This window comes from Diabrotica undecimpunctata, chromosome 3, assembly GCF_040954645.1.
Source record: "Diabrotica undecimpunctata isolate CICGRU chromosome 3, icDiaUnde3, whole genome shotgun sequence".
NCBI lineage: Eukaryota > Metazoa > Arthropoda > Insecta > Coleoptera > Chrysomelidae > Diabrotica > Diabrotica undecimpunctata.
The window spans coordinates 110,050,868-110,521,085 of record NC_092805.1 but is presented as its reverse complement, the minus strand read 5'-3'; the positions used below and the strand labels follow the sequence as shown (position 1 = coordinate 110,521,085).

The window sequence follows — 470,218 nt, the reverse complement described above, 5'->3', positions numbered from 1 at the left end:
ATAAAAGAGCTCCACGTATAAAAGCATCTCCTCTGGATACTAGAGAAGATAAGATATGAATTTATAGGATAGTTAATCAATGATAAATAAATTACTAAATTTCATTGGAATGTCCATAGTTCGCTGAGTATCCACTACGTGATATTTTCAACAAGCATAAGCCATGGCCTCTACACTCCTAAGACCAACGTAATATAGTTTATTTCACGAAAAATGGTTGAGTGCTTAATGATTGCAATAAAACCCGATCGCAAGTACCCCAGCTTAGTCAACATTAGTGGAGCAGGTAAGTATTCAGGTAAAATTGAAGCTACTGTGGAGTGTCGTTATCTTGTTTGTATAATAAATTCCTGGTAGTATAAAAACGATTAAAAAATCGTACAAAATTATGAACACGATTAGAATACATTTTATTTCATAAAGTTGTAAACATTTTAACAGTGAGTTTCACTATCAATGGTTGATCTTTTAATGACCACAATAAATTTGTTGATCGTTAAGTATTTCCTGGAATAATTATACAGGTTCTCTCTATTCTGTATAATTTGTAAAAGTATATAAAACCAATAAGAAATTTTTAAATATACATTTTGTTTCATTTAGTTGAAAGTGTTACCAGTGTTATACCTACAGCACTTATAACAGCATTATGTGGCGTCCGTGGAAAAACATTGATGGTGCTTCTTCCAGTGTTCCAGCAAAGACAAAGCATTTATCTGCTGACGCTAGAGAAATCGTAAAAATAATATATAGTTCTTTACTTACAAGAGGACTTACTGCTAATACTGCTGCCAGTGAAATATCTGATTTAACGAAAATACCTCTAACCACAGTGAAAAGAATTGCATCAAATCCCATTAAGTCAAGAAGGAAGCGTAAGGATGCCGGTTCTACCAAATGTATTGGCGAAAGTGATAAGGACTTAATAAGACGAAAAATTTACACAATGTACGAAGAGCAACGCATACCTACATTAAATTCTTTAAAACAACGGCTTACTAATGATGATACACAAATAAACTGTAGCCGCATTAGTCTTTGGAGGATTTTGTCTAAAATGGGCTTTAGATATCGTACACTTGACAAAAGGCAAGTGTTTATGGAGTCCCATCGTTTACAAAAGTGGCGTACTGAATATATAACTTCCATAAGAAAGTACCGTACAGAAGATCAACTAATAATTTATCTGGACGAGACATGGTTTGACACTCATGAAACACCATCCAAAGGATGGTCCGATTCTTCCAATAGGTGTCAAACAAAAGCTCCATCAAACAAAGGGAAAAGAATAACAATTTTACATGCAGGATCAGAAAATGGTTGGGTCCCAAATGCCTTATGGCTTTCTGCGAAGAACATTAAAGTCTCCTGCGTGGACTACCATGAGGATACAACGGCAGAGCTTTTTGAGCAATGGTTTAAGAATTGTCTTATACCTAACCTTCCTCAAAATAGTGTGATAGTAATGGACAATGCAAGTTACCACAGTCGTCAATTACATAAGTCTCCAAGTGCAAATAACACGAAAATTGAAATTCAAAACTACCTGTTAGAAAAAGATATATATTTTGAAGAAAGTTATTTAAAAAATGAACTGTTAGAAGTGTTAAAATCATTTTCTATTAAAAGAGTATATGTTTGTGACGCATTGGCCGAGGACATGGGACATACAGTGTTACGGCTTCCGCCCTACTATTGTTTATTTAATCCCATAGAGCATATGTGGCACCAACTAAAGTCAAATGTTAGGTCACAAAATGTTTCTCCCACTTTAAGTGGTAGTGTAGTCGAATTAATAAGGAAATGTGTTGATGATATCTCCCCAGAAAGTTGGAAAAATTCAGTACGCCATGTAATGAATGTAGAAAATTCATATGTTACTTTGAATCACATAATTAAACCAATTGTTATTAATCTGGAAGAGGATAGCGACAGCGAAACAGAATTAGGTATTTAGGAATTCATAAATATTACGATGATGATGATAATTATTCTTCTTCTTATTGTGCCGTCTTCTAACGAAGGTTGGCGATCACTTCTTTAAACGCTTCCCTATTTTTTCCAACGTGAAATATCTGTTCAACACTGAGATTAGTCCAATCTCTAATATTACTTCTTTCCAAGTCTCTTCTCCCTGTACTCTTTCTTGTATAATGACGAGTAGAAGAGAGTATTTATCGTTTCGAAGTATGCGGCCCAGATACGATGTTGTTCTTATTTTAATTGTGTTCCTAAGCTTTCTGCTATGTCCAATTCGTCTTAACACTTTTTCGTTTGAGACTTTTGATGATTGGAACTATCATATGGCGAATATAATAAATAGCAGATTTAATAAACTCACAACATTTGATACATATACAGTGTGTCCGTAAAGTATGGAATAAATTCGATATTTCTTAAATGAAAAGCCTTTTTAAAAAAATCTAAAACACGTCGATTTTTAAATTTAATGTTCTACATTTTACAATAAAATTTCATTATACAAGGTGATACACATTACAATGATGACGTCATCGGCTCTTTTTTTAAATATAACATCCTGTATTTTAGGACATTTTTAGATCGATAAAAATGAGCTGATTTCAAAAAAGTATAATACTCGGGTCTAATGGATATAGTTTGAAAGATATGCGCTTAGAAAATAAATTATTTATTATCAATTGCAAAAAAGTAGCCTATTTAATGATAAATATCCAGAAATACCCATCATGCAGTCAACAGTAAGTAAGATTTGAAAAGAAATTTCGAGAAACTGGTACGGTTGAAAATGCACGCAAATCAGGTCGTCCCTCTGTAAATTATGTTACAATTACAACATTAGATGTTCTACTTGCTTTATATGCAGTTTTATATTTTTTATACTGATTTTTACTCAGATAGACTCAGATTATGTGTATATATTATATTATATATTTTAATAAAATTGTTTTATTATATTTCAAAACTTTTTTTAGTAAATCCCATAGTTTCAATGGAATAATAATATTCTTTTAAGAATATAAATAGCCCAAAGTTTTTAACAAAGGAAGTAGACACAAATAATCATTGATTCCTACAAGTATATATTAGAATTCTAATAAAATAAGCAACTTATACACTGTGGAAACCATTTCTGGAAAAATTTTATTTCGGTCCTTATTTTAGAAAATTATAAAAAACGGTGAGACTTGTCATCTATTAATTTCAAATGTGCGCTTTTGTCAAACATAAATTTAGATATACAGGATGATTCACGCAAGCTTAGCATAGTCAATAATCCTTATTTTTAATGAAACACGTCCTGTATATTTTTAGGTTTTTAAAAGTCACTTACCAACCTGATCTCAACGAAATAAATCATGTAGAGTCTATTGTGAATAATACAATAATATAATGACATTTTGAAAATGTATAATTTTCTTTAAAACATTAAAATAAATGCTCCAACTATTCTTCACCTTGTTGCTAGGAATAATACAGTCTCCTATAAAACTCTAAACTTTGTTTAAAGTTTGAAGAGGAATATTCCATTCCATATTTCTGCAGTTATCCTTTCTTTGAAGTCTGCAATGTTGTTGGCTGTGTTGCATATACTTTGTTCTTGAGATAACCTAAGGAACCTGAGGAATTGAAACCCAAAAATTTCACAAAAAAAAAATTAAACAAATGACACGTTTATTCATTTAGAAATGATCATATGCTATACATACTTAACTAGAAGCTGTATACGCATAGCAATAAATTAAGTTGTATTTACTTTTACGAAAAAACATTAATCTATTACAAGAAATATCCGCCAGGTAGCCACGTTAAGTTTGATAACACATATTATTTCTTACATAAGATCAGTTATCGAACCACATAATTTATCTACAAAATGGTAATACCCACCAACAATTAATGAACTCAAAAATGACTAAAATAGAAAAAAGTAGACACACTAAAAGAACAACGCAACAAAAACCAATAAAAGAGCTCCACGTATAAAAGCATCTCCTCTGGATACTAGAGAAGATAAGATATGAATTTATAGGATAGTTAATCAATGATAAATAAATTACTAAATTTCATTGGAATGTCCATAGTTCGCTGAGTATCCACTACGTGATATTTTCAACAAGCATAAGCCATGGCCTCTACACTCCTAAGACCAACGTAATATAGTTTATTTCACGAAAAATGGTTGAGTGCTTAATGATTGCAATAAAACCCGATCGCAAGTACCCCAGCTTAGTCAACATTAGTGGAGCAGGTAAGTATTCAGGTAAAATTGAAGCTACTGTGGAGTGTCGTTATCTTGTTTGTATAATAAATTCCTGGTAGTATAAAAACGATTAAAAAATCGTACAAAATTATGAACACGATTAGAATACATTTTATTTCATAAAGTTGTAAACATTTTAACAGTGAGTTTCACTATCAATGGTTGATCTTTTAATGACCACAATAAATTTGTTGATCGTTAAGTATTTCCTGGAATAATTATACAGGTTCTCTCTATTCTGTATAATTTGTAAAAGTATATAAAACCAATAAGAAATTTTTAAATATACATTTTGTTTCATTTAGTTGAAAGTGTTACCAGTGTTATACCTACAGCACTTATAACAGCATTATGTGGCGTCCGTGGAAAAACATTGATGGTGCTTCTTCCAGTGTTCCAGCAAAGACAAAGCATTTATCTGCTGACGCTAGAGAAATCGTAAAAATAATATATAGTTCTTTACTTACAAGAGGACTTACTGCTAATACTGCTGCCAGTGAAATATCTGATTTAACGAAAATACCTCTAACCACAGTGAAAAGAATTGCATCAAATCCCATTAAGTCAAGAAGGAAGCGTAAGGATGCCGGTTCTACCAAATGTATTGGCGAAAGTGATAAGGACTTAATAAGACGAAAAATTTACACAATGTACGAAGAGCAACGCATACCTACATTAAATTCTTTAAAACAACGGCTTACTAATGATGATACACAAATAAACTGTAGCCGCATTAGTCTTTGGAGGATTTTGTCTAAAATGGGCTTTAGATATCGTACACTTGACAAAAGGCAAGTGTTTATGGAGTCCCATCGTTTACAAAAGTGGCGTACTGAATATATAACTTCCATAAGAAAGTACCGTACAGAAGATCAACTAATAATTTATCTGGACGAGACATGGTTTGACACTCATGAAACACCATCCAAAGGATGGTCCGATTCTTCCAATAGGTGTCAAACAAAAGCTCCATCAAACAAAGGGAAAAGAATAACAATTTTACATGCAGGATCAGAAAATGGTTGGGTCCCAAATGCCTTATGGCTTTCTGCGAAGAACATTAAAGTCTCCTGCGTGGACTACCATGAGGATACAACGGCAGAGCTTTTTGAGCAATGGTTTAAGAATTGTCTTATACCTAACCTTCCTCAAAATAGTGTGATAGTAATGGACAATGCAAGTTACCACAGTCGTCAATTACATAAGTCTCCAAGTGCAAATAACACGAAAATTGAAATTCAAAACTACCTGTTAGAAAAAGATATATATTTTGAAGAAAGTTATTTAAAAAATGAACTGTTAGAAGTGTTAAAATCATTTTCTATTAAAAGAGTATATGTTTGTGACGCATTGGCCGAGGACATGGGACATACAGTGTTACGGCTTCCGCCCTACTATTGTTTATTTAATCCCATAGAGCATATGTGGCACCAACTAAAGTCAAATGTTAGGTCACAAAATGTTTCTCCCACTTTAAGTGGTAGTGTAGTCGAATTAATAAGGAAATGTGTTGATGATATCTCCCCAGAAAGTTGGAAAAATTCAGTACGCCATGTAATGAATGTAGAAAATTCATATGTTACTTTGAATCACATAATTAAACCAATTGTTATTAATCTGGAAGAGGATAGCGACAGCGAAACAGAATTAGGTATTTAGGAATTCATAAATATTACGATGATGATGATAATTATTCTTCTTCTTATTGTGCCGTCTTCTAACGAAGGTTGGCGATCACTTCTTTAAACGCTTCCCTATTTTTTCCAACGTGAAATATCTGTTCAACACTGAGATTAGTCCAATCTCTAATATTACTTCTTTCCAAGTCTCTTCTCCCTGTACTCTTTCTTGTATAATGACGAGTAGAAGAGAGTATTTATCGTTTCGAAGTATGCGGCCCAGATACGATGTTGTTCTTATTTTAATTGTGTTCCTAAGCTTTCTGCTATGTCCAATTCGTCTTAACACTTTTTCGTTTGAGACTTTTGATGATTGGAACTATCATATGGCGAATATAATAAATAGCAGATTTAATAAACTCACAACATTTGATACATATACAGTGTGTCCGTAAAGTATGGAATAAATTCGATATTTCTTAAATGAAAAGCCTTTTTAAAAAAATCTAAAACACGTCGATTTTTAAATTTAATGTTCTACATTTTACAATAAAATTTCATTATACAAGGTGATACACATTACAATGATGACGTCATCGGCTCTTTTTTTAAATATAACATCCTGTATTTTAGGACATTTTTAGATCGATAAAAATGAGCTGATTTCAAAAAAGTATAATACTCGGGTCTAATGGATATAGTTTGAAAGATATGCGCTTAGAAAATAAATTATTTATTATCAATTGCAAAAAAGTAGCCTATTTAATGATAAATATCCAGAAATACCCATCATGCAGTCAACAGTAAGTAAGATTTGAAAAGAAATTTCGAGAAACTGGTACGGTTGAAAATGCACGCAAATCAGGTCGTCCCTCTGTAAATTATGTTACAATTACAACATTAGATGTTCTACTTGCTTTTGAAGAAGATGCGCACACTTCTGTTCGTAAGGTTAGTAGTGATCTCGATGTTTGCAAAACAACGGTACACAAAGTAAGCAAAGTAAGTAAAATGCACAGTTGTACAGGAATTAAATGAGGATGATCCAGATAAAAGAATACAATTTTGCGAAATAATGATCGATAACAGCCACCGAAACCCTCTTTTGGTTCAAAATATTATTTTTTTCTGATGAGACTACATTCAAATTAAATAGCGAGGTCAACCGTCAGAATTGTAGATACTGGGCAAAAGAAAACTCCAACTGGATGCGGGAACATCATATAAAATACCCGCAAATGGTAAACGTATGGGCTGCCATGCCATTGTAAAAAATAAAATCATTGTACCCTACTATTTCGAAGGTAATTTAAACGGGCCAGCATACCTTCAGTTTTTAAGTGGGTATCTCGTACCTACTTTAGTTAATTTATTCCCCAGTACAATTAATCTTGGAGGTTTTGATAAAAGTTTATGGTTTCAACAGGATGGTGCGCCTCCGCATTATGCTTTAGATGTTCGAAGGTACCTAAACGAAATTTTTCCGAATAGGTGGATTGGAAGCAGTTAACGAATTTGTATACCTGGGAACGCTCGTCAACACTGAAAATGACACTACCGCAGAGATAAACCGCAGAATTTGCACGGCTAATAGATGCTATTTTGGGCTTAATCTCCTTTTTAAATCTACAGTTATATCAAGAAATACAAAAGTAAAACTCTACAAAACAATAATACGCCCAGTTCTAACATATGGTTCAGAAACCTGGACTTTAACAAAAAGCAATGAAAACATGTTAGGATGTTTCGAAAGAAAAATACTAAGGCGCATCTATGGAGCGGTAAATGAAAATGGTATCTGGAGAAGACGATACAACTTCGAACTCTATAGTATATACCAGGAACCAGATATCGTAAAACACATAAAGATAGGACGTCTGAGGTGGGTAGGCCATGTAATGCGGATGGAGCAAACCGACCCAGCTAGAAAAACGCTCCTTGATAGACTTATTGGTCAAAGAAGAAGAGGAAGACCCAGAACAAGATTCCTAGATAACATCGATGAAGACATGAGAAATATGGAAATACGTGCTTGGCGGAGGAAGGCGATGGATAGGGACGACTGGAGAAAAATTCTTGGGGAGGCTAGGACCCACACAGCGTTGTAAAGCCAAAATGATGATGGTGGATTGGAAGACGTGGACATATTGAATGGTCAGCGAGGTCGCCAGACCTCAATCCTTTGAATTATTTTGTGTGGGTCATTTAAAGAATGTTATTTATAAAACAAAACCTGCAACTATTGGAGACTTAAAAACAAGAATTCGTAAAGAAATAAACAATATTTCTCAAGAAAGCATAAACAAGGTTCTACAAGAATTTGTACAACGTTTGGGTTACTGTCAAATTCAACAAGGGCTACAATTCGAACATTTAAGATTAAGTCATGTATTAATTACTGGATTACTTTCAAGTTATTTATTATAATTTATTAATATTATAAATCAATAAAAATTAATTTTCTAAGCGCATATCTTTCAAATTATATCCGTTAGACACCCAGTATTATACTTTTTTGGAATCAGCTCATTTTTATCGATCTAAAAATGTTCTAAAATACAGGGTGTTACATTAAAAAAAGAGCCGATGACGTCATCACTGTAATGTGTATCACCTTGTATAATGAAATTTTATTGTAAAATGTAGAACATTAAATTTAAAAATCGGCTAGTTTTAGATTTTTTTAAAGAAGTTGTTCATTTAGGAAATATCGAATTTATTCCATACTTTACGGACACACTGTATGTGAATTTGACACTGAAATTTAAAGTTCGCTGAAATTTAAAGTTCGAATAAATACACGAAACAATAGATAGCATTTGAAGTTTTTATTAAGTGTTTTAAAAATAATGTAATTTTAAAATAATAATGTTTTCATTGTTTCCAATTAAAAAATCTAACTGTCACACAAGCAGAGACCATAAATTGAAAACAGTTTTCGGTATATTTAAGCTAAAAATAGGATTTGCCTCAATTAATAAAATAAACGACACCTACATATCACGATCAAATGAAACTAATATGTAAAAGCTTAATGAGATATCAAAAATACTGGATAAAATCTACAAGAAGTCCGATGAAAAAAATTAAGCTAATTAAATAACAGTTGTTAATGTAAATGTTTGTTTTGCTCTTCGCCTCAAGCAAAGAAATCTCCAGTAATTAATTATGTAGAATCGAAATAAACATTTAAAAAAAATCATCCTTCGATTTTGTACGGTTCTGGGGATAATTGAAGCCAAATTTTCAACAGATAAAGACAAATTGATTAAGATATAATATTAAACGCGAGAGTATGGAGTTGGTAAATATGCTCACCAAAAGAAGAGTACAATTTGCAGTACAAAAGAAGAAGTGGAAAAGACAAAGACCGAAAGAATTAGGTGTAGGACAAGGGTAAGGAACTTTTTTAATCAACGGGCCAATTCAAATTTTAAAATTTTTTGGCGAGTTGCTCATAAAGTAAAACCTATTAATAATTTACAAAATTTATTTATAATAAACATTAGGATAAAAAAAGTATAAAATTTAAAAAAAAAGTAGATTTCATATACAAATTTTAATGCAAAATAAAAATAAACAAGAAAAGAATAGAAAAACGAATTTACTTGAAATTTTTAATGAGAAATTTGGTATTGTTTTTTCGATAGGTACAAGCTGATCAATATCAGCCGTAATTGATGGCGTATGTGGTTTTTTAATCGTGAATCACATAGTTTTGATCGGTTTGATTAATTTCATGGTTGAAAATAATTTATTGTTCCCAAACATACGTACTTCATTTGCATTGCATTTTTCGTCAAAAGCGGAAATTTCTCAGATATGACATAAGGTTTATAAAATGCTTTGATGTTTACTGAGAAAGATACATTTTTTAAATCCATGTTATTCTGCATGTCAGTCACTTCCATTTGAAAGTCTTCGGGAACTGTATCCACATCGATATTAAATGGCGAGGAAAACATTTTCATGAAAACTGATCGGCGTTGAACATTGGGAATTATAATTAAAATTCGTTGATTAAAATGTCTAATATATTGTGCTTATTTTTGAGAAGTAGTAACGTTTTCTTATTTTAAATTGTGAAAAATGGGACACATTATTAAGCAAAAGATGCTGTTTTCACGATTTTAATTTGCTCTCAAAGCCCTGAATTTTATCATACAAATTGTAAATAAACTGTCCTTTGTCCTGAAGTTCTACATTAAGATCATTGAGTCATGTCGATAAGAAACCCAAAATCGCACATTCTTTTTTTGTTACCAAAATGAGGAAAGGCATATTCCTTCATATCCAATAACAATATATTTTATAATATAATGTATTTCGCTTTTTAAGTTTTAGGATCCTCTTTTTAACGTTGCAACTCTACTAAGCTAAAGGGTTTCGGTATTAAAAACCACGTCTCGATATTCAGTTTCTAATTCTTTCAGATATTTTTTAAATTTACGGTAATTCAATATTTAATTTAATAAAACTTAAAGAGTTTCTATTATTATTTTATTCCTAAAACTCTCTTTATCGAAAATATTTTCTTCAAACTGTAAAAAATTCACATCTACTCAGATATAGCGCCCAATAACGTGTGCAAATGATAAATTTGTTTTACCAAAATGGGTGTACTGTTCGGGCAATGTTTCCATTTTATGATCGCCATAACCATCCTCCCGAGAAGATTATTCGCAGCGTGCTGGATAAATTTGAGTCCACTGGTTCAGTGAATAATCAAGCAAAATCCGTACATCGACGAAACATCAAATCTGCTAAAAACGTCGCCGCCATCCATGAGAGTGTGCAGGCAAATCCGAGGCAATCGATTTCATGGCGCTTACAAGAACTTAGCCTTTTACAGGCCACAACTTCGCAAATCTTGCATATTAAAAATTCAACTGATCCAGAAGCTCAAAGTTAACGATAATAGAAAATGACGAGTCTTTGCCAAATGGGCTCTGAAGCAGTTCGAAACTGACTTTAATTTTCATTCAAAAATCATCTTCCACGATAAGGCCCATGTTTGCATCAATGGGTACGTCAACAAAGAAAATTAACATATTTGAGACGATACTCCAAATGAGATACAAAAACATCCAATGGATCTCGAAAAAATCACTATTTCATGTAGATTTGGGGCTGACGGCATCAGCAGTTTAAATATCTTTAAGAAAACCATTGGCCAGATCATCACCATCAACGGCAAGCGCTATAGGTCCATGATTACCAACGTCTTTTGTTCTTAATTGAATGATAAGAACACCAACGACATTTGGTTTCAACAAAAAGACGCTACGTGCTACATGGCACATTGTACATTCTGCACGAGAGATTTGAGGGCATAGTCATCTTTCGTGGAGGTCATGTGAACTGATTTTCGAGATTGTGCGAGATTACCACTATTTCTTATAAGGTTTTCTTAAGTCGCAGATTTACGCAAATTAGACACAAACTACGACGGTGATAAAAACACATCAACCAATGTAATCGGTCAAATTCAGCCTGATTTATGCGCTAGAGTCATTGAAAAATTTAAAAAACTTTTTTCAAAATTATACCACCCAGAAAATCTAAGCCTAGATATCTAATGTCGCAATTTAAAATTGTTTATTTACTTAATATACATTTATAGACAAACAATTATTAAAATACACATTAGGACGAACACATTATGAAATTGTCACTTTTGAGTGATCATGGCACATGGTCAATGAATTAAATACCAAATACCTCAAGGTGATGAAAGCCTGCCAGATCCGGAAGTTTCTGTTAAAGAACAATGACAGTTTTCGGTTTTAGGAGAAAAGGTATATAGATCAATTTTAGACAAATTATTATTATGTTATTGGATATTATATAGCAGCCGTATGTCATGATTGGTAGTATACACTGATCGAATGCTTTTATCTTCTGGTGAATTAGCATCTTCGATTTGAATTTTACTGAATTTCTACCAAAAGATGACCAAGCTAGTTTCATTCTTCTATTGATTTTTGGAGGTAAGGAGCCAGATTTATGGATTAATTATCCCAGGTATTCATACTATCTACTGTCTCAAGTGCAGTGTTGTTATATATATATATATATATATATATATATATATATATATATATATATATATATATATATAGTAAACTGTTAAATATTGGGGAAATCTGCAAGAAAGACTCTAATGTGTATCAATTGTTTCGCCGAACGTTTTCGCCAAAGAGAATTAATTTGGCTTCTTCAGGGCTGAAAGAGAATAAATTATAATTAGCTACCATATATTATCTATTAAAACATTATTGATCTTACCGTAACTGAGAATTGTAGAGTTAGAATATTAAAAAACTTAGCTAGTAACATAGTGGTGTTTTTTGTTACTATGTGCAAAAAAAGTTTTTTTGTAAGGTTTGAAATGTATGGTAGCTTTGAACTTAACACGTAAAGGCTTACCCAAGGTTAATCGAAAAACCCAATGTAACTACATTTAAAAGGAGGTAATTCTTTGAATTGTCGGCAATAACAAAATTTTTGATTTTTAGATAGTTTAAAAGTGAGCTTCTGTTTTAGCCAGAACGCAAGCGCTGACAACTTCATTGTTCTTATGAATCTTTATGTCGTTAAAGTTCATTGGTAAAAAACGAATGAATTTAAATCCCAGTATGGGGAAATATTATTTTTATTTATTTTATTTAATTATATTATATTGTTCATGTATTATTGCATCTTATTGAGATGTATCTAAGAAAAGCAAGGGAATGTTATATATTTTTTTGTGTTAATGAAAATTAATTATAAAGGTATGTTAGTTGTTAATGGATATATCAGTCAAGTTAGTTATCTGTGATATAGTATTGTTCTTGGTATCTGATTTAAGTAACAAGTGGTATATATCGCTTAGATTCTTGATGTCACTCTTAACATTAATGGAGAAATCGTTAAGGAAAATATAAGACATTTCAATGAACTCTCTTTTAGATTTATTGTTCTCACGGTGGAGAATTGTGGTGTTAGTATAGTCCATGAGATGACCAGTGGAATGGACATGTTTGGCTAATGCACAACGGTCAGGGTGAAGTCGAGAATCACTTTTGTGTAGTGTAATACGTGATTTCAATAATTGAGATGTTTGACCGATGTAGGAATTGTTGCAAGAGAGACATGGAATGTTGTAGACAATATTACTAAGCCTATCTATGGGAGTCTTATCTTATATCTTAGAATAAAGATTATTAATTGTTAGGGCTGATCTACAAGCCACATTAAGTTTAATGTTGTTATTATTATTGCCAAAGCTATTTTCAACACTTTTCAGAATCCTTGTTAACCCCGGAGTGATATCTTTGAAATATGGTAGTGAAAAATATTTGTTTATAGGAGTATTCGAGACTGGGTTCCCACTTAAGACATCAGGATCAGCATTGTTAGTCGCGAAGGAAGGTGTATATATATATATATATATATATATATATATATATATATATATATATATATATATATATATATATATTCAACAGATAAAGACAAATTGATTAAGATGTATATATATATATATATATATATATATATATATATATATATATAAATAATATTATATAATTGACGAGGAGACTTGTGGTAGGGTTGTCAGAAGGGAACCATGGAAATGAAACGTTCAGTTTTTTTGAATTTGTATTGAGAATGTTTAATAGTTAATCAATTTTATATTTACCTTTGGGTAGCATTATTTGGCCAAGTTGTTTCAAATTAAATAAAGGAGAATCTTTGAATACGTTAATATCACTACTACTATAAAGTTAATCTACCCTTAAGTAAATGCTACATCTGCCCTATGTATCAAGTGTTACATTCTGCACCAGGAATGTGGTAAATAATATTAATTTGTTCAAGAGGAGACAAAAGAGTTTTAGTTCTGGAAGAAGAAGATTATCAGACAGTCTTAGCGTTCTTAGTGGTAGTGATAGTGGTTCTTTGGTATATTTCTGAACAATTTAAAGTTAATCTGTAACTTGAAGAAGGTAGGATATGGATAAAAAATGGGATATTGATGAAATCAAAAGGATTGTGATAAAACAATTTTCTTTACCAGAATGCAAATTCTTTGATTTAAAATAATGCTCTTTTAAAACACTTGTTTTTTAATTGTTCGGCAATATTATTTGATATTATATGGTATTGGTATTGGTAACATTTTCATACAATTTACTTCACAGATCTGTAAATTATTTCTTTTTCGAAAATCCACCTGCAATAAATATTTATCAAAATAAATATTTTAACTACATATAAATCTACTGATTTGTAATAAATATTTTAACGATGTGATTAAACAGCCTATATATTAAATAATGTTTTAATTAAAACAAATCCTGCATATCTCTATTGTAAACCAAACTCGATATGAAAGTATATCCCTAACCTACACCAATCCGTTACGCCCATGCCGGAATCCCCAATCGCGATTTTCTTGAATCGAGCTACTAGCAGTTGACTCATTTTTTAGTCGGATCAGTAATGCGGAGCAGGCCGTGGCAAATGTAACTCGGCCGACTCGAGGCTATTTCGACCTCACTCATTCCTTAATTTCAATGCTTTCTAGGTTTTTCAATGAAAACTTGGTTTCAGTTGGTGTGTAGTGAACGGAAACTGAAAAATTTTGAAATGCGCCGAAATGTCAAAGTGCTCGTCGTTTTATCCGCGGCTTGGATGTTTGTTGTTGTTTTTTATCTACAAAATAATAGAGAATTAAAGGTGAGTTTAATCTGTTTTATTTTAATAATAAATAAATTTATTAGTAAGTAAGGAATTTTGTTATGCAAAATAACAGTAGGTACCACTACCTATATATAATTGAGGGTGTGTTTGTCTCAACAGCTGATTTTCGTCAGGGGGTGTCAGAGTTGTATCGAAGGGAGAATTGCAAGGGCAGAGTTTATGCAAGAGTTATCTGTATTATAATCTTTTAACATTTTTTACACACGTATTTAACAGTAGAATTAATTTTTGAAATAAAAAATAAGAACGTTGTCTGTTTGACTGGTGTTTGACTTAATAATTATAATTTTTATGAACAAATTACATTCTCTGCTATATTTTTTTAAATACTTCATAAACTTCATATCTTTGTTCAAGTAATTTTTTTCATAATAAATTATGTTTTTGATTATTTGTATTACAGTCATATTTCCATACTTTTGTTAGTTTTAATATTATTACTACCACATCTATTGCGTAAAAATAATATTTAGATTCGATTTAGTCAATTTTTCTAAAGATGTCAATATCAGACATTAATTCTGCTACTATTTTATGACTGTATTTTCCCATTACGCGAAAATTTTTCGAATAATTACGAAGTGAATGTTTTCGTTAATTTGCTTTTTAATTTATAACTGTAACCTTACAGAATAAAACGAAATTTTAATAAATTTTATCCAGTTTTTATCAAAATAATTATTTTTTCAATAATACAATAAATAGAAACATTGTTTACCAGCTTCATATTTCATTTAAAATATGATTTTAACCATAAACGTATGAATACCTTAGTTATGTTTAATTACATAATTTAATTTATAGATTTATGCTAAATTTATCTACAGTAATAACAATATAATTATGTTCATGTTCGTACGTCATAGATTGAATGACGTCAAAAATAAATTATGCCAAAAGTTTTCTAAAAATTTCTTTTATTCCTTTGATAATAGATTTGCAGGTGAGTGCTATTACCAAAGGAAAAATATTTGTACGTGAATTCAAAATAATTATGGTCTACATATATTCAACAAAATAGTCATTACTTAAATAATCATAGGCATTTTAAATAGTCATTATATAAATATGTATAATTATATCTTGTATATATATATATATATATATATATATATATATATATATATATATATATATATATATATATAATATATAGTCCTCTCTCTCTATAACGATATGCAAGGGACCGGGAATTTTTATCGTTATACAGAGAGAGATAAAATTCGGTACTGTAATATTAATAATACTGTACTAAATAACCTATTTTAATTTAAAAAAATTATCAAAATGAATATAAATGAATTAACATTGTATTCCACATAGATTTATTAACGAATAATATAAGCAATACAGTATAAAAAATGACTGTACAATTAAAATATGTGTACTGTACACATGTTTCCACAGCACTCATATCGTCTTCCTGGTGGATGAAGAATCGATGCAGTACTTTTGCTGCATCTAATGCCTGCTGAAGGGTCGGAGCTGGTTCTGGCTCTGCTTCCACTTCCGAGTCACTGTTTTCTTCTTCTTCTACATGAACTGCTTGCAGGATGTCCTCGTCAGAAAGTCCAGCTGTTGTAGCTACATTTTCATCAACTTCTTCAAAATCTGTTAGCTCTTCCGGCTCGTAGGTGATAGTAAGTTCAAACTTTGCCGTGAAATGACTTGGATGTCAAATAACCATTGAAAAGATGGCGGAAGTGATTGTGGAAGGTGTTCTAGTGTTTGCTGAAATCCAGAAAAAAGGAATAAAAAAGAGAAAATGCCGCACTTCTAGCGTCCTTTTTTTTATATTCCTTTATCTGTACATTCCATATTGCTTTCTCAGTTTCGTGTAACTCCATGAAGCTAACACTCTCCCTTTCAGACCATTTTCATTTTGTGTTTACTTCTCGTTTTCGATTTTTCAACAACGACGCCATTTTAATTTTACAATACCACACTACTTGGATCCAAGCGTCCTACTTAACTTCGATAGAACCTGTTGATACAAGTGTACTTAAATGAACAGGTGACACAATCAAAGTAGATTCCAAGTGTTACGCGCGCAACGCGCAACAGGCGTGTCAACCCGCCTTAAGCATAGGCACTTCCTCTGTCAAACTAACCTAAAATTATAAAAAAAAAATTTAAAAGACAGGGAAACCATAGTGATAATTTTAGAATGAAAGAACAAATAAAAGCACATTAATAAAATGTCGTCAAATGTTAAGTAATTTTGTTAATTTTGTAGTAACGTACTCACAAGGGTAAGCCTGTTAAAGATACAACTTCATTGTATAATGTAGTTTTTTGAGAAAGTATGTTTTGAGAAAGAGTTAAATCTAAATCGTATACAAACAATATGTTGAGCTAACTGGTCTGCAAAATATCCGGAAGATATCTAAATTTGAATACCAACGCACCTATAACCCATAAAGATGTGTTGTATTCAGACTTACTGACAGAGCAATTAAGCTATCTATACCACAATACCATTCCGAAAATCTGAAAAAGTTAAACATATCTTAGAAAAAAATAATTATCTTCCAGAATTTTACAACCATCTAATTAAAAAAAGAAGTTGCATTATCAGAAATCAATCTAATTCCAATATCAATCAAAAACAAACGGAAACCATACCTAGCAATAATAATGGTAATGTCCCTAAATCAAACACTATAGATCTTTCCCATACCTATAAAAATTAAATTGTGTATTAAAAAAGAAAAGAAACAAATGAAAAAATATTAAATAAAAAATTTAAGGTGCTTCAAGTACATCGATAGGCTTTGAAAACTTATATTTTACTCTCTTGGGTAAATATGTTTTGAGCAACACAAGCTACGTATATGTTACAGTTTTTCTTTTTCCCCCACGAAACTTAAAAAGTAGATAATCTCCTACAGCTAGTGCACTAACAACATCTACTTCTGAAAATTCAGTTGCTTCTTGCTTATCGATTTCTATGTCATCTAAGCTATTACCACTTTCTATCCACTCTTCAGAACTTTCAGAATCGGAAGTTTATTTTTTCTTTTTCTTAATTTGATCTAATCTCTGTTGCTCTCTTACAAAAGCTTTCTTTTTTTCTTCTTTAAGTTTTCTGGCTTTTCCCATATTTTTTTTCTTATGATAGTTTTGCCACGCTTTTGAAGTAACAACTGATGGTATTTTCTCCTCACTTTTTCTTTTTTTGTTTGCTCTGAAAGTCGGACTAGTCAGAATAACACTCTTTTAAAGGATGATGGCACATCTAAAGGAAAGGTACTATTTAAAACAGTTTCTCCAGCTTTAATTTCAGTATTATTAGTTCTTCGGGACTACAAAACTGGTAATTAGGATCTCTTGAAGTTTAACCAAACCAGGACCTGGTTTGGGTCATACATAAAATGTTCCTGTTATTTCAGCTGCTTGACTGAATATGTTTATAGGTCTGTTAGATTTCAAGGTTTCATGGTTTTCAGCCGTTAGATTTTGCGCTATATTAGAAATAGTTTTTGCTTATTGTTTGTCCTCTCTTTTATTTATTTCTTCATATGCGCCATTACAAATTTGAAAGAGTGAGTATCTGTCAATTCGATTTGCTGATCGTTTGAAAGACAATCTTTAAATTTGTGAAATTTGTCTTTACCAATTCATTCTTCGAGTGCCGTTATAAATATTGCTGTGTTGCTCCTATTATTTCTGACCACAACCTGGTGTAGTGATATTTAGTCAAATTTGACATTTTTAACAATAGAAGGACACAAACCAGTTAGTCTAGGCGGGATCTGTTTTGGATTGGACATTTTCCATAGGAAGCTATTTTTTTGCTGGAATCCCTTGAGGATGTGCCCAATATCGATAATCACGATATGCGGCAGTCGCAAAACCTGTGCTAAATTTTTTATTTAACAAAATCTGAAAACAATTGAAAATTTCTCATTTTTTTGCTCCTATTTTCGTTTATAATTCGGAAAATGTTGATCCTAGAGAAAAAATTATACCAAGTTAAAAGTTTCGTTATTCAATTTTACACAATATTTCGTTAGCTAGAAATTGAAAATTTAATGTTTATTGTTGAAAAAATAGCAATAATTGGAAAAAAAAGTACAAAAAATGAAGTTAATCCTTTAAATGTTTTCGGCTTTCTAAACTTGACTTACAAGCTCTATATTCCGCCTAGAAAAACCTTTAAATATGTTTAAAACGTGTGCTAAATTTTGTTAAGATCGGTCGGATAGGTATTGCATAATAATTTTGCAATCCAGCCTACTGGAAAAAAATCGCAAATTTTCAAATTTATAGTAAGCCCTAAATAAGGCCCTCAGATAGTTGCAAATTTTTTTACACATAAAAGAAGGCTCAAACTTTCAAACACTTTTCGTAAAATTCAAATCGGTTCACTAGGAGAGCCTAGAAAGTTTTTTAAAGTTTTAAACATTTTTTTATATATATTAGGCTTATAAACAAATTGAATAACTTTACGAGCTTTAAACATATCAATTTCAAAATTTATACACTTAAAGAACATTAAAAGACGCTTCTTCAAAAAAAAATACATTCGGCTTACTGGTTGCCGAGATATTGAAGGTCAAAGTTGGCATATATTTGCCGTGTAACTATAAGTGATAGAGGGCTCGTTTCTAAACAAATACCCTCGTCTTGTCAAGTACTTATATGAAAAGTTTTACGTAATGCGCTTTATGGCAACATCCATAAAAAAGACAAATAAAAAACCGTTTTCGCGTAAAATGTCGCTCGGAATGCATGAGAGGTGGTGGTGGGAGACATTCACTCGAAATGTGAATCGGTGAGTTCAAAATCATAGTGCGCGCTAAAAATTGCATTATCTCGGCTTCTTGTTAACCAATTTTGCTCTTTTTTTTTTAATCGATGTCTCGGACGACAAGAATTTCAAATATCATATTTTCAAGTACCATTTTTAATTGCAAAATTGGGAAATTTGCAATAAACAATTGTATGTTAAACAAGTAATTGCATTTTTTCTTCCTGCTTTTTTTTTGAGCTTGCAATTTATACATTAAAGTAAATTGTTACTTTTAGTAAACCAATATGTATTTATAAATTGTTAATAAATAATTTAAATTGTTAAAACAAAGGCAAACGAAAAAAAATTTTTTTCATAAATAAACTTTATTTTGACTCAATCTTTAATAATTTTTTTTAAGTCTTTTTCTTTTTTTGGAAGGACAAGAATCTTCAGGTCTGACCTTGACCTTCAATATCTCGGCAACCAGTAAGCCGAATGTATCGTTTTTTTTTCAAAGAAGCGTCTTTTAATGGTCTTAAAGTGTATAAGTTTTTAAATTGTAACGTTTAAAGCTCGTAAAGTTATTCAATTTGTTTATAAGCCTAAAAAATGTTTAAAATTTTAAAAAAATTTCTAGGCTCTCCCAGTGAACCGATTTGAATTTTACAAAAAGCGTTTGAAAGTTTGAGCTTTCCTCTATATGTAAAAAAAAATTGCAACTCTTTGAGAGCCTTATTTATTGCTTACAAGAAATTTGAAAATTTGCAATTTTTTTCCAGTAGGCTGGATTGCAAAATTATTATGCAAAAACCTATCCGACCGATCTTAACAAAATTTAGCACGTTTTAAACATATTAAAAGGTTTTTCTAGGCGGAATATGGAGCTTGTAAGTCACGTTTAGAAAGTCGAAAACGTTTAAAGGATTAACTTAATTTTTTTGTACTTTTTTGTCCAATTATTGCTATTTTTTCAACAATAAACATGAAATTTTCAATTTCTAGCTAACGAAATATTGTGTAAAATTTAATAATGAAACTTTTAACTTCGTATAATTTTTTCTCTAGGATCAATATTTTCCGAATTATAAACGAAAATATTAGCAAAAAAATGAGAAATTTTCAATTGTTTTCAGATTTTGTTAAATAAAAAATTTAGCACAGGGTTTGCGACTGGCGCATATCGTGATTATCGATATTGGGCACATCCTGAAGGGATTCCAGCAAAAAAATAGCTTTCTATGGAAAATGTCCATTATGGTCTGAATTTCTACAGATCCCGCCTAGTCTAAGTAGCTTTCAACTCATTTGCGTTGAAAGCTACTGGTTTGCTGAGAAATTGACTTTAAAGCGTTCTTTAATATGGGGCAAAATGTTGTTTTTGTAACTTACTTTCAGAATTATCAAGTCTCTATTTTTTTACTTCATTACATTACATTTTGTACATATCAAATTTGGTATTTCTTTTGGTTTCTTTAACTGTAAGTTAAACAACGAGTTAAACAACGAATTAACTTATTAAACAACGAATTCACTGAAAAGGGCTTAACAATCAACGCAAAAAAACAAAATGGATGGTGGTCGTAAAAATTAATATCGAAGACTCAGTACTAAGATTAGATAACAAAATCCTGGAAATGGTGGAACACTTTAGATATCTGGGTAGCTGGATTGACTGCAGGGTTGAAAGTGACGAGGAAATTTTGACCAGAATAGAACTCGCACGGAAAAACTTTATTAACTGGCGGTCTGTATTATGCAGTAGAAGTCTGTCGTTGACCACACGTCTAAGAGTATTGTAGTGCTACGTCTGGTCCACTTTGGTCTATAGATGTGAAACCTGGACAACAAAAATAAAAAATCTTAACAAATTAGAAGCGTTTGAGTTATGGTGTTACCGTCGCATGCTCAGAATCCCGTGGGCAGCAAACATATCTAACGAACGCGTGCTAGAGACCGTGCACAAAGAGCGAGAATTGATGAACATCATCAAAATGAGAAAGGTCCAATACTTCGGTCATATAATGAGAGGACATAAATATCGCTTACTCCGGTTAATCATTTAGGGCAATATCAAAGGAAAACGTTGGGTCGGAAGAAAACAACTGTCCTGGCTACGTAACATTAGACAATGGACAGGTCGAACGGCCAAGGAACTGTTTCATCTAGCTGCCGACCGAGAACCATTTCATCAGCTTGTCAATATGACGATAGCCAACGCTTTAATACAAGCACGGCACACAAAAAAGTAGAACTATAAGTTCAACACTATCAATAAGCTGCGTCTTCGTAATTGGATAATGAATTCTAGAAAGTTCCAGCATCCATTGTACCAAAATGTTTTCTTTCTCATTTGTTAAAGTTGGAGAAGGCCCCATAGCGCAAACTTCGAGATATTTTCATTTTACTTTGTATACTTTGTGTACTTTTTACTTTGTAGTTATATGAGGTATTTTAAATTCATTTGAAGCAGCAGCAACTGAGCTTCCTCTTCGAACAGCTTCGTACTGCAGCCATTTGATCCGGAGTATAAATTTTTTCGGAGATTGTTAGTTAGTAAATAATGTAATAAAAAGAATTATAATTATGAACATGTAGTACCCTATGATTGGCATTCCCTGTCAATGACGGGAAAAATTTGTTTGTGTTAAAAGAAAGAATTTTTATAGCGACAAAACCGCCTTTACTTGGCAACTTACATGAGAGTTTGACTGTAAAATCATAGTTAATCCAGTCACTGACAGAGGTGTCAGTAACTGGACAGACAAAGATGTATACAATCCAGTCATTGACAGCCTGCCATTCAGCTCTTGTATCAACTTCAACATTTCCTGTTTTTATTATTTTATTCTACAACATTTTGTGATCACAAGGACATCAGAAAAATATTTACAACGATAATATTAAGACAACTATAAAATATTTTTTATCACACTTACCTTAAATAATTTTTAAACTCTAAACCATAAAATAATACACAACTGTACTCAATCACTCAATAAAGCACAAAGGCGTTATTTATGGTATTCAAACTTTGTGTAAATTTGACACATCCATCAATAAACTTGGTGATGAAGTAAATTTTAATCTAGGATGTTTGGGTTACTTAATATTTAGGGAAATCTTTGAAGTGTCAATAACTAGTAGGTTTACCTTATTAACTTGTCGTGTATGTGTCAAATGCTTTGTGATAAACTATAAAGCAGATCTACATTTATCTGCAACTCTGAAATAATAGTACTTATACAGCAAAAAGGACCTCTCCTGTTACCAGAGCGTCACAGAACTCAAATTGTATTCTTATTAGTTGTTCCTCGCGTTTTGTATATTTTATTTTGTGTATAACCTTTCAAAATGTTTTAAGTAAATGGCTCATAAGGCGTATGCTTATAATCTTATAATCTTTGCATTTTTTGCAGTGTTTTTTTTACATTGATTCCATCCCTTTTGGGGAATTGACCTGTATGATGTATAGTGTTAAAAATAACCTTATGTTCTATTTCCAATCTCAAGTTTCCCTGTTTATCTATATGTCCAGCTTTCTTAACTCCTTCATGAAAGGTAAATGGCTATATAAATATCTTTAGGTATTGTGATAGCTTGTTATATTTCCGTATTTATTTTGTTTTATTCATTCCTATCCTTATTCTAAACATTTCGCCCATTGGTCTTCCATCAGGCTCCCAATCTCAGTCATTCATTTATTTTTTCTATTATTTGAGGACTTAAATACTTGTATGTTATTTTTAAGTTTATTTTGTGTACCTTTTCTAATATTATCTCTGCGTTATCTCTGTAGACCCTATTTCTGTATAGACCCGCGTTTTATTCTTTTTGATTTACTACTTTTTAACTAAAAATAAATCAGAAAGGTAGTAAAGCCACTTAGACCACAATCTGCCGATAAGCGTATTGTGGTCCAATTTTATGTCATATCCAAGATACGCTTAAACAACGATTTAACAATCCATACATAAATTTTTAAATCGTTGGTTGATAAGATATTATCTGTTTGCTTTCTTACTATGTGATCTGGAGAATATAAATGCCATATCCTGAGTATTCTTTCTAAGCCCATATTACTGTTAATGTATTTGTTAATATGGATGGCAATATATTTTTTATCGTTGTTGCCAATACACGTATGTTATATATCTAGTATATTAAAAGGTATTCTACTACATACTACTCCAGTCTTGCTGTGAAAAATATCTTATACAGGTTTTGAAGCTACTAAAAAGTATATGAGGAATAGTTGATGACAAATGCTTGAAGACTCACAGCTCATTTTGCTTTGTTGTTTTTTTTTCTACAGTCATAAATAGTAAAAAAATCATTTTGGGTCTATAAAACGTTTCTTATTCATTTTAGAGAAAAATTATTCAAATAAGAGTTGTAGCCATTAAACAGTTCTTTAATTTGCGAGTTTCAAAATTAAAATATATAAAGAATTGACCGGGATAATTGCCAAAAATCTTTATTTTTGCAGTAATTTATAAATAGTAATAATTCTCTTTTTTGCATAATTACATCTAATATAACTACTTGAAATTTTGCGAATTGATGAGTTATTAAAATTTGCTAAATCTCAGCTAGATCGGCCAAATAGTTTGTAAGTTTATTCAATTTGTTTATACCGAAGAGCGATTATTTAAATAACTGTAATTGCCCAAACAGTGACTCTAGAGATATTTATCAAATTTCAATCGATTCTTTCAGGCTTCAATTTTAAGACATATAAAATTTTCAACATTTTTTTAAAATTGTTAAAACATTTATCACAACTTTGATATTTTTTAATTTACGCGCTTGTACGTGGGGAAATCCCCATTTTTTTATTAAAAAAAACTTTAGGATTTTTAAAATATCTGCTCATCTTTTAAATGGGTTTTATTACTTATATTAATACTAGAAAATGAGGGAAAACCGCGCTTAATAAAATTTAACCAAGCGTTTTATGCTGAAGAAAAAAATATATAAATTTATTGAAAAAAAATGCTTGATTTGCTGAAATATATACCTATATAGGTATATATAATACCTATCATAAACTGACTAAATGGGAGCCTTGCTGAAAAATCCCCTGGTAAAAGATTCTGTACTGTCGAACAATGATCTAATAGTTTTATGGTTTGGTTGCCTTCTATTGCGATAAAGTTAGGGCTGAGCTGCTTTACGAGAACAAAAATTTTGCTGGGCATACAAACAGATCATATCGCACATTTCTACATTAGAAAATTCACTATGACGTGGCATTTCACCTTTATCTTAAGTGGTTTATAAAAAACTTAATAGCATTTTGACAAATAATGACTCGCACTGCACTTGGACAACAAATTCGTACTTACGTCTTGACTTTACCATTAAGTTCACAGCATACCTAGGTACCTGCTTGTTTTACCTAGGTATCTGCAGAGTTTGTGTGTTTTTTTTTTTGTTAAGTTAGTTTTAAATGTTGAGTAAAGTTTACAGTACATATTATAATATGAAGTTTACAGTACATATTGAGTTAGAACTGATGAAGCTTTAGAAATATAAAGCGAAACGTCTTTGATATACTAATGAAGTAGTTGACTTCTTTTTTTATTTGCCAACCTGAATGACCGAGTAAACCTCTTAATTCACTACTTGAATACTTTTAAAATATAAATTGACGGTTTTAGTCTTATATATCAATATATATTTAATTGAGACATGATGACTTGAGAATGACGTATTCAATTGAAACGTCAATAAACGTTCTTTAATCTTTAATTGTGGCTTATTCCCATTTAAATATTAATTACTTTAAAATGCCACAAGAAAACAGTTTCAGAACAATATTATATATATACATATATTTCTATTTTATTCATTATTATTTTCCAGTATATTAGAATATCAGGCTATTTTATTAAATTAATTAATAGTTTGTAAGAAGAAGAATTGTTAATTTCAATAAAAAACGCGGAATTTACTGCCTGTATTTTAAAGAATAAGGTACACTTACCTACATAACGCACTTATCGCACTTATACGCGGATCGTCCTGAAATGTTTACTGAAGTTGCTTTTTATATAGATGAGCGTAACCTATAAGTATAAAAGGTGCGCCACTAAGTATAAAAGACTTATAATAAAACTAATAAGCGTAGCAAACATTTTATCAATTTCAAAAGTTGTCTCTCTATAATTTTTTCAGCATTTATGTAGTATGGTGTTTATGTTTATGTTTGTAGAAGTCTGTGCCATCAAAAATAATCCCTAGGTAACATTGTTTTCGTTGCAGCCTTAGTATTTTAGCCCAGTCTGGTTAAAAAAAAAGGTGGAAAATGTTTCGCAGATATCTGAAGCTTTTAAGACATAGGTGGGGGTTACTAGATGACGAATAGATAAAAAGATACTCCTAGTTTTACCTTGCGTTTTTTTAAGCAATAATTTATGGTCACAATTTGATTTTTTGTCTATAAATTTTTTCCCTTATATTTTAATTAAACAATATTTATGTCATTTTTTAATGTCAAGAATATATTTATTTTCCCGTTTTTTTAATTAAAATTGATAAATAATTTACAGAGGTATTTGCAAAAAAGCAGTTTTTTTGCACTAATTTATAAATTTTATTAATTTATTTATTAACAAAATAAAATGGTATTAATACATTTAAACATCAAGGAATTACCATCTTTTAGATTTGTGCGAAATTTCCCCCCGATCAGTCAAATATTTTATAAGTTATTTAATCTGTTTATCCCTAAGGCTAATTAAGTAAACTATTGAGCTTGCCCTATGCATGATGCTAGACACATTCAGCAAATTTCATAGGATTCTTTAAGACTTAGACTATCTCAAAAGTTAAATGCATATTGAGTTTTTATCGAAATTATTTACAAAATAAACGTTTGAAAAAGGGGTATGTTTTTTACTTATAAACAATTGTAATAACTTCTATATTTTTCAAGCTACAGACTTGTACGTACAACCATTGGATAGCTGGTAAAAAAGCTCACAATAAAAAATAAAAAACCTTCTATGACCAATAGGAACGAAGTTAGTGACTATTTTTAAAAAAATCATATCTCCATTGTTTATAAACATTAAGAAGTAAAATTTGCACAAATTTTGAATGAAAATCTAAACTTTATATTGAAACTTATAGCTATAAAATTTATCTAATTTTTCGAAACGACGGTACTTTCAAAAGATCGACATAGGAAAGTGGAGAGGTTATCTGTTTCAGCTCCGTTTTTTTTCGGCATCGGAACTTCAAATTGCAACACGTAGGAAAAATTTACATTATCTCGGCTTCCTTTGCGGCTGCAAGCCTCTTTTATTCTAGGGTAGCTCGTCGAAATATAATTAACTACATAGTTTTCACTGGCCGGAAAATATGGGAAAACTCGGAAAAATTGAGTCCATTTGAAATTCACCCTAAATACTTACTTTTTTTTAATTTGCTCGAATAGTCTGTCGCAGTATTAATAATGATGACATAATTTTCATCCCCCATAAATCTCGGAAAATCCCGGAAAGTCAACATATATTTTTTCATTTTATATCAATGATGTAATAATACTTATATATTTTATAAATTAAATTTCAGGTAATTTTTTACACATTATATTATTATATTCCTTATATTAATTATAATTGTTTGTATTTTTATAATTAACAATATTGATTTTTATTCTATTTTTCTTACAAATATGATATACAATATAAATCTAATCTGCCTTACTGCTTTAATAAAATAAGTCGATTTTTTCATCACTTGCCTTATTAAATTTTGCAATGTTTATTGAACTTTACTTTTTTATTTTTTTTACATCTTCTTCTTCTTCTAATGGCGCTACAACCCTTTGTGAGTCTTGGCCTGCTTAACAATGTTCTTCCATTCTGCCCTGTCGGATACTTTCCTTCGCCACTGCCTGATGTTCATGGTTTTAAGATCCCTCTCTACGTCGTCTATCCATCTTTTACGGGGCCTTCCTCTTGTTCTGTTTCCTTGGGGCTTCCATCTCTGGACTACTTTTACAGCTCGATTATCTGGCATTCTTTCTAGGTGACCAAGCCAGTTTAGTCTTTGTCATTTTACAAATCTGACAATATCTGCGCTCTGCATTAGTTCATCCAGCTCGTGGTTCATTTTAATTCTCCACGAACTATCGCTGCATTGGGTTGGTCCAAATATCTTCCTTAGTATTTTGCGCTCAAATATTCTCAGTTGATTTTCATCAGTGGTTGAGAGGGTCCACGTTTCACATCCATATGTGACCACTGGTCTAATTACTGTTTTGTAGATTCTAAGCTTAGACTCACGATTCAGTAACTTACTTTTCATTAAGTCTTTGTATGCATAAAAGCACTTATTACCGCTAAGAATCCGTGCTTGTATTTCTTGACTGATGTTGTTGTTGTCATTTATTATTGAGCCCAGGTAGGGAAAAGTGGAGGCATATTTGAAGGTATGGTTGTCTACCTTCAGATTCTCATGTTCATTCGATTTTGTGCACTCCATATATTTTGTTTTGTTTTCATTTATATATAGACCAAACGTAGCAGCTTCTCGTTTCAGTTCTATGACTTTTTCACTCAATACCCTTTTGTTGCGGCTTATTATGGCAACATCATCCGCATATGCGCATATTTGCATATATCTTGTATTAATACAGCCGTTTACATCCAGTTTTCTAACAACAGCTTCTAAAGTTAGATTAAAAAGTGTTGTTGATAAGGCATCCCCTTGTCTAACTCCATTTTCAATATCAAAGGCCTGCGTCATATCTCCATCTATTCTCACCATAGCTTTGGAACCCTCCAGAGTCATTCGTATAAGTTTAACCAACTTATTGGATATCCCTAACATAGATAGTTGATTTAACATCTTTTGTCGATCTACTCCATCAAACGCCTGTTTGAAATCGATATACAAGTTGTAAATAGGTATGTTATATTCAACACATTTTTCATGTATACCTCTTAATATATGTATTTGGTCTATAGTTGACCTCTTTGGTCTGAAGCCACATTGGTATTCACCAATAATCTCCTCCGAAAACGATTCCAGGCGGCTATATATTTTTTTTACATACATTGGTTTAAAAGTTAAAATTTGGTTTATTTATTCGACTTCACTGTCAGGTGTGAACCTTTTTGTTGCAAGTTGTTTGTATTCACTTATTAAGTCAGTCTTTCCATACATTAACATATTAATGGGCGATCTTAATGCCAAGGTGGGTCAAGGTAAGGTAGGAGAACAAGTAGGAATATATGGGCTTGGAAACAGAAATGATAGAGGAGATCGATTGATTCAATTTTGCCAAAGTGAAGACTTCGTAATAACAAATACCTTTTTCAAATTACCTCCTCGACGGTTATATACATGGACATCTCCACAACATACCAAAGAAAAAATAGTGAGAAATCAAATAGACTACATTATGATAGCAAGGAGGTATCATAATGCTGTTAAATGTACTAAGACGTACCCAGGAGCTGATATAGGCTCAGATCATAACCCGGTAGTTATTGTGATAAAGGCGAGACCAAAAAAGATTAGAAGACCACACACAAAGGCACTAGATTTAAATAAACTTAGAAACAAAAATATACGACAAGAAACAGGAGAAGAAAGAAATGAAAACCTCCGTTCAGTGCAGCAACAAATTAACGATACAAACAACGTTAACCAAAAATTAAAGTACATAAATACAGCTATACAAACAGCAGGAAAGAAACGTCTTACAAACACAACAACAAAGAATAAGGGGTGGATGACACAAGATATACTAGACTTGATGGAACAAAGAAGAAAGATGAAGAATTACCCAGACAAATACAAAGAAATAAATAAACACATAAAAAGAGAATAAAAGAAGCCAAACAGGAGTGGATTAAAGAACAATGTGAAGAAATGGAAACCTATGAGAAAAAGTACGATGCGTTCAATATGCACAAAAAAGTAAAAGAGATAACAGGAAGCATAAAGAAATGCCAAATAGGTAAACTTAAAGACAAAGATGGAAATCTTATTGTAGATCTAGAGAATAAAATAAAAAGATGGACAGAATACCTAAATGAATTATTTGAAGACGATAGAAACAACTTAACTCAGATAATCAATGCAACTGGGCCAGACATATTGAAAGAAGAAGTAGAATACGCAATAAGAAACGCTAAAAATGGAAAAGCAAATGGACCTGATGAAATTCCTACAGAACTGTTGAAGCTTTTGAATGATAAATCCGTAACCATAATATTAAATTTTGCAGAGAGGAGCTAAAACAGTTTCCCCTCCACTTTCCTATGTCGATCTTTCGAAAGTAACTTCGTTTCGAAAGGTTTTAAGTTTCGAAAAATTGCATGAATTTTATAGCTATAAAATTCAATATAAAGTTTAGATTTTCATTCAAAATTTGTGCAAATTTTACTTCCTAATGTTTATAAACAATGGAGATATAATTAACAAAAAAATTGTCGCTAACTTGGTTCCTATTGTTCATAGAAGGTTTATTTTTTTTTTGTTAAATGTGAGTTTTTTTACCAGCTATCTAATGGTTGTACGTACAAGTCTGTAGCTTGAAAAATATAGAAGTGCATACAATTGTTTATAAGTAAAAAACATACCCCTTTTTCAAACGTTTATTTTGTAAATAATTTCGATGAAAACTCAATATTCATTTAACTTCTGAGACAGTATAAGTCTTAAAGAATCCTATGAAATTTATTAAATGTGTCTAGCATCATTCACAGGGCAAGTTCAATGGTTTAAATAATTAGTCCCAGGGATAAACAAATTGAATAACTTTTAAACTATTCGACCGATCGGGGGGAAATTTCGCACAAATTTAAAGGACGGTAATTTCTGAATGTTGAAATGCATAATAACATTTTATTTTGTTTATAAAAAAATTAATTAAATTTATAAATTGGTGCAAAAAACTGCTTTTTGCAAATATCTCCGTAAATTATTTATCAATTTTAATTGAAAAACGGGAAAATAAATATATTCTTGATATAAAAAAATGGTATAAATATTGTTTATTTAAATTATAAGGGAAAAAACTTATAGATAAAAAATCAAATTGTGACCATAAATTATTGTTTAAAAAAACGCAAGGTAAAAATAGGAGTATCTTTTTATCTATTCGTCATCTAGTAACCCCCACCTATGTCTTAAAAGCTTCAGATATCTGCGAAACATTTTGCCTTAAAATCGATGGTTTTTGTATAACCAGACTGGGCTATTTGTGTTATACAACAATATCCCGAAAAGCTAAATCGTATACTTACACGCTGGAAAACTATGGTATAAATTGTATTTGTCGAGGTTTTGATTTTTTTTTATGAGTGCACCAACTGCATCGGAAACCAACAAAATAGGATTTTGTACGTTTTACTTAATATATTGTTAAAGATATTTGAAAACAATTTCAAAAAATCATTTAGAAGTCGTCTGAAGGATGATAAGTCGAGGCGTCTATGAAGTTAAAAATAATGATGAGTGAGCTTACATGGGCAACTCATGTAAGCTCACTGAAAAGATGGTAAAATAACACAATATATAAAAAAAAGAATCTTCTATGACCAATAGGAACCAACATACCATTTTTTTCTTATTCTTGTTTACATTGTGTATTAACATTAAGAGCTGAAAATTGAACACATTGTACATGAAGATCTAGATTTTTTGATCCAATTTATAGATGGCATATACAGAGAAGGTGTAACAATTTTTAATCTGGTAAAGTGATCGTACTCGTAAAAAACGCCACGTTAAAGTGGAGGGGAGAACTTTCAGAGCTCCGTATTTTTATGAATGGGGCTTAAAATTGAAGCGTGCTGGAAAAATTTGCAATACCTCACCTTATATGACACGTCAAACATATTTTTTAACTCGAAAAAATAATAAGAACAGGGCTACTTTTCCCTCCAGCAAAAATCGGAAAATCCCGGAAAAATAAATAAATAAATTTTTTCCATAAAAAAGTTATTAAATTTTACTATTATTTCGTAAGTATACAAATTTGAATAATTAATGTATTATTTGCATAATTATATAATATTTTATTCCGAATAAATGATTTTAAAATAAATTTTAAAACGAATCTTTTTGTACTTTACAAGAAGAATAATAATTATTATATATTTATGTAGATTAAATAATATACATTAATCAATAAAATTTAAATATTTTTTAAGAAATAATAGTAAAATTCAACTTTTTATGGAAAAGTTTAACTGATTTTTCCGGGATTTTCTGGATTTTTTCGGGAGGTCCTTAAACTCTTACTATTTTATCGAGCTACTGGCCTATACTTTTATTAAAGTCTTTCATTACTTGCCTTAGAAATTATATCATCGTTGTTGTTGCGTTATAGCTGCCATTTCCTAATGTACATTTCTTGTTGGTATATTTTTTCTGTGCTATTTTAAATGGTTTAATCTTCCACAAAACATTATTTGGTTTTTAACATTGAAAACTACGTAGAAGCAGTAAACTGTCATTCATCTATACGTATTTCAGGGATTTAAGGACCAGAAGGACCTTGTGCGACTCAGAAGTGAAAAGAATTTGAACCGTCTATCTGACAATTATTGTTTTTTTTTTTCAATAGCAATATGAGTAAAAACATAATATTGTACTGATTTGTTTATCTTGATAACATCAGCTGTAATTGATAAAAAAATATTTTTTTATATATCCTTGTTTAATATTAATAGCTCTACCTTCTCTAAATGGTTTGTTAAGTATTTCCTTACTGCCAACACAAAGATAAAAATGGTATTTTTATAACTATTTTTATTTTTAGTTTACTATTAGTCCAGTCGTCAGAGATGAAAATGCCGCTGAACCTATAAAAATCTTACAAACACGCGGAATTTTGCTAAGAATGTCAATTTTGACATTCAACTCAAATGACACTCAAATATTAGCACTTTTTCTATACAATGAACCGTTCTGAATTTTTGCCAGTTTTTACGATTCTGATGAGATCAATAAAATTTGCTACTTCCATTGATCTATGGAATTTCCATTGTTAGAGCCTAATCTTAAAAATATATAACATGAAATTTCGTTTTTTTTTTGAGTTTTGGCAACAAATATGAAGCATTTTAAATATGTCTAAAAAACACTGAATTTAAACTTTTACATTACAAACTATCCAAACATTTAGTTTAAAACTGCTTCTTTTCGATTATACAAGTATGTTTCACTTAATACCGTCTTCGTGGAGACATTGTCCTGTGGCCTTAAATTATTTGTAATGTGAATGTTTAAATTCAGTGTTTTTTGACATATTTCAAATGCCCCAGATTTGTTGTCAAAACTCAAAATTGAAATTTTATTTATAGGTTATAGTTATAGGTTTTGAGGATTAGGTTCTAATAATGGAAATTCCACAGCGACCATTCAATGTAAGTGAAACATTTTATTAATATGAGAATCGTATAAAATGGCAAAAATAGTGCTACGTTTATTTATTTAACAGCTGTATGGAAACTGTCTTAATTTGCGGCAAAATGCAAAAATTGCATAAGAAAATTTGCGCTCTTTTCCTTTAATACTTTCATTGCCGATCAACGAGTGATAGTGACTTTTTTAAGTAAATCTTTTAAGTAAATTATTTCAGCCGGCTCCGGATTTGAACTATTGATATTGTATCGACACATACTTTGTTTTTGTTTATAATTTTGTTATTTCCGCGATTTTTTTGCTAAAGTGCTGTAACGTGTGACTTGAGTATAGATGATTGTGGTGATATTCCGTCTAAGAAAGCCTCTGACCGAAACAAAATTACTTTATTACTTAGGAAACGAATGTTCTTCTGATGATTACATAGTTGATTCCGATGATGATAGTGTTTTTGTTGGAGGTAATGAGAGTGATAAATCCGAGATTGATGAGCAAGTGACATTGCCAAATTTTACAAACACAGAAACAGCCAGTCTACTAGACAGTACTTTTAGACAGGCCACAGTTAATTGGTAGAATATTTTAGATTCAATGATACTCCTTCCGTTTATCAAACAAGAAAAAATGCTTACTCCTGTTCTTGGCAACCAACCAATTGATTACTTCAGATATTTGTTGATAGACAAATTCGTTTACTATATAGTGTCTGAAAGAAATAAATATATGAAATTTTTCTGGGCCTTAAAATAAAACAAAAATCGAGAAAACGGAGTGGAAAGAGCTGACAAATGAAACATTTTTAGTTTTCATTGGACTTGTTTTACACATGGGAACAATTATTAGATTTAATTGTGTGGTGGATTACTGAAAACAAGACGATTTGTCCAATTTGGTGGCATTTTCAAAAAATATGTGTAGAAATAGATTTTTACTGATTCAAAGATATCTTTACTTTGCAAGAAACCCAAAGGCAAATGAAGACAAGTCTGTTAATAGGCTTTACAAAGTTGGTCCCCTAATTACGGTTTTCAATGGACGAATCGATGATTTTATGGCGAGGAAGGTTAGTATTCCGCCAATATATCAAAAATAAAAGGCACAAGTGTGGCATAAAGTTATATATGTTAATGGATGTACTTTCCTATTTCTTGTTTATAAAGGGACACACTGACAAGTTTGTGATAAAGTTATTGAGTGGAAAACTAAATGTGTACATTCTGTATACATGGACAACTTCTACAACAGTTATGGGCTGGCCAAAACATTACTCGATAATGGAACTTATTATACCGGTACTCTGCATGTTGGCAGAACGAATTCTTCCAAAGACGTAACAGACTGCAAGCTCAAGGTGGGAGATACTATCGCAAAATGTGCATAAGAGAGACTTTGTAGACAAGACTTGTACTATATTTCATCACAATATGAAAATAAGATGGTTGAAATGACAGATCGAAGGGGCCGAACTAAAATAAAACCTTAGTCAATAGTACACTATAATAATTTCATGTCGGGGATACATAAACAGGATCAAATGTTGTTTTATTATTATCCGTGTGAGCGATAAACTATCAGATAGCCAGCGAAAATTTTTATTCACATATTACAGCTACTGCTTATAAATTCGCATAACCTTCACAACAAGTATTTAGAAAACAGAATGTCACATTAATTGACATTACTTGAAAAAACAGAATTCGGGGTGCAAGAATTCCTCGCAAACAGTGCAAGTTCTGCTATGAGAAAGGTCGGCGTAAGGATACTACGTACATATTCAAAAAATGTCCTCGAGAACCCGGTTATTGTTTGGATGGTGCACACAGAACACACAATTAAATTTTAGAATGTTTCTATTCGAGAACGTTTATTTTATAATTTAGTTTTACTTTATATTTTGTGTTTATTTTGTAATGTATCTGTATTACATATACGTCACAATATCCTTGTGGTTTTTCATAGCAAGCCTGAAGGCGTGATCCGGCACCTAAGTACGTTTTCTGTGGTGAGTGCCGATCACGCCTTCGGACGTGACGTTAGAAAAAAACCAAAAATTGATCAACAAACTATTTTTTAATGTAATACTGGCATGAATAAGAAAAACAAACCGTTGTGAACTGTGAAGTGGTTTTAACTAAACGGCTCAAACAAATACTTCTGAAATATACGCGTGGCAATGAACGTGTTAAAACATTTTGATTATGTGAAAAAATATTGAAGTTTTACCGTCGAGTTCATACAAATTTTATTTTAAAAAATGATTTCGCACGCGAAACTGGCATTTAAAATCGCTTAATTTTAATTGTTTCTCAGAGAACCTTTCATTCTGCATAAAAAGCTAATAAACATTTTTGTTCAAAATTGTCTCAGCTACATTTCATGTTTAAAACATTTTTGTCTACGGAATACACATTCTTAATAATTCCATGTTTTCCGTTTTCCCCATACGAGAGCGGTTTTAGGGTTAAGTCCGGAGGTAGGACAAGCAAATTTTTTTTTTGCATTTTTTTGGGGTCTTTAAATTGACATTCTCAGCAAAATTCAGCTTGTTCGTCTCGTTTTTAAAGATCAAATATCTGATGACTGGACTATATTAGTAAAAGCAAGTTCTAAACTGGTGATTTACAAATGTTCATTAACGTCATATATCATTAAATGTATGCCTATAAGGAATACTAAAGGTTAATGATTTGAACACTCAACATTCTTTGAAATCAATACCTACAGGTAAAGAAATCCCAATAATTTTAGTTTCTTTAAATTTATTTTGTAGATTTAATGGATTTTATAAAAACTTTTATTACCGTCAAAATATGACGATGAGTAGAACTTTCAACAATAAATCTTTTAATAGTATATTACACAACAAAAATCAAAAAAGCCTGTCACTCAAAATCTATGATGCATCTATAAAGTTAATTATGGAAACAAGAGAACAAAGTGTGATAGGTCTGTATTTTATACAACTATGAAACGTATTTACTACAGGTTTTATCATTTCTCCACGAGCATTACACATGGTAATGATTTCGAAGTTATTTTTAATAATTGAAAGTATAAATTGTCAGATTTAAGGCAGAATATTTTTTTGAAAACACTTGTTTTTTATGCGTTTTGGATGTATTTTTATTCTATAATGCTCTTTTTTTGTAACGGTACATTGCTTCTGGGTTTATAGGCTGTAGTGTTAAATTATTTCTTCCTTAAAAGTGACAAAAATATTGAGTTACTCAGCTATTTAATTTGATAATACTTGATCTGAAATTACAAATCGTAACGACGCAAAATATGCTCAGTTTTTGTGAGCGACTTAAACTCCACTGCCTCCGATTCCCCTGCACACTCTCACGGACAGCGGCGATGTTTTTCTCAGATCTTACCCAGAACACCCATTTTGATCTACCAATCTTATAATTTGTACGTGTTGTTGTACTCTATATCCATCCTCTATATCCATCGTTTTTGGCAAAACAAACTCAAAATATCACAGCCAATTTGACAGATGTATATTTAACAATATGGCCGCTACCAAATGTCAAAATTCGGAAGTTCCTATTAAGAAACCCTATTTATAACCACTTCTTTGTACGCCAAACAGATATACAAAGCCTCTCACATTAAGCACAATTTTTAATCAGCGTTTTTCCTTGAGGTGTTAAAACCTGAAACAAATAATTCAAGAATGATACTTTAAAATAATCTTAATATTCAATGTTACTTGAAAAAATTGAAAATTTAAAATTTACTTGGTCATAACTATATCATGATTCGGTTCTTCACATCCACATACAAATTCAGTGTTGTATATAAATCAACAGTGATGATAACATATACAAAAAAAAATTACAGGATGTACCATTTCAAAAAACACTTCACTGCTCTGGGTATATGTAGTAGGAAAATAAAAATAATGAAAAGATAATGAGATATGTTTCATCTTAACCATTAAACGGAAATATTCAGCATAGTTATTTTCTGCTGTTGCAGGATAAGTAAACAAGGTAAAAACTTACAGTGACTTGTGAACTTGTCTTTTCTTACTGAAGTTATAGATGACTGATTCTGCACTAAATTAATATTTACCTTTATTAAATTAATATTTAAATCTTACTGTTTCGTTGACTTCATACAGTTACTAATACTACTGCCCAAATATACAACTGATATCCAAAGGTAAATTTTGTTTTAAACACTCAAACAAAACAATCGCCTAGATGGCGAAAAGCCGGTAGCGCTGCATCCAGCAGACAGTTATCGTTATTTTCAAGAACGCAAGCGGAAATGGATTCAAAAGTTTGTCTCTTTGACCTAATTCACACATCAACGCAATTTGAGCAGTAAAAATTCTTCCACGGGCTAAGACACTCAACGCTGAATCCTTTGATAGGATTCTTTAAAAAAGATGGAATACCTATGTCCGTGAGTTTCTCGAAATCTAGATTTGAATTGACGTTGTCGTAAGCATTTGAAATATCAGCAAATATGACACATAGATAATTATTATTTGAGAAAAATAACTGAATATCAATTTTTAATTAGAAAAGGCAGACGGTAGTTCATCTATACCTCCAAATCCATACTAAGAGACACCGGAAATCTATTTTCTTTTTGTAAAAATGTTACCATTTAAAAGAATATTTTTAAAGTTTTTCCATTAGTGTCAACAGAGTTTTTATAGGTACTTTATACGTAATTTGAAATTTTACTTTACTAATTCTGGAAATTATTGCTCTATAAAACATATTATAGTCCGAGTGAAGTGTAAAATAGATAAAACAGATTAGACAAATGCACGTCAATGAGGGCGATAAAACTTAAAAACAGCATCTAGGTGTATATAGGTTGTCTAATGGATGGGTTGGGATGGATATATATATATATATATATATATATATATATATATATATATAAATTTATATATATAAATTTATATATATAAATTTATATTATTGTGCTTTATTCTAATCCTTTTTTAAGTTAATATGCTCCTTTTCTAACTTGGCTGCACCGTACTGAAGACGACCAATAGTGAGAAATACATATATACGGTTGCTTTCCATCTTATACACAAATTTTATTATATATATTTTTTTCTTTATATATCTTTTACCTTATTATTATTATTATATATATATATATATATATATATATATATATATATATATATATATATATATATATATATATATATATATATATATATATATATATTGAACCAGAAGTATTTGCTCACAACGTAAGGAAGTAAACGTTAATTGCTGCAAACCCAATATTTAACGTTTACTTCTTATATATATATATATATATATATATATATATATATATATATATATATATATATATATATATATATATATATATATATATTGTGGTATCGTCGCTGATGGACTATATATGTTTAATTCAATTAAAATTAATCCTTTTATTAAAATATTAAATAGATATACTATTATAATACCAAATGTGATACTACTAGTTTTTATTTTTCCTTTGACAAACGTAGCGTTGTAATGAGATTAATTAACAAATAAATGAAGTTCAACAATAAATAGCATAGCGTAAATTTGACAATGAAACATAGTTAACGAACCGAAAAATAAAAATTATACGAATGTTAACCATAATAACTGTTGAATTTTCTGGTATGATTACATCATGTATGTATAATTTGAAAATTTTAAACACATTTGTGTGTTTGTACCGCGTACAAATTCTTCATAACTATCTAATTCTTCATTTGTGCGGTTACTTTATTTTTATTAGATTCTTTTTTGAGCTGATTACTTTGATTTTGTACCTAGTTTTAATAGCATTACTGGTTAATTTTTGTGTGTTGATAATCAAATATATGTTGTTGCCTGAAGTATTGAGAATTATCCATATTTCTACGGAGTAAATGCTTTTTCTTAGTCTATCATTGAGATCCAGATGCTATTTTATACTCGCTTGATTTTACATTCTTATTACTTGTGTATGATGTATGGTATGGATAGACAGCCTTAAAAAAAATATAATTTTTATAACTGAAAGATACCTTCTTTTGCTTCTTCTTCATCTTTATAAGTAATTATAAGCTTGTTTATTGGCGGATTGACACCTCTATGGAAGGTTGTCACTTCATCTTTTGCTCGAACGTCCGATACTTCTTCTACTGATTGGACGACTTCGCTCGTCCACTGCTGGACATAGATCTCCCTTATAATTTTCCATCTGTTTTAGGTTTTGTGGCTCTTGCATCCAATTCCTATGGCAACGTTTTAGATTGTTCATCACCAACGTGTTGGCGGACGACATCTCTTGGTCTTTATTCCAATATCCGCTTTCTCCATCTGTTATCTGTCATTAGAGCCACATTACCTGCCCAGTTCTACTTCAGTGTTGCTATTCTCTTTACAGTATCAGCCACTCCTGATCTTCGTCGTAGCTGGCGGTTTGGGATCTTGTCTCGTATTGAAACGCCCAACATATCACGCTCCATCACCCTTTGAGCCACACGTATCTTTTTCACTGTTCTCCTTGTCATGGCCAACGTTTCAGCTCCGTAAGTCAACACTGGCAAGACACACTGATTAAAGGTTTTTTTTTAAGACATATTGGTATATCAGAAGATTTAAAAATCTGGTTTAACTCAGTCTTATACGACGGAAAAGCTCAATGGTTTGGTTACCTTTTTCTATGGGAATCTCTTGATCTACGTATTTATAGACCCTTTCCTGGTCTATGGATCTTGTTCCTACTCATGTATCGTCGTTGACTGCAAGTTTAGTCATCATCTAGGTTTTAGACATATTTATTTTCAATTCACCTTCTAGCGAGGAAAGGTAGAGCTGATTTAAAAGTTCTTTGGCCTCATCTATTCTGTCAGTTATTAGCATATCATCTGCAAACCTCAGGTGTCTAAGCGCAATGAACAGTTTCAGTGATATAGTGTCCCCCTGACGTACTCCACGCTGTATCGGGAATCTCTGAGTTTGACGATCACCCACTCTAACACTAGCTGTTGCTTTTTGGTATATGCGTTTAGTTATATTTATATGCCGATATTCAATTCGGCATTCCGTCAAGGCTTTCAATAGTTTTTGTTGATTTATGGTGTCAAGGGCCTTTTCATAATCCACAAATATTAAGGGTAGTGGTTTATCATATTCAATACATTTTTCTATAATATTTTTTATTACTAATAGGTGATAGTTTGCTCCGTAGCCTTTTCTTAAACCCGCCTGTTCTGCGGACTGATAAAACTCCAATTTATTTTCTAACCGTTTCGTAATTTCGTAGCCTTTTCTTCTAAAACCCTCCGGTTCTAAGGGCTGATAAAATTCCAAATTATTTTTCAATTGTTTCATGATTATTTATGTAAATAATTTATAAATATGAGAAAGTAGACATATGGGCCAGTAGTTTGCTATTATCGCCTTTTTTATGAAATATGATCATTTCTGCGTTATGCCACTGAGTTAGTGTTACTGCTTCCTGCAGACATCTAGTGAATAATTTAGCAAGAACCTGTCATAATCCTTTTCCAGCCACTTTCAAGACATTTGCTACTATTTCATTCCCTCCAGGGGACTTATGGTTTTTCATTTTTTGCACTGATCTTCGAATTTCATTGGCTCTTATGTCCGGTAAAAGTTCAGATCCCTGAATAGTTATCTTTGGTAATGATCCTCTTCGGATACATTGCTGTTCTTCGTATAGTTGACTATAAAAACTCTCTATAGTGTTAATAATTTGATCTCAATCTCCCTCAATCATTTGCCCCTGTTCATGTTCTGTCTGAATACTTTTGTTTTCTTTTTTTATTCTATGTATTTAGATTGTATTTTATCGTCTCAGATACTTTTTAACCTCATTTTTAATTTTAGTTTATTTTTTTATGATCCTGACTTTCTCTAAGTGTTCTACTTTCCTCTAGAAGATGTTTTGTGTTGTGGCTGAATTTTTGGTTTTTGTTTTCAGCACGAGAACAGTATTACATTTCAACTACTTTCAATGTTTGAATAATATTACTGTTGATTTTATTGATGCTGATATTATCTGTCATGTGTAGCCAAACTAGTCTTAATGTTTTATTCATAAAATGTTACATCCTCTGTGAACATCCATCTTCCACTCTTGTTTTGAGGATCATTTTTGTTCTTTCGACTTCAATTTTAATAATAGTTTCTGCTCTTCCATCTTCTATGTCCACTTACGTTGGAATATTTTCTAAAGAATGAGTTCATCACAAAGAAATTCTCCCAATGTAAGAAGTCAAGAATCCTGTTACCTCTCTTATTTCTCTCACCAAATCCAAAGTTTCTCAGAGCAGATTCTGCCTCATCTTGTTTAAATTCCAATTTACTATTGAGCTACTAAGCTCAACAGTAGTTATTTATAGTTTTATGAAATTTTTATACCTCATATATTTCTTTTTTTTTTAATTCATGTTATTAACTTCATTATAAAGTTATAAATGCTAATTTTTTGCAGAATTTAATTTGATATAACAGATATAACATCTCATAAATACTAATTTTTGTAAAATTATTCGTATATGATCAGAGAGTTATATTATTCATAGACTCATAATTTATTTTGTAATATACATACTCTGTGATTTATTAAAAAAGTAAATTAAAATTACATTTGTCAGTCACCTACTTTTACCAACGTATTTTATTTGATGAGTTAATATGCAAAATTGGTGAAATTAAGTTCAAGATCACCGGAATATTAAAAAAGTGATACTGTTATCGTATATTTAATAAACCAGTCACTGCCATGTGCATTAGCATAAATAATTGTATCGTGATATTTGTGAAATAGTATTTTCAGAAATAAACAGATCATTGACGTACTTTATATTTACTATTTTTATTGGGAATAAATCCAACAAGTTTGTTTGACGTTTGGATTTCCACTTTGGAAATCGTAAGAAGAACAATTTCCGAAGTGGAAATCGAGACGTCAAATAAACTTATTTTAAAGTAAAATTGTAAATAAAAATATTTAAGATAAATAATAATACTAAATTGCTATAAAATGCTACAAGAAAATACCTTCAGAACAATATTGACGTACTTAGGAAACGACAACTTTCATTAAGTAAAAAAGACGATAAAGCAGATATAATAAATATTATACAAATAATGTCAGTACTTTAAGAAGTCACAACAAGAAAGTTTTAATCTAGACAAGAAAGGCGAAATATGTTGCAAATAAATCAAAATTACATAGCCATCTTCCACAATTAGAAAAATTTTGTTAGTCACTGGACTACCTGGATGGACTAAGTCTGACGTCATAATGAGCGGAGTTTTTAAAAACTGCTAGTGATTTTATATTCTAAAAGACTAAATATTTATATTCGTTTTCTCGTAGTTTAAATAGTTAATAGTAAAAAATTCAGTAATACTGGATATCTACAACACATGCCCAGATCTAAAAAATAAACTCAAAAACTATAACATTATTTAAAAAACATTGTTTTTAAACACTTATTATGGCAATTTGATAGTACGGTATTCACAGAATGTTATATTACAACTTAAACTTCGAGAATACGAATATCTTTAGTCTTTTACAGGATAAAACCACTGGCAACGAGAAAAGAATAAAACATTAATCTAAATATTCTTCAACTTCGTAAATAAATTTAATGATTTATTGATTTATTTTAAAATAACCCTGATAAAAACAAAAACAAAGTAGCTTGAAGTACAGTAAAAAAATAATCAAAGTTTTAATCAAACAATAACATAACCTTAAAATATAAATATTCATAGTAAGTATCTTAATACTTTGATATTCTTACCTCACAAATTCACGAACAACAAATAATACTAATTCCACAGAATGAATATTCATAACCAAAAGTCCTTATTTATTCTTCAAACGACTAAAAAAATTAATATGGGACAACTTCTTATGGGATAAATACACACAAATTAGAAATGTTTGGAAAGGTTTTTAAAATATCCGGCCATTGTGAAGTCAGACCTTAGGTAGTCCATGAAAACGTATGCATTGATACAAACCGATTTTTCTCAAAATGGCGCGTCATGGACTTTAAATAATAGTATATTTTAAAAAAAAATCTAAATTTGTCAAATGTTACTTGAAAATAATTAAATTTTGAAAGTCAAAAAAGATGTAAATAAACACGTCCAATACCCCTTCTAAATGCGCCGCTTATGGGTGCAACTAAAACCGTGTTCCTCCTAAACGATTTGATACATTCCGATAAATAATATATAGAATTTTATCACTTAACAGACAACAGTTTGGAAGATATTTGAATTAAACCAATGTTAGGGCGCCGTCTTTGGAAAATGGAAATAAAAGTTCGTTTACTAAAATGCTACGTATTCACCGTTCTTTTATATGGCGTGGAGTCATGGACCTTAACTGAAGCATCACTGAAGAGACTCGAAGCATTTGAGATGTGGTGCTATAGACGCATGTTGAGGATTTCTTGGATATACAGAGTTACCAACGAAGAAGTACTACATAGAATGAGTAAAGAGCGCGAACTAGTCATAACTATAAAACGTCGCAAACTAGAATACCTGGGCCATATAATGCGCAATGAACAACGATACAACCTACTTCATACTAGATACAACAAAATACATTTTAAAATTTAGTTATTGATAGTAAAACTTCGTTTTTAACATCTTTTAATGGTGTGTTTTAACTGATCCATAGAGAACAGAAAGAAAAAACAGAAATAATATTATTAAAATGTAATTAAGTACTAATAGCTTTAAGTTGCATTGACAATTTGTGATATATTGTAAATATTTACACATTCTTCTAATTAGTGTCTTGAAGAAGAAATAAAAACAATTCCGAAAGCTAGACCAAAAGTCAAAAGAGTGTTTCTGTAACATCCCGGCCAAACTTTCTGACTGCAGCCCTAATAAACTGTGTTGTTTGTTTATATCGACAGTCAATAATATCCAGTATTTCTTATATACGTATATATGTATATATGTATATATATATATATATATATGTATGTGTATATATGTATATATATATATATATATATATATATATATATATATATATATATATATATATATATATATATTTATATTATACATTTAAACATACATTTAAATTTACAAATTTTGATGTTTTCTTGTTAAAAGGAAAGTCTAGCCTTTTTATTTAGATTTGGGGCTAGATCTGCTCGATAACCTGCTCACCAGTCAGATGACCAGGGCTTGACAATCAATACCTGAAATTAATTCAGAGCCGCGTTTTATACAAAAAGGGGTGACTTTGTGGGGTTAGCACGATTATATGTGCTGTTTGTTCTCGTGTACTGCTCGTGGGAGAAATTTCACACCTATCACCGTTATGAATAATTATTTTTGATCTTTACTGAATATTATCGTTCAAGCAATATTTGAATATCATAACTTCTAAATTTTTAAAATTTGGATTAATATTGATATTTAAATTTTCTTGTGTTTTGACCGATAATGTGTTATTTTACTGTATGATATAAAATTTCCAATATAAAATCATTTAGTAAATCAGCACTTTATTTACGAGATACAAATGTCACTTAGTTCATAGTTAACTGAACATAGTCGACAAAATTCTGAATTTTATCCTTTACTTTTGAAACACAATGTATGTACAGGGTGTCCACAAACGCTCTTTAAAAGAAAACTACAAATTCTATGACTTGTTTTATGTCGATTTGACATAAAAAAAAATTTAAAATGCTTTCTATAGGAACTAGAGCTCTTTAAAGATGGCGCCCCAACATCGGTTTAATTCAAATATTTTCAAAACGTAATCCTAAATGGAATGTACCTAATCTTTAGGCGTGAATACGTTTTTTTAATTGAAGTTATAAGCGTCTCGTTTAGGAGGGGTTTTTGTCTGTAAACATTTTATCCTTTTGTCATCACATTTAAAAAATCTAGATTTCTTATAAAAAATGATGCTCCTATCTGAAGTCGCTATAGTGCACCATTTTTGAGAAATTGATTTGTAGTTATGTAGTACATAGCAAGACTTATGATGCAGCAATCGATCATGTGTCACGTCAAAGATAAGCAGGAGATGCGACTGCGCTCAGCTGGTGCAAACCTTGATGTAGGAATGGGACAATTGAGAACTCGTTTCTGGCGGGGAGAGCTGGATGCTCTACCACTGCTACAGGCAGGCTGCGACTCAATTGAACCAAAGTTTGTCTTTAACAAACTCTACAAAATTGAAACAAGACAGTATATGGAGACAAACGTGGCAAATGCCTATTGCACATACACTGATGGCTTCAAAAAGAAAGAAGGCTGCGGGATATATTCCAGATTACTGAACCTAAGAATAAAGTGGGGTATGGTCAAAAATGCCTGCGTAGTTCAGACAGAACTGACTGGTATCTTCATAGCCGCAAAAGAGATAACCCAAAAAAGTATAGCAGGGAAAACTATAATGATCTGCACAGATAGCAGACAAGCGCTACTAACCTTGAATAGACCATGTGTCACATTAGGTTTAGTAATGGAGTGTCACGAGTCACTAACTCAAGCTTCGGATGGTAATACCATCATCCTGAGATGGGTTAAAGAACACAATAGGAATAAAGGCAACCGCATTGCTGGCCAATTATCTAGGAAGGCGGCAGGCCTAAAACTCTTAGGACCTGGGGATCTTTTTGGTTGGTCAACTACAACAATCGCGAAAATTGTCAAATGTCACTCCCATACGCAAACCGTAAAAAGATGGGAAGAAGGGAAAGGATGTAAACTTGCCAGGGTAACACTAAGTAACCTTGAAGAGTCAACATCAAAGAAGTACTTGGGAATGACCAGGAACAACCTACGTTTGGCAGTTGGTTTTTTAACTGGTCATTGTCAACTAAGCAAACACCTCCACACACTGAGACTAGCAGACACACCTCTATGTAGGAAGTGTAAACGAGAAGACGAAACTGTAGAGCATGTCCTATGTGAATGCCCGGAGTTATCGTTAATACGAGGGTACGCGTTCGGCGATTCCTGGCCCACACCTGCCCACATAAGAGAGATTTCTCCTGGTGACTTGTCCACCTTCCCAGAAATGGCAGGATGGACAATGAGCTAAGGGTGACAGCTCCCTGGGAGGATGCACAATGGGTCAATTGTGGCCTAAGTGCTGTGAAACTTAACTCGTCCTCCCTACTCTACAGATACAGAAGCAAGAGAATTACTACTTCATCATATTAGTGAATACGTTTTCAACAACGAACTCCATATACATTAAATCTGTTTATAAAAATAACGTATAAGACGCACACGTATAGAAAAATGAAAAATAATTGTAATTTAAGAATGATGTAGCTCCAATGTAGATCTCAAAAGGAACAACATTATCCTAAAAATGACAATACACAGATTGTATTTCTGTGGTACAACTTTTATCCCAAACTTCTTTTCATATAGGTTTTTTTTAAATATCTGATGTTATTGTTTTATTTTTTTATTGCATGCCATATCTCCTTTAAGATATCAGTCAACTATTAAATATGCCACTTACTCTTCAGTCATTGTTTTCTTAAAGCCTGAGTTAAAAATTTGGTTTATGAATCCTATTAATGAACGGATGAAAAAAAGACATATGTTGAAATATTTAAGGTACTCCCATCTAATTCTAGTTGAGGTTCTCGGCCCAGTAACGGGCCACGTCGATTGCTTCATTGCTGACCAAACATAGCTAGTTAAGAGTACAGGTTAAGTGACGTCTTGGACATGGCAGAAAACACTCTTTATTTTGCGAGCGACGCGAGTTCTTGTACAGTTTAATGTATTTTCCAGATCTCCTAGTACTCCAGTCACTGTGGAGGAAAAGAGGTTAATACCTCTAAATTTTTTATAACTGAATCGATTTTGCTAATAATTTGGAATTAGGCTTAACTTACCTCCCTCTTCAAAAGTTATATATGCGATAGGTGAGCTTTTTATTTTTAAGGGGTGAAATCACCCCTTATTGAAAATAATGAAAAAAATTTATATTAAAGCATTTTATGGATTTAAATCGTGTTAAATTAGGCAATTGAAATATTGTCAATTATACCAATGGATATTGTGTACATTCTCAACCCTTAAATAATCTTAAAAACCACCCCTTTTAATAAAAATAATTGTAAAAAATCGTTTAACAGGTTCGAACGCTTTTGTAGTGCATTTATATCATCTACAATGTAATTATCTGCTTATATAAAATAATTTTGGTTGATTGCAATACTTCAACCCTTAAAAACTACCCCCTATGTCAAAATATATAAAAAAATCTTTTTAAACAACTTCAAACGTTTTTAATGTACATTTATATTCAAAAATTCCTTTCTTATCAATAAAATATTTTTTGATTGGTTGCTTATTTTCAACCCTTAAAAACCACCTCTATGCTCACGAAACAAATTCCCCTTTGGTAAATGTCTAAATAAAAAAATTAAGTATACTCATGCTGTTTTTATTGTAAAAAATTATTCATGAAAATACTTTACATTAGAAAGTATACAAAATATATTTACAAAAATAAAAATTATTTACAATATATCAAATTATTCATTGTCTGAAGCGTCATTCTCGTCGTGTTCTAACTCCACCTCTTCGTCTATTGCAGGACAGTTTTGACAATTGTCGCCAGAGCATGTTCCACACGTAGCATTGCAAAATAGACCTAGTGTACGACAGCCACACGCTGAGCCGCAACCCTTTTTGCAATTGCAAAAAATCAGTTTCAATAGTTCTTCTGGTGCAGGTGAACTTTTCATTTTTATTGGTTGTAAAATATCATCACTCTTGAACCATCCCCAATCCGTTATATCAATCTCTTTGTTTCCAAGCCATATCTGAGTTTGTAAATAAACTCTTTTGATATGCTCATTCAGGGCACTTACAGTTGGTACAAGAGATGATAATTTAACTGCACTATTTTTAGTTGAGGCTTTAATAAACGATTCGTATCGCATTTGTTCAAGTAATGATGAATAATCTTCGACCTTATTCATTTTGTTCATATGGGTGTCTTTGGCAAGGCCATACAGCAAAATTGTACAGTATCTACAAGCTTCTAAAATGTCTTCGAGATCTGAAGTACTCCTGTCATTTAGAGGTGCCATTTATCCAGTTTAGAGGTGTCTATATTATATACATAACATATATGTATGTATGTATGTATTATATACATATTTGTGTGAGTGTTAGTGTGTCTGTTACCAGTTTTTCGAATATACTTGAATAAAGCATTTATATTATACAGAAAATAAGTTGATGCTCCAAAATATAAATAACATGCTCCAAAATCTTTTTAGAATAACTCCGTTAATTTTTAAGCTACAGTGTCCATTAAAAAAATATTTTGAAGGTAATTTCAAAAGCTACAAGACTGAGTATGTTAAAATATGTTAAAATTCTTTCTTTTTAAATAGTAAAGGTCCAAAGTGCTGATTACAGGTGTGTCAGCCGCTGTATCTCAAACTTCAATTAGCTATATCTCTATTATTTTTCAAACTACAACAAAAATAAAAAGATCAAAATTTTTGTTAAGAAAAAAACTACATTTTGGTATAGAATCACTTTTCACGTATCTCTTATAGTTTTAGATTTATTTTGAAAAAATGTAAATTTTTGGATAATTAAAAAAAAAGATTTTTTAATTTAAACATGATTTTTTTAAAAAATACGCATTTTAAACAGGCTAAACTTTTACAACTTATAAACAACACTAAAATAAAATGAATTGTAAAAGATATACGTTTAATTTCAATTCTGATCGAAATAGTGTTACTTATACTGCTCGTTTTTTTTAAAACGCTAGAGTAATTCAAATTCTTTCCTTCGTATTTCGCTTTGTTTTAATCGAAATGGCTTTTAACATAGCTCATTTTAAAGGTTTTTTCTAGCTTTTTAAAAAGTGTTGTATGAGTTTTTATCAAAAAAGATGTCCATTTTCCGATATTTGATGTTAAATGCATCGAGTATAGTATCCCAAAAACAAAAAGTCATCTTCAAACAATTATAAATCGCTTAGTATTGTACTTATAAAACTTAATAAAAAAACATTATCTTTGTTTTTTATAAGCTTTTTTTTTGCTCATTAGAGATTTTTCAATAAAACGCTTTGTTGTTGAGTTATCCGTACAAAATCATTGGAAAACATGTTCTTTTTTGCGAAAAGTTTAAAAGTCGACGCTATTATCGAACGGTCTCTCTTCTTGGGATGGTGAGTAGTTTTTTGGTGGGTAGGCTGACTCATAAAGCAGGAAGCATTTTTTGGATTTTAGCCTCTAACGGTTGGGTTGCGTTTTGTCCAGTGGGTGACGTTCATCGAAAGTTTGTTTTAATTTCTCTTCATATTCAGCAGCTGCTCTACGTTGAAAAACCTGCTTATACAGGAGGTTGAGTAGATTGGGTGGGCATACTCTTCTGTTGAAAAACGCATTACCCGTACTCTTAGTCTCATTATGTCAAAGCTTGTGCCTCAACTACTTTAAGTCAGTTTTCTTAGTAGAGCGTTTCTGGTAGTGACTTTTTGTCTTGCGTTATGACAATGGTACTTATATTTTAAAGATCTGTCCAATATAACTCTAAGGTACTTACTTGTGTTTTTGAGGGATTCGGCTTAAGAGCTGTCTCTGTAATATTTAACATATTGCTTAGGCAGATCCAAAATTTCCCTCGATATTATTGAAGTTCATCGATTGTACAGCAATAGCCAGGTCATCGGTGGTATATAAAAAATGTCTTGAGTTCTCTGTTATTGGCTGATCATTTGTGTATATATTGAACAGAGCTAGAGTAAACACGCTTCCTTGAGCATACTATTTTGTTTATTTCTTTATATGCTGTTCTTCTCATGTAGTACAACGTAGAATCTCCTGTTGTGCAGCATGGACCCTCCAAAATTGATTAGTTTCGGGTCTTTTTACCCGAATTTTATATTTTACCTAGCAGTTATTTCTGTTTCATGGTGGTATTGTAGACAGCTCTTATCTCAATCAATGCGACACCAGTTATCTGTATATTTTCGAAATCTTTCTCTAAAACTATAAAACTACAGGATCTTTCAGGCCCAAGTCTCGACTATTATTCGGCAATTTGTTTAGAATCGACTGACTTACAATGTAAGATTATCTTTTCAAATAGTTTATGTAAGTAGTGTAAAAGTGAGATTAATTGATAGTTTTTTGGTTTAAATAACTTCAGAATCTTTTTCTGGGTTAAACTTTTACTTTGCGCCATAGTTTTGGAAATTTGTACGTCATGCAATTCAGGCAGTTTTAAGGTGACTTAATATTTATCATTTCGTTATTGATAAATATTTATCTTTTGATGAATGATGAATACCAAAAAATAGTAGTGGAATATAATACTGTAACAGAAATTTAAATTTTCCTATGATAAACTTTGTATAAAAACAAGATTTCCTCCATAACAACGTTTGTAAGTAATTGTAACAAAATATAATATAAAATTTTATTCTCACGTACTGTATACATACATATTGTAACTACATACGTTACTGTACTATTTTTTATAAAGAAAATATTTAGTATTCTGAGGTTAAGATTGTCACTCAACAAGAATGTTAAATAGTTTCTGTTTTATACAATACAAATATCCACTGTCATTAAATATTCGATCGTATTACATCAACTATATCTATAAATGTAGTAAAAGCTTTCACTTTTGTATGACTTTTAAAATTCTGTATTGTTTCTTATACATAATAAATAAGCCAGGAATTTTGTGAAAATTACATTTATTATGTTTTTCTTTATTTAACTGTTGATGTTGATGTATATGGTTAATATCTGGATATGCACTAGAAACCTCTCTGGAGAACAACATTATATGCGTCGAAGAGGTAGGACTAATCATTAACAAAAACAAAGAGAATATTGAAGTTATCAAAGGAATATCTATGGTATAATTTCACTATTTGAGAGAGTGATTCATTGTTTAAAGGCGCAGAAATGCGGAAAGACGTATGAAAATCCAGTGACGTACACTCACTTTTATTTTAACGTTAATTATATTTTATTTTTACTGACGTTTCGATTTCTATATCCAAAGACTGCTTTCAAAGATATAAATGATAGTTATATTTATTTTATTTGTTTATTATTATATATTTTTATAATCTTATATTGTTTATTTTCTTTTTTTTCTATCTTTAAAAACGGAATGGAGATCGAAAAGTCAGTGTATTAAACATGTAAATAGATATATTGTGGCTTATTTCCAACTTTCTCCCTAAAAATACAGAATGCCACAAACAAGAAGCTATAGAAAAATAAATATATCTGTCATTTGTATGTTTGAAAACGGTCTCTTTATAGAGATCGAAACGTCCGTAAATTAAACATTTGAATAAATATATTGTGGCTTATTCCCAACATTATTTCTAAAAATACCGAACGACAAGCGAAAAGCCATAGAAAATAAATATTACTATCATTTGTATAATTGAAAACGGTCTCTGGATATAGAGATCGAAACGTCAATAAATAAACATATGAATAAATATTTTGTGGATTATTCCCTACATTCCCATAAAAATACAGAATGCCACAAACAAAAAGCTATAAAAACAAGTAATTTTGCAGAAGGTTTACTGATACCAACCGGCTGTCGCGGAAGTTACGCTAAAACGTCTTTTGACGTGACCCGTCCTTAAAGAGTTACACAATGAAATTTTTTTAAAACAAATTTTAAGACAGTTTCCACACCACCCCAGAGGTATGTCTTGTGGCGCGTTACTTTTTTTAAATGGGTGTTCGCCAAGAGCCATATTGTCTTATTAAATAAAATGAACAAAACACTTAAACGGTATAAAACAAAACAAAATAAAATCCTATAAAACAAAATAAAATTCTATAAAAACAAAATAAAAATAATGTTTGATGTAACAAAACATTGTACTATTCTATTTAAACACAAACACTATACACACTTACTATGTTCTTCTCGTTTTTTTTTGTTTTTGGTTTTTTTTATGCTGATGTTCTTATTAAACTATTAGAAAATACTATTCGCTGTCTAAATCTGAAGATGTAGTGCTGCTATCGCTGTCATTATCTTCACCACCTGGTGTAATTATAATTGACTCTAGTAAAACTTCGATATGAGTGTCAAGTTCTCACATACGATGTTCTTCTTTAATTATGTGGCGTATACATTAAGCCCATTTCTCTAGTTACATGGAGGATTGCTTGAATCAAAAGTTTCCTAATTTCGCTTAATTTGAACGTTTTGTTATTGCGTGCTACTTCTCCTTTCACTTGCGCCCAGATAAGTTCAATGGGATTAAGTTCGCAATGATAAGGTGGTAGACGCAGAACTTTGACACCATAATCTTTTGCAGTTTCATCTACAGCATATTTAAGATATTCACTTTTCCTTAACCGTGCAATGTGAACTAGCTAAATTTTGAGCATTGATTCTTCGTATGCAATCCCCTTTTCTGTAAGCCATTATTGAATCCTCCCTTTCAATTTCTTTCATAATCACCTGTTTTTTTCGACTCAAATTGAAGAAAACCATTATCAAGAAACCCTGTATCACTTCCTATATGGGTGATGATTAAACGTCGTCCCTTTCCTGATGGAGCTTTTAATCCTGTAGATCAGCCTTCTATAAATGCTTCGCGTTTACTTTTGACATTTAAATCTTGCCAAACTTTTCCAACTGTATGACATTCGTTAATCCAGGTTTCATCCAAATAACATATTTTGCGTCCAGTGCTGCGAATTTTGCGTATTTCTTCTAAATATTTTCTTCTCCACACAATAATTTTATTTTTTTCTAATAGCATACTTTTTCTATTGAGTTTTACATATCGAAAGTTCATTTCGCGCATGGTCCTGATTTAGACTCTACGAGATATCTTGGGTAAGGAGTTATCGTTTTCGAGCTCTTGAAAAATATTTTTCAGTGTTAGAATTTCACTCCGAAAATAAAATGAATTAATTTTTCGACGTATAATATTCCTAAATGTTAAACTGCTACAAATGTCGACCGCTTGGCTAACATTTAATGCCATTTTTCTGCCGACAATTCCTTCATAAACGTTTCGTATCATTACCTTCTCTTCGGACGTTAACATTTACCGTCTCTTTTGCGGCTTTTCATTTTTGGAATCAACATCAGAATTTTGCTGTCTTCTCTTGGAACAACTCGGTTTTTCGTCCAACTCCAATAAAACTCAAACCAAATAATCACAGAATATAACTAAAAATTTACTATAAAACTACAAACTATAACACTCATATTATCCTAACACGTTTTATCAATAACAAAAACTTATCGCATAAAATATATTCACAAAATGCAACACATGCCCTACCATCGGAAACGCCAATGTAAATGAACTATTGTTGATGGGCATTTGGTCGACAAAAACTAGTTTTACGGCTTTCTGTGGGTCGGAATTGAAACGGAGTTCCGTCACTAATTCCAAAGTTGCCAAACGATTGAAAAATATTGTTTTAAAATATCGATTTTTATTTTATAAATTTAAATATGTAACGAAACGGAACATATAAATAAAATTTATTTAATTACAATTTTGTGCTTAATTTTTACTATTAAAAAAATCATGTTTTTTGGTATTTTTATGACGGTGATAATCGCTGCGTAGAAGAATACAGGTTTTGTATGACCATAATTACTACTTGTGAACAAGAATTGGCTACACGGTACGACAACTCCTGGTCAGTTTTTTTTATAGAGAAGCACAAATAAATATACTACTTATATATTGTGTAATTTCTTATGAGAAAACGCAATTGCAATGAGAAAACGGGTAGTTTTCGAGGGCCGCTGTGTACATTTAAATTTGAGGATATTCAGCGTTTAAACGATGAATCACTCTCCCAAATAGTGAAATTCTACTTTAGTCGAGTCGCATTATTTACTTTGAACTAAACAGTAGATACAAACTGAAAGTAGTAGTAGCCTACGCACTCACCCCGATGTAGGGCCGGTTCTAGGGTTTTGAACGCTCCGTGAAAACAAAATTTATAGCAAATTAAAAACATAGGAAGAAAAGCAAAAAATCAAAATTACACAATAAAGAACTGTATAAAAATGTATTTAAAAAGGAAAAGACAGTCAAGATTTGATTTCTAATTTCGTAGACTAATTTCGAAAATTAGTCTAGGATTTTAAAAATGTATTTATTTAAAAAATAATACAATAGTTACAAATGATGCCACATATGGAATAAAATGACGAGCACAATAACATATTTGAGTGCCTGAGTAAGAAAGCTGTTCCAAACAACCTGAGATTTTGGTTTTTTTGTCGTTCTACATAGTGCTGCCATCAAGGAACAATAATATGAACTTTTGTAAGTGTGGCATATTACCTTGTTTGTTTAAAATGCAATTGAAAATCCGACAGGTCGAGCGTCAGCTCCTTATTAAGAAAGATAGGGGCTATGCCATATGTACTGTGGACAGTAAACAGTGCTAGTCAGTAATCTCAAAATGTCAAGTTCTGATGGAGATAGTGCTGTTAGTGTAATGCAGCCTAAAAAGCGTGTTAGAAATTAAGCTGAGTGCAAAAGCAACATTGCAAAAACTAAGAGAAATAGTTGTTACAGTTACACAAGAGTGTAAAAACTAATAAAGCCAGCAAGAAGACGACTAGTGGCTGTATCTGTAACCTAACATTTGCAAATGCTAAACAATATTGGTGTAAATATCATACTTTATAAGATATAGACAAGGACAATCTATTTGTGGGGTTCTATAAGTTAATAAATTACAACTTACAGAATACATTTTTGTTGGGTTTCATAAAAAGTAGTAAGTGTAAAAGAGGGTATAAAAACAATATAAATAACAAAACCTCTAGTACAAAGGAAATTAAGTTATTAAGTTATACATATAACTTAAAAAATGAAGATGGAGAAGATGTGAGAGTGTGTCTGATGTCTGACGTGTTACAGTAATTCGTTCTGCAGAAAGACCTAGACCTACTGAAACTAGCCATGTAAGTCCTTAACACTCAGATGATACTGATCAAGACCATGAACAAAACTAAACATTAGAATCAAGTTTGTTACTACCACATTTAGACAAACTAGGCCGACATGGCAAACACATTATGAAAATAACACACTCAAACTGAATTTGTACTGAAACATATAGGAAAGTTTCCCCGCTATAAAAGTCATTAAACAAGAAAAAAATCCTAACAAAAGTTACATCAGAACAGTTTCATTTGTTAGGGAAATGTGTAGAGCTTACTTGATTGAGCATTTAAAACGACTGGATGTAGGCCCACCTGTAAAATATGAGAAATATCTGAACATTTTTAACACCCGCTTTAATATTGGTTTTAAAACACCTCTCTCAGATACCTGTTCTGTGTGTGATGAATGAACATTTAGAGACGAAGATAAAGTTCCGTATACTTTTCGCTTACATAAAAGAAAGGCAGATCAAGGTTACAAACTATTATCAGATACCAAAAGATTATCACAGGATGATAATTTTGAATACTGTGTAATTACTAATGAATTGCAACAAGCAATGCCACTACCATAATTTTCGACTGAAACTGCTTTTTATTTAAAACAGCTATAACCTTTGATTTAATATTTGTAACAATAAGACAGGACTAAGGTGCATGTGATCAGAGAATTTAGCTTCTCGAGAATCTAATGAAATAGGGTCTTGTGTTTATAAGATTTTTTCTAAATCTAGCTTAGTGCTTCATAAAAAAAATTGTGGTTTTTCTCGGACTCCTTTTGTGGTCAGAATACAAACATGCTAAATTTACATTGTATTACATTTTTGTCCATTTTGCAAATTTAGATGAAATTATTCATTCTTTTTTTGTCCCAGGACACACATTTATGCCTAGTGACGAGGATTTTGGGGTAATAGAAAAGCATGATTACCTGTTTACTATTAATGGCAAAGGGTTGCTTAGAGAGGCTAGAGTGAAAGAGCCTTTTCAAATAATCAACAGAAAAGTTTAAATTTTTTTGACCTTAAGAAACTTTTGGATACAGTAGCAAAATACTTTCTAAGTAAAGATAAAAGAAAAGTTGGTATAAGGAATGTATAAGTGTCTTAACATAGTCCTAGGTACTTATTTTTTAAATATTCGTACTCGGATATTGAAACGTAGACTAGGGTCTTAAGGTTTAAAAAGCAAATAGGACGTCTACGAAAGAATCGGCCAAAACAACCTCTAAATATTGCACTATTGCAACTTTGCTATATTGAAGTAATTTTTGTCCACTCTAATTTGAATCTAAATATTCAAATATTGTAATTATGTATGCACATTTAGTATCCACATTCAAATTTTAAATGTAGACAGATACATATATTCCTTCTCCACAGGTTCTACAAACTTGTTTATGAGTTTTATTGTATTCCTGACAAATAACTCTCCTCTGTATCTTACAAAACTAACCAAAAGAGGTTAAACAATACTGTATTTATAAGACTAATATGCATATTAAGGTGAACTACCAAGTTTGTAAGACTTTCATGTCAAAAGAATTTGCCAAACTGTGTTACCAAGTTTTACTTCCAGAGATCATACTGAAACTGAAAAACAAGAACTAAACGGCTTTCGGTAGTATTTTTTATAGTTATTAGAAATCCAAAAGCATTTAAACTATTAGAAGTTACGCATTTAATTTTCATAAATATACAAACGTACAAAATAATGCTTTATAAGAAGAAGACACAGTCAATCTCTCAATTAGTCAAATTAATAATTATAATAATTAGTCAATATAGTAGTTATTTATAATTAGCACTTATTTTATGCCGACTGAAAAGTACAGAACAACAAAGTATCACTTATTCTAATTTAATTTCTAATTTAATTCTTTCTGGAATATATAATCCCTAAGGAAGTTTTAGTACATTGAAACTGTTTTGCTTATGTGATTAAATGGAAGTGCAGAACTAATTCGAATGCATTCAGATCAAAGCTAGTTTGCATGAAATAATTTATTGCTAGCAAATTTGATCGTTCAGTTGGTTGCCATTTATCAAAGTGTGTTTATGTACTGAAACACAAATTTTGCATTATTCGAGTTTAGGAACAGCATTGGTTTGCAGTCAATTAAAGGGGACTATTAGGTAACTACAATCATTTTCAAGAGCTGCTAAAAAATACAAAATATCTTACAAAGTGGAAGTAGAAAAAAAAATTATATTAACTCTATAAATGTTTCTCTTAAATTTTGTAATATAATTTTGAAAAACTTTTTTAACACAAAAACCATTGAATTTATAAATAAGTTAGAATAGCGACCAATTACAAATAAGCCTCAATGTTATGAATGCCAACTTAAAATTTTCATTTTTGACAATTATATTGCCAAAAAATTAAAATTTTGTTTAAAAATTCTTTTTTATTTAGTAATTCTTTAGTAATTCTTTTTTATTTAGTAATAAAAAAGAAGATTTATTCATCATTGATAGATGCCTGAAAAAATGTTACAAGTATATGGAAAATTAAATTAAAATGTGATATTTTACTGGTTTTATAAATAAACTATAGATTTCTTCCGGTCTCACCAACATACTCCGCTTCACGCTGAGGACAACCAATGCTTACTACATTTGTTTTATCTAATTTGTCTATAGGATACTTAGTTTTACTTAACAATAATATTGTTCTGAACTTTAAAATAAGTTAATTTGACGTTTCGATTTCTACTTCGGAAATCGTTCTCAAAATATAAAACATAAACTAAACAAAATTTTGTTTTTGTTACGTGGTAAAATATTGTTCTATTAATTTAATTCTATCTAATAATAATAATAATAATACACTACCTTTCCTTGATGTTTTAATCTCCAAGACGGATACTAGATATGAGACTCAGGTGTATGTAGTAAAATACCTTTTTGCAGAATTAGGCTTTTATTCACATAAAACTTAACAGTAGAATGAATAAACAATTATTTAAATACTGACAACTGTCATAACATTACGAACACTAAATTATACTACATTCACTTTTTGAACAAAGTCTTGCAAATATCTATAATCTTGATCGTTATTGTGATTCAATAATTTTAGGTCTCTCAGCAAGACATACGTTCTAAAAACCATTGAAGACTTTGACATCCGAGCAAAAGGGGTACTTATAACACCCTGCTACCGCCGAGGGCAAGTACTCACCAGATTCCGCAAGTTAAGAGTTCCTTTCTTGCCAACTAAGCTTCTTAATACTTTCACTACGGAAGTCGCCGTATGACATCTTTTTATTTCTCAGTATGTGCGGACGACGCCATTTGGCGTTATTTCCGTATTGTATATACAAACAAAAAATTTCATTGCTCACAGACAAATTTTCTCAAATAAAGTTCCGAGTATTTCGAAATCCATATTTCATGTGGCAGAAGATCGATCGAACGTCAATGAAATTTGGGACCACTCCCTAGAAAAAAAAGTAGGATAGAGAAAGCAAGATCTGTATTTCAAAAAATGCCTAAGCTATTCAAATGCCATGATTTATGGATATCCATAACAATCAGGTTACTACGATGCTATATATTTCCTGTACTGTTGTATGGAATTGAGTCGTGGACTCGCATAGACGCCACCTGCAAGAAAATTGAGGATTTCTAAATGTGGGTTTATCTTCGAATCCTGAAGATATCCATTAACGACCATGTTACTAACCAGGACGTTTCATTAAGAATGTAAAAAGGAAAAGATTTGGTAACCACAATAAAAACAGCCAAAATCGAATACCTCGGTCATATCATAAGGACCAGCGAAAAATATGGGTTGCTGCAATAAATTCTACAAGGAAAAGTAGAAGGAAAACGAGGACCAGGAAGGCGAAGGATTTTCTGTCTGAAAAATCTACGTATATGGTTCAGCACAACAACCACAAATCTTTTCAGAGCAACAGTTTTGCAAAATACAGATTGCCATGATGGTGGCCAACACCCGAAACGGATAGGCACTAGAAGAAGAAGAAGATCGAGAAGCCTTTGTGATGGTGATCGCCAAAGTCGGATAACTCTGATATGACACGTGAAGAAAAAGAAAAGCAACACCTCTTAAATATCACAGGTAACAAACTATGCAACTTAAAAATCTGAATTGAAGAGCCGTCTCCAAAACTAGTATTTCTGGTAACATATTTGGTGCCCTCCTCTGAGAAGCACAGTTAAGGCTATTAACTTTCTAAAAAAAAAGGGGGTTAGTCTTTGTATGTGGGTATATTTTATTTTATAAAAACCCTTAAAAGGGCAACATTACAAGCACGAACGTTTTCGGAACAACTGTTCCATCATCAGGTTAAAATACCTAAAATAAGTATAAACCATTTAATTACAGCAAACGTGGTTTAAAATTTTGACTAAGGTTAAAAACAATAAAATGGTTATACTTACAGGTTACCATGCCTGAGCCACCAAAATATTTGGGTAAAAACCCTTTAAAATGAAAAATGTTACCAAAGATTGTACATGATGTTGATAATATTATATGATGTTTAATATTTTAATTAGATTTTACTTCACGTAACATACACCCATGCTTAAGTGAGTTCCAGTGTCCGGAGAGTAAACCTCTTCAAACGGACTACGGCTGGCAACTGATTGATGAAATACCCATGAACGGTGTCAAAAACAAAATGTCAATGAACCATGAAACAGTGTTAGTTAAACATTATATTACTACAGCCAAAAGATTAAAAAACTTTGATGATGTTAAAATGATAACAGCAATCCAGGTGTTGGGATTTAAAAATTTTTCTATAATTATTTAATATTGGATATAAAAGATGTAAATTACTGGTGTTGTTGAAGGTCATGTTTAAGAGGATGACGTATGCATTAGGCAGCTTATGTTACTCTTTATCGTATGGAGTATGGTCTAAAAGGTGTAATTTGTGAAGAATTAGCTGAAATATATGGAAATGTCCTTTTATGTTGCTTACATCTAGGACAAGGAAAAATAAATAGTATATATTTGTAGCTAATGTAAGACTTCGTATGTAGATGAAATTGTTTAATACTGCTAGTATCGTAAAAATTTTTTTAATATAAGTGAGTCCAATAGATTGAGAAAAAGGGATTGAAAATCTTCCGGCTGAAGAAATTAAAGTTATAATATATGTGATTAAATTTAAAAATTTTTGGAAAGACTGAGATCCTCAGAGACCTGGCAGGAATAAAAGTAAATGGAATGACTTAAAGGAGAGTGGGTTAAAGGGAAATGAATGAGTTAATCAACAAAATTAGAGATGATAGAGGTCCTTCATGCTTAAAGCATCTAGCACCCTGAACAAAATATATTTTGGTTATATTAAATTCGATACATAAAAGCCTGAAATTTTATTTGTGAGTATGGTGTACTAAGTTGTTGACTAAGAGAGGGGGGATCAATGGTTGATTAAAGGTTTAGGTAAAGTGGGAGAAAGTGAATTCTGATGAATTGCTGGATTGTGTTTAAATGTTTACTGAGTTTAGAACTAATGGGTGGATGGTAGATATATGAAAAGACAGAGAACTAGCAAAAGAAAACAGAATGGACAGGAATATAATGAAAACGTGAAGATTGTAAAATAATGAAATAGTGAGGTATAAAAGATATGATGTTAACAATAGGGGGCTGAAAAATTCTTTTGGAGGGAGTGTTGTGACAGTAGTGTAGAGAGAATGGTTGTTTTAAAAAGTAACAATTGTTGAGAAGGATTAAGGTGTTGACGTTTGACGAAAGGATTAAGGTGTTGACGAAACGTCAACACCTTAATCCTTCTCAACAATTGTTACTTTTTAAAACAACCATTCTCTCTACACTACTGTCACAACACTCCCTCCAAAAGAATTTTTCAGCCCCCTATTGTTAACATCATATCTTTTATACCTCACTATTTCATTATTTTACAATCTTCACGTTTTCATTATATTCCTGTCCATTCTGTTTTCTTTTGCTAGTTCTCTGTCTTTTCATATATCTACCATCCACCCATTAGTTCTAAACTCAGTAAACATTTAAACACAATCCAGCAATTCATCAGAATTCACTTTCTCCCACTTTACTTAAACCTTTAATCAACCATTGATCCCCCCTCTCTTAGTCAACAACTTAGTACACCATACTCACAAATAAAATTTCAGGCTTTTATGTATCGAATTTAATATAACCAAAATATATTTTGTTCAGGGTGCTAGATGCTTTAAGCATGAAGGACCTCTATCATCTCTAATTTTGTTGATTAACTCATTCATTTCCCTTTAACCCACTCTCCTTTAAGTCATTCCATTTACTTTTATTCCTGCCAGGTCTCTGAGGATCTCAGTCTTTCCAAAAATTTTTAAATTTAATCACATATATTATAACTTTAATTTCTTCAGCCGGAAGATTTTCAATCCCTTTTTCTCAATCTATTGGACTCACTTATATTAAAAAAATTTTTACGATACTAGCAGTATTAAACAATTTCATCTACATACGAAGTCTTACATTAGCTACAAATATATACTATTTATTTTTCCTTGTCCTAGATGTAAGCAACATAAAAGGACATTTCCATATATTTCAGCTAATTCTTCACAAATTACACCTTTTAGACCACACTCCATACGATAAAGAGTAACATAAGCTGCCTAATGCATACGTCATCCTCTTAAACATGACCTTCAACAACACCAGTAATTTACATCTTTTATATCCAATATTAAATAATTATAGAAAAATTTTTAAATCCCAACACCTGGATTGCTGTTATCATTTTAACATCATCAAAGTTTTTTAATCTTTTGGCTGTAGTAATATAATGTTTAACTAACACTGTTTCATGGTTCATTGACATTTTGTTTTTGACACCGTTCATGGGTATTTCATCAATCAGTTGCCAGCCGTAGTCCGTTTGAAGAGGTTTACTCTCCGGACACTGGAACTCACTTAAGCATGGGTGTATGTTACCTGAAGTAAAATCTAATTAAAATATTAAACATCATATAATATTATCAACATCATGTACAATCTTTGGTAACATTTTTCATTTTAAAGGGTTTTTACCCAAATATTTTGGTGGCTCAGGCATGGTAACCTGTAAGTATAACCATTTTATTGTTTTTAACCTTAGTCAAAATTTTAAACCACGTTTGCTGTAATTAAATGGTTTATACTTATTTTAGGTATTTTAACCTGATGATGGAACAGTTGTTCCGAAAACGTTCGTGCTTGTAATGTTGCCCTTTTAAGGGTTTTTATAAAATAAAATATACCCACATACAAAGACTAACCTCTTTTGTTATACGTGGTATACAGCCAGCTACAGGAATTATTTTCCTTGTGGATTTTATTAACTTTCTATTCTTTACTTCTACCTAACATTTTAACACTACTCCTCCTTGAAAACGTTTATTCGCACCCCCACTCTCGATTCCCATAAGAAAAAAATAAGGAACAGCCATACCTTAAAGAGGTGAAAGCCTACACGAGGATATCATAACTTTGTTCGATTCGAACCACTGTACAGTAGTTCTCAAAAAAAAGAGTGCACGTCACTGTTAAATGTATATTCATAATATTAGCATGGAGAATGTGGTATAGATTTTTAAATGGATTTGCATATAAAAATATTATTTTTAGACGTAGGCAGTTATATATTTTGAACATTTAATGTGTACTTAAAGTGAATGATAACATTATTTTATGAGCTATTAACATACACCTGTTCAGATACCAAACTTAACCATATTGTTTTTAGATTAAATGGATTTAACGGAAACACATGGATCATTCACGGCACGGCAAATTTTAAATTCAATGAATAAAGTTATATTAAAACATTTAATTATTTCAATATATTATTTCTATAACTATACTTTACTATATTTCTATAACTATAATTATCCATACACGAATTTACAAGAAGTGCGAGTTCTAGATGAGTGACACTTAATTCGAATTTCGAAACGAATTGGGAACACGAGAGGCTCTTTTTGCTTTAAATGTGTTAACGCAACGATGCAGAGACATGGATGTAGATGTGTATGCATGTTTTATTGACTATCGAAAAGCATTTGACTGCGTTAACCATCAAAAGATGATCGAAATTCTGAGAACAACTGGAGTTGACGAACAAGACTTGCGAATTATCTCAGAACTATACTGGCACCAAACGGCAACAATTGAAATAGAGCACACAACATCCGAAGACATACAAATATGACGAGGAGTGAGACATGGTTGCGTCTTATCACCGCTACTCTTTAATTTGTATTCGGAGTCTATATTTATAGAAGCATTAGACGAGGCCCAAGGCGGAATTAAGATTAACGGAATCAGCATAGACAACATCAGAGATGCTGATGATACCGTCTTAATAGCAAGCAATGCACAAGAACTACAAAATATAATAAATACGGTAGTTCACCACAGCGAAATGTTCGGTTTACATCTAAACGTTTCCAAAACTAAAACTTTAGTATTTTTAAAGACACCAATAAACGTACAGGTGTATGCCAAGGGTCAAATAATAGAACAGGTAAATTCCATAAAATATTTGGGAATAAATATCAATAGTCAGTGTAATCCAAAAAAAGAAATCCTATCAAGAATCGAACAAGCAAGGAAAACATTCATGAGCATTAAAACATTTTTTACAAGATCAGACCTTAGTCTACAGCTTAGAATCCGAATGATCAGATGTTACGTTTTTTCTGTCTTACTGTATGGCTGTGAAAGTTGGACAATGGACTCTGAAATAGAAAAAAGAATAGATGCCTTTGAGATGTATATATACAGACGAATGTTGAGGATTCCATGGGTACAAAGAGTTACTAATCTTGAGGTACTTCGTCGCATGTGTAAACAAAAAGAATTACTAAGAATAATCAAAGAGAGGAAAATGCAATACTTGGGTCATGTGCTGAGAGGCGAAAGATATGAATTACCTTAAGTTATACTGGAAGGAAAAGTACAGGGCAAAAGATCAGTAGGAAGACGCCAGAACTCGTGGCTGAAAGACCTGAGGAGATGGTTCGACCGCTCATCCGCAGAGATCTTTCGCGCAGCATTTTCCAAAACTACAATTGCCATTTGGATCGCCAACCTTCGAAAGGAGACGGCGCAATGAGAAGAAGAACTATACGTTTAAGATTATTGAAATCTAAGGGAAATGGGAGTGCTTCAAGATGGGATACTTTCACCATTGCTGTTTACTGTAGCTGCCAAATAACTTAGCAGACTTGATTAAAGAAGCACAATATGGGATATTTTATCAATACGTTTAGATATGCAGATCGCAGATCAACAACTAATCGATCGTGTAGTTGATATAATTATGTCTTATAAAATTAAACTTCGTTTTAAAAAAGCGAATAGTATTCTATTCAATACCATAACATCAATGAAAGTTAGTACTAAACTAATTATGCGATTTGGTCACATATAGAACGAATTTAACGAATTTAACCCGATAATTGGTACACTCACAAGAGATAAAATATACAAAACGAGGGACCAGAAACGTGAAGTATTATGCAGCGAATAATTAGACGCCCGTGTTTTGATTCTGTTGTACCTATTACATTGAGGTATGGACCTTTACCTCAACGTGCAAATGTATATAAATTTCGAGATATATTACCGCAGCATGCTTAGAATATTGTATGTGTATCATGTAACTGATGTTTGAGGGTATAATATTCGAACTAGAAATTTCAAATACTGTGGAAATCAGGAAATTAGGAATATTTTGGCAAGTTACGAGAAACAGAAAATTCAGTTAAAAGTAATGTTTCTTAGGACTAAAAGAAGTGTGAAGTTACAAATAAGAAGAACGAACAAAATAGGAAGTATATAACCAATATAAGAGAAAATAATCATAACTGTTTTTAAGTATTTCTGCTGTATTTTTGCCTCGACCTTTACTAATCCTCCGAACAGCAAAATACTAGTTAGTTTAACTTGCTGTTTAGTCATACTAGTGACTGTTTCATTGTCGCTAAAATACGTGTTTTAAAATCCGTGCGACAAAACCTCACCATAACGTATGGTCCTAAAGTTTTGGGAAAAATTTCACCTGGTCTGATTGAGAAGCAAAATGCATTTAACAAAGAAGGCCATGGAATTGAAATGTCATCAGTTATTGATATTTAATAAACAAATAAGAATATTTTGGTTTGTGCTCTGCAAAATGTCTTATAAAATTGATATTCGTCGAGGTGTTTATAATATGGTTGGGGGAATGTTGAAACGAGATATTGTTAATATTTATCGAGATCAAAACATAAGCAAATCTACAATTTATCGCACAATCAGAGAATGTGAAGAAGGGATACCATGTGTTAACTTGAGTAAAAGTGGCCGACCGCGGATTTTGAACCATATAAGAGAGGCAAGACTGATTGAAGCAGCTAAGAACAAAATTGGGGTCTCACAGCGAAAACTGGCCAGAAATTTCATGTTGGAAAGACTACAGTATACAGGACCCTATCGAGTAACAATATTATCTACTGGAAAAGAAGGAAAAGCTCCAAAATACATAGAGGATCAATTAGAGAGAATTCCGATATGTTGCCGCGCGTTAAGGCGAGTGCATTTCGTCAACAAGTTGATCGTGATGGACGATGAAAAATATTTTACTCTGTCCAACTCTGAGATGAAGGGTCAATAAAACAGTCTGAAATCAAAAAATTAAACTCTTTTGAGATGTGGTGCTACAGGAGAATCCACAGAATATCGTGGACTGAAAAAGTAACTAATGTAGAGGTGTTACAAAGAAATGAAGAAAGAATGTGAAGTCATAAAAACTGTTAAAATTAGAAAGATTCAATATCTAGGTCATATAATGAGGGGCGAGAAGTACGTATTACTTAGATTAATTATGCAAGGGAAGATACAAGAGAAGAGAAACCCAGGACGACGCAAAATATCCTGGCTAAGAAATTTGAGAGAGTGGTTCGGTTGCAGCTCATTAGAATTATTCAGAAGCGCGGCCAATAAAATTAAGATAGCGATGATGATTTCCAACCTCAGATAGGAGAAGGAACCTGAAGAAGAAGAAGAGATGAAGGGCAACGATGGGTTTTACACGAACGATTACGAAAATGTACCTGATGAAATAAAATTCAAAAGTAAGAAAAAATTTAAGGACAAAATTTTGGTATGGTGTGCAATTTCTGAGGCTGGCTTTATCTCACAGCCCTACATTGGTGTTGTTCGAGGCGAAGCCTTAAACGTAAATATTTATATTCAAAGATGTCTCTCTAATTTGGTTTAGTTTGTGAACACACATCATGCAAATGATCAAATAGCCTTTTGGCCAGATCTTGCTTCATGTCATTACGCGAGGATCACAAGGGACTGGTACGAAAATAATAGGAAAATAATATACTTGTTTTATTATATTTGTGATAAATATGTTATTTGAAGAGTAACTGATTTATTTAGATTTACAGGTAAAACCAGGTAAGTGATAGCATTTCCAACTTAAATTTAGGACTAGTCAGATAGGTATTTCAACTTTTTCAAACTAATGATAGAAAATCATTTCAGATATATGCATCTTTCACTAGAACACCTAATATCAAAAACAAGCTGACTACTTAATTCACAATAAAAAACTAAACTTTAAAAACGTTTTTCTCGATTTCAGTATTCCGACATTTACCTGGTTTTCGCAGTATACCGACGAATATATATATATATATATATATATATATATATATATATATATATATATATATATATATATATATATATATATATATATATAAAATAAAGTTTTATTTTGAGGTTGCAGTCATTAATAGGGCAGGAAAGTAAAACTCTTTGTTCTTTAATCAAGCTTTCGCAAAATTTATTTGCTTCTTCAGGATATGCTAAAATATGGTATCAGTAAATACAACGAAATTAGAACTAAATAGCATTGTATAAAACTAGTAAAAAAACTTACAACATGAGGTTAATCCATTAAATTTTCAAATTTGCAAAACATTAAAACTTAACTTATTTTAAAAATTATACAGTTATGTAAGTACAATATTCCAATTTAATTTAATTTTGTAAAAATTAATTTTGACATTGATTATGTTGATGTTTGATTTATGTCAGAAAGACACTCGTTTCTGTTTATTATATTTTTTGTTGTTGATAACTATAATAAACAGAAACGAGTGTCTTTCTGACATAAATCAAACATCAACATAATCAATGTCAAAATGAATTTTTACAAAATTAAATTAAATTGAAATATTGTACTTACATAACTGTATAATTTTTAAAATAAGTTAAGTTTTAATGTTTTGCAAATTTGAAAATTTAATGGATTAACCTCATGTTGTAAGTTTTTTTACTAGTTTTATACAATGCTATTTAGTTCTAATTTCGTTGTATTTACTGATACCATATTTTAGCATATACTGAAGAAGCAAATAAATTTTGCGAAAGCTTGATTAAAAAACAAAGAGTTTTACTTTCCTGCCCTATTAATGACTGCAACCTCAAAATAAAACTTTATTTTACATAACGTGTCAGTCAATAATACCTAACTACTTTATATATATATATATATATATATATATATATTATTTAAAACAAATAGTACAAAAACTAGTACACTAAAACCTATATTTTCCAAAGCCAAACCCAACAACGCATAGGAGGAATCAAGGAACTGCATTTATAAAATACCTTGCGAATGCAATAATTGTTATGTAAGAGAAACTTCAAGACGTCTTCAAGTATACTAGGATAAATGAACAGATAGCAATAGAAGAAAAATTAAAGAAGCCCGCATCTTAATTATTAAAGAAAAATGAAAAAAAAATCGAGGAAAACTAACTAACCTATCAAATTGTATTACTATCTACGGCCAATTTTAAACATTTACAGGTTAAGTTCATTCGTAAATTTTATTTCAGAATTTATAAAACGATTTTTGGATTAAAATCGAAACGTCAAAAAAATATAAACTGTTATTTTCATTACAATCGATTGTGATTTTTAATTCCATCTGCAATATCCAAGGTAAACATTTCACAAGAAAACAGTTTCAAAATATTTTCATAATAGCTTGTTTTCTTGATATATTCCTAATCAAATACGAAATTTGATCCTGTATCTCGATATCCGTTACGGCTTGTCTACAAAATGTCTTATATTATGAAAGGAAAATCTGGGCGAATAGAATCAATAATGTGGAAATCTGAAACTGCCAGAGAAATAAAGTAGCTTCCTTAAATTGTTTTAACAATAATAGTCAATAACAAGCAATTTCCATCCTTTAAGACTGGACAACGAGATTTTAAAATACAATTTCATATAATATTTTTGTTACATGTTTGAAATACACAAAATATTAAAGAAACTAATGTAGACTAAAACTAAAAAGGGTACTTTAATAATGAGGTAATAATCATTTATACAGTGAACGGCTAAATTATGGAATATTGTCATTATTTCAAGAACTGTCGAGTTTTGAGGGAAATCCCGAAACAGGTCGATTTTTGTTATAAAATACCGATGTTATAACGTACATGGAGTAGGGATGATGTCACCGGTGTAGGTGTAGTGACTTAATCGTTAATTTTTATAGATAGAAATCGGTATAATGCGACACCTCATTTAAACGAGAATTTAATTATTCTCTATTTAACGACATTACATTTTTAACTAAAATATTTTTTTAATCGTACAAAAACAATTATTTTTAATTTAAATTCAACTAAATTATAACTAATGATTTAATTAATAATGTACTTTAAAGTAACCAAATTATGCATAATAATTATTTTAAATTAAATGACTTAGATGACTTCTGGAGTACCTAATTGGACTCATTTCCTGCCTAATTCTATTTTTCAAGTCCTGTAAGTTTTGGGTTCTATTAACATAAACTTTTGATTTTTTGTAATCTCACAGGAAAAAGTCTAGAGGTGTTAGAATTGGCGACTTTGCTGGCCACTATATAAAACCTCGTCTTCCGATCCACATCATGGGAAAGCATGATTTAAAAATTAACGTACTTCACGTGCGTAATGCGAAGGATCTCCATCTTGTTGAAACCAGATATTTTCACTAGGTAAATTTGGATTATTGACATTTGGATACATGTTAGCAAGGACAGGTATAAGTTGATTTAAAAAAAAAAGTTAAATAACGTTCTCCTGTTAGATTTTCTTTAAAGAAAAAAAGGCCAATGATTCTGTTATTAATGATCTCTGCCCATACATTTACTTTCTGATGATATTGCGTGTGTGACTCAGTCATCCAATGTGGGTTTTCTTGACTCCAATATCTGCAATTTCGACGATTCGCGGTACTATGTATAAAACATATGGCTTCATCGGAAAACAGGATTTGATCGATGAAATGTGGATTGCAGATACATAAATTCTGCATAATTTCTGAAAATTGAAGCCGGCGATCGGGATCGTCGTCTTTTAATTCCTGATGTAGTTGAATTTTGTAGGGATGGTATTCCTAATACCGATCGTTGGGAAACTCCAGCATATTCACCCATTTGTGTTAAACTACTGTGAGGATTGTCATGTACATTTTATAAAATATCAAGTTTCACATTGTCTTCAATTTTAGGACGCCTAGCGTTTGGAATATGTTTAACGTGCCCAGTTTCTCCAAATTTTCGGACTATTTTACTTACTGTTGATTGGCTGATGGGGCTGTCTGGGTATTTTGCGTTGAATAAATTGCGTACCTCGTTCTGTGTTCTTTTTTATCTCCGCATCCGCTAAGACTTAATATTTCTATGCGTTGTGTTTCATTTAGGTGAGCCATAATTTAGTATTCAAAAGTAAACATTACAATTAACAACTGATGACAATTCACAAAATCAAAACATTTACGTCAATAAATATTACAGTAACTATGCCACTATCACTGGCTTGAATTAACATTTGACAAAAAGTTTCAGTGTTTATGAGATAACTTCTTGTGTCCATTATTATTATTTTTGCTTTTTTAAGTATTTACTTCAGAAAGTCATGGCAGGAACCGATGATGGATGGCATTTCGAACATTTAATTTAAAATAATTGTTATGCATAATTTGGTTACTTTAAAGTACATTATGAATTAAATCATTAGTTGTAATTTAGTTGAATTTAAATTAAAAAAATTGTTTTTGTACCCTTAAAAAATATTTTAGTTGAAAATGTAATGTTTTTAAATAAAGAATTAAATTCTCCTTCAAATGAGGTATCGCATTATACCATTAACGGTTATGTCACTACATCCACACCGGTGACGCCATCCCTACTCTATGTACGTTACAAGATGGGTATTTTATAACAAAAATCGACCGGTTTCGGGATTTCTCTCAAAATTCAACGGTTCTCAAAATAATGATAATATTCCATAATTTAGCCGTACACTGTATAGTCATCGACAACTAGATCTTGATACACTAGAAATTTAAATATTATGTTTGTACGGGATTATTGGTTGTAAGGAAAATCACGTTTTTAATTAACAAATGTTTGACGTTTCAATTTCCACCCCGGAAATCGTTTTCAAAAAAAATTATTAATCAAATTCTGAAAAGTGCATCACGGTTCGTAGACTTACTACGGTTGTCTCTTCTGCCTAACCAATGAACATTAAGCCGAAACTGTACTCTCGTGACGCAATTCTTCACCTTCAACCAATCAACACTGCAATCGACCTGCCCTCTGCATTCAGTTTCAATCACGAATAAATGGGTTTTGTATTCTTGTGTACCATGGTACAATGAAATGTGTATTCATTGTACCATGCTTGTGTACTCTGGTGACGTAACTCAAGCATCCCCATCCCAGTCGGAAGAAGCGCAACCGTAGTAAGTCTACGAACCGTGAAAGTGCATAACCAAAGTTTATGTTATTGGTTATGGCACTTCAAAATTGACATGTTGGAGCACGATATTATAGGCAAACAGCATATAATGCCTGTACAAAATCTGAGGGTGGGGTTTTTACCCTAGAAATGTCAAGGCCGAACTGTTTTTGTATATTTTTTGTGTTTGTGTAAAAAACTATGAATAGTAATATTGTGGTTGAGTGCGTAAATTAGGTAAACCAGATTTTTTGTTAATGTGTATTGTGTGTTGTGTGTAAGACTGTAGATGATATTTTCCGACTTCCTTTCAAATTGAAATTTAAAACTTTTTAAGCCAATCGCAATAAACAAATCTAAAATTAAAAAAAACACAATGACTTGTGCGTACAAATTTAAACTTAACTGAAGACTAAAATACTGCACATTTTGATAACGATAAGTACCAGTGTCCTATTTATAAAACAGTAAAATAAAACTTATAACGATTATGACGATTTAACAATTTATATTTCAAAGAAATATAATACAACAAAAATTATAATTCAGTTTACTATAGCCTAAAACATTTTTCTTTAAATTTTAACTTCAAGTTTGAAGGGTTGAAAGTAAAAAAATAGCAATCTATAAATAGCATGCTGGCATATAATGAGTTTTAACTCTTAACCATAAATATGTGTCTCTTGGACACGTACACATTTTAATGTTACCCTCACCACCTTACAAATTAAAATACACGCCCTGCCCTCGAGCTATTTTCTCTACTAACACTAAAATTTACAATGTATGCAAACAAATATTTCCAACAAGGTATAATGTTAGCAATTTTATGTATCCCGGTGAATTGTGTGGAAAAGGTAGAGCCTTTGGGCGATAGTAAATAGTTATTAATAAGTTAAAAGTCTTTCTGTTCCAAATTTTTACAGTTTTTAATTAAAAAATGTACGAAATACATAGCTCCTCGAAAGATTCTTCCGAGCCAAAAAGGTCACGTGAAGAAATTTGTAGGTAAGATGATTGTAAATTGGAAAAAAGAAAGTTGGAAGAAAGATATATAGATAATGACCAAACGGACACGATATATGATTCAGACGATGATCCAGTCTGCCAAGAAGATCAAAGGGTATTCGATTACATGCTAAGTGCCACTAAGAGGAATCTGGTAGTCCAAATGAATTGAACACAAATAAAAATTTAGGTGTTCCGACTTATTTTTTGGGTCAAAACAACTTCAATTGGAGCAGCACCAAACCTCCAACGAGACGAAAAATCGTTGAACAAAATATAAGGCGGATTCCAGAAATGACCAATACAGTGAGAACATTTAGCATTTGTATGAATATGGAAGATATTTGATCATTGTTTTTATTTTCTACAATGATTCAAAAAATTGTTCACAAGACCAACATAAAACTTACAACAGTTAGGGAAGGTGTAAATCAGAATAATCAGAACAATTATCGTTCTACTGATTAATAAAATAAGGGCCTTGATAGGATTATTTACGTTAACTGCAATTATGAAGCAAAATCTAATGGCGAAAATATGCTTGCGTTATTTTTTATCAAAACTAATTAGTCGTTGTCATAAATATTGTCATAGAATTAGTATTCTTTGAGTTACAAGGCGTTGCAACTTAAAAAATTACTTAGACAGTTTCAAGAAACTTTGTTTAATTTTTAACGACAGAAACAAAAGTGTTGATTATTTAAATGAAAAACAGTTTAAAGAAGATGTTTAAACTAAGATCTTCTTACTTTTTGACAATAAGCCCGATTTTGCTTGAATTAATGTATCACCTTTTCAAGAGTTTCTATTCTAATAACATTAATTTTAAATGCCGAAAAATGTCGAAATTGTAAATGGCATTAATCAACTTAAAACAAATAAGAGCCCAAGACATTTCTATTTAAGAATGCACTGCAGAATTACAAGGTTGGAGTCAAGGTCAATGACGTAAATATCAACAGCATCAAAGCGGCTTCCCACGATCGGCGATATTGCGGACGGACGCGGACCAGCTCGCACCCACGCACCGTGGGAAATGTCTCGTCCGTGGTAGCACAGGCACGTCCGTGCTGGTGCGTCGTATCCATCGAGAGTCGGCAATATCAAAGGTGCGGTATATGCCCGTGCGACGCGTTCCGAGCGCGTCCGTGTTTAAACAGACGACAAGTCGGAAGTTGTTCATTCGTTGATACGAGTAGTTGTCTATAGTGTTGTCATAATTGTTTTGCAGTTTTTTTTATGTTTTTTGCTAAAAAATGAAATTGACAAACGAAGTTATTTTTCACTTTTTAAATTTGTATCAAAATGAACCAAGTTTATGGAATTCTACGGCGCCAGAATTCGGCTGTGCGCGATGATCTGTAGAATCGCCGATTCGTGGGAAGTCGCTATCAGATACCCGATGATACGGTGTTGATTGGAGATTGCGACTTGAGTCTACAACGATTAATCGATAGGACCAACTCGGTCTGTGAGCAATTTGGTATGACAATAAACATTAAGAAAACCAAAGTGATCATCTGTACTTCAACCTTGCGAAATAAATGAACACATTTTAGAATAGGTCAACAAATTCAAGTATTTGGGATGTTAGATTGATAATAGTCTAAATAAATGGAACTTGAAATCTCTAGAAATAAAATCGAGAATAGAACAGGCTACAAAATTTATATTGAATATCAAAATTGAAATCATATAGTCAGTTTCAAAATCAAGACTAAAGTAATGTTTAAAAAATTACATAACCTTACAAAACCCATAGACATGTAAAAGCCAACTTCAGGTCATCAGGAAAAATGGCGTTCATATTGATTAACTCCACAATTAACTGCAAAAAAAGTTAAGCTGAAAATCATTTAGATTTTACTGATCAAAATAATAATATTACAATGACATCCAAAGATCGTTTACAACTAGGGCAGGTTACCAAGGAGAGATAGAAGGCGGTGAAAAAATTTGTGGTGGTAGGTTTGGGAAGATTTATCAAGTATTAGATATAATCACAAGAGAACAATTGGCATTTAAGGTAGAATCTGCAAGGCAACCCAAGCAGGTGTTGAAAATGAAGTGGCAGTTCTTAAAAAACTACAAGGAAAATAACACATATGCAGAAAATGATCGACTTAACTATGTTGTGATGCAACTTCCGGGTTCGTGACGTGGTAGAACTGAGAACTTGGCCCAACCCAGGGCTGCCTTCAGATTGTCCACTTTGGGACAGGGACATTTTACCTTAATTAATCTTAATAAACTTAAAAGCGACAACATTTTTGAATCGAGAATGAAAAGACCTTTCAAACAATATATCTCAAGCCTATACTTTCTATTTTAAAAATTGGGGATTGTACCTGTCATTCTAAGGGGGTTGAAGGTAGGGGTTGCATTTTCACGTTAAAGAATGTCAAGTTATAATTTAAATTTGACGTGTTTCGGGATTTTTTATAAATATGTACAGTAACCTAAATAATGAATTTATTCCATTTGGCTTTTACACACTGTATATTACTAACTAAGACAGTTTCCGACTTTTATCCAATCAAACGATCACACTGTGTCAGTTTAGTATGTGTATGTCCATATAGAATATCACTAATAAAAAATAATTCGATAAAATTTTATCCAGAAAATTATATTAATACAATATATTAATACATTCAAATTACAATAAATAATTGATATTTTCCATAATTAACCAATATATACACATTCAGCTGCCATAAAATGAAATTGATCACTGATTTAAGAGGATATTTTCTACTTTTCTATTTACGATTATAAGTAACATTTATTTATAACAGCTATGACATTTTCTTTAAATCCATTTTTTTAATTATAGATGTTTTACTTTCGTTATATTTATTAAAATACCAGTTTTTAAATTGTCCAACTTTTCACTTTTTATGTACTTGTAAGATGTTTTAATTAAATGCCTTTTCCTCTGATCCGGAGAAAGTTAATTTTTACCTTCATATTTTTGAGCATATACTTAATGCAAAAATAATGTTAAAATGAATGTTAAATCGAATGTTATTTTTATCTTTTAGCGTACTTACAAAGTCATTGAAATAAGAGCAATTCTATCACATTTTATAAACTATAAACCACACGTTGACTAAAAATATAACTTAAGCAAATTAGTACACTGAGAAATACCATTCTAATAAATTGGTGTGGTTTTTGATTGTGAGACATTTTTTTTCTATCGTTTAAATATATTTTGCTACTATAACTTTAAAGCATAAAAAATTTTAAGTCCTTCTTCTCCGCTATCTTTTATCCTTAATAAGGATGTGGTGATGTTGTGATATTCGGCGTATGGTTGCTATCCATTTTTCTCTCTCTTACGTGGTGTGATGCCTCAGAGAAAGAGAAAGAGAGAAAGAGAAAGAGAGAGACAGAGAGAGAAGGCGTAGCCGGTGGTGCTCTTTCTTTAGTCTAACCATCGAAGTGGCTATCTTCCTCGATTTCTTTTACCATCTATTACTTCATTTGGTAATGTTTCCAAAAAACCTCAATATATTTTGTTTGATGATTGTGGTAAGCCTAGTAATGATGTCAAGTTCTGTTAATATTGAGATTTTTGTGCGATGTGCTGTACAGGGTATGCGCATCATTCTGCGATAGAATTTTTAAATACTATTGCAAACATCCATTTTTCCAGACAGTCTGGAAAGTCTGCAGATACTTATCTCAAGAGTAGCAGAGGTAAGTAGCAAGATTAGGCTTGATTTAAACATAAAAAAAACAAAGTACATGGTTATAAGCAAAAATAAGAAAACACAGGGACAATTATTAGTTAACTATAATCCGTTCACAAATTGTTGAGAGCACGAAATGTGCTTCAAAGTCATAAAACAGTCGTAAAATTTGTATCATCGTAGGCGTTCCTGAGGTGTTTATTCATTAAAATTAATGCGTTTTACATTTATTTTCCTTTCCAAAATGTTTATCAATATTAATAATGTTTTAATACTAATATATTTAGCAAAAAACAATTAAAACTTTCACGGCTAATGTTGGTTATTATATTATATTAATAAAAATAAGAATTTAACCATTAACAATTTTGTAAATAAGAATACCTTATCTCTTTGGATATTTCAATACTAATCTTCGCGTTTAATCACTTTACTAGAAAAATTGGAATTCATATCCGAAGGTACTATTCGTTGCAAGATAATTAGGATGGTATTCCCCAGATTTTTAATAATATAATGGATATAAAGATGCCGGCTTTGGCCACGTGCCTCGTCTGTTCAGTTTATATTCTAAACTTAACTTGAAAGGGTGAAGTTGTTACGAACGAAAACAATTTTTGTGTTTAGTAAGTTTTTGATCGCATGTAATTTACGGCTCGTCGGTGTTTCCGCGTCTACGGCAGTAATTAGCGTCTCGAATATTTCTTTTGCGAATTATATGCAGTGCGTGAGTGATTTTTTATTCCATATACCTACGAACATATACGTACGGCTTCATCATCAACATCATCAAGTTTTACACCGGTACTGTTGCGTACAGTCAGTAATTCTGTCTATTCACCATGGGAGAAGACTATTGTCCTGAATGTTCATGATGCTCTGGTTTCTTAGAATCCCACAAACACTGTTCGCAACATAGTCGAAAGTTGTGCCAACATGACTGGCGTAGGGGAGTCAACTATATATAGATTCCTATCAGAAAGAAAAAAAACACGGTATAGCTAACCCAAACACAAACGAACACTTAAAGAGAGGGAAAAAGCTTATTGAAATTGATGAATTTGCCAAAAATGGTATTTGAAGGAAAATTCATAGATTTTTTTTTCAAAAAATAAATACAAAACCTAAACAAAATTTTAGAAGAAGTTAGAGACGACCCGGATTTGCCTCATATCGGACGAACTAAATTGTGGCAAGTTTTAAAAGAATTAAATTTCCGGTGGGAGAAATCAGACCGAAAATCACTTTTGATTGACCGGGAGGAGATAATATGTTGGAGAAGAAATTATCTAAGATCCATACAAAAATTGCGGGCTAAAGTAAGGCCAATCTTCTACCAGGATGAAACGTGGGTAAACTCAGGTCATACTCTAAAAAAAATTTGGTCAGATAAAAATATATTAAGCTCCAGGCAAGCCTTTATGGAAGGTTGGTATACTGGTATCTCCCCACCTTCTGGTAAAGGCAGTAGATTATTAATTTCTCACATTGGCAGTGAAAAAGGATTTGTTAGGCATGGTTTGTTGGAATTTCAGTCCAAAAGCACAAAAGACTATCACGAGGAGATGACAGCTGATGTTTTCGAAGAGTATTTTGAGCAGATGATTGAACACATACCACCAAATTCAATTATAGTATTAGATAATGCACCTTATTATTCACGACTAGAAGAAAGACTTCCAACGACTGCGTGGAAGAAACAGGATATTCTTGACTGGCTGCGGAATCAGTATCTGCCTTACGAAGATGGAATGGTAAAAGCAGAACTTTTAAAGTCCTTAGATTAGACGTCCACCCTACCACTGCGAAATAAATCCAATTGAACTCATTTGGGCACAAATGAAAAGTTATGTGGCTAGAAAAAATACGTCATATAAAATACAAGCTGTACGTAAATTATTATACGAGTCTTTACAACATATTACAGAACAAAACTGGAAAGATGCAGTAAGACATGTAATAGAAGAAGAACAAAAAATGTGGGATCTTGATAACATAATTGATGCGACCGTAGAGACACAACCGCTAATTATTAACCCTCAAGACGACTCGGATTCCGAAGTTAATCCTATTTATTTTGAATTTGAATAGTTTTCTAATCGTAATTATATAAGGTAAGTAATAGTAGTTGTAATCGTAAGGTATTTAAGGGGAAAGGCGTAAAATGTCGCCTGTCAAAATGTTTAATGTGTTTTAAATGTATCCATTTTTTTCTCAAATCCTGAGAAAACTAAAAAGCATTTTTGAAAAATTTAAAGGCAGAATGAAATATTTATTAGAATAAATAAAAAGTTTCTTTTGCATGCAATATTTTTTAAAAATTATACTATATTTTCTCTTCTATTTATTTTCACCCCTGTTACATAACATATTAAAATACACATTGTAGAAGTTTTCAGGGACTTTCTGCCCTCAGTAATATTGTAATCTTTTATTCTGCGTTTAAATTTTTCAAAAATATTTATTAGTTTTCTCCGGATTCGAAAATAATGGATACATTTAAAACACATTGGAAATTTTGCCAGGCGACATTTGGCGCCTTTCCCCTTAATTAAATAAATGTATCTTTTACAAATGGCAACAAACTTTTTATTTTTGTATAAAATAAAGAAGTTTTATTAAAACAAAAATACAATTTACATAAGTACAATTTAAAAAATATATTTATTTAGTTCAAATAAATGTTTCAATCATATACTCTACCACACTGGTCGGTCATCTGTAACTAAAATACCTTCGTAATCGGATTATAAGGTTGACTGCTGTATTGTATTCCTTCAGATACAAGGTGGGTTAGTCGAAAACATCTTAAACCGTCAGTTTCAGGTTGGTTTTTACTATTATATCGTATTACCTATCCTCTCTGTATTTCAGTTCTCTAATTAGGGGTAAACTTGTAGTGAGCTATCGACAAATTGTGAACCGATTATAACAACCGATATCACAAATTACTAATTTTTGCTATTTGGGTGCTAATTTAAACTAACTGCATTTGAAATATGGTGTTATAGACGCATGTTAAACAATTACTGGATAGACAAAGTTACTATTAAAGAAGTTCTACGTATAATCGGTAAAGAACGCGATCTAGTCATAACCATAAAAGGTCGCGGTAATCATAAAACTGAAATAGCTGGGCCATATAATGCGCAATGCACAAAGATTTTAGACCACACTTTAAGCTAAGATGCTTGAAAAAGAGGTCCAAATGAAATTGATTTAACTTGACCACTACCGGACTTTCTAGGGCAACAGCTAATAAAGTCAAAATAGCCATGTTAGTGTCCAACGTTCGCATCGGAAGTTGAACAAGGTAGCCACAAGAAGTTTTCTCCCAGATTTTCCACACAGCTGGCATCGCTCAGTCATTGTAGAGCTGATCATAGAAATTACCCTAACTAAGTTAAACCTAAGGGCAAGATGGAATTTTACATAATCAAACTGTGAAAAACTTGCTTCTGACCTTATTAAGTACCTGTGTTGGATACCTCTTATAAGTAAGAACTATGCTCGTTTTCTTGGGGCTGTGATAAGTACAGCCAAGAAGAGCGTGCCTAGAAGTTATCGAAAAGATATCTCCCGGGATGGCGTCGAAATAGTGATATATTATACCAGAATTTTCTTGAAACTGCAACAAGAGATCGCAGATAAATTTATTCATAGTCTGAACGCAGCATGAAAGCAAACGTTGACTGAGACAGTAAAAAACCTAACTTTCGAAAATCAAGTTTAAATTTTCCGTTTGGTGCGTTTGAATAATTCCCATAAAGTCAATTTAATAATTGGGTTTTGACTACTTAAAAAGAAGAGGAAAGAAACAACGTTCTGCGGCAGTATGATTCTTTTTGGGAGATGGCTTGATTATGGACACTGAAACATCCAGTGGTTAAGCTCATCAAAACTGCCGTCACAATCATATGTATCTTATTTTAAAAGTTTTATTTTATATAGGTATGCTTTTACTATAGCATGACCAAAAAGGCATCTAACGTACATTGTATAAATTTTCCGAGAGATGTAGCTTTTCTAGTTTCGGGAAGTAGATGAAGTAGTATTAATATTGCAGTGTGAACTTTTACATTGCCACTAAATTTTCAAATAAATCTAACGTGTTTCTTCCTATCCGTAGTTAAATCCCATTTGAGCAACTCGTATTCTAGACCCACTAAAGTAACGTCTTTAGCCAAATGGTGTACTTTTTCATTGCCTGAAATATCGGAGACACCTTGTAACGTTATAAACGTCACATCTTTATTAATTTATATTTTAATAATCATTTTATTTTAATTTCTTTATTAATTTATTAATTCCTTTACCTTCAGTTTCTTTTTTACTATTTTTTTTTTTGAAAAAGTAGTTGGCGCCCTTTTTCTTTCTTTTCTCTCTCTTTCTGTCCCGTAGAATAAATATTCGCCCTCTCTTTTTCTGTCCGCTGGTAAATATTCTGTTCTATGTTGACAGAAAAGCTAATTCCATCATACGAGTATGTCCTATAACATCTTTATTTTAATCTCTCTCTTCCTTTTGTCAATCACCTCTTCTAAACGTAGTGGGAATATTCTTTTTTGCCTGTTTCTGCAATTTATAAAAGAAGGCAAAAATTATTATAAGCTTTATTTTATCCTCTGCAGAATTCTCTTTGGTTTATTGGAGAATTTATTGAAGACTTTATTGGATCTTTTATGGGATATTTGTGGAACTTTATATGGAATAACTGCAGCTGTCAGTAGGACCTACCCACATGCTCTGGATGACCTAATCGCATAATCTGGAGGCCACATATATTTAGAATCAAGCAGCCTATCGATGCCACAAGTATCATTCAATTTTATTTAATATAAAGCATTAGGCAGGGTTGTTTTTGATTTGTTTTATGTGTTAAATAAATATGATTAGTTAAAGCATTGTCTTATCTGTTACCAGCTAAGGGTTCATTGTTTAATTCATAGTTTAGGACAAGACGGATTCACACTTGAGAGACTGATCTTACACATTAATGTGTAACGATAAGACTAACAAAGAGAATTGAAATACTATTTTAAAATAATCTTATCGTTACACATTGGCTCCCCACGTTGGGGCGATTGATTATGCGATTAGGTCCTCCAGGGCATGTGGTTAGATCCTGGGCATGTGGTTAGGTAGGCCCTACTGACAGCTGCAGTTATTCCATATAAAGTTCCACAAATATCCCATAAAAGATCCAATAAAATCTTCAATAAATTAAAAATAAACCCAAAACAATTCTGCAGACGAAAAAATAAAGCTTATAATAATTTTTCAATTCTTTTATAATTTTTAGAAACAGCCAAAAAAAAATATTCCCACTACGTTTAAAAAAGGTGATTGAAAGAAGGTAGGGAGAGATTAAAATGAAGTTTGGCACATATGTTATAGGACGTACGGCTATGATGGAATTAGCTCTGCTGTCAACACAGAACAGAATATTTACTAGCGGACAGAAAGAGAGAGGGCGAATATTTATTCTACGGGACAGAAAGAGAGAGAAAAGAAAGAGAGAGGGCGCCAACTACTTTTTTGAAGAAAAAATAGTTAAAAAGAAACTAAAGGAAAAGAAATTAATAAATTAATAAAGAAATTTAAATAAAATGATTATTAAAATATACATTAATAAAGATGTAACGTTCATAACGTTTCAACATTTTACTCACACAAAGCTAACAATTCTTCTTAGTGAACTTAGTAGCCTTAGCTTTTCACGCGCATCTACAATTAGTCTGTTGGTATTTAAGCGTTTAGATAAGTACGCACTTGTACATCCTAATCACTCTTTTAATAACCAATTAGTAGACGCATAGCAAAAATAGCGCACTTGAGAAAGGCACTCCGCAGAAACACTATAGTGCTAATAAATTATAATAAATTTTGGGGAAGTGTTGAAAACAAAACTTTTCAGTGTTTTACTGTCGTTTAGAGAAATGTTTTAACGAGAGGAGGGCGGACTGTAAGTCAGATAAAATTATACACTCTTCGAAATATAATATTTTATTAATTATTCAATGCAACGCCTTGACAATGGTTACCAATTCAGCTGTGAATATTGAGCAATCTGATTTTAGTTTGTACTGAAAATAATCCTTAATATTCTCTATGTAAATGGAACAGCCAAGGTCAGCAGACGATTTTAAGCCATCGGTTTAAATTTTACAAGAGTGGTTACAGTCTTCCAGCTTATCCTGCACTACTAAATCTTACTAATACTTACTTTTTTCTAGTTGATTTCGACAATCTTCGTCGTACCCTGTTTTTGTTTTCTTTCTGTTATTTCTATTTCATTACATTCTATTTGTTAGTTTAAGATTTTGCAATTATTTATTTTTATTATATTGCAGGTTTGCTTTTGATTTACTGTATTTGTGTGTAAATATTCTGGATTTGACTGTTGCTTTGGCTAAATAATAATCTGTGTCTCCATCTATTCCTATCAGGCTTTTTACGTATAGGATGTTGTTTCCATGAGCAGCATCTACACTGCACAGCATTGACCTTTGTCATTATATTTGCTGTAGAGACTATGGTATTAAAAACTGCTGTAGGTTGCAGGTTAGGTTTTTTGTCTATTTTGGTATTTAAGTCCCCAGATAGCATTAGGATATCATGTTGAAACGTTATAAAAGTCACATGTTTGTTATTTTTCTTTTAATAATTATTTTATTTCAAATTCTTTTGATTTTATTTATTTATTTATTTATTACTAAATATCCTATTTAATCTTTATTTTTCATTTTCAATGATCATATATTTCAGTTATAATTCCTGTATTTGACTCCAGTCTGTTCTATGTCAAAGACATGTTACATATAAATTTCTATGCCTCACTTCAGTCGACAAACGTTATTTGTCAGTTGACAACTCTGCTCTGTCATGCTATTTCAATTCTGTAGAGGTGGATTTTATTTTTATATTGTCTTTTGCTTATTTAACCTGGTGCTTCGATTCAAAATTCATTTTTTATTACTAAATCTTCTCTGGAGTAAATATTTAATATTTAACCAATAGCCAGTGTCTTTTTATGATTTCAAATTTGACTTCTTTTATTCATACATAACCTCTTCCGCACATGTTTCTTTTAAACTTATAACTCATCCAATAAGCAGTTAGTATCTTGATTATAATTTAACTAATTTGTTTAATAATAATTTTGTACATTTTATCCTTGCCAATTTGCTATTTTCTATTTAATATTGTAATTATCATCAATTTTTTTATGGCAAGAAAATATTTTAAAACACGTGCAGTGGCTAACACATGGTACATTTTAACTTATTAATTTTTATCCACCCTTTGTGGGTGAGGAATTCAAGCACACACATGGGATGCCAAGTGCATTAAATATACAGAACCTAATAGCTGCTCAGAAATAAAACTGGCTCAGTCTCATCATCACCAGCAAGTTATCCTGTAAAGAAGCCAACATTAGCAACTAACCACTACATTCTGTATTCCTTTGAAGTGAAGAACAAGTTATTCAGTGATGTCATAAGTATCATATTTTATATTTTGTAAAGCCTATGGGCAAGATTTGCTTTGATTTTTAATATCTTATTAAAATTTATCTTATATTCTTTTATGTACAATAAATATGATTGGTTAATATTTTGGTTGGTAGATGGTATTTTACCTGGTATTACCAACTACCCGTATTTCTTGCCTTCATCGACTATGAAAAGGCCCTTGATAGTATCGAGATGTGGGCCATAGAACAAGCTATTAATAATTGTAGAATAGATTCGAGATATAGGCAACTAATACATAATATATATGAAAATGCAACTATGATAGTACAACTAGACGAAAATACAAATTCCATCCCCATTAAGCGAGAGTGAGACAAGGAGACGTAATATCGCCAAAGTTTGTCAACCTAGCCCTAGAAGACGTCTTTAAAACTACAAATTGGTCAACATATGGCATTAAAGTTAATGGCAACAAGTTAAAGCACCTCAGACGACATAGTGATTATAGCGAGCATATTCGAGGAACTGCAAATTATGATGGGGGAACTAGCAGCCAGCTCCCAATACGTCGGCCTAAAAATAAATATGAAAAAAACAAAAATAATGACAAACAAGATGACCCCAGACGTATAACTATAAATGGCAGTGAGATAGAACAAATCCAGGAATATATCTACCTAGGCCAAATCCTGAAACTTGACAAAGAGAACCAAAGTGCGGAAATTACTATAAGAGTAAGACTAGCATAGGCAGGACTTCTAAAACTTAGTTGGATACTTAAGAACCGCAAAATATCCCAATACATGAGGAGCAAAGTGTTCAACCAATGCATCCTTCGTATCATGACATATGGATGTCAAACCTAACCAAGGCAAACATGAATAAACTAGCCACAACAGAAAGAACAATGGAAAGAGCAATGTTAGGTATACGACTGTCAGATAAAAAGAGGAACGACTGGGTAAGATCCAAAACAAAAGTCGAGGACATAACAACAAAAATTGCCAAACTTAAATGGAGCTTCGCGGGCCACACTGCTAGACAAAAAGACCAACGTTGGAATACTACAATACAACATTGGAGACCTTACGAAAGTAAACGACCAAGACGAAGACCACAGATGAGATGGGTTGATGACATTAAAAGAATATCCGGAACAAATTGGAAATATGTTTCCCAGGATAGAGACCGATGGAAGGAGTTGGGAGAGGCCTATGTACAAACATGGACGACAGAAGGCTAAGAAGAAAAAATATTTTGGTTCATTTGTCTTAGCCAAATTATTGTTCAGATTTACTTCCAAAATAAGATGTTCTCACACCTGAGAGACTGAGCTAAACGTGGCCTTATAATTGGCTCCCAAAGAAAGTTGTGAGTTTCATTGTTCTACATTGGCTCCCAACTGTCGGAGTTAGTTGTTACCCATTGGTACCCAACATTTCTGAAAAGTTGTTTAAAGGTTGTAGGTGATCATATCTATCACTTTTTTTTAAGGTATCATAGAAATTATCCTTCGTGTTTTCATCTGTGTCTTCCGTTGAAATAATCGATATGTTCTACCATAGCCTCTTGATTCTGATGTAGAATCAAACCTCTGATCACAAAGCCCATTCCAAATTTATGTTTTCCTTTGTCGTTCCGCTAAACAAAATGATAGATTTACTTACCTTTATATTTCCACTGCCTGTCCATCTCATTTCTTCAACTGCTGTTATGTCCATTCCTATTTTTTTAAGTTGTATGGTATTTATAGCTACCCCAGGTCTATATCAGCTTTGGACGTTCGAGGTTCCAACATTCGTAGTCCTTTTGCATTGCTTCAATCGTTTTCTAAATTAATCCGTTTGGTTCCGAGGCAGAGTCGTTTCGTAATTAGGTAGTTTTTTTAAGGACGAATAGTTAGCTACTCGCTCAACCCGTAATCTGGAGGAATAGAATTTTCTGTTAGGTTTTGTCACTGATACTGACACAACAGTTTGTTCTTTTTTTTTAATCTTCACGAACTCTACAGATTTATTTTTTTTTGGAACCATTATTTTCTTTCGTCGACATGTATTTTCTTTTTTGTAAGATATATCTATCTTTCTCTTTGTTTCGTCTTATCTAGAAGTTAATACTTCTAATAATATCCTTCCTAAACTAACTGCTTTTGAATAAATAATATTAAAATATCATATAATATATGATTGTAAATAGTATTCTACTAAATAAATCTCATAAATATATTTTAGATAAATCAATGTTTTGGCGCAATCTTTAAAGGACTCAGTGTCTTTTTATTTACTTACATCAAATAGATATAAACTAAGCTCAAAAATCTCCAGTTATCTTTCGCAAAGTAAATTTATGGACAACCTCATTTGTTATGTAGATCCTATATTTCTACAACTCAAATATTTTATACAACGATAATATCTGATGTTAGGACACAATACAACATTAAATAACAGTACGAAATGCGGAAAACTAGGTTGAAACATTAACCTCATATCTAACCGCAGATGAATTCACTTTCAGAACAAATTATCTATGTGAATGTGAAAGGAGAAGATTCATTATAAAAAAAATTATAAAAAACGCAATTTATCTGAAAGCATATAAGCGTCATTACCGTACAAAGAAACTCTGCTGAAACGTGTAATTTGTAGCCATAGCTACATAAATAAGTTTCTATAAAATAATACGGAGATTTCAAAAATAAAATTCTTAATTTACTTTGAATCCCAACAACACAATCCTTAATACATAAATTCCAAAACAAAATTAAAAAGTGCTTTATTAAGCTGAAATAAATTATTTTGATGGAAATAAAAGTAAGCTACATTTTAATGAAAACTTAAAAAGTGGCTTTATAAAATGATTGAAAACAAAATCGATCGCTACAATTCTTTCAGATTATTAAACAATAATTTATTACTACGATTAGGGAGTATTAAGCCTTAAACCACAAGGGAAACGTTTTGTGACGAATTACAACCAGTAGCAGATTAATATAAATATCTGGAAGCTTACATCAACACAGAATTAGATCCAGACCAAGAGATCAGGGTACAAATGGAAATGGCAAGGGCAGCGTTCTTAAAATTCAAGCAATTGCTCTGTGACAAAAATCTGAATACTGCGCTGAGACAGGTTTGTTGAATGTTATGCCTGGTCGCAACTATTGTACGGGGTAGAAACATGGACATTAAAATGGACTGCCAGGGTCGCCAATGAGGAAGTGCTGAGAAGGATGGGTCGAGATAAAAAAATGTTGAGAATAATAAAAGTACGCAATACTGCATACCTTGATATCATGCAGGGTAGGGTCGATGGAAAAAAGGGAATAGGTAGAAAGAGGAATACATGGCTGCGAAATATTCGAGACTGGACAAACATGACTGTAGACGAATTATTTCACGTTGCAAAAGACAGAGAAGCTTTTAAAAATGTGGTCGCCAACCTCCGTTAATGGGGCCGGCATAAGAAGAAGAAGAAGTAGATTAAGTCATAGGAAAGATCATATTTTTGGAGAATTTTAACGCTCGAATAAGCAATCAATACCCAGAATTAAGCAAAAACATAACGAGAATGGAAAAAACAAATATAAATAACTGATAATAAACTTCTGCACGAATAGCTTACTTGATTGAACAATACATTTTTTGACTATAAAGACCAACACAAATACACATTAACCTAACCTAACCTAACACTCGTAGACAAAGATCTATGATAGATTATGTTCTAACGAACAGAAATATATATACATCATAAATAATCGACTTAAGATACCTTAACTCAGCAGATGTAGGTAGCGTCCTTAGCCTAGTATTATGTAAAATAAGAATCATCCTGAAATACTTCACATTCAAGAGACCTGCGCCAACACAAACGAAAATAAATGTCAAAGAGTTAATACAGAATCCACGAAATACACTAATATATCAAAAAAGAAAACCCCATGGTTAGAGAGGAAGTGAAGGCAAAATGTGAAGAAAAGAAGAAACCCTTTTTACAACACAGAACACAACAAATACAGCAGTTATACAGCCACTACAAACGAATCAGAATTGAAACGAATACATTAGTTAGACAAATAAAATGGGAGCACTGGCAGAGTTTCTCAAAACAGATGGAACACGACTTCTACGGAAAACAACAAGAAATATGGAGAATGATCAGAGAACAAAGAGATGGACAAACTAATAAAAACGAAACACATTCAGAAGGAAACGTGGGTAGACTACTTTCGATCCCTGTTTGCTAAGAGGGTTTTCAGACGAGGATACTGTATGCGAGATACATAATTTTCGATGGCTGCTGTATCGGATTCACGGGCATGCTCGTCAGTATGAATCTAGTAGCAGTGCAGTGCGGTTATATTTTTGGATTATGGATGTAGAAGAGTGTGTTATGCTGTGGTACATAATAAATAAAAAGAAAAAGAAACTCAAAAGATGATGTAATTTGTGAGTTCATCCTATTGTAGAATTAAGAGAAACCAAGGGAACGTATAATTTGCTGTATCAAGATTTATTGCAAGATCCATCGAAGTTTTTTAACTATTTTCGAATATCTGTGAAGTCGTTTGAAGAACTTCATAAAATTTTGAGTAGAAGAGTAGAGAAATTCAATTGAGTAAAAAAGACACAACTATGCATAAAAGTATTTCATCAAAAGAACGGCTTTCTATGACTTTAAGTTAAAGTTAAAGTCTATGACTTAAATTTAAAATAAATCTGTGTACTTATCTCCAATTTGTAAATTGTTTACCTCGCCCTAAATAAAAAATGACCGTATTCCTTTCACAATAATGTAGTTTGATATTCGTCAAATAATCAAAATTCCAATTAGCAAACTTTTAAAACTAAACTGTATACGTATGAAACAAAATACCTATATATTTATTATAAAAACATGTTTATTTCTTACCATATTCATTTTGCTGTACTGCAGTCATGGCCTCAAAATTTTCGCTTAGAATTTTCGACCCAGCACTGCTGCTTTTTATTTCTATTGCAGTAATCTGGCGATGCTGTATCCCATAGACAGGGATTTGATTGTACCAAACAAATAAATTTGTCATTATCAAATACAGCACGCTCCATTATTTAACTATATTCGGAAAACACCTTCTTTCTTTCGTTGCTCATTCACAATTATTATTCGACAGAAAATCGCGCGTCTATGGAATGTGGTGCAAAAGTATTCGTGTCTGAAAGCGTTCATTTAACGTAATGGTTCTTCTGTATCTGGCATACGCATTCAGTCGTCGGCGACAGGAAGGTTCGAGATACTGAATTCGGTATATCGCATACTGTATCCCACGCGCGTCTCGTGTGAAAAGCTCCATTTGAGTCTATGTAATATCTGCGTCTCGGATACGCGTATCTCGGATACAGTATCCTCGTCTGAAAGGGGGCTAAAGGTGACGATAATGCACCACCAACACCAGAGGTGACGACAAAATAAAGAAATAAAGAAAATGAAATAAAGAAAATTAAAAGGAAAGTAAGGAATAGAAAATCACGAGGAGAGGACAGAATACTGAACGAACTCCTAAAGTACGGAGAACCAGATCTGACCAAACAACTATTAAAACTAATCCAAAAAATAATAGAACAAGACACACTTACTCAAGAATAGTGATCAAGCATCCTAATATCTCTCTTCAAGAAATGGCGGCAAATCAGGCCCGGAAAATTACAGAGATATTAATTTATCAAACACAACACTAAAATTAAAAACTAAAGTGATAAAAAATAAACTGAATGAAATTATAACACTAACAAAAGAAGAACAAGGATTTATGTCAGGAAGAACAAGCACTGACGCTATATTTATAATGAGGCAAGTGCAAGAGAAATCATTAGAATACAACAAACCGGCATATCTATGTTTCGTAAACCTTAAAAAGTCATTTGACTGGATTAAATTAAAGAACGTTATTCTGTTATTATACGCAAGGGATATTCCTCTAGGAATAATCAAAACTACACAAAATATCTGCCAAAACAACACAGTAAATGTAAAAGTAGAAGAAGAACTAACTGACCCTATTGAAGCTGGTAATGGGATAAGCCAGGGAGATTCCCTGAGTGCTCTAATGTTCAACCTTATTATGGATGAAATTATAAAAAAGTAAGAACCAAAAAAGGATACCAAATGAGAGAAAAACAACTTAAAATAATCTGCTATGCGCATTTCTACGCATATGACGACGCATTTCTACTCTCTCAAAGTGAAGATTAATTGCAACGTATGCTGCACCAATTTAATATAACCGCCAGAAAATTTAACAGGGTAGTTTCCACCAGTAGTGCACCTAGAATTTGCTTCTGGGGGGGCTTTTGGTTGGTCACCGAATTTTTTTATGGTACTACCTCCATTTTGAGTCCTTAAAATGTGTGAGTAACAGTGTCGGAATAGGGTGCTGGAGGGGGGGGGGGGTTAACCTCCAAAACCCCCCTGGGTGCGCCACTGGTCTCCACAAAAAAGACAAAATGTATGGTTATAACAGCAAATTATGTAAATTGGAGGTAGAAGATCAGATAATTGAACACGTGATAGATTTTAAACATCTAGACATCATATTATCTAGCGACGGAAAGCTAAACAAGAAGTGGAATATCAAGTGAATAGAGCAAACAGAGCCGCAAGTTGCCTGAATGAAACAATATGGAGAAATAAAAATTTAGGGAAATAAATGAAAGGCACGCCAATAATTACATACGCGATAGAAACACGACCATAGAGGTCAAAAAGGATTAGAAACAGAAGAGATGAAAGCGCTTCGAAAAATTAATGGTAAAACACTATGGGATATAGCTAGAAGTACAGATATACGACGTAGATGCAAGGCGAAAAAATATAATGAAGTGGGTAAGAAATAGAAGAATAGAATGAAACGATCATATAAGCCGAATGACAACAAATAAAGTAGTGAAGACGGCAAGGGACGATTCCCCAATAGAAAGACGATCAGTGGAAAGACCACGAAAACGATGGAACGACAACTATTGGAGGCACAATAAAAAACAGACAGAGCCATGTCTACATAAAAAGAAGAAGGAGAAGAATAGAAAGTGGTAAATACAAACAATAATCAAACTCATAATAAAAATATATTGAAAGCAATATTACTCAATACATGATAATAAGCAAAAGCAATAATATTAGTTTAGAGTAAATCGAATGCAACAGAATTTATTAATGGAACATTCACATGTCTTGGTGTGTTGGCGATGAAATGTTCAATGGTATTTAGGGTAATAGTCTCACAAAATATTACAAAAAATCTCAATAATTGCTCTAAGATAGGACTTCACAACCTTGGTTATTTCATTTTAGAGAATCCCATGAATACTGAATGCGGTTGTGATCAGAAACATTAGATTGTCATTCATTAATGCAATGCTAACAGAAGTTTTGCACTTTACAATCCTTATACTAATGATAATAATTATTACATCCTTCTTATGAACTCAAACGTATAGGAATAAAGTCTATACTTTCTCTAAACCTTTACAAACAAGCCACCAAAGATGACACTTAAAGAAACATTTTAGTTGGAAATTTCTTCTCTAAGATTTGTCTGAACACTCTCGTGTCGTTTGTTCACAAAACCTATACATATTATTAACAAACCAATGATTATAGTTTTTAATAATCTGGATCCCTACAGTTCGATCTCTTTAATAAATAATGACGGTTTTATCGCTTTCCTGCTCGTTAATTTGACTTCCTTTGGTGTGCCCTAATTTTTGGAAGCGATTACAATATTAGTGCCGACTTTATGAAAATACTCGTTTACGCATCACCGGTGACTTTCGAGTTTTTAAGAGCGAGTTGTCACAGAAAACGACTATCATTTTCACTCGTACATCTATTTTTTTGAAGTGGCCTTTAAAAATTAAGTTATTGTTTTATTAAATCGCCCAACAACTATCTGACTATATATATATATATATATATATATATATATATATATATATATATATATATATATATATATATATATATATATATACAGTTATGAGTGTCTTACCACCCGGCAAAATAGCGGAAAGGATAGAAGATAGATTAAGTTGTGAGATAGTACGAGTTAAACTAGTTTTTAGACGTGGGTATTTGACTTCAGTCATAATTATACGGATGACCTCGAAAATATTTTATTTTAATAATTTCTGATAGAATAAATGATTGAATAAATTAAGAGATATTATAGTAAAAAACATTAATTAGTAGCGATTTTAAATTATAAATCTTTAAGTTAGTAAATTATAAAAATAACTCAACTGAAATATTTGACTAAACTAAAGGTAGGTATGTCAGTCCGAAAACAATTATTGTATGTGGAATTGGTGTAATAGTTAGAGACGTGGTCTATTGACAAGAAGGTTGGGGTTCAATTCATACCAAGGATAAAATTTTTGTTTTATTCAATCAAAAAATAATAAAAAATATGATACATATTAGGTAACAAGTTTTCGAAAAACTCATTATTTACAATTTATTCTTATTCCAATGTTATAAAATAGAAATACAAAATAATTCAAATTCAATTCCAGTTTTACAGTCTTCAGTTGTGAATGCAAAATAATCCGGTGAAGCCTGTTTAATGTCAAATCCATCACTAAATTCTCAGTGTTAATATCAATTCCTCTGTACAGGTAATGATTTTCAAAATAATTGACAACATTGGAATGGATGCCCGCGAACAGCTGCCTGCTTTACAGCTAATCAAATCATTAAACCTTCAGCCATCAAATAATAACATATCGAGAAGTGTTTTTGCACGGTAAACAGAAACTTTTTATTGAAAAAACAATTCGTAAAAATGGTTTTAACGGTCGAGGAAAAAGTGCAAATTGTTGTCTGGCATGTGAATGGATTATCAGACAACATGATTAGACAACAATTTGTAAATATGTTTCCAAATAGGTGTTCGCTCCAAGAGGAGTTCGTAGACGAAAGGAGGTAAATCCAGATTTGGAACTAAGGAACACTTTGATCTGTGCAAGTATTGAGCAAAATCCTACTCAATCAACATCTCGTCTCGGAGAACAATATGGAATTTCAAGATTTGAAGTAGGTAAAATTTTGAAAAGACATGGATACCGTCCCTATAAACTTCATAAATCCAACGAACAATTCCCTGGGGATTAATATAGACGTTTAGAATTTTGTCAAACTGCAATGGAAATGTCACATTAAGATGAACATTTTTTAGAGAACGTTTTGTTCACCGATGAATGTACGTTTTCATTGCATGGCCGTCACAATTCAATAAATGCTCGGTATTGGTCTCGAGGAAATCCTCGTCAGATTTATGTCGCTCGTACCCAGCGTCCTCGAAAAGTAAATGTTTGGGGAGGCATAATAGGAAATCATGTCATTGGTCCATTTTTTATAGACGGTATGTTGACTGGGCGGAAATACTTGGAACTTCTGTAAAATCAAATTGTCCCAGCCCTTCATAATTTACCAATACCTTTCGATTCCATATGGTTTCAACACGATGGTTGTCCTGCACATAATTCTCGCATCGTCAGTGAATATCTCAGTGCGACTTTTCCTAATCGATTGATTAGTGGTCACGGATATATTTTTTGGCCTGCAGGATCACCTAATCTTGCACCTTGTGATTTTTTTATGTGGGGATATATCAAATCCGAACTATATGGAATTGAAGACGATAGGCCTAATTCTCTCCAAGAATTAAGAGAAAAGATCTTTGATTCAATGAGAGGTATTAGTCCAGAAACATTAACTAATGTTAGACGAAATTTTTATAATAGATTGGGTTATTGTTCTGCTGCTAATGGAGGCTTATTCGAACGTTTTTTGTAAATACATTTCATTAGAAGAAAATACGTTTATTTAGAATATTTTTATAGAATTTCTACCTATTTAAACATTTTTTGTAAGTAAATTTATTTAGAACGTTCTTTTATGTTTGAAGAATTTTTACTTTATTTTCGAAAGTACGACATTGTTTTTTCAATAAGATTTTCATGTTTTACTATAAACACTTCTAATAAAGACTGAAATAAATGTTTAGTGGTTTAAAGCAAAACGATATAATATCTGCATAATTTTAAATTTTAATTTTTAAAAAAGTAAAACCTCCATGTTGGATTCGAACCCTGAGCGCCTGGATGAGAACATCGTGCCTTGAACTCTGATCCATCAGACTTTTATAATTATTTAGTGACAGTTTGGGTTATTGTTCTGCTGCTGTTCAAATCATAGTAGAAATTATTCTTGGTTAATAATTTCAAACTTTAGATTAAATAATCACTATTAACTAAATTATTTTATTCACATCTTTGCTTTATTGTGGTCAATCAGTTTTTACTTTATGCGAAAATAAAAAATGGAAATACGTCACACATACGACGTTACACATAATAATTATGACCGAGGTAATTTAGCTCGAAGCTAACGTCTAAAGGTGTGAGACTCTCGATAGTGGTAATGTAAAGTAAATTATAGGTTTCTATCGATTATTTCTCACCTCTACGAGTTTCATCTCTTTTTATTTTACAAGGTAACTGTGTTTTCTATCTCTTACGTTAAAAAGCCGGGTGGTAAGACACTCATCACTGTATATATATATATATATATATATATATATATATATATATATATATATATATATATATATGATATGTGAGTGAGACTAAAATCTCACTGTAAATGAGGATATCGGTCAAGGAAAAAAAAATGAAAAAACTATTTCAATCTTTTAATAGAAAACGTTTCGTGCAGTATTTCTGCACTTCTTCAGTTCTAATGATTGTAATGTCATGTAAAGATGTCAAACAATGTAAAATGCATAGGCTTAGATGTTAGAAAATACATTTAATAACTACAATAAAATTACAGTAAAAAACACATTCAGAGTTTTTTTTTAATTTTATACATACTTTAGAACGTCACAAAAATGTCACAGTATGTTAACAAGAAAACAATATAATATATGTAATACAGTACTTCTATTCTATCGCTGATGTGCAATATATCGAAACATGAAGCCAGGAGAAAAAGTAACTTGTTTTAATTAGAGCCTTAGAGCTTAGTAAACAATTAAAAATACATATATATATATACATATATATATATATATATATATATATATATATATATATATATATATATATATATATATATATATAAAGGCATGGAAAGTTAACTTTATTGTTGGAGACACCAAAGCAATTAAAAAAAGCAACTATTTTTGACAGAAAGGGCTCAACTATTACGAAGAGAAAAACGAAAAATAATATTTATTATTATAATTAAATTTTATTATAATTAAAAATAATAATAAAATTTTACCCATTTATTCTTTTAAAAGTGGTAACACTTATTTCTAGTTTTTTCACTGAGGACTGAAAACGTTCTGAATTTTTGATCATTTTTAAAATGTTTAATAAATTTTATACCAGTATACTCAAAAAGGTTGTACTTCATAAGTTCTCTAGTTCTCTAGTAATAGGTTATCTAACCGTTTTATCAATTATTTATTTACTTAATGAACCTACATCATTAATGTTAAAAAAGTTGTGTTGTATAATTTTCAAGGAACTAGTCTATTCCTTTGGATATATGCTACTACAAAAATTGCACAGTGTACGGATCACATCCAAATTAAAGATGCTTAGGAAAATTCACTGAACTAAGCAAAGATAAACTAGATACCTCCTTATGAGATTCATTTCATAGCGAAATAATGACAGAAGTACATTTTATCTGGCCTTAATCTTTTCTTTCACATTTCAGCAGCAGCACCGTGGGAATAGTCAATTATTCGTACACAGAATATATCTAAATAAAAAAATAACAAACATTTTTGTTGTAAATGACAGGGAAACTACTGCACGTCTATGAAAATTAACTACAATTTACCAAAGTTAATTAAACAAACATCCAAGAGATTAACAAGTAGTACTTCACAAGTATCTTAATTAACACTTATTGCATTAGTAGATGGTTAAAATAACAAAGAAAGTTTTAATGCCGTGCAAATTTGAATCCCATCCCATCTTCGGAACACCTTTTTATATACATTCTATAATTTATAAAATACAGATTCTATCTACATATTTGAGTATATACAGGGTCCCCTACATCATTGAAAAGACTATAAAAAATGCTATCCAATGGTATAAATAATAATTATACAGGGTGAAGCAATAATGTGAAACTTTGGCTTAAATGAAAAGTTTAATGAGGTTTTTGTTGATTATGTTGATGACCCTGTATAATTATTGTTTAATAATGATACAGGCTGTTAATATCAGCCGGCTTACTATGACTTTTGTATTTGTAATGCTATCTCCTGGACTATTATTTTTATTGATAGTTTGCCGTTTTTGCAAAACAACTTGAAAACATCTGTTTTTTGGGTTCTGTCAGATTCAATAATTTTTGGTTTATTTGAGAATTTTAAATGTCATTAGTTTTCATCATTTGTACGATCGGTACTGTCATTCAGCTGTAGTTGTCACGATGGTTTACAGTATACCTGAACGCGTGGAGATCATTTTCATATTTGCTTCCCACAACCAGTGTTATTTACGAACAGCTCAAATATTTCAAGAAGGTCACACTCAATATCCTTAAAAACTTAATGTTTGAGCAGGAATATTAGGCTATGCTATAATTGGCCCTTGTTCATACCAGGCAATTTAAGTGGCGACATTTATCTCGATATGCTGGAAAACACCATCGAACTTTAATTGTGCTTGAATTAGAGAACCAAAGGGACGATCTAGGCAACCTAGCTCTAGACGAAGATTTGCTACACTTCCAACAAGATGGAGCTCCTCCTCACTATGCAGTTCCAGTTAGGCACTGGTTGGAAACGAATTATCCGAACAAATGGATTGGAAGGAGAGGTCCTATTGAATAGACACGGAGGTCGCCAGACTTCGACACAGAACCTAAATAAAATATATTTCAATCTGATTTAAATAATAATAAATATAACATTATAAAAAAAACGGGTGTGGCAGTCCAGTGGGACTGCCGGTAGGAGTTATACTTCTATACATGCGTTCGTCGTTACAAATTTCTATGGGAGTCAATCTGCACAATCATTAGATATGTAATGCTATAGGTAAGAGAGAGCAGAAAGAGAAAAAGAATTAGGTATACAGGTATATGGTGCATCGTTTGCTGTATATAAACATTTGACCTGTAATAGGAGTATAGTAAGTAAATGAAGGATTGAATCAATATTTTAATGAAAATATATATTTTAATTTTAATATATGTATTAAGTAATAATTTTGTTATTAATATAAAAATACAATACAATGGACTGCCACATAATTCAATATTATAATACAATACAAATTAAAATGCAATATTCATAAGTATTTAAAAATGACAATATACATAACTTACGCATATGTTTAATATACCATGATAATAATAATTTTAAATATTAAATATGTTTACAAAAGGAACATTTTTATTCTCGAGAGAGAAAGAGAGAAAAATATATCTTCTGTGTCTCTCTTACCTAAATATTACATATTATGTAATGATTTTGCCGATTCACTCAATATATACGAATATACACAAATTTCCAACGTCGAACGCGCGTATAGAAGTATAACTTCAAAAAATGTTTGTGGAAGATAAAAATAAAAAACCTTAATAAAAACATTATGTTGTAAATTTTCATTTTATTTTAAAATTTAGCATTTTTGCTTATATTACATATATTTAATAAGACTAACGTGGGGTTTTTAAATATTTCAAAAATAAAACAGGAAATTCATATTGGGATTCGAACTCACATATGCTATAAACCAAACACGTAAGAAATTTGCCAATTAGACATGACACTAACGTATTTCAAAATTGACAGTTCTCGGTAATACAGTGATTTATTGTAATTATTATTTTGAAATACAAAAGCCTAAAATAATTATGAACATTTAATAAATAATACCATCATATCTCATAAATAATAATATTAATATATATATATATATATATATATATATATATATATATATATATATATATATACAGTATACTCCCTTTATAACGAACACGGTTATTACGAGGTTTCGCTTATAACGAGGTACATTAGATGTCCCGTGAAATTTCTATTGAACTATAACCCTTTATAGCGAGGTAAATTTGCTTATAACGAGAGAAAATAAGATTGCAAAACGTGTTTTTTACGTTTTGGCCCGGCCGTAGCTATAAATAAATACCCTTTTTAACTGCGGGCCGCCCGCAATAAACTTCTTACAATTTATGATTCTTAGTCGGAAATGTAAAATTTATGATTCACAAGTGTCATTGTATTGGGTTGACCATTCACACCTAATAATATGGGTCCTAATAGACAAGATGTGGTAAGTGTTTTAAAGGTTGTCAGAAACTTTATCCAAGGACAAAACGCAAATAAAGAAGCATAAAACTGTTTCACATCTTTAGAAAATATGATAGATAGAATACTGGACAATTTAAAGCAGTCAAAAATGACAAAATAACTTTATACGCTTTATACATATTTACAGAATACAGATTTTTTGTTTTAACATATATCATTGACACTAAAAGTAAACAACTATTTTTTGTTTTAATGCATTTCATTGACAATAAAAGTAAACAACTTTGTTTTAAAAACGCCATTCAAACAATATTTATTAGCATCTTATATTGCTCCGAATGGCTTCACTATAGAAAGTTAATGCTTTAGAAAACTACATATTCATATGTATGCACAATATTATTGTTGTTGGATATAACGAGATCCGCTTATAACGAGGTAATTAGTCTGCCATTTCAGTTCTCGTTATAGAGGGAGTCTACTGTAATATATATAATATTAAATATATATACAAAAGGAACATTTTCATTCCCGATAGAGAAAGAGAGAGAAAATATATCTTCTGTCTCTCTCTTACTCATATCTTACATATGTAATGATTTCACCGATTCACTCCCGTGCAAATTTCCAACGTCGACCGCGCGTATAGAAGTATAACTTCCAAAAACCCTTAAAGTTATAACATATCTCCACTTCACATTTTTCGAAAACACCAACAATACGCCCATGTAAAAATAATTATATATTAATGACAGTAAACCATGAGATATCAGGTATCAATTTTTACTTCTGCCAATTTATTCAGTGTCCCGCTTTACGTTTTGGTAAGTTTTTTTATATATTTTACAATAACTTTTTGTTCCTAATCTTGTACATTTTAGAATCTGGACAAAGGTAAGGGTTACCTGCCGAAACGTTGATTTCAATGGCACAATATTATATATATATATATATATATATATATATATATATATATATATATATATATATATATATATATATATATATATATATATATATATATATTTGATACATTATTACTAATGGCAGCAAAATAATAATATAGATTTTTTACTTTTTGAATATAGATTAGCGGTTAGCGGAATAATATAGATTGTGTGAGAGAAACAAATTATACGGACTTAAAATTTTCCGCTACAGATTAATGCGGGCTTCAAAGAACTCGAATCATTCATTTTCATTCACAGCTGTGTCATAAATTTATCGGATAATGGCCCAAAATAAATAGATTTATTCCTGAATACAGTGTTTGGTTAAACGGTGCGCTGAATTAGAATGATATTAATTGCTTGATCGTACACGCAACATACACATGTGTGCTAATAACTGTGGTGTATTAAAAAGATATAAAATAAAATTAACGTGCGTTCAGTGCACAACACAAATATTTTATATTTTGGACAAAGTATCTCTTGACAAAGACATAACTATTTATTTTTTATTTGTCATAAGAAAAAATGTTTTTTCTATATAGTTTTTCTCTGTTAGCAGTCAGATAATGCAAAGTAATAGAGTAAATACGAAAAAAACTCGAGATAGTTGCGTATAAAACTATGATAGAGATAAATTCAATGCATTTAAGCGATAAGCTTCTTCTGCTTCTTGCGTTCAGCGTCTCCTGTGTAGGTTGCTGATTAACATGGCCATTTGCACTTTTGAAACTGCTGCGCGAAATAATTTTGACCAATGTCATTCCGAATTCTTCACAAAGGTTATGGAGCCAAGAAATTCTTCTACGCTTCACGCATTTTCCTCCAGTTATTTTTCCTTGCATTCTAAGTTGACGGAATTCTTATCTTGTGCCTCTAGAGACGTGACCAAGGAACTCTTGGTCACGTCTCATATTAAATACAATTTCAGGTTCAATATTGAGTCTTTCTAGCACTGCCTGATTTGTGACTCTATCCATCCAGGACACTCTGAGAATTCGTCTGTACACCCACATTTCAAAGAAAAAACATAACGTCTAACCATTCTGCTTCTTAGAATCATAGAGGTAGAAGGTATCGTTAAAAGTTTTTTATTTTGACGAATACAGCTCGTACCTATTCAATACGTGAACGAATTTCTCCAGAATCTTGTTTTTTTTTCGTTGAAGATAGCTTCAAGATATTTGTACCGGGAAACTAACTTAACGCCCAGTACATTAGAGACTAATTGTTCGCAATTATCGTTAACTTTTTTTAAAATAATCATTTTGGTTCTGTTGATGTTGATATGTAAACTTTATTGAAGAGTCTCTAGAGGTCTCCCAAATTGTTGGCTAATATAGCCGTATCGTCAGCATATATTTTGAGCATTCGAGTTTTATTCTTGTCGTTTGACTCCAGTATAATCTTGATATTATTTGATCTTGATATTTTGCAAGATTTCCAACAGTTTCTCATTCTGAACGTTATCAAAGGCGATAAGCTTAAAGTGACTCTATTCCAATTGTTCCTATTTTTACTGTTGATGTTTTATGATGTTTATTTCTTTGTTGTTTAAATACAACTTTTGATCATACTTAATTTCGGTGTGCAAAGATTCCGCGTCCTTAATTTTTATTGACTGTTCACTATTTAGTGAGAGACTACTCACTTTTATATTGTTTAATTTATTTTTAGGCACCCAGTGTTAATAACTCAACATTATTAGCTAGCTACAAAGTCGCATATCGAGTTGCTAAAGCAGGGAACCCACATACAATTGCGAAAAATCTTATTTTGCCAGAAGCACTTGATATGGTTGAAATTATGGCCAGTAAGCAGTAGGCAAACAAATTAAAAAACATACCACTTTCTGACAATACTATTTCACGCAGAATAAACGATATGGCCAAGGATATTCAAGAACAAGAACAAGTAGTCGAAAAATTAAGAGCAGTCAACATTTTGCTTTGCAGTTTGACGAATCTACAGATATTTCCGGCTGTGCACAGTTTGTAGTATTTGTGCGCTTTGAAGCAAATGACAGTAGCATGGAGGAAATCTTATTTTCCAAAGCACTTTCTGCAAATACTACTTTAGCCAATGTTTGTACGATATGTTTAAGAAAGAACTTGCGACTACAATATTAATTGGAAAAAATGTATCGCTAATTGTAGCGATGGCGCCTAAACTATGACTGTAAAAATAGCGACTCATTGCAAAATTAAAATCGATAATGTCAAACGTATCCTGGACACACTGTTTTCTTTATCAACAGGCTCTAGCTGCTAAGGTAGTACGTTCTGATTTAGATGACTTGCTCAAGAAGGTATTAAAAATTATGAATTCTATCAAAGGTAAAGCTTTGCAAACACGGCTATTCAGAATCGTTTGTGAAGATATGGGCTTGCTTTATCAAAATCTCCTTTCTCACATAGAGGTCAGATGGCTATTTAAAGGAAAGGTAGTGACAAGAGTTCCGGAATTGAGAGCTCAATTGTTAATGTTCATACAAGATGTAAAATATGTATATGCTTATAGTTTTTGTGACCCTATTTGACTCCTGAAATTAGCATTTTTGACAGATGTTTTAGTCACCTTAATAATTTAAACAAGAACCTTTAAGGAAGAGAAGAAGATATTTTAGCAGCTAAAAACAAGCTAAAAGCATTTCAAGCAAAACGTGTCTGCGACCAACCTCTCTGCACAGTAAAATATTTGAGTCTTTTCCATGTTTTCAGAAGATTGTCGAAGATAATGCAACGGGCCAAAGTTTTGCAGTATGGGCTCCTTGCATGATACAGAGCTTGCATAATTTACAAGAGCAACTTTTTACATACTGTCCAGACTTGCACCCTGAAGCTGACATTGGGAGTAGATGGATTTTAAACCCTATTTTGGAAAAATAGATAGATCTGTCTGATGTTATTACAAAAATGAAAGAATGTCTTCTATATTTAGCTGCTGGTGGAATGCTTAAACTTTTATTTATTAAGTGTCGACGTATTTTGGATGAAAAGAAAACACGAATATCCAGAGCTGGCAAGGGCTCTGGAGCTCTCAAGCTCTTAAATTATTAGTGCAATGCGCCAATTCATACTTGTGTGAACTGACATTTTCTTCAAAGAAAGACATTAAACCTAAAAAGAGAAATGAACTGCAATTAGAAAATTATTTAATTATTAACGTTTTAAAAATAGCACCACAATTTGATAAGCATATATTAAACGTTATATATTATAACAAATAAGGCTTCGCGACCCTCCTAGGGGTCGCGACCCACAGATTGAAAAACACTGTACTAAACAGTTGGGATTGGGATCAGGGAACCAAATATACTACCTAATCAACTGATTAATTCAAACTAGAAAAAAATTAGGTCCGGTTTTAAAGAATTAGTTCGTTTTGTCCATAGAAAAAACTAGGAGTAACTAACATAGGAGTAATACATACAACTAATAGGCTCCCATTTCTTTAGTGCACCGTTGATACGTACTATGAACTTGTAACCTTCGTCAACATCTTTATACATCTTATACAAAAATGTGGATAGGATGTGGGGGTCATATGCATGGCCATTTTGATCACCTGATTTTAACCCTGTCGGCTATTTTATATGTGGTCGATTGAAAGGAATAGTTTACCAAGAAAATGTAAATACACTCCAAGAACTAATTGACAAAATTATAAATTTTTTAACATTATTAGAAATGTTCCCTTAACTCTTCGGAGGTCAATTAGACATTTTTGATGATCCGACAAAGTCTTTGTATAGAGATATGTGCATTTCATTTCGAAAATTTGCTATAAATATACTCCATTTGCTTAGCTCAGGCATATTTTGACAGATTCATTGTCGGAAACCTACAACACAACAATTCCTACTTCTCAGTATTAATAGCTCAAGTATCCTACTATTGCAAAGACTTCTTTCTTTAAAAAAAGAAGAATTATTCTAAATAGTGGAAGTGTATACTAAACCCATCAAATTTTGGGTAGTATATATTTAAAAACTACATTTTAGTTGTTATAATTTAACATAACTATTTATTATATGGTGCAGATAAATAAATATTGATTATCGGTAATTCGCAAAGTTCTATTTTATTTACTATTTAAGGCCGTATGACACTATGCATTTTCTTGTATCATTTCTTATATCGTTTCTGATATAGAAAGTTATTTGTTTTCTTGTGTCGTTTCTTGCACGTACATTTGTGCTCTGTATGACACTATGCAAGTTCTTTTACCGGAAATTGTATGTGATTCGGCACATGATTGGTCGAAATTTTGACACATAAAAATAGAACTGCAGTACCTGGGGACTCCAAGCCAGATGCTACTGATTATTTTTAAAAATACTGTGGTTCAAAAATGAAAGAAATACAATGTCTCAATATTAAAACTAAATTGGAAACCACAATTTTTGAAGATATTCAACAGGCTGTAATGGAAGACAGAAATAATAAATAATTTGGTTGTAATAATTTGTTTTTTTTTACCAATTATATGTTTGAATGGCATGCTCTTGAAATTCTACTCTCTTATTTGGAGATATAAAATAATCTTTAAACTCATCACGAATTTTTAAAGCGGTTATGTATTGTTTTAGTAATACATCTCCTCCTACTTTTAGTAGTTCCGATGCTATTTGATCCAATCCCTGTGATTTATTTTTTTTCAATTTGGCTACTGCTGTTCTAATCTTGGTATTGTTGGTGGGCACTTTTCTCTGATGTCTGCTTGGCCTAATTGTATATCAAAATTCTCCTCCAGTCGCCATTATGACAGAAGTTTTACGTTTTTGCCAATGGTTTTTGCGCACAAATTGGCGCATGTCTTGTACAAGAAATTGTAGCGGACACAACTTCTTGTATCGTTTCTGATATAAGAACTATACGCTTGTATGACACTATCCATTTTTTGTCATATCAGAAACGATATAAGAAAATGCATAGTATCATACGGCCTTTAGTTTGTTTACTATTTATATTGGCTATGAGTACGTGTGATTGGTTGTATATTCATTTCCAGCCACTTTTAGTCTGTCAAAAAGTAACTAACTTCGCAAAAAAATAATTACTAAATTCACTAGACAGTTCGGACTGGGAATCGCGAATCGAGTCTATCAACAATTTTTTCCTTTGGTTTTCGTTACGTCCTGTTTGTTTTTTTTTTTAAGTTCTTTTATGTGATTGTATAGAATTCATGCAGATAAGGAGCAGATGTTATCACAATCCGTTAGTTGCTGACGTAAAAATAAAATTAAAAAGAATTAAACTCAAAAAACACCAGCCTAAAATTAATGTAAGAATGCTAAAAAACGAAGAAATAAAAAACGAATTAAAAAATAATGTGAATGTTAATATGCAAAAAACACTAACTGACAACAAACAAATTATGGATGTATATAAAAAGTGGTATAATATAAAAAACACATTACTGAAACCAGCTCAAGAAAGTTTGATACAACATAGGTCAGAGGCTAAAAAACAGTGGATGACAGAAGGAATACTGTTACAGATGGAAGAAAGAACGAAATATAAAGGAAAAGATATACAGAAGTATAAAGAAATACAACGAATAATTAAGGAAAAATTAAAACAGATAAGGAAATCTATTTGATGAAACAATGTAAAGAGATAGAAGAACTAGAAACAAAATATGATATGAGAAATATGCACAAAGAAATAACAGAAGTGACTGAAATGGGTCGAAATAGACAGCAAGGACATATAAAAGATAAAAAAGGAGTACTACCAATAGATTTACCAGAGAAATTAAGACGATGGGAGGAGTACGTTAGAGAACTTTTCCAAGATGAGAGAGGTGAAATGCAGAAAATACAAGAATTAAATCCTTTAGAGAGACAGAAAATTACGATAGATGAAAGCGTGAGTTACCGTTAACCTAAAATTAATTAACAACTTACGATATGCAGACGACACTGTGATCATAGCAACGAGTATAGAAGATCTACAACATCTTATCGAAAGCTTAAGTATGAATAGTGCTTCGATGGGAATTACTATAAACGCTAAAAAAGCGAAGTACATGCTAATTACAAAAAGACCACAAAATATACATCACTTATTGACAATCAATGGTAACGTGATAGAACAAGTAGAAAAATATCAGTTCTTGGGAACTTTGATCAATGAAACCAATGATCATACTGCAGAAATAAACAGGCGAATAGAGATTGCCAGATCAGCATTTATATGAATGAAACCACTCCTAACGTGCAAAAATCTAAATTTGGAGATCAGATTACATACCATTCGCTGTTATATATTTTCAATATTATTATATGGATCTGAGACTTGGACATTAAAAAATGCAATTTAAAAAGAATTGAGGCTTTCGAACTCTGGTTATACCGCAGAGTATTAAAAATATCATGCGACTGATAGAATTACAAATAAAGAAGTACTGGAGAGGGTTGGTAAAGAAACAGAAATAATCACCGCTATACAAATCAGAAAACTGGAATACCTAGACCACGTGATGAGGGGACCAAAATATGAAAGTTTGAGACTCATAATACAGGGAAAGATTCAAGGAAGAAGATCTGTTGGGTATCAATGCAGATCGATTGATTTGTTTAGAGCAGCAAGTTTAAAAATAAAAATAGCCATTATAATTGCCAACCTCCGTAGGGAGACGGCACTCTAAGAAGAAGAATACAATTCATGTATATTCTTAAATTTTCTTAAAAATGTAAATAAATTCGTTTATTTTTTTTGTTCTATGTATTTTGCTCACTCAGAATTCACCAAAACGACACTATGAATCACTAAATAAATATTATACATACATAAATACATACATAAATATTATACATATTATACAAACAGAGGGTATCTGTTTTGGGTCGAGAAAACGTATATGATCCTATTTTGTTGCTTTAGTCGCTTGGAAATATTATTAGAAATGATAATTTCACTATTCGGATACTTTAAAAAGGTGGGCTAAATTTTTTATTACACAATTTCTGAAAAAATTAGAACAATTCAATTTTTTTCTCCTTTTTGTTGCTATTTATATTCTGTCGCAGCTATGCATTCCAGAAAAATTTTGCAATTTAATTTCCTGCAAGATAAAATTGATTGCAAATAGAAAAAATAATTATTATTATTGAAAAATTAGCAAAAATCACTAAAAAAGGTTCAAAAATCAATGTTTTTTTCAGAAAATATTTTTAATATAAAAAAACCTACACAAAATTTCAGCATCAAATGCAATCTAAATTAAAAAAAAAAAGTTAATAATTTTCCAAATTACACCGAGCCAACAAAACTTTTAAATACTTGAAAAATTTTTTCATATAAAAGGGCTTTCAAGCTTTCAAATAAAATTCAAATAATACTTTTAAACAAAGTGGCATTTTCTGTCTTTTGGACAGATTGCTGAACCTATTTTTTTTTTTATTGCTCCACGCACCTTCTGTATAGTTGTTAACATGAGTAATTTTTAAGTTTTAATTAAAAATAGTTCAAATTATTCTCATCTTCATTTTAGTAATTGTGCCTGACATAAAAGTATTCGACATATCTTGGTTTACAGTTGTTCTCCATAGCATTCACTATTGTTGGTATTGATAAAGAGTTAAAGGAGTATAATAAGATAGAAAAAATGATAGGTACATTGTTTAATAAAATTGTTTTGTTTCAGGTATGGCTGCACCATAACACGACATCACATCCAAAGGTAAACTTCAATCACTTACTAGATTTGGTAAAACAAAATTAAGTATAGTTTCATGGATATTGAGACACTTTTCACTTTGCAACAACAGTTATCTCACAACAGTGATGCATAACCTAACCAAAGAATGCTAGCCAATAATTTTTAGTAGGGCTTAACACAGCTGGCCAAATTTTCCAGCTGTCAGAAATTCGAGCTAAAAGCTATAAATATGGGAAACCCGCAGTACTCCTATTTACTGACTTAAAACTAGTGTTTCAAATTTCAATATTTAGTTTATATGATAATTAAATTTACTATCTAATAATATTTAAAACTGGGAAGTCGAAATAAATGACAGACTTACTCACAATCTATCTATTTAGTTAGTGACGAACGGTTTCGACCACTACAATTTTCTGGTCATCATCCTGTCACCAGTAAAGTACAATCTTTATAAAGGTACTTAGCTCGTGCTAGTCTACTGTACGGCCTACTGTACCACCTTAATTTTGACGTTGCTCGAGACTAACGCCTGAATACGGATCACGTGTTCGTGAGCGGAACTCAATTTAGGACCTCACGTGAATGAAATTAATTTAAACATGAGTGGGCGTGAATGCAATTGGTAAACCACTCACAAGCTAATCCCAACTTTAAATAAGCATTTACTAAAGAAAATTGGAACCTATCTATCAAAATTAGTAAGAATGGCATAATTTACATTTCAAGAAACAGAGTCCAGCTAATATTGGCAACGAAAAAAAAAGTTAAAAGTTAGGTAAAAGGGTGCGATAAGAGGAACCTCTATCATCGTTGTTGTGTTGTAAGTTTTTTGCAGAAGTTTATCTTCTTCTTCAAGTGCCATCTTCGTTCCGAAGGTTGGCGATCATCAGGGCTATACGTATTTTCGAAACTGCTGACCGAAACAATTCGTTGCTGCTACAGCTATACCATTCCCGTAGATTCTTTAGCCAGGAGTTTCGTCTTCTTCCTATGGACCTTTTTCCTGCTATTTTCCCTTGCATAATTATTCGAAGCAGTTCATATCTTTCGCCTCTTGTAATGTGTCCCAAGTATTGCAGTTTTCGTTTTTTGATCGTAAATATGACTTCCTTTTCTTTATTCATTCTTCTCAAGACCTCGACATTTGTGACTCTCTCGGTCCATGATATTCTCAGGATTCTGCGATACATCCACAGTTCAAATGAAGAAGTTTATACGAAACTGATAATAAAAGTTTACAGAACAATTTTAGTCTTTTCCAATTTTTTTTAAACCTGAATTTTGTGTTAAATATGTTCAGACATATTAGCTGAATGTATTGATGCTAAATTGTACATACCACATACTTTTACTGAGAGTAAAGTACTAAGTATCTCCGCTGAACATGAAAGGAATGTATGTTTCCAAGCTGTGAGACTGTGTTAATCTTAATTATGAAACACACATTCAATTACAATCTGAAGAATCCGAGGGAGTTCATCTTGCAACCGTATTAATATTCCATACATACCATAGACCAGTTACTAACCACGAAAATTGTGAAATACTCGCCATTAAGTAATTCTAAACTGTGCCAATGATTCTCTTAAAGAATTGGTTTATGCGTTCAAGGCAAATAATTTAATATTATTATTATGATTAACTATCATCACTCTTCATTTATGTCATCACGAATTAAGTATTGTATTAAAATTCGAAATAAATGTTGTTCTTATGATAATGGTGGTATATAAAAAAGTTAACATTTTCTTATATTAATATATCTTCGTTAAATGGTATTAAGCACACTTCGAATTAATATTTGCATTTAATATGTAGCTAGTAGCTAAAATACACTGCTCATCAAAAATTATTTATATTTCTAAAAGTATTGAAACAAAAAGAAAAGAGAATCTTGATTTTCGCTATCGATCTTTTGGTTAAATTTTTTTCAAAATCAATAAATGCCTATATATTAACATTAATTCCACCAGCACTGTAACAATCGAAATGGATAAATTTTCTTGATCTTGGTCGACAATTCTTAGAATCTAACGTATTGCTCCAAACATGTACACGTGCACTAGTTCTTAAAAGATATCTTAACCTCAAATTAACGTCAGAAAGTCTTCATTGTGAAGTGGCTAGTGAATCGCAGTTATTATCACATTGAAAACGCTCCTGTTTATGATTTTGTTGGTATTAAATAGATCTCTTTTGAGTTCAGAGTAATAAGCAAAAAAAGCACCCTGTTTGTGACACAGTCCCCTTCAGCAAAAGACATTTGTTTTGATGGGAATAAGCCACACTTGAAGGTAAAAATAAGTTTATTGGCTTTTCAATTTCCACTTCGGAAATCGTTCTCAAAATACAAACATTAAAATTCTTCTGTTAGTGATTCCATAGTAAATCATAAGGAAAAACCAGGAAAAAAACCTCATAATACTATCCCGACATGGTAAGTATTTGGTCTTACATTTAGTTTACTCTCAATAAACACCAAATTCTGATTTTATATATTTGTGATGCATCCTCGATATGTTACTGACTTACTAATAGTGGTATTTTCTTTTTAATAACTTCCTCTTTTAATATTTTAATATGGGTAACCAGATCATATTGCATCGTACCGATGAATTTGCGACACAATTGGTCTCATTTAGTATTATTAGAGCCACTTCTTTGATTTTTCTCTTTTTACCATCTGTTTCCTTTAGTACTATAATTGAATCATTCCATTAAACCATATGTTTATTTTCCCATGCGTGTTTACACATTTGAGATCTATCAAATGCTCAATTTTTAATTTAAGATTAATGTTCACTTATTTTAACATTTAATACCCTTGATGTTTCACCTAAATAAAACTAATTGCATTCACAAGGTATTTTATAAATACAATTCTTTGTTCTTTCATGTTCATTGTTAGGTTTAGTTTTAGATAAAATAGATCTCAATGTGCTTGTTATTTTGAATGTTGTTGAAATGTTGAATTTATTTCCTATCTTTGTAAGTTTTCCTAATAATCCTGTCATTTCTAATGAAGTGATAATTTATGTATGGTATGTATTTTCCTAGTATTATTCCTTGAGTATACTGTAGGATCTCGTTCTAAGTTATTTTTTTCTATTTAGTCGATTGTTAAAAATTCCTTACTTATACACGATAAATGATAATCATTTTTTAATAAATCAGATGTTAACAAATGTTTTTCCTCTAAGAACGAATTCTTGTTAGAACAAGTAATTGTGGCTCTATCATATAAAGATTTAATGATTCCCGTTTTAATATTAATTCATATTGTGATTTGAGTTGTAATTTAAATATCTGTTGATGTGTGATGGTTTTCTATACACCTAAGTTTCATATCCAATATCTTTCTTAGAGATTAAAACATCCAGGAAAGGTGCTGGGTTATTGTATTCCCTTTCCATGGTAAATGTTATAGTCTCTTCTTTATCGTTTATATCATTCAGGAATGTGTCCAACAACTCTGATCCATGAGGCATATTGAGAATACATCATCTATATATCTTCACCATACTGTGGGTTTTATTTTGTTTAGAAATAATATTTGTTTCAAATTCTTCCATAAATATATCGGCTAATAATGTAGAAAAAGTAGAGCCCATTGCTAGCCCAAAATTAATTTTTTTTATAGAATTTACTAAGAAAACTTACTAAAATATTATTTGAATTAAATTCAATATTTGATAATTTATTTAAAAAATGTATATTTTTTATAAATGTGTTATTTTTATAAAAATTATGACGTTCACTACAAGGAGAATTCATAGTACTACAAATAGGTCCAAGTGGTATATTCGTTTTATGAGCTTTCGGTACTCCATAAAAATGAGGGGTCTTCCTGTAATGAGGTGTAATTAATATTCTTTGATAATTTGTTAAATAGGTAATCTTTAAACCTGAATAAAGTTCTATATATTCTGTTTTCCAAAGGCTTTTTTGGATCCTTTGTTAATTTTGTATAAGGTTTGTTTGAATTTTATCCATTATCACAGTTGCATTATCCTTGTCTGCCGGTAGGATAATTATGGAGTCGTCATTTTTTAAAGTTCTTATAACCTTTGGTTCCTCTTTGCTTATGTTTTGTTTAATTTTAATAGACTTTTCCAATTTAAGTTTACGTAATACTGTATATATATATATATATATATATATATATATATATATATATATAAGAATAAGAAAAAAGAAGTGTATATATATATATATATATATATATATATAATTATGGCGAACTTTGGAATAGATGGATGAGTAACAGCAAAGTTTAGACCCTTTGACAGTATTAAACTCTCCGTTGCATTTAAATGTCGATTTGATAGATTGACAACTGTCGCTAATATGTTATTATTTGTATTGAAGTTATCTAAAGTATGTATACTGTTTTGTTTTAAAAGAATAGTAAATTTATTTAAATATATTTCTTTGTTTCTCATATGAATTTTCTCTTTCATATGCTATATGTAAACTAAAAATAATTCGATCCAAATCAGAATTTGATATCAATTGGAAAGCAAGTCTTCAATACTTACAATATCTTGTTCAACAAAAAATAAATTGGATCTATGAAATTACAACCTATCCCGGATCATAGATAAATTGGCGCTTAAAAATATGGATCATGCACAACAAATGCTACAACAAAATAGCTCGGGACAATATTTGTTTTGAGTAGTATGTACCACTAAAACAAGAACCTATAATATGTTTCCTGCAGTCGATTATTTGGACTTAATTAGTTAAGGTCAAAAAACAGTCAATTTTTACTGTTTTCGTCTAAAGTGAAGCATTTGAAACAAATCTGACATTAAGACTTTGTAGGTCATCTAAAAACCTTCTAATTTGCATTTTTAACTGTTTCTGCCCTTATTTGTTGCTTAGAAAGTTGCAAAATAGGTCAGAAAGTTCGGTTTTTTATAATCATTAATAACTTTCTTTTAAAATAAATGATAAATCTTTATATTACATGGAATATTGGGACTTATGGTGCTTAAAATATGATCAAAATTTCAAAGCGATCGGTAAAATAGTTTAAAAAATTATTTTATTGTTTGTGTTATTACAAATTTAATTTTTTTGTAACAATCAAGTCAGAAAAATATAAAGTTATGGTAATTCTACGGGTAGCTTATGAAAGAAAAATATTTAGTATATTAATATAATCATGAAAATAAAGAAATATAATTTTAAATATTAAAAGATCATTTTCCAAAAACATGTCGATTTTTTGCTTATAAACAATTAAAATAACTTTTTAACCGTTGTCTGCAAAAAAAAAAAAATTTATATTGGTAAAGCTTGCTTTTTTCTCAAATTTAACAAGAGAAAAAGTTATCGTAGGACAATTTGGGACGAAGTAAGTCCTTTCTTTTAATTCACCATAGCTTTGTTTATAACAATTAAGAGATATCATTAGCGTCATTTGAAAGAAAATACTTTAATTTAAAGTTTTAATAGGCCAAATTCGAAAAAGATTGCCTTTCAACGGAATTGTCCCCAAAGCTTAAAAATGTGGTCCCCAAAATCGACCGGCTTTAAAACTCGTGGGAGCGAGGGGGGAAGAAGCTATTAACTTAAAATAAGTTATTAAATTAACCATATAATGTGTATAAACCTTCTTTTATAAGTTTCTTACTGTAGTATTTTCGTTTTACTCCGTATATCATAAAAAACCGAAAAATATTCTTAATCCTTTTTCGTTCATAAGATTGATAATCTAAACATTTTTGAGTCTGTTTATAATAAACAAATTAGGCAGTAAATAAATAAGAATCTTTTTACTTATCTGGTGAAGAAAATGTATACTGTATGTGGGGAGAAGGAATTTTGTCTTGGGAGGACTTAGAGATTGGCAGCCGTGAGACTACGTGGAACCCCGTTCAGGCTTTGGCTGTTTTTTACTCTTTGTCGCAATTGGGCACGTAGCCCGTGAGAAAGATGAGAAAATCGATAATGCAGTGCAGTACTACGAATAAAGTACAACAGTTAAACCAAGATAAAATAAAGTGATAAGTTTTAATTCAGTTGAAAATTAGTTAGTGACGTCTACAGCAGTTTTATGTAAAATGAAATTAATTTTAAAACTTGTCCGAATGTTCGATATAAGATGGCTAAATGACTTCTTTCTGGTCAACTGAAGAAGTACACATGTTAACGTTTATTGCCTACATATCTAGTGCAGTGCTGTGCAAAATATTTCTATAGGATGTGCACTCCTAAGTTTTTCTGGTGTCCCTAAATAATCTTTTGTTTGTAAATACAGCCTAACAATTTGCATGTCAGTGCTCTGATGATCAAAGGGAATTGATGTGCCCTTTTGTTCAGGTAATTAATACGTAAATTTTTTATAGATAGGAAGATATAATGCCTATGATATTAAGATAATATACTATAACTGAGGTAGTGCCTAAGTATTTTTCCTAAATTTTACTATTTGAATTCATTTTCCCATTTGAGTTTGAGTTTTACCCAGTTATAAAGGTATTTCAACAAATTGTAGGACTATTTACTTAATACCTGATTTATCTAAATTTGTATTTTTGTCTTTTTGCTATCTGTTTTATTTTATTTATGTTTACTTGACTAATTTGTTAGCATTCCATAATATGTTTATCCGGTTGAACTTTTGAGAAATAAAAATTGTTAATTTGTAGCCATTATTTGTGTAATGATCTCCTATAATCTTCCTTACTTCTGGTAACTAATAAGAAGGTAAATCTGAAAGAAATATAGAGATATTATGGTGGGCGTGTTTGTTTTCTTTTATAATATAAATATGCATATTGTTTTTTTTTTAGAAGTTTAGTTTTTTTTTATCCTCCTTAAGCAAATCTTCTCATAGGTCAAGAATCGAGTTTTCCTCGTCCCTCGCGAAAGAACTAGGTGGCGCCCTTTGTTTTCTCCTTTTTTAGTACCAAATATCCTTATTTTCATAGGTACATTTCAATTTCTTCCCAAATTTTTTTATTATACCCCTATCCCAAATTTATTGACTCACGTCCCAAAGCTCACCGTTGTGTCCTTTATAACACCTGAGCACCTGTTTGCAAGGTGAACTAACTTGCACCTGGATTTTCTTCTTCTCTTTCCATACCCCACTTCCAATCCAGACAAGTTACGTTACATTACTATCAAATTTGTTTTAAATGCTTCACTTTTTGCTGATAGACGAAAAAAGCGAAAATTTACCGTTTTTTGACCTTAGTTTATTAATAATTATTAAGTCCAAAAAATCGACCGCAGGAAACATAGGCTCTTGTTATAGAGGTGCATAATACTCAAAACAACTGTCCTTTTTCTGGAGGAGTCAGTGTCACGAGAAAGATCCTATTTCCCTAAACTATTTAGTTGATGAGGTAATAGGACGATTATAGGCTGGGTTGTAACTCTTACCCTTAAAGTTTTAAACCTTCGGATTCTTTCTCGAATTAATTAACCGGAGATTACATTTTGCGTTACACTAGAATGTTTACCTATTAACTCCGGCCTAAATTCAGAGACAGATCAAACAATGTGCCTTTTCAAATTATTGTTACAACAATATACTTATATTATTAAACTTGTAAATAAAAAAGCATTTATAAATAATTGATTTGTATATAGTAAATATTTTATTTAAATACCAGGAATAACCTTAACTTTCGACAAGCGGCTTATTTTATATGTTTTATTTATATGAGCTTAAAATTCAATTGATTTTAACAAAACTTACATTTGTTTTTGACGTTTATCTATAAAATAATAGGATTTCCCATTAAATATTTTATTTATTACATTACTGGATAATATAATAAAAGCATTGTCGAAAAGCATTATTAAATATAAATTGCCACAGAAATAACCGCATAGGTGAAATTCAGAACACAATTGGGAAAGGAACATAAAAAATTGTATTCTAACACAGAATTATGTATATATATATATATATATATATATATATATATATATATATATATATATATATATATATATATATATAATTTCAGTGCTTCTGCTCAAAGAAATGTACTACGGCATTGTTGAGAGCACGAAAGACGTCAATCCAACAATGACTCCCAAACAACGTATATAGGTGCCGTGGTAAAAAGACAAAACAAGGACTTACAGACTAGGATAAAGACAAAAAACATATTTCAGGATTTACGAACTAGATGGGGTCGTAGTCTGCCGTGACACTTTTATCAAAATTTCGACAAACAGGGTTAATTCAGCACTCTTGAAACTACGATCAAACAGTTTAAAAGACAAAAAGGGACAAGCACAAGGAGGGAAAATACGATAGATGAACGAAGACAACAAGTAGTTATCGACCAAATAAACAATGTACCAAAATACAAAAGTCATTACTGCAGATCCCAATGTTCTAAAACTGAGTTATTTTTTCCCCCAGAAACGACTTTGTCTTTGATGTACAAGGAATATAAAAAAGCAAATGAAAATCCAGTTAGTTTTCAAACATACAGACGTATTTTTTAACCAAATTTAATTTAAAATTTAAAACATTAAAAAAGGATACCTGTAATAGATGCAACCAGATGAAGAATGATATTAAACTGGCTAAAGATAATGAAACAATAGAGTGTTTAACATTTGATTTAGAAAAAACAGTACCATTACCACGGTTAGCAACGGGGATTCTATTTCATAAGAGGCAAATTTGGTTGTATAATTTAGGCATTCACTCTGGTTCCACCAACAAAGGTCATTTTTACGTCTGGTTGGAAAACGAGGCAGGACGCGGAGCCCAAGAAATTGGTTCATGCTTAATAAAGCATATTAAAGAAAATGTATAACAATGTTACTGAATTAATCTTATGGTCGGATTCTTGTGACGGTCAAAACCGCAACATTAAACTGACAATAATTCTTAAAGCTGTGTTGCAGTCACATTCTTCCTTAAAAAGAATTCGCATGCGTTTCCTTGTATCAGGCCACAGTTTCCTACCAAATTATTCTGATTTTTCAGACGTGGAATATGGACTAAAACATTAACAACGACTTTACCTGCCAGATGATTATATAAAAATTATGGAAACGTGTCGGACAAAAAACAAATTTAAAGTTACGCGAGTGCCATCTACTGAATTTTTTGGAACTGTCGAGTTGGAAAAATAAATAATAAATAGAAAAGTCGATGTGGAAAATAAGAAAATTAGCTGGTTGCGGACCCGTGAGATATTTCTTGATAAAGAAAAACCATTTTCCATTTTTTTTAGAACAAACTTTCAGAGAGACAATAATTATGCTGAAATAGATAATAGGAAAAAACAAATAGGCCGACCAGCAATATTTAAAGATCTAGTACTGCCTATGTGGCTCAATGGAAACCAAATATCAAACTCAAAACTAGTAGACATAAAATCCGTGATGCATTTAATTCCGAATGATTGCAAACATTTTTATTTAAATATTTCCGGCACAGACATTATAGACGATGTAGATGGCTTCAGTGTTGCAGCAGATTTTGAAATGGAATTGTCAGAAATTTAATTATTATTAATAATGTTTTGTTCTCTGTAGGCAATAAGGCATCTTTAAACAGAGTCTGATAAATTTTATTTTGCATAAAAGAACCAACCCACGTAATAGTATTAATTTTCATATTATTAAATATTTTTTTAATTTGTTAATAATTATGTTGCATTTACATTTTTAAAACCTATGTATGTTTTAAGTTTTAACATTTTTTGATCTGAACTGAATTTTCTATTACGATCAGAACTTTAATATCAATTTACTCAAGAATACGATTTTGGGGTTGGTTCCTTTCTACAAAAAGCCCTCCAAATAAGAACCAGAGATATAAACTACATTCATTTTACAAATTCCCAACTGTAAACAAATGCACGTGAAAGCGAAAGAGGGTCGTACTGAGGTGTATCATATGATTTTTAAAAATATTTACTTTTGAAATTATTAGTGTAAGAATTTCTTGAAATTTAATCATTGTGAGCAAAATTTAAGGTTCAATTGAAGAAAAATTTGTTAAAATAAAATATTCATTAACTGAGAGGTATATAACAAAGTAAACATTTTGAATAAACTAGCAAAGTTTATCAAATCATAAAAACATACCATTTAAATTACTCAGAGTCTGAGGAGCTACATGTGCTGCTGTCTTCTTCTGGATTTATTATTATGGGTTCGATATGTTTCTCTATTATATTGTCCAACTTCCACATTTTGGACTCAACTTTTTGTTGAGCGTGTTGCACACATTTCTGTCACGTAGTTGGACTAATATTATTTATTGCATCATAAAAATATTTTTCATATCTGCAAATTTAAAAGTAGTGTTTTTGGCTGCTACATAATTTTTTACTTCTGCCTAAATGAGCTCAGTCGGATTGAGCTCACAATGGTATGAGGGCAGCCTTAACACTACTTGGTTTTGGCTTTTTGCCTTCTCATCAATGATATATTTATTATATTGTCCCTTATGTTCCTTAACGATAGCCAGCAGTTGCACCTGTGACATGGAATGCTCAAACCCTATATTTTTTTATTTCAGCCACGCTTGGATGTCAGCTTTTCTAGAAGCAGTAGTTGGAATTTTTTCCAATTTTCTGGAATGATAAGACGCGTTGTCCAATACGATGATGGAGTTGTCTTCTAATCGGGGCAGTATATTTTTGAACCAATTTTCGAAAGATTTCCCGTCCATCTCTTCATGGTATTCCCTACTTTTTTTATTTAAACACCCACAGCCCTTCTGGAACAAACCCATCTTCACTGCCAATGTGACAGATTATGAATCTTTTTTCTTTTCCTGAAAATTTTATTATTTTAAATTTTACTTTAAGTGAAAAAGCACATAAACATTTACCTGCACGATTTTTTAACCCCGTAGAAAGTCCATATAAAAACGCTTGTTTATAAGACGTTACCGAATTATCGACTCATACTTTAGATTTGGTGTGACCAGAGTTTAACCTTTAGCGTTTAGTAATATGATGAGTCTAAAGTAGATTGATCATGAGCGGATAACTGGTAAACCAGTTATCGAAAGTAATAATACGTTTAGTACCAGATACTGGCCCAATCTAACGTTCAACTATATTTTACGGATTGTTACTTTATCGGAAAGGTCCTTCTGCCTGTGTGCCGACGTAATCTTCCATGTTTAGACAGTAGTAACTTTTTGTCATGCACTAGTGCAAATACTTTTTTTTTCAAACGTCAAATAATGATGACATTACTTATCTAACTTGATCCTGTCAAAGTTTGATGTCTCCGCTGGCAGCAGTTTTTTTTCCCATTTCTTTACGGCGGAGGGAAAAATGTTGTCATGGCAACAATATGAAACATGTCACAAAGCAACAATACAAATGTCATTAACAACAATTAAACATTTTTATTTATAGTAATATTAAAAGTACAATTAGTTCATGAGGCATTTTCAAAATTGAAACCGTGCAAAAATGTTCCCGACTCTTGATACGCATTGGTAATAATTGTTGATGATACTGATGGTCGAGAACAACTTTCAGCAATCATTCCCGATGTTGGCGAATCATGAGGGTTTAAAATTTTTTGAGCATTATCGTTCTTATTTCTTATTGCATCCTCTATATATCCTTCGGCAACCGTGCTTGATTTCCAGCCCCCATGTCGTTTGAGGCATTCTAGATTTCCGCCTCCATCAATTAAAAGTGTTGCTGAAGTTCGTCGTAAAGAGTGACCCGTGTATGCGCTTGCATCGTTTAAATTTAAATAACTAGCTACTTTTTGGGCTACTGCGCTGATCGAATGTATTCCCATGACGCTTCGGTAACATTTTCCATTTTGGTACTTGATAAAAAATCGGTTTTCTGTAAAATTTGCAGGCCGCAGTGATGCATACTTTTTTTACAGTTTAATGTAGTTTTGACCAATTATCGTAAAAGATCTAATTTGCCGTGTTTTACTATCTGGGATTTTGATAATTATTACATTTTCTTTATCCTCAACGTCCACAGTCTTCATTTTTACTATTTCGTCGCATCGACAGGCGCCGGTAACAAAACAATCTGAAATATTTTTATAATTTAGTAGAGTATACTACATGCTTTGCAATAAATTTTTTTTTACCTTTAATCCTAAATACAACTTATCTGGCGCTTCAAACAAAAATTTATCAAACTTGTCTTTAGTGAAAACTTTAGACTTCTTTGCAGTATATCCTTCGCTTGTTTTTTTCAGAAAGGCACGTAACTTTAAAAATTTGCTTATATCCACATTTTTTCTAATAACTAACTCGGATTTTACCATAGAGTATCGTGACCACATTGTAGAAGATTTCCATTTATTTTCATTTTCCATTATATTAAAATATGCCAGTAAAACGTCTTCGGTAACTTGCCGTACTCCTCTTGTATCGCATCACTCTTGGAAGTGCTTGTACGCTAACCGATACTTTATTCCGGACTTGGAGGGCCCCAAACGTGCTACTGCATTATTAGCCGCGGACTCAATTTCGTTTAGGTTTTCCATTTTCGCACTAAATTTGCGCTTGCGGTTGCAACAACAATAAGCTGTCTTTAATAATAATAATAATTATTTTAATTTCTAACATCTAGACGACTTTGATAGTTGTCACAGTTAATTTCGAGTAAAAATTGCGTATGAATTGTACTATTTATGGTTGAAAATTGCTACGTTTGAAGAAAAAATAGTATACTTTATTCGGCAAAGAATCGACTTTTCTTGACTTGCCCTCTATTACGCGCCTCACTTCGTTCGGCGCGTAATATCGGGCGCGTCAAGAAAAGTCATGCTTCTCCGCCTCATAAAGTAATATACTATTAAGCCTTACTCCGCTGGCTTATTCGGTATGTATTGAAGAAATGACACACGTCCCCTAAACGATTCCAGTTTTTGGTCTATTGTAAGATGTTGACTTGGTATATAGTGTGTCTTACAGTTGACAACGAGTTGATCAAATATACCTCTAATTGCTGCCAATTTGTCGATCTGTTTTCGTTCTACTCTATTTTGCACATTGTCGAATCGCAATCATTGCATCAAAATGGAATATCTTTATTGTGACATTGTTGTTCGAATGAGATCAATACCGCTTCCATCAGTATTTCAAAGATCTGAAATATTTTGTCGGTTTGACTTGTAAAGTCCCGTCAAGTAGAGCAGGCCTATAACAGCTTTGATTTCTATTTTGTCAGTCTCTTTAACTAAATATTGATGTCGTGCATCGTACCCTGGGGCTTTCGTCGCTAATTTTACATTTGTATAGTCAACAATGTTATCTAACATTTTTTCTGTAAAGAATAACAACCAACAATCAAGAACACTCTGCTTTTCTCGTGCTATTCCTTTTACACCAGGTAAATATGTAATTAGATTGTTCGACCTTGTTCTTACTTGTTTGTTTTTTGGAAGCTTGAACCACTTTGATTTGTCTTTATCTAAAAAGTATCTCTTACCATTATTCTCACTACCACTTTCTGAACCACTTGAAAATTTACTTTCTTCTTCAGCCGCCACTTCTTCAGAATCCTCCCTTTTGTGTGCTGTCTCTTTTTGAGCCTTTTTTTTTCAATATGATTGCCTCTTGACTTTCTAATGTGGTTTGTTTTTCCTCAGATTCACTATCAATGAACGATTTATCATCGTCAGAAATAGTGCCATACCGCCCATAAACGTTTTAACCTTTCCTGCTCTTGTTCGTAAGACATAATTATTCTAAAATTCAGTATCGCTGAAAGAAAAATAAAAATCATACTACATCTCGAAAAAATATCGTGTAAATTTACTTCTAGAACACAAAACAACTAAAAGTTACAACAGTAGTGTACCTGGGTATCACACACCCCAACCGTCTTTGACCAACTTTGACCATTTACTTCTAGAACACAAAACAACTAAAAGTTACAACAGTAGTGTACCTGGGTATCACACACCCAACCGTCTTTGACCAACTCCTAATTCAAACTGAAATTGTATGTATAGCTGGTAACAAGGTCATCGTGAGAAAACATGTATAAACTACAGCTACTAGGCGCTATAAGGCGCTATTTCATTTACTTTCGATTTTATAGAAATAAAAGGAGTACCTGGGGTATGGTATAACCCAGAACACTAACCGAGGGTTAAAGCTTTTTATATGAAATAAGTTTATTACTCTTAAATTTGTTTCAAATGATTCTATTTTTTGCTGATAAAAGAAAACGGTGAAAATTTACCGTTTTTTTTTTGACCGTAATTTGTTAATAACTAAATAAGTCCAAAAAATGGACTACAGGAAACATATATAGGTTCTTGTTATAGAGGTGCATACAACTCAAAACAACTGTCGTCTGCCTGACCGGTTCAGTGTCACAAGTGGTACTTTTGCCAATTTCCCTAGCCTAATGCTCAATATTATCACACCACACATTTAATTTCTAGAGAGATTGTACCCTTGTAGGTATTTATAAACATGTTCTGACCAAGAACTTACTAGTTAATTATAAATTTAGAACAATAATTTTCACCGCATTTTATATTTAAAATGAATATTTTTTTATTATCTAGTTTATTACTCTATTCCAATCACAGTTTTTAACCAAAATTGTTACAGTTATTTATAACATTACCAAATACACCATATATTTGGTTTAATCAATTGTTTAATATGCACCTAACGATTTCTAACCTTTTAAAATTACATTTATTTATTTTGTAATAGACCATCAATGCTTCTTATAATATAACGACCTTTCATCTCGGATGCAATAAAACTGTTATGGTTATGGCTTACTAATTCAACTTAATGTTACCAGGGTAAAAAGTAAAAGTAAAATTCTAGTGTTGCTATCCATAATACTCGATCTGAAATTAAATCTCTTGATGTTTGAAGGTCATTTGAATACTTGGATATTTAAATTAAAAGACTCTTTTTATGAGATAGTTTGGAGTTGCCTTCACATTTAAAAAATGAAAAGATACAATGTATAAATGATTTAAGATTACATAAAAGAAGATGAGAATACCGAAGTTTAAAAAAGAGGAAGTGGTATATATTAAAGCATTAAAAAAATTAGCAAACAAAAACCGGAAATTAACAGTATGCACTTCCCAATTTTTTTAAATAATTTATTGTTTTATCTTCATTGTACTGTATAACGTCATAGTCTGTTTACTGTTTCGTATCAACACAGCGTATTGTAATACTGATGTTTCTTGAATATTTTATACATGAGAACAAACCACAATGAATTCTTCTTCTTCTTCTTCCTCTTCCTCTTTATAAGCAATTCTACTTTTTCATTGGCGGATTAATAACTCTATGGAAGGTTGACACTTAATCTTTTGCGCGGTCGTCCAATACTTCTGCTGATTCGTGACTTATCTATTGTTATTTTGACGCAACGGGTCTCCTCTATTCTGCCTATGTGGTTTTTCATTTTTTTTTTCTATTTTGTGTCCATTCATTTATACACTGTACGTAACATTTTCTTTCAATGTCTTCACTTCTCTTTCGATCTCTCATCGTATTTCCTGTAATTCTTTTCAGTACTCTTATCTCTGCCGTTTCCAGTAGCCTTTGCGTTATGGCTATGTCGGGTCTTGTTTCTGAGGCATATGTCATTATTGGTCTTACACTGGCTTTATTCTTGACTTCATCTCAGTTTTAATGTGTCTGTTTCGCCATATAGTGTTATTAAGGCATCCTGCCAGTCTATTTGCTTTTTTTACTTGACCTCTCACTTCTGTGTCCAGGTCTCCATAGCTAGACAGTGTAATTCCCAGGTATTTTATTTCCATTACTTGTTCAATACTGATGCCATCAATTTCTATTTTACATCTGGTTGGTTCTTTGCTGACTACTATTGTTTTAGTTTTCTGAAATGAGATATCATACTCGTCTTAGGTTGTCATCTCTCAGGCTCAGACACAGGGCCGCCGCTACCATGTGTGCCAAGTGTGCACCGCACACGGGCGGCCAACAATAGGGGCGGCCAAAAGCAGTCCACTAATGATAATACTTGTTTAAAACGAAAATAATTAAATAGTAATGATTCAGATAATTCTGTGAACTCTAATATTCCAAACAATAATAATTATTCAGTACGTGATAATACTTAAATGCGTTTCATTTATCATGTATACTGTTTTTTTTCATCCTAATCTAAAAAAAATGTCAGAAAATATTATTTATTGTATGACCTGCCGCCCTTGTGCAGGTCCAGTTATAAAGCAGTTTCAGGAATACTTTTTAATTCAAAGCGGCTGGCGGCTTTCGGACTTCATTTATTTGAGATTTCACACGTAGATACTTTACAAGAATTTAGGCAAGTGGTTGTAAAGTTTCTTTTATAATATTGTTCCTATGGTTATGTTTATAGATGGGTTATTATGTCTTATGTTTAGTCTTAGTTGAGAATTAGATGAATTTAGACAAGCTTTTGATAAACGATTTTGTTTGTAAAATATAGTAGTGTACCCGTTTCTTTTGCACAGTAGGTACTGTATTTCGAAGTAACGTCGAGATTAGAGCAATTTTATTCGTATACGCGTTACGGCTACATATTATTTGGAGAAACATTATTTGGACAACTTATTTGCAGTGTTTTTGGATTTATTTTGTTAAATTCGCCCAGCTTCGTTCTTAAGTGATAATTTCAAAATGTCCGAATGAAAAAGAAAACGACTCCCAGGTTTTTAATATAGAAAAATAAAAGAGGCAAACACTGAGGAGAAAAAAAACTTAGCGGTGCACTGGAATCATTTTTTGATGAAAAACATACATGAAAATATAGAAGACTCGGATATAAATTTAGGACCTTCAACTTCAAGCGAAGTCCAAACCATAGAAAAAAGTACCAAACAATTGAATATTCCTGTGGATAGAGACGGATGATTTGATGACAATAATAGCGATAGTGCGAGTGGTGATGCTGAAACGCCTGAACCTGAAACCACCAACCAAGACAGAATAATTAATGTTCCAGTTAATCTAAATTGCAGTGTAGGAAGCTCCAGCATATACTTGGTTTCAGAGGATCCCGGAAAATGGCCTGCAAATATGAATCCAAGTGAAATTCAATTTGTTGTTGAAAATTTTTCTCAGCAAATTAAAAAAATTAACTTCCCCAGAGATACAAATAATAGCAAATTTTCAGAAACTTATTATTATCGCACATTACCTAATCAAGACCAAATTCATCGTCCGTGGTTACTTTACTCATTATCACTAAATATTGTTTTTTGTGCACCTTGTAAACTGTTTTGTTTTGATGAAGGCAGCCGACAATTACTTAGTGGAATTAATGGGGTAAGTGACTGGCAACATTTAGCTATTATTTTAAAAAGACATGAATACGGTGCAGCTCATATAAAATATTCTCAAAAACTGTTTAAACTATCTACAACATTAAAAAAAGGATTAACAGTTGACTCTGCTCATCAAAAATTATATGAAATGGAGAAAAAACATTGGGGCGCACGTAGAACAAATAACAATTGAAGTAAGATGTGTTTCTGCTTTCTGCAATGTTATCTATAGAACATGAAGTGTGTGTGACATTGGACATTAAAGATATTGTCAAAAAGTTTTCCGAGACGAAAGCCCGAAAAGTGCGTTTTTAGTTTTTTTATGTGTTTATGTTTCTATTCACGGTTTATTTTAATTAAATGGACGTTTAAATTAGGATATTAGGATATACATATTCTGGACGTTGGATCATAGTTATTAAATTAGGATAATGGACGTTTAAATTAGGATATTAGGATATACATTAGGATAATATATGGACGTTGGATCATGGAGATTAGTCTAAATGTTCAAGTAAGTACTTATCTATTTACAAATTATTATTGTTACATTATGCATCTTCTGCACATTTCTTTAAATAATAGTATGTATGTCTAAAGTGTTAGAAGGGGGCGGCAAATATTAAGTTGCACGCGGGCGGCCAATACCTTAGCGGCGGCCCTGCTCAGACATATCTTCATCTGGGGCTATCAATATTTCGTCGTCTGCGTAACAGATTGATTTTCATGATCAAATTGAAGAGCATGGGGCACAATGAATCCCTCGTCTTATTCCGCTGCCTATTTCTATAGGTTCTGTAAGTTGTCCATCTATTCTGACAATGAATTGTGATAAAAATTATTTTTTTTGGCATTTCGATGTCGAACCCGAAAATCGTTTTCAAAAAATTTCTAAAATAAAATTCTGAATGATTGATATTGTGAATCTTGATTATGAAATGTAAATATTGATGTAATCGTTCAATGATATTTTCAATTCAATTCATTGCACAAGAAAATTATTTCAGAATGGACGTTTCTTTTAATTTCCGTGCTATGAAAATGGACTACTGTATGTGAAATGGCAGGACACCAAGGAAGCCCTTCTGCTGAGTAATTGTCATAATGACAATGTTTCATCTATAAATAAAACCATGAGACATGGCTCAAAAGTAAATGTGTCCTGCCCAGAAATAATAGCATGCTACAGGAAAATTATGGATGGGGTTGATAAAATTGGTACCTCTGGCAGAAGAAATGACTGCTAAGGGACATAAAATAGCTGCTGTATGACGTCTATCTAAGAATGGAAAAGGTATCTATGAAAAGAAAACGTTTCGAGAGACCATCTTCCAATTGAAGGAAACAGAAGAAGACGATGTAAAAGGTGCACTGATAATAAAACGCAAACACGTACAAAAACCGTTTGCAAAAGACTGCGACATTCCTTTATGTAAAAAGTGTCTCGAAGTATATCACTGTAAATAATATTTTGAATTTTTGAGAAATTTTTTTGTATTCTCGAGTAATTTTATTGTATTTTTGAGTAATAAAGTAATACAAATATGTTAATAATATTTTTATATACACCCTAACATGTCCATTAACATTTTGAAGTTATACTTTTATACGCGCGTTCGACGTTGGAAATTTGTACGGAAGTGAATCGGCAAAATCATTAGATATGTAAGATATCGGTAGGAGAGAGACAGAAGATATATTTACTCTCTCTTTCTTCCTCGAGAATAAAAATGTTCGTATTGTAAATATATTTAATATTTATTAATAGTATTATTTTTTTTTTATTCATATAACATATGCGTAAGTAAGTTATGTATAATGTCTTTTATTGTTATATTGAATTATGTTGCAGTGTATTGTATTGTATTTTTATATTCATAACAAAATAAACAATGAATTTTACTGCAGAGTATGTGTAAAAATTTTTTTTGCATTCAACTCCTTTCATACATATATGAAAATAAAAATATACATTTTCATCAAAATATTGATTCAATTCTTCATTTACTATACTCCTACTACAGGTCAAATGTTGTTTATATACAGCAAACGATGCACTATATACCTATATACCTAATTTTGTTCCCCTTTCTGTTCTCTCTTACCTGTAGCATTGCATATGTAATAATTGTGCAGATTGACTCCCATATAAATTTGTAACGGCGAACGCGTGTATAGAAGTTTAACTTCCACCGGTAGTCCCACTGGACTGCTACACCCGTTTTTATTTTGATAAAGCAGGGTAATATCTGTGTATATAAAAATAAAAAACTGTTTCACGAACTGTGTAGATGTTGAAGTCAACAACGTTGTTACAAAGTTACAACGTTGTTCCAGCATAGCATTCAATTGTGAAGAAACTTTCTTCAAAATAATAAAAAATGCAGAAAAGATACCCGACCTATAATTTACATTGACGAAACCTACATTCCATTTTCCGTTACCTACTTACTTTCCGTGTATGAGGCACTAACAACTTAAAGCCTATATTTTCTATTTTTCCTATTGTTTTCTATATTTTTCCTATATTTCCTGCGCCTTTGATGCTGATATTTTATATCTCAACCCTATAGAATCAGTTACCCTAGAACTCTACTTATACAGATAGTCTTATTAACGTAACGTGAGCCTCGTTAGTTATACAACGGGAATTATAACATGGAGGGTGAGGTTTGTTAACATTTCAGTGAAGATTAGGCTATTATAATCGCTAACCAATCGCTAACTACCCCAAAACTTCCCTTGTACCATTAAAAAATGGCGGCTGTGTTACTTCGTTAACATAAATGTACTAAAACGTTTTCATCAATGAATTGCTGTGTTTCATTATATTTCATATTGCTTTTCGTTTTAAATAAATATATCTGAATTTAATTTGTAAACCTGATACCGAATCTATTAAAGTATACATTTTAAAAAGTGACTTGTAACTTAAAAAAATATAGGAATAAGCCTTTTATTTTAATTTTAGAAGGTTATAAAATTAAAATAGACTGCCAAATGTCAATCTTTCTCACGCATAAATAAAATAATAAACTATTTTCCAATAATTGTACAGTAGTAACGGTGTAATTGTTAGATAAAGTATACAAGAAAACTACATTAAATATTTATATTATCTGATGTGGGCAGGCTTTAAAACGTGTTTAGATATATATATCCGTTAAAAAAAGTTAAAATAAATCTTCATTAACGCGTATTATTGTTTAGTATCACAATTACTACAATTAACATTATACATACATTCTATTGACATAGTGTTTTCCATTTCTTGTTAAATCATTCCCAAAACAGAAATATAAATAATTACTGCGTCATAATCACCGAACCTTTCAGGATTTTTGTAATATAACCAAAAACATGGGGAAAATCACATTGTCGTAACAAAAAAGCTGATTTATCATTTACAGAATTGATCGTTACTTGATGGAAATTCAGATTCAATAATCGAGTATAACACATAAAAAACTGTTTTGAATTTTCACAGAATATACATAGTTAACTTAATGTTTCGCTGAAACAACACTTTCTTCAGAAGAATTTAAACAATATAAATTTTTCTTTCTTCTGTGAAAGCCGATGTTTCGGCGTATCTTGAATGGTCTTTTGCATAAGCTGTAGTACATACATGTTTTAGTTTCAGTGCTACGTTTGTGATCTGCTCAGATTATATATACGATATACAGTATTCGCCATAGTAAACAGTACCGAAAGTGTAAACATTGTATTTATTTTGTAATTTACATGTTCAAAATAGTCACCACTGCGGAGCAAACAATCTTCATACCGATTTTGCAGATTATGCAACATATTTATAAAGATCAGTTGATACAGTTGTTCATACAGTTGTTGAAAACAGATGAAACAGAGAACAAAACTTCTGACCTAAATACTTATTTCCTGAGCATGGCTCATGTTGTTTTTAAAATGTTCCTGAAGTATGGCTAACAATCTCTAACAAAGGTGTAATATTGTTTTCTCGAACGCTTTTGGTTAACTGGATACGCGTTTTTATCTTCAACAACACATTGACCAATAATCCCATGCCCAGACACAGCACTCCAAATGGTAACTCGTTCATTGTGTAGTAATGCCATTCTCTACAATGACGTTTGAACTTTTAAATCTAAGAAATCGAGTTGTTTATCTATTGATATAACCGTTAAGGTGAATATGACTTTCTCCCGAACATCATACATTTATCAATAAATCGGGATCTTCGTACATTAGACCTAACGTTTAGATTTTGTCCAATTTAAATGCGAAACGGGTAACCACCAAGAAATGTTAACAGTCAACATATGGATGTTTCACCGATATTCTGTTTATCCAAAGCACGTCGATGGCTTCATTTTGGAGAGTGTGAGGTTTGATGTAGAAAATCCTTAATTACTGTAGTCCCTGTCGTCGGAAGCGTCCTTGATTATTGTCTACTAACTAGCTGTTACCAGTCGCATGGTGTTAAAAAGGCCAAATTGGAGAGTTTCCTTCTTTTTCTCGATCAAAGCATGAACACTGTCTGATTCCATATGTGTGTGCTCTTTCAGTAAAAACTTTTGAGTGATCCTCTTTATTTTAGGGTACGTATGCAGTATCCAAAAGTAGCACATTATAATACTTATATTTTTATTTGACCACCTGGAATTGTGTTATCAGCCCATTTCCAAATGGACGAGGCAATTTCATTTGCACAACGGGCCCCTTTCGATTCGTCCCACATCATATATTGTACAGATCACTGGCATCATATAATGTAAAATTTAATGTCCAAGGCTTCCTATTGTAGAAATTAATGCAATTGTTTGTTAATGGTGAAGGCAAACATTTTTGCAAATCACCAGATAGTACTTTGTGTTTTGCCATTATAAAGCCCAATTGTTTTAAGTTATACCGAGTTCTAGATTCAATTAGGTGAGTATCATGATCAGCCTGTAGAGGTAATGGATTTTGACAAGAGCTATGAGTCATGCCGATGCCGTACACAAGTTTACCTGGTATTTACAAGGTCATAGCTCTTGTCAAAATCTATTACCTATACACTGGTTAGTTCATCTACAGTAAGATTATTTTTCAATTGAGCGGTGAATGTACTGCATGTATCGCAAGTGTCTATTTTGGGTAGTTTAAACGACAACTTGAAGTCTTTATTAAAAATATCTGCACACAACCACTTTTTTGCTCTTAGCTTTGGATCGACATGTCTTTCGTTGCATTCATCAATGTACAGCTGATACATCTTTTCTATTGTAAGTTCTGTGCCCAGATAATTTCTCTTGCTCCTTTCTCTGGAATAATGACTCTCGTACTTTGGGAAGAAATTGATATGTTGATGTATACTATTTATGGTATAGTTTAAAATCTAACCCTAAATTTAATTTTAAATGGTTTTATCTATATCGATTTTTCTTGTGAAACTATAATGTACAATATAATTGTTAAAATTTAGGAATACTTATGGCATAAGTATATATTCGTTATGTTCGGTGTTTTAACCTTTGAACGAAAGGTAGGTTTCTGCTGAAAAACCTGGATATGCCCACCACGAAGTTTTTTGGCTTGATCTCAGTAACAATATTTAAAAATAAAAGGAAAACTTTCTATATACAATTTAACATATTCACATAGATTGGGCCCTCCTACCTTGGAGATCAATTTATTGTGGTTTATACAACTAACTTTTTAATATCAACCAGAAAATAGAAATGACAATGGGACATTTTTTCTCAGCACTCTCAACTTTTAGTGAAATTTTTGGCGTGTATCTTCTCGAATTTGTTTTTAATCGTCAGCAATAATATCCTCAGTTTGGTTTCAGAAACCACCTTGGAACCAAAGAAGCATTATTCAGTTTGCAGGTCCTTGGGATATAAAACAACCATATATATGTGTTTTATGGAGTTTGGAAAAGCTTTTGACCGGGTCACGCTAAACAAACTGATAGGTGTCTTGAAAAAGGTGGGAATTGATGACCAAGGCCTCCGTATTGTCAAGGGACGTGGAGTGAGGCAAGGCCATATACTCTGAATTTATTTTCAAAGAAGCCTTAGATGAAGATGCTGATATTAAAATTAACTGGATTAATGTCAACAATTTAAGATACGCAGACGACATGGTACTGATTGCAACGAATAAAAAAGAGTTGCAAATACCTATAAACAAGGTGACCGAAGCATAATATGTTGAATATTGGCTAAAGCTTAATACGTCTAGATAAAACTTATGGTTGTCAGCAAAACAGAGTTATAACCAATGAACATCAGAGCGTATGGAGTAGAGTTAAAAATAATCCACAATATCACATATATTTGGGGGCTAATGCTAACGATAACTGGAATATAAGCAAAGAAATAAGAATACGCATTGAAAAAGCCAGAGCCGCCTTCTATAAATTAAAAAAATTCTCATTAATGGATATATTACATTAAACATTAAAATCAGATTAATACGCTGCTACATATTCTCCACATCGATGTATGGCATGGAGAGCTGGAGCTCTTACAGCAACACTTATGAAAAAACTTAAGGCCTTTGAGATGTGGATTTTTTCGACGAATAAGAAAAAAAAAGAGCACAGAAATAACAAAAACAATAAAAATTAGAAAGTTACAATATGTCGGCCATGTAAAGAGACATACAGAAAGGTACAACCTTCTACATCTCATAATACAGGGCAAAATTGCCGGAAGAAGCGGCCCAGGCCGAAGAAGAACATCCTGGCTCCGAAATTTCCGAGAGTAGTTTTAAAAGACATCCGCTAATCTATTTCGAGTTGCCGTAAACAAAGTTATTATGGATAATATGATCGTCAACATTCGATAATCAGACGAGTACTTAAAAAAGAAGTCGCTTTTTTAATGAACAACCAACACATTTTATTTTTACCTTATAGAGTTTGTATAATTCAATGTAAGAAACAAAAAATCCTTGTGTATATTTTTCCTTAAGGAAATATTTTTTTGGACAGGTTTTAGAAGGTATTTTTTCCTTTGGAAGCCGTCTGAATGCATTATTAGGTGGCACTGCAGCCTTCAAGTTTATTGTGCTTACCTTTCATATTCTTTTACGACACTCATTACAAAATGTTTTTACCCTCTCCGGTTTGTAGAGGTCTTTTGGGTGGATGCCATAATATGTTTTTGGAGTTGGTCTGAGTTCTTCATATATTGCTTTTCTTTTAGTCCCATCGAATTAAGATGTCCCTGTTATGATTTTACGCTGCTTCCTGTTCATTTTGCGCCGTTCTACAGCTCTCTTTTCACAGGTCTGAGTTATAAACTTCTTCCCACGAGTTTATGTGGAAATTTGTTTCCAGTATTCTTTGAGTTTTCTCCGAATCCAGTCTCTTGTTTTCGGTTTTTGATTGAGATTTTTGGTACATCCAGAACCGGTGCTGGACCACAGTATCCTCCTTTGGAAATATTATCGGCTCTTTCATTGTCATCGATGTTTTGATGACCTGGTACCTTGGATCGGCTGGATCTCCCAAGGCGGCCCGACTGTCTTTGTAGATATTGATCCACTTATTTGCATAAGTCCTCATATTGATTATTTATAAAATGCAGGATTGCATAGATTTCTGCCTGAAATACAGATTTGTCCTTTCTCAGTGAGACTGAATGTGGTAGTTCTATGACCATTGTATACTCCTGCTCCCGAACCATCCTGTGTTTGACCCATATGTGTACCAGTTGTGGCCAGAAAATTTTGGATATCTTCTGGGACCATTCTATAACTCTCTTGTGGTTAGTTCTACCGGGAAAGGTACCTTGATTCTATATCTGGAGGCCATGTGGTCTGTTTTATCTTTCATATATGATCCTTAATTACATTCATAATGATGTAATGCTCCCATCTAACTGGAACATTACCTATATTTTCTTGCAGTCTATATAAATCTATTCTCGCTTTCTCCTCTTCTATAATATGCCAGAGGAATCTAACAGACTTTCCATTGCTGCAGTTGGAGTGCTTCTCATAGCACCCGTTATGCTGAGGCAAACAAGTCGTTAAAGCTTGCTTAACTTTAAATTAAGTTCCGGTCTAAGTTCTCATGTTTAGCCGTAAGTGCGTCTAATTACCATTATTAAGATGAACACTGCTCTTCTCGTTATTTGTTCTAGGTGTTGGTTTCAGATAAGTCTCGAATCTATTGTAAATCCGAGATATTTTACCTCTCCATTTACCTTCAGAGTAATCCCATTATTATTTAATGGTCCTATGCCCCCTAATTTTCTTTTTCTTGTGAAGGTTAGTATTTTGGACTTATGAGGACATAATGGATAATCCTACATTTCTGGTCCATATTGATACTACATTCAGGACCTGTTGCATTTAATTCAATAATGTGTTAAACTTGCCTTGTACTAGTATATCAAAGTCATCAGCATACTCCAGTACTTGGTAGCCTTTTCTGTTAAGTGTCGCAATCAACCCATCCATAACCAGATTTCTAAAGGGTGGTGATAATACTGCCCCCTGCGGACATCCACTGGCAACTTAATTATGGCAATATAATGTAAAATTTGTAAAAACATATTACCAACTTATAGTAACAACATTTAACACATTTATTATACGGACAGTATTAATTTGATAAACTATTTTTAAAAGACCCAAAATTATGCGAACGAGAACTAGCTATTAGTATATTAATTATGGTTATTAGTAAACTGGCAGAGATGATTACTTTTATAGTGCACCAATATCCATATCTACTATATTATCTAATGTGTTATATTTTGCATAATATCCTTTAAATAATTATAACACAAATTGATAATATCCGTTCTTCTTTTGTAAATACCTGGATACTTCTTCAATAACCTTGTACATATAAATTGTATAGTTATAGTTTTAATAAGAAAAATAAATGCAGGTCAAACAAGAAAAATGTTACATAATATAATTTATAATAAATTAATATCCCAGATATTATCCTAGATATTATTTGTTATTAGTAAAACTAGAATTTAACATTAAACATGGCAAATCAATTAAAAAATGTATAAAAATTAGAACTATTTAGCTAAAGCATATTTTACGAGTATACTAATTCGCCTTGTCTACTAAGAGTAGACAAGGCGAATTATATCATCCACCTTCTCGAATTCTACAACTAATCCATCCTTAACCTCTAATTTAAAAGAGCCCCTGGTGCTTATTCCTTTTTTGCTTGAGATTTCCATGTACTTGGATTTATCAATATTAACTTTTATTATCATTTTATACCTTTCTCGAATCAGTCTTTTTGCTATATTTGCCAGTTCTTTTCCATTTCTTGCAATAAGAACCACGGCATCAGCAAACGCTAAACATTGGTGCTCTTTATATAAAAGAGTGCTGGACCTATTTACCCTACTAACTCCTTGCAAATTTTTCTAGAACTATATTGAATAGCAAAATAGACAACGGTTCTTCTTAGCCAACACCTTTTTTCAGTTCGAATTCTTCTGAGAATGTACCGTTCTATTTTACAGCAAAAATGGTTTTTCTAATTATCATTTCTACCAATCTTACTATTTTTTCTGGCACTTGGAATTCTTTGAACGTTTCTCTTAATTTATGTCTGTCTATTGCATCGCAGACGACTTTGTAATCAATGAAAAGTTCTGGTACTGAAATGTTGTATTGCTAGCAATTGGTAAGGATTTGTTTTAGCATAAAAATTTGATCAGTTGTTGACCTTCACCATCCATATTAATTCTATCCAATAAATGATCAGAGTCTACGTCAGCCCCTCTGCATGTTTTCACATTTGTTAATAAATTGGCGAACTTCTCTTCTCAAAATTAAAGCTGGTAAGAGCACTAATTTTTGTCATAGCCACATATGCATCCGAAACTTGGATCCTGAAAAATCAGCTAAAAATAAAATACGGGCTTTTGAGATGTGAGTATACCTTCCCATGTTATGAATATCCTAGGTTGAACATCAAACAAATGTATCAACACTAGAACAATTCAAAGTAAAATATAGATTGCTTAAATAAAGACAACAAAGATATTTGCAGTATTTTGGTCTTTGGAAAAAAGTAATAATCAAGGAACCGTTAAAGGAAAGAGACCTAGGGGAAGATCTCCAAGTCGTTGGGTGGATCAAACAAAAATAATGATTAATCAAGGGTTACACAAAGCTGAATAACTAGCCCAGGGCATAGAAGGATGAAAGGGAATTGTAATAAAATTATAAATATTTTATGGTGTCACCACATGTCTACAAGGGATTAGAACTGAGAAGAAGTGGTAATATTACTGTGTAATCGACAGTGTTGATAAGCAATTGCAGCAAAGATCTATAATAAAGAGAAATGTACCATGTACCATACTACTAACCGTACATACCAGATCGGTATATGCTCTCAACTAAATTATTGATTATTTATCAGTATTATATGTTTTAGTTAATTGTTCACAATTGATGATAATAGGTCCGAACAACCTCCATCCTACATATGTAATGACCACTTACCAATCACATCAGATGGAGTGAAAAAAGCAATATCACAACTAAAGATGGCAAAGCTCCTGGACCTGATAACGCATAAATATGCTGAACTCATAAAGCTATTTAACACCGACGGTACTCAACGACTAACAAAAATATTCAATGACATTAATTTAAACGAAGACATACCAAGATTATGGCTGAAGTCAACCTTTATTGCTCTACCAAAGAAAACAAAATCCGTATCCTGCAATGATTTTGACCGTCAGCTTAATGAGGCACATTTTAAAGTTATTTCTAAAAATCATAGATCAAAGGATGTGTAGATTATGCGAAGACAAAATCAGCCGTACACAGTTTGGTTTTTGGAACGCAGTGGGTACGAGAGTGGCTCTCTTTAGCATACAAGTGCTATTTCAACGATGTAGAGATGTAAATTGCGATATTTATGCATGCTTCATTGATAACCATAAAGATTTCGATACAGTAAAACACGACAAGCCGATGGAGATATTAACAAATATTGGAATAAACACCTGTGATTGGATGAAAAACCCCTGACCTGGGAGTCCGAGAGGGATGTATCTATCACCCTTGCTGTTTAACATATATTATAAGGAAATCTTTCAAGAATCAGTAGAAAGTATTGAAGCCGGAATTCGAATTAATGGAGAATGTATCAATAACATCAGATACGCGGATGACACGGTGATATTCGCTGACAATTATGAAGCCCTTCAGCAGTTAATGAATAGAATCACAGAAGTGAGTCAGAAATATTTACTTTCACTGAACATTAAGAAAACAAAATGTATGCTGATCTCTAAGAATGTACCCTCTTTAATGACAGAGTAGAGGTTACCCAGGTAACGGTATTAGGCTCGGGCTTTAGTCTGGTAGAGGTCTTTTGGTCGAGGCTCTTATTACAGCTCAAATACAAAGAATTATATAGTGGAGTACTGAAGATAAAGAGAAAAGAAGTTAGAAGATGAAGAGAAGGGAAATAAACATGCACCACCCTATTTTTTAAGTAACAGGGAAACCTAAGACATACAAAATAAGATAACAAGAAAGGTAAAGTACGGTTAAGATAATCACACGAGAATAAAATAAACCGTGAGAGAAAAGTTATTATGATTGTGCAGTACACACTTAATATTTCGACACATATACACTGTTTATATGATAAATCAAATACTAATACAAATCAATAACAATGTCTGAAAGAGATACACCATGCACATGAAATAAATAGATATACATAATAAAAAAATGAAAGGCAAATAGTTCATCAACAAGGTTATATTGAGGTATTGTTAAAGTAAATGCGCTATAACAATTTTTACTGAACAGTTAAATGGCACGAGATAAGTTATTGCACAATTTATTTTTAAATACAACAAAAAATGTCTTTTTGAAAAATTACTATGAATAATTTAGTGTCCTCAAGAATAAGAAAAGACAAGGAATATTATAATTGTAGCTACGTCAATATTTGATAACTTAAAATAAAAGAAATAAGTGATTTTTACGCCTTAAGAATACGTAACCATGAAGTTAATAAAATGTTTGATTGTGATCACCTCAAATATGTGTATAAAATAAATATAACCTACATATAAAATAAATCTGTTTATACTCTTATGTATATATACCGTAGTTTTATACTAATAGTTCGTTCGGTTGTATTCAAAATAAACAAACCATAAATAAGGTAAAGGCACTGAACTGGAGTCATAAATCAATTCCTAACGATTTAGGTAAAAATATCGGTACTCACAATTGAATGATCTGTATTGTACTTATTTGGCAGCAGGTAGGCACAGGTAATGACGTTCTTTCATAGAACGCTCGACGATAAAGGCACTTGACAGGTTACACTTGCAACAGGTATATTGGAACGTCTTAAGCGGCGTAGGGGCGGCAAACAGAATTAACTTGGTATGACAAAAGAGAAAATAGTTAATAATGTAGGAAGCACTGTTTGAAGATAGATGGATAATGGTGAATTGAAAATACACTTAACCCCGGTTGATGAAGACAACCTCGCATGCCACAGGAACCACGATGGAAATGAACTTGATTTCTGATACATAGACAAGCTAGGGATAAGGAAAAGAGTGGGAGTATTGGCTGAAGAGTGCCACGCGAAAATGATACTTAATTGACAAGTCTGGTGTGGTCTTATTTCTATCCGTACTACTTTCTCTCGACAGGAATGAATATTTTACAGAAAACCAAGCTCTCCGCTTTTCTTATAATGTAGGCTGGTTGGCTCGACAATAGAAACTAACTTCTTTGTTAAGAGGAAGGGTTTCTATTTAACAAATGAAAGTTAATAAGAGAAGGGAATATATGGCGAGCTATTTCGTTGTTGAAAAAAGGCATGACAAATCGATCGTTGCTTATGGGTTATTTTTAAGGTTTCTAGCAAAGTATATACCATGGATAGCGTGAAAGTAATTTTCTAAGGGGAATAATTTAAGGAAATTTTAAACATGCTTCAATAAGGAACAAAAAATTGAAAGAATCAGTGTGAAGGGTCAACCAATAGAAAGAGTAAAAACATACACCTAACTTGTGTAATATTTTTATTAATCTAATTTATTGTTTTTTTTTTATTATCAAAGGTTCTACACTTATAACACTTTTAAAGTCTTTATTTGTACAATATAACTAATTTATTTTACACTAAGAATGATATAATTTATCTACGTGCGTTACATTTTAAAAACTCGACGTGATGTTCAAAAACTAACCAACTTTTTTCAGCAGAGTTCCTTCTTTAAATATAAAATGCCATTAGTTCCGGAATTCCGGCGATTCCCCATCGAAGAGCCGAGAAGGTCGCTCATTCTGGTTTTATTCGGCCTGCTTCTGGAAATCGTGGGTAACTCATCAGAATTCAGGTAAACAGGTCTTTCTATATCGGAGGGGGACCCCTAAAAATTTCTGCCGGCAGGTATATTTATGATCTAGAAAAGACGAATGGGTTAATATGTTTACAGTATTATGCGTCATAATATTTGTCATAACACTTGGTACGAAAGCGAAGAATTCCAAACACAACAACCACAAATCTTTTCAGAGTCGCCGTTTGCAAAATACAGATTGCCATGATGGTCGCCAACATCCGAAACGGATAGGCACTACAAGGAGAAGAAGAATTGTTCATGGACTGATTAGTCATTTTTCGAATACTTTTAAGATTATTGAGAGGCATAAGACGTGTTTATGAGAGTTCACTTGTGTTTTTTTTACTTTTAAAAGATTTCTATTTCATACTTTCAATATATATGTGCAAATACGTAAGTCAAATAATCTCTGAATGCAAAATAATTTTTAAACGATTTGAAAATTTACGTCATTCTTAAAAGCATGCACTTTTACGAGTAAAGAAGTGAATTAAATTACACAATCGAATTAACTTCGAAAGTTGGACAATTTGCATTATCAAATCTTTATTATGTTATGCAAGATCCTGATTCGATGTACCATTTAATTGGCCAATTAAGTTTAGGTAGACGCTTCTTCTTGAGCCATCTATATTTTTAATAAAGGAACTGGATTGACTACTGTTTATTGCAGAGTATCGATTCAACAAACATTTTAATGGTTCATACTGATTAGGATAGTATATCACGGCTTTTAGAATTTTACTTTTATGATCTACGAATTTTATTCCTCGGAAATCATTTTGTACTTTGATATTTTATAAAGATATTTTGTATTTATTAATAGGAAATAAATAAAATATTTCTATAAAATCGTAAAGAGAAAAGCACATGCATAAAAATGAATTAGCTGGTTTCTACCTGAGTTATCTTCTTCTGTCTTCTTCGTCTTGTTTGAGTCCAGGCGATTTGCCTGTTCATCCACCTGCATCGTTCAGATTGTCGCTCCAACTTTTTCAGGGTCGGTCTAAACTTCTCTGTCCCGTTAGGGATTTATCTCGAGATTCTTACTATTCTTTTTTCTTCAGTTTTGCTTATATGCAAACAACCATTAATAAAGTTTATCCCACATCTATTTCTTATGTTTTCATTTGTTTTTCGATTGAGAAGAGTATTTCCAGCTATGTCACGCAGTGCCTTTATTTCTGTTGTTTCAAGCAATATTTTGGTTTTTGTTGTTCTTGGTCTAGTTTTTGCGGTGTATATCATTATAGGCCTTATACCAGCTTTGCACATTTTAGATTTAGCCTCATTGCTAATGTCTTTACTACGTCACTTTTATCACTTGCCAAAAATACTTACTGTTAACTATATAAGTTAGTCACAACTAAGAATATTCATCATCATTATTATTGGCGTTGCAGCTATTCACGAGCCTCGGCTTGACTTATAACATTCTTTCATCCTTCCCTATCAAGTATCTGTCTTCTCCATCCCCTTACTCCGATCTCCTTTACTAAATCTTCCTACACATCGTCCAAATATATGATTTTATGTCGTCCCGTTCTTCTTCTTCTCACTGGACTATTTAACTTGGTTATTTTAGCAGGATCCATCCATTCCCACTTTTATCCATTCTCATAACGTGGCCTACTCATATTTGCTGTTTATTTTGATGGTTTTCAAGATATCTGCATTTGCCAAAACTTCTATAGATTTCGAAATTATATCGTCTTTGGTCATCAAGACTTTTCTTTTAGAGATTCGTAGTAACTCTTCAGTGTCGTAACTCAAAGGTAACTCGGGTTATCATTGCCCATGTTTTCGATTACTCGAAAACCGTTTTACTGTTTTATAAAATTTGCACTCTGTTGCTCTTGATATACTTCTCGCTCTTAGTTAAGGGCCTTGGTCAAATTATTAGAGGTTAGCCAGGCATATTTTTTTTAGTATTTCTTTGGATGTGTTTTTTGCAGCCTTTTCTATTTTATTCTGTTTTGTTGCATCCTTGATATAGACGGCATATATTTATTTAGTTTTATGGGTGTTAATCAGAAATCCGATGTTTTCTGCGGCGTTGTTGATACGTGTGAAATCTTCAACCGCTTAGGTTTAAGTTTATTGGGTTTAAGTTTATTCCCGAATCTCCCATTGGCTTATTATTAAACCTAAATACTTAAAAGCCTTACAAGTCTTAATAGTCTCTTTTTTTTAAATTAAGGGGACTTTTACTTTCTAAATTGTAAAAAAGACAATTTTTAAATATTAGGCAAAAAAAACTATTCTATTTATGGTCATATTTTTTTCTACTCATTGTTAAGAAGGATTTGATGTAAAGAATAAATATTTTTTCTCCACTGTAGATGACGTCTTCTGAAAGATGCATTTTAATTTGGAAGGCCCTTTCCTGTACCCCTGTAACATTTTTTTTTTAATTCCAACGGGATTCAGTTCTTGAGACATAAACCTAATAAATAAACCTTTAAAAAGTTAATTTTTTTATATTTTTATGGCCTTTATTTCCAATTTATAAAAGAAGTTTGAAAAAACGTCTGTTTTGGGACTGAATTCACACCTGTATTAAAAAGGTGGGATGGTTTTTTTATACTTTTTAGGGGTTTATTTAGTAGTCGCATATATAAAGTATAAAAAAAATTGTTTTACTGAGACTGGTATAGTAAATTTTAAGAAAAACTTCTCCCAGTTTTAAAAAATGTGATTTCAATAAATTTTATGGAATATAATAGCCATATTTATTGTTTTAGCTCTAATCAGCGATTCCTGATGCATATTGGGTGCCCTTATTGTCCAGTGAAAACTGTAACTGGTCGGTCAAGGATTTTTTTCTTTTATTTGCCCTCTTTTAATGTCTCGCTGCTTCTTCTATTGGCTTAAACAATTCGAGCTCCGTCGATATTTTCCGACCAAATCGTTGCTATTTCTTTAATTCCAATTTTTATTTTTAACCAATTTTGCCGAGGAACTGAGTAATTCAGATTGTTTTTTGGAGTAAGCTGATTACCTTTGAATTTTTTTTTTCATTGTCATTAATTGTCGAGTTGCATGTGAACAGGTGAAGCGGGGCGCGCAGTGTTGTATAAAAACGAATTTTAGCTCAGGTGCATACCGCTATAAATACAACTATAACTTCGTTTCCATTACGAATTTCTTAATAAAATTTTAGGACAGTATTTCTATGATACTAAGGAATATACGTAAAAAAACAAAAATCAATTTCTTAAAAATTTAAAAAGTAAAAGTCCCCTTTAGTTCAAATCTGTAACCTCGGATCCAATACACAAGTATTCGATCTTACACATATTTATCAGTACTTTCCATAACTCATATTCTTCCTTTAATTTCCTTATCATCTATTCCTCATCCTCTTTATCTTGTAAAAAATGACTTGGTAATCTGGGAAAAGTAGTGAATGTATTAGATTCTCTTGTGTTAGTATGCCCATTATTCCGCATTTTCGATATCATCTCTTCAAAGGCTGAATTTATTTATGAATTATAAAGAAATAATATAGTTATAAATTTTACTTAAATTATGAATTTCTGATCTTTTATTTAAACTATGATAACTTTTGCTTATAGACACCATTTCTAAATAGGTTCTTTTGAATTTATTACCTGCATTGCAAAAAATTTTAATCTTGATAAAATCCATAATATGGTCAATTTTTATAATCAAATATCAGCTGTTTTCCTGAGAAACCAAGAGGTACAAGCGCCACTTGTGCCCCTTGGCCTCCAACTGATTGTCATCAGAGTTGTTTGTTGTTAAATGTTGTACACGCTTTTCGACACTGTTGCTGTCGTATCTTTTAATTCAAACTTTACCTATATTATTCTATGATAGTTGGCAACTTTAAGAGTGAAGTAACCAAAGTTTTTCTACCTTTATCGAAATGGACATTGCAAGTATTTTAGATGAAGAAGAACAGGGGTCTCAACATAACCTCTTTAGCGGTAAGTAAAAATTCTGTTAAGCCCATAGTTTGTGTTTATACGTGCTATGAATCAGATTTTTATCAGATAAAACTAGCGCATGTCTTATTTTTTCAGACAACTCAGACGCAGATTCTACATACCAGCCTCAATCTAGTGACAGTGACAGTGAATCCGAAGTAGAACCAGAACTACCTGAACCAGGACCATGGAAAGAACATAAAAAACACCCCGGTAAGAAGAGGCTGAGAAGGTCAGTCAATTGGGCACGGGTACGTGCAAAGCAGACAAGAAATGAAGGGCACCTTTATACTGACCGAAAAGGAACAGTGCATCGAGCAAAGCGTATGGAAGAGTTTAACCATAACTGTAGATACGGTTGTAATACAAATATCCTTAATGACAAATGCCAATCAATTTTTGACAGTTATTGGGACTTGGAAGCTGAGACCTTCTTTTTTATGTTCTTGCATTAACCTTCAAAAAACCTAATGCTAGCTATGTAAAGAGAACAAGCTGTACTTACATATTAGAAGGGTATAGAGTAGGACCAAAGAGGTTGTAAAGCTCCATTGAATACCATTTACTGAAACCATTTACTTAATCAATAAGCACTTAAAGTCGCTTCCTAAGTACAGTAGCCATTACCCTAGGATTTGGGCGTGGAACTGACAATAAAAAAAATCTACACTTTGTATGTAGAACTGTATATGGAAAGAAAGGTAAACCCTGCGAAGGAGAGTTACTATAGGTATATAATATTATGAATAATAGTGTTGATCCAGAAGGAGTTGCAACAGCAAAAATTGAAAAAGAATTACACTTGTGCAAGTCACAAGCTGCAAAGAATGGCATCGAATTTCAAAGATGACCCAACTACAGCAGTTGTATGCTTTGATTTACAAAAGACGCTTCCATCTCCTAGTTTAACCTGCAAAAAGCATACTATAGCCGTCAACTTTGGACTTATAATTCTTGTGTGCACAATGTTTGCACTGGACAGGCACAGATATTTTTGTGGCATGAAGGCCAAGGTAATCGTAGTTGCAACGAAATTGCTTCCTGCATTTGGAAATACATTCAGACGCTGCCACCAACCGTTCAGCGCATAATTCTGTACAGTGACAACTGTGGTGGCCAAAACAAAAGGCATTATATTGCAAAGTTCTGGCATTGTGTAGTCCAAAAGATACAAATTGATACTGTTGACCACAAGTTTTTGGTAGTGGGACATTCATTCATGGAATGTGACCAAGATTTCGGGATTATCGAAAAAGTGAAAAACAGAAACCATCAGCAGGTTTATATACCAAGTATGTGGGCCGACATCATAGTGAAATCTAGTAGGAAGTTCATGGTGACGCAAATAGAGGATGATGACTTTGTGTCTTTAGATTCACTAGAACCTTACTTTAGGAAAAATGTACCAGGTATCAATAAAATGCAGCGTATGTATTTTGACAAAGCATATTCATACACACTGTTTTACACAGAAATCGTCAACCTTCATACCTTATACCAGCTCTCAAGAGCTGGTCGACCTCTCAACAAACTCCTGTTTAGCAGCAACAGGAGACAAGCCAAAAATCAAGAAACTTAAATTTGACAACTTACAGTCACTTTTGCCATACGTTCCCCCTATCTACCACGACTTCTTCAACACCTTACAATACGCTAATGGGCCCAACAATGTTCCTATCGAAGTTAACCAGAATGCTATTGTTCCCCCAGATGCCGAAAAGCCAGGAAACATTTTTGATAGCGAGTTAGAAATGCATTAGTTATACTTCAGGAATGGTAGTATTAAACTGATTTAAACAATTTTGTAACTCATTTTGTTAATGATTTTGTGTTAAATTACATTATTTTCGCCACAGTTGTATTTTTTACTCAATCCAAATTTTCACAAATAAAGCAAACCCTAAGGGTTTAGTCAATATCTGGTTCTTTTTTTGGAAGTCAAGGGACCACTCTTATCACCTTATCAAGGATTGTAAAATAAGGGCAAAAAGACAAGATCTAAAACTTATTTTATAGCTTATGTAACACTCCTAACTTATTTTAAAAAGTGTTTCATGTGTATAAAACAATTACTTATAATTTTAAAAGAGAGTTAAACTTAAACTTTCTTTTTCTCATTATCAATATTTAGTCACTTGTACCCCTTGGCTTCTAGGCTCCTCATTTGTAATCTGAAATTTTTGGTTAGTTAACTATAATTTGTTTCATAGTATGCAACCCGTTTTATTATTGTTTTAATATCACAACACTTTAGCATAGTTAGAGAAGAAGAGGAAGACCCAGAACCAGGTTCCTTGATAACATCGATGAACACATGAGAAATATGGGAATACCTGCCTGACAGAGAAAGGCGATGGATAGGGACGACTGGAGGGAAATTCTTGATGAGGCTAGAACCCACGTAGGGTTGTAAAGCCAGAATGATGATGATGAACACTTTAGCATTATTTGAAGTCCTAGTACAATAAATAAAAGATTTTATGAAATAAGTATCCCTTGAGAAGGAAAATAAATGCTTGGCCACCCCTGATATAGACCAATAATTTGTTATTTCTGAAAAAGTCATGGGCATGACAAATATCATTTTCATATGGTTCTGAAACTATTTCCTAGTAGCATGTTTTTCACTAACTATAAAATTTTTACATGGGAGTAAGTCACAATGAATTGTAAATTCTTTTTTTTTTGTTTTGTTTTGACGTTTCAATTTTTAATTCGGAAATCGTTTACATATTTTCACAGTTTACCATTTAGATTTTGCGTTTATCAAGATTGAAACAAATATTAATACCGCTTTGATTATCAATAAAAAACTGTGAGTATAATTAAAAATAAAAATCTTACAAATGTACATGCATAAGATTCAGTGATTGAAAATAATCACTTGTGTCAGAAACGGAAGTGGTAGGTGTAAGTAATCGCAAATTGTATATCATGAGTATGTACGTAATAATATTTTTTATTACTTACACCATGTCTGTTATATGTTGAACAATTACAATTTAATTTTATAATTCTCGTAAAATAAATCCTATCTGTTTGGCGTCTAAAGAAATATATTTAAAATTTATTAAATAATGTTTATTTATGGAATTTTCAGATAATTTATGTAAATTTATATTTAACAATAAAACATAAAGAATACAATAAAATACTTTTTGTAATTTTCTCATATACTAGTCAACTTGACAGATAAAATATTAACTTCTATACAAACATCTTTATCGCCCATGTAGGGGTGAGGGGGGCACTTGAGGATAAATTAAAAAAAATGTATACCGCAAAATGAGATTTATTGTAAAATATCGGCTTCTTCAATGTAAGATTCACATATTTGTGAGTCTTTGTATACATTTAAATTTGGCAGTAATTAAATTATTTAGGGCACGTACTTAAATTCCAAGTAGATGTAATTAGTGCACATGTGCTCCTAAGAGAAGCAAACGTGGACAAGACAATATTTTCTACGGGGCACATATGGACACATGTTTTGATGGAAATAAAATAATAACATTTTTTTATAAGTGCAATTTTTAATATTTATTTAACATAATACATTGAATTATACCCATGAAAATTAACGGAAAAACTAAAAAAGGAGCTGGATCTTGCTGCCCCATTTTTTTTTCAGGAGCTGGCAATTTTCTCATAATATCGTTTGCAGGAATATGACTCTCATCCTTCTGATCAGGAAATACAAAATCTTGTCGCGGCGTCATCTGATGCCGCTCGGGCTCTTCATTTTCGATGTAACCAACAAAAAATTTGAGTATTTTTTTTGTAGCAAATTGAATGAGAACAAAATCCCCTTTCTGGATATTCGTTAGATCCAATCCAAAATCTTTACCATCTTCAGTGTCAGCTTCCACGAGTCTATCATCTGATTCTTCGCAATAATTCTCAATTTCGTTTCCTCATCAAAAAAAATATGGAATTTGGATGTTTTCTTTTCTATATTGCCTTTCTTTCCTAAGCCCATTTCTCTGTTTCCTCCTTTTTTCTTATTTCATTTTCTAGTCTATTTTTTCTGGTGTAGCGGTCAGAATGGTTGAAACTTTTTCTTTCTTCCTTTCTTAGAATTTAGTCTCACGGCCTTTGGGTATGGACGAATTTGTTCCGGAGTAAGTTTTACATTGGAAATAATTACAATTTTGTAACTTTGTTTTTCGGTAGTTAAAACAGGTTGACAATTATTGTTGACTTGTGGTTGAACATTTGCCGTTGGTGATGTAGAAGACATTTCGGAATTAGAGAGTGTACTGCAATTTAGACAATCATTAGTTGTGGTATCTCGCTGCGCTACATCACTGACTTCCGTAACTTAAGCTTCTACGAAATCTATTGAGGACAAAATATTTTTATTAAAGGGATAGCAACCAGTATTTAAAAACCCAGAAATAATTTTTTTTTTCGTATTAAATGCTTCGTCAAAGGCTAGAGCTGTTAGATGTGCGATGTCATAAATTGTTATAGCTTTTCCCAGATGTGTAGACATCCATAAGTTAAATTCTGCACGACAACGACTCTTAAAAGGGCCAAGTACACACACATCTAGTGGCTGCAGACGATGTGTTGTGTGTGGAGGAAACGTTAAGAGTACTAAACCATTTTTCCTGCAATATAATATAACATCTAAAGTTGCATGTGTATTATGGGTATCCAAAAGTATTCACTCAGGGTTTTCCTTAGAGGCATGCATGTTTTTTTAACATGCTTTACAACTTCAAGGAATCCCTCGTTGGTCATCCAACTACTTGGAGAAGCAATACCAATGCTGCCTTCAGGAAATCCAGTCAGGAATGACTCTTTAAATCGCACTCGTGGGAAGATGTAAGCAGGTGGAATAGCATTTGGCAATGATTATTTCAACAAACGTCACTTGCTTACCTCTCTCTGTTCCAACTGCTTGTGTCTCTTACTTACAGCCCTTATTTGCGACCACTTTTGGCATTTGCAGAACAGTGTTCACTCCGCTTTCATCTACGTTCACGATTCTATCACTAGTAAATTTGTACGTTTTGTAAACAGTCTCTATGTTATCAAAAAACATATCTACGTTAACTTTAATAAAAATGATGTTTAAAACTCAATTTCAGCAAAATGATTTTCCGACCATGACTTTGACACATTTTTTTAAAGCTTCAGAGCATACTCATATGCGAATGTTCGAATTTGAAAGTAGATTAATCCATACTGTAACTTCGAATATTGAAGAATATAATTTACTAGACTGTCTTCTTCATTTAAAAAAATCTGATGTGTATTTTTTTCATTCAGTTTTTTTAATCTTTTATGTAACATGGACTTCTTCAATCCATATCTGTCTGCTACGTTTCTGATTGATCCGTTACCATTTTTTATATCGCAAATAGCCTGAACTACTACGTTTTCAGAAATATTACTTCTATAAATTTTTCTGGTGTAGGTTCTCACCATTATTTCGAACTGTAAGGTAAAAAAAAGATATTTTAGGTTCTTTTGGTTTGAAACAAAATGGGTTACAAGTGGACACTGTCCACTTGTTTTTTTGTATGGTGTCCACATATGCCCCGTATACGTAGTTTTTCAAAAGTACCGGATATCTGTTTTTAGGTTAAAACTAGAACAAATCTGTAGAAACTTACCTGATATTGAATATGACAATATTCAAAATACGATGCATTTTACAAGGAAACACAAAATGTCACTAAATAATATTACAATCTCTAAAAAACTGTTTATTTACTTTTACGCCGCAAAAGTAACATAACCTCGTGACACAAACAATTGACAATTGACATTGAATTTATTTCTTGGCATAGAACTATATTACTAGTGCCACCTAGGAGAATGAGTTAGAACCACTCGAAAAGAAATCTAGACGAAAAAAAATCAACTATCCACTTCTGCCTCTGTCCACATGTGCCTCCCCTTCCCCTATAAGTTTTTGGTATTTATTAATTTGATCTATTGGACATTATCAAATAAAAATCTTATTGCATAAAACAATTAAAATTGGTTAAAATTTTTAGAGAAGCTATAACTCAATTTGTTTTATTGTCGTCTGCGTAGATTATTAAATATATGGCTACACTACACTACACGATGGTTGATAGTGTGATCGTCTATGAGCGGCATAATCATCCTGCAAGTGTCCACACATTCGTTCGTTAATATAAGCATCAAGCGTCTCTTTGATGCGTTTCCGAAAATCCGACAATTCACGGGTTGTAGGCGATCATAGGCAATGATGGGCATGTATAGCCGAATACGCCCTCTACACAATCGTGCTCACGCTTACTTGTCTGTAATCGCCGATTATAAAAAGGGGCCATTAAGGTGTAAGTTTATAGAAGCTTTAAATCTAAATCTATATATTTTTTACTTAAAAAACTCACAAATTAAAGAAGTTAAATAATAAAAATAGCAATTATTGTTCAAAAGGGTTTCTTGTTTCGTGATATTGAAGATTATGTATTAAAGATAAAAGTCATCATCCATTGATGTTGGAACTTCTATTTTTTAGTTTCTACGGAGACAAATTAAGCACATTTTTTGTTTACAAGTGGTACTGAGATTTGTTGGTTTATTGTATTTCTAAAATCTCTATGGCTATACAAACATAAGTGACGTCTGAACATTTTGTTATAGACTTTGAAACATATCGCCAGAATATATTTCTTTTTTAATAGGGCCCTAATATATTTCTTTATTAATTGTACCGAGTGTTCCTCTGTACCATGGTTCTTATACATATACCATGCAATATATTTCTTTTTAAAGGAATCTTTGCCACAAAAGAGATCAAGAGTTCGTTAAATGTCTTACAAATCCTTCAAATTGTTTTCAGTCTACACCTGTTGACTCGTTTTTCTATTTACCCAATACCCTAATTGGTAATCTGATCCGGCATCTGCATCATATATTTCCTTAAAAGGTTTTAATTGCCGATCTTAAAACATTTTTTATTATTTTTACATACGTAATTCTAAGCCATACATCGCACACCTGAATTTTTTTATTATTCTATTTTTACCAAAAGGTTCCTTAATATACGACTGTAAAAAACGTTTTATTGTTGAAATGTATGAACTAGAAGTCAATAAAAATGAACCGTTGGAGTCGTTAAAACGGAAAAATACACTGTCCAGTCTGTCAGAAGTCTGACAACAAACTCTCACGTCCCCAGTTGGGATAGTTATCACACGCTACGTAAAATTATTTCGCTTTCACCACGCATTATCATATAAGAAATAGCAAAGTGGTCAAGTTTTTAAACTTTGTAGTTTTAACACAAATTGTAAAATAAAAGTGTTGGTAACTGTCAAATAAAATAAAATTATTCAAACTCACAATCTACAATTACTTTAACGTCCAATTAGTACCTGCTTCGACGAAGATTTATTAATCAGAGTCTCTATAGTCAATCACAAACAGAAGTTTAGTTCTCTTCTTATGTTTAGGACAAGAGACATCCACAACACATTTATAAATAAACATGGGTTGACGATTCCATGATTTTTGTTATTGTATCACTACAATAAATAGGAGGTTTTTATTGATATGTGATAGTGGATAAAATATAAATCAACAGCTTATCTAAATTCTAATTTACAGACAACTAATTAGATAGCAGTTGCTGGATGCCTTTTAAAGCGAGGAGCAAAATCGCTAACATCAACTGGAAAAGTTTTGCTTCTGTATTTTGGGATGCATGTTTTATTATTCGATTGTGATAAGAAATGAGAAAGAAAGGCAAATATTCTATAATAAACTCGCGATCATAAAATCCGGGTCACCTTGAAAATCACCGATATTTGATTTTTACCGAGCTTTATCGTAAATAATAATAACACAAATACAAACTAATGCATGTTTCTGAGAATTATTGTCGTCTTAGCGGTTTCCTTTGTAATAAAGAATTTCAGTAGTGCCGATTTCGCGAAAATGTGCACATTTCCCAAAATGAACGGTACCTGTAACTGCCGCTTGTTTTAAATGTCTCAATTGTGCTTCGACTTTCTGTTCAAACGCAACGAACAAATATTTATTATTGCCACAATTAGTGTTTATTAGTGCCATTATTAGTGTTTATTATTATTTATTTTTTGCCAAAAATGCCTTTGACTGTTGTTGAAAGGGCACGAATTGTTGCGCTTGTGGAAGACGGTCACACTCAACGTCAAGTCGCAAGAAAAGTTGGCGTAAGCCTTTCTACGGTTCAACGAGTGCTTCAACGATTTCAGGAGATGGGTTTGCTAACCAGACGACCTGGCTCTGGGCGAAGAAGAACGACCACGGCACGAGATGACCATTTCCTTGTGTTTCAGGCTTTACGAAATCGGACCTCATTTGCGGTTATGCATCGAAATTGTCTACAGGAAGTACGAAATCGCAATGTTAGCGTTGCAACAGTCAGGAGAAGACTTCGTTCTTCTGGGCTATCTTCTCGGGTAATGGCTACAGGATCGCCACTTCGCCGAGCGCATCAAATTGCACGACTAGCTTTTGCTCGATAATACGCGCATTGATAAATTATCGATTGGAGCAAAGTGTTATTCTCAGATGAATCCCGTTTCTGCCTAACTGGATCCGATAGACGTGTAAGAGTTTGGAGAAGAACCAGTGAACGATTTTCACAAGCTTGCATTGCTCCAAGAATACCATTTGGTGGAGGCTAGGTCATGGCTTGGGGAGGTGTATCTTCCGACTTCCGCACAGAATTACCCTTCATCGAAAATGGATCCTTACATGCACGAAGATACGTTACGGAGATTCTGGAAGAACATGTTATGCCCACCATGGCAGGGCTTGGAAAAGACGCCGTTTTTATGCAGGATAACGCGCGACCACACGTTGCCAGGATCAGTATGCAATACTTAAACGGGATTTGAATTACGAGGTTACCCTGGTCAGCTAGGTCTCCGGACTTGAAACCCATCGAACATCTCTGGGACAATTTGAAAAAACGTATTCAAACCCATACACCTCCTAACAACGCACAGGAGCTTAAGGATATGTTAGCGAGAGAGTGGAATAACATACCACAACATGTAATAATTCGGAGAAAAATTGAGAGTATGTCCCGTCGTCTGCAAGAGGTTATTAGAGCAAGGGGAGGGAATACACGATATTAGTCATTGAAATTTCACTGATATTTTACCACGTTCGGTATTATCCATTTTTTTTTGTATGTCTGTTTTATCAACAATTTGGTTTGTTTTCTACTTTTTCAATAAAAACAATAAAAAACGGTTTTTTTTCTTTCAAAACAAACATTGATGACAAATAAAAAATACATTAGCCTAAAAAAGGTTATTACTGCACCAGAGGCAAAAATATTCAAGAAACTTGAAATTTTCAAGGTGACCCGGATTTTATGATCGCGAGTGTATTATAGGTGAGTTTCAAGGAATAACCAGGATATAACAAAAACAGCCACAAATGTAGCAGAAAGGTATTTTTTTTTCAAAACATTCGCACTAAATCATAACTAAATCGCACAACAAACAGACAACAAACCTACTTGAATTGCAATTTAAAATGCTTCCAAATCTACCATATTCTTTAGATTTGATAATCAGCGATTACTGGATGTTTGCAGACCACAACAGAATATTCCAGAGTGGGAGAGAGAGATTTAAATCAAATAAGGAGGTTATTTGTGGAAGTTGAGCCATATTTCGAACCAAACGCAAATCTTTATACACAAAAAGCTTCGATTTTTAAAATATTCTTGTTCAACAAGAAAGTGAAACATCAAATAAATAATAATAATTCAACAATTTATCTGTAACCTTGTTATTTTTCCGTCTTTTCCTGTTATATTTGGACCGTAATATAAATGGCTTGAATCAGTTTTATTAACTTTTTTTTTGTTATTTATAATGCAATTAATTTTTTATGGAGGGAGTTTCAAGATTCTGTGATGCTTCCCACGAACTCATTCTGATAAGCTAGTGAGATAGATGACCGAACTTGATAGCCGTATTTAAGCATCCCAGATATTAATCATTTTTATTACTACAATAAAAGTTGATAATAACTGTAATTATGTTTGTTATACTAGCTTCCTTTCAGCTAAATGGTAGTGACGTAATTACTTGTCATAAGTATAATCTGAAATTATTCAATCAGTCGCTTAAATAGCTGAACCTATTAGAAAATCGAAAGCGTTGTAAGAAATTATGCAGTAAAAGTCATCGGTCTTCCAGATTTAGATCGAAATGTACAGAGACGGTATTAAGTTTGTTTATTTTATTTATATGGCGGAACAAAAACAGTGAGCAGTGACTATACTACTAACAACTTCTATAAATAAGATAATAGAAGTAATAACAACTAACCCTAATAACTATTTTATTCAATAGATTTATACTTGTGTTTTACTTCCAGACAGGTGAAAATTATTAAAAATAAACAGAATTATTAAAAAAGTTCTGAAACTGTTTTCTTGTGGCATGTAGAAGTTAAATATTATGTTTATATGGAATTATTCTTCTAGTGCCAACTCCACTAATGAAGGTTGGCTATAACCATTGCAAATTCGTCTCTATCTTCTACTTTTTTAAAAGCGCCTGAGTGTTTAACTCAGTCCAGTCGCGAATGTTTTGCAGCCAGGATATTTGTCGCCTACCAGGCCCCTTTTTCCTTCGATTTTCCCTTCATAATCAGTTGCAATAACGAGTGTGTGCCCCAAGTATGCTCTCTTTCTCTTTTTAATGATGGTTAAAAGAGTTCGGTCTCTTCCCATTCTGTGCAAAACCATTTCATTCGTAGTATGATCCGTCCACGGTATTTTTCAATTCCTCAAAAAGCCACATCTAAAAAGCTTCCAGCTTTCTCATTAACTCAACATTAACAGTCCAAGTCCAATCGTGTGGATATAACTTACCATCCGATATTGGATTTGAAGATTAAGCCTTTGGTTACTCAGAAATTTCCTCATCTTCAAAAAGGCTGCTCTAGATTGCTCTATTCTTCGGACTTAGATCATCAGTAATAAAAGTGTTTCATTTGGTCCACGTGTTTATTATTTTCATTTTTTATCTGGATCCTTGTTATGACTTTATCCCTCTTATTGATAACCATAATTTTAGTTTTCTTTATGTTTATTGGTAAACCAAACTGTTCCCCAGTATCACAAATAGTATTTAGTAGCATCTACAGGTCTTTCTCACTTTCAGCGATAATGACTGTATCGTCGGCATAACGAATGTTATTTATATTTCCACCATTTATCTTAATCCCTTCCGTACAGTTTTTAAGTGCTTGTGTAAATAACTCTTTAGTTTATATATTAAATAATAATGGTCAAAGTACACAGCCTTGTGTCACTTATCTACTTGCGCATGCGTGATATTTTTATCTAATGTTACTACAGCCTATTGATTCCAATAGAGAGTTATCACTACGTTAATATCATTTTTGTCGAGTCTTTTTCACTTTAGACATTCCATAACAATGTAATGTTTGACGTTGTCGAAAGCTTTCTCATAGTCTATAAATACTTCGAAAATATCTTTTTGTTGGTCTCGACATTTTTAAGCAAGCGTTGTGAAACTATACAAAGCTCTTGTTCCGAAGCTATTACGAAAGCCAAACTGTCTATTACTCATATCCACTTTACACTTTCTAAATATTATTGCATGTGTAACCTTTAAAAGTGATTAATCTACAGTTATTGTAGTGTTTTGGGATTCTTGGTTTTTGGTAGCGGAACAAAGGTCGACAGTAGCCATTCTGTAGGTATCTTACCAGATTTGTATAATAATGTTATTAAACAGGACAGTTATTGCGATAAAATTGTCTTCATCTCTAAGTTTAGTCAGCTCGATGTGAACTTTATCTAGTCCAGGAGCTCTGCCAGATTTTGAGCTCGTTATCAATTTGTGTTGGTTTCACTCTTGAATCCATGAAAAGATCTTTAATATATTTAGTCCATACTTGTTTTATTTTAATTGGGTCATTAATAGATTTATTGTTTTGTCAGTTAAACGGTTAGTTGTGTTTGTTCGTGATTTTCCAGATAATTTTTTAACTTGTTTATGTAAATTATGATGATCATGTTTTTCTGCAATTCCTCAATTTCAATGCATGTTTCTATCATCCCATCCTCTTTTGTTTTGCCTGGTTTATTTTATTCATTCTTAATTTATGTTTTTCTCTTTATTTTTTGTTTGTATATTTTCTTCTTTTTTATGATTCCCAGTATTTCTTGAGCCATCCAAGGTTTTCGGCCTTCTTCTTTCTTTTGTAGAGTTTCGTTCTGTGTTTTTGAAATAGAATCTTTAATGTTGCTCCACATAATCTTGTTGTGTTTTTTATTTCTAATGTTAATCTTCAAATTTCTTGATTCATACAAGTTGAAGCTTCAGCACGTATTTCGTTTATCTTGAGCAAATGAGTATTCACATTAGAGCTATTGGATTCTATTATCTTTTTTCCCTCAGTTTCATTTTTAAAACAAGGAAGTTATGATCTGATAAGGCTGATAGACTGATTAGTATAAAGTCGATCTGGTTTCTAATGCAATTTTCTTCATTATCCTGTGGTGACCTCCAGGTTTTCAGTCTATGGGGTAGTAATCGAAACCATGTGTTAATAATCGCCAGGTTTCTTTCTTAGTAAACTTGAGCCAATCTGTCGCCTCTAGCAGTTTTTGTTCCTAAACCATAATCATCTATTAAATTGTCCACTCGGCCTTTCATTGCTTTTAAATAGTCCATTATTATTGTAATTTTTTCTTTCTTGTGTATTGTAAAAGCTATTTAAGTTGTTTATAAAATTGGTCTATTTCAGCTTCTGATTTATCTGCAGTTGGAGCATACATTTGCACTATATTAATGTTCACTAGCTTACCCTGCATTCTATCCGAAAAGTGAACAAAATTTACAAAGGCTCTTTGCATTCTCTTAGAAATACTCCGGAGAACTCCGTATAGATGATCTCGGGTATCATTTTTAAAGTAATATATCGTTTTACTGGAACTACGCCAGCACATTTTGTGCTACAGTCTGTTTATTTTTTTAATCGTGTTGTTCTACTCTCCTTGTTCAAACAAGCTCCTCATATTCCATTTCGTGAAATTTAAAAAGGATTTGTTCTCTATATAGGTATTTGTCACATTTGCGTGGCGCCTCCTCGCGGGGATTCTTGGCACCCCTCCACCATTAAAGGTCCGCCGCGGACTAGTGATTTCCCGTTGTCTTCTACGTCATTACACCGTTTACCACATATAGTTTTATCCATATTAGGTGCCCATTTCTCAATCTCAGGACAAAAAGTGCCCTACCACTCACTAACTCATCGTGAACAAATCTTTTTCACAGCCAAATGATAATGCAATGTCTTATTGATGCTTGTCATATCAATGCCCAAGGAGGCCTCAATCACACGTTATATCACTTGACGATCTTACTTCATCAGTTCACGCAGAGCATTGATGGTTTCTGGTATAACAGCCGATGTTGGGCGACCTTCACGGTATTTTCCTGGAAAGAGCGCCGATCACGACTTCATTGTACCAATTTTACCCCGTACCCCGTATAGCTATTTAAGGTCACCGATGCACTCTTCTCTTGATAATCTACGTCTAAAGTTATGATCGCACAAAATTATCGCACGAAAATGTTCACGGTCCAATTCCCGTTTTTGATCGAGACAAATTTTTCAAGTCACTGTAAATAACACAAATATTGCTCACACGTCAAAACGTTCTGAGGGCGCATATGCTTAAAAATGCCATACTTTTTAGTGCAAGTGTAAGATGTCAGTTGGTAGTACTAAGTGTTTCCTAGACCGGAAAGACAAATAGCAGCCCGCGTCTATTCTTTTTGCTGAGTTCTTCTTTTAGTATTGGCAACCAGAGCCTGCTACATTTGATTTATCTCTTTTTCATGTCCGTGTTTTCCAAAACAATTGCTGCGTATTTCCCTTGCACTCTGTGCTTATTGTGCCATGCATGCTTGTATTTATGTGATTTGTCGAAGTGTCTATTTTTGATGTATGTTTTATGCTCGTTTATCCTGACACTTGATTAAATTTTTGATTTATAGGGTGAATTGTATAGATGCAGTTCTTTGATCCCCCTTTATTTTGGACCGAAAAGTTCTCAGTGTATTGGTTGTTTTGCATGTTGTTGTGATGTACTTATTTCCTGTCCTTTTTAATTTTTCTGATAAGCCCTTTACATATGGTACTGTTGTAATCCTAAAAATGATTATGAAGTATAAATAGAAACGTCAAACAAAAATTATAAAATGTAATTTTCATTACAATCAATTTAGGCTTAATTCCATATAAACATAATATTTAAGTTAAAATTATTATTAACATCTATAAAAATATAAGTCAGGAATAAAAGTTGTTTCTGAAAGTTTTACATAATCGAATACATAGAAAATGGACTCTCGAGAATGATTGAGAACTAGAGATGCTTTGTTTGCGTTGTCAATACTGCTGCAAAAGTCCCTAAAGAAGTATATCTATTCTTCATAAATTATACTAAACCATTTGAGTGTCTGAAACATAGTCCTCTATTAAATATTCTAGAAAGAAAAGGATTAGACTTCCCAGAGCTAAAAATTATTCAGTACCTACATGAACACCAGATAACAACAATATAGTTTGAAAACACACTAAAAAACGCTGTTCCAATGCTATCTGAGATTGTATTTCAAACCGCACTTGAAGCCACAGAAGATGGCATAAAAAAATTGATAAATTAATAAATTACTTAAGATATGTCGATGACACAGTTTTAATTGCAGAGAATCCTGAAGACCTACAGCGCCTGTTTATCAAGATATTAGATTTATTGGGACTAAAAAAAAACACCACAAAAACGAAGATATAGGTGGTAAACTGGAATCCGAATTAACCAGGGTACATAAATTTATACGATACAGAGATAACTAAAGACTATAAGTTTAAATTAGGGTTTAACGCGGGGCATCGAGACGAGGGAGAGGCTCTTGTACCGTCCCATGAACCGCACTTTTCTGTCTATCCCATCCCGCGTCCCGTCCCGCAGCTATTTTCTCTGCTCCGTCCCATGTCCCGTGGGACGTCCCGCAAGGGGCATTATATTTTCCAAATAAACGTTTATATTTTTTTCTAAGCATATTTTGTTTTTACAAATTCTCCTAACAATTAAACACAAAAATTATTTTATTAGATCAATTTAATAATTACTTTAGTTTCTACAAGTGGCAGCTTTTCGTGTACAATATATTGTGTAATTTATATTTGTTTCTCTCGTTTAAATTGTTTCAGATACTTTACTATATAGGATCATTCATGCAACAATTCAATTACAAGTTTTCAATGTGTCATTTTCGTATATTTCCGAAAATTTAGACCAGGGGGCGGATGTAAAAGATCTATACCTTCTAACCTAATATTTTTTATTAATTATTACTTTTGCTTAGACCGAAAATCGCTGTAAGCTTTCTTATTTTAAATGGAATATTGTAATTTTATGAGTAAGTTGGGAGTAAAATTAAATCATATCTATACATCGATATTTAATCTAGGCTGCACTGACAAGCCAATTAATTTTTGACAGCAAACTTCTCATCGTTAATTAGAATTTATAAAATAAAAGAAATGGCACCTCTATTGACACATAATTCAGACCGTTTATCGTAATCTTTTTTCCTTAATGTATGTACAAACTGCTGTTTGTATTCTTCTTATGGTGCCCTATCCAATTAGTGGATGTTGGCGACAATTCTGGCATACTCCTCTCGGTCTTGTGAGGCTCTAAAGAGTGCATGGGCATCGAGGTTTGTCAAATCCCTTATGTTTTTAAGCCGTGAGTATTCCTTTCTTCCGATGCCTCGTTTTCCTTCCCTTCCCCTTCCCTTCCCTTTCATAATAAGCTTTAAGAACTGGTACTTGGAATTTCAAAATATATGACCCAGATAAGCAATTTTTCTTCTTTTTATTATTGGCAGCAATTCTCGTTCTCTACCCATTCAATTTAATACTTTGACATTTGTTGTGTGATCTGTCCAGGGAATTTTAAGTAGTCTTCTAAATACGCACATTTCAAAGGCCTCGAATCGGTTCATCACATTGAACTTTATGGTCCAGGTTTCTACACCATATAGTATGCAGTAAATGTAATATTTTACAAAGCGATATCGAAGCGTTAAGTTAAGACTGCTATTGCTTAGCAAGGCTCTCATATAAGTAAATGCTGTTCTGGCTTGCTTAATCCTGCTACGTATCTCTATGTCTGGGTCTAGATCTTCAGTTATCCAACTACCGAGATATCTGAACTTGGAGACCTTTTGGATGTTCTTATTGTTTACTGTTATATTTAATTGCATATTTCGTGTTCTGCTAACCACCATTACCTTCATCTTGTCTATATTAATTTTCAAGCCCAGTCGTTCTCCTTCAGTGCTTATTCTATTAGTCGTTGTAGCGCTTCTTGGCTATCAGCTATTATGACTGTATCATCAGCATAGCGAAGATTACTAATAGTATGTCCGTTGATTTTGATTCCATCTTCAGTGTCACTTAAGGCTCTATCGAAAATCGTTTCAGAGTAAAGAATAAAAAGGAGGGGTGACAGAACACAACCCTGACGTACACCTTTTTCGATTGAGAAATATGATGTAGATTCCAGTCCTACTCTCACAGATGCCACTTGATTCATATAAAGGTTCTTTATGATTTTAAGGTCATTTTCATCTATCGAACGTTCCTGGAGCAATCTTATTTATTCTGAATGATTAACACAATCGAACGCTTTCTTGTAATCTATAAAGCATAGGAAGACATCTTTTTGCACTCTCTGATGATCTCTGCATTTATGAAGTAGGACATTTCAGCTATAAAGTGCTTCTCTTGTGCCAAATCCTTGTCTGAAACCGAACTGTGTGGGGCTAATGTCTCTTTCACATCTGTTGTATAATCTTGTATGAATTATCTTGAAAAAGAGTTTTAGTACCTGGCTCAATCAGCTGATCATTCGGATTTGGTCGCAACTATTAGCGTTTGGCTTTTTTGGGATTGGTATAAAGGTTGATTGAAGCCAATCCTGCGGTATTATTTTCCGAACCCATAAATGTTATTAAAAAGATCTACCAAGGCGTCTATATTGGCTTCACTCAACATCGTTAGATCCTCTATGTATATGTCGTCTGGACCTGGTGCTTTTTCCTATTTGCTCTGTTTGATTGCCCTTACAATTTCTGACTTCAATATTTTAGGGGAAGGTTAACTTTTATATTCACTTTCAGAGTTTCTTCTAGTGTTGTCTGAGTATAGTTGCTGTTTGTAGTTTCTTCAATGTTGAAGTAGATCCTTGGGATCAGTAATTAATTTATTGTCCTTCACAATACTGTTAAAACTGCAAGGTTTTGTATGACCTGTCACTGCTTTAACAAGTTTATGTATGTTAAAGTGGTCATGTTTTTCTGCCAATTCCTCCATTTCTGCTCACCTGTCTAGCAGCCACTGTTCTTTAGCTTTGCGACACTATTTTCGTATTTGTCGGTTAATCTGCTGATGTTTGGTTCGGTCTTTGTTTTTAAATGATCTGCGGTCGTCCATCATTGATAATATTTCGTCACTCATCCAATACTTCTTTTTGTACTTTTTGGGAAGCGATCAGGGACTTGGTGGTGGTTACGATAGCTTTTTTAATACAATTCCATTTGTCTTCTGTACTGGCCGGTTGTTTAGATCATGTCGTGATATCCACTATTGCCTCATCTAATTTTTCTGTGACTTTTAGTTTAACGTTAGGTTGTTTTAAGCTGTTTATATCAATTTTCTTTATGGATTTTCTTTTAATTTTCTTAAGCTTAATTTTCAATTTTTCTACTACGGGATTGTGATCAGATCCGATATCTGTTCCAGGGTACGTTTTTACTCCTTGAAATCCATTTCTGTATCTCTGATTAATCAATAAAAAATCAATTTGATTTCTTACGATGTTGTCATGCGTATGTTGTGGAAACTGCCAGGTGTGACTGAGTCTCCGAGGTGGCAGTTTATACTAGGTATTCACAATGACTAATTTTTCTTCTTGACAGAACTGGATTAGCATATCACATCTCTCGTTTCGATCTCCTAAGCCAAAGTCACCCACGACATCTTCAACACGTCCTCGCCCGCTGTTTGTATGGATGATAATTGGAATCAGATTTTCTTAATAATGATTGTCGATATTGTTAAAAATAATAGTACCTACTTCACTCTTTATAAAATTCATATTTTTTGACAAACTGCGTGTACGACTGAAACAATTTATATTTGATGATGGAACTTTAGGTTTCAGAACATGCAGAACTTTATAAGATAACTATTTTCAGAAAGCTAAAATTAAAAAAGTTCCATTTGGTGCCAAATTAATTGGAGAAATACACTGTGTAAATAATACAGAGTACAGTGTGGTACAAGCTACACTTGAACAATAAAGTACTTATTTCAATATCCATTTATTTTACAAAGCTTCATTTTTATAAATATATCTACAAATATCTTTAAATAAATTAAAAAATATTTTATCTTTTGTCCATGACTAGACACAAAGGATCACAGCCACTAAATCCTCGCTGAGCCGGCTTCTTTGTTTCCTCATGGTCAAGCAGACTCTGGTTAAGAGCCGTTTTGATGGCATGGATGTAGCTGGAATTAATAGGATATCCATGGTTAAACGAGCCACGGTACGAAATTTGTTCTGGTTGTCTTTCTACCAATATTGAAGTATGCTCAATCATCCCACATATTCTTCCAAATTTTTGCTTTCACAAAATTCTTTTAGCCACGCCCATGGCTAACAAATCCTTAGAAGAATTATGCTACGCTTTCCAATTGGCGTATCAAGGCTAAGTCATGGTTCTCTTATGATCATTGTCCTCCTCAGAAACAAGTCAATAGCTTGTGTGTTTTGTCTATCCACTAACCCTTCACTTCTAAGAATAGGTATAAATTCTCTCGCTTCCCTTTTATCCGAGTCGTTCCTCAATTTTAAAGTTTAATTAGATCTAATCTCGCATGAGCCAAGAAAAATCCCCTCTTTAGAGAAAATTTAAGCTCTCATACTTATTTCGAAAACTATTAATTTATTTGTGTACCAGGCTTTTTTGTTAAGCAGGTCAACTTGGCGGTAAGTCGTTTATTCAGATTATGTCTTGTAACTGTCCCGCTAAATTCGATTTTTTTAATTAATTATAAACTTGGATGTCACTTCTGTTTGCCTTTATACATTATACATTATACTTCGTACTTCGAACTTCGTATCTTGTATTTTTGATCTTGCATATTGCGTCCTACTGTCGTATATCCAGTACGGCCTGATTATAGCTGATTCCGTTCTGCTGCTGTATTACCCTTGAACGCTGTGTATTAAGGTTATCACAATCTCCATTTGGTTATTTGCCAGGCTACTGCCAATTGTATGAAACTGGAAGTACGCATTGATAATTTACAACCAGAGTGATATATCACTGTGCAATATATTATTTTTGTTTGTGACAAAGGACAATTCAACGGTCAAATATTTCTGAACGATTTATATGTATAGATTTGTTTCATCCTCCTATATTTAAATACCAATACTGTTTAAATTAAATAAATATGGTGATCACTAAATTTTATTACATGTCCTCAAGGTGCAATCATTTTTAAATTCATTAATTTCATTAACTTATTAGTAATTCATAGATTTCAGAATAATTTTTAAAGTAACGATTCACTTAATTAATTTTCGATCATTTCTTTTTAATCTCTTGAGGATATCATATTTACAGTTATATTTCGCATTTATAGCATACATTTTTTATATACTCGTATTTACTTACGTATATTACTTTTTGTGGACATACAACATATAATTTATAATTAATTCTGTTCAACCTTATCTATTTTGAGTTACCAATATAACACTGTCAGAGCAAATCTTTATTCTTTTATTTCAACACATAAGTAGTGATTAGTTCTTTTACTATATTTGACATTGTCTCTTTCAGGTATGATTTATTGTGTAACTCTAATAATTTATCTACATATGCGTATTGCATATTATGTCTTAGTGTTAGTGCTTACCGCGTGATATAATTAAAATCCTCACTACTATTTTGTTCTCGTATAGTAACCATCTGTATCTTTCTCATATTGTTTTTGTCTTATTTTCCTTCCGTTCTCGTCACTTCATATCTTTCCCGTTATTGTTCTTATCTTATTTTCTGCCCATTCTCGTATTTACTAGGTTTCCCTATTCCTTTCAAAAATAGAGTGGTGCCCAAAATTCTCTTCTCTTTCGTGCTTCTTTCTTTATCTCACTCGTTTATCTTCTGTAGTCTAGCCCTATCGAACCCCGACCAAGATACCTCTACCAGACTTAAGCCCGGACTTTATTATCGTTCTTTGTGTAAACCTCCCTTTTGTTTATAAAGACGGTACAAGATGAGATATCCAAGTTTATGTCTTCTCGTTTTTCTGCTAGATATCAGTCCAGTTCGTCGTCAAGGCGCACCATTTTTTGTACAGTGACAAAATTTTGAGATCGTCTACGCTACTACAGGACCCAGAAGACGATCCAACTTCCTCTGTTTTTGTTTCTGTTTCTTGTTTGAAGTAACGGTGTTATTCCGATAAATCTAAAGTTTCCAATTTATGGCGGAGATCGATTACTAGAGAAATAGAGTACACCAAATTTGTTTTATTGTAGTATTTGATAATCTTATTTCTTGCTGCTATATAAGAATTTTTTTAAATTAAATTCCTTGTTATTGTTTTGGTCAGTATTACCTTCTAATATTTTTTTTGTTGAGGTAGTACATTAATAAATTTATGCACATGACACTGAGAAGCGTGACATACTTTTCCCCTCCCAGTAAGTCGGTAACTTTTTGCAGTTTTTCAAGAACCCTTCTATTGGTTTTAGTGAATCCCATTTTGCTTTTTGCAGGACAATCAGAACGTCCCGCTGGACAAAGCGCCATTTCCGTCCCGTTTCCCGCCCGCAGCAAAAATCGCTGTCCCGTTCCACGTCCATCCTTAGGTTAAATACCTGGGCAGTTGGATTGGAGAGGATCTGGATCTGATTTAGAAATCCGAGCCTGAATTCAAATGGTTAGGGCAAATTTTCTAAGATTGCGAAAGCCTGTTACGCGATAGATCACTCGGTCTGCAATGAAGATACAATTTTGTGAAGTTCTGCATATATTCCACACTGTTATATGGAGTTGAAGCGTAGGTGATAAAAGTTGACAGTTTGAAAAAACTTAAATAATTTGAAACCTGATACAGACGAATGATATAAATATTTTGGACTTCCCACACCACCAACTTGGTTCTGCACCGAATGAGCAGAGAACATGAGCTTAATGAAATCATTAAAAAGCAAAAAACTGCATATCTCGGGCATGTAATAGGAACCAACAGATTAGATTGTCTACAACTCGTAATTATTGACGGTAAGATTTAGGACGAACGTTGATCAGGACGGAGACAGTAATCCTGGTTTAAAAATATACGAGATTTGACAGGATTGAAATCCAAAAATTTGCTAAGAAGACCCAATACAGAGAAGAATATGCTAAAATTGCTACTGATCTTTATTAGAAGAAGGAACTCGAAGAAGAAGAATATGCAAACTGCGTATACAAGAGGGCATAACAAATCAGTATAACATTTCTAATATTAGAAATATTTTCAAAATCAAATCAAAATTCTAAAGCAATATAATTACAATGGTTATAATTAAAATAATTATTACCTATAGTAAATAAATATTAAGGATGTCACTGTTACCTATAACATATAACAATTAGAACGAATTATCTTCCTATGCCATGTATCATCCAGTTTACCGTAGAATTCTCATAAATGGCATTTACAAAATTTGATATATTCGAGAATTTCAAATTAACTGCGGTATTCCAAATATGATGGGATTACCGTAGACGTACTAAGCATCCGCCATAATAATTCATGATTTCATATATCAGAATATAAAAGTAATTTGCCCTAATTAGTTACTTTGCATAATTTCATTATACAGGATGTTTCATTATGAATTGGGAATTAAACTAAGGGATGTTAAGTAACGTGAATATAATGCTTTTTAGATCAAAATTCCTTAGCAAAATATTGCGTGTGTTTGTTCTACAAGGGGTTTCATGAATTTTCTTTTCTATTTAATTTTTGAGATATAATATAATATTTATAATACTTTGTAATCATGCTTATCATGGTGAGGAATGCGTAATAATTAACTTAGCTTAATGTTAACTAACAGTTAACTGACAGTATCGATACATACGCATCTACACATAACCTGGACAAAATCAGCATTCATAATCATCAAAAAAACGAACAAAATATTTGTCATTTTATTAATTCACATTTAAAATAAAGAAAAAATCCCCCAAAAACCGGCTAAAATCAATATTTATCCCGACCGACAACACTGCATCGAGTATCGTTTGTTAAGCCTTAGTCATGCAATAAACGTCCTATTAAAAGTTTTACATAACTGAATTTATAAAAAATGTGAAAAAATCATTACAGATGTACAGTTTCGATTCAGAGCTAGCATTAGAACGAGAGAAACCCTGTTTGGTTTACTAGTTCTGTCCCAAAAATGCTAACACCAACAGAAAGATATATTTATGTTTCATAGACTTTAAACAAACTTTTGATAGAGTAATGCAGGACCAATTACTCGAACATTTGCAAGAAATCGGTTTAGATTAGAAGGACATAATCTTCTGAAAAACTTGTACTGGAACCTAATCGTCAGAATTAAGATCGAAGGTTGGTACATTTGTCAATTGGAGCATATTTAAATGCCACCACAAATTGAGTGATGTTAGACATGCGTTTAGTTCGTCTTCAGCAGTTAATTGAGGAATAATTATTAAATAGAATCATGGCTTTACCAAAAATGTTTTTGATTGTCACAAATATATTACAAGTTCTGTCTAGTCCCTGTAATGAACTCTTGTGGGCCAATGTACATTCATCCCAAACATTCTCATTGATTAATATGCATACCTGTAAAATCTTCGCCATTGCTATATTCTTGGCAATGGTGCAATCTGGTGTTTCATTAATTTGCATGTTTAATGGTAATTTCAAAGCAAAATGTACATTTCGTCTGCCTTCTAATTAAGTTGCAGATATTCCAGATGAAGCCAACTCTAGGGCTACTGCCATTTGATCCTTACCAATAAGAATAAAATTAGTAATATATTTTCTGTTCATCTTGGAGCATCAAGGAAGTAAATTCCACCAGATCCAATATGCACAGCCTCTGTCAGAGTATCGTATGCAATCCTTTGTTGTTTATTCAATTGTAGAAAAGGACCCCGCAACTATCCTTATGGAAAACCGGCCCCGGTCAAATTAAACGAAAGTTCGGTGAATGATAGTTCTTAATGCGTAGATTAAAAAAGTCAATGGGACCAAGTCTGAAAAACTATTGTATTAAAGCTACAGCCTTCTGAAGTTATTATCTTCAGGTAGTGGGTGTATGACAAGTACAGTTGTTGACAGTCAAGTAAATGAAAATATTTATTTTTAAATGAACAAAGACCCATTTCTTTAAGCACACTTGCACGCTGAATATGAATCAGTGGTCATAAATAGATGCATCATATTTTAGTCTTTAGAAAACCGCTGAAAAATTTTCCAAAAATTGAAGAAGGGCGAGAAAAAATGTGCTGCTGGAGGGACATAAGTAATAACATATTTTCACAAATGCTGCACACTTATTCAATACCAGCATAGCTGCATTTCCGCCTTATCTTCAGAAAACTACTGAAGCGACTTCAGAAAACTGAGGAACAACCACACCGACAAGTGGTGCTAGAGCGGCATAAGACATCTCACGCTTTCACGCATGCAGAATAAATACCTGACCTTGACAAGTTAACAGCACTATTTGATTTTCCCATCCGATGCAAAACAACTTCGTTACGAACTCTATCCACCCAACTTATTCGTAGGGTTCTCCGATACACCCAGATTTCAAAGGCTTCCAGTTTCTTGAGAAGTGTATCCGTCAAAGTCCAACCTTCGACACCATACAAAAGAGTAGAGAACCCATAGCATCTCACTAATCTAATTTTCAGACTTAAAGTAATATTGTTTCCCCATAACAGTTTCTTCATCTTAAAGAATGCAGCTCTGGCCTTCTCTATCCGTATTCTAATTTCTTTGTTCATGTCCCAGTTCTCATTTAGATTACAACCAAGGTAAGTGATACTGTTAGTTCTCTCCAGTTGTTCACCATAAGCTGTTACCACTTCCGGTTGTATTGGCGTTTTACTGACGACCATCACCTTTGTTTTTGCGGTGTTTAGCTTAAGGCTATATTCATCACACGTTGTGGTAATCCTATTAATTAGATGTTGAAGTTCTTCGTAATTGCTTGCAATTAACACTGTGTCATCCGCATATCTCAAATTATTAATATTGACGCCATTCATTTTTATACCACATTGAACATTATCCATTGAACAATTGTTTTGAGTAGTATGGACCTCTATAACAAAAACTTATATGTTTCCTACAGTCGATTTTTTGAACTTCCGGTCCTGTTACCACTTCCGGTTGTATTTTCGTTTTACTGACGACCATCACCTTTGTTTTTGCGGTGTTTAGCTTAAAGCTATATTCATCACACGTCGTGGTAATCCTATTAATTAGATGTTGAAGTTCTTCGTAATTGCTTGCAATTAACACTGTGTCATCCGCATATCTCAAATTATTAATATTGACGCCATTCATTTTTATACCACATTGAACATTATCCACAGCTTTACTGAAAACGAACTCAGAATATAGGGTAAGTCCGGGAAAGACGGGCCACTTTTTTTCTCACTTTGATTACTTGAAAAATTGACTAGTGTATAATACGATTTTTGGAAAAGAATACTTATTATAGTTTATATATTTATTATGCAAAATAAAAAACATGTAACTTGAGGAATATAAAAGTTATAGAAATTAACATAAATACTTCTTATTGGCCCATCTATACCAATACGTAGGTATAGATGGGCCATTCCTATTGGTAGAGTTGGGCTAATTTGAAACACATAAAATAATGATGTTAACCTATTTCTTTTTACTAACAATTTTTCCACATGAATCACAAACATTTTCAAATTTTGTACAGTTGTCGTGGCACCAGTGTTTGCAAATCAAACATTGAACCCAGTCATCTTTTCTGGATGTTTTGCTGTAATCTTCACCACAACCAATGCACTCGTTTTCATTAAATTCGTCTTCGTCTTCGCTGTCATCTAAAACTGGCACATCTGCATTCATATCATCATCAGACGAATCTAACTCATACTTTTTATATTGGCGCCTTTTGTTTTGCTGCTTTGGAACTGTCTTCTTTTTTGATTCTTGTTTCTTTATCTTCTTTTCTTAAATTTTGTCTGCAGAATTAAGAATTTCCGCCACTCTTCTTACTCGGCCCCTTACATTCTTTTTTGCAGCATCAATTTTGGGTACAGGCGATAACGTGTCCAATACTTTTCCAGGTGTTACACTTGAGTCTTCAACATTAGACGTACCAGCTGCAGTTTCTTCATCAACGACTAGAGTAATGCCTGCAAGTGAAGGACCTGGTTCATCTAAAATATTTAAATCTATTTCTGTATTACTTTGTTCTTCTACTATAGCTGAGGAGCTCTCATTTGTGGACAAAAAAGCGTGCTCTCGAATTTTATCGGGATCAAACGGTACAATTCCTGTGGCAACAATCCAGATGTTCCATTTTTCACCGTTGCTGAGATTTTCCACGCATTTCCTAACAACTCACCAAACTGGTAACGTGTAATTTTTCTTGTTGGGTTATTTCTGATATAGTTTTGACATCTGGAGTAAAAGTTAGCCTTTAAAGATTTGAAAAAGGCTCGGTCCAACGGCTGCAGAAAATGCGTGGTCTGACTGGGTAAGCACAACATTATAATTTCGTTGTTTTCGGCGTATTCTAATACTTCCACTGCTGCTGTATAGGACGTATATCCATTTAATATCAGCAAAACTTTGCCTTGAGGCTTTCGAGGAATAAATAGATTTTTTAGCCAATGTAAAAAAATATCTGCATTTACGTAGGCCGATTTTTTGGACATTACAAACATTGCTCCAGGTGGCAGTCCATCCGCGTATTCTTCTTTTCTATTTTTTCCTTTAAAAATAGAATACGGAGGTAAAAATACGCCCTCAGCATTGCAGCAGCTTATCACAGAAATCGTTTCTCCTTTCTCTCCTGATGTAATAACAGGGACATTCTTGGATCCTTTAGACGCGAGTACATGTCCAGGCCTGTTATTTAACTGCAAACCTGTCTCGTCTACGTTGAAAATATGCTCCGGCTTATTTATTAGTTGAATATTGGTTAAAATACTTAGCAGCAGATCGAAGTACTATTTAACTACCTCGTGGTTTAATCCTTTTGCCCTGTCCAAAGAAACTCCTTCACCTTTTCGCACTGATATGTCTGGATGGCGCCGTAAAAAAGACTGCAACCAGTCAAAACCAGCTTTATTGTTGTTTCTATTTAATTTGTGGCTTACATTAAATTTTTCTGCTAACTCAAACGCCACAGTTCGTACATGGTCACGAGTGGGTGCAAAACCATACTTTTGCAATTTCTTAATATGCAGCACTAATTTCATCTCGATCTCATCCCCAAGAGTTGAAGAAGGTCCAAGACGATTGTGTTTTGTTAGATCATTATTGTTCATTCTTCTCTGTATGCTACTTCGAGGTATGCCATAAGCTAATGCAGCTCGATTTAGTCCCATGAGATTTTCTCTAATAGCTGCAACCGCATTTTGTAGTGCTTCTTCGCTCCATTTACCTCTTTCAACAGTAGATTTCCGCTTATAATATGAAGGCATATTGTAACCTGTAACAATATAGAAATTAATTAATAATACTTATTATTAAAAAAAATTGTTGAATAATATAAACCCAATACTTATTATTAGCTCATCTATACCGATACACTGTGGCCCGTCTATCCCAAAGGTTCGGTAGAGACGGGCCACGCCATCGAACACACAGTTTAAGTTTTATAAGGGTATTTTAGGTTAGGTTCAGTTGTTTAATCTCAATATAACAGTTGAATACATAAATAATAAAAAAAAACTTACCTTTTGTCAAAACTTACCCAACTTGAAAATTCACCAAGGAAAAATTTCACCAACAACATATAATTAAGTAAAAAAATCTCCGTTGTTTATGCACACACGTCGCAATGACCACGTTCACAGGGTCTGTCGTTGACTAAATGTTATAAATCAACGTTGTCGCACTGCACAATAAACAGAGGATCTGCAATATAACGAATGGCCCGTCTATACCGATGGCCCATCTCTCCCGGACTTACCCTATGTTAAATAGTAGCGGGGACAAAATGCAGCCTTGCCTTACTCCTCTTCGTATTTGAAGCTCTTCAGAAGTGTTCCGGCCAATCCTGATGTTTGCACGTTGATGCCAGTAAAGATTTTTCACAATGCGTAGGTTTTTATCATCAATACCTACCTGCTGAAGAATGGCTATCATTTCAGTATGTTTTACTTGATCAAAGGCCTTCTCAAAGTCAATAAAACACATATAAACTGTATAAAGATAGTTGCGGGGTCCTTTGTATGAACTATTTCGACAAATTTTTCAGTGTTGAATTGTTGTTCTCTTTGTAACTGTTGTTTTCTTTCATAAAGTTACAAAGGAAATGAATAACATTTATTTACTATCAAATTTTAAAGGGGCGTCGTAAATTTTTTGTGAAAGATATATTAAGCTAAATAAAAAAACTATGTCTTGATAATAAACTAAAATAAAACAAATAAAACTCAGTAATGGCTTCAGATGATGCAAACTTTCTGCAAGACTTTAGCAACCACAAAAGACCTTGAATATTAATGGTATCCAAATCTACTGTGAAATATTTCTTTACGAAAACTCATTGACATGACTGATCTTTTTCTCTAATTTTTTCAGCACAGCATGCCAATAACGCGCCAAATCGATGAATTTAAGTTTCCCAACATTTTTCGAAAGGAAGCTGGCATCACTCATTGTTTAAGATGTTGAGATATGGTTTTTAAGATCTTCTAGAGGCTGCAAGCCTGCACAACTTTACCGTAATTTTTATACACAGCTTTGAACGCATCTAACCTTGCAGATCATCTTGTCTTACTTTCATGTTTCAATGTCAGTGAGACGAATTTTCGGAAAACTTACTAGCGTAAAGTTTAAGTCTCGTAAAAGGAATACATACTGAGAATACATCTGAGCATCAAAAGTAGAACAGGCCGAATTAGCACCAATTAAATTGAGGGAGTGAGCATCACATGCGATAGAATATGCTAATAGCTCGTTCGTCTTAAGTAATCCGCACTCAACTGGTTTCTACTTCCCCGACATATTTGCCCCATTGTTGTAGGATAGACCTCTACTGATCTCCAAGTCCATCTTTTTCAATGTTTTAAGTTTTATTGACCGTCAACTGTTTTGTCACTTACTGTAAAAAATCTATAGAACTTTTCCTGTCTACAATGTATTTGTTTTAACGTAATGAACTACTTGAGTCATTTGCTAAGTGTCGCTATTGTGAAGCCAAATATTAAGGAAAAATATTTCTCGATTAAAATGTTTTATATTATCTTTTGCCTTATGTTATTGGCAATAATTTCAAGGAAATCATCTCGTATTTTATTTGAGAAGAGGACGGCCGTAGCTCAGCGGCAAGATACTGACATATACTGGCTTTGTAAGCCATAGCGCACGAGTTCGAATCTCGGCACCAACAACGACATTTTCATTTCTAAAAATGATATAAGTCGTTCACCGTGATTCGAAGGGCACGTAAAGCCGTCGGTTCCCCTGAGCTAGTGTGCATCGACACTAGCTACTTGAAACAGGGTTAAAGATGCAATTGGCGCCGCAACAATCCGAAAAGATCTCCCCGGCAAAAAAGCCATACGATATTATTATTATTATTTAAGAAATACGGTATTTGCCCTTTCTCATGTCGCTCAATATGTGGCTAAAGCATCGAGCAAAAAGACAAAAGAGGGAATGTAAAGGTAGTGGGGGCAAAAATATTGTTAGACAGGAAGTGCCATCTTGAGAGGCCAAATTAAACAAGGAAAGAGAGTCTTTCCTTGTTTAAGAAATCAAATTTAGTTGGGTTATGTTATTATTTGTCCCAACTGTCACATGAAATCTTATTTATATTGAAGTTTTTTAACAATTGTTTCACATTTTAGACTGTTATCGTTAATATTTAATTAAAATTTTCTCGTCTAAGACACATTTTGAAAACTATTTTATAGCTACTGTTAATAAGTGTCGAAAAATTTAAATTTGGCGCATTCGCATTTCCGGATATGTCCGCCATCAGAGGCCACTTTTTTGGTCGCCTTTTCATAACGATTAGATTCCCTCTTTTGTCTTTTTGCTCGATGGGCTAAAGACAGACATCCCAATGCGATATAAGTTCTACTGTGTTCTAAAACTGAAATTACAGTCTTTTTTAGTTCCTTAAAATGGACTCTCATGGTTTGCTAAAAATATAAGAGCATCTATAATGCACCGCAATACCGCCTTTCGGGAGACTCTTCTGGATGGATCTGGTTTTGGAGTTCTGCATCAATGCTTCCCTTTCCTAAACAAAATTCCAAAATTTTTTTTAACTATTTTAAAGGGAAATTGACGTCGGAAATTGAAACGTCAATAAACTTATTTTAAACTTCAATTTTGGCTTATTGGCATTAAAATGGTAATTACTTTAAGATTCCACAAGAAACTAGCTTCAGAACAATATATTTCTCGAACAAAAGCAAAGTCTTTGGTTGACTGAATTTTTATGTTCAGGCAATGTTTTACTATGCTTTATATCTTTTTCGTGTCTGTCATAATCACAAACAGTTCAAATTATTTATTTCCCATTTAATAATAAAAAAAACTAGATCTTTCATGTAACTATACCATTAGACCGACCCTGATATTTTGATCAGTATTAACGTATCGTTCAAGTAATAAAACAAATGGAATAGAAAGTTCCAGGCTTTTGAATTTATTACGGAATGAAGAATTAAGAATATGGTGGTTTGAATTTATATCGTACGTCATTTAATCAGACATTGCACTTGACTACCGGTATTGGTTTCACTACCTACACATAAATGGTATTGTGAGCAAACAATGTTTGTGTCAATATGGAATTTACAATTACGTTTATTGCTCCGTGCATCTTTTGAATTAAATGGAAAAGTTGCACGTTCGCGAGGTATGTGAAGGATAACTTTTTACCATTATTTAGTAAGATATTCAGTAAACAGGTTCTTTCTTCGTGTTTGTTTGGCATGGTATTTAATGATAGAAAATTGAATATAAAAAACTTTTACAATCGAAGGAAATGTGATTAACAACAAAAATTAAATATCAGGATTTAGTTCCGGGAAATAAGCCACAGACTCCTCCAAGCAAACGACAATTGTTTTGAGTAGTATGGACCTCTATAACAAGAACCTATATGTTTCCTCCAGTCGATTTTTTGGACTTAATTAATATATTATTATTAATATATCTCATAAATATAGAAAGACTAAGATGGGGAGGACATCTAGCAAGATGGCAGCAGAACAACCCTCCTGGACGAGGATTAGAATCCTTATGTCACAGCCGGTGGGAAGTAGACTAAGAGGTAGGCCAAAACTTAGATGAAAGAATAGTGTAGATGATGATGCTAGAAAAATAGATGCAGCAAACTCGCGAAAGAGACTTATGAAGGTCGAGGCTCTAGTATAAGGCTGTAGCACTAATGATGATAATGAACAATCACAATTCAAAAATGAAAATTTGAGTACTTGACACAAAATAATAAATAACTTTAAAATAGTGATTAACACATAACAAATCGGTTAAGAATTATAAAATATAGTTATCGTTACAACATCATCGACTTATTTAGAGCCAATAAAAAGAGCTGTTATATTTGCTAACCTCGAAGAAGAGATGGCACTTTAAGAGACAGAATATTCAATTAACCATTATAAATATTTTATTTATTTGATTACGCCAGACTAAATTAAATATAAGACTTCTCGAAGTCTTATATTTTACGAAGAAGTTGGTATAAATAGCTAAAGGCATTTTAAATTATTCATCAAATGTAATTACACGTACTGTACAATGTAACTGTCCAATTTAATTTATATTTACTTTCTATTCATTGCTTCAGATCTATATTGCAAAATTCTAACGAAAAACGAAAAACTTCAGGTTAACATTAAGGTAATTACCCAACTGGTAATTATCATCATTAAGTAGATATTGGCGTTCATTGTGGCTATAATAATTGTATAGAATTTTCATAATAATATAATCTACTCAAGCTAGGTTATTATTAAAATATAATAATAAAATAAAATTTATTAATTAAATAATATATTAAATTTCCCAATTTTTCTTGATTTTAGATATTGACCTAATAGACGAGTTTGATAGTTGAAATGTGTAGTATGAGATATTACAAAAAGACTCTCATCTAGGAATTCATCAATTTTTTAGTAAAAATATTTTTAAATAAACAATCAAAATGTCAAACTCATTATTTTGCTTATAGCATACATATTTGACGTAAATTTTCCAGAAAAAAAAAGAGATACACCAAATGAGATATGCTAAATTAAAATCGTATAATAACCAAAAAAGTTATTGCAAAATGAACAACAAAATTACTCTTTTTGAATATTGTTAATAACTTTTTTATTATTTATTCAAATTTGTTTAAATGTATCTAAACTTAAGGGACTTAATATTTTTGAATTGTGTGAAAAAGATGGGTCAGATCGGTTGAATAATTTTTGCGAAATTTAATTTGTTTATAAGATTTTTTGAAAAATGAACCAATTTCTAAGGCTGGTCCAGATAATTTGACTGGGTGGATATTAATATCTGTATCTGTAGAATAGGGAGGGTGAGTTAAGTTTCACAACACTTAGGCCACAATTGACCCATTGTGCATCCTCCCAGGGAGCTGTCACCCTTAGCTCATTGTCCATCCTGCCATTTCTAGGAAGGTGGACAAGTCACCAGGACACATCTCTCTTATACAGTTTCGTCTTCTCGTTCACACTTCCTACATAGAGGTGTGTCTGCTAGCCCCAGTGTGTGGAGGTGTTTGCTTAGTTGACAATGACCAGTTAAAAAACCAACTGCCAAACGTAGGTTTTTCCTGGTCATTCCCAAGTACTTCTTTGATGTTAACTCTTCCAGGTTACTTAGTGTTACCCTGGCAAGGTTTACATCCTCTTTCTTCTTCCCATCTTTTTACGGTTTGCGTATGGGAGTGGCATTTGACAATTTCCGCTATTGTTGTAGTTGACCAACCAAAAAGATCCCCAGGTCCTAAGAGTCTTAGGCCTGCCGCCTTCCTAGATAATTGGTCAGCAATGCGGCTGCCTTTTTTCCTATTGTATCCTTTAACCCACCTCAGGATGATGGTATTACCATCCGAAGCTTGAGTTAGTGACTCGTGACACTCCATTACTAAACCTGATGTGACACGTGGTCTATTCAAGGTTAGTAGCGCTTGTCTGCTATCTGTGCAGATCATTATAGTTTTCCCTGCTATACCTTTTTGGGTTATCTCTTTTGCGGCTATGGAGATACCAGTCAGTTTTGTCTGAACTACGCTGGCATTTTTGCCCATACCACACTTTATTCTTAGGTTCAGTGATCTGGAGTATATCCCGCATCCTGAGCCTTCTTTCATTTTGGAGCCATCGATGTATATGCAATAGGCATTTGCCACGTTTGTCTCCATATACTGTCTTGTTTCAATTTTGTAGGGTTTGTTAAGGACAAACTTTGGTTCAATTGAGTCGCAGCCTGCCTGTAGTAGTGGTAGCGCATCCAGCTCTCCCCGCCAGAAACGAGTTCTCAATTGTCCCATTCCTACATCAAGGTTTGCACCAGCTAAGCGCAGTCGCATCATTGTCACTAGCGCCACCTCTTTGACATATATATATATATATATATATATATATATATATATATATATATATATATATATATATATATATATATATATCTAGAGGCGTGATGCCAATGATCAACTCCACTGCAGCAGTTAGTGTTGTTTTCATGGCACCTGTTATATTTATGCAAGCCATCTGCTGAATATGGTTTAGTTTGTTAATCGCTGTTGCCTGTAGCACTTTTGGTACCGAAGCAATAGCTCCGTAAATTGGCATTGGCCTAATGACAGAGGAGTAGACCCAGGCGATCACCCTGGTCGTGAGGCCCCAGGTGCGTCCGACCGTTCGTCGACATTGCTCATAGGCAATATATGCTCTTTTAGCTCTACCATCTAAGTGTGAGTTCCATGTTCCACCTTCTTGTCAAGGGTAATACCAAGGTACTTCACCTCGTCAGAAAAATTTAGACTGTAATTTAGAATCCTTGGGGGTATTAAGCCCGTGATTCTTCTTTTCCTGGTAAAGAGAACCATCTCTGTTTTCTTAGGATTTATAGATAGTGAGTGTTCCTTGCACCATGTTTCTATTAGTCGGAGAGCAACTTGTGATCTCTCACATAGTGTGTTCTCAAACTTACCGCTTTGCAGGACAGCAATATCGTCTGCATAGGCTATTGTGTAGAAACCGTTGCTGCTGAGTTGGTCAACTAGGGTATCTAGAACTATGTTCCAGAGTAGTGGTGATAGCACCCTTCCTGTGGACACCCCTTCGTAACCATGCCTCTAACAGAAACGTCTTCTACAATATCCATTCACTTATGGCCAGGGGAACATTCCTGACGTTGAGCTGTTGAGTGATAGTTGGGAATGTAGTTTTATCAAACTCTCCCTCAATGTCTATGAATATACCTAGTGTGGATTCTTTATTATCCAGCGATCTTTCAATTCTTCTCACTACATGATGCAGTCAGAATCGGTAGATCTTCCCGAAGTATATGCATGTTGATTTGGGTGAAGTGGGTTATGGACCAGAACTTCATCTCTTATGGATGAATGTGGATATCAATAATCCAGGGCTTATTCTCCTCGTTAAGAGATATTATATTGATTACCTACGGAATAAAAGAAAAAAATCACATTTATGCACACAAAATAATTTAATAATAAACAGCACTTTTTAACCTTATAAACATTTACAATACCTCATGGCTAAAACATTAAAAGGCTAAAAAAATATTTGAAAGACGGGTTAAAAACATATCTTTATAAAAAAAACGTCCTACGACCCTCAGGAGCCAAGATAGTATTTTTTAAATCACTTTTACGTTAGTTAACAAAATTAAGGGACGAAATTAACTAATCTTTTATAAGAAAAGTTAACGTTTTTAACAAAATTTTCAGCAAATAAAATTATTGAAACTTTTTTAAACAGGAGTATTGTAAACAAAGAGTACTTTGGGTTCCGACTAGAGTAAAAAGAGTGTGGGTAGCCGACTGAAGGGTCAGCAGTGCCCTTCAAAAAACCCTACACATTTTTTAAATAAAGCGTTCGGAAAAAATTACATATCTCGGGTTCTACTGGTTCAAATTTGGTCTTTCTCTTTTTAAACTGGGGTAGATAAATGATTTTTGTTTAAACAAATTGTTAAATTATATTTTTTTTGTCCGTAACAAGTTTTTTGGGTTAATTGTGGCAATTCTGGTCAATTCATCATCTTTGGGTTATAAACAAATTAAGGTCTTAAAATGAACGAAAATAGTCATTGTCAAGAGTCGATAATTCGTTGATAAGTCAATAAGTAAAAAATTAATATTTTTAGTTTTAGCAATCATGAAATTGAACCTAATACTCTATTTTGCAGGAGTTCAAAGAGTTTTCAACAATAACTTTATAGCAACCCATTGTTTTTTAATTGTTAATTTCTCGCCGTGCCGAGTCCCGCGACCGGTATATATAATTATGCGGTGTCGAAACTACTAAAGAGGTGTCGAAATATATTTAAGAAGTTAGAATATATTATATATTCGAATTTTTGTTCGAAAAATAATTTTTTTATTTTAAAAAACTGATTTGTTCAAATTTAATAAGAGTATATGAAAAAAAGTTTATAAATTACATATATTTAATATAATTAAATTTTGAAGAAATATATAAAAAAACCAATAGAAAGGCGACTTAAGAAAACATTTGTACGTCCCATAGTCATTAGTTGCTTTATTTTGGATAGTTTTGCAATGAAAATACAATAAATATTATTATTTTAACGGTGTACCCCAGTTAAAAAAAGCAAATATGGTCCAGTAGCACCCGAGATATGTCATTTCTTTCGAGCGCTCTATTTTAAAACTGTGTTGGATTTTTTGAAGAGCACGGCTGGCCCTTCGGTCGGCTATCCACATTCCTTTTACTCCAGTCGGAACGCAAAGTACTCTTTGTTTACAAGACTACCGTTTAAAAAAATTTTAATAATTTTATTTGCTAAAAGTTTTGTTAAAAACTTTGACTTTTCTTATAAAAGATTGGTTAATTTCAACCCTTAATGTTGTTAATGCTTGTAACAGTGATTTAAAAAGAGCTATCTTGGCTCCTAAGAGTCGTAATAATTATCTATTATTAAGTCATTTTGTATACTTCTTAACACGAAAAATAAACCCTGGATTATTAAGATCAATTAAGTCAAATTATCTAGAACAGCCTTACAAAATAGCTCATTTTCAAAAAATCTTATAAACAAATTAAATTTTGCAAAAATTTTTCGACCGATCTGACATATGTTTTGCACACAATTTAAAAACAATAAGGCTCTTAAGTTTAGGTACATTTAAACAAATTTTAATAAATAATAAAAAAAGTATTAAAAGTATTCAAAAACATAAACACAAATCAAATTAGACGAAAACAGGCGTTCATGCCTTCTGGTCCATAATGCACCGCCCTCAATAAAACAAATTTCAAAAATTTGTTTTTGGTGTAAAATAGGGGTACATATTTGTTAAATTATTTTTCCGTCGACCGTCCATTTATCATCAATTTTAACACCCTCAAAATCATTGATTAATGATCCCTAATAATGAATGATTTTCTAGTAATGAGCGATTTCATTATAGGCAACACAACATACATTGCTTGAATAAATTAATTAAACGCTCTGTGATTGGCAGTGACCTGTGGTGTCTTTAATATAAATTTGTCAAAATGCTATACAGCAGATAATCATTTATCAATATCTTGGTGGCTGGAAATCGACTGCTGTAGCAGAAGGTTATATAGATAATTCTAGGCAGAATAAACTTAAGACGGCTGGGACAAAATACCACTAAAGCTTGTCAAAGAACTTCCTTTAGCACCACCGCTTTTTCTTCTATCACAGAATTTACAGAGGTCCAAGAAGACTTAAATATAAATTTGTCAAAATGCTATACAGCAGATAATCATTAATCAATACCTTCCCTTAATTTCAGTAATTTTACTACATATTTCGAATATTAATGTTTACAATAATAAAACTACCACTAAAGTTAATGAAAGCTGAACAAATTGTTGTTTATCGTTAAGTAAATAAAAATTTAAACTAAGATATTTTTATTTTTAAAAAGTACGGTCGACGGAAAAGTTTTGTAACGAACTCGTGAATTAAAATGGCGATTAAGAATCTCGAACGATTAAAAATATCTCAATTGTTATTCGCTCTTATTAATACACTTGTTGGTTAAATAACTATTATCAGTTGGTTACTCACGAATTTAATGCTACTCACACAGTGGTGTTTATTTACATTTTGTCACCCAAAGTGGATGGTGCTACGTAGCGTGATTATTGTGTTAGTAGGAAGTTTGGTTAAGAATCCTACTTTTCTCTCTCCGAGTTGGTCTTCGTCTCTATCTCTGGTTGTTGAAATCCAACTCGATCGAAAGATATCTTAGTGAACGAAAACATACTTTTAGAAAAAAAAAAGACATGCATTATGGTACATAATACGCCATCCTGTATGTAACAAATTACAGAGATTTGTTTCTAAAAGAAAGAGGTAATTTTTATATAATTATTTTTTAATAAACATTTAGATTCATTACTACTGCGAGAATATTTTAAATTAAACATTAAAGTTAATGTAACTGGTTGTAATATTCATTAACAATTTTCTTAATCTTTTAGAAAGTATTGTTTTTAAAATTTAGCATTAATTTTTTTGGAGTGTTATCATTTTTATATATTTAAATTTTATTATATTGCATATATTTGAATAAAAATGTTATCAAAAAGCAGTCCATAACAATGGAAAATAAAATTTAAAGTGTCAGCCTCAACAGATTTCGTAACTGATGTAGAAAACTTTTACGATCCGCATTGCGGAATATACGAATATCCCTATATCAGCAAGCCTAAAGATATTTTGGGAAATAATATTTAGAAAGACATATCTCCATTAAAAAATGTTCCCAGAACGTATTAAATATTAAATATTTTCCTATTTAATATTTAAAAATATTTGAATATAAAGGAATTATGTAAGAATTATTTTTTTATTTCTTTCACAAATAAGCAAATGAACCATCTGCTGCATGTCGTGTTTAGTTTATTATACATAGTTATTGTTTTTCTATGACTGTATCAGTACAGGGTTTTAATAAATTTTTTTTAATAAAAGAGTCTTTTTTCTATAAGCTCGCAGTTGTGGCGCTACTTTAATTTATTGTTTTGAATTTTACAAATAAATATATATTCAATTTCATAATAACTATTATATACTGGACAACCTGGACACCTGGAGAAGATGGCAAATATTGCATAAAAAATGAGATTTTTTGTATGCAATAGAGATCTCTTTATAAAGAGCAATGAAGAGGTCAATGTTGAATATATCCCACAGAGAGAAAGAGAAAAAGAGAGAGAGAAAGCGAGAGTTTCAAATGAAATAGTTAAAGAACTGGTGTTACAGTTCTCAATTCAAAGAATTAAAACGCTGAAATATAACTGGGCAGGACATGTTGTCAGAGTCCAAGATGGAAGATGATTGTATACTAAGCAAATTATACAGGGCAAGCAAAATGTATCTTCTTATCAGTAGATTTAACTTCAAGAATATTGAAAAACAGTATGAAGGAACATGAGGAAAAAATATATGATTATAAAATCAATACCACAATAGAAAGCATAGTTTAAAGAAATGGTCGCAGAAGAGCTGGCACAATTTAAAGATATAAATAATCAGTAGGAATACCAAAATATTAAATGAAACAGCAATGCAGTTTTAAAAATACAACATTGATTGATGATTCGCTTTTGAAAGATCTCTTAGTTTTCTTTTTGGACACTGTTGGCTTCTTCAACACTGGTTTTAATTTAATGGTTTCTTTCTCCCGTTTCTTAGACGCTTTGTTCTCTTTTTCGCCAATTGTTTTCCAATTTTCGAACCGAATTAACGCCAGCGGACACAACGGGAACGGGTAAGATTATATCTAGCATTTTTCCAGGGGTATATTTCACTGGAGTATTTGCGTTAGTTTCTGCAACTGATTCATTTTGTTCTTCTGGTACAGAATCATCTTCAGTCTTCCAACTGCAGCAAGGTTTTTGATCATCATCAGATACAGCGTTGCTGACACTTTGAGAACTGCTTTCTGGGATTTGTTTACTTTTACCTGCATCAGAAACGACAGGAACCTCAAGTACGATACTATGTTTAGTCAAATAGGCGTCATCTGGGATAGCAGAAGGATTAAATGGCACAATTCCAGTAGCCTTGAATGCCGAAGTTCCATTACTTACAGTTGCAGACTTGTTCCATCCTTCAGCAAGTAACTTTCCAAATTGCACTCTAGTGAGCTTTCTTGCCGGATTATTTTTATTGTATAAATTGCAAGCTGAGTAGTAGTTTAACTTTAGTGATCTAAAAAAACATCTATCTAGCGGTTGTAAGAATTGTGTCGTATGAATTGGCAAACAAAGCAGTATGATGTTGTATTCAACACAGTATTCTAGCATCTCCACGTTACTACAGTGTGAAGCATGACCATCAAGCAGAAACGAAACTACTTCTGTCGGTTTTCTGGGGACGAACTAATCTTTAAGCTACTGAAAAAATATCTCACTGTTGACATAGGCTGATCTTTCCGACATGTAGACCAAAGATCCTCGAACTCTTACTTTTTATTTTTCCCTTTCATTACATAAGTTGGGGGAAGAAAAACGCCTTCCGCATTACAACAGGCTATAACGGTGATGGTTTCTCCCTTTTTTACCAGAGCTGATACTTACAATGTTTTTAGATCCTTTCTTAACAACAACATGTGCTGGCTTATTATTTAGTTGTAAACCCGTCTCATCCATATTGTAGATGTGTCCAGGTTTATTCAAAAGATAGTTCTCAGTTAGAGTATTTTCTAGCAGATGAAAGTACGGATCGATTGATGCCCCTTCTGCTTTTCCCACTGACAGCCTTTGGGTTTCTCTGCAGAAATGACTGCAGTCATGGAAAACCAGCTAATCTCAACTTCTTACTAAAATGACTAAAGCCAATTGAAAAGCCATAGTTGGCACATCGGTTCGAGTAGGAGAAAATCCGTTTTTTTTTTAAGTTTTACGATATGTTAGACCAAGGAGGGTTCAATTTCTTTATATTGTCTCTAAATTTTCTTCTTAGTAGAGTGGTTGCCGGTTGCATTATTGTTCTGTCCAACTAGCCCTGGAACAACTTACAATGCGCTTGTATTTGGTTGGCATACTGAAAAGAAAAGTGATTTTTAGTGAATTATTAGTGAGCCATCTCACCTCAAAAATAAATTAACCATCTATCTATTGTGTATATATAATATACACAATTTTGAGGTTATATATGAAAACTTAAATGTATTTACTTACCTGATACGATATTGTAACTAAAATTATTATTAAATTTAAAGTCCAATAACACAAGGAAGAATTCGAAAAAATATTTTTGTACCATCGGAATCATGTATAAATTGTTATTTAAGTAGATATTTATCCGATGAGCACAATTACCCTATGTTTGCCTGAGAAAAAATTGTCGAAAATTAGGGTTGTTAGCTGTTAAAAACGCGAGGTGTCAAAGATAAACTAAAATAGGATTAGGGCGCAAAGACACTGGTTTGACAAGTGATAATATGTATCTTATTAATATATCTATCAACGCATGCGTTAAAAACGTCTGTCTTTTATTTTATCTTTGATACTTCGCGTTTTTAACAGCTGAAAACCCTAATTTTTGACAATTTTTCTCAGGCAAACTTATATCTTCATTTTGAGAAAAAAATTAGCTTCATTTTGGTATAAAAAACATGCATATACGCCATAAGCAGCGTATTTTATTTAAAAAATAAATTAACGAAACAAATTTTTTGTCAAAAATTAATTAATATTAAATGAATTAAAAATATTTGCGGCCATTTTTTGGCTGGCAACCTATTATCAATGTATTCTCCTAATTTTAAATATACGAGTATGTAAAAATGTGAGTTTGGTTAACTACGTTATGAACGTAGTGATCCTGCAGTGGGATCTTAGGCTATAACAATGTTACAATTTACGGTTTCTAAACAAAAATTTGATAAGTTTTTTATTCCTGAAACTTTACCAACAAATAAAATTTTACTCATGCTGTCAGATGTAGAGCTATATGATTAAAGCAGGTCAACATCTAAAGATACGATTCCGAGAATGACTGCAGACATGGCAGCATAAAGCAGTTGACGTTGGGTATTACATAAAAAAATATGGATAACGAAATACTGCAGGAAGAAGAAGATGACGACGATTTGTTATTGTATTATTGCATTAGGAGAAATTCTACACAACTATTGTACTTAACTAGACTGGAGAAGGCTCTTATGAAACATTTATCAAAAGATTTTATTCAATTTTTGGGTGATCTCCTTTTAAACATTTTCTTTGGGATTTTTGCAGTCGAATAAATAGGGACATTTAGACTCTAGATCCATAAAATAATCACTTTCTTCGTGTCTCAATACTTCCAGGAGGTCCAACTTCACGACGGCACTAACGACAGTACTGTGATTGTTCAACTGCCGTCTGCTGTTGCTGTCTACCGACTGCAGTCATTTTCGGAATCGTACCTAATATATGCACATCTAATTTATGTAACCCGTGTCACTCATGGGTTAAACAAGGTCGGAGAAGTAATAGGAGTACGATTTTTAGATGACAATTCGTTTAAATAATTGCAGAACAATTTTCCTTAAAGCTCATTTGAAAATACAAATGTAGATATAAGAAAAAGTTACCAAATCTTCCTCTGCCACCCGAATCGGTAATTACAGTATGGGATGCATGACTCAATGCTGCAATTTTTTATTCTAACCATTTCGTTTCAGTAAAATAATTAATATTGGATTTTGACGAACAATCTAATATTGCCATAAAAAAGGGTCAAGAGATTTAAAAAATAAGCTTCATTAAAGTCCGAATTACAATTTGGCCTATGTTCAGCAGTGGACTCAAAACGGCTGATGATGAAGCCTAACTACGAATTCGTAAGCGGTATAGTTCTGCATTCAGGTGACGATATGCTTACCTACACCATGCTCAATCGGCAAATCACCGCACAGCCGCATAAATTACGCTAATTTCTTAATATAAAAAGTAATTTATCGAAAAATTTAATATATTGATACTCTTTTCCAAACAGACTAAAATATTATAAAATTTATTGATGATGAACATATTGAATGGTAATATCATCGCAGTGGCGCACCCAGAATTTGTTTCAAGGGGGGTTTTGAAATTTTTTATGCTACCTCCATTTTGAATCCCTAAAATTTGGGTTTTATTCAGGTATCTATTATCCTGCCTACCAACTAAAACCACCCTCTCTTACTTGTGCGCAGTGGACTGTCGCACGTACCGTACTCCGAAAGTGGGGTGGCCGCTATAAGGTTGATGACATTTTTGGAACACTCCCTTTTCTTATCTAGATCTTATCTATTGTTCTGAAGCTATTATCTTGTGGCATTTTAAAGTAATTACTATTTTAATGAGAATAAGCCACAACTGAAGGTTAAAATAAATTTATTTACGTTTGACATTAATCCAACTTGTAAATACAATACATTTTGGAGACGGCTATCGCCGTATTCCCGTTCTCCTCCGCCAATCCTCCCGGTCCAAGGCATGCTCCTCCTCCAAACTTCTCGATTCCATCGCTCTTCTAATTCCTTTATTCCATGAGCGTCGAGGTCTACCTCCTTTTCTTCTTCCAGGGGGGCTTCCATTTGTGAAGTTTTTGGGGCCAACGTTCGTCAGGCATTCTCAATAGGTGTCCAAACTATCCAAAAACCTCTTCTTTCTATTCTGTCAATGACCGTTTCTGTAGCATTCATGTTATTTCTTATAGATTCGTTGGTCTTCCTTTCCTGCCTTGATGTTCTAGCACTTCTTCTCAAATAATCCATTTCAACTGCCAACAATCTTCTCTTTAGGTCTGTATTAATTGTCCATACTTCAGAGTCATAACAAAGAACTGATTCAACCATGGTTTGCTCTATTCTTTTTTTGTTCCTTGAAATGGAACTTTCCTGGAAATCCTACAGACATCCTACAATTTTACGTCCCTGATTATTTCAGTGTTTAATTTCGGTTTCTCCCAAGCCGTTCTTAGCAATGAGTGCACCTAAATATTTAAATTTTTCCACTTTTTTGATTTCCACGTCCTCGTCTATCAACACTTCAAACCTTGCATCTGAATTGATAACTAAATATTATGTTTTCTTCATGCTGACTTGTAACCCCCATATTAAATATTCTCTGTATAGACGCTTTATCATAAATTCTAGATCATAAGAATCTTGAGCTAGGACGACTTGGTCATCCGCAAATTTCAGGGAGAACAGTACGTCATTTCCTATAGGTATTCCCGTTTCCTGGCAGTGGTTTTCCCAATTTTGGAGGGCTGCCTCAATATATACATTAAACAGTAAGGGTGACATACTGCATCCTTGTTTTAGTCCGTTAGTTACTTTTATTGGCTCTGATAGTCTATATCTGATTTTTAGGTAAGTAGTGTTATCCCTGTATACTTCTGTGATTATTCCTAAAAGGTATGGACTAATGTCCAGTTGTTGTAAAGCTTGCCACAATTCAACTCTTGGAACAGTATCATACGCCTTTTCTAGGTCGATGAAGGCTAGATGTACTTCGCTATCAATCGCTATTCTTTTTTCTATTAATTGTTGGAGTATAAACAAGTTATCAGTGCAAGATCAAAGATCAAAAATTCAAACGTCAATCAACTTATTTTAAATTTCAATTGCGACTTATTTCCATTAAAATAGTAATTAGATCTTATCTCTGTCGTTGGCCCGGTTGGTGTCTCTCTTCTTCTTCTTTCTTTTTAATGACTGCTCGGATGTAATTGTGAACACTATTCTATCCCTCCGTATTTCCCGTCATCTTCACGATCATCTCTCTTACGATCACAGGGTTCACACCTATTTCTTTATACATTTTGTTTCTCTCCACTGTACATCTATTACACTCCAGCATTCTGTGAGTAACAATGTCGAAATATTCGCAGTATAGGCATTTATCTGTATCTGTCTTTCTGAACCTATGAAGATAAGCCCTAAAACAGACAATCTACTCAGTCCCTTAAGCTCGGGATCTGGGCAACATATTTCTTGTTGTTCCACTCTTCTTGCCATCCTTCCATTGATATTTCCATTTCTTTTTTTTTTATAGCTGTTGTCAAATGCTCTCTTCTCTCATAGAGATGTCTCTTTTCTACTGCTAATACATGCAGGGGAACACAACCCGTGATAGTCCACAAGGCCGCCGCAGATACAGTCCTGTAGGCGCATGCTACTCGCAATAGACTCGTTCTGTCTACTTTTTCATAAGCCTAATATTAGGTATCTGTATCTAAATATAGTGAAAAATATTATTAATTATTGTGTATTTATACAATAATTATTGTGTTCTACTTATTTAAAGTGGTAATTTAATTATTTAATTAGCGTTTTGGATTTTTTGTATTGTGTGTGAAAGACAAGTTACATTTTTCTACTATTCTTTATATATTGTTTGCCCTTACATCCTATTACAGGGACTCTTGTATCAATACGATGTGAATGTTGCAAAATTAATATTGACAATAAGTTCATACATTTTTTTATCACTGTACTGTTCTCCAAATATAAAAACTAAATCTCACGATTGGACAAATGTTAATCCGCCGTTTCCTATGAGACGTGATATTCCTGTGAATGCCGATATTTCTTGGTGTGGATTACACAAAAATGTACTCGTTTGTGGGCAACTAGTTTCTTTCTCCAGCAATTTAAATTTAATAATTGTTAATACGGGTAAATCTACATGTCTGGCACGACCTTCACAGAATAAATCAACACGACTGCAGATAATGTTCCGTTATTCAAGATATTAATTATGTACTATTACATCAAATAATTTACCAATTAATATTAGGTATGATGCAAAGAATAAAGAATATTCTTAAAAAGATAAAACAATTCTGTGCTTAACGACTAAATGTTTATATTGTTTATATTTTTACAGCGCATTTTTCATAAGCAAAAATTGAAACATCTTGTCCGTGACTTTCTTACAGACCTATCATTGAAAACACAAAGCCAAAATCTAAAAAAATCTTTATTTATTAATAATGATAATTATACAAATTAAACCGTAATTATATTTCTTAAACATGTAGTTAAAGAAATCGTGGAGTATCAATCACAAAATAAAACTGTACAGTAATCAACAGCACGACTCCAAAGTATTCTACTTTCACCAAATTGAATTAATAAGTGCAATCGTGATTTGAAAATATGTTAATGACGTTTTTAGTTTAGTAAATTGCCAAAGAGAAGTTTTAAGTACTAGTAGTAAGTGAAATGTATGTATCATGTGGTATTCAGGAAATGTGTTTTCGGTTTCAATTCGTTATTTTAATTCAGAAGACACGTGCTTCTTAACGGAAGGTTGGAATTAACTGATAGCCACAATTCCTAGGAGGTGATTTTACCAGAAATAAGAACGAGATAATACTGTAATATACAGTGTGTTTTTAAAGTTATTTGCGGGGCGATTCATCATTGAATTTTAAAACTAATAGTTCTTATAAATATGGATCTATGTCGTTATGCAGATACAGTGTGGTGAATATTTTTGTAATGTGAACATGCTTATTCATGTATCAAACCAATTTTTGGACTTTTGCTGAGCTTTTGCAAAGCGATAAAAACTAATAATCCCAAGACATCATCATCATCATCATGGCTTATTCACTCCTGGCGAAGTATTTGCCGCCCTTTTGGGCTCTCTGATTCATATATTGCGGAGAATCAGTCCGTTGTTGTTTTTTTTATTATTATAGCAGCGTGTCTGACTTGGCCCTGTCTACAATTTTCCTCCATTCTTTCCGATCCTTACAGCGCTCCTTACAATTGTAGATTCTCAGCTTCTTTATGTCTCCTAAGACTTGATCTTTCCATCTTGTTTTGGGTCTCCCCTTTGGTCTCTTTGTTGTTGGTCTCCATCCAGTTATTCGCTTTACCGTAGAGTCTGGGTTAGCTCTTTCTGCGTGTCTCAACCACCTGAGCCTTTGCGTCTTCACGAACTTGATTATGTCTTCACCCTCGATGACTTCTTTAATTTCTTCATTGGTTAATCTTTTAAATTCGCCTACACTTATCCTCACCGATTCCATTTTCGTCGAATTATCTTTCTCTCTAAGATTTCCAACCTCATTTCATCTTTTTATGTTAGTCACATCGTCTCTGCACCATAGGTGATCACTGGCCTGATTACCGTCTTGTAAATTTTTAATTTGGTTTTCTTACTAATTTTCTTTTATTTCAGGAATTTTTGGTAGTTCCAGTAGGTTTTATTACCCAGTAGGATGCGTTCATTTATTTCATCCGTTCTATCATTTCTGTCATTCACCGTCACTCCCAGGTATTTCAAATGGTGTACTCTTTCAAATGTATATAAACATGGATCTATGTCGTTATTCAGATACAGTGTGGTGAATATTTTTGTAATGTGAACATGCTTATTCATGTATCAAACCAATTTTTGGACTTTTGCTGAGCTTTTGCAAAGCGATCAAAACTAATAATCCTAAGACATAGTTAAATAAAAATACAGACCAGTAATACAAAAATTTATCACGCCGCAATATTCCTATTAGAAACTAGTTTTGGACGTCCCGGGACTTTACCTTTTTTATCTAAGATACTTCTATTTTTCTCATAATGCTTAATTATCATCCACACTAGTTTTAGGAATATTAAGTTTATCTGCCACTTCACCATCCAGTATGGTCTGGATTGCAGACAGGCGCCAACAACCACACAATTCAAGTTTAGGAAGTAAAGATAAAATACGTGTCACGTTGAGCTACATGCAATCTTAATTACAACAGTAGTTTGCGGTAGCAAAAACAACGGTAAGACGAAAAGGCAAACAGAATTGACATCAAAGTCTATAATATTATTAAATGATTTAAATTATAGAAACATTTACAAGATAGATAATATGAGTAAAATAATGTTACCGGCCAAGTTGGACGTTCTTGTGCAAGAACTGAGACGAAAGTGACTTTGTCTCAAGTTAGTTAAAAAGTTAGGGCTCAGATTGCTGTGAGAAAGAGGAATATCGATTCTCATGAAAGAGTAGCACTAATTATGGGTTACGCACGGGGAACCATTTCGAGTCAACGGTACTTTCTCTTTTTGGAAACTCGATATTTGATAAAAAAAATAGCAGTATGTAAGGTGAATGGGTTTAGGAAATGTGTGATTTCTAAATTGACAAAAGGCGAAGAATTTATTTAATCACTTCTTGAAAGATGAGGGCCTTAAGTTAACAATGTGATGCCACCTTAAGTAATTAAGAAATTGAGGCATGACGCGTCCTGTAAATTTGTTAGCCATAGGCTTAGAAAAAAAAAATTGAAAGGAAATAACTGAGAAATACTATGACATGCTTCAAGTAGCCACTAATATTTACATATTTTAATGATCCCTATGGGACTCTAACTCAGAAATCTATATTAAGTGAAATAAGCCGTGAATCATTACAAAAAAATATATGATTTTAACTCGATATATAAACTGCTGCCAGAATTCCATTTTAACAGATGAGAAGGAAATAACATCATGACGATGTAATTATCTACAATCAATTCGGGAATAGCGTACGTCAAAAAGAAAAAAATTTTACCTGGACCAGACTTTAGCCAGACATACAGTTGACAAAGTTTGGCAATATTTGGCAAGCTTTCGTTAAAGGTTTGTCACAATTTGCAGGTAAGTGCCAGCATCTAATTGTCACCCATATTGGAAGTGACAATGGTTTTCTACAAAATGACGTGTTGTTGTGATATTGAAGAAAACAGGGGACTATTATGAAAACATGATCTCCATATGCTTGGAGAAGTGGTTCGAGAACATTTTCCAGGATGTTAATAGTTACTCTGTTGTAGTGTTGGGTATTGCATCTTAACACAGTCGCCTTGTTAAACGCATTCCAACGATGATTGATCCAAAATTTGCCAAGCAGAGCTGAGTACGAGAAAAATTTATTCAATTCAATTGAAGTAAATTGGGACTAAATGAGGGTCTATAGTAAATTGGGACAAAAATTAAATAAAAGATCAGAGTAATAATTTAATAGAGCAATAATTGATAATATAATAGATTAAAATAATTTAAATAACAATTTTATTTTTGGATTATTTATTGAACTATTTATTAAACTTTCTAAAATACAAAAGAGGACTATTTATAAGTAGAATCAAGATACTAACAATAAAATAATAACAAAATAACATTGTCATTTACCCAGCTTAACTTTTTGAAATCAGTTTGCCAAACACATTCAATTTTCGATCTAGACAATATTTTTTATTTGTCGTCCTAAAAAGCCCTAAATAGTTAAGAATTCGGATAATTTATACTGACAAAATTTTAATTTGCTAAAATGTATCGTAAATACGTGTGTTGTTACAACTCACTGTACAGTTACTGTAAAGGACTGCATATTACTTATTAACGATATTATTTTGATTTTCTTATTACTAAACGACGTATTTGATTTTCATCTCGTACAATTGGTAGATCAAGTTACATTTATGGGTCACCCTCCCCAATTTCTTGTTAAAGCATAATAATAAAAATTATTAAAAATTGTACGTGTTACAAGGTATTTTTAAGAAGAAATATATTTACTTTATGCAAATATACAGGGTGAGTCATAACTATTGGGACATAGACTAAGGACAGGTTATTTGGACCAAAATATGGCTATTGGGCCAAATATGCCTTAATAAAATGTTGCTGAGAAAAAATACAGGGTGTTAAAGTTAATTTTTGTTTTTCGTTTTTTGCTAATAGTTTCCCTGTATATTTATAAATTGCTATCAAAATTGGCACAGAGGCATAATCTTAGACAAAAATAGTATTCTATTTACAATTTTACGTTTTGTCATAGGGATGGATCATTCCTAATGATCAAATTGAGTCTAAACTTTTTCTTATGAAACTTTTTAGTAATTTTTATTAGAAAATATGACGTAAACATCATTTTTACGTAAAATTGTTACTCTTGTTTAAACATGATAATTTTAACCGTTTTCGATAAAAACGCAGTCGAACTGCTTAGAGTCTTAAAAAAGGATTTCAAATATTATTTCATTTATGAAAAGTATGCTTTGGACTGTCAGATAATTGTTGTTGATAAATGTCATTTGTTCAGAGTAAATTATTTTTGATGTGACAGTGTAGTGTAATGTTGCATTTTTTAAAAGTAATCATTACTTTTTTTGATTGAAATGCCTCGTCACAATCATTTTACTAATGAAGAAATGCGAGATATGATTTGCGTATACGCACAAGAAAATTTTTGCGGTCGCTCAGCAGCCAGAAGGTATGGAATGTTATACGCAAACAGAAGGCAACCAAATCACAAAACTTGTGCAAGATTATATCGTAGTTTAAATCACACCTAATCAAGAAGATGAACTTTTGGTTCGAGTAGATGAAAATCCTGAAATAAGTTCACGATATCCATCGGCAGCAACAGGAGTAAGTCAGTCGTCTATTGTTAGAATTCTAAAAAAAGAGAACCTCCATCCTTATCACTTCACTCCTGTTCAAAATTTACTTCCAACAGATCTTCCACGATGGTTACAGTTTTGCCAACGTATTCTGAATAAACATCGCAATGACAGACACTTTATTAAGAATATTATGTTCACCGACGAAGCAACTTTTACCAGACGAGGGGTTTTTAATTGGCGAAATATTGGGAAGAAGAAAACCCGCATGCTATTAAAGCTAGACATTTTCAGCATTGAATATTTGGTGTGGCATTATAGGCGACCAACTACTAGGGCCTTATGTTCTTCCACCGAATTTAAATGGAGATTATTATTTATTCTTTTTGGAAAATACTGTTAGTGATATTTTAGATGATCTGTCACTGGATGTAAGAAGAAAAATGTGGTTTATGCAGGATGGAGCGCCACCTTATTTTTCATTAGCTGTTAGAAATCATCTTAATGACGTATTTCCTCAACGATGGATTGGCAGAGGCAGTGATTTTCAATAGCCACCAAGAAGTCCTGAGTACAACCCGCTATATTTTTATTTTTGGGGACATATGAAGTCCTTAGTTTATGCCAATGAAATTAATACACGAGACGAACTTTGGAGATACATTCAAAATGCAGCTAATCTTATAAGGGGACAGAATAATATTTTTTTAACGTTCGAAAATCCTTTATAAAAAGAATTAGAAAAGGCATAGAAATCGGAGGAGACCATGTAGAACATTTAGTTTGACTTTTTGTGAGTTCTTTTAAGTTAAAGTGTGTTTAGTTTTGATTTATCGTCAAAACGGAAACCTTACGTTAGTTGCAACTTTGTTTATTAGTTTATTAGTTTATTATTAGTTTATTATTATAATATAGTATTTGATAGTGGAATTGTAAATAAAATACTATTTCTTGTCTAAGATTATGCCTCTGTGCCAATTCTGATAGCAATTTATAAATATACAGGGAAACTATTAGCAAAAAACGAAAAACAAAAATTAACTTTAACACCCTGTATCGTTTTTCTCAGCAACATTTTATTAAGGCATATTTGGCCCAATAGCCATATTTTGGTCCAAATAACCTGTCCTTAGTCTATGTCCCAATAGTTATGACTCACCCTGTATAATATTGAACATTGAACCTATTGAACAATATAAAATATCTGTTCCTAAAGCACTAAGTGGTCATAAAAAATAGTTTAGTGATAAATAGTTCAATAGGTTAGTTAAGAGGTATTACGTTATTGACGAACGGTAAAAAACAATTTTTAAAACTTAATATTTTTTACAAATTATAAGCTACACCTCTATATTTTTTAAATCTTTTGCCTGAAATTTTAAAATTCTGTGCATACGCAATATTATTTAAAATTCATTGGTGGAAGTGACTATTAACTAGATTAATAATGTCAGTATTTCGGATTTAAAATTTAATTATCTACTCTTTTGTCAGACTAAACGAGAATGAGCGTAATTATAGCATTTTTTACGAATAACATAATCGCATCTGTCACTACACTCTATTTAATTAGCTGCGATAATTGCACAGCACTTAACATTCTGACAATTTTTACTTGTTCATTGTTGCTTTCTATCTTCTAAGAAAGAGGGGTAAAGTGTTTAGTTTTACTTTTTGTTTACACATGCTATTGAATAAATAAAAACTAAGTGTAGATACTTCATACGTACAGGGTGTCTAATTAAACACTATTATAATAATAAGCGTAAATGAAACTAGTTTTAACAAGTATTTTATGTTTCACAAACGTGTTTACTAATGGAAAAATATATATATTTAGGAAATCTACAGTATTCACTGCCTTCCCTCGCTCAACCGTTTCCATCTCTCTCTGTTGTTCTATTCTCCATCGTTTATGCTTCTCTTACTCATGGCGTCGTCTACTTCGTTCCTCCAGGATTTTCTGGGTCGTCCTCTTTTCCTCCTTCCTATGGGGCTCCATTCGGTTATTCTCTTTATCTATCTGCTGTCGCTAGTTCTTCTTACATGTCCATATCACTTTAGCCTTTTTTGTTCTATATATCTTAGTATGTCTGTTTCTATTGATGTGCTTTGCTTTATTTCGTCATTACTTCTCCTATCCATTCTTGTTACTCTGCAGCATATTCGCAGGCATTCCATCTCTGTTGCTACTATCTTACTGCTGTTTTTCTTGTTTATGATCCAATTTTCAGCCCCATATGTCATAATACTTCGCACTAATGTTATATAAATCTGCGTTTTTGTCTTCATATTTAGGTGTCTATCCCACCATACTGAGTTAAGTTGTCGGATTGCTGTTCTTGTTTGTCCTAATCTTTGTGTAATTTCTTCCTCTGTTGTTGACTTTTTCATGATTATAAACCCCAGGTATTTGAATCTATCCTTTCCTTTGATTGTTACGTTCAATCTGTAGATCTTCTATGTCTTCCTCACTTGTAGATAGGTACTCTGTTTTCGCGAAGTTAATATCTAGGCCAGCCTTGGTATATTCTTCCTGTAGTTTCTTCATTATGTAGCTGAGGTCGTGTTGGTCTTGTGCAATCACTACTTGATCGTCTGCAAAGCTTAACGTATATAGGTATTCGTTCCGTACCGGTACTCCCATGCCTTCGCATTTTCTTTTCCATGTAGTCAAGGCTTTCTCTAAGTATATTTTGAATAGGGTTGGAGATGTGGAACAACCCTGCAGGAGCACTTTTGTTGTGGTGAAGTCTCCTATGATTCTTGTTCCCATTTTAACGGACACTTTATTTTCTTTATACAGAGCTTTTGTAGCTTCTATGAGTTCCGTCTGTATTTCTAATTTGTACATTGCCTCCCATAGTTCTGACTTGGTACAGAGTCATACGCCTTTCTCAGGTCCACAAATGCCAAGTGTATATCTCTATTTTTTGCTTTTTTTCTTTTCCAACAGTTGTTCCAGTGTGTATATGTGGTCTATGCATGATCTTTGTGGTGTGAAGCCTGCCTGATCCTCACCGATTTTGCCTTTTATCGCTTGCTCTATCTTTTCTCTCAGTATCTTCCCATATAATCTTCCTATTGATGATATTACGCTTATTCCTCTGTAGTTTTCGCATCGTTTTCTATCTCTTTTCTTAAATATAGATGTCATATATGCCTCCGTCCATTCCTTTGGGAGCTGTTCTCCATTAATGGCTTTCTGAAATATCCATTGTATCATCCGGTGTAATTTTTTTGATCCGTATTTTATAAGCTCAGGTGAGATGCCTCCAGGTCCCGGTGCTTTCTTATTTTTGATTGCTTTTATGGCCGTTCTCATTTCCCTATCTGTTATTTCTATTTCTTGTTGTGGGAATCTGCTTTGTCTTCGCCTGTTTTCTTTTCCAATAAATTGTGGTCTTTGTTCTGTTAATAGTTCCTTGTAGTAGTCCTTCCATTCTTTGTCCTGTATATTTCCCAATTTAGTGTTTTCTTTTGAATTTTCTTTCAATCCTCTCAGTACTTTCCATGACTCCAAAGTTCTTGTACCTCCTATATATTTTTCAATATTTAAGCAGATTCTTTTTCATTCTTCATTCTTTTGCTGTGTTATTTGTTTTTTCACTTCTCTATCTTTTTCTCTATATTCTTTATAAACTTCATCGTTGTTTGTAGTCAGCCATTTTCTGTATAGTTGCTTTTTTTCTTCAATTATTCTTTTTGTTGGTTCATTTATTTCCTAATAGTGCTGTTTATTTGTTATATGTTCTTTTTCCCCAAGGGCTTCGAGTGCTGCTTGCTTTATACTCGCTTTTATATACTCGTATATTTCTTCGATGTTGCCGTATCTAAATTCTATTAATTTTTGGTCTAGACGTTGTTGGTATAGTTCTCTTACTGATTGTTCTTGGAGTAGTTCTATATTGTATTGTTTTTCTCTTATAGTGTTCAACGGTTCTTCTGTGGAGGGAGTTTTGTTATGTTTCCAATTAATGCCCATTTTTGCTGTGAGTAGTCTATGGTCCGTTCCACATTCTGCTCCTCTTTTGACTCGCACATCTTTGATCTTTATTGTGGTCTCTTGTTTGATTATTATGTAGTCTAATATCGATTTTAGCATTCGTGTTTCTTGTGTCCATGTATATTTATGCATATTTTTATGTCTGAAGAATCCGAAAGCCTGAAAAATCACAAACGGATACTAATGGAAAAATCATTACTTATAACAGAGGCCAGCAGCCAGTGGTCCGGGGGCCGTATGCTAAGCCACTGCGGTGTTACCCGCGCAAGAAAGAGCCGTTCAACACAATCGCGCACTGCAGGAATTAGTGCATTAATATTTGGACATTCCCGTTAGATATCAAAAAATATCAGGCACATATCATAATAAGCTACTACTGCATGAAACCTCCGAGAACGATCTTAACGGTTTGAATATGTGCATCATAAACGCCTTACAAGAAAGTCACCGAGTGCACTGTCCTAAAAGAAAATCAGATAGTAAAATAAGTCCATATACTGAAACGCTGCTGAATCAAAGAACACAAATGAGAAGCGATAAGAATGCAGACAGCCACACTCTAAGAGAAATGAATAAAACTGTTTCGAAAGCAATCAGGAGAGATTGGAAAGAGAGAAAGAGTGAAAGGAAATTTAAAATTGATATTATTAGACGCAACATAGAGGAAATAACAGCCTAAATGTTCTAGGCTGTAAAAATTCATAAATTAAGAAACAAGCAAAATAAAATAATATCACGTAGAGACCAGTTAATACAGGTCGTCGAAGAGTTTTACGAGGAATTATTTGGAAGTAGACAAGAAGATCAAACAGGAATACAAACAGCCATTTCAAAGAAGATCATGAATCAAGGTTCGGAACTAATGCCAGAAATAAAGGTAGATGAGATTCGACAAGCATTAAGAAAAATGAAAAATAACAAAGCCCCGGTAGAGAATGGAATTGCAAAAGAAGCTATCGTAAATGGAGGAGATATAATAAATTTAATAGGTATTAAATAAATTAAGGAAACTGTTTAATCTATGTTTGCAACAAAGAGAGGTGCTCAAAGAATGGGCAATGCTATAACCATCCTTTTGCATAAAAAAGGAGATAGAACGGAACATTATAGAAGGCGTTATAAATAAAGTGGTAGAACTGGTGAAGAAATATATGTATTTAGGTCATGAAATAAGAATCAGCAGGGATATGTGAAATCCAAAGACGAATTACTTTAGCGTGGGCAACCTTTGGAAAACTGCGAGACACACTTTGGGCCAACATACCAATTAGCCTTAAAAGAATAGTATTTGACCAATGCGTATTACCGGTCATGACCTATGGAGCGGAAACTATGACTCTAACCAAGACTACGGCTTCGAAATTGAGAGTGGCATAAAGACAAATGCAGCGGTTTATGCTGGGAGTGGTGTTGCAGGACCGAATAAGAAACGAAGATATGCGAAGAAGGACGAATATTACCGATGTTGTGGAACGAATAGTAGAGGAAGACCATCTACACGTTGGGCTGACGACATCAGTCGTATCACCAAAAATTTCCAACAAAAGACACAAAATCATAAAAAATGGAGGAGTTTAAGGGAGGCCTATGTCCAGCAGTGGACGTGATAAATGAAGGCTCCATGGTGATGATGAATAGCTTTCATTTTATCCAATTTACTATCTTGACGCTCAGGTCAATGTTCATTTCTTTCACTCTTTAACTTAAACACTGTAAGAATAAAACATGCGCTGACCATATCATAAACACAATTCTTAATGGATGATTTTCAAGATTTATTTACAGATTTTGGATTGTCATATTATGAACATAACCTTACTATTGCCTTTGAAGGCATTTTATATTTTAAATGATGCCTTGTTTGAAAGAGGCATGTTATTTTGATAATATTATTTTTCATCTTAAAATTGGAGCAATTTGGTGGATTATCCATTACCAAGAATGATTTCTGTGGTAAACATTTTTTGGTTAACTGTTCTTGTATTTGAGGACTGTGCCTTTGACTCACAAAATGTTTATAAAACCCGTAACAAAAATAGTTTGATTTATTCAACTGCTCTTTTGAGTATAATATTTGACAGATAGAGCATTAATATCCAAATAAATAAACGGGGTTTTTGTTAGTTTCAGTGATTGCCAGTAGCACTTGGGACATTACCAATTCAGCATTTTTTCTTCAAACTGTTCCTTTAACGTAACTGTTTAACTGTACTGTTTACACTGAGCTTAAGACATTAATATCATGTTAACGAATGACATAAGGAAAATTGAATTTATCGAGCCGCTCAATGTTTGCTCTTTAAATTGTAGGTCCTCATTAAGTTTTTCTTTATTTTAACGGCTTTCACCATTATTATAAAACGTAAGTTTAGTCGTATATCAATTTTTATTTTATGTTGACAATTAACAGAAACTGACGCATGACGGTTAGAAGAGTGACGCTTAATCAATGTTTTTCTGCATCGAAATATTTCTAAAAATTGTATTCCATTTTTTTAATAATAATCTAGGTCATCGAAGAAAATATGTATCTTACTGTTGTTGAAATCGGAAACATATCAGCAGAAGGTACACAAGTGTGACAGGTTAGCAGAGCATACGTATGCTATAATTTTCTGCTTTGTGAAGCGGAGATATTACAGATCCTGAACGTTACGGTTGCAAAAATCGGATTTACGTGTAGTAGTTTAAATAATCGATACAAAACAAATATCGAATTCAAGAAATCAGCCCTATTGCTTAAACATTAGACCAGGGCCGAAGACTTTAAGAATCGTAAAAAGTAAAAAAATATCCAAAGTATCCAATTTTCATTGGAAAAGGATGGAAATGTAGCAAAAATTAAAGAAAACATAATTTACGGACGATCGAGGTCAAAAAGTAAAAGAGGGTAAGTTTTTAAGAGTAAAAAATGGTTTATCCCGATTTCCGGCAAAATTACAAGTGCCATTGAAAAAACTTAGCTAGCAAAGTTGTAGGTAATTAAAAGATCTACAAATTTTCTCTTTACACTTTTTTTACATAACCTCAAAATTGATGCGAAAAATTCAAATAACGGACTTTTTGGTTTTTGAAGCAAGCTTGTATGCTGGCGTTGTATTACTTTTTATCTACAGTAAAATACTAGGACGAGCGTCACGGAACTAGCGTCACGAGAAGGTGTCCCGGGTAGCGTCACTGGATAGCGGTTCTTTACATCAATTCACTACTCTCGATCAATTCGTTTCTAGTCATCATATATTTATTCTAAGCAGTTTTAAATTAAAAACCCGAAAATTACTCGAAAAATGTAAGATACATAAATGTTATCTATTCCTGTTGTAACTTAAACATCCTAGTATATAAAATCAAATTTAATTTAACAACATTTAAAGGGTTTTTATCCAAGTATTTAGTGGCTCAAAACATGTACATCCAGTAAGTATTAACCACATTTTTGTATTAACCTTGGTCAAAATTTTAAATTTCATGTTTGCTTTAATTAAAGTGGTTATAATTTTAAGATAACACTGATGATGGAATAATAATTTCGAAAACGTTCTGTGATGTAGTCCGATAGGGTGTTTTTTATATATACCTTTTATAAAGGAACTTTTAAATAAATTTTTTTTAATTTAGAAAGTGACTCAAGAATGTGCAATGAAAGTGGGAAAAAAGTGCATTGATGTTTGCTAAATTTATAAACAGTATGGGGAAATGGTATACAAAGCTTTAGCAGGTTTTCACGCCTTAACAGGTTTCGATTGTACCCTGGTTTCTACAGGAACAGGGAATAAAGGCGATTCAATGTATTAGTTAAGTCAGAAAGATATTAAAAAGCATTTTATTCCCTTGGAGACATTGAGCAAGATTCCGATGAAGTTTTTAGAGTTATAGAAACTTTTATTTGTCAACTAGATAGTTTCTTCTTCTTATTACGCCATCTCCTTTCGAAGGTTGGCGATCCAAATGGCAATTGTAGCTTTGGAAACTGCTGCACGAAAGATTTCTGTGGATGAGCAGTCAAACCATCTCCTCAGGTCTTTCAGCCACGCGTTCTGGCGTCTTCCAACTAATTTTTTGCCCTGCACTTTACCTTCCCATATGCTTTGGAGTAATTCATATCTTTCTCCTCTCAACACATGACCCAACTATTGTTTTTTTCTTCTCTTTGATTATGCTAACTAATTCTTTTTGTTTACTCTTGCGCCGAAATACCTCACCATTGGTAACTTTTTGTATCCATGGAATTCTCAACATCCGTCTGTATATATACATTTCAAAGGCATCTATTATTTTTTCTGTTTCACAGTCCATTGTCCAATTTTCACAGCTTTATAGCAAAACAGAGAAAACGTAACATTTGATCATTCGAATTCTAATCTATAAACTAAGGTCTGATCTTGTAAAAAATGTTTTCATGTTTTCCTCGCTCTTCGATTCTTGACAGGATTTCTTTTTTGGGTTACTCTGGTTGTTGATATTTGCTCCCAAATATTTTATGGACGTTATCTGTTCTATTATTTGTCCCTTGGCGTACAAATGTACGTTTGTTAGCATCTTTGAAAATACTAGATTTTAGTTTTTTAAACCGAACATCTAAATTTAGATGTAAACCGAACATTTCGCTATGACGAACTACCGCATTTATTATATTCTCTGGTTCTTGTGCGTTGCTTGCTAAACGACGGTATCATCAGCGTACCTGATGTTTTCTATGTTGGCTCCGTTAATCTTGATTCCACCTTGAACCTCTTCTAATGCTTTTCTGAATATAGATTCCGGATACAGATTAAAGAATAGAGGTGATAAGACTCAATCTTGTCGCACTTCTCGAAGGATTCGTATATCTTCGGATGTTGTGAGCTCTATTTCAATTACTGCCGTTTGGTGGCAGGTAGATGGTTTAACTCCCACAAAAAAAATTGTTACGCGGGATTTGAATTATAATATGCGTTATAAATTATTTAACCGTCAATTCATAACATGAATTATGATGATGAACAATTATTAAGGAAAAACTTAAAAATTTTGATGCCTCAAGTTTACCACCTTGTAAAGTTGAATTATATGAACACTTTTTAAGAGCACAGTATATAAAGAATATTTGGTTAAATGCTCATAAATCAGTTCCATCGGTACTCATTCCTACTGATTATGGATGGGAACTGATAATTCGTATAAATTTAATTGGTTGAAAGTCAATAGTTTAAACTTGCCAGAATCTATTCGAGATATTGTTATAGGGGATGATGAGTTTGAAAATGAAATGGAGGTAGATGTTTGAGTGTGAGAGAGTTATGAAAATGTATAGTGCATAATATATGTTTAAATATATATATATATATATATATATATATATATATATATATATATATATATATATATATATATTAATACTTGTCTTTTTTAATAAATTCTTATATATTCAAATGAAAAAACAATTAATTTCTAATGGCATTACTGTTTCTATCAATTAATAATAAAAATTTCAAGGACGATTTTAATAATTTTTTAATATTAATTATTTGTATGAATTAATATTGAAAAAAAACGACCTAGCTGTCCGCCAATTCGAATTTTGATTCTGCACTCTGACACGAGCAAACGACTATTCCAAAGCTTTTGACTGCGTAAATCACGACATTCTATTAAAAAAATTTACTTTCTATGGAATTCGGGGTGTGTCTTTGAATTGGTTCAAAACTTACTTGGTAGGTAGGAAACAATTGGTTAAAATAAAAGACACCGACTCTAGTTGTAAAGACATTGAGTGTGGAGTACTGCAAGGTTCAGTATTAGGTCCCATTCTTTTTTTACTTTTCATTAATGACATCACTTACTTGAAAATTTAAGGGAAAATTTTTCTATTTGCTGATGATACCAGTATTACTTGGAGCAGCTCTAATATTTCAAAGCTTCATTCAATTATAACCGCTGATTTGCTTATAATCAAGGCTTGGTCAGACTCCAACTTACTTAGCTTTAACGTCGATAAGACAGTAGCATTATCTTATAAAGGAGTCATTCAACCCTTGCTTTTAAATGAGAGCCAAATCAGTATCGTTAATTCCGTGAAATTTCTAGGTATTCTTGTCGACAGCGATCTTAAATGGTTCTTGCATACTGACTCCTTAAGGAAGAAACTAGCCTCAGCTTGCTTTGCAATAAGATCTGTTTCGAAGGAACTAAATTTATCTTCTGTCAAAATGGCATATTTCTCATTGTTCGAGTCCCATCTTCGATATGGGCTTCCATTTTGGGGTTCTAGTACAGCGGCCCAATTTGACACTATTTTTAAGTTGCAAAAAAGAGCAATTCGTTATCTATTTGGTCTTAAACAAACAACTCATTGCAAGACCTACTTCAAAACTCACGGAATTTTGACGCTTCCCTCTTTATTTATTTTATAAACGGTTTGTTTGATTCGCAAGCATCTAAACATTTTTCCCGATAGACCTGATCATGGCTACTCCATTAGAAATTCGGATTGTAACGTTTATTTACCGAGTCCGTCCACTCAGCTAGTAAAAAATTCTATATAGTGCAAAAAAACTTTATAATCACCTTCCAAGAGAAATTAAATCCGCAACATCTTTCATTAAGTTTCGTAAGATGACAAAAATCTATCTCTCTGAAAAACCATATTATTCAGTTGACGAGTTTCTTAATGTATAACAAAGAAACAAAATTAGTATTGTTTATAATTACATTTGGGTGTCTCAAGCAGTGGCTACAATTTGTCTCATTTGTTGTTGTCTGTACAAATTATGTAAGTGATACAATAATTTTACTAATTTAAAATTGTATTGTTCTGTTTTTTTATTATATTTGTTTTTGTTTTATACTTTTTGTACTTTTTGTATTTTTTTTTAGCTTTGTCCATAAAATTGTTCAATAATTTTCAGTGACAATAAAGCATATTTCTATTTTATTCTATTCTATAACGGTGTAAGTTCACTTATTCTCGATGACGAGCGCCACCAACGAATTTAAATTTATCTTATTTTTAAGAAAAATGACCCCACCTAGCTGTCCGCCCTTTTGTATTTTGATTCTACACATCTAAATGAACCAACTGTGCAAGTTGCCGACATATTCTCGATGACGAGCATCACCCAAAAATTTTGTCTATTCGTCCCTGTCCGCCATCCCTTTGTCCCCTACGGAGCTGTCCGCCCGTGGATCCATCCTGCTATTATTTTTTGGCCTTAAAAATGATCGAAATTGAGCCACCTAGTTCGATCAAAAAACGTTTACAGACCTATTGACGCCCCTTTATTTTTTATAATATCGGTTTTCTAATTCGTGTGAATGATATTTAATATTCAAAGAACAATCGCGTTTTCTACAATTATATTTGAATTATAAGCTAAAACAAAACATGCAAAAAAAGTTTAATTGCATCATTTAATTATCGACAATCTAAAGAAATTTCTTGCTTTTATTATTGAAAAGAAAGTGTCAGTTAAATTAAACATTTTAAGTAGAACATTATAATAAAACCTTTTTACTCTTGTAACTTTTTCAGTAAAAAGAACAATATTATTAATACATAAATTTAAATTCTAATATGGATATATAATATTGAAAGCTGCTTGTTATTATAATAAACGCAACCTAAAATTGTAAAGAAATATTTGCAAGCCACATAGGCCTTTGGGTATCAGTATGTACGAAACGGATTGAGCTTTACCCTAATGAAATATCTGCCGTAATACAGTTATTTCATGGTTGGTTAATATTCTGATATATGTTTAGTTTAGCTTCATATATTATCTTTTAAAACATTTAGTCCCAACAATGCTATTATACTGTTTTACATCGATAACTTTTTGCCTGGTACATTCACTCCAAATTAATACGAAGGTTCACAATCTAAAGTTTTCAACCTTTTTTTTTGTAATGTTATACAGGGTGTTTCCGAAGAAATGTAAAAATTGTAGATATGAGTGAAAGATTAAAAGTTTTATTAAACATGTATGATAAAGGGTGTTCATTATTTTTGTAATAAACTAACTAGAAGGGTGAATAAATTTTATTGGTACATTGGTACCAAAATAACTGGTATACAAAATTAATAAAAAAAGTATAAAAATAAAAAAACTTAAATCCATTTTTCCTTTTTCTCTTGTATTCAGGTTTAATGTTTTGCTAATGACCAAAATTCTAGACATATACAGGGTGATTCATTAAGAATGTCGAATCTCCGAGTTGTAGAGTCTAGACCTCAAAATAATTTTTTTTAATACAATTTTTTTCTCTTACTATGTAGAGGAGAAGGTCCAAATATGGGCTATGCTACTAATATGGGCTATCGCAATTAATGTGAAATACACACCACCATCTATACGTCAATAGCTTGACTAGACATTTTTAAGTCTAAAATATTAACTAATAAAGCTTACAGTGACCTAGGTCCAGTGACCGTTAAAACAATCACATGTTAGTGTTGACGTCGTTCAAGAAATTTTTCAGGTATGTTTTTATTTCAATTTTTTTTCCGTGAAAACTAAGAATAAATTTAATATTTTATCGCATATCGTAAGCGAAAGGCTGATATTTTCATAATAGTTTCGACTTTTTCTTTTAATTTGTGTTGCATTTTAGTTATTACTATTTGAATAAAAGTTTGGTTATGTTGCAATATGGGCTAGCGTGGCGGTACAAATATGAGCTAGCCTATATTTGTGTGGTGCTACAAATATGAGCTAGCCCATATTTGTATCAGTTTGGTCTACAGGATCTTTTTCTTTTCAGAATGCCTAGAAAAAGTATTGTAAGTCCAAAACAAAGAAAGTCCTGGGATCCAGATAGAATGAAATCTGCTATTCAAGCTGTGAGAGATAAAACAATGGGTACATTAAAAGCAGCTAAAACTTATAATGTCCCGAGATCGACAGTACAACGGTTAGCAAAAATGACTGAACTGAGTCCAGATGAAGCAGTACTTAAGAAACTGGGAAGAGGAACTATTCTTGGCCCAGATTTAGAAAAATGTTTGGTTGACTATATCCTTCAAATGAAAGCGAAATTCTTTGGTTTAACGCGGACTGATATCAAACGAAAGGCATTTAATCTGGCTGAATCAAATGGATTAGATCATCCCTTTATGGAGTTAAAAAAGCTGGTAGAGGTTGGCTGGATTTATTCTTGGCGCATCATAAAAGTACATTGGCTTTAAGGAGACCAACTGGAACGTCTTTTGGACGGGCAGCTGGCTTTAACAAAGGGAATGTTCAAATATTTTTTGATCATCTGGAAAAAGCATATGATAAATACAATTTTTCCAGTAATCAGGTTTACCACGTAGATGAAATGGGCCTAACCATTGTGCAAAATTAAATTGCAGCAATAGTGGGGCGCAAAGGAAAGAGACAAACCGCATCGCTGACTTAAAGTGATCGTTGATCACTTTAATTGCATGTATGAGTGCTGGAGGGAATTTTATCCCACCCATGTTAATCTTACCAAGAAAGAATATGAATGTGCAACTCATGAAAGGTACTCCTCCTGGATCGATATCAGCCGGTCATCCTAGTGGTTGGGTGCAGTCTAATTTATTTACACAGTGGTTTAAACACTTCATAGATACCGTTAAATCCTCTAAAGAGTTTCCTGTACTTCTTATATTGGATGGACACTACAGCCATACTCACAATTTAGATGTGATCAATCTGGCAAGGGAGAATAACATAGTTATAATTTCATTACCTCCACATTCAACACACAAACTGCAACCGCTAGACAAAACTTTCATGGGAACGCTAAAGGTATATTATAGCGAAAAAATCAGGCAATGGTTACGTCATAATAACCGCGCCCTCTCTCAGTACGATATTGGAGAACTTTTTGGCAAAGCATACCTTAAAAGCCAAACTGGAGAAATTGCTGTAAATTGATTCCGCGCCACTAGAATTTATCCATTGAATAAGACTGTGTTGTCAGATGCAGATTTTATTGCAGCAGAAATTGAGAGTAACAACCACAGCCATGTAGAACCGCAAGCTATTGAACCTGCTATCCCACCAAAAACACCAAAAGCCAGCAACATCAGTGAAACAGATCCTTCTGGTTTGCAGAAGTTTGTAAGTCCGCAAGCTATTGAACCTGCTATTCTACCAAAAACACCAAAAGCAAGCAACATCAGTGAACCAGGTCCATCTGGTTTGCAGAAGTTTGTAAGTCCAAGTCAGAGAGGCGACATAAAAAGGAAATCGAAAGTTCTTCTGACATCGATAGTGAGCAGGAATTTCAACCAGCTGATGAAGATATGGATTTGAAAGAGATTCCTGGTGTAACGGATCCGGAAAATACGGATGTAAATTGTATTTTCTGTGAGTAAAAACTTTATGAGGATTATTGAGGTGAAAAATGGATTCAGTGCCTTATGTGCAACTAGTGGGCACATATAGATTGTTCTGGTTGCAGAAAGAGACGAATATGTGTGTGAATATTGTACATAAAAATTATAAAATAAAAATAAAAATATTTTTACTAGTAGCTCATATTTCTATCACCTTTCAGTTTCTTACTTAAATGACACCGTGAGTGTTTTTATGACATTACAGAAAAAAATATCTTACTAGGCAGAAAAACGGACTAGCACAAAAGAGGAAAACAATTCTACATGCCAATTGTGTAATTTAAACTTTTTCGATCAAAAAATATTTAAGATATCAGCAATAAACAAAATGATAGCCCATATTTGTACCTTCTCCTCTAATAATAACAAAACAAAAAGAAAAACTTTAAAGTACATATTCTAAATGCCCATCACTTACTTCAATACACTTTATGATCCGGCTTCGCAAAGATCTCTTACTATCAAATAAACCTTATATTCCGCAAATATAGCTGTAATTTAATTTAAAATTTTTTTCTTTTTTAAATATGCTTGTGTCATTATCGATGCATTTATGAATTTAACCGAGTTTAACGTTTATTTTTTCCAAGTAGGCTTATGTCACTTTTAGACAGTTTGTGTAGCAATAAAACTTGCCATTGGTATTATTTGATAATAATTAGAGTAAGTGTTAAGTAATTTATAAGAAAATAGTTATTTATCAAATATTGTCTAGGCATAACGATTTACACGAAAATGATATACGCGATATAATTTGTGTTTTTGTTCAATTATATTCCAATGGAATCGCTGCGGTTCAAAGATATTCACAATTATATCCAAGTCGAAGGCAACCCAACTACAAACTATTTTGAAATATTTATAACCGCCTAGTTGAGACGGTGCCTTGACGTCCTAAAAGTCAACAAGGACGTACAAAAACTATTACTGTCGATGAAAAAGATGAAATTTTAATTCGTGTTGAAGAGAATCCACATTCAGCCAATCTTCTGTTTTTAGAATATTGAAGAGGGAAAAACTGCATCAATATCATTACACTCATATTCAGAATTTACTACTTCAAGATTTTCTTGCGCATCTAAAATTTGCTCAATTTTTACAAGATAAGCAAAATATTCACCCAGATTTTCTGGACAATTCTTTTTGCTAATCAGGCAACATTTACCAGACCAGGAATATTTAATTAGAAAAATAATCATTTGTGGGGTTCTAAAAATCCTCATACTAAGAGAGTAACACCCATTTTCAGCACGACTTTAAGGTTAACATTTGATCTGGTGTAATATGTGACTACATAATAGGTCCTTTTGAACTGCCAACCAATTTAAATTGACCTCTGTATTTAGATTTTCTTCAAGAATATTTACACAAATTACTAGAGAATATAACGCTCATCTTAAGTCAAATCATGTGGTGTTTGCACGACAGGGCACCATCATATTATTTTTAGAAGATTATCAATACCTAAATCAACAATTTTCGAATCGATGGAGGTCATGGAAGTGAGTTTGCTTGGCCACCAAGAAGTCCTGATTTCAATCCCTTGGTTTTTTTAATTTGGTCGCAAAAGAAGGCATTAGTTTAGAATAATATATCTTCTAGAATATTAAGAGTTCTTTGCAAAATCGGATCATAAAATGTATTGAAGTTTATGGGGACATTTTGAACATTTACTAAAGTTTTTTGTTTTTTACTTACGTTAATTTGTTATTGCTACACATTTAGAGAATAAAATTTTTTATTGTAAAATTAAAATTTATTGGAGTTTTTAGAACTAACCAAAGAACTCAATAACCGATCGAATTACATGAATAAAACAAGAGTAGCTTTTTTAACTTTTAACAAGAGTAACATTGTAAACGTAGCAAAAAACGTAAAATTGTATATTTTTAAATAGAAATTGTGAAAATATACAAAATTATTACGAACGTTAAAATCTAGATTTAAATTTTAAACACCCGGTATTTCGGAACCTAGCAATATTTGTATTAGGCATGTTGGGCAGAATCATTATAGTTTGAGATCTACAATCTACAACTCACAGATTGGACATTCTTAATGAATTACCCTGTATATGTCCTTATTGTTCTTTAAATTCAATCTTCTCGACGGAGGTTGAAGTTTAATATGGCAGTCTTGACTTCATTTGCAGCTTGTCTAGATAGATGGTTTGATGTAATACCAAACCTATATTTTAAGTTTCTCAATCACGAAGTTTATCTTCTTTGATTTCTTCTTTGATGAAGGTTCCATACTTGTTATTGTTTATATGTTCCGGTTAATAATGTAATCAGTCGTTTACCTAGTTGTACGTAGTTAAATATGTGTTATAATGAAATTAGTGCCAAATAGTTAAAAAAACCTAAATATCACACTGGTTTATCTGCAAGGGTAACTCTTTCATAATATTCTTTACTCTATCAAAGTAATTTCCAATTACAAAAGGATCTAATACTTTTTGTCTTGCTACTTCAACCGCTTGTTTGGACAGTTTATTTCTCTTTCGAAATTTACAATCTGGTTCTGACCTCCTTTCTTAAACTGAGCCTTTATCTTATTTAGTTTAACAAAATCTTCCATTGATAATATCTACCTTCTTTTGGGATAGACCGAACCCTCAATTTTTTCATAGTGGTTATACAATCTGCGATCTTTTTTAATCTTCTGGTAGTAGATCAGTTGGTCTTCCAAATCCGTAACTTTTTTTACTCCTTACTCCAGTTACATCATCGGGTAAAGTTAGTTTAGGAATATGGTACAATAAAGACGCCTTACCAGTGGAAATCTGTCCTGATATTATCAGCTTACATGCATTTTTTAACTTCTCCTTTGAATACCCTAAGTGGGGGGGCAAGTGCACACTTACAATAATGATAATGATACACTTGGCCCTACACCACATTTTTCAAGGCAAGTGCTTACCTAACTTTCTTGTAAAACAATAAAAATTTTGCAAGTTTTAGTTAATAAACTGCCACTGATATTTCACCATCAACTTGATTTTAAAGTTAACAGAAGAAAATGTGTACGCTTGACAGTTGAAGTATAAAATATTTCAACGTTACCAAACTTTGTTGTATATACGAAATGTATGAAGGGCAACATTTGTAGTTTACCACATTCTATGTGATTATTTTAGAAATATTCGGTTATAGTTTTTAAATAATAGAAAAGACGCTCTTGTCCCAAATTTGTGCTTGTCCGAACTTACTTTATGTTCTAAAAAGATTAACAGTCACTTGATTTGAATTAATTAAGTCTAGATTAATTTTAATTGCAAATCTTGCAGTTTAAAATATTCTTATTAATTCGCATACTTATTATAATAGAATTTAAGTATGTTTTTTTTATTTACATTTTTTTGCAAATAGCTAACATTCAACACAAAGGTGAAACTTTCTTCTTTTAGCTATTTAACGGTTGATTACCGTTGCTATTACACAGTACAACATAAACCTTTTTGTTATTTAAAAACATTTGTTCATTTTGGGTAATTAATTTATATTTACTCCATTAAAATTGTAAATGTTATGTAATATCACTAACTACAAGTTAATCGAAGTTTGTGTTACTTTACTGCTTAAGTTTTTGGGTATGTTTAATTACCTTATAATGAATCGGTTACGATAGTTCTGCATTGTTAGTTTCAATGGTAAAGATTTCTAAATGTGATTGTTCTAAACAATGACGTTTATAATTTTTTTCAGATTTGTCTTAAGTATGAGTTTGGATTACATAAACGAGTGGTAACTAAAATGAATGGTTTTCACAATATCTAAATCATCATTATAAACTAGATTTTTAACCAGGCTGTATGATTTATATTAAGGCCGAAAAACCATGTTCGTGGTGTATGAAGTTGAATTCCTTTATAGTAATAAAAATAATATATTTTAGAATATTAATGTAAAATATGTTGGTTCTAATAATGATATGGGACCTAAAAGGCATTATGACATTCCGTACTATATACTGGAACAAAAGAGTAGGAGGTTCTAGAAATATAGCTTATTTCTACCAGCAAGTACTGCTCTTACGTTGTTGAAGATACTTATGTCCGTAAACACCGCATGTATGACCTATATAAATGTGCGTTATGCGAGAGACAGGACAGAGTGAAAGGTTGGTTTACGGCGCTTAAAATCTGGGACATTTTCTATAGGGGAATAAACCCCTAATACAAAATTTTAGTCCTTCAAGCTTGATCGATTTGCTAGCAACTCGTCAATCAGAAAACGTGAGATATCTTAAAATTTTCTATCTAAATAACTAATACCTTTCTAAATAAATTTCGTAATTAAAAAGACAGAGACAATTGCAATGGAAAATGCAGAGTATAAAAAAGAAAAAAAGAAAAAGAAGCACAGGGAATGGAAAAATCGGTAGGGATACAAGAATTTACAGTGGAGTACAAAAAGTAACACAGCAAAATGGGATGTAGCTGTATTAGTAAAATTTATAAAAAGTTAGCTACAAGTTAATGAGCTAATTATTATTGTAGTGTTAAAAAATGTCCATAACCTAGTTATATTTGAAATGTAAGAAGACTTTCATGATAAGGTATTAAGTCTTTTTAAGGGAATTAATAAAAATAAGGAAAGATGCATTTTATCATATTTAAATGCGCGAGTCGGAAAGTAGGAGATTAGCATTTTTTCACCATCGGAAATAATAAATCCAACATTATTGAAAAATATGATCAACGATTATATATAAATCAAAAGGGTATGCGACTAATCCAGCTATGTAAAGGACTATCATTAAAAGCAATAAATTGATTAAATTCTTATGAAGATATCTATAGATATACATGGACACATCCCACAAGATACATTAGATCAATTACTGATTATGTAATAATGCGCCAACATTCTAAACATTTTGCATATAAGTGTCTATAGAGAAGAGTGTCTAGTTACAAATATAAATGACCCAAAATAATTCATAAGAAAATGAGACAAAGTAGATGTAAACTACTGAAAGAAAACAACATGTAGAAAAAAGTAAAAACAGGGATTTAATAAAAAAAAAAGCAGCAATAACGATGAGAAATAAAATATTGACGATGATGGAAGAGTGAAGGAAATTAGATGGTAGAAATGATAATAAATACAATAATTTAGGAATATACTACGAGAAATAAAAAGAGCAACAGAAGCATGGCTGATCGAGAAATGTACGGAAATTGATTTCATTAAATATAACGATTTCCATATGCACAAAAAAAATAAAGAGGTACGGAACACCAGAAAACAACGCAATATAGACATAGAAGGCCAGGTTTTGACTATAATTGAAGATCAATTAGAAGATGGAAAGAATACATTCAAGAATTATTCTAAGATATAGCAAGACAATAACTGAAATAGACAAACCCTATGTCCCAGACCCATTAAGCGAATTACAGATGGGAATAAAAAGGAAAAGACAGTTAAGATTTGAATTCACGTATAGTGCGTCTGTGTATCCGCTTATACGTATTTCGGCATAATAGGCCTCTTTAGAACGGCTTTCACAGTCGCTCTGAACGTGAAATAAATAAAAATAAAAATAAAAACGTTTATTGCCTAATAAAAATTAACATTGCATTGAGTATTTCATTCATATTAGTCTTCTTTTTTCAGCGTCCCGCACTTGCACCGCCAGCTTCTTGGTTATTCGTCCTCTCGGCATCCTGGACCTCTTTGTGTGGTTTTATCCTCGTCTTCTTCTGCAGGTACTAATTTACGGCACCGTACCTACTTCTCTGCTTGGCTGTTTTCCGGCAACCATCCGGCTAGACCCTGATCAGGTGGTCGATCAGTTTATGGGTAGTTCTATGCCTCCTCTGGTTCCTGTTATTCTCGAGGATGCCCCTGGTTTTACGGAGTCTTCTTGTAGCCTGGTGGAAGAAATACCTGGTCCTTTTCTCGGCCACCTCCCTCGGTGGTGTATACTGGAGCCTTTCTCTGATGGTTGCATTCGTAACTCTGTCTTCCCATGATGCTCCGTCGATGATCCGATAGCATGATGTTTCAGTGGCTTCTAATCTTCTCCAGTGTGTCTCTGCGATGGAACTCCACACTGGGACTGCGTACAGCATCACCGATCTAACATAGGTACAACTGAATTTTCTTGGCCATGGACAGCGGGCTGGTCCTAAAAATGAAAGGGAGAATTAGTCTTTTAGCTGCATTAGCTTTTACCTTAGTTTTTTGTATATGCATCCGGAAGTTGAGTCTCCTGTCGAGGTGGACTCCTAGGTACTTGACTGAGTCTTCTTCCTGGATCCTGTTGCCTCCTATTCTGATTTGGTTTTGTGGTGGTCTCGAACTCTGGCTGAAGACTATGAACTGCGTCTTTTGGGTGTTGATTTTGATCTTCCATTTCTCGGTGTACCTCGTGATTTTGTCCAAGTGGTTTTCCATATTCCTGATGATTCTTTCTTTGTCTTTTCCGGAGGCATACACTGCTGTATCGTCTGCATAAAGAGCTGTTGAAGTTCTTGGATCTGTGGGTAGGTCTGAAACAAAAATTTTATATAAAATTGGAGATAAAATGCTGCCCTGAGGCATTCCTTCCTGAATATCTTGAATTGCTGACATCTTTTGGTCCGCTGAAACTTGGAATGTTCTGTTGGACAGGTAAGTGTCACAGATGTTGATGAGGTAGTGGGGAAGTCTAGGTAGTGGAGAGAAATAGGCCTGTAGCTTTCTGGTCTTCTTCCGTCTTTCCTCGGTTTTAGAAGGGGGATGATCTTAGCGTGCTTCCAGTTGTTCGGAAAGTGTCCTTTCTCCAAGCAGAATTTGAAGATATAGTACAGCTGTACTATTATCTTCCTTGGGAGCTCCTTGAGTGTGATGTTGTGGATTCCTTCCGGTCCTGGTGCTCTGCTTCCTTTCAGTTTTCTGATGATCCTTGCTACTTCGTATGGGCTGGTGTAGTCTTCTTCTTCTATTTGGAATTCGTTTTTTCCTTTGATCCTGTTGTACTCGAAGTTGGCTTCTCTTCTTGTTCTTATATCCGACATGTCCTGGTTTTGTCTGTGTATATCGCAAGGAATATGGATGCCATATTCCTTGCGATGGCATCTACCTTTCCTTGGGTTTCGTAATGTATTCCCTCGTTGTCCATAATTTGTGGCATCTTTTGTTTCCCTCTTCTTTTGGCTTTCAGCATTTTCCAGACGTTCCCGTGGTTTTCTTCAGCTTTCCCGATGTTTTTGTGTAACTTTTCAATAAGACTTCTCAGTCTTACTCTTATTTCTTCGGATAGGGTGTCTCCGTATTCCTTGAATTCCTGTCTTCTGGTCTTCTGGAATGCTCTTCTGGCCTTGTTTATGTCCTTGATGATGTCCTGAAGTTCTGTTGGGATGATTAGTCCTCTGTTATTCGTCATAGATTTCGGTATGTTGTCCTCCATGGCTTGTTGAATTCTTCTAGTAATATCTTCTATTTTTCTTTCGACTTCTTCTATTGAATGGAATTCCCTCTTCATCTCGATTTGGTTGAGTTGTCTTCTGTAATTGGGCCAATTTGCATCTTTTCATCGCCATCTTTCTGAACGTGAAAATAAATCTATTCTGTCTTAGGAAGCAACTCTAACATAGCTTCAAATGGACGCAAATAGCGACATCTGATGTAAAATCCGTAAACTAATTTTCGAAACCAAATTCAGATTTCTGCTTTAATCTGTGCCTTCTAAGAATTACAAGGCAAAACAGACGTTGATAAAGGTGTTATTAGAGACATGGGGAATCTAAAATTTGCATTCCACAAATCTCCTCAACTAAGCAAAAATCCTTAGCGAATTGGCTTCTAGTACTCGTACAGAGTAAATCGGAATAAAATTTTATTCCGATTTACTAGTACTGTTACCGAGTAAATCAGAATAAAATTTTATTCCGATTTACTCTGTACGAGTACTAGAAACCAATTCTCTAAGGATTTTTGCTTAGTTGAGGAGATATGTTGTGGAATGCAAATTTTAGATTCCCCATGTCTCTAATAGCATCTTTATCAACGTCTGTTTTGCCTTGCAATTCTTAGAAGGCACAGATTAAAGCAGAAATCTGAATTTGGTTTCGAAAATTAGTTTACTAATTTTAAAATTGAGAAATCTAGGACCTGATGAAATGCATGGTGAAATTTTAAAGCTATTATATGCACATCAAATCACAGCTCTTCTAAGTTATTCAACAACACATATGGTCACTTACTAAAAGACTGGCTGCTATCAATATTCAGTCCATTTCCCAAGAATTATAAAGAACATAGATTAATTAGTTTTATGAGCCAGGTACTTGAAGTACTCCTTAATATAATTCACTCGCGCATATACACCAAATTAGAAGAACAACTAAGTGAAGTTCAATTTGAATTCAGAGCAGAACTCGGAACGAGGGAAGCACTTTTCAGTTTACAAGTTCTAGTACAGGGAGCCAGGGATATCAATTGCGATGTGTATGTATGTTTCATCAATTACGATCTCAAACTTATATTTCCAACAAAAAGCAACACTGGGATTCGACAATGAAATATTGGAAATCTTCACATATGTTAGAACAGTTTGACAGGTTTGCATACTGTCACCAGCAGTATTTAACATGTACTCTGAAAACATATTTAAAGAAGCCTTGGATAAATCAGATGGTATTACAGTCAATGGCCAACTTAAAAACAATATTAAATATGCAGACAATACCGTATTGCTGGCAGATAGTGCGCAGGGCCTCCAAAAGATAATAATATTGTTATTGAAACATGTTCTAAAAACGGCTTACATCTAAATTCTAAGAAGACAAAAATAATGATCATTAGTAAACACACCAACATAGACGTCCAAATTACAATTAAAGATACACCGTTAGAAAAATTGGAGAAAATATGCTATCTAGGCTGCAATATTAAGGATACCTGGGATCATAGCTACGAAATAAAAACTCATATTAAAAAGACCAGAAGCTCTTTTAATGGTCTTCTGAAGATTCTATGCATCTTATCTTTAAGTATTAATACAAGCATAAGAATACTTAGATGTTATGTCTGTAGTGTCCTCCTCTACGAAGTAGAAAGCTGGAGTCTTACAGAAGATGCCATAAAACGGTTAGAGTCTAACGTCAACTGATCTATTTCGAGCTGCTGTGAATTAAATAAGATGGGTCAATGATGTCGGCAACATTTCTAGAAGATAAGCACATTTACAAGAAGATCGAGGAGCAAATTGGTAATCAGATCACCAACTGGTCATGGCAAAAGTACTACTTAACTATCTAGAAAAAAGTGTAACAATCAATCAAAGCAAAACACATTATAGAAATATAACTTACAAACTAATAACTTACAACAACAAAAATTAACACTGTGAAAGACTATAACAAATAAAAGATTGTATACACAAAACAGCACAAGAAGCAATTGGATACAACAAAATCCGGAGTAGCGATCACAAGAGTGTTGTTTGTGTGTGTAAAGATAATGGCACGGAATCAAGTCCATTTGCCACAGAAAGTTGTATACAGAACCTTTCTTATAATATAATATAAATACCGAGTTGTGGGTTACGCTGCTTTAAATTTCTATTTTTACTTCTTTAATAAAATTTACTAGAAGTTCTAAGGTGTTTATATTGGCAGTTAACAAACTGTGTGATAGATTTAATGGAAGAAAATATTTCATTTTAATGAGTTTAAGTCAATTTATTTTAAGTCGAAAAACATTTGCCGAAAAGAATTTTGAAGTGGGATAGTTGAAAATATATTGGGGTGGAGATGCACAAGAGTGTTAGTAGATATTAAAAACAGATATTAAATTTTGACGTAAGATAAACATTGTAACACTTAAATAGCTACATATGTTAAGATATTCTATTGCAGCATAGCATAAAAGATTGCTTTGTAAATCGAAAGGGCTCATCTAGGAATTAAATATTTTACGCACTTTTAAAATATATTTCTTTTTAATTCATTCATTCATTAAAAAAATATGTATTAAGAAAATCGGTTGCATATGAAAAATGCAGAATATTGGAGAATGTATAGTTACTGGATAGCTCTTCTTCTATTGCCAACTCCACTAATGAGGGTTGGCTACACCCATTGCAAATTCATCTCTATCTTTGAATTTTCTTACTCCTCCTCTAAACTATGCCTTCAACCTTGCCGGTTCCGCGCCGATCTTCTCCAGATTCTCACGTTTAGCAAATTTTGCGAGTTCGCTGCCACTTCATCCTCCCGCCTTCTCCGTGACCCATATAGGACTATTTTTAACAATCTTTCGGTCTCCATTCTCACTATATGACCAGCCCATCGAAGTATCTGAAGTTAAACGAATTCTGAAATTAGTGCCTCTTTGAACAGTTGGTAGAATTTATGGTTGTACCTGGATCTCCCCGTTTTCGTTAATAGGTCCAAATCATCCTTAGAACTTTTCTTTCGAAGACTTCCAGCTTCCGTTTTGTGTCTTCTATCATCACCCATGTCTCGCATCCATAATATACTATTGGTCTGATAATAGTTTTGTATACCCTGATTTTCGATCTCCAGAATGTGTTTTTGAAAATTTTACATGGGCGAGTAAAAAGTAACCTTTCCCTTTACTATTGTTCTTTAAATTTCTTTTTCTTCTGTTCTATCCGTGTTTAATGAAACTCTCAGATATGTGAAACTTTTTACAGTTTCAATATCGTCCTCTAGTTCAACTGTGCGTATGTTTCTCCTATCTCTTGTCTGTGTTAGTTTTTTTGTCTTTTGTCGACGATAAGTCGTCGATGATAAGACCTATCTATCCGAGGCTTATTTAAAGGTTTCGTAATTATGTACTTTTTACGGTAATGTGTTACCGGCCCATTGTCCAAGTCCAAGCTGTAGGATCAGAATTTATCTGTCAGGGTTTATTCCCTTAGCCGATATGTTCCAGTTTTTAGGCGCCATAAATTCGCCTCTCACCGCCTCTCGTCTGCTACGTAACTCACACTCATTGTATGCCATGCACCCAACGGCTACGGAGCAAAAGCCTTCGGGGACGTAAAAGTAGTATTTGTTGGCAGAAGCTGAGTTTTATTTCTAGAACTTCCGACTCTTCCGTCGGAAACAGTGGACATTACTCGAAGTTTTGTTACAGTAGTAGCATCGGGATTCCATACGGCCTTCATGATACTTTACTGACGTTAAACCACTATTGCATAGTCTACCCTAACGCTCCTTTCATATTACACGATTTCGCTCGTGCGGGAAAAAATCGCCCGATTTTTAATCGTGGTTTTGCTACTTTCACATTGAACGATGTAAATCGTACATTTTTATCAGTTCATCGGAACATTTGGTCTGGATGAAAATTATGGATCGCGAACAAGTTATTGCGTTATGGATACTGTATCGGCGTCGGAAAAGACAAAGGCGCAATCGCCTTCACTGGATTCACCCAATTAATCAGAGACGAGAGGAAGTCGGGATGTTCCACACATTATTTGAAGATCTTAGAAACGATGACCAAAAGTTTTTCAACTACTTTCGTATGTCAGTTCGCTCCTTTGATGAGTTACATGGGAAACTGAAGAGTGTTCTACAACGACAAAACACGCAGTTCAGAAACTGTATACAACCTGTTGAAATGCTGGCAATATGTTTAAGGTAAGCATAATATTACAGTAGTAGGTAATATAATAAAACCTTTTGATTAAGCAAATATATATATATATATATATATATATATATATATATATATATATATATATATTTAGGGATTCTACAGTATTCACTGCCTTCCCTCGCTCAACCGTTTCCATCTCTCTCTGTTGTTCCATTCTCCATCGTTTAGTCCTCTCTTACTCATGGCGTCGTCTACTTCGTTCCTCCAGGATAAGCAAATATACTTTATTTAATTTTAATCACTCAAAATAGATCAGACATCGAGGAATCTAGTGAAGCCGAAATAGACGGACTATGCTCAGTTTCAGTTGCTGAAGAGTCGCTGTAGCTAAATCCCTGTAGGTACTGAGATGCGGATGCTTTATCCAGTTCGGATTGTGAATCTGATTGTTTAGGCGTTGATTGCTGCGTTGGCCTTGATTGATTTTGCTGTTCACGTACATATTGAGAAAAGTGAAGCTGTTGTGCGCTATTTTTAACGTAACCCGAAAAACTAGGATTTGCATATTGTTGAGGTTTAAATGGAGGTTGTTGAACACAAATGCTTGCGGTTGGTTAACGGGAGATGGCTGAAGCATGCACTGAGGTTGTGGTTGATAAGAGGGCACAGAAGGGGGGTTGTTTGATTGAAGATGAGGAGTTTCCTTTAGTTTGTTTATGTTTTCTATTACGTTTAACACTCCCACTTGAAATTGAAGGAATTCACTGTTGGAATAGTTTGTCAAATGAGGCATTAAACTCTGAAGGAAGGACATTTTACTGCAGGGCGTTTTATGTTCCAGAGCTTTGAGCATTTTCACCTCAACCTCATCTAGTTTCTTTCGTTTCCTTGTTCCTACGGGCTTGGATGGCAGGTTTACGTTGGTAGAAACTTCAGGTTCACCAGTGGTGCCTTCAGGCTCTTCATCTTCTTCGAGTGTTCCTGGTACAATTTCTGGGTTGAAGCTGTCTACCGTTTCTTTTTCGGTGTAGATCTTATTCAAAAATTGAAGTTTGTCTGAAAACACATATTTCTTACGTTTTTTAGCAGCAGATCCACTTTTTTTAGCAGATTTGTCATCTTTTTTCGATTTTGCGAAACAATCTCGGAGATTAGTCCACCTTTTCACCACTTCTTTGCCTGTAAAAAACAAAAATAAAATAAATAAATACAATCAATTCAGTATGATAATTATTAACGACAATGTTCACTTTATTTCAGATATTTGGCGAGTGGCTGTACGTTTACGGATTTGCACTACAGCTACAGAGTTGGAATTTCAACAGCAAAAAACATAGTTGAAGAAGTATGTGCTGCGATTTGGTCAGAAATGCGAGAAGAGTGTATACCGACACCAACTTGTGATATGTGGCAGTCAATTGCTTCCAACTTTGAAAGTATCGCAAACTTCCCTCACTGCCTTGGAACTGTGGACGGCAAGCATATAAGACTGACTTGTCCGTTTGACTCAGGATCAATGTATTTTAATTACAAAGATTACTTCTCTATTGTCCTTATGGCTGTAGCAGACACAAAGTACAGATTTGTTTACGTTGATGTAGGGAGCTATGGTAAAGAGTGTGACTCGTCAATATTTAAGAGGTCCAAATTGTGGAAATCAATAGACAGTGGTTCTCCACCATTACCTAAGGAAAAACTTCTTCCAGGAACAGAGAGTCCTAAAATACCATACTTCTTTGTTGGAGACGAAGCATTTGGCTTACACAGACATCTACTGAGACCCTTTGGAGGGAAACGCTTAACAGTTGAAAAAAGGGTCTTTAATTATAGATTGTGCAGAGCACGAAGATATGTGGAATGTGCGTTTGGCATCCTGAGCAATAAATGGCGTATATTCCATCGCCCTATCAACGTTCAGCCACATTTCGCAGTGCTCATCGTCAATGCGTGCATCGTATTGCACAATTATGTACGTGACAGAGACGGATATCTTGTTGAGGACACAACGACGATCACAGGCCTGGAAGGTGTATCAGGAGAAAGCACTACACGAGGAGGCTTGGAAGCAAACAATATCAGAAGTGTGCTTACCTCATATTTTTTGACAGAAGTCGGAAGTGTATCCTGGCAAATGTCTAAAGTATAATTTGTCATATATGTGAAAATAAATAAATAAATGAAATAAAAATAAAAAGTGTCTCTGTTGTAGATAGTAAATCAAGTGAAGTATACAATACATGCAACACCAATATACATTAAAAAATACAATATACTTCTTCCCAGGCTTTCCTTGTTGCATTTCTATCTTTATAAATTTCTAAAGTTTTGTCCCATATCACAGGTTTTGCTTCAACTAGGGATATTAACACTTCAGCGTCAACACCTTCCATAATTTGCAAACAAACCACCAAAACTGAACGCGGTAGAAACAATACTGGGGACAGTTCCCGTACGACTAAAGACCGTCTAGTGTGAAAGCGTGCATTTGGTCACGTAGGCCACTGAGCTAGAGGGCGATACGGTAGCCGTGCGGTTCTAGTAGCACTGGACGGCTGCAACACGATTACAAAACGTGCCCGTGTTCTAATCGTGCAATGTGAAAGGTCTCGTACTCTTCAACAGTCGATCAAGAAAAATTGTCCGGGCGATTTTTTCCCGCACGAGCGAAATCGTGTAATATGAAAGGAGCGTAATCATATTTTTTTCGACGGTCTGTATAAGCTATCGTGTGACTTATAATCACTCGATCCAGATGCCGCCGCATTTAAAATGCTGTGACCCTCAACTCATAAACGTATGTATACTTTTGGTATTGACTATAAAATAATTTATTAAATTTTTCGAGTCATTTTCTTAACATCCTGTATATTAGTTATTTTGTGTCGTGTATTAGTATAATATTAGTATTAATTTCATGGATTAATTTATTATACTGTTTATTTATTAAACATTTATAACTTGATGATTTACAATGCACAGTTTTAATCTAATTTTTGATGTAATCCGTTTAATTGCGGAAGAGAAAGTGAAACAGTTACGTACAATAGCGCTTGTTAGCAGATTCTATTCTCAGACGCCGTATTTCCTTGAGAAATAGCTTTAAATCATCCCTTTCACCTCAAAATTTGCGGTACGCGTTGTGTGAATATGAATATTCTTTTGTTCTTCAGTTTGATGTCTAACTGGGGCAAGATTTAAAGTAGTATTCTGTATGTGTAGATTTATACATAAATTTCATTGTTTTAAATAGGCTGTTTGTTTATGAGAACTTACATAAAACAATAGATGAAGAAACATTGTAGGTTAGACTAACGTATAAAATAAAATATCCGCGGTAAAATATATCGTCATAAAATCTTTCTGACAAAGATATTAAAAAATAAAAAAAGGCTTATATTTTTTATTCTTCTTTCTTTTCGTTCTTAATTTGAGTCAAATGTTGTTACACTCACCCACTCTGTGGTTAAGTCTTTGCTCCACTTTCTATTAGGGATGGTCCGATGTCCTTCTAGTGATTCATTTCGAGCGAATCTAGCAATTCCGGAAGCTTTTTTATGTTTCTAATGTAGTTTTTACATAATATGTCATATTACACGATCAACTTAGAACTATACTGCGGCAAAAAGCTAAGTGTACCATTCGAAGTGTCAATTCCAATCTGTTATGGATGGCTCTTTCCCTCAACATAAGACTAGAGCCAAGATTTTAAAGTGGCTGACCATGAAAGACTCCGATTTAACAATCTTTGTTGAAGCAGGTACTTATTCGATGTTGAAGTAAATTGTAGATTTTTGAGTTTTAAAATAAACTTTATTTGATTACAAAAACACTTTTATTTAAACAATTTTGTGTTTGACAAAATACTTAATTTAAATAACTTAACTGCTTGCTATTTCTTATTACGTTCATAATAAAGTGTGGTGATAGCGAAATGTATACGTAGAGCGCGGTGACTGTTCCACTTGGGACTTTAAGAATAGAATTAATATTAAGCTTCAATTTGATTTAACCCAGCCTAAAAGACATGTTCAGTTCACCCCTTGAAATGACGTTCGGGTGTAACAATTCATTGGAGCGAGGTGTATTAATTCGTGTGTATACAGAAATCACTGCACCGCGCTCCAATGCTCCATACTATCCCTTTCCCCCCTTCAGGACTCTGATGCGCGATAAAGGCACAACTATCAGTCAAATGTTCTTCATGTGGGAGTGCTATGTAATAGAACTCCAACATGGTTCCCTTCTTCTTCTTTTGGTGCCTATTCATTTCGAATATTGGCGATCATTCTGGCTATAATTATTTTATTAATTGATACTTTAAATAGATTAGTTGTTGTTGTGGAAAACTATTTCCTCAGGTTTTTTAACCATGATATTATTCTTCTCCCAATTCCTGCTTTCCAAATACTTTGCCTTGAAGGATTATTTTCAGTATCTCTATTTAGTGCTGTTTCTCATTATGTGCCCGAGATACTCTAACTTTCTCCTTTTAACCGTATACATCACTTCTCTTTCTTTACCCATTCTTCGTAATACAGTCACGTTGGTTATCTTGTACGTCGATGATATCCTTATAATTCTTCTGTATAGCCACATCTCGAAGGCTTCAAGTTTTTTCTCCATCGCTTCAGTGAGTGTCCAGGATTAAAGTCCGTAATATAATATCGAGAAGATATAACATCGTAGGAGCCTTACTTTTATCTCCTGATTAAGGTTGTGGCTCTTAAAGAGTTTGGTCACGTTACTAAATGCACTCCTAGCCTTCTCTATTCTACATTTTACTTCTTGTGAGTGATCCCATTGTTCGTTTACTATTGTTCCAAGATAGGTAAACTGTTTTACTCGGTCCACTGGTGTATTCTTGCTAAGCAATCTCTAATTTTATCTTTGCTGGTGACCATAAATTAAGTTTTTGATATGTTTACTTGTAGTCCAAATTTTTCACTTTCTTCTTTTACTTTGTTTATTACTTGCTGTAAACTGTTTAAACTGTCTGCAAAAATAACGGTGTCACAGCAGATGTTGTTTAGGCGTTTTTCATTTAAAAGGATTCCATGTTTGCAATTTTCCAAGGCTTCACTAAATATTTCCTCTGAATATAGGTTGAATATTATAGGTGAAAGTATACATTCTTATCTAACGTCTCGCAGAATCTGGATCGCTTCCGTCGGTTCATCTCCACGATTTGATCTTATTGTGGCTGATTGGTTCCAGTATAAATTTTGCATTATACGTCGGTCTTTATCATCTATTTGGGCCTTTGGTAGAACATCCATCATTTTTCAGTGTTGAACTGTGTCAAATACTTTTTTGTGGTCTACAAAGCAGATGTAGATATCGCAAGTCATATCTCTGCATCTTTGAAATAATACCTGTAGACTAAACAGTGCATCTCTGGTATCTACTATGCCTTTCATGAATCCAAACTGTGTGTCTTATATTCTCTCTTTGCATAGCTTGTATATTCTGCGATGTATAATTTAAAAAAAAAAATTTAGTGTATGGCTCATTAGACTTATTAGCCTGTATTCTCCGCACTTTTTCGCTCCTGGTTTCTTTGGTAACGTAATAAATTCTGAAACTAGCCAATCTTTTGAAATATTGCCTGTGTCATAGATATTATTGAAGATTTTACATAGTATTCTTAAAAATTCATCATCAAGAATTATAAGAAATTCAGACTGTACTCCGTCTGGTCCTGGAGATCTCCCTTCATTTAGTAATATTATGGCTGCTCTTATTTCTGCCACTAGTATAGGTTCCCTAATCGATTCAAATCCAGACCAGCGCTAAGCGCTTTATTCCTGTTATCCTCTAGTAAAGAATGAATGTGGCAATGGTCAAAAGTGACAATTTATAGGTTAATTGTTGCAATAGTTTATAACTGTCGTTATGGTCTTTTCAACCGCTGTAAAAAAACTTTTGAAGGGTATTTTTATTTCCTTATAATTTGTAAATTCAGAGCAATAAAACCTTTTTTATAATCGACAGTTAAAACCTTTTAGTAAAATATAAAGACAAAATTAAGTTGATAAAAAACTAGAAATAGACAGATATCAAGTTACAATGCGGGAGTCAAGGGTTAGTTCAACAGCTTTTATTGTTTTTTTACCTTGTGGAAATTTAAAACAACTTTTTTGGAATCAGCTCAGCAATGGAAATGGGAACTTCAAAAAATGGTGCATTCATTAAAAAACTGGTGATTACCTACTTCTTAACACGGAGGTAGTTCACCCATATTAGATTAATATGGTAAAGAAACATAAATGTAAATCGGGAATAAAAGCCGATGACCTACCTCGGGAATTTTTAATAGTAAGTTTTCTATAAATTGTATTCTTCTTCTTGTATCATTACAACCCAGAGTGAGTCTTAGGTGACTGCACAACGTGCTTCTATCTCACACGATCGTCCAGGATATTTTGGTCGGTGAGAGCTCCATTGTTCTTAAATCTGATCATATGTTACCTTTTCATCGCATGATTTTTTAGGTTCGTGTTAGGCTCTTGTGTTTAATAGTGTTGGGCAGGCTATACATACATCTGTTTGTTGACTGAATTCTCCCTTTTATCTCTTCTATGATATTGTCATCTGCGGTTATGGTCACTACAATATATTTAAGACGTTCCACTCTTTCAAGGTTTATGGATCTATTGTTACATTTTGTCATATTCTATCTCGTCTCTTTTGTCTGTTAATGCACATATATTTGGTTTTATCGTCATTGAACATTAGACAGATTTGCCCCTATTCTTTAGAGTGGTGACGTTGTTTCCAACAATATCAATGTCGTCCGCGTATATACATTAGTCTAATAGTAGGCCATTGTTTATTTTAAACGATTCTAATGGTTGGTTACCTATCCGTACTCTGAATCTACAGCCATTTACACATATGTATTTACACAGGCTGTATCAGTTTTTTTTTAATCGAAAGTTCTGCCATTGAATTCGACGTCTGATCCCTTTTAATCCTGTCTTATGTTTGTCGAAATTTCATGAAAACATTATGGATAGTTCTATGGAATTCCCATCCTTTTTCAAGTAACTACCTTAGAGTAAAAAATCTTGATCTCTGTTCGATCTATTTTTCCTAATAAATCCATCTTGGTATTCCGCTATAAAAATTTCCATAAAAGTTGTGTTAGTCTACCTAATAGGACATTCGATGAGATTTGTGTGTCGTATTAGGTAGAGAGATTCGTCTATAGTTGGAGCACTTGGTTTTGTCTCCCTTTTTATGGATGTGGATTATTACACTTTCGTGCAATTTTGTTGGCATTTTCCCTTTATTTCAAATAAGTTTTAATAGTTTGTATATTTGACTACGTAAAGTCTCCCCTCCGTACTTAACAAATTCGACCAGTATATTGTCTATAAATTGTCGTATGACGAGAATCGAAATTACTCGGAATCTGACATAGTACGATAATATTTATAATTGATTTCAGCTTTAATAATATTTTTTTTTTATTATGAACGTCTTATTTCTAAATTTGAATTTAATTTCATTTATATTTTAACCAATTCTGGATGTACTCTTGCCATCTACTGAAAAGAGGTTACGCACTATTATTGAGTTATGACAGCACAAAACCCACTGAACAATGACTTATAAAATTGCATATACAATGTTTACTACTTAAACAAATATATACAAATTTTATTTATTTTTTTTTCTTTCAGAATGAAAATAAAGCTCTAAGACTGAAAGACGGAGTTACTATGTCGTCATACGTCCAACCAGAAGACATCGCCATAGGACCAGGCGTTCCAATGGCTCTTCAAAGCCTGGAAACGACAGATGATCGACTGGCATGGAATTATTTTGATGAGGTCGGGTATGTTTCCAAGGGCCGGTTACGAAAAGGCGAAGATCCTTATGGAAGGAATAAATTTAATCAGCAAGCTAGTGATAACTTATCAAGTAATAGAGAAATACCTGATACTCGTAATGCCATGTAAGTAACTTATTATATATTATCTTAGGTTAGGTTTATTATAAGAGGGCACTTCCATTCGACCCAAGAGGTTTATTGTGGCTAACTAGTATCTATAAATCTTGTTCAACAAGCTTTGAAGGCTTTGTAGGGGTTTAAAGTCGCAATTCTGAATCATATAACACAAACTACTTAATTACAAAAAATAAAATACAATCTTATACGTTACAAAATTATAAATTATTCTATTCTATTTTTACACCTGATTTACTCAGAACTCTTTCCCACATTTCTGTATCAGTTATTTCATGATCCTTCTTTCCATTTTTTTACTAGTAATATCTAGAACAAATAAGTAAATAAATTTTTTAGTAGAATATAAGCAGTGGCTTTTGGTGTGTAAGACAGAGTCTTTTGATTAAAACTGAAGGAAAAATAGTGTCACCACTCAAAACAAGGATAATTATTTCTTTTTTGCGAAATTTCCAAAATGTAACGAGCGAAACAATAGTGATTTTGGAATGTAAAAATGTAAAATCTGTTCAAAAGGACCTACAAACCTTTTTAAAAACAAAAATGAAGGTCTTTTTATATTTTTAAAGTAATGCTTTTGTTTTCTCTTTATTCTCAATCTACAGAGTTAGTTTTAAGTATGGAATGCCTTAATTATCTCGGAAACAGCTTACACTATTGTTATAGATTGTGGTGTGTGGGTCTTGTGATGCGGCCAATAATATGGTGTTATTTACATTGTTGTAAAATCTTCAGTCTTTCTGAAAATCTAATGAACTTTCTTTTTTCAAATGGATTACCTTGTATATTTTTTGTCTTTTAAAGTGTTCAAGAAATATTGATTCTCTGTTATGTAATATTGCATATACCTAAATGCCATAGTTTCGAAGTTATTGCTTCATTTACAATATCTTCGCCGAAGTTAAAGTAATATATTTAGATGAATAAACTCGTTTAATTTGAATAATCTTCAATAATTTTTATTCTTATAATGTTATAACAAGGTATACTGACAATAAATTAATAAAAAATTGAACGAAACTGGTGCAGTAAAAGATTTATCTAAATCATAGCGCAGAAAACTTACAGCAGCTGAAAACAAATTCATGTTAGAGATATGTCAATATCTAAGGGCTAGAATTTCAAATTCCAACAAAGAAAACAAATAGATAGAAAGAAATGGAATGTACAGAAGCTGAGAGATGCAACTGTTGCAAAACAGTACTGAGAAAATATTACCAATAAGTTAAGGAATTAAAGTCTAAGCCAGGAAGACCAGAGAGATATAGACTGCTACTGGAACAGAATAAAGGAAGATATTGAGTCAGCAGCAGAAGATGAAATAGGAACAGAAACTTGTACCCGAAAAAATTACTGGTTTGACGACGAATGCAAAGACGCAACACAGAAAAAAAAATGAAGCCTATGCAAAAATGCTTACCCGCCGAACTAGAACAAGTATAGAGAATTACCAGACAAAGAGAAGAGAAGAAAAGGAAATACACAAAAAGGGAGATATCTTTGAATGCTCTAACCATCGAGGAATTACGCTCCTAAATGCAGCGTATAAAATATATTCCATTATACTATGCCATCGTATGGCACCATATGCAGAGCGAATAATAGGACAATACCAGGCTGGTTTCAGAGGTGGTAAATCAACAATTCATCAGATTTCAACCCTGAGACAAATTCTAGAGAAAACACTGGAATACGGTGTAGACACGCACCACATATTTATAGACTGCAAGGCAGCCTATGACTCTGTAAATAGAAGAGAATTGTTTAGAGCAATGCTAGACCTAGGAGTACCAAATCAGTTGGTAAGTCTAACCAAACTAACCCTTGAAAAAGTTGAATGCAGAGTACGAATCCAGGGGAAATCCAGCACTAGAGGCGTACGTTGCACTAAAGGAAGCGGCTACAAAAATGGGTTTAATAATAAACACAAATAAAACGAAATACATGAAAATAGGTACGCAACCACAAATACTACGGCCACTTGTTATAGAAAACGACGTCATCGAAGCAGTTAACGAATTTGTATACCTGGGAACGCTCGTCAATACTGAAAATGACACTACCGCAGAGATAAACCGCAGAATTTGCACGGCTAATAGATGCTATTTTGGGCTTAATCTCCTTTTTATATCAACAGTTATATCAAGAAATACAAAAGTAAAACTCTACAAAACAATAATACGCCCAGTCGTAACATATGCTTCAGAAACCTGGACTTTAACAAAAAGCAAGGTGTTTCGAAAGAAAAATACTAAGGCGAATATGCGGTGGGTAGGCCATGTAATGCGGATGGAGCAAACCGACCCAGCTAGAGAAACGCTCGTTGATAGACCTATTGGTCAAAGAAGAAGAGGAAGACCCAGAACAAGATTCCTAGATAACATAGATCAAGATATGAGAAATATGGAAATACGTGCTTGGCGGAGGAAGGCGATGGATAGGGACGACTGGAAAAAAATTCTTAGGGAGGCTAGGACCCACACAGGGTTGTAAAGCCAAAATGATGATATGTCAATATTTGAGTAGTAGAAAAATTAAGAATTTTAGAAAACCAGTTAAGGCAAGCAAAGCAGATTCTCAAAATATTATCCGTTTACTTCAAAACAACAAGCCATGTTATTTTTAAAACTTTGCAATACACGTTACATTATCCCTGACTGTTCAATTCTTCTTATCTCTGTGGTAATCATATTTTTTGATTCCTGAATATTCGCAGGTTTTGTTTTATAAACTATGTTTTATAAGTGATCCCACAGGAATTAGTCTAAAAATGTTATGTCGAGTGATAGCGGGGGCAATTTGATAAAACCACGCCTTCCAATCCATCTTCTGTGAATCACATTATATAGGTATTGCCTTACCACACGACCATAGTGAAGAGGAGCACCATCTTGTATCAGCCAAATATTGTATTCTCAATTAAAAAGCGACCAATTATTTAGCTCATGCATTAAGTTGTTCTTATAACTTAACATTATTGTATAATTATTTAAAAAAAATTGGATCGTTTTAATTGTAACATTTTCCTATCATTATGTCCGCAAACTGTTCACGTATATCGAAATCATCATCTTAAAACCCCTGAACTATTTTGTATGAATGGAATTTATTTTCTTGAGAAATTTTCATTAGGATTGTATGCGAAGTCTCGAATTCTGGATATTTGTCTAGTATTCAAGTGAGGATCATCGCCTTCTAATAAGACACAAGCATCTAAAGATTTGTTTTCAGTTGATGCAGTTGTCCTGTGCCCTCATTTCGATAAATATTTAAGTGAACTAGTTTTGTTAAACCTTTTTACTAATTTATTGACAGTAGACCTTGTTTTCGGATTTCGGTTGGAATATAAATTATTAAAGATATTACACGTCTCTTGTCTAATATCATTAAAATTTCAATTCGTTCTTTTTCATGTATACAATTCATTGTGACTTTAAATAGATACCAACAATACTAATTTATTGAAATGTCCAAGTTTTTATTGTAATAGTTATTACCATCTTAGTGTATTATTTCAACTTAAAGGCGAAGATAATGGTATAATAATGTTGGATAATCATATAATGTTTATTAGATTGCTTCCATCAAGAGTTCCATATAGTGGAACTCTAGGGGTAGTTTACCCCCTGCATGGGGTTGATTAACTCGAACTCACTGGATACTCATAATTACTTTATTGGTTCTCAAAGTACAATAAGAGAGAGTACCCAGTTGACGGACGACAACACTAGCTTCAACTGTTAACTCTTAATTCTTAATAATCTACTCCCGTTATTTTTCGGGTATTTAACTCACATGCGTTTGTTTATGCATTCATGTTTTTCTAATATAATTTGTACACATTATTAAATAAGCTTTTGATTATATTGCAAATTTCACTAGCTCATCACACTGATATTTTCAATGTCATAAACAAACAATCGCATTGAGCAATAAGCAATGATTAATATTATTAAGAGGATTTTAAATTTTTAAACTGAATTGGGTTACTTAGATCTGATTTCTGGATTATTTCTAGCAGAAATATCTCCGAAATTATGGCATTTAGGTATAGACAATAGAATATAAAAAATAATTAGTATTTCTTAAGAACTTTAAAAGACAAAAAAATATACAGGATGGTCCATTTGAAATAAGAAAGTTATTTAAATTTCCAGAAAAATTGAAGATTCAACAACAATGTAAATACCACCATAATCACAAGCTGCATTAAAAGATCCTTACGCACCAAAATCTATAAAAATCGTACGTAAAAATCTATAAAAATCGTATAAAATGTTGTTTCCGAGATAATTAAGGCGTTAGTATTTATCCTGTAGATTGAGAATGAACATAAAAACAAAAGCATTATTTAAAATTATTTTTGTTTTTTAAAAAGATTTGTAGGTGCCTTTGATCAGATTCTGCAATGATTTTAAGTAGCGACATTCTTTCGCTCATCCAATTTTTTAAACCAAGCAAAAAATGCACGATTACCCTCGTTAAGGGTTGTGGTACTATTTTTTCTTTCTTCAGTTTTGAGTACTAAAGAATAAAAAAAATTGGTCTTAAGAGTGTGATGTAAAATTTTAAAATCAATGTTTTTGGCATCAAAAGTGGATTTTTTCTGTGGAATTCGTCATATATACGCTAGGTATTTGTATAAAATTATAATTGTACAATCCCTGGGGTTTTTTTGGCTTGAGTTTGTCATCTCATCGTTTTCGTAGTCTTCCGACTAATCGTATTCGAGTTGTAGAACCGTTTCTCTCCGTCTTTACTACCCTCTTTGTTGTTATTCGGCTTATATGATCATTCCACTCGACTCTTCTCTTCCTTACCCAGTCATTGATGTTCTCCACTTATCTCCAGCGTATGTCTGCACTTTTAGCTTTGTCCCATAGTGTCTTGCCATCAATTTTTTTTTAAGTTTTCATCTCTGCTGTTTCTAGCATTTTTTTTGTTCTACCTGTGTCGGGTCGTGTTTCTGCTGCATATGTCATTATTGGTCTGATGACTGTTTTATAAATTCTGCTTTCCATCTCTTTCCCGATATTTTTATTTCTCTATATTGTTTAATTTAGACATTCTGCGGCTGTTTGCTCCATTCACTTAATCTTTCGCTGCTCGTTGGAGTTTTCCGTAGCTAGTAAGTGAGACGCCCAGATATTTAAATCGCATTCTGCGACTATTTGCTCTATTTACTTAATCTTTCGCTGCTAGTTGGAGTTTTCCGTAGCTAGTAAGTGTGACGTCCAGATATTTAAATCCCATCATGTTCTATTATGTATTCCTCCATTTTTAATTTACAGCAGTAGATCTGCTGTTATAAACATGCATTTTGTCTTTTTTTGTGACATTTTCATTTTAAAATTTCTTGTGGTTATATTAGATTGGCGAAGCATACGCTGTAAATCATCTTCACTTTCAGAGATTAGTATTGCGTCACCTACATAGCAGATTATTTTATGCTGGTTTTTGTCCCTTTTTTTTATTATCACTCTTATTATTATTTTATCCATGATCAGGTTGAATAATAGAGGGCTCAGAGAATTTCCTGTATTATCCCATTGCCAGCCTCAATTAAGATGGTTAGTTCTTCTTCCGCCTTTACTTTTGATGTGTTGTTCTGGTATATATTTCGATCGTTTTGATGATTCCTAGACGTATTGATTTAGCGTACAGAAAGTGGATACCGTCGTTTAATTTGACCCTGTCAAATACCTTCTTTAGGTCCACGAAACATAAGTACGCTGTTTTGTTCTATTCCAGTAATTTTTTGCACTTTAAAGAGAGGTATTAGTGTGCTTGATCTCCATGCTTATGGTATTGTTATTTGCTCTAATAGTTTTTGGATTAATTTTAATAGTTGTTGGCTCAGATTTGGTTCTCTGTGCTTGTTATGTTTGTTGTGTTGTATATTGTAAAAAGGCTGGCTTTTTTTGTATATTTCTCTATTTTGTCTTTACTTCCTCTCTTAATCATGGAATTGTCTTTTTTGATAAGTTATGAGTCGTTACTTTTCTCTCCCCAAGTGTTTCTGTTGTTGCGTAAATTATGTTGTTTTGTTTAGATTTTCCCATCATTCCTCAATGTAACCTTTCTCTAATACTTCTTTCTCAGCAGTCTTCTCTGATATTATTTTTCTGTCCAAGTATTCAGTTCTTAGTCCTTCTACTCTGATTTTTATTTATGTTAGTGCCGCTCTCTTACGTGTGCTGTATTTTATAATGATTCTTATTTTACATAATAGTAGGCTGTGGTCGCTACCTACATCTGCTAAGTTGTGTCATCTTACGTCGATTATTTTTGATGGATGTATGTATCTCTGTTGGTTATAACATAATCTACTAAGGCCATTTGGCCCTGAGTGTTATTGAATGTATACTTGTGTTGGCCTTTGCGGTAAAAAAATGTGTTATTCATGCAGAACGCTATCAGCAATTCTTCATTTTCGTTTTGAACACTCTCGTCATCTTTTGTGCGTATATGCCTATTCGGGCGATAAAATATCCTAGTATTGTCTCTCCGACTTGGTCTATTGTTATTTGTTGTAATTCTTCATAAATAATTTCCCTTATTGTTTGAAGTTTGTTATTTTCTGGACCGTTTACTCCGATGATATTCAGGTCTTTCTTCTTCATTTATATCTTTGTTTTTGTAATCCTTTCTAATACCTATTGACACTATTTAATCTGATTTTGGTTTTTTGGTGAATTAGTAAATAGATAATATCTTCTTTAACCCTATCGTCTTTTGATTTACTTTACTTTTGATTATCCATTGTACATTTACCTATTTGTTTTTTTTTTCAGCAATTGAGTTATTTCTTGGTCTCTTGTAATGGGCGATCTAATTTTTCATGTTGTAATTCATATCTGGGATTTTAATATTTTTCTCTTGTTCTTATTTTTTGCCCTAGCCGTCTTTACATTATCAGTCCGGTTCCGAAGCTTCACATTGTATTTTAAATAGTCTTCAATTTTACGTTTAGGTTACGCATTTACAATGCTGCTTGTTCATTGGCGGATTAATACCTCTATGGAAGGTTGTCACTCCATTTTTTTGCGCGGTCTTCCGATATTTCTTCTGCCAACTTATCTCTTGCTATTTTCACGACACGGGTCTCCTCCATTCTGCTTATCTGGTTATTCCATTCTTTTTTCTATTTTGTCCATTCTCAGTACTATCATCTCTGCCATTTTCAGTAGCCTTTGCATTGTGGCTGTGTCGGATCTTGTTTCTGAGGCATATGTCATTATTGGTCTTACACTGGCTTTATAAATTCCTGACTTCATATCAGTGTTAATGTGTCTGTTTTATCATATAGTGTTATTAAGGCATCCTGCCAGTCTATTTGCTTTTTGTACTTAATCTCTCACTTCTTTGTCCAGGTCTCCATGGCTAGACAGTGTAATTTCCAGGTATTTTATTTCCATTGGTTGTTAAATACTGATGCCATCAATTTATATTTTACATCTGGTTGGTTCTTTACTGACTACTATTGTCTTAGTTTTCTGAGATGAGATTGTCATATTAAATTATTTTGCTGTAATGGACCAGTTTATATGCTCTGTGGACCAGTCTTTGCAGACTATCTGTATCTTGGGCTATCAATATTGCGTCGTCTGCGTAACAGAGTATTTTTATTTCTTTGTATCCTCTTCCTTTGTTAATGCTTTTGATGATTTCATCCATGATAAAATAGAAGAGCATGGGGCTCAATGAATTCCCTTGTCTTATTTCGCTGCCTATTTCTATAAGTTCTGTAAGTTGTCCATCTATACTGACCTTCATTTTCATAGATGTTTTCGATAGTTTTTATAATATTTAGAGAAACTTCTCTATTATACAGAAGATGGATTACACCTTTGAGTCTTACTTCTTTAGGTCAATTAAACACAGAAATGCTGGTCTATTATACTCTAGTGATTTCTCAGTAATTTGCTTTATAACGAATATTGCGTCTGTAAACGTATCCTCTGATTTATTAGCACTTGTAAAATTTTAGTTTTAAGTTTTAGCGTAGTATTTAACAAGTTTATACCTCTATAGTTTTCTGGCTGTTTTTATCTCCTTTTTTGAATAGTGGAATTAGTTCGGTCGTTCTTCATTCTTCCGGTATTTTATTGTGATTTATAATTTTGTTAATTAATGTTGTTAATTGTTCTATCATTGCTGCTCCACAACATTTCAGTAATTCGTTTGGAATCCCGTCTTTACCAGCTGCTTTTCTGTTCTTCAGGTTTTCAAGTATTTTCCGAATTTCCTGTACATTTATATTAAGTTCTTTATTTGTGGTAATTTCTGGTATTTCATGTTCTAGCGTCGTTTGTTCTTCCTCTGCATAGAGCTTTTTTAGGTAGTCAATCCACGTATCCTTTTTAATGTGTTTTGGTTCTTTTAGTGCCTTTACTTCCATTCTTTGACTTCTTATAAAGCACCATAATTCCTTTTGCAGACTGTAAAAATCATGTTTCATTTCTTTTGAAAAGCATTCCCAGTGATCATTTGTTATTTTTCTTACAACTGCATGTGTTTCGTTTCTACTTGTCTTGTATTTATAGTATGCCTCTTGTGTTTTAGTTGACATGTATTTTAGATAAGCTTTTTCCTTTTCTTTACATTTTTCATTTACTTTTGTACAAAACCATGGAGTTCTTCGCCTCGGGAACGATTTATTTTTATTTATATTTCTTTCACCAAGAACTTCCTAGGCCGAGGCTAAGATATTAGACTTAATTTTTGCCCAGCTTTCTTCGACTCCATAACTTTCTGTGATACATGTGTTTCTGCTTTTTTCGGTTATTTTTTTTTTGGAATAGATATCTTGTGGAGTCATCCTGTAAGCTTTCGACTTTTATCTTTAACATTTAACGTAAATTATGAAATTGTTATGCACACCTAAGTTATTCTAGTCATTGTATTAGATATTTAGCTGGTTTTATTTAAAAAATATATTATATATTAAACAAAAAATACTTTAAAATATATAATAACTCATAAAATTATACAGCTGCTCCAGATATCATTACTTACATAAATTCGTAGCTTTCTAACTGATGCGTTCTATAATTTCTATAAATAACATTTCAAAACAAAACACTAACTTCTAGTTATCTACAAATCGCATTTATGTAAAACTTTATATGTACAGAACTCTTTACTTTCTCGGTAACTTTGTTGAGAGGGTTGTTTAATACACAAACTGCCAGCGAATGAGGTTAATGAATAAAGTTGGTAAAATATTATTGTTTGATTTATAGACAAACTAAATTTAAACTGGTATAAAAAAATAAAAATAAAAAAAACAACACTAGAAATCCTAAGATTTCTTACTTGGCGAAACTAATTTCTAAAAACGATTCCCTTGCCGACTAATTTATCAATCTGTCTGCTATGCAAGTTATAGAAAGCACAGTGGTAAAAATTTGAATTTAGTTTCGCCAAGTAAGAAACCTTACGATTTCTATTGTTGTTATTAGATGACGTTGTATATATATATATATATATATATATATATATATATATATATATCGGTTTCAAAACGTCTTGCGTCGTTGTCCGATGCCTAATTTCCACGAATTTCTATCATTCCATTGTTCTTCGGTCAAGTCTCGGGAGCTCATTGCCTTTGTTATTCCCTCCTTCCATGTTCTTTTTGGTCTTCCTCGTTTCTTACGATTTGGTGGTATCCATTTCATGGCGATTTTTGGTAGTCTTGTTTCTGGCATTCTTTGAACATGGCCATACCATATAAGTTGTTTCCTTTCTATGTCTGTTGCCAGTGATCCATCTACCCCCATCCGATTTCTTATTTCATCGTTTCTAATTCTGTCTGCTCTAGAGCAGATGACGTTGTAACGTATGTAAATAATTATTTGTATAAGTATCGTTCTATGACGGGAGATATTTAATTTCGATTCAGAGCAACTGCATATGTCGCTCTGGTGATACCTAATGAGGTTAAAATACGTATAGGCAGCTGGCGGATGCCTGCATTGAAATTAAATCTAATACCGTCTTTCTGTTTTAGTTCTTTCCTCGGTTTAGAGTAGCAGAAACTAAATTCACTAAGAATTTTTGCCGGAATGAATGATATGTGGAATGCAAATTATTGTTTCCCTTGTCGAATAACTTATCAATATGTCCGCTTTGCAAGTTGTAAAAAGCACAGTGGTAAAAATTTTAATTTAGTTTCGACAAGTAATAAATCTTAGGATTTTTAGTGTTTTCTAGTGATTTCTAGTCTATAAATAATTATTTTTATAATTGTTGTCCGACCATTTTGTTGTCCATTTCTTTGGAATATTGTGGCTACATTTCTTTTGTCTTTTAGACACAAATGCTGTAATTTTCCTGGGACTCAGCGCTCCTCTATTTTTCTTTGTACAATTAGTTTAGGAATATAGTATTTGCTTTCCCTAAGAATACAGCAAGGTAGGAATTGTTTTTCGTTAACTATGTTGAGAAGTTCTCGTTGGCAACCTGCTGTTATTAAAATTGCTTCATTCGTGTCATGTGCCATACTGGTCGTCTTCCTATTGGGAAACCGTTTGTTGCCGTCTTTACTAATCTGTTTGTTGTCATTCGGCTTATATAATCGTTCCATTCTACTCTTTTATTTCTTACCCAGTTATTCATGTTCTCTACCTTGCATCTACGTCGTATATCTGTACTTCTAGCTCTGTCCCATAGTATCTTATTATCAATTTTTCTGTGTCTTCATCTCTTCTGTTTCTAACATCCTTTTTTCTCTGTGTGTTAGGTCGTTTTTCTGTCACGTATGTCATTATTGATCTGATGACTGTTTTATAAATTCTGCCTTTCATTTTTTTCCCGATATTTTTATTTCTCCATATTGTTTCATTCGGGCAAGCTGCGACTCTATTTGCTCTATTCACTTGATCTTCCACTTCAGTTTCGAGCTTTCCGTAGCTAGATAATATGATGCCTAGATATTTAAATATTAAAGATCCTATGTAAATCAGACAAACAGTTCCTTGATAATCTAGTTGAACTTTTTAACAACATATATAAGAGCGGTAAAATCCCTGAGAACTGGCTGCAGTCAACATTTATTACAATCTCGAAGAAACCAAATGCCCAGATCTGTGATGACTACCGGCTTATAAGCTTGATCAATCATGTCACTAAAGCGTTCACTAAGATCATTCATAGAAGAATATATGATAAATGTGAGTCAAATATTGATAGATCGCAGTTTGGCTTTCGGAAAGCACTTGGAACTAGAGAAGCAATTTTCTCTTTCCAGGTACTTATACAGCGTTGTAGAGACGTTGATAAGGACGTGTATTAGTGCTTTGTGGATTTTAGAAAAGCATATAACAATGTCAATCATGAATAATTGATAGATATTCTGCGAAAGACAGGTATTGACGACAAGGACATTCGAATTGTGGCAAACCTATACTGGGGTCAAACAGCAAGAGCAAAAATTGGCAACGAACTCACTGAAAGTGTGCAGATCAAAAGAGGTGTCCGTCAGGGGTGTATATTATCACCACTCCTATTCAATATTTATTCCGAAGAAATATTTAACAAATGTATGGAAAATGCAAATGAGGGCATAAAAATAAACGGCGAGTTAACGAACAATATAAGATATGCCGACGACACAGTGATCCTTGCCAGTACCATAGACGAATTACAGCAGGTAATGGAAAGAGTTTATTCAGTTAGTAAGGCCGTGAATACGGCCTGAGCCTCAACTTCAAGAAGACAAAGTGGATGCTGATAAGCAGGAAGCAACAGCCTGCTCGACGGTTACGGATAAGTAACATACTAATTGACCATGTAGAATCTTATGTGTACCTTAGCACCAACGTAAATGCAAAATGGGAACAGGCCACAGAAATTAAGGCGAGAATAGAACGAGCTAGAGCAGCATTTAGCAATATGAAAAAGCTCCTCATAAGCAGGGATTTGTCTCTTCCCCTAAAACTACGTCTAGTTAAATGCTACATTTTTCCGATCTCACTGTATGGTGTGGAGGCCTGGACGCTGACGAAGACGCTCACGAGAAGACTAGAAGCATTCGAAATGTGGGTGTACCGACGCATTCTTCGTATATCCTGGACCGAACATGTCACCAACATAGAGGTAATCCAAAGAATCGGAAAGGAGAAAGAAATCGTGAATACAATTAAACAAAGAAAGCTTGAATATCTAGGCCACATATTGAGACACGATACGTACCGTCTACTGCAATTGATTGTCCAGGGAAAAATAGACAGTAAGCGAGGGCCAGGCAGGAGAAGACACTCGTGGCTCCAACATCTGAGGAAGTGGTTCGGGCTCACATCGGTCGAACTATTCAGAAGCGCCGCAAACAAGATCAGAATTGCCATGTTAATAGCCAACGTTCGCAATGGACAGGGCACTTGAAGAAGAAGAAGAAGGTATTCAAACTCTATTATTATCTGACTTTCCAGCTCTAATTTAGATCTTAGGAAATTTGCTGTTATAAACATGCATTTTGTCTTGTTTGGGGAAATTAACATGTTAAGAAGTTTTCTGGCGGTTATATTAAATTGGTGCAGCATAGTTTGTAAATCATCTCCACTTTGAAAGAGTAGTATTGCATCGTCTGCGTAGAAGATTATTTTAAGTTATTTTTCTGCCATTTGGTATCCTTTTTTAGTTCTTACTTTTTCATGATTTTATCCATAATCAGGTTAAAGAATAGAGGACTTTAAATCTGGCGATTGTGCAGGTCATGGTAAAACCTTAATTTCATTATCTTTGGGGAATCTTCGCACGACCCTGGCAGTATGCGGACGCGCATTGTCGTGCAATAATTGAAATTGGGGACGAGCTTGTTGTGCAAAGGGTACAACAATAGGTTCAACAAAAGGGACAATATCGGAGTAGTCTGTTGCATTTAGAAACCGTTCCAGACAAACGAAATTGGTTCTTCCACCAAGAGTGATGCTACCTCATACCATTATACTACCGTCTTTACCGCTATTTAGGCGCGATCTATGGAGGAGTATCACCGAGCCGCAAGCACTTATCTCTTGCCATACTGCTCTACCATAGGCCGATTAGACATCAGCATATTTTAGTCTAAGCATCTGCGTTAGCTTTTTTTATTTTTCTGTACACCTAGCCGAAGCTTGAACCCACATCCACTGAACCATTCAACAGTGAAGCGAATAAGAATCGGTCGCCTGGCCCGCTTGGCTATCTGACCGACAGCATCTTGTATTTGCAGCTAACATTGATTTAAAGCTATCAATATAGGTAACCCCTAGATTACTTTGATGTGTGTAGTATAAGCCGGATAAATCCAAAATACAACGAAATATTCACAAATATATAGCTTTATCGACTATGCTTGAATAATTTTAACTTTATCTGGGTAATTTTAGTATTTTCCGACATTCGCGTTTTAACCGTAACATATGCAGTTAAAAAAAAAACGTGTGTGGCAGTCCAGTGGGACTGCCGCTGGAAGTTACACTTCTATACACGCATTCGCCGTTACAAATTTATTTGGGAGTCAATCTGCACAATCATTACATATGTAATTCTATAGGTAAGACATATCAGAAAGAGAAACAGAATTAATAACAACTTACTAACAATGAAGGATTGAATCAATATTTTGATGAAAATGTATATTTTTATTTTCATATATGTATGAAAGGAGTTGAATGCAATTTTTTTTACACATACTCTGCAGTAAAATTCATTGTTTATTTTGTTATTAATATAATAATACAATTATGTTTTCATCTTGTTCAGCATTTGTGTTTGGGCATTAAATGTTATGAGGATTATTGTAGATATGCTTTTCTCGATTTGAACTGTCTTTTAGCAAAGCAAGTAAAATGATATTTAAAATACCAAAATTTAGACCTAAAATAATACAATATAAATTAAACTGCCATATTAATAAGTATTTAAAAATGACAATAATATACATAAAAAAAATACACTACAATACACTGCAACATAATTCCATATAATAATACAATACAAATTAAAATGCAATATCCATAAGTATTTAAAAATGAAAATAATGTAATAAGATTAACAAAAAAATCCTCTCCGACTGGGAATCGAACCCCGGTCTCCCGCGTGACAGGCGGGGATACTGACTACTACACTACCAAGGACATAACACAAATTTATTTCAAAATTGACAGTTCTGGATCATACAGTGATTTATTGAGATTATTATTTTGAAATACAAAAGAATAATATAATGAACATTTAATAAATAATACAAAACATATCACATAAATAATAATATTAATAAATATTTTATTATATGTATAATATTATATGTATATATATCTTTATATAATATATATAATATTAAATTATATATACAAAAGGAACATTTTTATATTCGAGAGAGGAAGAGAGAGAAAATGTATCTTCTGTCTCTCTCTTACTCATTATCTTACATATGTAATGATTTCACAGATTCACTCCCATACAAATTTCCAACGTGGAGCGCGCGTATAGAAGTATAACTTCAAAAAAAATAACAGTTATAAATCTCGCCTCCCGTAATTTTTATTGGCGAAGCACATAATTTAAAAAAATATATTTGCTTATGAAATACTAAAATAATAAATAAAAAATTTTACATGCATCAGTTATAAGATCCTATATAAAGTTGGCCTTGATCGTGGCCTAAACTTCACCTTCACGAACATTCCTCTGACAATCCTTATATAATATACTATTTATGTTATTACTTGTAAAAACGTAAACGTAACTGGCATTACCGAGTCATAACTTTAAACGTCATTTCCACTAAAGATTTCTCGTAAAATTTCGTTTCGTAAGCTTCGAACATCGACGATATTAAGAAATAATGGTATTATTGATACTGTATTAATGAATACAAGATCCTTTATATATTTTTTACGATGTGCTCCTATAATAGGTAGCACAATAATAATAAAATTACTTTTAGATTGGTAGTTGTACAACCCATAAATTCGCCAGTAATGGTACGTATATCGAAAAGATAATAAGTTCTAAGAGCATCACGAGTGGTGAAACTTCTAAAATTACTACACCGTTGGTTCATTATTGGTGATAATAGGTTAAATGGCGAAAGTTGTAGGACGCGGACGTGTTGTTTAACTATACAGTGCAGAAGACATTGCACAGGAATTATCAATACTAATTGCATATGCTCATATTAAATTTATATTAACGCATTTCAACACATACTACTTAAATGCGTTAATTTAAGATACCTACTTAAAGGAATAAAAAGATTCAAAAATTAAAATTATTGATACAAAAAAAAAAAAATCATTTCATATTAAAAATCAATAAATAAATTTTTTTTAACAGCTGCAGCATCAGTAAAGAACTACCATAAATATAGGTACTAAATAATTGACAAAACATATAAAACAATATAGATAATAGAATCAACGTCATTTGTGGTCATTTGGAAAAACGTGTAAACCAAAAAGTAGAGTATTTAAAAAAAATTTGATTACTGGCCAGCATTGATTAATAAGAAAGTTAGTTCTAACTTAAGACTCAGACTTTTTAGTATCCTTTAGATTGAACAATTTATTCTACACATATAACTTATACCATCACTGTAGTACGTGCTTCACTCTGCTTTCCACTTTTGATTTAACTAACTCAAGGGGCTTTTTTTACTTGAGTTGTGGTATTGAAGAAGCTGTTGTTCGCGACAAGACAAATTTTTCCATGGTCTTAGAAACAAATTCCAACTCCCTATGGAAATAATTAATCCTTCTTCTTATTGCGCCCTCTTCTTTCGAAGGTTGGCGATCCAAATGGCAATTGTAGCTTTGAAGACTGCTGCACGAAAGATTTCTGTGGATGAGGAGTCAAACCATGTCCTCAGGTCTTTCAGCCACGAGTTCTGGCGTCTTCCAACTGCTCTTTTGCCCCGCACTTTACCTTCCAATATGATTTGGAGTAATTCATACCTCTTTGATTATGCTGAGTAATTCTTTTTGTTTACTTATGCTCCGAAGTACCTCACCATTGGTAACTTTTTGTATCCATGGAATTCTCAGCATCCGTTTGTATATATACATTTCAAAGGCATCTATTCTTTTTTCTGTTTCATTGTCCAACTTTCGCAGCCACACAGCAAACAGAGAAAACGTAACATCTAAACATTTGATTTTTGAGCTCTAGACTAAGGTCTGATCTTGTAATAAATGTTTTCATGTTCATGAGTGTTTTCCTTGCTTGTTCTATTCTTGATAGGATTTTTTTTTATTCAATTATTTGTTCCTTGGCATACAAATGTACGTTTGTTGGTATATTTGAAAATACCAGAATTTTAGTTTTGGAAATACTATATTTTGTAGTTCTTGTGCGTTGCTTGCTATTAGGACGGTATTATCAGCATACCTGATGTTGTCTATGCAGCTATATTTTTTATTTCAAATATTTTTTATACCGCGTACAGATTCTTGGTAAATCGATTTTTTTGCGTTTTTACCCCTCTAAGAGGGGGTTTTAGGGAGAAGTCCTGAGGTGAAAGTGGTAAACCTTTTTACATCTTTTTATGGGGTCCCAAAATTAATATTCTCGGCAAAATTCAGTTTGTTCGTATGATTTTTAGGGGTTAAATCTCTAATGCCTGGACTAATGTTAATATACACTAATTTTAAAATATGGATGGAATAAAATCGATTAAAAAAAATTAATATTAATGGAGGCCAAGGGGATCAATAATTATTATCAGTGTCTATTTATTTAATGTGAAACTAAAAAAAAAACTAAAGATATCGGCAAATGTAGGATTGAGTTGATTTATTACCGTAATATATCTAATATGTTTAGTAACAATCCATGCACAGAAATGACAGCAATATTTCAAAAATTAAAACTATGTAAAAATATTTATTAAATATTATGTAATAACTATTAGAACATCAATATGGAATAATATAGAATTATCGGACACAATTTCGCAGTCAGTCACAGACTTCATCCTTTTGAATGATAGAGTATCAATGTTGAAATTACGAACAACCCTTAGAAACCTAAACATTATTCAGGTCTATACTTAAACAAGTGATAAGTCAGAGCAAGAACTCGAAAAATTTTATAATAAAATAAATGGAACAATACGACTGACAAGAAGAGCTGAGATAACAGTGATCATGGGTGGCCTTAATGCAAAGATTGTTTGAGAGTCTGAACGAGGCAACATGATATGACCATACTGTCTTGGTATCAGAAACAATGGGGAAGATAGACTTGTACAATTCTGCGTAGAGAGCATCCTGTTAACATCAGGGACCTTCATCAAACATCCAAGGCTATACACTTGGAAATCACTTGCAGGCAGAGAAGATAGAATTGTTAGAAATCAAATTGGTTGCTCGACCACAACTTTAAGAAGTACATAAAATATGCTAAAACATACCCTGGAACTGACATTCATAGCGATCAGAATTCAGTTATAATGGATTTTAGACTAAAAAGATTTCTGAAAGTTAAAAGAGAAAAAGTAACAAAAAAATAGACATCTCAAAACTGAAGAATCCTAAAAGAACAAAAGAAATAAGTATGAAGGTTGAAAAAAAAATATAAACGATTGAGAAATTGGTGCAGGCAAACAAAAGAGATCATGACCTCATTGGTTTTACTTTATGTTTGTAAGAGGAAAACATAAAACAAACCCAATATAATACTTTTCTAGAAACTTCAGGAAAAATACAACACCTTTAATCTCGATAAGAAGTAGAAAAAATAGAGGTAGACATAGAAAAAGATAAGAAACAATATTAAGAAATAATAATAACGAAATAATTACAAGTAAGTACAAACAACAATCTAAACAAATAAAAAATAATAAATTCAGACACTTTTTGACAATGATAGATCTTATGTTCTGTGAATAAATGAAAAAAGTCCCGAAATAACCAAAGAAGAAGTTATTGATACAATAAAAGCTCAGAAAACCGGAGAAGCCACTGTCCAGACAACATCATTGTCGACGTATTTAAATTAATTGTGGACAACGAAAGTAGAGGCGTAGACTTGATACCAGCACTATTCAATAATAAATACGACACAGATAAAATACCATCAGACTGACTAAAATCAACATTCGTAACATGACCAAAAAACCCAATTACTGACACTACCATGACTATCGAATATTAGTGTATTCCTTTAAACTTTTCTCTAGATCATCCATACACGAATTTATAGAAGAAGTGTGAGTTTGAAATAAGTGATACTCAATCCGGATTTCGAAACGGACTGGGAAAACGAGAAGCTCCTTTTGTCTTAAATGTGTTAACACAACGATACATAGACAATAATTTAGATGTATTTTCATGTTTTATAGATTATCGAACAGTATTTGATAGCGTTAACCGTCAAAACATGATCTAAATTCTGAGAACAACGGGAATTAGCAAACCAGATTTGCGAATTATCTCAGAACTATATTCGCACATGACAAATGACTCGCAAACAACTTTTTTAGTGAATTTATAGGTACTGTAAAGTTTCAATTTCAACTCTCGATTAAAAGTGTCATCCAATTTACGATTTGGCGATGGCATCTCTACGTAATACATGTCTTCGAGCCAGTTCGATCTGGTATCATCTTTGTACTTTACATTCTTTGTACAACTTGTACTGTACATCTTTATAACCAAACAGTTATACAGAGGCTACAATTCAAAAAATAATAATGTGCTCTTATCTGGTAGCAATATTTGAAACTTGAATATGGTTAAACTAAAATAAATAAATATCTTGAGATAATTAAATATTTTATTTTAATTATTTTGTGTTCATTTAAAATATTTAAGCAACACGAATTAATTTTAATATGATATAAACATAGCTACATAATAAAAGTACTTGTGCAATAAGAAAATTTATATTTTTTAAAATAACCAAAAATAATGCAAATAAATTACAAAAATTATATAACTGTTACCTTAAACCTAGAAAAAACTACGTAAATCTGTCCGTGACCAAACACAGATTCACGTAAATAAATCCCAACACATTGCAGAGATCATGACCTGCTACAGAGATAGTAGTAGTTTTTGTGGATAGGTGGCGCTAGGGTTTTCGTTACGGACAGATATAGACAGAACAAGCAAATTATATATTAACACTTATTTAATATCGCTGTTAAACGCTACCAACAAATTCAAACAACTTTTTTAAAATTTCTTTTAATCTTGTTTTTGACTTTTTGACGTAACGGAAAATATTTGTCATTAACACTATCAAAACATAGGCGTTACGTTTAGTTTTAAGAGGTGCAGCACTTTTATTAAATTGATACGTTTTCACAAGAACAGAGTTAATATGAACCAAATCCAATAGATATTCTCAAATATAAGGGTGGATTTTTTTGACTGGCATTTTAAGTCTGTATAGTCCATAGGTATGTTTATGCTGGTTTATCCCAAAATATTTTTTGGTCGATATTGTGTGCTTTTAAATGTATAATTCTTATTGTTTTTTTTTTATAGATTCGTTTGTTTATTTGTTTGATTTAAATACCTATTACACAATATCATATAAAAATAATATTGTTTATGGTTTTACACACCACTAAACTCGTTAGTAGTTACCTCCTGGCTCAATTTTGAATGCAAATCTGGCAAGACTTGCGTAACAATGTAGAGAAAGTATGCACACACAAAAATAAGACGCTGAATAGGTACTTAAATTCTATGGAGGGCTACTATTAAAAGTTTTATTTGATGTTTGATTTTTAAAATGAATTTTGTCACTTTTTTTTAATTTTTTCATAAAAAAATTTAGTTTTTAAATTTTTGACTAGGGTTTCTAGAATAAACACAAAACTTTTTTTTCAAAAATAGTTTATTAGGTCAAAATAAGATAGAACACATTAAAAAGAGTCCGCTCAATCTTAATTAATATCATCTTCGTCACCACCAACAGTTGACCATTCAAATATTTACCGATAGAAATTTTCAATGTTTTCATCTTTTCCTACGATATACCTCTCAAACTTTTTAATACTCAACATCTTTTTTGCACTTATTGGGACTTTTGTATTAGGGTATGCAACTACTTCGGGAAAGGATGTGACAACAGTAGATGTTCCTAACCTAAATTCATGCTTTATTAGGCCATCAATAAAGTCATAAGCAATCGCCACACCTTTATCATTCTTGCTGTAGCTTAAGTGCATAAAATTAGAAATTAGAAAAGAAACTTTATCTTTTTTTAGAAGAATTCTCTCTTCATCCATTACATATACGGAAAATTTGTTTTTTGTGCTTGAACTGACAATCAACGAAACATAATCTTTTACTAGAAAAAGACGGTCATTTTTATTAAGTTTTTTCTTCACCATAGCAAAATCCCTGTCGCGTGGCATGTAGGTATGTCTCCTTATGGGGAAATACTGGTTCACACTTTGAAATCATCCAAGGTCGGTAAGAGCTAAGTTGTAGAACTGTGTGGTTATTATTCTTACCACCACGTCCATCAGAAAAAATATGGAAATGTTTAATGTTTGATGGAATCTCTCTGTTTATAAAATTCTTTAGAAAGGAGCAACCCTCATTTGGTCCTTTTTTGTCCATATCTTCGTAATATACATAAAACATAGTTTTTTCAGTTTTTAGGTCGTGGATATTAAAAACATTTACAGTTAGTTGATGAAGGTAAAATGTGTCTTGAACCACAATTAGAAGGAGAGCAAGATTTTGAATGTAGTCCACGCAAATTGCCCTTACCGTAGCATCTGTTTGGCATAACTCTTGAATCAACTTCGTCTTGCTATAACATTTTTTGGCTCTTCTTTGGTGAACAGTTTTCTTCGTCACAGCTACACGTTTATCAACGTCGTTTGGGGCCTTGGACTTAATTTTGTTGGAAAGTTGATCACAGGTGCAGCAGGTGTCGACTTGTGGTCTACCAAAAGACAAGCTAAAATGCTCCTTGAATATCTTACGGTAAAAGCTGTACTTCACTGAATGTCCAATTTTTCACTAAGGTAGTGAAATTCACGGCTACCATAATGTGAGTTTTTTACTGGAACGAATATGTTCCTCCACTTGAATTACCATCGCTCTAGGTTTGGCATTCCCTGGAGTATTTTTACCTCTTCTATCGTTAGCTAATTTTCCCAACGACAATAAATTAGACAAGCGACAAACACGGTCTACAGTGGTCCTATGAATACTAACAAAAGTAGTTTTACAGACACTATACTTGCCTGAACTAGAAGACAGGGTACTTATATGATTTTCTTTTTGGTTTGGTATTATTTTTATCTACTCTAGGTCGCTTCCTTGTAATTTCTGAAAACTCAATTAAAGCATGCTTATATGAATCTTGTTTATTTTTTGTCTCTAGAGCATAAAATTTATCGAAAATCTCTTGCCGATCACCTTCGGGAATTTTAAGAAAACAGCGTAAGCTTTAACTAAAAGTAAAAAGCTTACCTAAGCGACTGTGATCGACAAAAACAAATTATTTATCTTACCGGCATAGTTCACCCATTGTCCGTTAATTTCCTTGGATGCCTCTGTAATTCAAATATTCTTTGCTCTTTACTGGTGCATTTTTAATTACTTCATTTTTATAAATATCTTGTTTCAGTTCCTTTTTGCGTTTTTTAGGAATAACTTTATCCACCACAGAACGATCCTCCTCGAACGGCGACATTGTAAAAACTAAACATTTAAACATAAACATATTTCTAATATTGTTCTGAAGCTATTTTCTTGTGGCATTTTAAAGTAATTACTATTTTAATGGAAATAAGCCACAATTAAAGGTTAAAGTAAGTTTATTGACGTTTCAATTTCCACTTAAGAAATCTTAAAAAAAAAACTGGAAATTGAAACGTCATTAAACTTACTTTAACCTTCGATTGTGGCTCATTTCCATTAAAATAGTAATAAACATCCAACAGATGACACTTGTCACGTAGACGTTAGAAGCCGGTTATTCGAGAAACACAGGACTTGTGGGATTTCTCAAAATAAATAAAGATTTTATAAATATTTCTCTTCAAAACTATTCATCTGTATGAGGACATATTGTTAAGCTAAAATGGTTGAAATGTCATATTTATGGACATGTGGGGTTCCTCAAATAAGCGATTCAGTTAGGAAGAATGCTATGTCATTTATTTATTTTTAAACTGAAGACTTTAAAATATATCTTCTATACAATTATTGAATATATCAAATCTCTCAAATGAACTTTACAAACGAACTAATTTTGTGTAAGTCGACAACATATAATTTGGTTACAAGAAATTTTTTATTAGAATTGATTGGTAAGAGATCCTTTCATAAAATCAGAAAGGCGCGGTGTAGAAATATGCTTCGACATCGTTTTTATGAATTTCTCGAGAACGGACAGTTCTGTGTCATAAAAGAAAAATGCCTTTTTATGCAAAAATAGCTGACCTTACAGCATTATCGGTTTTACGACTTTTGTGTAAAAACTGTCCAAATGAAAGTTGACGCGGGAATTTTAAATTAGGCGTAGTATCCATGAAGCTGTAAACAAAAAACTTCATTTAGATTTTATGATGATTAAATAAGTTATATTTACGTGAAAATATTTTAATGTTTCTTTTATCTTTTAACCTTTTAATCTTTGTAATACGGTTTTAAAAAATTTCTTTAAAATATCTGATGCCGTATCGTATTGTGTCCGGTCTTTTCTATTTTTATATTTGAGTCGTCTAAATTCAAAACCCGACATGTCCATTATAATTAATTTTAAGTAAAACCGAAAAACTTGAAACTTTATTTCTGTTTAAAATAGCCTACATTAAAGTGTTTTCCTTCTGTTTAGCTATTTTTACACCTAACAAGTTGTGTCCAAAAATTTATTATATCATGTATTTATTATATATATTTAAATTTGTACATGTCGGGTTTTTGCATGTAATCAGCTTGGACATGTGGTGGTTTAACCACAAACTCTTTGTGCCAGGAATCGGAAAAACTTTATATTTTTGATATTAAACAAAAATACATGTGGTCATAGGCATACACCAATAATATGAAAACATACAAAATATTTAAATATCCAAATGTTGGAATATTCTTCCAAACAGAATTTTTCAGTTTCTTTGTTGTCTGTTTTCTTCTCCCATAAAGCATCTTGCGATGTTAGGCAATTATCTCTTTTGACGTAGGATTTTCGTTAAAGGCTTTCTTAAAAAAAGATAATGTTTCATCGTTTTTCCAAGAGTCCTTGTAGTGTCTTTGGTAGCGAGATTGTTTCTATAGAGCTTTCTCCTCTAACTGCAATGCCATTTGGAGTTTTTGAAATTATTACACGCTTTGACATTTGAAATTTAATATGCCATTGGGCTGGTGGCTTCATAACAAGCTGAACGTTAGTTTTTCATTTAAGAACTGAGGTATGACAAGTTTCCCTTGGAACTTCCTTTCACTATCGCAAAATGGTAGAAATTTAGTTGCATACCAAAGTAAGCTGCTTGGTGTGCCATTTTTGGAGGTACTAAGTTTTGTTAGAAATCAAATCTGAATGTCGCTATGTTAGGATAATCTTGATTTTCTTTCCAAAGCTCATAAAAACACTTAGCTCGACTTTTGTGTAAAGACTGATAAACCATTATCTGATTTTTTGTGCCAGCATCTAAGGTTTTTTTTAGTTAATTATTAAACTGCAGACGCTTGAAACATAAGTCAATTTTTAAAGTACCAAGACCAACATTTCATATATTGTTCTGAAGCTATGTTCTTATGGCATTTTAAAGTAATTAGTGTTTTAATGGAAATAAGCCAAAATTGAAGGTTAAAATAAGTTTATTGATGTTTCAATCTCCACTTCGGAACTCGTTCTCAAAATACATGAGAACGATTTCCAAAGTGGATATTGAAACGTCAATAAACTTATTTTAACCTTCAATTGTGGCTCATTTCTATTAAAATAGTAATTATTTCGTATATTGTCGCGTAAAAAAAATATCCAAAAAAAAGACTCCTTAACTTTCAGGTTTTTGCTTACAGTGCTATTAAACGTTTTTCAGAGTTTTCGTATGGTTAGCTCAATTGGTAAATAGAATCTCTGATACGTTTTGGAACGACAGTAATTAGACTCATAGCACTTTAGAGAATAAAATTAAAAACGACTTGTTTGTTATCATTTTTTCCTTTCTCTGAGTCTTTTACCACATTCTTTGGGCATTTTATTGCATTCTTGAAACCTTTTAACAATATTTAAATTTTTTCCTCTTTTATTTAATAAAATTTCCATAAAACCTTGTCAACACATATTAACTATTAAACCATGCTTTCTTTTAACAAATTTATAGTACAGAAATAAATTTTGGTTTGTTTTCCCCTTTAATTCATTTTCTACTTCTTTTAGGACAAGAAACACTGAAGTGTTTTAATATAAAATGGCCCTGAGTAATGTCCACATTGTGGAGACATCGGTAATAATTTTCCAACATATTTACAAACAATAACTAACCTTTAACTCAGTAATTATCACATCTTTACGTTTTAAAATTTCATCTTTTGCCTCAAGCAATTCCTGCATTGCATTTTAACCTCACTCTCATTGCGGCAACTACATTTCTCCAAATTAGTTTTTCCTACCACTACCAAACCTGCTATTCGAAGTGCACAGGACAGATGGAATACATCCTCACAATTAAGACATTTTACAACAGTACTGACTACTGATTTTTGTCAATATTTACAGATTTTAGTGAAGTTTTTTTTTACGTCGTCTTCGCCCGCCATATTTTTATTAATACCCACAACCAAGACAGTGATGAGTGATGACAGTGATTAATAATGACGTTAATATTTCCATGAAGTAATAAATTGTGGAAATGATGAATAGGAGCAAAAGTACACCAAGAGGAGAAGTTCCAACAACTGATCAAGAAATAGATAGATCTTCTAGGTTGATGACCTTATTGATTCCTTGTCTCTCCCACTTTTAGTTGCGCTTCTTGGTCTGCCTTTGGAGACCAAGAATTGTCATTCTGATATCAGATCAATGTCATCTGTTATCGACAGTGTGTTTCCCATAATTACTCAGATCCTGTCATTTCTTACTCTTCTTCATCTAGATATTACCGCCAACTTTTTGTTTTCCGTGTTTCTCCAAAATGTGTATTTATATTATTCAATTCTTTTTCCGGAGATTTTGTTTTTCCTTGGCATTTTTCCTTCCCATTGCTTATTTTTTATATTCTACTTTCTCTTAGATGTTTTTTTCCATATTCTACTCTAAGAGATTTTTTAATCTCACCAATATTTTTTTGGTTAGAGTATTTTTCATAAAGAACCAATGTTTCTAACGTATCTTCATGTACACACTATCTATTTGTCTCATAATATTAAATGTCCCGCATTGTTTTCAACATTCAGGAGTGGATATGTATCCTCACGGCCGTGCAATTTTTTATATTAAGGCAGAATCGAGAAAAATCCACCATAATGATTGCCAACTTTAGCGAGACTCGAACAAGAATAAAGAAGGACTCGGATAAAGAAGAAGAATGTTCGTTAACGTTGTTATACTTTGTCAAAACTAAATGAAAAGACATTTGACCGGGTCGCATTAAAGGACATTATCCATTTATTGTACGCAAGAGAGATACTTCTAGGAATAATTAAAACGATCGAAAATATCTACCAAAACAATAGAATAAAATTAAAAGTAGAAGAATAACTAACCAACCCTATTGAAGCTGGCAATGGGATAAGACAGGGATGTTCCTTGAATCCTCTATTGTTCAACCTGATTATGGATGAAATAATAAAAAAAGTACGAACTTTAAAAAGGTACTAAATGGGAGAAAAACAACTTACAATAATCTGCTATGCAGACGATGAAATACTGATCTCTCAAAGTGAAGATGATTTACAACGTACGCTGCACCAATTTAATATAACCACAAGAAAATTTAACATGTTAAATGACAAAAAAAGACAAAATGCATGGTTATAACAGCAAATTTACTAAGATGTAAATAGGAGCTGGAAGGTGAGATAATAGAACAAATGATGGAGTTTAAATATCTAGGCATCTATGGAAAAATAAAAATATCAGGAAAGAAATGAAAGGCAGAATTTACAAAACAGTCATCTGACCAATAATGACATACGCAGCATAAACACGACCTTATAAGGTCAAAAGGATGTTAGAAACAACAGATATGAATACACTTAGTAAAATTGATGGTAAGACACTATGAGACAGAGCTAGAAGTACAGGTATACGACATAGCATCCAGAACTGGGAAAGAAATAGAAGAGTAGAATGAAACGATCATATCAGACCACAAATCGAGTCGCAAAGACGGCAAAAGACAGTTCCCCAATAGGAAGACGATCAGTAGGAAGAATACGAAAACGATGTAGCAGCAACTTACTGGAGGCATCTTAAAAAACAGACAGAATCATGTCTACATAAAAAGAAGGAGTAGAAGAGGATGGAGTAAGATATTTCCCATAGGGCATTTCGCTAATTATCAGGGTATTTACTGCTAGACAAAAAAAAACTACACAATTAGGTACCTTGCAGTCTCGTAGGTTAGTACAAGTAGTATTTACTTAGTTAGTTAGTAAGTTGCACTTACCGATAACTCGCTAGTTAGTTTGACATGCGTCTTAGCCCCGTGGTGGGTCCAACTCTATTCTGATTGGTTGACGTGGACATGCCAGTGTTTACACCGAAGTAGGCTGTGGATATGTCGGATTTTTCGTGTAAAGCTTATTTTGTATCCTAAATATTTCATGTAAGATGTTGACTTTTATATTAAAACTATACAGCAAGTATACTTATACAACAACTCCATAGATTACGAGTAGAATAATGTATAAATTTTATAATCGTAAAGCATGTGACTTGTCGGGTTTTGATGCCTGATTTTTAAATTCATCTTCTCAGCTTAATGTATCTATTAAAATTATTATTTTTTAAATACAATGTACATAAAAACTTATAATTACTAAGTTTTTAACTAATATAATACTGATTTAATGCATCAGCTGGCATATAAAATTACTTTGGTTAATTATTGCTTCTAAACGATATCCGAAAACGTGCGAAGTTAAGTTTACGTAAGACGGAGAGAACTAGAAATCGATTTTAAATTGGTCCTTTACCTATCTAGCCCCCAGCTTAGGTAATTTATTTTCACTTTCTTGTTCTTTATAGTATGTCGATTAATCTTATTTGAAGATAATATCTCTACAAATATATCGGTCCTGGCCGAAGTATTTTCTATATGCAGTTCCTTAATAGATGTACTAGAAATGTGTACTTTATATAAATACATAACATATATGTAAAAAGTTTATTGTGTAACCTAAAAAGTGAAATTTTGCAATTTGTATTAAGCAGGCTTAGTCTATGTTTAAAGAAACGTACATGAAAATAATGATACATAAAGTAATGTTTCAGGAGAAAATTTTATTATCGTCCAAATTTTTGAAGTTTTTCATTGGTTATAGAATTGTTGGTTAAAAAACCTGTTAATATCTCCAATTGGCTAAAATGTAATCTATTTGGTTTCGCACCATATTATTACTACTATTTTGGGGGATTTCCAACTATAAATCCGTCGGGGATGCAAAAATGTATTTTTTATAAGCATGTTCTCGTCTCTACAGAATTGAAGCAGTAGTTTCCTGCGTTTGTTCCTAACAATAAGACCAAAAGCACCAATTGCGTTGTCAACTTTGCCTTTTCTAACTTTGGCATTAAAGTCGCCCATAATCATAGGTTATAGGATCTTTAGGTTTTAGAGATCTTCAGACCTGGTGTATTTGTCTGTACAATTATTCAGCTATTTGAAGACCTCATTGCAAGATAATGGTAAGCCACAAAATAAGAAAGCTGAGATATTAAGGTTTAAAAATTTTAAAAATCTTGAGTTAACTTTAGAAAACCATAACTCTTGTTATTTGATTGTGTTAGTCATTAAAATGCATAAACATTTATTATTTTACAGAAAAAAACACATATTTATAAAAAAATTAAGTTTATTTAAAAAAAATGTGGATTAACATATTCTTCGATTTAAAAAATCGTAACACTGTATTGGAAAAAAAATAATAAAATTATATATCTACAATTTCCACTTCTTGATTATCATGGTCAGTAACTTATTTTAGCTGATTATAAAAAGTATGGTAGACTGGCGGAATATAAGGAAATAAGCTTTTTATATTTTTTATTTTATTTTTTGCAATTCTCAGAGCCTCTTTGTATTTTTTTAATGTTTGACAACTTTATTGTTACAAGTCTGCCTTTTCTTATGACATTAACTTCTTGATATTCTCCATTGACATAATCTTTGACAAAAAATGACCCAACATTTTGTGATATAAATCTAAAGCTGTATGTTCCAGCAAAATCTAAGCTCTGCTTGTCAGGGAAACGTGCGTTTTTATTAACATTATTTAGAAGAGGTTCAAAACTGTGAAAATCATTCTATGTTATCTGCGTAACAACAAAAAGGATTCTTTTTATTTGCTTTCATCTGCCCAACCTTCTGCAAATTAATAACTGGTGCACGGTTTCTCTGACGTTTCTCAATTTGAGCAAAATTACGGTCTGATGGCATAATAGAATGACTACTAACCAGAAAATGATGTGTTATTTGTTTAAATTTCTTTTCCTTGACTAACTGCAACCAAAAAGCTATTAATTGCCACTTCTTGTTCTGACCTGGATAGTTATCGGTAAAAACAACGAGCTCTTCAAAACATAATTTATTCTCTAAAAATTTAATCACAACAGAGGTAACTTCATCCCTCTGCGCTTAGCTTGATATTTGGTCCATAAGTACATGTATCCATTGTCGTTGGTATAGTCGTGAATCCCTAAGTTATAAAGCCAAATTTTTCTACAGTAAAATACAGGACCATTGGTTAATTTTGGCAGATGCGTACTTTGCTGTAAGTCAAACGGGATTACTAATTTTAACTTTTTTCTAATACATTGGTTTTTTTCAGTTTTAGCAAAGTTTGCATTGCATCAGCAAGAGCTATGTGTAAATTCAATAAAGTAGTTAACTCTTTTTCTTGATCTGTATTATTAGCGTCTTTTGCTGTCGTTATTTTAATGATCGTCTTATCACAAGTCTTGCAAGTATCAGATCGAGGCAGTTTAAACGCTATGTTATATTCAATACAAAATATTTTACTGCATGCACTTTCTTTAACTGGCGTAATATTCACTTCTCTACACCAGGGCACATAAAAATCTGTATAGTCCTGTAATTGTCATATCGCAGTTCAGATGTTTCTTCTTCATATTTTTGGCTCTGCTGTAGTGCCTTTGGTATTTAGGAATAGCTTCAATATGAGCTTTTACTAACTGAATCTGTTCCTCTGAAAGTTTAGTGGGTCTGTTTTTGTACTTACCTCTTACCTCTCATATCAGGAAGAGGAACCATAGCCTCGTTTGACTTTATTTTAAAAATATTCTCAACTCTTCTACGAGATTTTTGAAGACCATGAACGCTTAGGAATTCAGTCTTGCATACTTTAATCTCCTCATGTCATACATTAACCAAATATTCAGCAGTATATTTTCTTCTTTTTTTTTATTTAATAAAACTCCAACAGGAATCTTATGATTATTGCTATCTGATAATTAATAAGCAAGTTAGTTCTATATACAAAATATTACAAAAAAACTTATCTAAGGTTACATTCAGCAATATTCCTTAGGCTCTAATACATTTTAATACTACTAGCTAACGTGTACATTTTAGCCGCACTTTGTCCTGCTTTTTCACTTTCACTTACCTATAGCCCTAACTCAAACGGCTTCGTTCTTTTAAGTCTTCTTATCTGGTTGGCGTTGTCTAGGAGTTTGATGGCCTCGACATTCACGTGGTTGGAGAGCCTTTGTTCATGACTCTCGACAAACTTAGTTATTGTCTGGATAACCGTATCCATCTGGAGGTCTCGATGAAGATCACGGTTTCTGTATTACCATGGAGCGTTAACGATGTTCCTTAATAATTTATTCTAATATCGTTGTATAATTTGGATGTTACTTTCGTTTGTACAGCCCCATATCTGTATCCGATATGTCCATATCGGTTTAAGGACTTGCTTATACAATAACAATTTGTTATAAGTAAACAAAGTAGATTTTTTCCCATCAACCAGTACATATTTCTGAACTTAATTTCTAATTCCTCCTTTTTTTCTTAATATGTGCTTTCCAACGTAGCTTGGAATCTAATGCCATACCCAAATATTTTGCCGTATTTGCATAAGGTATTTGGTTTCTATTTATACTAACTGAGATATGTTGTTCTCTTTTGTTAGTAAAATTGACATGAACAGATTTTGTTTTATTTAATTTGATACGCCATCGCCTGGTCCAGATGTTAATTTGTTCAACAGAGTTCTGTAGCATGGTTGCTGCATCCTAGTAGTTTTGTCCGACTGCTAGAATGCATGTGTCATCTGCAAATGTCGCAATTGTGTTAGGTTCTAATGATGGAATATCGCTGGTATAGAGCAGGTATAGCACTGGCTCCAGAACACTTCCTTGTGGAACTCCAGCTCTAACTTCTCTTAATTCTGAATATGCTTCCTCATATTTAACTCGAAAGTATCTGTCGGATATATATGATTCTAGTAGTTCAGAATATTGTTTTGGTAAGTAGCATCTCATTTTATGATATAATCCGTCATGCCACACTTTGTCAAAAGCCTGCGCTACATCGAAGAAAATTGCGGAACAGACTGTTCCTTCTTCTAGAGCTTTTTCTACTATATCTGTTATTATATTTACCTGATCTATCGTTGAGTGGCCTGCTCTAAACCCAAACTGATGATTAGGAATTAGATTTTTTCCTCTATAATCGGTTTTAGTCTCTTCAAGATTAATTTTTCGTATAATTTAGACATGATAGGTAACAGTAAAATAGGCCTATATGAAGAAGCTTCTTGTGGAGGTTTTCCTGGTTTTAGTGTCATTGTAATTTCTGCCACCTTCCATATCTTTGATACGTACCTAAGCCTAAAGGAACGTTTATAAGATGTGTTAATTTTATTATAGCTTTCCTTGGAAGTTGCTTTAACACTTCCCCAGTAATTAGATCAAATCCAGGAGCTTTCTTTGGATTTATATTTTCATTTATTTCCAAATATACTTCTTTTGGAGTTACAGGGCTAATCTCTATTTCATCTTGATCAGGGAGCTCCCAGTTAATTATTTCTTGTTCTTCATTTGGTTGAAAAGTATTTTCTAGGTGGTCAGCAAACCTGCTGGCCTTTTGTATATTGCTTTTTGCCCAACTACCATTAGTATTTCTAATTGGTGGATTCTGTAAGATTGGCCTTTTTAATCGTTTGGTAGCCTTCCACAATGAGTAATCAGTAGCGCTATTATTTGATAGTTCACTTAGGTAGATGCTAACCGATTCATTTTTAATTTTTTGAATTTGTCTTTTTAATTTTTGTGTGGCATTACTTAATCTAGTTTTATCAACTGGTGTTCTAGACTGATGCCACTTGCGTCTCAGTTTTCTTTTTTTGGTTATCATTTCTCTGATTTCTTTCGGGTAATTATTTCCTTTTATTCTTTCGACACTGTTCGTGCTGTTGTTCCAAGAAGCTTGTTGTACATTTTTATTGCGTAATTCTACTTCTGCCTCTAGTTGATCAACGGTTCTTAATGGAACTGAGAGGTTAATCTTCTCTTCAAGGTCTATCTGGAAACTTTTCCAGTCAGTATGTTTGTTTACAAGTCTAGGAGGGCTTTCTTTTTTGATAACAGTGTCACTGAATGTGAGAATAATTGGAGAATGGTCCGAGTTCATATCCAATGCCTCTTCTATCTCTATGTAATTTGTTGAAATATTTCTGACTACAAAGAAGTCGGTAAGGTCTGGGATTTTATTTGTGTCAGTAGGCCAGTATAATGACTTTCCCGTTGATATTGCGTCGCATTTTATATATTTCATTTCTTCTAAAAATTCTTTCCCTTTGGTGGTAGTCAGTCGTGGCCCCCAATGCGAATGTTTTGCATTGAAGTCTCCTCCAAGGATAAATCTATGTCCTTGACTGGTCAGGAAATCTACATATTGATTTTTCTTGATGGCATGTCTTGGCGGACTGTAAACCGCTGTGACGATTAGCTCATAGTTTTTACATTTAATTTTTACTGATGTGGCCTGAAATTCTTTAGTTCTGTATCCCATTTCCTGATAGTGCATATTTTCCTTGATTATCACTACACTATCTCCTTTGGCTGCATTATCAGGGTGAGTAGTATGATAAGTTTTATAACCCCTAAATCTAATATATGACTCATTCGTAAAATGGGTTTCAGAAATGAGGCATATGTCTATTTTTTTTATATCTAGTATCGCTTGTAGTTCTTGCTGATGTTTCAAGATGCCATTTGAATTCCATTCTACTATTCGTAAACTACCCGCCATTACCAAGACTTTTAGGTATAGCTCCTTTGGTGCTATATTCTATTCTGGTTATACGCTCGTCCAGGTTAGTTAATATCTCTAATATTTTCTGTAGTGTTTGTTCTATTTTCAGATCTTTGTTATTACTATAGTTTTCTTCGTTACTTTTACCAGCTGCTACCATGCTATAAGTTCTTGTTTTGTTTTCTTTTTATTTTGGATTTTCTACAGGTTTTGTATGCATTATTTCTGGTTGTCTGGGTAAGGTATGTTTCTTGTTATATTTATCTTTTATTTTTTGTATTTCCTTTGCCACGATACATCCTGCCACGATATATTTAGCCGGATGCCCTTCTGCACAGTGAACACATTTAGGTTTAGCGTCCTTGGGTTTCTCACATTTGGCTGTTAGGTGTTTGCCTGTACAGCGGACACATCTTGGTTCTTTCGCACAGTAACCTTGTGTGTGTCCATATGCCTGACATCTCTTATATTGAGGTACCAATTTTGATTTTTTTAACGGAAGTATTTGTACTTTTACGCTCATGATATCTGAGATCTCATAGATTTTATTGATATTTTCGTCATTTCTGAATACCAACATAAACATATTTAGTGGTTGCTTTGTTTTGTATTTTAATTTCGGTATGACATCTATTATCTTGAATCCTTTATTACTTAAATTGTTCATGATCGAATCTTTACTGACTGAATAATATAACTTATTGACCGTAACTTTAATGGGTCGGCTTTGCTTATTTTCATACGTATGCCATGGATAATTTACTTCACTCAACTTCTTCGTTAATTTTCTGAAGTCTTCTTCACTATCGACATTAATTTTAGCGCTCTTATCTCTAAGTACTTTGATCTGGAATTTAGCAGTATGGAGTCTGACTACTTCATGAAATTGGCTAAATGCGGCAATACTCTACACAATTATTGGAGGTCGGATTTGTGTTTTTCCATTTTTTTCTTCTCTTTTTTTGGACATAGGACTCTTTTTGTGGTGGGGTCAATGACGTATCCATTTTACGTTTTTAGAAGTTTTTGACACGTATCCACTCTGTCTCCTCAGCTAATTCCTCCTCGTCAGTATGAAATTTCTCATTATTAGGTTCTTTCTCTTTGGACAAATTTTTCTCTAGATCTACAAATTTTAATTGCAACCTTTCATTTAATTTTTGTAAGTTATCTAACTGGAGTTGGAGCTGATTTACTCTATCCGTAGCGTAAATCTTCTCCATTTCTGTCTGTTTTCATGCCGTGGACAGTATCTGTTCATTCTGGGACCTTGCATAATTTTCCTGAAAGAGGGTACTATTTTGTTGTATTAACAGTACCTCGTTAAGTGTTTGCGGATCCTCATTTTGTTGGACCATTTTAGCGAGAACCAACAATCATAGCAGTCACTAGGTGCCCTTCATTATTTCTAACCAAGCGCCCGGACTATAAACAATTTAAAAGTAATTTGGATTTATCTTTTCATCCAGTTTTTGTCACTTATCTATTTTCGACTTAATTATCAAATGATAATTAGCAGATACGGAAACATACAACCTTTGTACTTTAATATATATTTTCTTCTAGAAATTTTACTTTTCTGTATTTTTTTTGTACGATCTATTCTTATTTTTACTCTGATACTCCCAATGAGATAACTGTTTTGAAGGTCGAATGAGCCCAACTCCCAAAATTTCTTAAATAAATGCTCATGATTACCTTGCAGTTTCTCCCTACATTTATTTTTACAACTACACGGCTCGCCTATTTCACGTGAACTAAAAATCGTCTTAGGTTTTTTCGAAGCTTAATTACGGCTTCTTTTTCTTTCATTTCAGCAGTTAGTTTACCATGTACCATTGACCTGAAGATGCATAGCAAATTATAGTATGCGAAACCGGTCGTTGGTAGTAGAATAAATTGATTGTGAGTAAGTCTTATTATTTCTTTTCACCTATTTGAAATGGATTCACACAGGCAACATATTCAAAATTTCTATATCGACTAGTTTGGAGTATATTTGTCTGAATACCCAATGCGTATGGATTTTTTTATACTATTTTCATGGTTTGGATCACTATTTCTTGAATTGTAAAAATGTGTTTCATTTTTCTTGCACATGCCACTATCTGGCCATCTGGTTTTGCTAATTACTAGGATATCAATGTTAAGCCCAAGCATTTCTTCTATGGCATTATCGAATTTACGCAAAAAAGGTTCTACTATTCCATGTCCTAAGGCGCAGTTTAGTCTTTCTCCTATCAAGTCGGAGATTCTTAGCATCCTCTGATGATCAAACATCTGCCCGGTGCTGAGGACCGAGTTGTATAGGTTTCATGACATGATATTTCTCTTTATTCTCAAACTTCTTTCCTGACATTTTTTTAAGTATTTCAATAGCAGTGTCTCTAATGATACTAGCCATCTTCCTCCAAATTGTATTAGGGCGTCCTTTCATGTTTCAACACATTTTTTTACTATTTTTGCCTTGAATAGACCTTCTTTCTTGTCTTTCAACATCCACCACTTGATTTTTTTGTGGTCCTCTCCGATATTTTTTTTTGATAATCTATTTGGAAGCGATTTTGTCTACTTTTGTACATAATAAGTTGGGTTTCTCTCTGTTGAAAGAATACGTTAACACTCGCATGTGCAATGCTGTTGCTAATTGAAGTATATCATCTTCAGGTTAATTTCTAATTCCAAAACCTACTCCTCCATGAATTGCGTCATATGCTGTCTTGTATTCGCCCACATGTGCATTAAAATCACTTCCTCTTATAACTTTCTCCTCTGCTAGTTTCAGCCATGTTTGAAAGCATACACTCAACATTCAATACTTCTTTAAGTACAAATTTCACTAACATTATTCTACGGCCTGTTCTTACAACTTATACTACGTTATCTTTTATTTCACTATCAGCAATTATATCAATTCCATTTCTAGTGTTACTTTTTGCTACATACAACAGTTTGTATCCTTCACCTAGTTGTCCTTACTATCTTGTCTCTTGAATGTAAAAATTTGTATTCTCCTTATTTTATGCGCATCTACTAGCTGCACACTCTTACCTGTAAGGCATCCACATTCCAAGACCCTATTATAATTTTTCTTACCTGTAATGGTGTTTCCCCTTGAAATAGTCATCGCTCAGAAATCTGAACGAAGGCTCAGTTTGCTTCCAGAAGATTTTACTTTAGAAGATGCCATCATTTCAGTATAATTTATATTACTTATGAAAAGGTCCAAATACTTTGTAAATCAAACCTACCATAGAAAATAAAATAATATTTCAAAAAGCTTTTGGTTTCGATCTTGTAATAAGTGAAATGTTAAAACAATGATAGAAAGTTATCACCAATCTTACTCGCTTATTCAATGTGTTATATCTATGTATTTAGGCACAATCTTGCTCCCACAAAAAGCTAACAAACAAGATTTTGTTTTACAGTTCTATTTCGCTATTGCCTGTACTTTCAAAACAATATTGAAAGATCCCTGTAAAAAAACTAATAAAGACTATCATCGAAGGAAGTACCTATATTATTGCCATAACAGTTTGGGCTTCGGAAGAAATCAGTCTACTAACGATCAGGTGCAAAGAATTATCAAGATCATTGAAACTAAAGGTCTTTCCATAAATTTAATCGAGCACTACTGAGGCAGTACCGAACATATAACCATAATTTCAAATATTTCATGTATTAATTTTGGATGGGAACAACTGCTCATTCGTTGTTCTGGTCATGACAGATATTTAATTATAAAAACTATTATCACAAAATTCATTTATATTAACCTATATAAATTTTATTTTATGTAATAGAAATAGATAGTATACATGATTTATAAAACTAAATTAACGATCGTTCAAGAAATAATAATATAGAATCAATATGTGTCTGATTTGAGAGGTTATATTTCAACATTATCTACATCGGAGGAATTATAAACTCCTATCAAATTTCTTTTTACGTAAAATATCAGTTCTCAAACCATCTGCTCTACCAATTGCTTTTATTGCAGCTGATTAGTATGCCGCAAAGTTATGTAACCATTGAAATGAATATAATTTCGAAAAGGGAACAGTTCAAATTGAATACAAAATGATACGTTTTATATCGACTGAGATATAATTTTATTTCAATGGCAAAAATGTATGAGTAAACGTTATACATAATTTTTGGCTAAAGGGTAATAAAAATTGTATATCAATTTTCATAATGTATTAATAAATGTTGCATTATCTTCGTGACTTTCTAAAATACCGTCAATAAAAATATTCTTGGGTTTACGTTTTGTTAAGAAAGATTATAACATAATAAAACAAAGGGACATTAAAATGGAAACTTCTTTCATTTTCAAATATTCCATTACTTAATTGTTTAGATACTTATTTCCTAATAAAGTATATCTACTTTACTACTATCTACTTCCTTATAATTAATATCTACTTTCTGAGTTACTACATAATCAGTGATTATAATAAATTATATTTAACGGAACAGAAACTGATTATCAAAAACGAATTTTTACAAATTAAATTTTGTGAAACACTTTCTTCGGCATTACCTTTGCTAGGTTGCTAATGATCTCTTGCGATGTTAAATCGTAATTGATGGCAAGAACATTGAACACGTGATACAGTTCAAAAAAGACTAGGGGGCGTATACTTTTAGTCATGATTGGAAATGATCTATCTAGAAAAAAAAAAAATATATATATATATATACATATATATATATATATATATATATATATATATATATATATATATATATATATATATAACTGTTTTGGATGGGTTGGAGTCAATAATAGGGCTATTGGTTAACTATTTTTTTATTCTCGAGCTTTCAATTGTGTTTACAATTATTATCAAGAGCTAAAAAAGACAAAATACTTACAAGGTTGAACTAAAAAGAAAAAACAATTTTTGTTAACTTACCAAATAAAAATTAGTTTGGTAAGTAAAAATCACTGCTTACATCTTCAAAATATTTAATAAAAAAATGTTTTAATCTAATAAATGTTTCTCCGAAAATTTTTTTAATTTTGAAAACATTTTTTTAATATAAAAATAATTGAATTTATAAATAAGTTCAAATAGCAACCAATTACAAATAGCCTCAATGTCATAAATGCCAACATAAAATTTTTATTTTTGACAATTATATTGCCAAAAGTAAAATTTCATTTAAACATTCTTTTTTTGTTTAGTAACAAAAGAAGAAGATTTATTTACCGTTGACAGATGTCTGAAAGAATGTGACAGATATATGAAGAATTAAATATGACATTTTACAAGTTTTATATATAAATCATAAAGAAAGAATATAATTATAAATTTTGCTTAAATTTTGAATTTCAGATCTTTTGTTTAAACTATTATCATTTTTGCTAATACAAACCATTTCCAAAAAAGTCCTTTTAAATTTATTACTTTCACTACATAAAATTTTAATGTTATCAAAATCCATAATATGGTCTTTATCGATTACATGTTCTGCCAAAGCACAAGATGGTTTTTTTTAATTCTGCAATCACTTTTGTGAGAAATAATGCGATTTGAAAGATTTCTTCCGGAACTTATTTATAAATTCAATTATTTTTATATTAAAAAAATGTTTTTTTGAAAATTAAAAAAATTTTCGGAGAAACATTTATTAGATTAAAACATTTTTTTATTAAATATTTTGAAGATGTAAGCAGTGATTTTTACTTACCAAACTAATTTTTATTTGGTAAGTTAACAAAAATTGTTTTTTCTTTTTAGTTCAACCTTGTAAGTATTTTGTCTTTTTTAGCTCTTGATAATAATTGTAAACACAATTGAAAGCTCGAGAATAAAAAAAATAGTTAACCAATAGCCCTATTATTGACTCCAACCCATCCAAAACAGTTATATATTTGTTCCAAACGAGTCACAAGTACTTCTTTTTTCTTATTCTTATACATATATATATATATATATATATATATATATATATATATATATATATATATATATATATATATATATATATACATATATATATATAACTGTTTTGGATGGGTTGGAGTCAATAAAAGGGCTATTGGTTAACTATTTTTTTTTATTCTCGAGCTTTCAATTGTGTTTACAATTATTATCAAGAGCTAAAAAAGACAAAATACTTACAAGGTTGAACTAAAAAGAAAAAACAATTTTTGTTAACTTACCAAATAAAAATTAGTTTGGTAAGTAAAAATTACTGCTTACATCTTAATATTTAATACAAAAATGTTTTAATCTAATAAATGTTTCTCCGAAAATTTTTATAATTTTGAAAACATTTTTTTTTTTTTAATATAAAAATAATTGAATTTATAAATAAGTTCAAATAGCAACCAATTACAAATAGCCTCAATGTCATAAATGCCAACATAAAATTTTTATTTTTGACAATTATATTGCCAAAAGTAAAATTTCGTTTAAACATTCTTTTTTGTTTAGTAACAAAAAGAAGAAGATTTATTCACCGTTGACAGATGTCTGAAAGAATGTGACAGATATATGGAGAATTAAATATGACATTTTACAAGTTTTATATATAAATCATAAAGAAAGAATATAATTATAAATTTTGCTTAAATTTTGAATTTCTGATCTTTTGTTTAAACTATTATTATTTTTGCTAATACAAACCATTTCCAAAAAAGTCCTTTTAAATTTATTACTTTTCTTTTTAGTTCAACCTTGTAAGTATTTTGTCTTTTTTAGCTCTTGATAATAATTGTAAACACAATTGAAAGCTCGAGAATAAAAAAAAATAGTTAACCAATAGCCCTTTTATTGACTCCAACCCATCCAAAACAGTTATATATTTGTTCCAGAGTCACAAGTACTTCTTTTTTCTTATTCTTATACATATATATATATATATATATATATATATATATATATATATATATATATATATATATATATATATATATATATATATATATATATATATATATATATTCATATATATATATATTTCACGTTCAAAGCGTCTATGTATCTGTTGATACGTATTTCGACTTAATAAGTCTCATCAGAACAGTTATTCATAGCCGTTCTTAACGTGAAAAATAATCTTCTTAGTCTTATTAAGAAGCAACAATAAAATGGCTTCGTTATGGACGCAATAGCGACATCTGATAGAAAAATCGGTAAGATAGTTTTGAAACAAATTCAGATTTCTGCTTTAATCTGGAGCCTTCTAAAAATTGCAAGGCATAGCCAGACGTTGATAAAGATGTTAATAGAGACATGGGGAATCTAAAATTTGCATTCCACGACATGTCTCCTCAACTAAGCAAAAATCCTTAACGAATTTGTTTCTTATACTCATACAGAGTAGATCCGAATAAAATGAAAAAGACAGAAAAGATTTGATTTCACGTTCAAAGCGTCTATGTATCTGTTGATACGTATTTCGACTTAATAAGTCTCATCAGAACAGTTATTCATAGCCGTTCTTAACGTGAAAAATAATCTTCTATCCCCATGTCTCTATTAACATCTTTATCAACGTCTGGCTATGCCTTTCAATTTTTAGAAGGCTCCAGATTAAAGCAGAAATCTGAATTTGTTTCGAAACTATCTTACCGATTTTTCTATCAGATGTCGCTATTGCGTCCGTAACGAAGCCAATTTATTGTTGCTTCCTAATAAGACAGAGAAGATTATTTTTCACGTTAAGAACGGCTATGAATAACTGTTCTGATGAGACTTATTAAGTCGAAATACGTATCAACAGATACATAGACGCTTTGAACGTGAAATCAAATCTTTTCTGTCTTTTTCATTTTATTCGGATCTACTCTGTATGAGTACAAGAAACAAATTCGTTAAGGATTTTTGCTTAGTTGAGGAGACATGTCGTGGAATGCAAATTTTAGATTCCCCATGTCTCTATTAACATCTTTATCAACGTCTGGCTATGCCTTGCAATTTTTAGAAGGCTCCAGATTAAAGCAGAAATCTGAATTTGTTTCGAAACTATCTTACCGATGTTTCTGTATTCGTTACACTTTTTAATAAGTGTCGGTATTATCTGTAGGTGTTTTATGGTACTATAACCTTTAAGAAAGTTTATACGGATATGGTAACAGGCCTATTGGTCTGTAATTTTTGAGTTTGTGTTTATCTCCTTTCTTGTGTGGTAAAAGTATCTGCGCATTTTGCCAAAAGGTTGGAATAGCACCCCCAAAGAGGCATTTGTTCACTAAGATTTTAACTACATTTGGTATTCTTCGTTTCATATCGTGGTTTTCGGGTTTTGCTAGGTTGGATAAGTATAATTCTGTATAGTACTCTTCCACAATATTTATTATCTAGTTTTTGTCATTTATAGTGATTACATTTTTGCCTTTCGTCTGTTGTAATTGTTATCGGCCTTTGCTATTTAGAGTTTTTTACAGTCGGCTCTTGTTTTCCTCAATCAAATTTTCGATTTTTTCGGTATTGGTTTTATGATGTATTGTCTTATTCTTTTTCGTATTGCTTTATTTTCTTATGGATTAGGACACAGAAATATCATAAATGAAATCAAGGATACCAAATGGATGACGACTTTTGACATCTGGTACCAGATACAGGCCTAAAATACCTTTCCAAGTAGGTATATGTGTACGAGATGGAATGGGATAGGGTACTTATTCTATATTCTATATTATCTTACAATTAAATATGCATTATGTCCAAGGTATTTCAATTCAATCACTCTTTAAGGCACTCTTCTCAAAGAGTTTAGATTTTGATAGGGACCATGTTAGGAGAAGGTGACCACCTTCAAACCAACGTAACATTATATCCAGTATGACCATTTTAATTTATAAACGTGTGTGGACACATTTTTAAAATATGCAAATTTACTAGTCTAATTTCCAAACGTAGTTCTTTATTTTAATTAATCATAATTAAGATATATTGTTCTTTTTATTTCAGAAATCTCTTTAATGCATATTTACTCCTATATTATGTATCAGCATTACCTTTCTCGGCTAATGAGTCTACAAAAAGCAATTAATATTTGCTAAACAGTTTTGCATGTATGTTGCTTTACAATTAATTTTCACTTTCCAAGTGAGATGAACGTGAATAAGAGATGCGTGATTCTTAACTATCAAGATAAACGAGATACGAGCGGATAGAAATTGGACTTATTTATTCACGTAAAAGTAATTAATAAAAGTTTTTATACAAAATTATATAAACTGGGTTAAGAGGTAAATACTTTTTTTAAAGACACATTTTCTAAAATTCCATGCATATTTGCTAAAATATTACAGTTTAACAGAAATATTTAAAGTGTCCATATCCATTAAATGTAAAAAAAAAATGATTCAACGATGTTGCATTAGTTTCCGGAGCAGCTGGTTTAAAAATTAACATATTAAAACAAACATAATAAGCGACAATCAGACAAAACTATGCTAGGTATAGAAAACGTTGAACATTATGGAGTTGGAGAGTTTAATTATTTAACTACTTAACAAATACAAATATTGTTTGCGGCATGTCAAAAAAACATAATATATAAAAAAGAAATATAAAAAGTAACTCAAATATAATCAGACACAAGAACACATATAACAGAAGAAGATTTATGGCAAGTCACGGTAAGCAATTTAGTGGAAGTTCTGCAATGAGCCTTATATTCTTCTGAGCAGTAAAAGCAATGTTTCAGAAGATATTTTTTTATAACCTTTTCGAAACATTACAGCTTAGCTGTTTAATACTTTTTGGTAAAATATTGTAATAGTTATAATTAATGCAATTTTTATCTAAAAAACGTAATCTACAGCAATTTCTTGTGTAAGTAGGGTAGCCCAGTCTGGTTAAAAAAAAAAGGTGGAAAAATTTTTCGCAGATATCTGAAGCTTTTAAGACATAGGTGGGGGATACTAGATGATGAATAGATGAAAAGATACTCCTAGTTTCACGTTGCGTTTTTTTTAAGCAATAATTTATGGTCACAATTTGATTTTTTGTCTATAAATTTTTTCCCTTATATTTTAAATAAACAATATTTATGTCATTTTTTATTGTCAAGAATATCTTTATTTTTCCGTTTTTTTAATTAAAATTGATAAATAATTTACAGAGACATTTGCAAAAAAGCAGTTTTTTTTGCACTAATTTATAAATTTTATTAATTTTTTTATTAACAAAATAAAATGGTATTAATACATTTAAACATCAAGGAATTACCATCTTTTAGATTTGTGCGAAATTTCCCCCCGATCAGTCAAATATTTTATAAGTTATTTAATTTGTTTATCCCTGAGGCTAATTATTTAAACTATTGAGCTTGCCCTATGCATGATGCTAGACACATTCAGCAAATTTCATAGGATTCTTTAAGACTTAGACTATCTCAGAAGTTAAATACATATTGAGTTTTCATCGAAATTATTTACAAAATAAACGTTTGAAAAAGGGATATGTTTTTTACTTATAAACAATTGTAATAACTTCTATATTTTTCAAGCTACATACTTGTACGTACAACCATTGGATAGCTGGTAAAAAAGCTCACATTAAAAAATAAAAAACCTTCTATGACCAATAGGAACGAAGTTAGTGACTATTTTTAAAAAAATTATATCTCCATTGTTTATAAACATTAAGAAGTAAAATTTGCACAAATTTTGAATGAAAATCTAAACTTTGTATGGAAACTTATAGCTATAAAATTTATCTAATTTTTCGAAACGACGGTACTTTCGATTCGAAAGATCGACATAGGAAAATGGAGAGGATATCTGTTTCAGCTCCGTTTTTTTTTTTCGGCATCGGAACTTCAAATTGCAACACGTAGGAAAAATTTACATTATCTCGGCTTCCTTTGCAGATGCAAGCCTCTTTTTTTATTCTGGGGTAGCTCGTCGAAATATGAATAACTACATAGTTTTTACTGGTCGGAAAATATGAGAAAACTCGGAAAAATTGAGTCCATTTGAAATTCACCCTAAATACTTACTTTTTTTTTTAATTTGCTCGAATAGTCTGTCGCAGTATTAATAATAATGACATAATTTTAACCCCCCATAAATCTCGGAAAATCCCGGAAAATCAACATATGTTTTTTCATTTTATATCAATGATGTAATAATACTTATATATTTTGTAAATTAAATTTCAGGTAATTTTTTACACATTATATTATTATATTCCTTATATTAATTATAATTGTTTGTATTTTTATAATTAACAATATTGATTTTTATTCTATTTTTCTTACAAATATGATATACAATATTAATCTAATCTGCCTTACTGCTTTGATAAAATAAGTCGATTTTTTCATCACTTGCCTTATTAAATTTTGCAATGTTTATTGAACTTTACTTTTTTTATTTTCTTTACATGGTATAAAAGTTAAAATTTGGTTCATTTTTTCGACTTCACTGTCAGGTCTGAACCTTTTTGTTGCAGGTTGTTTGTCTTCACTTATTAAGTCAGTCTTTCCATACATTAACATATTAATGGGCGATCTCAATGCCAAGGTGGGTCAAGGTAAGGTAGGAGAACAAGTAGGAAAATATGGGCTTGGAAACAGAAATGACAGAGGAGATCGATTGATTCAATTTTGCCAAAGTGAAGACTTCGTAATAACAAATACCTTTTTCAAATTACCTCCTCGACGGTTATATACATGGATATCTCCACAACATACCAAATAAAAAATAGTGAGAAATCAAATAGACTACATTATGATAGCAAGGAGGTATCATAATGCTGCTAAATGTACTGTAAATGTAAAAGACGAACCCAGGAGCTGATATAGGCTCAGATCATAACCCGGCAGTTACTGTGATAGAGGTGAGACCAAAAAAGATTAGAAGACAACACAGAAAGGCACTAGATTTAAATAAACTTAGAAACAAAAATATACGACAGGACACAGGAGAAGAAATAAATGAAAACCTCCGTTAAGTGCAGCAACAAATTAACGATACAAACAACGTTAACCAAAAATTTAAATACATAAATACAGCTATACAAACAGCAGGAAAGAAACATCTTACAAAAACAACAACAAAGAATAAGGGGTGGATGATACAAGATATACTAGACTTGATGGAACAAAGAAAAAAGATGAAGAATTACCCAGACAAGTACAAAGAAATAAATAAACACATAAAAAAGAGAATAAAAGAAGCCAAAGAGGAGTGGATTAAAGAACATTGTGAAGAAATGGAAACCTACTGAGAAAAAGTACGATGCGTTCAATATGCACAAAAAAGTAAAGGAGATAACAGGAAGCATAAAGAAATGCCAAATAGGTAAACTTAAAGACAAAGATGGAAACCTTATTGTAGATCTATAGAATAAAATAAAAATATGGACAGAATACCTGAATGAATTATTTGAAGACGATAGAAACAACTTAACTCAGATAATCAATGCAACTGAGCCAGACATATTGAAAGAAGAAGTAGAATACGCAATAAAAAAAGGCTAAAAATGGAAAAGCAAATGGACCTGATGAAATTCCTACAGAACTGTTGAAGCTTTTGAATGATAAATCCGTAACCATAATATTAAATTTTGCAGCGAGGAGCTAAAACAGTTTCCCCTCCACTTTCCTATGTCGATCTTTCGAAAGTAACTTCGTTTCGAAAGGTTTTAAGTTTCGAAAAATTGGATGAATTTTGTAGCTATAAAATTCAATATAAAGTTTAGATTTTTTCAAATAAACTTTGATAAAGAAAGGTCGGCAGTGTTCTAAATAACTAACCCCTACTAAAATCCTGATAGCTTCCTTTAACATTCTAAAAATTTTAAGTGCATTTGTTGAATTGCCCTGTATGGTTAATCCATAGTTTATGGAATAAAAGAAAATATGTCATTTTTAATAAAGCAAACCATGTGCTAGATTTGGTAAAAACTTCCTCATAAGACATTTTTAAATCATCACTATTTTTTCCCCATAAAAGTATGTCATATCATCTGCAAATTGTACGGATTTATACGGAGAAATGAATTAAGTCAAATAGTTGACATAAATAATAAACAAAAGAGGTCCTAATACCGAACCTTGTGGGACTCCATGTTTTACGGATAGAAAATCTGAGAGATGACTTTTAGACACCACCGCCTGGTGTCTGCCACATAGATAAGAAGTTATAAGCTTAAGAGGGGTACCTCTGATTTCATAGTAATTTAATTTGTGGAATAAAATAAAGCCTTCGACAAGTAGCAAAGAGAAATTGCTATGCGATTTCCGCGTTTAAACCCGTCAATCACCTCGCGCACATTAAATACCGCGTTCATACTTCATTCAGAACGAGTACTTCTGAATCCATATTGTGAGTTATTAAAGTAATTATTTGACTTAAAATAGGAATAAAGTTGTTGTTTAATAACATTTTCAATCACTTTCCCAAAAGTAGAAACAATGGTTATGGGTCTGTAATTGTCAGTTTCTGAGGAATGACCATTTTTGTAGATAAGTAGTACTTTTGAGTTTTTGAGTACCTCCGGAAATACTCCAGTTGATATAAAAAGATAAGTAAAAGGTGTTAAAACTATTCGGTAAGTTTCTTTTAAAATTTTGCTATTAATTTCGTGAACTCCCCTATAATTAGAATTACTAAGAGACTTTATTATTTGAGAGACCTCTTCTTCCACAACGGGACGAAAAATAAAAGGACTTGCTCGGAGAAGGATAATTTCTATAATTGAAGAGGACATCGACATTAATAGTGGGAAGAAATGTAATTATATTATTGCAATTTTAATAAAAAATTGATTTATTTCGTCTGGAGGTAGATCAAGTTATACCAAACTGGATCTTGTGTTGTTTCCTTCGAAATTTACTATTTTCCAGCAGTATCTAGGTTTATTATTGGAATTAGGAATAAAATTACAGTCAGCTGACTTTTTAGCATTTTGTAATTGCCAATTATATTCAAATTTTATTGTTTATATACTTTGAACAAATCGGGATCCTTAGTGGCATCTGCAATGTGTTTAATAAGAGAAAGATCAGATCTGTAAGACCTTAATTCATTATTACACCATTGTACGGGTATTTTTTTCAGCAGTTTGTCGTTCTTTTTTTAGTGGAAAATGCTTTAATATCAAATTGTTATAAGTTTCGGTAACAAAGACTGTCAAAAAATTAGGATCATTATTAATATCATTAGAAGAGTTTACAGAGTGGGGTTTGGAAGTGAATATGGAAAAAACTGAGTACATGAGTAGCGGAGGAGATCAACATAACCTTCTCGTAGAGGAAAATCAAGAGATCAAACTATGTGATAACTACAAATACCTAGGAGTAAAAATCACTCAAGACGGAAAATTAGATGCAGCCATTAAGGAACGAAATACACAGGGAAGGAAAGGCATAGCCTTACTAAACAGCGTACTGTGGGATAAAAACATCTCTAAAGACAATAAAAGAAGAATATACAACACCATAATAAAAAGTATCACAACATATGGATGCGAAGTGTGGCCCCTAAAAGACAAATCAGAGAAAATGCTTAGAGCAACAGAAATGGACTTCTGGCGCCGCTCGGCGGGAATCTCCAGACGCGACAGAATAACAAACGAGAGAGTCCGAGAAATCATGGGGGTTACACATAATATTGTTGATGACATCAAAACGACACAACTCAGATGGTACGGACACGTAAGGAGAATGCCGGAGAATAGAATACCAAGACAAATTCTTGAATGGCAACCAAGAGGTAGGCGAAGACCAGGAAGGCCTAGAAGAAGTTGGAGAGAAGGAGTTGATAAAGAAATCAGAGAAAGAGAACTGGAAGACGATCTATGGAACGATAGAATGAGATGGAGATTGGAAATCGGAAGACGTCGAAGAACGTTGTAAACCGAAATTATATATATATTAATATCATAGAAAAAGTCCATCTTTGTACTAGAGCTAGCGCACGTTTAAGCTTCTGTAGACCAAAAGAAGTAATAAACCGTTGAAATGTTTGATTAGTGTCAACAACTTTATTCTCAGATTCAATAAATAAAAATTGAGCTAGATGGTTAGAAAAACAGGGTTAAATACGGCCACTCTATAGATATTTTCAAAAAAAATTTGTCATAATGTTGTCAATGCAACTACTCGACTAGAATGTGATTCTAGTATAATCGTTTATAGTTACTTTTTGACCAAAAGATGTTAATAGATTTTGAATATCAAAAGAAGGGTCAGATTCAATTTTAAAATTTATATTATAATCACAAAGTATGATCAGTTTGTCTGCTTTACTAAACAAGGACGTTATGATATGCTCAAAATTCACCAAAAACAAGTCAAAGTCACCCTTAGTCGATCTGTATACAGTTAACATATTGGTTTTTATTGAAGGTACATAAATTGCACAGAACTCACTTTGCTCTACATTATATACATTTAGAGTAAGAGAAGAATACATAAAATTTTCTTTTACATAAATTGCAACTCCACCTTGTTTCTTTTTTTGCCTACAAAAGAAACTATCTAATGAAAAGCTAAAGATTCTAATTAATTTTAATTTTTCTTCACTTTGTGCTCTGAAAAACATATGACGTCATATAAATTTTGATCCGCAAGAAAAGCATTGATTATATCGACTTTATTTGAAATGCGCTGCAAATTAACATGAAACATGTTTACCGTACCCTATCGAATTAGTTTATTTTGATAAAAGTTTGTAGAAGCTTCTAGGTTTCTTCCTCCGTCTTCTGTATGTGCTGAAAATTTCTTTTAAAGTTAAATCTCCTAACTGCAGCTTCTTTGGGTCAAATATTAGGTTTGTAGACGTCAATTTTATCAAAAGGGAAAGATACCTTATACATATGTAGAGTTTTTGTCATTTCTATGCCATTCCACGTAGTTAAAAGTAATATCGGGTACCGTCTCACCCAAGAATTTTAGAAGATCATCGGCTTTCGTATCAACACCTATTCAGTACACATGTATATGACCCTTTTCTAGGAATGGTGTTTACAGTAGACGATTCGTTGCTTCCATTAATCGGTTTGTATTTTGTATTCTTTTTTCGATTGGGTATTCCAAGATGAGTGTCCTGTATTTAGATTGTTTTTATTTTTTTTTTTTTGTTTATCACTCATGTATGAATGGAGTCGACTTGTATTTTTGTTGAATGACAATTTAATGTGTTTTTGACTGGTAGAACCTGAGTTGCTCAGGCCTGCCTTATTTACAGTTTTTTCGTTAGATGACGTTAGTATGGGTATGGTATAGGTATACTCTAAAATTTATTTCTTGCTAATGGCTCAATACTATTTCTATACTACTGTCAAATAGCAAAATAGACCAAATTTCTCCTAGCTTTTTATTTGAAAACCCAATAAATAAAAAATTGTAATTACATAAGCAACATTTGCTGGCTATGCTATGCGTAGATTTTTCATTTTTTAATTTTCCTCAATGTTCCTAAGGCATATTCAAATTATAGCCACAAACAATTTTTCGGAGAGATTTCTACAAACATATAAGACCCAAGTTATTAGAACTAACTCTAATTAGATCCTGTTCGGCTAATGATTTTTGTGGAGTAATGAAAAAGTGAATAGTTACGAGGGTCTCAAAATATTCGATAATTTGCCTTTTTACTTTATGCTCTTTATCTTTACTTATTTAAACTGATTATTTAGATAGGATCTTATGATTTAAACTCATTACTTTAATATGTTTAATTCTAAAGTACTTTTTCATCATCATCATCATCATTCTGGCTTTATAACCTTACGTGGGTCCTAGCCTGCTCAAGAATTTCTCTTCATTCGTCCCTATCCATCGCCTTTCTTTGCCAAGCACGTATTCCCATATTTCTCATCTTCATCGTCTTCATCGATGTTATCATTTAACCTTGTTCTGAGTCTTCCTCTTTTTCTCTCACCAATGGGTCTATCAAGGAGCCATTTTCTAGCTGGGTCATTTTGTTCCATACGCAGTACATGTCCTATCCATCTCAGACGTCCTATCTTAATATGGTTTACGTTTAAAACTCATCTAAAAAAGCGCCAGAGTTTGGCAAAAGTAGCGATTCACACGGCTTGGAGTAGGTTAGTGCCTAAGGCTGATATACCCTTTTTGGCTAAAGTAACAGTGTATGAGTCGGTGATAAGATCAATTTTGACTTATGGGTCTCAGGTATGGGGTCTTTTTGAGTACGATGGGGTGGAAATAATCAGAAGATTTTATATAAAAAAAAATGTTCTCTTGTCCAAGGTATTGTCCTAACTTTATGTTAGATTTGGAGACAGGTATTGCTAGAGTCAGCCTATATACAATGAATTTACATCAAAAATATATTAAAAAAATACTAGGATATTCGAGTGATAGGTTGCCAAAATTTCTTTTGAAAGAAATGAGAAGAGCAAGGTGTGGCTGGTGGAAAGATTGGATGAGAATGGGAGAAAAATTTGGAATTGAGGTAAGGTGTGAATGGGAATGGAGAGAAAGCTGGCCTAGTATGATTGAGAATATGATATAAAAAAAAGAAGGAGGAGATACAGCGTCAGGCTGAGAATAGGGCACTTGAATCAAATTTTTGTGGACACTACAAAGAACTGCGAGAAGAAGGAGTAAACATGCATTATCTACTGGAAATGGAAAATTTTGGGGACATTCGATGGCTCTTTAAATTAAGATGTGGAGTTCTATATTTGAATGATCGCCCTGGCAGAAATGATGAAAGAAGGTTTTGCTCAATGTGTAACACGAAGGAAAGGGAAGATGTGATACATTTTTTGGGAAAATGTTCAGTATTGAGACATATTAGGTTAAAGTGGTTGGGTAGACATGAACTTAGTAGAGTGGAAGTAGTTACTATGATGAGACAGAGAAAGGCTGCGTTAGCAGGTTATTGTAGTGAGGCATGGGCGTATAGGTATGAGTTAGTGAGCCTATTTAATTACTAAATCTATTAGCATGGTGTTATTTCAATAGGATTAAAATATTAAAATTAGTATTAATATATTGTTTGCGAATAGCTATTATCTTTTTATCTGTCTTGTCTATCTTGACTATCTTGATATTATTATTATTATATCAACAGCTTTCACCCCCTCTAAGGGACACATTCAATCATTTTAAATGCAATATATACCTTACTGTTATACGTTGTTATTACTGTTTAGTCTAGTGCGAAGTGCTACTTAGTAGGATATACACATTTAGTTTATTACTAACATTTATATGAAAATTTACTTCATTTATTTTTTATTAATTTTAATGAACTTGTTAGATGTAATGAACCTTAGTGTAATTTTTTGTATATTAATTAGGGAATAATATTAGTTTGCCAACCCTCCTGATGGCATGTGCCAAGCAGAACAAATGTCACTAAAAGAGAAAATTATATTTTTTTTAATGGAAAATAAAAAGACATTATTGATTGATTGATTGATTGATTGATTGATTGATTGATTGATTGATGTTTTACGATATCAGGTTCCTGGTATATTCTATAAAGTCCGAAGTTGTATCGTCTTCTCCACACTCCATTGTCATTCACTGCTCCATAGATTCGCCTTAGTACTTTTCTTTTGGTACATCCCAACATGTTTTCATTACTTTTTATTGAGTCCAGAGTCTAGGTCTCTGAACCATATGTTAGGAGTGAGCGTATTATTGTTTTGTAGAGTTTTATTTTTTTATTTCTCGATATAACTATGGATTCTCCCGAGAAAAGTACTTTTTCTCGGGAGACAAATATATCAGTATGTATTATTTTAAAAAAATATTACAAAAATAATTCTTAATTGAGATAATAAGAATTATTTTTGTAATATTTTTTTAAAATAAATGATTACGTTGATATTTTAAGACGTTATAATTTTGTTTTCCATTTCTATTTTCGTCAGTAGGAAAAAATTCAAACAAATATGTTACACTCTGCAGAAGAAGTATAGTTGCGTGTTTATTATTTTTAATGGTTTCTATTTTTGGAACTTTACAAGATTGTATTCAGCATATTTTCTTTTCTTTGGTGATAGTTAAACAGTATTGCGTGTTGTTTCGCTGGTGATTTATGAAACATTCCGATTTAAGTATGATTGTTTTGAATATATATATTACGAATTGAGTAATTTATTCTGATTTTATGTTTTTAGATATACTTTAAATCCTTATTTTATAATCCTTTTTAATTGAAAAGCTTATTGTTAAACAAATTATTCAAAAAATTGTTGATTGGGATTTTTTTAACACAAAATAAAACTCGTAGAAAATCACGAAATTTCTACCATTTAGTTAAGTTGTTTTTTCGGCTTATTATCGCTTCAATCCGTCTTTGCATAGTACATATTTGACATAATTTAATTCTGTAAAACTATCCGATATTTCTCGAACGCGAACACGCAACAGATCTTGCATGTTGTTATCGCAACCGTTTTCTTTCATAGTATTGCACAAAATTTCTATTAGCGATACACGTGGACTGCTGGAAATCCCTTATGAACGAAAAAAAAGGTTTCCAATAGAGAATTTTTGGATTTATTGTCTAGGAAGGCTTATCAAGTAGGCTGGGCAGCTTAAAATGAAGAGCAATAATTAAGACGGCGAATTTGCAAAAAACTGAGAGAAATTGGTGTGAATTCAATGAGAAATATTCAAAGAAATTTGCTTTTGGTAGAGCAGAATGCGCCACTCCACATAATTCGATAATATAGATTAGTTAAGTATTGAGTTATAATTTTATGATAGCCAGTTAGTGTTTAAATAAACTTCTTTATAACAAATACGATAAATATTTAGTGTCAAAACTTTTAGGATATACGTTATTGCCTCTCCCAGTATATTCTCAGCCTAGTTAAACCTAAACAACCCGCCAAAATGTGTAAACTTAGAAACTTAATGGAAAATGTCTAAAAAATATTGAACTTGAAGTGCTTCCTTATTGGATTTCTTAGAAGTGTTGCTATAATTGTCAGGTGTATTTTTCCTCTTATTCTGGGTAACGTATCTCCAATTCTGCCATTTTTGCAACTTCTGACGCTTTGTTTCTTTCCATTTTGTTTTAGTTTCTGAAATATTTTGTGACATCAATAATTGCTTTATGTGAAAGACATAATAAGTAACGCAATATTAAAATGTATTTTTCATCTTTATTGATTTATTATCCTGCTCTATACTTTTGTGTATTTCATCCTGTTCCTCATCTTCACTCTTCACTCTCTCCTTCTAGATTTCTGGTATTCTTCAAAAGTATTCAGCATTTCATTGCATGCACTTTCAAAATCATCATCGTCCAGAAAAGATTAAAGTATCTCTTGGTCAACTGGATCACCTAGATTATAACCTAATAAGATTTTATAATTGAGGCCAATTGTCTATTTCAGTGGACATGTAAATTGAGTTTACAGAATCCATGGATACTCGTGTCATAATAATTATCCAGTATTGCATCATTACAATGGTCGATCGCTTACAATTTTATTGGAAGCATAGCTTTCTTATCGCGAGCTACAGATGGAATGCATTGATCGGTGAAAAGGATCGCGCAGAGGTGAAAAAAAAATAAAAACAAAAGAAACGCGATGAAACGCAATGAAACGCAAGAAACTCTGAAACGAAAGAAAAGCACTGACACGCAATGAAACGAGAGATCGTGCTACCACACACTACATGGAGTAGTAAACGCAGTTCTATGCGTAAATAATTAATAAAATAATAAAATTAATTAATAAAATGAAAAAATAAAATAGAATAAAATAAAATATAATAAAATAAAATAAAATAAAATAAAATAAAATAAAATAAAATGAAATGAGATGAGATGAGATGAGATGAGATGAGATGAGATGAGATGAGATGAGATGAGATGAGATGAGATGAGATGAGATGAGATGAGATGAGATGAAATGAAATGAAATGAAATGAAATGAAATGAAATGAAATGTAATGGAATGAAATGAAATGAAATGAAATGAAATGAAATGAAATGAAATGAAATGAAATGAAATGAAATGAAATGAAATGAAATGAAATGAAATGAAATGAAATGAAATGAAATGAAATGAAATGAAATGAAATGAAATGAAATGAAATGATATGAAATGAAATGAAATGAAATGAAATTGACGTATTGAATCGCTAGAAATCTAATTGAATATAATTGAATCGAATTGAATTAAATTGAATTCAATTTAATTGAATTCCGTGCGTAGAGGATAAGAAAGCTCTGGATGCTTCCCCTCCTTGGTCACTCCCGGAGTACCACATCTCGTTTTTTGTGATATGTTTTATTTGTATATCTCTCAAACACAATCAGTTACACATATTTTGTTTACTGCGTATTGTTTGGTCTAAAAATACCAATAAAACACAAATAAGACCAGTGCTAACATATGGAGCAGAAACGCAGTAGAAGGCATATGGGACAACTAGCTAGAGGCAGACCGAAACTTAGTTATCCTAACCTAGAGGATGATTTAAAATCTATTCAAATAAGAGCATGGAGAAGAGTTGACAGAGACAGGGGCGAATGAAGGATTCTGAAGAAGGCTTAACTCGTAACGAGCTGTGATGTCAGTGATGATGATGATGGCTACTTAGATACCATTCTTGTTTTGGAAGATATGGTTTTATTAATGGAGTCAACCTTGTGTCTTCATGAAAATCGGCCGATTATCATCACAATATGAATTTGATTTGGAAATATATTTGTCGCTCTTAAAAAAATGAATAAAAGATTTTTGCAATCGCGGAAATCACATAAAAGTAATAATTCCTTTTTACATTTTCTAGTTCTATTGTTTTATTTTATATATTCCACCAAATTGATATACTATACACCATATTTTCGTTTAAAATCGTGTTTGCCCTTGTTTTCGACAATTCGTCAAATATTGCGACAATCTACTTGTATCCCTTTCAGCACAGTGTATCATTTAAATCGATGCTCTTATGAGTGATCCGAAACTGTCGTAAATTGATGGAATAGGCTTTATATGATATTATCGATCTACTGTATAATAGTGGAAGGATATAACTTATTAATTGACACCATAAATAGCTTAACAGAGCACACCAACTTTATTTATTCATCATAGAGAGTAAAAAATATCAAAGAAATGTTCAGAATTAATATTTTATATCTAGAAATGAAAACCTTATCGGTATTTATGAAAAAGATTAAATGAAATATATTAGACCGATGAAAGTATTCATAGGCATGAATGTTAGGAAAATAAGTCTTCTACTCACAATCCGTATTATATTGTTAATCTTTTAAACATTGTGGCGTTCCTTTTCCCATCTATCTTAGCTTCCTATGTGGATGAGTTAGTTGTTGCTCTGGAATCAGAGACAAAATAGTAGTCAGAAATACGTTTTGCGGTCCACATTTGATGCCACTTTTCCTTTTTTTGTACTATTTACTGCATTTATTATTTTTTCTATATATATATATATATATATATATATATATATATATATATATATATATATATATATATATATATATTAAAAGAATAATAATTTTTTAGTTTTTTATTTTGTTTGTAATAGACAATTGGCATATACTTAGTTTATATTATCTATTCTATGAAAATTTCATTTTAATATTGTTAAAATTATCATTATACAAGAATTTGTTATGAACAAATTTGGAAATAAACTATATATATAAATTTATTGCAGGTGCCGTAAAAAAATGTTTGTGACAGATGAACTTCCATCTACCTCAGTCATAATTACATTCCACAACGAAGCCAGATCTACCTTATTAAGAACAGTTGTCAGGTAAATATAATAATCTTTATAACCCCAACAATATGTAGGTTCCATGTATGCCCAAGGTTGGGTAAAAAATGTCCACCTCGAAAATTGCTAATATATTAATTGGGAGTTGTTACAAGTGTTAGAAATGGATTAAACTTCAGAATATTATGCTTAGTAAACAAAGCATTTTTTAAAATAATAATATAAGCAATGTATAAACCTTACGAAACTACCGAACTATTAAAAAAGTCTAAAATAAGAAGGCTTGTCTGACTCCCAATTTTCAACTGCAGCAGCTCTGCAACTGAAACAGAGATTGGTTTTTTCACTGTGTTTGCCACACACATATATATTGCACTTTGCCCATACTATGGTCGTCTTGACAGTTGACAGTTTTTTACACCTTCATTTCTACCAATAGCTTCTTTGACGCAAATTAAACACCGCGTGTTTATAGTGTGAGGTCTATCGTCAGATTTAGCTTCATATACGCCTTTAAGTTTTTGCTCCAAGATATCCTCCAGTGTAACTACAATGTGAAGATGCAATCCCTTCATATCCTCTGCCCTTCGTTGAACAAGAGCCTTTATTAATTCGATGCCTAGCTCCTAGAGAAAAAGAACCATTTTTTACGTTTTTTTATATTCTGTTGTGGGTTGTTAATTGTAAATAAGGAAAATGCGTTCAAGGAAACAATGTCCAATAATGTAAAGAATTTTGACAATAGCCACCTTCATGTAGATCTCTTGTAACTGTATTTACTCGCCATGTAGTCTATTGTGTCTACTGCACCCTTGGTCGCATTATAGAATATATTTATATCAGTTTTATTCTTGGCATCGTTGCTCATCACGTCGTCACCATGTTGTATAGATCAGAAAATTAGTATTTTTGTGGGCTTTATCCTAGGAACAAAGGAGAGAAGGGTAACTGGTGGAATCCGTAAAGACGAACATAAATGAGTATAATTGCCTATCTTGGGATCTTTTGCTAACGTGAGCTATATGTTTGATAACTTCAGTTATATGATTGCGGCTTTGTTGCATTGTACTAACCATAGAGTCCGAAATCTTCATATAGTTCTTCAGCTAACTGTATGGAAGTGTAATAGCGATCTTAAGTAACGTTGCAACCTGTATTCTTTATTGGTTCAACTAGACGCTTCACAATACCTTTTGGTCCTCTAGACTCTCTAATAGACGTAACGATACCTTCGTCACGAAGACTTTCTCGTTCTTGAAAGATGTTTTGCTTCGATCGTCTACTAATTCTAAGAGGGTTAGTCGAGTATGCCCCACATACTGATGCACAGGAGTTCCTACAAAACAAAGATCCGAAGCCCAAGGTGCGTTCGACAACTGCAATTCTAACATTCTAACGGAGACGGTACAATTCCTTTGAAAGGGGAGGCAACTCTAAACAAATTCCTGTATAAATATATATATATATATATATATATATATATATATATATATATATATATATATATATATATATAAACTAGAGTGGTGGGTTTTTCGGTCAAAGTGGAGAAATAAAAGACAAAGAAGGTGGCTACTTCATCTATTTATTGAAGACGTTTCGCTTTCTGCTCAGAAAGCATCATCAGTTCATCTAAAAAGAACAATATGAAAAACCAAACATCCATAGAGAAGTTATAACATGTGTGTTACCTTAAAGAGATATGTAGCAGTCAATGATATTAAATGTGTGAAAAAGCTTACGATAATGGACATTTAGAGATAAAATTGTATAAACAATTAATTGAAACTAGGTACAGTTTAAAAATTAACAGACTTAGCACAGCAAAAGAACATGTGATAATCATACATGTATATAAAGAATTATTATAAAAAACTTAAGTAAAAAACATTAAAATTGATATGTAGAGAACTAGAAAGATCATGAGATGCACTTCCAACAATGTATTATAAGTTAAATTTAATTTTGACTTTAGGTAACATTATTGAATTAGTTAAGACTAAAATATAGTATTTAAAAGTAAAAATGAGGTTACCAGTCTTTAGCTTACTGAGTGCCACAGGTAATGTTAATTCATTACATTTAAATAGATGATCCACTTGCTTCTTCTTAGCTTGTCAATTAACGTCGTACTTTCGTCTACATCCATTTTATTTTTATTATATTTTGTAATAAATATCTATTAATGTTTCAGCGTCTTGAACCGAAGTCCGGAACACCTAATCAAAGAAATTATTCTTGTGGATGACTTCAGCGACAACCGTAAGTATTCTTGATTAAATGATTTATGTCTAAAATGTTTAACAGCTTTAAATTACAATTTATAATAATAAAAATAATTAATTAAAATTATTAGCAAAAATCTTTTTTAGTAAACATGATGCGATTAAAGATAGTTTGTTTGGAATTTCCCATTTGGTTGGAATATTGTTCAATAAAACTTGTAGCGTAGCTTATTGAATTTTTAAATAGAAATGCCAAAGTTTTAATAGTGTAATGTACTTGAACGTTATATTAGATTTATTATTGATTTTGCTGAAAATTCACTTAGTTTTTTATTATTATAATCTTAACGGTTTTCTTTTAATGCGACATTTTGCATACCATAAAAATGTTAATCTATAAACTTCATTTTATATCATTTATTTCTGTTTTTCATTCGTTGATTGTGAAAAGACTGGTAAATCTATATAAAACATACTTGAAATCCTAAAACAAAGTAAATCAATACTTAAATATACATCACCAAAATCTAGGGGCAATTTACAAAAGTTTTAATAGCTCTGTTACCCTTTTAAAAAAATGATAAACAATTTTTTGTTCTTTTTGTATGTATCTAGCTAAACCAAAATAAGAACAACTTCAACTAGAACTGTATAAAGTCCATAAAAAAATAAATTATTAAAAGAAAAATTTTCTCAAAAACATGTAAGCATCAAAAGTTATAGATGTGGCTACCAAAGAGGGCGAATTGTACAATTCGCACATGTACTACATGTGCATGTACAATTCGCTCATGTTGTACAAGGAAAAACTCTGTTAACAATTATTAATGCCAAAATACACTCTAAATTAGCGCTACACATTAGTGACACGCAATTTCGCTTCTGTATCGTTGTTGGCATAAAATAAACACTGTTTTCTTTTGATGTTATTATTCGAAGACTTAGATATTAATAAAACAATTTAAGTCTGCTTACTACAATCAGCGAGTAGCAGTAAAAATTGGGCAAAAAATATCCTAAAAATTTGAAGTTATGAGAGGAGTGAGACAAGGATGTATATTGGCCCTGCTTTTGTTTAATGTTTACTCTTAACGAGAATTTGGTATTCGATAGAAGGATTTTTAGTAAATCCGAATAAAATGACAATGCTTAATTAAAAAATATGGGGGATAATTACCAATTCAACCTCCGACCATGAATAGAACACCACTATCATTGTCAAAAAAAGTTAAGTACAGCTGGTTCCTAAAAAACTGATAGGACTCATAGTAAGATTTGATCATTTTGAGCAGTGTATTTAATTGGTCTGACATTATATTATATTTATGACAGGCAAATTATAAAATAAACAAACAAATAACAAACAATTGATTACATATGTTAATTCATAAATTGTAATAATTATTAAGGTCTAAATTTTGATATTTTGAATTCTTGCATTTTATAAAGAGTATATAAATGATAGCTTTTACATAAAATAGGGTTGGTTTTATTATTTTTATTATTATTAAGGAATAAACAAACGATTTAGCATTATATTAAAGAAAAAATTATAACAAAATTAAAAGATAACTGGTCACTATCAGAGGCAGCAAAACATTTTAACATAAGCAGAAGCACAGTTTTTCTATTAATAAAAAATGGAGGGAATAAGAAACTCTGGAAAGAAAGCGAGGGTCTGGAAGACCAAAACTGTACTAAGTTTAGGTATATAAAAATAAAATTTATATTTTGTAATGTTTTCATCAGCATTGATAACAGCTTGTAGTCTTCGGTCTATCTGCGTGAAAGGAACTATGAAATTGTCTTCTTCAGAGAGCTTTTCCCAAACCTGTTGTATACCATGCCACAGCTCTTCAGCATTTTGAGGTATAAAATTACGCCGATACGATACGTTTTATAACCCCCCCCCCCCACATATTCTCGATTGGGTTTAAATCTGGACAGTAGTTTGGCCATGGTAAGGTTTCGATGTTGTTATTCTGGAGCCACTGGTTTATTATATTTGCAGTGTGAACAGGCCAATTATCTTGTTGAATAATAAAATTATTTTCTGGATACAACTGTTCTATACTGGTAAACATGATGTTTTCAAGAATATTCAGATAATTCTTCCCAACAATCCTGCCATCAATACTTCATACCATTCCCATTCCTCTAGATGAAATCCATCCCCAAACATTGGCGCTAAAATCTCGCTGCTCGATATCTATCAATATATAAAGGATTAAATCTATTATTATCTGGTCTATACACCCCAATTTTGCCCTTTTTAGAAGATTGAAAAATTTTCTCATCTGTAAATATTACCCTGTCCCAAAAATCTTGATTTTGTAGCTGATGGTTAAAAGCAAATTAATATAAGTCTTGATTTCTTCTGTTGTGTTATAAGAGCTTGTTTTTTTGCTGCAGTTCGGTACCTAAGGCGCGATGCTTTAATTCTGAGGCAAGTTGTTGTCTTTTTTCCCGGAAACTGTGACATAATTCTTGCAGTTTTCGCATCTTCAAAAGGATTCTCTTCTATTCTCTCCAAAAGCGCACGATCTTCATGAACGGTAGATATTTTTGGTCTTCCGGAACCTTGCTTTCTTTCGAGAGTTTCTTATTCTCTCCATCTTTTATAAATATTAAAAACTGTTGTTCTGCTTACGTTAAAATGGTTCGCTAGCAAACATCTTCTAGTTTCGTTACAGTTCTTGCTTTTAGTTCTTTGCGAGCATGTGGAGCCATGGTTGAACAGAATAAGTTATTTGACAAATTTTAAAATTTGGCAGTGACAGTGACAGTATATAAATAATAAGTATTTATCTTTCAAAATACACTGCCCAATTTTCTATAAAACACGCTTTAAGAGTAGTATTAGTTTTTTTAGGAACCAGCTGTACCTCGGAGTTATCTCAGGTAGGAAACTTACGTGGTATACTCACTTCGCAAATATCTCCTCTACAAGTTTCCTCTCTGCACACACATGCAGGATGCATCGCTCTTCTAGAAAGTGCCTGGAACAGCAAAATCTATGAAAATGCTAACAGATATTATGTGAGTTACCACAAAACGAAATCGCACACATCACAAGGGGTGTTCTTATGTTTTATAAGGGTGGGTCAAAAACACAAAAGGAAGTATGAATTAAGATTACTGGTCATAAACTGTCAATATCAGAACTGCTAGTAATCGATTTTTGTGCTTCAGAGCTCTGAAGTTAGAAACGCTCCCTTAAGTAACTGGCAGGGCACAACAAAGTAGTTTTGATGGAGGTGTCAGGGTATACAGTAATTGTTGGTAATAAGATGACTAATAGTCTTGCTATAGAAAGAGAAAATACTCATCTTATCGTTCTAGAGCGCGTCTGCGATGTACCAAAAATCCGCATAATGAAGGAAGCCCGATAAGATAAGAAACTTGGCCCGATAAGAAAGAAACTAGCCTACTGGGAAAATATTTCAAACCAGGAGTAATCATAGATGTTCTAATTGGACATTCCTCACTTAGAAACTGTCTCTGTAAAATGGACTCAGAGCAACATGTAAATTCTGCGAAAATTTAGAGAAAACGGTCGAACATGTTGTCTAAAATTACAGGAAATTGTTTGCTAACGTCTTAAGTACCTGAAAGAGCACTTCTATAGCCTTATCAAGTAACAAATTTTTCTCCTAGACGAATAATAGGCTTTCTTAAAAGTCTAGGTCTATTGGACTGAATATAGATGTATTGTATACACAAAACTTCGTATAGGTCGCAGTGTAGAAAAGACTACAAAAGCAGTTGACTGTAAAATCATAATCATTGAATATAGTATGAATAATGTGTTATTAATCAATTTTTTTCTCATAATTTTGGGCAATTCTTTATTTACCTATGCTCTGATTTTATCGTTCTAACGATAAAATTGTGTAATACATACGTTAATTAATTGTACCTCTATTACTGAAGATGTCACAATGTAGCGAAATATGCCAACTGTAAAATATTCTATATATTTCTAAACTAAAACCAGAAATGCTGAAAATACGTCATCAAAAATAGATTATTCTAAATTAATATTAAATTTTATGTAACGTTGTTTGGTCCTGTATTGGAAATTCATTTACACCAGTTGCAGTATTTAATACTAATTAAAATAAAATAATAATATTAATGTGTATGTGCTAATCTATATATATGCACAAATGAATAAATATGTTATCTACATCCTACACTATTTAGATCAATAGTTGTTGAAAAAAAAGTTATACATGAATGAATAAATATTATATATCTACAGGGTGTTTCACGACGACCTTACACTATCTATATATCGGTAACTATTTACACGATAATTTAAAAAATTAGTTTATGGGCATTGCAAGTTATGATGAACTTATAGAAAAGATTTTAACATAAAAGATTAGTGAACTACAACTTTGTAATTTTAAATAAAATACCCTGCATATTATTACACTTTTAGTTTTTGCGTAAATTTCTAGACAAAATTTGTAAAGGTACTATAGGTCAAAACTTCAGGTCAGTTTTTGAGTTATTCGTCTTTTTGCAAAAATTTTGACAGATGTAGACAACATTTTCAAAGTTAATATCTCATTATAGATATTATCTTGAAAACCTTTTAACACAAAGAGTAGATATTTACAATGAATATTAAACAAGAAAGATTGCATAAAGTTACTTTTAATACATGGGGAATGTGACAATAATTATAACTAGCATGTGCTTTATTTGTTAAAATATATCCAGATCGACGACGACCTACCCATGACACTGTGAAGAGATTACTTAAAAATTTAACAAATTCTGTGTTACAACGTGTTCAACAAAATCTTAGCAAAACGAAGCATATTGTTGATAATAACAATCATAAACAGAATGTTCTTAGTTACTATGCTGCTTATCCCGAAGCGCCATTACTTTGTTCGGCGAATTATAAAAAAATTGTACAGTAGGCGGTACTGTAGACTAGCGCGAAGCTTTATACTACGTTTTCTGTTTTTTGTTCTTCTTCTTCCTTCTTGTATGTAAGATTTAAAACCTGTTTCTTTTATAATATTAGCCTCCTAAATTGTTTAAATTATCGCACCATCTTTTTCTTGGTCTGCCAAACTTCTTCGTCCATTTGGTGACTTATCTCGTGTTATTCGTACTATCCTTTCCTTTGCCATTCTACTAATGTGTTTATTCCACTCCTGTTTTCGTATTGTCACCAATCCATTTATTGTCTTCTATATTGCATGCTCCTCTTATGTGTTTGCTTCTCTCCCTGTCCAACAGACTTTTCCCTGATATTTGTCGGAGTAATTTCATCTCTGTTGTTTCTAGTAGTCGTCTCGTTTTAGATATGTCAGGTCTTGTCTCCGACGTGTATGTTAATATAGGTCTAATTGCTGCTTTATATGTATCATATTTTTGTCGATTTTAAAGCGGCATATGACAGTGTCTTAAGACCAAGTCTTTACAACGCTATGAATGAGTTAGGAATTCCAAAAAAACTCATATGTTTGATAAAAGTGACAATGGCGAAGATGCTGTCAGCAGTAAAAAATTCAAAACGTCAACCCCATTTCAAATACATAGGGGGTTAAGGCAGGGAGATGCGCTGGCGTATCAGCTTTTTAATGTCGCCTTAGAAAAAGTTGTACGACATGCTAATTTAGATAGCAATAATTTAGAACATTATTTAATAGATCAGTCCAAATTCTAGCATATGCAGACGACGTGGACATTATAACAAGAACCAGGGCGAGATCTGCGGAAATCCTAACCGAACTAGTAGCAGCAGCAGAACGAATGGGGTTACATATAAATCAAAATAAAACCAAATTCATGTCGACTAACACAAACACAAGAGCTGGAAATGTTGACGCAGATTTAATCATCAATGACCAAAACTTCGAAGCGGTCAAAGAGTTGATATATCTAGGGACATCGGTTAACCCCAATAATCACACATCTGAGGAAATAAAAAGCATATTCTAGCAAAAGCATATTCTGCAAAATTCTCGCATATGGATCAGAGGCATGAAAGCTAAATAAAACAGATGAATCCGCTCTATCGATTTTTGAAAGAAAAGTGCTATGCAAGATATTCGGAGCGGTCTGTGAGAATGGAATATGGAGGCGTAGATATAACTTTGAACTGCAGAATCTCTACAAGCATACGTTTGATGGTAAAGATATAACCACTATAATTAAGCAAAACCGCCTGCAGTGGGCAGGACATGTAGCCCGGGCCCCTGAATCGAACATGATAAAAAAGATTCTAACAGCGCAATCCGTGGGAATGAGAAGACGGAGTAGACCAAAGCTGAGGTGGACGGACGGGGTAACACAAGATGCCGAGAAGATCGGAGTCGGTAACTGGAAAATACAGGCAAGGGACAGAACAGAATGGCGTAGAAAGCTTGAGAAGGTCGAGGCCCTCTAAGGGCTGTAGCACCAAGATGATGATGATGATGATGATGAATTGCTGCTTTATAGATTCCTGTTTTTGTGTCTTGTTTTAGGTGTTTGTTCTTCCAGATTGTGTCATTAAGAGATCCCGTCGCTTTACATGCTTTTAAGCTTTGTTTTCGTACTTCTTCTTCTGCTGATATTATCATATTGTATTTCTTGGCGAGCGTATTGAAGATGTGTGTTAATCTTTGGAGCTCGACTCTGTCTCGGCGATTAATGCGGCGTCGTCTGCATAACATAATATTTGGATTTCTTTGTTTTGCATTCTGTAACCATGACCTTTACGTACTGCTTGTATTATTTCGTCCATTATTATATTAAAGAGGACTGGGTTTGACGAGTTACCCTGTCTGACTCCGCTTTGTACTGGTATAAACTGTGATAGTTTTCCTTTTATCTTTGTCTATATATGTTTGCATCTTTGCATGTTTCTTGTAATTTTATTATTTATTTTTTATTCTTTTATATATTTTTTTTATAGATTTCAACAAAATCGAAAAAGTTTACATGTTGTATAACGGACTCCCTTTGTCGCGTAAATGTACTCTTCCAACTGTTCATTGTGATTACGAACCAAGAACCGCTATTTCGTGACGCCACTTCTGTGACGCGATTATAGCGCTAGTTCCGTGACGCTCTACTCATCATTTTCCTATAGAGAAAAAGTAATAAAACGCCACTGTAGAAGCTTCGCTTCAAAAACAAAAATTCCATCACTATTTTAATACCACAGTTAAGTCTAATACAAGACTACAAAAAAAGAATAGAATTCGGCAGAATATGTAACGATAAAATGTCAAAAGGGTAATGAATTTTTGAAGAATATTATATAGTGTGAAGAATCACAATTTACAAATACAATATTACAATATCAAAATGGAATGTTTAATAGGGATAGTTCACAATACTGGAGCGAAGTAAATCAATATTTAACAAGAGTAAGTGGTTTTCAGGAGCAATGAGAGTTTATTGTTTTTTGTGCGATCAGAGACAATCAGGTTGTAGTTTTCCACTTTTATGATGGTAATTTAAACTTTTATCATCATTGTTTAATTCTAAATGAGTCATTTCTATCGCTTTGTAAAAGTACATTTCATACACGGCTAGAATAAAAGAATAAAATATCTTAAGTTTACCATTAAATCACAATTATCTCCAAAAGTATTAACTTCAAGTATAGGGAACTTGAATATCATTTGAAAGACAATTGATTTTTTTTTTTTTCGGTAAAATTATAAAATACAGAGTTTTTCATTTAAAATTATGGAATACTGTGGTTTGAAGTTTAAAGAAATTGCGTATCATTTGTGAACCAACAACAGTGTATGACATCACACCAACAAAATTTGAATAAACATTAAGTAAACATGGTAAATGAATTGTCAAAGTGACTGCAGCCTACTATCATCTACTATTCTAAAACTTTGTAATTAAAAACATGAAGGCAGAGGTGGTCATTTCCAGCATGAATCTTACATCTTTTACATCTTTTATCATTTATTCATTAATTAAAGATGATTATTTGTTATGAATTATTTGTCACACATAATAAAAACATCACTGAAATGTTTACAGATTATCAATTTAGATTAAATAATGATATTAATTAAAATTAAGTCGCCAATATTTTTTTTTTCTATTTCGAGCTCTCGCAATTCACATAATTTCGGAATTCAAATTCAAAATTTTACCAGAAAAAACATTTTGCCGAAACTTCAAAGTTTACCACTAAATTTAGTTTTCCAGTGTATTTTCAAATGCAGAATCCATTTTTTTATATCTAATGGTTTTTGAGTCGGAATATGTTTCCAATATTTTTTAATCCGAACCGAAATTTATTATAATTATAAATTAATTAATCGATTATACACCTTAAAAAATATTCTCGTGCCAAATTTAAAGAAAATATACAGCGTGGTTTAAAAGTTATGACCCAAATAAGAAGTTGGCAAAATAGATAAAACACCCAGTATCTTTGTTATTATGAAGTAAGACCCATTAAATACTGAGTTTTTGTGATCGGCTTACTGAAACAAGTGCATGATCAGAGTATTTCCAGCTCTTATTACTGCTTACATCCTTCTCGGCATGCTTGCAAGTAAGTTTTGGACATATCCTTAGGAAATTGCATTCCATTTATCCTGTGCAGCAAACCGAATCTGCTCTATCGTATTTGGAATAGGATTTCTTTGTCGTATGCGACATTTTAGCTAATCCCACATGTACTCTATTGGATTTAAACCTGACCTAAAGGGTGGCTAATCCAATCTTCGAATTTGGACCTCATCAAGATAATTACTATGGCAGCTGTATGTGGTCAAACATTATCGTGCATTAACATGAATCTGTCATATCCAATGTAACGAACATATGGCAAAACATGATCTTGCAGGATGTTTTGAACGTAAGAGTCGCCAGTCATCCGTCCAATCACTTCCACAAGTGCGGTGCGTCCCTCCCAACTAATACCTTCCCAAAGCATTATGCCACCACCTCCAAAACTAACGGTCTGGACGAGATTGCAGGTGGCGAATCGTTCCCTAACTCTTCTGTAGACGTGGTTTCGACCAACTGGTTTCCATGATAGGATTCTGGTCTCATCAGTAAGAAGAAAATTTTTTCAGTTGTCGATATTCCACTAAATATGTGTTCTTGTAAATTCTAAACGATGAGCTTTATGATTTTGTAGAAGACGTGGAACTTTGGCAGGGCGTCTAGGCTTTTAGTTTGCTTCTTTTAATCTTCGTCTAACTGTTTCTTAACTGATCTGAACTTGTCTAACATTTAGTAGCTCATTTCTGAGGTTCATCGATGCCAATGAGCAATTTCGTAAAGAATTAAGAACCAAAAAACGGTCATCAATTGCGATTGTGCACCTTGGGCGTCCTTGACTAGGCCTTCGTACAAAATTTCATGTTTCGTGGTACCTTTTTAAAGTATTCGAAACTGTAGATTGACTTCTGCTGAGACGTCGTGCGATATAATTTTGTGTATATCCTTCCTCGTACAAAATTACAATCTGAGCTGCTTGGGCTTCATCGCAGTGGCGAATTAGTGGCATACTTTTTTTAACCTAAGTTAAATCAAAACAATATTTAATTAAACTTAAATTAAAAATTAAACTAAAAATAGCCGAATTAGTATGCTTTTTCTCATACGTGAAGAAAGTTATTTATGATGAAATATACGAATGACACTAAACGTTGAATAAACGTCAAAATAAACGTCAAAATAAACGTCAAAATATTCTAAACCAGTTGAGAACATCAGCCTACTATATGAGTAACATCGGTAATCTAAAACTATTTTAAAATAATAGTGACTACAAGAAATATTGACAAATTCTAAAATATTCGATATTTTTGTCCATGAGTGTATATATATATATATAGTTTGAGTTTAGTTCTTGAACCTTAATATATATTTTTTATGTGGATTTTCTTGGGCTTAGGTTCATAAAAAACATCGTTGTGATACTAAGATATTTTTATATTTTTTTTTTCGACGTTTCGGTGGAAAATCCATGCCTTTTTCAAGAAATAATATTGACTAAAAAAAATATTTTATCAAAGACATAATACGGTTTAAAAGAACAACTTTTGACTTACCAAGCATATAAAAATTTGGTGCTAACAAGTATACATAAACGTTACAAATTAAAATAATATTAAAAGCACAGGGCAGACCCACTAAGTCACTACATGTAAAATGTATTTTAAATTTAAAATGGTAAGTCAAAAGTTTTTCTTTTAAACCGTATTATGTCTGATAAAATGTTTTTTTAGTCAATATTATTTCTTGGAAGTCATGGATTTCCTGCCGAAACGAAAAAAAAAAATAAAAATGTCTTAGTATCAAAACAATGGTTTTTATTAACCTAAGCCCAAGAAAATCCACTAAAGTATATATATATATATATATATATATATATATATATATACTTTATAGTATATATATACTTTATAGTATATATATATATATATATATATATATATATATATATATATATATATATAAAAGAGATAAGATATATATAAGGAGATAAAAAAGACAAGAGTTGTGCTACTTTATCTATTTATTGAAGACGTTTCGTCCACTGTTCAATGAGCATCATCAGTTCATCTAAAAGAGTGTTATTAGCGATACATCTAATATGAAAAATAATTAAGCAAATGATCTTACCTTTAAAAAGATCTGTAGCATTAAAATGTTAATGTGAAGAAACATCAAAAATTAATCTAATAAATACATCAGCAAAAACACAGAAATTATATATATATATATATATATATATATATATATATATATATATATATATATATATGTATAATAAAGTTTTATTTTGGGGTTGCAGTCATTAATAGGGCAGGAAAGTGAAACTCTTTGTTCTTTATCTAGCTTTCGCAAAATTTATTTGCTTCTTCAGGATATGCTAAAATATGGATATGCATAAATAAATATCAATGCGTTAATAAAAAAACTGATGTTGATAAACTAAGCAATATCTATAATTACATTCTGTCTTACGAAAATTAATACTATAATTTTCTAATATTAGATTTTCTGACTATAAATACTATAATTTCAAAAAATTTAAATATTCATATTTGGCGCCACTTTGTACGTAACCATAATAACAATCAAGAGCTAGTTATCAACAACAAAAAATATAATAAACAGAAGCGAGTGTCTTTCTGACATAAATCAAACATAAATAAAATTAAATAAAATTAAAATATTGTACTTACATAACTAGATAATTTTAATAAGTTTTAATGTTTTGTAAATTTGAAAATTTAATGGATTAACCTCATGTTGTAAGTTTTTATACTAGTTTTATACAATGCTATTTAATTTTAATTTCATTGTATTTACTGATACCATATTTTAGCATATCCTGAAGAAGCAAATAAATTTTGCGAAAGCTAGATAAAGAACAAAGAGTTTCACTTTCCTGCCCTATTAATGACTGCAACTCCAAAATAAAACTTTATTTTACATAACGTGTCAGTCAATAATACCTAACTACTTTATATATGTATATATATATATATATATATATATATATATATATATATATATATATATATATATATTTATATATATATATATATATATATTTATATATATATATATATATATATATATATATATATATTTATATATATATATATATATATAAATTTGTATTCTTTATATACAGGGTGTCCAATTAAGACCGCACCATATGAGACACGTTTTTATTTTTAATTTTATGAAAAAAAGTTGTATAAAACCTAAAATAAAATCATCAAATATAAAATTTTATCAGTCAAAGTATACGCGAATTGTCAAAAAATATGAATGGTGGATATTGTTAACTCTTACATAAAATTCATATTTTTAGACATTATTTTATTTATACGTCTTCATAAAACTGAAAATAAAAAAAATTTTCATATAGGGCGAACTTAATTGGACACCCTGTATATATATATATATATATATATATATATATATATATATATTTATATATATATATATATATATATATATATATATATCCTAATTTAGTTTAATACGAAAAGCGTACTTAAAGAAAGTTAAATAACTTTTTGATTGGAATGGGTTTCCGGTAAGCGGTTAGTTAGAATGAATTGAATTTACTTCGCAAAAGCAAAAACATTAACATCTCAATTCATTAGACCATTAAATTGGGTTCACTATTTGTTAGTTGCTTATTTAAAAGGTATTTAGAATCAGTAATATAGGTATTAAGATCATCGTATACGATTGCCGGTGCTTAACTTTTATCGTGTAATAAATTGGTTCACATTTCAACAGTTATAATCGTTAAACTAATCCCAATTAAAATAACTGAATTAAATCTCAGATTCTAGGAAGTAGACACCGATTAGTTGAATGAAATGCAAATGAATGGCATGAAACGGAAAAGCGAAGACTAGAACTAATAAAAAATTCTTCTTCTTCTTCTTTTTCTTTATAAGCAATTCTGCTTATCCATTGGCGGATTAATACCTCTATGGAAGGTTGTCACTCCATCTTTTGCGCAGTCGTCCGATACTTCTTCTGCCGATCGGTGACTTATATCTTGCTATTCTGACGACACGGGTCTCCCCCATTCTCCTTATGTGGTTATTTTATTCTTTTTTCTCTATTTAGTGTCCATTCGTTTATACATTTTACATGAATATAATATAATAGCTTCAGAACAATATACATTTTACGTTACATTTTCTTTTAATGTCTTCACTTCCCTTTTGATCTCTCAGTGATTTCCTGTAATTCCTCTCAGTAACTCTCTATTCGACAGAATATAGTCTATCATAGATCTTTGTCCTCTAATGTTTTTAAAAGTGTATTTGTATTGTTCATTGTGAGGGAAAAATGTATTATTAATACGTATTTCGTTTATGCTGCGGAGGTGAGGTCCGTCAGAAGGTCTCCGTTTTCATTTCTGATATTTTCATTATATCGCTGCTTAATTCCTAGAACTATATCATTGGCAATACGAGCGTTAAAATCACCCATAATGATTATGTATTCATTTTTTGGGGTCTTATTTATTACAGTCTGAAGGTGTTCGTAGAAATTTTCCCATGTGGTGGTATCTCTGTTGTTCTCTGGTGTATAGATGGCTATCACATTCAGAGGTTTGACATCTAGTCTAACTTTTACACTTACTATTCTTTTGGAGATATATTTACATTCTTGTACTTGGTGTAAAAATTTTCTGTGTACTAATAAGGCGACTCCTTCTTTGGCTCTGGTTGCTTTCGCAACACCACTGCAAATCATCAGATAGTCATCCAGCATAATTTAACCCTTTCCCTTTTTCTTCGTCAGGGGAAAGAGCTAATATAGCAGCAAAAGACACAGCAATTTATAAATGACAAATAGGAATAATGTACCTCACCTCAGAATAGGATATTGAAAACGTGTTAGCCATAAACAACATAGATTGCAAGCTTAATGATAATGATAAACGTTCTAATCAGTGACTATCTTTTGAGGTAGTTAAGCGAAACTGAGGAAAAAGCAACCAAGTAGACTTCCATGTCAAATGCTCTACCGTTGGTCACATTTATACCCTTAGAATTATCTTGGAACAAGCAAAGAAATAGGACCAAGATATAGATGTAAGTCTTATCGTCTTTGAAAAGGCCTTTGACCGTGTAACGGTAGAAAATGCCCTAGTACAAGAAGTCTAGAAGTTATAAAATGGCACAATATCTTTCCGGAGAGCCTTTTGAACTACTTTCAGTGGATATTCTCGGTTCATTTCCGATGACAGAGAGAGGAAACTAGTACTTAATGGTCGCAATTGATTATTTTTTAAAATAGCCTGAAATTGCACACCCTTCTAATCAAGAAGCAACTATAGTAGCAGAAGCATTCATAAAACACATCGTTTTAAGATATAGAGTTCCTTTAGAGTTACATTCTGATCAAGGACGAAATTTTGAATCAGAATTATGGCAAGAATTAATGAAAGTATTTGGTATTAAAAAAACTTGCATTACGCCTCTCCATCCTCAATCAGACGGAATGATCGAACGACATAATGTGTCGAATGAGTATTATGCTTGTTAATACCTTTTAATGTTTGTGTCGCTGATAATCAAAAAGATTGGGATACTTTAATTCCTTTATTTCTGTCAGCCTATAGAAGCTCCAAACATGAAGCAACCCGTTATTCTCCATCGACGATGATCACCAGAAGAGAAAAATTGGAAAAAGTCTACGAATTTGCTCGTAAAAGTCTGAAGCTTCAAAGTGATAAAGCCAAGACCAGGCTCAACATGCATGCTACAGGTACAACTTTCGAAAGAGGTGACCCAATATAGTTATACAATCAATTCCACAAGTTAGAAAGGACTTAGACCAAAACTTTAACGAAATTAGTAAGGCCTGTGTACCATAATACAGAAAATAAACGATCTAATCTACCGAATCCAGTTTTCAGCTAGAAGTAAACCCAAGGTAGTTGCTTTAATCGGTCCCTGATAGGCCAGTTATTCGAGTCAAATAACTGTAAAGGAGAGAGTAGTGCAGATGGGGAATAAGAAGAAGTATTTTCTAGGATATTCAAGATGCCATGGAAAAATCCTGAACTGTCTAGTGAAGTTTGGAATGTCAGAAAATGTATATGGACAGATGTTGTTGACAGTTTGTACAAGTAGTATTTGAGTTTTTGAAATTATAGATTCAGTTAGAGTTGTAATAAGTATCGTAATATTGTCGGTGTTCAAAATAAAGTTAATTTTAAAACTTTATAGAGGTGAAACATGGAAATAGGAAGAAACTGTAACTAAAAAGTTAGAAACCTTGTAAACAAATATTTAAGAAAGATCCTGAAAATATATTGGCCCAACAGAATAACGAATACAGAACTTTGAAAAAAAAAAGAAAATTAACGTATCTACTAGAATTAAGAAAAAACATGGAAATGAATTGGCCATATCTTGAAAAACGATTAAAACAACATAACGAGACAAGCACTTGAATACTAACCTGAGGGGAAAAGAAACAGAGGAAGACCAGACAACATCTAGAAAATAACTGCGAGTACAACCACAAAACATTAAAAAAAATAACTAAGATGGGGTGAAGTCAAAAACAAAGCCAAAAGTAGAAGAGAATGGAAGGAACTAGTGCAGAGTTTATCCATGCGCTGACCCCGCAAGCCACCATCTTAAGGTGCTCACTTACTAAGAAGAAAGCGCGAAGGTTTGAATGTTCACGATACGGGGTACAGTTAAAAGTGTGCGTGTATGGCAAAAAATGTGGAATGCGCAACCAAGCCTTTCAAAATCAGGATCGTCTTGATTTTTAGCGCGTGCAATTATCATCGCACCGGGAAGAACGACAATTTATGAGCAACAAGTATCTGTATGTTTCATTTCCAATCAGTGCTGTACGACTGCTCGTTAGATGTTGCATATTATTTAGCATTTTATAATTTTATGAGAAAACAGACAGTGTAATAAAAACCATGAATGATCTATAGACCATGTCAAAAGATTTTATCACGGAATTCCTAGAGCTTTACAGAAGTTATCTGTTTATAGCAAATTAAAAATAAGGCATACAGTGATCGTTAGAAAAAAATTAAAGCCTACGAAGAACTAACTAAAAAAAAACGAGGGAAGCCTAATTCGACCTAATGCCTGAGCAGAAATTATTGTTGAAAATTTTAAATCCTCATAGCTCCTTCCAGTTGCCAAAAATCTTAATGTTGCAGTTAGCCTTTCATGTGCCGTTATAGCCTGCCGCATTCTTCACGTGTCCTGTTTTTGTATCATCAAAGGAGTTACTAAAGATAATAGTTCAAAATACGTATCTTAATCCATTCTCAAGTAATTATGCCAATCTGACGGATCAAGTCACAATTCTTACAGTAAATTGACATGAGAGTACGTAGCTCGTTTTTGTAACCAAGCCTTTGTCCATTGCGATCTTGGTTTTCTTTTAATACGACACTTTTCTTTAATACAAACACACGCCACTGCCATTAATAAAAGATCATTTTTTGACGTCATGTTCACTTTAACCTTACTTCTAAACTGAAAGCAAAAGTACTGGTGTATGTCAGCCTGGAGTGTACGGGTTTACCTTACTGCAAACATGCATAGACTTAATTGCGCATTCTTGCTTCTTGGTAGGTGGGGACCTTTACACTTTTGTCCAAGACACACACAAGCGCCCAATACTCCACAAGGATGGCACTAGATAGCGAGAAAATGTTTTCAACTTTGTTTTTTTGCAATTTTCTTTATATTTTTAAACATATGCATTTTCCAGCTATGTTGAAAATATGTATTTTACTATATATTCATTTTTATTACATTTTATTTTACTTTATATTTTTTTAAGTATTAATAACAAAAAACTATTGTAGATAATATGGTATATTTGTAGACTTCTACTTTCATATTTTTATTTAAGTTGTTCCTTAATAATGAGAGAATAAACATTTGAGTGATTTGCCCCCTATAAGACATTAACGCCTGCTATGTAATCGAGTACAATAATTAAAATCTTAACTCTTTTATTTTTAGCTACCGATGGCGAAGAATTGGCAAAAATTCAAAAAGTAAGAGTTCTAAGGAACGATAAAAGGGAAGGATTGATGAGATCAAGGGTAAAAGGTGCTGATGCCGCAACTGCTTCGGTTTTGACATTTTTAGATAGCCACTGTGAGTGCAACGCGAATTGGTTGGAACCGCTGCTCGAAAGAGTTGTAGAAGTAAGTGCAGATTTTTTCTCTTGATTAGATTTTCCGACTGAAATTTAATTTAAGCTTTTTTGATCTTTTATAATTTTTTTATTATTGAAAAAATTGTAAAGAATAATTAAAACAAAGTTGTAAACAGGTTTAAGGGACGTTGGTTTCGTAATATGGATTAGAATATATGGGTTATATCTTAAATTATTTTTTCTGTACAAAATAATACGAGTTCATTAGAAAAATATCTTAACAGGGTCACTGTCCAGATTTTGGAGTGGAAATTGCTTAAAAGCCCAGTTATGTTTTTGTAAAAATGTATATCTTATGGCTATAAATAAATAAATAATGTGGACTCTCTAGAACAAAAATGACCAAAAGTTGTCTCTTGAGTCCACAGAACATTATGTGGTATGTGCGTATTTTTCTCATTTTAATTATTTTTTATACCTATGTATCAAATAAGAAATGTCATAGACAAATGATCAATTGCGGTAACTTTAGGTCTTCTTTATGTTCTAAGACGACAACATACGTGAAATTAGCTACTTGATTGACAAATGACGTTTATAATATTAGTCGAAAATCAAAACAAAACAGACGTGTTTGTATTTTTTTGTGCTTTTTTTGTTAAATTGAAGTTATTGCGGCAATATGAGTAAGAAACGAAGCTATACGGAGGAAGAGTTGCGAAGAATATTAGAAGACAGTGATTACGAACAATATAGTCAGTCAAATTCGTCAGATGAAGCAAATGTAACCGACCGTAGTGATATGCCTGATTTTGACAGTGAGATAGTGTAGCAGATCCCGATTTTATTCTTGAAGATTTGCCAGCTGACCTTTAAGTCTACGAGATAATCAGGTAATGAATGAAATTAGTAACTAAAGTAGAAACCTTTATACATACTGAAAATATTCCAGAAAATGCAGATATGTTTGCAATATTTCGCCTTTTGGTTGATGACGATTTATTTGAGTTAGTGATTTAACAAACCAAACCTATACGCTGAACAACTTATTGCTAATAATTCTGGAGGTCGTTTAAATCGTTGCAAACCGGTAAACAAGGAAGAAATGGAAAAGTTTTTGGGCATTTACTTGCTGACTGGTATAAACAGATTCTCTACATTAGAATGCTACTGAAAAAAGATCCCATTTTTTATCATCCTTTGTTGCTCTAGATACAAATGCTCTACAATCGCTTCGTAGCAATTTACACTGCTGTCATTTCGTTGACAATACAATTAAAAGAGATAACAAAAATCGCTTGTATAAAATCCAACCAATTATAGGCATTGTAATGAGAAACTGCAGAAAGTTTCTTTCACCAAAAGATTGCGTAAAAATTGTCCCCTTTTAAGGGCGACTGTTTTAAGTATCGACTAAATATTTCCAAAGCCACAACTGATGATGGATATATTTGGAAATATAAAGTTTATTTTGACCAAGATCCTCTATTCTTCAATCTTGATAAACCTGGAAACGTAATTGTCTAGCTTTGTGAAGACCTTTTGGACCAGGGGAGAATAATTATTGCAGATAATTGGTATACCAGTGTACCATTAGCTGAATACTTGCTTCAACGCAAAGCTGATCTTTGTAGGTCATTGAGAAAAAATCCTTAACACTTATCTATATTGGTCAAAAACTAGAAACCGAAGAGAGAACAAATTGCTGCCCAAAAAAATAATGTGAGGATCCTAAAATGAAAGGACAAGAGGGACGTTCTTATGATATCTATTTTTCACGCAGATAAACAAACGATGAGTACAGGTCGAAACCCACGCCCAAAGCCTAATATGATAATAAAATACAATAATAAAAAAAGGTATCGATCTTCATGACGAATTGGCTTACTATTCATCAATTCGCTAGACCTTGACCTGGTACAAAAAAGTTGCTATCGATGTTATGTTTGGAGTGGGTCTCATAAATACAGTTTATTTGTTCAATTAATGGAACCAGCAGTATATATGTACATTATTACAGGCCCAAATGAGTATTATAAAAAATCTTTTGAGTATAAACGTTGTCCAGACACTGGCCAAACCTACGCCATCCACGTCACAACCACAGCATTTTCTTAAACAGCTAGATAGGAAGGTGGGTGGTTTTGAAAATTTTGCTAATTCACATTGTGTCTGGTTCAACTATAGAAGATTGTAAAGTTGTTTGTTCTGATTCGACATTAATTTCTGAAACAATATTACATAAAAAAGATTTGATATGGATTTTTCTTTCAACTCAACTACTTCTTCTTCTTCTCCTTCTTCCTCTTTATAAGCAATTCTGCTTGTTCATTGGCGGATTAATACCTCTATGGAAGGTTGTCACTCCATCTTTTGGGCGGTCGTCTGATACTTCCATTCTGCTTATGTGGTTATTCCATTCTTTTTTTCTATTTTGTGTCCATTCATTTATACACTCTACGTTACATTGTTTTCTAATGTCTTCACTTCTCTTTCGATCTCTCAGCGTATTTCCTGTAATTCTTCTCAGTACTCTTATCTCTGCCGTTTCCAGTAGCCTTTGCGTCAACTTGTCTTTCTAAATTAAATTTCAAATCTTTTTCTGCTTCTTCTCTTTTTGTCTACGCTACTCATTCACCTGCTCCTCTTCTTGTCTACGCTTCTTCAGCGAAAGAGCAGTTTTACGACAGTTTTGTGAGATTTATTCCATATAGAAAAAGTCCCTTGACGAAAAAGAAGAAGTATAAAAATCTAGAATGTTCCAGATGTCATCGAAAAATTTTGAAATGTCAAGTAATCTCTGAAATGCCAAAAAATGTATATACGAAGTTAACAATTTAAATAACAGTAATATTTTTGAATAGTTATCATTGAATAAAAGCTGTAAATTATTGTAATATTGTTGGTGTTTGAATAAAGTTATTTTAAAGAAGTTAACAATATTCGTCGATGTATGGCCATGGAATCACGATATGATTCAGAAAGATTTTCAGTTTGTGGCTTATTAAACTAATTGTTCGATGATCTTGACATTCCTTTGCATTTGTTTTCTTGGGCAATGCTATAAAAGTAGATATCAGCTAATTTTTAGGAATAATTCCTATATTGTACATTGTATTATATAAACGACCAAGATCCCAATGTTTTCCACTTCTCTGTTTTTCTTTTCTAGCAGACCTCGCACAGTGTTAATGCAATGAGAATAATATATTATAATGAGATTTACTGCATTAAAAAAATTGTCATTGTTTGTTTTTTTATATTTCATTGTTTGTTTTAAAATTTTCGGGAATTGCCTTCGAAGTCACTTAGAGAATTTTTTGCGATTACTTAATATTAGTAGTTATTAGTATGTATTAGTATGTGTTAGTTTCTTCCGGCTGTGATTTCCTTTTTCCAGTCTTGTATAATCTCTGGTATCTGCTGTAAGTTTGCCTACCAAATAAATTGTATGTACTTGCATAATTTACTCATCGTAATTTCTAGACGTCATATTTGTTCTTCAGGTGCATTAACACGAATTATTTCAGTAGTTTTTTTTAATTTTTTTATCTTAACTGCCTGGAATGAAATACGTTAACAACTAAGTGAAACATTTAATATGGCTATTTCGGCAAAGCGTATCTCCTATCTCCACAAAATTATAGTTTTTATTCCATGTAATAATTCGCCTTTGCTTTAAGAATTAGCAATTATATTTCAACATAATATATATACTTTTTTTATTTCATGATATAATTCGCTTTTGATTCAAAAAATAGTAATTATATTTCATCATCTGTGTAATGTATGTACTTGTAAATGATAGTTATTACTATGAAAAAATATGTTTCTGCCATGAGTTAAAAAAGAAGATTGTCATTTATATCAATTAAAATATTTTTTAACAATTACTATAATTCAACAACTATGTTCTGGATTGTAACTAAGTTAATGAAGGTTTAAAAATAAAACTACTTTTCAAATATCATAAAAATTATATCCCGTAATATGTGTTATGTTTAATAACCTGGCGTTTTTATACAATTAATTTTGAAAAATTGATTTGAAAATATTGAGATATTTTATCATTCTAGTAATATTTAATATCTAGTTTAAGGTGCAGTAATTATTAAGGTATGATGCGTACTGGTAATACTCTTCTTGTATCAAGCGACTGGAGCTACTCAGGGTCCAGGCTGAGTGGTGTAAAATTGACGACTGACCCGACCATGTGAATGCATGAAACCAGGCATCATGTGGAAACTCAGCAACTGGAATAAAAAATATGAAATATCCTGTATAGTAAAGTCGGGTTAGGGGAAAAAAAGGCCTAACCGAGCATGGCGATCTACCCCAAATTTTATTATTTTATATTTTATTTATATATAGATCAATATTAGTGTAAATTTAAAATCGCGACTGAATATCACCGCACCGTTGCGCTAGCCGCCATCTTGAATTTAAAGTAGAACCGACTTTGCTCAATATCTCCGCCGTTTTTACCTTTTCGACAAAAACGGTAACGACTGAAATTATTGCAAATGCAATTTTCTACAATTTGTTTATTACAAATTTCTTGCGGTCGATATTTTTCGAGTTAAGGGAGAATATAGTGAAAGAGGCGGAAACATAATTATTGAATTATCGCACTTATTGTTAACTGTATGACATAGATGTACATAAACAAAAATGGAGAGCTTTCTATTTTACACAGTTTTCATTTTTTTGCTAAAATCGATATTTGAAGTGGTACGTATGCGGTAAAGGTGCAAGCGTAACACCTTGTGAGAATTGGGTATATAGGATTTATTTTTGTTTAATATCTTGGCCATTATAAACTTTATGATAAAATGGTATAGACGTAAATTGTTACAATTGCGATTTCCCACAATTTCTTCTGTGCAAATTTTATCGTGTGGTCGATATTTTTCGAGTTAAGGGAAAAAATAGGTAATAAATATAATTATTGAATTATCTCGTTTATTATTTTACAACATAAATATGCATATTCGAAAATGGGGAGAATTATATTTTATAACAATTTTGATTTCTTTGATTTTTTGTGCTTCAATCAACATTTAATTAAGGTCCCACTCCTGTGATAAGTCTAACGAGATACAAGTGATTAACGAACCCTAAACGTTAACGTCAGCAGCAAGTCAGAAAAGGAACGAACTTAGGACCTTAAATATTGATTTTAGCGAAAAAAATGAAAGAGATCAAAATTGTGTAAAATGTCATTCTCTTCGTGACAGAGTAGTTTCGTTCAGCCCTAGATAAGGTACGACTAGCATAAGCAATAACTACATCCGAGCCATCGACGGTTTGTGTTAAGACACCTCCTAACCCAGTATCGCTAGCGTCACATTGAATAATAAAAGGTTTTAAAAATCAGGTTGAGTTAGAACAGGGGCAGAGATAAGAGCCTCTTTAATTAAAATAAAGGAGTTTTCAGTGGAATCAGTCCAGTCTACCGACTGTTTCTTCTTTTTACCTTTTAATATGTCATTTATAGGAGAGACAAGGGTCGAGAAATTATTTATAAATCGCCTGTACCAAGAGCACATTTCAACAAATCCCCGATTGAACGAGAAGGATTTTACAGATCAAAAACAATACCCCTTAGCTTACAGATCTAGTTTCCAACACATCTGCAATAACTTTGGAAGAAAAAGTTGATATAGCTCCAAAAACAAAAACATTTGATTTATCAAAGACTCCTGGAACATCATCAAGTTATATTAAATTAACAACCATTTCTCCGTTACCTAAATCAATTGTGGTTAAATCCAGAAATCGCAGAACCAAAAAGTCGGAAATTATCACCAGCTCTCCATATAAAGACCAACTAATTGAAGAGAAAATGAGAAAAAAAAAAGCCGCAATACAAACTTAAACTGAATGTTGGCGATAACCTACCACCACCGCAAGTGCTTCTGGGAGGGAGTTTAAAAAGGAAATCAGATGTAAACCTTAGACCGGCAGAGAAGATACAAAAAAATGAAAAAGCTGTTTTCACAAAGCCAAAAACAACGCCCCATAAGAAAATTTGGGGCTGTCCAGGGTGCAATGAAACATTTAAAGAACCTATCACAGAAGACTGAATTAAGTGCATATCATGTGCTGAATGGTGGCATGAAAAGTGCAGTGACTACGCAGGTTTTGGATCTTATAAATGTGACCTATGTTCATAAAATTACTTGCGCAATCTTACAATCCTAAATGCGGACTTTTAAAAAGCGGGTTTATAAGAGTGTTCAAAAGCACTTTTTTTATAGTTTCACTTTTTCTATTAAAGTAATAATGTTTAGTTCGCAAATTATAATTGATTTTGTTGTTTATGTATCAACAGGCTTAAATAAAAATAAATATACTTTCAACGCAATTGGTTTGGATTTTACACTTGAATAAACCTTAAGTGCGCATTCTTGAAACAATATTTAATTATTTTGTGGTATATTTTGCATTATAGATATATTTGACTATTATATTTGATTCCGTTTTCTAATATAAATATGTTATTTGCTTGTTCTGCGATATTTTCTTTTCTCTTTGTTTCGTAAATATCTCATGCCTGATTTTTTGGGATACAAATATTTAAAAAAAGTGGCGTATTTTTTCCTTTTGAAGAGCTGTTATTTTGCCTGTTTTCTTTTTGTAGTTATATAGTTATTCTTTCTTGTGTTACTGACCTTTAAAAATGACCCCGCCCATAATCTACCTGTACTGAGCAACGGACCATTCGAGCCTATTGTGTACCGGTGTCCTCAGATTAATTCTTCATAATCTACATCACCTTAGCATGGTACAGCATTTTTTTTTCTAATAAGCCGGGTTTATTGACCACGTGACCATCTCATTGGCCATTTAGGTTACATGGTCGAGACCCCACAAATTAGAAAGAGATGCAGGGACTGCTTTGCGTCAGTTTTCTCTGTCGCACTGGAGGAACGCGACTGTATTATAGCACTCAGTCTATTTGTATATGTCTATGCAAAAACCACTATTTTTGCAATTTTAGGTAAAAATATTTCAGAAACCAGAGCCAATTTGGCAATTTGGAGCTCTGATTCAGATTCAACGCACAAAAACTTCTGAAAAGTATATTCTGATCTCTGGGTCCAAATATTGGTTAAATTTTTTCGGCCTGTGTAATTGACGAGATAAAGGTCAGAATCAGAAAGGCATTTCATACTGTTACGTGTTATTAAAGTAAATCATTCGAAAACCATCTTGAAGCCTGTGTTGACGTTATGGATGCTCATTTCGAACACCTTTTTAATGAAAATAATTTCTTTCTTTTATTTTTTTGTGTGTTGCTTTAAGATATTTTTAAATGGAAAAGTAAATAAAAATAATAAATTAATGTCATGAAATATCTCTTTTTTCACTACAGTTTAAAATATCTCACTATTAAAAATGGGCATAGGAAATATTTTTACTTTTTTATTAAATTAAAATTAAATTCATACCATATTAAATTTACCTCAACTTTCAATTGCTTTAAACTTGTTAAAATTTTAAAATTAATTACCTCAACTACCGCTTGTTATACTATATTATAATTAATTTATTTAATATCGCATATTTATATAACTTCTTGTTTAAAGTATACGCTAAAAATCTAAGTAAAATATTTACAGTGCTTAAAAGTAACCGAGATTTTACCTTGTTTAAAATCCTTATATGAAACTCTAACTACATTTTATTCCTAACTTCCGCATAAAATTGGAATGTAATTACCTGAAAGATAAACATGCAGTAATTTAATCTACTTCACGTAGGTTCTTGTTTACAAAGTCTGAAGTAAATAAGAGGTTTTGCTAGCCTAATAGTTAGACCAGTAAAACGGGTTTAACAGAATTTACTAAAGATTTAAAAAGATGTGATTTTATTACAGCATTAAATAAAACTCTTTTTTTTTTCAGGACCCCACTAGGGTTGTTTGTCCTGTGATAGATGTTATTAGTATGGATACTTTCCAGTATATTGGTGCGTCTGCCGATTTACGAGGTGGATTTGATTGGAATCTAGTCTTTAAATGGGAGTATTTAAGTTATGCTGACCGAGAATCTCGACAGAAAGATCCTACACAGGTAAATCAATGTTATTACATTTTTACATATTTTTACAAATGTATTATACATTGAGATCTAAATTTAAAACTATCAACTTAAAAAAATCAATTTTTAGAGGCCGAACATAAAATCCTATGACGTATTATATTGATGGCTCTTAAATATCGTAGAAATATTCAAAATATCACAAAATGTCGGTGCTTCCATTAATAAATTAGATAATTAATAAAATACTTATATCCAGTTTAGTCCCGGAGTTTCTATTAGGTCATCTTAATACCTTGTTTGAAACTCTAATAATGTCTCTCTTCCTTTTTGGTATAGAATGGATCAAAGCAACAATCTAGTTTTACGGTATTTCTACCCACTCGTTTACCAGCGCCCGTTCCAACTCTACCACAGTTCAAACTCACCATTATTTCAAACACGTCATTATTTTGCTTAACCACTCTTTTCAATTTGTCCCACAAATGCCCTATGTGGTTAAGGTTTGGACTTGTAGTAAGCCAGACTAGTACCTGAATATCAACATCTGCAAAGTATTGCATTGTTAACCTGCCTATGTGCGGCCGATCATTATCCTGCAGTAGCAGAAAATGTTTTCCTAAAATACAATATAATAATTGAATTACTTATTTGAAAAATCCCATAAGTCACAAAACTAAAACTTTCGGAAAACAAGAAATAACTGTGTGAGGAAAACACGAAGATTTCTACATATTAAAAACTGATCTAATTCCATTTATACACTGGTTCTTGACTTTTTCATCCTAATATTTTTTGAAAAAAAGATTGAGAATAAGCTCTATAGAAGCTCAAACTTGATTGACTTATGGGGTTTCTCAAATAAATTGTTCAGCGTCACCTGAAACTAAACATTATAAGGAATTAAAATGAAACAAAATACACATAGTACGGTAATTTATATTAAAAAGTATTACAACTCAAAAAAAACGAAAAGTGTGATCATTCATCTTCTCATCAGGTATATTATTGTTCGTTGTGGGCCAGTTAAAGAAGTATAAAGACATGGTAGACACGCAGTTAGAGTCTAAGACAATAGCTCCCACTAAGGCGAAGCGAAGCGAAGACAAACGAAATATTACAAATTATGGAGAGTAGACGGATGATAAAAAACAAAAACCTAACAAGATACAAAGAACTCAACAGGGAAATTGAGAAAAAAATAAATGTAGCCAAGGAAGAGTGGATGAAAGATAAATGTAAAAAGGTAGAAGATCTGCAAATGAAGCATAAAGATAGAGAACTACACAGAAAGGTTAAAGAAGTAGCTGGAATATGGAAACCCAAACACTTATCGATTGTAACAAACAAAAAAAACCAAATAGAAATGGACCCTGAAAAACAAAAAGAAATACGGGAGCTATATCTTAAAGATTTGTTTGGTGATCAGAGAACAGAAGAGCCCCCACAAAAAGATACAGATGAAAAATTAAACATTCTCACCGAAGAAGTTTTGCAGGCAATAAAAGACGCAAAGAACAACAATGCACCCGGCGAAGACCTAATAACAGCCGAACATTTTAAACACTTAAGTGATAATGCTGTCATGAAATTAACATCCCTCTACAACATTATATATGAACATGGCATAATACGGCATGACTAGCTAACATCCACATATATAGCTCTTTCTAAGAAACAAAAAGCAAGGAAATGTGAAGACCATCGAACTGTATCCCTAATGAGTCATGCCGCTAAGATTTTTATGCTAATAATTTATAACCGAATTCAAAATAAGTGTGAAGAATACCTGAGTCGTTCTCAGTATGGCTTTAGAAAGGGTACAGGCACTAGAAAAGCAATTATGGGATTGACACTGATGGCGGAAAGGTATCTTGAGGTTCAAAAACGGCTGTATGTGTGCTTTGTCGATTATAGAAAGGCCTTTAACCGCATCAAACACGGAAAATTGATCGAGGTGCTAAAAGAAGTAGGGTTAGACGGACACGACATAGCTATCATAAGTAATACATACTCGAACCACACAGGATGCGTTCGAACAGAGAAAGGAAACACCAAGTACATCAACATAGAACGAGGAGTGTGTCAAGGGTGCATTTTATCCCCCCTATTATTTAATGTATATGCCGAACATATAATCAGAGCTTCTCTTGAAGATCGCCCTGAAGGTGCCAGAGCCAATGGAATCATCATTAACAATATAAGATATGCCGATGACACAGTAGTATTAGCAGAAACAGAAGACTAACTAAATATATTGATGAACATATTATCAGAAGAAAGTCACAGGTTGGGCTTGGACATTAACTTTTCCAAAACCAAAATTCTGGTATTCCACAAAAACCCCCATGAACAAGTTACACCTAACATACAAATAAATGGTATCACCCTTCCCAAAGCTTCATATACCTGGGCAGAGAACTAAATAGTCAACTAGACCACTCAAAAGAAATTAGAAGACGCATTGAAATAGCAAGATCTGGTTTCATGAATATGCGTAAAATGCTCTGTAACCCCAAGCTATCAGTCTCAATAAGATTGAGAACACTAAAGTGTTATGTGTGGTCTCTTTTATTATATGGCTGTGAGACCTGGACGTTAAAACAGTATGACGTCAACAAATTAAATTCATTTGAAATGTGGATGTACCGCCGAATGCTAAGAATAAGCTGGACCAGCAGAACTACGAATGAAGAAGTACTGAGAGCAATGAACACACGCCCTCATCTGGTCAATACTATCAAAATTAGAAAGACGACATATCTAGGACACATAATGCGCCATAGGGAATTTGAGCAGCTCCAAGTAATATTAGAAGGCAAGATTGAAGGTAAAAGGGGAATAGGACGAAAGAAAAAATCTTTGCTACGAAACATCAGAGATTGTACACACAAAAAAGGAAATGAATTAATTCATCAAGCCCAGAATAGAGAGAAATTTGCCATATTGATCGCCAAACTCAACAGAGAAGGCACTTAGGAGGAGGAGGTGGGCCAGTTGAACAATTCATTACAATAATCCTGGATATTTTCTACATCCGGTATATAACTTTGTAATTTTTGTATATCAACAATCTTCTTATAATTAATCGGAATCTTTCCACTGGGATATGCCAATGCTTCAGTGTATTTTTTTATTATTGTTAAGCCTGGAGGTGTGATTGGCCAATCCGGTAATAAAAGGGTGTGCTACAACCAAGTTTGAGACTCGTAGGAGTGGTGACAATGCATGAATTGGCTTATTTTTAGTTGAACCTTCTGAATCCTTGAAATATTTTTGCCACTGGATTCCGCAGATAATTAGGTCTTTAGCATTGACCAATGCCACATTAAAGCGGTTATTTGTACATGAAGTTTTTCTCTTCTGTCCATATTCTTCCATACTTTTCTAACTTTTCTTTTAATCACCGCAAAATCCCTATCACAGGATAGGAAGGAATGACCCCTAATAGGAAAATAATGGTCAATGGTCTTAAATTTTTCGAGCGAAATCAAAGCGGAAATAACCTTAATACAGTGTGGTTTTTATTTGCGCTCCACAACCGTCAGAGAAAACATAAAGATACTTCACTAACGGCATGTTCTCTATAAAATACCTTATAGAAATAAGCAAACTTCATTCGGCCCCTTCGTACCGTTACCCTCAAAATACATGAAAAACGTTGCTTTTCCAGTTTTATTATTGTTAATACAAAAAACATTCACTGTTACCTGGCAAAGATAGAAAATCTCTTGCACCGGAATTTGTGGCAGTTGAAGGTTCTGCATAAAATCTATAGAAATAACCCCAATTTCCTCGTTGGACTCAGCCATTTCTTTAATAAATTTCATTTCAGTTAAAAATTTTTTAGCTCGACATAGATGAATCATTTTCTCTGCGGCTGTAACAGTCTTTGCATTATAGTTCAAATGCGTACTATTTATTTTCATTGCAAGTTCCTCACACACACAACTTGTGTCTACCTGAAGTCTTCCAAATGATAATTTAAAATCTTCTTTAAAAACTTTTCTGTACTATAAATACTTAACAGTGGCATACTCCTGAATTTTTCTATAAACATTTTGTACATAAGAGTGATATCTACTTTCTCATTTAAATAATATTTTTCCTTGCTAGTATAGTGAGCTAACTTTGTGGGATATGATTTAATATGTTTAGGAATAGCATCTGTAATAATACCAGAAAGTGCTTGCCTGGGGTAGTTTTTACCCGTTTGTCGAATAATGATTTTCCTGCACGTAGGAGAAGTACAAGCCGCCTCACTCGGTCAATTGTTATTCCGTAAAGAAAACAGAAGGCTAATTTACAAACGGTAATGTTTCTACTAGCGGTTGATATGGAGTATACATAGCTACTGCTTCTATTAAGTTTTGAAGACTCACTAAGTTCTTTTCTTCTACGTCGTTGCTTAACTTTAGTTGCGAAAATTAGGCTTTGTAAGTAACAATCTTGTTCACTTTTTGTAGTCATAGTCAGGTCCCTAAATCGTTGGAAAATCTGCATTTTTTCGTCGCTACTCATCAATGAAAAGTACTTTTTTCTGCACCTAAAAATTAAGTACATATTAACAAAATTAGATTGATCAGTCAACAGAAAATTGTTTTCAATGAAAACTTTTTATTAGAAAAGAACAAATTATCAACTTACTTGCAATCTTTGGAGGATGGAAAAGGAATTGCAGGAACATTATTCCCCTTCCAATTGATGTTTTCATTTTCTTTGACTCCAGCTCGTCTTATTATTTCTATATTCGTAGGGTTTTTTTATTCCTTTCTTTTTCTGATAAGGTAAATTAATATCGTTATAATCACTGTCGCTTTCACTCATTTTAAAATAGTTTTGTCAAGATATATTATAAATATGTAATCCACAATATTATTACTACTACATTCGTATTCACTACACATTTATTTATCTACGTGCATTCACAACACAAGATTGAACTTGACTGAAAATGATTGGCATTATTGCGCCAAATTATAACGTCATGTCTAATGCGCTGCATAGGAGAAACGCCTTTAGTCGTGGACTTATGGTGTTTCTCTAATACATCGTCAAATCATACCGCTGTAAATAGGTTACGAATGCACTGACTGATAGTCAGTTTAAAATGAGGTTTCTCAAATAAGTGATTCAATTAATAGATCAAAATCGACGGGTCTCAGCGTTGTTTATAACTTTTTAAAACAAGCACGCAAACAATTTTATTCCATAAGTGGTTTCCACCCTATATAACACAATGCATATACAAGGTGAGTCATAACTATTGGGACATAGACTAAGGACAGGTTATTTGGACCAAAATATGGCTATTGAGCCAAATATGCCTTAATAAAATGTTGCTGAGAAAAAAGATATAGGGTGTTAAAGTTAATTTTTGTTTTTTGTTTTTTGCTAATAGTTTCCCTGTATATTTATAAATTGCTATCAAAATTGGCACAGAGGCATAATCTTAGACAAGAAATAATATTTTATTTACAATTCCACTATCAAATACCAAACTAATAAACAAAGTTGCAACTAACGTAGGGTTTCCGTTTTGACGATAAATTAAAACTAAACACACTTTAACTTAAAAGAACTCACAAACACTCAAACTAAATGTTCTACATGGTCTCCTCCGATTTCTATGCCTTTTCTAATTCTTTTTATAAAGGATTTTCGGATGTTAAAAAAAATATTATTCTGTCCCCTTATAAGATTAGCTGCATTTTGAATGTATCTCCAAAGTTCGTCTCGTGTATTAATTCCATTGGCATAAACTAAGGACTTCATAAATATGTCCCCTAAAATAAAAATCTAGCGGGTTGTACTCAGGACTTCTTGGTTGCCATTGAAAATCACTGCCTCTGCCAATCCATCGTTGAGGAAATACGTCATTAAGATGATTTCTAACAGCTAATGAAAAATGAGGTGGCGCTCCATCCTGCATAAACCATATTTTTCTTCTTACATCCAGTGACAGATCATCTAAAATATCACTAAGAGTATTTCCCAAAAAGAATAAATAAGAATCTCCATTTAAATTCGGAGGAAGAACATAAGGCCCTAGTAGTTGGTCGCCTATAATGCCACACCAAATATTCAATTTAAACTTGTGATGGGTAGCTCTTTCGGGGCGACAGACTCAGTAAAACACAGGTTTGAAATAAAAATAAATCTATTAAGTATATATATACAATAAATAAAAACTAAAAAAAAAGGAATTCTACGTTGTATACTTATAAAACAAAAATAAAATGAATTCTACGTTTCCGTCTTAGTCCCGCGATGAATGAATTCCCCGGCAAACGTCTATAAAAGAAAAGAAACTAATTAGTACTACTAATATACTCGCTTTCGCTTCAATTCAGCGAAAGCTCCGAATATGCTCGCAAACAAAATATTTAGCTGTGCAGACCTACGGCAATGTTCAATACACAATGCCGACGGGTTCCGCTTGGCTAAGGACAGAGTATGATCCTCAATACGGAAATCTCTGTCCCGGTTGGTTCTGTGCAGATCCACGGTAATGCTCAATACGCAATACCGATGGGTTCCGCTTGGTTAGGGACAGAGTATGATCCTCAATACGGAACTATCTCTGTCCAGAATGTCTCGCTGGTTCACTACACCGGCGAGTCAGGGAGCCTAGAGCGCTAGCTACAAGACTGTCTAATTCCGCTATTCACACGCCTTAAATAGCCGTTTGAATCCCACTACACCGTCAGGTTGTAGAAGTGGATGCGCAAATATTGACACTCCCACGGTTCGAACTGTTAAACGATCATAGCATCGTTACACCCCCTTCTCTTTGAAAAAAAAAAAGTAACATACCTTTTTTTTGTGTATATGGTGTCTACAGCCTCGTGATGCCATCTATCCCTCTCGGTATCTTTATTACAATCTTCCTCCCATTTTTACAGCATATCCTGTATCTTTTGGTCCCCCTCTCGATTAGGTGTTTTGGGACGATCTCTATAAGATCGGCGTGTTTCCCGGGTTCCGGTTCTCCTGGAGTGGACGCGGATTGGGCTTCTTGTCCCGTGTTAGTATCAGGTACGCTCTTCTTCCTCGGTGGGGTTGGTGGTGTCCCAAAAAGTTCGTGGAACCTCTTCATGATCCTCTCCGCGTCTTTTCCTGGTGTCACGGGTAGTTCGGGTCTCTCTGGCGTTCCCAGAGGGGTCATCTCTTCCGGTATCTCTAATATGTCTTCCATGTTTGATGTTGATGAACTGAATTCTGCTTGCTAGCATTGCCACTTAAATACCGTTTGGTTGTGGTGGGGATTGGATTTCTGTAGTAACATTTCCCCCCTCCCATGGTTTTAAATCTTTTACATGCGCCGTCATCTGCTTGCGGCTACTACTATCGGCCAATTTCAGTTTTACTATTACTGGTGATATCATTGACGTTACTATGTATGGCCCTGAGTACTTCGGCGCTAGTTTGCTGTTGAAAGCTGCACTAGCCGATGATAGATGGTGTTCCTTTTTCATGACTCGATCTCCTGGATGTGGCCGCCAGTCTCTTCGTCTTAGATCGTAATATTTCTTTTGGTCCTCGAAAGCGTGTTCCATGTGCACTTTCGCTAGTTCTCTTAACTCTTCTAACTTGTTTAAGTTTTCTGCATACCCCTGTATATCTTGTCCATTTGTCGCCTCTGTTGTGTCTAATTCCCTTCCGAAATTAAGAAGCGCTGGTGAAAATCCTGTTGAATCGTGTCTTGCCGAATTTATGGCGTAGCAGAATTCTGGTATGAATTTGTCCCAGTCTTTATGGTTATCCTCCACGTAAGTAGCTATCATCGTTTTCAGTACTTTGTTCATTCGTTCTACTGGATTGCATTGAGGTGAGTACGGCGGTGTTAGAATGTGATTTATGTTATAGGACTTTAGGAACGCCTTAAAATTTCCGCTTGTAAATTGCGCGCCGTTGTCCGAGATGATTTTCTTCGGGATACCGAATTGCATGACTACTTTAGATCGTAGAGTGTCGATGATTGAGTTCGTAGATGCTGCTCTTATTGGCTGGGCGACGACCCATTTGGTAAACCGGTCTTGCACGACTATTAAGAAAATGTTTCCTTTTGCAGATCTTGGGAATGGTCCCATTAAATCAACTGAGACAGTATGCCAAGGCTTTTCTACAGTGGGTGGTTGCATTTTCCCGGCTGGTTGCATTTGAGACGGTTTATATTGGAGGCACTTCGTACAGGCTCTAACGTAGTCTGCAATTTGTTTAAACATCTTAGGCCAATAGTACTTTTGCGCTATTCGGCAAATTGTTTTTCCAATTCCTAAGTGGCCTGCTGTGGTCGAGTCATGATTTTCCTCCAAAATATCTTTCCTTTTATATCTTGGTACGCATAATTTCCATGGGTTATTAAACTCTGGGTCGGCTAGATTACGGCTGCTCCAAACGTGTTTATATAATTTCCCGTTTGATATTTGTAAATCCGGGAAATCGTCTGGGTTCTGGAGTACATTCCTATATAAATTATCGTACCAACTGCATGATTCCAGTTCTGATGCTAATAATTCCGACTCTGGTTCTTCGCTCTGGTTTTCTTGTGGTTGTCGTGACAAAGCATCTGCTACCTTGTTGAGGACTCCCTTTCTATATATTACCTCGAAATCGTACTGTTACAGTTCTAAACTCCACCTGGCTAACCGACCTGACGGGTTTTTAAGGTTCTTCAGCCATTTGAGGGACTGATGGTCTGATATGACCTTAAAATTGTATCCTTCTATATACGGCCTCATTTGCTTTATCCCGTACACGATGGATAGACATTCTTTTTCCGTTGTGGAATATTTTGTCTCGGCTGGTGTGAGGGTTCGACTAGCATATGCAATTACTTTATCCTGGCCGTCGTATTTCTGTGTTAGTGCAACTCCAAGTCCACAGTTCGACGCATCTGTTTGCAGGTAAAATGTTTTTGAAAAATCGGGGCATGCTAATACTGGGGCCGATGTAAGTTTTGATTTTAGCTCTTCAAACGCGTTTTCCTGCTTATCGGTCCATTTCCATCTTATCTTCTTCTTCAGAAGCATGTTTAGCGGTCCTGCTATTGTCGAATAGTTCTCTATGAATCGGCGGTACCATGATGTTATTCCTAGGAACCGGCGGAGTTGACGCACATTTCTCGGTGCTGTAAGTCCGGTTATAGCGTTGGTTTTCTCCGGGTCGGTTTTTATTCCTTCTGCTCCAACCACATGTCCTAAGTATCTGAGTTCTGACTGGCAAAACGTGCATTTCTCGAAGTTCAGCTGTAATCTGGCTTCTTTCAGTCTTCGGAAAACTTCATGTAGGTGATTTAAATGCTCTTGGAGCGTTTTAGATATTACTACGATATCATCCAAGTAGGCAAACGCGAATTCCATATCGGGAGGTATTACCTTATCCAGTAGGCGTTGGAAAGTGGCTCCTGCGGAATGCAGTCCGAATGGGGTGGTTTTGAACTGAAAATGGCCTTTTCCGGGTACGCTGAATGCTGTCACTGGGCGGCTTGTTTCTTCTAGGGGTATTTGAAAATATCCCTGTTTCAAATCGAGGGTCGATATAAAATTTGCTTCCTTAAGTCTATCCAGAATTTCCGATATTCTGGGTAACGGATATGCGTCCTTATCTGATAGTTCGTTGACTTTTCTAAAGTCAATGCAAAATCTGTACGAGTTATCCTTTTTCCTAACTAGTACAATCGGTGAACTCCAACCACTTGTGGAGGGTTCGATGGTTCCTTCTTTTAACATTTTGTCCACTTCTTGGTTGATGATCTGTAGCATTGCGGGATTGTGCCGCCTATAAGGCTGCTTGACTGGATCGCACTTTTTCTTCAATTTTATTTCGTGTCTTATTAAGTTCGTGGGTCCTGTTATATTCTCAAACTCCCTTAGTTCTTTTCTTAGGAACCTTTCTAACTCCGTATTTTGAGAGGAGTCTTTTAAAGTGTTACATGTCTCTTCTTGATGTTGTATGTATTGTTTGGTCGTATGTTTATCGAATTTAAGTTCGATAGAATGGTTCCTGAGGAATTCCACTCCTATTAATGCATCTTCCGTCAACCCTGGCATTACTATGAATGTTTGTCGGGTTTGTAACTTATCGATCTCGCATTCAATTGTCAACTTCTGGTTAAGCTCGATTGACGCTCCATTTGCTAGTCTTGTTCTCCCGCTGTAGCTATCTAGAGAGTCCTTGTATATCTGAGCTATTCTATCCCCGACGTAATTTTTGGTAGTTCCTGTGTCGATGAGCGCTCTGTATGTTCTTTGCCCTATTTTTAGTGATGCGAACAGTCGAATGTCATTGCTTGCTGGCTGTGTAACGGCGAAAACGAATGGAGTCGAATCTTGTTTTACAGACTGGGACGACTCCTTGTTTCTCCAGTCTGTAATTCGTTTCCCTGACGCCTGAAACAGCAGTCGCTGCTGTAAACCCCTTCTCTGCCGCAACGCGAACAAAACTTTTTCCATGGGTTTTTGCAGTTTTTACGGCTGTGACCTGGCATCTTGCATCTAAAGCATGCCGTTTTCGCATCGTACTCTGCTTGCTCCGTGCGTCTCCAGTTTCCACGGCAAATCTGATTTGCTCGGGTCTTTTCGTCTTCTAGAGCTTCGTATTCTTGGGCTAAATCCTGTAATTCGGCTAAGTTTCCGAAATCCCGGCGGCGAGCATAAAGCTTATATTCTGGTAACAAATTTTTGTATATCCTTTCGAGTTCTTGGTTTTTAGAAAAAGATCCTTTTCGTCTGATTAATGTTTGAATCTCCGTGATATATCTATCTACTGGTTCGTTCTGTCTCTGTTTTCTGTTTCGGATTTCCTCTTCTAGTTGTAGCAAATATCCCCTGGGATAGAAAGCTTTTTTAAAATCTTCGCTGAAATCTGTCCATGACTTCCAATTTTTGTTATTGTTTCTGTACCATAACAAGGCGTGGTCTCCTAATAATTCTGGTAATGCTCTTAGTAGATCTTGTTTATCGATCTCGTAGGCCAAGCTTAATTCGTCTATCCTCTCTAAGAATTCTATTGCATCCGAATGTTTCTTGTCGAAGTGTGTGTTCCACTTTCGTACTTGATTTAGCAATTCTGGTTGCCCCATTTGTTTCGTTATTGTTAATTCCTGTAATTGTCTTCGGATGCCCGAAATTTCCTGGGCCAGTGTGTCGGATTCTGTTCCCTTGGAAGTTTTTTCTTTTGGGATTGTTCCTGTAGCTTCCTCGCGATTTTTAAAATAGGTTCTGAGTCGTGCTCTCAATTCGTCGACGGTTCCCTTGGGATCTAAGCCGTATTTTTCGGCCTCGCTCTGCAATTCCTCTTTGCAAAGTCGGTTTATCCACGACGTACCTGTTACTGAGTCTGTGTCTTTATCTGTCGGCATGTTATTAATTTTTGCTCGGGCGCCAGTTTGTGATGGGTAGCTCTTTCGGGGCGACAGACTCAGTAAAACACAGGTTTGAAATAAAAATAAATCTATTAAGTATATATATACAATAAATAAAAACTAAAAAAAAAAAATTCTACGTTGTATACTTATAAAACAAAAATAAAATGAATTCTACGTTTCCGTCTGGGTCCCGCGATGAATGAATTCCCCGGCAAACGTCTATAAAAGAAAAGAAACTAATTAGTACTACTAATATACTCGCTTTCGCTTCAATTCAGCGAAAGCTCCGAATATGCTCGCAAACAAAATATTTAGCTGTGCAGACCCACGGCAATGTTCAATACACAATGCCGATGGGTTCCGCTTGGCTAAGGACAGAGTATGATCCTCAATACGGAAATCTCTGTCCCGGTTGGTTCTGTGCAGATCCACGGTAATGCTCAATACGCAATACCGATGGGTTCCGCTTGGTTAGGGACAGAGTATGATCCTCAATACGGAACTATCTCTGTCCAGAATGTCTCGCTGGTTCACTACACCGGCGAGTCAGGGAGCCTAGAGTGCTAGCTACAAGACTGTCTAATTCCGCTATTCACACGCCTTAAATAGCCGTTTGAATCCCACTACACCGTCAGGTTGTAGAAGTGGATGCGCAAATATTGACACTCCCACGGTTCGAACTGTTAAACGATCATAGCATCGTTACAAACTTATGCTGAAAATGTCTAGCTTTAATAGCATGCGGGTTTTCTTCTTTCCAATAATGACTATTTCGCCAATTAAAAACCCCTCGTCTGGTAAAAGTTGCTTCGTCGGTGAACATAATATTCTTAATAAAGTGTCTGTCATTGCGATGTTTATTCAGAATACGTTGGCAAAACTGTAACCGTCGTGGAAGATCTGTTGGAAGTAAATTTTGAACAGGAGTGAAGTGATAAGGATGGAGGTTCTCTTTTTTTAGATTTCTAACAATAGACGACTGACTTACTCCTGTTTCTGCTGATAGATGTCGTGATTTATTTCAGGATTTTCATCTACTCGAACCAAAAGTTCATCTTCTTGATTAGGTGTGATTTGTTTCGGTCGACCACCCCGATTTTTAGTGTGAAATGACCCAGTTTCACCTAAACTACGATATAATCTTGCAAAAGTTTTGTGATTTGGTTGCCTTCTGTTTGCGTATAACATTCCATACCTTCTGGCTGCCGAGCGACCGCAAAAATTTTCTTGTGCGTATACGCAAATCATATCGCATTTCTTCATTAGTAAAATGATTGTGACGAGGCATTTCAATCAAAAAAAGTAATGATTACTTTTAAAAAATGCAACATTACACTACACTGTCACATCAAAAATAATTTACTCTGAACAAATGACATTTACCAACAACAATTATCTGACAGTCCAAAGCATACTTTTCATAAATGAAATAATATTTGAAATCCTTTTTTAAGACTCTAAGCAGTTCGACTGCGTTTTTATCGAAAACGGTTGAAATTATCATGTTTAAACAAGAGTACCAATTTTACGTAAAAATGATGTTTACGTCATATTTTCTAATAAAAATCACTAAAAAGTTTCATCAGAAAAAGTTTATGACTCAATTTGATCATTAGGAATGATCCACGTGGCGCCCTCTATGACAAAACGTAAAATTGTAAATAAAATACTATTTCTTGTCTAAGAATATGCCTCTGTGCCAATGTTGATAGCAATTTATAAATATACAGGGAAACTATTAGCAAAAAACGAAAAACAAAAATTAACTTTAACACCCTGTATCTTTTTTCTCAGAAACATTTTATTAAGGCATATTTGGCCCAATAGCCATATTTTGGTGCAAATAACCTGTCCTTAGTCTATGTCCCAATAGTTATGACTCACCTTGTATAACAGCGCTTTTAAGACGTTTCCAAGTTTGCATAGAATCTGCAGGAATTAGAACACATTCTTTAATTTATGTTTATAAATAAATACATTCTAATTTCTTTATTTTTCCACTGAGAAAGATTTGAAATGTAGAAAAAAAGTCTTATTTTATTTTGTTTGGTATTAACACTTTTCACTAATTTTATTTTTAATAATTAGTACATTTTGATATTAAAACTACTATCGCTGTATTTAAAAAATCTTTCGCACATTTTTTGTGACGAATGTCATTTGTAAATTACAACTAATCATGCGTGTAATGAGTCTAATTACTCCAGATGTCATCCGCAATGTACTTGATGAATGTGTCCGTAGCTTCGCATATTGTCAAAAAACCGATGGATGGCATTTCGAACATTTAATTTAAAATAATTATTATGCATAATTTGGTTACTTTAAAGTATATTATTAATTAAATCATTAGTTGTAATTTAGATGAATTTAAATTAAAAAAAATTGTTTTTGTACCCTTAAAAAATATATTTTAGTTAAAAATGTAATGTCGTTACATAGAGAATTAAATTCTCGTTTAAATAAGGTGTCGCATTATACCGATTTATATTTAAAAAAATTAACGATTACGTCACTACACCTACACCGGTGACATCATCCCTACTCCATGTATCGACATGTTTCGGGATTTCCCTCAAAACTCGACAGTTCTCGAAATAATGATAATATTCCATAATTTAGCCGTTCACTGTATAATATGAAGGGTGCAATTGGAAAAAATAAACTTAAAATAGTAGACCTAAAATTATTGTTTTATTTTTTTCTTTCTCTTGTATTTAGGTTTCATCTTATTTTTATTAGAGCTGTTGTGTCATTGCTTATCACTTCGCTTATACAGTCGTTCTTCTAACAGAATTTAAGTTTTACAACATTCACGTATTCTTAATCGAGTCTCGAACATAAAGCAATCGAATTGGTTAATCTTGACTTATTTTAATCCGAAATAAAATTCTACACTGACTAAATGCTTTAAAGGACATATTTCGCATCGTAATGTCTTCCTTGTCGAATTGTCTATAAAACGTGACCGTTCAAATTGATTGCTTTATGGTCATTGCTCTCTATAACCTTACGAAGAATTATATATTAAAGACATAAATAGATTATAATAATAAAATAAATAAAAGGCTCTATTTTGGAAGTTTTTAGTTAAAATCTTAGTTGAAGTCAAATTTTCAGTTAAAATTATATATATATAAAATGTGTTAATATTGTTAATAGCTTTTGATCTTGTATAATATTTAAAATATCCTAACTTACTACTGTAATTATAAAAATTCTATATGAATGCTGTAAAAAAGCTATTGTATTTATTTTAGTAGTGTATTGAATTGTATTATTTTAGCCTATAAGAACGCCAATGATAGCAGGCGGATTATTCGTTATTAATAAGGCATATTTCGAGAAACTGGGAAAATATGATATGAAAATGGATGTATGGGGAGGAGAAAACTTAGAAATATCTTTTAGAGTATGGCAGTGTGGAGGCAGTTTGGAAATAATACCATGTAGTAGGGTAAGTATATCTTTGTTTTCGACAATATATTCGTTATCTGATTTTAAAATATATAACATCCCAAAAAAGGCAGCCGATTTTAGCAGCTTTATCTTATTATCCTTATCCTTTATATATACCTTTATATTATTAGCCTTATCAATAGGCTCACATTTTTAACGGATAAAAAACAGTGGTATAATATGTAGGTATATAAGAAAACGCAACTAAATATATAATTTTGGATTGCTGCTAACAAAATTTAAAAATTAAAGGTAATATAAAAATTACAAATTATGAAAAGATCTACATAACTCTTACTTTTTACGTTATCTTTACTATTATTTTTATTTTCGCCGCTTAATTATCCAGTTTTCGATATACACAGAAAAATAGATAAGGGGCTGGTTTAAGCAAACATAGTAGCAATGAAATGTTAACAAATAGTGCTAGTAAATTATTGACACTTAAATACCAGCTTATAGCAAGCATAGAAGTCGAGAAGAATTTAATGACAATGAAAATAGTACTCCTAGAACCACAGACAGAGGACATTGGGTTTAGAACACAGACAAAGAGACAACCTTGAATGACCGACGAGATTCCAAAAATAATGAATGAACGGAGCAGAAAACAAAAAACGAATATTATAGGTATAGGAAGTTAAATAAAACTACAGTGTCTACAGTAGGGCCTCGCTAATCCGGGCTCCTTCTTGTTCAGTGATCGCTGTAATTCCTCCGGGCAATAGGGTTCGCGCACGGGTGTAGGTGCGGGAGCTGCTGTGAGCCAACCTGTCTTCAGTCTTTTGTTTATTGCCTTTCGTGTTGGTACAGAGTCAATTTAGCGCGCTCGCTAACATATTGGCGCAGTCACCTAAACATTCAACATTAACAATAAAAGATAAATTGCGGGTTATAGAAATGTTAGATAAGGGTGACAGGTGATATAGGAAGTTTGGTATAGGTAGGTCAACTGTGGGCGACACAAAGAAAAAAGTTTGTAAACCTAACAGAACGTGGTCCCGATGCACGAAAAACAATGAAGAAGTGTGGGTTTTGCAACAAAGATGATTACATGTTCCTGTAAGTGGTGATATGATTTGTGAAAAAGCTCGTGTTTTTCATCGCCAGAGTGAAAACTCCAATGTCGAGTTAAATGCAATCCGGAAATGGTTAGACTAATTTAAAAAACGCCACGGAATAATACGTTTAAAAATGGCTGGTGAAAAACTATCCAATGATAAATCCGCTATCGTACCATTTCAACTAGAATTACAGAAAGTTATTTAAGAAAAAAAAATAACAGCGGAGCAAGTGTACAATGCTGACGAATCTGGTTTGTACTAGCGATTATTGCCCGATAATACTTTAGCATCTACCAATGAAAAGTCGGCTTCCGAAAGGAAAATGGTGAAGATGAGAGTGACATTTATGCTTTGTACAAATCAGGATGGAACATAAACTTCAATTGCTTGTTGTCGGAAAATCAAAAAACCCACTGGCATTTAAATCAACACATCTTCCTGTTTGTTATCGTGCACAAAAAATGCTTAGGCTACGAAAGACTTGTTTCTTAAGTGGTTTAAAATGGAATTTATTCCTGCGGTCCGTCGCTATCTTTTGTCTCCTCGGGCACTTTTATTGTTAGATAATTATCCTGGGTATCCATTAGCAAATGAACTTATCTCTGAAGACAGCAACATTTTTGCTATGTTCCTGCCAGCTAATACCACGGCCTGTATTCAACCAATGGATCAGAACGTTATACAAAATGTGAAGTTAAATTACCGCAAATCACTTTTGGTTAACTATTCTGCATTATGTTCTGACAACCTCATCGATACATTAAAATCGATATCTTTAAAGGTCACTGTTTTTCGTTTGGCTAGTTGTTGGATCGATGTTAAGGCATTTCTAATGAACAAATCATGGAAGAATTTGCGTCCTGAATTTCTCACTGGTAATGATGAACCAGAAGATAATATTTTCATCATATTTAATTGTCTGATTGCCTTTTCCAAGGCAATATTAAAGAGGAGACACGCTAGCGCGTCCCCCTGTCTTAGACCTTTAGTAATGTCAAAGAACGTAGAATTTTCTCCTTCAATTCTAACGCATGAGCTTACGTTTTGCATTGTTAGTTGGGTCAACTTAACTAACGTAGGTAGGATCTTAAAGTCTATCATTGTATTATATAATGCAGTTCTTTTCACACTGTTATAGGCTGCTTTGAAGTCAACGAAGAGATGGTGTGTATCTATGTTATATTCTAGTAACTTTTCTAGAATCTGCCTATGTGCTTAAATTTGATGTGTAGTTGACTATAATAGAGGTTCCCCTGAATATTATCCTAAACATTTTCCAAAACAACAAAATGGAAGTCACAATAGATGAACAATTTACAGAACCTATAAAAATTGGCAGCGGAATAAGGCAGTGGGGCTCATTGAGCCCTATACTCTTAAACTAAATCATGGATGAAATCATCAAAAGCGTTAACAAAGGAAGAGGGTACAGAATGGGAAACAAAGAAAAAAATATACTCTATTACGTAGACGATGCAATATTGATAGCCCAAGATAAACATAGTGTGCAAAGACTGGTCCACAAATTTAACATAAGAGCAAAAGAATTTAATATGACAATATCATCTTAGAAAACTAAAACAATAGTAATCAACAAAGAACCAACCAGATGTAAAATATAAATTGATGGCATCAGTATTGAACAAGTAATGGAAATAAAATACCTTGAAATTACACTGTCCAGCTATGGAGACCTGGACAAAGAAGTGAGAGATCAAGTACAAAAAGCAAATAAACTAACTAATAACACTATATGGCGAAACATACACATTAACGCTGAGATGAAGTCAAGAATTTATAAAGCCAGTGTAAGACCAATAATGACATATGCCTCAGAAACAAGACCCGATACAGCCACAACACAAAGGCTACTGGAAACGGCAGAGAGGCTGCGAGGTCGAAAGAGAAGTAAAGACAGAAGAAAATATAACGTACAGTGTATAAATTATGGTCATAAAATAGAAAAAAACAATGGAATAACTACATAAGCAGAATGGGCGAGACCCGTGTCATCAAAATAGCAAGAGATAAGTCACCAATCGGCAGAAGAAGTATCGGACGACCGCGCAAAAGATGGAGTGACAGCCTTCCGTAGAGGTATTAATCCGCCAATGAACACAAGCGGAATTGCTTATAAAGAGAAAGAAGAAGAAGAGTGCAATCTAAGTGGTTCAAAAACATTGAATAAGAAAAGGCTTATTCCCCCCTCTTTTTTTTGTATTAATTTTATTTTGCAGCAAGGGCAATAAATTAAAACATTTTTAACCAGCCGTATTCAGCCTTACAGAAAATTCAATGGTCCCTATTTTATTCCATTACGACTTTGCTCCAAAATGAATTGTTTTAAAGTTATAAGCAAGAAAAGTAGAAAAAAATCGTTGTTTTTGGTGATTTTTAAATATTTTAATTTTTTTAATTAATGTTCCCTATCTAGGGAGGATAAGTTAATTATTTTTACTGAAGTTATCAGCTAACTATTTTTGCAAAAATTCGCATGCCACCTCTCACATCCATCTCAAAACTGATCCGCCCTGGTCTATAAATTAATGCAATATATCACAAAATTAATTTGTAAATAGCAAAATAAATTTAATCTAGCATAAATAGACCATTTAAAAGTTTCATACATCGACAATTTTTGGGTTGAAAGGGTTGAAAATATTAAATAGTTTCCAAATAAAACTATGAATATTAAGGTGATTTTAATGCACTATAAAATGCATTAATATATCATTTTCTTAAATTTTGCCTTAAAGGGTAGTTTTTAGGGGTTGAAAAGTAATTATATATTATACCATGCATTTCCATATAATAAAAAATCTCTATTTAACGTACTTGTACATGAATAACATTTAAATAGCCCATAAATCTGCAGATTTTAATTTTTGGGTAAAAATGGGTAGTTTTCACCCTTAAAAACAAAAAACACTCATTTTACATATTATAACTTATAAAGAGGATGATAAGTTGCGCTTACTTGTAAAATTTAATCGAACTCGGTATGGTTCTTAAAATTCTGTGGTTTTACAATATTTTACCGTGAAAGAATGGACTAAAGGCAGAATTCCTGGCTCAAGGATAATTGCCCATGACTCGGCAAAACATCATTCGAAATCTTCTGAGCCGCCATTTCGCGTATAACTAATGCCAATTGGATCACTAACCTTCTAAAGGAGACAGTACAATGAAAAAAAGAAATATAAGCTAAAAAATGGAAAAATTATTGAAATTGGGGATGGGCGCATGAGTTATACTTTCCCATAATTTTTAAAATATTTTTTTTTAAAACGATTTCCAGAGTGGAAATCAAAACGTCAAACAGTAGTTAAAAATGTAATTTTAATTAAAATCAATTGTACCATAATATTTCATTTAGACATGCCACAAGAAAACAATTTCAGAACCTATTTACGTTTTATTCTGTCGTATTATCCTGGTAAAACCTTGATAAAGTGCTTCTAGAAGCTATTATGCTTTTTACTACATCACTTTACGAAAGTCGAATTCCGTTATTTCACGTAACTTCGTGAATAGAATTATTTTATGCAATTTGAGATAAGTTTAACAGGATTGTAGTAGCCAAATGTGGACTAGTTATGAAATTAAAGTGGCATTTTATTGCAATTTGGATTTAAAATAAAAACTTGTGTTTTTAGTTTTTTTTTATAAACGGTTTTGTCGTTTTTATAAACTATATTTTAATGTTTAAAAGAAAGATGTAACTGCAAATAATTTTTTTCTGGTTAAAATTACCCTGTTGGAAATGCCGCTCTGGACGATTTTTATATTATTAAAATGTATTAATGCTCCCTTCACTCACGGAACGACAGTTCCTATTTATAATAATTCTCATGATTCGAGTCGTTAGAGCCTACGTGGTGTAATTAAATGCCAACCAATAAAATATATCTACATAAATATATGTATATATATATATATATATATATATATATATATATATATATATATATATTCAGGGATTCTACAGTATTCACTGCCTTCCCTCGCTCAACCATTTCCATCTCTCTCTGTTGTTCCATTCTCCATCGTTTAGGCCTCTCTTACTCATGGCGTCGTCTACTTCGTTCCTCCAGGATTTTCGGGGTCGTCCTCTTTTCCTCCTTCCTATGGGGCTCCATTCGGTTATTCTCTTTATCCATCTGCTGTCGCTAGTTCTTCTTACATTTCCATACCACTTTAGTATTTTTTGTTCTGTATATGTTAGTATGTCTGTTTCTATTGATGTTCTTTGCTTTATTTCGTCATTACTTCTCATACCCATTCTTGTTACTCTGCAGCATCTTCGCAGGCATTCCATCTCTGTTACTACTATCTTACTGCTGTTTTTCTTGTTTATGATCCAATTTTTAGCCCCATATTTCATAATACTTCGCACTAATGTTTTATAAATCTGTGTTTTTGTCTTCATATTTAGATGTCTATCCCAACATACTGAGTTAAGTTGTCGGATTGCTGTTCTTGTTTGTCCTAATCTTTGTGTAATTTCTTCCTCTGTTGTTGCCTCTTTCGTGATTATAAACCCCAAATATTTGAATTTATTCTTTCCTTTGATTGTTACGTTGTCATCAATCTGTAGATCTTCTATGTCTTCTTCACTTGTAGATAGGTACTCTGTTTTCGCGAGGTTAATATCTAGGCGAAGTTTTAAGGCGTATGAATAGAGAACGTGAACTCACAGAAATTGTCAAGAATTGGACAGGATTAGACTTTCAAAGTTCAATAAGGAAAGCCGAAAATATAGAAGACTTTGCAGAGGTCATCGCCAACCTTCGCTAAGAAGACGGCACCTAAAGAAGAAAGAATATCTAGGCCAGCCTTTGTATATTCTTCTTGTAGTTTCTTCATCATGTAGCTGAGGTCGTCTTGGTCTTGTGCAACAACTACTTGATCGTCTGTATCTGCATCTGATCATAAATATATACTTTTTGAATATAAAAAATAAATTTGGATGATAAAATATGTTGCTTTATGCTTTGGCCTATGGCTTTTTTTGAAAAAATAATGACAGACATACAATTGTGTTTATCAGTATCTACTACATGTTTAAAAAGAAATGTTAGTGGTAAGAATGAAAAAGTCAGTGGGAGGAACCATACGTAAATGTAATGATAAGTATTATAATAATAAGTGATAACTATAATAATGCTATTATAAGTACAAGCACAGTATAAATACATAATAAATGTACATTGCTTGCAGAATAATAATAATAGTCTCCCGTTTTATTATTATTATGAAAAAGTCAGTGGGAGGAACCATACGTAAATGTAATGATAAGTATTATAATAATAAGTGATAACTATAATAATGCTATTATAAGTACAAGCACAGTATAAATACATAATAAATGTACATTGCTTGCAGAAGAATGACTTATTTCTATATTTGTGGGCTTATTTAATTGTATTTGTAGATTTTGAAGATCAACTGAGTTAAAATAGTTTTCTTTTTATTGAACTAACTACTATTCTAACTTTGTTGAAAACCAAAGGTCAAATCAAATAAGGAGTTGGAGGTATGATCCCATAATCATGCTATATCTGATTCTGTTTTCTCCGTCACAACAATAAATTTACACATCACTGGGAGCCGTAGTCGATCGATTATGTTCTCTTTTGAGGATTAAAATATTTTTCTACTAGGGACCACTTGATTATTTCTCCATCAGAGACGCTGATTCCTACGTATGGATCCTGGATCTCCCAAAAAGTTTCTGGTCTCTAATGATATTAACAACAGAGTTTTTTTCTTAAGTAAGAGCATTCCAGCAGACATTAGGTCAAGTGGCATCTCCTATCGTGTCTATAATCTGAGGTGATGTGAAAAAGTACCTTATCATCATTCACAAGCTATCGCAAATAATAATTATTAACCACCTCGGATCTCATCTTGTTAGTGGCATCTTAGTCTGAATGTTTTATACCACCATGGTTTTATGACCAGACGTTATTACCACAAGGACAAACGTTTCTGCTTGTGAATTTTTTTCAAGAGAAAGTTTTTAACTCTTAACTTAGTATGGGTGCAGAGGAGCAGTATACAGTGCTTTATTAAAACTATTATCTTATTTTTAAATCGATAGAAGAAGACCTGGTATATTTTTTTCAGATTATCTGTGGCCATACAGGTTTAAGGCCAACTTTACCTAATTGTTTTTCGAACATGAATTAGTGTTATTAGTATTATTAATAACTTATATTAAATTTATTAATTCCATCTCGTTTTTAGGTGGGTCATGTGTTTAGAAAAAGGCACCCTTACACATTCCCAGGTGGTAGTGGTACAGTATTTGCAAGGAATACTAGGCGAGCTGCAGAAGTCTGGATGGATGAATTTAAAAATTATTATTATGCTTCAGTTCCTCTAGCGAAGAGTGTGAACTTTGGGGAGTAAGTATACCTATATATACCTAAGAAATACACTACTTGAATGCAACAACTAGTCATTTTAACTATTTTAATTATATTTAATAAGTATTTATCATATTGTTATTAGTTCTTCACCTCATCTCCGTTGATGTCAGTGCACTTTCAAGACCAGAGCGCCCACCGTACTCACAACATTCTATACATACAATATATACAGTCTTTCTGATATAATTTTAATTTGGAAACATTTGAGAATTTATTTTAATCTCCTACATAAGCTCTTCTGAAATAACAAACGATAGTTTATTCTTCTTCTTTTTTGTCGTAGATACTTTGCTTAAATATCGTAACCATTGGTATGTGTTAGTATCTTCTTCGCATCTTGGTCTACACTATCGTCTCATCGCATTCTTGTCCTATTCTTACTACTATTTCCCACATTTCAATATCGATGCAATCTGCTACTCTTTATATTTCTTATCTCTCTTAAAGTTATCGATATCAATATAGCCTTCTCCAACCAAATATTGTAAAATATGTGTTTTGTATTCTTATTTCTGAATGCCTTCTTAGGGGCCGCTCAAGTATTACGTAAGCAGATTTATTACAATTATTTATCCCCGTCTCAACCCCCTTGTCAACAAAAAAAATAAGCAAAGGTCTTACCTCCCCTCCCCCATGTTACATAAACATATGTTATAATTTTAGACATAAGGAAATATATTTAAGATAGAGGACTGTAGATAATATTCAATTAAACAAACTTTATTGACACGGTATTCAATATAGAGTAAGGCACAAATATTATAATCTTAAGTAATATAATGAACAAAACAAACTTCTTTTAAATTTTTAGTATACATATGAATTCTAATTAACAGTCTTCAGTCCATGACACCCGAATCCGTAATTCTAAGTTTTCGATGATATTAGATGTTTGCTGCTCAATGTTGTGTCTGCTATCTTTCATCCGATTTTGGAATGTCTACGTCGTTCTCATCGAGCCATTCAACTTCGTGGGGCTCTGAGCTTTAAATAATGCACATCAGTTCATTAACACGACGATTAGCGACTCTTATAGGCCTAACTTTTATATCAGTGTGCGTGTTAACTTTTTTATGGATCTTCTCAATGTGACGATTTAGTGAATTGACTTAACAGCTTTAATTTTAATGCCATACAAAAATAATCGTAGGCATTTGTAGGAAATCTTTGAGTAAAGCATTTAAGCGTAGAGCTAAATTGACTAGAAGATTAAGAAATTGTCCTCCACTATCCAAAACCAAGTCATCAACTGTTCGTTTTACTTTTACAAGTAGTGGAAGAAACCTGTTGTCTAGTAATCAACTCGTAAATAGGCCACTTAATGGACGACAGCTTTCTGTTTCTATATTTTACAATTTGAAGGAAATATATTAGGTTCCACGGATATGTTTTAAATAGCATTTTATGTTGAACGATGTCGAGATGTCAATTGCGACGTATTCATATGTCTAGTCGACTTCGAAAAAGCTTTCAACAAAATACAACACCCAAGAATGGCAAAAATACTGGAGAACACAGAATTAGATGACGAAGACGTGAGAATCATTGCCAATCTATACCGATATCAGAAAGTCATAGATCAACAACAAAAATCGAAAGAAATGCCTATAAATCGTGGAGTACGACAAGGATGTGTGCTTTCCCCTTTACTTTTTAATATATATTCAGAAGAATTGTTTAAAGAGGCATTAGAAGACGTAAATAAAGGCATATTTATTAACGGAGCACTGCGAAAGGTATGGAACGGCACTGAATACAAATAAAACAAAAATTATGGTGGTAAGCAAGAACAAGATTGAGGAAGACGGTGTTTATGCTAAAGGAAAACTTTTAGGCAGGGTGCACAGATATCAATACTTAGGTTGCGAATTAAATGAAGAATGGGATAGAAGTCCGGAAATAAAACGGCGTATTGAGACAGCTAGAAGTGCTTTTAATAAGATGAAAGCAATATTATGCAATGGAAAACTCAACATCGAAACTAGAACTAGAGTATTAAGATGCTACGTGTTCTCTGTCCTGTTGTATGGAGTTGAGGCCTGGACAATTACAGAGGCGACAGAGAAAAACTCATTGACTGAATGTGTTATCGAAGAATGTGGAAAATATCTTGGACACAACACATAACAAATGCAGAAACGCTACGAAGAATGAAAAAAGATAAAGAAATACTCAAGACTATAAAGAAAAGAAAAATGAGCTACTTTGGTCACATATTAAGAAACGAGAAATACGAATTGATTCGGCTGGTCATACAAGGAAAGGTGGAAGGCAAGAGAGGACCGGGGAAAAGACGCACGTCCTGGCTAAAGAATCTGAGACAATGGAGTGGGAAAACGTCAAGAGAACTTTTCAGAACGGCTGCAGATAGAGTCAAATGGGCCATGATGATCGCCAATGTCCTTAGGGATGGGGCACGTTAAGAAGAAGAAGAAGCATTTTATGTCTAAGAAATCAAAAAGAACTTATTCGTCCGCCCCAGTAATCTTATAGCCATCAATTTCGATTGAACTCCATATTTCAGCAAAAAGCAAACTGCGCATAAAGACGAAAATGAGACTAATAAACAGCATGATACTTATACATCTCTTTGCATGGGGATACATAATCAATTCAAATAAAAAGAGAATTAAAAGCAGCCCACAATAGCAGCCTCAGAGAAGCGGCAAATGTAACCAGATACGTCGTCGCTGAACGTGTCCTCTTCAGAGAACTACAACAAGTAAAGGTGATAGTTAAAATGACAGAAAAAGTCAGAATTAAGTTTGCAGAATTAGAGAATCATCCAAGCCTGATCCTGCGAAAAGTAATATGATATGATGCGTTCCATCAATGGAAGAACAAAAGACCTAAACAGCAAATCCTAGCAAACAATAAAGTCTAGATGATTCGTAGCTCTACTAACAGAAGAACCTTCAAAATAAATACAAAAAACCTAAAAAACGGCTCGGGCCGGTTTGGTTCGGACCAAAAAAAATTAAAAAATACTAACTAAAAGGCGAAAGCCACTTAAAAAAATTGACAAAATCTCAAAACCTGGGCACGAGGGCCCACATCCTCGAGCACCAAATTACCGAACTGGGCGTAGTCCAGAGCGGAGACTCGAGGCCCAAGCAAGCAATTTCAGTTCGATGATAAGCAGAAAAAGAGCACCTCACGCTAGCCTGCATTGATAGGGTAAGGATAACGTGTTGGAATTCTTGTACCCAGGACTTGGAGCGCGGTGAAGTGGTTCCTGTTTACACACGAAACAATACACCTCGCTCCAATGAATTATGACACCCGAATGTCATTGTGTGCAAATCTCTCAGACTGGATGTAATTAAATTGCTTGCTTGCTTGTCATACTTCAACCAACACATTTCCTGCAAACTCGAAATTGGATCTTTCTAAATGTTCATTAATAATTGAAATATATATGCATGTTTAATTTAAATATAAATATAATGTGTGGGTGGCAATATGTGTAAAAAAGTAAGTAACTACTACTGACGTAATCATCATCTAGATTCCCCCTGTCCCCATATCATCAAAAATAAGCAAGGTAAAGACCCCCTAAAGTGCTTACGTTAATACTTGAACAGCCCCTAATCTTACTTGAATGTGTTAACAAAACTTACAGTCAGATTTTAAAATTTCAAATTATTTTGTGTCTGTTTAAACAAATAACCATAAAATAGTTGGCACGATAGCCTAACAACCTAAAATTAAATTAAATTAATTAGTGTAGAGTGATTATATTTGAAATGTTATACCTAATTTTCTATTATTTCTTATTTTGTATTTTAGTATCAGTGATCGTCTCGAACTTAAAGAACGACTGCAGTGCAAGCCATTCAAGTGGTACTTAAAAAATGTTTATCCGGAATTGAGTGTACCTCAAGTTACTACTTCACGGTATGGCCAAATTCGTCAAGGTGCTTACTGCTTGGACACTATGGGCCATTTGTTAGATGGAATTGTAGGCTTGTACCAGTGTCACCATACTGGTGGAAACCAAGAATGGGGATTAACCAATACGGGACTTCTACGGCATCATGATCTTTGTTTAACAGTATTTAATTTTGCTAAAGGTAATATAACTTTTTTTATTTACTTTATGAATAATGTTAATATAATGAATGTAAATATTCTTTTAATAAATTGAAAATAGACTATTCCATAAATCATTACAAAGTAATCTATCAATAATAAGATGGCAACTCATTTTGGCTTACCCTGCTTAAAGGTGGACCCCGCCTTTTCACCACGTTTGGGTTCAGATATTGTGGGCCAAGCAGTAGACCTGTGCTCTAGTCCATAGAATGGACAAGTATATGATTTTTCTGGGCATTCGCTGTTGAAATGTCCGCTTTTGCAACATTTCGAACAATATTTCGATCGAATCGGGAGGGAGTTGCTAGATCTTGGGATCTCGCAATTTAGCCGTTCTCCCTCGATCTTAATACCGCTCGAAAGTGCTTCGGCGAATTTGGGTTCAGAGTTCGTGAAGACTCTGATATAGGAGGTAGGTTGGTTTGTGGAACGGGCTATTATACGAACTACTTTTGTATACGGGAATTTGATTTCAGATAAATTATCCTCGATATTTTTAAGGGATAGGTTTTTTCTGACGCCGGTTATTACTAATTGAAATATTTGGGAATTATTTGAAGTGAGAAGTGGATTTTGGGGTTTGCTGAGTTGACGTGCAGTGATTAAGATGGTGTGATCTCGAGTGGCTTTGCGGAGTTTTGCCGTGATGTCGTGGATATCTAGGAACTTAATAGTTCGCAGGGAGGCTGCCTTTTGGGAAGGGAGGACTTTGATTGAGTCCAAATTAGGGAAGAGGTTGTTTTCTTTGATGAGACGATAGAAGGGTCTCTGCTGGCAAATATCTGAGGGGATCTGCTCGATTCTGTAACTAAGGGTGGGTGGTGGTTGTTATGTGTTTGGGGTTTGGGATTGGGAGAGTGTTATTTGTTGTGGTGTAGAGGGTGATTGTGCGGGTGTATGTATGGGTGATGGTGTTGTGTGTGTTGGCGAGATTATGTCTTGTGTGCGAGTGGGGGTGTGATTGGGGGGGTTGAGGGATGGAGGATCGTGATTTGGAGTGTCTGCTTTGTATGTGGACGGGGTAGGGTGGTATTGCTCTGTCTGTGTGTTTTTTTGCGTTTTCTTTGGTGTAGCGAGTATTCTTGGTGTGGTTTTGTTTGTGTTTATGTATTCTGAGGGTTTTTGCTTGGATATATATATATATATATATATATATATATATATATATATATATATATATATATATATATATATATATATATGTGACTATGGTCTGTGGTGGCTCGCAGGCCCTTCTCCCACTCTTTTATATTGGGAAGAGCGCCCGTTGTGTATAGGATGGCCTGGTTTTCGGATGCTTCCGTTTCCAGGTCGAAAGGGATATCTCTGAAGAGATTGTGGTTTTTGAGGGTTCTTAGAAGTTTTCTTTGACTAGAAAACTTCCTGGAGATTAGTGTAATGTAGTATTTGTGTGTGTGTTGTGTGTGTTTAGGGGTAGGGTGTGTTGGTTTGGGTGTGGTTGGTTTAGGTGGAGGTAAAGGTGGTGGTATGGGCAAGGGTGGTAAGGGTGGAGGTGGGGTAGGGGGTGATGATGGGGTAGAGGGTGGTATGTATCCATGATAGGCAGACATGAAGGCGCTACGGATATATTGTTTAATGGCTTCAGGTGAGGGTGTTGATTGTTTGATTTTTTTGTTTATGTTGTGGACTATTGGTGTGAGGTGTTCGCTGGGCGCCTCAGGATTTTGGTGGCAGATCTCTTCCAGAGCCTGCTTCCATTCCTGTGGCGACTTTGGTTCGTGTCCATCTATGGTGACAGACACTTGTAATGTGTGTGAGGAAATGGATTGGGAATCTGGATCAGTGCACCATTCGGTGTCTGGTGTTGGTGGTTTAGGTGGGATTTGTTTTCGTGGTCTGGTTCGTGTTCGTGGCAGTGGCATAGTGTGTGTTTATGTGTATATGAGTTGTGTGATGGGTGTGTTATATGTGTGTATGAGTTCATGTGTATACGTGTTTGTAGTGTATATTGAGGTGAATAATAAATATGTGGAATGTGTAGGTGTGGTGATTAATAAGTGTGTGGAATGTGTATGTGTATGAATTTGTGTAAATTGTATTGTGTAGAATCTGTAGGTGCGGTGATTAATATGTATGTGGAATGTGTAGATGTGTGTAAATTGTGAGTTATGATCGAGTTCGGGTGTTTGTGTGTGTTTTAGTGTGTGTGTACGTGTTGACTTTACCTGGGTTGAGTGTGCAATTGCGTATTGCTTATTTTGGTAGGGCTCTACGTCGAGGAGCTCCAGTTCGGCACCAATATCAATAGTTCCTTGCCAGCTTATTTTTCAATAACCGGTTCTAGGAATTATCGACCAGCTGGCGCCACGCCCATTCGGTTTTGATGCTAGATTGCCAATTTTGGTACCTACATGCACTATTGTATACCTCCACGTGGCAATTTCGCATCTATTGTTTGTTTCTGGTGGTCCAAGCGTCCAGAACGCGTCCCGTCGGCACCGTGGATCCGTTCGCGGGTTCACTAGGATTTAGCGACCGTTGGCACACGCGATTGCCGTTTTTCGCGATTCTCTTCGCGATTTGGACCTTTGCTTGCGGTTTTTCTGGAACTTCACTTCACTGGTGTGCGTTCACGTTGCGAGATTACGCGCGACTCGTATGTTGTGATCCTCCTTAGTTTTATAAAAACCTTTTATATGGTATTGTTACCCTTTTCGAATCACTTCTTGTGTTTCAGATACTTTCTAATGCTTTGTTTTCTAACGTTTTATTTTTTCTATCCTTTAGATTTTAGCAAATATTCTTTCTTACAGAAGGCATTTAGGCTGGAGCTAAATGCATTTTAGGCACTGTTGTATGATTTGATGATACGCTTTTTATTGTTTATGTTGTAATTTGAATGGTATTTCAAATATCTGTTGACGTGTATTGGCTTTCCGTATATCTTGTCTATACAGCCGGTATCCTCTATTCAAATTAACACACTCAAAAAATTGAATTAATTATTTTTCTTTCCCATTGCTAAATTTGATCAATATATCTTTGTAGTTGATCCTCCTCCATTACCGCAAATTTATTTCTGTCCTAGGCTGCATGTATTACATTATTTTAGTTGATGTTTGTCCATTTTCTTATATTTCTTAGTCACGATTTCTTCTTTCGACCTATACTACTTCTTCCAACGATCTTTTCCTCCAAGATTAGATGTAACTGTTCGTCGTCAGTGTGGTGCTTAATATGACCGAGGTAAGCTGTTTTTCTCATCTTAATAGTTCGGACTAGTTGTGGCCGGGTACTCATTTTCCTTAAGACTACTATTCATTCATTTTCCTTAAGTTCTACTGATCCAGCTTATTCTTAGCGTACATCTGAAGAGCCACATTTCAAATGCTTGCAGCTTTTTTATATATTCCTGCTTAATTTTCTACGTTTAACATCCATACAGCAGTAACGACCAGACATACCGGTTTAGTGTCCGAAGTTTTACTAGGTGGACCAATTTTGGGTGCCATAAAAATTTTTTCTTGCTTACAAAACCGGTTCTGGTGATTTCAATGCGTCTCCTAATAGATATATATGTACCTGTTAACGTTTTGGATGTCAATATTGTCAATAACTATTTTCGCGCTAGAGTTCTAATTTTTGAGGAATTTATCTCTAGTCCCATTCTGGCACTGGATTCCGGCAGGACATTCATTAATGTCTGTAGATGTTATTCCGATTCATCCAATACAACAGTGTCTTCTTTGTGTCTTAGGTTATTAATGACAATTCAATTGATTTATAGTTGATATAAATCAGAAATTGGTCTAATGATTTTAAATCTGAGCCATATTGAGAATACATCATCTACATACCTCCACCTAGTGAGAGTTGTTAACTCTTGTTTGTAAACAATATTTGTTTTAAAATATTATTGATATATTTGAATAATTTTAACAGATATATTTTAATATATAAATAAATATAATATATCAAATGTCAATACATAATTTTAATAGCTTCACTATTGGGGATTGAGATACGTGGATACTTATAATATAACTTATAATATAAATTTCAAAAAATTGTATTTATTTTGGATTTTTAATAGAGCCCGTACTTTTAAAGTGAGCATAGACCTTAACTTTAGACATCATGAAGTTTTTCTAACGTACTTTTTAATAATTTTTTCAATATAAAAATAAAAAGATAATTTAATTTGATTTCCAGTGGGATCCCAAGTAATTATGCGAATATGCGACGGTTCTGTTGAACAGAAATGGCATTTGATTGCACCCGATGGTCTTCTTCGTAATTCAAAATACCCACTTTGTCTAGACTCCCGATTTACGGACACAAAAGGCATCACAGCAGAAAGATGTAGTAGCAGTTTGGATTCTCAAAGATGGCAATTAACAGGAAGATCATAAACGATATAGTAAGTGGATCATGGAACTTAAGTAATAAAGTCATTTGCGAAAGATAATGTTACGAGAAAAATGAAAATACTGGGTCTGATTTTAGGTATTGTAGGTCATGAGATCTCTCGATTTTTATGGGACGTTTAGGAAATATGCTTACTTGATAATCAAAATATTTGGTACGCAGCTGTTTTTAACTTCAAATCTAAATAAATGCTAACAATGTGATGCTTAATGATTTTTAAAGAGAATTATTTTCTACTCTTCCTCTCATCATCATCATCATCATCATTCTGGCTTTACAACCCTGCGTGGGTAGTAGAGCCTCCTCAAGAATTTCTCTCCACTCGTCTTTTCGCTTCATCGTTAAAATTTGTATTAATTAATTTGTAAATTTATATTGTGTATCTGTGATTTATTTTTAAAGCAACAGTTAGATTTTAGGCGCAAGTACATTTTAATTATTGTGATTTTAAGCAATAATTAAATGAGTATGCAATTTCCTAATTATTCGAATTTAAAATAATTGTAATTAAACCTTTAAAGTTCCTTTAAACACTGATAATTACTAACACTTCAGATTTTCCTTACCATAATTGATAAAGTTTATTTTTTATGTTGCGCCATTGTATAAAAATATTCAACCAGCTAAAATCTAACCTGTTCTTTAGCGTCTAAATCTAAATATTCACCGATTTTTGTAACTTCTCCGTAATACAGTATAGCCCAAAATATACAGTACTGAACTTTTAATTATTTTATTGTTTTAAAAAATACATATTATTGACACTTTTAACATGTTCTAAAGGAGCTCCTCCTCTCTCAAGACAGACGTCACTCTCAAGACAGACGTGGTGCCCGTTTAAGAACGGCAGTTTTAGCCATGGCCCAAATGTATGCGTCTGTAGATGTTAAGTCTGGAGAATGTGCAGAATAGGGGAAGTCAGTAAATCGTGAAATGAATTTGTTTGGAAAATGTCGCTGAAGAAATTGACGAACTGCGACAGCAGTATGGCAAGTTGCACCATCCTGCTGGAAAAATTGGTCTCAAATTGCCAAATTACGTGCACGACAAAATCAACGTAGATCAGGAATAAAGCGTGTTAAAATTTGTATGTACCTCTGTTGATTAAGTGTGACTTGCCTACCATTTTCTTCGATAAAGTATGGACCAATGAATCCGTGTCCCAAAATTGTACACCAGATACTTATTTGCGCTATGTAAAGGAACTTCTTGAATTTCATCTGGTCTGGCAAAGCCCAGAAATCGATTTGTGCGACGATTTACATGGCCTGACAAATGAAAATGTGCTTCGTCTGAAAACCATACATTTTTCAAAAATTCAGGATTTTCATACTGTAATCCAAGAATTCTGGCACAATATTCCACTCTACTGTGATAATCCCTGGGATGTAATTTATTGATGTACCTGAGTCACAGACGAAAATGCACCCAGCTCCTTCATAATTCTTTGCAAGGAAGTTCGTTTTAAGCCAGGATGCAACGCTGTTCTTGTCTGGCTGGCTTTCGGATTTTCCAAGATTCGCTCAAAAAACGTTCATGGTTATCGTCGTTAACTGTTCTGGGACGCCCTGAGTTTCCTTTTCGTTGGCGCAATACATTATCCGTATTTCTAAACTTTTCAAAAACCTTTAAAATTACAGCATTACATGGAGAACGTTTATTAAACCGTTGTGTGAATTGATCAAACACGTATTGCAGACTTGTACTATTACGTCGGCCGATTCCGTATGAGCGAAAATAATGCTCCACAAGAAACACTTTCTCCTCTGTACTTAACACAATTTTGAACAATTAGGCCTTAATAATTAATTGTTTAAGGATTACTTGACAGGTCTATACTAGTTAATTTGAATATGACAGCGCGCACAAAGAGACATCTATGTTTCAGTTTCAGTACTGTTTATTTTGGGCAATACTGTACTTCCCATTTAGTTTAAACATCATGCATTTGGACACTTATTTTGTCGTGTCAAAGAAACATTACCAAAATTTCTAAAGAGGTTCAAATTTCGTACTGTTTATTTTTGTTGTTGTGTAGTTTCTTAAGTTTTTGTAGCCTTTCGTCTGAAAACAAGTGTTTTAGATTTAGATGACGACACATTGTAAAAGAATTAGAATGACAGTAGATGACGTAAAAATTTCTTAAACTGTATGAATAAAAACAGTAAAGTTAAAAAAATTTGAAAAGCAATTAATCATACTCGCAAATCGCTTGAACAGTAACTAACAGAACTAACATATTTTTACATCAGTTTCATTTTATAATTAAATTTTGCATGTTTTATAACCTATAATGGGAGAAATTTTGCACAGCCTAATTTTTATAGGTTTAAATGTCTTCTTTGTCACTGTTATGATCCCTATTTAGTATAATTATTTTGAACAGACCTGTTTACTAAAATTAATAGTTTTACATTTTTTGTGTCTTATCAAAAAGTCTTTTTATAGTAAAAAAAATATTTTATAGACTTCTTTAGCATTGAGGTAACTAACGTCACCAATTGATCACCAATGAGGTAACCAACCACAACAACTAGGCACCAATTGCATTTAAAATATCCAACCGTATATCGTTTGCCACTTTATTGTATGTATTTACATATTTGCCTAATGAATACAGTTTTAACATTTTTTATAATTTTGTTTAGACTTAAATGATACTTTTAAAATTGCTTTAGTTACCAAATGTTTTGTTTATCATATATTACAGATCGGTTTCAAATGAAGTTTATATTAAACTTTATTGTAGAATAAAGAATAAATTGCATTAACTAAAAAATGGGATTGAAAATATGTAGAAATGTTTTGTTCCTCTATAAAAAAAATTTTATACAATTTAGTAATATTTTGTGTGTTTAATTTTAAAGTAAGTAACATAGAATATCGACAAAGCGCTCGAAATAATGTTTATTAAAACTAATATACAGAAGGACTTTTTATAATATATAGAAAAATCATTAGTTGTTATACAAATAGGTTTAAATATCATAAAAAAAAAAACAAGAAACGCTACTCACTTTAATATTTTGGTCTAGTTTTTCCAGTAATATCAAGCAATATTTACCTAATTTTTTTCTTGCTCGGTGTATCTGTCTAAATTGTATTAACTACTATTTAAAGGAAAATAAACCACCATGTACCTTTTAAAGCAGATCACCTTAAAGTTATATTGTCAATATTTCAAGGTGCAATCTGTGGACGACTTTATTGATTACATGAAATGAACTTTAACATAAGAAAACCTAAAGTCCGTGTCACACGGTCAAAAATATTTGATCAAACTACTTTGAGCAAACTGACGTAATGACGTCATAATTACAGTTTGTTCAAATTTTATAAATCTGCCTATCACACGATCAATCAAATTTCACCAAATTGACGCATGTCAATGAAATTAATTGTCTGTTTTGCTTATTTATTTTGCGTGGCTTGCGCTTTATTTAGGATTCAAATTTTTCTTATCCACAATAAAAATAAAAAGGCTGAAAGGATCTTTTATAATAATCTGGATGATTCCCATTATATAAACAGCTTTTTTTCTCGATATAAATCAATTATGTAGAAACTTGTTCCTGGCTTCAAGATATTTTAAATTTTTATTTTTATTTTATAACAAAATAGGAAGACAAATAAAGCACACACTGTCAATCAAAGAAAAAAAGGAAAAGAATTTTATCACGTTATATCTAACTGTTGATTGTCATTTGTCTTTAAATATTTTTCGACCAATCAAAATTAAAGTTTGATCCAACTGATCTTGAAAAATAGAAGAGAAAGAAATAGGATTTGATCAAACTCAGCATGTGACGTCATGTGCTGTCAATTTTTTGGTTTAGTCAAACTAGTTTGATCAAATATTTGACCGTCTGACACGGATTTAACAGAAAAAATAATGGTATCATGGAATTTATCTTTAAAGAGATAATTGCATCCATTCATTACAGTAACACTGTCTTTTTAGTAATACCATTATAAATTCTAATCTTTTATGAGTATATTATTTTATACTATAAATGATGTATATTCGATATTCGATATATTATTGACTTGTTATTGTTTTTCTTTCTTTTTTTTTTTTGTTGATATTTTATTTTTAGTGACTTGCTCTTTTAATGCCGGTAACCAAACTCTACAACATTGTACTGGTGAAATTGCTACGCAAAGTATTTCATTTACCAAAATGTTTTGTCTCTAAAACACTTGGAGAATGATTATCTGAAAAACTTAAAGGAATTAAAAATAACTTCAATATCTCAACAACATTTAAAACAACAAACACGTTGATATGTATTTGATCCAAATCCAAACCTTACGACGAATAGAAGAGAAAACGTTTATTTAGGTCTTCAAGACCATTTAAATGTTAGAGTAAATAAACATTCATATTTTATATGAAATGTAAAGAATTCGACATATCTCAGATAAGTAAACACGCATAAGATAATGAACATAAAATCAATCTTCTCTCTGGTATCTTACCTACTTATCTCCATTACTGAACGTTTGCTACCATTTTGTTCTTCACCACAGTTCTGAAGAGTAACGACAAATATCGATTAAAGCAATCATGTAGGTTACGATGACATGATGATCTTCCACCGGAACCTCTCTTTTCACATATTTTGCCCTGAATAATAAGATGGAGGACTTCACATCGTTCTGAATGTCGCATGACATGGTCAAAATACACAATTTTCGTGTTTATATGATCTTGACTTCTTCGGGTTGCTTTTTTAGACATTTTAATACCTCTTTATTTGTCATTCTGTCAACCCAGCTTCTGCGTAGCAGTCTTTAATATACCCAGATTTCGGAAGTTTATTTAATAGGGATTTTATTAGCATCCAGCATTCAACTTCATACAATAATATCGAGAAGATGTAACATTTGACGAGTCTTATTTTGCCATCTACGTAATAACTTTTTTCATTCGGAAGAACACTGCTCTGGCCTTTTCAATGCGGATTTTTATTTCTTTACTTATATCCAAAGTGCCATTTATATTTGAACCGAGATAAGTACTGTTCTCGATTTTTTCTACTAGGAAGTGGTCGTCCACCGATGTTTTGCTGACTAGCTCAATATTGAGTTTTTAAAATATTTAAGACCTATTCTTCGCATTCTGCAGTAACACTGTCAAGTAACAACTGTAGTTCTTCCGCAGAACTCGCAACGAACAGTATCATCCTCATATCTCAGATCACTAATTTTAATTCCGTTAACCGTGATACCGACATCAGTCCTAGCAAGTACTTCTTTGAGAATATGCTCGGAATACAGATTAAAATTAAAAGTGGTGACAAGATGTACCCCTGTCAAACTCCATGAAATTTCAATTGATTCAGAAATATCAAGGCCAATTCTGACATTTGATTTTGTATTTCTTTTACTTGTCGTTCATTGCTGAATAGTTCTTTAATGTACTCTTCTCGTCATTTTAGTTTATCGATATCGTTTATGATAAGGTGTCACCTTCTCCACCTAAAGTGTAACCTTCTTTATCGACAAGGTTTATTATTTTTTATTGCGTATGTCAGCAGCCTTTTTTAGAAGACATCTAAGACATTTCTCTTCAAACCCCGCTTCTTTTGCTGTTCGTATTTTTTCTTTTTGTATGTTGCTATATTTTTGGTGATCTTGGTTTTTAAATTTCTTTTTTCTTTCATAATATCTAATATTGTGCATTGTAAATTGACAATTGAGGAGAAATAATTGAATAAGTTGAACGAAACAGGAATGAGAGTAAGAGATAAAACAACAATAAAAGTTAAACCGAAGAGAATGTCTGGATGCACGGGAGTCTCTATTTTGTAAAATAAGTTGTTATCGCTAGAAATGGACTCCAAAATATATAAAAGCTGTGGTTAGACCAGTAATGGCCCACACTGAACTTATATGAACTTAATGCAAAGACAAAGTAGAAACAGAAATAAAATATTTTAGTAGAATAACAAACAAAAGATTAAAAACAGAATACCAGACGATGCTTTAGGTCACATATGGAAAATCTAAGGAAACAGGCGGATTAAGAACAGCAAAACTGAATAGAACCAGCACATAAATCTAATGACTGGGAACATGATGGTAAAAATAACAAAATATAAATGAACAGCTGAAATAATTCAAATTTAAGTTCAAGAAAACGATGTCAGACATTATCTGAAAATAAAAAATAACCAGATTTATGAACAGGCATTTATTTATATATATATATATATATATATATATATATATATATATATATATATATATATATATATGCTTTCTGTGGTTTTCCGGCGTTTCAAGTCCGCCTTGTATAATTTTGGTTTTGATAAAAACCATTATTTTGACGACGTTTCGGCAAGGTCACACTTGCCATTATCAAGTCAGGTACCTATCTTGCTTTAAAAGATCGAAGAACATATACTTATGATTGGTATATAACCGTTTGTTTTCCAGAAGTTATCGCGAAACTCCATCAAAGCAACACACACCGGTGAGTCGTCCTACATCAGGACAATGCAAGTGCCCACACTGCCCAAAAAACAATAGAGTTTTTGGAGCTTTAAAACATGGAATTGTTAAACTACCCACCGTATAGCCCCAACCTTAGTCCTAATGACTTCTTCACGGTTCCAAAGATCAAGAATTCACTGCGTGGGCAGCGATTCCAGTTGCCAGAAGAAGCTACCGATGCCTTTAAAACAGGGATTTTGCAGGTGCCAACTGAAGACTGGAATAACTGTTTTACCAATTGCTTTGAACGTATGCAAAAGTGTATTGATCTTGGTGGGACATATTTTGAAAAGTCATAAAGTACTTTTTGTCTTTATGGCTATTTGCAAAATATCAGTAACTTTTGATCAGGTGAGCTTTTAGACAGGAATAAATTGGAAATAGTTGGATATTAGTTATCAAGATACAGACATTACAATTTAGGATATATTCGTTATTCGCTCCGTGCGTGACTGACGCGACACCTACCGCCTTCATCTTTTTCAGGTTAAACATATGACATTAATGACATATGTTTGACATTGTTAAATACAGGCGAAATTGACAATTAATAATAATTAACTTTTTAATTATATTTTTTCAGTTTATGTACAAAATAAATGTAGTATTAAAAACTGGGTTTCTCAAAATTCTTCATAATATATCTTTTTAAGCCCAAACGGAAAAGAAAAGTTAAAAATCTAGTACTGGCAAATCAAGTTTTTCACGTGAAAGAACATATAATTAAAAACAATAAAAGTAAAAGTTATGGTCAGCTAAAGTCATCAGGCACTCTGCAGTTAGCTTGAAGCCTTATAAAATATCATTTAAGGTAAATTATTTAAATATTTCAATTGCATAAAAATGAGGTTACGTGATATTTCCTTTTTCATATTAATAGCACGGATCCATCTTTTTCTTTTCTCTAATTTATATGTAATCTTTGGGAACCTATAAAAACTACACTTACTTTTTTTGCTATTATTAGCACAACTAAATACGCAACATGTATTTGAACACATTTTTGATAAAATTTATGCGTAAAAAGATAGTGTCCAATTTTGTCATATTTCGCCGCTACGCACGCTGGCATCGTTTCAAGGTACCCCTACCATGGTCACGCACGGAGCGAATAGTATTATAAACGTTACAAACTAGATAAAATAATCGGAGACTAGTTTTGACTAGTATTTTAATTTAAAGAGGGACATGATCAATGAATTTTTATGATCATTGTGATATTATTCCCAGAGAAAAGATTTACATTATCTTAAAGGTTCTTCTGTATAATTAATATTTAATAGTTTGTTACCATTTAATGCTGCCAAATGATAATTGATATTTATTTACCAAGATAAGTAGATAATTTTTGTTTATTTGAAAAAGTATCGGTTAAGAACAAACAAAAATCAAAAATATAAAAATATAAGAGCAGCATTTTAGATTCTACAAAAATATTTAAAAATATTATAGATCGACAATTCTTACAAACTTGGTATATACTAGTTGAATGTATTAATGATGATATTGCATTTATCCTAAAAAAATAATAATAAATAAAAATGACAAAAGAAATGGTCGTAGAAACTAGTTTTCAGTCTGACTTGTCCATGTTATGAGGGAGATATTTTAGATATATGGTTAAAAGTCCAGTTTCCAAGTTAATATCTTTTTTCGAGGAAAGATTTTAAAGTTTCAGGCGGTAATTTTGCAAACATTTTGATTGTCTTTTTATGGTATCCCCATTTATAATAGAAAATTTGACTTTTACTTACAAATATCACCTCTAATTTTGTGACATAAAATACACAAAAAAATTATTAAGCCATAACAAAAATCGTATTTATTGGTGGTTAAAATAAGCTCCGATTGCTCTTCAGAATCTTGAATTTGAATTTTTCTGATTGCTCTTGAAACTGAATTTTTAAATTTTAATTTAGGCACTTGGCAGCCTCAAAAATCATTTTTCAGATTCTAAGTCGCTTATACCTATCTCAAAAACTGTTAACTTTGGAGAAAAATGACAGGAGGCACTTGTCTTTTGTTTTTGTTTAAAATAACACAAAAACGCTAAAAAAGGTTTTTCGGGGCAAAAGTAGTAGTTGTTTTTTGGCATTTGGTTAAAAAAATTGTTTAAACAATTTTTGCTCAAAAAATTTCGCCCGGCTTCCTTCAAATTTAATTAATGGAAACATTTTTCCCTCGGGTCTCACAACATGGACTATTATAGAATATGAATGAGACCAAGTCGTGGCTATAAAAAAAATTTTGAAGTTTAAAGCCGATAAAATATTTTGTTTATCAGAAACGTGTTTTATTTTTTTATCAAAAACTATTGTTTGTATTAATTTCGTAAACGAGCTCTTTGTTAACATTCTTGGAATACAAATATATTCTGGTATTTACCTGATAGATATTATGTACCACTTTTGTGAGAATTGCTGAAAAAAAATCAGATTAGATAGTAAATTAATTATTACCATATTAAGTAATAGTATTTAATGGAAAAGGAACACATTTTCTTTAATCATTTAGTTTTTTAGGTATGCACTAATATGTAATGTATAATTATTACATATCAGTGTTTATATAAAAAAAATATTTTTAAATCAAACCTTACAGGGTAATATTCTATACTTAATTAAAACGGCCTACATTATCGCTATAATAAAACCAGGAAAGGCAAATGAACAACCTCAAAACCACTGACCGATCCCACTGCCGAGATTTGTCTATAGACTACTGCAACATTTAATCTTCAGCAGAATTAGTAGAAACATATTTGAAGCGATAGCCGTTGAACAAGCAGGGTTCGGACCTAACCGCAGTTGCACATATCAGATCCTATCACTAACAACACATATTGAAGCGGATTTTCAAAGAAAGTTAAAAACATCCGTTACTTTCATTGACCTTTCAGCTGCATGCGATACCGTCTAGAGACAATGACTAATCTGCAAACTATGCCCACTGACTCTTTCAAGTTACCATGAGCAATTTAAAAAGTGTGCAAATGAAGCTTAGCAATGGGCTGCCACAGAGATATGTGCTAGCACCCTTAATGTTTAATTTATAAATCGCGACCCTGCGCAGGACAACTGCCTAGAAATTTGGCTGACGACTGGGCCATTGCAGCACGATATAACGACATGAATGTTACAGAAGCAGTACGAACGGAAGATCTTGTCACTTTGGGCCAATACTTTCACAAATGGAGGCTAAGGCATATTGCAACGGAAATGAAAATGTGCTGCTTTCATCTAAATTATGCCCAAGCCAACAAAAATCTCTTCGTGCCCTTTGAAAATAGACTACTGACTTACAACTTAACACCAAAATATGGGAGTAACAAATGACAGAATCTTGAGCTTTAAAGGACACCTGCAAAGAATGGGAGTAAAACTAAAACCGTGAAATAATATAATCCAAAAGCTATGTGGCACGACATCGAGTTTGTTAACCTCCGTACTCAGAACATTCACTCTCGGATATGTTTGTATAGCCGGCAGCTGAATATGCTTCCCCGGTATGAGTCAATAGCAAACATTAAGATTGTCGACATTCAATTAAACCATACAATGCGAATGATCTGAGGTACAATTTGACCAACACCGACCTATTGGCTTCCCTTTGTAAGTCACATCCCACCGCCGAAACTAAGTTATTCTCTTCTCTGAGAGCATAAAAAATTCAGCTAACCATCCACCATGACAAGCTTGATATCGAAATGAATAAACTGCACTCCAGATATCCCCTATTGTGAAGGGCCACCTCCTCACAACCGGAACAGTTCAGTCTAACTAACCAAAATCTGGAGAAGACATTGGGAGAGAGATGAGAGAGCGACTCAAGACAGGATATGCACCAAATGGTCTGTATCGATCAAAAACCGCCAAGCTTTGAACTATTCTTGAGCTATGAATGAAGTTTTTGATGAGTTCGTAAATGTAACTGAAACATTGATATATTAGATGTTCGTTTGCAATACTCCATGTAACGTTTTCTGCACCTAAGTGTTTTAATGCGTATTTTCTTATTCTTATTTGTATTGTTACAAGTACTGTATAAGAGATCCCAAAGATCAGAGAATAGAGAATATCGTATAAAAAATATGACGTCGCCAAACTAAGAAACAAAGGCACCGCTGACAACTTCCAGGTAGACGAGACAGTAAAACTACTTCAAAGCGAAAATCAATGTGATATCGAAGTGGGGTGGGGAATAATAGAAGAAGCTATGAAGGAAACAGCTCATAAGCGGTTAGGTCAAGTAAAGAAGGGGGAATATAAAGAAGGGTCTGATGCCGATTGGAAGAAAAGTGTAAAGTGACGAAAATAAAAATGAATATAAAGCAGAGAGAAGACACGCTAAAAGGGTGTGTAGGCACAAGAAAACAGAATTACTACAAGAGTAAAGAAGGGCATCTAATAGGAGATAAGCAGAAAAAGCTAGAAAGATGGCAAGAGCATTTCAGGAGCTGCTTAATAAAGAAAACGATGGAAATGATGAGGAGCAAGTGGAAATAATAGAGGAAGTCAACGACACTTCGGAAACAATGGAGACTCCCACCGTGGAAGAAAAAAGAGTAATCATATATACGTGTGTTATAAAAAAATAATAGACGTGCAGGCAGCAATAGTATTCCTGCAGAACTAATTAATCATGGTGGAGAAGCACTTATAACGCGGATATGTAGTCTGTTGACCAAATCTGTAAGAGGGAGAAAATGCCGGAAGTATGGAGAGGAGCAATAGTATGTCGCATTTATAAGAAAGGAGATAAAGCAGTGTGCGAAAACTGCAACTTCTGGATGTAACAGATAAGGTACTCGCCAACGTCATTAGACGTAGACTGGAAAGGCAATTAAATACGCAGTTTGGTGAATACCAGGGAAAATTCAAAAAGAACAGATCCACCATAGATTAAATATTCGTATTAAAAATGATTCAGAGCGGTACGTACGAGCAACAGTTAAAGCTAAACCTCTACTTTATAGATTTCAAACAAGCTTACGATTCTGTGATAAGAAGGCGTATATACCTACCATGCCCTAAGAGTACTTTGAATTCCAGAAAAGATTATAAGACTAGTAAAAATGACCTTAATGAAGACCGGCAATACATTAAGGATAGAAGGAAGCCTAACAAGAAAATTGAAGTAAGAAGGGGACTAAAGCAGGGAGATCCGCTGTCCACAATGCTCTTTAATTTCTTGCTAGAGGCAATAATGAAAGAGTGGAATACAAACGAAAAATATGATTTATGACAACACAAGCCAGGTCCTGCCTTTGCGGACGATGGAGTATTAATGAAAATGTTCCCCTTTGGAACTGCTGAGGATTTTCAAACTCTTTGGAGTGAAGGCTAAAGGGTATGGACTGATTATTAATGAGCAAAAAATAAAGTATATGGAAATGGGACAGACCATAAAACTACCACAAAAAACGAGTATAAAGAGACAAAAAAGCTTGAAAAAGGTGAAAGTTTGAGTATCTAGGAGTAATCCTAACAAGTAAAGGGGTAGAAAGCCAACAAATTGAGAAGCGAATTTCGAGAACAAGGAAGACGGTCGGAGCTCTACAAAAACTACTCAGCGCAAAAGACATCTCCAGAGAGCCAAAATTGAGACTATACCGAACAGTAATCCAACGCACCTAATTCGGTCCTGTACGGATACGAAATATGGGTTGTGAACAAAAATCAAGAAAATATGCTGAACATCTGGGAATAGGAGTGTTTTAAGAAAGATATTCGGGGGAGTAAAAGATTATGAAGACGTTTGGAGGAGACGAAAAAATGCAGAGATCGGAATTCTTATTACATGTAAAATTTAGCTTCTTTGATAACTTTATTTCACCAGAGAAATGCATATTTCGCTCTGTAAAAAGTTTAGTTTATTGGCCTGTAAAGTAAGTCCAGTGATTTGGTGTTAAACTTGTTAGATTAACAGTTTGATTGTACCAAAATTAATCTTAACTATTTCTTTAGAGCATTAATTTTCTTTTCCAATAGATAATGTTACTATACATGGATTCCTTCATAGTAATATCATTTTATAGTTTTTTTGTATATATGTATATGTTATGTCAGCAAAGTAATATATTTTTTGTTACTTAGATTAGAAATATATAGTTATGTTGAACTTAGAAAAGGATATATATACTAGTATTTGATTGATATATTTCTGTGTAGCATATTTCGTAAATACTTAATAATATATAAAGAAATCAAACTTTAGGTGTGAGTACTTAACGAGAATCAAAGTGTTTAAAATTAAAAACAAATAAACGAAGGTTGTGTAGACTATTTGGAAAATATAAGATCTTAAGCGACTTTGTAAGTTTCTGAAATCACCATACACAATTGTAGTGTATATACTTTAACTTGATTATCAAATCAAATTTAGTTGTTAAGTATGTATGTAGGGTTTGTATGCCATCATTTCGAAATAATATTAGATCCTGATATCAAATGAATCAAAATAGGTGAAAGATAGTCTCCCTACTAGATAATTGACATATTTATGTAATCTTTATTAGGTAGCAAAACTATTTCGTTTGAATTGCTAGTTTATCTCTCTGCATTGTATTATAAATATATTATTTCCTTCATTTACATTTTTAGCCAACCATGTACATTATGTTTATATATAAATTAGTATTATTAGTTGATATCGCATAAAGTAGGTAAGTACTTTAAGCGATATCAACTAATAATACGATTTTAAAACTTTATTAAATAAAAAAGAAAATTCGTTGAGTTGGCTATTCACAAATTTTATAACAAATCAGGATTATCTTTCCTTCTATTTAGCATTTTCCTAGACATCAACTTTATGAACTTCAATTCTTTCCACCCATTTTTTTCTGGACCTCTGCGATTAAGTTTTTTCCAACTACTTTTCAGATTCCATCGGATTAAAGTGCGTTCAGGTCTTTTTTTCAGTGTTGGGTTGGGTTGGTATTTTTGTCCTTCTGTCTGTATCAATTCTAGCCACATTCTCTGCTTATATATATATATATATATATATATATATATATATATATATATATATATATATATATATATATATATAAACTAAGGAACACTCGAAGAGTGGTGGGTTTTTCAGTCAAAGTGGAGAAATAAAAGACAAAGAAGGTGGCTAATTCATCTATTTATTGAAGACGTTTCGCTTTCTGCTCAGAAAGCATCATCAGTTCATCTAAAAAGAACAATATGAAAAACCAAACATCCATAGAGAAGTTATAACATGTGTGTTACCTTACAAAGACCCCCTAGTACAAAGACCCATATGTCTTTGTAAGGTAACATACATGTTATAACTTCTCTATGGATGTTTGGTTTTTCATATTGTTCTTTTCAGATGAACTGATGATGCTTTCTGAGCAGAAAGCGAAACGTCTTCAATAAATAGATGAAGTAGCCATCTTCTTTGTCTTTTATTTCTCCACTTTGACCGAAAAACCCACCACTCCTCGAGTGTTCCTTAGTTTATATTGGATTGACGGTCGTACTCCTTTTCTCGATATATATATATATATATATATATATATATATATATATATATATATATATATATATATATGTATATATGTATATATGTATATATATATATATGTATATATATATATATATATATATATATATATATATATATATATATATATATATATATATATATATGTATATATGTATATATATATATATATATATATGTATATATGTATGTATATATATATATATATATATATATATATATATATGTGTATATATATATATATACAGCTTATAAGAACAAGTCATGGGAAAGAACTGAAAGGGAGAAAGACTGGTTCATTTTGCACACTACCAAAACTCTTTAAGAAAAAATCGAACAGAAAATGGACTTTGGTAGCACCAGGTCGAACCACTAAGAACGAAATTGACTTCATCCTAACCAACAAGACAATAAAAGATATCAGTGTAATAAATAAATTTCAACCAGGCAGCGACCATAGACTAATAAGAGCAAAAATTGTTTTAGATCTGAAACTAAAATGAATAAAAAATCAATCACAAAACCTACCCGTATAAATATTAACAATCTAAAAGAAAACTCATATCACTACCAAAGGACAATTAAGTTGAGAACGCCCGTCAGAAAAATCATAACATGTGATTTGTCTAAAAAGACCATCACACTCGAATCATGACAGACAAATTCTCTCGTTACTAATTGCATTATAAATCATAAGAAAAATAAGACAAAACAGGAAAAAACCGATCCCGACAAGGCAGGTATTTTCTCTTACATTTAATTATTAATAACTCACGTGTTTCTTTCTTTATATCACATACCGATAATACCATATTTGATGCATTTGATATAAAACTTACAAAGTCGAAACTGTAACGCAGAAAAATATAGGAATCATTTATGTAAAAATAATTGTAAATATGTAAATTTTATTTTTTTTTAATTTTGTATGTTATTTTTTTAAATTTTGTTTATGTGAATTTTTTTTTATTTGCACGTGTTTTTTTTTATTAATTTTAACATAATATTTCACTGGAAACTATTGTGATATTTATATTTTGAATGATTTAAATTTATTAAAACAAGTTCGGAAAGCAAAATGTTTTATATTTTAATAACCTATTTGGTTTTCTTAAACCTACTCTTAAACTCTGAAACTTCTAACAAGAGATACCGATATTGTATAGTGATACTGTTCTAAAACGGCCCACAGACGATGCAATTTTTTTTACTACCAATCGTATGTAAATCGGAAAGACAGATCGTATATCGTTTTGCCCAGAGACGTAAAAAAGTTCGGTTCGATTCAGAAAAGAAAAAGTTCCAAGCGATCGGTTTTACAACTAGTTCAGTTTATTGTTTATCGTGGCGTTAGTTATTTCAAAAAAGGTATCAGCTGCTGTAGTACTCGTGTTATTTTCGGATGATATCAATAACAAAGTGAAAAGTAACTGCGTTTTAAGAAATAGTTACTGCAAAGACATATTTATTCATACACACATTTACTTACTGAACTTTGCATCAGGGATGCAATTAATTTCAAGAATTGCGTACGAATGGAGATTCATAAGAAACCAACGGAAAGAAATGGCAGAATTGAAAGAATACAATAATATACCACCAAACGAATGGAAAAGATACCTGACGGAACTGTTTAAAGCAAAGGAAAATAATAATCAACACAATAACGTACCTGAATTAAGACACGAAATAGAAATCAGTTTTCAGGAAGTAGGAATAGCCATAAATTCACTCAAAAATAGAAAGTCACCAGGACCAGACGGAATAACCAACGAGCTTCTACAACACGGAGGAGAAAGTATAACCCTAGAGATGACAAAATACAAAAACTAGAAAGCAATAATAATACATGATAATGAGAAACAGCATAATGATACCAATGTTCAAGAAAGGAGATCAAGTAGACCCCAACAATTATAGAGGTATAAATCTATAAATCTACTGAACACCGCACTTAAGCTTACCACAAAAGTCCTAACCAACAAAATCAATAAACTAACAACTTTATCAGATGAACAACAGGAATTCAGATCCGGAAGATCCTGCGTAGACGCCATATTTGTACTAAGACAAATCACAGAAAAGGCCATCGAGTAAAATAAACCAGCATATCTCTGTTTTATAGACTTGACAAAGCCTTTCGATCGCATCCAAGTCGAAGACGTCTTACACCTACTGTATAAAAGAAACATACCATCAATATTATACAAACCATCGAAAACATCTACTTCCATAGTTCCATAATCGAATACAGGCAAAGGTAAATGGAAAACTAACATGTGTATACCAGTACAAAGCGAAGTCAGGCAGGGTGACTCGTTAAGCCCACTTCTCTTTAATATAATAATGGACGAAATAATAGAAGCAGTACGTAAAGGTCATGGCTATAGAATGGGGAACAAAGAAATCCAAATATTATGTTATGCAGACGATGCGGCATTAATCGCCGAGACAGAAGACGAACACCAAAGATTAACACACATCTTCAATACAACAGCCACGAAATACAATATGATAATGTAAGCAGAAAAAACCAAATGTATGACAACATCTAAATACCCACTACGATGTAAAATCGAAATTGATGGGAAGATAATAAAGCAGGAAGCAAGGTTTAGATATCTGGGAATAGATATAACTAGTTACGGAGATGTTGAAGAAGAAGTACGACAACAAAGCTTAAAAGTAAGTAAAGCGGCGGGATCTGCTAATGACACAATCTGGAAGAACAAACACCTAAGACAAGACACAAAAACAAGAATGTCTAAAGCAGCAATTAGACCTATATGACACATCTAAAACGAGACGACTACTAGAAATAACAGAGATGAAAATACTCCGACGAATATCAGGGAAAAGTCTGTTGGATAGGGAGAGAAGCGAAAACATAAGAGAATGCAATATAGAAGACATAAATGGATGGGTGAAAAAACGGAAACAGGAGTGGAACGAACACATTAGTAGAATGGCAGAGGATAGGAGAGTACGAATAGCACGAGATAAGTCATCAAATGGACGAAGAAGTATTGGCAGACCAAGAAAAAGATGGTGCGACAATTTAAACAATTTAGGAGGCTAATATTGAAGAAGAAACAGGCTTTAAAGCCTACATACAAGAAGGAAGAAGAAAATTTAACTGTTGCGTTAAGATATTTGGCAACTGGAAATGCATATGAAGACCCGGCACAACTATATCGCCTCAGTAGGTCAAATAAAAAGATGTGTTTTGAAATTACTTCTCCCGTTCCTACTCAGAATCTTCCAATGGAATCTGAACCTACACCAGGAACCTCAGGAAGAAAAGAATAAGCCAAAAGTGCCAGCAAGGAAACCCTTCTAAATCTTCATGTTCAGGTGAATGTGAAGATGTTGATGAATCAGATATTTCAGCTGCCAAGCGCTTGTTTCTCTTGTTCCGACCGTGATGCAGCAGTACAAGTTAATACGTCAAAAGTTGTGACTGTCTGTGAACTTTAATAAGTAGATACTGACGAAAAATTGAAAAACTTCACAGGTATAAACAATTTGGAAATATTCAATTCTATGGTAACTGTGTTCAAAACGTATCATAAAGACAAAAAAAGTGCATAGGCTTAATTGAAGACAAAGAATAATGTTAGTTCTAGTAAAGCTGAAGACTAGTCTATCCTACGTTACATTAGCTTCTTTGTTTAATAATTCCCCAATGCTGTGTAAAACATACATTTGTGACACCATTCCCATTTTATCTGATGTTTTAAAAGCCCTTATATATTTTCCTCCAAAAGAGAAAATAATTCAAAATATGCCAATTTGTTTTAATAATTCCCAAAATGTTAGCGTAGTACTAGACTGCACTGAAATATACAGTAAAGTGACCAATATTCTGTAGGATACGCTTTTATTTCTAGTATAAATCTCATATGACAATAAAGTTTATGACAGTGGTCTCTCCTGCAGGATTAATAACTTTTGTCAGCAAACCTTATGGTGGAAGGACATCTGATAAGGTAATTTTTGAAGAGAGTAAGGTTATTAATTTATTAGAACATCATAGATATATGATAATTGTGGATAAAGGCTTTCAAATTGACAATATTTGTGATTTACATAATATTAAATTAATTCAACCACCTTTCTTAAAAATAAAGCACAACTGAGTAGTGAAGAAGCAATTGTCAATGCCAAAATAGCTTCAGCAAGAGTTCATATTGAGAGGTCTATCAGATACTAAAATTATTTAAAATATTAAGTGGGAAGTTTCCCTGGAATTTAATACCACAAATATATGATATTATTACAATTATATCTGGAATTACAAATTTTCATCTTCTATTTTATCAGACCAAAGAGTTTTAAAATAATACAATTTTTGTCCGCTGGTTACAAAAAAAAATGTGTTACATTTAAATAGTCAATTTTATAAAGATTATTTTTGTATAATTATATTAAAAATAAATATTTTACTAAATATAGGTATTTTTATTGACTTGGCCCCAGTAAGTTCAATAAAAGGCTTTCTTGCACCACCTTAATTTTTTATTCCACATTGTACAAATTTATTAGTAAATTTTACTGGAAAAAAATATTTCATTGCTTTGGTATCCCAATCGTTTTTGAGTACCTATGTGAATATTTCCTAAACACGACTGCCATTAACTCTATCTTTTCTCAACTTGTCCCATTGTTCAGTTTATTGGGATGTATGTATTGACATTTCACTAATATCCTTGTTAATAATTGTTGATAAAAATATTTCATAGCTTGGCTTCAGGGACTCCACTTTGGCCGAAAATAGCTCCATCATAGCAGGGGATTGGCAGGCATAATTTAGAATTTCTATAAACTCTTTATTCACACTAGGTACAATTGGATTTTTCTCCACAAAAGAAGTTTAAGTAAGATTTCTTCGCCCTTTTCTGTAACCAAATATTAATTATAATAAAATTGTAAATATGCAGCAATATAACAAAATTTAATAAAATACTATTAATCACTATAGGAACTACATCAAGACATTTAGTCTTGTGTTTTATTGTATCTATATATTCATTTGTATATTTTACTGCTAGCTTATACCATGGTACAATGAATACAAGGTATGATATTTCGCATGACATTTGACAACTGGCCCAGGAGTGTGAAGTAGTCAAGACCACTCGAACTCATTATTACAGCTTAACATACACATTAATTTTGAAATTATGGTCAAAATATGATCGATTTTTTTTTAATGTATTGTTTTGGTTATAATTGAATAAAAAATATATTTTCAGTAGCGTAAAACAATAACTTTTCCTGGGGGTTCAGGCGAAATATTTATTTTTGTTTACATACATTAATATACGCACTCTTTTTGTATAGGTCAATAATAGTAGATTTGCGTATTTTGATTCACTGTCACTCATTTCCAAGCAGTTTTACTGAAATAAAAACAAAATAGATTATACAATAAAGAAAAATCTGATTTATAATTCAATATGGTATTTTAGATTTATTTATTTTTGAATTTAGTAAAATAAAAAATATACACACTACTATAACCCACTAATTATGATATGCAAAATTTATTTACCAAACAATATAATATGAAAATAAGGCACAAATTAGCTCAAACACAAAACACAATAAATATTGACTTCAGATGACTTTACACCGGCAAGACAGAAGGCTTGTATAAAAACAAAAGTTTAACAATAATATCGGTTATCAATGGTGACGACTGCAAATTGCAAGTTATGAGATAATAAATATATTTTAAATTAACTCAATACTGACTGAGTCATTTATTTTATAATAGAAAAATAATTTAGATATATGATTACACATGTCTCTTTATACAACTATCTACTTCGCAAGGGCTTAAAAAATTTGATGGGTAAAATGTTGAATACCATGTTGAATACTTTACTTCACCACTGCCTGATGTTCATGGTTTGAATATCCTCTCTCTCTATATGCTCTTTCCACCTTTTATTGGGCCTACCTCTTGTCCTATTTGCTTGGGGTTTTAATCTCTGGATTACTTGTACAGCTCGATTATCTGGCTTCTTTTTAAGTGACCAAGCCAGTTTAGTCTTTGTGACTTCACAATTCTAATGATATCTGTGCTCTACAGTAATTCATCCAGCTCTGCATAAATTCATTTTTATTCTTCATGAACCATCACTCTTTTTGAATGTTTGTTATGTGTTAAAAATAGGTGCTTTTAAAAACAGTTGGGTAAACTGAGTGATGTGCATAGTTATGCAACTAGAAAAAACTCCATTATAATATCTTTTATTTTGTAGATTAACAAACACCCAGAATTCATATGAATATATGAGTTTAAAACTTTTTCACATGTTACTGTAAAATTTTTATTTTTTTATACAGCAACCTTAAATGGTTCTTTCATATCGATTTGTTAAGTAAGAAACTAGCCTCAGCCTGCTATGCAATTTGCAATAAGATCTGTTTAAGAGGAAATCAATTTAGCATCTTCCAAAATAAAATATTTTTCTTTGTTAAATCATGTTATCGTTATTAAAATATATAATGTTATCATTATCAAACAATACCAAGATAATTTTATGAGTGAAAATTACAAAAGATGTCATTTAAAATACTTTGCAATATTGTGTGTCCTCACCACTACTACACTCATATTTGATGGCCAGCTAGCTCATCCGATCTAAATAAAGTTGACTTTATCATTATTTATTGTGATTTTGTGTACCTTCATTACCACTTTTTTGTATCTTTTTAAATCTGAAATATCAAACTCTGGAGTATAAATTGATTAACCTGTACCGATGTGTAATAAAAGATAATTAAAACTTGTTTTATAAGGGATATCTATGTTAACAAAATAACTATCAAAAATGAATAAATTTAAATTAACTTCAAAATTTTATTTATGATTAAATATTATAATAACATAATTTTATCATCTATTTATAATTACTATAATTAAATTAGCTAAATTAATAAAAACACTTAAAATTAAAAGTAGTTACTATACACCTAGATTCAAATGTTGCTTGATAAAGCGAGACGCGAACCGATTTTGGAACATTATGTATCATACCTTGTGTTCATTGTACCATGAGCTTATACAAACTATAACAATCAATTTTTCTTATAAACTATCTAAGATACCTACCTATGCTTTGCAATTGCAGAATTTGGAAGATGCTTACAAAAAAAGTTTAAAATCTCTGCATTATCCACAGATAATCTTCTTCTTGGGATCTTGTGTTTAAAACATGGCATTTCATTAACTGGAACAGGCTTGTACTTTTCTTTTGTGTTCTTTTCAGTTGACCAAACACATTTAATATCAGTTTGGGAAATTTCCTCCAAACTTTCAATATCTTCTCTAAAATATATGAAAGCAAATTAAAGCACTTTTACTTTACTTTTAATAGCAATTTACGACCCACCTTATACATTTTACTAAAAATGCTGAAATGTGTTTGCATCGTCCACTATTGCCAGCTTTACAGGAACAATGCATTGAATTTATCTTTAAAACATTTTCTTTATTGGTTATTAATTCACCCTTGATTTCATGGGGATTATAGTTAAGAACATTGGATTGTATACAAAGAGCATAAATAAATATTTTGTTTAAATGTTGGCCAGTTTTCCCAGCTACTATCAAATGTCCTGCATTTAGAACATTCTCTCCTTCAATTATACATTTAGAATGTTCAGAACCTTCCAAATAGGCCATATATTCGACGATACTAAGTCTCATCATCAAAAGTTTAAAAAACGCAAGAAAATCAAAGAAAACAGTAGAATAATCACAAACCACAGAAAATATAAACAAAGAATATAGGCTCTATATTCTTTGATATAAATATAAAAACAAATCCTATATTTGTGAGGTTATGATTTTATGCAGAGTATGTGCAAGTATGTGATATCAAAGTGATATATTCTGGATTTTATGGCCCATGAAGAAATTCCAATATAAATAAAATATAAGCCGCAACGCGCAACAGTCTAAAACTCTAAAACAATAAAGTGGACTATTCAAAATACTTCTTCCAAAAATAAACATAACTCTAAAGAATTATACAATTTGTCATGATACTATGAATAACAAGATAGGATCTTCCCGTAGCACAAAATCGGTCGTGTTCGCGCATGCCGTCATTGGAGACCAGAATTTGAATTCTTGTTAAAGTTAAATGGGATTTTTATGCATTCTGTGATGAAATTATTCGATTAGCAAAATAATAATATTAAAAAAAGGTTTAATAATTACAATAATCGTACACAAAAGGATATTTCCAAACTATTTATTAAAGATTATTTATTGACACATACAAAAAACTGACATTACGAACGTGCAGGTCTCCAATTACGTCACGACTTATGCGCAATATCTTATCTTCTTAATCATAGTATCATGCAATTTGTTTTGAAAATTGACAGGTGCATGTCATATTTCATAAAACTGTCATTTTTTTTTTATATTGTTCTGAAGCTATTTTCAAAGAATATAGCGCTTAGCGTCTATATTCTTTGACGAGTGCAGACAAGCAATAGAGAAAAGAAATGAAGCACACAAAATGTACATAACAAGAACACGGGAAAGACGAACATCATTTGAAGTCGCAAGATGGAAAGCAGGCAAGATATGTAGAAATAAAAAAAGAGCCTATGAAAATGGACAAATAGAAAAAATGGAAGAAAATTTCAAAAACAACGAAATTAGAGGGGCTTACGAACACCAAAAAAGATCAAAAGTGGATATAAACCTCAAACAAGTCTATGTAAAGATGAAAGTGGGCAAATAATCAGTGACCAACAGAAAGTCAAAGAAACCTGGAAGCATTATTTTCAGACCCTACTTGGTACACAAGTAGACATGGAAGATGAAATGGGTACGAACTACGTAGAAGCGAATGAAGTAGAAAATGGAGTAGAAGCTCCAACCATAGAGGAAGTTCTCGAAGCTATTAAAGTCCAGAAAAACAATAAATCCCCGAGAGTTGACGAAATACCAGCAGAATTGTATAAGGTAGGTGGCGGCCACCTAGCAAGTCACATCCACGCGCTCATCAAAGACATATGGCAAGAAGAGAAAATACCCGACGACTGGAAGAAAAGTATAGTATTGTCATCGAATGCCATAGTCTGTGGACTAGTGCGCATTTCGATGTGCATCGCCCGGCCTCGAATTGGCTCTTGACCTGGAAATCCCTATTTATCGCTCGAACAGCGCATATAAATATTGGCGATTTTCAGATCGGCCAGGTCAGTTCCTCACGGGCTCTCCGAGAGCTTAGTGCTCTCGGGGCTCTGCTTCCTGCATTTATTTTCCATACTCTGTGGCTGAGAATTGTTTCAACTTAACTTGGTGTTTTTATTTTGACGAAGAAATTGTCATGTAAGAAATATCTTGCCTTTTTCAAGGCAAGACACCGAAGATAAATATTTTCCAAGTTCATAACCCGAAAATGGACTTAAGTAGAGGAGCTGTCGACAGTATATTGGAAGCCCTCTACAGATCACCCGGGGATATCAGAAGGTGGTTAGACCCTTATTTGTTCCCCCGAGGTGACAGTATGCTCGATCTATAAAAAAGGAGACAAACTCCAGTGCAAAAACTACCGTGGAATTTCTCTATTATGTACAGCATATAGTCCTCACGTATATTATAAACCAGCGGCTCCAACCAATAGCAGAAAATATTATTGGAGAGTATCAGACGGGCTTCCGACGGGGAAGATTGACACTGGATCAAATATTTACAGTCAAACAGATCTTGAGTAAATCATGGGAACATGACATTGATATTCACAACGTGTTTGTAGATTTCAAACAGGCATACGACTCAGTCAAAAGGAACAAACTCTACAATATATTGGCTGAATTGGCAATACCACACAAGCTAATTGGACTCATTAAAGCCACAATGGATGAAACTCAGGCATGTGTACGAATACAAAACCACCGAACAGACTTTTGCAAAATTTCGCAGGGATTAAAGCAGCGAGATGGGCTGCCCCCAACTTTGTTTAACCTGGCACTGGAGTATGCTGTTTGGTAAATGCAAACTGGACGAGGAAACCTACTGACCAACCGAACGGTTCAACTAGTCGCTTATGTCGATGACATTAATATTATGAGTAGAACATCAGCAGGAGCACAGGAAACATACGCAGAGTTAAAAACGCAAACAAAAAAGCTAGGTCTGGAAATTAACACAGAAAAAACAAAAATAATGATACAGACGAGAAGAAATAGTCCCACCAAACATTATACATGAAGATGACGTTGAAACGGTTGGAAAGTTTTCATACCTGGGTTTAATATATGTCGACGGATCAGAAGATGGAGAAATACGGAAGAGAATAACGCAGGCAAACAGAGCTTACTTTGCCCTCTCCCATATATTTCGTTCTAAAAATGTCCACCGAAATACAAAGATGAAAATCTATAAAACCTTAATTCGGTAGTGAAGCATGAGTCTTGAAAGAAACATCCAAAAGCAAACTCGATACATTCGAAAGGAAAGTACTGAGGAGAATACTCGGGCCTGTGAGGAAAAACGGAATCTTCAGAAGTCGATACAACAACGAGCTTTATCAACTTTATAAGGAAGCACCACTGTCAGACTTCATTAGAATACAAAGATTGCAATGGGCCGGATATGTGATAAGAATGGGAGAGGATAGGCTACCAAAAAGAGCACTGAATGCTAGAATGCAAGGAAAGAGACCGGTTGGAAAGCCAAGAAAGCGCTGGCAAGACACAGTAAACAGCGACGCACAAACCCTTTTAGGAGTCCGTGTATGGAGAAGATCAGCTCAGACAAGCAAGGGTGGAGGCAAAAAATAAAGGAGGCCAAGGCTGAATTTGGGCTGTAGTACCGTAGAAGAAGAAGAAGGGCTGTAGTACCGTAGAAGACGAAGAAGAATCTGACCCTGGCTTACGAATTTCATAATGTTTACCGTCCATTGCTCTGCAGCAAGTTGGAAAGTTCCATTTTTTATTAAATTGATTTTCAATGTCATTCCATTCTTTCTCGGTGCACGGTACATGCAAATTAAAAATAAAGAATAAACCTACAAAATAACAGAACAGAATATTAATGGATTCATTTAATTTCCAGGTTATCAGATACACAAAAAATTAAGACAATCCTGAACCTGGTTTTCTGAACCCGTAATCGCTAGCTCCAACGAAGCGACGAAATTATCAGAAGATCAAACCCATGAACTCATTACTGTGACACCACTCATTTCTAAAGCCAAGGTTACAACTTATACGAAACGTGTGCAACACTTTACTTCAGTCGTTATCCAAAAAGAGGACGAATCGTTGATACTTCAATTGAGCAAGCCCTAGATAAATTGTAAAACATATCAAATCAGTGCATTGAACCGAAAGATGATGAGTTTGACTTTTTCTGTAAAATCTATCAACAATCAGAAGCCTATCAACTAAATAAAATGCCGCTTACCAGTGCAATTGTATATCAAGAAAAATTGCAATCTGTAATGGACTAATAAAGACTACACCAAATTACCTACGCGTCGCCTTCACAAGATAGCAATAGTCTGTTTATTCTACAGTGAACAGTGGTATCTTCATATCCCAATTTACCAGCGTACCAGCAGTATACCTCTAGCCAAGACATCATAACCCAAGCTTTTATGGACATTTAAAACAATTTTGGGTTTTAATTATTCTACTTGGTCACACAATTTTACTTTACTGTTTTTTTTTATTATAAAAGTATTAAGTTAATTTGTTTTTTAAAACTTACCTTAAGAAAGTCTTCTAAACTATTGTATATTGCTTTACAAACATCTGGTAGAAATTGTGCAATACTGTTTTTGGGCAGACGGTAGTGCAATGAGAGAAGGAAAAGAGTCCTGTAGCTAAGTATCAGATGGAAAAACTTGAGATCTGGAGACTGATTTTTTGCCATCTGAGATAAAGCTGGTAAAGATGGATTCAATATAATCGGCTGGGGTTAGTTTTATTACTATACCAAAACAGGCGAACTTTAAAACATATACAGATTTTACGTTAGTAAGATTTATGAGACGAGCACTCAGGTTTTACTGAAGATACTTCATAACTGGTTATACAAAAAGAACGAAAAATAAGTATGGCAAGTTTGGATATAGAATCAGAATGGACGCTAAAGAAGCTTTGTTTGCTTTCCAAGTACTGTTGCACAAGTGTCCCGATCAACAAAAGATGCTGTCCTTTGCTTTGTAAAGTTTGAAAAGTCGTTTAATCGCGTAGATCATCATAAAATGGTACATTTTTCTCGAAACATAACTCAAATAATAAAGATCTCAGATAAATAAGATGTTTGGATGTTAATCGAGATCTTTATGTATGTTTTATAGACTACAACAAGGCATTCCATAAGGTAAAACATGACCGACTTATAGAAGTACTCAAAAACAAGAATCTGGATGTGAGAGATGTAACATTGATATCAAATTTATACTACAGCCAACGATCAAATGTGAACATTGGAAGAGAAGTGTCAGAAGAAGTGGAGATAAGAAGAGGGGTCAGGCAAGGTTGCATACTCTCGCCGTTATTGTCTAGTGCTTATTTTGAAGAAATCATACAAGAAGCTTTGGTAAACAAGACAGTCGGCATAAAAGTGAACGGAAGTTTAATTAACAACATTAGATATGCCGACGATACAGTCATAGTAGCCGACAACTTGGAAGACTTAGAAAGAATAATGAACGAAATATTAAGATACAGTGGAGAATACAGACTCTCTTAACGTCAAAAATACCAAATTCATGAAAATTAGCAAGAATAACAATACAAACGAAATATTAACGGTAGGCGGCCAGCATATTGAGAGAGTAAAAAGACATACTTAGTTGGGAACGATAATTACAGAAAATAACGATTATACTGCAGAAATAATAGTCAGAATTGAAAAAGCACGTGCAAACTTCGTGAAAATGAAAAATATTTTGTGCCGCAAAGATCTGACATTGGCCCTCAGAATAAGGCTAATTAAATGCTATGTACACAATGTACTCTACTATGGAGCTGAATCATGGACATTAAACTTAAGCAACCGCCACTTAAGCGTTAACCTCCGATGGCGCGTCACGAAATGCTACGTACTCTTTACGCTACTTTACGGAGTTGAAGAGTGGACGTTAACAGCAGCAACTATAAAGAAGTTAGCGGCTCTAGAAATGTGGCTATATCGACGCATACTGAGAATACCTTGGACAGACAGAGTGACCAACACAAAGGTATTAAGACGAATGAGTAAAGAGGTGGAATTGTTAACAACTGTTAAAAGGAGGAAAGCGTCATACCTGGACCATGTGTAAAGTAATGATAAGTACAGTCTGCTACAGCTTATCGTGGAAGGCAAGATTGAAGGTAGAAGAGGTTTGGACAGAAAAAAGAAATCCTAGCTGAGAAACTTGAGAGAATGGTTTCAAATACCAGAAGCTGCGAACATAATACATGCGGCACAAAACAGAGAAACTTATCGTTTGATGGTCGCCAACCTTCGGTAGAAGACGGCATATAAAGAAGAAGAAACTGGAATACAATAAATCGACTTAACGCGTTTTAAATGTGGACATTTAGAAGATTGTTAAGGATTCCATGGGTAGATAGAGTCACGAATACAGAAGTGTTAAGGAGAATATGCAGAGAGAGGTAAATGAAAATTACAATAAAAGAAAGGAAATTGCAATATCTCGGACATGTGATGAGAGGCGGAAGATACAACATCTTGAGATTCATAATTCAAGGAAAAGTAGAGTTCATAATTCAAGGAAAAGTAGAGGGTAGGAGAAACGTAGGAAGAAGACGCGTTTTCTGGTTGAAGAACCTGATAGAGTGGTTTGGTTGCAGCTCAAGGCAATTGTTCAGAGCAGCTGCCTCGAATGTCAGAATAGCCATGATGATTGCCAACCTTCGTCGCGGAGATGGCACTTAAAGAAGAAGTCTTTAACTGAATAGGTTGAGGAGGGAAGAACTTTTTGTCCCAAGTTGGTCATTCAGGATTATGTCTGTATTTTTTAATTTGTTAATTTCCATAGATTCTAATAAAGATAGCTTAAGGCCTTTATTTTAAATATGAAGAATTTGAAATTCGTCATTAAAAGAATGATTATGATCTAGAAGGCGAAGTGCGTATGTATCTGTTTTTCTATTATTAAAAGCTCTTTTGTGTTCTGCTATACGTTTATTAAAAATTCTACCGGTTTGACCGATGTAGTTGTTATTGCCTTGATGCTACAAAGTATCTTGTTTATAATGTAAATTATTGATCGAATATATGGAGTATATGGATTAGTGGGATTCGAGTTAGATAGGCGTATATGTGTAGAAGAATTTTAATAATGGTAATCTTTTGAATTATGAACTTGAAGTAACCGTTCAAGATACGAAACTTTTGAAGAAGGGGAAATTGTTTGAGATTTTTTTTTTAGAAAACGAAATATCTCGATGGATAAAAAAATTAATGAAAGGATTTCTGATATATAAATAACGATTTGTTTGAGTCAATTTTTCTGTACATCGAATGACCCAATCGACAATATTCGGGTCACAACTAATTAATACATCGATAAAAGGAATGGATCGCTTATTTTCTATCCCATTCGTAAAGATTATACTTGTATGTTGTGTATTTAGATGATATAGAGAGAAGGCAAAGTGTTTTAATAATGGTAAATAGTTTGCGTTTATTAAATACGGGATCCTTAAGCTAACGGGGTCACATGAAGGGAATCCAATTTAACCTACACCATATTTTTTCACCAATTTTTCACTAGTTTATTATCACCCCAATAATTGTTCACCACCAAACCATCCTTAAGGGGAGCGATTCTGCTGGCTTAAGGTTAAAGCTAGCAGAGTCAAACTTTTTGTCTATATATTTTTTCACCAATTTATTACCAACCCGATTATTTGTCACCAAAAATCAACCCCTAATAGAAGCGCTTCCGCTAGCTTAATATTCAAGCTAGCAGAATTTAAAAAAATATATTTATGATATACCACAGTGTTCTGTTAGGTTTTAGCTATAAAAACATTCTACATATCTGACAAATATTAATACTAATAGTTATTTAAACACTAAAGACCCAATTTATGAAATTAAAGTAAAAAATAAATTCAACGATTAACAAGCAACGTTCACTGATTGCACTTGCAACAAACTGAAAGCCAATCTTATTAAAACAAGTAGCAACTCTACTCCAGTTTATATGTGTTTTATTGACTTTGAGAAGGCCTTTGATCGAGTAAAACATACTGAAATGATAGCCATTCTTCAGCAGGTAGGTATTGATGATAAAGACCTACGCATTATTAAAAATCTTTACTTGCATCAACGTGCAAACATCAGGATTGGCCGGGACACTTCTGAAGAGCTTAAAATACGAAGAGGAGTAAGGCAGGGCTGCATTTTGTCCCCGCTACTATTTAACATCTATTCTGAGTTCGTTTTCAATAAAGCAGTGGATAATGTTCAATGTGGTATAAAAATGAATGGCGTCAATATTAATAATTTGAGATATGCGGATGACACAGTGTTAATTGCAAGCAATTACGAAGAACTTCAACATCTAATTAATAGGATTACCACAACGTGTGATGAATATGGCCTTAAGCTAAACACCGCAAAAAGAAAGGTGATGGTCGTCAGTAAAACGCCAATACAACCGGTGGTAACAGCTTATGGTGAACAACTGGAGAGAACTAACTAACTTACCTTGGTTGTAATCTAAATGAGAACTGGGACATGAGCAAAGAAATTAAAATACGGATAGAGAAGGCCAGAGCTGCATTCTTTAAGATGAAGAAAATGTGGAAACAATATTACTTTAAGTCTGAAAATTAGATTAGTGAGATGATATGGGTTCTCTACTCTTTTGTATGGTGTCGAAGGTTGGACTTTGGCGGATACACTTCTCAAGAAACTGGAAGCCTTTGAAATCTGGGTGTATTGGAATTTCCTAAGAATAAGCTGGGTGGATAGAGTTCGTAACGAAGTTGTTTTGCATCGGATGGGAAAAGTTACAGAAGTCGTCAAAACAGTTAAAAATCGCAAACTTGAATATTTTGGCCATGTTATGCGCCACCCAGAGAGATATAATATACTCCATTTAATAATACAAGGCAAGGTAGATTGAAGAAGAGGGCCAGGTCGAAGAAGAACGTCACGGCTTAGAAACCCGAGAGATTGGTTTAACAGATCCTTTGCATCTCTTTTCCGAGCTGCCGTCAACAAAATTACTATAACCAATTTGATAGCCAACGCTCGATAATAATCGAGCTCGGCACATGTAGAAGAAGCAACTCTACTAAGTTTTAATAATTTAATAGGAAACCAAACCGTACGCCTATGGCTTTTTACGTGTCTTAACGTGATTCTGTTTATTCCCAATGGATCTTTATTTTGAATTTTGAATTTGAATAGACTGGAGTATAGTTTGTCTTAAAAAAGCAATGTCTTGATGGGTCCCCAGACTAGAAACGAGTGTCCACGATTGATTCCTATCTTATCCTAAATAATAATTATTTTAATGCTTAAAATTTGTAATGCTTCTTAACTTTGAAATTTATATTATAGTTTTATAATATACCAGACAATTTTCACCTCTAAAAGCCTCACCCTACCTCTCAAAATTCGACTTCTGAAATGTTATGTATTCCCGGTTTTGTTATATGGAATGGAGGCGTGGACAATGACCGCAACATTGATGAAAAAAGTAGAGGCCTTCGAAATGTGGGCTTACCGACGTATATTACGTATATCCTGGACTGAGCACGTGACCAACGAAGAGGTACTACGCCGGATAGGTAAAGAGAGAGAGGTAGGAATAAGTATAAAGAAAAGAAAGTTGGAATACTTGGGTCACGTTATGAGACATAATAAATATAGAGTACTACAACTGATCGTCCAAGGGAAAATAGACAGCAGAAGGGGTCCAGGGAGGAGAAGACACTCGTGGCTCCAAAACTTGCGGCAATGGTTCGGATTGTCATCTGCTGAACTATTCAGATCTGCCGCAAACAAAGTCAGAATAGCCATGTTGATTGCCAACGTTCGGAACGGACAAGGCACATGAAGAAGAAGACAATCTTCCTTCTGTTGTTTAGAGAGTATTAGCATGTTGCGATTGGCTGTACATCACTTGCCTATGCAATTAAAAATAATTGACTATATAAAACAATAAAAATCCTTTAACTCCTTATTTCCTTTTACCCATGTTTCTTTTATAATCAATGGCCTAAATGCCCTAAAAGCACTGTTATGAAAATCGTGACAATCAATACGTGTTACCATGGAAAGTGGATAGATATCGACCAAATAGGACAAACAACGTTAAATCAAATTAATAAAAACTAAAATATGTCAAAACCCACAACGATTAAAGATGCAATTAAAAGATGGGAGGAAAAAAATCCAAATCAAAATATTAGCGAAGCCTTAGAAGTTGGATTTCAATTTCAATGGCCGCCAATTGAAAAAATGGATAATTCACTATCTGCTCTAACGAAATGCCAGAAGCTCAGTTTATCAACAAATATGATTGAAAAAATTGCAGGTATAATATAAACGAGAGCATTTAAGATTTATTTTCCCCTTTTATTCCCTTAACAAATGTTTTGGACAATATTTTGGATGAATCCAGAAGTTAATTTGCAAGCCCGATATGTGAACATTTAATAATGTTTGATTTTGTTAATTTATATACCTATTTTCTTAATTTATTTGTACAAAATGGCAGTATTATTTTTTTTATGTATTTATTGTTATGTCTTGGTTTTCTTGATACCCATCGATGTATATAGCAGAACAAAATGATTTGTTTTCGAGTTATGTGGATATGAAAGGTTATAGCATTTTTATAATGCTGACTGTAATATTCTATCTAAATACTGTGTATTCTCTAAATGCCTTAAACAACTCTATTTGTTTTATAATAGTTAGATATTAGCTGTTTTAAGTCAGGTAGTTCTATACCCTTATCTTTCTATATCGAGTACTTGGACGGAAAGGTTATATCATGTTTGTCATCAGTTTTGCGAATTTTAAATTTATAATACGAATACTTAGTTAATTAATTTAGCCAAGAACTGTTTAACAAATATTGTAAAATTATCTGTAAAAATGTTTTACTGGAATCTCTAGCATATTTCTATACCCAAACTTACAGGTAATCAAAATTTTTAAAGTAGCCGCCAAAACATTTTTACTAGTAGTGATCTAGATCACTTAAGAATGGCACTCTTACTGAAACAGCTGTAGTGATAATAATTTAAAATAAATTTTGTGGAAATGTTGAAAACAAAAGTTTTCGGTGTTTTATTGTTAAATAAAATAACTTAATTACTGTAATACAAAGTAGTCGGTTAGTATTGACGGTTTATTCTATTTTTCTTACTCTATTCCAATCACTGCGTAAATAAAGATCTTCAAAACCTTAATTTTTGCTGCTTTTAGCGAAACTAACATTTAATGGAAGAAAATAAATTCGTCTATCTGCAATTGAAAGAGAAACTTTAAGTATCCTTCTTTTTTATTTTACAGTCTTTTTAATAAGACTTACATACTGTAACGTCCAATAAATGCAAAATAACTTTTTTTTGTCAACGCATTGAATTTCTGACATGAGTAATGTGTAATTAATTGATTTGATCATTGCCGCTAATACACGTTGTCTCTATGAAAATTTGTACCCCCTGACAACTCAACAAAATAAATAGTTTGACAAAAATAGCGGTAGTGGTTAGATCTGTTTCGGCTAACTGTGAATTTGTTCCCTATTTAAAGCCTGCGTGTGCCCCGCGGTCTCTTTCAGTTAATCCGAATCGGTTTTGAAATTTTTGATGCAACCGAGGAGCGGTTTTGTAGTTCGTGTTCGTAGTGCTGAGATCCGCATTCTGTTTAGCTGCAGACCATAATCTTTACAATTAAAATTGATAAAGTTGTACCTAATATTGCTTTTCTTTTAGATGTTTATTCAGTTCTTGTTTAGCGTTATTCTCGTATCTTTTATATTTGGATCTACTTGCGAGAGTATTTAATTCACAAATTTAGAATAAAAACTTTTTCATTAGCAATAAATCGATACAATAATTTATTTCAGGTATTAGTGCTCTCAAAAACTTGAAAATCCTTTCTTTATCAAGAAATTATATCAAAACCTTTTCTGGTCTAGAAGGAGTTGCTGATACGTTGGAAGAGCTATGGATGTCTTACAATTTAATTGAAAAGGTTAAAGGAATTGTAGTTTTAAAAAAACTGAAAGTCTTATATTTAGGAAATAATGTTATTAAAGATTGGGGTAAGTTAATCATACATAATTAAAAAATGTACATTCCTATACGTATTAACTAATATTTTTAATTTTCATTATTTTACGATAAAATAAACTAATTCTCTTATGAAGATAAATACCTTGACTTTGGGAAATTTGTAATGTGTTTTAGGAGGTTTACAGCCCCAAATAACATAAAATTCTGTTACAAAAAGGTCAGTGTATATTATATACAAGAAAAAAACGTTGTGAATATGCTAATTAATCAAGACAAATCTAACTTCAATGTGACTCCTCTAGAAGAATAAAATAGGAGCTGAGGAATCTATCTCTCTCATGTCGTTAGCCCATCAGTGAGGAGAGTGGTTTTCTCTAATATAGTCAACTAGACGCTTCCATTAGATTATATCTTCAGCTATCTTAAGTGTTTCCCACATTGAATGGCCAATACAATTCTGGATTTTCCCAGTCACCGAATTGGTGATCATCCCTTTGCTTCCTAGATGTCCAAAGAACTGAAGAATTTGCTGTAAACAGTTACAGACGGTCTTGTTTTAATATTAAGTTGGTGTAAAATTAACGTTTAAGTTTTGGTACCACAAAGAAATATTGAGAAGACCAATATCTTAACTAGTTATATTTTGGTTACTTGGCAGATAAATCTATCTCTTGATATCTTAATTACGCCATTATTGTAGCATTACCAGCGAATCTTAAGTTAGAGATTTTTCTCCCAAGCACGTTTACTTCACCAGTCCACCGCTCTAGGGAATTTCTCATGACATATTCATCATATAGGTAGGGTGATAGGATGCACCCTTGTCTAATTCTTCCTTGTTTTAAAACGACTTAAATACTTCTCAATTAACATTAATGTTGACTCGTGAGATAAAAGGGATAATTTACGATAGTTCTCGCATATTGTAGTAGTCCCTTTTTTATGCAATGGAGTGTAGAATAAAGTAGATATACCAGTCACTTGGCCATTTTTCTGTATTCCATAATTGGTACAATATAGAAAGTAGTCATTGTTGTAAATACCTTCACCGTAGCTCCTCCATGTATCTAGCATCTTATTAATGCCGGCTGAAGATTTCATCAAGCAAGCAAGCAATAAAATGGAACCCAACTTGTAAGACATGCATACCCTTTACAAAATGACATGTAGGTATTACAATTCATTCGAGTGAGGAGGATTGATCAGAGTAGATCAGGAACCACCCAATGCTTCAAACCATCCTCCACCCCCCGATAGCATGCTGATAAACTATAGAGGCTAGAAATAGGCAAATATTATCCAAATTGTCATATGGTAGTCCTGGGTGCAAGGACTCTCATATGAAATACTTCTCATAGTTAGCCTGGAGAACGTGAGGCACTATATATGCCTGACTCTGGTTAAAGTGTTTATTTTCTTGCGATTTGAACTTCATGGATTCTTCAGATTGAACTACGTGGTTATTTTGTCATCTTATTATTTGTTTAAGCATTTGCTATTATTTGTTGATATGGTCTTCTGTGTTTCCACCTATGAAATCATCATACTCTATTGATTATCGCAGGATCTGTTTTGGGTGATTTTCAAGCACAGCGAATTTTCCCCTCCTTACTTGCTTCAGATCTCTTAACAGGAAGCGTTCAGCTATATATCTGGGCACTTCCGCTATTTCTCTCAAGAATTTGTTGTGAGCTGCTTGCATCTTCTTTCTGTTTGTTCTGCAGGTGTGTCCCCATACAAGCAATGCGTATATGATTACAGGCAGTATGATACTATTTACTAGGCTGATCTTTGTTTTTGTTGTTAATTCGCTTTTTTGTCTTGTGAGTCCTCTGATGGCCGACCTTGCTGCTTTGTCTTTTGAATTGTTGCGGTTACATGTGGTATTAACGTTAGGCGTTTATCCAATGTGACTTCTAGGGATTTATCTTCGTTTTTCCATTCGATGTGTCTGTCTTGTACTATGATTGGATCTTTTCTGGATTTATTGCTATTTTCCATTGGATACACCAATATTCTATTGTATCCATTGCCGTCTATAGGTTTCTCACGGCTAGATCCAGGTTTCTATCTTTCGCAGCTATAGCAGTGTCATCTGCATATATACTATACAGTAGGATTAACAACACTGCCCCCGGTAGTACTCCGGCCTCCGGTGCTCCGTGTTCAAACAGGACTTGTCTCCTCCTGAACCTCCGGTCGCCAAGGTACGAGGTCACTAGTTTTGTCATGGCCCCAATGTATCTATATTCTCTCATTTTATATACTAGCCCTTATGCCATACTCTGTCAAAGGGTTAGCTTGCATCCAGGAAGGCAGCTTCTGTACAGTGTTTATCGTTGAATCCAACAGGATTCAACGATAATGTATTTGGTTAGTCGGAGTACTTGATGTTCGCTGGAGTGCTGTGCTCTGAAGCCAAATTGTGCTTCAAGAATTATCCCAAGATGGTCTGTCTCTGTCTGGAGTCTCCTTCTACTATTTTGCTGGCTGCTGGTAAGCTAATCGGCCTGTAATTTTGCGGGAAAATGCTGGTTTTTCCTAGTTTGTAAATCATTGTCACATGGGCTTCTTTCTATCGATTTGGGAAGAGCTTGTATCTCAATATTGCATTTGTAATATTTCCTGATTAACTCACTGATTCCCTTGGAGATGTTGGAGTGGTTAAATCCTCGCGGTTTTCGGGCATTTCTACTTGTGGTTCTTTGACTTATTCGATAAAGTCAATATCTTCATCTCGGTGATAATTTATTCTCACTCATTTATTCTTCATCTCTGCTTTTTCTTCCACGGAATACACGATTCCGTTTTCACCGTGGAGTGGTGGAATTGGTTTTCTATTATTGCTTAACATTGTATGTTCTGTCCTCGTTCTTTTACTTCTTTACATGCTCGTCCCATTTTTGGTTTTGTGTTCTATTAGTGCCTGTGTGACTGGTCAATTTAATCGGTTTGCCCTGTTTCTGTCTTCCTGGATTCTTGTTCTTCTGGCTCGGTTCTCTCCATTATATTTTCTCTTAGTTCAGGGTTTATTTCCCGGTTTATATAACGGACGGGTGTTCGTAACCGCAACAGAGGTACTACGGGGAGGGTGGAACCCCGCGATGCTTCGTGCAACGCGCCACCCTCATAATGGTGTCGGACTCGTAGGGGCTAGTGGTTCCGCTTACGGTCGTATGCCGAAAGGCCAGGAAGACCAGGGTCCTGCCAATGTTTTTATTGGAGGGAACACGAATATTTTCAATGTTGTCGTTCCTGTAGATGTATCCGGAAAATTGTATGTTCGTATTTGATGTTAATTTTGTCTCTTGGACCGCTACGATGTCCTTTTCTAATCTGTTGATTATTTTGTCTAACAAATTTGCATTTGTTCCTAGTCCTTCCGGATTCTAGGAGCCTATCCTCAGGTATCTCCTTAGCTCTCCATTTAGTTTAGTGAAAATTTGAAGTTCTTCATCGCTTCCTGGAATTTTATTAAAGCCAGATGGTTGACGATATTGTTGAGTTCAATTTATCGGTCTTCGTTTATTATTGTGCTAACGTCTATTTTTGTGACTGGAGTTTCCTTTCGTGTTGTCTGTGTATGTTCTGTGTGTGCAAATGTTTTGTTCTTCTGCTACTTTTAAAATAGCCCCTGTTTTATTGGCCGACCGTAATTTAATTACAGGCCATATCCCTAAATATATTTAGAAAACATATATACAAGAAAATAAAATTCCTAATAACTGATTAATCAGTTTTAAAAATAATTATTTCGCTTCTGTATTGTTTAAAATGTTTTTAGGAGAATTTACAAAATTATCTGAGCTACCATCTCTGGAAGATTTACTATTTGTTGGCAATCCTCTACATGAAAGTACCGAAGAAGCTGTATTTAGAGCTGAAGCTGCAAAAAGATTGCCAAATCTGAAAAAGTTAGATGGTGAACCGATACTCCGAGATGAAGAATAGTTGCTAATAATATTATTGTTATATTGTTTTAATCATAAACTCTTATAAAAACATTTCTTATTTATTTAATACATAACTACACAATTATCTATAAAATTACTATTTTTATTGAGAATAAGTCAGAATTTAATAATTCCCCTTGAGGTAAACTGTCAAAATTTTTATTAAATATTATACAACCATTTACAAATAAACATGACACATTTATAAAAAATACACAACATGTTTTAAATAAATTGTCGAATATCGAATTTAATTCAAATATTTTAGTAAGATTTGACATAAATAGTTTATTTACAAATGTGCCATTAAATAAGACTTTATATAATCAAAATAAAATTAGAGAGTGATGATACACTGGCAATTAGAACAAGACTAAATATATCAGCTTGTAGAGTTTCTAATGTACGGTGTAGATAGGTAGATGATTCTCCATATGGCCTTATGGATCAGACTTTTTCCTGAATGATATAAACGATAAAGAAAAGACAATAACATTTACCATGGAAAAGGAATATAATACCACACTACCTTTCCTGGATGTTTTAATCTCAAAGAACGATACTGAATGTGAGACTCAGGTGTATAGAAAACTAACGCACACCAACAGATATCTAAATCACAAATCAAATCACAACATTAATATTAAAAAGGGAATCATTAAATCCTTATAAGATAGAGCCAAAATTACTTGCTCTAACGAAAATTCGTTCTTAGAGGACAAACATGTTTTAACATTTTATTATCAAAACAAATGATTATTCTTTATCGTTTATAAATAAGGAATTGTCAAAAATCGACCGAATGGAACAGAACAACTTAGAACGGGGTCCTACAGCATCCACAAGGAATAATACGAGGAAAATAACAATACCATACATAAAAGGATTATCAGAAAAATTAAAAACGATAGGAAATAAATTCAACATTTCAACAATATTTAAAACAACAAACACATTGAGATCTATTTTATCTAAAACTAAACCTAACAATGAATAAGAAAGAACAAAGAATTGTATTAATAAAATACCTTGTGAATGCGATCAGTTTTATTTAGGTGAAATATCAACATCATTAAATGTTAGAATAAGTGAACATTAATCTTATATTAAAAATAAAGAATTTGATAGATCTCAAATATGTAAGCACGCATGGGAAAATGAATATAGGGTTCAATGGAACGATTCAAGTATAGTCCTAAAAGAAACAGATGGTAAAAAGAGAAAAATCAAAGAAGCAGCCCTAATTATGCTTAATGAGACCAATTCCGTTGCAAATTCCTCGGCAGAATGCAGTAGGATCTGGTTCCCATATTAAAAGAGGAAATCAATAAAAATAAAATACCACTATGGGATATTTTTCAAACATACCAAACGGAAAATCTAAACTGCCTTTTTCTGTGTTGTGTGAATCCGAAATGGTAGGACGTTAGTTGTAGTATTCCCCCATTGTCTTTCCTTTTATGTCCTTTACCTTTAACCGTTGCCTGTATTGTTTGTAGGGGAAGTATGTCTATAATGGCATACCTAACTTCACCTCTCGTTTTTTTATTAAAATACATGATCACATTTGTTACACTTTTTTTCTAGTTCAGTTGAATGTACCAATTAAGCTTGACATTAAAGGTCAAAGGGAATGTGGATTTTTATATTAAAAAATTGAAATATCAGAAGTGTCAAGTGTGCCATCATAGGCATATTCCTTGCCTATGATGGCATGGCGGCACAGTATAAAAGAAAAACATGTTTTAGTGGAATTTTCGCATTTTATTCGAAGAGAACAATAATACAACAAATAAAAAAGTAACACACATTAAAACAATTAAGAACATAAATCACAATCAAATATCTTACATTTTTTATCGACCCCAGCGCATTCAGAGTGACACCAGGATTGACACTGCTGACATTTAATCCAGCATTCTTTCGATTTTGAGAGGGATTACAGGCCAGTACAATACAAGCAAACGACGTCGGAATCATCATCTTCAAAATTTTCGTTATCGCTCGCGGATTCCTGTTCCTTCTCATCATTTCTCTCTATCCCTTCTTTTGCCATTCGGTATAATGTTCGTTTTTTCAGGAAAAGTGTCATCCACAGATTTTCGTTCTAATCCACTGTTGTACGTAGCTTTTCCTTTACGTTCTATCTTCTGTTTTATTTGTCGTTTAACTTTGTTTACCAGTTTTCTTCGTTCTACATTTTCTTTTTCAACAACCTTATCTTTCAATTCTTGAATTTCAGGGGTTGAATTTATCACCCCTGTTTTTCCACACTTTTTTCTTATTTTGTTTTTTGTGTTTGACTGCGAAACACTTGGAATGGGTGATAAATCTTGGATTGTTATGTGAAGAGTAATTGTTAAAAAATCGCTCAACCTCATCTTTATTGAATGCAGAAATGCGGTTTTGACTGGTATATTCGGGTTTTCTAACACTAATGTCTGGATGACGCTTTAAAAAGAGTTCTAACCAACTTCATCAGCGATTTTCTTTATCGAGTTAAAATTAATAACAAAAGCACTTACCACTTTTTAAAGATTATTCAAAAATTATATCAACGTCTGTAAAAACAAATAATCGGCGACCTTGTCTAAACCAACACTACGAATGCAGTGTACAAACATGTGAGCAGCTAGCAAATACGAGATTGCGCGCTGTGTTAAATGTTGAAATACTTATGCCGTGTTACCAAGATACTGAAGCGCAGAATACTCCCGTGCGCGGAATTCCCCTACAAATAGGCTCAAAAACCCACAGTAGGATGGAGATATGTAAGATATGTTCTCAATATGGTCTCATGGACTAGAAGCATTAAATACATTTTTTGATGAACATCAAATGTAAAGAAAAATCAATTAAATCTACTATGGAAAAGAAAAACAACAAAGCACTACAATTTTTGGATATGTTAATCACAGAGAGGATATAGGATATATAACTAAAATCTACAGAAAACCAAAATAACATCATAAAATACATTGTCACTTATGAATATGGAATTCCCATAGGATACAAGAAACGAAACAACCAAGGGCGTACGGTCCATGAAAGCAGGTCCATTGCATCCCCTAAAATGTAAAATTATTTTCAGTAGGTAATACTAGTTATGCAATTCCAATAAATATGCCAACTCTTGTTTCCCGGAAGAGACTTTTAATTGTCTAAAAAAGCATTATCCAAACTTTTTTTGGTATTCTTTCCCTGCATTCCCAACTGATCGTTTTGTATACTTCTCAACACTCTGTACAAATTGATACTAGTTCTAAAACAAACTGAACTGGATGCAGCATGTGGTGAAGTTTCAAAATTATGTGACTTATTGATGACAATACCTGCTAGAAGTGCATCTGTAGAACGAAGTTTTTCTGTACTAAAGCAGATTAAAAACTTTGTATTGTTATAATTTCATTTAATATGCATTCCTTTCTTCAAATGTCACGGCACGCCACTGGAAACAACGCAATGGTAAAAAAATACCCTGAACACTTATTAGAAGCGATTCGACAGGAAAAACAATACCATATGTTAAAAGTTTTATCAGAAAAATTAAAGAGGATAGGAAATTAATATACTATAGCAAATATCAAAGAACTGCATTCATCAAATAATTTGTGAATGCAACAACTTTTATTTGAGTGAAGCTTCAAGACCACTAAATATTGCAATGAATACAGAGTCCAATGGAAACATGAACCAATAGTTATAAAAGAAACATAGTAATCAGAGGAAAAGTAAGGAAGTAGCCCTCATCCTACTAAATGAAGCAAATTGGATAGCATTAGATCATTAGAATGCAGCAACTACTGAAAGAAGTTATAAGTAAGAATATACCAACACTCATGAATTAACAGCTTCAGCTACAACATAAAATACAAGCATAGAAAAATCAGAATTTGTTATCAGCCGTGGGTATAACAACACCTCTCAGAACTTTCAACTCCAAGTATAAATAAACATGACTGATGTCTGTAAGATAGATGTCAAGTAAATCAACTATCAAATTTATATTCTTTCCTACTGTCAATTATAAAAAAGATCGTTCACAGATCAATTTTTTACAATTGTATTTCAAAGATATTTTAAAACCGATTTCCGCGTTGGAAACCGAAAATTCAAAAAGAAAATAAATGTAATTATCATTTTCTGTTTTAATGTTATTCCTACCAATTTATTAGCCCTTCTACAATGCTGGACTCTCCAGGTTGTACTATTATTTTTTTACTCATAAACTATTAAATATTTATTATATGTGTATTACTTTAATAATATTAAAAAACAGTCTAACAAATAAATTTACAAAGAAAAACAGTATTCTAACAAGTACATAAAAACTATATTGCATAATATTATATAAGATTGAATAAAGATTATTAATATATACGATAATCCTTTTAAAAATATTTATTTATATTATAGTGGATACATGAAGTTTATTAGCTAAATGCATCATCGAATGGTGGCGAATTGCACATTTTGATTCTAACAACAAATATAACATATATATTACCAATAGTGGTATTTGGTTTTTCTCTTCAACCGATATTTTCTAACCTCTTAATTAACTGTTGTTTCCACTCTTCTTCAGGAATATCTGCAGCCCAATCGGGTATTGCACTAGGAGGAAGAACTATGTTCGACATTGCTTGTTTTACTTCATCCACTTTTTTGCTATCCATTTCAATATCACAGCTTTTTGATGATGACGCAGACCATACTTCTTTAAGTAGTGCTGTTTCGATTGTAGTTATAGGAGGTACTGGAATTTCTGGTAAATTATTTGGTGCGTTACTTACTTCATTATGTATTTCATCACCTGCACAAAAAAAAATGTAAATTGTTACTACTTAAGATATTAAACACAATACTATTTTGTAATATGAGTTAAAATGTATATATGGACCATTTAATATATAACAAAATTTAATGTAAGTACAATTACTTTCTTTAATAATGATTTATACACTGTATGGCAGAGGGTATTCACAATATTTTGTTTTAAGATATTGAAGTTAACCATTAACAGTGTAGCTCTATGGCACTCTGTATATTTCAACATAATTTTCAGATGTAGTCCTCATCAACACACTAATTACTACATTGAAGAAATTTTAAGCTGTTTTCTTTTTCGCTATAAATCCCTATTCTGTCAAGTGATTCACTCTGTATACATTACAATCTAGATATTATAGGACTATAAAATTTGGCCTTACCAAGAATATATGAAACAACAATTTAATATATAGGTTGAATCCCCACCAGGTAAACAAACCATAATTCTTAATATTTTTTTCACTTTTGTAGTTTAGAACGAGTTAATCTTGTTTTTGTAATGAAACAATTATGTATCATTTCCTCCTAATGTTTTCCATAATATTAATAAAATCTTTTACTATCTCATAAACGGTGCTTTCAAAGTTATGGTGACTTTTATGTGAACATCATAATGAATTTGATGCTCTGTATAATTAAAAACGAAGCACTTTAGAACTTCTAACAGTTATAAGAGTTAATTGCCTATTGGCAATGAATTTTTAAGATACTCTTATTTAACGACTAATTGCAATCCTCTATATTTTCTTATTACAATTAAACAGTGCTCTTAAAATAATTTCAATTTTATAGCATTCCTTATAGACAAATGTTAAAGTTTCCGAGTTATTTCATATTTAATGAATTATTCTTCTACTTCATCCTATTCATCCTACTTCATCCTATTCTATTATTCTTCTTCTTCATCCCATGGATTAGGCATTTGGTATCTGTTCTGACACCAAAATTTGCTCCATCTTTTTAAGGAGCATTCTACACTTCTTATTCCTTTCGGTTTGTAATTTAGTATTTGTTTAATCTAACAATTAATTTATTATTATTAATTTGTGCAACAATCAATTGAAGAGGGAGACTCATTCACAAAAACCAAGTGTTAGTCAATCAGAGTAAATGTGGACAGGGGCAAATAAGAACATTGAAAATACAATATTTAATAAAAACGCTATGTTGAATTTGTCATTGTACCTTCCTTCTATACTTAGGTGACATCTGATATCTACCAGCAATCTAAGAACTCACAATACAAAGCTATTATTTTTAATGATTATTTTATGACACTAAAGGCATCCACAGATTGAGCATATAGCAGTAAAATCAATTGGAATGGAGGTATTTCCAGAAGGCAAAAATCCCATAACATTACATCCTACCATTAAAGAAATTTAACAAACTTGTAAAGACTCGAAGTATTCACATAAACAATATTATTTTTTATTTAATTTGTTCGTTTTAAATTTAGTTAATAATTTAGTTGACACAGATTTACACTCTTCCAGTATAATATAATATACTTGTACATAAATAATTACCTTTATATATAAGGTAATTTTACAGAGTTATAAGCAAAAATGTTGTTAGGACTACTGAATATATGTATAATTTAAGTAGTATTTTTACTGGTACCTATGTGTGGTAAAAAGAAAATAATAATATTGACATCATAACTTTTGCTTACAATAGCACAGAATAATAAACAATCAGAATGCCCATTCTGATTGTTTATTATTCTGTATGCCGCCTTTGAAGTGTGTCAGCACGCGATCGCCATATTTCAAAGACTCAAAGTATTCACATAAACAATATTATTTTTTATTTAATTTGTTCGTTTTAAATTTAGTTAATAATTTAGTTGACACTGTACTATGTAAGTAAAATGAAAGTTTATTACTTTCTTTAATAATGATTTATACACCGTATGGCAGAGGGTATTAGTGATGTAACGAATGTCAGTTTTTGAACATTCACGAATGCGAATATATGCCACCAACATTCGCGAATATGAATGCGAATATTTAGTTTTTTTTAATTTGGCAATTTTAATTGTCTCCGGCACTGCCGGCAGTCTCATTTGCGTTAGGTGTATAGTTAGATAAGTTCAGATAAATTTAGTAATTCAGCAATTTTAAGAACAATTATACAAATCATGTACTGTATTACATTACAGTGTAGTATACATTATAATATGTATCTTGTTCCGAAAATCGCTGAATTAATAAATTTATCTGAACTTATTTAACTGAAGTCGAACTGTTTATGTTTGTTTGTTTAAACTCTTTACATAAAAACACATAGAATATTTTTAGTTTGTAGTTTAATAATTCTTAGACTTTTTCAAGATGATTGTCTAAAATTAAAAACTTCAGGATAATAAAAGTTTCAGAGAATAATTTGTTTTTATTTGTTTACATTGCATCATTTATTTTTGTTTTCTAATTTTACTGTTTTCTAAGCTTGTAAAATAAAGTGAGTTTCCTAATAAAAAAAACTGAGAAATGAATGGATTTTTATTTTATTAACCTAATCTTCAAATTATTTTTTTTTCTTATACCTATTTATATTTTATATTCGCAAAACATTCGCACAAATTTCGCGAATGCGAATATGCAAAAATATGCGAATATTGGCGAATGCGAATGCAAGTGCGAATATTCTTTAAATCACTAGAGGGTATTCACAATATTTTGTTTTAAGATATTGAAGTTAACCATTAAAAGTGTAGCTCCATGGCACTCTGTATATTTCAACATAATTTTAAGATGTAGTCTTCATCAACACATTAATTACTACAGTGAAGAAATTTTAAGATGTTTTCTTTTTCGCTATAAATCCCTATTCTGTCAAGTGATTCACTCTGTATATATTACAATCTAGATATTATAGGACTATAAAATTTGGCCTTATCAAGAATATATGAAACAACAATTTATATATCAATATGGAAGAAAACGTAAATATATAATAGTAATACAGAATAATTCTGATAGAATAGCATATACATAAATCAAATAATTCATTAAGTCTTCCCCAAATCTGCTACAAACATTTGGTGGATTTGAATTAAATTTTAACTCATTTGATATAATATTTTAGGCACAGTACTTTATATATTTTATACCTCAGATATACCAGTAACATAAAACATGGTAATAGGAAAATTCACTGATGACACAACAATTATTTCATGTCACAAAAACCCACAAGTAGCTACAGAATTCATTCAAAAGTACTTAGACAACCTTCAGAGGTGTTAAAAAATAAAGGATAAAAGAAAATGAGAGCAAATCAGCACACATGACATTCACACTTAGAAAATAAACATAACTACAGTTGCACTAAATAATATACTGATACCACAAACTGAAACAGTAAAATACATAACACCTAATAACAAATAAATATATGAAGGCAATGGAATTACACTGGCTTATAGAAAAGAAAATTACGTATATCTATGGAAAATAAAATGTTTATAAAACTGTAATCAGACCTAGTTAGACATATGTTCTAGTAATGCCTTGAAATATAACATTGATATCATCCAAAGATGGTCCAAGATACTACAACAAATTGTAGAGGCTCCCTGATATGATCTCCCATAGAGATCCATCCTAGCCAACTTATGGGACAACCAGTAATTAAAAAAGACTCAAAAAGTTGTGTCCAATTAAACTAATTCAAAACAATCAGATAAACCTAAATAAATTAAATATAGCTAAGTTAAATTGTAACAGCTGATATTGATAGATGTCTACCTGATCATGTTATTTAAACACTAGAGCAACTAGTGATCAACAGCTTTTTAACTTATAGAAATAAAATTTAAATGTCTTCATTAAATTATCCAAAAGATATAACTAAGCTTTAAGAACTTGGTATAACTAACAGTGATAAAAATCATATTTATGTTTACTCCAAATTAGAAACAGTTCTTTATTTGAACAGGATAATATAGTATTAACTGGATAAATCCAGAATATAACGAAATATTCACAAATATTTGGCTTTATTTACTATGCTTAGATAATTCTAAATATATCAGGGAAATTCCAGTATTATCTGATACTAGCATTTTAACCCTAACATATATACTAAGCAATTTAATATTGGTTTTCATTGAAACCTTGTTTGATTTTCTGTTTGTGAATTTTACTTGGAAATATGTTATGTGAATATAGAGCAGATATAATAAATAATTATAACTAATGAAATAAATGGAGATAGGTCACCAGTCATCCAGGAAGGAGTTATAATTATTCATATTGATCCTTAACTCTATAAAAGCATGGTGATAATATTGGATTATAAGAGACTATGGCCCACCATTTTGTTGGTTCTTCCAATATAAATTATACAATAATGGTTGTCTACTGCTAAACTGAATAGATCATCTCTGTCAATAGATGATCTTTCTGTTGGTTTGATTTCATCCAATTGTTCTATTTACTTTTTAGTTTTCCACAGTGTGGAATTTTAATTATTAATAATCTTGTGAGATATTCGAAAAGTATTCAACTTCTGTGAAACATCAACAAAATATCAATAGTATAAGCCTAACCTTAGCTGTTTTAACACATCTTAATTATTAAATTGTGTATTAGCTAATAGTGTAGAATGGAAACTTTATGTAGGCTATTGTGGTTAATTTCAGTCATTTCTTAAGTATAATAGCAGACTTTATTTTTCTACATACAATAAATATCTCATCAAACTTCAAACAAATAAGAGTTTGATAAAATCTATTGTTTCAACACAAACGAAACAATAAAGGTCCTAAATTATCAATGAGCCCTGTCTTTATGGAAGATCATGTAAGAAATCATTTTGTTGCCTTTTTTCCAAGAAAAAATAATGGTCACAATTGCTTACCATTATCTGTATCTTCATCCGAAGCAATATCTAGTTCCTCATTAGCAAATGTTGGCAAAGGCTGATAATGACCATACTCCAACATTGAAGGATCTAAATTTTCTGTATCTAATTCTTGATCAGAATCATCGTCTGTTACAACTAGAACATCTTCATTAGATACTCTTAAATCTTCGTTAGGATGATCTGGATCAGGGGAACCAGTATTTAACAGCACCATTTTAAAAACAATAAAGTAAAGACTATTCAAAATACTTCTTCCAAAAATAAACAAAACTCTAAAAAATATATACAATTTGTTTTGAAAATTGACAGGTGCATGTCATATTTCATAAAACTGTCATTTTTTGGTTGTCATATGTATGACTACACTGTAAACATTTTTTTGAGCAGATTTACACTCTTCCAGTATAATATAATATACTTGTACATAAATAATTACCTTTATATAATAAGGTAATTTTACAGAGTTATAAGCAAAACGTCACCAGAGTACACAAGAATACAAATCCCATTTATTATCACAGTTTGTTCGTGGTAATTATCTTTCAGTTTATTATTTGCTTTATTATTTATCGTTTCTTAAATATCTCAGTTTACTTTATATTTTTGTATTTGAAATTTTGGTGTTGTTTTCTATAAAAACTTATTTTGAATTATCGAAGAAACGTTATTTATTGTAGTTGTACATAGTAGTACCTATTGTCTTCGTATCTTTTTATAAGGTAGGTTAAAACTTTAAAATTTCATTGTGTATTAACGTAATAATAATGTTGATGAAATTTTAGAATGCCAGGCACAGGTTGTAGTGTGAAGGAAAGATATTAAAAAAATGGAAAAAATATTTATGTAATTCGGTAATTCGTTCAATAGTTAATCCAGTATTGATGGAAATTCAGTATACGCGACAAATTTTCATTGTAAAATGGAGATTGAAGTCCTAGATTTACGTATATCCTGCATTAACATTGGATAACCGTTAACAACCGGTTCTGATTAATTTTAAGTACCAAACTGCCTACATATCAACAGTTTTCCATAATTAGGTATTATAATCCACTAGACATCTTTATTTCATAACTATCTTTACTATTTTTCACACATCAAAGACATAAAAACGACGATTATTTTAACAATGTTACGATTCAAATTACTGTACTCTCGTGACGTAATTTCGGGCTTAATGTTCATTGGTTAGTCAGAAGAGTCAACCGTAGTAAGTCTACGAACCGTGGACTCGGATTGAGAAATTTGTGACAAGTTACGACAGAACTGTAATTTAAATTTTTAGAGATTAATAATTTAGTAAATTTAATAGTTATTTAACCAACAAGTGTATTAATAAGCACTCGCTTCGCTCGCGCGTTAATATATCTCAATTGTTAATCGCCATTTTAATTCACGAGTTCGTTACAAAACTTTTCCGTCGACCGTACTTTTCAGAAATAAAAATATCTTAGGTTAAATTTTTATTTACTTAACGATAAATAATGACAGACAGTACTTACAGCGGCTACTTCATTTTAAATAATTTTTTAGTGGGAATATAAATAGGTATGTTTGGTTGCCTACACCACAGGTAACTGCCAATCACAGAGCGTTAAATGTGGTTAAATTAATTTATACAAGCAATGTATGTTGTATTGCCTATAATGAAATCGTTCATTAATAGAAAATCATTCATTAATAGGGGTCATTAATCAATGATTTTGAGGGTGTTAAAATTAATCATAAATGGACGGTCGACGGAAATAGTTATTTAACCAACAAGTGTAATAATAAGGGCGATTAACAATTGAGATATATTAACGCGCGAGCGAAGCGAGTGCGTTAATGTTCGAGATTGTTAATCGCCATTTTAATTCACGAGTTAGTTACAAAACTTTTCCGTCGACCGTACTTTTCAGAAATAAAAATATCTTAGTTTAAATTTTTATTTACTTAACGATAAATAATGACATACAATGACAGACAGTACTTACAGCGGCTACTTCATTTTAAATATTTTTTTAGTGGGAATATAAATAGGTATGTTTGGTTGCCTACACCACAGGTAACTGCCAATCATAGAGCGTTAAATGTGGTTAAATTAATTTATACAAGCAATGTATGTTGTATTGTCTATAATGAAATCGTTCATTAATAGAAAATCATTCATTAATAGGGGTCATGAATCAATGATTTTGAGGGTGTTAAAATTGATCATAAATGGATGGTCGACGGAAAAATAATTTAATCTATTGTTCAACTAAAAGTACGAATAAAATAGTGCATATTATGTACATGGTTGCCGTAAATAAATTAAACCGGGTTAATTTCTGCACCGGCACCATCAGATAAAATTTCACTCAGCACTGGTTCCGTTTAAAACATGGCTGATTCCGTCTGAGCGTACTTATCTTGGCAAGCAGAGTGGGCATTCTGATTGTTTATTATTCTGTGACAATAGTAAGTAGTAGGTAAAACTTATAAAAATGGCAACGAAAAACTGCACGGGCAATTTTACTGGCATTACTACAATTCGGATCAAATTTTAGCTCTTGTAATTTTACAAACTGAAAGGCTGTTTTGCAGTTGCCAGCTAGTAAATTTACTGAGTTTTGGCAAAATTATGGGAAAAAATGCAATGAGTAGATGCATACAATTTCATTAAGTTAAATTTACTGGTCTTAACAGTAATATTACAGTTAAGTAGTACACAACCCCAAACCAGTCAATCGTGGTTATCAGTGGATGATTGTTATCTAGTCATCATGATCTTTGTCTTTGATATGTTTAACTGTAGAACAAATATTTGACTTTTGTATGCAACTAGCAGTACTTATGAGATTAATTAACTCTTCTTGACTATTTGCAAGATGTATTGTTTCATCTGTACAAAGTAGTATTTTCGGCATTGAGATACCCTTTTCCCATTCTTCAAGCGCTTTTCTCTTAATATGCTCTCCATATATTTATATTAAATAATTGTAGAGACAGTTTACATTCTTTACTGACAACTTGTTCTGGATGGAATTCGTTTGAGAGTGTGTTAAGCACTTTATATAGTTCGGTTATAAACAAAATTAAGTGTTGCGGTAGCCTACTTCTTTTAGTATCTACTATAAGTGTTAACACTTGACCCTGTCGAACGCTTTACGATAATCTATACAACAAAAAATGTATAGTAGGATATTAAATTCCCTAGAGTTTTCTTTTATTTGTCGTATGTTCAGAATGTGTTCTCGATTACCTCTACCCTTGGTAGTTCTCCAGATAGTAGCTCCAGTTTTCTTTTAGGGTATTTCTCTTTGTAGAAAAGTTTTCAGTCTCTCATTGATTATGTGTAGCATTATTTTGCCGGCATGTGAGGTAAGGGAGATGGTTCTATAATTGTCGCATTCATGGAAGCTACTTTTGTTATGTATTGTCTTTATTGTAGATTTTGTCCAGTCGTCAGGCCATTGCTTGGATTGCCATATTTTGTTACATAGCAAGTGAAGCAATTTTCACGGCATCGCATTTACAAAGAAAAAAATATAAAATACAGTCGAATTATTTTATACCGAATTATATGCAAAGTAAATCGAGATAATCGGACTTATGAACTTTTATGCTGTATGTGTTTGGCTTCGATTGCATTTGAAAACCTCAAGTTCTCAAATTGGATTTGCCTATTTGTCCCAAAAACGTTTTTGGATCTTATTACCGGCCCTTACCTATGATGCATCGTAAACAAAATATGTATAACTCAAAGATTATTGGAACAATGTATGCAGGGTAGTTTCCTGAAAAATTGAATTCCCAATGAAAAAATTTTCCAAAGAACAAAAGTAACACTTAAAAAAAAAAGATGATACAGTAGGCGATACAGTAGACTAGCGCAAAGCTTCATACTATGTTTTCTGTTTTTTTTTTTAATTTAAATAATATTTTTAAAATTAAATAAAGTAACTTTATTAATAATTTTATTATTTATACCTATCTTAAACAAATTATATTAAAAAATTTCAATAAATTCTTATGTTTGGTCCTAACGCCACCTGCTAACGTATGAACAAAGCATGAGTTGTTTACTTCTGACATACCTGTCAAATTCAGACGAAATATTAAGTTAATAATCAAATATAAATAAATATCAGTTGGTAGTAAATTTCGTTATTCTATAATATAAATAAGATGTTTAAAAATAATAATAATATTCATATCAAATTATTTTAAAACGAGAAGTTTAGATAAAAATTTAACAGATGATTCAATATCGTTATTAATTGGATGATATTTATGACTTTTAAATTTTGACAATCGTTACGAATCGAATCTTTCATTGATAGATATTCTTTTAATTTTGTACTTTTCATTTAATGTTTGTATTTTGTCAGTTACTTTTCATGCAGTTTTTAATGTAAACCTACTTAGAATAAATATATATTTTTTTTTTATTTATTTATTTATTGCTAATTTACAATCTACTTCAATACAGTAATAAGTAAATATGATGTATGTTCTTGGCTTGTGGCAGGTGTCGTCCATTGACGACTCTCTGGAATTTACCTAGCAGCTAGATCTTCTGGCCAAAGTCTTTTTAGACGTCTGTCAACCAGTGGGGGGTTGAATAATTCGTCTATGAGATGGTTTGGATGGTCTGCGCTGCGATTCATGTATCTTCTGGAGTGGTCGGCAATCACATCATTGATGAAGGGGATGTTGAGGTCTGCATGAAGGGTTTGGTTTGACACATACCATGGGGCTTTAGCTAACAAACGAATAGTTTTTGACTGGAATGTCTGTAGTATTTTGGTGTTGGATGGTTTGCTACAGCCCCACAGCTCAATTCCGTATGTCCACACTGGTTTGAGTATTGTTTTATGGATGGTCAGTTTGTTTTCTAATGAAAGTTGCGATCTTCTGTTGATTAGCCAGCTCATATTTTTAACTTTTAGGTCGAGGTGTCGTCGTTTGGCTGCAATATGTGATTTCCAAGTAAGTTTTTCGTCTAGATGAAGGACCAGGTACTTTACTTCTGTTTTTATAGGTATAGGTGAATTATTTAGGTGTAGTTGTGGACATCTAATTCTTCGATTTGTGAAATTTACTTGACAAGACTTGTTTGTGTTGACGTTTATTTTCCAGCATTTAAGCCAGTCTTCTAGTTCATTGAGATGATTTTGCAATTTGTTAAATGCTAATATTTCGTTGATGTCTGATGCTAGTATACCAGTGTCATCCGCAAATGTTGCCATTAGTGTATTTTCGCTAATAGGAATATCAGCAGTGAAGATTTGATAAAGGAATGAGCCAAGCACACTGCCTTGAGGTACTCCAGATTTTATTTGGTGGTAGTTGGATAGAGCACCTTCGAATTTAACTTGGAAGTATCTGTCGGACAAGTATAATTTAAGGAGGAGGTAGATTTGATCAGTTAGCTGAGCTTTTATTTTAAAGAGAAAACCCTCGTGCCACACTCTATCAAATGCTTGCTGTATATCAAGGAATGCTGATAGACAGATTTGTTTCCCTTCTAGGCTCTCTTTTATTTTGTTGACTAATCTATGGCACTGTTGTATGGTTGAGTGATTTGACCGAAAACCAAACTGATGATCTGGGATAAGGTTTTCTATAGGTATTATTGTTTCTATTCTGTTAAGGATTAACCTTTCGAAGACTTTTGATAAAGTCGGAAGGAGACTTATTGGTCTGTATGAACTGGCTTCAGTTAGAGGTTTACCAGGTTTAGGTATCATTATAATTTGTGCTTACTTCCATTGCACTGGAAAATAGCAGAGTCTCAGGAGGCTATTAAAAATAATGGTTATTAAGACGACACCTTTTCTTGGGAGTTTTTTTAAGATTTCGCCAGTTATAAAGTCAAATCCTGGAGCTTTATGAGGGCTAAGCAGGTTGATTTCGTTACGGACTTCGTTTGGTGAGAAGTATTTTAGTGGTAATGATAGCTGACAGGGTGCATTAAGGAAGTCTCTAATTTTCCCGTCGTTAATATCGTTGGCCTGTGGGGTGGAGAAGACGGTTGATAGATGTTCTGCAAATCTGTTGGATTTTTCTATATCTGAACGAGCCCAGGTTCCATCATTTTTCCGAATTGGTGATTTCATTACTACCGGCCTTTTGAATTTCTTTGTGGCTTTCCAAAGAGAGTTGTCGTCAAGAGAAAGGTTTGTGACATATCTTTCAAAAGATTCGTTTTTGGCTGTTTGGATAGCGGAATGAAGTCTGTGTGTGAGCCTGTTTAGATTTGTTTTATCTATCGCGTTTCTTGTTCTTTGCCATTTGCGACGGGCTTTTCTTCTTTCTTCTACTAATGTTCTAGTGTGGAGGGGTATACTGTACCTTTCATCAATGGTTTTTTCCTTTTCAGGAGTAGCTTTCCAAGCGGCTTGTTGTATTTGTTCCGTTAGATATTTTACAGCTTCTTCAATATCGTTTTTGTGTTTGAGTCGAATGTCAAGAGATATTTTTTCATTGATTTCTTCTTCGAATTGAACCCAATTCGTGTTACTGGAACATAGCCTTGGTGCAAGAGTTTTCCAAATTATATTGGTACTTAAAGTTATCAAGATGGGACTGTGGTCCGAATGTAGATCAAAACTGGGGGTAATGTCGCTGTGTATTTCAGGTGTTCCCTTAGTTATAGCAAAGTCTAGCAGATCAGGAATTTTGTTGTTATCAGTGGGCCAGTATGTGGGGGTACCAGTTGTTAGGTATTTCAGGTTATTATCTTGTATGATCTTTAATAGATTTCTGCCTTTTGGAGATATCAGTCTTGCTCCCCAGGTTGTATGTTTTGCATTCCAGTCCCCTGCCACTAGGAAATGTGAGCCAAGTTGTTCAAAAAACTCTCTGTATTCCTCCAGGTTGATGGTATGGCGTGGTGGGCTGTAGATAGAAGCTATTGTTAATGGGAAGGTGAGCGCTTGTACTTTTATGATAGTACTCTGAATTTTGTTGGTGATATATGGAGCAAGTTCGTAGTGTTTTATAGCTGTACGGATTATTACAACTGAACCAGCGTGGGCTGTTCCATCTGGATGGTTTGCGTAATAGACAGAGTAGTGTGGAATTTTTATAAAAGACCTCTCAGTTGTGTGACTCTCAGATACAAGTAGGATGTCTATTTTGTTTAATTTTAGAAATAGTATAATTTCTTGCACATGGTTTGTTAGACCATTTGCGTTCCACTCTGCTATTCTAAGTGAGTTAGCCATTACGACGTTCTATTTATTACTGTTGTAAGCATGCTTAGTATCATGCTGTTTTGGTTTATCAATTGTGCAAACATATTTTTAAATTCGTTGAGGAATTCTGTAAGTTTATTTGAAAGGTCTGAATTATTGTTGTTGTCTTGTGAAGAAGTATTAGTTGGAGCAACTTGAGCATATGTTACATGTGATTGGCGTATGTGGTGAGCATTATTGTTATTATTATTTAGGCTTGCAACTCTAGGTATAGGAATGCTGCTTGTTATATTTTTGTTTTTCGAATTTACTAGGTCTTTATATATAGCACATCCTTTATAGTTTGCTGGATGATTGCCATTACATAAGGCACATGTTGCTGGTGTGTCGCGTGCTTTTTGCAGGTTTTTGTATCATGTGATCCACCGCATTTAACACAGGCGAATGGCCTCAGGCAGTAACTTTTTGAGTGCCCGTATTTTTGACACCTTGTGCATTGTACTATTGTATTTTTTATTCTAGGTGGTTCTACTGTTATTATGCAGTTTCGTAGGACTTGCAGGTTAAATATGTTTTTGTTGTTTTCATTTGGCTCTATATCGACAAAGAATAAGGGCAATGGTTCTTTGGTAACTCTATGTCTAACATTAATTATGTTGCGAACTTTAAAACCCTTATTATTTAATTCATGCGAGATATCTCCTGTGGGTGTTGAATGATGTAATCCTCTTATGACAACTCTATAGGCCCTCTCTTGTTTCGGTTGGTAAGTGTGATGTAGAATGTTTTCTTTTCTAAGGTGCTGTATGAGTCTCCTGTAGGTGTCTGAGTTTGTAGGGTTAATTTTTACTGTATTATTTGAAATGGTTTTGGTGTAATAGGTTTCGGCCGCAGTTGCAGTTGAAAGGTTTGCTATCATAGCACTATAGTCAGTAACTCCATAAATATAGATTGGTGGCGGTGAGGGATCTTTTTTGGTTATATTTGTGTTTGGTGTATTTAATAAATTGTCTGTTTGTTTATCTAGATTTTCTTTTTAGAGGGAATCAAATCTGTTTTGTGTTTGGATTTGGTTGGGAATTTCTGAAGTTTTTTGTCTTTTCACCCTTTTCCTCTTATTGCCAACTTCTTGCCAAGGATGTTTATTTTCGTTTTCTGTTTCGTTAAGTTCTACGTCGCTATCGCTATCCGTGTAGTTATTGATGTTTTGTGATGATGAGAGTGAGCATTGAGGGTTTGTGGATACTGTTGTGTATTGGGACTGAATAGGGTTTTGAGTGTTATGAATATTTTGTGCAGTTGATTGACTAGGAAATTGTACTTGGTTTGTTATAGCTATTTGGGTTGGAATAGATATTTGGTTTAGGCATGACATTTGATTTGTTGTCTGGTTAGCAGATGGTGTTTGATTAAAATACAAAAGTGGTACTTGCGGTTTTACTGCTGTTTGGTTTGACTGGCTCTGGATATTTATTGTTGGGACATCCTGTATAGTATTCATTTGTTGATAAATTGGTTGGCCATTTTTATCAAATCCTAATAAGTTCCCCGAAGGGAACATATTTCTTTTGGTTGTTTGACTAATCATTTAGTTTTTGTTACTTTTCACTTTAACAATTTTTTGATGCTGATAAGATAATTACTAGTTAATTAGGTAGTTTTACGATAAGGAAGTTCTCTAGCGCTTTGAATGACGGTACGTGTTCACGATTCGAGAATCAGATTGCTACTAGAATAAATATATGATGACTATAAACGAATTGATCGAGACTAGTTAATCGATGTAAAGAACTGCTATGTTGTGACGCTACCCACGACGCCTTTTCCTCGTGGCGCTAGTTCCATGACGCTCGTCTCAGGATTCTACTGTAGAGAAAAAAGTAATACAACGCCAGTATAGAAACTTTGCTTCAAAATTTACGACTAGTAAGTGGACTGAATACCACGACAGGATGTTTCCGGAGAAGGGATTGTCCACCAGACGCTGTGCTGTAAAGCGGCTCGCCGAAAACGGAAGCAAACTGCACAGTTTGCACATCAGTGGAAACATATACATACCCATAGGTTGATTTAATGCTAGACAGTTACCTACTTTTTTTTCAAATAATTCTTGAGTTAATAATAATTCATTTAATTGACAGTATGTAGATTACAAATTATTAATGATAATTTCGGAAAAAACATTGTATCACTTAATTTTAATACTGTCATAATTTATTACAGTGTTTACTTTTCGTACCTCGTGTAAACCTCGTATATTCTTGTACATTGTCTTCAAATGTATTTCTTTTAACACGATATTTTTTAATATAATCTTTTTTTTTCTCAATGAAAATAATATTGTGTCGTTTGTAATGTTAGTTGTCTATATGGACTGACTATATACCAAAAAATAAGTATCTGAGGCTGGCTATTTTCCAACATCCGTATTTTTACTGTCACAATGAAATTAACTAAAAAATAAATCTTTACAAAAAACTAAATAAAGTTTACAAAATTCAATGATCTTGTGTAAAAATTATAAGTTTCATTAGGTATTTCATCAAAAAAGCACGTTGAATAATTGATTCAAGGACTTTCAACACTAACAAATCTGGTTCTTAGTGTTCACATTTCCGTGCACAAGTTTTTTGCTAAGCTAAATTTGCCTTAAATTAAAGTCAATGAAATATACAAAAGTCAAAATACCGTAGGAAAATTGATTAATATTATTGACAAAATGTAATCAGATCAGTGTCCAGAAGGTTAAACAAATTATGGGATGCAAATCGGACAAAGACAAACTATTATTATATTCAATTACTGTTAATATTTTAATTAAAATATAAATGTTTTTTTTAATAAATTATTTAATTAATTTACGCATGTAAATGTCAATGTTATAACATTTATAACTAAAGATTCACATTACGAAAAATTATAAAAATATATGTTATTAGTATTTGAAAGTGTAATCTAAAACTGATCTAAACTAAATTCAACTTGTTAGAAACTTTCATTGCCAACAAACCTATTATACATAATAATATTAATAGTTTCCCTTTATACCACTAGCTTAGCTTTGGGAGTATAGCAAGATAGTCTGTTATCTCTTGGGCCTACGGTATACAAGGAAGTTAACAAGGTCATTGCTACGCTTCAATCGCCTATTATTATAACAGGTTTTACCTAAAATGCTCATTTTAATCAGGTTGAGTCGACCTGGGGCCTGTAGATATTTTAAAAATATCTAGATGTTCTCACCAGCGCTGGGATTCAATCACTGGTCTTTTGCGTGGAAGTCAGACGTCTTACCGCCTGAGCTGTCCGGCATTATATATTATATATTATACATAATATAAAAAGTAATGATTTTGATAATTGATTGTTCTTGTGACTCTGTAATCCATGTTTGGCATTAGGTCTAAAATTTCGTTACGAGACTACCGTCGTAGTCGTAGACACGTCCGAACGATGACAAAAATATTAGATGTAATAAATTATGTTTAAATTTTCTTTTCTCAACTAAATTGAGATTTATAATAAAAAGAAATAGATTTTAGGCTTTCTTTCAAATAAAACTAATTTGAAAGTAGTTTTCAAAAACTGGGTGGGTTACAACAAAAAGACCTAGGGCTGTTCAATGGAGTGGTTGCTCGATTTCCGACATGACAGAAGGAGAGAGACAGCGTTATACAGAATTAGTAAAAGCGAATGAGAGCAATTTTTGCCAGATGTTGAGGTTGAGTTTTATTAAAAGTTGAAGTTTCGTGTGAAAATTTTCTTCAGAAATTAACTGTTTTTTATATGATAGATAAATAATAGTTGTAGAATTTGTTTTATATATAAAAGACGTGTATTAATGTGTGACTGTGATAGTACATTGAATTATAATAGTGCAGACTGAAATTAAGTTAAAATGGCGATTTGAAGAGCAATGGTGGACATATGAAACTTTTCTACATTAGGAACCTTCACAATGGAAGACACTTCTCTAAATCTACAAAACGGCGGACAAATGGGGCCCCAGGGCGGTTCTGTAGTCAATAACAAACAAAATGAAGATGTTAATCCCAAGGCTCATTATTCTATACCGGGTATCTTACATTTTATTCAACACGAATGGGCTAGGTTCGAATTAGAAAGATCACAATGGGAGGTTGATAGAGCTGAATTACAAGTAAGTTATTTATGATATAGCTTTTACAAATGTCCAGATTAAATATTCCTAAAACATGCTTATATATTTTCATTGTAACTATAAACTATAGGCCTCAACACAAATTACAATTCAATCGAAATTATTTGTTTTGTAAAAATTTTATTAGATTCTTATTAAATCCTTGCTTTTAGTGTGAAAGATCGTATCTTAAAAATAAATAGTCTATTTGATATGGCGCTTTATAAGAAAATTCTATTTTTTAAACGAAATTTCTTTATCACAATGCATACAGTATTATCAATAAAATATTACTTTTCTATGATTACGTTTAGATAACAACTGAACTATTTAGTAATAAGGACTTAGTTTCCTGATTACATTTTGTGTATTTTTGTTCAATATTAATAATTATTCCTTCAAAATATAGATTTAAACTTTACAAAATAAATTATTTTATCCAAGTCCTTTAACAGAATGTTTAAAATTATTAACGTTGACGTAATAATTGGTATAATATATTAATGTACAATAACTTAATTAAATTGATTTTATTAATGCAGCCCCTCTATATTGGATAGTCAAATGCATCACATAAATAGATGTATGTAGGTACGTTCTGAGAGAATGAAAATTGAAGTATTTAAATAGTTTTTAAGGTCATACTTGTCACTGTACAAAATATTTTAAGATTATTTTTAATGCTAGAAATTCTAAAATTGTCAAATAAAACTAAAAAATTTTCTTTTATAATTAAAAATTTTGTGTATTCTAGTTTATATCTAACACATAATTATGTTGTGAATTTTTTTATTTTTTAAATAGATCACAACATGAAAATAAAATATAATAAATAAAGATTATATAAAATTAAATATGTCTGCTGTTACAAACAGATAAAAAGTGGTAAAAATCGTACACAGGTGAGACACTTCATTGTCTGACACAATAGAACATCAAAACAATAAACAACAAAAATAAAAACCTATACAAGAACTACCAAGCCAGTTTATAAAAAATAATCTCATATGTTCCAGGATATATAAATACATTTTCTTTAACATGAATCAAATAAAAAAGTTAAAACTAAATTTGATATCAATGGAAAAAGGAAATGTGTGCAATATGATCAGGTGTGGAGATGTGAAGATGATGTTTATTAGATTTTAAGCTTGATTTACTTTCTTACTCAATAGAAAAAAAGGTGACAAAAATCCCAATGATACAAAACTATAATTCACTTCCTACATAACCATTAGAATGGCAAGTTGTATGGTTTTTTAATTATCATCTATTTTTTGATAAGTACCATCCATCTGTCCAACAATCATTCAATCATTCACAGACTTATCCATAAATTTAAATATGCATCTACTTGGAGTGTCAAGTTGCATGGGTAGCAGCAGCAGAATGTAAGGGGGTCAAATCTTCTTCTTCTTCTTAACCCTTTCAGTCACTGTGTCGTCAATTGACGACACAAGAATTTTAACTTCGTTTAAGTAAATATTACAGTTAGTCACAATTTTGTCAATTAACAACATCAAAAACGGGCCCTATTTTATTAAAAAAATGCTAATATTCCTACCAAAAGGCATTACCTTACAAAAGAGTACCATAACTGGGAATAATTTGGAATTATTAACAAAATATATTTCATTACACTAAAAAAAAGAGTGACCGAAAGGGTTAAAGTGCCCTCTCCACAATGGAGGTTGGCTACTACAATTTTAAACTCTTCTCTATCTTCAGCTGTTCTTATTAGCTGTTCAAAATTTAGCCCTGTCCATTGTCGGATGTTTCTGAGCCACGATAGTCTTTTCCTTCCTCGATTTTTCCTTTCACTATAAGTTGGGCATATTGGTACTTATTATTTCTCAGTATGTGGCCTAGGTATGATGTTTTTCTAACTTTTACTGTGTTAAAAAAGTTCTCTTTCCTTGCCTATTCTATGCAGCACTTCTTCGTTTGAGGTATGCGATGTCCATGAAATTTTGAGTATTCTCCAGTAGATCCACATTTCAAAGGCCTCCAATTTATTTACGGTTGATGTTTTAAGGGTCCACGTTTCAACTGCATATAGAAGAGTCAACCAGACGTAGCATTTTGATAAACGTAGTCGAATTTCGAGTTTTATTCGAGAAATAAAAATGGTCAAATGCACCCCTTTAATATTTAATTCTTTACTTTTTATTAGTGTTGTTTCATGAAGACACCTCAAAAGGATTGTCTACATTACAAATTGAATTTGTTGCAGAAATTTATTTTAAAAACTTGAAAATAGGTAGATAACAAAGTAGTTTTAAATAATTTGTTTAGATAATTAATTGTCAAATAACAAATACCTAAGTATACCTATTGTTACTAAAACAATTTTATTCTATTCATAAATAGGCCCTTTCTGTATTTTAGAAAGTTCAATAAATATTTGAGTAAAAATAATCCAACAATGAAAATTAATTTGTAATTAAAATTACTGTCATTTAAAACTGTTGTTATTGTACCTAGGATCTTTAACACAAATATAGTAAATTCATTCATAACTGTTTTGCATAAAATATGTCTGTTAGCATGATAAAAATATCTTTATTTAACACATTATATTGTTTATTGACAGCTTAGTTTACAAATCATCAGAACCTTGAGAATTCATGGAGTCTTCTGACTTGTTGGGAATAACCCTTACTATTAGATGCTCAATAAAATTTTGCATTATCCCATCTAACTTGCACACATTCTCTTTTATTTTTAATACATGGGCAACAGTGTGATCCCAATTCTTCCAGGCCACATATTTGAGCCCAATTTACTTTACTTGGATTCAACTAGCAATGGTAAGGTCATCTCAAAACAATAATACTAGGAAATCTAGCCATTGAATCAACACCATATTGACGATATCTACCATGATGCTCCTTGATTATTGTCATTAGTTCTGTTTTGGTCATGTCCTCTTAAATGGAATGCATTTTTGTCATAGTCAGCTGCTCCACTTGATGGACTTTCAATCAGTCATTGTTGGAATGCATTCAACAAGGCAGCTATGTTGAGATGCATTATCCAACACTATGACAGAGTTACAATCAATACCCAACATTATGCTCTCTAACTACTTCTCGAAGCATGTGGAGTTCATGTCTTCATGATAGTTCCTTGTATATAATAACAATGCCCCATCTTGCAGAAAACTTGTATTGCTGCCAATATAGGTGACAATTAGATGTTGGCTCTTACCTGCCAATAAACCTTTAACAAAGGCTTGCTACGCATTTGTTACTGTTTTATATTGCCAACTTTGTTTACTGTATGTCCGGCATTAGTTAAGGTAATTCTCGTTACAGTAATAAGTCATTCTTATACTGCACTATATTCCCAAATTGATTGTAGATAATTACACCACCAGGATATTAGTATTTGGGGCTACTGAAAATACGCCAAAATAAATATAAAAGGTAATTGTCAATACAATCAATTGTGGTTTAATTCCATATAAATACAACATAGAGAAGTAAAAACAGAGTACAGAAACAGTACAGAATGACAAAAATTCCTATTGAGACATAAGGATAGAATTAATTTTGAATAAAATAATTCAATTTACCTACAAGGGTAATTAAACTAAAGAGAGCTTTAATCTGGTTAAAACTATATATATTCCAACTAGAGGCAATAACTATATTGACAATGTCTTTTTGGATCCTGGAGTGATGCTCCGCTCAACTAAGGTGATCGATGTGGGATTTTCAGATCACAGGGGGCAAATTATTAGTTTTGAAACTGAGAAAAGGGCTATAGGTTACAAAAAACAACCAAGGCTTATTCAACCTATAACTGAAAAAGGTAAACATTTATTTTATAATTGGTTGTCTGGCATAGACTGGAGGTTTGTTTCTGACAATAACACCTCTATAAATTTTAAGTTTAATGAGTTTATGGGCATTCTTGAATCATATTTCTTAGAATCTTTTCCTCAAAAAGTCTATAAAGTAAGGTCAGACTAAGCTGGGCAAATAACATGGTTCTCAAACAAACTAAGAGCATTGGAGAACATGTCAATTTTTCAAGTGAGTACTACAGACAACATAAAACTGACAACAACTTACAAATACTAAATGATTTTAAAAAACTGTATAAAAATGAAAAAAAGGCAAAGATTAATTCTAATGACAGAGGAATCTTGACTTCAAAAAATCCTCCAAAAACCATGTGGAATATCATAAATAGACAACGAGGAATATCTGGGGCTCTACGTCAGGCTCATAACATCACTCTATGTCATATGTCATAGAGCACACTCTACACATTAAAGATGATTTAATTTACTTTTTAGACAAACATTGTGCTCTGAAATGCTGGAATTACTATCAAAATTTGAAATTTTATCACATATATTACCAGACATTGTTTTATTTATTAAACATTATTAACTAACCTTTCTTTAAAAGCAGAACTGAAAATACTTTTCAGTTTTTTCCAGACAAAGATAGGGCTTTGATAGGAAGATAGCCTATGGTGCCTTCTATTCAACATTCCCCTAGAGAAAGCTATTAGAGGAATCTGGAATAACAAGTTGAACCACTATTAATAGTAGTGTACACATACTAGCATATGCGGATGACATCAATACCATAGCAAGAAGAAAAGCGGACCTTGTCCAATTGGAAGCAGCAGCAAAAAGAATGGGCTATACATTAATACTAGCAAAACTAAGTATATCAAGGTGACAAATAAAAAGCTAGTAAGAGAGTTCATGTATCTAGGCTCACAAGTCAACAAAAGTAATACAGTAACTGTAGAAATTAACAGACATATATATCTAGCAAATAGTGCGTACTATGGATTAAAAAGCTTTTAACATCAAACATAGTCACAAAACGAATGAAAATACAGATATGCAGCACTCTTATCAGAATTTATGCTGTTTTGAACGTAAACTCATCTTCTTCTTCTTCTTCTAATGGCGCTACAACCCTTTGTGAGTCTTGGCCTGCTTAACAATGTTCTTCCATTCTGCCCTGTCGGATACTTTCCTTCGCCACTGCCTGATGTTCATGGTTTTAAGATCCCTCTCTACGTCGTCTATCCATCTTTTACGGGGCCTTCCTCTTGTTCTGTTTCCTTGGGGCTTCCATCTCTGGACTACTTTTACAGCTCGATTATCTGGCATTCTTTCTAGGTGACCAAGCCAGTTTAGTCTTTGTGACTTTACAAATCTGACAATATCTGCGCTCTGCATTAGTTCATCCAGCTCGTGATTCATTTTAATTCTCCACGAACCATCGCTGCATTGGGTTGGTCCAAATATCTTCCTTAGTATTTTGCGCTCAAATATTCTCAGTTGATTTTCATCAGTGGTTGAGAGGGTCCACGTTTCACATCCATATGTGACCACTGGTCTAATTACTGTTTTGTAGATTCTCAGCTTAGACTCACGATTCAGTAACTTACTTTTCATTAAGTCTTTGTATGCATGTTACCGCTAAGAATCCGTGCTTGTATTTCTTGACTGATGTTGTTGTTGTCATTTATTATTGAGCCTAGGTAGGGAAAAGTGGAGGCATATTTGTAGGTATGGTTGTCTACCTTCAGATTCTCATGTTCATTCGATTTTGTGCACTCCATATATTTTGTTTTGCTTTCATTTATATATAGACCAAACGTAGTAGCTTCTCGTTTCAGTTCTATAACTTTTTCGCTTAATACACTTTTGTTGCGGCTTATTATGGCAACATCATCCGCATATGCGCATATTTACATAGATCTTGTATTAATACAGCCGTTTATATCCAGTTTTCTAACAACAGCTTCTAAAGTTAGATTAAAAAGTGTTGTTGATAAGGCATCCCCTTGTCTAACTCCATTTTCAATATCAAAGGCCTGCGTCATATCTCCATCTATTTTCACCATAGCTTTGGAACCCTCCAGAGTCATTCGTATAAGTTTAACCAACTTATTGGGTATCCCTAACATAGATAGTTGCTTTAACATCTTTTGTCGATCTACTCCCTCAAACGCCTGTTTGAAATCGATATACAAGTTGTAAATAGGTATGTTATATTCAACACATTTTTCATGTATACCTCTTAACATATGTATTTGGTCAATAGTTGACCTCTTTGGTCTGAAGCCACATTGACACGTAAACTCATCTGAAATATTTATAAAGGCATTCAGGAAAACAGATTATGGTGTAGGCACTATAATTTTGAGCTTTACCGCCTTTATAAGGAACCTAGTATTGATAATAAGGTCCATTAAAATAAACAGGCTGCGGTGGCTAGGCCACTTAAAGAGAATGAACGAGATGGAGCCATCGAAACGCATTTCTAACCAAAGACGGATGGAAGACGACTTACAAGAGTACGAAATTGGATTGGCCAAAACCCACTATGGGTTGTAGAGAATACTTATTGCCACAACTTTCAAAGCAACTGCTTATAAACAGTTGTTTTGACCTGCAACTAAACCAATCTCTTAGGTTTTTCAGCCAAGATATTCATGTTCTTTCCACGATAATCCTGATCTCTATTTTGCCTTGAATTATGAGCCGCGAGATGCCGTATTTTGCTTCACGCCTTATATGTCCTAGATATTACAATTTTTTTTCTTTTATTGTCCTTTAAACTTCCTTTTTTTTTATTGTCCTTTAAACTTCCTTTGATTTTTCTTCATTCTTTTTAATAGTAGTAAGTGATCCACCCACGAAATCTTTAGAATCTTTTTATATGTCATAAGTGATCCACCCACGAAATCTTCAGAATCTTTCTATATGTCCACATCTCAAAGGAATTACGCTTTCTGATCGCCTTTGATTCAGCCTGGAAGATTGAAGTTTATAGTAAAGAACACTGTATAGATAACATTTAGTCAAATCTCTACTACAAAGAACCTTTTAAATTTATGTACGATTCAGCGTCCACGATTGAACAAGGACACTTAATCGTATTTTTAGAGCTAATATCAAATCTCTACTATAAAGAACATTTTTAATTTATTATAAAGTTGGCACACAAAAACTTTTAGTTTTTCAGTGTAGTACTTGTTTTCTTTTGCATTGTTCTGTACCAGGTATGTGTACATCTTTACTCTTACAATGTGCTGGCCTCGTAGCATTAGAGTTTTGTTTGTGTTGTTACTAATTTTTTGTTCTTATTAATTTTCTGTAACTTTTTTATGTTGTTTATATTCTGCACTAAACCTTAGTATGTTATGTCTGTAAAGTTAGCATATCCATTTTATAAGGCCGAATTCAGAAAGAAAAAATTATTGCGTAAACACACTCCCGGAAAAACCGAGGTATCGGCCAAAAAGGAACCGCAAGGAATTGATTGCTAATTTATTGCCGAAGTTTTATGCCAAGAAACAATTGATTGCTGCAACCGGTTCCAATGATTATGCTAGCTTCATGGTAAAGCTAGCATGGCCATAGCTCTATCTATCTATCTATACAGTCCTTGCTGTCCAATTTTGGACATAGGCCTCCTCTTCCTTCTTCCACGTCTCTCTATTGTAGGCAGTTTGTATCCACTTCGGGCCTGCGTATTTTTTCAAGTCGTCTGATCATCTCATTTGTGGCCTTCCTCTTTTTCGTTGTACTATATGGTCTCCAGTGTATAATCATCTTATTCCATCTGTCGTCTTTCTGTCTTATGGTATGTCCAGCGAACTTCCACTTATAGCTATATCTCGGTAATAAATAAGGCTACAGAGCCCATCTTCGCGGCATATTTTATTGTTAATTAATTGCTGTTAATTTGTATATTAAACAATCCCCCTCAATTACCCCATCATCCCCTAGCGCAAAACTCATACCCGGTAAAACAAGATATCGGCCAAAAACATTGAAATCAAAAAAGTGATCCGCTAGGAATTAATTGGTAATTTATTGCTCTAGTCCAGTCGCCAGAGCTTTGTGCAAAACCCACCTTGTAGAGGGTTAAAAACTAAAAAAAAAACGGGTGTGGCAGTCCAGTGGGTCTGCCGGTAGAAGTTATAATTCTATACACGCGTTCGCCGTTACAAATTTATATGGAAGTCAATCTGCACAATCATTATATATGTAATTCTATAGGTAAGAGAGAGCAGAAAGAGAAACAAAATTAGGTATATAGGTATGTGGTGCATCGTTTGCTGTATATAAACATTTGACCTGTAATATGAGTATAGTAAATGAAGGATTGAATCAATATTTTGATATATGTATGAAAGGAGTTGAATGCAAAAAAAAATTTTTTACGCATACTCTGCAGTAAAATTCATTGTTTATTTTGTTATTAATATAACAATACAATACAATAATACAATACATTGCAACATACTTCAATATAATAATACAATACAAATTAAAATGCAATATTCATAAGTATCTAAAAATGACAATAAAATAAAAATATTGTTTCGTGATACAACTGTCAATTTGTCTGACATTGACAGATACAAAATTTAATTGTTGTTTGTTGTGTATATAAGTACACATTTGAACTTTCTTGAGATATTTATAAGTTTTAATCTTTAATTTAACTTGCCTAACGAGGCTCAAGACAAATCTGAACAGAATGGAAAAATAATAATAATATTAATAAATATTAAATATATTTACAAAAGGAACATTTTTATTCTCGAGAGAGAAAGAGAGAGAAACTATATCTTCTGTCTCTCTCTTACATATATCTTATATATGTAATGATTTTGCCGATTCACTCCCGTACAAATTTCCAACGTCGGACGCGCGTATAGAAGTATAACTTCAAAAAATCGATTTACCAGAACCTGTACACCGTAGAAAAAAATTTTACGAAATAAAAATTGTAGCTGAGATGATTTTGAACAAAAATATTAATTAGCAATGTTTCTGTAGAATGAACCGTTCTCTCAGAAACAACGCTTGAAGCGAACGGCGATTTTGAATGTCAGTTACGCGCGCGAAATCAATGTAAAATAAAATGTGTATCAATTCGACGATAAAAATTTGATATCTTTTGATTAGAGTGTCCTATCGACAGAAATCAAAATGCGTTTTAAAGGTGAAAAGTGCAGCTTTCTTTTACAATTTTTGTATTTTGCTGCAAATGAAGTCAGTTTCTATAAATCTGTTCAATAAATAAACGTTGCGCGATTTTTGCCATTTTTTACAATTCTCGCGAGATCAATAAAATTTATTACTTTAATTGAGCGGTCATAGTAAAATTTTCTATTTTTAGAGACCACTCTTCAAAACCTATAACATGAAATTTGAATTTTGAGTTGTGGCAACAAATATGAGACATTTAAAATATTATGACTAAAAAAATGCAGAATTTAAACTTTTACATTATAAACAATCGCACGTCATGAAAAATGCCTCAAACAAGATGATTTTGAGTGTAATTTGTAGCAGAAGATGAGTAGTTTCTGTTGCCAAAACACATTTGTTGCCAAAACTCCAAACTAAAATTTCATGTTATGGGTTTTAAAGATTAGGGTCTAGTTATCGAAATTCCACATTGGGCTATTAATAAAAGGGATAAATTGTATTGATCTCATGAGAATCATAAAAATTGGCAAAAATCGCGCTACGTTTATTTATTTAGCGCCTTTAAAAACTCAGTTTATTTGCGGCAAAATACAAAAATTGCTTAAAAAGCTGCACCCTTTACCTTTAAAGCGTATCTTGATTTTTGTTGATAGGACACTCGGATCAAAAGATATCGAATTTTTACCGTCGAGCTGATACAAATTTTATTGAACATTGATTTGGCGCGCGTAACTGACATTAAAAATTGTCGATCGTTTTTTCTGATAGAACGGTTTATTCTACACAAAAAATGCTAATAGAACATTTTTGTTCAAAATTATTTTTTTTATTATAAACATTTTTTATTTGAAATATTTTTTCTATGGCGTACAGATTCTTGGTATATCGATTTTTTTTCCGTTTTCCCCCTCTACGAGGGGTTTTAGGAGAATGCCCGAGGGTAAATGTGGTAAACTTTTTTGCATCTTTTTTGGCGTCCTAAAATTGAGATTCTTGGTAAAATTCAGCTTGTTCGTATGGTTTTTAGAGGTTCAGTGGCATTTTCGCCTCGACGACTGGAGTACTGAAGTTTTACGCCAGGAAACAATTTATTGCTGTAACCGTTTCCGAGAACCAATGGTTATGCTGACTTTACAGTAAAGCTAGCATAGCCATAGCTATATCTCGGCTTCGAAAAGGGTTACAGGTTTTTGAAAAAGTGTGAAATATACTCTAATTTTAGTTAATATCCAAGTGGTCACATATATTTATCCACACAGAGTATAGGGTAAATGCTATGTACACGTGTATACAAACTCAATCACTGTAAATACTTCTTACCTCTGCCGAGGTTGAGACGCTACTGGTTATTAGATACTTATGATCAATTTTATGCTTTTCAGGAAAAATGACGTATTTAGTAATTAAGACCAGTTCATAAATGGTTTTTATTTAATTTATTGATGCAGTTCAACGCCAACAATGTTTTTTATTGCTTCATTCTTTTCCAAAACACAAAAATTATTGTAATATACTTAAACTATAACACCCATTGTTTCTCGGAAGCTACACTACAGCAATAAATTAACAATGAAAAACGCATATGTGTAATGATGTTAAAACCAGTTTATTTCCATTTTTTGTGAATTTAAGGGAGTGAGATCGGTAGCACACAGTGTAAGGGGTACTTTTTTAGCAAAAATGTAGCAATAAAAAATGGACAATATCTCGTAGCTACTATATTATATGGATATTATATAAAATAAAAATAATATATTATTTTTTATAAACGGTATCGGAACTATTTCGCCAGGGATAAGATTTGCATTGAAGGATGATGGGTACAATTTATCAAGTAATTTGAACATTATTCAAGAACATTTATTTAGCAATACAATACGACGCTAAGATAGGTTCAATCATTATTCTTCTTCTTTTGGTGCATATCCTCTGTGGATGTTGGCAATCACGTTGGTCCATACAACTTTGTTGACAGCTGCTCTAAATAGATGTATGGTAGTCATTACTGCCCACTGTCTGATGTTCTTAAACCACGATGTCTTTGAGATCTTGAGATCTTTTGCCCTCTATCTTGCCTTGTAAAATTAGTTGAATTAGTTGATACTTGCATTGCTCATCACATGCCCTAAGTATGTCATCTTTCTGATTTTCACGATACACATAATTTCCAGATCTTTATTTATACGTTGGATCACGGTGTTGTTTGTAACATGATGGATATAGGAAATTTTGAGCATCCGGCGGTAGCACCACATTTCAAAACGATTCCTAATCGTTTGGATGTTGCCTCCGTCAAGGTCCAGGCTTCGACTCTATACAAAAGGGTAGAAAATACATAGTATCTAGAGACTCATGTTCTTATATCAATTTTCAGGTGCATATTACATAAAATCTTCCTGAGGCGATTGAAGACAGCTCTCGCCTATTCTATACGACATCTTATTTCCTATGAGTGGTTCCATTCCTTATTTAGACTGCATCCAAGGTATGTAATTTTGCCGATTATTTTCAAGGGTTCATTATTAGCTGTGATTCATTATTGGTGCTGTATTACATCGTTTTTACTTACTACAAGAATTTTGGTCTTCTTACAGTTTAATTTCATGCCGTATCTGTCACAGGCTTCCACTACACGGTCTATTAATGTTTGCAGATCCTCCGCATTATCAGCAATCAAAACCGTATCGTCCGCATATCTTAAATTTTTTATGATTTCACCATTGATTTTTATACCTTCTCTTAAACCAACAATAGCTTCCCTAAACAGCATTTCCGAGTAAGTATTGAACAACGTCGGTGATAAAATGCAGCCCTGACGTACTCCCCGTTTTATCGTGAATTCTTGTGAGATTTCATTGTCTACTCGTACAGTTGCCCTTTGCTGTAAGTATAAATTTTTAATTAGGCGTAAATCTTTGTCATCAATACTAGATTCTTTCAGTATCTGAAATAATTTTTGATGTTGCACCTTGTCAAATGCTTTTTCAAAGTCTATAAAGCATGCGTAGACTTCGCAATTTACGTCTCGAGCTCTTTGTATCAATACTTGTATGGAAAATAGGGCCTCTCGCGTTCCCAGTACGCTTCTAAACCCAAACTGAACATTGCTAATGTTTTCTTCAAGTTTTCTATATATGCGAGAGTGAATAACAGAAAGAAAGATTTTGAGTGCATGGCTCATTAAGCTTATAATTCTGTAATCAGAGCATCTAGTGGTATTTGCCTTTTTGGGGAGAAGGATGAAGGTGGAAGCTAGCCAGTCTGCAAATAATCATCATTATTTTTGGGAAATGGTTGCAGAAATAAAGTGTTTCTGGGCATAAAACTTCAGCAATAAATAAGCAATTAATTCATAGCGGTTCACTTTTCTGGTTTCAACGTTTTTGGCTAATATCTCGATTTTGCATTGAACTTGACAGACATTATTAATATTTTATTCATTATTATTTCTAGATTTTCTGATATCTAAAATATTCATTAGAGTATGACAACTGCAGCATCCTATTTTATGAAAAAGGAAATTTCACGTATTTGCATATCATTATTGTGACGCTTTATGTTACAACTAATTAATTTCAATTACAACGAGCAGAACATAATGTAGATAATGACTGTAGTCCTGAATTAGAACACAGTTGTGGACTAAATACTATTTGTAAAATTAATCATAAACCATAACCACAACTGCTTATATCATATTAATCACCTACACAAAAACATTTAAGATGTCCGAGCAATTTATAGACAAGATCAGGATTTGATGTCTATATATGCACGAGACGTTTTAAAATCGTTTATTCTAGGAGTATAATAATTATAATAATAATATCGTATACCATTTTTGCTGGGTAAATCATTTAGGACATTTTCCAGCACCAATTACATCTTTAACACCATGTTTTAAGACCCAGTGTGAGATTCTCCTAAAATAGATGTATTTTTACTATTGTTGACACACATAAAAGCTTCAAAACCTAAAGAATATGGTTGTGTACAATTACTTTATTGTGTCTACGTAAGTTGGAATCATATGGCTAATCAGTTGGCTTCATACAATTTATTTCTTAGGACACTATCATAGGCCGATTTGAAGTCTACGAAAAGATGGTATGTGTCGATATTGAATTCATTGGTTTTTTCCAGTATTTGCCTTAGCACAAAGATCTGGTCTGTTGTTGATCGACCAGGCCTAAAACTACTTTGATATTCGCCAAGTAGCTCCTCTGAATATGCACTCAGGCGACCATATAAAATACTCGAAAATATTTTGTATGCTGTATTAAGGAGGGTTATTCCCCTATAGTTTCTGCAATTCATCGCCCTTTTTGTGTAGCGGGCAAACGATCCCAATACACCACTCTTCTGGGATTTGTTCCTCATTCCAGGCTCTCAGTATGATGATTTTATATATATGATTAGTCAGAGTAGCACCTCCACATTTAATAAGTTCCGCGGGTATACCATCACTTCCTGGAGATTTATTATTTTTTAGGTGTTTTATTGCATCCCGTACTTCCTGAATTGATGGAGGCTCCAATGGTGTATTCTTGTTTGCTCCTGGGGGTGGTTGATTTGGATCTTCTACTTCGATAGTAAGTAGTTCTTTATAGTGTTCCACCCACCTTTTCAATACTTCTTCTTTTGTATTGAGTATATGCCCCTCCTTATTCTTATATAGTCCGATCCTTGGTTTAAATTATTTTCTTGCTTTATTTAGATTTTTATAGAATTTTCTTGTTTGATTTTCCTTTTTTTAATGTCTCAAGTTCTTCCAATATTCTATTTTCATAAGTTCGCTTTTTTCTTCGATGGATGTACTTCTCTTTTCTTCTGAGATCTTTATATTTTTGTTCTTTTTCTCGGGTTCTTCTTTACTGCATCGGTTTATATGCATTGTTCTTTCTTCTTGTAATGTCCTCGCACTCAGCATCGAACCACTCATTGCGTGGTGGTTGTCTTTGCGGCCCTAGAATGTTATTTGCTGCGTCTTTAATGTAATTTTTACACACTTCCCATTGTTCACTAATTGTTAGATTCTCTTTAGTTATGTATTTAGTTTCGATATAGTTTTGAAAACTTTCTACCGTTTGCGGGTTTTTGAGGAGTGCAATATTAAGGCGCCTTGTTTTGGTACTTCTCTCCTTCTTCGCATTTGAGATTCTAGCCCGAATTCTTGTGCCAACTAGAAAATAGTCCTCATAAGTATTTTTTTGTGTAGAAAACATGTGCTTCCTACGATCATGTTCTTTGAGGCTGCTAAGGTGACTGCTCGGTGTCCATTCGAATTAGTATTATTATGGAGACTATATTTACCAATGTGCGGTAGATATATTTCTTCCCTTCCGATTTTTGCGTTCAGATCACCGATTACTATTTTAATGTCATTTCTGGGACAATTCTCATATGTTCTTTCTAATTAATTCATCATAGAAATTGTCTTTTTCTTCGTCTTCCTTGTCCTCTGTTGGGGCATGTACATTAATAAGGCTAATATTAAAAAACTTGCCCCTGATCCTTAAGCAGCTCATTCGCGGATTAATCGGCTTAAAATCTATAATCAAGTGCTTGACTTTATTATTGACTATAAAGGCTGTCCCAAATTCATGTCTGGTTCTATGGCAACTATAGTATATATTGTAGTTTGCTTTTTGGATTATGCCATGGCCTGTCCATCGTACTTCAATATGTTACTATGTACTATAAATGTTAATTAGTATTCAAAATATTATATGCAGAAATGCAGAATATACTAATTGAAAGGGGCTAAATCTGCAGTCTAGGTGGTTTAAACTTTGTCACACTGAAGTCTTGTAACTGATGTTTTAGATCTGTGTAATGAGTGTTCTTAAAATATAAGTTCAGATTTCCATTTTACCGTAAACACATACTTTTATGACAGGAAAAGCTTAACAAACTTTGCCAAGCAAAACCTGAAGATTCTGATTTGGTTAAGGAATTAAAATAAAAACAAAAAATGCATTGAAAACGCGATTTCATCCCCACGACTGACATTATGTGGTTTTATTCATGGATTCAAATTTTAAGACAATGCAATTTCTCAATTCGGCAAGATAGATGAACGTTAAGGAATGAGTAAAGGCTATGCTAGAAACTATTTTAGAATCCCTATCTACAAACAAAGATTGGCATGATTAAAACAGCCCAAGAAACCGTCGACGAACTGGCGAATCCTTCGGCTCAACAAACTCCATATCCACATCCTATTTAACAATGATCTTTGACGAATTTAAGGATTCATCATGCGAAGACCTATATTGAAATATATTTTTATAATCAGGATTCAACCAAACGTGGATGTTTAAAGTTTTGGAAAAATTGCAGAGATCTACCTCTATTAAACAAATTAGCTAGCCGAATTTATATGTACCTGCTAGGCAAGCCAAAGTCAAGGTTAATAGAACCAACTAGAAAACCCAAGCAAGAGATCGGGCAGAATAGCGCAGAAAGCTTGAGAAGGTCGAGGCTCTTTAAGGGCTGTAGCACCGTGCTGATGATGATGATGCTACTTCAGAAAGGCTGTTTTTTTCTACAAGCCGGATTGTGGAAGGGTTTTGCACCAGGTTATTACTCGATAATTTGCGCAAAGTCAAGAAAAAGTTAACTGTTAAATTTAAAGAAACTTAAAACTTAACGTCGATTTTATGTTAGAATTTGCATTACTTATTTGGATAAAATTTAATTTATGTATTTTATATGACGTCGCTCGTGACTCATACGTGAATCACGTGTTGTGAGCGGGACTGCATTTGGGAACTCATATGCGTGAACAGTCCTGAGTGAAATGAAGTAATAGTGAGCGGGCGTGAACGGAAATAGAAAACCACTCGCGCCCATCCCTAGTTCTTCTTCTTTTTATGTAGACATGACTCTGTATGTTTTTCAATGTGCCTCCAGTAAGCTGTCGTTCCATCGTTGTTGTGGTCTTCCTACTGATCGTCTTTCTATTGGGGAACCATCTCTTGCCGTCTTTACTACTCTATTTGTTGTCATTCGGCTTATATGATCGTTCCATTCTACTCTTCTATTTCTTACCCAGTTCTTGATGTTCTCACCTTGCATCTACCTCGTATATCTGTACTTCTAGTTTTCTCCCATAGTCTGAGATGAGTCTTATCATCAATTTTTCTAAGTGTTTTGATCTCTGCTGTTTTTAACATCCTTTTTGTCATCTCTGTGCCAGGTCGTGTTTCTGCTGCGTATGTCATTATTGGTCTGATGACTGTTTTGTAAATTCCGCCTTTCGTTTCTTTCCCGATATTTTTGTTTCTCCATATTGTTTCATTTAGGCAGCATGCTGCTCTGTTTGCTCTATTCACTTAATCGTGTTCACTTCAGTTTCGAGCTTTCCGTAGCTAGATAATGCGATGCATAGATATTTAAACCCCATCACTTGTTCTATTATCTGACCTTTCAGCTAAAATTTACCTCTTAGTGAATTTGCTGTTGTAACCATTATTTTGTCTTTTTTGGGGAAATTAACATGTTCAATTTTTTAGCGGTTATATTAAATTGGTGCAGCATACATTGTAAATTATCTTCACTTTAAGGGAGTAGTATTGGGTCGTCTGCATAGCAGATTATTTTAAGTTGTTTTTCTCCCATTTGGTAATCTTTTTTAGTTCTTATTTTTTTATTATTTCATCCAGAATCAGGCTGAACAATAGACGACTCAGGAAATCTCCCTGCCTTATCCCATTGCCAGCTTCAATAAGGTTGGTTAGTTCTTCTTCTACTTTTACTTTTATTGTGTTGTTTTGGTAGATATTTTCCATCGTTTTGATTATTCCTAGAGGTATCTCTTTTGCACACATAAGTACAACCCTAGTTCATAGCCAATATTATTTGTAACTTATAAGTTGTTCATCCGCAGTTTGTCAACACAATAACACTGCATCAATTACACTGCATATACTTACATTATTCATGATTATTATTCTTTTTTTTTGCTTAAAAAGTCTGCAACTAACTTTTGCTGTTGTATGTTTCCGACAATGACTCTCAAAATATTCCCAAGTTCAGGAAATGGACCATACTAGACTACAAGCCCATATGATATTTTTAATAGGTCATTTGACCAAGCATGAATCACATATAAATCAATACTACAATATGTAATAACAACTTAAGAAACTATGCCGCCAATTCTTACAAGCACTCAAAGCATGGGGGTTCAAATTAAGGGTTGCGCCTCATATTTTTCTTCCCTGTTCCAGCCAAAATGTAGTTGCAAAAAAATTATTCTATATACCGACTCGATACTGTGTATTAATTAAATTAAAAAATTTTCCCTGCTCCTGGTACCAATATTTTTGTACTGCATTAGGTTGCAGGTCATTATTTTTGTATTATCTAAATAAATTATAAATGAGTATCTTCACCATTCTTCTAACCTAGTAGCGTGTTTTGTTAAAGAGTAAAAAGCAAATATATTCTATATTGCTGCTTTGCTTCTAACGAAGAAAATATTTATTTTAACACAAATCATCCATTCATGTGATAATTCTGAAATTATGTTCTAATAGCATTACAGTATATTAAAATAAACAAAACATTGTTAATGTAAAATAAATTCTTTATTTGCGTATTGATGACTTCCAGTTCTCCGTATTTTGAAAATGATTTCCGATCTTATTTTTCTTTCACTTGGTAAAACTTGGTTTTGTCTATAATTATTTTACACGGCTCGTTTTTTGTTTTTTTCATCAAACTTTATAAAAATTAATAATATAATAGTGATTCGACTTCCAGATTGTTAATCCACATCGTTAATATTATTGTGTTTTTGTCTAAATTTAGTTATATGCTGAAAGTGATATTATCACGTGGTAAACTATATATATTGAGGTTGTTTCTGATATTGTGGTTTTAGTATGTACTAAAAATCTATTGTCAGAATGAAGTAGCGCTCCGAAAGATTATAATTTGGTTTTATCGATTGTGATTTAAATTGTTTCCGAAAATAGCATGTAATGGCCATAATACAATTTTATGTAATATTCCAGTATTTTCTCTTAAATTTGTTTTGGTCAAATGACATTTAATCAGATTTTCGTATTCCCAACTTATACAATATCCACTTGCCCGTTTATTAAAAAGTTGTTACTTTTGACTATATTATGATAAATAAAACATCTTTTTTTTAACTATATATATATATATATATATATATATATATATATATATATATATATATATATATAAATAATTGCAAGCAAGTGTAGAGTTTCATTACATGTATCATGAATATTCATCCATTTTTATGTTGTAGTTTATTTTCTATGTGATGTATATTAAATACGAAATAAGCTCTTGTCTTATCTAGACACATTAAGAAATTGACAGATGACAGGTACCTAACAGTTAATACTTTTCTATTTAATCGTCTGAAACAATGACGTCATCACTGTTGCAATGCAGTCTAATAAAACTATGCTTCTGCTGTGCATTGTTTTGTATGGTACATTATCTTATTTTGATTAGCTATGTTATGCATATATAATGTTCATCTCACCAATTCTTAACTTACTTATATTTCTTTATGCTGTATATTTGCAAGCCATAAAATATCTAAAAAATATCCCCACTATTCTTCTCTTCCTCTAGTTCCATAACCGTTATCGATGGTTGGATATCATGTTGGCTATCATCTATTTCCCTTCTTACTTTAGGGGAGACATTTATTTCTGGCCTTTTTATCATAAGTATGGGGGTACCTTACCCCGTTTTTTTTTATTAAACTCCAATAAGTTCAGTAGTCAAAATGAAGGCCAAAAGTTTTCTCATTGGTAGTTTTAAAATCTCTCCTGGTTCAACCCTCAATTGACCAGTGAATTCCTGCCTCATATCATTTAGAATATTGCAATGGCATAAAATGGGTATGGCAGTCTCTTTTTCTATTTCGCATTTTCTGCACCATGGTTTTTCACCTTACGTATTTTGTATAGGTGTTTTCTTAAACGACGATGTCCAGTCACCATTTCGGTGACTGTTTGAATCTCTGGTTTATTGAGGTTTATCAAATTGTCTCGAGAGTTTTTTATCAATATTTTTTATTATTTGCTTAGTGTGGAGTTACCCTTGAGTGGTTCTCCATTTTTTTTTATGATTCTATGGTCTCGTTTCTTGCAGCATCTTTGGTGATGCTACCCAATGGTTCTGGGCCTACAAAGGCTTCTCTCGAGCTTTCTTTACCAAAAAATTCCCTTATTCCTTCCCATGCACCCCTTCATAACTCGGTATCTATTAAAGATACTTTATTATCTTTTCCCAGGTTGTTAATAGTAATAATATTTTTTATTATTTGCTTAGTGTGGATTTACCCTTGAGTGGTTCTCCATTTTTTTTATGATTCTTTGGTCTCGTTTCTTGCAGCATCTTTGGTGATGCTACCCAATGGTTCTGGGCCTACAAAGGTTTCTCTCGAGCTTTCTTTACCAAAAAATCCCCTTATTCCTTCCCATGCACCCCTTCATAACTCGGTATCTATTAAAGATACTTTATTATCTTTTGCCAGGTTGTTAATAGATTTTCGCAGTTTGTCACCAGTTTTAATTTGGTGAGTGGGTTTTTTAGCTTGGCCACTTGGCTACTTGTATAAATGTTGATTTTCTTCATTTGTATAAATATTGATTCTCTTCGCTTTTGGGTTCCCATCCATGATTTCATCCATGCAGGCCACCAAAGCAAAAACTTCACCCTGGAATACAGTAATGACATAGGCTGTAAGATTTGTTACAATTACATGTTTGTTTAAACACTCCGGATCTAGTACCATGGGCATATTAAGTCCCCATTATTTTTTGCTTTAGGTCTCAAGATGGTCATAAAGGCTGGCGCCGAAATACATAATTCTATAGATAGCCCCTAAAGATGCCGTTTCTGTACTATTCAAGGGTCCTGTCATATTTAGAAAGGCTTGTTTTTATAGGATGGTAAAAGAGGTTACACAAGATTACAAAACCGTCGTCTTCCACGAAAGTACTGCACCCTATGTAACTGTCGGTCGTATCACTGATGTGTATTATGTTGGCTACCATATTTGCTATCGTGACTTTATTTTCAGCAGCCCTAAATAATGATGTATCAATTTTCCGTACCATTGCCTTAGATTTTTCAGACATAATATTTTTACACCAGGACCACTTTTGACCAGAGTTTGTCGAAGTCAGGAGCAAAAAGGTGTTTTAGATATTGTAGCAGGAAGCACGATGCTATATGGGCCTGGAAGAGAAGATACTATATGACTATAAAAAAATAATACTTTTTTTTAACGCGCTTTTCTCGGAATAATTATTTTCATATCGGTGTTCACTGTATCTCAAAAACCACTTAATAGATCCTTCTCAAATTTTGCACACTTTTTAGAATAGATAAATCACTAAGTCGCAGCGTCGAGATATTGTCCATTTTGTTGTTTGTTATAATTAATTTTACAACATCAAATTAGTAAAATTTAAACAAAAAATTTTAGAAAACAAAAATGAGCAATATCTCGACTTTGTGACATAGGGAAACTCAAACTAACGAAATCTTTTTGGATTTTGGTTGACGGATGATCCAGTTATATTTTACGATGAACACCGCAAAGTGACTTTTTTTTCATCTTGGAAAATTAGCTGTCATTTGCTCAATTTTAAATATTTTTGTACCAAAATTTCAGATAATACTCTTGAAATGTTGTACTATAATGTACTAATGTTATAAATAAATTTATATTAAACAAATATAAAAATATGTTTAAAATATTCCCTTAAGGCTGAAGGTTAGTGAAAGCCCACTAAATATGTCCCCTGAATACAAGTTAAACAGTAGAGGCGAGTATTATATATTCGCGTCTCGCTCCTCTTTTTATATTTATTTCATCCAACAGTTCTTGTTTAACTTTTATTCTTGCCACTTGATGGCAGTATAGATTTGTTATTCGTAAGTCTTTATTGTCCAATCCAGCTGTTTTCAATATTTTTAGCATTTTATTATGTCGCACTTTGTCAAATGCCTTTTCAAAATCGATTGCACAGATGTATACATTTTGATTTATATATCTGTATCGGAATAAGGTCGAAGCTTTCGAAATGTGGATATATAGAATTCTACCCGTGTCCTGGACAGAACATCGTACCAACGTGTCAATTTTGGAAGCGCTTCATATAAAAGACAGGCTATTAAAAAAAGAAAACAAACCGAGCATAGCTAAATTACTTTGGTCATATAGCTAGAAGAACGGGGACCATGGAACTATTGGTAGTAGAAGGAAAGATACAAGACCGAAGACCAAGATGAAGATCTCGAACACGATGGGCAGACCAAATGAAGACTCTGGTGGGAAGCCGTTCATATGGTACAGGATCGCAGCTAATGGAGGCAGCAAACCAATAATATTTAGAGTGTCACCACTCCCTGACAAGGGATCAAGGAATGAGGAGGAGGAGGATCTCTGTACCAGTACTTGGATACTGAACAAGACTTCTTCTCTCGTACCCAAGCCACTTCTAAATCCGAATTGAGTATTACTAATTTTCTCCTCTAATTTCCTGTATATTCTGCTATTTATTTCTAGCATAAGACTTATTGTGTTATTATGTCCGATGACATGTCTGATTATCACTGCATGTCTTTGCACGATGTTTTTTTGGTATTGTGACAAATTTCGAATTAAGCCATTCAGTTGAGAATATAACAGTTTCATAAATTCTGTTGAAGAGACCACAAGTGCTTTAATCCCATTTTCGACCAACAATTCTAGCATTTCAGCATTTACCTCATAGGAGCCAAGTGCTTTTCCAGTATTTGCTCGTCGATTGCTATGGCAATCGTTGTATAGTGTTCTATTCTTTATATTCAAATAATAATTCAGAAATATAGTTTTTCTATTCTTTTAACTGTTCATTGATATCTAATGTTCTATGTCCGTTTTTGTCTTCTAAACTTTGGGATAGTAGTTGTTTCCGTTTGTTTCCTGTGATCTCTTTTAATTTCTTGTGTAGATGAAATGTATCGTGTTTCTCTTCATGACTTTCAATTTCGTTAAATTTTTATTTCTCTATTTTATTTTAAATCTTTATTTTTGACTTTTCTTTGGTCCACGAGTCTCAGAATTTCACGCTAGTTAGTTTTCTTCTTGTTTTTACTGCACTCAATTTTGTTGTCCTGTTTTCCTCAGTACTTTCCTCTTTGCTTGATGGTATTTCCTTCTGTCCCATAAACATGGTTCCCTCTTTATCTCTACATATTTCTGTTCTTGGCTTAAAATCCTTTCTACTCTTGTTCAATTTTTGGAAGAATTTTATAGTTTCTGTCGTTTTGTTCAATTCTTCTAGTTCACGAAGTTTGTGTATTTTCTCTTTTTTACTTCGGTGTATTTTCTTCCCTTCCTTTCTCAGTTTATTATATTCTTCTTTTGTTTATCTCGTTCACTGTCGTTGTTGCATTCGCCGATACGCGTGGTTCTTTTTATCTGTAATGTTGCGACATTCTTCTTCATACCATTCTATTGCCCTTTGTCTTTTCTCAATGCCCAGTATTTCTTTTGCAGCTTCTTGTATAATGTTTTTACATTTTTCCCATTCTTTTTTTTTCAATATCTTCATGCTTTTGTCGATTTTCTAAATTTCAGTTTAATGTACTTCTATGTTATGCATTTTTGCTGTTATCTTTTAATTCCTCTATTTTATATTTGTCATTTTTAGATCCTTTTTCTTTTTTGTGTTAAAGATTCTATCTCTTATTCTACTTTCCACAAGGTAATTGTCCGAGTTTGCATTGGCTTCTCTCCTATTACGCACGTTTTTTATGTCGTGAGTGGTGACCAGAGTCTACAAGAACATGGTCTATCATGTTAACTGTGTTGTCACCTGGAGATCTCCATGTCCATTTGTTTATATTTTTGCGCTGAAAACATGTACTGACAATGATCATGTCAAGCGAAGTAGCTAGGTTTATCAACCTGGAGGCTGTGTTTACCAATAGTAGGTTGGTATAATCTTATTTCATTATTTGGGTATGTGTAGAATGCTGCCTCTAGTTCCTCGTAGAATTGTTTTTGATTTCGTCTTCTTTGTTTTTCAGTTTTTCAGTTAGGCCATGTACTTTTAAGAAATTATAGTTGAAGTCATGTTCATAGTGCAGTGAAATGTCAGATGTCGTTCCAGTTCAGCATTTAACCTTATTTTTTACGTTTAATCACGTTATGAATTGAAAATATATTTGTTTAATTAATATATTTCAAATATGCCACAGTATACCAAAAGAGTTATTACACTACCGAGCATAAAATTAGGGTCACCCCATAATTTGAATTTATTTTAGAAATTATTATTCTGTGTTAACTATTTTCGGTTGTAACATAGTTTACTAATAAATTTCTTGAAAAAAAAATTGTTGTCGTTGTTGTTTCGACAAGCGTTTGAGATAAAAAGGGCCCCTTAGCCTAATTCCTAAAAACCGTTATCAGCATAGTTTTTGTTTCTATGGTTTTAACGTCAATTGTAAATTGTTTGTGTATTGTTATCACTGTCAGTGTATTGCAATGAGCATAAATTCTGTTGTGGCGGCAAAAATTGTGGCGGCGTTAGAAGATGGCCACGGTCAGCGCGAAACTGCGAGAAACGTTGGTGTAAGTCTCTCGAGTGTGCAACGAGTATGGCAACGGTACGAAGAGACCGGTCTGCTTACTCGAAGACCTGGTTCAGGTCGAGGCAGGATTACAACAGCTAGAGATGACCGCTTTGTCGTTTCTAGTGCTTTGAGAAACCGAACGGTCACGGCAGTTTCTCTTCGAAATCATCTGCAAGAAGTGAGAAATGTAAACATAAGTGAATGGACAGTTAGGAGACGACTTTATGCTGCTGGTTTATCTTCTCGAACTAGAGTAACTGGACCGCCGCTTTCCCGTGAACACCGAATTGCCAGATTGAATTTTTCACGAGAACACTTGGTTTGGACAATGCAGGATTGGAGTCGTGTATTGTTTTCCGATGAATCGAGATTCTGTCTTACGGGCTCAGACAAACGTGTAAGAGTGTGGCGACGTCCAGGCGAGAGATATGCGCAAGCATGTGTTGCCGAGCGTCTTCCATTTGGTGGAGGGTTAGTTATGGCATGGGGAGGCATATCGTTTGATGCTTGCACGGAGTTAGTCTTTATCGAGAATGGGACATTGACAGCGCATAGGTACCTGACACAGATTCTGGAAGACCATGTTTTACCGTTTATGGTTATTCTTGGAGACGACGCAACATTTATGCATGATAATGTACGGCCCCACACTGCTAGGATAGTTACTGAGTATCTTGACGAGGTTCAAATCACACGATTTGTTTAGCCTGCTCGCAGTCCAGATATCAATCCCATAGAACATGTTTGGGATGAGATGAAGAGACGTTTACGGAGTCATGTGCCAGCCCCCAGAAATTCGAGAGAGCTTCGCGACATATTGGTGCAAGAATGGAATAATCTTCCGCAGAATGTGATCCAAAATCTGATTCAAAGCATGCCTCGTCGTTTGCAAGCTATTATCACTGCCAGAGAAGGGAATACTCGCTACTGAAGTTCTTAAAATTTCTTTTTTTCAACAAAAAGCACATCAAATTAAAATTGTCCTTTTTCAATATTTAGTATATCAAAGGAAAATTCTTCATTTCCATTATTTTTAATAAACTTTAAACGGCAAAAACGTTGTTTTCTTTAAGCAATCCGTTAGTAAACTATGTTACAACCGAAAATAGTTAAAACAGAATAATAATTTCTAAAATAAATTCAAATTACGGGGTGACCCTAATTTTATGCTCGGTAGTGTATATTCAAGATTACATCCAATTGCCTCTATTTTGAGCGTTTATATATAATCACGATATAAATTGAAAACATATTTGATTTTTAACTAAAATATTTCAAATTATGCCAAGGTATATTGAAACAAAACAAGTAAAAGTTTATAGTTATATTAAAGCTTCCATCCAATTGCAGTGTATGTTAAATAGCTATGAGACCCTCTAGCTAGGTCTTCCCCGGATTACCTCACAATTTTTTATAATATTGGAGAAAATTTCAATAAATAGAAATTTATACTTTTTCTTTTAAAATTACAAGTACATTATAACTAGCATTATTAAATTAATTGTAAAATAATCATTGCTCTTCAAGACCCAGACGTAAATAGAAAAAATAATGGCCAATTGCATAAATGTTTTTTAATAGGCAATACATTTTTATGGTTGAGTTGTCTGACATAGGTTTCACTGTGTGGAAACTTTCATTATACCAGAAATCCTTTGTGACTGCTTATTGCAACAGTCTAGATCGATTATTAGTTTGTTAGTAATTACAAAAAAAGAAAAACCGTCGTTATTCGAAGTGTAGTGATTATTTCTTGGTTAGTGGTCATCGAGGGTATTACGCTTAAAATTTGATGTACTCTATTTAAAATTGGATATCTATAGAAAGGTAGAGTAGTTGAGTTGTATTTTACTATTATCATTATTAAGTTGTACTAGCTATAACTGTACAATTTAATACCTGCCCCGAACAAGGTTAGGTTAGGTTAGGTTCAAACAATCAAAAAATAAATTTTAAATGAAACGTTCCTTTTTAAATACTGATAATAATGATCAAATTATAAAAAGTTGCATCGATAATTAATTTATATTTACATATCTTGATTAATTAAAGAAAAACAATCTTCTTTAGGAGCCGTTCTAATGGAGTTTACCTATGATTTTGTATATAGGATAGAGACCAAATTTGTCTATTATGTCCTCTTCTTATTTAGATTTGGAGGTCTAGTTCTGTCCAATCGTTGATGTGACGCAGCTAGGTTATTTGTCGTCTGCCAGGACCACGCTTTCCTTCTATTACTAGTTGAAGAAAGTTAATTTCTCGTGTCTGATATTTCCGGAATTTTTAGGATGCGGCAAAATGTCGACATCTCAAAATTTTCTAGGCGTCGTATCGAGCTAATTGTCAACATCCAGGTTTCCATGTCATGTAGCAGTATACTGTGTATATAGCATTTTATTATGCGATATCGTCGAGTTAGATCAAGATCTCGATTTGTGAAAAATTGTTTAATTTTTTTAATTTTTAGAAATGCGTTTATCGCCTGTTCTATTCTACATTTGACTTCTTGTTCAAATAGTTTGTCATTTACTAATATGTTTATGTTTGGAGCATTATTTTTCGTGATTACCATCGTTTTTGTTTTCTTTGCGTTAATTGTAAAACCATATTTTTCATCCTCGCTCATTACCTTGTTCAGCAGTTTTTGTATCGTCGTCAACCCCTTTCTAAAAAATGCATTTTGCCTATAATAGTTCACGCATTATGTTTATATCATTGGGATCGATGTTCTTTTTTTGTAAACATTCTATTAGTTTTTCGTGTTTGACTTTATCAAAGGCGTTTTCATAATTTATGGAACACTGTATGTATATTTTAGTTAATTTCGACATTTTTGCATGAGCAGAATGAAACTTAACACTCTCGGGTTCATACACCGTTCTTGAAACCAAATTGTGCTGAGCGTATATCCTCTTCACCACACTTTTTGTAAATCCTGACTTATAAGTCGACAGTCGTTAAATTTTTTAGCGTTGTTGAATTGAAGCAGGTGTACAAACGTAGTTGTTAGCCAATCTTCGGTAATTTTTAAGTTTTATATATATTATTGCAACATTTTTGCAAGGAGCTCTAAGAACTTTAAAATTTCACTGTAAAAGTTATCGAAACCAGGTGCTTTTCCATTTTTAATTTTTATTAACGCCTATTTTATTTCTGATGTTATAGTGGGTAAATTATTATCAATGTTTAAACGTTTGTTAATATCTTGTTCTTGTTTATTTCTTCCAATGTTGTCATGATTCTATCACCTATGCTTGTTAGTATGCCGCAGTGTATTATTTCTAGTACCAGTTAGTTCCTCTATTTTCTTGTGGGTACGTTTGGCATGGTGTTTTTTCTCTAATGTTGGGGCTACACTAGCATCTTATGCAGTTAATTATCGCATTATTTGACATTAAAGAGAAGTGTAGCCACGACAAAGAGACATTGTAGTTTTTTTATGTCTACCATATAATCTGCGTCTTTTTACGAAAGCATCTTGTCGGCCACAACTGTTCAGCTGCTCATCTAATGGTACAATAAATTGAAGAATAGGAATTTTGTATGGTATATTTCTTTATAAAGTATCAAAGAATTCACCACCGACGTCAGAAGTAGTTTATAAAATACCTTCTTCCACTATTTATTAAATTTTCTGTCTTGATCGTAAAGCCCACACAGCTGATCTGCAAGATCGACTCAGCCCATATTTTAATTGTAAAATAAAACTGACGGTGGACAAGAAACATTCATTTTTGAATCATCTTTCATTTTTCTTTCGACTAAACCAATTTCAGCTCTGTCACAATTACTAATTACAACCACATCTTTTAGTACCCTTCCCAATATGTCCCAACGTATATTTTTCAATAAAAACAATTAGCACCTACACTAAATTATGTATTTGTAAAACAAAAGAATAAAGTATTTTATTGACTTACCTATCCATTATAAAATCAACCTTGTGAAGAAACATCTGCAACTAATACAGAAATAATAAAACACTTCTATGCGGACAACCACTTCGTTTCAATTCTAAGAATTAACTGAATGTTTGCACGTGTAAATTGTGGCGGTAAGACGAGCAGTAGGATGTATTGTTGAAGTGAGACAGATATGCATGTACTATGTCCTTATGATGATTGCTTTTCTCTCTAGATTTTTTTAAATTAACGATGGGACACATATAACCCATTATAAGCGAAAGGGTTAAAGGTTCAGACCAACAATGAATTTGATGTTTTAAAATAAACATCCTTTGTTAGGTAATTTTGACCTCCTGAATCCGAAAGTGACATTAGTTTTTTTCTATCACCTTCCAATTTTTCGCAAATCGAGATCTTATACAAATTCCTTGATTATACGAAAAGTTTACATATAAAATTAGAAAAACGGTTTTTAGTGTAAATATATATGGCACAAACAGTTGTCCAAAAATATTTTAATAAAATTCTGAATTGTGGCAACACTGTAAAATTAGTGAGCTAGTGCAATAACGCGGCTGCACCTCTCCCAGTCGCAAATAAACGCATCAAAATCAGTTTATTTGTTATTCTATTCTTTTTTCGAGCTGTGGAAAGGAGACATTGTGTTAATAATGCAGACTGCTTTTGTTATATTTGTGGCAGTTTTGTGGTTGCAAAACAAAGACATAACATAACCTTATTTGTTCGTAATGCGTATCATGCCTATTTTGGAGTGAAAATAGGAGAACAAGACAAATCTTGGACACCACATATTGTATGTAAAGTTTGTGTAGAAGCTTTAAGAAGTTGGACTAAAGGAAGGAAAAAGTCATTGAGTTTTGGAGTTCCCATGGTGTGACGTGAGCCACAAAACCATTCTGATGATTGCTACTTTTGCTCCTGCGATTTAAAGGGATTTAATTGTAAGAATAAAAAAAGTATTTTATACCTGAAACTAAAATCTGCTATTAGGCCTATTTCTCATGGCCCTGATGTATCCATACCTATTCCACCAAAGGAGTTAGAGTATGTGTTATCGTCTGATTCGGAAGTCTGCATTTGAGTTCACAGATCCCGACGTTACTTTTGAAGCAGAAGAAGGGGAATTAAACGATTTAATAAGAGACAAATCTTACCAAAGATGCCTCAGAACTTCTAGCCTCTAGACTTCGTGATAAATATTTGCTGGTTCCAGGTATATCAACCAGTTTCTACCGAAATCGAGAAAAGGACATGAGTCCATATTTTACTCAAGAAGATTCTTTAGTATATTGTAACATATCTCCGACTTAGTTATTAAGCTAGGAGCTGCCTCTTATGAAAAGAAAGAATGGCGACTATTTATTGACTCTAGCAAAAGTAGTCTAAAAGGTGTTTTACTGCACAATGGTAATACACTGGTTTCTGTTCCGGTCGCTCATTCTGTCCACCTTAAAGAAACATACGAAAACTTGGAACTTCTCTTAGAAAAAATTAAATATCGAGACCATAACTGGATGCTTTGTGGAGATCTAAAAGTTCTGTGTATGCTACGCGGGCAACAGTCAGGTTATACTAAATATCCTTGCTTCATTTGTGAATGGGATAGCCGCGCACGAGATAAACATTGGACCCAAAAAGAATGGCCTACAAGAGAAAACCTTACGCCAGGAAGTAAAAACATAAAACACAATGCCTTAGTTGATCGTGAAAGAATTTTATTGCCCCCTCTGCATATAAAATTAGGTTTGATGAAACAGTTTGTTAAAGCTATTGACAAAAACGGAGAATGTTTTAAATATATTTGTTCAAAATTTCCCAAGTTGTCCGATGTAAAATTAAAAGAAGGAGTTTTTGTTGGTCCCGACATTAGAGACGAAAACTTTCAAAATTCTATGACGCTTTTCGAAAAGAAAGCGTGGACTTCATTTAAAGAAGTTATCGAAAAGTTCTTGGGAAATAAGAAAGTTCCAGACTATGAGAACATTGTCACACAAATGCTACAAAATTTTCGTATTCTAGGATGCAATATGAGCTTAAAAGTACATTTTTTATTCGCTCATCTAGACCAATTTCCAGGAAATCTTGGAGCTGTTAGCGAAGAGCAAGGGGAACGTTTCCACCAAGACATTACGCAGATGGAAAGACCTTATCAGGGTAAATGGAGCGTATCCATGATGGCAGACTACCTACAACGTGATAATCCTGACAAAATTTATAGAAAAATTTCTACCAAACGCAGTTTTTTGACAAAAAGGAAAAGATTTCATTAAGTTGTGTATACAAAATATGTAGTTTTCTTTATTTTGAGCATTACTCTTACTTTTAAAATATATTAATTAATGTATTTATAAGCACATTTTGTGGTTTTTTTTTATTTTTTAATTTGCTAAAATATCTTAGGTGATAGAAAAAATTGGTTTGCAGATTTGGAATCAGCGCACCAAAATTATATAAAACCACTTGTCAAATTTAAAACATTTTTCAAAAAGTTTTTTTTTTGTAGACCTGATTAACAATGATATTTCTACTGAAAGAAAAACATAAAAACTTATTCTTAAATCTAACGATGGTAAAACTGCAATTGGTAAATACAGGTTATAATTAAGTCGTCTCCTTGTTTTGAACAATTTACAAATATTTTCGGGAACGTTTTAGACATATTTACCTTCTAAATTTTATATACAACCTGCATAACTCTCTACGTAATCTTAAAAAGCATATGTAACAATATTTTCGCGTTTCCAGATGTTCTTCTTGTATACCGTGGGATTCTTCTGGTCAAGGCAAAATGCGACGAATTTCTATTCTATACTTACATTTGGATTTTCCTATAGACATCATATCATTTTTAACTAACTGTTCAGCTAAAGTTTTTACAAATTTGTACCTAGTTTTATTTAAAGAAATGAATTTACATTACAAATATCTAAAACTTAAAATAATCGCCATAGGCCATCTTTTTGTACGTCGGCTGCATGAGTATTTTGCGCATTTTTCATCTATAGCATCAACTCCACCTTTAGTTAGATTATTAAATGCATTTATCTCTGATTTTCCAGTTTCTTTATCAGTTGCCGCTGAACGGTGCATAGATGATAATATAATCACAGCTTTGTTTTTTTGTTTGTATGCGAAATTATGGTCAGATCCTTAGTAAATCCATAAATAGTTTCACCCACTTTACTACTTTTGTTTTGGAAGAAAATCGGCTGGTAGTTCCTTTTATTTTTTTAAGGGTTCCTACAAATGTCAAGTTATTCTTCAAAAGATGTTAGTTATTGGCTGTTATGTTTCTGTTTGAATTGTACAAGGGTCTTGCCAAGCTGATTACAGACTAAGCTGGCTTGCAGAGTTTTCTTTCATCTGCGGTTAAACCATGTCCGTCGCTACCTTTACCAGTATAAATGTATGCCTTTAAAATATTGTGTTTGGGCATCTGTTAGCGCCATAATTTTTAACCCGTACTTATCTGGATTCGACGGAATATACATTTTAAATTTGTACCTGCATAGCGGCTGCTGGATCATTCAATTTTCTCTCTTCCCTGTTACTCGGATTGCCAAAACGTAAGGCTGCTAATAAAATTAAAAACAGTTCTTTTGACATAACTGCTCGAAATATATCACGGCCAGAACCATCCGTGGTAAAAATACTTCGTATGTCTTCATTATTGGACTTAAAAATTGGTATAAAATGGGTATTCGCAAGTTTATGTTTATTCTGACGTTTATTCTTTTGTCTCATGTGCTCAATTTTTCATTTGTCCATTGTATAATTAAATCGAACATTTCAACAGAAAACAATTTAATAAAAACCTGTAATGAGCTAATGTCATCAGCTGAAACTACACGTGCTTCTGGAAGACGCAGAATGTTCTGCAAGGCTCTGTTTTGCTCCACCTAAATCTGTTTTTACCGTAATAATATGTTTTTAAATAATCCACTGAACTGTAACTAGTGCCATTGTCAAAACAAACAGTTTTAAATTTTTTGAATTTACTTTATTTGGATCAGAATTGGGGCATTGACACTGTCATCAGCAGGAATTATTTTGGTTATTTAGTAAATCTAAATACTTGCCACCAGTTAAGTTTCCATCTATGAAAAATGTGCCTAGAAACCTATTTTGGACAATTTCCATACAAACATATTTAGATGTTGTTTTAACATGATCACCATAACCGATCATTATTAATATTTAAAGATGATCTTTTTCATTTAACTTGAATTGGTTTGTAACAATGAACCATAACTTTTTACTGTAAATTGGTTTGTCAACAGTTACCTACTCGTTTAACTCTTACTACATTGTTTTAACACAAAAACACATAAGACACGAGTTTAAGTTTTTTAATTCTATTAGGTTAGTAAATAAATTAATAGGCTTACACATTGTGAGAAAGTGAACTTTTGCGAACATTTGGAATGATTTTTTTTAATTATAATTCTCATAGGTCTTAGTAAATAAATGTATCTACTATTTAACTGTAAAGTGATTTTTTCTTGTATTAACAAATTCTTTGTACCAAACTTGGTATGTATGAAAAATTCTTCTAAAATCTGTTAAAATATACAGGGTGTCCCATTTTAATCAAAAAAGTTCCGGGCATTTCCGATGAAACCGGAAGTAGAGTAGTATCAAAAAATATGGCGTCAACGTTGTTCGTTGAAAGTGTAAACAAAATATATCGGTCCTTTTTAATAATAATAAATGGTTCCACATTTGTGTGGTACTTTAAAGATATCTAACTTGTCTCAAAATAATGTAAATTTTAACTAACAAATGTAGCAATGAATAAGGAAGCAAATAACGAGTTAATTAGACCGTCTAGAGGCCTGCCACTGCCGTTGTCAACAATGATGGGTTTTAGTTAGTCAAGGTAAACATTTTGTGCTGATGCTGGTGGTCATTATGTACACTATGTACTTTACCACTACCACAATTAACATTACCACTGAATGGTAACGATATATCGATACTACGGCTCTAACATCAAACAGTATTGGGTAGGTAACAGCGATCTGCAAAGAAAGTATTTCTGATAGAATGGGTATAAAATAAAAACCTTTTAAAAATACAATATCTTGTTTTTAAGATATTTGAAGAAACAAATATTAAATTTCTTCACAATGTACAATTACGTAATTGGAAATATTGCGTTCCAAAATGTAATAAAACAGATAATAGGCAGACATTACATTGTTTCTTAACCTAAACAATTTTTAAAACTATTTAGCATAAGGTGTGACAAATGTTTCTTATATGGCTTATAGATATCTATTTCTGTAGTAGTACTTTTTAATATTCATATTCACGTATTTAAATTAGCACCATATGAATTAAAACGTAAAAAATCAAACGGAATGTAGCTGCTATGCTATCTAATGAAACATGATGAGCGAATATATTAAATACAGAAATGTAGAAAATTTCGTTTACGAATTTTTATTGCATATGACCAATTGACAGACACCGTTACCTTTATTATAGATCCCATGCATTACTAAAGACACCATACAAACAAATTTGGACAATTGGGTCTGTTGTACAAACAATTATTGTACATTAAAATGCGATCACGTACATATTATATACGCTATCAAATTGCGCAAGCTTACACAGCCCAATTGAAGGCAAATGGTACACTCGTCGCATACTCTGTATTTTTACGCAATTAGAGCTCAAATCGCAAAGAAAAGGCCCCATTTCTTCAAGAAAAAAATTATTGTTTCAATAAGACAATTTTTTTTTTTTTGATTTGTTTCCTGATGTCATCCACTGGTTACGTTTTCTATCTTTAAGTGATATACCCAACATTTGTCTCTCCATCGCTCTTTGTGCCTTCCTTATCCTATCCAAATTGGCCTGTGTAAATGTCCATGTCTGTGCTCCGTAGGTGAGCACCGGTATTATACAGGAGTTATTATACCTTGCTTCGTAAGTATAGAGGGATTGTTTGATTTTTGAGAACGTAAGAAAGTTTGCCGAACGCTGTCCATCCCATTCTTACTCGTCTCGATATTTCGGCTGTTTGATTTTCTCTGTTAGCTCTGATTGCTTGTCCTAGATAGATATACTCATTTACCTGTTCTATTTTTTCTGTTTGTATTTTTATTGCCTCTTGGTCTTCCGTGTTTGTCATTACTTTTGTTTTGTTGAAGTTAATTTTTAGGCCTTTTTGCAGTGATTTTTCATGAAGTTCATTCAGCATTAATTCTAGTTCTTGTCGTTCCGAGGAGATCAGGAGTATATCATCCGCATATCTAAGGTGATTTAGGTACTTTCCGTTAATACACATTCCTCAGTTTTCCCAATCTGTTGATTTTATTATATCTTCGAGGGTCAAGGTAAACAGTTTAGGTGAAATTATATCGCTTTGTCGGACTCCTCGTTTAACTTTTATATTATCCGTTATTAATTTGTCGTCCAGAATTACGGTCATGGTTGCGTTTTGGTAAATATCATGTATCAATTGTCGGTATCTTGAATCTATGCTACTATTGACCAGAGCTTCTTCCACCGCCCAGTGTTCAATGCTGTCGAAAGCCTTTTCATAATCTACGAATGCCAAGTACAGCGGAAGGTTGTATTCATTGGTTTTCTCAATTAAGATTTTAAGCGCATGTAGATGGTCGATTGTGCTGTATCCTTTCCTGAATCCGGCCTGTTCCACTGGTTGGTAGTTATCAAGTTTATAGGTTAGTCGGTTGTTTATTATTCTTGTGAAGGTTTTATATAGTTGTGACAAAAGGGAAATAGGATGGTAGTTGTTTAGGTCTGTTCGGTCTCCTTTCTTATGTATTGAGATTGTGTTGGCATTTCTCCATTGTTTAGGTATTTTACCTTCAAATTATTTCTTTTCATGTCGTTTATGGATTTTTCGATTTCATCTTCAGTTATTTCTGGTAATATCTCTGAGCCAACATTTTGTATTTTCCTCGAGAGATTCTGTTTAGATGATAGTGGTGTGTCATTTTTAGAACTGTATAGGTCTGTGTAATATCTTTCTGTGATTTTTATAATTTCTCCTTGATCTCTTTCTTCATTGTTCTCAGCTTTAAGCATGATTAGTTTTCTTTTTCCTATATTTGTCTTCATTATTTTTAAACTTTTGTTCTTCTCTATGATTTTCTTAATGCGATCTTCTTGGTATTTCTTTAAATCTTCCTTTATCTGTTTTCTTATGGTTTTGTTCAGTTCGGTAAACTCCACTGTATTTCTTTTGTTATCATTTAGGAGTTGTCGTCGTTTTTTTAGCATATCTTGTGATTTAGTGCTAATTTTTTGTTGTTTTCGCTTTTGTTTATTAGCAATCTTCAGGCCTGCTTCTATTAGTTCTGTTGTTATTTTATCGTTTAATTCGTCTAGTTGCAAACCCTTTAGCTGTGGTATGTCACTTCTTTTTAGCTGGTTTATGTATTGCTCTTTGCGTTCTTTAAGAAGTTCTGTATCTATCTCTTTTTTAGATGGTTTAAATTTTTGTCTGTCTGTTGTGGCGTTAATTTTGATTTTGGCTCTAACAAATTCTGTGATCACTTCCTACGGAAATCATGTTTATGACTGTAACGTCTTGTACTATGTTCTTTTCTTTGGATAGGATGTAATCAATCTCATTTTTTGTTGAACCATTGGGTGCGATCCACGTCCATTTTCTCTGTGGTTTTTTATTGAAAAAGGTATTCATCGCATATAGACCGTTCGTTTCCATATAGTTCATCAATGTTTCTCCTCTTTCGTTTCGTGTTCCATATCCAAAGTTGCCGATTTTATTTTCTGATTCTTCTAGTTTTCTCCCTAATTTGGCATTGAAGTCGCCTATAATGATTGTGTAGGTGCTTTTGTATTTGTTCACTGTTTGTGTCAATGATTCGTAGAATATCTCCACTTCTTCATCCTTATGTGATGATGTAGGGGCGTAAATTTGTATGATCTTTAAACCTATGTTTTTATTTATGTCCATTATTAGAGCCGCGATCCTTTCTGAAATTCCAATATATTGTCTAATCTTATGGACATGCTGATTAGAAATAAGAAAACCGACACCGGCTAATGATTCTTCTTCAGTTCCTTTATAGTATAGTACGTTCCCGGATTCCAACTTCATACAGGCTTCATCTTTTCTTTTTATCTCACTTAATCCTAGTATATCCCATTCCATCTTTTTTACTTCTTCTTCCAGTTCGGCTATCTTTTCGTCTCTCATCAGTGATCTGACAATATAAGTTGCAATATCCATCGTTGCTTGTTTTCGTTGTTTCTGGCAATCTTCTAAAAGCATGGATTCTTAGCACCCTCTGCTCTTTCCTCGATCCTACCATTGCCTTGGAAGGTGACTCCGGAGCTGCTGGGGACTGAGGGCCAATTCTTACGTGTATCTGTCATAAGAGGGGGGGGGTAGATTGGCCACTCTGGGAATAGACGCTGTTTGCAGCCGCCCACTCTGGGTCAGACGCTGCTGTTGTCGCAGTATCACAGCCGCTTAACTCATAATGTGAGTGACGCCTGTGAGTATCTGGAATTAAGCCTACAGAATTTTTACTTCTCATAGCCTTAATCCAGTAATGACATTACTGCTGCCTAATGTCATATCCTCAGTTGATCCGCGGGTACTTATTTGGCAATGCCTTATTCGTACCTGTCCTGCATATCTACAGGAACTTTCCCTATCAGCCATATGGGACGCGCCGTGTCGAGGTTGAGGACATCCCCCGCCCAGTCTGTCTTCCGTGAAGTACAGAAGAACCCCTACTCAGTTCAGAGCTCCTCCTCCACGCAAGCTAAGACCGCCACAGACAATGTACTGTGTCACAATTCGATGAAAACGATCGCAAAAATGCACGAATTGGGCTTTGAATTGTTTCCGCACCCCCCGTGTAGTCTAGATCTGGTCTCCAGCGATTACCATCTTTTTTCTGATCTAAAAAAAATGCTCCGTGACAAGAGATAAGGCTCCGATGAGGAAGTAAACGCCTAGACTGAAGCTTATTTTGAAGGAAAAAATAAATCGTTTTACAAGGGCAGCATCAAACAATTAGAAAAATTGGAATAATTGTATAGTCACTAAAGGAGATTATTTTGATAAAATATAATTTTTGCAACATGTTGTTTTACTAGTTAGGCCCGGAAATTATTGACGACGGATTATATGTTGTCACCGCATTCTTATGCATTTCTAATGCAGTCATATGCATTCTTTCACATCTTTTGCTTTGTCTTTCTTATATTTTTTGAACACCTCTATATTGTTTTAATGATCTGTCATTGTCCACATTGCTTCTGATTAGTACATTAACTTATGAAAAGTATTTTTCAGCCCGGTATGTTATTATGTGCCATATATTATAACATTTTACCAAGAGGAATATTAGGGTCAGCGGAGTCTCCTTCAGACAAGTATTTTTGAAATTAAACCATTGCTGATCTTGTCATCTCTACTCTTATTTTAATTTCTACATCACTATTTTATAACGTTTTATCTTACTTTTATAATCATTTGTTTATTAAACAAATTTTGTTTTTGTTACTTAGTGAAAAATTCTTCTAATAATTTAATTTTATCTGACTCATCTATATTGACAATTCAGACATACATTATACATTTTAAAGTAGACGACTTTAAAATGATATTGCCAATATTGTTGAGTTGCGTTCCTGGGACGACTTTACTTATAAGATAGTTCATTCGATTACATGAAATCAACTTTAACGTGAGAATATCCGTCAGAAAAAATCCTAACATGTAATTCGTCTTTAAAAAGACAAATACATGCCATGATGACAGTAAAATTCTCCCGTTAGTGATTCCATAGTAAATTATGAGGGAAAAACCAGGAAAAAAACCTCATAATACTATCCCGACATGGTAAGTATTTGATCTTGCATTTAGTTTACCTTCAATAAATACCAAATTCCGACTTTATATGTTTGTTATTTAAAAAATATAAATGATGTATTCTCTATATGTTACTGACTTACCAATACTGGTATTTTTCTTTTAATAACTTCCTCTTTCAATATGGGTAACCAGATCCTACTACATTCTGCCGAGGAATTCGCGACGCAATTGGTCTCATTTAGCATAATTAGAGCCGCTTCTTTGATTTTTCTCTTTTTACCATCAGTTTCTTTTAGGACTATATTTGAATCATTCCATTGAACCCTATGTTCATTAACCCATGCATGTTTACATATTTGAGATCTATCAAATTCTCTATTTTTAATATAGGATTGATGTTCACTTATTCTAACATTTAATGGCCTTGATGTTTCACCTAAATAAAACTGATCGCATTCACAAGGTATTTTATAAATGCAATTCTTTGTCCTTTCTTGTTCATTGTTAGGTTTGGTTTTGGACAAAATAGATCTCAACGTGTTTGTTGTTTTGAATGTTGTTGAAATGTTGAATTTATTTCCTATCCTTTTAAGCTTTTCCGATAATCCTTTTATGTATGGTATTGTTATTTTCCTCGTATTATTCCTTGTATATGCTGTAGGATCTCGTTCTAAGTTGTTTTGTTCTATTCGATCGATTGTTGAAAATTCCTTATTTATAAACGATAAAGGATAATCATTTTTTAATAAAACAGTTGTTAACAAATGTTTCTCCTCCAAGAACGAATTTTCGTTAGAACAAGTAATTTTGGCTCTATCGTATAAGGATTTAATGATTCCCTTTTTAATATTAATATTGTGATTTGATTTGAAATTTAAATATCTGTTGGTGTGTGTTGGTTTTCTATACACCTGAGATTCGTATCCAGTATCGTTCTTAGAGATTAAAACATCCAGAAAAGGTAATGTGTTATTATATTCCTTTTCCATGGTAATTGTTATTGTCTCTTCTTTATCGTTTATATTATTTAGGAATGTGTCCAACAACTCTGATCCATGAGGCCATATTGAGAATACATCATCTACATATCTCCACCATACTGAGGGTTTTAAATTTTGTTTAGAAATAATATTTGTTTCAAAATCTTCCATAAATATATCGGCTAATAATGGAGATAAACTAGAGCCCATTGCTAGTCCAAAACTTTGTTTATAGAATTCATTATTTAGTTGAAAATATGTATTATCAGTACATACTGTTATTAACTCCATTATAGCTGATATATTTAGTCTTGTTCTAGTTGCCAATGTATCATCACTCTCTAATTTTGTCTTGACTATATTTAAAGTCTTATCTAATGGCACATTCGTAAATAAACTATTTATGTCAAAACTTACTAAAGTATTATTTGAATTAAATTCAATATTTGATAATTTATTTAAAAAATGTTGTGTATTTTTTATAAATGTGTCATTTTTATTTGCAATTGGTTTTAAAATATTTAATAAAAATTTTGATAGTTCACTACAAGGAGAATTCATGGTACTACAAATGGGTCTAAGTGGTATATTCGTTTTATGAATTTTTGGTACTCCATAAAAATGAGGGGTCTTACTATAATGAGGTGTAATTAATCTTCTCTGATAACTAGGCAAACAATCTTTAAACTTGAATAAAGTTCTATATATTTTGTTTTCCAAAGGTTTTGTTGGATCCTTTGTTAATTTTGTGTAAGGTCCGTTTATTATTAGATCTTTAATTTTGTTTTCATATTGAATTCTATCCATTACCACAGTTGCATTCCCCTTGTCTGCTGGTAGGATGATTATGGAGTCGTCATTTTTTAAAGTTCTTATAGACTTTAGTTCCTCTTTGCTTATGTTTTGTTCAATTTTATTAGACTTTTCCAATTCAAGCTTACATAATACTCTGTATTCTTCCTTTTCATGGGTTGGTAAACATTGAGATATTTTTTCCACTGAGCTTATTATGTCTAATTTTGGTATTGATGGCTGAGTAACAGCAAAGTTTAGACCCTTTGACAGTATTAAATTCTCCGTTGCATTTAAATGTCTATTTGATATATTGACAACTGTCGCTAAAATGTCATTATTTCTATTTAGGTTATCTAAAGTGTGTATACTGTTTTGTTCTAATAGAATATTAAATTTATTTAAATGTATATCTCTTTGTTTAATATATGAATTTTCATATACTATATGTAAACTAAAAATAATTTGATCAAAATCAGAATTTGATATCACATCGAAAAGTAAATCTTCAATACTTACAATATCTTGTTCAACAAAAAATAAATTTGATCTATGATATTGTAACCGTTCGCGGATCATGGACAAGCTGGCTCTATGTAGAATGTTGTTCAACCTTCTGCTTGAATATGCTGGACGTAACTTCAAGCCCTTTGGTATTAGGTTGTTGTCTCTACATCTTCGTAAAAATTTGATTGAATTTTGACAATGTGCCAGTTTCTTGTATAGAATTTCCAATCTCCGAAAATTTTGAATAACGCTGGGCCCATAACGGTTTCTTAATATTGTTCTGAAGCTATTTTCTTGTGGCATTTTAAATTAATTAATATTTAAATGGGAATAAGCCACAATTAAAGGTTAAAATACATTTATTGACGTTTCAATTTTGAAACGTCAATAAATGTATTTTAACCTTTAATTGTGGCTTATTCCCATTTAAATATTAATTAATTTGTTTATTTATTTCGATCCAAGTTTCATAGTCCACTTGATTCTCTTTTTGAGACATTTTTTCAATTTGGTGTAGGCATTCACTGGTCATCTAACAAATCATAATCTCTAATGGGGGTATGAAGGATGAACTAGCCATGTGCATCAGCAGATGTCAAGTGGTCTAATGTTTTTATGTGATCCAAGAAGTGTTATCTGATTCACAAACTTAGATAAAACAGATACAGTATTTGTTAGTTCGTTTTTTAAGAGAGTTGAGTTTTAACCTTCAATAAAAAAACACATATTTATCCATGAATATAAATTTCTTGTAGCAAAAATCCCAAAATTAACTGAGAAAAATAAATTCTTGCTATAACGTCTACTAAAGTTATTGGAATTATTTCATCATCATTTTGGCTTTACAACCCTCTGTGGGTCCTAGCCTCCCCAAAAATTTTTTTTTAAGTCGTCCCTATCCATCGCCTTTCTCCGCCAAGCACGTATTTCCATATTTCTCATATCTTGATCTATGTTATCTAGGAATCTTGTTCTGGGTCTTCCTCTTCTTCTTTGACCAATAGGTCTATCAAGGAGCGTTTTTCTAGCTCGGTCGGTTTGCTCCATCCGCATTACATGGTCTACCCACCTCACGTCCTATCTTTGGAATTATTTATTTACGTAAAATTTCTGAAGTTAAAGCTCACCAAAAAAAAAGTCTTAATAAGTCTTATAAATGTCTTAACCGTTATAAATTAAGAAAAATCTTCATGAAAACTATAATTTACTAATGAATTTTTTATCATGGTTAACAAAATAATTTTGTTCTAGGCTCGAATTGCATTTCTTCAGGGAGAACGAAAAGGTCAAGAAAATTTAAAGAATGATTTGGTGCGACGTATCAAGATGCTGGAATATGCTTTGAAACAGGAAAGAGCCAAATTCCACAAATTAAAATATGGCACAGAGTTGCAACAAGGTAAGTTCAGACAAGGACTAATTTTAAAATACTGAACAAAAGTTTCTATGAGCAGATCGTAAGAAGATTTAATGTCAAACCGATACTTAATTTTTAGAATACTCTATGCTCAGTGTAACAGTTTTTAACTAGCAGAAATAACGTAATATTTAAACGTAGACACTTCGTCTCAGGATCAGCAACTTCATGAAGAGTCGTACGTTGCCATGTTATCAAATCCACTGGTAACTTTAACATCTTAATATGATCGAATAATGTAAACTTAATCACTGATGATGTAATGTTGATTCCGAAAACCTTTTGCCTTTATGATATAGCTCGATTTTGGTTTTTAATTATATACCTTTTATAAAGGATTTTAATATATTTTTTGTGATACATGGTATACAGCCAGCTACGGGAACTTAGTTTCGTTGTGCATTTTAAAACAAAAATGTATATTTTAAGCATCTACATAAACATATAAAAAATACATTACATGCTTCTCAACAGTAGGATGGGGTCGTTATTATCACGTTCCTGTTCAAAATAATGAATCAAAGAAGCTACCATTTCTTTAAAACGACTATTTAACTTCTTATGTGATATTTGGAAATTGAATCACACTAATTTTGTTCTAAAAATAACAGAGTTTAATTAACAGTAACTAATAAAAACAAATCTGAAGTGTCAACCGCAACAGCAACTGTCAAATGAGTGTTACCAATTTATGCCAAAATATCACCTTCGTTCGATCACAGTTAAAGTGTTATCCGGACAAGTGTGCTTCATAAAAACGCTATATCATACACTTATTCAAATTAAATGAAACAAGTTAAGGTGTATTTCTTTAAGTTTACATTAATAGAAATATTATTTCTACACGTATATAATACAATATGTCTAGTGACTGTATTTCTATCTAAGTTCAAATTAATTTTTAAATTGCATAAAAATATACATAACAGAAAAAAAACCAAAATTAACGTTTTATCTAAGGGCTGTAGGTGGTGGGTAGAATAAGGGGACAAGTACACTTTGCCAACAAAATTCTGTCGCCACATTTATCATTTCGACAATATGTATGGTGTCCGTCTAATACTAGGAACACAATATCGTTTTGTGACAGTTTCACTTTTTCAATAAAATGTAGGAAGCACTATGTAAAAATATGGGTTGGAATCTACCTACTCTGATGACACAATTTTTGAACTAGGAGGAGCGCCATTTTTCAATAACACATTGTGGTTTTATTTGGAAAAATCAGATATGGTGAAAAAAAAAAGTTTTGATGCAAAATGGATTTTTCCACCGAAGTCTTCCTTGTAACACCATAAAACTTTTTTCTATTAAAAGCAAATACTCTACCAACTGATCTAACTTTTGCGGGTAGGACCGGATGTTCCTAATTTTGTGTTAACAACCTGTGCTGGTGATAGACGGAAGAACATTGGCGTGGAACATTGAATATATATGCAGCTTTTTTGTATCCCATTTCCTGACATAGCACAGATTGGATTGCACGAACAATGTTTTCTTTTCTCCATTTATAAATAAAATAGTTCATAATAGGAACAGTATGGTAATCTTTATCACGGCCATATTTTTTTAGTTGACTACATTGAAGTGTTAATCTTAACTGCAATATTAGAGATTCGAAAATGTGTCCTGCCCTAGAATGATAGCGTGCTACAGAGTAATTATGGGTGGGGTTGATCTAGCGGACCAAACGGTAGGATTGTAAATCAAATAAATAGTGGAAAAAAGTATTCCATCGTTTACTTATGATGTCGTTTTAAACGCTTTAAAAAAATCGCCTTGAAAGGGTTAAAATAAAATTATTTAAGTAATTGTGTTTTATATAAATGTATTGGATTTGGATATTAAAATATATGTGTTTTAGGTGATATGAAACCACCTGTGATAGATGAGTCTAGTGAATCTCAAATAGACAGTGACCAATCGTATGTGTCAGTATCAAATTCTACCTGGAAACAAGGAAGGCAACTTTTACGGCAGTATTTACAAGAGATAGGTTATACTGATCGAATAATTGATGTAAGATCAACGAGAGTTCGATCCCTACTAGGTTTGAATAATAATAATGCTGATCAAGAGGACAACCAAAATGGTAGTGGCATTAATACCAATGAGTCAAACAAAAGGGCTAGTGAAACACAAGGTAAGATTTTAACATTTATTAGGATTACTTGATTTATTTTACATTATTTATAGATGTACTAACAGAACATTTAGTACACATATTTTTACTTATTGTATATTGTATATTATATATTGCATTTTTTCTACATATCTAGATAAGTAGATGGAAATGATTTTATAACTTTTTGAAACAGAAGATAAACTAAAGGGTTTTTAACTATTGTTTCTTGAAAACTTGTACCTTTATATTTACAGTGGGCGATCAAATTATTAGAGCCACCCCATAAAATTTTACGTTTTGTTTAATAATGGTATGTAATTGAGCTATAAAACATATTTTTGTGCTTAATTCTATTTTACTTTGTTTTAGAATCTTATAAAGTTTACAAATATTAAAAAAGAAACGAGTAACTACATGAAAACAATTAAAATTATACCTTAAGCCTAATACTTGGTAGTGTCACCCTTTGCAGCAATGACTGCCTGCCACCTTCTTGGCATACTTTCTCTGCGTTTCTGAAAATTTTGTTGAATTGTTTCACTCCTGTGCCATACTGCTATTAAGCGCTCGTGGTGATAATTTTCATCAGAAATTTCTTTCTTCATGAGTCGCTAAAGATTTTCTATTGGATTCAGATCGAGTTGCCAGGCCACTCCAGATCCTTTATCTGGTTGTGAGCAAGGAATTTTGTAACAGTTTTTGACTTGTGACAAGGCGCCGGGTCATGCATAAACGTGAAACTCTTATTCGGGAAGTACTCCTGTACCTGGGGAAGCATTTTTGTTTGCAGTACTCTCAAGTACTTGTCCTGTCGCATTGATCGCATGATGCTCAGGGAGTGCTTTACCGTCCTTACAATAGAATCCGCTTTGTATTTTTCCCCAGGTCTTCAATGGTCAATGGTCCAATCTTTATGATCTTTAGCCTATTGAAGCCTTTTATTCTTCATGGCTGGTGTGAGTAGCGGCTTTTTCCAGGGCGTCAGGTTGAAAACTGCAGATCCTTTATTCACCAACGAGCTGTAATTGGTGAAATATTGCCAGACTCCTGCACCATTTTCATTAAAACTTTCGAGGTTGTTTCCTGTTATATCTTGTTACAAATATCTGCCAAAACAATATCTCGAGTTTTTCTTTCATCTTGTGCTGTTATAACCACATGTGTGTTTGCACCGTGGTGTCAAATTTACATTTTCGTCAAGTTTTTTTCTTTATACGGTCCACAGTTGCCCTCGAAACTTTAAAAATTGATGCTGTTTTTCTGTTGGAGTAATTAGTGTTCAGTAATAAAGTTTTTATTCAATGTTGCCATATCCATTTCCATGTATCCATAGATAGAATGCTATACATACATGATGTTAACTTTTTTAAAATCATTGATTCATTCATTTAGCTTTACAATCCCTAGGCGTTCAAAATATTATTCTTGGGTGAGGTGGATTATTCTTCCATGTCATTTATAGCTTGCTGTGTGTCTTTGCCGCTTTTATGACATTTTTCCATTTCTGCCTGTCCTTACACTGAACTTTCCAGTCTTTAACAGTCACTGTTCTTATATCATCTACATCATCCAGCCATCTTCTTCTAGGTTTTCCTCTACCACTGGTCATAGTGGTATATGTGGTATATATAGCAGGGCTTCCCAAACTTATTCGTACTGTGACGCACTTGAGACTTTGCTATTTTTTTGTGACGCCCCTTCAACCCAACCCCCAATATTACTTATCAATTTTAGTACTAGCCTAGTAACAGGTTATATAACGAAATCAAAACATAGGCACAAAAATGAAAAGGGATATTTATTTATGTAACTGGCTGTTTATTGTGAGGGATGTGCTTTCTTTTTTGAGCACAGCTTATGAAACCGGGGCTCCAGTTTGGAAATTGCCACTCTCATTTATTTTTCTAAGTTTATGTTTGACCTGTACTTGTTTTTAATTACTGCAACTGCAGAAAAGCCCGTTTCGCACAAGTACGAAATCGCAATTGTTAATAAAACCTTTAATGTAGCAGTGCTGATGGCATGATATTCATGGAAAAGTAAGCTCCAAAATTCAAACAGTTTGTCCTTGGCGTATTGAAGCTTTATGCTGGAATCACAGGACAATTCTATCAGTTGTTCTTCTTCCTCCGTTGAAAGTGTCGATGGCGTGGATGAACAGGAAAGGGTTTTTGACCCAGTGATATTGCTCCATATCTTCGGAAAAATATTTCTCTAAGCGTTCGCTCAATCATAACATGTGTTGTGTAAACATATTTTTTAAAGAGGGATCAAGGATTTATATCGATTTTTCTTGTAGAATACCTTGTAAAGCAGGAAAACAGTCAATTTGTTATCTTCTAATTTTCTCTTCCATAAGAGCAACTTCTTCTGAAACACATTGTGGAAGTTCTACATTCCCTTTAGTAACGCAGGTAAATTCAAAATCCAAATATTGGTCGTTATATTTCTTCTTTTTACTTAAATTAACATTACGCCTGATTATTCACTTCGTTTTCTATTCTTTTGAATATAAGTATCCATAAAACAAAACAAAAGCTTGACTAAATGACAACAAGCGCGACAGTAGGGAACACAGGGAATGGGAGCCGACCGGCGAAACAAAATGTATCGACACACTCGATGCCAGTGTTGCCAATGTCCGGATAATTTCGTTGACCATGTTATAGGAGTATATCGACACAGCGACGCCCCAGGGCGTCGCGACCCACAGTTTGGGAAGCCGTGATATATAGGATATCTGAGTGTGGGAATCTCTGTATAATGTCCTATCCATTCTAAGCGATTTTATGTATCTGACTCTCCCTTTAATTATTCTTTAATTTCAGCATTTGTTTTCATTATTCTTTCTCCCTTTCTTGTTACATTGGGACCCAGTATCATTCGCAATATTTTTCTTTCAAATTTCAGTAGGTTATTTTCCTCTTTCTTGTTAATCATCTTTGTTTCCATCCCATATGTAACAGCAGGTCTTATTAAAGTGTTATATACATCCATCTTTGTTCTCTTACTTAGAATCTTGCTTCTCGGCAGGTTTCAATTCATTCATTGTTGGTCTTTACTGAGATGTCGCTGGTTCTAATACGATTTAAGGTCCTCAAGGTCTCTGGACTTTGGACTTCAGTGGTTGGGTTCTCTGTTGTCTAATGGGCGCCGTTCGGAAAAGGTTTACTTTCTACGTTCCCTGCCACATTTTAGGTAGGTTTCATATATCTGGTCACTATCTTGCATGTTTTGTTCAGGACCACATTAACTTGTTTTAACTGGATCGATAGGTTCAAACTGGACAGGTATACTCTCCTGTTGAATAACACATTGCGGGTGCAGTCTTCTCAGAGTATCAGTGCATCAAAACCTTTTAGGTAGTTTTCTCAATGTTTCTAATGGTGCCTTTTTTTGTCATAGTATAACAGTGACGGTGGTTTTGATATGTTAGAGTCCTGTTGAACATGACTCAGAGTTAGTACGCTTGTTTGTATCTTGCAGGACCTTTTCCTCACATCTGACTTGTAGTTTCCTTCTCACATATAACTCAATACCATCGTCGGCATACAGGAAGTGTCTAGTACTTTTGCCGTTTGCTTTCCTTTTCATATATCAAAATGTAGAATCGCCTGTTTTGTATCACATACTCTACCACCTTTATTGGATTAGAGTTGTTCAAAGTGTTTTATATTTTACCTATCGGTTTTTATGGTTTGCGATATCGTAAGTACCTCAGATTAACCAATCCGACACCAGCTATCTTTTTGTTTTCGAAACTCTATTAACTCAATAATGTTTGGTACAGGATATTCCGGACTAAATCCAGACTGCTCTGCAATCAGTTTAGAATCCACGGCTCTCTGGTGTAAGATTAACTTATCCTATATGTTAAATAAGCATGGATATTAGTCGGTAGTAGTTTCCCTTTCACGGCCCTGTTTTTCTGCTTTTAATTAGAGCTACTAGTTTTACTTTACGCTATATTTTCGGGATTTTATAGGACATAGATTGACTTATGCATATAAGGCAATATTTTATTTTAATAAATTTCATCAACCTTAGCCACTCATTTGGTAACATCAATCTACGAACGAAACTATGAAACCTGACATTACTGAAAACATTTAATTGTCTAATGAAAAGACTGATATGTTTTTGTACACACTCATGACAAATAAAACAATGGAAAATGGAAAGCATTTTTTGACTTAATTGTCTGCAGTGCGTTTTCATAGCAAAACAGAGTCAAACTAGTATTATAGCATTCATTTTTTTTGGGCATGCATATTTCGAGGCATCACTCTACTCAATATGGCATATAAAGTGTTGTCCAACGTATTGTACAAAAGACTCCTCCCCTACGCCGAACAAATAGTGGGAGGATATCAGTGCGGTTTCCGTCCTAATAAATCAACAACGGACCAGATATTTACAGTGAGGCAGATCCTTGAAAAAACCCTAGAGTTCGGCGTCGACACCCACCACATATTTGTTGACTTCAAAGCCGCATACGACTCCGTTAATAGAAATAAACTTCTACTTGCTATGGTAGAATTTCGCAGCATTCCATTTGATCTTGTCCGGTTAACTGAACTTACACTCACAGGTGCAGAGAGCATGGTAAAAATCCAAAACGATCTTTCAAGACCCTTCCATTGCAAAAATGGACTAAGACAGGTTGATGGACTATCGTGTCTCTTATTTAACCTGGCATTAGAAAAAATAATTCGAGAGTCGCAGATTACTACGAATGGTACTATCTTTAACAAATCAGTACAAATTGTCGGATACGCTGATGACATAGACATCATAGGTAGGTCCACAGAATCTCTGACTGAAGCATTTCGGTCGTTAAGAGCATCTGCACACAGAATGGGACTAAATATAAATGTTCAAAAGACCAAATATATGTGTTGCACTAGGTCAAGCAACCCGACACCTTCTTCTTCTTCTTCAAGTGCCCTGTCCGTTGCGAACGTTGGCTATTAACATGGCAATTCTGATCTTATTTGCGGCACTTCTGAATAGTTCGACCGATGTGAGCCCGAACCACTTCCTCAGATTTTGGAGCCACGAGTGTCTTCTCCTGCCTGGCCCTCGCTTACTGTCTATTTTTCCCTGGACAATCAATTGCAGTAGACGGTACTTATCGTGTCTCAATATGTGGCCTAGATATTCAAGCTTTCTTTGTTTAATTGTATTCACGATTTCTTTCTCCTTTCCGATTCTTTGGATTACCTCTGTGTTGGTGACATGTTCGGTCCAGGATATACGAAGAATGCGTCGGTACACCCACATTTCGAATGCTTCTAGTTTTCTCGTGAGCGTCTCCGTCAGCGTCCAGGCCTCCACACCATACAGTAAGATCGGAAAAATGTAGCATTTAACTAGTCGTAGTTTTAGGGGAAGAGACAAATCCCTGCTTATGAGGAGCTTTTTCATATTGCTAAATGCTGCTCTAGCTCGTTCTATTCTCGCCTTAATTTCTGTGGCCTGTTCCCATTTTGCATTTACGTTGGTGCCAAGGTACACATAAGATTCTACATGGTCAATTAGTATGTTACTTATCCGTAACTGTCGAGCAGGCTGTTGCTTCCTGCTTATCAGCATCCACTTTGTCTTCTTGAAGTTGAGGCTCAGGCCGTATTCCTCACTAACTAAATAAACTCTTTCCATTACCTGCTGTAATTCGTCTATGGTACTGGCAAGGATCACCGTGTCGTCGGCATATCTTATATTGTTTGTTAACTCGCCGTTTATTTTTATGCCCTCATTTGCATTTTCCATACATTTATTAAATATTTCTTCGGAATAAATATTGAATAGGAGTGGGGATAATATACAACCCTGACGGACACCTCTTTTGATCTGCACACTTTTAGTGAGTTCGTTGCCAATTTTTGCAATCGTTGCAACCCGACACCTACACGAATAATAATTGATGACCTAGAACTGGAAGGTGTTGACACCTTCATATACTTAGGGTCGCTGCTAACCAAAGATAACAACGTCAGTGAAGAAATAAAAAGAAGAATAGTGCTCGCCAATAAGTGTTACTATGGCTTAAGAAGACAGATGGCCTCAAAAATGCCTAGAAAAATTAAACTGACTGTATACAAAACACTAATAAGACCAGTGTTAACATATGGTTCAGAAACTTGGACACTAACACAGAATGACCAAGAATTGCTCAAACGTTTTGAGCGAAAAATACTAAGACGAATATATGGAGGCATAAAAGAACAAGGTTTGTGGCGCAGGTGTTACAATTTTGAGTTGTATAGAAGATTTGGAGAACCTGACGTTGTAAAATTCATTAAGGTAGCACGCCTCAGATGGATAGGTCATGTAATCAGACGAGAGGAAGATGCCATAGTCAGAAAAGTTTTTGACCGAAGAGGGCCGATCGGACAACGAAGAAGAGGAAGACCGAGACTTAGGAACCAAGACAACCTAGAAAATGATTTGAAGTCTATCGGAATTAGAGCATGGAGAAGAGTTGCCAGAGACAGGGGCGAATGGAGGATTGTTCTGAAGAGGGCTTTGGCTCATAAAGAGCTGTAACGCCACTGATGATGATGATGATATTTCGAAGGTTCATGAATTTTGGAAACATCCCTACATTCTAATTGATGAACAGCGAGAACTTAGTGCCAGATTATTTACGTGCGAAGGATTAGAGGCGAGAGTTTAGTTTGTTAATATAAAATCGGCAACAGATCGGATATCAAAACTACTACTAAGTTGTCAGGAAGAACAAAATCTCTACTATCTTTACCTTTCTTCTCTGATTCTTTGAAAGAATCAGTTTCTTAATTGAATTTACAATCGACGAACAATATGCTATCACTTTTCGTTAAATTTACTCAATTACATCATCTAGGTTGAAATATTACCATTTGTACTTCAATGTTGGCCACCTTTATTAACATATGTCAAATTTTTATAATCCTAATTAAACAAAAAAATTATTCTTGAGGTAGAATAATAAATAATACACTTCCGATAAATTAAAAACGTTACTGTGTTTTAATACAAAGAAAGCTTACTATACGTCATATAAACTGTTTCTTGACAATAATAAACTCTTTTTATAAAAAAAAACTTAAAAGCCAAAGTAATAATTTACGGGCAACTTCCTTTTTTATCACCAAGTTGCGTCAAATGTATGCCATTTACAGTCAGCAACACAGCAACTAATTAACCTATTTCCTAAAAGTATCGCTAGATACAATTTGAATTCAGATAGCTCTAAACAAAGAGGCGAGAAAATAATTAGAAGAGGTCTATATTAAGGAGTGGATGAGTGAAGGTTTAGAAGAAAGAAATAGTGAGGAGAGAGAGGCAGAGAAAGAGAGGGAGAGAGGAAAAGATATGGAGAGACAAGAGAGAAAAAGAGGAAGAGAGAGAAAAAGATGAAGGGAGAGAGGATGAGAGAGAAAGAGAGATGGAGAATCAATCACTAGGTACGCGTAGCTTTATGTACCAGAAACAATAATCTCAGTTACAAATTTTTTTAAGTATCTTATATTAAATTGGAGAAGTCACTCTATTATATGCTCTTAAATTATATTATTTTTCGTTCTTTTAAGATTTAAGTATATTTCAAATTATGTACCTAAATATCACTTGGACAAATTCAAAACCAATTCAGTTTTATCATCTCGTTATTAAATCCAATGTTAATTTTTTGTTTTTCAAGTAGAATAATGTTGTTTATTGAAATTTAATTGTAGGTAGGAGAACTCCTGCAAAAAAGGCTCAACCAAGCTCTCTAGCAGAAGCTATGATATTAGATACAGAAGCTGCTGTGATGGCAAATTTAGACTTTCTGTCCAATACCGATGTCGACATGGATGATGATGATGACATGAGCGATGACGTCGATATTGAACCATCAGATGATATTGAAGATGACGTCAAGTTGGGCAAAAAAGGTAATGTAATCGGTTAACCTTTTCTTCTAAATATTGCTTAGATATTAAACTCCCATATGTATGAAGATGGTTGTGTTGGTGCTTTTGACTCCATATTTTCTAAATGAAAGCTCATTGCTTTTTATACTTATATAATACAAATTTAATCGATATTGAATCTTCATAGTAGTAGAAGTATTCATGAAATATGTAGTTAAATGTTAACAGTCTAAAAAACATTTAGTATTGTAAAAATACAAGGGTGTGAAGCGAATACCACAATTTTTTTAACGAAACGTACAATGGTTTGTAAAAGTCTTAACATCTAGTCATGGAGGAGGTCAGTGAGAAGATACACCATACTTCAAAAACAGTTAAGACTCACTCACCCCAGAAAATATTCATAGACAAGCATATATATTCCTAATATAGCTCTAGTTTTAGAGGGACTTAAAGATGCGATAATAGACGCATAATGATTATTTAAAGAAACTATTCAAAACAAAGTGGTAGAACTGGTGGAGAAATATACGTATTTGGGTCACGAAATAAGAATCGGCAGGGATAACCATACATGCGAAATCCAAAGACGAATTACTTTAGCGTGGACAGTCTTTGGAAAACTGCGAGACACACTTACGGCCAACATACCAATTAGCCTCAAAAGAAAAGTATTTGACCAATGCGTATTACCGGTCATGACCTATGGGGCGGAAACTATGACTCTAACCAAGACTATGGCTTCGAAATTGAGAGTGACACAGAGACGAATGGAACGGTCTATACTGGGAGTGACGTTGCTGGACCGAATAAAAAACGAAGATCTGCGAACAAGGACGAGTATTGCTGATGTTGTGGAACGCGTAGCGGTACTTAAATGGAATTGGGCAGGCCATGTAGCGAGAATGCATGACTCACGATGGACGAGCAAAATTACACATTGGTGGAGTTTAAGGGAGGCCTATGTCCGGCAGTGGACGTGATAAATGAACGCTGGATGATGATGATGATAAAAGAATAATATACATTATTAAATTCATTCACAATTTATCGTCTAATTTTCCAAACATTTAATTTTAATATTACTAGAAAAAATTAACCTATTTAATGCTTTTCAACTAGAGGTGAACTCATGGACATAAATATCGATTATTTTGTAATTTTACTGATGTTACTCATATAGTAGTCTGATGTATTGGTTTGAAATATTTTGACGTTTATTCAGCGTTTAGTATCATTCATGCATTTTATCTTTTTTTATAAAAAGCCTTCTTCATGTAAAGGAAAAAACATAGTAATTCAGTTATTTTTAGTTTAATTATTAAATATTGTTTTGATTTAACTAAGTTTAAAACAAGTATGCCACCAATTAGACACTGCGATGTAGCCCAAGCAGCACAGATTGTAATTTTGTACGAGGTAGGATATATACAAAAAGATACCGCACGACGTCTCAGGAGAAGTTAATCTACAGTTTCGAATACTTTAAAAAGGTACTACAAGACAGCAATTTTTTACGAAGGACTGGTCGAGGACACCCAAGGTGCACAACCGCAATTGATGACCGTTTTTGGTTCTTGATTCTACACGAAATTGTTCATTGACATCGATGCACCTCAGAAATGAGCTACTAAACATTAGACTAGGTAATGTGAGTTTAAAAACAGTTAGACAAAGAATAATAGAAGCAAACTTAAAGCCTAGATGCCCTGCCAAACTTTCACGTCTTCTCAAAAATCATAAAGCTCGTCGTTTAGAATGTACAAGAACACATTTTTAGTGGAATATCGACAACTGGAAAAATGTTCTTTTCACTGATGACACCAGAATCCTATTATAAAACCAGATGGTTGAAACCACATTCACAGAAGAGTTGGATAACGATTCGCCACCTGCTATCTCGTCGAGACCTTTAGTTTTGGAGGTGGTGGCATAATGCTTTGTGGAGGTATTAGTTGGGAGGGACGCACCGCACTTGTGGAAGTGATTGGATAGATGACCAGTGACTTTTACATTCAAAATATCCTGCAAGATTATGTTTTGCCATATGTTGGTTACATTGGATATGACAGATTTGTGTTAATGCACGATAAGGCTCGACCACATCCAGCTGCCATAGTGAGTAATTATCTTGATGAGGTCCAAATTCGAAGATTGGATTGGTCACCAATCCAATATTTAACGCGGATTTAAATCCAATAGAGCATATGGGAGATCGGCTAAAACGACGTGACGAACAAAGAAATCCAGTTAAAAATACGATAAAGCAGCTTCGGCTTGTTGCACAGGATGGATGGAATGCAATTCCCCAAGGATATGTCCAAAATTTACTTGCAAGCATGCCGAGAAGGATGCAAGCAGTAATAAGAGCCAGAGGGATAATACGCGTTCTTGATCATGCACTTGTTTCAGTCAAAAAGACTTGTTTAAACAATTTAAATTAGCATTCAAGTTTAGAGTAAAATAACCTTTTTTTTTAAGTTTAGAGTTAAAAACCCCCTATTTCTTTAGGGGTTTTTAAACTAAATCCCTAAACATTCTTAAAATCTTTTCTTCACAATAAACGACTTGATTGACCATAATTTATTTTCAAAAAAAAATTAGAAAACTCCAAAATATTCGATATTTTTGTTCATTGGGTATATTCGAGTATATTTAAGGGAAAATCTTAGGAAAAAAAATATATAGGATGTCTTATTAAAATTGGGATATAAAATAATTGAAGATTCTCTACTGCAAAATTAGATGTTTCGACCAAAAACGCTTAGGTAAAATTTGTCTTGTTTCCTAAATACAGTTTGTTAAAGTTGAAAATTAAAAAATATTGACCAGATATTTTTTTATTTCTTGGTATAATTTTGCTAATTTATTATAAAAATTTTATAAATTTTTTTTGTCATAAGATATACCTACCTGTTAGTAATTTTTTTCATTTTAAATCAGCGGTGCTCAAAGGGTCGATCGCCAAAGTTTTTGAAGTCGATCGCGATTCACCCAGAAAATACGGGGAGTGTCCTGACTCACCACACGTGCATGATCGAAATAATTATGATGCTATGTACTTTTCTTTGCAATATGACGAGTCAACCGATATGACTGATACCGCCCAGTTGTGTATTTTCATTCGGATGGTACTTTCTGACATGTTGGCTGAAGAAGAAATGCGGCCTCTGAAAGAAAATACTCGCGGGGAAGATATATACAACGTTTTTATAAATTTTGTGAAAAAATACGAGCTACCGATTTACAAACTCGTGTGTACTACAACAGATTTCGAGCTAACGATGACTTTCCATCATTTTTTTCATTTCATTGCGTCATTCACCAGCAAGTTTTGTGTTCCAAAATTTTAAATATGGACATCATGAAGATGACAACAAAAATTGTGAATTCAATCAGAGCGTGAAGCTTGTGAAGCACGTCTTTTTAAAGCGCAATTGGAAGCTAGCGACTCTGCGGAACACACTGATTTACTTCTGCATACAGATGTAAGGTGGTTGTGCTGTAAATAATTTTTAGATAGGTTCCAGGAGTTACTTCCCGAAATAATTTCTTTTTTAGAAGAACAAGGGGACGACACTCATCTACTTCAAAACGAAAAATGGTTCAGTGATCTGGCTTTCCTAACAGATTTAACAAATCATTTACACCTCCTCAATTTTGAACTACAAGGTAAAAATAAAACAATTATCGATATGATGAGCGCAATACATTCTTTTGTCAACAAATTGAAATTATTGATTAAGCAAATTAGCAGAAAGGGTTTAAACAACTTTCCATTGTTGAAAAAAGGGTAGCCGCTCATTTGAATTATGTTTATTACGAGACGGAGCTGCAAGCACGTCATAGCGAGTTTGAAAGACGCTTCGCTGATTTTAAAAAACTGACAGATATTGTATCTGACACTGAGAAATATCCGTTACGTTTAATATGGAGATGAGTTAAAAAATAATTTCGAATATACACCTCTTAAATCCAGAGCGACCGATACGAAATTTTGGTCTTTCATATCGTCTAAGAAATATCCGTCTTTGCGACAAGTAGCTCTGCAGCTCACAGCATTCTTTGGATCAACATACTTGTGTGAGTCTGCATTTTCCCAAATGAAGATAGTGAAATCAAAATATCGTAATCGGCTAACTGACGAACATCTCTCTTCATGTTGCGTTTGGCCCTCGGTAATTGCGTTTACTTGTGGATGATATGCAGTGCCATGCATCAACATCCAAATAAAATTAATATGAAAAACATGACTTTAGTTACAACTCTCTGTAGTTACAATTTTTTATCAATAAAAAAAAAGAAATTAAAATACTAAAAATTAAAAGAATAACGTAGAAAACACACAAAAAATCACCGATATCACTTAATTAACCTATGAAATGCCATTGGTGTCAAAATTTCATAACAGTGGAGTAAACTTGCCTGAGGTTGGACCAATTACAAACAAACATTGCGGCGTGGTAAATTTGAATTACTCCTCCTGGTTTAAAAACAGGGTATAGCAGTCGATCTCTGGACGCTTGCAGTTTATGTGCTAGATCCCATGCAGCATAAGTCTGAGCACCACTGTTTTAAATCATCCGCCACTGATGGCACACCAATTCTGAACGTAGTTCTTCATTTTTCCATGTTAAGTAAATTATGTATTCCTGTTAGACACGAATAAAATGGTGGGTTTTTAAGATATCTATGCTCAAACTTGGACACCTTTTATTTCAATTTACTTAAAAATTTTGAAATGTTACCAATGTTTTTCCAATAATTTTACTAAAACTGTTTATTAATTATGATAAAATCATAAAAATGTATTATTCCGTTAGCACTCCTTAACTTTCGCTCTACAGTTCTCTCCCAAATTTTCATTGTATGCGACATTAACTTTATTCCTCTATAGTTTTTACAGTTCTGAATGTCCACTTTATCTTTATACAGTGACACCTCACGCTCTCCCTTTATGCATTGGGCATGCTTTCTTCCTTATTAATCCTACTCATCGTATGCCACAAGACATTAACCCCTTCATCTTCTAGAGCCTTCCAAACCTCCACAGGTATTTCATCAGGACCTACTGCCTACAATTCTTCGTTCTATTTAAAGCCTCGACAATCTCATCTTTCGTTATCCCTGATATTACATTCTCATTTGGGGTCGCGTATCCTCTGTCTGTCCTTTGGTGTTCTTCATTTAGCAAATTTCTAAAGTACTCATACCATCTTTGCTCTATTTTAACGTCGGATCTTAAAACTCTTCCATCAGTACTCTTAATCTGCCGCTTTGAACATATGCCTGAATGCATTTTCTATCAGCATCATGTCCTGCATGATTTGGTCAACACACTACCAATGCAATCACCCAAGGATATTATGTATGGATATTTTAATATAAAATATATGCACTTTGAATGCGAATATCTGTAAAACTTACCATTTTATGCATTTATAACCAGAATATGTAATTTTTTTTAAAACATGGGAACATTTAACTGTGCAGTGAGAAATGGGTGTGTCGTTGTGGTGTTCAACAACTATTATTATAACGAAAATATCTAATTTACCAATTTAAAAAAATAATCACAAAAATGACGTTTTTTCATGTTTTGTCAAAATTTTGGGCCTATGCGCGATCGAAAGATGTTAAATTTATTTATCTTGATAATCTTGTTTTTTTCTTTTTATTTGTCTATATAATTCACACCTTTTCCGCGCTATTACAACTTTGAAATAAAGAAGCGTTTTTCCGGCCCACTCTACGGGTTATATCACCCTATATTATTAAAAAAATACAAATTTCATTATAATTTAATTCACACGCATGTATTGAGTACAGACAATTTGGAAATGTTACTTTTAACAAAAAATGTAAAGTGTAACCAAGCATTTTGTGGAGGATTCAAACATAAAAAAATAACCTAAAGCAGTTGACGATTTCACAATGTTTCCTAAACAATTCACTTTTGTATAAAACATTATATTTAAAATGCATAAAACAATAGTTCAGTGATAAATTGGAACATAAAAGTTTGCATCTAACTAACGTTCTCATCTCCATGGCAACATTAAAAACGTAAAGTTAATTCGTAATATTTTTATTGCAAGTTGCGTGGCTCAAAATTAATTAAAAAGGTTTTGGGACGTTTCTTTATATTATGTCAAATACAATTTTAACAAATATGTGAAATACAAAATTTTGTTTTTAGAAGTCTATGAACAAATTTACTGCAAATCCAGATTGTCTATTTTACTTTTAACTTAACCAATTATGTTTAACTAACCGAGTCAATGTGTTATATTATTTATATGTTACAATTAAATGTTTTTATAGATAAAATGGATAATGATTTAGGTTTAGGCGATGATGTTGATGCAATAGCCTTAGAAGTGTTCAACGAACTCAATAGACTCTCTGAAGCAGAGAAAAAACAAGACAGTAAAACTGAACAAGCTGATTGGAACAAAGGTAAATTCATATCTACTTTTATATATTTTATTTTTTGTTAAGTGTTTAAAGTGTTTGGTAAATATGATTCTAAAATGCAACTTGTAATGTAAAATTTTGTTGTAGCCAAGAGACCTATAGGAATGAATGATGAAGAAAATGTAGATTCAACACTTGGTTTGGGGGAATTAGCTCAGTTAACTGTTAACAATGATGCTGAATCAACATATGATATTGCTAGTAGTAAGGTGAGTTGTTTAATTAGTGAGTAATATGTTTTTGATAAATATTTAGGATCTATAAAAGTATCTTTATTACCAATACACTAGATTTATTTATTTTTTAATTATCCGCATCAACCGTGTTATTAGCGGAGTAACTTTTATTTATGGTCTAACGTGATTGCTTACATCCACAGATAATAGCCACTAACAATGGAATATTATAGAGATTTTTCTAAAAAATTTGGGCATGCAATAAACGCCCAATTTGGATTGTCTGCTTTTATTTTAGAATAACTAAACGACAATAATTATTTTGGTTCTTAAATTGACTAAATAAAATACTTTGGCATCCTTTTAGTTGTCAGTCAAAAAAAAATCACTTTAGCATGCTTTCAGTTTCAATTTTCTATTATATGCTGTTATTAAGATTAGATATTAATTTTTTTAACCTGAAATTTTTTAGGAGGCCTTCAGAAAGACCTGGAATGCTAAATATACATTGCGCAGTCACTTTGATGGTGTAAGAGCTTTAGCTTTCCATCCAACAGAACCACTTTTGATAACAGCTAGTGAAGACCATACTTTAAAATTGTGGAATCTTCAAAAGACGGTTCCAGCAAAGAAGAGTGCATCATTGGATGTAGAACCACTATATACATTTAGGAGTCATACAGGTAATTTTTAATAAAACTTTCAAACAAAATAAACATTTCATGAACTTAACATTCTGTCCCAAGAAAGGATTGGGATATTATAGTGAAATGTTTAAAAATTTTGGAAACGTTAGAAGTTTTGTAGCTACATACTAGTACTCTACTTTTACAATACTTTTTATGATTTTGAAACTTTTATTGTACTTAATTTGGTGTCCTCTATATAAGTATAGGATAATTATTATATGTCTATAGAGCGTTTCACGTTAAGAAAATAACATTAGGCTTATGGAGATCAGTGTTGCCAAAACTCTCAGGCATGCGGTTTACTAGATTGTCGATATATTTTTCGAATTTCCATTTTCAATTAACATTTAACTGTAAAGTCAGAATAACAACTGAAGAACCACAAAGCCTTATTATCATTATGTAGTCTGAGAGAACGACATAAAATCGCTGACATACGCACACCGTATTATTTTAAGTTGCAATTAGTAATTAGATATACGCATTCCAAGCGGTCCGTTTATTTGCTTTTAAATCTTTAATAGCCGACAAAGTGCATGATTTAACTAAGCAATATTTTCTACTGATTTCTATGATTCATGGTATATGATATTCTTACCGAAAAACAAATAAACGTTACTATAATTAAAATAAGATAAAATAAAATTATCTTTTGTAAATACTATTTATTTAATTAAAATCATTTTCCCTACTTTTCATCTCTTGTTTCGAATGGACACTTTTGGTCAATTACAATGGTTAATATAAGTTTTGGTTAAAAAACAATTATTTAATTCATGTCTGTGAAAACGAAAATACAAATTATACAACGCGAATCGTGCTCGTGTTCATCGTGGCATCGCTGCGCTTCTATCGTCCATAAGAAATACATGGCCATATCTCCGCAATGTTATTTTCTTAACGTGGAACGCTGTATAGTATTTCTTTTCTTCTCTGGAAGTCGTCTATTCTACACTGGTCATACTTCAACCAATGGGCTAATTTTGCATCTTCTATGAACTGTTATCTTATAAAACCTCAGGACTGGACAGATTTGCTATATATGAGATCTACGTCAAAATCCGGTATACCTTTTATTTTTCTCTGGTGTATCTATAAATCTTGTATCACTGCAACGTGGAACCTTGTCATAGCAACTGTACGTTTCGTCAAAGCTGCCTTAAAGTGTTGAAAGTTTGTCCGTAGGACCCTAATTGGCGCCGTTGAGTCCTGTTTGAAACAGATAGCGTCCGCGACCGGTGTCAACTCTATGCTAGTTCTCTTTTATTTTTATTGAAAGATTTATAAGAGTCAGTCATTTCTGAATCCTCTTCTATGCTATCGAAACGACACGATACGAAATTTTTATATATAAAGATCATCATCATTCTCATCGATTCTACGGATTATATTACAGACTCCCTTATATAGTCGTTCTTCATTTCTGCCCACGATTGTTTAATATTCGATTTTCTGTGCTATGCTCTATCGGCTTGTTTCCTTATGTCATAGTCCCATCGTAAATTTGGACGTCTTCTTGGTCTCTTGGCGCCTCTTGGACACCACAGTTTAATTCTAGTGGACTACCTACTGTCAGTTCTTCTCGATAAATCCCGCCCACTGCTATACATCTTTTACCTTAGGTTTTGCTTGTCTGTATATATTTGCTGAACTCTCTATGTATAGTTTGTCAATGCCTTGATTGGTAAAAGCTTCTATTACTGCCTTGGGATATGTAGAAAATAAAGTCTTCTCGAAATCTATGAAGGTTAATGCTAGTAGTATTTCATACTCTGTAGCTCTACTCATTAGTTCTCGAAGCGTATGGATAAGATCCATGTTACTGAATCCACTTCTGAACCCAGCTTGCTACTTTGACTGTGCAGCATCTAATGCATTTGTTAATCTGTTGTTGATGATCTTTGTGAATATCTTCCATATGATGGGTAGTAGACTTATAAGTCTGTAGTTTTTCATATTGTCTTTGCTACCTTTCTTATGAATGAGAATTATGTCTGCTCTATTCCATTGGTCTGGTATGCCGCTTGATCTTAGGCAGTTCGTCATATGCCTGCTAAGATTTTACAGGTTTTTTTGTAAGCGTATTTAAACATTTCCACTATTTTTGGTTTTATTAGACATTTTACTATGTTCATTTTGTTGGTGCGGGCCTCCGATTTCTTTGGCGCTATCAAATATGATTACCATTAATTGAGAGCTGTCGATTTGGCTATGTTATCTTTCATCAATTGTCCTTTGGTAGTCACCTGAGTTTTCTTTCAGATTTTTAATATTTATACTGGTTAATATTGGTTTTGTGATTAATTTTATTCTTTCTAGTGTTAGATCTAGAAGAATTTTTGCTCTGATTAATCTATGGTCGCTGCCTGTTTGAAATTAATTTATTACACTGACCTATTTTATTGTAGCAATCTTGTTGGTTAGAATTAAGTCAATTTCGTTCTTAGTGGTTCTATTTGGTGCTACCCAAGTCCATTTTCTATTCGATTTTTTCTTAAAGAATGTATTTGCAATAGGCATATGTTGTTAGTGTGCGAACTGAACCAGTCGTTCTCCCCTTTCATTTCTCTCAATACATTCATACTTTCCCATGACTTGTTCCTTGCCGTTTCTCTTTCCCACCAATGCACTAAAGTCATAAATTCTTGAAGTGACTTCTATTGTCATTTAATGCTTCAGTTATATTACTGTAGAGTTCCTCTATTTCTTCGTCAATGTGAGTAAGGTTAAGCTAGGTACTGTATCCGAGATACAAGATATTTCTACTACACTTTGTTTCCATTTTTTGTTGATTAGGAATCCAATACCGCCTGTTCTGCCCGTTGATGTTCCTTGGTAGCAGAATGTGTTTCCTGACGCTAATTCCAATAGCCTTTCATCTTTCCGTCTTACTTCGCTGATTCCTATGACGTTACATTTTATACTTTCAGTTTTTTTTCCAGTTCTACAAGTCTGAATTGATTTGATGGCAAGCGGCAGTTATATGTCGCTATATAAACGTTGTTGTTTTATTTGGGTAGGGGTTTAAACTCCACAGATTCTTCGCACCCTCTGCCCTCCTGGCTTGATCTCGAAAGCTACCTAGTTCAGGACCAGTTGGGCCATGATTTGAGTGTGTCTTTCATGTTGAGAGTTATTAGGCGTACCTTACCACGCTGCCTCAGTGCGGGTTGGTAAGGATTCACTGGTGTGTTCCGATTATAATGTGTCGAAACCCGCCTTTCATCCTCCTCCTGCTGTATAACGTACCCCCATAGTTAGTACGCCATATATTGCCCGAGGATTACGCGACTTATGTCTTCGTGAATGTAGGAGGTAGAATTCGCTGGCAGAACTGGTTGACTTTTTAGATCAGCTGTGACCCATTCGTCAATATCAGTTAGGCACTTCCCGGAGATTTTAATGGTTTACTCTTACCAGCAAAAGAACAACCCTCCGATACCTATACCAACATTGAATGCCCAAACAAGATATATATATATATATATATATATATATATATATATATATATATATATATATATATATATATATATATATACTCAGTGACATTAGAAGTGTTACACCCAGAAGGAATAATTTCTTGAACTTAATTTTTTGGCAACATGGTAGATTTACATCAAGAATGAAACGATAACGTTGTCAAGAATTTTTATTAACAAGTAATCAAAAAAAAATTAATAATGTGTTTGGCGACCCCGTAGCTGAATACACTCCTGTATACGTCTAGGCATGAACAAAGTGAGATGTTCAATGTCTGCTTGTGGCTTCTCGTTCTAAGCAACTTAAACTTCATGTATTAACTGTGCCAGAGTCTGTACAGGATGGTGCAAAGTGGACAGTCTCCTTCACATCATATCCCATAGATGTTCGATAGGATTTAAATCCGGAACACGGGGCGGCCGTGGCAACACATTAACGTTAGCTTGGAAAAGTCCATAGTTTGATGAGCAATATGAGGACGCACGTTGTGTTGCTGAAAAAGGACGTCTCGACGGCCGTCGAGATAAGGCAGTAAACTGGTTTGTAAGATGTCTTCAATATAACGCGCAGCTGTGATATTGCCTCGAATAAACACAAATGGTGATCGGTTACCATAGGCAATAGCCCCCCAAACCATTACTCCATCTGTCCTGTATACATGCCTCTCAACAGCAAACCCGATATCTCGTCGTTCTCCACGGCGGCGTCTTACCATCCTACGACCATTATGCATTCCTAAACAGCATCGTGATTCATCGCTGAATGCTACATTACGCCATTCTGCTACCCAATGCTGTCGTTCTCTGCACCAATTCAAACGTTGATGACCGTGGTCCGCAGTCTAAGGAAGCACTAGTCATGGGCGGAATGAAACCAGTCCAAAGGCTTGAATACGAAGGTATAGTGTACGCATACTAACAGGTTTACCTTCTACTCCAAACCATTGGTCAGCAATTTGACGCGCAGTAGCAAAACGGTCTCGCAGAGCCAGTAATCTAAAGCGCCTATCTTGACGCTCTGTGGTACGCCTTGGTTGACCAGTTGGTCTTCTTCGTATTCCTCTGCCTTAGTTTGTCCACACACGACAGACACGCATAGCCGTCATTGCCGTACAGTTAACACGACGGCCAATTTCGCGATACGACAAACCCATATCTTTATACACAATAATTCTACCCCTGTCAAAATCGCTAAAATGGTGGTAATTATTGTTTATTCGAACTCGAGGCATTGCTTACACTGAATACAATTAGACTGAGGAACAATAACTAAAAATTTCTATACGAACCGGTTTTCACAGGTCGGTCTCTCACAAAAAAAATTAGAAGATAAAACTTTATTTTTACAAAAAGTAGAAGAGATAAACGATTGTTATTGTTATCATAGCATGTTTTAAATATAGTCATTCTGTTGCCAAAAAATTAAGTTCAAGAAATTACTCCTTCTGGGTGTAACACTTCTAATGTCACTGAGTATATAATATATTGTTTTTCGGTAACAAATGATGTACATACTTTTATTTTCATGTTTGTAGGTCCCGTTCTTTGCTTAGCTATTTCGGGAACTGGAGAGCATTGCTATTCAGGAGGATTAGACGGCACTATAAATTGTTGGAATGTTCCTAATTCCAACATCGACCCATACGATTTGTATGAACCTGATGTTTTGAATTCTACGCTTCATGGTCATTCGGATGCTATTTGGGGATTAGCAGTTTTAAATTCTAAACAACAGTTATTGTCATGTTCTGCCGATAAAACGGTCAAATTGTGGGCGCCGCATTCTAAGGTAAGAATTATAATTAATACAAATGAATCAAATCATTACAAATCAGTTTTAATGACGCATTTGTTATTTTAATGACGCATTTGCTATTCTACTGACTTCTGGTGGAATCTCACAAATTCTTTATCACTATCCTTTATTTTTACAATATTACTTAATAGTCTTTTTAAATTTTTAAATTGTATAATTATCTTAATTAATTTTTGAGAGACATTTCTAGAACTGTTGTATTATCTTAATCTTACACCAATTGTATTAGTCCAATAAAAACACCAGTTTCTTTCACTAAATATAGTTAGATAGTTTTGTTTTTTGCATGAACGTAGAAAAAAAAATAATAAAATTAATCCTATTTCTATTTTTTGTAGCAACAATTGTTGTCGACTTTTGTTTCGGATGTAGACGGCATTCCTTCAAGTGTTGCTTTTGTTAGGGATGAACCCAATCGAATTGTGGCATCATATTCTAGTTTAAACTGTGTCATATTTGATACGGAAACAGGAAAACCTGTAACTCGTTTAGAATCCACTGCCCCTGATGGTAAGTAGAAAAGTATTTTATGTACATAGAACATAGCTACTTAGTAAAATATTAAAAAAGTACCCTTTTACCGTTTCACCCTTTTAAATATGAATTTCTGGTTATATTAGCACTAAAGGTAAACAAGAGACACTTAAAAAAAGGTTGGAAATCATCATGGCTATGCGGACTCTGTTGACTGCCGCTCTACGAAGTTATACACTACTGCGTTCAACCATTCTCTCGAGTTTTTAAGCCATGATACCTCTTATAAGAAAAAATTTAATATCTAATGATTGTATATGTTTTCCATATGTTGCCCACTTAAACATGCTCTATATCTACAACAGAAATTAAGTCCTTATGAAAAACGTTGAAAGACAACGATGGAAAAGACAATGAAAAAATAAATAAGAATCTACAAAAAAGAATTAAAAAGAAAATCAAAATGATTCAATCTAGAGGTCCATAATTATTTTGTGAGATAGGGTGAAAAAAAAAAAAGAAAATCCCTTTCGGACATTATTTGAATGGAAATATAACAAATGTACCAAAATCAATTTTGGTATGAGAATTGCTAACATTAATTAAAAAGGCTGATACATTTTACAAATTTACTACGAATAATAAAAAAAAAAAACAAATTATTTTTGAGGTGTGTAACATATTTAATTTCTATCTGATCTTCCTTAATATTGGTAAAATTGTTTCAAATATGTATAAACGATCGTGTTCAATAGAAATTTTAGAAGTTTCGATTTACATAACAATTAAGGGGTAAGGTTGCTGTAGAAGTCTAAAACAAAGCATTTTTTGTTTATTCGAGTAAACTAGTATTAGGATACTTATATTCATGAATAGATTTATTTATTTTTTTGATAAAATGAGAGGCAGATATCGAGCACAGTTTTATTAATTTAATCTTGCCTAAGTACTTTCGCTTTCTAGAGCATCTTCAGGGACATTTCGTCAATGTTTGGCTATCCAACAATCGCAGAATGTCATAAACATAAAATTGTACATAACACCACACTAAACAAGGACAAACACTTTAAAATTATTTAAATAGTCGAAGCTACATTCTGGTCAGCAACAGGAGAGATAATTTTTTCAATGAAAAATCTGCACTCTCGGGCGAAGAAATTGCATGCGAAAATTTCGAGGATACGGTAAAACGCGACGCGACAGGCAAATTCATAGTGTCATTGCCATTCAAGGAACCGAGTTCACTCGGTGATTCATTTCGTCAAGCAAAAAATAGGTTTTTAAATCTCGAGCGTAAGTTGAATAAAGATGACAATCTTAAAACTCTTTATAGCGAATTCATCCAGGAATATAAAGAGTTAGGAAATATGAAAAGTTTGTGCAGAATTACAGTTGCGGCAACAGACTTTAGTGGAAATACTACATTTTATTTCATGTCACATCATCCAGTATTAAAAGAAAGTTTTTCGACGACACGCTTGCGCGTTTTGTTCGATTGTAGTGCGCCAACTACAAACGGCATTTCATTAAATAGCATTCAAATGGCCGGACCAACTTAACAAAATTATTTACTCTCCATTTTATTGCGTTTTAGAATACACTTATATGTAGTTAGTGCGGATATAGAAAAGATGTACCGTCAGGTATCGGTTGCAGATGATCAAAAATCCTTACAATGTATCTTATGGCGAAATAATCCAGAAGAACCGATTGAAATATTTCAGTTGCAAACAGTTACATACGGTATAAAATGCTCTTCTTACTTGGCGATAAAATGTCTAATGACATTAGCGGAAGAGCAAGAAGCTAAATATCCCAACATTGCTAGCATTATTAAATCCGATTTTTATGTAGGCGACTTTTTGACAGGTTTTAATTCAAAACAGAAAGCGCGCCAAGCTTGTAAACAACTTTTTGAGGTCCTCAAAGGCGGAGGATTTACATTGCGTAAATTTTATTCAAATGATCCTGAAATATTAAGAGATATACCGGATAATTCAACTACGGGTTCAGTTATTCAATTTGGTGAAAACGAGAAAACGAAAAGTTTGGGATTATTGTACTCACCGCAATCAGATACTCTGTTTTATAGCATAAATTCATCTCTAGGCCATATAATTACAGCTCTCAAAATTCCAGGATATTCAGCAGCTTTCTCAGCATATATGGGAACGACGGAACAAAGAATATATCTGCGAACTATAAATACGTTCCAAATGGACTACTACTAACGGTGAAGTTGCGGAAAACACGTTAGTGCTCATAAAAGAGGACAATTTACCTCCATTAAGGTGGAAGTTAGGTCGCGTGATCGAACTTATAAGCGACAGTGATGGTGTAGCCAGAGTTTTTAAGATAAAGACAGACAATGGTATCATAACTCGTTCTTTTTCCAAGGTATGTCCGCTGCCCGTTTCGGACTAAGTGTATTTCAAACATTTGAAAATTTAGCATTAGCAGTTGATTTTGTTGGCAGTGTTTGCCAAGGCGGGGGCCATGTTCACGCCACTATCTATTTTAAGTTTAATTCATTAATTTTTTCCTATTCGGCAACACAGCAGTCTATGCGTATGCAGATATATGTGAAGATAAGGCGAGTCCCTAAAAGCACCTCAAGACTACAGCACTCAAATACGGGTCGAGATCGGTGATCGGTAACAATTGAAAAAAAAGTTAACTAAGAAGAATTGGAAGAAATAGCTATGAAAATAGGAAATAGCACATTGAAGAGCCATTTCAAGAATCAGGCAGTGTGTTTGTAGCCAGTAATTCTGACCAATGTTATTCACTAGAAAGTGATAAAAACTTTGAAGAGATAAGTGACAATAACCAAAGTGAAACTGATTTATCTGAAAGTGAAGATGTTATTGGTAATGGCAGCAATGAACAGTGAAGTGAACTTACATATTCTAATCCACAGAAATGTTCTTTCACAAGCGATGAACAAAAATGTTTTGCTTGACAGAACAACTACAAAATTCATTGATTATCTTCTATTATTTATATCTGAGGATGTAATAGAACCGATGGTAAACAAAAATGTTCAAACGCTTTTACAAAATAATACTGTAAGTAATAGGTATAAGTAATGCCTTACCCCTTATATGTTTTTCAAGGTATAAAATTGTTGGACACATTCATATTTTAATAATTTCTTTGTCTGACCATGATTGTTCCAACTTATTAAATGATGTTAAAACAGTCAATGTTTAAATTGGTTTTTTGTAATTAGGTGTAAATAGCCGTGCTAGACAAATAAACAAGGTTGTTTGTCATCCAACACTACCTCTAACCATCACTGCTCATGAGGACACACACATTCGATTTTGGGATAACCATACTGGAAAAATGGTGCATTCAATGGTTGCACATTTGGACGCTGTTACCAGTTTAGCTGTAGATCCAAACGGACTTTATATACTTTCAGGTAATTTTTTATATATAGAATATAGATTATATAGAAAATAAAGCGGCTAATGCGTGACTTGAATAATCTAAAACTCTGATAGTTTTTACTTTTAGATTATTGTCTCCTATATCTTATAAGGCTTGTCTATGCTTTAGATAGTTCATAAAAGTTTTTTGTTGATAAATGTTATTGAATTTGAAAAAAGCTTTGTTGTTTTGCTTGGTAATTATCCAGGCTTGCTTTTAATTTGATCTTTCGCTGAGGTTTCTTTTGGTTGCTGTTCGACATAAATCAATGCTTTTCTGAAAGCAGTGAGGGTTAAAGAAAATTTATTATCTGCTAAAACCGACTGCGCTATATCTTTTTTTGTAAAGTTTTCACATTTTTTCTGAAGTTAATTCAAACAAACAATTTTATTCCACTGTTGTCTCAATGAAGTGGGTTTTTCTGGGGAATTTGGAATAATCCAGGTCTTTAGCAAGATGTTTAGCTAATACACCGATACCTATAGAAAGAAAACTTACACTTTTACTGTAGATAATTCTGTGTTGTTTTTAGTTATTACCAAGTTTTCCTAAGCCCTTAATTAAAAATTTAAGCAGGTTTAAATTAAAAATTGCATGAAAAATAACTAATAAATTGTAGACATTAAAACAGAGGTAAAATTCTAAAAGAATATCTGTCACTTAAAGATTCGATTCGTAAAGATTTTCAAAATTTAAAAGTCATGAATGTCATCCGATTAATAACAACAGTGAATCATCTGTTTAATTTTTTATTTTTCTCGTTTTCAAATAATTTCATATAAATAGTCAGAAGTAAACACCTTAAGCTTTGTTAATACATTAGCAGGCGGCGGTAGGAGCAAATATAATAATTTATTGAATTTGTTTAAAATATAAAAAATAAAAAAATAATAAAATTAGTTGACACTTAAACTAAGTGTCAAACCTCTGAATGTGATAGCAATCTATGCATCAGAGAACAACAGAGATACCACCACAAGGGAAAACTTTTACGAACACCTTCATATTGTAATAAACACGAGACCCCAAATGATGATGGGTGATGAAATCATTATGGGTTATGTTAACGCCCATCTTGGCAATGCTACAGTTCCAGAAATAAAACAGCGATATAATGAAAATATTAGAAATGAAAACGGAGACCTTCTAACGGACCTCTTCAGCATAAACGAAATATGTATGAATAATCCATTTTTCCCTCTCAAAGAATAATGCAAATATACACTTTTGAAAACAGTAGAGGACAAAGATCTATGATAGACTATATTCTGTCGAATAGAGAGTTACAACCCTCTTAAATCTTAGATGTAAGAGCACTAACATCAGCAAAAATAGGAAGCGATCATAAATTGGTATTGTGCAAAATCCGAATGAAAACACATATAACACACACAAAGATAAAAGTCGAAAGTTTACAGGATAACTCCACAAGATACCTATTCCAAAAAAGAATAACCGAAAAAAGCAGAAACACTTATATGGAGGAGTCGAAAAAAGTCGGGCAAAAATTAAATCTAATTTAGCGTCGGCCAAGGAAATTCTTGGTGAAAGAAATGTAAATAAAAATAAATCGTTCCCAAGGAGAAGAACTCCATGGTTTTGTACAGAAGTGAAGAAAAAATGTAAAAAAAAGAAAAAAGCTTACCTGAAATACATCAACCAAAACAGGAGAGGCATACCATAATTACAAGACAATTAGAAACGAAACACATGCACTTGTAAGAGGTAAAGAAACTAATAGAACCAGAACACATAGAAAAGGATACGTGGATTGACTACCTGAAAAAGCTCTATACAGAGGAAGAACAAACGACGCTAGAACCGGATACACTAGAAATGACCACAAATGAAGAACTTAATATAAATGTACAGGAAGTTCGGAAAATACTTGAAAAGCTGGAGAACAGAAAAGCTGCAGATAAAGACGAGATACCAAACGAATTACTGAAATATTGTGGAGCAGCAATGACAGAACAATTAACAACATTCATTATTAAAATTATAAAACACAATAAAATACCGGAAGAATGGAGAACGAGCGAACTAGTTCTACTATTCAAAAAAGGAGATAAAAGCAGCCAGAAAACTAAAAAGGTATAATCTTGTTAAATGTTACCCTAAAACTTACAACTAAAATTTTACAAATGCTAATAAATCAGAGGATAAGTTTAGCAGATGAACCACAGGGTTTTCGTAGTCGAAGATCGTGTACAGATGCAATATTCGTTATAAAGCAAATTACTGAGAAATCACTAGAGTATAATCGACCAGCATTTCTGTGTCTGATTGACCTAAAGAAAGCGTTTATCTTCTGTATAATAGAGAAATTCCCCTAAACATTATAAAAACATCTACCAAAACGACAAAATGGAAGTCAGAATAGATGGACAACTTACAGAACCTATAGAAATAGGCAGCGGAATAAGACCAGGGGATTCATTGAGCCCCATTCTTTTCAATTTAATCATGGATGAAATCATCAAAAGCGTTAACAAAGGAAGAGGATACAGAATGGGAAACAAAGAAATAAAAATACTCTGTTACGCAGACGACGCAATATTGATAGCCCAAGATGAAGATTGTCTGCAAAGATTGGCCCACAGATGTAACATGGGAGCAAAAGAATTTAATATGACAATCTCATCTTCTCATCTCAGAAAACTAAAACAATAGTAGTCAGCAAAGAACCAACTAGATGTAAAATAGAAATTTATGGCATCAGTATTGAACAAGTAATGGAAATAAAATACCTGGGAATTACACTGTCCAGCTGTGGAGACCTGGACAAAGAAGTGAGAGATCAAGTATAAAAAGCAAATAGACTGGCAGGATGCCTTAATAACACTATATGGCGAAACAGACACATTAACACTGAGATGAAGTCAAGAATTTATAAAGCCAGTGTAAGACCAATAATGACATACGCCTCAGAAACAAGACCCGACACAGCCACAATTCAAAGGCTATTAGAAACGGCAGAGATGAGAGTACGGGGAAGAATTACAGGAAATACGCTGAGAGATCGAAAGAGAAGTAAAGACATTTGAAGAAAATGTAACATACAGTGTATAAATTAATGGACACAAAATAGAAAAAAAGAATCGAATAACCGCATAAACAGAATGGAGGAGACCCGTGTCGTCAAAATAGCAAGAGATAAGTCACCAATCGGCAAAAGAAGTATCGGACGACCGCGCAAAAGATAGAGTGACAACCTTCCATAGAGGTATTAATCCGCTAATGAACAAGCAGACTTGCTCATAAAAAGGAAGAAGAAGAAGAAAAAACTTGCTAGATGCATGGATTATTCCAATACTAAAAAACTTGCTAGATGTATGGATTATCCCAAAATCCCAAACGTAGTTTTCTTTTACTATTTCCATAATTTTCCATACTCCTCGCTGCACTCGTCGTGCTCTAAAACCGCGCGTGCTACAAACGATTCTTAGAATGACATTTGAAACTTTATCTATGTTAATTCCAACATTCCAACATGGAACAACGCCCCGTAGCTTGGTGAGTCACTCTAATTTTTCCACAAATTTTTTTAAAGTGGTACGGATTCTGCATCTTAAGTCAAAAGGACTAGCATGCATTGAATATTAACATATTTCTCTTCGGCAATTTCTTTTGTCTAATTTCTGTTTTTTGAGAAATATTTATTTATAAAGCTAGTTTAAAGTTTTGTCTTTTTGATGTTATTTGTAGCAAACAAATACCGTATTTGCACCTTAATCTTACAATAGCGGAAGAAAAACAGAAAATAAAAATGCGTATAATTGGTTTATTTTATATTTTCTTTTAACTATACCAATCTTTGTGACTTCGGTAGATCTGCTATATATATATAAACTCTCCGCCAACTTTAAATAAATATTTTATTTGATTTTGGCATACCCAGAGCTCCTGTATCAAGACGACATCGACTCTTTTCATAGCATAATTACCATTTGGTATGTTAAATGCAAATTCTTGCGCCGTATATGTTTTTGTGTTAACAATTATTGTAACAGATATTATTTTTAACACAAAATGCAATATCTTTCAATATAAATATTTTGTTACATGTATGTATCTATTTTCAGGATCGCACGATTGTTCAATTCGGTTATGGCACTTGGACAACAAAACTTGTGTACAAGAAATAACTGCTCATCGTAAGAAGTTCGATGAAAGTATTCTAGATGTCGCTTTCCATCCATCAAGGCCATATATAGCCAGCGCGGGCGCAGACGGCTTGGCCAAAGTGTTTGTGTAAAAATACAGAAAAAATTTGTGTACTTGTGTTAAACTGTATCTCGAACTTCTCCGTATACTATGAACCGTTACGAAAGTGATTCATAATTATTTGGTCATTGCTTTTATAATTATATTTTGTAGGTTAGGTGTACATATACCATCATTTTTAATATTTTGTATATATACTCTCAAGATCACCTTACATAATTATTTTATCTGTAATCGTTTGTAAATAAGTTTATTTATTTCATTGCAAGAATTTATTATTTTGTGGATAACAGTTTCATTTCTTGTTATGTTCCAAAGCATTTTCAATATGAATCCAGTAATTAAGATGATGATAGTTATGTATTATCAGTTTTTGAGAATTTACCGGGGATTTTAATATAACTACAAAAAAACTTACTACATAATTGTTGTTATTATTGTAACCTACTCTATACTTTATCAGAACAATATTTCTAAATACTTCAGTAGACACTTTATTTACTTTATAGCCTTTTTAACTTTTCATTTCTTTGTGTCTTATAGACATATTCTTGCTGTCAATTTGAAAAAAACCTAAAATATCTGCATGATTAAAAGAATGCACGTGACTACTGTGGCCATGATGTTGATTAAGGTTGTATTACATAAATAATTGTTGTCGTTTTGGTGTTTTTATTTATTTATTGACGCAAGAATATGCGTCATCTTACCCTCTGTAATCATCATGTCGACAAATTCATTTTGAATAATTTTCTCTTGTGTGAATGCCACATTATTTTCAGTGCATTGCATTTTGCGATCTTTACATTCTGTTGCATTCGGCGTTATTGATTATGTGTACTTAATATTTTTGATTGCTGTAGCATCCGTACGAGACATACAAGTTTTAAATTTGACGGACAGTATTAAAATGGACGGAGAAACAGTGGCATTATTGAAGGTAATAAAAACAGGAGATGAAGTTAAATACTTCTATGAGATTTCAAAAAAATCATGGTTCAAACTCTTTTTCATATAATTAAGGTCGGGAAGAAACGTTTTTGGTCCTTTTTATGGTCGATTTAGATCTAGGCTACAAGTTTAATTGTTCATATATTAGATAGTTAAGGAAGTCATGTCAGTGAAATTAACACAATACAATGGCAGCAAAATAAAATTGACTTACAAATCTAACTAGACTTTACCTAAATTTACACTATCTTGCAACCATATGAAAAATTGTAAATTTTGTGAGTAAGTGGATTTATCCTTCAAACCTTATTCTGCTTCAAACCAAATGCAAAATTAAACATTAAGTTTCCTGATCAAATAATTAAAGTTGACTTTAATTAAAACTAACAATTATGAGTAAGGAAACCGGCCTTCTCTTTCTACTTTATTAAAACTCAACATTAGCTAAACATGGCATACATTTTCAATCCGGGCCCAAATTTAAACTGATTTAACTTTATATACGAGTTATCAATGATGGACCGAAGTTTGTTTACCTCTCTACCTTTGCTCTTTTTCATGTAACATTTAGAGTGATAATTTTGCTAAAACTGGTCGTGACTGTTTTGGACCAACTCCAACAAATCTCAAACGTGGCCGAAAACCAAACAGAGAAACTAGCATGTTGTGTGTCCAAATTTATTAACTATGTGATCTTATCTCATTGTTCCGACATTAAATATATTATCACCCTCAGTACCGTAGATACGCGCCATTGTTTCCTATTTAATGGTTATTTCTGCGATTCATATCGCCACATGTTTATAGTTTAATCTGAAATGGTTATCTGATATTTTCTTAACAATTACATTCCGGGAAATAATTTTGGTGAATAATTCTGTAATATAAGTCAGCGTATGATGTTTAGCTGAACGTGGACTGACTGTAATTCCATTATTTACTTTATAAACTCTAAGGGCCGATTGTTCGAACACTAATCAAAACTTGATTGTAATCAAATATTTAATTACAATCAAATATGTGACAGCAGCTGTCAAAATTATTAAAAATTGCTTATTATTATTATTGATTTGTAAATAAAAACATGAAATTAACATCAGAAAGAGTTTAATTATGGTTTATTTTAAATTAAAACGCAAAATAATAAAATTGAATAAAATAAACCAGTCAACATAACCTCAAAATGTGATGTATTTGATTTTAATTAAATATTTGATTACAATCAAGTTTTGATAGCGTTCGAACAATCGGCCCTAAATTTTTAAACGTTTGCTAATAGTACATTGCAAGTCAGCCTCGGTGCTATTAGTTAATTAAGTGAGGTTGTCTCGCTAAATAAAATAATCTACAAATTCCCTGTACTTGGTAAACACTACACCTTGGCAACAAAATAAAATGTAATGTAATTTTAATAAGGAAATATTTATAGAAAGTAGTATAAATTTAGCACAAGACTGACGAATAATGGCAGATATATCTGAATTATACGATGTATAATTATTATAACTTTTATTAACGAGACCACAAGCGAGATAGGGATGGTACCTAAATGTAGACTAAACTAATACTGTAGGTCTGATGAATCTGTAAGACATAGTGAGTACTACTGTAAGTTATATATAAATTTAAATAATAAATGCTGGTTTTTTAACAAAAATTTCCATAAACTGATAATACAAGCAATACGTCTCTAAACAAATTTCTATATTTTTATGTACTTGTGATAGAATATGAATATTACATTAAATTTTAAAGACTTATGTATGCAAATCCTCTGGGATTTTCTTTATGTATAAACTTGTTTTAGTCTATGTATGTTTTTCTATTATTTAAAATTAATTGTATCCTTTTAGTTCACCATTATTTTCTATAACTCTATCATCGATTAGCAGGCTTGATCAGAGCAATGAAATACTACCAAGGTAAATAATGAGTGTCAAAAAATTGTCCGATTTGAATATCTTTACATTGAAAGTATAAATGATAAGGGCAGACATGACAGTTTTCAATATTATTTTTTATATAGTTTGTGAGCTCTACTTATATATAGCTGTAGTCAATGTAAATTAGAAATTTTTATTTTGTAATTTAAGTATCGTATATGAAAGTGTCTGAGTAGTTTATAAACCTTTATTTAAACGAATAAAATATAATAAATAGTTAGGTAGAGCTTAGGTAGATTTAAAAAATGTATAGGATTTTGACAATTTAAATCGAATATTAAGAATGTATAAAATATCTAATTGTTTCATTACCTTCTATACACGAATACAATGTCCAGTTACACAGTTTAAAATACTCAATATTTGTTGAGGGGTATGTTTTAACTTAACATGTGCAAAATTTTTATCACAAACATACAGGGTGTTTCAAAAAGGTATGTCATAAATTAAATCACGCATTCCGGGGACAAAAATAAATTGATTGAATCCACTTACCTTAGTACAAAAGTGTACACAAAAAAAGTTACAGCCCTTTGAAGTTACAAAATAAAAATTGTTTTTTGCATTATCTCCTAAACTACTTGACATTTTGTAATAAAAATGGACACGTTACTTTCTTGTTCTGAAAGCATTTTTCATACAAAAGAAAGAACAAAATCTAAGCGCACAGAAAAAATTTAAGAGGGGTGTGCAACCCTAAATCCCCCCAAACTTTTGAGTACGTTCAAATCAAATGAATTTTGTGGCATCATTAGATTAACACATAATTTTTAAAACTTTTTACCTCATCACTTTTTTCAAAAAACAGTTTTTATTGAATTACGGCCCTTTTTCATTAACCTTTCAAAATTTACTTGCAACTAAATAATTGGCTTAAATGAATTAACAAGTACAAAAAATGTCTATATCCTCTATAAATATATTACAATAAATGTTCAAAATGACCCCATTTTCTTCAATACACATTCGGTATCGTTTTAATAAGGAAAACCGAATGCGCTGAAAAATCATATTTTTCTGACGAAATTGATTTGCAGTTTCAATTATTCTAACCCTCAATTGTTGTTCGTCCTCTATTGTTACAGAATACACTTTCTTTTTTATAAACCCCAAAAGCAAAAGTCCATGGGGTTAATACCTGGACTTCTGGGTGGCCAAGAAATAGGTGCGTCACGACCCCTTGCAATCCACCGACCAGGATACTGCCTGCAAAGGTATTCCCGG

The 470,218-nt window shown here is 32.8% G+C and overlaps 5 protein-coding genes and 1 long non-coding RNA gene across 9 annotated transcripts; 4 read left to right on the top strand and 2 right to left on the bottom strand.

Annotated features, from left to right (window-relative positions):
- The first annotated feature begins 14,269 nt into the window (after positions 1-14,269).
- Pgant2 (polypeptide N-acetylgalactosaminyltransferase 2) lies at positions 14,270-369,191 on the top strand. Of its 3 annotated transcripts, none has more exons than XM_072526601.1 (12): positions 14,270-14,589; positions 105,655-105,690; positions 222,854-223,128; positions 278,168-278,269; positions 280,425-280,492; positions 296,961-297,148; positions 305,010-305,177; positions 319,802-319,972; positions 327,288-327,448; positions 331,262-331,545; positions 335,741-335,948; positions 369,070-369,191. In XM_072526601.1, the coding sequence occupies exons 1-11, from the start codon at positions 14,446-14,448 to the stop codon at positions 335,938-335,940; spliced, it is 1,797 nt and encodes a 598-aa protein (XP_072382702.1). In that variant the 5' UTR covers positions 14,270-14,445; the 3' UTR covers positions 335,941-335,948; positions 369,070-369,191. The 3 variants fall into 3 exon arrangements, with proteins under 3 accessions (XP_072382702.1, XP_072382701.1, XP_072382703.1); XM_072526600.1 differs by lacking the exon at positions 369,070-369,191 and adding an exon at positions 342,398-344,270; XM_072526602.1 differs by lacking the exons at positions 105,655-105,690; positions 369,070-369,191 and adding an exon at positions 342,398-344,270 and having other exon boundaries at positions 14,273-14,589.
- Positions 215,094-217,314, top strand: LOC140437908 (uncharacterized). The gene is made up of 2 exons (XM_072527697.1): positions 215,094-215,209; positions 216,429-217,314. The coding sequence occupies exons 1-2, from the start codon at positions 215,094-215,096 to the stop codon at positions 217,312-217,314; spliced, it is 1,002 nt and encodes a 333-aa protein (XP_072383798.1).
- On the bottom strand, positions 354,080-358,035 carry LOC140436037 (uncharacterized). The gene is made up of 3 exons (XR_011950247.1): positions 357,376-358,035; positions 357,096-357,311; positions 354,080-354,870 (listed from the first exon to the last, which is right to left on the bottom strand). It is a non-coding gene; the product is annotated as an uncharacterized lncRNA (long non-coding RNA).
- On the top strand, positions 367,287-373,248 carry LOC140437224 (dynein axonemal light chain 1-like). Its single transcript, XM_072526603.1, has 3 exons — positions 367,287-367,524; positions 369,070-369,267; positions 373,023-373,248. The coding sequence occupies exons 1-3, from the start codon at positions 367,329-367,331 to the stop codon at positions 373,187-373,189; spliced, it is 561 nt and encodes a 186-aa protein (XP_072382704.1). The 5' UTR covers positions 367,287-367,328; the 3' UTR covers positions 373,190-373,248.
- Positions 373,249-377,577: 4,329 nt separating this feature from the next.
- On the bottom strand, positions 377,578-383,227 carry LOC140436034 (uncharacterized). Its single transcript, XM_072524747.1, has 2 exons — positions 382,888-383,227; positions 377,578-378,004 (listed from the first exon to the last, which is right to left on the bottom strand). Exons 1-2 carry the CDS (start codon positions 383,105-383,107, stop codon positions 377,724-377,726), a joined length of 501 nt encoding a protein of 166 aa, XP_072380848.1. The 5' UTR covers positions 383,108-383,227; the 3' UTR covers positions 377,578-377,723.
- Positions 383,228-393,763: 10,536 nt separating this feature from the next.
- On the top strand, positions 393,764-468,862 carry Cka (Connector of kinase to AP-1). 2 transcript variants are annotated; one of them, XM_072526606.1, is made up of 11 exons: positions 393,764-394,218; positions 435,133-435,280; positions 437,163-437,441; positions 445,145-445,345; positions 451,670-451,783; positions 451,889-452,010; positions 452,450-452,660; positions 457,684-457,937; positions 458,303-458,474; positions 461,671-461,865; positions 465,959-468,862. In XM_072526606.1, the coding sequence occupies exons 1-11, from the start codon at positions 394,018-394,020 to the stop codon at positions 466,129-466,131; spliced, it is 2,070 nt and encodes a 689-aa protein (XP_072382707.1). In that variant the 5' UTR covers positions 393,764-394,017; the 3' UTR covers positions 466,132-468,862. The 2 variants fall into 2 exon arrangements, with proteins under 2 accessions (XP_072382707.1, XP_072382706.1); XM_072526605.1 differs by having other exon boundaries at positions 451,649-451,783.
- Positions 468,863-470,218: the final 1,356 nt, after the last annotated feature.

Excerpts from the sequence above, each read along its gene's own strand:
- Pgant2 (XM_072526601.1), top strand. The coding sequence starts at position 14,446 with ATGAAAACTTGGTTTCAGTTGGTGTGTAGTGAACGGAAACTGAAAAAT. Across the intron at positions 305,178-319,801 it reads GACAGAAAGATCCTACACAG|CCTATAAGAACGCCAATGAT; the intron begins GTAAATCAATGT and ends GTATTATTTTAG. Across the intron at positions 327,449-331,261 it reads AAGAGTGTGAACTTTGGGGA|TATCAGTGATCGTCTCGAAC; the intron begins GTAAGTATACCT and ends TTTGTATTTTAG.
- LOC140437908 (XM_072527697.1), top strand. The coding sequence starts at position 215,094 with ATGTCAGTTCGCTCCTTTGATGAGTTACATGGGAAACTGAAGAGTGTT. Across the intron at positions 215,210-216,428 it reads ATGCTGGCAATATGTTTAAG|ATATTTGGCGAGTGGCTGTA; the intron begins GTAAGCATAATA and ends ACTTTATTTCAG.
- LOC140437224 (XM_072526603.1), top strand. The coding sequence starts at position 367,329 with ATGTCAAAACCCACAACGATTAAAGATGCAATTAAAAGATGGGAGGAA. Across the intron at positions 367,525-369,069 it reads TATGATTGAAAAAATTGCAG|GTATTAGTGCTCTCAAAAAC; the intron begins GTATAATATAAA and ends AATTTATTTCAG. Across the intron at positions 369,268-373,022 it reads TAATGTTATTAAAGATTGGG|GAGAATTTACAAAATTATCT; the intron begins GTAAGTTAATCA and ends AAATGTTTTTAG.
- LOC140436034 (XM_072524747.1), bottom strand. The coding sequence starts at position 383,107 with ATGGTGCTGTTAAATACTGGTTCCCCTGATCCAGATCATCCTAACGAA. Across the intron at positions 378,005-382,887 it reads GGATGAAGATACAGATAATG|GTGATGAAATACATAATGAA; the intron begins GTAAGCAATTGT and ends TTTTTTGTGCAG.
- Cka (XM_072526605.1), top strand. The coding sequence starts at position 394,018 with ATGGAAGACACTTCTCTAAATCTACAAAACGGCGGACAAATGGGGCCC. Across the intron at positions 435,281-437,162 it reads TGGCACAGAGTTGCAACAAG|GTGATATGAAACCACCTGTG; the intron begins GTAAGTTCAGAC and ends TATGTGTTTTAG. Across the intron at positions 451,784-451,888 it reads ACAAGCTGATTGGAACAAAG|CCAAGAGACCTATAGGAATG; the intron begins GTAAATTCATAT and ends ATTTTGTTGTAG.